This window comes from Mobula birostris, chromosome 22 (genome assembly GCF_030028105.1).
Source record: "Mobula birostris isolate sMobBir1 chromosome 22, sMobBir1.hap1, whole genome shotgun sequence".
NCBI lineage: Eukaryota > Metazoa > Chordata > Chondrichthyes > Myliobatiformes > Myliobatidae > Mobula > Mobula birostris.
The window spans coordinates 7418632-7995347 of NC_092391.1; the positions used below are offsets into that span (position 1 = coordinate 7418632).

The 576716-nt window shown below is 41.4% G+C and overlaps 2 protein-coding genes, 1 long non-coding RNA gene and 1 other non-coding gene across 6 annotated transcripts; 3 read left to right on the forward strand and 1 right to left on the reverse strand.

Annotated features, from left to right (window-relative positions):
- Positions 1-77049: 77049 nt before the first annotated feature.
- On the reverse strand, positions 77050-393197 carry LOC140186079 (nuclear receptor subfamily 6 group A member 1). 2 transcript variants are annotated; one of them, XM_072239944.1, is made up of 11 exons: positions 393017-393197; positions 350351-350395; positions 314462-314518; positions 196012-196242; positions 136842-136897; positions 123046-123206; positions 113008-113232; positions 110806-111060; positions 105655-105776; positions 87385-87537; positions 77050-85108 (listed from the first exon to the last, which is right to left on the reverse strand). In XM_072239944.1, the coding sequence occupies exons 1-11, from the start codon at positions 393081-393083 to the stop codon at positions 85020-85022; spliced, it is 1461 nt and encodes a 486-aa protein (XP_072096045.1). In that variant the 5' UTR covers positions 393084-393197; the 3' UTR covers positions 77050-85019. The 2 variants fall into 2 exon arrangements, with proteins under 2 accessions (XP_072096045.1, XP_072096046.1); XM_072239945.1 differs by lacking the exons at positions 350351-350395; positions 393017-393197 and adding an exon at positions 320709-320775.
- Positions 263152-315116, forward strand: LOC140186080 (uncharacterized). The gene is made up of 4 exons (XR_011882778.1): positions 263152-263408; positions 290933-290993; positions 309015-309064; positions 314952-315116. It is a non-coding gene; the product is annotated as an uncharacterized lncRNA (long non-coding RNA).
- A 25986-nt stretch (positions 393198-419183) lies between the features above and the next one.
- On the forward strand, positions 419184-473436 carry LOC140186070 (olfactomedin-like protein 2A). Of its 2 annotated transcripts, none has more exons than XM_072239922.1 (8): positions 419184-419660; positions 439918-440181; positions 442467-442574; positions 444295-444474; positions 445783-446047; positions 462072-462275; positions 465261-465446; positions 470390-473436. In XM_072239922.1, exons 1-8 carry the CDS (start codon positions 419577-419579, stop codon positions 470989-470991), a joined length of 1893 nt encoding a protein of 630 aa, XP_072096023.1. In that variant the 5' UTR covers positions 419184-419576; the 3' UTR covers positions 470992-473436. The 2 variants fall into 2 exon arrangements, with proteins under 2 accessions (XP_072096023.1, XP_072096024.1); XM_072239923.1 differs by having other exon boundaries at positions 445783-446041.
- Positions 473437-512190: 38754 nt separating this feature from the next.
- Positions 512191-512297, forward strand: LOC140186524 (U6 spliceosomal RNA). The gene has a single exon (XR_011882898.1). It is a non-coding gene; the product is annotated as a U6 spliceosomal RNA (small nuclear RNA).
- The last annotated feature ends 64419 nt before the right edge of the window (positions 512298-576716 follow it).

Consider the following 576716-nt stretch of genomic DNA (forward strand, 5'->3'; position numbering starts at 1 on the left):
CTGTCTGGTATGGATGGGCCACTCTACTGGAACGAAATAAGCTGCAGTAAGTTGTAAACTCAGTCAGATCCATCATGGACACTGGCCTTAACAGCATCCAGGACACCTTCAAGGAGCAGTGTCTCAAAAAGTTGGCATCAATCACTGAGGACCCCACCACCCAGGGCATGCCCTCTTCTCACTGGTATCATCAGGGAGCCTGAAGGCACACACTCAACAATTCAAGAACAGCTTCTTCCTCTCTGCCATCAGATTTCTGAATGGACAATGAATCCATGAACACCACCTCAGTGCTTTATTTCCTCTCGTTGCACTACTTATCTATTGTTAATATACTTACTGCGGTTCATACTTGTTATTTTTATGTATTCCAATGTGCAGCGGCCGCAGAACTACAAATGTCACAACGTACAGCAGTGATACTAAACCTGGTTCTGCTTCTGAATAATTCTTACTTCAGATCCAATGCAGCACAAAAAAAAACCCACAATGAGATAAGAATTTAGAACATAGACCAGTACAACACAGCCCTTTGGCCCACAATGTTGTGCCAAACCAATTAAATTAGTAATCAAATGACTAACTAAACTCTTCAACCTACACAAGTCCACGTCCTTCCAGTTTTCCCGCATTCACAGGCCTATCTACCACCCACCCCCAGGCAACACATTCCAGGCGCCCACCATTTAAAAAAAAACTTGCCCCTCACATCTCCTTTGAACTTACCCTCCCTCACCTCAAATGCATGCCCTGTGGTTTAGACTTTTCACCCCTTGGAGTGGGGTGAAATGTCCAATACCAGACATCTTACCCCATTATTGGAAGATGTGGAGACCTTGGGGAGAGTTGGCAAAGTTACCATGATGCCGCCTGGAATTGAGAGCACGTGCTACAAGGAGAGAGTGTGACAAACTTGGGTTGTTTTCTCTGGAGCGGCAGATGCTGAGGGGAGATCTGATAGGTTTATAAAGTTATGAGAGGCAGAGGTAATTTAGACAGTAGGTATCTTTCTCCCAGGGTCGAAATGTCTAATGCATTAAGGTAAGAGGGGAAAGTTCAGAGGAGATGTGCTGGCAAGTTTTTTTTTAACACGAAGGGTGGTGGGCATTTGGGTCATGTTGCCAGGGGTGGTGGTGGTGGTAGAGGTGGGTGCCATAGATGCATTTGAAAGGCTGTTGGACAGGCACATGAATGTGAGAGAATGGAGGAATATGGGCCATGTGCAGGTATTTAATTGTAACATTTTATGTGTTGTATTATACTGCCACCTCAAAACAACAAATTTCATGACATACCATACATATCAATGACATATCAAATTTCATGACATACCATACATATCAATGATAACAAATCTAATTCTGATTCTGAAGGGTCTCTTTCAAAGCCCTCCAGCTCATTGGATAAACAGGACTTGTCCAGGAGTGAAGAGAGCCCAGTCCAGTATTTCATCAGACATGAGGTGACACGCCGGAGTTCAGGGGTAGAAGCCTGGAGCAGAGGTGAACGAGGGGAAGAGGTGACGCAGTAGCACAGCGGTTAGTGAAACACTTTTATAGCACCCGTAACCAGAGTTCAGATCCGCCGCTGTCTGGAAGGACTTTGTATGTTGTCCCCTTGACCGGTGAGTTTACTTTGGGTGCTTCAGTTTCCTCCCACATTCCAAAGGTATACGGGTTCTGTGAAAAGGTTTTGAAGGATGAAGGTCAAATGGTACTAGTTTAGATGGTCACCTTGGTCAATATGGCCAACATAGACTGGCTGATTGAGTGGTGTCGCAACAACATCAGGAGTAATAGTTGGTCACATGGGTAAGATTGGGCAGCACAGGATTGTTGGGCTGGAAGGGCTGTTACTGCACTGTGCCTCTAAATAAAAAATAAATAAACAAGAGACGCAGGCACGTTCACACGGACCGCTTCCACTGGAAAGCAGCATCCATCATCAAGGACCCCACCATCCAGGCCAGGCTTTCTTCTTGCTACTGCCATTGGGAAGGAGGTACACAAGCCTTAGATCCCACACCATCAGGTTCAGGAACATTTATTACCCTTCAACCATCAGGCTCCTGAACCAGCGTGGATAGCTTCACTCACCTCAACACCGAAATGATTCCATACCAACAGGCTCATTTTTAAGGATTCTACAACTCAAGTTCTTGTAATTATTTTTTAATTTTCACTCGGTTGTTTGTCATTCTTTATTTTTGTATAGCATTTCATGAATTATATTTTATCTCCTTACTTTCCTCTGCATGCCTGCAAGACAGTAAATGGTAGTATATACATACACTGATAATAAACTTACTTTGTCTTTGACAAGTTTCCCAATGTTCAAAGTAAATTTCTTATCAAAGTATTTCTACGTCACCAGGTTCATTCCCCAGAATACAACAGCTGGCAGTGCCCCACTGGTTCCAAGGACTGGTTGGCTGATTCTCTCAAACGTCTAGTTGTTGGCCATAAGTAAGGAGAAACAGTGCTCTGCATTTCTATAACTCTCTTTGAACTGGAAAAATGTCTGAAAACAATCTACAGGAGCATGAGCAATATGGAGACCCAGGGAGAAGGATGATGGGAAGCTTGGGTGAAGGGTCGGCTTGAGAAGGGTCTGAGTGGGGTCGCTGGTGGTGGTTCAGGAAGTGGATGCTGGACGGTGGGACTGTAGTGACCCAGGACATTCTGAGTCAGGCCATTAACCGGGGCCAAGTGCCAGTGAGATCACTGACGGCAAAACCAGGCTGTGTAGGGTGGGTATTCCATCAGGGCACAGACCATGTGGATGGGTTAATTGTTTACTGTTGATGAGATGGACTTTGGAGATGGCGGAGGCATTACCATGGGAGGAACCAGCTGAGCAGTGTTACTCAGAGGGACAGAAGCCCCATCTTGTAACGGAGAGGTTGGAGGCTAGAAATGTTGACTCAACTTTATTTTATTTCGAGTTACAGAGCAGAACAGGCCCTTTGGGCTCACAGAGCCACGCTGCCCAGCAACCCACTGACCTAACCCTAGGCTCATCACGGGACAACTCACAGTGACCAATTAACTTACTAACCGGTTCGTCTTTGGACTGTGGGAGGAAACACAAGTGCACAGAGGAAGGAACGTAAAAAAGTTGCTTACAGAGGTTGCCGGAATTGAACTGCAAACTCCGATGCCCCTGAGCTGTAATAGCGTCACGCTAACCGCTACACTACAGTGGTGCCTGAAAGCTTGTGGCGTATCTTGTTCAGCTCATCCCATGGGGTGCTGGGAAAGAAATTTGATCTGTTTGGTGTTTAACTGAGAGAAATTGTTTCCCACCCAAGAGTGAATGTCACTAATTCCGACAACAAAGAGACGTGCAGGCGCGGTAGCAAGGCGGATAATGCCCGGTTTGCTGCCGCTGCTACTGTGCGATCGAGAATCTCCAGAGGGAAGGCCCCAAAATTCCCGGCTTTGCCTGCTGCTGGCGACCGGGACTGGGGTCGAAGCATTCGGCAGAGATGGTACTCTGTGTCAGAGGGCTGATCGGAGGCTCGAAGTTTTCGGACGACTCAGAGTCGGACTGTGGTCGGGCATGGCAAGGAGAGTTTTCTTCCTTCTCCCGTCTGCGTGAGATGTGGGACTTTCGAGAGACTTTGAATTTTTTTACTGTGCCATGGCCTGTTCTTCATCAAGTTATGGTATTGTTGCACTGTTGTAACTATATGTTATAATTGTGTGGTTTTTGTTAGTTTTTCAGTCTTGGTCTGTCCTGTGTTTCTGTGATATCACACCGGAGGAATATTGTATCATTTCTTAATGCATGCATTACTAAATGACAATAAAAGAGGACTGTGTGTCCTCATAATCTAATCTAATAATGTAATGCCTTACAGCCTCAGCAATTCCTGCTGCTGTCCATGAGGTGTTTTTATGTTCTCCCTGTGAACACATGGATTTTCCCCAGGTTCTCCGGTTCCCTCTCACGTTCCAACGACCAGGGTTAGTGAGTTGAGGGCACGCTAAGTTAGTGACACTGGCAGACTGTGCTTAGCGCTTCCTCGGGCTGCGTTAATCATTGCAAAATGATGCATTTCACTGTTTGGTTTGATGTACTTGTGATAAATAAAGCTAATCTTTATAGGAAAATGAGTCCAATGGCATCAGCTGAATTGCAACTCAGTTAATAAATAAATTAGGGAATATAAAGATGATATCAGTAATGGCGATTGGTGCATGTTGTACTAATGATGGCATTTGGTGCACGAGCTGGCAATATACTGGCCTGGTGAGTGTGATAGTGATCTGAATTGTATGGAAATCACTGAGCCCCTGTGGAAATACTGTATCATCACTTCACCTCCTTCACTTCACCATTTAACCACTTCCTGGAGAGAGAGAAACACCGATCGCACTGCTGATCACCCTCACATTTAAAAGCAATAATTTTAATGAGGGAGATTGGGAGATCACAGAGGCAAAACTAGTCTCCATTAACTGTGGTTTATCTTATCTAAATGATTCGGGTTTAGGGTTAGATTGATTTATTTATTTATTGATACAGTACGGAGCCGGTCTTTGGAGCCACACTGTCCCCATTAACCCAAACCAAGTCACGGGACAGTTGACAATGACCAGTGACCTTCCCTGTCGGTCTCTCGAGTGTGGGAGGAAACCAGAGAACCCGGAGAAAACACGCACAGGCCGCAGAGACGCCCGACTGACTGGCGCCCGACCGTTTATCACATAATTGAAACACACAGTGAGATGCGTCATTCGTGTTACAGCCAACACAACACGCGGATGTGCTGGGGGCAGCCCACCAGTGTGGGCACACGTTCCGATGCCAAGCTCGCATGGTACATAATGTTGGGCAGAACGACACAACAAAGCAAAAAACAAGACGACGGCAGCAAAGCACCACTCTCACTTACCCACACAGACAGACCATCAGCTCCAGGACAGGCTGTCTCTGGGCCTCCATTTCATCGCTTAGTTGTTTCATCAGTTAACTGCAAGAGAGAAAAAACCACAGTGACAAAATGGTAACCTGGAGCAGAAATATTAAACCAAAATTTGGCTTTAAGCATTGCACAAACTTTCCGAAATTCGTCTAACCTGGACAGCTGTCATTGTTGTCTGTTTTGTTGCTGCGAGTGTTGTTGTCTGCCGAGCGGCGTGAGCATGCTGTGTCAGCACAGGAATGTATGGTGACACTTGCAGGCTGCCCCCAGCACATCCCTTCCTTGTGTTGGTTGGTAATGCAAGCGATACATTTCACTGTGTTTTGATGTACATCTGATAAATAAATCTAACTATGAATCTGAATAATTTAGACAAGATAAGCCACAGTTAATGGAGACAAGCTGGCCGTTTTGCCTCTGTGATCTTCCAATCTCCCTTAATAAAATTATTGCTTTTAAATATGAGGGTTATCACTGGTGCAATCGGTGTTTACCATCCACTCATTAGCTGCTGGACAGCTAGAATTATGCTTAGCACAATAAATTAATGGGTAACTTGCCCGGACAAAAGTCTATTCACACACTTTTGGAGAAATTCAGATGACCTGCTGAAATATTCCTGGCATCAGGAATTTTCATGGCCTAGTTGTGTACAATGGCACCTACACACTGCCTTTTAAGCTTTAAAATACAACTGGTGGGCACAGGTCAGGAACCTCTAACCCTGTTAAAACAATGTCCTCACTGAGAGAGAGAAAAAACAGTCATCTCTGTCCAAATCTGAATCGGTGTACATCTTACACCCACTTTACCAAGCTCTGTCTTGGAATAAAAACATCCTGTTGACAGTCTGGGTAAACCAAACTTAGAGACGTTTGGGAAGGATGTGTTATTCTTGTCGATAATATATTTATCTAGCCAGTAAATTTGAGGAAATATGGGTTTTGCCTCCAGGCTTATTTGCCTTAATTCAAGTAACCACACTCATCCAGGCTAAATGACTGAACTGTTTCACTCAGAATAAATAAATCTGTGACTGGGGTTCTTCAGGAACCTTGAGCTTAGGTAGCAAATCGATAACCCTTGTGGCCTTTGATTCGGTGGGAAACATTGTAAAATAGCAATACCTCTACAATGCTGAATAATAAATTTTGACAATCTAAAATCTCGTGTTTAGCCTTTCTTCTTAGGCTTTCTACGTTGCTTGCTTTCCAGGCAGGATTGGACTGCCCTTTGGTCCCTTGTTCATGTGGCCATTGATTGTGTTGTTGGGAGACGACTTGTCTTTGAAGTCCAATGTAGGCAAGTTCAGTCATAATGACCACCGAACTACATGGATAATCATGTGTAAATGCCAACTGCACAGGGGACTAGCATGCAATTTGCTGTCACTCCTGTGCAGGGAACACACTCTCTTCTTGCTGCTGCCATCAGGGAAGAGGTACAGGAGCCTTGGGCCTCACACCAGCAGGTCGAGGAACAGTTATTAACCATCAGGCTCCTGAACCAGCATCAGTGCCTCACTCACCTGAAAACTGAACTGATTCCCCAACCTGTGAACTCACTTTCAAGGACTACAACTCATATTTACAATGTTATTGGAAAAGAGGAAACAGTCGACATTTCGGGCCTTCACCAGGGTCTCAGCCTGAAACGCCAACTGTGCTCTTTTCCATAGATGCTGCCTGGCCTGCTCAGTTCCTCCAGCATTTTGTGTGTGTTGCTCGGATTTCCAGCGTCTGCAGATTCTCTCTCGTTCACAATTACTTGTTATTATTTTTGTATTTCCAATTTGTCTTCTTATGCACTTTGGTTGTTTTGTCAGTCTTGGTTTGTAAATTTTTTTATTGATTCTATTTTATTTATTTGTATCTATTGTGAATGTCAGCAAGAAAGTGAGTCTCAGAGTTGTGTTTGGCAACGTATTCATACTTCGATAATAAATTTGTTTACATGAACTCAATTCCATAAATTTTAGACAGCTGGGGCATTTTAGAATGAATTTCCACCCAGTTTATTCATGTAACTAATACCTAACACAATGGAAATAGAAATACTGTCCAGCTGTTTATGAAAATGATCTGGGCAGTGAAAGAGTTAATGTATGAGGAGCATTTGATAGCTCTGGGCCTGTCCTCCCTCGAGTTCAGAGAATGAGGGGGGATCTCATTGAAACCCATCAAATATTGAAAGGCCTCGATAGAGTGGATTTGAAGCGAATGTTTTCAGTAGTGGGGGAGTCTCAGAGCAGAATAGCCTCAGAATAGGAAAAAACTTCCCTTTAAAAAAAAAGGTGAAGAGGAATTTCTTTAACAAGAGTAAAATTAATCAGTAGCATTCATAACTACAGATGGCTGTGGAGGCTGGGTTATTGGGTATATTTAAAGCGGAGGTTGAGAGGTTTTTGATTAATAAGGGTATCAAAGGTTATTGGGAGAAGGCAGGAGAATGGGGTTAAGACAGAGAATAAATCAGCCATGATGGAATGGCAGGGAAGACTCAATGGGCTTATAAATGTGAGGTGCTACATTTGGGTAGGACTAATCAAAATGACCTTGTTGATCAGTCACCGAAAGTAAGCATGCAGATACAGCAGGCAGTGAAGAAAGCTAATGGTATGCTGGCCTTCATAACAAGGGGAATTGAGTATAGGAGCAAAGAGGTGCTTCTGCAGCTGTACACGGCCCTGGTGAGACCACACCTGGAGTATTGTGTACAGTTTTGGTCTCCAAATTTGAGGAAGGACATTCTAGCTATTGAGGGAGTGCAGCGTAGGTTCCCGAGGTTAACTCCCAGGATGGTGGGACTGTCATATGTTGAAAGATTGGAGCAACTGGAGTTGTATACATTTGAATTTAGAAGGACGAGCGGGGATCTGATTGAAACATATAAGATTATTAAGGGATTAGACACGCTAGAGGCAGGAAACATGTTCCCAATGTTGCGGGAGTCTAGAACCAGAGGCCACAGTTTAAGAATAAGGGGTAGACAATTTAGAATGGAGTTGAGGAAAAGCTTTTTCACACAGAGAGTTGTGGATCTGTGGAATGCTCTGCCTCAGAAGGTAGTGGAGGCCAATTCTCTCGATTCTTTCAAAAAAGAGTTAGATAGAGCTCTTAAAGATAGCGGAGTGAAGGAATATGGGGAGAAGGCAGGAAAAGGGTACTGATTGTGGATGATCAGGCATGATCACAGTGAATGGTAGTGCTGGCTCGAAGGGCTGAATGGCCTACTCCTGCACCTATTGTCTATTGTCTATTAAAATAGGACATACATGGTAAATGGTAGGGCATTGAAGAATGCAGTAGAACAGAGGGATCTAGGAATAATGGTGCATAGTTCCCTGAAGGTGGAATCTCATGTGGATAGGGTGGTGAAAAAAGCTTTTGGTATGCTGGCCTTTATAAATCAGACCATTTATAGGAGTTGGGATGTAATGTTGAAATTGTATAAGGCATTGGTAACGCCAAATTTGGAGGATTGTGTATAGTTCTGGTTACCGAATTATAGGAAAGATGTCAATAAAATTGAGAGAGTACAGAGGAGATTTACTAGAATGTTGCCTGGGTTTCATCTCCTAAGTTACAGAGAAAGGTTGAACAAGTTGGGTCTTTATTCTTTGGAGCGTAGAAGGTTGAGGGAGGACTTGATAGAGGTGTTTAAAATTATGAGGAAGATTGATAGAGTTGGCATGTATAGGCTTTTTCCATTGAGAATGGGGGAGATTCAAACAAGAGGACATGATTTGAGAGTTAAAGGGCAAAAGTTTAGGGGTAACATGAGGGGGATCTTATTTACTCAGAGAGTGGTAGCTGTGTGGAACGAGCTTCCAGCAGAAGTGGTTGAGGCAGGTTCGATGTTGTCATTTAAAGTTAAATTGGATAGATATATGGACAGGAAAGGAATGGCGGGTTATGGGCTGAGTGCAGGTTGGTGGGACTAGGTGAGAGTAAGAGTTCGGCACGGACTAGAAGGGCCGAGATGGCCTGTTTCCGTGCTGGAATTGTTATATAGTTATATGGGCTGAATGGCTAATTCCGCTCCTCTGTCTTCTGCTCTAAAAATGTATTAAAAAGCAATTCTCATTGGCATGCAGATGGTTTAAAAGAAAAAGTAATGCAAAATGTGGATGAAATAAAAACAGAAAGCTTGAGATGCATAGCAGGTCAGGTATCAGCTGTGCAGAGAGCAACAGGGTTCAACATTCATGCTGCCTGGAGGTTGGATAGATCTGGATTCATCTTATTTAGAGATACAGAGAATTCATTTTACTTAGAGATACAGAGAATTCAATTTACTTAGAGATACAGAGAATTCAATTTACTTAGAGATACAGAGAATTCAATTTACTTAGAGATACAGAGAATTCAATTTACTTAGGGATACAGAGAATTCAATTTACTTAGGGTTACAGAGAGGAACAGGCCCTTGCTTCCCAACAAGCGGCACCACCCAGCAACCCCTATTTAACTTTAGCCTAATCCTATCACAGGATTATTTATGATGACCAGTTAACCTACCAAAAATAGGTCTTTGGACTATGGGAAGAAACCAGAGCACCTGGAGGAAACTTGCACATCCACAGAGGGAGTGTACAAACTCCTTACAGATGGTGCCAGAATTGAGCTACAAACTCCAGAACTCCCCAGATAAACTTTCTAAATGATAAATGTACCATAGTCTTTACTTAGAAACATTTTAGAGCTTCAGCATATTTACATTGTCAGTGTTTCAAGTTACAACACTATTTCAAATTGTAACAATAAACACAGAATGGAAGTTGGTAGCTCATTGTTACCACCGCCGGCCCACTGACTGCTGATGCCGTCTAGCCAATATTCATTGTATGTGAGTTACAAAAAAAAACATTTAAAGTGCTGCGCAGTTTTCAGGCCGGGTAAAAAAATTCCCTGCTCAGAGCAATGGTTGGTCCATGCAGCTGTAAAAAAAAATGGATTAGTTTGGTTGGCCATTAGATTACTAATTTAATTGGTTTGGCCCGACATTGAGGGCTGTTGGGCCTGTTCCTGTATTGTATGTTCATGTGAAAGAATCTTCTTTAGTGCTTGAACTGGGAAGATACCAGCAAAAACACTTGGTTTTAGACAGCTGGGTACAAAGTGTTGTCCAGCACTGTATTCGTGCAACCAGACTTCCAAAAAGCATTCCCTGGTAACCAGTTACCAAGGAGCAAAGGGAGACATAATAGTGGTTGAATTGAGAATACTTGAAATTATGGAGGGAGGATGGGTAGGGTGGTGTTGAAAAAACACACTTTAAAATAATTTGCCTTACTGAAGAAAAACAGAATTGCAAACTGTGATTCCTGTGCTGGGAATCATTTTGTCTATGGGTTTATCTCAGAGTAAGAGTTAAGACACAATATTATAAAACAGAAATTGAAAGACTAAGCACATTACTGTAACAACTTTCTGTAAATGAACAGCGATCTTGGGTAACATTCAGGTCCAACGATTGATCAGTTCTGATCGATTTATCTAGCCAATTGCAAGGCTCGGTTCCTGAATTGCAAAGAGTGCTTATCCCACTTAGTAAAGGCTCTGGAGAGGCCAGTTTCCTGAAATCCCGCGCGGATATCAGGAGTACCAGATGTTTAGATTCCCATGCCAAGCTGAAATAAATCTTTGCGGGCTCAAGGCTGCTCCAGCTGTGTGTGAGAGGGTTAAGGTAGTGCCTCATTGTGAATTGTAGTTGCTTTTATAATTGCAGCTTGCTGAACACTGGGTTTGTTGTAGCACCTTTGTCTCTCACAGGCTGCATACCGCTTCAGCAGAAAATATCTCTATAGGAAACAGCTGAGTAGATTTTGTACTGCACTTGGTACCTGTGGCTAAACAGGCAAGAGTATAAAGGCTGGTTTATACTCGTGCATCAAATGTATGCCATAAGTATCGCGTACCCTACGCCGTAGGGTGCCGTGCACCTCCCCAAAAATGTAACTCGCGCGTCGTGGCGATGCAGACCGCAACAACTGTGATTGGTCCGCTTGGTAGCATCGCATCTCCTCCTACGCATTTCCAGTTGCTTTTCTCAGCCATGTCTGTACACTGATGCAAAATAAATGGTTGGAGATGATGAATCAAATCGTCAAATCTACCTGCTGACATCCGAAAATATTTGAAGTCCATTTCCTCGTCCATGTCTCTCACGAAGGAACTCAACACATTGGCATAGAAACCCCACCGCCAACTAGTGTTTTGGCAGTGAATAGCAGAGCGACGCAGACACAACTACTCATGCTCGCTACGGTGTAGGGCTACGCAGAAGTATAAATTAGGCCTAGGGCGTAGCCCATACGCACAAGTATAAATCAGCCTTTACTTGTAACACAAAATACTGGAGGAACTCAGCAGAGTATTACTTACCTACTTAAGCCCGTTACCCCTGCTGGGGCATAGACTGCCAACTGCAGCCTGCTGGAGTCCATTGTCCTGGGCTGGTCCTTCAAATTGTCCCCAGGTGCAGCCCATCTTCCTGGTGTCACAAACACAAAATAATCTGTCCTGATGAAGGGTTCCGGCCAAAAATGTCGACCGATCTTTTCCACGGATGCTGCCCCACCTGCTGAGTTCCTCCAGCGTGTTGTGAGTGTTCCTGGTGTCACCCTCCTCTCACAGGAATGAGGTCTGTGGGGCTGCTGTTGCTATTTCTGTAGCTCGGGACTTTTACGGGATGAGATTGCTAGCCGCATGCCCAACCCTCCTCCTTTTGCAGCTGGGCTTGGAACCGTCCATGGCAGAGTCAGGTAGGAGAACTGGAATTGACATTGTTATTAGAACATAGAACAATACAGCACAGTACAGGCCCTTCAGCCCACAATGTTGTACTGACCCTATGATTCCTACATGTAACTGTGATTTCCTGACGAATATGCTCCTCTAATTTTCCCTGACTATTGGGGTGGTGGTGTCTATAATATAATCCCATCAGAGTGATCACCCCTACTTCAATAGACACTGCATATTCTATCTGGGATATCCTCTGTAAGAAGAACATACAACATAGAGCACTACAGCATGGTGCAGGCCTTTAACCTATTCAAGGATCATCTAACTCTTCCCTCCAACATAACCCTCCATTGTCCTTTCATTCATGCACCTATGTAAGTGTCTCTTAAATGTCCCTGATGAGCTTGCCTTGACAACCAACCCCTGCAGCACGTTACCACAAAACCCACCTCTGACATCCCCCATCACCATAAGATTATGCCCTCTCATATTACACATTTCTGCCCTGGGGGGAAAAGGTCGCTGGCTGTCCACTCAATCTGTGCCTCTTATCATCTTGTACATCTCTATCAAGTCATCTCTCATCCTCCATTCCAGAGAGAAAATCCCCAGCTCACTCTACCTATCGTCATTCGACAGGCTCTCTAATCCAGGCAGCATCCCGATAAATCGCTGCATCCACATCCTTCCTGTAATGTGGCACCAACATAGCATGCCCACAATTTACTATCCATAGCCTGTTTGCTTTTGGACTGTGGGAGGAAACCCATGTGGTCACGGGGAGAACGCACAAACCGCTGACAGACGGAGGTGGGAATTGATCCCCTGATCTTACAGCTGGTGCACTATTGAGCTGAAAACTAGAGAAATGTAAGTTGTACGAGTTGTTTTGGTTGAACTCTGATGCACACTGTAGGTGTTAACTGTGGGATGGAGAGCTGGCAGGTTGGGTTAATGCATTTTAAGACAAAGATTAGCTTTATTTGTTGTGTGTACATTGAACCATACGATGAAATGTGTTGTTTTTGCATCAACAAGTAACACAGTGCAAGGATGTGCTGGGGGCAGTCTGCAAGTGTTACCATGCTTCCAGAGGCAACATAGTCTGCCCTCAATCTACTAACCCTGACCTGTACGTCTTCGGACTGTGGGAGGAAATCGGAGCACCCGGAGGAAACCCACGCAGTCACGGGGAGAACAAACAATCCCCGTACAGAAAGCGAGGGGGATTGAACCCTCATCACTGGTGCATTAAGGTGTTATGCTAGCTGCTATTCTACTGAGCCACTCTCAGGTCTGACAGGCTTGTTCTTATTGTGCTGAAACTCCTGGGAAACAGCTCAGATGCTGTTATTGACAAAGTGAAATGCCAGGCAGCAAAACGAGCGATGATTTCTTTGTGAGTACTGTGAAAGGATCTTTATACTTCTACCATTTCCTTTGCGTAGATCTTCAACTAATGCACTAGTATTGGTTTATTGTTGTGAAAAGCTTGTATGCATACTGTTTATACAGATCACAGTACACTGAGCTCCAATGAAGTAAAAACAATAACAATGCAGAATAAAGTAGAAATGCTATCTAAAAATGTGCAGTACTTGTAAACAGTAAACTACAAGATCATAATGAAGTAGATTGTGAGGCAAAGAGTCCATCTTATTGTGCGAGGGAACTGTTAAATCAGAGGTTCCCAACCTGCAGTCCACGGACCCCGCTCCCTCAGTTAATGGTAGGGATCTATGGCATAAAAGAGGTTGGGAACCCCTGTGTTAAGTAGTCCAATAACAATGTCCCTGACTCTGGTGGTATGCATTTTCAGGCTTTTGTACCTTCAGCCCAGTGGAAGAAGGGAGAATGTCCAAAACATCATCGTCGTAGTTCCGTCTGTCTAAGTAGACAATGGATGCGCCCGGTTCTGGGGCGCAGACCTGGGCGATGAATGTGGAGATCCTGGGCTGCCCAGACATCAAGATCCCCCTCTCGGCCTCACGGATGTGGTCCAAAGGAATGTGAAGCAGTACATTTGGCATCAGCTTGGCTGCAGGAGCTGCCGGGAGGTGACGTGATACGTCATCCAACCACCTTAGGGGCTCCACTCCGGATTTGTGTAGGGTTTACTCCTCCTCCTTCTCTTCTCCCGAAGATACCCACAAGGCAGTGGGATCCGTAACCCTGGATAGGGGCCCATACCGGGTACTGTCGCCCGGAGCCAGCTGAGCCCGGGACTCGTGTAAGGCAGGGTCGTCACGCCCTGTATTAGTGACATATGGAGCCACTACCCACTACCCGTATATAGGTCTTTATCGGTCTTTGATTATGCCAGGGCCTATGGTGAGGAGGCTGGTTCCTGTGATGTGCAGTTTCTTGTGCACGTTGATCATTTCCACCGTCTGGTTTGTTTCAGTGTGGCTCTAGTATTGAATAACTAACTCAGGATGAGAGAGCTGGCTCCCTGATTATACTTCTGTTCACATGGTCAGAGGCGCCAGATTACAGCTGTGCTGATTAATAATACTTAGAAACTGTCAACTGCAAGAAGTTCACCAGCATGTGACTCCGAGGTGAAGTGCCTGGGATTTACTTGCCAACCATTGTGGAAGGAATAAGCTAAAATTCAATTTCCTGTGACCTTGACCCCCGTGTGTGCCCGCTGATCCAGGTCACATGACTTCCCGGTCCTGTCGTGTGCGGTAAGAGGCAGCCGGCAAGAATGTGGTCATGAGGCAAGGAAGCACTCAAGTGATATCGTCTCTTAGGAAAGCAGAGATGTTTTCACAGAAGAGCCTACCTGTTTGCCTTTCACCCGGTGAGCTTCACCTATCTTGGGAATTAGGAGCAGACATAGGCCATTTGGTTCGTCGGCCTACCCTGTAATCTGCCTTGTGATCTGCCCAAGTTGTCACCTCCTCTGTCCCAGTTCTCCATACCCCTAATTCCTTAACCTTACAGAAAAAAAATTACTTCCACTGTAAGTATCTCCAGTGATCCAGCCTCTATAACCCTGGAGTTCCCAGAAATCCTCCGTACTCTGCAATAAGTTAGTACAGAGAAAATGTACAAGGACGTTGCCAAGTTTTGAGGACCTGAGCTCGAGGGAAAGGTTGAATAGGTTAGGATGTTATTCCCTGGAGTGTAGGAGAATGAGGAGAGAATTGTCGAGGATAAGTAAAATTGAGGGGTATAGACAGGGTCTTTTTCCACTGATGTTGGGTGAGACTAAAACGAGGTCATGGGTTAAGGGTGAAAGGTGAAAAGTTTAAGGTGAGAACTTCTTCACTCAGAGGGTGGTGCGAGTGTGGAACGAGCTTAGTGGAGGTGGTGGACGTGAGTTCGATTTCAACGTTTAAAAGAGATTTGGATTAGTCCGTGCATAGGAGTGGTGTGGACAGCCATGGTCCCTGAGCAGGTTGATGGGACTAAACAGATTGAGAGTTTGGCGCAGACTGTTTCTGTACTGTAGTGCTACATGACTCAATCACCTCAGTGATACTCAGTGTTATTCTCACCTCTGCATGCCACTTTGGCTGAATGGAGGAACACTTTTAGTAATAAACTGAAACAACTGTGCTGCTCCAAAGACCACTATTTGAGGTCATTGTTACCCTCAGCCATTAGGCTCCATAATGAATCAACCTATAGGTGGGGAAGTGATGACCCTGATGAGTCCTGACGAAGGGTCTCGGCCCAAAACGTCGACTGTACCTCTTCCTAGAGATGCTGCCTGGCCCACCAGCAACTTTGATGTGTGTTGCATGAAGTGATGACCCCCTCCTGTTAGACTGTTGGTGGTACTGTAACTTATTTTTTTTATTCTTTCTGCTTCTCTTCTAATATTTGTATCTGTGCACTTGTAATGCTACTGTCACACTGTAATTTCCTTTGGGATCAATAAATTATCTATCTTGTCTCTTATCAATCCTGGATTAGCTTCATGAACATCAGAATGTACAGTGAAATGCATCGTTTGCGTTAAAGGCCAACATAGTCTGAGTGTGTGTTGAGAGCAGCCTGCGAGTGTAACCGTGCTTCCAGCACCAACATAGTATGCCCACAACTTACTAGCCTGTACATCTTAGGAATGTGGGAGGAAACCAGAGCACCCAGAGGAAACCCGCATGGTCACAGGGAGAACGTACAAATTCCTTACAGCTAACAATGGGAATTGAACCCTGATCTCTGTCACTGTAAAGTGTTACGTGAACTGCTACATTACTGTGTCTAGAATCTCCCACTAGTGGAGACATTTCAAATCTACCGTGTCACGTCCCCTCAGGATCTTCTGTTTTAGTAAGATTACCCTTCATCTCTCTCAGCTCCAACTAATTTTTTCAGCCATACGTGAGATTAGCCTGGTGAATCTAAGCCTAACCTGATGAATCTAAGCTTAACCTGGTGAGTCTAAGCCTAGCCTAATTTCCACCTTTCCGAGCTGATTATACCCAACAGTCTGTACTCCGGAAGCCAGTCACAGCCCAATAGTAACATCACCCCCTGTTTGTATATTTACCCTGCTGACTGCTCTGAAGCAGATGTGAAAATATTCTGCTGAAGATTGTGGGCCTGCTACGTTGATGCCAGAATATGTGGCAATGCTTGTGGGCTGCCCCCAGCACACCCTCTAGTGTGTTGGTTGTTACTGGAAATGAAGCTTTTCGCTGTATGTTTCTACATACAGTACTGTGCAAAAGTCTTGGGCACACGTGGAAAAATTCTGTAAAGCAAAGGTGCTTTCAAAAATAATGAAATTAAGTTTCTAAATGTTAAAAAAATTGCTATAGAGACAAGTAAATAGTAAAAAATTAAACCAAATTAATACCTGATGTGACATCCTTTGCCTTTAAAACTGCATCAACTCCAATGGGATCCCACCACCAAACACATCTTGCCCCCCCCCCCAACTTTCTGCTTTCCACAGGGATCACTTCTTATGTGGCTCCCTTGTCCATTTGTCCCTCCCCACTGATCTCCCTCCTGGCACTTACCCTTGCAAGCGGAACAAGTGCTACACCTGTGCCTACACCTCCTCCCTCGCTATCCCAAGCAGTCCTTCCATGTGAGGTGACACTTCACCTGTGAGTCTGCTGGGGTCATCGACTGTATCCAGGGCTCCTGTGTGACCTCCAGTATATTGGTGAGACCCGACGTAGATTGGGAGCTACTGCTTCACCGAGCATCTACGCTTCGTCTCCCAGAATAAGCGGCATCTCCTGGTAGCCATACATTTCACTTCCACATCCCATCCTCATTCCGACGTATCAGTCCATGGCCTCCTCTACTGCCGCAATGAAGCCAAACTGAGGTTGGAGGAGGGACACCTTATATTCCGTCTGGGTAGCCTCCAACCTGATGGAATGAACATTGATTTCTTGAACTTCCAGTAATGCCCTCTTCACCATTCCCTATTCCCATTTCCCTCTCTCACCTTCTCTCCTTCCTCGCCCATCACCTCCCTCTGGTGCTCCTCCCCCTTTCCCTTTCTTCCACGGCCTTCTGTCCTCTCCTTTCAGATTCCCCCTTCCCAAGCCCTTTTATCTGTTTCACTAATTGACTTCCCAGCCCTTTACTTCACCTCTTCCCCCCACTCCCGGTTTCACCTATCACCTACTACCTTGTATTTCTTCCTCCCCCTCCTCCCCCTGCATCTTCTCACTTTGACTTCTCATTTATTTTCTCCAGTTCTGATGAAATATCTCTGCCTGAAACGTCGACTGTTTACTCTTTTCCATAGAAGCTGCCTGGCCTGATGAGTTCCTTCAGCACTTTGTGTGTGATGTTTGGATTTCCAGCGTCTGCAGAACCTCTTGCTGACTTGGTGGTTGGTTGTGCAGGAAGCTTGGCTTTTGCTGTGGGACCTGTGATAGTTCTCATTGCTATAGGTGTGTGAATTGGAATCTCGCAGCTCTGCAGTCACAACTCTGCTGCCTCTGTGCCCTTTCTCATCCCTTGAATTGTGGCGTGGATTCAGTGAGTACAGTTTCAGATTGCAAATATTAGCCAGCATTCACTAAAAAAACACCTTTTTCAAATATCCTACAGACACTAATAGTTCACTGAAAGCGGAGTTACAGATAGAGGGGCAATGAAAAAGGCTTTTGGCACACTGGTCTCCGTTCAGGCCAGGAAATGAGTGTAAGTTAGAAGGTTGGTGTAGTTGTACAGGACGAGTGTGATTCTGCAATTTGAGTATTGTGTTTAATTTTGGTCACCTTACGATAGGAAAGATGTCATGAAGGATCCCACCCACCCTGCTCATGGACTGTTTGTCCTCCTCCCATCAAAGAGGAGACTACGTAACATCAACACCAGGACCACCAGATTCAAAGACAGTTACTTTCCCCAAGCGGTGAGGCTGATCGACACCTCCACCCTCCACACCCCCAACCACCACTACTTTATCATTTCCCGTCACCCTGCGTACAGACACTCCTATGCCTAGCGACACTTCATGGACGTACAATCAATCTATGTATATAAGCTATCTCATGTATTTATATTTATTGTGTTTTATTATTGTGTTCTTTATCTTATTGTGTTTTTTTGTGCTGCATCAAATCCAGAGTAACAATTATTTCATTCTCCTTTACACTTGTGTACTGGAAATGACATTAAACAGTCTTGATGAAATGAATCAGATATTATCTAATTTCAAGTCAATGAATATGTCTGAATCACACGAAGCTTTCATCATGTTATATTAACACCCGAAGTTCTGTATCTGCTGTTTCATATGTTGAACTCACTCTAGTTTTGTTACCAAATGAATTAAATTAGGGCTAATAACAGTCAATGGGTGAAAGGCTATTTATCGGTACATGAATTTGCTGAAGAAACCTGCTTGCCTGAATATTGATTTCTCCAACTGGTGAAAGCATTTCCTCCTCCCCCTCCTTTCTTCTTCTGTTCCCCACTCTGGCCTCTTCTAACCTGCCTATCACTCGCCGCAGGTCCTCTCTTCTTTCCCTTTCTCCCATGGTCCACTCTCCTCTCCTATCAGGTTCCTCCTTCCCCAGCCCTTTACCTTTCCCAGCCACCTGGCTTCACCTATCACCTTCTAGCTTGCCCCTCTTCCCTGCCCTCCAGCTTTTACTCTGGCATCTTCTCCTTCCTTTCCAGTCCTGAAGAAAGGTATCGGCTCGAAACATCGACAGTTTATTCATTTCCGTAGTTGCTGCTTGACCTACTGAGTTCCTCCAGCAGTTTGTGTGCGTTGCTTAGGAGCTTGAGGGGCAACCTTTTGCACCTAAGGTGGCTTCTATGTGGGGCGAGCTGCCAGATGAGGCAAGTGCAGTAACAACTTCGAAAAGGCAGTTGGGTCGGTACATGGATTGGAAAGGTTTATGGTTATGGGTCAAAATAGGCAATTGGAATTAGCTTGGATGGGCCTCTTGTTCAGCACAAATTAGTTGGACGGAAGAGTGTATTTCGGTATAATTCTATGACTAAATTAATGCCTCTTATTTTGACAGAAGGAGGCTTTTAACAAAAATTCACAAACTACAGTGCATTTCTTATTAAACAAAAGCAATCTACGGATATACTTAATCTATAAATCTGTTTGACTGTGTCTGCTGAGCCTGAAGACCAACAACTCCACATTTGAGGAGCAGCTTCTTCCCCTCTGTTCTCAGACTTCTGAACGGTCAATGAATCCGTGAACACTACTTCATTATTTTGCTTTCTCTTTGCACTAGTTATTTATTTTTATTTATTACTGTAGCCTACAGTATTGTTTTAATAATGTACAGCTGCTGTAAAACAACAAATTTCATGATGTATGTCAATGATGATAAACCTGATTCTGATTCTAAAGCTGAAAGAGCAGACTGCACTTGGATCCTTAAGTTTGTGTGTTTCCAGAAAACCAAGGCGTTTTCCTACCATGTTGTCTCCATAGCTGCTGTAACTGAGGTGTTTTATAAGACAATAGGTGCAGGAGTGGGCCATTCGGCCCTTTGAGCCAGCACCGCCATTCACTGTGATCATGGCTGATCATCCACAGTCAGTATCCAGTTCCTGCCTTATCCCCATAGCCTTTGATTCCACTATCTTTAAGAGTTCTATCCATCTCTTTTTTGAAAGCTTCCAGAGACTTGGCCTCCACAGCCTTCTGGGGCAGAGCATTCCATATATCCACCACTCTCTGGGTGAAAAAGTTTTTCCTCGGTTATGCCACACTTGGAGTATCGTGAGCCATTTTGGGCCCCTTATCTAAGAGAGGATGTGCTGGCTTTGGAGAGGGTCCAGAAGAGGTTCACAGGAATGAGTCTGGGAATGAAAGGGTTAATGTTTGGGGAGCGTTTGATGGCTCTGGGCCTGTACCCGCTGGAATTAGAAGTAAGAGAGGAATCTCATTGAAAAGCCCAGCTAGAGTGGACATGGGGAGGATGTTTCCTATAGTGGAGGAGTCTAGGACCAGAGGACACAGCTTCGTAATAGGGGACATCACTTTAGAACAGAGATGAGGAGGAATTTCTTTAACCTGAGGGTGAAATCTGTGGAATTCATTATCGTAGATATCCGTGGAGGACAAATTATTGGGTATATTTAAAGTGGAGGTTGATAAGATAAAGTTCTTGATTAGTAGGGGAAAACCAATTTCCCCCGGGATGAATAAAGTATGACTATGACTATGTGCGAAAGGTTACTGAAGGGAGCAGGAAAATGGGGTTCAGCCAAAAAATAAATGAGCCACGATGGAGTGACGGGCAGACCCAGTGGGCCGAATAACCTAATTCTGCTCCTATGTCTTACGATCGTATGCTCTCTAACCACTGTCTCTTACCATTTGAGTATTATTGGTGATCTAATTCAGAAACATAAATCCAATACAGTCGGTCTGTCACATCAGTAAACTGACCACATCTTGAGCTGGGTTCCAACAGCGAGAGCAGCAGTTTACAGTTTCACCTTCCCCTCCATTGCAGAAGAGCAGGAAGGCAGTTGACTAGCTGGGAATATTTTGGCTCCAGGAAGCTTATGCATATTTCAGTGAGTTTTGTTCATTAAATGTTCATGTGTCATCTAGTGGCAGAGAATTGTTACTGCAATTACTTTCAATTTTGTTTTCTATCAGTTCAGTAAGTGCAGAGTGAACCAATGGCCCTCTCCTCTCCACTGTTCTCCACAGCAGGGAGAGACACTCTGCCTCAGCCCCTGGGCTTTCCTCCAGGCCTGGCAACAGCAGAGACTGCAGATGCTGAAAACTGGAGCAACAGATAACTGAGCGGAATGAGCAGCCTCTGCTGGGAGTTTTGACCCAAAACATCAGCATTTTCTTTACTCCCACAAATGCAACTCAGCCTGTTGAGTTCCTCCAGCGGACTGTTTGTTCCACAAAAATCATCAGAGCAGAATTAGGCTGTAGGGCCCATTGAGTCTACTCCACCATTCCAGACATCCCACCACTCCCGGAAGTTCCGGGAGTCTCCCGCTTATTAATATTGGCTCCCTGATGCCCACAAATTATATACAATATCCCAGAAATCAATTTTTTTGAAAGCGAGCGAGAGAGAGAGAGAGCGCTAGAGAGAGTGAGCGAGAGAGCACGCACCATGGGAGAGTGTTCCAAAAAAAGAAAATATAAAACGTACGTCACCCCAGACTACCCTAAAGTGCACCCCTGCCTAATAGGGGTCAAAAATAATGACAGTGTTGCTCGCTGCACTGTTTGCAACAGTGACTTTTCTATTGCCCATGGTGGGTTAAGACTGTAAAAGACATGTTGAGGTGAGTTTAACAGGTGTCATTCATTCATTAGCATAGCTAACGTTATTTAAACTAGCTGGCCAGCTGCTAAGGAGCTGCTCTATTGCGGACATCCCACCTCTCCCGGAAATTGATGGTGCTACCTCCTTAAGATGAGTTTTTGCAGGGTGGCATGTCTGCCATTCCATCATGGCTGATTTATTATGCCTCTCAACCCTATTCTCCTGCCTTCTTCTCGTAACCTTTGACACTTTATTATAATCAACCTCTGCTCTATAATTTGGTTTCCACAGACAATGACCATGAATTCCACAGATTCACGACCCTCTGGCTAAAGAAATTGCTCCTCATCTCTGTTGTAAAGAGGTGTCCATGTCTTATGAGGTTGTACCCTCTGGTACTGGACTTCTCCACTGTTGGAAACATTCTCTCCACATCCACTCTACCAAGGCTGGCTCTGTACTTCATTTTTGTTTTGAAGAGCTCAGCAGTATAGACCCTTCAACCTACAATGTTGTGCAGACCCTTTAACCTACCTCATGATCAATCTAACCCTCGCCTCCTACAGAGCCCATACCCTCCATTTTTCTTTCATCCATGTGCCTAAGAGCCTCTCAAGTGTAGTAAATGCATCAGCCAAATTATTTGAAAGGGGTCACTGGGAAGTGCTTTCTTTATCTTTAACTAAAATTAAAAATAATAATTAAATAATTTAAATTCATTAAAAAATTAATGTATGGATAATATCTTAACATCTGTTTCAACCATGGGGCAGTTAGATATCACCGTGTGAGGCTTGGTCACCACCTGGGGATTGTTCTGCCCTGTGAACTAGCACAGAAGGAAGTCCTCTTGCTTGCTAAAGCCTGTGCGACCACAATCTAGAGCTTGGGGTACGCAGGTATATTCCACGGGGTCTGTGAGTGGAACAGCCATCCATCGCACCTTCCCCTGATTTATCTCATTTGTTTCTTTGCCTGTTGTCTGTGAATAATAATTCATGCCTCCCTCAGTTAGAAATATGATCTGACTGAATGGGGTTTGTAACGTACACACTTAACCAAGGCTGCAGCTTGAGATGCACTGAACCCAATACACACACAGTGGCCACTTTATTAAGGGTCTCCTGATCCTAATAAAGTGGCCACTGAGTGTATGTTCGTGGTCTTCTGCTGCTGTAGCCCATCCACTTCAAGGTTTGGTGTGACACCACTGTTGTGACGCGTGGTCATTTAAGTTAAGTTACTGTTGCCTTTGTGTGTGTGTGTGTGTGTGTGTGTATTGCTCAAGATTTCCAGCACCTGCAGAATCTGGTGTGTTTATAGATGGAACGTAGTGTTTTTGAGGATTCTGATTTCCCATTCAAAATCTCAGATCTTGAAAAAGGTTGGGTCTGCCTAGCAGTTCCCAAGGAGATTTCTGCTCACTTCGTTAAGGACTCCCGTTGCCTAGGATGTGACCTCTTCCTATTGCTACCATCAGAGGGTCCGAAGACACGCAATCAATGTTTTAGGAACAGCTTCTACGCCTCCAGCATCACATTTCTGAACAGGCAATGAGCCATGAACACTACCTCACGATTAGACCAATAACTTAACAAGATATTCTGACCTGTGTGGGCAATTTTCTTTCAATATCTGTGGCATGAGTTAGTGTTGTGAAACTGACAGCAAAGTCTGCATATTATGTTCAGAATCAGATTTAATATCACTGCACTATGTCATGAAATTTGTTTTGTGGCAGCAATACATGATAATAAAAGAAAACTATAAATTACAATAAGAAATATATTTTTAAAAGTAATAAATAATGCAAAAAGAGAGCAAAAATATTGAGGTGGTTTTCATCGGTAAATTGTCTATTCAGAAATCTGATGGTGGAGGGGGGAAAAACAGTTCCTAAAACATTCATTGTGTGTCTTCAGGCTTCTGTACCTCCTGTCTGATGGTAGTAATGAGAAGAGAGAATGTCCTGGATAACAGTGTAAACTATTCCTGATTTTTCCCAAAGTGCTGGTCTTTAGTACTGGAATTAGAGGGATGTTTCAAAGAACTGATTTTTGAAATTCTAGACATTTTAGCAAAGAAGGTATGACAGCAGCACAATTTCATCAGGAGTTTGAAGGGGCTCGGTATGTCACCAATGACACTTGGAAATTTCTGCAGATGTAGTGTGGAGAGCATGCTAACTGGTTACATCACTGTCTGGTATGGAGGGACTACTGCACAGGATTGGAAAAAACTACAGGAAGTTGCGAACTCAGCCAACTCCATCATCAGCATTAGCCTCCTTCAAAAGATGATGCCTCAGAAAGGCGGCACCCATCTTTTAGGATCCCCAGAGCCCAGGCAAGGTCCTCTTCTCATTGCTACCATCAAGGCGGAGGTACAAGGGCCTGAAGGCACACTCATCTTTTTAGGAACAGCTAATGAGAGAGGTCAGTGGAGAATGGCCAGGGTAGTTCAAGCTGACAGTAACCCAAGTAACCATTATACAGTGGTGTGCAGAAGAGCACCTCTGAACGCACACCATGTTGAACCTTGACGGGTTCAGGGTTCAAGGGTTAAGGGTTCTACAGCAGCAAAAGACCACGAACGTACACTCAGTGACCACTTTATTAGGTACAGGAAGTTCCTAATAAAGTAGCCATTGAACCTATGTAAATAGATCATTTTCGGAGCTGCTTTCCATTCTTATTTAGGCTAAGTTGCAGATGGGAGAAGTTGCATTGCAAAGATGAACCGATTGCTGGTTTTATGGAAATCCAGATCCAGGCACAATCCTGATTTCAAAGGAACATATGTTTATGAAGTAGGATGAACCTATCAGAATTTCAGTAGATTAGTTGGGCAAGTTTAGTCTTCATCTTTACCAAGCCAAAGTCGTGAACCTGCACCCAGTAATCAGGTGCTCCAGAATAAGGTAGGACTTTATCTCTTATATTTATACAGCATCAGGGTACAGACGTTTAAATCTATATCTGCAGCCACTTTAAAGTGAATTGTGGCTAGGTTTATTTTTAACTTTGTATTTTATCTTTTTTCGGTGAATTTGTCAAAATATGCTCTCACTGGAGTATCTAGTTTCTGATACTGTTGGGTCACATAAATGGAACACAGATTAAAACTTCCTCTTCACTGTCTCAATGGTATTATTTAAATCCTTATCCCAGAGTGACATTAGGGTCATATTTCTGTTTACCTTGTTTTCATTTCTTCTGACTTCCCTTGATCTCAGACTAGCCATTTAATTCGATTAATTTCAGACCTAACCAGTGTTGTATTTGCCCGTTTACTTGCGGAGATTTCTTGTACATTGGCGCGTCCTGCATTCTGGTTGTTGTTTTACAATGTAGACCAGTACAGCACAGGGACTGGCTCTTCGTCCCACTATGTTGTGCTCAACTAATTAAATTAGTGATCAAATGACCAACTAAACTAACCCCTTCTGCCAACACAATATCCTTATCCTTCCATTTCCCTCATATTCTTGGGCCTATCTGAACATCTCTTAAAAGTCTCTAATGTATCTGTCTCTACCACCACCCCAGGCAGCACATTCCAGGCACTCACCACACGCTGTTTAAAAAAAATACTTTCACCTCACATCTCCTTTGAAATTATCCCCTCACACCCTAAATACACGCTCTCTGGTATTAGACATTTCAACCCTGGGAAGAGGATACCTTTGCCTCTCATAATCTTATAAACCTCTATCAGAAATGCCCTCAGCCTCCACTGCTCCAGAGAAAACACCACGGGTTTGTCCAACCTCTTCTCGTTTTAGTACGCACCCTGTAATCCTGGCAGCACCTCTTCTGCACCCTCTCCAAAGTGTTGATCTCAGCCAGTTTGTGAATGGAAGTAGCCGGAGAAAAATGAAAGTATATCTATGGGGGGTGGGGGTGGAGGAAGGCAGTGACAGTGAAATCTGGGTCTCATATCTAAGGAAGGGTGTTCTGACACTGGAAAGGGTGAAGAGGAAGTTCACGAGAATGATCCCAGGAATGGAAGGGCTTATGTATCAGGAGTGTTTGATGGCTCTGTGTCTGTGCTAAATCTCCTTTGCACCCTTTGTAAAACTTTCACATCCTTTCCGTAATGAGGTGACCAGAACCGAATGCAATATTTAAGATGTGGCCTAACTAGGGTTTTATAGAACTGCAGCATTACCTTGAATCAATCCCCCCAGTAATGAAGGCCAACACACCAAGGTGCCTTCTTAACTACTCTATCAACTTGCATGGCAACTTTGAGGAAATCTATGGACGTAGACCTCAAGTTCTCTTTGGAAGACCTTGGTGAATTCTATTTCCAGCAGTCCACAGGCAGTGAACTCTACATCATAACCACAGAGAGGAGAATACGCATTCACAAGGAATTCTGCAGATGCTGGAAATTCAAGCAACACACATCAAAGTTGCTGGTAAATGCAGCAGGCCAGGCAGCATCTCTAGGAAGACATACAGTCGACGTTTCGGGCCGAGACCCTTCAAGAGGAGAATACGTTTCCTTGAAGCCCTCTTGTTTCTGTCTAACATTTCAAATCAACACTAATCCTTCAACTGTTTGCTAAGTAGAAGATTAGGGGTTGTCAACATGGCTTTGTGTAGGGCAGGTAATGTTTAAACCAATCTTACAGAGTTTTCTGAGGAGGTTACCAGGAAAGTAGGAATGTTTTGATGTTATCTACATGGTCCTTGACAAAGTCCCACATGGGAGACTTGTTCAGAAGGATAAGGTTGGCATTCTGGTTGGAACAGTCAGCTAGATTCAGTCAATAGTCAATTGTCAGAAAGATAGGGCTGAGGGTGGGGCAGTTGGTAGACAACTAGATGCAGTATGCAATGAAAGTGAAAGAAAGGGCGGGCATGATGGGGCAAAATTGCAGTCAGTGGGATGAGTTGCAGTGTAACATGGGGACAAAATCTAAAAGGGTGAGAGGTACAGGACTGATTGTATTATATCTGAATGCACAAAGTATACAGAGTAGGGTAGATGATCTTGTAGTGCAGTCACAGATTAGCAGGTATGATGTGGTGGGCATCACAGAGTTGTGGCTGAAAGGGGAGAAGGCTGGAAACTGAGATTGAGGAGAAGAAAAATACAGGATCAGCCACGATTGAATGGTGGAGCAGACCAAATGGCCAAATGGCCTAATTCTGCTCCTGTGTCTTATGGTCTTATCATAGTTGGGAGATTAACATCCAAGGATACACATTGTATGGAAAGGACAGGCAGGTAGGCAAGGGGGTGGGTGGCTCTGTTGGTAAAAAAAAAATCCTTGGAAAGAGGTGGCATAGGGTCAGAAGATGTAAAATCCTTGTGAGTAAAGATAAGAAACTGCAAGGGTTAAAAGAACCTGGATGGGAGTTATATACAACACTCCAAACGGTAGCCAGGATGTGGGCTACAAATTACACTGGGAGATAGAAAACGCATGTCGAAAGGGCAGTGTTACAATAGTCACAGGATTTCAATGTATAGATAGATTGGGAAGATCAGATTTGTGCTGGATCCAAAGAGAGAAAATTTGTAGAATGCCTGCAGAATGGTTTTTTAGAGCAGCCTGTGGTTGAACCCACTTGGAGATCAGATAATTGGATTGGATGTTGTGTAATGAACCAGATTTGATGAGGGAGCTTAAGCTAAAGGAACCCTTTGGAGGCAGTGATCATAATATGATAGAATTCACTCTGCAGTTTGAGAAGGAGAATGTGTCAGTATTACAGTATTAATCAGTATTATTAGAGTGGAGTAAAGGGAATTACAGAGGCATGAGAGGAGCTGGGTGAAGTTAATTGAAAGGGGACACTAGTAGGGATGACGGCAAAACAATAATGGCTAGAGTGTCTGCGAGCAATTTGGAAGGTGCAGGATAGATTCATCCCAAAGAAGAAATATTCTAAAGGCAAGGTGATGCGACCGTGGCTGACAAAGGAAGTAAAAAAAAAACATAAAAGCAAAATAGAGGAGGCATGTAACACAACAAAACTAGTGGTAAATTAGAGGATTGAGAAGCTTTTAAAAACCAACAGAGGGCAACTGAAAAGCCATAAGGACGGAAAAGATGAAATATGAAGGTAAACTTGCCAATAATATCAGAGGATACTAGAGGTATTTTTTAGATATGTAAAGAGTAAAAGACAGGAGAATGTAGATATCAGACCACAGGAAAATGGTGCTTGAGAGATAGTAATGGGGGGTTGGGGGGGGCAAAGAAATGGCACACAAACTAAGTATTTTGCATCTTTCTTCACTGTGGAAGACACTAGCAGTATGCTGGAAGTTTAAGAGTGTCAGGGGGCAGAAGTGAATGCAATTTCTATTACTATGGAAAAGGAGCTTGGAAAGCTGAAAGGTCTGTTGGTGGATAAATCACCCGGGCCAGATGGACTACACACCAGGTTTCTGAAAGAGGTGACTAAGGAAATTGTGGAGGCATTCATAATGATCTTTCAAGAATCACTAGATTCTGGCATGGTTCTGGAGAACTGAAAAATTGCAAATGATAGAAAATTATAGGCCAGATAGTCAGACCTCAGTGGTTGGGAAGATGTTGGAGTCAATTACTAAGGATAAGGTCTCAAGGTACTTGGAGGCACATGATAAAATATGCCAAAATCAGCATGGTTTTCTTAAGGGAAAACCTTGCCTGACAAATCTATTGGAATTCTTTGCAGAAATGACAAGCAGGGTAGAGAAAGGAGAATCGGTAGATGTTGTGTATTTGGATTTTCAGAAGGCCTTTGACAAGGTGCTGCACATGAGGCTACTTAACAAGGTAAGAGCCTGTGGTATTACAGGATAGATACTAGCATGGATAGAGAATTGGCTGATTGGCAGGAGGTAAAGAGTGAGAATAAAGGGAGCCTTTCCTGGTTGGCTGCCAGTTTCAAGTGGTGTTCCACAAGAGTCTGCATTGGGACCACTTCTTTTTACGTTATATGTCAATGATTTGGATGATGGAATTGATGGCTTTGTGGCCAAGTTTGCAGGTGATATGAGGAGCAGGTAGTGTTGAGGAAGCAGGGAGGCTTGAGAAGGACTTAGACACCAAGATTGGGATGTAATGGACAAAGAGGAAGGCTGTCAAAGTAATCTGGACCAGCTGGAAAAATGGGCTGAAAATAGCAGATAGAATCTAATGCAGACAAATGTGAGATGTTGCACTTTGGGAGGACTAACCAGAGTAGGACTTGCATAGTGAACGTTGGGCAATAATGAATACAGTAGAACTGAGGGATCTGGAAAACAGATCCATAATTCCTTGAAAGTGGTGTCACAGGTAGATAGGGTCATAAAGAAAGCTTTTGGCACATTGGCCTTCATAAATCTGAGTATCAAGTACTGGAGTTGGGATGTTGAAGTTACATAAGACATTGGTGAGGCCTACTTTGGAGTTCTGTGTGCAGTTCTGGTCACTTATCTACAGGAGAGATATTACTAATATTGAAAGAGTGCAGAGAAAAATTGCAAAGATGTTGGCAGGACTGGAGGACCTGAGTTATAGGGAAAGGTTGAATAGGTTAGGACATTATTCCTTACACACGGGAGAATGAGGGAGATGAAATTACAAGGGGCATAGATAAGGTGAATGGATGCAATGCAGGTTTTTTCTCCTCATATAGGGTGAGACCTGAACCAGCGGTCATAGGTTATTGGTGAAAGATGAAATATTTAAGAAGAACCTAAAGGGGGAACTTCAGTTTCAGAGGATGGAGCATATATGGAACCCTGCCAGCAGAAGTGGTAGATGCACGTTTAATTCTAACATTTAAGAAAAGTTTGTAAAGATACGTGGATTGGGAGGGTTTTGAAGGGCTATGGACTGGGTGCTGGTAGGTGGAACTAAGCAGAAGACCAGGCTGGTATCGACTAGATGGGCCAAAAGGCCTGCTTCTGTGCTCTACTGCCCTTTGGACTCTCCTCATGGGATCAGCTGCCCTAAATATCTGTACTTTTTCTAAACCAATTGGGATCTGATACCACAATCAGATTTTTTAATGCATGATTATGATAGATTTGAAAATTCTAGGACTGAAAAGCCAAATTTATTAATATCTATTTCAGTGACCATGATCAAAGCAAGGGGCATATTTAGATGATCGTACATTAATAATGAGACAAATGGATCTTTGCCACAAACGTGAATAGATTTTTTGTAAATACAGTGATAAGTAATTGTAATTCACTTCTGAAAGATATGTTAATCCAGTTAGATTGGGAGAGGCACGGTAGTGCAGCAATTAGTGTAACACCATTACAGCATCGACATTCTGCCGCTCTCTATCAGACACACTGTATCTTCACACCGTGACCATGTGGGTTTCCTCCAGGTGCTCTGGTTTCCTCCCACAGTCCAAAGACATACTGGCTGGTAGGTTAGTTGGTCCCGTGATTAGGGTAGGGTTAAATTGGGGTTGCTGGCAGGCATGGCTGGAAGGGCCGGCAGGGCCTACTCTACATTGTGTCTCAATAACGAAATGAAACTGGATGAAATCCCCAGCTGCTGTCGTCACATTCACACTCGTATTTCCAGATGAGTAATTGCCCCAGACCAGTGCTTCAGTCATGTTTCCGACTACTCCCACTCCTGCTGCTCACCTGTTACCCCATTAGCTGAGAGGCTCGTTGGTAAACCGGTGAATCTCGGAGACCAGGTCCTGATAAACTCACAGTTGACTGGGAGCAAGATCGTTCTTTAACTTCTTCCCTGAAGCAGTCTGTTCCCACCTGGTTGATACTGGAAGAAACGCTGCAGTCTCCAGTCCCTGCCTCCAAATGTTTCACGGTCAATAGTTTAAGGCAGCAATGAAGATCTTCATTTCTGGGGATGTTCGGGACTTCCTTCATCGTGTCAGGAGCTTCCACTCGGTTTTCACTACAGTCTGTCATGCAAGTCCTGGTGGCGACTCAGGAATCCCGTCACAGTCAGGTGTAGAAGGAATCTTTATTGCTGTCTTGTAACAGCTTTGTTTTACATTCAGGGTTATTACCATCTAGGTAGTAAGCAGCACCTCATACACCGTCTAGGAAGTCTCCAGCCCCTTGGTATGAACATAGAATTCTCCAACTTCCGGTAATTCCCTCCCCCTCCCTTCCTCTAACCCTATGTCACTCTGCCCCCTCCCCCAGCTGCCTATCACCTCCCTTATGGTTCCGCCTCCTTCTACTACCCATTGTGTTTTCCCCTATTCCTTCTTCACCTTTCCTGCCTATCACCTCCCTGCTTCCCCTCCCCCACCCCTTTATCTTTCCCCTTACTGGTTTTTCACCTGGCACCTACCAGCCTTCTCCTTCCCACCCTCCCCCCACCTCCTTTATCAGGCCTCTGCCCCTTCCCTCTTCAGTCCTGACGAAGGGTTCCAGCCCGAAACGCTGACTGATCATTTCCACAGATGCTGCCCGACCTGCTGAGTTCCTCCAGCGTGTTGTGAGTGTTGCTTTGACCCCAGCATCTGCAGAGTATTTTGTGTTTACATTCAGGGTTGTTAGCCCTGAAGTGTAGTGGTTAGCGCGATGCTATTACAGCTAGGAGTGTTGGAGTTCCGAGTTCAGTTCCAGTGTTCTCTGTGAGAAGTTTGTCCATCCTTCCTGAAGTAGGTTACTTGGTCATTGTAAATTGGCTTGTGATTAGACTGGGGTTAAATCAGTGGGTTCCTGGCTGGTGCCGATCACTGGGCCAGAAGAGCCTGTTCCGTGCTGTATCTCCTTTACAAACAAGGTAAGATCAAGGAGTTGACAGGGAGCAAAACTGAGATCAAAAACTTGGTATTTTCTCTTATTATTAAGACATCTTGTTTAATTTCATTATTATGCTTTTTCGGCTACTCATTCCAAGCTGGGTTTATTGTCATATACATGGGTACAGTGAGGTACAAGTACAATGAAAAAGGTTTGCAGCAGCATCGCAGGTTTATAGATAATGAGAACACATAGAATGTAAATTACACAGAACACAAATTATGCAAGAGAGTGGAAAAGGAACCTCAAAACAAGACACTCATGCAAATAAAACCACACGGCCATGTTAGTGAAAGGGGTGGCCAGTAAGGGTTTCATTGCTGAGGTTGGGTTAAGGTTGTGCAGGTTTGTTCAAGAACCTGGTGGTAGTTGGAATGTTGTGGTTCCTGAACCTAGAGATGTGCGGGACTCGGTTCCCAAATCTGGTGGTGTGGGACTTCGGTTCCTGAACGTAGGTGGTGTGGGACCTCAGTTCCCGAACCTGAATGCTGTGGAACCTCTGTTCCTGAACCTGCTGGTATGGGACATCTAACTCTGTACTGCCTCCTCTGGCTCCTGCTCCCTGTCAGCCGCTTGCCCTTTCATATGTGTGCCACGCTCTCTCACATTGCATGAAATACATGTCCACATAATAAATGCAATTTAGTATTTTAATTTGAGAAGATGTTAAACCAAGGGAGAAGGCAGATGCTGGGATCTGGGGCTAAGATCAAACTGCTGGAGAAACTCAGAGCACTACGCAGCATCTGTGGAAGCAGTGGATGGTTGATATTTTACTTTGCAAGGAAAATAACAGTGTCCTTCTCATAATCAGACTCACAACACTGTTGAGATATCTCGGACTAAGAACAAATTTCACCACAATTGTTTGTCTCTGTGTCTCCTTCTAATGATTTGTTTCAGGAGAATCAGATGTTAGTTTCAATAAACTGCACATTCAATAAATATTAGCCAATGCCATGTTCAACCAGGATTGCTTAATGTAATTTCCAAAATAGAAGTGTGAAGGAGAACGAAATAATTGTTACTCTGGATCCGATGCAGCACAAATAAACATAATAAGATAAAGAACACAATAATAAAATGCAATAAGTGTAAACACATCAGATAGCTTATATACATAGATTGATTTTATGTACATAAAGTGACGCTAGTTACAGCCGTGTCTGTATGTAAGGTGACTGATAGGAAATGATAAAGTCATAAGGTGGGGTTGGTTAATGCGTAGGGATGTTGATCAGCCTCACTGCTTGGGGAAAGTAACTGTTCTTGAGTCTGTTAATCATTATTTCTAAATGGAAGGGGGATGGTAACCACTGTACTGTCTCAATACTGAACATAGCATGGCCTTAATGATGGTAGATTTCTAAAGACATATATTACTTTTACAAGCCACTTGAAGTTATTCACCAAATTTACAACATTAATAAAGATAAGGGTTGTGAGGCAATGTTTCTTGTCAGAAATGGGCTTTGGCATTGATAACCTACAGAAAAATTGCCTTATCAAATAATTCCATGAATGACTTCAGTCTTATCTAATGTGTTGGTGTCAAAGATTAAATCACTGCTGTTATATAAATATGATAGGCAGTGATGTTTCTTGTAGTTCTCTGTGGGACCTTTACAAATCTTTTGTTATATTCGTGACCTCATAGAAGTCTTCACTCAATCTAAAGTTTACTTGTGTGCAGATATCTTGTGTGTAATATGGTCACAAATCCTCTTGGAAGCTCTTTAACCAAGAGATTTTTTTTAGTGAATGTGAGCAGCAAATAAAACCCAGGATTTATTATTCTTTTGATATATTGTCTCTGTCCTTGCATTAACTTATGCGCCTTATGTTCCTATGGGTGTTTTTATTGGAAACAACCAATGTGGAACTCTTCAATTTTAATATGTCTCTACCCCTTCTCCATTTGGTAAAATATAAAGTTGTCCCAACTAACCACTATCAATCACATCAGTTTACGTTTAGAAAACTAAATGAAAAGCATCCCACAAGCAAGAAGTCCAGGAAGAGAGATTTAAACAAGGTTTTCTATAAACTCCATTGAAGACCATGCTTTCAATATCAGCGGACTGATGCTCTTCTTCCTCAGGAGGCTAAAGAATTCGGCATGTCCCCATTGACCATCGTCATAGGCACTATAGAAACATCCTATCTGTATGCATCACAGCTGGTATGGCAACTGACCTGCCTTAGGACCACAAACAACCACAGAGAATTGTGGGGATTGCTTACATATCATGGATACCAGCCTCCCCTCCATGGACTCCGTCCCTACTTCTCACTACCTCTTAATCAAAGACCCCCCCCCGCCCCATCAGGCAGAAGATACCAGAGCCAGTAAACATGTACCACCAGGCTCACGGACACCTTCCATCCTAAACACAAGAGATTCTGCAGATGCTGGAAATCCAGAGCAACAAACACAAGATGCTGGAAGAACTCAGCAGGTCAGGCAGCATCTATGGAAATGAATAAACAGTTGAAGAAGAAGGAATATGACAGGAGAGGAGAGTGGACCATGGGCAAAAGGGAGGAAGGAGGGGTACCAAAGGGAGGTGATGGGCAGGTGAAGAGAAGAGGAGTTTCAATCCTGCCAGTAAGACTATTGAATGGATCCCTGGCATGATAAGATAGTCTATTGGCCTCACAATCCACCTTACAGATCAAATGGAGTCTACTCAGAGCATTGTCCCAGGAAAGCAACAAAGACCCTCACCACCTAGGCCATGCTCTCTTCTCACTGCTGGCATCAGGAAGAAGGTACGGGAGCATCAGGACCCACACCATCAGGTTCAGGAATAGATATTACCCCTCAAACATCAGTCTCCTGAACCAGAGGACCCCCAGGATCCAGAGTGAAGAGTGACTCCTCACTCACCTCAGCACTGAGCTGTTTGCACAATCTATGGATTCGTTTCATGTTCTGGATATGTATTGCTGATTTTTTTGAGTTTTCTTTTTATATTTCCAGTTTTTTTTGTCTTCTGCACACCAGTTGTTTGTCCGCCTTGTTATGTGCAGTCTTTCACTGATTCTATTGTGTTTCTTTGCATCTACTGTGAATGCCTGCAAGAAAGTTAATCTCCAGGTAATGAGATATGTATATGTACTTTGATGATAAATTTATTTTGAACTTTGAACTTTATACTATAAAGGAACATCATTAGCTATCCTGCACATACACAAATGCAGGAGAAACTCAGCAAGTCAGGCAGCATCTATGGAGGGATTCTGGCTTCTGACCCCTTCCTTCTGCCACTGTTGTTGCTTGTGTTGTTCTGCTGAACATCGTTGGCGTGCTGTGTTGGTGCCGGAATGTGTGGCAACACTTGCGAGCTGCCCCCAGCACATCCTTCGTTTGTGCTGGTTGTTAATGCAAATAGTGCATTTAACTGTGTGTTTCGATGTACTTGTGATAACTAAATATGAATCTGAATCCGGTCTCCATAGTTGTCCATGAAGTTCCCAGCTTGTAGTCGAACCCCATCCAGTTCACTATTGTCCTTTTCAGAAGGAAATTACCCTCACAGCTTGGTGTGCCACCAACCCACACCATTCTGGTCACAGCTACCTCTGAGAAGGAGCAACAATCTCGCCATTCCAGTGCAATGAGAGGCAGGCAGTGAAAACAGAAAACTCAAGGAAAAAATACAATTAACAAAATTCATGAAAAATCTCGCCCTTCACCTCTGCAACCTTAGTTTAGATCCAGGCCAGACATCTGTGATGAAGGACTGTTGCAGATCCGAAGTCAAGTAGGATGGGACAACAGACTGCTCCCTTTCAGCAGTCCAAAAATACCCTCACACTGGGAACAGCTGAGGACATTCAGCATCCTTGTGGACCTGAAGTCCCTCCATACAATGACAACTGCAATTGTAAACACAAAACAATCTGCAGATGCTGTTGTCAAAAGAACACTCACAATGCGCTGGAGGAACTCAGCAGGTCAGTCAGCATCAGTTGAAAAGATTAGGCGACGTTTCGGGCAGAAACCCTTCGTCAGGACTGAAGGAAGGACTTTGGGGAGGGTTTGAAGAACGTTGGTAGTTGAAAAAAACAGTAATTTTTAAGACAAAGTGGTGGGGGAGGGGAAGCAGGGAGATGATTGGCAGGAGAACAATGCGCAGTAGTAGAAGGAGGTGGAACTATGAGGGAGGTGATGCGAAATAGGGATAGAGGAAGGGAAGGGGAGGGAATTACCGGAAGTTGGAGAATTCTATGTTCTTACCAAGGTGCTGGAGACTACCTAGACGGTATATGAGGTGTTGCTCCTCCAACCTGAGTTTAGCCTCATCATGGCAGTAGAGGAGGCCATGTATGGACATATCTGAATGGGAATGGGAAGCAGAGTTGAAGTGGGTGGCTACCGGGAGATCCTGTCTGTTGTGGCAGACAGAGTGAAAGTGCTCGACGAGGCGGTTCCCCAATCTGCGTCGGGTTTCACCGATGTAGAGGAGGCTGCACCGGGAGCACCGGATGCAATAGATAACCCCAACAGATTCGCAAGTGAAGTGTTGCCTCACCTGGAAGGACTGTTTGGGGCCCTGAATGGTGGCAAGAGAGGAGGTGTAGGGACAGGTGTAGCACTTACACTTACAGGGATAAGTGCCGGGTGGGAGATCCGTGGAGATGGACGTGCGGATAAGTGAGTCGCGGAGGGATCAATCTCTGCGGAAAGCGGAGAGGGGTGGGGAGGGAAAGATATGCTTAGTGGTGGGGTCCTGTTGAAGGTGGCGGAAGTTGCAGAGGATAATGTGCTGGATCCGGAGGCTGGTGGGGTGGTAGGTGAGGACAAGGGGAACTCTGTCCCTGTTGTGGTGGCAGGAGGATGGGGTGAGGGCCGAAGTGCGGGAAATGGAGGAGATGCAGGTGAGGGCATCATTGATCACTGAAGAAGGGAAACCACGATCCTTAAAGAAAGAGGACATTTGAGATGTCCTGGAATGGAAAGCCTCATCCTGGGAGTAGTTGCGGCGGAGACGGAGGAACTGGGAATAGGGAATGGCATTTTTGCATGTGGCGGGGTGGGAAGAGGTATAGTTGAGGTAGTTATGAGAGTCAGTGGGCTTGTAGAAGATGTCAGTGGACAGTCTGTCTCCAAGACATGGAGACCGAGACATCGAGAAAGGGAAGAGAAGTGTCAGAGATAGACCAAGTGAATTTGAGGACTGGGTGGAAGTTTGAAGTAAAGTCGATGAAATTGACGAGCTCAGCACGGGTGCAAGAAGCAGCATTCTTCAAACCCTCCCCAAAGTTCTTCCTTCAGTCCTGACAAAGGGTTTCGGCCCGAAACGTTGACTGATCTTTTCAACTGATGCTGACTGACCTGCTGAGTTCCTCCAGCGCATTGTGAGTGACAACTCCAATTGATCTGGTGTTCTTAATATAGCAGAAGTGTCCCTGGCTAATTCACAGGAGTGATATTGAATACAAATTGACAGGGAGACATTAGTAGCTGATGTTTATCTGTTCCATGTCCTTTATTTTTGCAGATTCATGATTGTTTATTGGCATTCTAAAAGTGTAAAAGAGAGTGAAATGGTTGTTACTCCAGATCTGATGCAGCATAAAAACATACAATAAGCATAAAGAATGCAGTAAAAAAACTGATTAAATATAAATACATAAGATAGTTTATATACATAGACTGTTTGTATGTCCATAAAGTGACGCTAGGCACAGGAGTGTCTGTAATTAAGGTGACTGACAGGAAATGATAAAGTAATAGTGTTAGTGGGGGGAGGGGTCTGTTGGGGTGGGTTATTGGGTGGAGGTGTTGATCAGCCTTACTGCTTGGGGAAAGTAACTGTTTTTGAGTCTGGTGGTCCTGGTGTGGATGCTATGTAGCCTACCCCCTGATGGAAGTGGACAAACAGTCCATGAGCAGGGTGGGTGGGATCCTTCATGATGTTATTGGACCTTTTCTGGCACTTTACTGCATGGATGTCCCTGATGGCTGGTAGGCTGATGACAGTGATGTGTTGGGCAGATGAGGAGAGATGGGAAGTTTCATAGAACCATAGAACATTACAGCACAGAAACAGGCCTTTTGACCCTTCTTGGCTGTGCCGAACCATTTTTCTGCCTAGTCCCACTGACCTGCACCTGGACCATATCCTTCCATACACCTCCCATCCATGTACCTGAGCAAGTTTTTCTTATATGTTAAAAGTGAGCCCGCATTTACCACTTTCCTTCCATGGATTCCTTCATAGTTTTTACACAAATCATTTGGAGAATAACCTGTGTAAAAAGAGAATAGAAGATACTGTCAGCGGGTGTTCAGCACATTTGCCATCACTCGTAGGTGCACCAATTTCTGGCAGGGCTTGTAATACTTGACACTTTGAAGGATTTCCTTTTTTTATCACATACGGTGAAATGCGTCACTTGCGTCAAACCTAATCAAAGAGGATGTGATGGGTGCAGTCTGCAAGTGTTGCCATGTTTCTGTTGGCAATATAGTATGTCCGCAACTCACTAACCATAACTGCTGCGTCTTTGAAATGTGGGGGGAAATCAAAGCTCTCAGAGGAAACCCACGCGGTCACGGGGAGAATGTACAAACTCCTCACAATCAGTGACAGGAATTGAACCCTGATCTTACAGCCAGCCCAAGCCAGACTAGTGATGTCACTTGCCAAGCTTATTTTGTGATGATGTTTTGGTATTATAAGTTCCTGAATAGAGTCTGTATACTGTTGGACTGAGCTATCATTGTCAAGAGTTTATTGTTTTGGGTGGTGCAGATGCAGTGCCAAGGATCCGAACAAAGATGGGCTGTGTCCACATCCTGCAGTTTTCCAGTGAAATTTTGTACTGAGAGTTACTGCAATAGAAACCTCTTTCTATAGTGTGCCCTTAGGGAGCCTGTGATCTACAGGAACAAGGCAAAGGACCTTATATCGTCACCTATCAGCTGAATGAATGATGACTGAAAAATTCAGGCTCCGAACCAGAAATTCCCTGTTAGAATTTTTAAGGAAGCGATTACCTTTATTTGTCACATGTACAACCAAGTCCTGATTCTACAACGTACAGACTCACTTTCGAGGACTCTACTATTCATTTTCATCATCTTCACATTCTTCATCATTTTCATCTTGACATTCGTATTCACCACCTTCTTCACTTTCTACAGTTCCTTCATCTTTACTTTCTTCTTCATCTTCACTTTCTTCTTTAACTTCACCTTCATCTTCTTCATCTGCACTGCCTTCATCTTCACTTTCTTCTTCATTTTCATCTGCACCATCTTCTCCTTCATCTTCACCACCTTTTTCATTTTCACCTTCTTCAACTTCACCTTCACTTTCTTCTTCTTCCTCCCCTTCTCCTCCTCCACCACTCCCCCCACCCTTCCAGCACGTGCCCTTTTCTCATTGCTTTCATCAAGGAGTCTGAAAACATGTTCTCAACATTTTAGGACAAGTTTCTTCCCCTCTGCCGTCAGATTTCTGAATGGACCTCAATATTTTTAAAATCTTGTTTTGCTACTTTTTTACATTACTTATTTAATTTAAATTAAAAAAAAATGTTTCTTATAGTTTTATATTTATAGTTCTTTTTATTATCACGCATTGCAAAGTACAGCTGCTGCAAAACTGCAAATAGCACGACGTCTTCATTTGCACATTGGTTGTTTGTCAGCCTTTGTTTAAGTATAATTTTTCATAAATGCAATTGTATTTCTTTATTTTCCTGTAAATGCCTGCTGGAAAATGATTCTCAAGGTTGTATATGGTAACATTCATGTACTTTAATAATAAAAGTACTTGGACTTTACATGGAAATATACAATGAGAAGGGTTGTTTTGCATTAATGACTAACATAAAGGAAATAGTTCCTGACAAATCTGTTGGAATTCTTTGAGGAAATAACAGGCAGGATAGACAAAGGAGAGTCAGTAGATGTTGTTTACTTGGATTTTCAGGTCTTTGACAAGACGCCACACATGAGGCTGCTTAACAAGATAAGAGTCCATGGTATTACAAGCATGGTTAGAAAATTGGCTGATTAGCAGGAGGCAAAGTGTGGGAATAAAGGAAATCTTTTCTGCTTGGCTGCCAGGGACTAGTGGTGTTCTGCAGGGGTTGGTGTTGGGACCGCTTCTTTTCATGTTAAATGTCAATTATTTGGATGACAGAATTGATGGCTTTGTGGACGATACAAACATAGGTGGAGGGGCACTTAGTGTTAAGGAAGCAGGGAATCTGCCGAAGGACTTGGATAGATTGGGAGAATGGGCAAAGAAGTGGCAGACTTAATACAGTGTAGGGAAGTGTACGGTCATACATTTTGGTAGAAAGAATAAAGGCAGAGACTGTTTTCTAAACAGGGAGAAAATTCAAAATCAGGGGTGCAAAGGGACTCAGGAGTCCTTGTGCAGGATTCCTTGGAGGTTAACTTGCAGGTTGAGTTGGTGGTAAGGAAGGCAAATGCAATGTTAGCATTCATTTCGAGAGGACTAGAATATGAAACCAAGGATGTAATGCTGAGGCTTTATGAAGCACTGGTCAGTTGGCACTTGGAGTATTGTGAGCAGTTCTGGGCCTTTAATCTAAGAAAAGATGTGCTGGTATGTAGAGCATCCCGAGGAGGTTCATGAAAATGAGTCTGGGAATGAAAGGGTTAACATACGAGGAGTGTTTGATGGCTTTGGGCTTGTACTTGTTGGAGTTCAGAAGAATGGGGGGTGGGGGGTGGATCTCATTCAAACTTACTGATAAGATAAGTCTGGATAGAGTGGATGTTTCTCATAGTGGGGGAAATCTAGGACCAGAGGACACAGCTCAGAATACAAGGAGATCCCTTTCAAATGGAGAGGAGGAGGAGGAATTTCTTTAGAGGGTGGCGAATCTGTGGAATTTAATGCCGTAGACGGTTACGGAGGCCAAGTCATTGAGTATATTTAAAGAGGAGGTTGACAGATTTTTGATTTGTCAGGGTGTCAAAGGTTATGGGGAGAAGAAAGGAGAATGGGATTGAGACGGATAATAAATCAGACATGATGAAATGGCGGAGCAGACTCAATGGGCCAAATGGCCTAATTCTGTTCCTTTATCTTATGATCTTGTGGACCCTTTCAAGGACCCTTCATCTCATGTTCTAATTTTTTTATTGCTTATTTATTATTATTATTTCTTTCTGTACTTGCGAAGTTTGTTGTATTTTGCACCCAAGTTGATGTGGTCTTTCATTGATTCTGTTATGGTTATTATTCTATAGATTTAATGAGTACACCCGCAAGAAAATGAATCTTGGAGTTGTATATGGTGACACATACAGTATGTACTTTAATAAATTTACTTTGAACTCCATAGTCTGTGGATTATGCTGGGGGCATCCCGTAAGTGTAGTCATGCTTCGAGAACCAACATTACGTGCCCACAGCTCACTAACTCTAACCCTAACCCGTTTGCCTTTCGAATGTGGGAAGAAACCGGAACGCACAGAAGAATTTTAATTCAAAGTCAAATTTTGTTTCAAAAGCGAAATATAGAGAAGGAAAGGAAGTCACCGTTGAGAGGAAGGAGGAATAATTTTTGTTAAAATTTTGAACATCTTTTGAGGGTCGAGGAGTGAAGATGTACGGTTGTAGAGAGGTGACAGTGATGGAGATCCAAAACAACATCAATTTGACACCAGTATGGAGGAGTTCTATCTTTTTCTGTCAATGGTAGCATTGAAACAAGAACTGGACGAGTGTTTTAAAGGAGAGAATTTTCAAGATCATGGGGAAAGGATGGGGAGCAGGTCTATTTGGACGGCTGTTATATAAGGCTAGCAGGGTCTTTGACAGGCTGAGTGGCCTACATCCATTTCTGTGCTTGATGAATTTCTGCTATGGAACAAAAGTAATTCCACACCATGCTCTGCGTTTCAGTTCTGATTCACTAGAAGAACAGCGAGCTCGGGCTTTGTGATCTCCTTGCTTGATGGCACATCTGGCCATTCTGATTTGCCGTGCTCTTTACTCTGTGTCGATGCTGAGTGTGGATGTCCTTGCTGTCAATCTTACTGCAAACTCTTGGCCAATATCACCTTACAGGGTGGTCATTAGTAACATGTTAACAATTCTGCAAAAGCTATCCCAGCCCACTGCGCGTAAGCCAGCTGTTGGCATGAGGGTTAACTTCATTCGTAACTCCAAATCGCAAATGGTCTTGTGTAACCTTGATATTGTGTTTAGCAAGATATCCTTTAGAGTCCTTATCGTTCCCAACTGCGTTTTATCTAATGCTGGCTTGGCTCATTCCTTCTATTTCCTGCATAATTACTGAAGTGTGCTTGCAACAGGTGTGGTCTTCCTACCGTATGTTCGTCCTTTATCTGCTGTTCCACAAAGAGTCCCTGACATCCGAAACCTCTGCTTGCGACTGGCTGTGCTGTAGCCTTGTTTCACTGACACAACACTTGGCAACTCCAACCTTGTGTTTCTCAATCTGCGCTCGTTCGTTTCACTTAGCAGCTCAGTGTTCTGGAATTTGGAGTTCAATTCGCCATTGTCTGTAAGGAGTTTGCATGCTCTAGCCATGAGCTGCATTCTATTCTTCCAGGTACCCTGGTTTCCTGTGGTGGGAATTGAACACTGATTGGTGACTACTGGCGTTGTAAAGCGATTGCACTAACCACTGCACTACTAGCTGTACAACACGGAATGGGGCCCTTCAGCCTATTCATGGCCCTGCTGACCAAGATGCATATTCAGGAATATCCCATTTTCAGCATTCAGCCCATATCGCTCTAAACTTGGGACTTTGCCCCAGAGGAGAAAAGATTTTGTGGCCGATCATTTTACTGCAATGTCCCAGAACATGTAGGTGTAACGGTAGTGAACCTGTCTATTAGACCATAAGACATGGGAGCAGAATTTGGCCCATCGAACCTGCTCCACCATTCCATCATGGCTGATTTATTTTCCTTCTCAACCCCATTCTCCTGCCTTCTCCCCATAACCTTTGCCATCCTTACCAATTAAGAACCTATCAACTTCTGCTTTAAATATATCTAATGACTTGGCCTTCACAGCCGTCTGTTGAAATGAATTCCACAGATTCACCACCCTCTGGCTGAAGAAATTCTTCTTCATCTCTGTTCTAAAGGGACGTCCTTCTATTCTGAGGCTGTGCCCTCTGGTCCTAGACATCCCCCAACATAGGAAACATCCTCTCCATATCCACTCTATCCATGTCTTTCAATATTTGATAGGTTTCAATGAGATTCCCCCCTCATTCATCTAAACTCCAGCGCGTACAGGCCCAGAGCTGTCAAGTGCACCTCACACATTAACTTTTTCATTCCCAGAATCACTCTCGTGAACCTCATCCGGACCTTCTCCAATGCTAGCACATGCTTTCCTAGGTAGGGAGCCCAAAACAGCTCACGACACTCCAAATACAGCCTGACCACTGCCTTATAAACCCTCAGTATAACATCCTTGCTTTTATATTCTAGTCCTCTCGAAGTGAATGCTAACACTGCATTTGCCTTCGACTCAATCTGCCAGTTAACCTTTAGGGAATCATCACTTTCTGTCATGAAATTGCCAGTAACTAACAGAATAGGTTAAATAGAAAGTCCAGACAGTTTGAGAGAGAGTGAACACCCTCTTCTGCAGGGAGAGTATTCATGCCCAACACAGATCGAAATCATAAACATGAGAGAGTCTGCAGATATTGGAAATCCAGAACGATGAACGCAAAATGCTGGCAGAACTCAGCAGGTCAGGCAGCAGAGGGTGACTGCAGAGGATTCCATAATTTCAGTCTGTTCAGGTGAGGAGATGAGAAGGGGCAAGGGGGAGCCAGAATGAGGAATGGAAAAAGGGAGAGTGTAGAAATTGCCGGAAGTTAGAGAAATCAATGTCCATGGCATCGGGTTGGAGGCTACCCAGTCAGGATATGAAGTGTCACCCCTCCTCCTCACTTCATAAGTTCTCCACCCACCCACCTTCCCCCTCACCTGGTTTCACCTTTCACCTGTCAGCTTGTACTCCTTCCCCTCCACTCCCCCACCTTCTTATTCTGGCCTCTTCCCCCTTCTTTTCCAGTCCCGATGAAGGGTCCCGACCGGAAACATCGACTGTTTATTCCCCTCCATAGATGCTGCCTGACTTGGCTGAGTTCCTTCAGCACTTTGAGTAGTTGCTTAACAAAATCGGTGTGTCTCCAAGGCTTTCCATACCAAAGACCAGTGAATGAAGGGATTGACGTAACGGGGATCATTCTGCAAGCAAGTTTCTTTGAAGTCAGCAATGTGTTACAGTCTGTTAAGCTGCTGGCGTTTAGGGCAGCAATGAAGGTCCTCCTTCTCTGGTGGTGTTCAGGGCTTCTTTCATCATGTCAGTAGCTTCCTCTAGGTATTCGCTAGTGTCAGTCATGCGAGTTCCAGGTGGAGACTGAGGAATACCATCACACTCAGACGTAGAAGGATTCTTCATTGCTGTTTCCGTAACAATTTTGTTTTACCAGTCAAGGTTGTTAACCCTGAGTTGAACCCCCAAATCTGGAGGACCGGTGGACCTCTCTTAGACAGGTCTATACCCTTTGACCTGTCTGGCATGAGTGATCTTACCAAGAGCTGAAAACATAAAGCCCTGACTCCAGCCAACATAGCTCTGCGGGTCACTGAGGCACGCAAGCCTCCAAACCACGACAAGCTTGTGGTCCTCCTGGCGGAGTAGGTTAATTGGTCATTGAAAACTACCCTGTGATTAAATCGGTGGGTTGCTGGATGGTTCGGATTGTTGCGCAGGAAAAGCCTGTTCCATGCTGTATCTCTAAATAAATCAATAAAATTAAACCATGGTTATTTACACTAGCCTCAGTGTCGATGAGATAGTTAGAAAATGGAACACTACAGCACAGTACAGGCCCTTTGGTCCAAAATGTTGTGCTGAACTTTTAACCTACTCTATGACCGATCTAACCCTCCCTCTCACTTAGCCCTCCATTTTTCGATCACGATGTGTCTATCTGTCAGTTTCTTGAATGTATCTGCCTTTACCACCACCCCTGCCAGGATGTTCCATGCACTCACTATTCCCTGTGTAAAAAAACTTATCTCTGATATCCCCCTTTGCTTTCCTCCAATCACCTTAAAGTTATGCTCCCTTGTATTTGCCACTTTCACCCTAGGAAAAGGTCACCGGCTATCCATCCCATCTATGCCTCTTATCATCTTGTACGCTGTCACCTCGCATCCTCCTTCTCTCTAAGGTGAAAAACCCTAGCTAGCTCAACCTTTCCTCATAAGACATGCAAGTTTCTTGTGACCACATGTCACAAAATGCTGGAGGAACTCAGCAGGCCAGGCAGGATATCATTTTGGCCCAAAACGTCGACTGTACTTTTTTCCGTAGAGGCTGCCTGGGCTGCTGAGCTCCTCCAGCATTTTGTGTGTGTTACTTGGATTTCCAACATCTGCAGATCTCCTCTTGTTTGTGATGGCATGTATTGTGTTCCTGGGGACTGCGTGGCAGGTCCATAGATTGTGCTGGAAAATGGTAAATATATGATATCCTTGAGTTCAGTGAAGGCTCATTTAAAATGGAACTTTTAAATAATGATAGCAATATTATTTCCTTAATATGTTCCTTATGGACATCTAGTAGTACTCTTACAATGTATTAAAAAAAAACTTTTTTATCTTGTTGCAAAGTAGCAAAATTAGTATGGAGGGGAGGGATTAAACAGCATCTACTGTAAATACAGTGTTGATGAATTTAGGGGTTAGACAAAGATACACAAATAACACTGTCTTGCGCATGTTGCCTGTCGTATCCAGCAGTGACAGGAGACCCATGCAGGAGAGTTTTTGAAGTGGAAAAGCCGCTGCACTGGAGCAGTTCCACTCTCTTGTCATCGCGAGTCCGCGTCCAGTGGTATGCGGAGTCGTCACAAACTGGGGTCTTCGTTTGTTGCTGCAGATGACCAACACCTCTGTGTCTTGTTACGCCCTTTGCTGTCCGCAGAGTGTTGCGGAACCTCCTTCCTGGCCGTTGGATCTCACTGTTGCGGATAGTATATGTTATTTACTGTCAATCTTACTTGGTTGTTTGTAGTTGTGTCTGGACTATGGTTTTGAGACCCACATTAACCTCAGCTGTAAACAATATTTCACTGCTGTCCCAAGGGAGAGCTGCACAGTCAGAGGGATGAGATTCCGGAGAGTTCTTAGATGGCTAGAAAACTTGCTGTGTCAATATTCCACAGGGATTGGGCCCATTCCCAGTGATGATTATGTAATTTTAAAAAAAGCAAGGTATATAATGAAGACATGGGAGACTGCAGATGCTGGAAATCTGGAACAAAACACACAAAATGCTAGAGGAACTTAGAAGGTCAGGCTGTCGAGGGAAATGGACAGTTCCGCTTTAGGCCGAGACCCTTCATCAGGACTGGAAGGAAAGAGGGCAGAAGCCAAAAAAAATGGTAGGAGAGAGAGTGGAGGAGCATGAGCTGACAGGTGATAGATCGTAAGACCACAAGGGACAGGGGCAGAGTTTAGTCCATCTGGCCCATCAAGTCTGCTCTGACATTTCATCAAAGCTGGGACAATATTCCTCTCAGTCCCAGTCTCCTGCCTTCTCCCCATGTTTCCTTTCGTGCCCTGACCAATCAAGAATCTATCAACCTCTGCCTTAAGTAGACATAAAGACTTGGCCTCCACAGCTGCCTGTGGCAAAAATTCCACAGATTTACCACTCTCTGGCTAAAGAAATTCTTCCTCATCTCTATTCTAAAAGGATGCCCCTCTATTCTGGGGCTGCATCCTCTGGTCTTAGACTCTCCCACCATAGGAACCATCCTCTCCACATTGACTCTATCAAGGCCTTTCACCATTTGATAGGTTTCAATGAGGTCACCCCTCATTCTTCTGAATTCCAGTGAATACAGGCCCATCAAATGCACTTCATATGACAAGTCCTAAGATCATTTTTGTGAACCTCCTTTGAACCCTCTCCAGTTTTAGCACATCCTTTCTAAGATAAGGGGCCCAAAACTGCTCACAATACTCCAAGTGAGGCCTCACCAGTGCTTTATAAAGTCTCAGCATTACATCCTTGCTTTTATATTCTAGTCCTCTTGAAAAGAATGCTGGCATTGCATTTGCCTTCCTCACCACAGACCGAACCTGCAAATTAACCTTTAGGGGATCCTTCACAAGGACTCCCAAGTCCCCTTGCACCTCAGTTCTTTTTGTGTTTTCTCTCCATTTAGAAAATAGTCAACACTTTCATTTCTTCTACCAAAGTGAATGATCATACTTATCTCAACACTGTATTCCAACTGCCATTTCTTTGCTCATTCTCCTAATCTGTCAAAGTCCTTCTGTAGCCTCTCTACTTCCTCAAAACTTCCTGCCCCTCCACCTATCTTATTGTCTGCAACAAAGCCATCAATTCCATCATACAGATCACTGCAGCACAGACTCCTGTGGAACACCACCAATCATCGGAAGCCAGCCAGAAAAAGCTCCCTTTATTCCCACTCTTTGCGTCCTGCCAATCAGCCACTGCTTTATCCATGCTAGAATCTTTCCTGTAAAACCATAGGTTCCCAATCATTTTCAATGAACTGTGAATCTGTATTCCCAGATTCCTTCTGTTTTACCGCACTCTTCAGTGCCCTACTGCTCCCTGTGTAAGGGCTGCCTTGGTTGGTCTTCTCAAAGTACACCTTACTCCTGGCTGTGTTAAATTCCATCTTCAATATCTGGATCCAGCTGATCCAGATCCCACTGCAAACTTGGATAGTCTTCCCTGCTGTCCCCTACACCCCCAGTCTTGGTGTCATTCATACGTTTGCTGATCCAGTTAACCACATTATCATCCAGATCACTGATCTAGATGACAAGCAACAATGGACCCAGCACCGAGCCCTGTGGCACATCACTTGTCACAGGCCTCCAGTCAAACATATAGAAACAACCATATAGAATCACTCTAGCTTCCTCCACAAAGGCAGTATCTAATCCAATTTACTACCTTATCTTGAATGCCAAATGACTAAACCTTCTCGATCAGCCTCCCATGTGAAAGGACTTGCTGAAGTCCATGTAGACAATGTCCACTGTCTTGCCTTCATTAACTTTACTAGTACAACATCTTTCTCCACAGCCAGTTAACCATCTATTCTGTGCTCTGGTTCCCATGTCCCTGAACTCTACTTTAAACCCCCTCTTGCAGCACTAGTAAACCTTCCTGCTAGGCTATTAGTCTCCTTCCGGTTCAGGTGCAAACTGCCCTCTCTGAAAGAGAGCCCAATGTGAACCTCTCCCTCTTGCATTAACTCCTCAGCCACGTATTAAACTGTATGAGCTTCCTACTTCTGGCCTCACGAGCAGGTGGCACGGTTATCAATCCTGAGATCACAAGGCTGGAGGTCCTGTTCTTGAACTTGGCATATAACTCCCTGACCTCCCTTCGCAGAGCCTCATCACTCATCCTACCCCATGCCATTGGTACCAATGTGGAGCACCCCTCTAACTGTTTACCTTCCCACTTAAGAATGCTGTGGACTTGATCCGAGATGTCCTGGATCCTGGCACCCGGGAGGCAACATACCATCCGGAAATCTCGTTCTCATCCACAGAATCTTCCTTCTGTTCCCCGACCCAACAAACCCCCCATCACCACAGCTCGCCTCTTCAACCACCCCTTACCCTCAGAGCCACAGAGCTAGACTCAGGGCTCAAGACCTGACTGCTGTGATTTTCCTCTGCTAGCTCATCCCCCAACAGTATCCCAAAGTGGTATGCCTGCTGTTGAGAGGAACGTCCACGGGGTAGTAAGCACCACCCCCTTCCTCCCCCTGACAGTCATCCAGTTACTTGTGTCCAGCACCTGGGGTGAAACTACCTTCCTGTTTGTCTTGTCTGTCAACTCCTCAGACTCCTGAATGTTCTAAAGTTCACCCACTTCCAGCTCCAATTCCTGTAGATGGTCTGGTAGAAGCTGCAGCTGGATGCACTTCTTGCAAGTGTAAGAGCTAGGGACACTGGAGGTCTCCCTGCCTTCCCACACCCCTGCAAGAGGAGCATTTCACTGTCCTGTCTGGCATCCCCTCTGCTCTAAATGTGCAACAAGAAAGAAAGAAAGAAAGAATAAATAAATAACAATATAAAATACCTACAGCATATATCTTGCCTTGCCAAAGCCTCAACTCTTCACTCTAACACTGGCCCACTCACACAATGGCTGCTCCACTTAAAGCATCTTGGACCTTGCTGTGCCTAATTATGTGCAACCCAATGTGTGGTGCACAAAATGTGCTGACTGCCCCCACTCGCTTCTTTTAAACTCTCTCCCCCTCTACGCAATCCAGTGTCAAATATGTGGTGACATACATGTACTTTGATAATAAATATACTTTAAACTTTGAACTGAGGCAGCACCAACAGGCTTCATTAGGTACGAGGTACTTCAGTCTATCCTGGAACATGCGTGAAATGCAGGTGTTTGGGCTCATTAACATTGTATTTTAACTCCGTTTACCGATATTTGATTTGTATTCTTCTCGCCTTTACCTGCTCAGAAGTTATTTTTCCCAGCCTTGAGCATAGACATTCAGTGGCCACTTTATTAGGTACAGCGGTGGAACCTGCTGTAGTAGCCCAGCCACTTCAAGGTTTGACGTGTTGTGCGTTCAGAGATGCTCTTCTGCACACCACTGTTGTAACATGTGGTTATTTGAGTTACTGTCACCTTCCTGTCAGTTTGAACCAGTCTGGCCATTCTCCTCTCCCTTTCTCACTAACAGGGCGTCGGGCTGTATTAAAGGGGGCGATGAATCAGCGCACTGTAGGGAGATAGAAAACTCATCTGACTGAATGTCAATAAGACCAAGGTACTGATGGTAGGCTTCAGGAGATGGAAGCCAGAGGTCCATGAGCCAGTAATCATTGGAGGATCAGAGGTGGAGAGGGTCAATAACTTTAAATTCCTGGGTGTCAGTATCTCAGCGGACCTGTCCTGGACGCATCATATAAATATTATTGCACAAAAGGCACGACAACACCTCTACTCCCTTAGGAGGCTGCAGAGGTTTAGCGTGTCATCGAAAACCTTGCCAAACTTCTGTAGCTGGAAAGTGTGCTGACGGGCTATGTTACAGTCTGGTATGGGAACACCAATGCTTTTGAGTGGAAAATCCTACAGAAGCCAGAGGATTTGGCCCAGTACACCATAAGTAAAACCTTCCCAACCATTGAGCACATCTACATGAAACGTTGCCATAGAAAAGCAGCGTCCATCGTCAAAAATCCTCACCACCCAGGCCATGCTCTCTTCTTGCTGCTGTCATCAGGCAGAAGATACAGGAGCCTCAGGATTCAAACCACCAGGTTCAAGAACAGTTACTACCCCCCAACCATCAGGCTCTTGAACATTCATTTCAGCTGTTACATTGTTATTTCATGCTCATTATTTATTGCTATTTATTTATATCTGCATTTGCATAGTTTCTTTACGGTTCCTGATGTTTACAGTTTATAGTTACCATTCTATAGATTTTCTAAGTATGCCTGCAGAAAAAGAATCCCAGGGTTGTATGTGGTGACATGTATGTACTCTGATAACAAATTTTACTTTGACTTTGACTCGAACAACCCCATCCGGCACAAACAACCATTCCTCGGTCAAAGCCACTTGAACATGTTTCTTCTCCAACTGAACCTCTTGACCATGTCCGCATGCATTGAGTTGCTGGCACATGATTGGCTGATTAGATATTTGCACTAACAAGCAGACGTACAGGTGTGTCAGATATAGTGGCCACCAAGTGTAATCTTGGGAAATCAAACAGTGGTGGGACGTGTATGATAGCAGGGCCGAAGGAATGTTGTTGAACAGAGAGACTTCGGGGTTCAGTTCCCTGGAAATGGCAATGCTGTTCAATAAAATGGCGGAAAGTGCATATGGCACACTTGTCTTTATCTATATTTAGAGATACCTTATGGATCAGGCCCTTCCAGCCCGACAAGTCACACGAACTAGCAACCCACATGTTTAACCCTAGCCTAATCACAGGACAATTTACAATGACCAATTAAACTACTAACCAGTACGTCTTTGGACTATGGGGGAAACCAGAGCACCCTGAGGAAACCCACACGCTTACAGGAAGAATGTACAAACCTCTTACGGACGACATAGGAACTGAACTCTGAATTCCAATGCCCCGAGCTGTAATAACTTCACATTAACTGCTACGGTACTGTGGCATGCAGGAATTTGGTCAGGGCACATAAGAGGGATGTTATAAAATGCTGGTTAGGTTACACTTGGAGCTCCAGCCACACTATTGGATGGATGCTTATGCAGACTGGCAAAGTGCGCAATTCCCCAAGGCTGCTTTTGAAGAGTATAAGTGGGCTATTCAGCCCATCAATTCTGTCTTATAACAAGAGGTATTTGGTACAAAGTGCTTCTGTGTATCGTGGAACTTATGTGAGCGGTTCTCTGGAAATGTAGGTGTTTGGCTCATTAACATTGTATTTTAACTCTGTTTGCCCATGTTTGTTTCATACTCTTTTGCCTTTACCTACTCAAATGTTATTTATCACAACCTTGAAGATATAAATTAAGTCATAATTTATCAGCCTTGTGGAAGAGAGTTCCATCTTTCCCTGGAGTAAAGAATTGCTTCCTGAATTCTTTTGCTTTAATACAGAACATTGGTCCGCACAAACCGAGCACTAACACCTTCTGAAAGCATTCTCCCCACATCTCCTATTCCAAGTGGTAATTCCTCTATTTGTTGCATGTTTACACAGTTAGAACAGCAGGCCCATCTCAGAGCTTCAAAACTGAGGAAAGTTGGAAACCAAAAGGTCACAGACCTGGTTCTTATTTTTCAATTTTCTGTTACATGAAAAATTTATGTCCGAGATGAACTCGATAGCTGTTGTTAAGATTAAGTGGACATCTTGATGACATGAGTTCATTTTCTACATTGCAGGCTCATCATTCATTCAGAGTAAAAAATGATTCTGCTTTTCCTGACTGTAAACAGTTTCAAAACTAGGGACACCCATTTCAGCCTTGAGTTTATTGTGTGAAGGTCAGAAGCTGGTGCTGCAAAAGGACCTGCCAAACACATCCAGCAAGGGCCTTGGGGCTGATAATGTATGTCGTATCTAATGAAGACACTGCTTATCCACCAAAGATCAGGTTAACAACTGTGACGTTACTGCAAATGTTTAAATGTTCTAGTCCAAATCAGAAATGATGGAATTTTAGCCTTCACTGATAAACTCTGACATCCACCATCAAATCACTTGTGCTTCACTGGAAAGTATTGCAACAGAAGAGAAAAATATGGCTTAATTTTGGAAATTATGCCAGGCCAGTCTACATTCAACATTCAAAATTGTTTAACATAACTTTCATACACAAGTGTAAAGGAGAGCTAAATAATTGTTACTCTGGATCTGATGCAGCCCACAAAAAAAACACAATAAGAAAAAGAACACAATAACAAAAAGCACAATAAATATAAATACATAAGATAAGTTATATACATTGATTGATAGTGTCCATAACGTGATGCTGTGTCTGCGGTGGTGTACATACAAGGAATGGTGTTTTTCACAGTTAATGGAGCTGCTGGTTGTTTTCATTCTCAGTGTCAGGTTTAAAGTTGGAACGCAGAATATATGTTCTGTTCGTACACTGTAACACAAACACACCAGACCATGAGACCACAAACGGTTTCCTTATCAATTCTATTCACCAATTACTTCTGTTAGGACCTTGCTGCAGCGAGTTAAGATCATAACACGTAGGAGGAGCATTACGCCATTTGGCCCATCGTGTGCTCTGCCATTCTATCATGAAGGGGGTGACCTCATCGGAACCTATCGAATGTTGTGAAGTCTCGATAGAGTAGATGTGGAGAGGATGTTTTCTATGGTGGGGGGGGGGGGGGGAGTCTAAGACCAGAGGATACAATCTTAGAATAGAGAGGCATGCTTTCAGATTGGAGATGAGGAGGAATTTTTTTTTTAGCCAGACATTGGTAACTGTGTGGACTTTGATGCCACAGCCAACTGTGGAGGCCAAGTCATTGGATAAATTTAAGGCCGAGGTTGATAGATTCCTGATTGTTCAGGGCATGAAGGGATACGGGGAGAAGGCAGGAGATTGGGGCTGAGAGAGAACCATGATGAAATAGCGGAGCAGACTGGATGGGGCAAATAGTCCATATCTTATGGACCTATAGTCTATCATGGCTGATTTAATACTCTTCTCAGCCCCGTTCTCCTGCCTTCTCTCAGTGACCTTCGACACTCTTGGACAAGTGGAAATGAAATCTAACTTCTAAAGGAGCAGCAACACGAGAGACTGCAGATACTGGAACCTGGAGCAACACACAGTCCGTTGGAGAAACTCGCCTGTGGGTGTGGGGGAGAGGAACTGTTGCTGTTTGGAGTTGGTTAGCACTGGCCCAGAATAGTGACAGTTCCTCTCCGCGCACAGACACTGCGTGACCCGTTGAGACTCTCCAGCAGACTGAGTGCTGTTCTGAGTGAATGTGGCAAGAGCAGTTATTGGCTGAGGCACAGAATATGTGAGCATCTGGTGCTGGGCATGGGGTTTTCTGTCAACTGGGCGGGGGAGGAACCCATGGTGGTTGGAGAGGGACGTCTGATGGTCAGGGGGAAGTCCCTACCACTCCTGGATCCCATTTTCACTGCCATAATTGCCTCACTAACTTTGCACTTTGAATATTTTACTCATGAATTGAACATAGAACTTAGGACATAGACCATTACAGCACAGTACAGGCACTTCGGCCCACAATATTGTGCCAACCCTTTAACCTACTCTGAGATCAGTCTAACATTTCCCACCCACACAGCCTTCCATTTTTCTATCCATGTGCCTATCTAAGAGCCTCTTGGTTATCCCTAATGTATCTGCCTCTACCACCGCCCCGACGGGATATCGTGTACCCAGCACTGTGTAAAAAAACTATAATTTCCTCCAGTCGCTTTAAAGTTATGCCCCTTTGTATTAGCTTTTCCCAGGCTGGGAAAACGTCTCTGGTTGTCCACTGTATCTATGCCTCTTATCATCTTATACACCTCTATCATCTCACCTCACCTCTCATCCTCTTTCACTCCAGAGAGCAAAACCCTGGCTCACTCATCCTTTCCTCATAAGCCATGCTCTTTAATCCAGGCAGCATCCTGGTAAATCCCCTCTGCACCCTCTCTATAGATTCCACATCCTTCTTGTAATGAGGCGACCAAAGCTGAACACAACCCTCCAGGTGTGAACGTTGTGCTTACCTGACGTTTGTGTATTTCTCCCAGTGGGGACGTAGGAGCGGGATGTTCACCATCCAAAGCTGGCGGGTCTACACGTTGTGGCCAAACCTGTGTTTTAGATCTCAGGCAGATTACAGCACTGGCAATATGGGGGGGGGGGGTGGTCTGTGATTAATAAACCCTTCCACCCTCAGGCAAAGTTCAAATTAAATTTATTATCAAAGTACATATATGTCACCATATACAACGCTGAGATTCATTTTCTTGTGGGCATTCACAGTAGATGCAAAGAAACAATAGAATCATGAAAACCTGCACACAACAAAGACAGACGAACAGCCAACGTGCTAAAGAAAACAAACTGTGCAAATACCAAATAAATAGATAGATAGATAAATAAGCAAGCAAGGAAGCAACTAATATTGAGAACACAAGTTGTAGAGTCCTTAAAAATGAGACCATAGATTGTGTAATCAGTTCACTGATAGAGTGAGTGACGTTAAAGCCTGATGACTGAAGGGTAATAACTGTTCCTGAACCAGCTGGTGTGGGACTCAAGGCTCCTGTAGCTCCTTCCTGTTGGCAGCAGTGAGAAGAGAGCGTGGATGGGGAGTGGAGAGTGGCAGAGTTTTCATTTTGACTGCCCCCTCTGCCCGAGGAAACGGTGAAGTTGCATGCTTGGCACAGCTGCGGGAGACCATACTGTGGACTCACGCCAAACCCCTCCTGGCTAAGGGATTACTTGCCCTCACTGAAATAGTGACAGAGATGAGAAAAGCAAAGGATTTCCTGGCAATCGTGTTGGAGGCAGCTGCTGTCCTGGGTCAGACTCTATAAAACATCCAAAGTGTCCTCCCTGCTAATTAACCCTCTCATCCCCGGGCTTCTGCTCTTCATCTCTCACGGTACACAAGTTCTGATGTTACAAATCATCATGATTTAATAATGATCTGCATTGCTATCTTGAACTGACAGCTGGTGTTGCATTTCTCCCTCTCTATATATTAAAAATTATTGAATGGAGGCGCAGGTCTGAAGGCACTGTGCCTTCAGATCCACGATTTATTGCTGCATCTTACTCCCAAGACTGGAAAAACAAATAGGTCAGGAAACTAAAGGGAACCTAAAATTAATCCAGATCTCTGCAGGTGTCGGAATGTGGACATTACTGTCCTTCAGTCCTGGTGAAGGGTCTTGGCCCCAAAAGTCAACTGTTTTAAGTCTTATATTCTTATGTTTATTCCCTTCCACAGACCCCGCATGACCTAAACGCAAGAGATTTTGCAGATACTGGAAATCCAGAGCAACACACACAAAACACTAGAGGGACTGAGCAGGTCAGGAAGCATCTATGAAGAGGAATAAAGAGTCGATGATACGGGCCGAAACCCTTCATCATGACTTCAAACAACGTTATTCTTTTTTTCAGTCCTGCTGAAGGGTCACAGCTCGAAACATCAACTGTTTATTCATTTCCACAGATGCTGCCGGACCTGCTGAGTTCCCCTAGCATTTTGTGTGGGTTACTCTGGGTTTTCAGAATCTGCAGAATCTCCTGTGTGCTTGCCATCTATTTAGCAACTTCATTCGGATGCTCCATGGGCAAAGATTTGGCTTGATGTTTCTCTTCATGGGACAGCGTTTGGGTTGGCCGCTCCACTGGGAGGTCTGGGTGCAGTTGTAAGGACGCTGGTAAAGCTGCACATGATGGGGTGTTGATTGTGAGCCCTTTACCTATGAAAGGATGTGCTGGCATTGGAGAGGATCCAGAGGAGGTTCACGAGAAATATCCCAGCGTGAAAGGATTAATGTACGAGGAGTGTTTGATGGCTCTGGGCCTGCACTTACTGGAGCTTAGATGAATGAGGGGGGATCTAATTGAAACCTACTGAATATCGAAAGACCTGGATGCAATGAACATGGAGAAAGGATCTTTCCTGTGGTGGGGTGTGTCGGACCAGAGAGCACCCCCTCGAAATAGAAGGATGTCCCTTTAGAATAGAGATGAGGAAGAATTTCTTCAGCCAGACGGTGGTGAATCTGTGGAATTCATGGCCACAGACAGCTGTGGAAGCCAAGTCATTGGGTATATTTACAGCAGAGATTGATAGGTTCTTGATTCAGCAGGGCAGCAAAGGTTACAGGGAGAATTCAGGACATTGGGGTTGAGAGGATAATAAATCAGCCATGAATGGCAATAACATGAAGGGCCAAGTGGCCTAATTCTGCTCCTGTGGCTGATGGACTGTTGTGTTCAGTTTCGGTTGCCCTTCTCTGGGAATGATGTTATTGTGTTTAGCCCCCTGCTCTACTCACTTTATACTTATGACAGCGAGGTGAAGCAGAGCGCCGATGCCATATTTAAGTTTACTGACGAAGCACTGTCAAAAGCTGAATCAAAGGTGGTGACGAATCAGCATATATGAGAGGGATTGAAAATTTGGCTGAATGGTGCCACAACAACCTCTCACTCGATGTCTACGAGACCAAGATACTGATTATTGACTTCAGGAGGAGGAAACCAAAGGTCCACGAGCCAGTCCTCATTGAGGGATCGGAAATGGAGAGAGTCAGCAACTTTAAATTCCTTGGTGTTACTATTTCAGAGGACCTGTCCTGGGCATGTGAGTCCAATTATGAAAAGAACGCGACTTTGACAATCTTCTTTAAATGTTTGGTGGAGAGTATATTGACTGTTTGCATCATGGTCTGATATGGAAACACCAGTGTCCTTGAACAGAAAATCACACAAAAAGGAATGGATACAGCCATTCTTCACAGGCAAAGCTCTCCCCAACATTGAGCACAACTACATGAAGGGCTGTCGCAGGAAAGTAGCATCCGTCATCAGGGACCCCCACCACCCAGGCCGTGCTTCCTTGCTGCTGCCATCAGGAAGGAAGTACAGGATCCTTAGGACTCACAGCACTAGTTCAGGGACAGTTACGACCCCTCAGTCATCAGGCTCTTGAACTAAAGGGGATAACTTCACTTAACTTCTCTTGTCCCATCACTGAACTGTTCCTACAACCTTTGACTCACTTTCGAGGACTCTTCATCTCATGTTCTTGACAGTTATTGCTTACTTGTTTGTTTTGTTTCTTTTTTCCTTTCTTTCTCTCTTTTCTCTTTCTGTCTTTCCCTCTTTCTTACTCTTTCTTTTTCTGTTTTTCTTTCTTTTTGTATTTGCATAGTTTGTCGTCCACACTGGTTGTTTGTTCTGTTGGGTGCGGTCTTTCATTGAATCTATTATGTTCTTGGGATTTACTGAGTATGCCCACAAGGAAACACTAAAATGAATCTTATGATGACATATATGTACTTTGATTAAACTGGAAAGAGTGCACAAAAGATCTACAAGGATGAAGCCAGGACTCAAGGGACTGAGTTTATAGGGGGTTATAGATTGAACAGGTTGGGAGTTTATTCCTCGGAGCATAGCAGGCTAGGTAGTGATCTCATAGAGGTGTTTGAAATCATGGGGAGATAGATACATGGTCTTTATCCCAGAGGATCAGTAACTGGGGGCATAGGATTAAGATAAGAGGGAAGATAATATTTTATTAATATTTTGGTTTATGTGCTGTGTGTGATATAGAAACATAGAAACATAGAAAATAGGTGCAGGAGTAGGCCATTCGGCCCTTCGAGCCTGCACCGCCATTTATTATGATCATGGCTGATCATCCAACTCAGAACCCCGCCCCAGCCTTCCCTCCATACCCCCTGACCCCCGTAGCCACAAGGGCCATATCTAACTCCCTCGTAAATATAGCCAATGTACTGGCCTCAACTGCTTCCTGTGGCAGAGAATTCCACAGATTCACCACTCTCTGAGTGAAGAAGTTTTTCCTAATCTCGGTCCTAAAAGGCTTCCCCTTTATCCTCAAACTGTGACCCCTTGTTCTGGACTTACCCAACATCGGGAACAATCTTCCTGCATCTAGCCTGTCCAATCCCTTCAGGATTTTATACGTTTCAATCAGATCCCCCCTCAATCTTCTAAATTCCAACGAGTACAAGCCCAGTTCATCCAGTCTTTCTTCATATGAAAGTCCTGCCATCCCAGGAATCAATCTGGTGAACCTTCTTTGTACTACCTCTATGGCAAAGATGTCTTTCCTCAGATTAGGGGACCAAAACTGCACACAATACTCCAGGTGTGATCTCACCAAGGCCTTGTACAACTGCAGTAGTACCTCCCTGCTCCTGTACTCGAATCCTCTCGCTATAAATGCCAGCATACCATTCGCCTTTTTCACCGCCTGCTGTACCTGCATGCCCACTTTCAATGACTGGTGTATAATGACACCCAGGTCTCGTTGCACCTCCCCTTTTCCTAATCGGCCACCATTCAGATAATAATCTGTTTTCCTATTTTTGCTACCAAAGTGGATAACTTCACATTTATCCACATTAAATTGCATCTGCCATGAATTTGCCCACTCACCCAACCTATCCAAGTCACTCTGCATCCTCTTAGCATCCTCCTCACAGCTAACACTGCCACCCAGCTTCGTGTCATCCGCAAACTTGGAGATGCTGCATTTAATTCCCTCATCCAAGTCATTAATATATATTGTAAACAACTGGGGTCCCAGCACTGAGCCTTGCGGTACCCCACTAGTCACCGCCTGCCATTCTGAAAAGGTCCTGTTTATTCCCACTCTTTGCTTCCTGTCTGCCAACCAATTCTCCATCCACATCAATACCTTACCCCCAATACCATATCTCTTGTGTGGGTGCACTGTGGTCCAGAGGAATGCAGTATCATTTAGTTGTATATATGTGCAGTCAGGTGACAATGAACTGATCTTGTGAGATTTAATAGGAGCTTGAGGTGCAATTGTTTTTACACAGAGTGTTGGTGTGTCACGAAAGTTGTTACTTTAGCTGCTAAAGAAAGTGGTTGAAGCAGCTACAATAACAGGTACGTGGATTAGAAAGATTTTGAAGTTAATTGGCTGAATGCTAACGACTGGGACTAGCTTGAATGGAGAATCTTGGTCAGCATGCACCAGTGGGCCAAAGGGCCTCTTACCATAACCAGGCTTGTGTGTAACCAGCGTTCTCCGGGGAAAACTCTCCAATTATCCAGTCCTCACTTGACACAGAAATGTATTCAGAGATACAGCACAGAAAGGGCTTCCGGCCCTTCGTGCCGCACCACCCCGATTTTAACCCTTAATAAGTTACAATGACCAATTATCTACAAACTGGCTTGTGGAAGGAAACCAGGGCACCCAGAGAAACCCCACACATTCACCGGAAGGAAGTTCAGAGGATGCTGGGATTGAACTGCAAACCGCGATGCTCCAATCTATAATAGTATGCACTAACCGCTACGCTACTGTAGCACCCAAGAGGAAGGAAAACTATAGGCCTGCCTGCACGTATAAACTTTTCTTTTCTCAGCCTTCCTATCCATCGTGCTGCATACCTTTCAGCAGAACTCTCAATGGGAAGCTATCTCTTTCATCTGCCTTGCAAGTAGTAATTGAATCATCCAACTCCCTGAATTGGTGTTAAGTCTGTAACACACACCCATCATTTTCTATGCTGCGTTAGACCATAATCGGTAGTTTTTCCTGCTCTCTGTTGCGTAGAGATTCACTCTTGGCTGATCCAGGCAGCTGAAATTTACTATCAAAAGTGAGTTTAGTATCCAGGAGTCCTACATTGTTACATTGCTCCTGAAAGTGGCCAGTGATTTATAGGCTTTAAAGATTTAAAGATTGGCTTTACAAGTACATCGAAACATGCAGTGAAATGTGTAAACAAACGAGATTCTGCAGTGATGCAAGTTCAGAGTAACGCACACAAAATGCTGGAGGAGCTCAGCAGGTCAGGCAGCATCTACGGAAATGAATAAATAGTTGATGTTTCAGGCCAAGACCCTTCAACAGGACTGGAAAGGAAGGGGGATGAAGCTGGAGTAATCAGAATCAGGTTTAATCTCACTAGCATATGTTGTAAAATGTGTTAACTTTGCAGCGGCAATACAATGGAATACATGATAGAGAAGAAAAAACTGTGAACTACAATAAGTACATATACAGTATGTGTGTATATATAGTTAAAGAAGTAGTGCAAAAAATAGAAATAAAGAAGTAGTGAGTTAGAGTATATGGGCTCATTGTCCATTCAGAAATGAGATGGCAGGGGGGAAGAAGCTGTTCTTGAATTGTTGAGAGTGTGTCTTCAAACTTCCGTGCCTCCTCCTTGATGGTAGCATTGAGATGGGGGCATGTCCTGGTCGATGGGGGTCTTTAATGATGGACGCCAGCCTGTTTGAGGCATCGCTCCTTGAAGGTGTCCTGGATGCCATGGAGAAGACTGCCCACGATGGAGCTGACTAAATTTTCAACTCCAAGAAGGTGGGGGAGAAAGTAAGGAATACAAGGCAGAATGTGATAGGCAAGGCCAGTTGGCGGGGGAGGAGGGATGAAATAAGAAACTGGGAGGCTCAAGGTTCATTTTATTGTCAAAGTATGTAGGTACAATAAAACTCTGATATTTGTCTTCTCCAGATAGCCATGAAATACACATGAAAAAGTAAAAGAAACAAATCTCACAGACCCCAGAAAGTAAAGGGCTGGAGATGCTGTATACAAACACAAGTCGTTTTTCCCTAACCTCATTCTCCATAGGTGTGGACAAATGAACTCAGTTCTACTACATAGTGGCAGCTTAAATAGATCATGGACAATGCCTGTGCAGTTTAGATATTCTACTGTTAATAGTTTAATTAATCTGTACATATTTTACATGAGGAAGGAATGCTTTTTGTCCTTCAAGCAAATGGTTCTTGAGTCCATCAAAAGAAACCATTTCCCCCAAATAGACTCCAGAACCATTTCCCAGAAGGACAAAATGGAAATGGTTCTTGAATCCATTTGATTGAACTTGTTTCTATATTTTAAAAAAATGAATATCAGTGATTTTAGTTTCAGCAGTATTGGGTAGGTGACCTTTGAACTTATCTCTACTGCAAGAGACTTGCAGAGGTGAGGCCTAAATACCAGCAATGATTTGGGAATGTAGTGGAAAGGAATTTATAGGACTGTTTTATAAAACTATGTCTATGATGAAGATTGTTTATAAAACTTGCATTAAGTTAGTACTATTTGTGCTTCAGATAGTTCTAACATCATTCCTTTTGAATAGGAAATAAAGAGCATGTGTAAGTGGGTACCAGTTACTTCTGTATGTAACCGCAGCTAGAAATATGTAGTGAATTAAAAGATAATTTATACATTTACTTTTCTGGGCTAGATTTCTATATCTTCTGAGTTGGATTCCAGTGAGTTCCAAGCAGATTTTGGTTCTGATCAGCTCAAACGACTGAAGTACAGATTATTTTTACGTTTTCAGTCAACAGCATCTGTGCACTTCCCTGTTCCCTCAAAAGCCCTAAGTCACAGATCCTAGACCCAGAGCTGACCCTCTCTCTCAAACTTCAAATATAGTGCCAACTTCCCTGCTCATTTTTGCCTTTCCCTCGCAGTGTCAATGACCTCTAAATCCAACAATAAAAACTTCAGCAACACACACAAGTTGCTGGAGGAACTCAGCCAGTCAGGCAGCATCTATGGAGGGGAATAAATAGGTGTTTCAGAGGGAGACTCTCGACTCTGGAAGGTGTAATTAAGCTGGGGAGGGTGCAGAACAAATTCACCAGGATGTTGCTAAGATTAGAGGCTTGAGTTATAAGGAGACCGGATCAGCTGGGACTGTTTTGCCTGGAGATGAGGGGTGAGTTTGTACAGGTTTATAACATTTATGGAGAGGCACACCGGATTTGTTGTAACAGTATTTTTCCCATGACATTGGAGTCTGAAACTGCAGGGCGTGGGTTTGAAGTGAGAGGTGGAAAGATTTACAGGGGAGTGAGGGGCAACATTTTCCACACAGAGGGTGGTGAGCGTATGGAATGAGCTGGCAGAGGATGTGGTAGAGGGAGGTGCATTTACAGTGTTCAAAAGACATCCCTTGGAGAAATGTATGCCTACCCTGAAGAAGTTTAAACCCTCTCTTTGACCAGAGTTCAGAGTGACCCTCTCTCACTGCTCCCCCTCGGTGATCTCTGCTGCCTTCTGACTCTTTGACCATGAACTCAGCCAGTCTGGCTTCACCAATCACCGTCTAGCTTGTATTCCTTCCACGTCTGACTTGCTGAGGTCCTCCAGCACTTTGTGTGTGTGTTGTTTGGAAAGGAAAGTTTTAGAGCGATGAAGGCCAAATACAGGCAAATGACCCTAGCTCAGATAGGATGGTAGTCTGGATGAGATGGGCTGAAGGGTCTGTTTCTATACTTTATAACTCTCTGAAAAATTAACCCTGAAGTTGACTGAATTGTCGTCAGGCTTCAAGAACCACAGGAGAGTAGGTATAAAGAGAAGTGATTTATGATGGAAGGAGGAAGGTCCCTGTGTTTCACAAGGATTAGCACTGCTCTTTAAGGGGGGTGTGGTCGTGTAGTGATTATTGTAACACTTTGCCGCACCAGTGTAAGATCGGGGTTCAATTTCCATCGCTGTCTGCAGGGAGTTTGTACGATCCCCCGTGAATGTGTGGGTTTCCTCCGAGTTTCCAGTTTCCTCCCACATTCCAAAGGCGTACCAGTTAGGGTTAGTGAGTTATGGGCTTGCTAATTTGAGACCAGAAGCATGGCGACACTTGCAGGCTGTCTTCAGCACGATCCTTGCTGATTTGATTTGACATAAACGATGCATTTTGTGAAAATTAGACCTAGTATTTCTTTCTTTTCTCTATGATTTATTGGTATTGGTGTATTATTGTCGCCTGTACATAGATACGGATGAAAAGCTTGTCTTGCACACTGTCCATAAAGATCAGATCATTACACAAGGTATTGAGCCAGAATAAGGTTCAAAGTTCTAGATGAATTTTATTATCAAAGTATATACAGTGTATGGCACCTGAGATTCGTATTCCTGCGGGCATACTCAACAAATCTTTAGAACAGTAACTATAACAGGACCAATGAAAGATGGCATTCAGCCAGCGTGCAGAAGACAACAAACGGTGCAAATGCAGATATAAATAAATAGCAACAGAGACGTTAGATGAAGAATCCTTGAAAGTGAGGCCATTGGTTGTGGGAACATTTCAATGATGAAGCAAGTGAAGTTGAATGAAGTTATTCCCTTTAGTTGAAGAGCCTGATGGTTGAGGGGTAATAACTGTTCTTGAATCTGGTGGTGTGAGTCCTGAGGCTCTTGTACCTTCTTTCTGATGGCAGTAATGAGAAGAGAGCATGACCTGAATGCTGGGATCCCTAATGGTGGATGCTTCTTTCCTACGACAGCATTTCATGCAGATGTGCTCAATGGCTGGGAAGGCTTTATCTGTGATATATTGGGCCAAATCTACTACATTTTGTAGGATTTTCCATTCAAAGTATTAGTGTTTCCAATCCAGGATCCAATTGCACAAGGAAGTATTGAGGCCAAGGTCTTGGAGCTTATTTATTCATTTTGAGGGGATGATGGTATTGAATGCTGAGCTGTAGTCACCAAAGAATATCCTGATGCATGTATCTTTGCTGTCCAGATGTTCCAGGATCGAGTGAAGAGCCAGTGAGATGGCAACTGCTGTGGAACTGTTGCTTTGGAGCAATTGGAGCAGATCCAAGTCAGTTCTCAGGCAGGAGCCGATATATTTCATCATCAACCTCTGAAAACATTTCATCACTGTTGATGTAAGTGCAGTTGGGAGATAATCATTGAGGCAGGTCACCATGCTCTTCTTGGGCACCGTTATAATAGAACATAAACATATTTTAGTACAGCACAGTACAGGTCCTTCGGCCCACATTGTTGTGCCAACCCTCAAACCCTGCCTCCCATATAACCCCCCACCTTAAATTCCTCCATAACCCTGTCTAGTAGTCTCTTAAACTTCACGAGTGTATCTGCCTCCACCACTGACTCAGGCAGTGCATTCCACGCACCAACCACTCTCTGAGTAAAAAACCTTCCTCTAATATCCCCCTTGAACTTCCCACCCCTTACCTTAAAGCCATGTCCTCTTGTATTGAGCAGTGGTGCCCTGGGGAAGAGGCGCTGGCTATCCACTCTATCTATTCCACTTATTATCTTGTACACTTCTATCATGTCTCCTCTCATCCTCCTCCTCTCCAGAGAGTAAAGCCCTAGCTCCCTTAATCTCTGATCATACTGCAGACTCTCTAAACCAGGCAGCATCCTGGTAAATCTCCTCTGTACCCTTTCCAATGCTTCCACATCCTTCCTGTAGTGAGGCAACCAGAACTGGACACAGTACTCCAAGTGTGGCCTAACCAGAGTTTTATAGAGCTGCATCATTACCTCACGACTCTTAAACTCTATCCCTCGACTTATGAAAGCTAACACCCCATAAGCTTTCTTAACTACCCTATCCACCTGTGAGGCAACTGTCAGGGATCTGTGGACATGTACCACCAGATCCCTCTGCTCCTCCACACTACCAAGTATCCTGCCATTTACTTTGTACTCTGCCTTGGAGTTTGTCCTTCCAAAGTGTACCACCTCACACTTCTCCGGGTTGAACTCCCTCTGCCACTTCTCAGCCCACTTCTGCAACCTATCAATGTCTCTCTGCAATCTTTGACAATCTTCTACACTATCTACAACACCACCAACATTTGTGTTGTCTGCAAACTTGCCAACCCACCCTTCTACCCCCACATCCAGGTCGTTAATAAAAATCACGAAAAATAGAGGTCCCAGAACCGATCCTTGCAGGACATCACTGGTCACAACAGTCCAATCCGAATGTACTCCCTCCACAATGACCCTCTGCCTGCTGCAGGCAAGCCAATCCTGAATCCACCTGGCCAGACTTCCCTGGATCCCATGCCTTCTGACTTTCTGAATAAGCCTACTGTGTGGAACCTTGTCAAATGCCTTACTAAAATCCATATAGATCACATCCACTGCACCACCCTCATCTATATGCCTGGTCACCTCAAAGAACTCTATCAGGCTTGTTAGACACGATCTGCCCTTCACAAAGCCATGCGGACTGTCCCTGATCAGACCATGATTCTCTAACTGCCCATAGATCCTATCTCTAAGAATCTTTTCCAACAGCTTTCCCACCACAGACGTAAGGCTCATTGGTCTATAATTACCCGGACTATCCCTACTACCTTTTTTGAACAAGGGGACAACATTCATCTCCCTCCAATCCTCCGGTACCATTTCCATACACAGTGAGGACATAAAGATCCTAGCCTGAGGCTCAGCAATCTATTTCCTTGCCTCGTGGAGCAGCCTGGGGAATATTCCGTCAGGCCCTGGGGACTTATCCATTCTAATGTATTTTAATAACTCCAACACCTCCTCTACCCTTAATATTAACATGCTCCAGAACATCAACCTCACTCATATTGTCCTCACCATCATCAAGTTCCCTCTTATTGGTGAATACCGAAGAGAAGTATTCACTGAGGACCTCGCTCACTTCCACAGCCTCCAGGCACATCTTCCCACTGGTCCTACCTTCACTCCTGTCATCCTTTTGTTCTTCACAGAATTGAAGCCTACTTGAAGCAGGTGGGTATCCCACACTACCGAAGCGAGAGGCTGAAGATCTCAGTGAACACACCAGCCAGTTGATCAGCATAGGTCTTTAGTATGTGGCTCGGTAGCCCGTCTGGTACAGATGCTTTTTGTGGGTTCACCCTCTCGAATGCAGCCTGCATACCTGTTTCAGAGACTAATATCATAGTGGGATGTTGAATGTAATGTTCCTCCTGTTCAGACAGTAAAAGTGAACATTGTGCTCATCAGGAAGCAAAGCCCTGCTCTCTCCCATGTTGCTTAATTTAACTTTATAAAGGGCAATAGCTGTCAAGCATCCCTCTTTAACTCAAGTACGGTCCGTAATTTCTACTTCAGCCGTAAACAAACAACAATGCAAAATAAAGTGTAAAAGCTACCTGAAAAGTGCAGTGCAGTTAAACAATAAAATGCATGATTATAACGAGATAGATTATGAGGCCAAGTGTCCATCTTGTCTTGTTCAATAGTCTTATGACATTGGGACAGAAGTTGTTCTCAAGCCTGGTGATAAGTGCTTTCAGAGTTTTGTATTTTTGCCCGATGGGAGAGGGGAGAAGAGAGATTGTCCAGGATGAGTGGGTCTTTGATTATGCTGGGGTATTGAGAAGTATAGACAAAGTCCAGGGAGGGGAGGCTGGTTTCTGTGATGTGCTGAGCTGCTCCACAACTCTGTGCAGTTTCCTACAGTTGTGTGCAGAGCGTTTGCCATACCAAGGCATTATACATCCAGGAGCCAACAAAAACAGAAATTACTGAAGATGACAGGAATACAGTAACTTAGACTTTTGAATCAGAAACACAAAATTCTCAATTAGCAGATGATGCCACATTGGGGAGTGGTAGTGAAGGTTGATTCTGAGGACCACAACCCATGAAAGTTAATGAACTTGCAAAATGAAACTAATTGGCAACTAAAGTTCAGCACAGGTAAACGTGTAGCGCTGCATCCTAACATGGCAGTCACTGGTTATTTAGCATGTGTGAATCTTGTTGGGGTGGAGGGTCAGGGATCTCTGAATATACATAAAGCAATCAGTAAAAGTTGCGGCATGGTCAGTAAGGCCTTTTGAAATAAATCGAATGAAGCAATCAAATGAACACAAAGGTTGGGGGGGGTGTGGATAGTGTGGAGGGCTGTCAGAGATTACAGCGGGACATTGATAGGATGCAAAACTGGGCTGAGAAGTGGCAGATGGAGTTCAACCCAGGTAAGTGTGAGGTGGTTCATTTTGTTAGGTCAAATATGATGGCAGAATATAGTATTAATGGTAATACTCTTGGCAGCGTGGAGGATCAGAGGGATCTTGGGGTCCAAGTCCATAGGACGCTCAACCAGCTGTGCAGGTTGACTCTGTGGTTAAGAAGGCATACGGTGTATTGGCCTTCATCAATTGTGGAATTGAATTTAGGAGCCGAGAGGTAATGTTGCAGCTATATAGGACCCTGGTCAGACCCCACTTGGAGTACTGTGCTCAGTTCTGGTTGCCTCACTACAGGAAGGATGTGGAAACCATAGGAAGGGTGCAGAGGAGATTTACAAGGATGTTGCCTGGATTGGGGAGGATGCCTTATGAAGATAGGTTGAGTGAACTCGGCCTTTTCTCCTTGGAGTGACGGAGGATGAGAGGTGACCTGTTACAGGTGTATAAGATGTTGAGAGGCATTGATCATGTGGATAGTCAGAGGCTTTTTCCCAGGGCTGAAATGGCTGCCATAAGAGGGCACAGGTTTAAGGTGCTTGGGAGTAGATAAAAAGGAGATGTCGGGGTAAGTTTCTTACGCAGAGAGTGGTGAGTGCGTGGAATGGGCTGCCGGCAACGGTGGTGGAGGTGGATACGATGGGGTCTTTTAAGAGTCTTTTGGACAGGTACATGGAGCTTAGAAAAATAGAGGGCTATGGGTAAGCGTAGTAATTTCTAAGGTAGGGACATGTTTGGCACAACTTTGTGGGCCGAAGGGCCTGTATTGTGCTGTAGGTTTTCAATGTTTCTATGTATTTCAGTTACAGTTCTGTTCACCACATTGTGAAAAGGATATACAGGAAATAGACAATGTTTATATGAGCGATATGCAAAAGACAAGGATATATATATTAGGAAAAGATGAACAGAGTGAGTCACTTTTCCCTGAAGAAACATGAGGGCTCAAAGTTCAAAATCCTAAATAAAAATGTTAGCGAAGTATGTATATGTTACCATATTCTACCCTGAGATTCATTTCCTAGCAGGCATTCACAGGGGAAGAAAAAAATAAATGCAATAGGATTTGCAAAATAAAACTACACATAAACAAAGCCACCAGTGTACAAAAGAAGACAAAATGTGCAAATAAAAAAATAATACCAAGAACATGATTTGTAAAGAGTCCTTTGAAAATGAGCCTGTAGGTCATAGAATCAGTTCAGAATCGTGGTGACTGAAGTTATCCATGCCTGTTCTGGATTATCGTAGGGTAATAACTGTTTCTGAACCTGATAGTGTGGGGCCTAAGTTCTGTATAAGATGGTAGTAGTGAGAAGAGGGCATGGCGTGGATGGTGGTTCTTTGATAGATGCTGCTTTCTTGTGGCAGCGCTCCATGTAAATGTACTGAATAGAGAGGAGGGCTTTGTCTGTGATGAACTGGACTGCATCCACTTCTTTCTGTAGTCTTTACCTTTCCTTGGCATTGATGGTTCCATACCAGGCTGTGATGCACCAGCTAAAATACCCTCCACTGTGCATCTATAGAAGTTTGTCAAAGTTTTTGTTGACATTCCGGATCTATTCAAATTTCTAAATAATTAGAGGCTTTGTCGTGGCTTCTTAGTGATGACACTTGTGTGTTGGTCCAAGGAACGATCCTCTGATATGTTAACACCAAGGATTTTAAAAGCCACTGATCCTCTCCACCTCCATTCCACTGATGAGGACTGGCTCGTGGACTTCGGATTTCCCCTACTATCGTCAATAATCAGCTCTTCGGTTTTGCGGACAGTAGATCAGATGAGGGGAAGGTTTCCACTTATGGGGAAGAGTTGTTGATGTAGGATAGTTAAGAAATCCAATGTATATTCAAGTTTTTCTTGAAATGTGATGCTAACATGATGGAAGTGCCCCATGGAGCCTTTGGATTGCACAACTCAGAATAAAACAGTAGAGTTGGCAGAACTGATGGAATGTAATCACAGAGGAAATAAGTGGTAGGAGGTTTGGGTAAGATCATTGTGCTAGTGTTTAAGCCTCTATGAAGGGAAATGGATATTAGATGAATGATTTTAACCTGAACCATCAACTGCCGTTTCCCTTCATTGATACTGCCTGACAAGCTGAGTTCCTCCAGTTTTTTGTGTTGCTCTGGAATTTAGCCACTGCAGTCCTGTGTCACCAAGTATATAAACTTTTAATGAAGCAACACACATCAAAGTTGCTGGTGAACGGAGCAGGCCAGGCAGCATCTCTAGGAAGAGGTACAGTCGATGTTTCGGGCCGAGACCCTTCGTCAGGACTAATTGAAGGAAGAGCTAGTAAGAGATTTGAAAGTGGGAGGGGGAGGGGGAGATCCAAAATGATAGGAGAAGACAGGAGGGGGAGAGATGGAGCCAAGAGCTGGACAGGTGATTGGCAAAAGGGCTATGAGAGGATCATAGGACAGGTGTTTAAACTTTTAATGAATATGACCCCCAACATGTCTCTGAAATGGATGAAGAGAAGTTAAGATGGTGATGGGAGGAGGAGGAGGAGGACAAGAATGCAGGAATGAATGTGATGAAACTTCCTAGTTCTGTGCAAGAGAAGAAGGCGGCACCAATATCATCTTCGATGTAGCTGTCTACACAGAGATGAGGGGGTGGGACTAGTTTGGACTGAAACAGTTAAAGCTCTACGTATCTCACAATGAAATAGATATACTTGGACCCTCTCTGGTTTCTGCAGCTATGCCTTGTATCTGGAGGAAATGAGTGAAGTTAGAGAAGTTTTTCAGTGTGAGAACAACTTTAGTCCATGAAGGAGAGTAGAGGAGGGTGTCTGCTTGGACTTCTATTCAAGGAAGAAGAAGAGGCCTTCGTATCATCGTAGTGCAGGTTGGAGACATGGGGGAATGTAATGGCTGTAGTGAAAATGGACCAACATAGAACTGGAAACTGTTAAAAAGTCCTGGATGGGCAACAGATGTATCAGAGACACTGTTGGAAGACAATGGCAAAAAGGGGAAAGAGTAATAAGGAGGAATGAGTTCTGTGAGGTAAGTACTTGCTGAAACAAGGGTTTACTGGATCTTAGGGAGGAGACTTAAGCTGTGCATTGGCTAGGTTGATGGATCTTTTTCTCAGTGTTAGGGTTAACAGAGCTCTGTTAGCTTTAACAGCTCCATATCTGAAATCCATATCTCGAGTCACACCCATTGGAATATTGTTTACTACAGTTGACAATGTACTCCAATTGTTTGTCAATCTTTGTGTATGTATAGTTTTTCATATATCGTACTGTATTTCTTTTCCAGTAAATGCCTGCAAGAAAACAGATCTCAAGGTATTAGGTGATACTCACCCCTAACATGAGTTCAAGAGTTTTGTAAGTATTTCAGGGTGTTGTTGCTGAGATGTTGTATGATAAATTTACTTTGAATGAGATCAGGCCTGACTCAGGTTGGAAAACATAAGGAGTTGAGATGAATGTTGAGGAAAGGTGTGTGTTGAAGTCAGTCATGTTAATTTTCTTTGTCATTAAATGTTGAAAAAGAATGAGCTAGAATGGTGACTTGCAGATATATGGTATTTAATGATTGATAGCAAGTATCTAATATGACATATTGGAAGGGAGAGGCCTAGTTCATTGGCTGTTCTCTGTGGATTGGCACAGTGATAGGTAGAGACTGTGCTTTAGCTTTCCATGATACTCAATAAGGACTGAGTTTTTATATCAGTGCTGCTCTGTAAAATTGATCAGAAGTTGCTAAACAGCTTCCAGATATTCAACAAGAACCGTGATCTAAGAAAGGAGCCTTACCTCTTAAGGGCCAACTCCTTACAATTCGATCTCTGGCCTCCAATTTCATCATGTTTTCATTTCAGGAATTTCTTCCAAGATTAACAATCAACAGCTACTGTGGTTGGCATCAATCAGACTGGAAGGCTCCTGGCTTTTCTTGTGGCGACCAAGATAACAATGCTCCTGTTCCATAGTCTAAATTTTAGTCAATATACTAGATGAATGCACACAGTTGTTTCCTAGCCAGGACCAGACTTTTGATCTGGGACAAATATTCTGTTGAATAAAGGGGAAGTGAATGATTGTCAGATCTTCAACAAGCTCATAGCATATAATAACCAAAATGTTTGGCTGTTGCTGATCCTGTCCAAAAATGTAGCTGTGTTTGTTTATAATCAAACCAAGTTTTGGCTGTCATGGGATATCCATCATAAGTCATGATTTAAAGTTAGTTTTTACAACTAATTAGCCTATTTTATAAAATTACACTTGTGAGATTAACTAAATATAGAGCGCGATGTTGGCTGTTTGTGAAAAGGCACTGGGCACTGCTGCAGCAGAACCCATCAAGCCATGTCCTCTGGGAAACTTTTTAAGTATTGCTGTCTGTGTGACTAGTGGGTTATTAAAATTTTTGTCCAATTATGTTGATTGACACCAGATCAGTGCCTTTCCCTCAATGGCAATAAATACTTCAGTGGTGTTACGAACATACCTGGCAAGAAACCGTGTTTTATATATATACTTAGCTATGGTTTTACTGACCATCCGTAAAGCATTAATATACCTTCCAAAGCAGAAGTCAACACAAGCCCATTAGTGCCAGCATCCCTTAGAAAGCACAGTGCCCAAAACTTGTAGGGAAGACTTTCACTGATGGGAATGCCGGGGAATTCCCAGCCTTGCTTCCATAATGGAAGCAAATAATAGGTGAAATTGACCCCAACATCTCTTAACAAAAGCACCCTGAAATAATTATAGCAATTTTTAGCTTATCTGTAAGAGTAACTAATATTTAATTAGAATTTATCATCTAAACATGCAGTATCAGCATAATTTGGTTCCATGTGCAGGAAACAGCATGGAGTGGGAGGAGCAAAGATGACAGAAGATGTTAGCGGAACAGAAAATATTACACTGTTTATTATTGAAATGCTGTGCAAAGAAAGGAAATGCATTGACAAGCTAAAGGATGCAGCTGCTGATTTTACCAAAACACAGTATTTCAATTTGACCTTTGATCTTTTGAAATTAGTTCATATGAGTCCCTATACAACACAGAAGAGTTCTTTAATAATCTATTTCCTTTCTCCCTGTCAACTGGTTAAACTTTCCGAATCAGCAAGAATTTAAAAATAAATATGTTAGTGTTTAAAATGTAACACATTATTGAAACAGGTACAATTTATAGATAATAAAAATGAGAAAGTATTTTGAAGAACAGCATTTTTTGGGTATACTTTTAGAAATGAGTATTAGATTAGTTTGTCTAAGTGAGGCTTTGCTAGTGTTGTCCTGATTTATGGATCAATTTATTTTCTCCCCTCATACTTAGAACAAACTCCTAAGTTTGCTTAGACTAAGAAGGGGACCAAGTAGCTAGATTAGCCCATGCCAGAGGCATTTCTAAACCTGTGCTCACTTGCCCAATGTGGGAAGCTTTGCACCTGAAGTAATTAATCTTAATGTTAGGAAACTGATCCAGGTGGTTCAGATTAAAGTCAGTATTGCTACCCATGTACCCAACATCCTTTGTTAAAATCTGGCACCTAATTTGACCCTAAATCCAGCACAAAATTAGATCAAAATGCATCTGGGTCATTTAACTTGACATGGTTTGTGGTCATCACATTTTAAGGTACTGGATCTGGCTGTCATTAAAGGAAATGGGTGATTGCAGAGTCCATTCTGGCCACTGCTTTTAATACTATCCATTTCAGAAAAGAGTAGTAAATATCATATTTTTAACCCTCACATTAAAAAATCTTGCTAAATGGAAAACTTTGACCAGTTAAAGGAAATGACTGATCTGTGAAATCAGTTTCAAAATTTCACAACACATTCTGGTGATAGTAAAACTGATTCTGATTCAGAAAAATTGCAATTATCAGAAAAGGTGTGAACTTGTAGTGAGTAGGGACTTAAAACAGTATGAATATTCAGGATTTTCTTCTGATTATTAACAATGACAACATTATGCATTAATAATAGGTTTGTTGTGATGGGTGATGATTGTGATCTGGTCCTAGGGTTGAGGTTCTTAACTGGAAGAAGGCCAAATTTGAAGAAGTGAGAAAGGATCTAAAAAGCGTGGATTGGGACTGGTTGTTCTCTGGCATGGATGTGATCGGTAGGTGGGAAGCCTTCAAAGCAGAAATTCTGAGAGTGCAGAATTTGTATGTTCCTGTCAGGATTAAAGGCAAGGTGTATAGGAATAAGGAACCTTGGTTCTCAAGGGATATTGCAACTCAGATAAAGAAGAAGAGGGAGTTGTATGACGTGTATAGGAAGCAGGGAGTAAATAAGGTGCTTGAGGAGTATAAGAAGTGCAAGAAAATACTTAAGAAAGAAATCAGGAGGGCTAAAGGAAGACATGAGGTTGCCTTGGCAGTCAAAGTGAAGGATAATCCAAAGAGCTTTTACAGGTATATTAAGAGCAAAAGAATTGTAAGGGATAAAATTGGTCCTCTTGAAGATCAGAGTGGTCGGCTATGTGTGGAACCAAAGGAAATGGGGGAGATCTTAAATAGGTTTTCTGCGTCTGTGTTTACTAAGTAAACTGGCATGAAGTCTATGGAATTAAGGGAAACAAGTAGTGAGATCATGGAAACTGTACAGATCGAAAAGGAGGAGGTCCTTGCTGTCTTGAGGAAAATTAAAGTGGATAAATCCCTGGGACCTGACAGGGTGTTCCCTCGGACCTTAAAGGAAACTAGTGTTGAAATTGCAGGGTCCCTGGCTGAAATATTTAAAATGTCGCTGTCTACAGGTGAGGTGCCGGAGGATTGGAGAGTGGCTCATGTTGTTCCGTTGTTTAAAAAAGGATCGAAAAGTAATCCGGGAAATTATAGGCCAGTAAGTTTAACGTCGGTAGTAGGTAAGTTATTGGAGGGAGTACTAAGAGACAGAATCTACAAGCATTTGGATAGACTGGGACTTATTAGGGAGAGTCAACATGGCCTTGTGCGTGGTAGGTCATGTTTGACCAATCTATTGGAGTTTTTCGAGGAGGTTACCAGGAAAGTGGATGAAGGGAAGGCAGTGGATATTGTCTACATGGACTTCAGTAAGGCCTTTGACAAGGTCCCGCATGGGAGGTTAGTTAGGAAAATTCAGTCGCTAGGTATACATGGAGAGGTGGTAAATTGGATTGGACATTGGCTCGATGGAAGAAGCCAGAGAGTGGTGGTAGAAAATTGCTTCTCTGAATGGAGGCCTGTGACTAGTGGTGTGCCACAGGGATCAGTGCTGGGTCCATTGTTATTTGTCATCTATATCAATGATCTGGATGATAATGTAAATTGGATCAGCAAGTTTGCTGATGATACAAAGATTGGAGGTGTAGTAGACAGTGAGGAAGGTTTTCAGAGCCTGCAGAGGGACTTGGACCAGCTGGAAAAATGGGCTGAAAAATGGCAGATGGAGTTTAATACTGACAAGTGTGAGGTATTGCACGTTGGAAGGACAAACCAACGTAGAACATACAGGGTTAATGGTAAGGCACTGAGGAGTGCAGTGGAACAGAGGGATCTGGGAATACAGATACAAAATTCCCTAAAAGTGGCGTCACAGGTAGATAGGGTCGTAAAGAGAGCTTTTGGTACATTGGCCTTTATTAATCAAAGTATTGAGTATAAGAGCTGGAATGTTATGATGAGGTTGTATAAGGCATTGGTGAGGCCGAATCTGGAGTATTGTGTTCAGTTTTGGTCACCAAATTACAGGAAGGATATAAGTAAGGTTGAAAGAGTGCAGAGAAGGTTTACAAGGATGTTGCCAGGACTTGAGAAACTCAGTTACAGAGAAAGGTTGAATAGGTTGGGGCTTTATTCCCTGGAGCGTAGAAGAATGAGGGGAGATTTGATAGAGGTATATAAAATTATGATGGGTATAGATAGAGTGAATGCAAGCAGGCTTTTTCCACTGAGGCAAGGGGAGAAAAAAACCAGAGGACATGGGTTAAGGGTGAGGGGGGAAAAGTTTAAAGGGAACATTAAGGGGGGCTTCTTCACACAGAGAGTGGTGGGAGTATGGAATGAGCTGCCAGACGAGGTGGTAAATGTGGGTTCTTTTTTAACATTTAAGAATAAATTGGACAGATACTTGGATGGGAGGTGTATGGAGGGATATGGTCTATGTGCAGGTCAGTGGGACTAGGCAGAAAATGGTTCAGCACAGCCAAGAAGGGCCAAAAGGCCTGTTTCTGTGCTGTGGTTTCTATGGGTGATTTTAACTTTCCTGGAATTGACTGGCATCTCTTTAGAGCAAAGGGTTTTGATGGGGTGAAGTTTGTCAGGTGTGTTCAGGAAGATTTCCTGACGCATTATGGAGAAAAGCCAACGAGAGGAGAGGCTGTACTTGATCTGGTATTGGGAAATGAACTTGGTCAGGTGTCAGGTCTGTCAGTGGGAGAGCATTTTGGAGTTAGTGATCAGAATTCTATCTCCTTTACCATAGTGCTGGAAAGGGATAGGTGCAGACAATTAGGGAAAATATTTAATTGGGGGTAGGGGGAAATATGATGCTATTAGGTGGGAACATAAATTGGGAGCAGATGTTCTCAGGGAAATGTGGCAAATGTTCAGGGAATATTTGCATGGTGTTCTGCATAGTTATGCTCCATTGAGGCAGGGAAATGATGGTAGGATAGAAGAACTATGGTGTAAAAAGGATGTAGAAAATATAGTTAAAAAGAAAAGCTTACAAAAGGTTCAAAAACTAGGTACTGTTAGAGCTTGAGAAGATTACGAGGGTGCCAGGAAAGAGCTCAAGAATGAGATTAGGAAGGCAAGAAGGGGCCTTAGCGAGCAGGATTAAAGAAAACCCCAAGGCATTCTACAAGTATGTGATGAGCAAGAGGGTAAGTCATGTGAGAATAGAACCAATCAGGAAACACCTGCATGGGGTCAGAGGAGGTAGCGGAAGTAGTTGATGAGTACTTTGCTTCAGTATTCACTAGTGAAAAGGACCATGCCAATTGTGAGGATGACTTACAGCGGACTGAAACACTTGAATGTATAGACATTAAGAAAGAGGATGTCCTGGAGCTTTTGAAAGGTATTAAGTTAGATAAGTCACCCGGTCAGGGTGAGATATACCCCAGGCTACTGTGGGAAGTGAGGGAGGAGATTGCTGAGCCTCTGGCAATGATCTTTGCATTATCAATAGGGATGGGAGAAGTACCAGGAGACTAAAAGGTTGCAAATGTTGCCTTGTTCAAGAAAGGAAGTAGATAAAACTCAGCAAATTATTAGACCAGTGAGTCTTACTTCAGTGGTGGGCAAGTTGTTAAAGGTCCTGAGAGGCAGGATTTATGAATATTTGGAAAGACATAATCTGATTAGGGATAGTCAGCATGGCTTTGTCAAGGGCAGGTCGTGCTTGCGAGCCTGATTGAATTCTTTGAGGATGTAGCAAAACACATTGATGAAGGTAGAGCAGTGGATGTATGTGGATTTCAATAAGGCATTTGATAAGGTTCCCCATGCCAGGCTCATTCAGAAAGTAAGGAGGTATGGGATCCAAGGAGACCTTGCTTTATGGATCCAGAATTGGCTGGCCCACAGAAGGTGGTTGTAGATGGTTCATATTCTGCATGGAGGATAGTGACCAGTGGTGTTCCACAGGGATCTGTTCTGGGATTTTTATAAATGACTTGGAAAAGGAAGAAGGATGGGTTAGTAAGTTTGCTGACACAAAATTTGGGGGTGTTGTGGATAGTCTGGAGGGCTGTCAGACATTACAGTGGGACATTGATAGGATGCAGAACTGGGCTGAGAAGTGACAGATAAGAGTTCAACCCAGCTCAGTGTGAAGTGGTTCATTTTGGTAGGTCAAATTTGAAGACAGAATATAATATTAATGGTAAGATTCTTGGCAGTGTGGAGGATCAGTGAGATCTTGCAGTCCGTGCCCATAGGACATTCAAAGCTGCTCTGCAGGTTGACAGTGTTTTAAGAAGGCTTATGGTGTGATGGCCTTTATCAACCGGGTGGGATTGAGTTCAAGAGCCGTGATGTAATGTTAAAGCTATACAAGATCTTAGTTAGACCCCATTTGGAGAACTGTGTTCAGTTCTGGTCACCTCATTACATGAAGGATGGGTGTACTATAGAGAGAGTGCAGAGGAGATTTACAAGCATGTTGCCTGGATTGGAGAGCATGCATTATGAGAATAGGTTGAGTGAACTTGGCTGTTTCTCCTTGGAGAAATGGAACATGAGCAGGTGACCTGATAGAGGTGCATAAGATGGTGAAAGGCATTGATCATGTGGATAGCCAGAGGCTTTTTCCCAGGGCTGAAATAACTAACATGAGGGGGCATAGTTTTAAGCTGCTTGGAAGTAGGTACAAGGGGGATGTCAGAGGCAAGTTCTTTTACACAGAGTGGTGGGTGTGTGGAACCCACTGCCATGACAGTGGTAGAAGTGGATACAATAGAGTCTTTTAAGAGACTCTTAGATAGGTTCATGGAGCTTAGAAAAATAGAGGGCTATGTGGTAGGGAAATTCTAGGCAGTTTCTAGAACAGGTTACATGGTCAGCACAACATTGTGGGCCAAAGGGCCTGCAATGTGCTGTAGATTTCTATGTTATATGTAATATGAAACTTTGGGAAAGTGGTAGAAATCTAGCCATTGTGCTGATTGATGGAGTTGTCAAAGCTAGTTTTCCAGATACCAAATCTGGACCAGCTTTTGGTTGTGTCGTGTTTACAGTGACAGTATTTTGATATGTCAAGGTGGTACACAAATGCCATAGTTCCTGGTAAGATTATGTGACATTGAAATTCTAAATAATAACACAAAATAGATCAAAGACTTTGGTAAATTGATTCACATTTATTTTTCAAATTTCTAACATACTAAACATGCTTTTTAACACTTATTGGTCACATAATTCTCAGAAGGTAGTTAAGTTACAGAGTGGAGCAAACAGAAATCCAGAAAGAAACCTTTATTACATTTTACATTTCTAATACATGAAAAAAAAACATTATGATGCACACTTCATTTTTAACAATATATGGCTCTGAATTTTGATCCCATCGCCCTATGCTATGATGTAAATAATCAGACATCTTTCCACAGTTGAAAGAGACGTAAATATTAATTATCAAATGTTAAGCTGAAGTGACATCATGCTTCCCTGATTTATTCAAGGGATTTTGGGAAAAGCTAAAATTTTTTTGAACTTGCAATCAATGTTGCAATTATTTCAACAGATGTTTTTTGAAGGGCCAATCAGCTTCAGTTTACCCGTAACTATATCTGACAAAGAAATGAAGGCTCATTGGCTGTACTGTTGCAAGTGTAAAGTAGCAGCACTCCTTGAAGTGAACGGTCTCAAAATGATAATCTGAACATATTTTTGTTAAAGCAAGTAATTTGAAAACAGAATCCTCTGCCCAGTGAACTTTGAAATAATAACATTTCTTCCAATATGCAAAGTTATTTTATTTTACCTGCCTTGTGCTTAATTTTTTGATCCAGCCAGTAACAATGCATTTACATTGGTAAACCAGCTGGCATTTCTACTGCATATTCACTAACAGGGCTACATTAACTGGTACAATGAACCAGAAACACTGGTCTACAATAATCACTCAAAGATATTACATGGAAACCAAATCACACCAGATGCAAGTTTCTACTGTAAATTCTGTGGTTTGATGGGTATCATTTGAAACCATATTTTCATTATGCTTATGAAATGCACATGTATTATCTAAATTTAAGACTGATAACTGTGACAGATGTTTAAATATAAAGATGTATTATTACTTTATTACTAGGAATTTAAAAAGGAGCGAAGAACAATATATATCTCAATGTTTTTCACCTTGGCTCCAGAGGAACGCTGTCTCGTTTATCTATGTATGCTTTGAATGATAATTAAACTTGATTTGATATCTGATAATTATCATCTTGTAATTATAAGGCTTGTTTTTTTTAAAAATGAAAGTTCAATAATATACTCAGTTTTACTTGGTGGAAGGTTCAACAGTAATTTTCAGAGAAATAGCTGTGGGTGAAACTATGTAGCAAGGCAAGGAAGTAGACCTGAACTAAATGTCCCCCTTCCGTACTGGAAGATTCTATGAATATTTTTCTGACATGCCCTTCTAGACCCTATCTTTAAATGCACACTATGGAAGATGTAAAATGAGCTATTATCCTGCTCTTGCGCTGTAGCCTTGGCTGTATAATGTGATAATTTTATTATAATGAGGAAGTTGCTTTATTCACATTGTTGGAAAAATGTGAACTTAGAAGATGCTGCAGAACATACACTGTCCAAATATTTTATGATTTACAGTAATTGTGTTTAGTAGTGGAAGTATGTCAATTATAAACAAGCTAATGCACAATTAGCAATTTTACTCCAGGAATAGTTGGTCACCACTGTGCCACTCCCTGAGGCTGATAACAACACAATGGAAGAGAAACATAAATGAAGCATTCTGAACTGCCAGGTCATTGACTTTGATTGTTTCACCCCACAGATGCTGGCTGTTCTGTGTTTCAAGCATTTTGTTTTTGTTTCAGATTCCCAGCATCTGCAGGTATTCTTCTGCTTCGATTATACATGGAGGGGATGGCAGGGTAAGTTATCGAGCAGTGGGTGGTAAGCAGATATCTGTGGTGTGTGTTTGTGGGAGATGAGTCATCTCAGAGCAGAAATGTGGCAGGTGATGTTGGGCCTTTCCTCAACTGAAGTGTGGCAGATTTACAGACAAAATTCTGGAACTATTCCCTTGTTGTTCACAAATTTATGCAATTTCCAAGGAAATTATCAACTGTTCAATAATGTCTATAAATCCAGTTTTAACAAGTTCACATAATCCAATGGGTTTCACTCATTTAGTCCAAAAAATCATTTGGTAAATAATTATTTCTGAATGCATCTCCAAACAAAAGACTACACAAACTGGTTCAATTTCGATTAACTAAAATCTCATGTACTAATTAATCTGTCATTAAAACAGATGGCAAACTACATTTCATTGCAACAAGTGCAAAAAAGATACCCATGCATTGGTTTGGGGAGCAGTACTTAACAAGTAGCATTTTCTCAACAGATCTGAACACTTGGCAGAGGATTGTCTGACAAAGACTTGACTTTCCTGATTTGTGTGTAGAAAGGGTTACAGAATGATTAGTGGCTACTACCATTACATTTTTGCTTTGTTTCTCAGAATTACAAATTACGATCAACCAAATTAAAGATTATATATTCAAAAATGAATTGAGAGCTACTGCTTAGCAATTAATGTCTGTAACTTGCAATGTAAATCATTTCAACTTCTCATTCTGCGCTGTAAGGTGGAGTTTTATTACAGGCTGAGACCATCAGGTATACAGCAGTGAGTGAAGATACATTCAGTATACTTTCACCAATTACAGTCTACACTTGCAGAGTTCATTAACCAAATCTACTTTAGCCAGAGCACAAACAATCTGACTTGGGTTTCACTGTGATTCTGCAGGTTAAAATGTAGCTTAATGGCTGTAAAGAAAATGGTGATGCATTCAAGCACTAGAGTGTTAAAATTTACACCTTCATAGTTATGTAAACAGCAAAAAAATTTAACATTTCACATTATCCCTTTATGACATAAAACAACAGGATGTCACATGAGGTAGTTTTTCCACAGTGTCATTTGTGTAAATTATGCATCAACTATTACAAGACACATTCCACAATTCAAGAAAACACAACTCACAAAAGGCAATATGAAACTGATAATTAGATAATCTGGTTCCTTCTGCCACTGACTGGCGCTTTCTAGAGATACTGCACTTTTCTCATGGACATATTTGGGATATCAAGACATTCTCCATGATAGTGTTCACATTATTTATAAACACTAAAACAGTTCTGTAGCATTCGATCATTTTTTTCCTTCAATTTGTTGCTATATGTTGTGACTTGCTTTAGGTACAAAAAATGTTTTGCTAAATAGTGTAATTATTTTTAATTCTTTTCATGCTAAATTATTTTATAATACTTATTGTGTTCGTTATTTATCAGTTGGCTAATATGAGAAACAATTTTGAAAAAAAGCCTAAATACAATGTGGGCAGATCAATCTTTTAGCATTTAAGAAATTTGAACTGTGTCAAAGAATTGTTTGAACTATAATAATAAACAACCCTTCATTTTTAAATGCTTTGAAAATAAACATTGTTGGTACACACGATATATGGATCAGCAGTGGACAATGTGCAGGAATCCAAGGACAGGGACAGAGCTCCTGCTCTTGAGTAACATACTAGAATATTGTAGGTTCCTCATGAACTAAATGAGATTAACACAACCTAGTTGTTACCATCTTACAGAATACCATAACACTTTACCACATGTTTTTTGAATTATATTTTATTAATAGTATATCTTGGTTTGTGCTGTGTGCGATATATGTTTGTGGGTGCACTGTGGTCCGGAGGAACATTGTATCATTTGGCTGTATATATGTACTGTCTGATGACAATAAACTTGAACTAACCAAATGTGTTTGCTGCCTGGAAAAGATGGAAGAAGCAGATAAAGCAATATCTAACAGACATTTAGACAGACACATGAACAGGTAGATGAGATTAATTAGTTTGTCATCATGACCTGTGCTACACTGTTATAATGTAGCAAAAAAAAAAGATTGCAGCAGATCAAAGTGGTATCTCACCACCACCTTTTCATGGGCATCTGGGAATAGGCAGGTAAACAAAAGGTCTACTTATGGTTCTATAACAATAACTCCTAAAGGAATCCACTTAATTTTTGATAACTGCGTCAAATACAACAGTATTTTTTTCATGAGTGATGCCATTAACTAAGTATACCCAAATATGTAGTAATTATATATTTTAAATACAGTTTTGAAAGCAAACAGAATTTTAAAGTCTTGCCAATGTAAGTTCATATTTTGAACAAAGGACTTTAAAAGCAATGCAAATGGGGTTCAAAGTAAATCTATTATCGAAGTATTTATTAGTCACTTTATACTACCTTGAGGGCAATATCAATTTGTAATGAATAATGATGACAATAATGCAAAGTATTTTTTTATGGAAGGACGAAATAAATGCATGAACCAGAAGAATCATATGCATCCACTATCAGCAGCCAGGGTTGGCTATTTACACAGGAACCACATGAGAACGAAGGAGTAGTAATATTCAATTTACTCACAGTAACTAACTTTGAGTCAAACTATTTTTTAAGCACTTGTATATGACTTGGTACCCCTAAATTTGTCCATGAAAGTAGCTTTCAGCATAAAGTTGTTTTTTCCAGTGGTCATTTATTTAAATATAGATCCCTGAGCTACAAACTGCAATGCGTGCAAGGCAGTGATGACCCTTGGAAAAGCCAGGATTATGCTACTGTATTAATTATTTGTCACTTAGGATTAAACATCTTCTATAAACACTACTTGTTTCTATAGTTTCACTATACACCAACTTACCCTCCCACCCCCCCAACCTCCCCGCTCCTGCTTTTGGCTACACAGCAGGACTGATTGCCGCTTATCATCCTGAGAAAGAGATACATTTTCACAAACATCTAACTTGAAAATTTAACTCAATTAAAAAAGTAAATAATTAATATTTGTGGTTTACTTTCAGCCACATTCACAAAAAAAACTCGTAAAAGGTAATTAAAACAAAAGGTAGAAATAAATTTCAAGTTTAAAGAGGGATTTTGCTTTGAAGGTCTGGAAAATCATGTTTGAAGGAATTGATGAAACTAACTGTGCTGCCTCTATGTTTACATTCTGAAGCATTTTCACAGTGATACAAAATGCTTTTAGTTTCACATACTGGACTTTGGTTTCATTTCAGTTATTTCACACTTACTGGCTGCTTTCAAATGTATGTATTACACATTTACCAAGTAATTCCAATAATGATAAAGTGGCAAACAATGATAAAGTTATTTGATATTAACCAGAAATGGCTATGAGATCAGGTAAATAAATTAAATTTTTGCTTCTGTCAAATTTTTTGTATTTGGGAAAGTATAACACACCAACAAGAGACAGTTACAGTACCATTACAAATTACGTGATTCAGAATTGTAACCAATTATCTCAATTAATGTCTCCCATTTATTATCCCTATCTCCAATTATGGAAGATGTGTAACTTCAAACCATATCAGTATTTTACTAATTATCATTCAAGTACTGTATTTTTTGGTGGGAATTGCAATGCAATAAACAATTCTGAGTCTTTACTTGGCAAATGTTGCACACATTGTTGGGGAACTGCATCAAGATTCAGCTGCATTTGTTTTTGCAAACAGGTCTCATGTCATCCATGCTCACCCATGTATTAAAGCAAGATTTAAACTCTCAATTCCCTGTAAAGTATCCAGCCTTTCAACCATTGCCCTCAATTGCAATTTAAAGGGAAAGATACTTGTGGTTCAAAATTTCTACTTCTAAAACTAGTTCATCTACTTTCATCATAATACCTGAGTAATTTTTGTATGCAACACAACACATTCACTTTACCCTGTTTTAAAACAAGCCATTCAAGACTTGTGGACGAATATGATGAAGACGCCTGCATTGGAGAGTTCAGGTATGTCAATTTTCAAGCATATTAAGCTACAAATATTATAGCTATTCCTGGAGCATTTTGATAGTCATTTCCATGCCAATTCCAAATGGCTTTGACCATTGTTTTTTAAACAGAGTGATTACACAGGTGAGAAGCATTTTGCAAAAAAATCAATAGCTTATGCAATTTTAAATATTTTTCATCAGAAAGGAGTCCATTATTTTGAAAAATGGCATGAATCTCTTGCCTTAAACTGAGCATATCTGGAGTCTGGCTGCAGGAATGATTGAATTTAATGTGATCACAAATTAGGACAGGGAGCTGAAAGAATACCTCGCATAAAAAGGTCTTCTTGGTTAACTAGTGGAGAAAAAAAATGCAAAAAATATTGAGGTAAAACAGGCACCTACAAATCTTCCCTGTGAACATCTGAGGTAAAACATAACATGTAAATCTATTTCACATTAGGAGTGTGTAATAGTGTATGCTTGTACAGTTGGAATAAAACCAGCAGAATCTTGAAGGGAAATTGATTACTTTAAAAAATTAACTGCATTCACGAATAACTGCTAAAATCCCTACTTACTGCAAGTAAATGCATCTCAAAAACACTAAGATTTTTTTTTGTTTTTAAAAAGTTTCTGATGTTCTTGGCAACTTTGAGATCAAAGGAAATAATTATATAAATTGAGAGAATTCTTCAGCCAAACCATGAGTACACTTAGAAGGTGAAATTGCAAAAAGAGGTTCTTTACAGGGCATTGCCGTTGATTTGACTAATATTTGGGCTCTACAAATATGTCAACAGGGTATTTTATTTAAAGGGTAAATGAATGGATTTGGATACAGGGAGACGATGGAGCCATGTTACTAAATGTCAGTGACATATTGAATCTTCAGCATGTACAAATAGTGGTGTATAAAGTATTGCAGATTTTGATTATCTGAAAGAAGATCTGTATAGTTCTGAATTTCATAATTGTGCAAGAATTCTAGGACAACTCTATTCCCTCACCCACAAGTCTAAAAATAGATAACAGGATCACGATAATGTTTTGTAAGTGATAATATGACTTGCCAAACAGCTTTTCCCCAATGACAACTCCAAATGGTGTTGACAGGGAAGATATATAGGTACATGTGCCTTGGGAAGCAATGCTGCCTTGTACTTCAAGTTTACAAAAGTCCAATAAGAATATAACTTTAAAACTCAGATTTTAGCTCCTTCTAATGTTATCCCTAGGCAAGGATTTAAAATAATTTATAACTGCTTGACATTTTAGACATACAATGCATAATAATTTTGAAACGTATTTACCATTTCCTGTTCATGAAATCTTTGGTTTTTACACATACTGACTATTGATCCTTGACCATGGCAACCTGTCTGTTCTGAGAAACCATGTTAATAACATATTATCAGTATTCCTGTATAGCTTAGCAGGGCTTTTTGGTTGACAGTAAATATTTCAAGATGGCACAGTTTCTTACGCATCTGCATCAGTACCAAATGTAATATTGATAAAGTATTAGCTTCATGAGAGAAAAATAATTGCATTTTCCCATTAGATGCCAATTGTAACTGCCTCACTCATCAGTAAAAAACCACTGTAAATAGCCTGGTTACAGCACCTGGATGCACTTTATTGCACCATCCTTCTGTAGGATCCCCACTGAATTTGTGTACAAAAATGATGTCCACACAACAAATATAAACATTTTAAATAACACCTCTTGCAAAGTCTGGAAATAAAGAGTTTGCAATCGATCTGATTGCAGTTAGTACCGATTTGTTGTAACAAGGCAGCAGCTTGCCAGAATGGACCACTTTAGTGACAGCCTTAAGGCATATGAAATGGAGAGAGACACAAATGGTCATCTCATTATTGAGGTAGTCTTAATAAAACAAAACTTTGCTCAGCCCCCTCCCCCAAAAATATAAAAAAATTCAACTAGACCTAAAATGGTAATACTGTAACAATAAGACCCTACATACCGTAAACTGCAAGGAAATGCATTAACTGCATTGTACAGAAGCATGTGCACTGTGTTGAAGATCATACATTCAACTCTGTCGTGAAATAAATAGATAAAGTAAAATTTAGCTGTTTTCAGAGTCACAAGGCTTCACTCTCAATCTGAGGATTTTCCCTGTTCTCCGAACCTTGGTCAACTTTATTCCCCGTCTGTATTCCTTCTTCACCTGAGGCAGTAAGGCATGGAAAATTCGAGGGCCACAGGCTGACGGCTCATTCTTTATTTGTGTTGGTTTTACATGAGTGCAGGACTGCTTTGAAAAGCAGAGGCAGCTGTTCCAAAGGAATATTGACTAGTTTACCTGTAAGACAGAGTTGAACATGGACAAATACTTTGAATCATCACCATAGCTTGGCTCCTTGCTTTAAACTGTTCCATGCCATTTGCCTTGAAGTTCAACATACAAACAATTAAAGAATATGTCTAGGGGTGCATGAACGGTAGCCTCGGGCATGGCATCTATAGGAAACCCACTCACAGAGACTTACACCTCAACGATAACAGTCACCATTAAGCCAGCCAACATAGAGTGGTTGTTTCTACTTTGATTAACCATGAAAAAACTATTTCAGACCCAGAGAGTGTCCATGAGGAAATAAGATGATCACACATGACATTCCTACAGAATGGCCATAAGGTGAAGAAAATCAATAAGGCCCTTAAAAAGGCCAAATGGAAAAACCAGGAAACTTAACAACAAGGAAGAACCCGTTGCTACCACCTGTCTTCCTTATATTTCCACGATTTCTGGAAGGATCACCAGGATCCTGAAGAAATACCAGATTAATACCATCCACGAACCTATAAGGAAACTCAAACTTCAGCTTATGCGGGTCAAAAATGACCCGAGACTCAGGATGGCTGGTGTTTACAGGATTCTCTGTGAATGCGGAGCAGCATACATTGGCTAGATGGGGCACACAGCGGAAACCCGCATCAAGATGCATAGGAGGTGTCCTCCGTCTCCGCCGCATCTGCTCTCAGGATGAGGGAGATGTCCTCCTTTTTTAAAGAAAGGGGCTTCCCTTCCTCCACCATCAACTCTGCTCTCAGACGCATCTCCCCCATTTCACGCACATCTGCTCTCACTCCATCCTCCCACCACCCCACTAGGAATAGGGTTCCCCTGGTCCTCACCTACCACCCCACCAGCCTCCGGGTCCAACATATTATTCTCCGTAACTTCTGCCACCTCCAACAGGATCCCACCACTAAGCACATCTTTCCCTACCCCCCCCCGCTTTCTGCAGGGATCACTCCCTACGTGGCTCCCTTATCCATTCGTCCCCCCGATCCCTCCCTACTGATCTCCCTCCTGGCACTTATCCTTGTAAGCGGAACAAGTGCTACACATGCCCTTACACTTCCTCCCTTACCACCATTCAGGGCCCCAGACAGACCTTCCAGGTGAGGCGACACTTCACCTGTGAGTCGGCTGGGGTGATATACTGCGTCCGGTGTTCCCAATGTGGCCTTCTATATATTGGCGAGACCCGACGCAGACTGGGAGATCATTTTGCTGAACACCTACGCTCTGTCCGCCAGAGAAAGCAGAATCTCCCAGTGGCCACACATTTTAATTCCACATCCCATTCCCATTCTGACATGTCTATCCACGGCCTCCTCTACTGTAAAGATGAAGCCACATTCAGGTTGGAGGAACAACACCTTATATTCCGTCTGGGTAGCCTCCAACCTGATGGTATGAACATCGACTTCTCTAACTTCCGCTAATGCCCCACCTCCCCCTCGTACCCCATCCGTTATTTATTTTTATACACACATTCTTTCTCTCACTCTCCTTTTTCTCCCTCTGTCCCTCTGACTATACCCCTTGCCCATCCTCTGGGTTCCTCCCCCTTGTCTTTCTCCCTGGGCCTCCTGTCCCATGATCCTCTCATATCCCTTTTGCCAATCACCTGTCCAGCTCTTGGCTCCATCCCTCCCTCTCCTGTCTTCTCCTATCATTTTGGATCTCCCCCTCCCCCTCCCCCTCCCACTTTCAAATCTCTTACTAGCTCTTCCTTAGTTAGTCCTGACAAAGGGCCTCAGCCTGAAACGTCGACTGTACCTCTTCCTAGAGATGCTGCCTGGCCTGCTGCGTTCACCAGCAACTTTGATGTGTGTTGCATAGGAGGTGTATCCATTTGGGTTACCCAGAGAAATCGGCAGTAGCAGAACACTGAATTCTCAATGACCATAGGATTAACTTTGATGGTACAAAACTATAGTGCCACTCCAATAGCTTCTGGAACCACCTTGTGGAAGAAGCCATTGAAATAAAACTAGAATCATTGTGAGAAAAGTACCCTGGACAAGTGTACCATTTCCTTTTGAATCTACTGTAATCAATAATTTTTTTTTTATTTTATAAACATAGGCTCTCTTGCCACTCTTTCCTAATAATGACGGTTCAAAGGACAATCAGCATCAACAGAAATTAAATTTTCACTTCATGATATTTTTTGTTGAAGATGCAACAGTCAGAGCTTCACTGCACGATGGGCAAATGTCCTGTGATTGTAATAATAAACTAAATGTAGCTGATTTCTGCTATATTACCACATTTTAATTTACCTGCAATGTAGCGTATTTCTGGCAGGCACATCATGAGTTCAGGAAAGCGATTGGTCTGGTGTGGGTATTTAAACTCAGTGTAATCCTGGCACACATACCAGTAACGCTTGTTCAACTGCTCCAACTGAGATACATTGGTCAGTCCCCCAATATCTGTAAAAGAAGAAGAAGTAAAATGGGACTTTGGTTAATAATGCACTGAATACAATGACTGACTTGTATGTACTGTTAATTTTATTTTCCATGTAGATCTCACGTAGACTTACTGAGGCAAAGTAGTCTGCGGTGCCACATAGCATCAGAGTTGAAAAACTCTTGAGTCAAGATTGCTGCAAGGACCTATAGACACTGGGGCAACTCCAGAGACTTAACCATATAACAATTACAGCATGGAAATGGGCCATCTCGGCCCTTCTAGTCCGTGCTGATCCCCAAGTGGGCTCAACCATGAGCTGCTCTAAAACGCATCTTGTAGGCATTCTAGGGATTCCTCCTCTTGAGAACAACACCATCTTAATTTTCCTAATCACCTGTATGGACTTAACTGAGTTGTTACTCTTAACATTCATGATAGTAATGGTGAACTCGACAGGCTAGTCAACTGGGGAAGTGTCACATTTATGGCTGATTGCATCATTATGAAGTACCTGCACATGCATACTAGCCAGTACCAGTTAATAAGTAGTAATTATCAGGCAAATTGTACTTTTCTCTTTTCTTCATGTGGAGATACTGATAACACTAGCAGCACCTAACACAGCACAGATGAAATATAAATTTAAAAGTTCATAAGAAGCAAATAAAAATACCAAGCATTAATGACCATGGCATCCTTTTTATAAAAATAGATTATTAAAGCCTTTCAGAACATAACTGATGTGAAGTTGAGCATGTATTTTTAATACAGGAGTTAATTTACAAATTATTTACAACTGCCAATTATAAACTTTAAATATGATTAAACAAAATTGTGAAAGTTATTACCCATGAATAGATTAATAATCACCTCTTATCTAACCTTTCAATTTGTCAAACTCTGAATAATTTGCAACAAAATCTGGCTGTAGCAACACTAGACATCAGATTAGGGTCAGTGTGACACTAAACATAAAATAAACAGTACTATCATTGCCAAATAACTTTACTGTATTTCATATTGGAGCCCATAAAAATCATAAATAGCAGTATTAAATTAACTGCTTTTAAAGTTATTAAGGAATTAAAGGTACTGTTCTGCAATTCTATTATTAAGGAATGATTAACTTGTAAGTGAATATCGATTGCTTGAAAGTTTCACAACACTAGAACATTGGGAGAAGAACATTCTGTGATTCACACTTCTATTCACAGAGCAGCACTAGAATCACAAGTATATCATAACATAAACAGAACTAAAACCAACATAGTGCTAGCTGATGTTTTTCAGAACATTGTGCACAATGATAGACCAGATTATAATGGGGGGGGGGTCCACTTTTTATTTCAATCTCTGCCTGGAGAAAACGCTTCCAAGGAATAATGCATTTGTGAGCAGGTCTTGTGAATACTAAAATCACAACTTGCTACAGTAGATGTTAAGCAAGGCAGTATGACTTTCTACACAAGTACTTGAAATTCACTGATGAACAGATTAGTCAGTGTAAAGTAGATAAAACACGAGAATCTGCAGATGCTGGAAATCCATAACAACACACACAAAATGCTGGAGGAACTCAGCAGGTCAGGCAGCATCTATGGAAATGAATAAACAGTTGATGTTTCATCAGGGCTAGAAAGGAAGGGGGAAGATGTCAGAATAAAAAGGTGGGGGTGGGGGAAGGAGTACAAGCTGGTGGGTGGGGGTGATGAGATGAAATAAGAAGCAGGGAGGTGATAGATGGAAAAGCTAAAGGGCTGGAGAGAAAACAATATGATAGGAGAGGAGAGTGGACCATGGGAGAAAAGGCAGGAGGAGTTTGTGTATCTTCACTTTTGACATGAAAATGAGGAATCCACATAATGGCTCAGGTTAAAACATTAGTCCATAAGACATAGGAGCAGAATTAAGCCATTTGGTCCATTGAGTCTGCTCCACCATTCAATCCTGGCTGACTCTTTTTACCCCTCCCTATAATCTTTGATGCCATATCCAATCAAGAACCTATCAATCTCTGTCTTAAATACACACAACAACCTGGTTTCCACAGCTGCCTGTGGTAACAAATTCCACAAATTCTTCACCCTCTGTCTATAGAAATTCCTCCGCATCTCTGTTTTAAATGGACGTCGTTCTATACTGAGGCTGTGTCCTCTTGTCCAAGACTCCTCCATGATGCGAAACATCCTTTTGACATCTACTCTGTCTTGGCCTTTCAAAATTCAAGAAGTTTCAATTAGATCCCCCTCCGCCCCCGCCATCCTTCTAAATTCCAGCAACTACAGACCCAGAGCCATCAAACGTTTCCCGTATGATAACCCTTTCATTCCTGGAATCATCCTTGTGAACCTTCTCTGGACCCTCACCAGTGCCTTAAAGCCTCAGCATCACATCTCTGCTCTTGTATTCAAGACCTCTTGAAATGAATGTTAACATTGCATTTGCCTTCCTCACCACCGACTCAACGTGCAAGTTAACATTTAGGATGTTCTGCACAAGGATTCCCAAGTCCCGTTGCATCTCAGATTTTTGGATTTTCTTCCTGTTTAGAAAATAGTCTGCAGTTATTTCTACAACCAAAGTGTATGACCATGTATTTGCCTACATTGTATTTCATTTCCCACTTTCTTGCCCATTCTCCTAATCTGTCTAAGGACTTCTGTTTCCTCAACACTACCTACCCCACCACCAATCTTCATATCATTTGCAAACTTGGCAACAAAGCCATCTATTCCATCATCTAAACATTGATAAACAACAAAAAAGAGTGGAGTTTCGAAAGATCATTTCTAATGGTGCCACAATCTCTAACGCTACCTCTTTCAGAACCCTAGGGTACAGTTCATCTGGTCTGGGTGACTTATGTACCCCAAGTTCTCCCTTGTAATAGTAACTACACTCACTTCTCTTTCTTCATACACTACAACATCTGGCACACTGCTAGTGTCTTCCACAGTGAAGATTGATGTAAAATACTCATTTAGTTCATCTGCCATCTCCTTGTCCCCTGTTATTATTTCTCCGGCCTCATTTTCCAGCAGTCCTGTATCCACTCTCATCTCTTTTTTTTAAAAACATACTTGAAAAAGCTTTTACTATCCACTTTGATATTATTTGATAGCCTGCTTTCCTATTTCATCATTTCCCTTTAGTGATTCTTTTAGTTGCTATCTGTAAGTTTTCAAAAGCTTTCCAATCCTCTATCATCCGGCTAATTTTTGCTTTGTCGTATGCCCTGTCTTTTGCTTTTACATTAGCTTTGACTTCCTTTGTCAGCCACAGTTACACATTTTACCATTTGAGTATTTCTTCATTTTTGGAATACATCTGTCCTGCACTTTCCTCATTTTCCCAGAAACTCAAGTCATTGTTGCCCTGCTGTCATCCCTGGCAGCAGCTCCTACCAGTTTACTTGGGCCAATTCCTCTCTCATACCACTGTAATTTCCTTTACTCCACTGAAATACTGCTACGTCAGACTTTACTTTCTCCTATCAAATTTCAAGTTGAACTCAATCTTGTGATCACTGGCTCAGGGGTTCTTTAAACTTAAACTCCCTAATCGCCTCTGTTTCATTGCATTACACCCAATCCAGTATAATTGATCCCCTAGTAGGCTCAACAACAAACTGCTCTAAAAAAAATCTTGTAGGCATTCAACAAACTCAATCTCTAGAGATCTATTACCAACCTCCTGATTTTCCCAATCAACCTGCACCTTAAAATCTCCCATGACTATCATAACATTGCCCTTTTGACATGCCTTTTCTATTTCCTGTTGTAATCTGTGGTCCACATCCCAGCTACTATTAGGGGGCCTGTATATAACTGCCACCAGTGTCCTTTTACCCTTGTATCTTCTTAACTCAACCCCCAAGGATTCAATATCTTCTGATCCTATGTCATTTCTTTCCACTGATTTGATGCCATTCTTTACCAGCAGAGCCATGCCACCTTCTCTGCCTACCTTCCTATCCCTCTGATACAACTGCAACCTTGGATATTCAGCATCCAACTACAACCATCCTTACAGCAATGATTCAGTGATTGCCACAACATCATACCTGACAATCTGTAACAGTGCAACAAGATCATCCACCTTACTTGTTATACCCCATGCAGTGATAGAAGACTGAGTGCTGTTTTTGCTACCCTTTTTATTTTGCATCCCTAGTTGTTCACTGCAATTTTCTCCTATCAATGCCTTCCCTTCCTGACAGTCTGAATGCACGCTATATTTGCTTTTTTACCATCTGCCCTATCCTGAGTCCCTTTATTCTGGTTCCCACCCCTGTCAAATTAGTTTAAACCCTCCCCAACAGCTCTAACAAAAACTGCCCGCAAGAATATTAGTTTCCCTCAGGTTCAGGTGCAACCCGTCCTTTTTGTACTTTATGCCTCCCCCTCCCCCAAGAAGAGACACCAATGATCCAAGAACCTGAAGCTCTGCCCCCCCTGCACCAGCTTCTCAGCCACGCCAAAGCAGCCTGTTTCTACCCTCACTAGCACATGGCACAGGTCGCAATCCAGAAATTACTATCCTGGAGGTCCTGCTTCTCAGCTTTCTGCCTGGCTCTCTACATTCTCTCTTCAGCACCTCATTTCTTTTCCTTCCTATGTCATTGGTACCAATATGCACCAAGACATCTGGCTGCTTCCCCCCTCCCCTAAAATGCTGTGGACACAATCCGAGGTGTCCTTACCCTGGCACCTGGGAGGCAACAGACCATCCAGGTGTCCCGTTCATGTTCGCAGAATCTCCTGTCTGTTCCCCTCACTATTGAGTCCCCTATCACTACCGCTCCCTTCTTCTCCCTCTTTACCTTCTGCACCACAGACCCATGCTCAGTGCCAGTAACCTGTCTCCGTGGCATTCCCCTGAGAGGTCATCCCCCACAGAAGTATCCAAAACTGTATACTTATTTTTGAGGGGAATGGTCATGGGGTGCTCTATGCTAACTGTCTATTAACATTTCCATTTCTCCTGAAAGTCACACAGCTACTTGCCTCCTGCAATTTAGGTATGACTACTCCCTGTAACTCTCACTCTCCCATATAAGCCAAAGGCCATCTAACTGCTGCTCCAGATTCCTAACATGGTCTTCATGGAGCTGCAGCTCAATACACTTCATGCATTAAGTAGTTCCCTAGGAGTCTCTAGGTTTTCCAGGACTCCAACATCCAGCATGAAGAACACACAATGGCCATTTACTACATGGAAGAGAAAGACAAAGGGAAGCTTAATTGAAACTTACCCAGAGCCAACGTCTCTTCTAAGCCAAAGCATCTTGAGCCAAAGCCTGACACTTCTACTCTCACCGCTACCCAACTCCCAACAATGGCTGCCCAGTTTGTCTCTTCTGTGTTCGCTTTGCCCTGCTTCTGCTGCTAATTGGGCTTCCGGAATGTCCAAACAGAGTGGGCCTCTGGAATGTCACAATGGATTACTTTTGGGAATAAATTTCTTAAAATGATTTGTAATTTGAGTAATAAAAGCCCTACCGAAAAGACAAAAATGCTACTGATAATACACGTACACTGAAAACTGGCAAAAATTAATGCCTTACTCTAGTGTGGAGCACTCAGGGAATGAAGGTTTGAAGGTGTTCTTCAAAGGAACAAGTACTTGTTCTGAATGAGGATCTCCAACATGCAATGTAAATTGTTTCTCTTTCCACAGCTACTGCCAGACCTGAGTGCTTCCAGCATTCTGGGTTTTTTTTCCAGTTTTTCCAACATCTAAATTTTATTTTTCGGTTTCCATTCTGCAACTAGTTCTTTCCTTGCCCGGAGTACAACAGTAAAACTGTATTTTAGAAGGCAAAATAATGCTCCAGATCATTATAAACTTATTTCAGATCCACTATTTTGCTTCTGGAAGCATCAGAGAATGAGGTAGACAAAGTCAGATAAACAGAATGATGCACATCACAGCATAATGTTGGAGTAGTTTGCAAACAGGAAATGCAGAACTATGGAGGGGCTTGAAAACGTTCATGCAGGGAGAAATTGAGGGAAGAAATGGAAGCTGACACTAATTCAATCCAGCAGGGAATGAAACCATAAACCAGGTACCAAAGAGTAAGGGGTTTGTTAATTGAAAAGAACAATTTTGAAAAGTTGGATGCAATTTACATCAGTAATGAACAGAAAGTGAAATTTCAGATTTACCTCTGGATTAAAAAGGATTTTGGAGCATGAATCAACCTGAACTAATAGAAAGGAAGGTGGAAGCAGTGGGAAGTGAAGTTGCAGATTAGTTTGGGTAGGGGTAAAGGGAGAAAAAGAAAACAATGTTCTTTTTCTCTAAGACTTAACTGCAAGCTCTATTCACTTATCTATTTTATAATATTAGGAAGTATGACAGTTGAAAGCATGACAATTTGGACAAAAGCAGCTCTGGATTTCTTCAGCATATTGACTGTCATGGAGAAGAGGCACTTGGAGGAGTTAGGAAGAGTCAAGAATGGACCTTTGGAAAGATCTAGGGGTGTAAAGAAGGCGTAGCAGAGTGATGATGGCACTAAACAGCGACTCATTTCCTTGCATCTTCCGAAACTGCTCTATTTCCATCTTTAATATCTTTATTTTTCCCTTTCAGGGTTCTTTTGAAGACCACGCCAAGGGCTCAGCCTTGGAAGCCTAAGATCTTGGGGCTCTGGAGACGGCGGATTGAGTCGGTGTCACAACAGGACACCCGTGTGTCATCGAGGGAGTCAGAATATCTGTGGCTGTGTGCCCAGAGACTCGTGATCGTGATCTTTGGGCACAGAGCTTGAAAAAAAAGCGACGTGGCAGACTTTTAATATCGTAAACCAGCGAGTTGTTTGTTATGTCTTCCTGCTTGCTGTGAAAACAAAGACACCTCTTTCTCCCTTATTAGGGAGAGAGAGAACCTGTGGTATGTCGAATGCTGGGTGAACAATGTCGTCTTTGGAGTACTGCGTCTGTGTCTTTATTGTTGCTTTGCTCACGCTTGAGTGCTCGGTGGCGGGTGCCGATGCTTTTTTTTTACCAGTGGGGGGAGGGGGGATTGTTTCTTGCTGCCGTTTACACATGCGAGGGGGGGAGTTGGGGGGAGGGGGATTTTGGGGTTCCAGCATTTGACTGTCGTTCATTCTTTGGGGCACTGTTCTGTTTCCATGGATGGTTGCAAAGAAAAAGCATTTCAGGATGTATACTGCATACATTTCTCTGACATTAAATTGTACCTTTGAACCTTTGAATATCCAAAAATGTAAAACAGAAATCTTTCATTAAGTAGTGTGCTATGGTAGCGCATCAGTTAGCATAATGCTATTACAGCTTGGGGCGTCGGAGTTCAATTCCCATGTCATCTGTAAGAAGTCTGTACATCCTCCCCATGGAATACATGGGTTTTCTCTGAGTGCTCGTTTCCTTCCACAGTCCAAAGATGTGCCAATTAATAGGTTATTTGTCTAGTGATTATGCTAGGGTTAAATCAGGGAGTGCCTGCTCTGTGCTGTACTTCTAAATAAATAATATCACCCTTCATTCTCCTATAGACCCCTCAGCCAAGATGTAAATTGTCCTTGCGTCCACCTTGTCAAATCCTGCAAGAGTTGTTGGATATCAGGCCCACATACCAGCCAGGATGGGGACAGGTGCCCACTAACACCCCCCACCGGGATCAGACTTCTGTGCGGACATGAGGCACAAGGATCAGTGATCCCACCCCCGGATATATGAATTAACTAGATCAGCGTTTGAGTCATCATCCATCAGATATAGGAGCTGAATTAGGCCACTCAGCCCATTGATTCTGTTCTAGTATTCCATCATAGTTGATTTATTATCCATCACAATGCTGCCTGGCCTGCTGCGTTCCACCAGCATTTTGTGTGTGTTGCTTGAATTTCCAGCACCTGCAGATTTTCTCGTGTCAACCCCAGTCTCTTGCGTTCTGCCCATAACCTTAAGCGCCTTGACTAATCTACAATCTATCAACCTCTACTTTAAATATACCCAATGACTCTGTCTCCACAGCCGTCTGTGGCAATGAATTCCTGCCGCTTCCTGCAAGGAGTTTGTACATTCTCCCCATTACCGCGCGAGTTTCCTCTGAGTGTTCCAGTTTTCTCCCACAGTCCAAAGATGTATCGATTGGTGAGGTTAATGGGCACTGTAAATTATCCCATGATTAGGCTCCAATTAAATCAAGGGATTGCTGGACAGCGTGGCGGGGAGGGCCTGTTCCACATTGTATCTCAATAAACAAACAAATATTTCCACAGATTCACCATCTTCTCGCTACAGAAATTCTTCCTCATCTCTGTTCTAAATGGATGTTCATCTATTTTGAAGCTCTGTCCTCTCTCCTACCACTGTAGGAAACATCCTCTGCACACCTACTCCATCTAAGCCTTCTAATATTCAGTAGGATTCAAGCAGATCCTGCATGATTCTTCTAAACTCCAGTGAGTATAGGCCCAGAGCCATCTAACACTAACACTTCTATTCCCAGAATCATTCTTGTGAAACTCCTCTGGACCCTCTCCATGCCAGCAGATCCTTCCTTAGATAAGGTGCCCAAAACTGCTCACAATACTCCAAGTGCAGCCTGACAACTGCCTTATAAAGCCTTAGCATTACATCCTTGATTTTATATTCTAGTCTTCACAAAATGAATGCTAACATTGCATTTGCCTTCCTTGCCACTGACTCAACCTGCAAGTTAACTATCAGGGAATTCTGCAGGGGGACTCCTAAGTCCCTTTGCACCTCTGATTTTCGAATCTTCTCCCCATTTAGAAGGGTCCTCATTTGTTGTCAGCAACTAAACCTAGGTCAATACCGAAGGTCACCTGGAAGTCCAGCTTGAAGCCCGAAGGTCAATTGGAAGTCTGGAAGTCAAGGTTCGATTGGCTGGAGCCCCAAGTCCGGGAATCTGCTGGAGAAGTTGAGGGCCTAATGTCTGCAAATCCACAAAAGCGCTGGAGGCCAAAGACAGCCTATCTTAGGGTAAGAGGACTGTGTATGTGGGCGGAGTACATAGGTCAGTGGGAATATAGAACTGGACTTGTTTTGCTGCTGCTTTGTTACTTGGCACGTTCTATTTTGCTCTGTTCTGCCAGGCATGGTGGGCATGCTACGTTGGTGCCAGAATATGTGGTAACGCTTGCAGACTGCTCCCAACACATCAACAACATTTTACTGTATGTTTCAACATACAGATGATAAATATGAACGTGAATTTGAGACGTCCTTGCTACGCTTTTTAAACAACGGAACATTAGCCATTTTCCAGCCAAGCACTATAAAGCTACAAATACCTTCTCCCTGTTGATATGAACAACTCCAAAACATCTCAATGTGGCTCCCTAATCTCTTAGGCAACCATGATTTTCTCTTCGGTAAACATAGGGAAGTATTTATTAAAAATCCCACCCATCTCCTGCTGCTCAAGACAGTTATTAGGAGAGATTGGCCGGGCTAGGTCTTTATTCCTTGGAACACAGGAGAATGATGGGTGAGCTTATAGAAATGTTTAAAATTATGAGAGGCATAGATAAGGCAGAAAGTAATAATCTTTCCCCCAGGGCAGGCAACCTCAAAACTGGGAGACTTGGGTTTAGGGTGAGAGGGGCAAAGATTTAAAAAGGGACCAGAAGGGGGAGAATATATGGAACAAAGTGATGGAAGAAATGATTGAGGCAGGTACAATGGTATTTAAGAAGCACTTGGTTAGGTACATGAGGGAGTGGGGCTGAAGATTGATGGATATGGGCCAAGGGTTGTCCTGCTTTATGACTATGACTTTTTGCAAAACATGCCATTGAAACAGAGAATAAGATAGAAAGTTGGAAACTGTACACATTATAGCTAATCCTTCTTTTGCTACTGCCATAAGCTGTGTATAAGCCACCTGTTTTGAAGATTATAATGTCTTAGCCATGACCTCTTATTCAGATTATAATGTGTGTGGTCTGAGATTTGGTTTAATTAGTGATTGTTCCAGAAATTTCAGACCAACAAGGGTCATGATCATCACCAGCAATCTAAAAACTTCATTTCTTACTGGCCTACAAACAGAAAGAGCTAATAACGACACCAAATAGTAAACAATCAACATATTAATGTGGACATTAGTGGGGTCAGTGTGGACATGGTGGAGGATTACAAATACCTGGGGATATGAATTGACAATAACCTGGACTGGTCAAAGAACACTGAGGCTGTCTACAAGAGTCAGAGTCATCTCCATCTCCTGAGGAGAGTGAGGTCCTTTAACATCTGCCGGACGATGCTGAGGATGTTCTACGAGTCTGTGGTGGCCAGTGCTATCATGTTTGCTGTTGTGTGCTGGGGCAGCAGGCTGAGGGTAGCAGACACCAACAGAATCAACAAACTCATTCGTAAGGCCAGTGATGTTGTGGGGACGGAACTGGACTCTCTTACGGTGGTGTCTGAAAAGAGGATGCTGTCTAAGTTGCATGCCATCTTGGACAATGTCTCCCATCCACTACATAATGTACTGGGTGGGCACAGGAGTACATTCAGCCAGAGACTCATTCCACCGAGATGCAACACAGAGCGTCATAGGAAGTCATTCCTGCCTGTAGCCATCAAACTTTACAACTCCTCCCTTGGAGGGTCAGACACCCTGAGCCAATAGGCTGGTCCTGGACTTATTTCATAATTTACTGGCATAATTTACATTACTATTTAACCATTTATGGTTTTATTACTATTTATTATTTATGGTGCAACTGTAACGAAACCCAATTTCCCCCGGGATCAATAAAGTATGACTATGACTAATGATTGGACCATGTCCTATTTGTCACCATCAGTTGTTCTATTGTGGAAAATGCATGTTTTTACAAAACAAAGTAAATTTGACAATTTGAGTCAGAAAGCAATTCTCAATTGATAGAAATAGAAGAATATTTTAGTGATTTAAATATCCTAACTTATCAAAATTTGTAATAGCAATATGGAATGAAAGTGTTAAAAATCGTCAGCATCTTAGATCAGTTTTAATGAAAGAGGGAGGAAGATCCCTTTCTGAATCTTGAAAGATCATAATCTTCCCACTGATAAGTTTTATCTTTCCCCCTTCATTCAACTGCAAATGCTATTTCTCTATCCACAGATGTTGTATGACTTGCCAAATATATCCAGTACTTTGTTTTTATATTTAAAAAACATTGGATGAATGCTCACAAAATGCTGGTGGAACGCAGCAGGCCAGGCAGCACCTATAGGAAGTACAGTCAACATTTCTCCCCTTCCCCCTCCCACTTTCAAATCGCTTACTATCTCTTCTTTCAGTTAATCCTGACGAAGGATCTCGGCCCGAAACGTCAACTGTACTTCTTCCTATAGATGCTGCCTGGCCTGCTGTGTTCCACCAGCATTTTGTATGTGTTGCTTGAATTTCCAGCATCTGCAGATTTCCTTGTGTTTGGATAGACTCTATTTCTTTTCAGAGAGTCAACATATTTCTTCATCCTTCAAAGTTTTAATCCTAATGGAGTATTCACATACGAGGGGAAGAACCCTTTCCTAGATACGTGAAGCATTAGGTAGAACTATTTTTATGAACTTTGGTAGGTTTTTCATTACTCAAAAGAATAAAATTATGCACATCTTTAAGGTTATAATGGCTCCAAGTTGATATTATTTAAGCACATACTACTTAAGATAAAAATTATTTTAAATGCCCAGCACCAACTCCAATACAAATATCAAGTGTACAGCTGCAACTGCATCTACATCTCCTTTGTATGAACATTCATCAGGCACAAAGTAATTATGCCTATCATCTCAGAAAGGAGAATTGGATAGATCTGTTAAAAGCTAAGAATAATTTAACAGTTTGGCATATGAAAAAGAGAATTAGAATACAGTAATTATACGAACATCTTCAAAGTGCGAAAACTAAAATCATCAAGCAATATTTGTACAAGTACAATAAGATAACCAAATCAGTATTTTGATGAGCTATAAACTCCAAGATGTTTTAAAATTTTCACATGACATCCTAACATTTGACTAAAGGCTAATAAATCAATAGAACTTTATTTCCTAGAGGATAAGAGAATGAGGGGAGATTTCCAGGGCGCCTAGGCACAACTCGAGTAGCAACAGTACTCCCAATGGATATGATTAAATATTCCTGTTTCAGCCTGTTGCAGCTAAAAAGCACAACTGCTTCCAAGGTCAGTACAGTCAAAGATGTCTTAGTGCGTTTAAATGAACTATCGCTGCTTAAAAACGACGGAAACAACACCGTTTGTGGTTGGAAGTGCCCACGGAGGACACCTCGGAGGAAGCGAGGGCGTAGATGAGGATTACAAATGCTTTTAAGGAGATGGGGTTTTAAACTCGCTATACCGACTATCTTGCTGGTGAACATGCAGTCTCTGGTGAATAAAATTGATGATCTCAGAGCCAGAGTGCTGAATCAGAGGGACATTAGGACCACGTGTGTCCTTCGTTTCACGGAATCCTGGTTAACCCCTTCTGTTGAACGCAGCAGGCCAGGCAGCATCTCTAGGAAGAGGTACAGTCGACGTTTCAGGCCGAGACCCTTCATCAGGACTAACTAAGGAAGAGTTAGTAAGAGATTTGAAAGTGGGAGGGGGAGGGGGAGATCCAAAATGATAGGAGAAGACAGGAGGGGGAGGGATGGAGCCAAGAGCTGGACAGGTGATTGGCAAAGGGGATACGAGAGGATCATGGGACAGGAGGTCCAGAGAAAGACGGGGGGGGGGGAGAACCCAGAGGATGGGCAAGGGGTATAGTCAGAGGAACAGAGGGAGAAAAAGGAGAGTGAGAGAATGTGTGTATAAAAATAAATAACAGATGGGGTAAGAGGGGGAGGTGGGGCATTAGCGGAAGTTAGAGAAGTCAATGTTCATGCCATCAGGTTGGAGGCTACCCAGATGGAATATAAGATGTTGTTCCTCCAACCTGAGTGTGGCTTCATCTTTACAATAGAGGAGGCCGTGGATAGACATGTCAGAATGGGAATGGGATGTGGAATTAAACTGTGTGGCCACTGGGAGATCCTGCTTTCTCTGGCGGACAGAGCGTAGGTGTTCAGCAAAGCGATCTCCCAGTCTGCGTTGGGTCTCGCCAATATATAGAAGGCCACATCGGGAACACCGGACGCAGTATATCACTCCAGCCGACTCACAGGTGAAGTGTCGCCTCACCTGGAAGGACTGTTTGGGGCCCTGAATGGTGGTAAGGGAGGAAGTGTAAGGGCATGTGTAGCACCTGTTCCGCTTACAAGAATAAGTGCCAGGAGGGAGATCAGTGGGGAGGGATGGGGGGGACGAATGGACAAGGGAGTCGCGTAGGGAGCGATCCCTGCGGAAAGCGGGGGGGGGGGAGGGAGGGAAAGATGTGCTTAGTGGTGGGATCCCGTTGGAGGTGGCGGAAGTTACGGAGAATAATATGTTGGACCCGGAGGCTGGTGGGGTGGTAGGTGAGGACCAGGGGAACCCTATTCCTAGTGGGGTGGTGGGAGGATGGAGTGAGAGCAGATGTACATGAAATGGGGGAGATGCGTTTGAGAGCAGAGTTGATAGTGGAGGAAGGGAAGCCCCTTTCTTTAAAAAAGGAGGACATCTCCCTCGTCCTAGAATGAAAAGCCTCATCCTGAGAGCAGATGCGGCGGAGACGGAGGAATTGCGAGAAGGGGATGGCATTTTTGCAAGAGACAGGGTGAGAAGAGGAATAGTCCAGATAGCTGTGAGAGTCAGTAGGCTTATAGTAGACATCAGTGGATAAGCTGTCTCCAGAGACAGAGACAGAAAGATCTAGAAAGGGGAGGGAGGTGTCGGAAATGGACCAGGTAAACTTGAGGGCAGGGTGAAAGTTGAAGGCAACTTTCACCAGCAACTTTGATGTGTGTTGCTTGAATTTCCAGCATCTGCAGAATTCCTGTTGTTTAACTCCTTCTGTACCGGATGCAGTGACTCAAATCGACGGGTTTACTATACACCGTCAGGATAGGTCTATAGAGTCTCTCAAAAGCAGAGGTGGAGGAGTATGCATCATGATCAACTCTACTTGGTGCACAAATATATCAGTGCTGCCCCAATTCTGCTCACCGGACTTGGAATACCTTTTTACCTACCACGTTCAAAATGTTAATGAGAGGAGAGAGATAACGGAAGAGAAACACAATTAAGAGTATTGACAGACCGGTTGCTTTGAACCTGAACTGTCTGAAGTTTGATGGACAGGCCATACCCCAGCAAGGGGATAAAAAGAACAGGTTCGCTAAGGCACGACACACACCACGAGATCACGAGACCCTGAGACCCTGGAAAAGCGGCGTGCTCCCACAAGTTGGTAGGAGTTTGGAGGTCTGGTCGCAGGAACCGACCATAGACGCACAGGGTGAAAAGGTACGATCGGCAGGAACCTGGTGTGTGTGTCCGCCCTTGCCTGGGTGCTGGGTTCATCACGGAAGAACGGTCGTATCCGGAACGGAGGGGTCACAGTCGGTGACCACAGAAGACATAAAAGGGTTCGCCCAAAAGCTAACTGCGAAGAACAAAGGTCTGTGTGAATCAGAATTTGCATTCTCTCTCTAATGGCACAACAGCGATTACTGTGAACTGTACTAAGCTGAACTGAACTCTGCATCACTTGAGACTGATCATTTTACCCCTAGACTGCGATGGAGCTTGTTTGATTCCTATTACCCTAGTTCTGTGTACATGTGTGTTTTATCATTGCTAACCTGTTGCATTTATATCCTTACGATTAGAGTACTGTGTTACTCCTTCCTTTAATAAAACTTTAATAGTTTCTGTTAACCAGACTCCAACTAAGTGGTCCATTTCTGCTGGTTTGGCAACCCAGTTACGGGGTACGTAACAAGACACTACCTCATTTTTTAAAAAAATATACAGTATTTCTGTTTTTGCATGTTTTTTAAAGCTATTCAATATACATAATTGATTTACTTGTTAATTTATCATGTTTTATTTTATTTATTATTTTTTTCTCTCTGCTAGATTAGGTGTTGCATTGAACTGCTGCTGCTAAGTTAACAAATTTCACATCACATGCCGGTGATAACAAACCTGATTCTGATTTGATGGAAGTATACATAATTGAGGGTATAGATAGGGTAAATACAAGCAGGCTTTTTCCACTGAGGTCGAGTAATACTGGAACTAGAGGTCATGAGTTAAGAGCGAAAGGTGAAATGTTTAAGGGGAACATGACAGGGAACTTTTTCACTCAGGGGGCAGTGAGCGTGCAGAACAAGCTACCAGGTGGAAGTGGTGGATGTGGGTTTGATTTCAACATTTAAGAGAAATTTGAATAGGAATATAGATGGGAATGAGTATGGCTATCTTTAGTTCAGGGACAGGTTGGTGGGACTAAGCAGATTAATAGTTTGGTATGGACTAGATGGCCAAAGGGTCGTTTCTGTGCTGTAGTGTTCTATGATTCTGTTACTTCTAGATCAAATTGGATCCATGAAACAATAAAGTGAAGTTCAAAGTAAATTTACTATCAAAGTACGTATATGTCACCATATACTACCCTGAGATTCGTTTTCTTGCTAGCATTCACATTAGGACAAAGAAATTCAATGGTATCAATGAAAAATACACACAATAATAATAAAAGAGGCTCATTATTTGGCACATCAAATAATATGCAGGAGGAACTCTGAAGGTCGAGTAGCATCCATGGAGGGAAGGCAATTGCCAGCATTTTGGGGCTAAACCCTGCACCATATCACCCATGTTCCTTGTGATCTGTCTGACCATTTCTGAAGGAAATACAACTGTTTTGATCAGCTTGAGCACCAAATGCAGGCACTACAGCATAATGGCAAGGCTGAGTGTTACATGGATAGCATATTTTTAACAGGTAGTCAGTCATTCCTAATCTTAAGAAGTGCAAACTATGGTGGATTGAATGACTACCAGTCAGGAGAGGCAGGCGAGTAGTCCAGAACAGTTTCCTTAAGTTCCTCTGTGGAACCCAGGTTTGGAGTGGACAAAACTAGGGTGGGAAATCAGGCTGACGTATACAAAAGTGAAGGAGTACATTTTTTACAATTGTTGGAAACTCTCCCCCCTAGCAGGAGTCTAAAACAAAAAGCATAAGTTTAAGGGGCAAAAGATTTACAACGTATTTAGGGAAGATTGCAGGCTCCACAAGAGATTTCAGATGCTAGAATCTAGATCAAAAACAGTTGTTGGAGGAACTGCCAAGCAGCATCTGTGGAAGCAAAGGATAGCAAGGACAAGTTCTCCTCACTTACGTCAATCAGTTACTTGCTGGTGCCTGCCTTTTCTATCCTCTTTACACTGGTTATCTCCCTCTTACACTCTGAGCCCTGAAATGTTGATTATCTGTTTGCCTCCACAAATGCTGACTAACTGATTTCCTCCAGCAACTTGTTTTTTGAAATTGAATGCTTACTTGCTAAAGGAATAGCACAGGCAGGTACTCTCACAACATTTACAATGGATTTAGGTGAGTACTTGAAATACCAAGGCACTGAAAGCTATGAGCATGTACTGGGATATAGGACTGGGGTAGGGAGGTACCTCATGGCTGACGTGGACGCAGTGGGGCAATGAGTTTGTTTAGCTATGTTCACTCTGATTCAGATATTTTTCTCCTACTCTAGATCATGTCCACTTCAATAGTCAAAGCAGTAAAATCTTCAGGTAACAGCAAAAGAGATGGAACTAGACTTCTTATTTTCCCTTTAATGCATCTTACTGGCACATCTATAAAAATCTAGAGATTTGTAGCCATATGGACTTTACACAAAGGAAAGCACATGAGAGCGTTAAACCTTTCTGAAGTTATCGCTACTGGCTAAGAAAATGCAGACTCAATGTCAGTCACCACCACACCTGATCTGACTTTTATTTCCACTTCAGTGAGGTAGAAGTGGTTAAAACAGAATCTGAATCAGGTTTACTATCACTGGCATGTGTCATGAAATTTGTTAATTTAGCAGCAGTTTAATGCAACAATATAGAAGAAAAAATAAAAATAAGCAAATCAATTACAGTATATGTATATTGAATAGATTTAAAATTGTGCAAAAACTGAAATATATAAAAAAGTGAGGTAGTGTTCATGGGTTCAATGTCCATTTAGAAATCGGATGGCAGAGGGGAAGAAGCTGTTCCTGAATTACTGAGTGTGTGCTTTCAGCCTTCTGAACCTCCTACCTGATGGTAACAATGAGATAACAGCATGCCCTGGGTGCTGGGGGTCCTTAATAATGCACCCTGCCTTTCTGAGACACTGCTCCTTGAAGATGTCCTGGGTACTTTGTAAGCTAGTACCCAAGATGGAGCCAACTAAATTTACAATCCTCTGCAGCTTCTTTCAGTCTGTGCAGTAGTCTGCCCCCCCATAGCAGACAGTGATGCAGCCTGACAAAATGCTCTCCACGGTACATCTATAGAACTTTGAGTGTTTTTGTTGACATACTAAACCTCTTCAAACTCCTAATGAAGTATAGTTGCTGTCTTGCCTTCTTTATAGATGCATCAATATGTTGGGACCAGGTTAGGTCCTCAGAGATCTTAACACCCAGGAACTTGAAACTGCTCACTACTCCACTTTAATTTCTCTATAAGGATTGGTATGTGTTCCTTCTTCTTACCTTCCTGAAGTCCACAATCAGCTCTTTCGTCTTACTGATGTTGAGTGCCAGGTTGTTGCTGCAACACCACTCCACCAGTTGGTATCCCCTGTACGCTTTCTCATTTCCATCTGAGATTCTACCAACAATGGTCGTATCAACAGCAAATTTATAGATGGTATTTGAGCTATGCCTAGCCACACAGTCATGGGTATAGCGAGAGTAGAGCAGTGGGCTAAGCACACACCCCTGAGGTGCACCAGTGTTGATCGTCAGCGAGGAGGAGATACTGTCACCAATCAGCACAGATTGTGGTCTTCTGGTTAGAACCCAATTGCAGAGGGAGGTACAGAGGCCCAGGTTCTGCAACTTATCAATCAGGATTGTGGGAATGATGGTGTTAAAAGCTGAGCTATAGTCAATGAACAGCATCCTGACATAGGTATTTCCAGCTTAAGGAAGACCAAATACAAAAGGAATTTTGTCAAAAACATTAGAAGTACCACGTTATTCCTTACCTTGATTAAGAAAGTTGATGGCTTTCATGCACACATACTCCTCATTGCTAACCTTCAGCTGTTGAAATTTTCTAAAGAGGTAGATTAGTCGTTCCATAACTTCCATTCCCTCTTCACTGAATCTAATGGAAAAACAAATGCCTTATAAGACATTATGTAGCTTTTACAACAAGCTGCACACTTTAGATAGAAATAGCTAAGCGCATGCTAGTGATCAGTTTTTTTTTAAATGAACATTTTACTTATCATTTCTAACATTATAGTGCTGGCAAATATCAGGCATACTTCACAAATCCAGTTCTTCTTCAGCCACAATATCTTTAATTATCAGGAAACTCAAACACTTAGAGAACAATTTTGTAAAATGTATTTTGACATTTTTCCATGCATTAAACATTTCTTGGTTATTATTCTTTCAAGTGCAATTATTTACAACCATATTTGAAAAGAAACAGCATTTAGGACTGGCTTGTGGAGCAGACACTGCATTAATATGCATCTTATCATTGTAAAATGGTAATGGGTCTCTACACAGTGCATTGGATGGGTTTGTGAATGTTATTTTAAAACTCCAGTTCACAAATTTACATGCCTTCTGCTATAGTCATGGAGCTCTTCAGCATGGTAACATCCTTCAGCTTAACATGTTCATGCCGACCAATGAGCCTTCTGCCCTACATTCAGTTCATATCCCTCTAAATCTTTCTATCCAAGATCCTGTCTAAATGCCTTTAAAAGCTGTTAATTGGCTGTTTAGAACTAGATGTGTACTGTCTGACTTTGCAAATAATTATAGAAGCGATAAAAATTTTAGTCAAACAATAAAATCTATCAGTCAATATAACTTTTTAGCTATTTCCATACCAAAGAGACTACAGGTACACATCTGCACATAACAGATTTCATGACTGAACTGGAAATCCTCCAATGTGAAAAAATGAAATTGGAACATTTGTTAGATTTCAGTGAACACTTGTCAATTTCATAAATTCCTCAGGCTGAGAATCACCCTATCTTTAGCATTATTACTGCATTGCTTTCTACCAATTTTCCTCCCTTATATGGCACAAAGCATCCATCACTAGCTAAAGGCAAAGTTGTCACTGAAGAGCAAACTCCTCCACAGCTCCTGACTTTCCCTCTTTCAAACAATTCAGAATTTACGACAATATGTCATTAACATAATATATTGAAACACTTAAGCCAGGTTTTCTGAAAAAGGACTTTTGTATTTTATTTCAAAGCTAACATTATAATGACATCATTCTATCTTGACTTAAGAAAAGTGGATTCGCAAAGACAACCAACCAGATATAAATCATTCAGAAAACCAAGCCTACCTGCAATAAATAACTGTGCTTCAATGTAGGAGGAAAATTGGGTAGAAATGAAGACACATTAAAGATGCCATGCAGTTGTTCATGTATAAAATTACTTGCTATAAAAACTCATTAGTGCCAAGCTTGAGATTGTCACTGGATGGTGCAACTGATCCACTCCTGCACGAATTCACATTCTGTGTATCAGAATAATGTGGCTAATCTCAAGTCAAATGACAAAACTGATTAAGAGGATGGCTAAGAAAACATATGCCATAAATCTGGCTCAAATTGGTGATGGAAGACAGAATTTAAAATGGCAGAATTTACCAATGAATAGATGAAAGTTTGAATAAGACTAAGATAAATCATGCCGCTTAATAAAAATCCTCAAGGAATTTTGACAGAACAAAATGAATTTTTAAAAAGCCATGCTTGTGAGACAAACAGTAAGATTTGGTTTCCTTTATTATCTTGAACTTGACAGCTCAGAATAAATAGATTCCTCCGCCCCACCACCAAAAAAAGACTATATCCTTTTGAAAGCCTTCAGAGTTTGAACTCTCCCAGTTTTCAAATTTATCCTCATTTTGCTTTGCCTCATTAACCGGGGTCTTCCTAAATTCAGGCTGGCAGTCATTAACATCCTGGTGTTACAAAAAAAGTATTCATCAGGATATCAATAACGCTAAAGCAGCTCTTTCAAAATCTTACAACCTACAAATTTCATTTAAGGTAAACAAAAAGACAAACGTAAATGATACATCTTGTCAACTGAGAGCTACACTGTTAGAACAGAGCATCACTTTGGCCCTAGAAATGCTGTTTGAACACACCAGTACTTTCTCAGTTAGCTGATTTTTTTCAACAGTACGTTTCTCTCAATCACAATTCATTAACAATAACATAAACACAAGAGATTTTGCAGATGCTGGAAATCCAGAGTAACACACACAAAATACTGAAGAAATTCAGAAGATCAGGCAGCATCTATGGAAAGGAATAAACAGTCAATATTTTGGGCCAAGACCCTTCATTCAGACTTTCCATAGCTGCTGCCTGAGCTACTGAGTTCCACCAGCATTTTGTGTATGTTACTTCTTTAACAGTAACAACTTCTAAAGGATGGTTGAGAAGGTTCATGGATTGGAAAGGTTTAAGGGCCAAATTGCTGGCAAATGGGACTAGCTTGGATGTGCATCTTGGTCTGCATGGACCAGTTGAACAGTAAGGCATTGTTACCATGCTGCAAAACTCAATGAACTCTAAACTGTAACAATGAGCACAACATGGAACTCAAAGTAATGATGTCAAAATTAAGAATTTTCAATAACAATGTAAAACACCAACAATATCTGACATTTCCCGGATCTTCACTTTAACACCCTAAAATAATTGCCTTATTGAATAAGGTGTTAATTTGTGTATTAAGTATAACTGTTAATAAATCTCTTTGGTACTGACTTAGTTTCAGAAGTATGGAGTTTCACATCCTCAGATTAATAAATAATTTGAAAAAAGTTCTTTGCTGAAGGCAAAATATATATTTTAAAATAAGCCTCTTTTACTTCATGATTTGCTGTGTATGGATTCTTCAAACTGATTATGTTTTCATCCTGCTTGATGCCTTCCATGATGCCAAATATCTTCTATAAATAACCCTGAATGTACTGGGAGTCTGCAGAACCCCTTTTTAAACTTAGACTTTAAATCTAGCATGATAAAAAGAGAAAGCACTCAGGATATCTAGCAATTCAGGCAACTATTTGGGAGAGAAACAGGATTAACCTTTCAGTTCCATGAGCCTTCATCCAAACTGCAAGAGTTAATGTTTCCACAAATGGTATTTAAAACTTTTCAAATTTAAAGGCTTCAAATTTAATGCTTTGAAATATTTTCAAATGATTTTGAAAGATTCAAAAACCTTCAAGTTTGGGAAAATTTTTAACAACTAGCTACCCCAGGGAACGTGATGTAGCTAGCTGCCAGGGTTCGCTTTGTGCACTACCCACAAAATAATGAGTTTATACGGCCACACAGGCGATATCTCTGATCAACACTTTACGGTAAATTTTCAACATTGAACTGTAGTGCTGCTTTTGTTTGGCTGCCAATGATCAGACATTCTACAATTATGAGATAAAATAAGTAGAAAATCGTCAATAGGTGAGAGCTGTTGCTTGTGTTTACAGGTTTACAATAGCAACAGGTATTTATACATTGCCAAGTTCAATAAAATGTTTTGTGTTTTTGAGACTTTGTGAAATGACTGCGCATAAGCAAATATTGGTTACAAATAATGTAAGACAGTTATATCTGAGCTGAGACAATAGCATTAGTGTTTCTAAACTACTACTGGAACAATTAAAGATGTACTGCTGTAAATCAGCATAAGACCACAAGACATTGGAGCAGAAGCAGGGGACTAGAACTAGGGGACATAGCCTCAAGTTTCAGGGGAGTAGATTTAGGATGGAGATGAGGAGGAACTGCTTTTCCCAGAGAGTGGTGAATCTGTGGAATTCTCTGCCCAATGAAGCAGTGGAGGCTACCTCAGTAAAATATATTTAAGACAAGGTTGGATAGATTTTTGCATAGTAGGGGAATTAAGGATTTATGGGGAAAAGGTAGGTAAGTGGAGATGAGTCCATGGCCAGATCAGCTATTATCTTATTGAATAGTGGTGCAGGCTCGACAGGCTAGATGGCCTACTCCTGCTCCTATTTCTTATGTAGAATTAGGCCATTTGGCCCATCATGTCTGTCCTGCCATTACACCATGGCTGATTTATTATCCCCCTCAATCCCATTAGAGTCATAGAAGGTTCAGTAGAGTCATAAAAAAGTACAGCACTGAAACAGGCCCTTCGGCCCATCTAGTCCATGTCGAACCATTTGCCTGCCTTTCCCCCATAACCTTTGATGCTGTTACTAATCAATAACCTATCAACATCCAGTGTAAGTATACCCAATGACAAGGTGGCCTCCATAGCCATTTGCGACAATGAATTCTACAGATTCACCACCCTCTAGCTAAAGTAGTTCTTCCTCGTCTCTGTTCTAAATGGATGACCCTCTACTCTGAGGCTGTGCCCTCTAATCTAGACTCCCCCACTACAGGAAACATCCTCTCCACATTCACTCTATCTAGGTCTTTTAACAGCTAATAGGTTTCAATGCCATCCTCCCTCATTCTAAACTACAGTGAATACAGTCCCAGAGACATCAAATGCTTTTCATTTATCACATTCTCATTCCCAAGATCATTCTCATGAACCTCCTCTGGACCTTCTCCAATGCCTGCAAACCTTTTCTTGGATAAGGGGCCTAAAACTGCTTACAATACTCCAAGCCTCAGCATTACATCCTTGCTTTGTATAATGACAGAGAGCTCATTTTCAGAATATTATTGGAATGATCAGGCAGGTGTTCTGCTTTCACTCTAGCCCAGGACACAGACATCCTATTGGAATGTCCTTCTTCATGGTTCGCTGTTGTGGGTTCTTTGATCATTGACAATTTGGACATGCAAATGTTCTGAAGGCATAAGTTGACAGATACTTGATAAGCAAGGGAGTGGAAGGTTACTGTGGCTAGACGGAAATGGAGAGTTCAGGTTACAATCAGAATCAGCTATGAACTAATTGAATGGTCGAACAGGTTTAGGAAGTAAGCACCATATATAACTTCACACCATAAGAAAGCATGCTAAAGCCATTGATTACCAGGATGATATCTAGCTATTTTGCATCGGTATATGAGAATTTTTCATAACTGCGCCCTACAATGTTATCAAATGCTGCTGCACAAACATTCCTTGTCATCCGTCTCACCTTTGAAGTTCATCATCAGATGGTGCATACTTTGAAGTGACATCAGCAAGATCTCCAAAAATTTGTCGGTCATAGACAGTAAGGGAAGAGAGGAGGATGAGCTCCTGCCAGGTGGAACTTAGCAGGCAGGTGTAATCTTTGATTGATAATTCACAGAAAAATGGCAATTTCTTGATCCAGCCAATTTGCCTGAAAAGCAACTCATCAGCTAAGCGGCAAAGTAGAGCAAACAGCTCTGCCTGAGTTACCTTATACCTGTTAAAAATACAAAGACAATTAGACCCCAAGTTACAAAAAGCAATTTTAGAAAACCACCAGACTTCTAAGCATTTTGATAAATATTTCTTGCAAACCTCTAATGAAAATTATTTTCATTATAAATAACAACATGAAATAAGGAAAAAGAACACTGCAAATCAACTTCACACCTTTTTAACGGACTATTATAATTAGCGTCATTATGGTTTCTAATTCAAATTTCTAAGATAGGCAAATAATCAAAGTTTCTCATAAAAAGATTTAAAATGCATTATTTAACCAATTAAAATATGACATTTATGAATAATTCAGCGGTGATGCTCAACGTCAGCCCCAAAGATTACACTTTCCTAACAGAGCCTCAAAATGAAGTTATTACGAAAGTCTCAACATGGCCAAAGAGGAGCTTGTAACATATGTACTTGAGCTATCTGCCCAGAATTCAGTGACCTCACATCCAACCAGAATCACCACCCATGGTCTGTGCATGACTGTATTCTAGATATTTCAAAATCAGTTAGTGATACTCCATTAATATTCCCCCCCACCAAGAAAAAAAATCTTAATATTTTTAAAATCCTTCAAAACTTCCATGGCTTTGTCCTCTGCATCATTCCATTCACCTTTCCTACTTTATTTAAACACTTACATATCTCTCTACTGTTATAGCAAGATACCATTTTCTTTCTCTGTCCTCCAGGCACCATAATTGGGCACTCATTTAGTCATTCTGCATTCAATTTTTTAATCTCAACTTGTACTATGTCACCTTTCACATTAAGCCACAAAATGCCTCCAACTTTGTTCAGGCCTTTTGCCCCTGTTTAGCCTTTTCCCTGACTCTATCTTCTGGAGTTCCATTAATCAGCACAGCAAATGAGAAGCTTCTCTGTGCAAAATAAATACTAAAGAAATGCCAGTACTTGCCAACTGAGCTTTTAATCTCTTCTGAATTACTTAGCTGCTGGAAATGCTATTGCTACTCAGCTGATCCAATTGGAACGCCAGGTATCAATAGTCACAGCTGAACCAGGTGGATACAATCATTGACTTGCGAAGCAGATGCAGAGGTCAAGTTACAGAACCATAGTAGTTTCATAGTTTTCATAGTCATACTTTATTGATCCTGGGGGAAATTGGTTTTCGTTACAGTTGCACCATAAATAGTAATAGAACCATAAATAGTTAAGTAGTAGTATGTAAATTATGCCAGTAAATTATGAAATAAATCCAGGACCAGCCTATCGGCTCAGGGTGTCTGACCCTCCAAGGGAGGAGTTGTAAAGAACTGCAGCAATTGAAGTATTTACACAGCATTCCGCCCTGACCAATGTACTTTGATCACATATTTTGTTACTTGGTAGTTTCTCTTTACATTGAAATGATTAATCTGATTCAGACATTTGTTACTTAACAAGGAGTACAAAGCAAGAGCAATTGTCCCCCCCAAAAAAAAGCATGTAATTATTCAGCTGCAAAATAAGCAAACATTTTACCAAAGAATGAATTAATAAGTTTTCCAATCACAAATTAGAGAAAATCTGCAGATGCTGGAAATCCAAGCAACACACACAAAATGCTGGAGGAACTCAGCAGGCCAGACAGTATCTATGGAAGAGGGTAAAGAGTCCTGATGAGGAGCCTCAGCCCGAAACATTGACTGTTTACTCTTTTCCATAGATGCTGCCTGGCCTGCTGAGTTCCTCCAGCATTTTGTGAGTGTAACTTCTAAGCTGTGACTAATTAAGAATTCAGACTATGGAGTTTGATTTAAGTTACAGAATATGATGGAATTGATCTATTGTTAGCATTTTATTAGAAGTTAATGTTAACAATAGAATCACTATTACAGCCCCAGATGCAACAATAGTTTTACTCTCTCAATAATTTTATTCGGGATAAATAAAGTTTTATCTTCTCAACACTACATTAAACTGTACTCACCCATCTTCAATCAGCATTGGTGTTCCAAGAGGTTCGAGGTCTTCTGCTCCAACCAACTGGCTAACCAAAGTATGTGACTGGGGATCTAAGCTGCGGGGTTGAGCTGGCAACAGACCTGAATGAGCAGCATAGCTAAAAAGGTGCGGCAGGTACTGATAGTGCGTGGAGACTGGTGTCCCTATGAATTGATCCCTGAGTGCAGTGTACCCATTCAGTTCCAGTGATCTGCAAGAAGGGCACAAAGACTCTTTTAATATTTTACATAATGCCCAGCATTTAGTTCCATCACCCCAATACCCTGACGAAGATATTAGGAAGCTGTTGCCTTAACCACTACAGTACTTTGGAAGGTACTCCCACAATGCTGTTGACAAGGGAGTTCCAAGTTATTATGGTGCATGACCTGAAGAAGGACCTGTCAGTTTTGTTGCTGTGCACCTGAAGACCTTGTCCCTCTTGTTGGTAGAGGTTGAGAGCTTGGGAGTCATAGTTATAGTAGGCTAGGCGAATAAGTACATGGTACACACAGCAGCCACACTGTACAAATAGTGAAGGACAGAAATGTTCAGAGTGATAGATTTTATTTTATTTAGAGATACAGCGCAGAACAGGTCCTTCTAGCCCTTTCAGCTGATCACCCAGCAACCCATTTATTAAACCCTAGCCTAACAGAGGACAATTTACAATGATCAATTAACCTATTAACCAGTATACCTTTGGACTGTGGAAGGAAACCAGAATACCCAAAGGAAATCTACACACTCACAGGAAGGATCTATGAACTTCTTACAGACAGCATCGGAATAGATAGACTATTTGTCAAGCACAATACATCATCCAGCTCTCAAAGCTGAGAGGTCTAGGACCTAGAACAACCAGACAATGGCAGAGTATTCCATCACATACTCGCTTTGTGCCTTGCACATGTACCATTGAAACTGAGGTAGCCCAAGTAATACTCTGTACTTCTCACAAAAAGGCAGGCAGAGATTGAACTCAAGTCACTTCCATAACTGTACCTTTGATTTGGAGTAAGTGAATGAAATTAAAAGTGTGAGAATAAATTCAGTCAGACAAAGGGTAGATTGAGATGGTGAAAGTGACAGCACTGAACCGCTTTGACAACCTATGGACTCACTTTCAAGGTCTCTATAACTCAATATACCCAATATCCTGAGATAGCAACTTAATACATAAAATCATGCAGACGTGGTCAAGAGGTTCACTTGATGTTCAGACCAAACATCATAATGGGGAAGAAATGTGATCTAAGTGACTAAGTGGAATAATTGTAGGTGCCAGACGGGGTGGTTTGAGTATCTGAGAAACTGCTGATCTCCTGGAATTTTCATGCACAACAGCATAGAGTTTACAGAGAATGGTGCAAATAAAAAAAAACATCCAGTAAGCAGCAGTTCTGTGCAAGCAAACTAGATTAATTTCATGTGTAATGAGAGAAGTCAGAGGAGAATGGACAGATTGTTTCAAGCTGACAGGAAGGCGATTGTAACTCAAATAACTGTTACAACAGTGGTGTGCAGAAGAGCATTTCTGAACACATAACAGTTCAAACCTTGAAGTGGATGGGTTGCTACAGCAGCAAAAGAACATGAAAATGCACTCAGTGGCCTACTTTATTAGGTACAGGTGGTATCTAATAAAGTTGCCACTCAGTGTAGTCAAAATGGACATGGTGCGCTGAAAGTTGTAGGAGTACAACTCTGTTTCCTGTGAACAACTTGTGGAATCTGAGTGTCATTCTCTCCAGTGTAACATTCAGAGGTCCTAGCTAGACTGACAGGAGTCCAGCAGTGAAGTGACAGATTTGACTCACGGTGGGTTCCAGATTCTTACCTTTTCCCCCAGTGGATGTTGTTCACTTAGATTTTCAAAAGGCCTTTTACAAGGTGCCACACGTGAGGCTGCTTTACATGAAAAGAGCCCATGGTATTAAAGATAATGGCTGACTGGCCAAGATTAAACCAGATTTGCAGGGGGGTGGGAACCAGAGTGCCAGAGCTGACAGTGTGGCTGGGGTGAAAATAAATGATGTTGAAAGTTTAAGCAAATCCACTGATAGAAAGGTTGTGAGTGGTGGTAAAAATCTTCTGAGGTGTATATATTTCAATGCTAGGAGTATTGCGGGGAAGGCGGATGAGTTGAGGGCGTGGATTGACACGTGGAATGACACGTGGAATTATGATGTTGTAGCAATTAGTGAAACTTGGCTACAGGAGGGGCAGGACTGGCAGCTTAATATTCCAGGGTTCCGATGTTTCAGATGTGATCAAGGCAGAGGAATGAAAGGTGGGGGAGTAGCATTGCTTGTTAGGGAAAATATTACAGCAGTGCTCAGGCAGGACAGATTAGAGGGCTTGTCTACTGAGTCCTTATGGGTGGAGCTGAGAAACAGGAAAGGTATGGCCACATTAGTGGGATGGTATTACAGACCACCCAATAGTCAACGAGACTTGGAAGAGCAAATCTGCACAGAGATAGCAGGCAACTGCAGGAAACATAAAGTTGTGGTGGTAGGGGATTTTAATTTTCCATACATTGATTGGGACTCCCATACTGTTAGGGGTCTAGATGGTTTAGAGTTTGTAAAATGTGTTCAGGAAAGTTTTCTAAATCAATATATAGAGGGACCAACTAGAGGGGATGCAATATTGGATCTCCTGTTAGGTAACGAATTAGGGCAAGTGACAGAAGTCTGTGTAGGGGAGCACTTTGGTTCCAGTGATCATAACACCATTAGTTTCAATTTGATCATGGACAAGGATAGATCTGGTCCTAGGGTTGAGGTTCTGAACTGGAAGGCGGCCAAATTTGAAGAAATGAGAAAAGATTTAAAAAGCGTGGATTGGGACAGGGTGTTCTCTGGCAAAGATGTGTTTGGTAGGTGGGAAGCCTTCAAAGGGGAAATTATGAGAGTGCAGAGTTTGTATGTTCCTGTCAGGATTAAAGACAAATTGGATAGGAATAAGGAACCTTGGTTCTCAAGGGATATTGCAACTCTGATAAAGAAGAAGAGGGAGTTGTATGAAATGTATAGGAAACGGGGTAAATCAGGTGCTTGAGGAGTATAAGAAGTGCAAGAAAATACTTAAGAAAGAAATCAGGAGGGCTAAAAGAAGACATGAGGTTGCCTTGGCAGTCAAAGTGAAGGATAATCCAAAGAGCTTTTACAAGTATATTAAGAGCAAAAGGATTGTAAGGGATAAAATTGGTCCTCTTGAAGATCAGAGTGGTTGGCTTTGTGCGGAACCAAAGGAAATGGGGGAGATCTTAAGTAGGTTTTTTGCGTCTGTATTTACTAAGGAAGCTGGCATGAAATCTATGGAATTGAGGGAATCAAGTAGTGAGACCATGGCAACTGTACAGATTGAAAAGGAGGAGGTCCATGCTGTCTTGAGGAAAATTAAAGTGGATAAATCCCCGGGACCTGACAGGGTGTTCCCTCGGACCTTGAAGGAGACTAGTGTTGAAATTGCGGGGGCCCTGGCAGAAATATTTAAAATGTCGCTGTCGGAAGTGAATGTGTGAAGTGCCGGAAGATTGGAGAAATGTCGCTGTGTGAAGTGCCGGAAGATTGGAGAGTGGCTCATGTTGTTCCGTTGTTTAAAAAAGGATCGAAAAGTAATCCGGGAAATTATAGGCCGGTGAGTTTAACGTCAGTAGTAGGTAAGTTATTGGAGGGAGTACTAAGAGACAGAATCTACAAGCATTTGGATAGACAGAGGCTTATTAGGGAGAGTCAACATGGCTTTGTGCGTGGTAGGTCATGTTTGACCAATCTGTTGGAGTTTTTCAAGGAGGTTACCAGGAAAGTGGATGAAGGGAAGGCAGTGGATATTGTCTACATGGACTTCAGTAAGGCCTTTGACAAGGTCCCGCATGGGAGGTTAGTTAGGAAAATTCAGTCGCTAGGTATACATGGAGAGGTGGTAAATTGGATTGGACATTGGCTCGATGGAAGAAGCCAGAGAGTGGTGGTAGAAAATTGCTTCTCTGAGTGGAGACCGGTGACTAGTGGTGTGCCACAGGGATCAGTGCTGGGTCCATTGTTATTTGTCATCTATATCAATGATCTGGATGATAATGTGGTAAATTGGATCAGCAAGTTTGCTGATGATACAAAGATTGGAGATGTAGTAGACAGTGAGGAAGGTTTTCAGAGCCTGCAGAGGGACTTGGACCAGCTGGAAAAATGGGCTGAAAAATGGCAGATGGAGTTTAATACTGACAAGTGTGAGGTATTGCACGTTGGAAGGACAAACCAATGTAGAACATACGGGGTTAATGGTAAGGCACTGAGGAGTGCAGTGGAACAGAGGGATCTGGGAAAACAGATACAAAATTCCCTAAAAGTGGCGTCACAGGTAGATAGGGTCATAAAGAGAGCTTTTAGTACATTGGCCTTTATTAATCGAAGTATTGAGTATGAGAGCTGGAATGTTATGATGAGGTTGTATAAGGCATTGGTGAGGCCGAATCTGGAGTATTGTGTTCAGTTTTGGTCAATGAAGGATATAAATAAGGTTGAAAGAGTGCAGAGAAGGTTTACAAGGATGTTGCTGGGACTTGAGAAACTTAGTTACAGAGAAAGGTTGGATAGGTTAGGACTTTATTCCCTGGAGCGTAGAAGAATGAGGGGAGATTTGATAGAGGTATATAGAGGTATATAAAATTATGATGGGTATAGATAGAGTGAATGCAAACAGGCTTTTTCCACTGAGGCAAGGGGAGAAAAAAACCAGAGGACATGGGTTAAGGAGAGGGGGAAAAAGTTTAAAGGGAACATTAGTGGGGGCTTCTTCACACAGAGAGTGGTGGGAGTATGGAATGAGCTGCCAGACGAGGTGGTAAATGTGGGTTCTTTTTTAACATTTAAGAATAAATTGGACAGATACATGGATGGGAGGTGTATGGAGGGATATGGTCCGTGTGCAGGTCAGTGGGACTAGGCAGAAAATGGTTCGGCACAGCCAAGAAGGGCCAAAGGGCCTGTTTCTGTACTGTAGTTTCTATGGTTCTATTAGCAACGAGTGGGAATAAAGGGAGGCTTTTCTGATTGGCTACCGGTAACCAGTGGTGTTCTATGGGGCAGTATTGAAACTGCTTCTTTTCACATTATATATCAATGATTTAGACAATAGAATTGATGGCTTTGCGGCCAAATTTACAAACAGTACAAAGATAGGTGGAGGAGCAGGTAGTGTTGAGGGAGCAGGAGACTGCAGAAGGATTTAGACAGATTGGGAGAATGGACAAAAGTGGCAGATGGAATATAGTATATGATCATGTACTTTGGTAGAAGGAATAAAGGTGCAGAATACTATTTTCTGAACAGGGAGGAAATTCGAAACTATGAGGTACAAAGGGACTTGGGAACCCTTGTGCTGGATTCCCTAAAGGCTAACCTGCAGGTTGAATTGGTGGTAAAGAAGGCAATGCATTATTAGCAATCATTTCAGGAGGACTAGAATATAAGAGCAAATATGTAACACTGAAGCCTTATAAGGCATTTTTCAAACTACATGGAGTACTGCAAGCAATTCTGGGCCCCTTATCGAAGAAAAAATGTGCTAGCATAGGAAAGGATCAAGAGTAGGTTCACAGGAATTCTTCCAGGAATGAAAGGGTTAATGTATGAGGCGCATTTGATGGCTCTGGGTCTGTACTCGCTGGAGTTTAGAAGAATGAGGGGGGGAATATCATAATGGTCTTATTTATTGTTATTTTATTATATTTTGTTTTTTTTGTAATTGCATAATTTGCTTTTTGCACATTGATTGTCTTTGTTGTCTGCAGTTACTCAATTGATTCTGTTTAGTTCCCTTGTATTTACTGTGAATTCCCACAAGAAAATGAATCTCGATAATATATGGTGACATATATGTACTTTGATAATAAATTTACTTTGAAGTTTGCACTTTGGTCAATCCTCCATAAAGAAAGAAACTGTTCTGAGATGGATGGATATGTAGAGAAAGTGGACATTCTTGGTTAAAGAACAAAGTCAGAAAACTCCCTATATATAGCCCAATTCTCTATCCATGCCAATATATTCCTACAACATCATTACTTTGTGAATTAGTTTTTTTTGTGTCAACTTATCAGATGCTTTCTTGAAGCTCAAATGAAACTCAAACTGTTTTTCATCTTAAATATATTTCTGGAACTGCTAGAGCCTGAGATTTATAGGCTGGAGATCAACTGAGTGATCTAGCGCTTCATTGTCTCCGAGTAAGTTCTAGAAAGGGAGTGTGTACTCGGAAGGCATTGATGCTAGAAACTTAGAGATGATGTCCATTTCAAATCAAATCGTTTAAGTATCGTTCAACCATAGCTGAATGAGACAGCGTTCCTCTGAGACCAAGGTGTAAAACATTCAAAATAGCAAGCAAAGAAGCATATTCACTCAATAAAGAAAACATATACAGTCCAAGACCCTGAGTGACAATGTCTGGCAATCGGTGATGGTCTGTCTCCATGCAGTGTGCAGACACACACAATCCAGCCTGTTATTCCACCACTCAAACACAGGAGGGCAGCACCTACGGGACAAGCCAGACCCCAGCTGTGCGTAGATGTCATGCTGTAATGCTTCCTTGCCCTCTCACTTGGTCTGCAGCAGTAGGCAAGCCCAAGGCTTGAGGTCTAGCCCTTAGTACAACTGCAGCTACACAGCTCCCATGTTGTTAGTTCACCACACGAAGGTAACAGGCCTGTGGCAACTTACATTATTCACTGTCTAACAGAGTCTTGCAATCGCAAGTGAAATGTCCAAGATAATCTCCCGGTGATATACTGCACCAACTCCAATGCTCCCAAGTAGTGGACAGCAGCACGGTCTGCAGCCAGCTCAGCTCTTCCATACCCAAACCGATATCCCAACCGGCTCCTTCTTCAACATCCCGTCTGGCTTCTCTGGCTCTGCCTCCGACATCAGTCCAGCTACTCCGATCAACGAGCAGCTCACTGATGGAGTAGCCCTACAGTACCCAAAGTTCTTCGAGTAGAACTTCTGATTAAAGCACCCGTTAATCACCATTTAAAGCACTGAGGAAGATTGAGGCATCAAGGTAAATGTGGAAGACAGGCAAGAATTCAGCGCCAACTGCCTTCCATTTGATCACTGCCAGAGAAAGTCTGTGAACAGCCTATCACTGTGTAGCTCGCTTTGGCAGCCAGGTAGGTGTGGTGTCCCTCTCTTTCAATGTTGAAGGAGTATGCTTCCATGGTTTTGCATTATGGATTAGACTATTACATTTCTGGACAGTGGACTTTTTCAGACTTATGGTTGTTAAATTGTGTTTTTCACCTGTTCCTTTCCATTTTGTTGTGCGAGGGAAGGGGTTTGGGGATTAATGTTCTTGTTGCATTCTGTTAGTTTTTTCTGTGGGAGTAAGGGGTTGAGGGTCATTGTTCTTGTTGAGTTTTGTGTGGGGGAGGAGGGTTTGGGGTCATGGGGTGCTGTTCTCTTTTGTGTGGGAGAGTGGGTTTTATATTTCTCTCTGAAATATATGTTCTTTCTTTGTTCTGTGGTTATCTGGAAAAGACGAATCTCAGAGTTGCATATGGATACATACTTTGATAATAACTGAATCTTTGAACTTTGAAATGCATCCACTCTGGTTCAGCTTTCCTCAAAAATTTTAATAAATGAGTCAGACAAAATAACCCCCTTGACGCTGATTTGCTATGCTCGATCAGAATCTGATTTTCCAAATATGCTAATATGACTTCCTTAGTAATTGCTTCGAATATTTTTTCTAACAATGGACTTCAGGCTGATCTGCTTTATGTTTCCCTCTCATTTTGAATAGGAAGGTCACTGTTTCATTTATTTATACCTTTCTGGAACACTAAGATATATTTCTACATAATAGATGCAAAAACAAATTATTGTTCGAATTTCATGTTACTATTACGAGGGGTGATTGATAAGTTCATGGCCTAGGGTAGAAAGAGTCAATTTTAGAAAACCTAGCACATTTATTTTTCCTACATTTACACACTTAATCCAGCGGTCATGGAGCATATGGATCCCTTCTTTGTAGAAGTCGGCGTCTTGGACCTCCAGAAGTGGTCCACAGCAGGGGCAATTGATAAGTTTGTGGCGTATGGTGGAAGGAGGTGAGCTATTAACTTCAAACTTTCTGCATTTTCACTCAAAGAGTTGAACTACGTGCATGTAACGAGAGCTGTATAACTCATCTCCTTCTACCTTAGGCCGCGAATTTATCAATCACCCCTGCTATGAATCACTCCTACAAAGAAGGGATCCGTATGCTCCACGACCACTGGCCATGTATTTGTGATTTTGTTTGAAGAATTGAACAGTATACTGCATTAATCATATATACTTTTTGAAATCATATAGTTTTTATAAACCCTTGCAAAGTCAAAACATACAGAAAAACTGATTGGTTATTTAATACTTTATATTTAGATCAAAGATCTGGAAGTTTTGTTAGCTTGAGGTGAGCATCTCACATCTTTTATAAAACTCCCATATCTTTTCAGTAAGTCTTTTAAGGAGTAGCATACATCCCCACAAATCATGACATACAGATTGCAACTAAGCTGCCAACAATTTGCATTCCTATACCCACATTCACCTGCAGCACCTTCTGAACGGGCAAATTTCCAGCATTACTGGTGTTAGTTGGCAGTCAGCTAACTGAAGGACAAAATAATGCAAACACAGCAGCCAGATGCATGATTAGGACTGGATCAACAAGGTCTTTTGGAAAGTTGACAGCCAGTTAATCCACACCACCAGGCAGAACCAGCTGCCAGAAAGAACTTTTGGAATGATTGTTATATTGCTGACATTCACAAATAGTCAAACATAACATTTTGAATTTAAAAATAAAAGTCAAATTAAAGCAGATGTCAATTAAATACAAATGTATTTAATTCATTTGTTAATTCTATGAATTCAAAATATGATTTGAGAATTCTTGGGTCCCAATAGAAATGAATGGACCCAAGAATTCTCAAATCATATTTTGAATTCATAGAATTAACAAATGTATTTAAAATTGTGCAATTGGACTACATGAGGAATCTAACATCAGAGCTCAATTGGAGTGTTAAAGGCCAGGGCCTCTCATCAAGTTTGAGACTTCTGTGTTCACTAGTGAACTTTTAGGTATTTCTGACCTTCCTTGCAGCAACACTTTATAGCAATAGCTGCATGGCTTGTTAATGTGTACAACCCTGCTTATATACATTTGATTATTCTGACTTCTCTTGCATTGTCAAAGAAATTACTTCAAGTTAAATCATTAAAATACCTTTCAATACCTTCGTTCACAAATAGCTGCATGAAAATTGTGAACGTATGTTTTTATTTCTTCTATCTTTTTGCTAGTTACACCTAATCCAAAAATAATAAACCTACAAATCAGCTTGAGCTCGTTTATTGCCATAAACTGGACCAATAAAAAGGGTAGCCCCAATGCACATGGATGTTATGCTTTTGTAAATGACCTGAAGGAGATCAATAAGTCACTGAGACACAATGAGAAGGGTAGGCAATTCATTGGTCAACATGGATTGGATTTCAGCCACATCATCAGCAGAACTCAGTATGAAGTGAAGCCAGTAAAGACCTTTGCTTGTAAGTGGAGCTCTGCTTGGGATAGGGGCGGAGGATCTATCCCCCACTTTAAAAATAAGTATCTCCTGATCATTAGGGTCAGTGCTAAATTTTTACTAGACTGTGGTGCTCAATGTCATTTTGATTCAGCATTTATTTCTTAACACGTTGTTTCACATCAGAAGCGGGCGTAGACTGAGATCTAAGTGGCAAGATGCACTAACAAATGTTTATTTTCAAAAGCAATACTGAAACATGTGAACGAGTAATGCTAACCTGTTCACTACATTTAAAATTTTTCCGCTTTGCAACCATCACAATAGTGAATTAAATAAATATAAATGAATTGCTGTAAATATGGAATAAAATATACTTAAACATTTGTCTCATGTTCCTATTTAGATGTTTATCTCAAATGTTCCCACCTTGAGGAAGGATTAGAAACAGGTGATGGTTGGTTCCCTTCGGAGATACCATGTATACCAGGAGAGCTATGATCACTGTCTCCATTGTTGCTCCATGAAATGTTGGCCTCCTCCTGAAATTCTTGCCCAGACATAATTCTTTCAATCTCTTCTTCAGATATCTGAAATACATAAAAAATGTATTTCTTGATTATCAGTAAATATTGGCAGTAAATACTTTTGTGAATGTTGCTCAACAGTAAAAGAAAATGAAACTTGTTTCTCTTAATATAACGTTGATAAGATGGAGAAGAAAGTGATCTGAAGATGAGTAGGAGTGAGGAGGAGGTCAGTAGTGACTATTACATTTCCTGCAACTATTCCCAAGCATTCCAGAGTTAATTGTGTTCATATGGAAACAAGAACATGTAAAAGAGAACAGTTATATCACATCATTTGTGGAAGTATGGCTCAAGATCCATTTCCTGCCAATTCCTAAAAGTAGTCAAATTTTATTACAACTGTACATTAAGATGACAGAGCCTGGTATATTAGTGATACAGCTATTTTAATAAATGAATAATAGTTAAATATTAAACTATATAGATAGGATTCCACCATTCTAACAGCTTTCTACGGGATTACCATTGAGAGCGTCCTGTCTGGGTGCATCATTGTGTCGTACGAAAGCTACAAGACCCTACAGAGGGTAGTAAAAACCACTGAGAAAATCACTGGGGTCTCCCTTCCCCCCGATTTATGACATTTACTGGGAGCACTACAGACGAAGGGCCTGAAGCATTGAGGATCTCTATCACCCATCCCAAAATCTCTTTGATCCATTATCTCAGGAAGGTAGGACTGCCAGATTGGGTAACAGGTTCTTCACACAGGTTGTGAGACTAATAAATACCCTGCCACTGCCAAGGTCTTGTCACTAGGACTGCAAGCTGCTAACTATTCACTGGTGCTGCACATTATATGCATTTTGAATTATACTGACTTATTTATGGTAATATTTTGGTTTATGTGCTGTGTTTTGTGGGTGCACTGTGATCCAAAAGAACAGTGTTTCATTTGGTTATATATGTACAGTCAGATGGCAATAAACTTAAACTTGTTCGAGTGATATCATAAACCTGTCAAAAGCTTTTACTCTGCATTTGCAGAAGCTGGAATTTTGATTAAAATTGGCTTAGTAAAGACAGGAGAGTTTGCTTTGCTTTTGTCCCTTTATCACACATTTTCCTAAATAACCCTCTTCCTCCTTGTCATAAATAGGCATTACAATGAAGTTTTTTTTGTCAGTGGCTGTTTATTCAACATTACGCCTATTTAACATATAAAACCTTTAACACTCTGAATTTCCAGTTTTAGTTTAGTAGGCATAAGCTCCACATATGACTTGCATAAACAGGGAGCTCACCTGTTTAAAATAATTAAGAAAGGACATTTATGGTAGGCAAAATAGCTGAGGAGGTAGGGAAGCCTTGATATGGAAGGTGGGGGGGGGGGGGGGGGGAGAGAAAGGATCTTAATGCAGAAAATTAAATGGTCCAGTTAAGGATGAGAACTAATTAACAAGGAGCTGAAAATATTGCTCTGAATTGCATTCAACTTCCCAAATGGTAATGCCAAGAAATTAAAGGTGTATGTAACAATGGTAATCAAGAAAGACTTTAATCTACATGTTGGCTGGGTAAACCAAATAGTAACAGTTTGGAGGATGAATGGGCAGAGTGTAAAACAGATTGATTTTTAGATCATTACATTGAGGAACCAGTAAGGGGAAATGCTACCGTAATGTGTAATGAAATAGGTTTAGATGATCTGACATTTAAGGACTCCTTTGGGATCAGGGATCCATATGCTAGAGATTTTTATTTAAGAAACAAAGTGATTTAGTTTAATATGAATAAAACCATTTGGGAAAGCTCATGAAAGAGAAATCATGTTTGACAAAACGAGTCAGAGTTTTGGATATTGTAATCAGCAGAAAGGATGAGGCCAAACTGGCTGATATGGTGTATTTAGACTTAAAGGCTTTACATAGAATGCCTCCCAAGTGATTATTAAACAGAATAAGAATGTACACTGACATTGTTTTAGGATTGATTAATGGACAGAAGGAAGAAAATAGGAATAAATGTGTCAGGTTTAATCGAATGGCAGAACAGACACATGGGATTGAATGAAGATGATAGAAGCTGGAGCAACAATCTGCTGGAGGAACTCAGCAGGTTGAGCAGCATCTATGGGAGGTAAGGAATCCCTTCCTCCATTGGGTTGTTGTTGCACAAGGTGCTGACTGGCCGTTGCATCTCTCAAGAACACTCAAATTGCTGCACTACTGGGTTTGCCTCTCAGTCCTTCAACAGTTTGTTATCACAGAGAGAGACTGTGATGCTGTCATTAAATCTGTTGTTGTCCAGCTCAGTAAGTATATTTAGTGAACATTCACTGTTCTGATACCAAGGTACGGGTGAGATTTCCATAAATGATGTTGCTGTTGTGTAGGACGACAATATGCACCTCTGTTATTATGCACTCAGTAATTCCATAGTAACCTACAACATTCCACTGCCTGCTATTGCTCAAGAATGTGGAAAGTACAGATGTCTTGCAGTGATTTAAGGTGTGCAGTTTCAATTTGGAATTTGTGCCCTCTGCTCATAAAGTCGTTAGATACACTGGGGCAGATATTCATGAATTGCAAGGATTAAATATAATTTAGAATGTGATAGAAATAGTTTGCTTGACTATTATAAATAAAATAGCTTTTAATAGCATTCATTGCCAATAAATAGAAATGTTCCTGAACACTACAACAATTATAAAACTCCTTATGTTTTGTAAGAATGTCACAGAAACAGAGGTTCTATTATATTGCTATAAAAGGTAATGGCTGATCTGCCATCTCAGCACCATTTTCTTGCATAATTGACTTTGATTCCTTAATATTCAGAAATCTATCAATCTTTGTTTTCAGTGACTTAGCTCCACAGCCCTCTGGGGTACAGCATTCCTCTCTACATCTCTGTATAAAGAGACATCTCCTCAGAGTCTACCTACTCATAACACTAATACGCTAGTTATATCAGATCTACATGAAATTGTAAAATTTATCTCAAAGTCTAAATATTTCAACAGGAACTAGTAAAAGAAATAAATAAATATTTTTAACAGGCACATTAAAGTAACTTAAAATTTCTTTTTTTAGATTATCTCTTTCTTTCATCTATTTATACATCATAGCATTTACTGCAAAGAAATGCTTTGGAATTCAACATGTGCTCCCGAACCAGTGGGTTTGGAACTGAAATTCCAGAAACCTTGATTTCATCAAGTTAACTTGGGCTATGTTAGAAAATTTACTATTTCTGTATAATTAAAGCATGAAATTCTTCTAGGCTACTCAGGATTACAACACACATATTCATGTGAGTATAGTAAAATTTATAGAGGTAGAAACCAAATCAACAAGTGCAATCTCCCCCCCCCACACAATAAAAAACACGAATAGGATAAACATCAAAAATGAAACATTATAAGAATCTAAATAAGCTGCGAGAATCTCAGTTTTACAATAAATTCATAAGTATCAAGGAATATCATAACCTGGGCCTGGGTTATAAAATATGTATCAATGTTTTGTTAACACAAATACAAACTACTTGGCATAGTTCCAAGCTTTCTTTATAAAACACTTATAATTGCTTTCCATGGAAAGGCATCCAGAATTTTTACTGCTTTACTGAACTAGACCTTGAATAAAAATTCTGCTTACTTTCTATGCTTAATGCATTCTGTCATCATTTATTACCTTTCTCTGTCGACAAACTCACTTAAACTTTCAATTAGAACTGACCTCAGGAATTTGGAGGTGTTCCCTTTTCACCCTCATCACAGTAATATTGAAATTGTTCAGTTGCTGAAAAGAATAGTTACACTCTGACTAATAAATATAATTATAGAAACTATTTTCCGAGTGTCACTGGCACTAGCAGTCAAAGAGAAACAGTGTGGCGCAAAGCAATCAGCTCGAGTTTAAGTTACACCAAACCTAAATGTGAATAACCTGCTAAGCCCAATGAAGACAATTAGTAAGCTACTCTAATGTGGAGTGTGGGAGTGATGACAAAAAAACAGAATTTAATGTCACGTCCAAGGAGTGTGGCTTCCAAATACAAATAAATATGAACAACTCATCCTCTCCTGGTTTCACCTATCACCTGCCACCTTGTATTTTTTCCACCCACCCATCTTCTTACTCTGACTTCACCCCTTCCTTTCCAGTCCTGAAGAAGGGTCTCAGCTTGAAATGTCGACTGATACTCTTTTCCATAGATGCAGCCTGGCCTACTGAGTTCCTCTGGCATTTTGTGCGTGTTGCTTTGGATTTCCAGCATCAGGTTTTCTTGTGTTCGTGAATATAATCAGTGCTACCTCAATACTCCCCGATTCCTTGGCTTTCTACAACTCTAGTATCATATTCTATTCTCTACTTTCCCGATTCTCAAACTCCAGATCTCCATGATCTTGATTTGCAGATTTCCACCCTCTTGCTTTCCAATTAATAACCTAAGCCACTTACCCAAAGGCTACCATGACCCCAGCAATGTCACAATGTTCCACTATCTGGTTTTGAAGTTGCGTAAGTTTTATTTCAATCAGGCCCAATTGGAAAAGCCTTGGACCTCATTGTTCAGGTGTTTCTGTGGAATAAAACTCTTATTTTATCATTTGACCAATGCACTAATTGGGTGGAATTCAGTAAAAGGTATATTTTTGAAAGGACAAGTAGACAGGAATAATAACAGAAAAATGAATATCATACAAGGAAATAAACACAAATGGAAACAAAGAAAAACTGATTAATAAATTCAAAATGTGGTCAAGCAATGAATTAAAAGCAGACAAAAACTTCCTACATATTTTGTTGGGTATTTTTAATCGGAAGAGCAAGAATACATTGAACACATTTACTGAACACAAAAAACATCAGAGATAAATGAAATACTAATAAAAACATGTGAGGGTATTTAAAATGAAGAGATGTAGGCTGTGAACAGGTAAGAACTGATTAACTTCAGACCAGTAGTACCTGCATGGAGAGAAAGCAAAATTTTAAGATTGGAGCTGTAGCAGCTGCTATTCTGAAAAGGGTTGTTTTGAAGTGGAAGTACTGTGCATGGTCTAACTCCAGCAGCGTTGATGAATGAGACTTAACAAGGAGGCTGAGCAGAGACAAGGTGTGATATTCAAGATCAAGGTCTTTCCCATTCTTTCTTTTAGGCCAGTACTAACTTAAGGGGTAGACCTGATGGTCAATTAATTGGTATGGTCCTCCAGTAAAATGTGGGAAATAGGGAAGTGTCTCTGGCACCTGCGTCTGCAAGAAGATCCTCCAGCTGTGTGGTTCCTCTCAGACAACATGGATCAGTTGAAGCATCAGTTGGATTCAATGAGGAGCACACAGAAAGTAGAGAGTATCATGGGTAAGAGATTCAGGGAGGTGTCTACACCATGGGTACAGCCAGGAGGGGCAGGCAGGTCGTGCAGGAATCTCCTGTGGCTACTCCCTGCTCTATCGTGTATACTTTTGGATACTGATGGGATGGATGGATCTCTTCTGGGGATAAGCAACAGCAGGAGCCAAATCAGAGGTACCACAACGGACTTTAAGGAACAGCAGGGGAAAATCAAACTCAGGCAAGCAGTAGGAGAGGCTGTATTCAGGAGCACAGCCACAGTAATGACTGAAAGCAAGCAAAAGTCTGCAAACAAGATTTCAGGATATTGTGGTGCCTTTCTGGTGCCAAGTGAAGCAAGAACCTTGAGCGAGTTTAGGACATTATGAAAGGGGAGGATGAGCAGCCAGGGGTCATGGTCCATATCGCTCCTAATGACATAGGCAGGAAGAGAGATGAAGTCCTGCATAGAGAATTTAGAGAGTTTGACAGAAAGTTAAAAAGCAGGATCTTTAGGGCTACAATCTCAAAACTACTCCCTAAACCACATGCAGGTGAAGCCAGAAATACTAAAGCACGGATAAATGCATGGCTAATAAGCTAGTGTAGGAAGGAAGGCTTCAGATACCTGCATTAGGGTCCCTTCCAGCTCAGATAGACCTGGAACAAGAATTATACTTAAACTAGAGAGATACCAGTATCACTGTTGGGAGGGTTGTTAGCACTACTTAGGAGGATTTAAATTAATCTGTAATTGGGTCAGAGGGCAGTAAAACCCAGAGCAATAGGTCAGGAGCTGAAGAGACCGAGAAGGTACAGAAGGAATGGTTCTGGCAGCTCAAGGTTCCTGTGTATAGATATTTCAGACACAGCAGAGAGGGATGCAAGTATTATGAGGGAGCTACTTTACTGATTAAGAAGAATGTCATGGTTGCACCAAGAAAGGATATCTTGGAGGACTCATTCTAAAAAGCAGTATGGATAGAACTCAAGTAAGAAATGTGCAATCACTATGATGGAGTTATATTGTAGGTACCCCAATAGCCAGTGGGAGCTATCTGAACCAATATGAGAAAACGTAAAAATAGCAGGGCTATTTAGTGAGTGACTTTAACTTCCCCATTATCGACAGGGATTCCTTTAGTGCCAGGGTGGGGCAGAATTTATTAGGTGCATACAGCAGGGTTTCTTGAAACAATATATTGATCATTCAGGTCAGGCAGCGTCTACAGACAGGAATAAACAGTTGATGCTTCAGGCCACGGTCCTTCATCATGACTGATGAAGAGTCTCCAGCTGAAATGTCAACTGCTTATTAGGCTGCCTGACCTGAGCTCCTCCAGCATTTTGTATGCGTTGCTCTGGACTGCCATCATCTGCAGAATCTCGTGTTTATGTAGATCATCCAACTAGGGATGGGGTCATACTTGCATTATAAAGGGAGGTTAATTACAGCAGTATTAAACAGGAACTGAAGAAGGCACCCAGGATATCATCAGTGACTTAACTAAGATCAGATGCTGATATACAAAAAGGTCAAAAAACTGAGCTGAGGCATTCAGAGTTCTGGAAACAACTCTACCACCATTCCTGACTTCCACTGGTTAGTATTTTTTTGTCTAGCTGTTTCCATAAATAGTTCTCCTCTCTCTCATGTGCTGACCCCTCATCCTCAAACCTGCTCTCATCAACTCACCAATAAAAACAATCATATTTAGCAGACAACAGCATGTTCAAGGACTTAAAAGGAAAGGGAAGCTGGAGATGTTGAAGGACTTAAGAGGAAAGGGAAGCTCAGTAGTGAAGAACGCGAATGCAATGTTGGCATTCATCTCTAGAGGAATTGAGTATAGGAGTAGGGATGTGATGTTGAGGCTCTATAAGGCGCTGGTGAGACCTCACTTGGAGTACTGTGGGCAGTTTTGGTCTCCTTATTTAAGAAAGGATGTGCTGACGTTGGAGAGGGTACAGAGAAGATTCACTAGAATGATTCCGGGAATGAGAGGGTTAACATATGAGGAACGTTTGTCCGCTCTTGGACTGTATTCCTTGGAGTTTAGAAGAATGAGGGAAGACCTCATGGAAACATTTCGAATGTTAAAAGGCATGGACAGAGTGGACGTGGCAAAGTTGTTTCCCATGATGGGGGAGTCTAGTACGAGAGGGCATGACTTAAGGATTGAAGGGCGCCCATTCAGAACAGAAATGCGAAGAAATTTTTTTAGTCAGAGGGTGGTGAATCTATGGAATTTGTTGCCACGGGCAGCAGTGGAGGCCAAGTCATTGGGTGTATTTAAGGCAGAGATTGATAGGTATCTGAGTAGCCAGGGCATCAAAGGTTATGGTGAGAAGGCAGGGGAGTGGGACTAAATAGGAGAAAATGGATCAGCTCATGATAAAATGGCGGAGCAGACTCGATGGGCCGAATGGCCTACTTCTGCTCCTTTGTCTTATGGTCTTATGTTCAAAGAGAGCTAAAGGTTTTTTTTTATACAGGTGTAATAATGACACATTGAAAGAACAAGGGACAATGTCCCAAGTGAAAGAACAACTAAAAGAACAAAATACAAGGCCAGGCGCAGAGCTAGGCAGCCAACAGTGCAAGAGAGAAGAGGGAGTAGTCATGGAAAAAGTGTGTACAGGTTTCCCCCACTATCCGAAGGTAGAGCGTTCCTGTGAAATGGTTCGTAAGCCGGAATGTCGTAAAGTGAATAAGCAATTATCATTTATTAATATGGGAAAAATTTTTGAGTGTTCCCAGACCCAAAAAATAACCTACAAACTCATGCCAAATAACACATAAAACCTACAATAACAGTAACATATAATAAAAGCAGGAATTAAATGATAAATACACAGCCTATATAAAGTAGAAATACTTTTCTGCAGCACTGTCTAGGGCAGCGAAAATCTCGTGTCAAAATGCTCTCGGCAGAAACATGGCCGGCGCAAGCACTCTCGGCGGAAACACTCTCTCCAGTAACCTTGAAGCTCTGTCCGCCAGAGAAAGCAGGATCTCCCAGTGGCCACACATTTTAATTCCACATCCCATTCCCATTGACATGTCTATCCACGGCCTCCTCCACTGTAAAGATGAAGCCACACTCAGGTTGGAGGAACACCACCTTATATTCCGTCTGGGTAGCCTCCAATCTGATGGTATGAACATCGACTTCTCTAATTTCCGCTAATGCCCCACCTCCCCCTCGTACCCCATCCATTATTTATTTTTATACACACATTCTTTCTCTCACTCTCCTTTTTCTCCCTCTGTCCCTCTGACTATACCCCTTGCCCATCCTCTGGGTTCCCCCCTCCCTTGTCTTTCTCCCCAGACCTCCTGTCCCATGATCCTCTCATATCCCCTTTGCCGATCACCTGTCCAGCTCTTGCCTCCATCCCTCCCCCTCCTGTCTTCTATCATTTTGGATCTCCCCCTCCCCCTCTCAAATCTCTTACTAGCTCTTCTTTCAGTTAGTCCTGATGAAGGATCTCGGCCTGAAACGTCGACTGTACCTCTTCCTAGAGATGCTGCCTGGCTTGCTGCGTTCACCAGCAACTTTGATGTGTGTTGCTTGAATTTCCAGCATCTGCAGAATTCCTGTTGTTTACATTTTATAATGTATGTACAGTGTAGTTTCACTTGCCAGAATCTCCAATAAATTGCAGTTTCGTCACAGTTAAACACTTGCTTATACGAATAACCACCTGACGCAATCGGCAATCGCCTCTGATCTGGGCCGACGTTTACGTGCCAGGCAGCACCTAATTAATTAGCTTGTTTATTTCGGCTTTTTTCTTAAAGATGTGCTGGGTGCCACTGCTTAAACTATGAAGCTGCCCTCGCCTCAAACTGATCAAGCCACCCATGACTACCTATAAATTCTACTTTTGCAACACTTTCATCACCATCGTCCAGTGCCTTCTGTTTCAGCTTATTAAAAAGACTGACTGATTTCTCCTTAGGTATTAAAAAAAACTTAAAGGAACACCACACTTTGTACACCCATCAATCCACTCAAGCAACAGACTTTCCATTTTATCCATTATTGGATGCCGACTAAGAGAGACCACTTTGCTACGAGCAGAACCAACAGTAACATTGGCAGCTTTCAAAATTCTTTCTCTCTGCGTTTAAATAGTGCGAATGGTGGACGCAGGCAAGTTCAACACGCGGACAATGTCCTTACTTCGTTCACCACGATCAAAATGCTTAATTATGTCTAGTTTTATGCTAAGTCTAACACCCTTATGAGCTCTTTTAGGCTTTTATGATAACTTAGAACTCATCTTGCTAACGGATGCACAAAATAAATCAGAGATAAAGCACGTGTGTAAGCAACGTCAGCTAGAATGCAGTTCCGGGGGAGGAGCTTGGCTGTTTGGGCACGCACTGCCTTTTTTCATAACAGCGGAAACACCTTCTGTTAGCGAAAACAGATAACTAATGTAGGTCTTTTGTAACAGCCAGGTGTCATAAAGTGAACGTGCGGAAAACGGGGGCCACCTGTATAAGGCAAATGGGAAGGAACTGGAGAAAAATTAGAGTACTATGCCAGGATAGAGAGGAATTTTCCAAAATGAATTGATAGATGCAGTTGATTAATTGTGTAAATGTTACTGACAAAGAGGTCCTTGAGAATTGATGGGGAAGGTGGAGGTAAAAGGGAGAGGTTCGACTATCTGTAGTTGAAGCCCAGAGTTGCCTTTTGATTCCAAGGTGATCCTGGAACTGTCAGCCTAAAAGATAAATCTAATGAAATACGACATACTATTCAGAGAGTTATTTATTTATAGTAGTAAAGTGGAGTGCTGGTAATCTTTCAGTGATGCAAACCTCATTGTTCTGCAGCTCCAAACAAACACATTTGAAATGTGTTACTCTCTGCTCAGGACCTGGTATTATCCTTCCTTTTATAAGACACCTCCAATGTCATCCTATTAATCATTCTGACATTTATGAGCTGTTCACTTACAGAAAAGGTTTAAAGGCTTGATCTTTTTATTGACCAGGCCAAATTTATGTGAAACTCAGCAGTTTGAAAATTGCAGGTAGCTTTCGACCTCTAAAGGATGATGAACTTTAATTTCTACCAAATAAAGTAGTAGGACAAATTAAACTGTCTCTGCTTGTTTAAGTGTATTATCTATTACATTCCACCACTTGCCCCTCCATGTTCCCACTGGAAATTCTTCTATAGGCAAATACAACATAACCTAGCTGAATCATTGAGATTAGAAATGCTTCTAGCTCATTTGACAATGAATTATCTCAGAATCACCAGTGACCTCTCATTAGCTGTTTGCAACAGCACTGCCCCTAGTACTCTGCGAACCCTATCCTTTTAGATACATATCCAACTTTCCAACACAATGAAATATGCTACCTCTATTACACTGGATCTAACAACATTTTTATGCAAAAACAATCTTTCCCCATATCACTTTTGACTCCTTTGGCAATCATCTTCAATTTTTTTTCTCTATTTCCTGCTCCTCCACCAATAGGAAGTGTTTCTATCCAAATCTACACTTTAAGATCTCCTCACAACCATTTCTGTTTTAATGAAAAAATTCTTAGCTTCTCCAGTCTATCCATGTAACAAAAATCCCTCTTCCTTGCTATTCTTTGATAATCCCTTCTGTACTCTCTTCGAAGCCTTCATATCTTTTACGGAAACTCAATTTCAACACTTATAGCTGAACCAATAATTTCCTCAGTCCTATACAGGTTGCCCCCACCATCCGAAGGTAGAGCGTTCCTATGAAACGGTTCGTAAGCCGGAATGTCGTAAAGTGAAGAAGCAATTACCATTTATTTATATGGGAAAAATTTGCGAGCGTTCGCAGACCCAAAAAATAACCTACCAAATCATGCCAAATAACACTTAAACCCTAAAATAACAGTAACATATAGTAAAAGCAGAAATGATATGATATATACACAGCCTATATAAAGTAGAAATACTTCTCTACAATCATTGCCGCAATGTTCTCCGTAGCGGAAATCTCACGCAAGCACTCTCGGCAGAAACACAGCACAAGTGCTCTCGGCAAAAACACTCTCTCCAGTAACCTTTAAGCTATGAAGCTGCCAAATCATACCAAATAACACATAAAAATACACAGCCTATATAAAATAGAAATAATGTACGTAGTGTATTATCACTTACTGGAATTGGGAAGACAATGCCGAGCACACTGATGATGGTGTGTTAGGCTCAGTTGTCGGAGGTTGGGGTGATGCAGTGGTCCCCAACTTCCGGGCAATCGCCTCTGATCTGGGTCGACACTTACGTGCCGGGCGGCACCTAATTAGTTAGCTTGTTTATTTCGGCTTTTTCCTTAAAGATGTGCTGGGTGTGTCCCGGCTACCTTTGCATTCTCCGCGGCAATGTATTGGTCCGCGGCCCAGGGTTGGGGTGGTGGGAAACTGGGGTGTCATCTCATTGTCCTCTGTTTCCATCAGGGCAGGCAGGTCATCTTCTTCTATCTCTGCCTGCCTCAATGTCAAAGGTCGAGGTTTGTTGTCTGCTGTGGCTGATGTGAAAGGCTTGAAAAATGACAGTATGCTTGACTGCTAGCATCGCGCATTTTTCGATCATACAGTTCTTTGTAAGCACTCAAACCATCTTGCAAGTATGCCCTAAACCTACATACCCTTTCAAAATTAAAGTTGTACTTCCCTGCAACCATTGCAGCCAAAATCTCACACAGTTGCTTCACGTTCAGTTCCTGGACAATTTCACTTTCTGTTCACTACTGCATTCGGTTTCGACTGTTATCCTTCCCTCTTCCAATTGCATCAGTTCATCTATCAGTTCTTGACCATGGGATGCCAAAACCTTTTCAACATCATCTTCATCAACTTCCACAAGCCAAATTCGCTTTGTCCTTACTTCATTCACCATGATCGAAATGCTTAATTATGCCTAGTTTTACAATAAGTGTAACACCCTTACGTGCTCTTTTAGGCTTTTCCGATACCTTAGAACTCATCTTGCTAACGGCCGCTCACAGGGATGTGCTAAAGCAATGCCGGCTAGAATGCAGTTCCGGGGGAGGAGCTTGGCTGTTCGGGACACGCACTGCCTTTTTTCGTAACAGTGAAAACACCTTCTGTTAGTGAAAACAGGTAACTAACGTAGGTCTTTCGTAACAGCGAGGTTTCGAAAAGCGAACATTCGAAAAGCAGGGGACACCCGTACTCCCTGAATTTACTTAAAGCATCCAAGACCTACACTTTTTAAAAAAAAACATTTTCTCACTGTGCCTTGCCACTTAACTAGTTGCAAAGTGCACTGAAATGAATGTATCCCTTGTGGAAAGCACAACTGTTTGTTCTTCATGCAAGTGGAGGCCAGGTTCCATGACATTGCCTTGGATCAACGAAGTGGCAACATTCTCTACTTAGTCACGCACACGTAGTTAGCTGAACACGGACACAAGTTGTCCACCATCACTTGAATAAGGAATGATATATACTCATTTGGAAAAGGGAGATTCTCCTTATTGTGCCAATTTTAGAAAGGACAATTTAGTGTAAATTTCACAAAAATTATCAAAAAAATTTTAAGCACAATTTGTGTTTGACTCAAAATTTCCCATCAATTTTTAAAAGCACTGTATTTGAATCAGGCTTTGCCACAAAACAGAGCATGTTTCCAGAGCGAGCCATTCATTATGAGGAATACCCACAACTGCATTCACTTAAAGGTCTTTGAGAAGAAACTATTTTGAGTGTAAGAATAATCAAACGTATATTTTTAAATTTTCTACAATCCAACAAACATGAGCGAATACAACTAGAAGTGAAAACGTGCTGAAGTAAATTTCAGTAATAGTTGGGAAATTCAGCTATCGTAAGCAAACCAAATCACAAAGGAAACATTTTACAAAATAAAGGAAGCTTTATACTGCTCATAGCTTGAATTATGTATTCATCAAAATTCAATCTTGACATTGAAAAGCTATGAAATTCTCCCTCAATTTGATCAATGCAGTCTTTATCACAAGATACTTCATTATCTAAAGAGAGAAAGCAGAGCAGGTGGGGTTGATAACGAAGTGACTAGGTAGAACAAGCTTGATATTTATTTGGTTCCTGACTTTTATCCTTGAAAGTAACAAGAACTCATCAGAATATTTCTTCCACCAAAAATGAAAAACTGCATACATTTTTCCAAAAATAACTTATCTAATCCTTTATAAATTTGTTTTATTACATTTAAATTAAATAGGAAAAAATATACATAACATACTGAGCCAAGTCTCCTGAACTGTGGAGCATGTAAATAAAACACAGTTCTTTCATTATTATTCTGAATAGGATATAAAATCACTTACCTGAATAGGACCGATACTTTTGTTTCTACCTCCTGGCATTCCATCCTCCCTGATTGCTGAAAAAAAACCGAAGTGATTTTTATAGCCATTATAAAATCATTAGCATATTTCTTAAAACTGACTTTGATTTGAATTTACCCTATAAGTTTGTGAGTGCAGTAAAATTCTCAGATTTGTCAATGTTATTGTGAAGTAATCATTAATAAGTGAATAGGCTTCTTCAAATCTTGCAGGAAAGTACAGGCAGTCCCCGGGTTACATAACAGATCTATTTCTAAAACCTGTCTGTAAACCAATATTTCCTGTAGTCAGAAATGAACAATTTCCTTTAAAAACAAGATAAAACCTATGCCCAAAATTGTTGAGTCTCCCCCTTCTGAAGGTGCTACTTGGTTCTCTCACAGTACTGCACCATCCTGCCTTCCATTTTCTATTGATACACATATTGTATCACCCTGCATACATTTCCTATAATTCCTTAAGGGAAATGTTTCACAAAGTTGGATTTCCGTAAATCAAGTCTTCTGTAACTAAAGAACCCCCCTGTAATTTACATTTAGCCTTTTTTAAAAAATAATGAAGCTATGTATTCCACCACTTAATGTGTCACAGTCTCAAAGCAATTATTTTTAAATATAAGACATTTAAAATTTCAAAAACATTCACTAAAATATTTCCCTGCAATTAAATTATTGGAACTAAACATTTTTAAGGACGTTAGGACTCCTTCTTTCATTTAATAATTCATGTATTTCCACACAAAAAATACTATAAGACCATGAAATATAGGAGCTTAATTTGGACATTTGGCCCATTAAGTCTGCTCCACCATCACTCATGGCTATTCCTTGATTACCCTCCTCAACCCCATTCCCCAGCCTTCTCCCTGCAACCTTTGATGCCGTGTCCAATCAAGAACCTATCTATCTCTGCCTTAAATACACCCAACAACCTGGCTCCACACCTGCCTGTAGTAACAAATTCCACAAATTCTCCAACCACTGGTAAAGAAATTTTTCCACATCTCTGTTTTGAATAGATGCCCCTCTATCCTGAGGCTGTGCCTTCTTGTCTTAGACTCCCCCCACCATGGGAAACAATGAGATTCCCCACCTCCCATCCTTCTAAACTCCAGTGAGTACAGACCCAGAGCCAAACATTCCTCATATAATAACCCTTTCATTCTCGGAATCTTTCTTGTGAACCTTCTCTAGACCCTCTCCAATGCTAGCACATCTTTTCTTAGATAAGGAGCCTAAAACTGTTCACAATACTCAGTGTGTGGCCTACCAGTGCCTTTTAAAGCCTCAGCATCACATCTCAGCTCTTGTATTCTAGACCTCTTAAAATGAATGTCAACATTGCATTTACCTTCCTCACCACCTTCTCAACCTGCAAGTTAACCTTTAGGGTGATCTGCACAAGGACTCCCAAGTTTCTTTGCATCTCATTTTTTTTGTATTTTCTTCTTGTTTAGAAAATAATCTGCACATTTATTCCTACTACCAAAGTGCATGACCATGCATTTGCCAACATTGTATTTCATTTCCCACTTTCTTGCCCATTTTCCTAATCTGTCCAAGTGCTTCTGCAGCCTGCTTGTTCCCTCAATACCTGCCCCTACACCAATCTTCGCATCATCCGCAAACTTGGCAACAAATCCATCTATTCCATCATCTGAATCATTGATATACTGTCTAAAAAGTGGTCCCAACACCGACCCTTGCAGAGTACCACTAGTCACTGGCAGCCAACCAGACAAGGATCCTTTTATTCCTACTCACTGCCTCCTACCAATCAGCCAATGCTCTAACCACATTAGTAACTTTCCTGTAATACCATGGGCTCTTAACTTGGTAAGCAGACTCATGTGTGGCAACATGTCAAAAGCCTTCTGAAAATCCAAACATACAACATCTACTGCATCCCCTTTGTCTATTCTATTTGTAATCGCCTCACAGAATTCAAACAAGTTCATCAGGCAAGATTTTCCCTTAAGGAAACCATGCCGACTTTGTCCTACCTTGACTTGTGTCACCAAGTACTCCATAACCTCATCCTTAACAATCGACTCTAACATCTTCCCAACCCCACAGAGGTCTATAGTTTCCTTTCTGCTATCTTCTTCCTTTCTTAAAGAGTGGAGCGACATTTGCAATTTTCCAGTCCTCTGGCATCATGCCAGAGTTCAATGATTTTTGGAAGATCATTATTAATGCCTCCCCAGTTTCTACTGCTACCTCTTTCAGAACCCTAGGGTGCAGTTCATCTGGTCCAGGTGACTTAGGTACCTTTAGGTATTTCAGCTTTTTCCAGTAACTGTGCTCACTTCTCTTCCTTTACAAGCTACAACACCTGGCACTGCTAGTGTCTTCCACAGTGAAGACTGATGCAAAATACCCATTTAGTTCATTTGTCATCTCCTTGTCCCCATTATTATTTCTCCAGCCTCATTTCTTAGCAGCCCTATATCCACTCTCATCTCTCTTACTTTTTTTTTTAAATACTTGAAAAAGCTTTTACTATCCATGTTGATATTGTTTGCTAGCTTGCTTTCCTATTTCATCTTTTCCCTTCTAATGATTCTTTTAGTTGCTCTCTGTAGGGTTTTAAAAGCTTCCCAATTCTCTATCTTCCCGCTAATTTTTGCTTTGTTGTATGCCCTCTCTTTTGCTTTAACATTAGGTTTGACTTCCTTTGTCAGCAACAGTTGTACTATTGCGCCATTTGAGTATTTCTTCATTTTTGGAATACATCTATCCTGTACCTCCCTCATTTTTCCCAGAAACTCACACCATTGCTGCCCTGCTGTCATCCCTGCCAGCAGCTCCTTCCAATTTATTTTGGCCAACTCCTCTCTCATATCACTGTAATTTCCCATACTCCACTGAAATACTGCTACATCAGACTTTACTTTCTCCCTTTCAAATTTCAAGTTGAACTCAATCATATGTGATCACTGGTTCCTAAAGGTTCTTTAACCTTAAGCTCCTGAATCACCTCTGGTTCATTACATAACACCCAACCCGGTTTAGCTGATCCCCTAGTAGGCTCAACAGCAAACTGCTCCAAAAAGCCATCTTGTAGGCATTCATCAAACTCAGTCTCTTGAGATCTGTTACCAACCTGATTTTCCCAATCAACCTGCATGTTAAAATCTCCCTTAACTATCATAACATTGCCCTTTTGACACACCTTCTCTATTTCCTGTTGTAATCTGTAGTCCACATCCCAGCTGCTGTCGGTAGGCCTGTATATGACAGTCATCAGGGTCCTATTACTCTTGCAGTTTCTTAACTCAACCCACAAGAATTCAACATCTTCCGATTCTATGTCACATTTTTCCACTGATTTGATGCCATTCTTTACCAGCAGAGCCATGCCACCCCTCTGCCTACCTTCCTATCCCTCCAATACAACCTGTAACCTTGGATATTCAGCTTCCAACTACAACCATCCTTCGGCCATGATTCAGTGATGGCCACAACATCATACCCGACAATCTGTAATAGTGCAACAAGATCATCCACCTTATTTCTAGTACTCCATGCAGTGAGATGTAACACTGAGTGCTGTATTTGCTACCCTTTTTGATTTCCATCGCTAATGGACTGATACTCACCCTGCTGGCTGAAATTTTGTCCTATCATCTGCCTGCCCTTCCTGATAGTCTGACTGCACGCTACCTTTGCTTTTTTACCATCTATCCTACCCTAAGTCCCTCCATTCCATTTCCCACCCCCCTCATTAAATTAGTTTAAACCCTCCCCAACAGCTCTAACAAACCTGCCTGAGAGAATATTGGTCCTCCTTGGTTTCAAGAGCAACCTGTCCCTTTTGTACAGGTCATACCTCCCAATGATCCAAGAACCTGAAGCCCTGCCCCCTGCACCAGCTTCTCAGCCACGCATTTATCTGCCAAATTATCCTGTTTCTACCCTCACTAGCATGTGGCACAGGTAGCAATCCAGAAATGACTATCCTAGAGGTCCTACTTCTCAACTTTCTGCCTAGCTCTTTAAATTATGTCTTCAGGACCTCATTTCCTTTCCTTCCTCTGTCATTGGTACTAATATGTACCAGGACATCTGGCTGCCCCCCTTCCCTCTCTAAAATGCTCTGGGATGTGAATACAGATCATAATTGGGTGCACTTAATAAAATTATTATTTTTCCCCAATATCTTAAAACATATGAATATTCCCTCTCATAGAAAATACAGATCATGTGATAATATAGCAAACAAGTTGAGCATCTACTTCATGCTGCATTCTCAAAAATGTAAATTCGACTTAAGTAAAGATCTTGTATTTTATGACATCAATCTGGAGTTCAGTGTTTCAATCCTGGCAGTTCTCGTCATGTTCCAAAAACAAACTTTCCAAGTCAAAAAGTGAAAAGTTCAGGAACCAGAAGTAAGAAAAATGTTGCCCAAAAGAACTAGCTAAAGCTAGACCATCATTATTTTCTTTGAAAAATCTTTTCTAAATTATTGAGCCAAATCCTGCAAATGTTTAACAAGCTAGGCAGCATCCATGGGAAAAAAAAGACTATGACCTCATAGTACATTTTTGACCTGGGATTCTGATTCTGGTTCACTTGAACATAGAACAGTACAGCACAGCACAGTACAAGCCCTTTGACCCACAATGTTATGCCAATCTTTTAGCCTATGCCAAGATTAATCTACTCTTTCTCTATCACATCGTCCGTCATTTTTCTTTCACCCATGTACCTACTGAATCTAAAAGTCTCTTAAGTATCCTTAATGTACCTGCCTCTACCACCACCCCTGGCAGTGCATTCCACATACCTACCACTCTGCATTTTTAAAAAAAAAAAATTGCTGACAACCCCTCCTATACTTTCTCCAATCACCTTACATTAGCCATTTCCAACTTGTGAAAAAGTTGTTGGCTGTCCCTTCTACCAATAGTCATCATCTTTTACATCTCTATCAAGACACCTCTCATCCTCCTCCTCTCCAAAGAGAAACCCCCTAGCTCGCTCGACCTTTCCTTATAAGACATGCTCTCTAATCCAGGAAGCATCTTGGTAAATCTTGTCTACACCCTCTCTAAAGATTCACGTCCTTCTTATAATGAGGTGACTAGTACTAAACACAATACTCTTAAGTGTGGTCTAACCAGTTTTATAGAGCTGCAACATTATCTCACAGCTCTTGAACTCAATTCCCTGAATAATGGTCAACACACCTTCTGAAGCACCCCATCTTTCTTTGAATGTTATAGGGCACCCTGAGTATTTCCAGCATCTTCTGTTTTTATTTTTAATGAGCCAAGTTTTGTTGGCTATATAACTGGATCAAAAAGCATTCTAAGGAAGAAATTCCCAGACCTCCCATATTCTGTGTGTCCTGGACCTAATGAGTGAAGGTGCTGCCAAACATGTCTGTGTGTTCTACCACTGGGCCACATGGAGTCCAGTCCTGTACAGGTTTTCCAGTATCACCCTGGACAATAACCTCATTGATTTATGCTGGGTTCAGAGATACCGTTCATCTGAATAATCCCCTCAGCCTGTGGAAGAGGAACAACTAGTTACTACTTTAACTATTTAACTTAATTGTTTTTAAAAAGAGTCATAGAGTTACAGAAACAGGCCCACAGCCCAATTCATCTCCATCAACCAAGGTGCCCACCTAAGTTAGTCCCATTCCCCTCTAAACCAGGGGTTCCCAACCTTATTTTTATGCCATGGACCAATACCATTAAGCATTGGGTCTGTGGATTCCAGGTTGGGAACCACTGCTCTAGACCTTTCCTATCCATATCCAAATGTCTTTTAACTGTTATTATTGCATCTTCTGCAACTATTTACTCTGGCAGGTGGTTCCACATACTCACCACTTTCTGCATGAAGTTGCCCCCCAGATCCCTTTTAATTTCTTTACGTCTCACCTTAAATCTATGCCCTGTAGCTTTGGATTTCTTGGGGGGGAAAAAGACTGTGCCTTCATCCTAGTCATCTGCATCATGATTTTATACATCTCTATACTACACTGCTCAGTTTCCTACATTCCAAGGAACAAGGGCTAGTCTGTCCAACCTTCCCCCAGAACTCATCCCCAGCCCAACCCAGAGTCCTGGCAACATTCTCATAAATCTTTTATGCACTCTTTCCCAATAATTAATAAAGGCATCCGTTAGTCTTACGAGACCATGGATCTGCGCCTGGAAAGTCTTCACTCTCCAGGGCGCAGGTCTAGGCAAGATTGTATGGAAGATCAGCAGTTGCCCATGCTGCAAATCTCCCCTCTCCACGACACCGCTGTTGTCCAAGGGAAGGGCATTAGGACCCATACAGCTTGGCACCAGTGTCGTCACAGAGCAATGTGTGATTAAGTGCCTTGCTCAAGGACACAACACGTTCCCTCAGCTGGGGTTCGAACTCACCTTCAGGTCACTAGTCCAATGCCTTAACCACTTGGCCACGTGCCCAATAATTAAGATGTCACTTAATGACATCTTGCCAACAACAGTGATCAGAACTGTACACAGTACTCCAAATACAGCCTCAACAAGATGATGTACACAACTGCAACATAATGTCCCAACTCTTATATGGTGTATAGCTGTTTTCATTTGATTTAAATGTTTTTTTTTTGTTTCTTGAGAAGGACACCAGATTAAAGCAAAATTCCAAAACTCTATAGTGCTCAGTGATGAAGAGAAAGTTCACAGATTTTATTAATTTTAATTATTTTTAAAATTATTAAACTGGGACAAGGAATCCTGGGATTTTACCTCAATGCAAGATTTTGTCACTTCCTAGGGCAAGCGTTCTAATATGAGACTAGAACCAAAGCCTAATTGACATCTCATTAGATAACTATTGATGTTATCTAAATGCTTAATGAACACAAGGGAAAAGTTGAATTCCATCGGACCACCAATTCAGGCACGGGGAGGAGAAAGGGTTTCTGTGGGAGTCATACCAAGGCTCCCATATAAGAAACTGATTGGTCCGATTTCATTTTCACAAACAAATACATTCACTGATACTTCTGGGTCTTTTTTGTAAATGCCAAGTCTATGAACAAAACTCTTAATTCAAAAGACTAGCACAGCTAGTAGAACTGCTGCCTCACAGTTCCAGCAAAATGACCTCAGACACTCAAGAGACACCAACGCATTAATGCTTAATGATATACACAGTTAACACTTAAGATTTCCCACTATTGGTAATGACTGCATTCTATTATCTGTGACTGAAAAAATGATCCAATATTATATGTATTTGCTGGAAAAAGTATGTGAACCTCTGGGGTAATGCCTTCTACGAAAGCTATTTGGAGTCAGATGTTCCAATCAATGAGATGAGAAAGTGTGGGTTGTAGAGGTGCCTTTACATAAAAAAGACACAAAGGCAAGCTACTGACAGAGATTGCTCTTTTCAAGAAAGATCTGTTTATGTACACTATGCCTCAATCTAAACAACTTTCAGAGGACCTTAGAAAAATTATAGAGATGTATGAAGCTGGTAAAGGTTACAAAAGCATTTCTAAAAGACCTGAATGTTTATCAGTCCACAGTAAGAGAAATTGCCTACCAATGCAGGAAACTCAGCACTGTTGTTACTCTCCCTAGGAGTGGGCATCCAGCAAAGAACACACCAAGAGCAGAACATGCAATGCTGAAGGTGGTGAAAAAGAACCCAAGGGTAACAGTAAAAGACTTGCAGAATCTCTAGAACTTGCTAAAATCTCTGTTCATGTGTTCACTACAATAAAACCACTGAACAAGAATGGTGTTCATGGAAGGACACCACTGAGCAAACCACTGCTCTCCAAAATAACAAAAAACAAACACGTTGCTGCACGTCTCAAGTTTGCAGAAGACCACGTGAATGTTCTACAATGCTTCTGGGACAATGTTTCTGTGGACAGATGAGACAAAAATTGAACTTTTTGAATGAAATGCACATTGCTATGTTTAGAGGAAAAAGGGCACTGCACACCAACACCAAATTCTCATCCCAACTGTGAAGTATGGTGGAAGGAACATTTTGGTTTTAGGGTTGTTTTGCTGCCTCAGGCCTGGACAGCTGGCAATCATGGAGGAAACAATGAATTCAAAATTGTTTCAAGACATTTTATAGGAGAATGTCAGGGTAGCAGTCGGTCACCTGAAGCTTAATAAAAGTTGGATAATGCTACAAGACAATGATTCAAAAGGCTAGAGTAAATCTATAACAGAATGGTTTAAAAAGAAAATTCATGTTTTGGAATGGCTGAGTCAAAGTCCTAACAATCCTATAGAAAGTTATGGAAAGACCCGAAGCAAGCAGTTCAGGCAAAGGAACCCAACCAACATCCCAGAGATGAATTAAGGAGGAATGGCCTAAAATTCCTCCAAGCCAATAGTCACCGGAAATGCTTGGTTCAAGTTATTGCTGTATAAAGGGGTAACACCAGTTACTCAAAGCAAAGGTTCGCATACTTTTTCCAACAAATGTAATATTGGATCATTTTTCTCAATAAATAAATGAACAAGTATAATGTTTTGTGTTATTTATTTAATTGGATTCTCCTTATTTAGTTTTAGGACTTGCGTGAAGACCTGATCATATTTTAGGTCATAGTTATGCAGAAACAGAAAATTCTACAGGGTTCATGAATTTTCTCGCACCACTGTTTATAGCTAGTGTACCTAAAACTTCTGCATAGTACTGTAGTAATTGCACTGTACTGCTGTCACAAAAAAAAACTAATTTCATGACATACAGTGGCAGACAAAAGTTTGGACACCCCTGGTTAAAATTTCTGTTACTATGAATAGCTAAGCCAGTAAAAGATTAACTTATTTCCAAAAGGCATGAAGTTAAAGATGACACATTTCTTTAATATTTTAAGAAAACTTCTATTTCCATCTTTTACAGTTTCAAAATAACAAAAAAGGAAAAGGGCCCGAAGCAAAAGTTTGAGCACCCTGCATGGCAGTACTTAGTAACACCCCCTTTGGCAAGTATCACAGCTTGTAAATGCTTTTTGTAGCCAGCTAAGAGTCTTTCAATTCTTGTTTGGGGGATTTTTACCCACTCTTCCTTGCAAAAGGCTTCTAGTTCTGTGAGATTCTTGAGCCCTCTTGCATCCACTGCTCTTTTTAGGTCTATCCACAGATTTTCGATGATGTTTAGGTCAGGGAACTGTGAGGGCCATGGCAAAACCTTCAGTTTGCACCTCTTGAGGTAGTCCATTGTGGATTTTGAGGTGTGTTTAGGTTCATTATCCTGTTGTAGAAGCCATCTTCTTTTCATCTTCGGCTTTTTTTTTTAATATACAGACAGTGTGATGTTTGCTTCCAGAATTTGCTGGTATTTAATTGAATTCATTCTTCCCTCTACCAGTAAATGTTCCCTGTGCCACTGGCTGCAACACGAGCCCAAAGCATGATCAATCTACCCCCATGCTTAACAGTTGGAGAGGAGTTCTTTTCCTGAAATTCTGCACCTTTTTTTCTTCAAACATACCTTTGCTCATTGCGGCCAAAAAGTTCTATTCAAAAGGTTCAAAGGAACATCTAAACAAGCCTGTTGCATTTTGGAAACAAGTCCTGTGGACTGAAGAAGTTAAAATAGAACTTAAAATCATGGAGTTACAAGCTTCAGTAGCTGAGATGGGAGAGTGCTTATGGGTGCTTCTCCAGCCACAGCTTTATAGGACAGTGGCAAAGAAAAAGCGACTTATGGAAAAAAAAAACACTTGCATGAAATCTTGGGTAGAGTTTGTCAGAAGGCATGTGGGAGACTCTGAAGTCAGCTGGAAGGAGGTTCTGTGGTCTGATGAAACCAAAATTGAGCTTTTTGGCCATCATTTTAAATGCTATATTTGGCATAACCGCACGTCATCAAGAAAACACCATCCCTACTGAGAAGCTTAGTGGTGGCCGCATCATGCTCTGGGGATGTTTCACTGCAACAGGCCCCAGAAGGCTTGTGAAGGTAGAGGGTAAAATAAATACAGGGAAATCCTGGAGGAAAACCTGATGTAGCAGGTGACTTGGGAGATTTGTTTCCTGCAAGACAATGACCCCAAGCATAAAGCCAAAGCTACACAAGAATGGTTTTAAAACAACAAGGTTAATGTCCTGGAGTGGTCAAGTCAGAGTCCAGACCTCATCCCAATTGAGAATTTGTGACTGAACTTCAAAAGGGCTGTTTATTCACGATCCCCATTCAATCTGACAGAGCTTGAGCAGTTTTGTAAAGAAGAATGGGGAAAAATTGCAGTGTCCAGATGTGCAAATCTGATAAAGACCTATCTACACAGTCTTGGGCTGTAATTACTGATTACTGCCAAAGGTGCATCTACGAAATACTGACTTCAAGAGGAGTGAATACTTATGCATTCAATTATTTTGTGTTTTATATTTGTAATTAATTGAGATTGCTTTGTAGCCATATGTTTTCACTTTGACACGAAACTGTCTTTTGTTGTTGAGCAGTGTAAAAAAAAGCCAAATTAAATCCACTGTGATTCAATGCTGTAAAACAATAAAATATGAAAACCTCCAAGGACGAGTAAATACTTTTTATAGGCACTGTATCTATGCCCAAGACTTTTGCACAGTACTGTATGTCAAATCTCCCAGCCTATTATTCAACCTGGCTGGCTGACCTTTTCTCAACCCGTGGAATTCATTCGTTCCTTAAAAGAAAGCAATAGAACTCCATCTTTTTTCCACTGTTTTTAACAAATAATAAATAAAGAGTCCTTGGCTGCCATGCCATACACAGCACTAACAGAATATCAATCTACTTCACTGCTCTAGGTCAGGCTGCAATTATATATATATATATATATACACACACACACACACACACACACACACACTAATTTTATTTAATGTGCAGTACCATAACTTGATAACACTTCATTTCCACTGCCCAGACTGACTTTGGCACACGCAAATACAGAAACAGATGGCTGGTTTGTCTTTCTGCACTGTTTTGATAAATGTCAGCCATGTAAAAGAGTAACAGCACAATGAAAAACATGCACCCCTTCAAAACAAGTGTTGCTAAACCCAGCTACACTAGCAAGGATAGTGTGGCTGGCATTATTCTCACCTTCCAAATAGTGCTTTCCCAGGCTGGCATTAATATGGCACAGAAAATGTCAAAGACCCATAGCAGCTGAAATTTTTTGGTAAAACTATGGACATTCTTAAGAGAATTACCAAATAGCTGTAGCAACAGCAACAATCTCTATTTATAAATTGCAAGTTCACTTTTCCACCAACCAACCCAGCTGAGGCTATTGCTAGACATGTCAGGTCAGCCAAAGGATTAGACAAAGGAACACTGCATGTAAATCACTAGATTCCATTTCAATGTTAATCAATGGAGTAATAAAGCAGAAAACCACATGTGAACATAACATTAATGCAGTGCAACAACAACAAATGATTACCACCCATTCATTGCCCTTTTACTATTTGGTTACTACTAGTCTCTATTTGAACCGGGCTTAGAAACATAGAAAAACTACAGCACAATACAGGCCCTTCAGCCCAAAATGCTGTGCAGAACATGTACTTACTTTAGAAATTACCTAGGGTTACCTATAGCCCTCTATTTTTCTAAGCTCCATGTACCTATTCAGGAGTCTCTTAAAAGGCCCTATCGTATCTGCCTCCACCACCGTCACTGGCAGCCCAATCCACTCACCACTCTCTACGTAAAAAAAAAAACTTACCCCCTGACATATTCTCTGTACCTACTTCCAAGCACCTTAAAACTGTGCCCTCTCGTGTTAGCCATTTCAGCTCTGGGAAAAAGCCTCTGACTATCCACACGATCAATGCCCCTCATTATCTTATACACCTCCATCAGGTCACCTCTCATCCTCCATTGCTCCAAGGAGATAAAGCTAAATTCACTCAACCTATTCCCGTATGGCATGCTCCCCAATCCAGGAAACATCCTTGTAAATCTCCTCTGCAGCCTTTCGGAAGTTTCCACATCCCTCCTGTAGTGAGGTGTCCAGAACTGAGCACAGTACTCCAAGTGAGGTATGACCAGGGTCCTATATACCTGTAACATTACCTCTCAGCTCTTAAACTCAGTCCCACGGTTGATGAAGGTCAATGCACTGTATGTCTTCTGAACTACAGAGTCAACCTGCGCAGCAGCTTTGAGTGTCCTATGGACCTGGACCCCAAGACCTCTCTGATCCTCCACACTGCCAAGAGTTTTAAACCACTAATATTATATTCTGCCATCATATTTGACCTACTCAAATGAACCACCACACACTTATCTGGGTTGAATTCCATCTGCCACTTCTCAGCTCAGTTTTGTATCCTATCAATGTCCCACTGTAATCTCTGACAGCCCTCCACACTATCCACATCCCCCCCCCCAAACTTTGTGTCATCAGCAAATTTACTAATCCATCCCTCCACTTCTTCATCCAGGTCATTTATAAAAAATCACGAAGAGAAGAGGTCCCAGAACGTATCCCTGAGGCACACTGCTGGTCATCGACCTTCATGCAAAATATGACCCGTCTGTAATCACTCTTTGCCTTCTGTGGGCAAGCCAATGCTGGATCCACAAAGCAAGGTCTCCTTGGATCCCATGCCTTCTTACTTTCTCAATAATCCTTGCATTGGATACCTTATCAAGTGCCTTGCTGATATCCAAATACACTACATATACTGTTCTACCTTCATCAACATGTTTAGTCACATCCTCAGAAAATTCAATCAGGCTCATAAGGCATTACCTGCCTTTGACAAAGCCATGCCAACTATTCCTAACCATATTATGCCTCTCCAGATGTTCATAAATCCTGCCTCTCAGGATCTTTTCCATCAACTTACCAACCACTGAAGTAAAACTCACTGGTCTATAATTTCCTGGCTATCTCTACTCCTTTTCTTGAATAATGGAACAACACCTGCAACCCTCCAATCTTTTGGAACCTCTCCTGTCCCCATTGATGATACAAAGATCATTGCCAGAGGCTCAGCAATCTCCTCCCTCGCCGCCCACAGTAGCCCGGGGTACATCTCGTCCAGTCCCGGAGACTTATCCAACTTGATGCTTTCTAAAAGCTCCGGCATATCCTCTTTCTAAAAGTCTATATGCTCAAGCTTTTCAATCTACTGTAAGTCATCCCTACAATCGCCAAGATCCTTTTCCATGGTGAATACTGAAGCAAACTATTCATTAAGTACCTCCTCTATCTCCTCTGGTTCCATACACACGTTTCCACTGTCACACCTGATTGGTCCTATTCTCTCACGTCTTATCCTCTTGGTCTTCACATACTTGTAGAATGCCTTGGGGCTTTCTTTAATCCTGCTCGCCAAGGCCTTCTCATGGCCCCTTCTGGCTCTCCTAATTTCATTCTTAAGCTCCTTCCTGCTAGCCTTATAATCTTCTAGATCTCCATCACTACCTATTTTTTGAACCTTTCATACACTTTTTTCTTCTTGACCAGATTTTCAACAGCCTTTGTACTTCCTGTACCCTACCATCCTTTCCATCTCATTGAACATACCTATGCAGGATGGCATGCAAATATCCCCTGAACATTTTCTACATTTCTGCCGTACATTTCCTTGAGATCATCTGTTCCCAATTTATGCTTCCAAGTTCCTGCCTGATAGCTTCATATTTCCCCTTACTCCAGTTAAATGCTTTCCTAACTTGTCTGTTCCTATCCCTCTCCAATGCTATGGTAAAGGAGATAGAATTGTGATCACTATCTCCAAAATGCTCTCCCACTGAGAGACCTGACACCTTATTTCCCAATACCAGATTAAGTACAGCCTCTCCTCTTGTAGGCTTATCTACATATTGTGTCAGGAAACCTTCACACACCTAACAAACTCCACCCCATCTAAACCCCTTGCTCTAGGGAGATGCCATTCAATATTTGGGAGATTAAAAATATCCCTGTTTTAACAACCCTGTTATTATTACACCTTTCCAGAATCTGTCTCCCACATTATAGAGCGACATCATTTTGCACCACCCTTTGTTAAAAAGAGCATTAACCCCATTATCCGATCCCATATACAAAATCACTGTGATGCAAATACATGAATTCTAACATCTATTAATGTATTAACTCGAATTTATGTAGTTTCTTAACTATTACATGAAATACATGGAAGAAATCAACAGAGATTAAAGGACTGACAAACAGATACCTTCTCTATTTTTATAGAATGGGCCCTGCAAAATACGAGAAGGTGGCTTTGAAGAAGCCTGAGACAAAGGGACAGAGTTCAGAAAAAAATCTCATAGTCCTGAATCATGCATGCATTACCAACATAAACATTATACTAGTACTGCTGACTAACACTAGATGACATTATGTTGTATGACTTAGGAGTGTGTAACAATAATTTCCCAAGTAGAAGAATCAGAAGGTCTTGGAATCAAATCAAAGTTCAAAGGAAATTTATTATCAAAGAACATATGTCACCATATACAACACTGCGATTCATTTTCTTGAAGGCATACTCAATAAATCCAATAACCATAATAGATCAATGAACTGTGCAAATACAAAGAGACAACAGAAATAATAATAATAAATAAGTTTTAAAAAATTGAGAACATGAGATGAAGAGGCCTTAACGGCGAGTCCTCAGGTTGTGGGAACATTTTAGTGATAGGGCGAGTGAAGTTATCTCTCTAGATCAGGTGCCTGATGGCTGAGGGGTAATAACTGTCCCTGAACCTGCAGGTGTGAATCTTAAGGCTACAAGCCTTCTTCTTGATGGGAGCATCAAGAGGAGAGCAAGACCTGGGTGGTGGGGGCCCCTGATAATACACCACTCTGCGAACCTTCTCACTCAATCCAACTCGGATAAACTGTAATGTATTATTCAGCCCAAGAACTTTAAAAAGATAATTTTGAGAGTTTGGAATGAGTGATAGAGCACATCACTATAAAGGACACAGACTACACGGGCCATGCTTCAGATGCTGCCAAGGAATCAGCTACCTCACAGATTATTGAACAGAGTAACTTAGCCCTGTCAGAGGAACCTACATGACCTTGCCTTTTGTCCTCATTATTGTGTATTTAATGCTTCAGTAATATTTGAGTAATCTTGTAAATATATTGTTTGATTAAATGTTCTTTGTTGTTTACAGAATGTATTGCAGGTTATATGTAAAAGTACGTAAATGGCATACGTCATCATGCCACCATGTGATACATGCGTGCCTTTCTTAAAGTAAAAATGAAGTTAAATTCTGCTTTTGGACTCCTTGTTTTTTTGTCCTATTAGTTTTTTCTTATGTTTTGGAGTTACAAAGCACAATACTCCTAATAACAAAACTAAATGATTATACCTAAACCATCTATTCACCTCACAAGTGCCAGACAGCAGACAAGGCCAAGCTGTACCTACAGAAAAAACATTGGGGGGGGAGGTGAATATAGGCATAATGAAGTCATATATGTGCCATTCTTAATGCTTGGCCACTTTAATTCTCTAGCCCCCCCCCCACACTTAAAATCCAAAAACAAAACAAATATAGCAAAAAAAAGGGGAGCCAGTATTACAGATCTTGTATTTCTTTTCTTTTGTCCACTAAAGACACAAAGCAATAATCTACACCACTATTGGGAGTCAGTTCTCCACAATTATTAGATACAACATAACCACATCCTCACTTCACTCTCCAGAACTCACTTATGGTGTTATCTTCTACAAATAAAAATAGAACCAACTTCTCAAAACAGCAGGTGTCAATATTTATGTCCAATTGGTCACATTTCATGAGCGAGGTGATTGCCAGTAAGCAGAATATACAGGTTAAATGGAAGTATACTTATGAATTAATTTTCAAACATCACCTTTCTCCTGCCAATGCTTATCCTGTAAATTAAGAATTTTAAAAGTTAGAAGTCACAGTATTTGGGGTGGCACGGTGGCATAGCAGTTAGCATAATAATCCTATTACAGTGCCAGTGATTTGGGTTCAATTCTACTGCTCTCCCTTTGACCAAGTGTGTTTCTTCCAAGTGCTCCGGTCTCCTCCCACATTCCAGAATCAGAATCAGGTTTATTATCACCGGCATGTGACGTAAAATTTGTTAACTTAGCAGCAGCACTTCAATGCAATACATAATCTAGCAGAGAAAAAATAATAATAATCAATAAAACAAAACAAGTAAATCAATTACGTGTATTGAATAGATTTTAAAAAACGTGCAAAAACAGAAATATTGTATATTAAAAAAAGTGAGGTAGTGTCCAAAGATTCAATGTCCATTTAGGAATCAGATGGCAGAGGGGAAGAAGCTGTTCCTGAATCGCTGAATGTGTGCCTTCAGGCTTCTGCATCTCCTACCTGATTGTAACAGTGAGAAAAGGGCATGCCCTGGGTGCTGGAGGTCCTTAATAATGGACGCTGCCTTTCTGAGACACCGCTCTTTGAAGATGTCCTGGGTACTTTGTAGGCTAGTGCCCAAGATGGAGCTGACTAGATTTACAACCTTCTGCAGCTTCTTTCAGTCCTGTGCAGTAGCCCCTCCATACCAGACAGTGATGCAACCTGTCAGAATGCTCTCCATGGTACAACTATATAGAAGTCTTTGAGTGTATTTGTTGACATACCAAATCTCTTCAAACTCCTAATGAAGTATAACCGCTGTCTTGCTTTCTTTATAACTACATCAATATGTTGGAACCAGACTAGATCAGAGATGCTGACACCCAGGAACTTGAAGCTGTTCACTCTCTCCACTTCTGATCCCTCTATGAGAATTGGTGTGTGTTCCTTCGTCTTACCCTTCATGAAGTCCACAATCAGCTCTTTCATTTTACTGATGTTGAATGCCAAGTTGTTGCTGTGGCACCACTCCACGAGTTGGCATATCTCAACTCCTGTACACCTTCTCATCACCACCTGAGATTCTACAAACAATGGTTGTATCGTCAGCAAATAGATTTCAGCTATGCCGAGCCACACAGTAATGTGTATAGGTCAATTGGTTATATGGGTGTAATTAGGCTGTCTGGGCTCATTGGGCAGCAAGGGTCTGTTACCAAGCTGCATCTCTAAAATACAGCACAGAAGGTGGTCCTGCAATCTACTGAGTTCATACCATCAACTACTGATTTATATTAATCCTATGTTATTCCCTTTATTTTCCCTCTCCACTTTCCCCAACAGCTCTTCCCAGATTTTACCACTAACATTCAAACACTATAGTTGCAATTCACAGTGACCAAATAATCTCTTGGAAATGTGAGAGAAAACTAGAACACTCAGAAGAATCTCATTTGGTCACAGGGAGAATGTGAAAATCCATACAGATAGCACCTGAGTCTCTAGTACCGTGAGGAAGCAGCTCTATTTGCAATGCTACTGTGCCGCCCATCTGATGATTACTTGGTGCTCCACAAATGTAGGCGCACTCCTGGTGTGTCACAGATTTTAGCTGGGCATGCCATAGTAAAATAAGAATGAGATAATCTTGCATCACAGCAAAGCATTAACCCCATGCTATACCCGTTCTCAGTGCCAAAAAGAACTGATCTCTGTCTTTGTGTTCAGATGCATTTTGACTCATTATGTATTTCAAGATAGGTATGAGTGGACCACACAAGTATTGCCAAATAGCTGATCAGAGATGGGTCTAACTGCAAGATTGCCTCAGGCATCAGGTGTTGATAATACAACTCTGAGGGGGAAAGACTTCACAACAGCTGCTGTTAGTTCTTTTTAGAGTATGCCATTCTGGTAATTTGAAAACATTTTCTCTATTTGCTAATCAATTTTGTATGCACCCATTAAAAATAGATAAATCGTATCATAAAATTGTCGTCCATGCAACATGAATTGAAGTGTTATGATCACAATGCTATGTGTTTTAATTTACTTCTGAGACAGACCTTAGTTATCTGCTTCAATACAAGCTTCTTAAATGTACAGTTATGCAATGAAGAATACCAAGCAAAAATAGTAAACTTTATGCAATGTGACTAAAATGCTCACTTATCACACACAGAATTTGGACAGAGCCAGTATTTATTTGCAGTCACTAAGTGCCCCTTGAATGGCTTGCAAAGCCAAATCAGAAGGCAGTTGAAACTATCTATACTTATAAAGAAGATGATTAGCTTTATTTGTCACATGTACATCAGAACATACAGTGAAATGCATTATTTTGCGACAACAACCAATGTAGTCCAAGGATTGTGCTGGAGCAGCCCAGAAGTGTCACCATACTTCTAGCACCATCATAGCACATAATTCAATGGGTTTGATCTAGCAAGCATGGTAGATTTTCTTTCTCAAAACAACTGAAACAGATCGCTTTTTATGCCAATCCGTTAGATGTTTCAGTATTAGTATCACTGAAACCAACATTTTATTCCAGTTCTATTGAACTACTTCTATTTAAATGCCCTAGCTGTTGAGGTAAGATTTAAATTACTGCCTCTGCAGAGACAGTTTAGTTTAATGGTACTAGTCCAGGAACTCAACCATCCACAGAAAATTGTGTGTTTAGAGGTAGAACAATTATCCTTCAACTATCAGGCTCCTGGACCAGTACAGATAACCTCATTCACCTCAACACTGTACTGACTCCACAAATTAAGGACACATTTTCCAAGATTCTACAATTCATGTTGTCAGTATTATTTATTCACTATTTATTATTATTTGTTTTTTTGTATTTGCACATTGTCTTCTTTTGCACATCGGTTTATGTGTAGTTTTTCATTGATTCTATTATATTTCTTTGTTCTACTCTGTATGCCCACAAGAAAATGAATCGCAGAATAGTATATGGTGACATATACATACTTCGATAATTACTTTGAACTTCAGAAAGTTTGGAATACTAGAACCTAAGCAGTTGCCAAGACTGTGTGGCTAGGCACAGCTCAAATCCCATCTATATATTTGCTGACTATACAGCTATTGTTGGCAGAATTTCAGATGGTGATGAGAGAACATACAGGAGCAAAACATATCAGCTGGTTGAGTGGTGTTGCACAACAACCTTGCACTCAATATCAGTAAAGACCAAAGAACTGATTGTGGACTTCCAAAAGCGCAAGACAAGGGAACACACACCAGTCCTCAGAGGGATCATAAGTGGAAAGAGCGAGCAATTTCAAGTTCCTAGGTGACAATATCTCTGACGATCTACCGTCTGGTGTGGGGGGGGGGGGCTATTGTATAGGATCAAAATAAGTTGTAGGGAGTTGTCAACTCCATCATAGGCACTAGCCTCCATAGTATCCAGGATAACTTTCAAGGAGCAATGCCTCAAAAAGATGACATCCATCATTAAGGACACCCATCACCCAGAACATGCCCTCTTCTCATTGCTACCATCAGGGAGAGGTAGAGGAGTCTGAAGGCACACACACACACACACACACACACACACACAGAATGCAGAAACTGCTTCTTGCCCACTGCCATCCAATTTCTATTATTATGCATTGCAGTGAACCGGGGCCACAAAGGCAACAAATTTCACGACATACGCCAGTAATATTAAACCATATTCTGATGATGAGGTAAAGGAAAGGATACAGAAGAGTAGAAAATTAGGAATTATTTTACTTCGCTATATATTATGGGCCAGGCCCACAATGATCATTTGCTTTTGACAGAAAATCTGAACAATCACATTTTTCATGATTCCTTTTTTTTTTTTTTCGGTATTTGTTTTCATCAGAATCAGATTTATTATCACCGGCATGTGACGTGAAATTTGTTAACTTAGTAGCAGCAGTTCAATGCAATTCATAATACTTTATACTTTATTGTCACCAAACAATTGGTACTAGAACGTACAATCATCACAGCGATATTTGATTCTGCGCTTCCCACTCCTTGGATTACAAATAGTAAAAATTAGTAAATATTAAAAATTTAAATTATAAATCATAAATAGAAAAAAGAAAAAATGGAAAGTAAGGTAGTGCAAAAAAGCCGAGAGGCAGGTCCGGATATTTGGAGGGTACGGCCGAGATCCGGGTCAGGATCCGTTCAGCAGTCTTATCATAGTTCGAAAGAAGCTGTTCCCAAATCTGGCCATATGAGTCTTCAAGCTCCTGAGTCTTCTCCCGGAGGGAAGAGGGACGAAAAGTGTGTTGGCTGGGTGGGTCGTGTCCTTGATTATCCTGGCAGCACTGCTCCAACAGCGTGCGGTGTAAAGTGAGTCCACAGACGGAAGATTGGTTTGTGTGATATGCTGTGCTGTGTTCACGATCTTCTACAGCTTCTTTCGGTCTTGGACAGGACAACTTCCATAACAGGTTGTGATGCACCCGAGAAGAATGCTTCCTATGGTGCATCTATAAAAATTAGTGAGAGTTTCAGGGGACAGGCCAAATTTCTTTAGTTTTCTTTAGTAAAGGGGCTGGTGGGCCTTCTTGGCAGTGAACTCTGCTTGGTTGGACCAAGTCAGGTCATTTGTGACATTGACCCTGAGGAACTTAAAGCTTTTGACCTGTTCCACTTGTGCACCACCGATGTAAGTTGGGTCGTGTGGTCCGCTACTCCTTCTGAAGTCAACAACCAATTCCTTCATCTTGCTGACGTTGAGGGATAGGTTATTGTCTTCGCACCATGCCACCAGGTTCTTAATTTCCTCTCTGTACTCAAACTCATCATTACTCGAGATACGGCCTACAATTGTTGGGTCATCGGCAAACATATATTGAGTTCGATGGGAACTTGGCTACACAATCATGGGGGTACAGTGAGTACAGCAGGGGGCTGAGTACACAGCCTTGTGGGGCACCGGTGCTCAGAGTGATTGTAGAGGAGAGCTTGTCCCCTATTTTTACAGCCTGGGTCCTGTCTGTGAGGAAGTTGAAGATCCAGCTGCAGATCTGAGTGCTCAGGCCCAGGTTCTGGAGCTTAGGAATCAGTTTATTTGGAATGATGGTATTAAAGGCAGAGCTGTAGTCAATGAAAAGGAGCCTTACGTATGCGTCTTTATTCTCCAGGTGTTCCAAGGAGGAATGTAGGGCCAGAGAGATGGCATCTGCCGTTGACCTGTTGCTCCGGTAGGTGAACTGCAAAGCGTCAAGGTTGACCGGTAGGCTGTGGTTGATGTGTGCCATAACCAATTGCTCGAAGCACTTCATAGCAATTGATGTCAGAGCCACAGGTCGATAGTATTCAGGCATGCCACCTTGCTCTTCTTCGGCACTGGGATTATCGTTGCCTTCTTAAGACACGAGGGGATCTTAGATTGAAGCAAGGAGCAGCTGAAGATGTCAGCAAACACTCCAGCTAGCTTGTTTGCACAGGCCCGGAGAACCCGTCCTGGGACGCTATCTGGGCCCGTCGCCTTCCTTGGATTTATCTTCACGAAGGCCCTTATAACGTCCTCCTTGGTGACGATGAATCTCAATGCCACCAGGTCCAGTTCATCCGGAGGGAGCGGGACGCTCCTCTTCTGTTCAAATCTTGCGTAGAATACGTTAAGTTCGTCAGGAATAGAAGCGCCACAGTTATTGATATTCCCAGCCTTTTCTTTGCGCCCAGTGATCTCATTTAGACCCTGACATAGTCTACTGACATGTCTTTGGTTAGCCTGGGCTTCCAACTTGGCTCAATATTGCCTCTTGGCACCCTTAATGGCTTTCCAGAGTTCACGCCTGGATTCCGTGTAGCGACTGGTATTCCCAGACCTAAAAGCCGCAGCTCTAGCCTTTAAAAGGGACTTGACCTCATAATTCGTTCCAAGGTTTCCAGTTAGGGAATACCCGGATCGTCTTGTGAGACACACAGTCCTCTGTGCATTTCCAAATAAAGTCCGTGACAGCTGAAGCATACTCATCGAGGTTAGCTGCCCAGTCCTTAAATACTAACCAGTCCACCGATTCAAAGCAATCATGGAGGACCTCATCCGTTTCCTCCGTCCAACGCGACACTACTTTTGACGCCGTGACCTCCCGCTTCAGTTTCTGCTTGTAAGCTGGGAGGAGCAGTACGGCCTGATGGTCCGATTTTCCAAAGGGAGGTCATGGGATGGAACAGTAGGCATCCTTGACTGCTGTGTAGCAGTAGTCAAGTATATTCAGGCCTCTAGTGGGGCAGGAGACATGTTGGTATAACTTTGGCAGCGCCTTTCTGAGGTTGGCCTGGTTAAAGTTCCCTGCTGTAATGAGCAAAGCCTCCAGATACCCGGTCTCAAGTTCACTGATGTTGGCATACAGTATGTTCAGAGCAGACTCCACGTCCGCCTGGGGGGGAATGTAGACCGCTGTCAGTATGACCGAGGTGAATTCCCGTAGCAGATAGTAGGGACGACACTTCACCGACAGGTGTTCCAGGTCCGGGCTGCAGGAGCTTGTCAGTGCCACCGTGTCTGAGCACCACGCAGTGTTGATCAGTAGGCAGACACTACCTCCCCTCGTCTTGCCCAAAGACGCCGTGCAGTCCATCTGATGGATCGAAAATCCCTCCGGTCAGATGGCACAGTTGGGGGTGTGAGGGGAGAGCCAGGTATCGGTGAAACAGAATACACAGCAGGTCTGCATCTCCCTGCAGTAGGTGAGTCTCCCTTTAAGATCATCCACCTTGTTCTCTATGGCTTGCACATTAGCTAGTAGGATGGTGGGCACAGGGACCTTGAAGCCCCTCAGCTTCAAACTGACCAGCAGCCCAGCTCTTTTCCCAGGCTTCCTCGGTAAGTAGTGCATCCTTCCAGGTTTCCATGGATGCAGTGTGCTGTTGTCAGCTCTTTGAGGTAGGTGGACGCGTCCCGCGGGAATCGATCGGTGGGTCGCGTCATCATGCACTCCAGGTCGAGCCAAGTAACGGGGGAGGCTCCGCTGCCACTTCCAGCTGCCGGGGGCCCGGGCTGCGCGATGGGGTCGGGCCCCAAAGTCGACACTTAATCGCGGATGGCCGGGCTCCATGCTGAAACAAGTCCTTTAGCTGAGTCATGGTTGCAGAGGCCTCCGCTTCAGCCGAGCCTCGGGCTCAATTTCCGAGGTCAGCAGCGGAGGCCACACTTCCAGCAGTTGCGGATGGCCACCAATGGGGCTTTACGGTGGTGGCTCTGGGGAAGTGTCTAGGGCACCTTGAGGTCTCCGCCGTCACTTCTGTGTGGTTGTCTGCTCCAGAGAGGCGCTGGTCAGAATGGGCCGTGTCTCCAAGCGCTCCGGTAGGGTAGCAGACCGTGGGTCTCTGGGAACGTGGTGGGCCTCGTTGGTCGGGTCCAGGTGCGGTCCAGAGTTTAAGAAGCAGTTCTGGCGTGGCGGTCTCCAGCTGGGTCAGTAGCTTCGCCAGAGTGTTGTTGATCTTGATCTTGCTAAATTGGAGGTTTAGAAGGGTTTCTCGGGTATAGGATAGTGGAGAGGGCAGTTTGCTCGGGAGAGCACACGCAAAGTCGCCAGTTACCGGCGCCATCTTTAACGGATTTTTTAACAGCCCATTGTATTACATTGTATTAATCTAGCAGAGAGAGAGAAAAATATAATAATAAATAAAATAAAACATAAATAATGTAAATCAATTACATATATTGAATAGACTATTCAAAAATGTGTAAAAACAAATACTGTATATTTAAAAAAAAGTGAGGTAGTGTCCAAAGCTTCAAAGTTCATTTAGGAATCAGATGGCAGAGGGGGTGAAGCTGTTCCTGAATCGCTGAGTGTGTGCCTTCAGGTTTCTGTATCTCCGACCTGATGGTAACAGTGAGAAAAGGGCATTCTCTGGGTGCGGGAAGTCCTTACTAATAGACGCTGCCTTTCTGAGATACTCTTTGAAGATGTCCTGGGTACTTTGTAGGCTAGTGCCCAAGATGGAGCTGACCAGATTTACTACCTTCTGCAGCTTCTTTCGGTCCTATACAGTAGCCCCTCCGTTCCAGACAGTGATGCAGCCTGTCAGAATGCTCTCCACGATACAACTACAGAAGTTTTTGAGTGTATTTTTTGACATGCCAAATCTCTTCACACTCCTAATAAAGTACAGCCGCTGTCTTGCCTTCTTTATGACTACATCAGTATGTTGGCACCAGGTTAGATCCTCAGAGATCTTGACACCCAGGAACTTGAAGCTGTTCACTCTCTCCACTTCTGATCCCTCTATGAGGATTGATATGTGTTTCTTCGTCTTACCCTTCCTTAAGTCCACAATCAGCTCTTTCGTCTTACTGACGTTGAGTGCCAGGTTGTTGCTGAGGCATCACTCCACTAGTTGGCATATCTCACTCCTGTACACCCTCTCATCACCACCTGAGATTCTACCAACAATGGTTGTATCGTCAGCAAATTTGTAGATGGTATTTGACTTATGCCTAACCACACAGTCATGTGTATACAGAGAGTAGAGCAGTGGGCTAAGCACACACTCGAGGCGTGCCAGTGTTGATCATCAGCGAAGAGGATATGTTATCTCCAATCCACACAGACTGTGGTCTTCCGGTTAGGAAGTCGAGGATCCAATTAACCATATAACAATTACAACACGGAAACAGGCCATCTCGGCCCTTCTAGTCAGTGCCGAACTCTTACTCTCTCCTAGTCCCACCAACCTGCAATCAGCCCACAAACCTCCATTCCTTTCCTGTCCATATCTCTATCCAATTTAACTTTAAACAACATCAAACCTGCCTCAACCACTTCTGCTGGAAGCTCGTTCCACACAGCTACCACTCTCTGAGTAAAGAAGTTCCCCCTCATGTTACCCCTAAACTTTTGTCCTTTAACTCTCAACTCATGTCCTCTTGCTTGAATCTTCCCCACTCTCAATGGAAAAAGCCTATCCACGTCAACTCTATCAATTCCCCTCATAATTTTATCTCTATCAAGTCCCCCCTCAACCTTCAGAATAATGAAGACCTAACTTGTTCAACTTTTCTCGGTAACTTAGGAGATGAAACCCAGGCAACATTTTAGTAAACTTCCTCTGTACTCTCTCAATTTTATTGACATCTTTCCTATAATTCAGTGACCAGAACTGTACACAATTACATTTCCTTTGTCTTCAGAATCCAATTTTTAAAGATGCAACAAATTAAATTACAATTTCTAACTATTATTTTTCAATTCTCTCAATGGTTCCAAGGTTATTCTGGTCTGTAATCATGCGTACTTCCCCATTTTAAGTTAGTTACTTGCAGCTGTGGAAATCCATCGGTAAATGTCTATCTATTGTGTTTACATTAATGGTGCCATAAAATGCAGGTTTTTAATCAATGATCAGTCAAAAAAGATTTAAAAACAATTAGGAAATGAAATTTACAATCTTGCTTACTTTAGGGCAGTGGTCCCCAACCACCAGGCCGCAGACCAGTACCAGGCCTCAAAGCATGTGCTACCAGGCCACGAGGAAACGATATGATTTGGCGATATGAAACAATACGAGTCAGCTGCACCTTTCCTCATTCCCTGTTACGCCCACTGTTGAACTTGAACACACGCGAGGTCATCAGTCGGTCATTAACCTGCAACTACTCGATGAGCAAAAAAACCTCACTTGAGAGTTTCTTTGGAAGAGATGGTAGAGGAGATAAAAGGCCTAACCATGATGATAACGCAGAGACAGCTGAGGCCAAGAATGCAATAAAAAAAGCTTCCTTCGACAGAAAATACGAGTCGTACATAAAATATGGCTTTATTGCGACCAGTGACTCGCACACTCCAAGCCCCCTGTGTGTGATATGTGGAGACCAGCTGTCTAATGAGGCAATGAAGCCCTCAAAACTGTTTTGGAACCTTGAGTCCAGCACCCTGCACTTAAAGACAAACTTGTTGAGTTTTTTTGAGCGGAAAAAACGTGAGCAAGCAGAACAGAAGCAAAGGCTGAAAGCCACCACCTCCATAAATGCTGCTGCTCTGAGAGCGTCGTACTTAGTGGCTAGCCGTATTGCTAAGGTTAAGGAGCCTTTCACTGTTGGTGAAGAATTGATTCTGCTTGCCACCAAGGACATGTGCCGTGAACTGTTGGGAGAAGCTGCAGCTAACAAGATGGCACAGCTTTCTCTTTCAGCTACCACAGTTTCAAGGAGAATCGATGACGTAGCGGAGGACATCGAAGCACAGCTGTTGGAACGGCTTAACGAGTCTGGTTTCACTATCCAAGTCAAAGAGGTTGCTCCTGAATGTCAGTCTACACACGGTGTCATACACAGGGAAATGCTGGCTAGCCGAAAAATGTCACCTGATCTTAACAGCGTATTGAGTGATGTTGTTGAAGTTATCAATCACATCATGAACTCATGTCTGTTTGAGCAGCTTTGCGAGGAAATGGATGCAGAGCACAAACGCCTTCTCTTACACACTGAAGTCAGGTGGCTATCAAGGGGGAGAGCCCTGGCTAGGGTTTTTGAGATAAGAGAGCAGCTACAGAGATTTCTTTCAAGAAAAAAGTCACTACTAGCATCACACTTCAGTGACGAGGAGTGGATAGCAAAACTCGCTTATCTGTGTGACATCTTCAACCTGCTCAATGAACTCAATTTGTCACTTCAGGGGAGAATGACAACTGTCTTCAAGTTGGCAAATAAAGTGTCTGCTTTCACAGCCAAACTGGAACTGTGGGGACCGCGAGTGGACAGGGGCATATTTGACATGTTCCCAACGTTAGCTGGTACTTTGGGAGAGACTGAGGCTGCACTGTCCTTCTCACAGCTGGTGAGTGATCACCTATCTTCGCTGTCAACAGAATTCGAGCATTACTTCCCAACCGCAAATGACCCAAGATGTGCAAAGGAATGGGTCCGTGACCCATTTGTGAATATCCCCGGTGAAACATCCATGTCAGCGCGAGAAGACGACCAACTCCTTCGAGCTTGCAAATGACGGTGGGCTGAAAAGTATGTTTGACATAACATCTCTGCCGGCATTCTGGATCAAAGTCAAGGCTGAATATCCTGAGGTAGCCACGAAAGCACTGAAAACATTGCTTCCATTTCCAACATCATATCTCTGTGAAGCGGAGTTTTCTGCAATGAATGCGATGAAAACTAAATTGTGGAATAGACTGGACATAAGGAACCCCACTTATCACTATATTCATGCGAGGAAAATATGCGCTGTGTGTTTAATATTAACTGCGTTAGATAAACCCTTTTAGAAACGAAATTAAGTGTATTAGCCACTGATGAGTGACTTATAGTTGACTTATCATCTATATTCCGGTCGTGATTAACACCCCACCTCCCATGTCGGCCGGTCCGCAAGAATATTGTCAATATTAAACTGGTCTGCGGTGCAAAAAAAGTTGGGGACCCCTGCTTTAGGGAGTAGAATGTAGAGGTCAAGATAATTAAACAATGAAAGGAGGAAAATATTTCACTTGTGATTATGTGCAAAAATTGCAAAGATGATTTTCAAAATATTTAGATGCCATGTATTTTGTCAGCTTACTTCCATCTAGTGTTTAAAAGTAGCATCAGTACTTTTCTCCAACATTTTGTGGGATTTCTCAATAAGTAGTCTTGCTGATCTGAATTCCAATTACATTACAATTACAAATGCAATACTAGTTATCAGTGGTTTAACACTAGAATGTACAGCATTGTGATATTGCACTCATTAACCGAGACGTAACTTCCTCAGTCATTCAGAAAGCAGCCTCACTTTATCAGATAGTTCAAGTTGGAAAACTCTTGAACAAAGTTGTTAAATTGCCTGTATATTATCAACTTAATTATCTGCAATTTGAACAAGTTCTCTGGATACACAAGATTACTGACTGCAGGATTAAACAGCTGTTTCACCTTCCTGATTTTCTCATTCTCCCAAAAATAGGCTACAATTGTTTAAGCCAAGTATTATTCATCTCACTGCATTCACATTTGTCTTGACAATACAACACTTCTATTTTAAAACTAAACCAAACTATGCCAAGACAAATTTCTGAATCAGGCCATCATAACTCTAAAGACCTCAAAAGTTATATTCCCAGAGTCATTTATCAGCTGCGTTTCTCATACACCACAGCTTGGCACATTCATAACATCCCAAAGCACTTTACAACCAAATGTAGTACTTATGTGCAGCCATTATTGCAACATAAGAAGTACAATGGCCAACATGCACAATAGCAAACTCCCATATATAGCAATGTGATAATAATCAACTAAGCTGCTTATAGAAATCTGAATATACAGTATTACGATATCTAAATTGTTGTTCATTTCGTGTCTCAAAATTGTGAGCTGGCTGCTAAATACGAAAAAAAGCCCCAAATTTTCAATGCTTTTACAAAAAAAGTCCCACGATCAAAATAATGATTATATTTTAAATATCAAGTAGATCATCACAAAAACTGTAAAAAAAAAAAAAAAATCTGCTACCTAAATGGAATCTAGAAAGAGACAGAAACTTATTAGCTGGCAAAGAGGCACAATAGTGCTACTTGTGCATTTCTGTACAGTAGACATCTCCGTTTTCAAGCAACTCTGGTTCATTCCTTTGAGAATAAAGGAAGGTTTAAGGGTCGATGATTATTTCCAGAGAAACCTGAAGGTCTTGTTTATCCAGCTCCCAGGTGTCTATTCTCAAAGTAAATGACAATTGTCATCTAGTTTCCTCTATCTCTTTTCCTTTTAAAGTTAACTCTGACCTACAAATGATAACTAACCACAGCAGTGCAACCAGGTAGTGAAATTTCACATGAACTGTACTGCCATGAACTAAGATAATTTGACTTACTTATTGCTTTTCATCCACAATATTCTAATAAGCTGGAATAGGAACATTATAGACTTAGTCTCTTCACCCTATGAATGCCCATGTAAATGGGCATATTAGCCCAACTTGTCCATTCCAAGCAAGATGCCTATCTGCACTAATCCTATGTCTATAGTCTAAAAGTTTCCTATCTATGTACTGATCCAAACATTTTTCAAATGTATCTGTAACCAACAACTTATACAACTGCAACATGGTGTCACAACTTCAAAACTGAAATGCCTTCACTGATGAAGACAAGCATACCGTATTTCTTCTTCAGCACTGTCTTACTTGAATTACTTTCAGGGAACTATATACACATCCCAAGATCTCGCTGATCAGAATCAGAATTAAGTTTATTATCACTGGCATGTGCTGTGAAATTTGTTAATTTAGCAGCAACAGTTCAATGCAATACATAATATAAAAAAATACATCGATTACAGTATAGGTATATGTAGTTATATGTAAAGTTAGGTAGTGTTCACGAGTTCAATGCCCATTTAGGAACCTGATGGTAGAGGGGAAAAAACTGTTCCTGAATTGCTGAGTGTGTGCCTTCAGACTTCTGTATCTCCTGATGCTAACAATGAGGGAACGGCATGCCCTGGGTGCTGGAGGTCCTTAATAATGGCCCTGACTTTCTGAGACACCACTCCTTGAAGATGTCCTGGGTACTTTGTAGGCTGGTAAATTTATGACTCTCTGCAACTTCTTTTAGTCCTGTGCAGTAATCCACCCTTCCAAATCAGACAGTGATGCAGCCTGTCAGAATGCTCTCCACAGTACATCTATAGAAGTTTTTGAGTGTTCCTGTTGACCTACCAAATCTCTTCAAACTCCTAATGAAGTGTAGTCACTGTCTTGCCTTCTGTATAACTGCATCAATATGTTGGGACCAGGTTAGGTTCTCAGAGATCTTGACACCCAGGAACTTGGAACTGCTCACTCTCTTCACTTCTGATCCCTCTATGAGGATGGTATGTGTTCTTTCATCTTACCCTTCCTGAAATCCACAATCAGCTCTTTCATCTTACTGACGTTGAGTGCAAGGTTGTTGCTGTGACACCACTCCACTAGTTGGTATATTTTGCTCCTGTACACACTCTCGTTTCCATCTGAGATTCTACCAACAATGGTTGTATCATCAGCAAATTTATAGTATTTGAGCTATCTCTAGCCACGCAGTCATGGGTATGGAGAGAGTAGAGCAGTAGGCTAAGCACACACTTCTGAGGCGCACCAGTGTTGATTGTCAACAAAGAAGAGATATTATCACCAACCCACACAGATTGTGTCTTTCGATTAGGAAGTCAAGGATCCAGTTGCAGAGAGTGGGACAGAGGCCCAGGTTCTATAACTTATCAATCAGAATTGTAAGAATGATGGTATTAAATGATGAGCAGCATCCTGACATAGGCATTTGTATTGTCCAGGTGGTCTAAGGCCTTGTGAAGAGCCATTGAGATTGCGTCTGCTGGTGACCTCCTGTAGCAATAGGCAAACTGCAATAGGTCCAGGTCCTTGCTGAGGCAGGAGCTCAGTCTAGTCATGACTAACCTCTCAAAGCATTTCATCACTGTAGATGTGAGTACTTGGCATTAAGGCACCTGACATTATTCTTAGGCACTGGTATAATTGTTGCCTTCTTGAAGCAAGTGGGAACTTCCATCCGTAGCAGTCAGAGGTTGAAAATGTCCTTGAATACTCCTGCCAGCTGGTTGGCACAAGTTTTCAGAGCCTTACCAGGTACTCCATCGGGACCTTACGCCTTGCAAGGGTTCACCCTCTTTAAAGACAGCCTAACATCGGCATCCAAGACAGAAATCACAGGGTCACCGGGTGCAGCAGGGATCTTCCCAGCTGCAGCTATATTCTCCCTTTCAAAGCAGGTATAGAAGGCTTTGAGTTCATCTGGTGGTGAAGCATTGCTGCCATTCATGCTACTGGGTTTACTTTGTAAGAAGTAATATCTTGCAAACCCTGCCAGAATTGTCATACATCAGTGTTGCCTCCAACCTTGTTCAAAATTTCTCTTCACCCTTGAAATAGCCCTCTGCAAGTCATACAGGTTTTTCCTGGTACAGATCTGGGTCACCAGACTTGAATGCCACAGATGTAGCCTCCAACAAACAAAGTATCTCCTGATTCATCCACGACTTTTGGTTTGGGAATGTACAGCAAGTCTTTGGAAACACACACTCATCCACACAGGTTTTAATGAAGTTGGTAACAGCATACTCATCCAGATTCGAAGACGAATCCCTGAATATGGTCCAGACCTCTAAGCACTCCTGTGCTTCCCTTGTCCATACCCTTTGGTCCTCACTACTGGTGCTGCAGTCTTCAACCTCTGCCTATACTCAGGGAGTAGAAGTACAGCCAGGTGATCAGACTTCCCAAAGTGAGGGTGTGGAACAGCATGGTAGGCATTCTTGAAGGTGGTGTAACAATGACCGGTGTGTTGTTTCCTCTGGTATTGCAAGTGATCTGTTGATGGTAATTGTCTAGTGATTTTTTCAGACTGGCCTGGTTAAAATCCCCCTGAACAATGGTGAAGGTGTTTAGGGTGCGCTGTTTTATGCATGTTGATCCATTGTTCAGATCATCTAAAGCCTGATTGCCATTGGCCTGAGGTGGAATGTACACTGTTACCAAAATGATCACGGAAATCTCCTGTGGTAGATAAAAAGGACAGCACTTAGCTGTGAGATATTCCAGGTCTGGTGAACAGAGTTGGGACAGCACTGATATATTTGTGCACCAAGAGAATTTGATCATGAGGCATAATCTTCCGCCTCTGCTTTTGAGAGACGCTCAACGATACTACATAAAAAAAACACTTCTCAGAGTGATTTTCTGATATAGTATTATAGTACAGTATTTACTTTCCATCTTTAGAGTAGAGTCAGAGTATTAAAGCACAGAAACAGGCCCTTCAGCCCATTTAGTCAATGCCAAATTGTTATTGAGCCTAGTCCCATCAACTCACACCTGGACTATAGCCCTCCATACCCTTCCCATCCAAAAGAAGAATTATTTCCTTTAAACTTCACAATAATACTGCCATTATTTAAGATTAAATACAATATTAAGCGTTGTTTTATTTCCAGTGGAACTGATGATACAACTGATGAAACAGTAGATTCACATTTAGTTATCACCAAAGACTTCCATTAATAGATTGAACTTCAGATGTTTCTTGATTTAAGTAGGATTTTGTGTTGTTCAACTATAGAATGAAGGAACTGTGTTCATTAACAAAAAGTAATGCTTTGTGATTGGAAGTGATAGTTTTTGATGACCAGCATAATAAGCTAGGATCGAGTAACAGAAAATAAGCTAGACTTTAATAAACATGAGGAGTTCCAAGCAGTCACTCTAATGTTAAGAAAACATCTGTGATTTAACATTCATTTTTATGTCATACAACTTCACTACAATTTTTTTTAAAAGGTGGTTGCTAAGAAATTTACAGGCTTCTGTGCCACCTAGTGGCAAGGAAGGTCATAACCTTTCCAATCATTGAAAAAAATACCCAGTCTGACAGCTACTTTGAACACAATACAGTTTTACAATAAAAATGTAAAATTAGTTTTAAAACTGACTTTCATTTTGAAATACCACTGCATTTGTACAAAGGTAGTGCATTATAAAAATCTGCTGCTGAAGTAAATGAATCTTGATAATCTGTCCAGGTAGATGGCAAAGCACATGGGTATATGTTGTTTTAGTATATGTACACTCTTTTAGAACTACTCTTATTAAATAACTGTCAAATTCAACTTATCTTTTAATTTAAAATTATGGAAAGAAATCTTCCAGTGTATTCTTTTTTAAAATGTCAGATCTCAAATTACAGGACAATATAAAGTTTGAGCAAACAAAAACATGTTGGGCTTCCTTCTTGATAGGTTGATATATATTCTTGGGAGTGGGGAGGGGTTGTATAGCAGAAAATGGAGACGTCTGATTTTCCAACTCTGACAGAAGTAGTCTGGATTATTTAAATAAGCTTTGTTCAGCAAATTTAATTTATCTGAAACCCTGAATACTTTTGATCTTAATTTGCCTAAAATAAAAACAGGAGCATCCATAAACAATTTAAGAAAAAATAATTTAATTACATTGCATATATGTACAAAGTAGTCCAAATTCATTTACAACACACTAGAAGGGTTTCTTTAACAATATTCAAGATTAAAGATTCATTTATTATCATGTATAAATTATACAGCCTTGAGATTTGCATACTCACAGGTAGCCACAAAGCAAGAAACCCAAAAGAACCCAATTAAAGCAAAAAAATTAAAATTAAAAGACCAACATTCGTTGCTCAACAGAAAGAAAAAAAACAAAAATCACACAAGTGACTGAAGCAAAAGACAACATTCCAAACCAAAACTGAGTCCTCAGATCTGAACCCTGGAAGAGCTCGGAGTAGGCCTGAAGCCTTGCTTATCAGTTTATTATATTAGCGGGCATGAAGCACAGCAGCATGGGCAGTCTTCATAGCCTCAGTACCATGTAGAGAGGAGTGAGCATCATGGAGACCAAGTGAAATCGGCTCTTCTCCCAATTGACACCCTGTCTTTTTAGTCTATCTGGGCTGGTGTTTGAATTGACCCAATGACGAAACAGCAAAAGGCTCCAGAGTCCTTTAGAGAGGAGAGAAGATCACAGAAAGCAAGCAATCTTCCTCCGATCTGGGCTGACATTTAAACTGTCTAAACAGCCAATCAAACATTCCACTAGGAAGGCTGCAGCGAAACACTCCTGGCACAGATTTCGCCACAGTGCACCCAGATTCCATCGCCCAGCCTGAAGCTGCTCTCAAGCTCTTCAGATCAGCTCGGCACCTACAGCAATCCAACCTCATATCCAGGCCAGTTAAACAAGTATCAGAACTTCTTTGCCTAGGTCCCAACTTCCTTTGGCACCCAGAGTGATCCTATCCTTGCACCTGGCCCATCTGCACAGGCACCAGAAAAAAAAGGAAAGGAAATTGCCTTTTAAACTCACGAGAGAGCGTAGTCCATCAACTTTTCGCTGTTGATGTTTCTGTAGCAGGCAATTTCTTTTTTACGAGGTCAAGTTTACAACAGTGAGGGCCAACAGAGAGGCAAAGTGTGCACACGCCCAGCGAACCCACAGCCATTTCCAAGACAGTGGCGACACACGGCGCATGTGGAAGGGCATTCAGAACATCACCAACTACAGGCCAACATCACCTGCCTGTGCTGGTGATGCTTCCCTCCCAGATGTGCTGAACAACTTCTACGTTCGTTTTGAGGTGGAAAATGATGTGGCGGCGAGGAAGACCACCCTTCCTCCCAATGACCAGGTGCTGTGTCTTACCATGGCCGAGGTGAGGAAAACTCTCTGCAACCCACGGAAGGCTGCTGGACCAGACAATATTCCTGGCAGAGTGCTCAGAGGATGTGCAGTCCAGCTGGCAGATGTTCTCACTGACATCTTCAACATCTCTCTGAGCAGTGCTGTCGTTCCAATGTGCTGCAAGGCCACCACCATCGTCCCCATGCCAAAGTAGTCTTCGGTGTCCTGCCTCAACGACTACCATCCCGTTGCTCTCACATCCATCATCATGAAATGTTTCCAGAGGCTTGTCATAAGGCACATCAAGACCCTGCTGCCTCCCTCATTGGACCTCCTGCAGTTCGCATACCGTCCCAACCGCTCAACAGACAACGCCATCGCCACCATCCTCCACCTGGCCGTCACCCACTTGGACAAAAAAGACACGTACGTTCGAATGCTGTTCATAGATTTCAGTTCAGCATTCAACACAGTCATTCCTCAGCACCTGACTGGAAAGCTAAGCCTGCTGGGCCCGAACACCTCCCTCTGCAACTGGATTCTAGACTTCCTGACTGGGAGACCTCAGTCAGTCCAGATCGGGAGCAGCATCTCTAACACCACCACACTGAGCACGGGGGCCCCCCAGGGCTGTGTGCTCAGTCCACTGCTGTTCACTCTGCTGACTCATGACTGTGCAGCAATACACAGCTCGAATTACACCAAGTTCACCGATGACACGGCCGTGGTGGGTCTCATCTGCAAGAACGACGAGTCAACATATAGAGAAGAGGTGCAGTGGCCAACGGACTGCTGCAGAGCCAACAACCTGTATCTGAATGTGAACAAAAGAGATGGCTGTTGACTTCAGGAGAGCACAAAGCAACCACTCTCTGCTGCATATCGACAGCTCCTCTGTAGAGATCGTTAAGAGCACCAAATTTCTTGGTGTTGTGACGAAAAACCAAGTTATCAGAAGATTGATGCTGATGAGAGATAAGAGAGGCAAATGGAGAAACTTTCAAAATGTTAATGAGAGAGGAGAGAGATAACGAAAAGAGACACAGTTCCGAGTATTGACAGACCGGTTGCTTTGAACCTGAACTGTTTGAAGTTTGATGGACAGGCGATACCCCAGCAGGGGGATAAAAGGAACAGGTTCGCTAAGGCATGACACACACCACAAGATCACAAGATAACAAGACCCTGGAAAAGTGGTGTGCCCCCACAAGTTGGTGGGAATTTGGAGGTCTGGTTGCGGAAACCGACCATAGACGCACAGGGTGAAAAGGTATGATCGGCAGGAACCTGGTGTGTGTGTCCGCCCTTGCCTGGATGCTGGGTTCACCACGGAAGAACAGTTGTATCCGGAATGGAGGGGTCACAGTCGGTGACCACAGAATACATAAAAGGGTTCGCCTGAAAGCTAACTGCGAAGAACAAAGGTCTGTTTGAATCAGAATTTGCATATCATCCTCTCTCTCCAACGGCACAACAGTGATTACTGTGAACTGTACTAAGCTGAACTGAACTCTGTGTCACTTAAGACAGATCATTTTACCCCTAGACTGCAATAGAGCTCGTTTGATTCCTATTACCCTAGTTCTGTGTGCATGTGTGTTTTATCATTGCTAACCTGTTGCATTTATATCCTTATGATTAGAGTACTGTGTTACTTATTTCTTTAATAAAATTTTCTTAGTTCCAGTAATCCAGACTCCAACTAAGTGGTCCACTTCTGCTGGTTTGGCAACCCAGTTACGGGGTTCACCTGGTGGAGAATCTCACCTGGTCCCTCAACACCAGCTCCATAGCCAAGAAAGCCCAGCAGCGTTTCTACTTTCTGCGAAGGCTGAGAAAAGTCCATCTCCCACCCCCCCATCCTCACCACATTCTACAGAGGATGTATCGAGAGTATTCTGAGCAGCTGCATTACTGCCTGGTTCGGAAATTACACCATCTCGGATTGCAAGACCCTGCAGCGGATAGTGAGGTTAGCTGAAGAGATCATAGGGGTCTCTCTTCCCACCATTACAGACATTTACACCACACGCTACATCTGCAAAGCTAACAGCATAGTGAAGGACCCGACGCACCCCTCATACAAACGCTTCTCCCTCCTGCCATCTGGCAAAAGGTACCGAAGCATTCGGGCTCTCACAACCAGACTATGTAACAACACTCACAACACGCTGGAGGAACTCAGTAGGTAGCAGGTCGGGCAGCATCTGTGGAAAAGATCGGTCGACGTTTTGGGCCAGAACCCTTGGTCAGGACTGTAGAAGGAAGGGGCCTGACCTCAGCATCTGCAGATTATTTTGTGTTTACAGACTACGTAACAGTTTCTTCCCCCAAGCCATTAGACTCAATTCCCAGAGTCTGGTCTGACACCAACCTACACACACACTCTCAATTGAACACCACTCCACTCCCTTTGCAATTTTTGCTCATTTCTTTCTCAATTCCTGCTAAAACATTGTTTCATTTACACCATTATATTGTAATTTGTCCTTTACTGTACCTATTGTCTTGTATATTAATTATTGTACTGTCTTGCACTATTTCGTGCACTTTATGTAGTCCCATGTAGGTCTGAAGTCTAATGTAGTTTTGTGTTGTTTCATGTAGTCTAGTGTAGTTTTATGTTGTTTCATGTAGCACCGTGGTCCTGGAGGAACATTGTTTCATTTTTACTGTGTACTGTACCAGCAGTTATGGTTGAAATGACAATAAAAGCAACTTGACTTGACAGCTCAACACTCAATCTAGCACAGATGGAAAGCATGCCTGGGGAGCCTGCTAGGCTTGAACTCGGGAGCCTTCGCTCCGAAGTTCGGCGCTGATGCTACCACACCACCAGCCAGCCACAGGCACCAGAACTCCATCTGCAATTATTCTGCAACACCCCACGAAATCAGCTCATCCAACAAACTCATCTCACAATCGCTTGCCCCTTCACTATTTTCAGCAATAATTTAACACAATTTACCACAGGAAAGGTATCTTTAGTGATGTTTTTAGTCTGATTTCATTTTTTTTTGTGTCTGTGTGCTATAGCCTGAAAATACAAGATAGTTATAGATCCAAGTGTGTGTAGAACCCAAGGGTGAATTGTAATATTTCTTGATCAGGCCACCAGATGGCAAACTTCGCTAGGGAATACATGCACCAATTTGAGTATGGATTTGATTGCCTGTTAATCATTCACATCGTATGCATTCCACTTTGTTGTTGCCTATTTTTTTCTCTGTATACCTACCCTTCTCAAAGACATGCAGAAAGGCAATGTAATACCGTACCAGGGCAACATTCCACAGCCTTTCTGTCCGCATAATTTTATGAATAATGCAGTCGACTATTCCAGCAATAACAGGGAATTCTATCCGACCTCTGTTGAAATAGTAAAATAGAATTACTTCAACCTGCCTACTGCCCTTTAAAATGTCTTTTCACTATAGTACGCTCATTCTTCATAAGTAAAGCAAAAGACTATTGGCCTGAAACATGAATTCTTTCCCTTTCCACATATGCTGTTTGACCTGCTAAGCAGTATTAACATTTTCTGTTATATGATGCTATTAAAACACACTCATTTCTACCCACTCAATAAACGGACACTCCAGGACTGCTTTGGTGCACCATATACTGGACGGAGGTCCATAATAAAAATAATAGCAGCATTCTGAGACTGCTTGCAGTTTTTTTTTTGCCAAGTTTGTCAAGATGTGTTTAAATGCCACAGTATTTTGCTGTATCCAAAACATCAAAGCTGTAATTCTCCCATGAGATTACCCTTTTGTGTATTTTTCTCCCTCCGCCCCCCAATGAAATACCATTCAGATCAGTGACAATCCGGACCTTTCCATTCACATCTGAAGGCAAAGTCATCTCCATCTGGCAACAGAGAGGCAAAACAGGCTACATAGAAGTCAGGTCAACAGTCAACCAGATGCAAAGCTGTGCCATATGCTGCTGAGAAACCAACAGTTCACAGCAAAAAGATGGAGAATGAGAATTTGCCACCAACAGTTAACATTTAGCCGAGAACTTCAGGACTAACTTTCTGCCTCTTTCAAGACAGCAACGAAATATTGACCTGAGTTGATGCTCTAGAGTGGCAATCACCCCAAGCTGAAAGTCAGTCAAAAAAAGGGCTAGGGCATTGTACTTCTCTACTATTATTTAGTAATGTCTCTACTCTTATTAAGCCTGCTACCATCTGATACCCAAGCGATCTTCGTAACAGCTGAACAAGATTAAAATATTAGCAGATTTTGTAACAAGAATAGCATTTTTATTAAGTGTGGAAGCACATTTCAGGTAACATGTTCTTCCAAATTTCCCAATTTAAGAAATGATTAACCAAACCCCAAAAGGACTATTCTGAAAGTTCTCCTAGTATTAAGTCGCAAATGAACTATGGGCCTACTGCTGTCACAGAGTGATGCATACAAAGCTAGGCACGGAGTTAAATGCCTTCTCAAAAAAAAATCATCTGAGCCAGCAGTTCTCTTCATGGTTTTTAATGAGAAAACAATGAAAAGATATTGCCGTTTCAAGAGCAAATAAAGAATGGATAAAAATGGATGTCTTTCTACTGTGTGTGCTTCAAGTCGAAATCCAAATTAACCCAGCAGGAAATGATGTTTTTTTAAAAAAGCTTATGAACAGGAAGTGATATCTGTACAAAATGAACTGTGCCTCTAGAGGCAGAGCTGCCTGACCATATTTTGTAAATAGGGAGAAGGTGCTCAAAAACCTAAAAGACCTAAAGGTACATAAGTCACTCAGACCAGGGTTCTGAAAGAAGTAGCGTAAGAGATTATGGTGGCATTAGAAATCATCTTTCAAAAAAATCATATCTCTTATGGTCAACTCCTGCTAAGCTAGTGTTGAATCTAATTAACTATTTCATCCTGAATGCCAAGCAACTGAATCTTCTGGACAAGCTGCCCATGCAGGACTTTATTAAAGGCCTTGCAAAAGTCCATATAGTCCACCACTGTTAAGAACAGCTGTTTGTGATTTAACATCAACAATTTCGAAATAAACCCCCTTCATTGTTTTGGGGTAAGCACAGCCTTTTATGCAGTCAGTTTGATCTTAAAAAAAAAAAATGTGCATAGCTCCTGTTCCAAATGACCAAATATTATCTTTAGAGGTTCTTGCAGTAGACACCAAGCATTCATAGTACAGACTATATCTGGCTTATGACCAAGTTCCATTTTTATAGCTGTTCATATGATTTTGTCCGCAAATTTAAAAAGACACAAAATTACTCTATAGTAAAAATACTTCTACAGCATTGTGAAGAACGGCACCAAAAATACACAAGACTGATAAGAACAAACAATTGGAGAAAATGGAGAGAAAGAGGGAGAGGAAACTATTTTGTTGTTCATAGAACCAAAGTATACTTGTATGTCAGACTTCAAACTTCTATTATGAGAGCTAGTTTCACTCTCCGCTGAACATCAACGACTCCTCTGCAGAGATCATTAGGAGCACCAAATTTCTTGGTGTTCACCTGGCGGAGAATCTCACCTGGTCCCTCAACACCAGCTCCATAACCAAGAAAGCCCAACAGTGTCTCTACTTTCTGCCAAGGCTGAGAAAGGTCCATCTCCCACCCCCATCCTCATCACGTTCTACAGAGGTTGTATTGAGAGCATCCTGAGCAGCTGCATGCATCACTGCCTGGTTTGGAAATTGCACCATCTCGGATCGCAAGACCCTGCAGCGGATAGTGAGGTCAACTGAGAAGATCATCGGGGTCTCTCTTCCCGCCATTACAGACCACACGCTGCATCCGCAAAGCAAACAGCATTATGAAGGACCCCACGCACCCCTCATACAAACTCTTCTCCCTCCTGCCATCTGGCAAAAGGCACCAAATCATTCAGGCTCTCACCACCAGACTATGTAACAGTTCCTTCCCCCAAGCTATCAGACTCCTCAATACCCAGAGCCCGGACTGACACCAACCTACTGGCCTCTACTGTGCCTATTGTCTTGTTTGTTATTTATGGTAATGCCTGCACTGTTTTGTGCACCTTATGCAGTCCTGGATAGGTCTGTAGTCTAGTGTAGTTTTTGTGTTGTTTTACATAGTTCAGTGTAGTTTTTGTATTGTCTCATGTAGCACCATGGTCCTGAAAAACGTCATCTCGTTTTTACTATGTACTGTACCAGCAGTTATGGTTGAAATGACAATAAAAAGTGACTTGACCTGACTTGTTTGTAAGGAAGGATGTCCATATGTCAGGTATTAATGACCTGGGAAGCCTGTACTGCTTGCGATGCTAGGTTTGAAACTCCTTGCCAGCAGGTGTAAACTTGTTTGTGGTGCTTTGTGGTCAACCCTAAGTTTGATTTCCTGTGACCTTTTGAAGATTATCTGAGGCCGTTGTTATGCTAGCACTATAAGAGCTTTCCCCTGTTCCTCCAGTATTTCTGTCCTTTGAACTGTCAATCTTAGGTTACAGTTTACATTCAATTTTACTTTCGATTTGTAATCCAGGGAGCGCAAAGCGCAGAATCAAATATCGCTGTGACGATTGTACACTCTAGTATCAATTTTTTGGCAACAATAAAGTACATTCTATAAAATGGCCAATATTTGAGTGATTAGGCCCCAATTTCTCAAATAATGAGATTGCCATGAAACAAAGTTGAAAAATTTTTGTAGAATTTTGTTTATACAGGGGCACAATTGAGAGCATCCTGACTGGCTGTATCACTGCCTCGTATGGGAACTATACCTCCCTTAATCGCAGGATTCTGCAGGGAGCGGTGCAGACAGCCCAGTGCATATGTAGTCGTGAACTTCCCATGATTCAGGACATTTACAAGGACAGGTGTGTAAAAAGAGCCGTAGGATCATTGGGGACCCAAGTTGCCCCAATGACAATCTATTCCAGCTGCTACCATCTGGGAGGCAGTATCGCAGCATAAAAGCCAGGACGAACAGGCTCCTGGACAGCTTCTTCCACCAGGCCATCAGACTGATGAACTCACGCTGATTTGAGTGTACTCTATATCAGCAGTCCCCAACCACCGGGCCGCAAAGCATGTGCTACCGGGCCACAAGGAAACAATATGATTTGGCGATATGAGTCAGCTGCACCTTTCCTCATTCCTTGTCACGCCCACTGTTGAGCGTGAACGCATGCGTCATCCATGGCAGCGTGGGAAGGAGATCAACTCCTCGAGCTTGCAAATGTCGGCGGCCTGAAAAGTATGTTTGATATAACATCTCTGCCGGCATTCTGGATCAAAGTCCTGACATAGCCACGAAAGCACTGAAAACATTGCTTCCATTTCCAACATTTTTCTGCAAAGCGGAGTTTTCTGCAATGAATGCAACGAAAACTAAATTGCGGAATAGACTGGACATAAGGAACCCCCTTTGAGTATCGCTGTCTCCCATCAGCCCTCGATAGGACCGTCTTTTTGCAGGGAAATAAGCCCAGGGCTCCCACTGATTCAGCGATATTGGTGTGTTGCAATGATTTTATATGTTCATACGGGGAAAATATGTGCTATGTATTTAATATCCAAATGTTACTTAAAATCTTATGATGCTATTGACTTATAAGTGACTTATATAACCATATAACAATTACAGCACAGAAACAGGCCTTCTCTGCCCTTCTAGACCATGCCGAACACTACTCTCACCTAGTCCCACCGACCTGCACTCGTCCATAACCCTCCATTCCTTTCCTGTCCATATACCTATCCAATTTTCCTTAAATGATAATATCGAACCTGCTTCTGCCACTTCTACTGGAAGTTCGTTCAACACTTACTTCCAGCTCCCCTGTCCTCCCCTGATAATTGACTTATCACTATATTCATGCGAGGAAAATATGCGCGGTGTGTTTAACATTAAATTCATTAGATAAACCCTTTTAGAAATGAAATTGAGTGTATTAACCACTTATCACAGATATTCCAGTCGTGAGTAACACCCCTCCACCCCGAACAGAATTGCCAAAAATGATTTGTAGAAAAAAAATCGGCAGGTTGCATGCGCACTGGTGCCCGCGCCAGGCTTCATGGTCATTGTAGTCTTTCTCGGGGTTAACACAACATATTTGACTGCTACTCTTGTCCGTTGGCAACCCTACCACCCCCACCCCCCCACCCCAGGTTGGCCGGTCCGCAAGAATATTGTCAATATTAAACCAGTCCGCAGTGCAAAAAAGGTTGGGGACCCCTGCTCTATATTACACTGACTGTTCTATTTATTACAAATTGTTATAAATTACTATGATTGCACATTTAGATGGAGATGTAATGTAAAGCTTTTTACTCCTCATGTATGTGAAGGATGTAAGAAATAAAGTCAATTCAATATATAGTAAATGAGTAATTACTGAAGGGCTGTAAGAAAAAGGATAATGGTTTAAAATATTGCAGCTGTGGCATAGATAACTGGACTGTTAACAGAGAGACTTGGGTGGATTCACTGAATCAATAAAGTGCTCATTGGATCCCAGCAGAGAAATCCATTCAGTCCTGTTCCCCACTTCAATTCCCACACCCTGAAGATTGTCCTTTCCCTAAATTCCAATTCTTTTCCCTTTTTAAAAATCTTGGATGACTGTTTCAACACCCTAGATATCCTGAGTTCCAGATCACTGTGACTCTCTAAGTACAAGCCCTAAACTTCAAATACTACTTTTAATTCAGCATGATCCTGCACTTTCCCTAAAGCTCTGAAAGTCCCCAATCACAGCCTCATCACCGGTTGCAGTTTAGAGTCACACCCAGGACATGATCCTAGGAAAGCTAGTATCTAGCAACAGTAGTTTGCTATTGTCTTCTGTTGGGCAAACTGAAGAAATCGCCATTTCTCTTCCCAAATGTTTATTAGTCATTCATTGCTCCCAGGGTCGCTCTGACCCAGAACGGTAGCACCTGCAAGGGTTCCTGCTCAGGATACGAGCAAAGGCCAATGGCAGATCTGGCAGGTTCAGTAACTGAACTTATGACGGAGAAGGCGGATGAGCTACGACCTCAAATGTCAACTGCTATAGTGCAGGTGGATGAATATTTGGGAAGAGAAATGGCAATTTCTTTAATTTGCCCAACGGTAGGCAATAGCAAACCACCATTGCTAGATACAAGGTTTCGTAGAATCTATTTGCTAAGAAAACCATGGTCAAACTCACAAAATGTATCACACAACAACAGCATCAAGAGGATCTTCAAGACAATTCTGAAGCTGCTTCTCTCGGTAGGGTTGATTCTGGGCAGCAGGGGATCCCCGACCGTCATCAAGCTACTGCTCATAAAATTTAAGTAACACAAAAGAAAATTATTACCACTTGGAATGTAAGAACCCTGTATTAAGCAGGAAGATTGGACAATGTGATAAATGAAATGGAAAGACTAAAAATTAACATCATGGGAATTAGCAAAGTTCGTTGGACAGGTGCTGGAATATGTCAGAATATAAATAAAACACTAATTTATTCTCCTGGAACATCCCACACTAATGCAGTAGGAATTCTTATGGATGAAAACATGGCAAAAGGTGTTTTAGGACATTGGACAATATCAGAAAGAGTGCTCCTTGTTAGATTCAGAGAACAACCATTTGAATTAGCAATTATACAGGTATATGCACCAACAACAGATGGAACAAATGTGGATATAGATAAATTCTATGAAGAGCTTGAACAAAGAATGGATGCAAATCTCAAGATATTGTTATTGTCATGAGAGATCTAAATGCTTAAGTAAGACAAAGTGCTGATGGAAATACCACAGGAAAATTTGCACTGGGGAAAGAAATGAAAGAGGTGAGAAATGGGTAGAATGGTGCAAGATGAATAATCTGGTCATTATGAACACCTACTTTAAAAACCATCCAAGACGCTTGTGGACCTGGAAAAGTCCAGGTGATAACACTAGAAATCAAATTGGCTATTACTATAAACCAAAGATTTAGAAACTCAGTGACTCAATGCAAAACATATCCAGGTGCAGACTGTAATAGTGACCATAACCCAGTAGTATGTCACCTAAAAGTAAAACTTAAAAGACTAAAGAAGCAAAAACCCGAACAATCCCTTGACTACTCTCAATTAAAGAAAACTTAAGACAAAAATTTACAATTGAAGGAATAGATTTCAAAGTCTAGAAATAGAATCCGTTGAAGATGATAGCGATCATGTAGAAATGAAGTTTAACTCTCTAAAAGATGCCTTAGTAGAATCAGCAAAGTCCGTGATTCCTAAAAAAGAAAAAAGCAAAGAATAAATGGATGACAGAAGAAATCAAAAATCTAATAGAAGAAAGGAGACTGAAGAAAGCAAATCCTATGGAATAAAGGTTCTTGGATAAAAAAGTTAAAAGCTCATGTCAAAAAGCCAAAGAAAAATGGTTAAACCAGGAATGTGAACAACTAGAAAGAATCCCTATTACTGATCCAAAAAGGGTACATCAGCAAATCAAGAATATCACTGGTAAAAAAAAACCCTCTGTTCTTCAGGTGGATGTTTGAAAACAAAGGACGGTACCGTTATCATGGAAAAAGATGAGAGTATGAACAGATGGACTGAGTATATTCGGAATTGCTTGAAGACGATCGAGGCAAAAAACCAGAAATTAAGAACATTGGAGGCCCAAGTATTTTAAAATCTGAAGTTCATAATGCAATAAATATGAAGTAAGGAAAGGCAGCAGGTCCTGATGAATTAGTAATAGAACAAATCATCACCCCTGAAGATCATGGAATTGAAAAACTTATTGATTTAATCAATGACATTTATGAGACTGGAATAATACAAGAGATGAAAAAAATCAGTATTTATGACTCTTCCTAAGAAACCTAGAGCAACAGAATGTGAATTACATAGGACCATAAGTTTAATGAGTCATATCACCAAGATACTTCTAAGAATTTTGATGACAAGAGCTAAAAGTAAGATACAAGCTGAAATAGGTAAAGAACAATGTGGTTTTGTGAAAGACAAAGGTACAAGAAACGCAATATTGATGTTAAGGATACTATCAGAACAAACTATTCAAGTGCAAAAAGATTTGTTTGTTTGTCTTATCAACTACACAAAAGCATTTGAGAAAGTGAAGCACAATAAGTTATTTGAAATATTACAGGAGACTCTAGATCTAGATTCGAAAGATCCCCGCCTAATCAGAAATCTGTACAGGGAACAAACTGCTGCTGTAAGAATAGATGGAGAAGTGAGTCAGTTTACGAAAATCAAGAGAGGCGTTAGACAAGGGTGCTTTTTCTCCCTTAATTTGCTTAATGTGTACAGTGAAACAATATTACAAAAAATAAGAGACATCTTAGGAATCAAAGTTGGCGGTGAAAACATCAATAATTTCAGATATGCAGATGACACTGTTAATTGTAAATATGGAGAAAGAACTACAAAACTTAATTGATATAGTTGTTGAAGAAAGTGCAAAAATGGGTCTATCTATCAACTGCAAAAGGACAGAATGTATGGTGATATCCAAAAAGGAGGAGAATCCTATCTGCAGGCTGAAAATAAACAGGGAAGACATAAAACAAGTACAGAACTTTTGCTACTTAGGAAGCTGGGTGACATCAGATGGCAGGTGCGACTTGGACATCAAAAGAAGAATAGGGATGGCAAAAGACACCTTTATGAGAATGAAGAGTATACTGACCAACACTAAACTAGGCACGGCAACCCACCTCAGAGTACTGAAATGTTATGTTTATCCAGTTATGTTATATGGATCAGAACGCTGGACAATATCTAGTAACATGAGGAAACGAATTGAAGCAGCAGATATGTGGTTTTTGAGGATGCAAAGAATATCATGGACAAAACGAATATCTAAGGAGGATGTCATGACCAGAGCAAGCACAAAGAGAAATAATGTATGAGATCATGAATAGGCATCGTAACTTCATTGGACATGTGATTAGGAAAGAGGAGTTAGAATGCACAGTAATTATGGGAAAGATTGAAGGGACAAAAGCAAAAGGAAGGCAAAGACAAATGATGATGGAGACAGCAGCCAGAGAACTGGAAATGAATACCAATGAATTGATCCACTTGACCCTAAACAGGAGTGTGTGGGCCATGGCAGTCAAAGCTCAAACTGGGCATGGCACCTGATGTGATGATCCCGCACATATGAAACAAATCTCCCCTTAAACTTCATTGCAAGTAACACAGCCCCAGTCTCCGGTTTAAACCTTTGGCCAACATCCTCATCACTGGAGCAGTCATACTGAATCTCTTCTGCATTCTCTCTGGGATGTTCACATGCTTCTTAAAAGTAAAATGAGCTCAACTGTATGCAACACTCCAATTGTGATCCAACTAGAATTTATCTATACAGGTGTCCCCCGCTTTTCGAACGTTCGCTTTACGAAACCTCACTGTTACGAAAGACCTACATTAGTTACCTGCTTTCGCTAACAGGTGTCTTCACCATTACGTAAAAAGGCAGCGCGCACCCCGAGCAGCCAAGCTCCTCCCCTGGAACTGCATTCTAGCCAGCATTGCTTAAACACGTGCCTATGAGCATCTGTGCTTTATGTCGATTTATTTTGAACAGCCGTTAGCAAGATGAGTTCCAAGGTATCCGAAAAGCCTAAAAGAGCTCTTAAGGGTGTTACACTTAGCATAAAACTAGACATAATTAAGCATTTCGATCGTGAACAAAGTAAGGACAAAGTGAGTTTGGCTTGTGGAAGTTGACAAAGATGATGTTGAAGAGGTTTTGGCATCCCATGACCAAGAACTGATAGATGAAGAGCTGATGCAATTGGAAGAGGAAAGGATAACAATCGAAACCGAATGCAGTAGCAAACGGACCAAAAGTGAAGTCGTCCAGGAACTGAATGTGAAGCAACTGCATGAGATTTTCGCTTCAATGATAAAGTATGACTTTAATTTTGAAAGGGTACATCAATTTAGGGCATATTTGCAGGATGGTTTGAGTGCTTACAAAGAACTGTATGATAGAAAAATGCGCAAGGCTAAGCAGTCAAGCAAGCCTTCCAATCAGCCACAGCAGACGACGAACCTCGACATCGAGGCAGGCAGACAGAGAAGAAGATGACCTGCCTGCACTGATCGATAATGAGATGACACCCCAGTGTCCCACCACCCTAACCCACGGGCCGCGGACCGATATATTGCCGCGGAGAATGCAGCGGTAGCCGGGACGCACTCAGCACATCTTTAAGAAAAAAAAGCCGAAATAAACAAGCTAATTAATGAGGTGCCACCCAGCACGTAAATGTCAGCCCAGATCAGAGGCAATTGGTAATTGCTTCTTCACTTTACGACATTCCAGCTTATGAACCGTTTCATAGGAACGCTCTACCTTCAGATGGCGGGGGAAACCTGTATTCACTTTAATCCTAGCCTGAAATAACCTAGACACAACATTATGCAGATGCTGGAGATCCAGAGTAACTCACACAAAATGCTGGAGGAACTCAGCAGGTAAGGTAGCATCTAAGAAAGGGAATAAAGAGTTGATGTTTAGGCCAAGACCCATCATCAGAACCTGATGAGACCTGATGAAAGGTCTCAGCCCAAAATGTTGACTCTTTATTCTTTTCTGTAGATGCTAAATAACCTGGTATCAGAAATGATGGTCACGCAACTGCGAGTTGATTGTAAAAGCCCATCTGGTTCACCAATGCTTCTCAGGGAAGAAAATCTGCTGACCAACCCCATTAATAAGATTTTTCACTATTGTCTAAAATGGCACAGGGATAAACAGTTAACGGTAGTTTTGCCCCCAATGTCTACATCCTGTGACCAAACTGAAAGAAGGGAACTAAGTTTAAGATGTATTTATAAATAAAATTCTGAGATAGAACAGTTTGAGTAGAACTGAACTGGCATCCATTTGACCATTATGAACAGCTGTCATTTGATTTTGCATGACTACTTCATAAGACCATAAAACACAGGAGCAGAATTAGGCCATCTGGCCCATCAAGTCTGCTCCACCATTCAATCATGGCTGCTCCTTTTTTTCTCTCCTTCTCAACCCCAGTTCCCAGCCTTCTCCATGTAACCTTTGATGCCATGTCCAATCAAGAACCTATCAATCTCTGCCTTAAATACGCCCAATGACCTTGCCTCCACAGCTGCACGTGGCAACAAATTTCTCAAATTCACCACCCTTTGGCTAAAGAAATTTCTCTGCATCTGTTTTGAAAGGGTGCCCCTCTATCCTGACGCTGTGCCCTCTTGTCCTAGATTCTCCCAGTATGGGAAACACCTTTTCCACATCTATTCTGTCTAGACCTTTTAACATTTGAAAGATTAATGAGATTCCCCCCCATCCTTCTAAATTCTAGCGAATACAGACCCAGAACTACCAAGCGTTCCTTGTATGATAACTCTTTTATTCCAGGAATCATCCTTGTGAACCTCCTCTGGACTCTCTCCAATGCCAGCACACCTTTTCTAAGATGACGGGCCCAAAACTGTTCACAATACTCAAGGTGAGGCCTCACCAGTGCCTTATAAAGCCTCAGCATCACATCCTTACTCATGTATTCTAGACCTCTTGAAATGAATGCCAACGTGGCATTTGCCTTCCTCACCACTGACTCGACCTGCAAGTTAACCTTCAGGGTGTTCTGCACAAGGACTCCCAAGTCCCTCTGCATCTCAAATTGTTGGATTTTCTCCCCATTTAGAAAACAGCCCAGATATTTATTTCTATTATATTTCACTTGCCACTTTCTTGCCCATTCTCCTACTCTGTCTGTCCTCCTGCATCCTACCTGCTTCCTCAACACTACCTGTCCCTCCACCAATCTTCAGATCATCTGCAAACTTGGCAACAAAGCCATCTATTCCATCATCTAAATCATTTAAATACAGCATAAAAAGAAGTGGTCCCAACAATGACCCTTGTGGAACACCACTGGCAGCCAACCAGAAATGGATCCTTTTATTCCCACTCACTGCCTCCTACCAATCCGCAAATACTGTAACCATGTTAGTAACTTTCCTGTAATACCATGGGCTCTTAACTTGGTAAGCAGCCTCATGTGTGGCACCTTGTTAAAGACCTTCTGAAAGTCTTAAGTCTACAACATCCACTGCATCCCCGTTATCTATCCTACTTGTAATCTCTTCAAAGAATTCCAACAGGTTCATCAGGCAGGACTTTCTGTGAAGGAAACCATGCTGACTTTGTACTACCTTGTCTTGTGTCAACCAAGTACACCATCACCTCATCCTTTAACAATTGACTCCAACATCTTCCCAACCAGTGAGGTCAAGCTAACTGGTCTATAATTTCCTTTCTGCTGCCTTCCTCCTTTCTTAACGAGTGGAGTAATGTTTGCAGTTTTCCAGTCCTCTAGCACCATGCCCGAGTCCAATGATTTCTGGAAGATAATTTCTAATGCCACCACAATCTCTAACGCTACCTCTTTCAGAACCCTAGAATGTAGTTCATCTGGTCCGGGTGACTTATGCACCTTTAGGTCTTTCAGCTTTTTGAGCATCTTCTCTCTTGTAAGAGTAACAGAATCAGAATCAAGTTTATTATCACCAGCATGTGTCGTGAAATTTGCTAACTTAGCAGCAGCAGTTCAATGCAATACATAATATAGAAGGAAAAAAAATTTTAAAAACATAATAAATCAATTACAGTATACATATAGAAAAGATGAAAAATCATGCAAAAAAAACATATATTTAAAAAGTGAGGTACTGTCCAAAGGTTCAATGCCCAATGTCAATGTCCATTTAAGAATCGGATGACAAAGGGGAAGAAGCTGTTCCTGAGTAACTGTGTGTGTTTCTTCAGGCTTCTATACCTCCTACCTGACTGTAACATTGAGAAAAGGGCATGCCCTTAATAATGGACACTGCCTTTCTGAGACTCCACTCCTTGAAGATGCCCTGGGTAATTCATAGGCCAGTACCCAAGATAGAGCTGACTAAATCTACAACCCTCTGCAGCTTCTTTTGGTCCTGTGCAGTAGCCCTTCCATACCAGATAGTGATGCAGCCTGTCAGAATGCTCTCCACGGTACAACTATAGAAGTTTTTGAGTGTATTTGTTGACATACCAAATCCCTTCAAACTCCTAATGAAGTATAGCCGCTGTCTTGCCTTCTTTATAACTACAACGATATGTTGGGACCAGGTTAGATTCCCAGAGATCTTGACACCCAGGAACTTGGAACTGCTCACTCTCTCCACTTCTGATCCCTCTTTGAGGATTGGTATGTGCTCTTTCGTCTTACCCTTCCTGAAGTCCACAATCAGCACTTTTGTCTGACTAATATTGGGTGCCAGGTTGTTGCTGCACTGTTACTCCACTAGTTGGCATATCTCACTCATCATGCCTTCTCGTCACCATCTGAGATTCTACCAACAATGGTTGTATCATCAGCAAATTTATCAATGGTATTTGAGCTATGCCTAGCCACACAGTCATGGGTATATAGGGACTAGAGCAGTGGGATTAGCACACACCCGAGGTGGACCAGTGTTGATCGTCAGCGAGGAAGAGATGTTATCACCAATCCACACAGATTGTGGTCTTCTGATTAGGAAGTCGAGGATCCAATTGAAGAGGGAGGTAGGGTGGCCCAGGTTCTGCAACTTCTCAATCAGGATTCTGGGAATAATGGTATTAAATGCTTTGCTGTAGTCGATGAACAGCATCCTGACATAGGTGTTCATGTTGTCCAGTTGGTCTAAAGCCGTGTGAAGAGCCATTGAGATTACATTTGCTGTTGACCTCTTGTGGTGATAGGCAAATTGCAATGGGTCCAGGTCCTTGCTGAGGCAGGAGTTCAGTCTAGATATAACCAACTTCTCAAAGCATTTCATCACGGTTGATGTGAGTGCTACCGAGCGATAGTCATTAAGGCAGCTCATATTATTCTTAAGCACTAGTGTAAATGTTGCCTTTTTGAAGCAAGTGGGAACTTCTGCCCATAGGAGCGAGAGGTTGAAAATGTCCTTAAATACTCCCGCCAATTGATTGGCACAGGTTTTCTGAACCTTACCAGATACTCCATCGGGATCTTCCGCCTTGCAAGGGTTCACTCTCTTTAAAGACAGCCTAACATCAGCCTCTGAGACAGAGATCACAGGATCATCAGGTGCAGCAGGGATCTTCACAGCTGTAGTAATATCCTCCCTTTCAAAACAGCATAGATGGCGTTGAGTCCACCTGGTAGTGAAGCATCGCTGCTATTCATGCTATTGGGTTTCGCCTTGTGGGAAGTAATGTCTTGCAAACCCTGCCAGAGTTGTCATACATCCAATGTTGCCTCCAACTTCATTCGAAATTGTCTCTTCGTCATTGAAATAGCCCTCCGCAAATCATACCTGGTTTTCTGGTACAGGCCTGAGTCGCCACACTTGAATGCCACAGATCTCGCCTTCAGCAGATGACATACCTCCTGGTTCATCCACGGCTTTTGGTTTGGGAATGTATAGTAAGCCTTTGTAGGCACACACTCATCCATACACGTTTTAAATAAAGTCGTTAACAACTGCAGTATACCATTAAGGTTCAAAGATAATTCCCTTAATACAGTCCAATCCACTGATTCAAAGCAATCCTGTAGGTGCTCCTGTGCTTCCCTTGTCCATACCTTCTTGGTTCTCACTACTGGTGCTACAGTCTTCCGACTCTGCCTATACTCAGGGAGTAGAGTTAGGTGATCAGACTTCCCGAAGTGAGGACGTGGAATAGCACAGTAGGCATTCATGATGATGGTGTAACAATGGCCCAGTGTATTGTTTCCTCTAGTATTGCAAGTGATCTGTTGATGGTAACTGCACCCACTCCTCCTCCTTTCACACACTACAACATCAGGCATATTGCTAGTGTGCTCCACAGTGAAGATTGATGCAAAATACTCATTCAATTCATCAGCCATCTCCTTGTTCCCTATTATTATTTCTCCTGCCTCATTTTCTAGCAGTCCTATATTCACTCTCCTTCTTTCTTTATTAATCTTCTTATTGATTTAGAGAAAACATATATACAGACAAGGGGAGAATTGTCTCAAATATATATCCAGAACAACATAAACAAAAGATAAAATAGATATTGTCATAATCATACATAGCAATAAGCAAATATGCAATATATAATAAAAAGGACAGCTAATTCTCCTCTTATCAATTCATAAAGAGAGGGAAAAACTTTAAATTTAAAGAAAATAAAACCCCACTACACTAAAAAAGGGGATTGGGCAGTCCATTCGGAGGATACAACCAAGAAAAAGGGAAAGACTTTCTGATCAAATCTAAAACTTCAAAAAAATGAAATAATTGGAAGAATAATAAATCAAATCAAATGAAAATATAAACTAAAATGTCGCCATATTCGTTCAAATTTAAAGGATGTATCAAATGTCCGACTTCTTATTTTCACTAAACTTAAACAGGACGTAATGGAGGAAAGCCAAAAAAAGACAGAAGGTGGATTAGAATCCTTCCACTTCAATAAAATGACTCTCCTAGCCAATAAAGTCAAAAAGGCTATCATACTTTGAGTGGAAACAGGAATATTTCCTGCTTCCGATGGGATAATCCCAAAAATTGCCCTTAGTAAATTAGGTTGTCAATCCAGATCCAAGACTTTTGATAGCATTTTAAAAACACCTCTCCAAAAGTTATCTAGCTTTATACAAGACCAAAACATATGAGTTAAAGTGGCCACCTCAATATAACATGTCACAAATAGGATTAATATTGGAAAAAATACGCGCTAGTTTATCCTTTGACATATGGGCCCGATGCACTACCTTGAACTGTATCAAGGAATGACAGGCACAAATAGATAGAACGTAGAACAGTACAGCACATGAACAGGCCCTTTGGCCCACAATGCTGTGCCGAACCAATTAAATTAGTAATCAACTGTCCAACTAAACTAACTATTTCTGCCTGCACATTGTCCACAATCCTTCCGTTTATTAACCAAATGAAAAATTTTACTCCATTGATCATCTGAAAAAGACTCTTGAAATTCCAATTCCCAAGCACGTTTAGTTTTATCATTAGATATTATTCCTGAATTCAATAACCATTTATAGATTATAGCTATCAACCCTTTTTGAAATGGTTTAAGCTGAAAGAGAGCATGTGTCATATTAGGTGGATAAACAGAAGGGTAATTTGACAATAAACCATGTAAAAAAATCCCTAATTTGTAAATATCTAAAAAAGTATACATTAGATAAATCATATATATCCACTAACTGAGAAAAAGACATTAAACAATCCCCTAAAAACAAATCTGAAAAAGTTATTATTCCCTTGGTTTTCCAAATTAAAAAGGTCTTATCCAAAATTGATGGTTTAAAAAAATAATTGAGATGGATATTACCAGAAAGAATAAAATTATTTAACTCAAAAAATCTACGAAACTGAAACTAAATTCTTAATGTATGTTTAATAATGGGACTAAAATCTTGTCTACTGATCTTAGAAAGCAAAAAGGGAAGGGGAGCTCCCAGTAAAGAGGCCAAAGAGAACCCCTTCACCGAGTTTTCCTCTAAATCCATCCATGAAGGACATTCATGTATATCTGAATAGTGAATCCAAAAAGTAATATATCGAATCTTAATTGCCCAGTAATACATTCTAAAATTTGGCAAAGCCATACCACCATCTTTTTTTAAATTTCTGCAATAAGGGTTTACTCAATCTAGGATTTTTATTGTTCCAAATATAAATTAAGATTATAGAATCTATTCCATCAAAGAACGTTTTAGGAACAAAGGAAGGAACTGCCTGAAATATATAAAAGAATTTTGGTAAAACTATCATCTTAATAGCATTAATTTGACCTATTAATGTTAATGTCATAGGTGACCATTTAGAAAGCTTTTGTTTGGTGTATTCAATTAATGGAAAAAAATTATAGAGGTCCTAAAAATTTTTAGTAATTTTAATACCAAGATAGGTAAAGTAATTTTTAGCAATACTAAAAGGTGCTTGATAACTTTGATCCGAGTAATTATTAATAGGAAATAACTCACTTTTGTGTAAATGTAATTTATACCCAGAAAAACTGAATTCAGAAAAAATAGATAACATAGAAGGAATATATTTCCTAGGATTTGAAATAAACATTAACAGGTCATCTGCATATAACGAAACCTTGTGTATTTTGTCACCTCTCTTAATACCCTGAACAGTATTAGAGTCTCTAAGAGTGATATCAAGGGATTCTAAAGCCAAGTTAAATAATAAAGGGCTGAGAGGACATACCCACTCTCATTTCTCTTTTATTTTTGACATACTTGAAAAAAATTTTCTATCCACTTTGATATTATTTGCTAGCTTGCTTATATATTTTCTCTTCTCCCTTCTAATGATTTTCTTAGTTGCTCTCTGTAGGTTTTTAAAAACTTCCAAATCCTCTATCTTCCCACTAATTTTTGCTTTGTTGTATGCCCTTACCTTTGCTTTTACAAGGGCTTTGACTTTCCTTGTCAGCCATGGTTGTACTATTTTACCATTTGAGTATTTATTCATTTTTGGAATACACGTCTTGCATGTTCCTCATTTTTCCCAGAAACGTACGCCATTGCTGCTCTGCTGACATCCCCGCCAGCAGCTTTTTCCAATTTGCTTTGGCCAGCTCCTCTCTCATACCACTGTAATTTTTCTTACTCCACTGAAATACTGCTGCATCAGACTTTACTTTCTCCCCATCAAATTTCAAGTTGAACTCAATCATATTGCGACCATCGACTCCTAAGGGTTCTTTTACCTTAAACTTCCTAATCGCCTCCAGTTCATTACATAATACCCAATCCAGTATAGCTGATCCCCTAGCAGGCTCAACAGCAAATTGCTCCAAAAAGCTATCTCGTGGTCATTCAACAAACTCACTCTCTTGAGATTCATTACCAATCTAATTTTCCCAATCGATCTGCATGTTGAACTCTCCCATGACTACCATAACATAACCCTTTTGACTCGTCTTTTCTATTTCCTGTTGTAACCTATGGTCCACCTCCAAGCCAATGTTGGGAGGCCTGTATATAACTCCCAACATGTTCTTTTACCCTTGCAGTTTCTTAACTCAACCCACAAAGAAAAGCCACGGAGTTGTAGTAAATGGATGTCTCTCTGACAGCAACTGTGCTTAGTACCATGTGTAAGGGTCGGTGCTTGTTCCCTTGTTGTTTATCATCTACATTGATGATTTATGGATAACTTATGGTAATATGGTAAATTAAATCAGCAAATTTGCGAATGCCACCAAGATTGAGGGTATAGGAATGTTATCAAAACTTACAGCAGGATCTGGACCAGCTGGGAAAATGGGCTGAGAAATGGTAGATGGAACTTAATGCAGCCAAGTGTGAAGTGTTGCACATTGGGAGGACAAACCAGAGTAGGTCTTGCACAATGATTGGTAGGGCACTGAGGTGTGCAGTAGAACAAAGGGACCAGGAATACAGATATTTAATTGCTTGAAAGTGGCATCACAGGTAGGTAGTGTTATAAAGAGTTTTTGGCACATTGGCTTTCATAAAGTAGAAGAGTTGGAATGTTATGAAGTCGTACAAGACATTGGTGAGGAGAATTTGGAGTACTGTGCAGTGCTGGTTGCCTGCTTTCTGGAAAAATATCAATAAGCTTGAAAGAGTGCAGAGAAAATTTACAAAGATGTTGCTGAGACATGAGAATCAGAGTGATATGGAAAGGCTGAATAGGTTAGGGCTTTATTCCCTGGAGCATAGAAGAACGAGGTGAGCTCTTATAGAGGTTTATAAAATTGAGGGGTATAGATAAGGTGATTGCAGACTTTACCCCAGGTTCAGTGAAGGAGGTTATAGGCTTAGAGTGAAAGGTGAAATATGGAAGGGGAATCTCAGGGGGTACTTCTTCACTCAGACCATGGTGCAAGTGCAAAACATGCTGCCAGCAGAAATGGTAGATGCTTTTTCAATTGTAACATTTAAGAGAAGTTTGGAAATGTACATGGATAAGAGCCATCTGGGTAGAGGTAAATGGGACTAGGCAGAATAAGTCAGTACAGACTAGACAGGCTGAAAGGGCTGTTGCTGTGTTGTAAAGAACTGTCCCAAATTATGCTCTCAACTTGTTTTCTCATTACAAGGAAACATTAACTTTAGATGAAATAATCCTTCCAAAAACAAGCCAAACGGTAGATTTTTTAAAAGAAATACAAGCAGATGATCCCAACAAATTGCAAAATTTCTTTAGTGTGTCACAAATAAAATCTGTGAATGCGCTTGACTCCTTGCTGTGCCATTCCCCAATGGTATTATACATTAATTTCAAAGCATTATTAAATATCTTGATTCCACCTTGCTCTGAAAAACCTGCATTCAGACTAAGAAACTGAAAATTATTTGGTACGTAAACTTGTTACACTCTCTTACACAAAAGAACGAGTACCTGAAGACCATCAAGGTTAACCAGTTTTGAACAACTGCCATGCTTCTGAGAAACTTTGTTTTGACAGAAAAGAACATTTGCTAAAGAAATAATAGATAATAATCTTGCTTCACAAAATCACCTGGGGCAGAAACACTGGTGATGGCCCCTTGCAAAATACAATGCCTCTTGTCTCATGACAGAAAGCTGCTAAGAAAATTACTTTGCCTATAGATCCCAGCGCAAGCATTGATATCCAAGTAACCATTTCTGTCTAAAATATTACAATTAATGGAGCTGAATTTTAAAGCAGCCAAAAACAGATGCAGGATCTGTGCCCATTAACTTCACTTCAGGAAACTACCAACTTTTGCCAGCAACTTGTCATGACTGCAAAATCTAGACAAAGCTTATTGATTTGTTCTTGCTTGATGCATCTACATGAAGACCAACATATGGGTGGGTAGTTCCTGTTAAAGCTGCAGTAAATCTTAACAGATCTTGCAATATGATGGGAACACAACTTATTAGACTTTTCTGAACTGGAACATAATGAAAGGTACCAGAAAGGAGAGGATCAGCATCAGGGCTTTTGTTCACTTCACTGGAAGCTTGGTTAAAGGATATACAGTTATTACAGAAAACTATAAGGTTAATCAGATATTAGTTCAAAAGGCAATGAGTGCAGTCATATATGGCGCTCCACACTATAAGATAAAGTAACATGGATCTAGATACCATGCTGCAAGATTAATGAGTTCGTAGGAGTGAATGCATCCTGAATGCTACCCTCATACTGTTCAACACACCACCCCTGTGCCATTCACCTGACCAAAATAAACCATCAGGATTTATCCCCACTATTGAAGGAGGACAGCTGAAGTTGTGATTCATATACGTGCTAATGTCATCAGTACAAGGAAGCGCAAAGTCCTGTGGACAGAGCTTACCAAGCTAGGAAAGGATGGTAAAATCAGAAACTCACAAATATTAATCTCTGGATCATTACCAGTGTCTTATGACAGTGAGTGCAGAAAAAGATTAAACAGGTGAATGCATAACCAAAGAAATGGTGTATATAAGAGTGGGCTGATGATTTGGTGCTGTTTTGGGGTGGGTGAAGGACCTCTGTAAGCCAGAATTGTTAGTGATGTTTGAGAGAATTTAACTAGTTTGGGTGGGGATGTGGGAACTAAAGAGTAGAAACAAAAAGAAAATCTAAGATGGAAAAGAAAATAGGTATGAGGGTGCATTGCAGAAGGCAAAGGGAAAGGCAGTGCAACGACAGAGGTAATGCTAAACAAAGTGTCTTGAGAAAAGGAAATGTGTACAAGTTGAGTGCACCAGCAAGATAAAGAAAAACAAAAGCTGTTCCAGACAAGAGTTGAGTTGTAACTATCAGTGAGAACCAGATTGATTACATGATCAACAGGTTAATAAAAATTAAAAGGACAGTAGCAAAGAGAACTATAAAGAAAGACTAACTCCACCTTTAAAGTGGATAATGGAAAGCTGCTCTTTTTCTGGTGAGCCATGGTCTAGATGTCACACACACAAAATAAAAGTTTTACAGTGACATGAAGAAATTTCCATTTAAAAACAGCATGTGATTCTAAAATGCACTCCCTACAGATGCTGTGGAGGCAGGTGCTATTGTGACTTTCATAGTATATTGAGTTAGAAATAGTGAAGAAAAATTTTGAAGGCTACAGTAAAAGGGCCAGTCGGTCAAATAGTTCTGGAAGAAAGTCATCATATCACCATGAGCCAAAAGGCTTCCTTATCTAATGTAACAAATCACTTCACTCAGTAAATTCTGAAATTATCTCACAACATAAAATTACCTTAGTAACAATTTTCGCTACTTATTAAAGTTCCTCAAGGCCAACTTTTGTACACCAAGCCTCATGTATTATACAATGAAAACCTATCAGTGGATGTCCAACATATTTTACAAATAAATGCACAAACTTTAAACACACAAGATTCTGCAAATGTTGGAAATCCAGACACACATAAAATGCTGGAGGAACTCAGCAGATCAGGCATCATCTATGGAAAGGAATAAAGCATGGATGCCTTGGGCCAAGACCCTCCCCATTACAAATCATGCTAGGTGCACCATCAGTTGTCATGCAAACTATTTTTGAAAGGTTGAATTATCAAGGCGACAAGTTTTTTACTACTGTCTCACATATTTCAATCCCTGTAGTGTGTTCAGGTAACACCTCCAAGTTCACCAGTTCTTCAAATACTTCATCACCCTCTACAAAATTGAACAATATCAGTTAGCCTAGTGGTGATGTAACATCAAGAAAAATGAAAAGAAATTTACATGAACTATGATCTTTAGTTAGCTGTTCTGCTACATTTGTTCCCATCATTAATTTTCTAACTTTTATCATGTTTCTTCTCACTGGTAAATCCCTAATAACACTGATTTCTATTTCTTTTTCTAGAAAACCATCAAAAAGGAAAGGAGCATATACTAGCCATGATTCTTTAACGTATTCCCATCAGTGAGTGGTTTTCCCTGTTGAGCAATAATATTTGAAACTTCACAACTAGCAGCAACTAAACTGGAACTAACAAATGTCATTATTTTCTTTTGCTGATTTCTCAAGAAATGTGTTCCTTCTGTACTTGCTCGCTTTATCTGCTGGGAGTCAGCCTTACAATTCAACTCCAGCCAAGTTCTGATCAGTTTTATGAAATTAAGTCAATTTAAGGCATACTTTTTGATTGATACTTAATCAACATTATTTGTGTTCAAAACCTTCGAAAATACCTTTTCGGTTCATGCCCATTTGCAGACATTTAAGCAGCCGACAGTACTGACATCTGTTTCGTTGTTTGCGTGACATGACACAATTCTTGTCTCGGCTGCATCTGTAAACCCGCTTGTTGCAAATACTACGCTTGAAAAAGCCTTTGCATCCCTCACATGAAATGATACCATAGTGCAGGCCCGTAGCTCTGTCTCCACAAATAAGGCAGGTTCGCAGATCAGTGCGATCATCTGAAAGGAAAGATAAAGGTCAAATTAATTCAAACCCCATAGAGAAGTTGTGTAAGACTTTATAAATTATCTAGTTCTACATAAATATTTTTTCATATGCTTTAAATAAACTCAGGGTTGATGACTATATCATATAATAAAAGTGAGACTAAAATACAGCAAGTAAAATTGGGTTGTGATACAACAAATGACGCCAGTATCACAATGAAATATTTAAAGAAATTTGATTTTACTCTCAACTAAAAAAATACTTTAGATGCTCACATAAAGATCTAAACTTGCTTAACTTTACACAAAATGTAGATTACTAATTTGGTGTAAAGTAATATGTAAATTCTGAATTCACAATACAAGCATAATTCTCAAAGTCAAAGTAAATTTATTATCAAAGTACATGTGTGTCACCATATACAACCCTGAGATTAGTTTTCCTTCAGGCATACTCAGTAAATCCAAGAACCATAATAGAATCAATTAAAGAATGCACCCAACAGGGTGGTCAAACAACAATGTGCAAAAGACAAACTGTGCAAATATAAATGAAAAAATATTGAAGTTAGTAATCAAAATAGAAAGAGCAATTAAATTGTTTCTAAGTATTTGCTGTCCTCACTACAACCTTGTAATATTCCTGTGGTATAATATGTATGTCAAAATCTATAAATAGATGCAATGTGCATTTCAGGTGCACAGTAAATGGCAGAGGGGAACTTCTATGCAAAGCTGTCAACGGAGGTAAGTAGACAGAAGGCTAGGTAACTTAGTGTCCATACTATAACTGTACTGCGGCATTAAATAACCATGAATGCTTTGACTTCTCCAAGGAGGCAGTGCATTTGATTTAAACAAAATTAAGGCAAGAACTTGAAACATTCATTAAATGTTTCTGCACAGTCTATATAAAATATTTTATGAATTGTTGAGAAGATGGTGACAAGACCCTACAAAATACGTCACTGGTTTGCACACAGAATAGCCTTATTTATACTGAAGAGAAAAAGGTTACTAGTAAAATAAAATTGTACCACCCTTCTGCACATGCTAGAGTAATTGAAGGAATGAAAGATGAAATGGGTGAATAGACTCCAATTACCCTTCAGGTTTGGGTTTTGTAGAAGGAAGAATAGCAATAATTGAGGAGGATATCTGGGACAAGAAAGTTGTCCTCAGGATGGCAATCAAAATGGCAGTTTCAAATAGCACAGGCAGTTCTTGAGTAAAGCAAACCATTAACAATATTGGCTAGTATGGACTTTCCAGCAAAAGTAAGTGGAGAGAACAGAGAGAATAGATCATTATTTTAATTTAATCATTATTATACAAAAGGCATAGTTAACTTACACAAAACATTTCAGGATTGTTAACCAAAAAAAATGTTTGCAGAAAATTGTCCAAAATATTAGAACTCTTCACTCACCCACTCTGCATCTTTGTATTATTAATGTTCTCTCAACCAGGCAGAACCCTTTAATGGCCCAGATTTTTCACACATTGTACCTAAATATGTTTCCAGTTTAACTGTCAGATTACAGGAGTCCTGAATAATGCTGAAGTTTAATTGTTACAATTAGACCTCCTGTTTCAATTTCTGATCCATGTCAATTGTGGCTAGGCAATTCCACAGTATACATGAATCCTTCTTTGAAGAGGCATTATATTCGATTTCAAGTAGATTATGAAGGCAAAATTTCAAATAAATCACGGTTAGGTAATCTCCAAAGACCACAACCGCCTTGTCCTAAATGTTTTAAAGTTTCCAGTGCCACCTATTTCCTGCTCCACCCAAAACAGGAAATGCAGTTAATATCATGGTTAAGACTTCAAGTTCATCACTCCTGTGCAGCCACTTGGGCACCAAACTCCTGTTTAGCGCTCAAATGGCTGGAAAAAATCTACAGTGACCAATCCCTCTCAGATATGCAAACTAAACTATTGATTGCAAAAACATAGCTCAAATAAGACAAAAACATCCATCCCTTGGAACTTTTATTGGTACATTTGGTGGACAATTTCTGTGTTCTTGAACAGGAAGTAATTAGCTGTAAGTACATCAGTTATTAAATTTTAGGCAAGTCCAATAATGCCTTGCAAAGAAATTTCCATATTAAGTCTTGTGCTGAAGGTTCTGCACTGAGTATGTAAAGACTAGAAACCAACTTTCAGCTGAATCTTTGCTCTATCGAAATCTTTCAGAACTTGATAACATAAGTTTTCTTAGTGCAATCCTTTTTCTGGTAGTGCAATCCTTTTTCTGGGTTGTACAAACACAAACGAGCAACGCAGGCCACTATGGAAGTTCACAGTGCGGCTATTTCATCCATCACACGCTTAGAAGCTGTAATTTGAAACAAATCTTATTGCCCTATTTCTCCACTGCAAATATTTATACATTTTTCCTTTAAAAGGTGCAATAATCTCTGCCTAACCACTCCAAAGTGGCAACGCATTGCAAGTATCAATAACCCACAGCATAGATACATTTTATGTATTTTGTTCACATACTGACAACTTTGAATAGGTGACCAGGTTGCAATAATCTCAACCAAGTTTCTCCCCACTATTAATTTTTTTAAAATCCTGTCAGATCCTGTTAAATTTGTGGGGACACCAGGAAGGGAAGCTGAGCGATGATTATTAATCAGTCTGAACATGGTTATGGGAGTTGAAAGTTAAGTTTATGGAATACAAAAGTGGCTATTAATAGAGAACTTAAAGCTTTGGATACAAATCTCAGGAAAGTAATGTAAAGGAGGAAGCAGCAGAGGCAAATAAATTTTTAGACATCTTTAATTAGGCCCATGAGCACCCCAAGGCTGTTAATAAAGGAGTAAATGGAGAAAGAAAGAAAAAAAAAGGAGACAATACTATCCAAATTCAGGTATATTGGTATCATAAAATTTTGCTCTACTCAGGAAACCAGAATTATACAGGAAACACAGAAGTATAGATCAGAGTTCCTCCAGATCCAAGATTTGAAAATGTCTCTGGAACTTTTCATAACTATCGCTGAGGAGGCATTTGCTTAATTGCAAAACTCTTCAAATTTTAAAGTAAATTTATTATCAAAGTACATCTATGCCACCATATATACCCGAGATTTTTTTTTGCAGGCATACTCAGTAAATCCAAGAAACATAACAGAATCAATGAGACCACACCTAACAGAACAGACAACCGATGTACAAAAGACAACAAACTGTGCAAATATAAAAGAAAGAAAAAAAGCAATAAATATTGAGAACATGAGATGAACAGTCCTTGAAAGTGAGTCCATAGGTTGTGGGAACAGTTCAGTGATGGGGCGAGTGAAGTCATCCCATCTGGTTCAAGAGCTTGATGGTTGAGGGGTAATAACTGTTCCTAAACATGGCGATGTGGATCCTGAGGCTCCAATACCTTCTTCCTGATGACAGCAGTGAGAAGGGAGCATGGATTGGGTGGTGAGGGTCCTTAATAATGTATGCTGCTTTCCTGTGACAGCTCCCTGTATAGATATACTCAATGGTGGAAAGGGCTTTACACGTGATGAACTGGGCTGTATCCACTACTTTTTGTAGGATTTTTCATTCATGGGCATTGGTGTTTTCATACCATTCTGTGATGCAACCAGTGAATATACTCTTCACCACACATCTAAAGTTTGTCAAAGTTTTAGATGTCATGCTGCATCTTCACAAACTTCTAAGGAAGCAGAAGCGTGCTATACTTTTGTTGTAATTGCACTTACATAATGGGCCCAGGACAAATCCTCTGAAATGATAACACTGAAGAATTTAAAGTTGCTGACCCTCCCCATCTCTGATCCCTCGATGAGAACTGGCTCACAGACCTCCAGTTTCCTCCTCCTGAAGTTAATAATCAGCTCCTTGGTCTCACTGACATTCAGTGAGAGGTTGTTGTTGTGTCACCACTCAGCCAGATTGTTAATAGAACATAGAAATCTACAGCACATTACAGGCTCTTTGGCCCACAATGTTGTGCCGACCATATAATCTACTCTAGAAACTGCCTAGAATTATCCAACCACATAGCCCTCTATTTTTCTATGTACCCATCCAGGAGTCTCTTAAAAAACCCTATTGTATCTGCCTCCACCACCATCACTGGCAGCCCATCCCATGCACTCAGACATATCCCTCTGTACCTACTTCCAAGCACCTTAAAACTGTGCCCTCTCATGTCAGCCGTTTCAGCCCTGGGAAAACACCTCTGCCTATCTACACAATCAATGCCCCTCATCATCTTATACATCTCTATCATCTCACCTCTCAATCTTCATCGCTCCAAGGAGAAAAGGCCAGTTTCACTCAACCTATTCTCATAAGGCATGCTCCCCAATCCAGACAACATCCTTGTAAATTGCCTTTGCACCCTTTCTAGTTTCCACATCCTTCCTGTAGCGAGGTGACCAGAACTGACCACAGTACGAGGGGTGATTGATAAGTTTGTGGCCTAAGGTAGAAGGAATCAATTTTAGAAAACCTAGCACATTTATTTTTCAAAATAGTCCCCTCCTATATTTACACACTTAGTCCGGCGGTCATGGAGCATACGGATCCCTTCTTTGTAGAAGTTGGTGTCTTGGACCTCCAGAAAGTGGTCCACAGCAGAGAGTGATTGGTAAGTTAATGGCCTACGGTAGAAGGAGATGAGTTATTAACTTCAAACTTTCTACATAATCACTCAGAGAGTTGAACTGCATGTGCATGTAACGAGAGCTGTATAACTCATCTCCTTCGACCTTAGGCCACATACTTATCAATCAACCCTGCTGTGGGCCACTTTCTGGAGGTCCAAGACACTGAGTTCTGCAAAGAAGGGATCTGTATGCTCCACAACCGCGGGGCTAAGTGTGTAAATGTAGAAAGGGACTATGTTGAAAAATAAATGTGCTAGGTTTTCTAAAATTGACTCCTTCTATCTTAGGCCACGAACTTATCAATCACCCCTTGTATTCTAAGTGGGGTCTGACCAGGGTCCTACACAGCTGTAACATTACCTTTTGGTTCTTGAACTCAATCCCACGGTTGATGAAGGCTAATGTACCGCATGCCATCTAAACCACACAATCTGTGCAGCAGCTTTGAGTGTCCTATGGACTCAGTCCTCAAGACCCCTCTGATCCTCCACACTGCCAAGAGTCTTACCATCATTATATTCTGCCTTCAAATTTGACCTACCAAAATGAACCACTTCACACTTATCTGAACTCCATCTGCCACTTCTCAGCCCAGTTCTGTATCCTACTGATGCCCCGCTATAACCTCTGACAACTCTTCACACTATCCACAACATCTCCAACATTTGTGTCATCAGCACTTATTAACCCACCCTTCTACTTCTTCATCCAGGTCATTTATAAAAATCACAAAGAGGAGGGGTCCCAGAACAGATCCTGTGGAACACCACAGGTCACTGATCTCCCTCCTATGTGCTGATTTGATTTGGCCAATGACAGTGGTGTCATAAGCAAACTTAAATATAGCATTGGAACTGTGGTTAGGCTCACAGTCATAAGAATAAACTGAATAGAGCAGGGAGCTAAGCTCACAGCCTCGTGGTACATAATGCTGATGGAGATTGTGGTGGCGATGTTATTGCCAATCTGAACTGACTGAGGTCTGCAAGTGAAGAAATCGGAGATCCAATTGCACAAGGAAGTATTGAGGCCAAGATCTTGAAGCTTATTGATAAATTTTGATAGGAATTTGTCATTTACAATTTGTATGTTCAATGAATGGAAGTATTTTCTGTTCAGCTAATGCATTTCTAATTGTTCCTTAATAGAAGCAAAGAATTAATTCTACAGCCTTAACAATAAAATGTAATCAATTACCCGATGATTTCTCATAGTGTATCCAGTCTCGTATCCCTAAAAATTACCCCACTGTTTCTGAAATATATTTAAGCCCTGGAAATGTTAACAGGAATAGAAAATTTCTATGTGGGATGCTTCAAGTTAAGAAAATCAGTAAAGCCATAGCAACTGAGTTCAATATGAGAAAGGAGACATCCAAATTAGACCCAAGAAAAAGACAGGTGAGAATATTTTCTAAATGTTAAGCATTTAAAAACTGCAGAGAAGTAGTGAATTCTGTATTTGCTTCAATAAATCTCTAAATTCATGTGAGCAGCTACAAAAATGAGGAAGGCTAATAGAATGACAGGCTTTATCTGTGGTCAGTAATTCAAAGGGTTTAAGTTATGTGACAACTATACAGAGTTCTAATTAGTCCCTTTTTGGACTAATGCATTCAATCTGAGTTCAGGAAAGATATATTGGCCTTGATGTTGCCTGACCTGCTGAATTCCTCTAGCATTTTGTGTGTGTGTTAGCCTTGCATCATGTTGATTTACCACAATGGCAGAGAGCTAAAAGAGTTAAATTGGAGCAATAGGTTAAGCATATAATTTCTGGAATAGAAGAAAATGAAAAAAATGTATGTGATGTGTTTGAAAGATAGAAAGATGTTCCCTGGTAGGAATGCCTGGGTTAAGGCAGCAGTCAGATAAAATGGAGTTATGTCAGAAACCAGCACACCACAAGGAATATAAAATCAAGAGCCTTTACCCCAAAACAGCTTTGGTAGAAAATTTGAAATGTTTAAACCCAAGATTGGTACGTAAGGGTTCAAAGGTTTAGGAAACAAAATCAGGTAGATGGAGTTAAGAGGCAGCTGAATGGATTAAGCGAATTTTAGTGATGAAACAAGCTCGGGCGAACAAGCAAACAATACCATTCTTTTGTTACCCAAGTTTATCCACCATTCGATAATCCATTAAAATATAATACCCATTGTCAAATATAGTGGGACAAGTTATAGGATGCAGTATGATTAACCAAACTTGATAAAGATGGAGAAAATAGAAGTGCAAATTAGCAAAATAACTTAAAAATTACAAGAGATTCTACAGTCATATAATATAGTAGCAAAAATAAACACGGGCAATAGAGGCAGCTTAATTTGTTATGGAGAATAAAGAAAATGCTGAAGCATCAACTATTTTGCAGGATGCATAATAAATGTATCAGAAACAGAGCCAAAACAAATGGTGTAATACATTGATTGACTGAAGGCAATTAATATTAGTGAAAAGTGCTGGAGAAACAAACATCAATGAATACCCTGACAACCTGCGTCCTAGTATTCTAAAAGAGTGTCTCTTAAGATAGTTGGTGCATCAGCAATGAATCTAGAAACATCCGACAGGAGGAAGTCAGGAGGAAGTATTCTAGTACTGTATTGCTACTTATGGTAGGTGAGGAAACAAAAGAGAAACTGGAGGCCACTTTACAGTTGATTAAAGTACACTGAAAATCCAATATTAAGGCAATGGCAATAAAGCATTTGGTAAAGCATGATTAAGCCGAAAGAACATTGCTATGTTTTATTGAAGAGAAAATCTAAGGATGTAAACAGCAGGACAAATGAAGAGCACAAAAGTAAATGTGAGTATCTGACTTTCCCAAAACGCAAGATACCACATAAAAAAATTGTTAGATGAAATAAGGGCCAACAAAATCGAGAGTAACATATTAGCCAGGATAGAGGATTTGTTAAAGAACAGAAGGTAGTAATTACCAGTCTTTTTCAGGCTGGCAAACTTGTACCAATCAATAAGAAAAATACATGCATTCTAATCAATGCTGTGTAAACTTACGACCGTAAGATATAGGAGCAGAATTAGGCAATCTGGCCCAACAAATCTGCTCTGCCATTTCAATATTTTATTTTCAGTCCTGATGAAGGACCTAGCCCAAAATGTCAACATTCTTCCTTTCTTCTGAGTTCCTCCAGTGTTTTGTGTGTCACTATTTCATTACCAGAGGGGTTACATTGATTTTATTCGATACAGTGTGGAACAGGTCCTTCTGGCCCTTTGAGTTGCACCGTCCACCAACCCACCAATTTAACCCCAGTCAAATCACTGGACAATTTACAATGACCAATTAACCCACTAACCAGTACATCTTTGGAGTGTAGAAGGAAACTGGAGCACCTGGAAAAAAATCCATGTGCATACGAGAAGGAACGTACAAGCATGCTTACAGAGGATGCTGGAAATGAACTCTGAACTCCAGCACCATGAACTGTAATAGAGTCCAGAAAACATAGGCAATTTGGCCCATCGAGACTGCTCTGCTGTTTCATCATGGATAATCCAATTTTCCTTTCAGCCCCAATCTCCTGCTTTCTCCCCGCATCCCTTCATGCCCTGACCAATCAAGAATCTATCAGCCTCTACCTGAAAAAGACATAAAGACTTGGCCTCCACAGCTGCCTGTGGCAACAAATTCCACAGATTCCCCAATCACTGGCTAAATAAATTCCTCATCTTCATCCCAAAAGGACGCCCCTCTATTCTGAGGCTGTGTCCTCTGGTCCTAGACTCACCCACCACAAGAAACATCCTGTCTGCATCCGCTCTATCAAAGCCTTTCATCTTTCAATAGGTTTCAATGAGCTCTCCCCTCATTCTTCTGAATTCTAGTGAATACAGACCCCGAGCAATCAAATGTTCTTCATATGACAAGTCATTCAATCCTGGAATAATTTTCGAGAACCTCCTTTGAACTCTCTCCAGTTTTAACACATCCTTTCTTAGATAAGGGGCCTAAAACTGCTCACAATACTCCAAGTGAGGCCTTATCAGTGTTTTATAAAGTCTCAGCATTACATCTTTGCGCTTATATTCTAGTTTTCCTGAAATGAGTGCTAACACCGCATTTTCCATCCTCACCACAGACTCAACCTGCAAATTAACCTTTAGGGAATCCTGCACAGGACTCCCAAGTCCCTTTGCACCTCAGTTTTTTGTATTTCCTCTCCATTTAGGAAATAGTCAGCCAATTTCATTTCTCCTACCAAAGTGCATGACCATACTTTTCTCAACACTATTTCATCTGCCATTTCTTTGCCCATTCTCCTAAGTTGTCCAAGTCCTTCTGTAGCCTCTCTACTTCTTCAAAACTACCTGCCCCTCCACCTACCTTCATATCATCTGCAAACTCTGCAACAAAGCCATTAATTCCATTATCCAAATCACTGACAGACCCATAAAAAGAATTGGTCCCAACACAGACACCTGTGGAACACCGCTAGTCACCAGCAGCCAACCAGAAAAGGCTCTCTTTATTCCCATCTTTGTCTGCTGCCAAACAGTCACGACTTTATCCATGCTAGGATGTTTCCTGTAATACCATGGGCTGGCTCGAAGCTTGTTAAGCAGACTCATGTGTGGCACCTAGTCAAAGGCCTTCTGAAAATCCAAGTACACAACATCAACTGATTCTCCTTTGTCTACTTTACTCGTTCTTTCTTCAAAGAACTCCAACAGATTTGTCAGGCAAGATTTTCCCTTGACGAAACCATGCAGACAAGGGCCTATTTTATCATTTGTCTCCAAGTACCCCGAAAATTCATCCTTAATAATTGACTCCAACATCTTCCCAACCACTGAAGTCAGACTAATTGACCCATAGTTTCCTTTCTTCTGTCTCTTAAGATACAAGACCACTGTGACTTTCCTCAGATAGGTTAAACCACCACCCCCCCCCCCAACAGTACCCAAAGTGATATACCTTCTGTTGAGGGGGATGACCACAGGGGTACTCTGCACAGGCTCCTTAACCCCTTTCCCCTTCCTGTCAAACAGTTTCCTGCGTCCTGCAGCTTTATATGTCTTACCTGTTACCCTTTCAGCCTCCTGAATGATCTGGAGTTCATCCAATTCAAGCTCCAACTCCTTAATGCAGGTTTTTAGAAGCTGCAACAGGATGTACTTCTTGCAGTTGTAATCATCAGGGATACTGGAGGTCTCCCTGCCTTCCCACATCCTGCAAGAGGAGCTTTCAACTATCCTGCCTGACATCTCTATTGTCCTAGCTGAGCAGATGTAAAGAATAGAAGGATAAAAATAACCTTGAGATTTTCTTTGCTTTCTTTGACTGGTGCCTCAGAACTAGAGCCTCAAGATCACCACTATGACTATGTCCACTCAGACAATGGCTACTGTGATGATGGAAATTTACAGGATTAATCCATGGAATTATCTAATAAACTCAAAAAATACTTTGAAAAAATTGGGAAAATATTTTTGAAATATATTGCATGAAAATAAAATCACAAAAGCAAACATGTTTTCATTTTAGTTTCCAATTGAAGGAATTCTATCTTGATTCGTAAAGGTGACTGTAAAACTATCTTTTTTTAAAAAAGTAATTTACAAACTTGATTAGTATCATTGTTATCTTTAATTTTATCAGATTAACAGCAACATTGGCATTTAGCTAGTTTATCCTTCTCTCTTTCTCCTCCCAGTGATACACAGTTCAACCTCAGCCATGCCCCATGCCCTTATCCCTGTAAATCTCTAAACAGATGGAAGAATACCATGGTTACTGTGAATAACAGAGTTCTGCAGGAGCTCTGTTCTAATTGTCCCCACAAAGAAAGAATACTGCTCATGAGAGATACCAACAGGCATGCAGAGGCCATCGTCAAGGGCCCATAAAACACTCAGGGGAAGCAATCTTCGGGCCGTTACACATGGTTTGAATGATATCAGCCCACAGTTACACACAGTTGTAGATGTGTGAGAAATCGGCCAGAGTGCCACATGATGCAGCTATTTCACAGGCACAATAAGAAATCAGCTGCTCACCGAGGACGTAAGAATGCATTCTTAAGGCCAGTAATTGATTGCAAACTGCCTAATTCTGACTAAAATAACCACATAACCTGAAGAATTTCTCAAAAAGGTTACGCTTTTAAAAACCTCAGAAATGTCCATGAACAATCACAATGGCTTCAGTTTATGGACTCTTGACCCTTGGTATTTGAAATTGTCACCCCTAATTAATGCAAGCCTCTTGTATAGGAATGTCAGCATCGAGATGGACTTCAGCTACAGATGTCCCATGGTTTTTGCTTCACTCAAAAAAAGTATTCATTGTGGATTGACATCATCTGCCTCTTGACCTTGGGCTTTGAATTTTCAGTGACTTTCCAGCTACAGATGGCAAATTTTTAAGATATTGTTTCAAATTTAGCAGTATCAGTGTTAAGAAGGTATTGGTTTCACAATTCACTGTTGGAAAAAGCAATTAAAAACCTGAAAGCATGAACAGTTTCCATCTTTTTCACCTCCCCTCCCCCAGTGTAATATGATGCTCTCTGCGGCTGTTGTCTGCACCATGTTTATATTTTGTGTGAACTTTGTGTCAAGTTGCAGATCAAAATCTAGTTGTGGTGAGGTTATTCATAACAAGGTGATCATCAGCAATGACCTAGGAAAATAAGAAGCAACTGCTTTAACTTATAGGTCAGGGCTGAAAAAAATCCTTAAAATACCCTCTCCCTTTTTGTTGTCACTTTTCCCAAAAGCATGATCTTGAATCAAGCCTCGGCAGCAGAGGAAGGGAAATGCAGCACAAGTTATCAGAGAGGTTTCTAAAAAGTAATCATGAAATATGTTTTAAAATCACAGCTTACCACCAACCTGATGCCTCTCCCTACCTATACCTCACAAGTTCAGCCAGTTTAGAGTTGAGGTGTCAGTCAGTCTCTGTCTGATGCAGGATTAAAGTTTTTGTTAGAGAAGGGGTGCAGTTAATTCAGTTGAAACCAACAAATTTGTATTACGTAAAAATGTAGGTCATTGCTTGGGAAAGTTTGACAAAATTGACTGCAGTGACTGGAGCGAGCCGTGCCATATTTCTCATTCCTATTCATATCATAAAAATTTCATCCTACAGCTTTCCTGTATTTGGAGAACATCACTCTCCACCCTATCACTAACTGTTGTCCAAAATGTCCTTTGCTCTTGTGCATTACCACTGCAAACTGGTCTTATTCAGCCCATGACAGTGTCCCTCCCAATGTTTACATGTATGATCCATTTTCACTCTACAGCTAATGCCATCATGAGGGAACTGAACTTATTTTCAGGATATATTATTCCTCAAGATGCTAAAACCAATTTCCCAATTTAAACTACTGATACAAGATTATTACAACTTCTAACCTGCTAACCCTCAACCAAGATAAGACCAATACATTTCCTAATACTTCCTTCAACATGTTCTGGTTGTGAAAATGTTGATTTACAGTTTAATGAAAGATATACATATCATCAGAATTACCAAATAGAAAATAAGTCAAAAGAATACCAATAATTCAGTTGCAAGTGCTAAGTCAACAATTAACAAACACCCAATTTCGAATACACAGCTGTGGAAAGATGCAGAATTCTTGTAAGAGAGTTAAGACAGACAAGTTCCTGGAAATATTCTTACATAGAATTTTGAAGATTATTCAAAATAATTGCATGTAATTTTCAAATTTTTGCAGTCTATTTCACTTCTATAGGAACTGGAATCAGAATTAGTCATTTAATATTAAAAGATTTAGCTTTGAAATAGCTAATTTATAGTTCATTTGTTCAAGTTATCAGCTATTTTGACTAGGAGATAACAGCTATAGCTTTAAAAGATTATCCAATATCAAGTGTTGACTAATACATAACTGCATTAATGGTTTGACATTTTTTCTAAATTAATACAAGAATGTGGGTATTGCTTGCAAGGCTAATGTTTATTACCCATTACAAATTGCCTTTAAGGTACAGTATGCTATTGTCTTGAACTTTTGCATTGTGTTGTGCAGTGCAGGAACTCCTGCAATGCTAAACATTTATATGTAATAGTGAACTCCAAGATTCTGAACTAACAAAGAAGGATTAGCGATACATTTCTAAGGCACGAATGTAATTGTAATTGAAGCGAAGATGAATTTTCCCCAAATAGCTCCATCCCTTCTCCTATCATATGGTACAGACCATCGGGCTGTGCCTCAACTAGTTCCTGTAATGCATTTTGTGTTCTGCAAAATGGCACACCATTGTGGAGGGAATGTATGTTTCAGCTAGGGAATAAGGCAGCTGGTGTCAAACCATTTAATGCAGTTACATATTAATCAGCTTTTGTTATTGGATAACTTTTTTAAAAGCTGTAACTGCTATTGCCTTGTCAAAACCAGCTGATAACTTAACAGATTAACTATAAATGACCAACTTCAAAGATAAGTCTTCTAATGTCAATTTACTGATGGTGGTTCCAGTTATCATGGAGGTGAAATAAGACTAAAGTGTTGAGCACAGTATTGTGCACCTTGAATACTGTTGGAATCCTCTCATCCAGGCAAGTGGAAAGTATTTTGACACACCCCATGTTATGCCATTCCCACATTTACAACTTAAATGAAAGTTATGTCATGGGGGGCTGAGGATGGTAGAGAAAGAGCAGACAAATATGTGAGACTTACCTAATATCAGACATTTTCAAGCCAGTCACTCAATTGGGACATCATACACACTAAAATGATAATGACAGTGCAGTAATTTTACCATACTCCACATAGCATGATGAGCTCATTCTAGGCCAGTAGCTCAGTAGCTTCCAATAACAATTCCCTATCCCACCATCCACGCCACCTGCTCTTATTCCCGACTCCTCCCCCAGCAAAGTGAGGGACCTGCATAGAAGTACATCCCAGAGATAAAGTGTTTAGATTTAAAAGAAAAAAGATTATGGAAGTTCACCCACACATCCAATCAGCGACAAGATTTCCTCCACACATCACAACTGAGATTCCAAAATACATCCAATCAGTTGGTTGAAAAGTATATAAAGGCCCTGCACTTGGAGGACATAATCAACAGTGTACTGACAATGTCTCCATGCTTGACAACAAACATCTGAGAGGATTGGAGAACAACTCAACCCAACCATGAGAAAGGATAGTCATCAAGAACACAAAAAGAGACAGCAAGAAGACAAGTGGGAAAAAGAGAATGATTGCAAAGAGAACAGCTTTAAACAATTTAAAAAGTTATGAAAAATTAGTACTTAATGGAATAAAGGAATACAAATAAGCCTGTTAACCACTCAAGCATGTCTACCTTTCAATACACTGCAATGTGACTTAACGCCATATGATTGCCTTTAGATAAATCCAGAATACCTGTACTTGTTTGTATCAGATTTTAAATTAATTGACTTAGCAGCAATTACAGTTTATGCAAGTGAGCTCCAAATGCCTACCTGTCTGCATACAAAAATTTCCTAACTTCATACCCAAACAACTGGTTCCAAGTTTTACACAATCCCCCTGTAGAACGAGACTAGCAAACCAAAAGTTGTTTCTCCATTTACTCAACTAATTAATATTGTGAAATAAAAGCACAAATGGAAAATAATACCAACAGATGCAGTCTTTTCTTGTAGCCTTGGGAGGTCAGTTATTAATCTGATAAATCTACACTGAACTCAGTCCAAAACTAATATACAGTTGCAAGAAAAAATGTGAACCTGGTTTCCTGCATTAATTACTCATAAAATGCAGTCTGATCTTCATCTAAGTCATATTAATAGACAAACACAATCTGCATAAACTAATAACACACAAACAATTGTACTACTTTGCGTTAATACTGAGTACATCATTTAAACAATCAGTCCAGGTTCAAAAAAGTATGTGAACCTCCGGGGTAATGCCCTTAGCAAAAGCTATTTGAAGTCAGGTGTCCCAATCAATGAGACAAGATTGGAGGTGTGGGGTGTAGAGGGGCTCTGCCCTATATAAAAAAAAAGACACACAAAGTCAGGTTACTGACAGAGCCTGCTCTTCTCAAGAAAGATCTGTTTATGTGCACCATGCCTCGATCAAAACAACTTTCAGAGGACCTTAGAAGAATTGTAGAGATGCATGAAGCTGGAAAAGGCTACAAAAGCATTTCTAAAGACCTGAGTGTTCATCAGTCCACAGTAAGAGAAACCGTCTACAAATGGAAGAAATTCAGTACTGTTGCTACTCTCCACAGGAGTGGGTGTCCTGTAAAGATCACACCAAAAGCACAACATACAATGCTGAAGGAGGTGAAAAAGAACCCAAGGGTAACAGAAAAAGGCCTGCAAAAATCTCTAGAATGTGCTAAAGCCTCTGTTCATGTGTCCACTCTAAGAAAAATGCTTAACAAGAATGGTGTTGATAGAAGGTCACCACAGAGAAAACCACTGCTCCCAAAAAAATATTGCTACATGTCTCTCAAGTTTGCAAAAGACCACTTGGATGTTCCACAAAGCTTCTGGGACACTGTTCTGTGGACAGATGAGACAGAAGTTGAACTTTTTGGCAGAAATACATGCCACTATGTTTGGAAGGAAAAGGGCACTGAGCACAGCACATCCAAAACCAAAACCTCAATCCAACTGTGACGCATGGTGAAAAGAGCATCAACGGTTTGTGGCTGCTTTGCTGCCTCAGGGCTTGGACAGCTTGCAATCATTAAGGGAACAATTAATTCAAAATTGTATCAAGACATTTTTACAAGAGTGTATCAGGGAAGCACTCTGTCACCTGAAGCTTAATAGAAGTTAGATGATGCAACAAGTACAAAGAACCAAAACCCAAGAGTATATCATCAACAGAAAGTTTAAAAAGAAAACTTTGTTTTGGAATGACCAAATCTTAACCCAATTGAGATGCTGTGGCACGGCCTGGAGGGGGCAGCTATGGAAGGTATTCCAGAAATATTGATGAACTGATAGCTTTGTATGGAGGAATGGTCTAAAATTCCTCCTCACCATTGTGCAAGTCTGATCAAAAAGCTCAAAGTAAGATTTATTATCAGAGTACATACATGTCAGCACATTCAATCCTGAGATTTTTTTCTGCGGGCATACTGAGATCTATCGAACAGTAATTCTAAACTGTAAACATCAGGAACTATTATTTTTCAATGTTACAAACTAATTGACTTGTACGAATATAGGGTAGGAGACTTTATATGCGATTTAGCTTAATGTATTGACATATTTTTTCCTGTACTCTGTATTCTCATATATAATTAATAAAAATATTGAAAGGAAAGTACAATTGTGTGTTATTAGTTTAAAACGATTGTGTTTGTCTATTATTGTGACTTAAATGAAGATCAGACCACATTTTATGAGCAGTTAATGCAGAAAACCAGGTAATTGCAAAGGACTCACAAACTTTTTCTTGCCACTGTATATTTAACAAGATTTCCACAACTGCTCTCATTACACCAAGGTCTAGTCTACACAGGGTTTATACTGCTGTAGCATCCTCTTGTATTCTACTCTTCTAGATACAAAGCCAGCATTTTAGGAGCCTTTAAGATTATTTTATGCATCTCTCCATGATAAATATTCAAATGCAAGTGCATGAGCTTTTAGAATCTAACAAAAATAGAACAGAGCACTTTCTAAATGGTAAAATGATAGATATAGTGGCAGATCACATTTACCTGCATTGAAATCCATTGACCAGAGGCTTGCCCATTTGCTTATGCTTTAACATTTCCCTTTGTATTTCTGCTTTCGTGTTTCTAAAAGTACTGTTTACAATGTCTTTGTGGAACAATCTATGTTCCGTGCCTATTCTGGTATCTGTCCCCCACTTTTCCTTCACTACATCAACGACTGCATTGGCGCTGCTTCCTGCACGCATGCTGAGCTCGTTGACTTTATTAACTTTGCCTCCAACTTTCACCCTGCCCTCAAGTTTACCTGGTCCATTTCCGACACCTCCCTCCCCTTTCTAGATCTTTCTGTCTCTGTCTCTGGAGACAGCTTATCCACTGATGTCTACTATAAGCCTACTGTCTCTCACAGCTATCTGGACTATTCCTCCTCTCACCCTGTCTCTTGCAAAAATGCCATCCCCTTCTCGCAATTCCTCCGTCTTCACCGCATCTGCTCTCAGGATGAGGCATTTCATTCCAGGACGAGGGAGATGTTTTCCTTTTTTAAAGAAAGGGGCTTCCCTTCCTCCACCATCAACTCTGCTCTCAAACGCTTCTCCCCCATTTCACGCACATCTGCTCTCACTCCATCCTCCCGCTACCCCACTAGGAATAGAGTTCCCCTGGTCCTCACCCACCACCCCACCAGCCTCCGGGTCCAACATATTATTCTCCGTAACTTCCGCCACCTCCAACAGGATCCCACCACTAAGCACATCTTTCCCTCCCCTCCCCGCTTTCCACAGGGATCGCTCCCTACGCGACTCCCTTGTCCATTCGTCCCCCCCATCCCTCCCCACTGATCTCCCTCCTGGCACTTATCCTTGTAAGCGGAACAAGTGCTACACATGCCCTTACACTTCCTCCCTTACCACCATTCAGGGCCCCAGACAGTCCTTCCAGGTGAGGCGACACTTCACCTGTGAGTCGGCTAGGGTGATATTCTGTGTCCGGTGCTCCCAATGTGGACTTCTATATATTGGCGACACCCGACGCAGACTGGGAGACCGCTTTGCTGAACACCTACGCTCTGTCCGCCAGAGAAAGCAGGATCTCCCAGTGGCCACACATTTTAATTCCACATCCCATTCCCATTCTGACATGTCTGTCCACGGCCTCTTCTACTGTAAAGATGAAGCCACACTCAGGTTGGAGGAACAACATCTTATATTCTATCTGGGTAGCCTCCAACCTGATGGCATGAACATTGACTTCTCTAACTTCCGCTAATGCCCCACCTCCCCCTCGTACTCCATCCGTTATTTATGTATATACACACATTCTTTCTCTCTCTCTCCTTTTTCTCCCTCTGTCCCTCTGACTATACCCCTTGCCCATCCTCTGGGTCCCCCCCCCCTTTGTCTTTCTCCCCAGACCTCCTGTCCCATGATCCTCTCATATCCCCTTTGCCAATCACCTGTCCAGCTCTTGGCTCCATCCCTCCCCCTCCTGTCTTCTGCTATCATTTTGGATCTCCCCCTCCCACTTTCAAATCTCTTACTAGCTCTTCCTTCAGTTAGTCCTGACGAAGGGTCTCTGCCTGAAACGTCGACTGTACCTCTTCCTAGAGATGCTGCCTGGCCTGCTGCATTCACCAGTAACTTTGATGTGTGTTGCTTGAATTTCCAGCATCTGCAGAATTCCTGTTGTTTGTGTTTACAATGTCACTTCTCTTTGTGTCATTAGCCAAGAAAGATATGCTACTTACTTTATATCCAATTATTGTACACTATTATCACAATGGCTCGCAATTGCAATCCTGAAAATCCTTGCAGGACAACAGTTATATTCTGGTCAAACGCTTAACTGGATGAACAAGCACCCTCTCATTCCAAGAATTACAACTTTTTAACAATGCTATCAAATGTATTCTGGAAGGCCAAATAAATGTCTGTACACTTTCCTGTCTACTATTTCAACCATATCTCCAAAACTCAGGTTAGACACGACCTGCAAGTCAGATATCCAAGCCAACTTTTTTCCATAGGAAATTTAAGTTCCCCTGTTACCCCAACTTTAATTATAGCATTAATGCTGGCTTAAAGATCTGCTGCAAGAACGTTTCAAGACTTATTTATTTCAGCTTTCTTAACAAAAATTCTGTATATCATTACAATCTAAAAGAATAGTCCCCAAATAAGACACTGCTAGAAGATTACAGAAAGCACAACTTTTTAAAAATTGTTTATAGAGGTCACTTGCAATGAATGAATGAATTAATGAAGGAATTGACTTCTTAATTGATTGATACAGCGCAGAAAAGGTCCTTCGAACCACTCCGCCCCAGGAAACACCGACAAACCCAATTAACCCTAACCTAATCATGGGACAATTTACAGTGACCAATTAATCTACCTGGTATATCTTTGGACTGTGTGAGGAAACCAATGCATTCCACAGGGAGGATGTACAGAGACTCCTTACAGAACAGCACTGGAATTGAACTCTGACCTCCAAACACCCCAAGCTTTAATAGTGTCACACTAACCTCTACACTATCATGGCACCCAACGCTTTAATGCCATTACTTTCTTTGCTAATGTTATTTTTTCTTTTAAGACTGGCGAGTTAAATCAACAGCACTTTCCATGTAATGTTTCATATTTACTGTAAATACTAAAAAATGATTTAATGTCTGCCATTTCCTTACAATACACCTGTGAATGTGTACCTGTACAATGTACCTGTGAATGTTCAGAATGAAAGTTCAAGAATGCAATAATAGATTAGCACTTTGCAGCGTAGTGATAGGCAGGATACCAGTGTAGGGTCACATGTGTAAAATCAAAAAAAGTACTGCTCACATATTCATCCAAATGGATATTAACAGAATCATGTGATCAGCTTTTACTTTTTAACTGGTTTGGAAAATTAAATGAAGCTTAATTTCGAGAATATTTCAACAAACTAAGGATCAGAAATTTCTTCTCTCAGACTGACAACTGGATTAAAACTTTGACCAACTTGGATTTTCATTTTCCGTCCCCATCAGGATAGACAAATTATATTTTGTACAAAGCGATGCTGCTCCGATGGCTAAGAAGTAACCTGTGATTCTTTTTTTTTTAAAAAAACACACTCTGGGTATCTTTAATGAAACTCAAATGTTCTCCCTTTCAATATCTATAAACCAATATCAATATCTTTTAACATTTAAACACCTTTTCAACTTGTTCTACCTTGGCGATTTCCTTTGTCATCTATGTACGAAAGTAAAAGACCTACATGTGTGCCTTATTTAAACAACATCTGATGGAGCACTGGGGGAGATCACTATTTTGCATCAGTAGGAGCCCAGGAAAGTAGGTGGTCATCAACAGGAATACCGAATTTCAAATAGACAGTCAAGTTTACTATTATCCCTCATTACTGACTGGCTGCAACTTCTTGGTACAAGCCATTACAAAAGGAGGCTTCATTACACTGGTTAATTTTTTAAAAGATCTTGATCTAACCCTAATGTTAAAACAGTTTTTCAATAAATTATTTAGAAAATTTATGAGTGAAAACAGTCGTCAAACTATTATTTCAGAATATTTTGTTTGCCAGCTATCACAGCTCGTGTGAAAATTTGATGTTTTATAAGAAAGATCTTATGTCTTCAAATTAACTGAATTTGGAAGTTTTGCTTACGTGAAATGCTCAAATATTATTAAATATATTGACAGCTTAATTATGAAAATATAAATTATAGTTTAGCCCCAGACTAGCTGAAAATGCAAAGTAAAACTAAGGCTCCTGTAGCCTGGACTTTGACTGCCTCTAAAACATGCTTAAGGTGCATACTGAACTGAAACAACAACTTTTCAAAGGATGAATTGTATGCCAAAGTAAAAATGGCAACTTTTTTTAAAAAGTAAACAATGGTGAGAATAGAACTACTTTTGGAGGAGGCAATTTCCCCTCGCCTTGACTTGTCCCGGAAACAAAACCGAGTCTAAAAGGTAGCTATGAGAGTCAGAACTACAGGGGAAAATGCTTTAAACCCTCCCCCACTACCATAATCACAGACCATATGGACTCATGGAATAGAGATATAGCTTTATTAAATGCTACAGCTTCATCAACCCAATCAAATCTTTTTCCTGCTGATTTACAGAATTCTGATTATGTTCTGCATAAGTATCAAGATTCCTTTGGAAGCAAGAGTATTGCAACTGAAATGTTTCTCAAGTATGAAAAGCTCAATGCTGTCAGGAATTTTTGGAATGTGATCCATGAATTCCTGCTCTTAGAGCTGCCTTAAGTTCTTCTGCTAATGCCATGAAAGCACACAGCTGATTGCTATTGAAATGATTTGTAAATAGTTTATTCATTATTTTTAAGCACATAATTATTTTGTCTAAAAGCTTAACTGGAAAATGGAAGCAATTTGTCTGTAGCTTACACATAGGACAAAAACAGTGAGAATGGGGGATGGGATTTGCAAACACTCTTGTTCAATGAAGATTTGTGAGGTATATATCCTTAAATCTTTTAATGTTTATCCATGTTCACAAATTAAATTAAGGTCAATTTTTCACCATGACAAAAGTCAGATAAGTAGTTTGTCTGCTCCTGGCTTTGTTTCCATTTAACTCAAGATTAAAATCAAAAGCTGGTTTAATTCCAGGGAGATACCAGCAGAGATGTTGGTGTTTTTGTTCAGTGGTCTACATCAGAAATCCAGTAGATTTTAACCATCACACCTCATGAATACCATCAAATAGTTTTGAGCAGAAGATGCAGTTATTTGGTAACACATGCCACCAGATTGTGCTTGGAAGGCAAATCAGGAACGTAGGGTCACTCACTAATCTGAGGTTTACAATGTCACTGGGTATACTATTTATTGTTTACCTTGAGTAGCATCTGTAAAAGTCTCCAACTAGGTCTGGAAGACATATGCATCATGCACAACTGAAATCAGTGTTTAATAATAGGTGTGTGTCCTAGTTCAAAATGAAGAATGGATATTGGGTACTGTTAAAAGCATCAACAGCATATGGTTGTGTCATTTATGGTTGCTTTTTAATAAAACCAGCATTCATGCCTCAGACTCTGAATGTTGTGGATTCAGATCTCACTTTAGATACTTGACATAAAATTCTATTGCTGTTCGGCAGAAGTGCTGCAAAGTTTGTGGTGCCTGTGTGTAGAAGACATGACGCTGAGACCTCGCCTATTCTCAGATTAATGAGGAAGATCGCATGGCACTACATCAAACAGCAGGGGTGTAATCCCTATCATCCTGGCCAGTGTTTAACTCTCTTTAAATATTACTAAAATGTAATTTAGTCATGACATTGCTACTTGTGAGAACTTGTTGCGATCACATTTCCAAACCAAAGTATTTCATTGGTTGTAAATAAAGACCAGAGGTCCTTTTAAGGGACAGGAAAAGAGATTCAGCAAGTTTAAACTGGAATTTTGTTTAAACAAAGGGCCAGGGAAATAAAACATTTCTCAGGGCGAGTAAAACGGAGTAATCTAATTAAGCAAAAATATTTTAGTATCTTCTATCAGTTGAGTTAGGCCTATAATGAAATGGAGGGAAGGTATATCATCTCAGGTGCATGGAATGTACATTGAGTGCAGGTCATCCTCCAGTTAACAGATGATTTAAGGATAACCCTACATATGAACTCCCATAATATTAAATTCAAAAATTCAATGTATATATACTGTTTGTTCCTACGAATGGCAGAACTGGATTCCTCATTCTCCTCACTTTGAATAATTGTTCTTTGTTAGCAGTCTTGGGTGCTTTTGATGCCATTTATTACAATAATAATAATAATAATAATAATAATAAGCATCTGTTACTCTCGTGAGACCATGGATTTGCGCCTTTGGAAGGTTTCCAGGGCACAGGCCTGGGCAAAGTTGTACGGAAGACCGGCAGTTGCCCATGCTGCAAGTCTCCCCTCTCCACCGATGTTGTCCAAGGGAAGGGCACTAGGGCCGATATAGCTTGGCACCAGTGTCGTCGCAGAGCAACGTGTGGTTAAGTGCTTTGCTGAAAGGACACAACACACTGCCTCAGCTGAGGCTCGAACTAGTGACCTTCAGATCACTAGGCCGACGCTTTAACCACTTGGCCATGCACCAACACATTTATTACACTGGTGTGTTGGTATTGTTTACCATAAAGTAATTTTTGTGCATTTTACCACTTGTGGACAAAATTACCTTTTTACTGCTCCTTGGTCCATGTGACAATAACAAACCAATTGACATCTGTAAAAATAGAACCCATTTGTTACTCAGGGATGGTTTATGTGAAAAATCAGGATGCTTCCTGTATCTTGCACAATAGCTGTAAGAATAGCTATCAACTAGAGGAATTCAGAGGTCAGCTTTTAGAGTTTGATTAACCGCTGATGGATCTAGACTCCATCCTTGAGGCTGAAAAATGGTCACTTTACAGTTATATAGAGGGGAAATGGGTGACAGCCAAACAGATTTTAAAAAAAGCTGGCAAGTAGATTAGGTGCAACTCACAAAAAGTGTGGAGCAAGTCCAGCAGCATCTATGGAGGGGATGCTGAAAAATGTTAAGAGTGTATTTTGGTAGAAAGATTTATAAAAGGAAATATAAATTAGAGGATGCAATGCTATAAGGGTCAATAACAGAGATTTAGGGCTACACGTGCATTTTTGAAAGTCATAGGACAGGTTGAAAATCATTATAAAGACATATGGGATTTATAAATATGCATACAAGTACATGAACGTCATGATGAAAGTTTATAAATTGTTAGCTGGGTAATATTGGAATGATGTCAGCAGCTCTGGGTGCAATGCTCTAGGAAAGATTTGGAGAAATTTGACAAAATGATTCTAATGATGAGGATAGAGAGGAGAGGTTGAGGTTATTCTCCATGGATAACAAGCTTGAGAAAATCTGACAACGGTATTTAAAGTCATGAAGGATGTAGACTAAGTAATGAAAAACTGTAGGACCCAGTGACAAAAGAGTCAGGAAGAACAGGACAGAGACTGAAAGGCATGAGTAAAAGAACTAAAAATGAGAGGAGGATATTTTGTTTTACTTGGAAGTCTGAAATGCACCACTGGGTTATTAATGGAGACAGATTCATGTAGCACTTAAAAGGGGGTTGGTTTTGAGGGACTGGGATTAGTTGGATTCCTCTTGTGTACAACCCATATGGACTTGACTTGCAGATTGCCTTCTTCTCAGTTGTAACTATTCTATGATTCTGTAAAACATTGATTTAGGATATTCTAAAGGAATTGTAAGATATGTGCAACTCTTTAACAAATAAAAAAAATTGCACTGCAACACAGCAGGTAACAGGATGAGAACATTCAGCTTACTACGAAGGAACAAGTATATATTTTCATGTCAGGGCACAGCATGATCTGGAAGGAAACATGGCAATAATAATGCTTCCATATACCTGCTATCCTTATCCTTCCAGGTGATAAAGATTTGATTGGCAGTCAAAATCAGGACAAATTGCTGCATGCATCTTGCACGTGGTACACACAGCTTGGAGATACAGAAAGGTCCTAGAAGTTTTGGAGAAACTCTTTGGAGGAAAGCATGGCCCAGGAAGTTTGGGTGGAACAGGGGAGGGAATGTTCTGAGGAGCTTAAAAATAGCACAAGACAGACAGGCCCAGGGACTTTAAAACAAACATGGTAATGAACACCCAGATTGGAGTCATTGTCTCTACTGGATGAAAATGATATGAGGTACTCATAAACCTGCAGAATCCACAATAATCTGCTGAGAAATCCCATGCTGAGACCCAGCAGGAGACAACAGTCTGCCTACAACGGGCATCATCAGGATAACAATTGAAAATTCGGAGATGTTCTGGAAAAGGATTGGGGGTTCCGGCCTAAGCTATTGGCTTTATGTAGTATCATTGCTGCAACTGCACACAGATAATAGGAGTGCATTTGGCAAGTGAAGAGTAACCCCTAAAGAGGACAGCTTACCTTGAGAGCAACCAAAGATTAGAGGAGCAAGGGTGGAGTGGTTGGGGTGGATGAGATCAGACTGGTGGATGCAGGGTGAAGCATTGGAGCTGAGAAAAGGAGTGCATGAAAGATTTTAGAACACAGAACAGAACAGCACAGTATAGAACCTAAGGCCCACAATGTTCTGCCAACCTTATTAACCTACTCCAAGATTAATGTAACCCTTCCCCCCCCCCCCACAGCCCTCCACTTTTCTTTCATCCATGTGCCTGTCTATTAAATGTCCCTAATATATCGGCCTCTACCACCACCCCAGCAATGCATTCCATGTACCTACCACTCTCTATGTAAAATACAAAATCTACTTCTGACATCCCGCTTATACTTTCCTCCAACCAACTTAAAAATTTGCTCCCTCATAGCAGCCATTTCCACTCTGGGAAAAAGCCTCAGGCTGTCCATTTATCTATGCCTCTTATCATCTTGTACACTTCTATCAAGTCACCTCTCATCCTCTGTCACTTCAAAGGCAATAGCAGTAGCTCACTCAACCTATCCTCATAAGACATGCAGTCTAATCCAGGCAGCATTTTGGCAAATCTCCTCTGCCTGTGTGGTCACAGTAAGTGGGTGGTCAAGGTAACTTATGATTACTTGGAGCCTTTATGTATGCTAGGTCTCTGTAGCAAAGCTTGATCTCCTTATCACTGGACCTCCTTCAAATTGGCCAAGAGCTTACAATGTCAACACCATGAGGTAGCTTAGTGTGCAAAAACCATCCCACATTATAAGAAATAATACGTGGGCATCTTTCACTTCTCAACAGAAACAAGTCATCTTCAGTCACCTGGGGCTGCGTAAGAAGACACACTGAAGCCGCAGTACACCATTGTTGAATGTACTGAATGCCAAGAATGGTGAAGAGATCCTAATTAAGCAAGCTGTTTTGTGCTGCATGGTGCTCTGCATTTGCTGGACCTAATAATCATTTATCAATATCTTTGTACTAAAGTAATGAATTTATAACAGTACTGTTATCGAAATAGGAAAAAGGAGAGATGAAAAGGCCAAAATATGAAGAATCTATAAAAGCCAGTGGGAAAAGTATAGAATTCTTCTACTGGTCACAAGTGTTGCATGGAGGGGAAATTTTTATGATCCCTGCCACAATATGCTCAGTAGTATCTCTTAATAGGCATATATGTAACTCTGGGGGGGGGGGGGGCAGGGGGGAATCATGAATTTTAATCTCTCTAGTTTTGGTACTGTTATTTGAAACAAAAATGAAGAATTGCAAGTTAAACATAACACAGTAATAAAAATAATAATGCTTCTGTTATGTTCACTTTCACAAAATTCTGAATATTGACGCAGAGATTCACTGCATTTGTTAAAACATTGCATTTGAAATTTATAAAACTTTTTTGTATCTTTTATCTGGAAATTACATGAAGCATGGAGGCCATCATTAAGAAAACTAAATGAAAATCTGTAATGTTGCTCACATTTCCATCCAATTTGTACAGCAAAGGAATTTTCCAAGTTAAACAATTTTCAAATTATATACTAAACATACAAAAACACAAAAGATACACAGCTGGTCTTGCTGTGTTTGAAAATGAAATGCAAGAACCTCAATTAAAATTTGGAGAGAATGTTTAGGCCAATTATCAACAGACCCACACCCTTCTGCTGTTCTAACTTGGGTGATCAAGAGACTTTATGATAACTTACAGGCACCTTTTGCCAATTACCTGAGGTACATGGAATTTGCTATATTTGTAATTTTGAAGGAAGAAAATTTCAGTTAACTGAATCCACTTTGTTCTGTTACAAGAAGAGTTCATGTATATGTTCCAAATCTCCAGGGCAGCCATGGCAGTTAGAATGGCAAAATGTAATCAATGTTTTATGTAAGAACTAAAATACTCCAACCACGTTGACCATCATAGAGCACTAAAAAATGACAACAAGCAAAATTGTAAATCACTTTAAAAATGTTCAATATCTCAGTTCAAGATCTTGTGGATATTTTCAAATCATTAAAGTTCTACTTTCCTATGGTACTTACATTACTTAACTAAATACGTCTTTATATCTCGCTCCCTCCACTTTCCATGGGGATCGTCTCTCCATGATTCCCTTGCCCATTTGTCCTTCCCCACTAATCTCCCTCCTGGTACTTACCCCTACAAGCAGCCGAAGTGTTGCACCTGCCCAATCACCTCATCCTTCACTTCCATTCAGGGCCCCAAACAGTCCGTCCAGGTGAGGCATCACTTCACTTGCAAATCTACTGGGGTCATCTACTGTGTTCTCAACACAGCCTCCTCTACATTTGTGAGGACTCATAAATTGGGGGACAGCTTCATTGAGCATCTCTGCTCCACCCACCAAAAGCAGAACTTCCTGGTGGCCAAACATTTTAATTCCTATATCCATTCCGACATGTCAGTCCACGGTTTCCTTTTGAGCTAAGATGAGGCCACCCTCAGGATGGAAGAGCAACACCTTATATTTCATCTGGGTAGCCTCCAGTCTGATGGCATGCATATCAATTTCTCCTCCTACAAAAACAAAATGTTTTTCCTCCCCCTCCCCCCCCCTTCTATCCCTGACTCTGGCCTCTTATCTCTTCTCACTGCCCATCAGCTCCCCTGGGTCCCTTCTTCCTTCCTCTTCTCCTATTGTCCACTCTCCTCTCGTATCAGATTCCCTCCTCTCCAGCCTTTTCCTACCCACCTGACTTCACCTATCGCCTTCTAGTTATCCTCCTTCCCCTCCCCCACCTTTTTATTCTAGTATATTCCCCCTACCTTTTCATTCCCGAAAAAGGGTCTCAACCCAAAACATTAACTGTTTATTCATTTCCATACATGCTACCTGAACTGCTGAGTTCCTCCAGCATTTTGTGTTTGTTGCTTTGGATTTCCAGCATCCACAAACTTTCTTGTGTCTATTATGAATTTGTGGTGAACCTGTGGAATTATTTGCCACAGGCAGCTGAGGAAGCCGAGTCTTTATGTAGATATAAGTCAGAGGTTGATAGATTCTTGATTGGTCAGGGGACGAAGGGATACAGAGTGCAGGCAGGAGAATGGGGCCAAGAAGAAATTTGGATAAGTCATGATGAAATGTGGAGCAGACTCAATGGGCCAAATGGCCTAATTCTACTCCTATATCATATGGTCTTATGACTTAACTAAAATCAGAATGCAAGAATCGGAACGAATAAGCTGTACTTCACTATATTCTGCAACTCTTCATCCATAATTGACAAAATTAACAAGCAGCACTGTTCAGAGAGAGGTGGGACTGAAAAGTAGTATCAAATAGTAAGTTCCCTTAAAAATAAGGGAGGAGGAGAAGATGGCGGCGCGACACAGCGCATGCGGCTGTTCCGAATGATATCATATGTGTTAACTAGGGGGCTGTGCACAATCCTGATTTGATGGAGACAGTCATGAGAAGGACGGAGGAACACCTGGAGAAATTTCTGAAATGCCTGCTTCGCTGCCGTTGCTACTATGCAATCAAGAATCTCCGGAGGGGAAGGCCCCAAATCCTCGGCTTTGACTACTGCCTGTTGCCGGGGCCGGGGTTGAAACACTCGGCAGAGATGGTGCTCGGTGCTTGGTGTCGGAGAGTTGCTCGGAGACTCGGAGTTTTCAGACGGACTCAGAGTCGGACTGTGGTCGGATGCTTCCAGGATGCTGCATCGGCAAGTTTGTGGCACTGGAGGTTCACCGTCTGAGTGAGATGATGGGACTTTCGAGAGACTTAGACTTGTGCCCATGGTCTGTTCTTTTATCAAATTACGGTATTGCTTTGCACTGTTGTAACTATATGTTATAATTATGTGGTTTTTGTCAGTTTTTCAGTCGGTTTGTCATGTGTTTCTGTGATATCATTCTGGAGAAACATTGTATCATTTCTTAATGCATGCATCATTAAATGACAATAAAAGAGGACTGTGTGTCCTCATAATCTAATCTAATCCTTTCTATTATAGTTTTTGGTAAGGAACAGTGGTAAAACAATTACTTTATTATTTACTTCAAAATGTGCAAAAACACACAATATCCAACATATTGGGAAATGTTCATGTGTACATGGACCAGTACAAAATTAAATTCTAAATTTAATACATAATTATTTGTACAAAAATAACTGTGGTTGAAGTTAATACAGCAATAGTAAAGAGGTGAACATTATGTTTATGTTAAGCCATAGTAAATGTTAAGTAAATGATCTATTTCACAATTTTCATGCATGCACAATATGAGCACTATTGTACTATCTGAATATGTTCTTGTAACTTAACTAAAGGTTTCCACTCTTAATTCCAGTTGCATTTAAAGTTAAGTTCTCAAAACACAACTCGAAAGAATAGCAAATGCTTTACTAGTTCCTAAATTTCACAATTATACAGTATATAAAATTGTATGTGCACTTCCTACAAAAATCACAACCCATTCATGTTGAAACATACCAAACACATGATTTTAAAGGATCTTTAAACTTCAACTATCCAGTTCTTTTATCAACTGCTGTTGAAAGAATATACACTTAAGGTATTAAAATCCTTATTTGCATCACCGTAGGCCAGTCACAATTGGGGTATGTTCTACATCGGACCAATACAATTTACTTTTGGTACAGTAATCACTAAAGCTTTTAATCCCCTCCCCCACCCTTCCTCCAATCACAGCCCCCAAACATCAATCTTCTACTCTGTTCTGTCCTCCTCCACCATCCTCCCACGCGCGTACACACTCTCTCTCTCTCTCTCACACACACACACACACACACTCCCAGCAAATCTAGGAGCTAAGCAAAATAAATAAGACTTCCTGTTTGGCAAATTACACATTGAAAGTCCAGGTCTTGCCACTCTGATCTAATCCTGAGATCTCACCAATAGTGAAAAGCTCAGTATATTAACCCATTCTATTCCAGATGGAGTGCCGAGCTTAAATGATGGAGATTAAGTAACTTCGCCTCAACGATATAAAGTAGCAGTTTCATATGATGCAGTGACAACAGCAAAAACATCTCCAAATACTTTGTAGCAGAGAAATCATGAAACATTCATTATGTTATACACAAAATCATCAGATTTATGTTTCAGAGCATGCTAGTTTTTCCATTTAAGATCACTTTACAATATATAATTACCCATTCCTAAAGCTTACAATATTCAAGCCATTTTTTAAATAGAAAAACAATGGTTATCTAGAAATACCAGAATTCTTGTATAATTTATGCAATAAGTTCAGATTTTCTAGAAGCATGTTTCACTTACAAAATTTTCATTAAAAACACTGTACAGATTTGACATTGTGACATTTAAATTACTTTTAACAACACAAATTCAGTTTTCCAAACTGTAGTACATCTTACAAACTATAATTCAGTATCTTTTTGCTCCAAAATAATACTTTTCTAGGTAAAGAAAATGTGTATTGCTACCATCAACAGAACATCATTTTACCCTAATTAAAAGGTATTCTATTAAGTTATACATCCCAATACCTCAAGCTATTCTCAACAGAACTAAATTCCAACACTAAAATACCGCAAGATTAGATGCAAAGTTAAAACAGCAATAAAAAACTTCACTTCTTGTTACTAGATATAATTTGGTACACAAACGATACAACAGAAAATGTATTTCCAGTATACCTCTGTACTAATAAATGTATTGTAATGTTTTGGGTGCAAACAAATTTGACAATGCTCAGGCCTTTTAAAAGCTGCACTTCCTAACTTTCCCAAAAATTGTTATTTTTGTGCACAATTTAACACAAAAATGTGTGCAAAACATACCAGTTGTAGATTTGTGAAACTGACTCTCATGTTTATTTTTAAGTTAATTATGATTAAAGAGTATTTATCCTATAGTTTACTTACTCTCACAATTTTCAAAAGATTGCCTGGAATTTAATTAAATTTTAAGCAGTCAACATAGCAACACCATCAAAATTATTGGCAATTCTGAATTCAATGTGTAAATTGATGATTCACAACTTAGTAATAGTCAGTAACAAATCATTTCCCCCAAAATAATAGCTTTAGCATCTTCAATTTATTTAAAGATTCATATTTTACAGAAGAGAAATACTAAACTTTAACTGATAGTGAATACTATTTATATGAAACTACTAATTGTTTTATCCTCATACTCAGCTGTTACCCATAGATTTAGTGGACACACTACACTACCACCTCCTGTTCCAGCTGATCGTTCCTATCAAGTAGATGTTGGAAGTGAATACACATACACACGACAGCACAAATCAACTACTCAAAAAGTATAGCTTTGATGTAAACCAAATCAATTGATTTTGCACAAAAATTCAATCCACTATGGAATATCCATTTTATTTTGAGTTACTCTAACCATGATTTTGCACTATTTTGAAAACAGCAGCAGTTAATTACAGACAGCAAGAATGAGAGTTTCACTGGGCCTGTGGGATGTCAGCCACAAGCTGTGGCCTACAGAGGATTTAATGGCCATCAGATGGCCCCAAGTTCTCTAGCTGCACACATTCAAACAATGAAAGCCTGGAGATAGGCAAGGCTATTCTCCAAATTAATAAAAGGCTTAGTAAACAATTTTTTTAAGAGACAACACTTTTTTTTGTTTCTCACTGCATTCCATTCTCTAAACATAGATTATCCACCTTAAATAATTTGTGAGTCAATATCAGCCCCAGGAAAATTGGTGGGGAGGGGGTTGGTAGGTTGCACATCAGAAGCAATTGTCAAATCAGCCTGACTTCATCAAAAATTAACTGGCAGAAGGTAAAACATTTCAGAGTTTAAAGAAGAGCTTTTTGAAAAACTTTGTTGTACAAAATACAAAATTCCTTTTAAAACTGAATAAAATACAGAAAGCAGACCACAGATGAATGGTCAGCTAATCAAAACCAGAATGTGTGGGTTGCTACTTGATCAGCAATGTGGAAAGATAAAGAGACTTTTCTGTTCTCCTTCCTGGAACATATAGTCTTAACAGCAAAAAAAATGTCACTTTGATCATTTAAAAAATTAAGACAGTTGCTGAGTCCCCTCCCCCTAAGGCCAGTGTTTGTTTGCTGGTAATCTTTTACAAAACTCTGCTGCAGTTCATAGCAAAGTTAAATAAATTATTTAAGGCATATACTACCTTCCCATGTATCCATTTCATTCTTCTCCCAGTTTGCCAGTAACTTGCATAGCAGCCATCCATGCAAAAATTTGCTACAAATCTCCAGCAGTTAGAAAGCACCTCATGTTTCCCCCTGCCAGTTTCTGTGAAGCTTAGATGCAACAGTCAACCCCACAGGTCAGTTTACAAGCTGGTCATGTGACAGTAAAGTTCAAGCCCTAAGGTCACAACTTTGCTTCGAGTCCTCTGATGACCAAAGGTTATCTGAATGGAACTGATAGCCCTATTTTTCTGTTAACGTTGTAACCTCAAAGATTAACCCTTAAACACAGAACAGTAGCATTTAATTTAAAATAAGGATGTTAAGTGACAACCATCGGCAATAACAAATAGTGAATTGTTAATCACAAATTTAGGACAAAATTGCTTTAATTTCAATCTCTGTCATTCACACTGTAGCTAGGCAACACTACTACAATTATAAAATACATTAATTAATTCACACACAGATGTAAGTAACTTTTTTAAAGATTTGTGCCTTAATAATTAGAATTTAAACAGTCCACAGAATAATATTTCTGACAAAGAGATTAAACTGCAGATTTAGACGCATATATTGTCAATGGCAAAACAAGTCCGTCCATTACAAGCCAGAATCCTCCCTCTACAGATCCATCAATGCCAAGATATAACCATGCTTAAAATGAACAAAATCCAAGGAATAAGTCCAAATGCTCATTGCAACACATTTAATTTGAAATGGTATTTCCACAACAAACTTAAAAATCTACAGAGTATTACCTTCCATAAAGTTTGATTCTTGCTTCATTCCAAGTAAGACAGAAGCTTTTAAAAAGACATGATTAGTCCCCCTTCCTGATCAGTGAGCCATGTCCTCCTGGAAGCACATCTCTCTGCCATTATGTTGATGAAAGCCAGCAGAATCGGATCTTTATGTTAATGAGGTGTGATGTCACCAATAAGGAGCTTTTCAAATTCAAATTGAGGAATTTAAATTAATGTGTTTTAAAACCAGAAACAGTATCTGATGATTTGCAATTGGACCAAATGCCAAAATTAACTTTCACTGTTTTAAATTAAAGCTTCAGATTTGCAAATTTTCTCTTGTCCTGAAAAATTGTGCTCATAAATACATTAAATGTTACACCTCATTGCCAGCAAGGTCCTCATTAAAATAGAAGAGGGGGCTGCTTGACCAGGCTAGAGCCTGGTAATTGGAAAATTGATATTTGACAGGATTATAGCTGACAACCAATAACAGCAAACAAATTCACCCATCAGGAAATGCATGTGCGCCTTTTTGATCTGTACAGCTGAGCAGATGAATTAACTCGTGTATGATCAATTCAGAATAATGCAAATAAAAGCAATCCAAAATTATCACAATCAATGCCAAATAGTTAAAAAAGACACAATGTAATTATTTCAGAAAAAAACACAATAAATAAATTTGCAGACTATTGAACACTTCATGATAATACATAATTGTGTTTCCTTTTTTCTTAACATTTTGCAGAAAGAATTGAGAGCAGCAATGGACAGTTTTGTGTACTTATGTTGCTGACCTCTGCCCTTAGATCCTGGTTACTAACAATCACGAAGCCAAAAGACAGCCACCTAAAGTGAAGGTCAACTCTGTAAGTACACAAGAGTGAGAAGCACCACCAGACACAAAAATCTGAAGCAAAATTATATATTTTCAACTGAAAAGTTTCTTAAATAGTTTTAGAAACACAAATTTCATTTTCCAGTTATCTCTCAATGTTTGTATTCTACAGTTAAAACTTATCCACAGTACTAAGTTAAAATTTCTTTTTATTACAGAATCAAGCACAACTGTAGTACAGAATGAAGCCATTCAGCCCATTGAGTCTGCTTTAAGTCTACATAAAAAGCAATCCAGTAGGTCCCAATCCCCCACCTTCCTCATGACCAAAGGGCCTGTTCCAGTGGTGTCCCATTACAGAACCCTGAAAATTCATTCCCTACAGATGCTTACTCACTTCTCTTTTGAAGGTAACAATTGAATCTGCCACCACTCCTACCACAGGCAGTGCATTCCAGAACTAACCATTTACTGTGTAAAAACATTTTTTTTGCTAATTATCTTCCCTTAGCTCTTGACCTTTCTGGCAAAGTACAGTTTCTTTAAATTAACTTTGTCTATACCCTCTAAGATTTTAAATACCTCTAAGCATTCCCTCTTGAAACCTCCAATGCTGCAAAAATAACAACCTGTCTTTCTCACCTATCCACATAGATAAACTGCTTCATCCCCAGAATCATTCTAGTTAAGACAATCCATTTAAGCACCTCGCTCTCAATAAAGCTGTTATTTTCTTCTTAAAGGATGTTGCCCAAAACTGCACACAAACTCCAATTATAATTGATCCCTTGTTTTATAAAGATTGTCCACATTTTCCTTCTCTATTTATAAGATGGAAGACTACATGTGCTTTTTAATCATTTTAACTACCACAATCAACAAAAACAAACATTATATACTTACATACAGCCAGCATAATCGTATGTCAGTTAGACATGAGCAAAGCTCTTTCATGATGTATTAAATGTAGGAATAAAACAGATCAAGCTGGATATTTTATTCGAAACAAAACTACACATCCTCCGTGAATCTCAGAAAAATTCAGAACATTTATTATATGGATTTCCTTAATTAAAAATATTTGGATGAATCTTTTTAGACCTATAAGGGTGCTTTTTTTTTTAACCATTCATCTCAGCATAAACCAGCTGGGAGGCAGTTAAATGACCCTGGATTTATATACCATATTGTTGTCAAAGAAGGAGACAAAAGCATCCTTTCCTTAAATACTCTAATTAAGATACGACAGTGTCAATCAGACCCCAAAAGGCACTTTAACCTGGGGTCAAGGGAGCAAATGAGAACTCAGGGAAAATCTGAGGAATGGAAAGAAACTAAGTTTTCAAATCCAGGGGATATTGAGGTTGGGGTGAATTTTGGCTGAGTGGGAAAAGGGAAAAGTAGGGCAGTCTCTCTAAAACATATGCTTTCTTTGTAGGAAAAGTGTGTGAGGTATTTAAACATAATGGATTCCAGTTAATTGGGACACATCAGGATCAATACATCTTGGCCAATTAAGCAGATGGCCCATTAAACCAAAGTTTCATGGAAATAGTTAAAAAGGTATAAAAAAGACCAACTATCATTTAACTCAGTAACAAATTATGTAGTTACATGAAATGCACAACAAATTAGAACACTGCCATTGCTGCTGGTAGTGGCCCATCATGTCTGATGATGACAGGAAACCTGTGTAGGAGAATTTTCAAAGTGGAAAAGCCATTGACTGGGGCAGTTCCATTTTCTCGAGCTTGGAGGTCTGGATCCAATAGGATGAGTAGATGTCACAACTGAGGTCTTCCCTGGTTGCAGTAGATGACCATGACTACTTCTCTGCCTCGTTATGCCCTTCTGTTTCCGAGAAGCATTGCAGAACCACATTCCTGGCCATTGGATCTCACTTTGCATGCAAGGACAGGCATATCCCTATCTCATCAGGGTATGATATCCACTGGCTACCTTCAACTGGTTTATCCCGCCTGAAGCAGCAGTATACTGGGGTGTGGCCGCTGTTACATGCAAACAACTACTTAAAGAGTCACAGGTGAGAGCTGAGTGTCCGGTGGGGACCAAAGGTAACATTCAAGATGACCTTCAAATTCTTCACAGTTCTTAACTTGTTGAAGTAGTGAAATCACAGGCATTTCCATAGTGAGCAAAACAGTCTTGAATTGTCTTGCTGCTTATTTTTCACCAGCTATCGGTGACAAAATTCACTGCTTTTTAAATACAATTGATGCTATTTTAAAATTGTTTGCTCTAAGCACAGTGTAGTGATCAACAGCCACACAAGCGCATGCGAATGACTAGTTGGAAACTGTTCGGCAACAGACTCCCGTCCCAAGTAAGCAGCATCGTGTCCCAAATAAACAAAGGAGTCCTGGTTATTTCCTCAATTAGCTTTTGTTCTTTAAGAGTTATCCCAAATAAGCAGCTGACCTGATTAACTGATGGCCCAGTTAACCAGAATCCACTTACCTGATAATACACTGGGGAATGAGATTGAGGAAAGTGTAGGAGCAAAGAACAGAGTGCTGTTACCCTTGCTATTGGGGATATTCCTCACTGTAGACAATTATGGCATAGCACTATTTCCAACTTAATGCAATCTGAGCAATTCTGACTGTGGCTGACCAAGAGTTTGAGCATAAAATTTGGAAAATGAAAACTTGAAACATCAAAGAGATAATGGCAAGAAAGATACAGTGATGTATTGTTCCAACTAGTAAATCAACTTCATGGCAGAGTATTTCATCAGAATAACATCAATGGAAGTTAAGGTCATAAGAGAAGAAACAATGAGAGTCTGGTCAACTCATCAATCAATCATCTGCTCTGTACTTTAAGTTCACTGCCCTTAATGCTCTTGCCTTACAAACAAAAGTATCTGTTAGAATGCTCCAGTTGTGCAAAATGTTCAGTCTTTTTGGGGACAGTTTCTTTGTTGAAATGGGATACTTCAACTGCATTATCAGCTATAGCTATTAAGACAATATTAGGGCATATAGCTAGTAAGGCTAAATATCAAAAAGTATCACGTGCATTGTTCTTACTATATTTAACATTTTTTCAGGATCAGAGATTCTGGCTCCTTAACCTTTTCACTGCTACACATACAAAATGCTGGAGGAACTTGGCAAGTCAGGCAGCATCTGTGGAAATGAATAAACAGTCAACGTCCTGGACACTCTCCTCCTCAGGACTCACTGCTGCTGTTTCATTAGAGAAAAAATAAAGCTACTTGGGACAGTGGTAGGCCTAAAATGTTTAGGTTCTAAAAAATTAAATGATTTATGCTAAATAACTCTACAGAAATTATTTCCAGGCAAAAAAATCATTAAAATTATAATTTATTTCAACAAATAATTTGTTAAGAAAAAAATATTTATATATACACTATTGACAGTGCTCAACAGTGAATTACAAACTACACTGCATAAGTGGAGCAGTATTTAGTATCATCACAACTCCTTAGGGGACATGGCTTTGTATAAACAAAAAAACAAAAAATCCTTCTCAACTTTTCTCATGTTAATTTAACTAATCTTGTTTTTGCATCACAATGATAATTCCTACCTTGTGTACTAACGCATTTGATTGCAATAACAGGACTAAAACCAGCAAATGCAGCAATGCATCATTAATAATCCTTTGCTAATTAACTAGCAACGGGATCAGGCTGATTCACACAAGAAGCCTCTGACTGTGGCAGCAATCCCTTTGTTCAATGAATAGAATCAGCTGCTTTGATTTCAACGCTTAGTCTATTAACATCTTAAAAGACAAATTTAAATTTAAAGTAGCAGCCTAACTTTTAGTTTACATTTCTGATAAAGGGGTGTATATTGCATCCTTCTCACATAAATTCATGGTTGACTTTTTTTGTATAAAGTAACCATTTTGAAATGCATTTGATTAAAATGCTACCTGAGCAAAAACCTGAGTACAAGCTTCTAAGTATTGCTGCTCAACACTACATTTTCCATGGAAGAGAACAATGCCTCAGTAAAAAAAAATGAGTGTCATACACAGCATGGAAAAAGGCCCTTTGGTCTAATCCACCAATGCTCAGTATACTACTTCAATCTGCCCGTGTTTTTGGCCTGCATCCCTCTATCTTCCCTATACATGCAATTGTCCAAATATCTTTTTAAACGTTATTGCACCTGCCTCAACTACTTTCTCTGGCAGTTTATTCCATATACTATACATGCCATCCTCAATGTAAAGCTTTTGCTCCTCAGGTCCCTTTTAAATCTCCCACTTCTCACCCTAATGCTGTGCCTTCTGATTTTAGTACCCCTGCCCTGGGAAAGAGACAATGTGTTCACCCGATTTATATCCCTCTTGATTTTATACACCTCTATAAAGTCATCACTCAACTGCATGTTTTTTTAATTTCAAAATATACTTTATTCAAAAATAAAATTATATACAATAAACCATTCAATGACTCTCAATCCTTCACAGATGTTTCCATTACGGGCTTTACATTTCCACATTTTTAGCCACCCACGTGGCACTCTGTTGTTTCATCTTTCCACACTATTGTTGAGGGGTATACTCCCTGCCACCCAACCCCTCCCACTCCCACGAGAGAAGAACCCTAAACCATGGTCCTTCCCCACTGGGCCTTGCGGTGGCTGCACCGAGTTTCAGTGCGTCCCTCAGCACATAGTCCTGCCGCCGAGAACATGCCAGTCGGCAGCATTCTCCCACGGACATCTCCATGTGCTGGTAGATCATCAAGTTTCGGGCCGACCAAAGAACGTCTTTCACCGAGTTGATGATCTGAGTGAGTGACTGATCACGCAATTGCATGTGTTCCAAAGAAATAAAGCCCTAACCTGGCAAACCTCTCCTTATGACTCAGGTCCTGGCAGTGTCATTCTCTGCACTCCTCAGTTTAATAATGTTTTTTCTCTGTAGCAGGGCAGCCAAAACTGAGCACATTCTTCCAGGTGTGGGCTTACCAACATCTAGTATAAGTGCAACATTAAGTCCTAACTCCCAAAATGCGATGCCCAATGACTGATAAGTTGTATACATGGAGACTTCTACCTAATCATGCCAGACCATGACCACCTATAACAAGAAGGAATCTAACCATCTGCTCCTGACATTCAAGGAGGCGTAACCAAGTGCCTTGCATTAACTAGAAACTCAAATGGGTCAGCTACATTTGGTTAAAGGTGGGCTTATATTTCAAAAAATGTACAAATAAATTTAAACAAATTTGACCTTCAGTCATCTGCATCCTGGTTACCAAAAATCTTTCCACCCCTGTGCTGTATTTTTTATTTATGAAGGTTTTCTATAACACATGTTATTAGTATTTAAATCAGCATTCTAAATGCAACTTGCGGCAACACTTACAGGCTACCACACACGAGCTTCACTGATTTGATTTCATGCAATGTATACCTGACAAAGATAACCATTATCTTGTTTGAAATAGCATGGATTAGAAGAATATGGGCTAAAATTGAAAAATGGTAACAATACAAATAGGTAACATGTATAAGGTGGATTGAAGGATTCAACTCCATGCTTCATGTTCTCTCTATTACTACTAAAAAAGGCCAACCATTTCTACTGCTAAAATGATGTGTTCAATCCAGACATAGAGCATTATTAAAACTGCAAATTATGTTAAAGATTTGGATATGAACAAAGGAAGAATTTCAAGGTTTGCAGATCATACAAACCTCGGACCTATGGTAAACTATGAGACAAATAGGAACAGATTAAAGGAAAGCAGAGGAACATCATTTTTTATGCAGAAAAGTATGAAGTAATGCATGTTAAAGGGAAAACTGTGGACCCAATTGGCTTCTCCCAGCACATCCTTAGACTGCATTGGTTATTGACGCAAATAACGTATTTCACTGCGTGTTTTAAAGTTCAAAGTATATTTATTGTCAAAATATGTATACTTTATACAACCTTGAGATTCCTCTCCTTACAAGCAGCCAATAGAACCAACTAAAAACACTGTCAAACACTCAATATGCAGATATAAAAAAAACATTGTGCAAACAATAAAAGCAAATAGCATTCTGAACTGAAATTAACAAAAGTGAGTCCACAGACACAAAGCAATTCAGAAGCCCATTAGTTGCAAGCCACAGCCTCAGTTCAGTGCAAAGCCAAGTAAACCTTGCACAGCAGTGAGCTCTACTGGGCTGTCCTTCGCCACTGGCCCCAACACCCTGATCTTTTCAATCCAGCCCGACGCTTAAATCATCCAAACCCCAAGTCGATCCTTGCTCTCGGACCTGGGCCCTGCTGCTTTGATACATTCTCGGGCCTAGCCCTGCTGCCTCAATTTGGCCTGTATCTGACCTTTCCAATTTGGCCCGATGCTTAAATTGACCAAACCTCGCATTTTTCCCTTGCTTTCTGGCCTGGGCTCTGTCTCAACTCTGCCTTGCTTCAGTTCTGCCAAATCGAATTACCTCCAAGTCAGCTCCAGCAATGCCCAAACATTGGCTCATTCCCCACTCTCAGGTTTGGATCCTGCCATCTTGATTCAGCCCAACAACGGCACAATGCAACTATCCTGCGCTTTCAGTTCACACCGCAAAAATGCCAGGTCATACAGGTGGTTCAAAAGCTCAACTCTGAAAGGGAAGGTACTGACTATTGTTTGCAGTGACCATTTACCAGAAAGTGTGTTAATGAAGTAGTTAGTTGTTTTCTTTGCCACCGGCAAGAAGTCACTGAGCTTCACCAGTGCCATCTTAAATGTGACGTGACATGTGACAATGTACATGTAACAAATGTACAAATAATGTACATGCAAGTGTACACCAACAAATAAAGCTAATCTAATCTTTGAATTTTGAGACTGTGACTCTGGTTCTAGACTCCTATGCCACGGGAAGCATCCTTCCTGCATCCAGCCTGTTGAGTTCTGTAAGAAACCGTTTCATAAGATCACTACCCTCCTTCTAACTCAAATGAATATTCTATCTTTCCTTAGGCAGTGACACTCCCTCCTCCTCACTTTTCAGGAACAAATTCAGTGAATCTGCATTTCATTCCCTCTACAAAACAACCAACATTTCACACAATATTCCAGGCACCATCTCAGCAAGGTTCTATCATAATTGTAGTAAAACATCCTTACCCCTGTACTCAAATCTTATTGCAATAAGGTCCAAATACCATTTCCTTCTTAATTGCCTGTTGTACTGCTTTTAGCTTTCAATCATCTGTGTATAAGACACCAGGTCCCATCTAAAATCTCCATTACCAAACTACCATTTACAAATACCTATTCTTCCCCAAGTGAATGATCTCACATCTTTCCATTTCCCATGCTTTCAACCACTCAACTTGTCAACATTCCCTTGAAACCTCCTAACATCCTCCTCACTATTCAAAATCCCTTCAGCAATCTTCGAAATACAGCATTTCGAAAGGCAAGATATATGAAATGGTACAATTTTAATGGATGAGCGCAAACCAAGTTGAACTACAAAGCTCTGAAATTACTGAGGCTGTTGAAAACAAATATCTAAGTGGATTTTATTCATGGGGTCCCCAAAAACCCACCAGGCTAGGTGTTCAGAAAGTCCAGAAATATGGGTTTTCCTTAAAACTATGGAGCTTCAGCCTAGGATATCTTTCAACTGATTACCATAGGTTTTCTACATATCTGGTGCCGTGATTGATAAGTTGGAAATCTGCCAAGTAGGCAATCACTCAACAACTAAAGACAAATTAAAGTAGAGCTAAACTGTTTGGTGGAAGTTACAGAAAGTCGTTGGAAAGAGAAGGTTGAGCAGCAAGATCATTGAGGCAGGTAGCACTAGAGAGCTTGTGGATGTTTGAAAGGAGTATGACTGGAGTTAGGGGTGAGTGAGGGCAATTTGAATGCCAGACTGATGAGGTCAGATCAACCTGGTCTTCTAGCCCACAATTTGACTTGTGAAGTTATAGATTCATGAAGTCATTGAGAAATACAAGATGGATACAGGCAGTTCAGCCCGAGTCCATACTAACAACGGTGCTCACACAGCTACTCCAAATTTCGAGCATTCAAGCCCATATCCTTCTAAGCCCTGCCCCTCCATGTACCTATCCAAGTGCTTCTTAAATGAAACTATTGTACCTACCTCAACCATTTCTTATAGCAGTTTGTTCATATACTCACCATACCAAGTAAAAAAAGTTGCCCTTCAGGTCCCTTTTAAATCTTTCCCCCTCATCTTAAATCTATGGCCCCTATTTTTGGACTCCCTTATTTTGGGGAAAAGACTGTTACCACATGCCTTATAACTTTAAACATTACTATAAAGTCAGCTCTCCTTCTCCTACATGCCAAGTTATTCACCTGACAAATTCCTCCATTCACATATTTTAAAGGATGGCTTTAATGATCCTTCAAAAAATGTCAGGGAGGAGCTACAAGAGCCTGAAGACCACACTCGGTGATTTTGAAAAAGCTTCTTCACCTCCATCAACAGATTTTTGAATGATCAATAAACCCATAAACACTACCTCTTGTTCTTATTCTGCTGCTACAAAACAAATTTCACATCATAAAAGAGTGACAATAAACCTGATTCTCAATGGGTTTTTAAAAAATGACATTAAAACAATAGATCTACCCCATATCACACCATTAAACCTCGGTGAAGGGTTTTCCCGTCAAGAAAACTCTATGTACATTTGGAGTGTAAAACACAAACTTTGAAGAAGCTCAATGAGTCAGACAAGATCTGTGGAAGCAAAGGGATGGTTCATGTTTTGCGGCAGGGTCTCAAACTGAATCAATTAACCCTTTGCCTCCACAGGTCTGGCCTAACTGTTAAGTTCCTGATATATTTTTTGTTTGTTCTAGATTAGAACATCAGGAGTCTTCTGTCTACATGTTAAGCGTACCTTCTACCATCCTCTTCAATAAGAGGACAAAAAGCAAAAAAGGAGTGAGTCATGTCTTGAAAAATTAGAAGTACTCCCAATATGAACCATCAAAAACAAATAAGATATCCACTTGGAAAGGAAAGATAAATGCAGGTCTAAGTGATAATTGGGATAAATAGAAAGACCTATCCATGCATGGGTACAGACAAAATGTACCATTTGATCTCCCTCATGGGGTACATTTTGCCAAGGTAATGTTGTGGCTAAACATTTTCCTGGGGAAATCCATTAAACTTGGGTTTAAAAGAACCTCTACATTACAGACAAATCATCTTGCCTGGGCATAATAAATAGACTATTAACTCATTTTGCAGTTGCATGTCCATAACAGGCTTTAAAATTAAGACAGACTTCATTGCATACCTTCGATAATTACTATATAGCAGTCACCAAGCTGACAAGATGGCTTTTTGAATGAGTTGTAGCCAAAAGTCAACTCCCCCTTCCCCCTCACAGTACAAAATTCCATCCCCAAATGATGTAGAATATACTTTTCATAGTTCAGGCAAATACTCTTGAATTGGCCAGATTTAGATTAGATTTAGATTTAGAGTATGAAGACACTCAGTCCTCATTTATTGCCATTTAGAAATGCATACATTAAGAAATGATACAACGTTCCTTCAGAATGATATCACAAGAAAACACAGGACAAACCAAAACTAAAACTGACAAAACCACATAACTATAACATATAGTTACAATAGTGTAAAGCAATACCATAATTTGATAAAGAGCAGACCACGGGCACGGTAAAAAAGAGCCTCAAAGTCCCGATAGACTCATCATCTCACGCAGGCGGCAGAGGGGAGGAACTCTCCCTGCCATGAACCTCCAAGCGCCGCCAACTTGCCGATGCACCACCACCGGAAGCACCTGACCGCAGCGGACTCTGAGTCCGTCCGAAAACTTCGAGCTTCCGACCAGCCCCTCTCTGAGCACCATCCTCTACCAAGCACTTTGACCCCGTCCTGGCTGCCAAGCAACAAGCAAAGCCGAGTACTTGGGGCCTTCTCCTTTGGAGACTCTGGACCACACAGTAGCAGCAGCAGTGAAGCAGGCATTTCAGAAGTTTCACCAGATGTTCCTCCGTACTCTCACGTCCATCTCCATCAAATCAGGATTGTGCACGGCACCCTACTTGACAAATAACAGACATCACCACCGGAGTGGCCGCTGCGAGCTGCATCGCGCCATCTTCTCCTAACAAGGATTTTCAATGTGGTCACTTAAAATAACTCTCTTTGATATCAATTTGCATTACTCAGGACCAAATTTTGTTTGATAATGCTTCTATGAAATGCCTTCAGATATTTACAATACTAAAGGTGCTACATAAAAGCTAGATGTTCTTGATTCAGTTAGTGAAACTTTAAGCATCTGATGAATACGTTACTGAAAAATGCGTGGCAAAGATTCTTTTAAGTGCTAGTCTCAGTAGGCTTCTTACCAGTAAATTGTTAGTTGAACAAGGTTGGCAATGGCATATAGGTCAAACACCAACTCTAATAATCAAATGGGCTTTTCTCCAGTTGGCATTTAAGGTTTACTGCAAAGATAAAACGGCTTCACACTCTACATCTACATATGGGTATTCAGAAATAAGTTACCATAAAGGGTGGAAAGTAGGTCAAAAGGAAAACATTTACAGAGAGACTGCTTATTGTTAATTGGCAGCAATAGACTAGGACCAGCTACAAGAAAGGTTATTTAAACCAACAGCAAGAGGACAACCTGCACCTGCAGGTTGCAGGGGGCATCATTTGATTATGTCCAATAATAATAAATCTGCAAATATCACATACATAGATTACCAGAATGTGCAATGCTTTAGCTTCAATTTCAATACCAGGCATTCCTTTTTTAAATTGTAGCGACCAAAAAGTAGTAGTTGAACACATGCAAAACACAGATATAACATTCTGATGAAAGCTTGTCAACTTGAAACAAACTATTTCTGCAGACACTCTGGCACCTCTCAGTGATGGTAGGCATCAATGATAAAAATTGACCATCAGCTTCAGAGTGACGACAGAGTATTTAGCCAGCTGCGAAGAACTTTTGCAGATCAATGTCTGGATAAAGTTCATGGTGTACCAGGCAGCAGTGATTGCCATCCTTCTGTACAGCCCAGGCATGGATTACCTGCATGTTGCAACATACAAATTCCACCACAATCTACATCTGTCCTATAGATGGAGCAGTAGACTAACAAGGTGACTTAAACTCTAGGAATTTACTTTCATAATATTCTAGTGTACAATTGTTGACTTGATAGCTTCATTACTTGGATTTATAGATGCAAGATTTAAGTTTTATACTTGAAACTTTCAACTACGGCTTCAGAAAAATCACATTAACTAAATATATTAGGGAACAAAGTAGAGCAAAGCTAAAAAGCCAATTGAGTAAAATGCAAGACCTACACCTCTCCAGCTATTAGCAAAACTACAAAACAAGATTGCTTCTGGGGTATGAATTTAGATGCAGCATTTCCTTGCAACTATGTCATACTAATAGCCTCACCAAAAATGACTGAAACTTTTAACTTACCTTAAACAAGTACCATACCACTGAAACTTCAGTACCAAATTTGAGGAAATTATTATACTAGGATAGTAATCAAAAATTCCAAAACTCAAATCCCAAAACAATGTGTAAAATTAAATTTGTATGATTAGCGTGAATTATCCGGAAAGTAAGCAAGCCATTCTTATCCCAAGATATTCAAATTAAATTCATTATATCATTCATAAATGGGTTACTTTATATCTGATCTGTTTGCCAAAGATACAGATTAAATCAAGGTGGTAAAGGAATTAGATTTTAGAAATTCAGTCTACAAGTATGACCACAACAATTAAGAAAATTTGTGGGAAATATGGTTATTGAAAAGTACAAGTATTGAGTAAATATCTGATACAGCTTAAAAATACAAGCAATTTAGCATACTAACTTGATTCCTTCTAAGGCATCCCCCTTTTTAAGGCGTCCTCAATGGCAGGGAGGCTAGCGCCCATGATGGATTTGGCTAAATCTACAACCCTCTGCAGCTTTGATCGATCCTGTGCATTGGTGCCTCCATACCAAGCAGTGAGGCAACCTATCCAAATGTTCTCCACCTAAATCTGTAGAAATTCGCTAGGATCTTTAGTGACAGACCAAATCTCCTTAAACTCCTAATGAAGTAGAGCTGCTGGCATGCCTTCTTCAAAGATTCAAAGTATATTTATCAAAGTATGTTTACGGAATGCAACTCTGAGACTCATCCTCCCGCAGGCAGCCACAAAACAAAGAAACACAATGGAACCCATTCAAAGAAAATATCAAACGCCCAACACGCAATAAAAGAACAAATTGCGCAAAAACTGAGCAAACACATAGATTATCAAACATCAAACCAGAAGTACTCAGTTTAGCTCAGTTCAGTGCTGCTAGCCAACTGCAGGCTACAGAACCAGTCTCTGACTCGGAGCCCCAGTCCACACATTGCCCTGGTCAAACCGCTTGAAAACAATTAAAAAAAGACTAATTAGAATCCAGAAAGCATCAAAGTCCCCAAAAATGAGTCCAAAGCCACAAGTATCGCCAATCAATCCTTGCAAGATGGACTAATAGACAATAGGTGCAGGAGTAGGCCATTCGGCCCTTCGAACCAGCACCGCCACTCACTGTGATCATGGCTGATCATCCACAATCAGTACCCCGCTCCTGCCTTCTCCCCGTATCCCTTGACTCCGCTATCTTTAAGAGCTCTATCTAACTCTTTCTTGAAAGAATCCAGAGAATTGGCCTCCACTGCCTTCTGAGGCAGAGCATTCCACAGATCCACAACCCACTGTGTGAAAAAGTTTTTCCTCAACTCCATTCTAAATGGCCTACCCCTTATTCTTAAACTGTGGCCTCTGGTTCTGGACTCCCCCAACATCGGGAACATGTTTCCTGCCTCTAGCGTGTCCAATCCCTTAATAATCTTGTGTTTCAATCAGATCCCCTCTCATCCTTCTAAATTCCAGTGTATAGAAGCCCAGTTGCTCCAATCTTTCAACATATGACATTCCTGCCATCCCTGGAATTAACCCAGTGAACCTACACTGCACTCCCTCCTTCCTCAAATCTGGAGACCAAAACTGCACACAATACTCCAGGTGGGGTCTCACCAGGGCCTTGTACAGCTGCAGAAGCATCTCTTTGCTTCTATACTCAACTCCCCTTGTTATGAAGGCCAACATGCCATTAGCTTTCTTCACTGCCTGTTGTACCTGTATGCTTACTTTCAGTGACTGATGAACAAGGACACCCAGATTTCATTGTATTTCCCCTTTTCCTAACTTGACACCATTCAGATAGTCACAACACGTTGGAGGAACTCAGCAGGTCGGGCAGCATCCGTGGAAAAGGTCGGCCAACATTTTGGGCTGAAACCCTTCGTCAGGACTGTAGAGGGAAGGGGCAGAGGCCCTATAAAGAAGGTGGGGGGGAGGGTGGGAAGGAGAAGGCTGGTAGGTTCCAGGTGAAAAACCAGTAAGGGGAAAGATAAAAGGGTGGGGGGAAGGGAGGCAGGGAGGTGATAGGCAGGAAAGGTGAAGAAAGAATAGGGGAAAACACACCCTCCCCCCCCCACCTTCTTTATAGGGCCTTTGCCCCTTCCCTCTACAGTCCTGATGAAGGGTTCTGGCCCAAAACATCGACCAATCTTTTCCACGGATGCTGCCCGACCTGCTGAGTTCCTCCAGCGTGTTGTGAGTGTTGCTTTGACCCCAGCATCTGCAGATTATTTTGTGTTTACCATTCAGATAGTAATCTGCCTTCCTGTTCTTGCCACCAAAGTGGATAACCTCACATTTATCCACATTAAACCGCATCTGCCCACTCACCCAACTTGTCCAAGTCACACACATCAAAGTTGCTGGTGAACGCAGCAGGCCAGGCAGCATCCCTAGGAAGAGGTACAGTCAACGTTTCAGGCCGAGACCCTTCGTCAGGACTAACTGAAGAAAGAGCTAGTAAGAGATTTAAAAGTGGGAGGGGGAGGGGAGATCCAAAATGATAGGAGAAGACAGGATGGGGAGGGATGGAGCCAAGAGCTGGACAGGTGATTGGCAAAAGGGGTATGAGAGGATCATGGGACAGGACTGTCTTCTCCTATCATTTTGGATCTCCCCCTCCCCCTCCCACTTTTAAATCTCTTACTAGCTCTTTCTTCAGTTAGTCCTGACAAAGGGTCTCGGCCCGAAACGTCGACTGTACCTCTTCCTAGAGATGCTGCCTGGCCTGCTGTGTTCACCAGCAACTTTGATGTGTATTGCTTGAATTTCCAGCATCTGCAGAATTCCTCCTGTTTCCTGTCCAAGTCACCCTGCATTCTCATAACATCCTCCTCACCTTTCACACTGTCACCCAGCTTTGTGTCATCTGCAAACTTGCTACTGTTACTTTTAATCCCTTCATCTAAATCATTAATGTATATTGTAAATACCTGCGGTCCCAACACCAAGCCTTGCGGTACCCCACTAGTCATTGCCTGCCATTCTGAACCCAAGACTCCTGTACTTTTCTCAAACAGTAGTTAGAGGGAGAGGAAGACTAATCAGACGCAGGCAAATGGAGCCTAATATCCACCCACAATCAGTTTTGTCTTCATTGATTTCAACCTTGTTCGATGCCTCAATCAGAGAGAAACAATGGAGTTGCTCATGAGCTCGCACCCACTTCCAGGCTGCACACTCCACTCTCAACCTCACTAAACTTCTTTGGAAACAGTTCATTGCATCAGGGAGACAACTCCCTTGCATCAGTTCACCCAATTGGCTCAAAAACACACCATCAAAATGTAAATCATAGATTCCAATTGCACACAGCTTAGTAGCAGAATCTTGGTAAAAGTAGTTGTTTTATAAACTGTCTCCAGGATGACACTGTTGGTTCTTCTTGATCGCTGGCACCATATTGATCAGTTCTTTATGATGCATCAATATGCTGGGCCCAGGATAGATCCTCTGAGATGTTGCCACCCAAGAACTTGAAGATGTTCACACTCACTATGATGAGAACAGTGTGTGTTCTCCCGACTTTCCTTCTTTGAAGTCCACCATTTATTTCTTCGTCTTACTAACGTTGTGTACAAGATTGTTGTTGCAATACCACTCAACCAGCCAATCTATCTCACTATTTTGTCACTATCTGAGAACCTAACAGTTGTATCATTGGCAAACTTATACGAGTATATCCCCCGCTTTTCGAATGTTCGCTTTACGAAACCTCACTGTTACGAAAGACCTACATTAGTTACCTGTTTTTGCTAACAGAAGGTGTTTTCACTGTTACGAAAAAAAGCAGCGCGCAAATAAAAGGTAGCGCACGCCCCCGAGCAGCCGCTCTCCCCCGGATTCAGAACGGCATTCTCGCCGGCATTGCTTAAACACTTGCCTGTGAGCAGCCGTTAGCAAGATGAGTTCTAAGGTATCCAAAGAGCCTGAAAGAACTCGTAAGGGTGTTACACTTAGCATAAAACTAGACATGATTAAGCGTTTCGATCGTGGTGAACCAAGGAAGGACAAAGTGAGTTTGGCTTGTGGAAGTTGACGAAGATGATGTTGAAGAGGTTTGGCATCCCATGACCAAGAACTGATAGATGAAGAGCTGATGCAATTGCAAAAGGAAAAGATAACAATCAAAACCGAATGCAGTAGCAAACGGACCGAAAGTGAAGTCGTCCAGGAACTGAACATGAGGCAACTACATGAGATTTTTGCTGCAGTGATAAAGTAGGACTTTAATTTTGAAAGTGTACGTAGGTTTAGGGCATATTTGCAGGATGGTTTGAGTCCTTACAAAGAACTGTATGATCTAAAAATGCACGAGGCTAAGCAGTCAAGCAAGCCTTCCACATCAGCCACAGCAGACAAAGAATCTCGACCTTCGACATCGAGGCAGGCAGACATAGAAGAAGATGACCTGCCTACCTGATGGAAACAGATGACGAGATGACACCCCAGTGTCCCACCACCCCAACCCCGGGGCCGCGGACAGATACCGATCCGCGGAGAATGCAGCGGTAGCCGGGAGGCACCCAGCACATCTTTAAGATTTACATGCATTTACGTGCCGGGCGGCACCTAATTAATTAGCTTGTTTACTTCTGCTTTTTTCTTAAAGATGTGCTGGGTGCGTTCTGGCTACCGCTGGACGGCTGCATGCTTCGCAGATCGGTATCGGGTTGCTGCCCGGAGGGTAGGGGCCACTGCACCACCCCGACCTCCGACGACTCAGCCTAACACACCATCATCAGTGTGCTCTGCGCTGTCTTCCTAACTCTGGTAAGTGATACTACACTGTACATACATTATTTCTACTTTATATCGGCTGTGTATTTTTACGTGTTATTTGGTATGATTTGGCAGCTTCATAGCTTAAAGGTTACTGGAGAGCGCTTGTGCCGTGTTTTTGCCAAGAGCGCTTACGTAAGATTTTCGCTACGGAGAACAGTGCAGGCAATTATTGTGAAAAAGTATTTCTACTTTATATAGGCTGTGTATTCATCATACCATTCCTGCTTTTACTATATGTTACTGTTATTTTAGGTTTTATGTGTTATTTGGCATGATTTGGCAGGTTATTTTTGGGTCTGAGAACGCTCACAAATTTTTCCCATATAAATAAATGGTAATTGCTTCTTCACTTTACGACATTCCAGCTTACGAACCGTTTCATAGGAACACTCTACCTTCAGATGGCAGGGGAAATCTGTAGGTGGTGTTTGAGCTGTGCCTAGCCACATAGTCATGATTGCAGAGAAAGAGGTATACCTGTTTTGTTTGTCAATGTTGGTTATTGTAGAAGGTGGTAAACAGAAAAGTAATATGAGTGTTTTCACCTCTTAGTCCCCATAGAAAATTCTAGGAAACAAACAGGGCCTCCTAGGTTACTGAGCAGTTAGCATAACAGGTGCAGCTGGTTAAAAATCACAAGGTGTTTCAGCTAATAGGATTGGATCTGTTTTAGAACTGCTTATTAATGATTTTCTGCTGTTAAACATTAATTCCTACTTTAAGTGTTTTTACTATGCCTTATAATATTAATCAGTTACTCCATGTGACTGATTTTACCTCTCAATGTAGTGTTTTTATTTTGTTTTATCTCATCTATGAGAAGTAATTTTGTATGAAACTACTTTAGAGCATTGCACTTTAACAACAAGCAATTGCATATACACACATACACAGCATGTAACTATCTCAAACTAACATATTTGCCAAAACAATTTTAGAGCTGCCTGTACAAATATGAAAAAGGGTATGCACCACTGCAGAACAATAAATTGCCTGCTTAAAATAAAAGAAATTCACAGAAATCAACATAAGACCGTAAGACAAAGGAGCAGAAGTCAGCCATTCCGCCCATCGAGTCCGCTCCATCATTCCATCATAAGCTGATCCATTCTCCCATTCAGTCCCACTCCTCCGCCCTCTCACCATAACCCTTGATGCCCTGGCTACTCAGATACCTATCAATCTCTGCCTTAAATACACCCAATGACCTGGCCTCCACTGCTGACTGTGGCAACAAATTCCATAGATTCACCACCCTCTGGCTAAAAAAATTTCATCGCATCTCTGTCCTGAATGGGCGCCCTTCAATTCTTAAGTCATGCCTTCTCATACTAGACTCCCCCACCATAGGGGAAGCCAGACCTTTTCGGTGTAAGTAGCCAAAATTAAATTTAAATCCCAAAGAATAATGTTGCAAAGATGTTAAAGACAACTAAGTATCTGCTGTCAATTTAAATATATTCTTCATATTAACCATCAAAATCATGCCAAATGTAGTTATATTTTTGCTTAGGAATCCAAATCACAATTACACATAATGTTTTTTAAGGAAGCTAAGATCTTAATTAACCACATACAAAAATATATGGAGAAGACAAGAGAATGGGGTTGAGAGGGATAATAAATCAGCCATGATGAATGGCAGAGCAGACTCGATAGGCTGAATGGTCTAATTCTATTGCTCTGTCTTATGGTCTAAAAGCATTGCTAGACGGAATTTGTTTTGGAATTAATAAGACTGCAAACAACCTTTTACAGCAGACACAATGTGCCAGAACCAGAAAAGTACAACTAAACTTCAGAAAGGGTGTGAAATACAAGCATGTAAGTTATAGACCAATTAGTATGGTAGCCATAGCACAGAAGACGCTTGATGTCAAACAAAATGCTAACAGTATGGGGCCAAACAGGGATGGGTAATCTGTAGGAATTTAGAAGTAAAAGATCACACTATCAAACTGCTAAAATTCACAAATCTGTGTAAAGTCGGCAGGACAGGACCAATGGAATAGCTCCCTTGTCAGTCTGTGATAACATCACAGTTACCTTAATGAATGAGGGCACTGGATTTTAACAAGAATCAATAAAATATTTAGTTTTGAAAGACAGGAAAGTTGAAATGTAGTTTACAGCAAATCAGTTATCTGATATAAAAAATCTGAACTAAAACATGATTTTCATACTAGAATCCCTTCCTCCTTCTATGGTTCATTATAGATTTAGTGCTGGTTCCTGTGAACATGCAGGCATGCAACATTAAATCTTATACCTTGCTTTCACACAACGGTTTTCCGTTAGAAAATAATGCCAAGTCTATTTTCCTCATGAAGGGTCAGCCCAAAACATCATCTGTTTATTCCCCTCCACAGATGCTGCCTGACTTGCTGAGCTCCTTCAGCATTTTGTGTGTTGCTCTGGATTTAGTGAGTCTATTTTCCATATTTTTCAAGGCTATTTTACATGTCTTACAAGATTCGTATTTCCTTGAACAAATGCAAATTTACAGTTCTTTTAGCCTCCCATTTACACTAAGAAATCTCCACTGATTTACTTTACAACTGTCATTCTTATTACATCCTCAATCTGAGTTGTCTCTGTTCCTACCCTTTTCAGATTTGTTAGCCATAAAATGCAGCAACACAGCATGTAGGCTGTTACAGAACCACAATGGTACATTAACAAGCACCATTTTACCTGTGGCATTAAACGTAGTGTCTTGACTTTGGGATCCAAAACTCACATTATCTTGCAGGTTTTCCCATATATATTTCCTCAGATTCAGTATCACCAGTTACTCAAAAAGCAAACACCCTTTTCCTTGTCATGAGAACACTATCTTTACTACCTCTTTTTTAGCTAACTATAATGTGACCCAAAGGCTATAATCATAAAAACCTGTTGTTGTTTGTATAGTACCTACAACCTCTTCTGAATAAATTTATTTATCCCCTTTACATGATCATAAAACTTTTAAAAAGTGTAGTTTTCATTTTGGTTTATAATGAGCTACTAGTAATGTACATATTTTAAACAAAATCTTTAACTCTTCCCTGTTACTACAGAACTCTTTAAAAGGTTTTTTTTTGTTCCACAGCCAACCAACATGATTCTAGCCCATACACAGGAAATTATCTAGAGCCCTAGTCTTTGCTGCTGGCAAAACAAAATCAAGTGAAGTTTCAACAATGCTAACTGTTCTAAATTCTTAACAGAGATTAACTTCTCAAGTGAGCTGGCAAATCAAAAATTTGCTACTGGCCCTTAGTTCAATGTACCATTGAGAACCAATTCACTAAAATGCCACTTAATTTCATCACTTTACCTTGATACAAGATCAATGGTAATATTAACTGCTCTTTCAAGAAAGGTGTCAATGGTTTGGGAATGCTTTCAATGACACATCGTCTACTACTGATAATGTATGCAAGTACACACATATTTGAAAGAGGATTCATCTGGTACCCTAACTAATCTGTTACAAATAACAGATTACCCTCCCCCAATCACAGACACCTCGAGGCCCATTCCATGCCTTTCTCTGATACACACTTTCCTAGTTAACCCTTTGCAAACTGAAATTAAAATATTAAAATCATATCGTAATACAACTTAAACCACAAAATCCCTTTCATTCCAAACACATAAAAATAGCAAAAAATTTCACAGAAAGAAACAGCCCTCTCTCATTTCTACCACTGTATATACAGGAATCAAGTAGAAGCACTCTAGAAAATCAGTGCATTATCACAATTAGCATATGAATCCTAATTCTCTCAGCCAATCTTTTCCAGACACATCACTTATTGAATTCAGAGCATTACTAGCTTCAATATTCTGGTTCAACTGCAGATGAAGGAGCAGAATGGATCACTGTGCAAAGATTCCATATTCATTCTGAATTTTGTTCCCAATTTTAACACAACAGAATTTCTGATTCTCAACTCCACTGATCAATTAAAGTTATTTGTAAAACTGTAGCATTCCACCTACATGCTTATTTTTGATGGAAGCATCATATTCTCTCTAACATTCAGTTTTGTAAAAATATTGCTCTAGAACGGGGTTCCCAACCTTTTTTATGCCATGGACCCCTACCGTTAACAGAGGGGTCCATGGATCCCAGGTTGGGAACTCTTGCTCCAAAAACACTGAAAGCTGACTCAGAAGAGTTAGTCTGTTGATGGTGTGCTTTAGCACAAGAGCTACTGAGTGGTAACCCTTCTCATTAGCTTGGCTACAGGGCGACATGACCTGGCTAAATCTTTAGATACAAAATCAAAGTAAAATTTATTATCACAAGTACATATATGTCACCACATACAACCCTGAGATCTTTTTTCTTGCAGGCATACTCAGCAAATCTATAGAACTGTAACTGTAAACTGGATCAAAGAGTGAAAGCATAGAAGGCAACAAACTGTCGAAATGCAAATATAAATAAATCTAATCTAATCTAAATAGAAATAAATAATGAAATAACAAATAGCATGAAATAACAAGATAATGAATCCTTAAAGTCAGATCATTGGTTGCGGGAACGTCTCAATAGATGAGTGTAGTTATCATATTTTGTTCAAGAGCCTGATCGTTAAGGAGTAGTACATGTTCTTGAACCTGGTGGTGTGCGTCCTGAGGTACACATACCTTCTACCTGATGGCAGCAGTGAGAAAAGAGTATGGCCTGGAATATGAGGATCTTTGCAAGATGGCACCCACATACAATGCTCCCTTGGTCAACATCTTCCTGATAGTTCACAAAAATGTCATTTTTTCTTTTACATCTGTTTTTTCATATGCTTCTGGGACTGTTAGAACCTGCGATTTACAGCTTGGAGATCTTTGGAGTGATCCGGTGCTTTGCTGTCTCCAAGATTCCAGAAAGCAAATGCGTACTTGAATGGCTTCAACGTGAAGGAATTTCAAGATGGGGTGTGAGCCAATGTTCAACTCTATTTCAGTCTTTAAAGTGTCAAGGAAGATTGTGGCAAATGCGGAAGGCAAGAGTTTCAGTGACGACTGCTTGTCTTTTGATCACTGCCAGAGATGGAGTCTGTGAGTGGCCCATCACTGTGTGGCTCGCTGTAACAGGTGAATAGGCCTCTCTACCTCATGTGGTATCCCTGTCTTTCAATGAATGTCTGTGATACCAGAGGATGGTATCATGGTTTTTTGCTTATGGATTGAACTATTGTGTTTATGGACTGTGGACTTTTCAGACTTATGGTTTTTATATTGTGCTTTTTTTTAAAAATCACCCCTTGCTTTTCTGTTTTGTTGTGCAAGGGGAGGGTGCTTGGGGGCTGATGCTCACTTATGCTAAGTTAGATTTTTACATGGGTAGGGGTTATTTTTTGGGTGTCTATGTTCTTGTTCCATTTTGTGGGAGGGGTGGTTGGGAGGGGTTGATGATCAGGAGGCTGTTCTTTTTTGTATGTGCGGTGGGGGGAGAGATGGCAGGTTTGTTGTTTCTGAATGACTTTCATGTTCTTTCTTCCTTTTGCGGCTATCTGGAGAAAACAAATTTCAAAGTTGTATATGGATACATGCATTGATAATAAATGAACCTTTGTTGGATGTTGCTTTTCTATGACATTGTGTCATGTAAATATGCTCAGTAATTGGGAGGGTTTTACCTATGATGTACTGGGCCAAATCCACTATCTTTGGTAAGATTTTCCACTCAAAGGCATTGGTGTTCCCATACCAGGCTGTAACGCAGCCAATCAATACACTTTCCACTACACATCTATAGAAGCTTGTCAAGGTTTTTGATGACATGCTGAATCTCTGCAGACTCCCAAGGAAATAGAGGCAATGACATGGTTTCTTTGCAATTACATTTATATGATGGGTCCAGGACAGGTCCTCTGAGATAGCAAGATATTTGGTAGTGTGGAGGAGCATAGGGATCTGGGGGTACATGTCCACAGATCCCTGAAAGTTGCCTCACTGGTAGATAGGGTAGTTAAGAAAGCTTATGGGGTGTTAGCTTTCATAAGTCGAGGGATAGAGTTTAAGAGTCGCAATGTAATGATGCAGCTCTATAAAACTCTGGTTAGGCCACACTTGGAGTACTGTGTCCAGTTCTGGTCACCTCACTATAGGAAGGATGTGGAAGCATTGGAAAGGGTACAGAGGAGATTTACCAGGATGCTGCCTGGTTTAGAGAGTATGCATTATGACCAGAGATTAAGGGAGCTAGGGCTTTACTCTTTGGAGAAAAGGAGGATGAGAGGAGACATGATAGAGGTGTACAAGATAATAAGAAGAATAGATAGAGTGGATAGCCAGCACCTCTTCCCCAGGGCACCACTGCTCAATACAAGGGGACATGGCTTTAAGGTATGGAAGTTCAAGGGGGATATTAGAGGAAGGTTTTTTTTACTCAGAGAGTAGTTGGTGCATGGAGTGCACTGCCTGAGTCAGTGGTGGAAGCAGATACACTAGTGAAGTTTAAGAGACTACTAGACAGGAATATGGAGGAACTTAAGGTGGGGGGATATATGGGAGGCAGGGTTTGAGGGTCGGCACAACAATGTGGGCCAAAGGGCCTGTAATATGCTGTACTATTCTGTGTTCTATAGTGACACCTAGGAATTTAAAATTACTGACCCTCTCCACCTCTGATCCTCCAATGAGTACTGACTCAAGGACCCCTGGTTTCCCTCTCCTGAAGTCTACAATCTGTTCCTTGGTCTTGTTGACATTGGGTGAGAGGTTGTTGTTATGACACCACTGAGCTAAATTTTCAACCTCCCTCCAAATGCTGATTCATCAGCAGCTTTGATACGGCCAGATAAGCTCAGGCTTCAGTGGGTATGCTGAATTCTTAGATAATTACTTGATTTTGCTTCAGTGGTGGAATTTTGGACCTTCCAATGCCTTATTGCTAGTTGTGCATTACTTACAAAATGGCTTTCAGAATCTTCGGGTACATGCGCCACATTTCCCAGTTCTCAATGACTGAAAGTGCCTAACAGTCTACAAGCAGTACGGTTGCAATGGGCTGAATGGCCTAATTATGCTCCATATGTCATTTCTTAGAAACAAATTAGCTTATTCCCTCAAATATCTAGGTATATTTGGGAGTGTGTGGCATTGACAATTGTACTGCTGAACTTGGTATGAGCATCAGACAGCTTCTTCATTATGAGTTAAAATGAAATGTGGCACCATATACAAATAGTGAGCTGGAAAAGGTGCTATTACAGCAATGAAATTAGGGAATATCAGAATACTACGTATTAAGTTGGCAGTAAGGGAACAGAGTGGGAGTGAATGGGAATGTGGGTAGAATATGATGGGGTAGGGTAGGATTGGTGTAAATGCAGCATTCAACATTCAGATACGCTGACTCATCAATAGTGTAGGGATAGAAAAAGCAGACAGATAATGTCCAGGTGATAAATGTTTTTGCTTATGAGAGAGTGAAATGATTTCTCATTAATCATAGTTGATTAGTCACATAGGCTACATTGCACCTGGCCAGACAAGAGTCAAATGCTCCACAAAGTTCAAAAGGTAAGAATTGGAGTGATATGGAAAAATCAAGTGACACGTGAGGGCAAGCAATGCAGACTGAACCGAGGTGTTCTGTTACTCAATCCACATTCCTCCAATGTGGAAGATCCCATATGATAAACACAGAATACAATGCACAAAAACAGAAGTGCAAATGAGTTACAGAGATATTATTCACAGAAATAGGCCCATCAACCCAGAGTCCACACAAACCATCAAACCATTTTGTTCAATACCAGATTCCCATTAACTACCACCCAGATTCTGCATTTCATCTATACACAGCTGCACCACTGTGCAACCCCAATTATTGCTTCACCTGGAGGGGCTGTTTGGGTTCATGAATTGTGGGAAGGATAAATAGAGAGACAGGTTGCATCTCCTGCAGATGTGTGGAAAAGCAAGAAGTGATTGAAGATAGAAGAGAATATCTGGAGGAAACGCCTCTTTAAAATGGCTGATACAAAGGGGCATAATTTTAAGGTGACTGGAGGAAAGTATGCAGGGATGTTAGAAGCAGTAGTTTTTATTACAGAGTGCTGGCCCAGAGGGGCTGGTAGAGGCAGATACATTATAGTAGGTTAAAAGGTTGACACAAGGCTGAAGGTCTGATGTTCATAATGTTCAATGTTCTAAAATGCTTATTGAGGGAAACGGAAGGTGCATTTGGTGATGGAATCTAATTGAAGATGAAAATTACAAAGGATGATTTATTGTAAATGGAGGCTACTGGGCCAGAAGGCAAGGATAAGGGAAACCTTTTGTGTGGTAGCTGAAAAGATTATGAGCAAAGGTGTGGAAATACAAGCCAAGAGACTTGTTATCCATTATAGAGGTTAAACCATGGTTAAAGAAAGGCATCTCAAATACTGGTGTGGAAAGTCTCATTATTGCCATTAGAACACATTCTATGGAGATGAAACTGGAGAGGAGAATAGAGAAAGAAACAGAGAAGGGAACAGTTCCTACAGGAAACAGAGTCTAAGGAGGAGACCTAGTCAAGCTAGCTGTCAACTTGTCATAGATACTGGTCACAAATCTACCCCCTAAGATATAGATGGCTTCACAAAAGGAAAAGGAAGAAACGAATCAGATGGATCCCATGAAAGTGACAGCAGGGTTGGAATTCGCAGCAAAAGTAATAATATTGCAATTTGCACCTGAACTTCATTTAATACCTTGTCCACAATTTGAACAAATTAACTACAAATGCATCATCAGTTTTTGAATAATCATCAGATTATTAGCACAGCATCACTGCAGCAATTCACAGAAGGAACCTTCTCTTAATAGACAGCATGGCACACACTCCTGTCAATATTGATATCTGAAATAGTAAATGGGTGTCACATATGTTTCCTCCCTTGCTGGTTTGCTTACCACTTGCTATAGACCAAGTCTAGCATCTACATCCTTCAGGACTTGGGCAGCTTAATTATTAGTGCTATTAAGCATTCTTTGACCATAAACACTAAAGTTGGAGCACATTATTTGCTTATTACACTCAGTTCTTCTTACAATTGTTGTTTAAGGTGTACCAATTTGTCAGAGGAGAGGTGGGCGGGGGGGGGAGACAAATGCACAGCAACCAGGATATGGTTTCCTTGCCAGCATCCAAGAGAATGTCGTAAGATTTAATACGGTCAAAGAACACAACACCCAATTCCTCCCAATGGTCTATCACCATACTATCAAGCACTTGTGTGTGTGTCCTAGTCAGGAGAAAGAATATAGAGTTATGTGAGGTATTAGCTGAAAGGTATAATTCTGTGAAAATAAATATTTCAGGCTTTTGGTCGATTAATCTGTAAGATGGTTCTCCCAAATAGTCAACAGCTTCAAGATGTTAGTGGGAAGGGTTCTGTTAAGGTCAATTAGTGCAACATGCCATGCTTGAATCTAGACTAGTTGATACTAAGTGGTCTGAACTGCTTTATTATTGTTCTTTTTAATGTAGTGACTTTGGAACAACTGAATGGTCCATTTCAGAGAGCATTGGGGTAAACTGTACTGTTCTTAGTCAAAATAGCATTGCATGATCTATGATATCCACCTGAGGGATCAGTTTAACCTCTCATTCAAAAAAAATTGTAACCAGAAACTTCAGCTTTAGCTTGTTGAGCAGACAGCAGTGAGAAAACCTGAGAAGTAACAGATAGAGGTTTTAGTGGGTCAGAAAATAATGGGGGATGTTTAGAGTGGGGGGGGTGAACGGGGAAAGAAGGCATTGAGGAGGTACAAAAGCAGCTATTGATAGAGGAAGTAAGCAAGAGATCAGACAAGGTGTAAAGAAGATAGTCTGTTATAGGAGGGATTGAGTAAGACATTGCTTTACAATGGGAGAGGAGCATGGAACCAAATTGCAGAATGGAGAGATGAAGGAGAATTAGCGGTTGAGGGGAAGGATAGAAATTGCAATTTTACAATGGGAAGATGAAAGTTTCTTCAAGAGGCTGGGTTAGCATATCCATTCCTCAGGTTCAACAAATGGTATTATAAAATGAAGCTTGGCTTCCCAGCCACGAGGAAATCTGCAGATGCTGAAAATTCAAGCAACACACACAAAAAATGCTGGTGAATGCAGTAGGCCAGGTAGCAGCTATAGGAAGAGGTACAGTCAACGTTTCAGGCTGAGACCTTTCATCAGGACTAACTGAAAGAAGAGATAGTAAGAGATTTGGAAGTGGGGGGAGGAGGAGGGGGGAAATCCAAAATGATAGAAGATAGGAGGGGGAGGGATGGCGCTAAGAGCGGGAAAGTTGATTGGCAAAAGGGATACGAGGCTGGAAAAGGGAGAGGATCATGGGACGGGAGGCCTAGGGAGAAAGAAAGGGGGAGGTGGGGAGGGAAGCCCAGAGGATGGGCAAGGAGTTATAGTGAGAGGGACTGAGGGAGAAAAAAAGAGAGAAAAAAGGGAAAAGAAAAAATAATAATAACTAAATAAGGGATGGGGTATGAAGGGGAGGTGGGGCATTAACAGAAGTTAGAGAAGTTAATGTTCATGCCATCAGGTTGGAGGCTACACTTAGGTTGGAGGAACAACACCTTATATTCCGTCTGGGTAGCCTTCAACCTGATGGCATGAACATTGACTTCTCAAACTTCCGTTAATGCCCCATCTCCCCTTCGTACCCCATCCCTTATTTATTTATCCCCCCCTTTTTTTCCTCTCTTTTTTCTGCCTCTGTCACTCTCACTATAGCTCTTTGTCCATCCTCTGGGCCTCTCCCCTCCCCCTTTCTTTCTCCCTAAGCCTCCCGTCCCATGATCCTCTCCCTTCTCCAGCCTCATATCCCTTTCGCCAATCAACTTTCCAGCTCTTAGCTCCATCCCTCCCCCTCCTGTCTTCTCCTATCATTTCGGATCTCCCCCTCCCCCTTACAAATCTCTTACTATCTCTTCTTTCAGTTAGTCCTGACAAAGGGTCTCAGCCTGAAACGTCGACTATACCTCTTCCTATAGATGCTGCCTGGCCTACTGCGTTCACCAGCACTTTTTTGTGTGCGTTGCTTGGCTTCCCAGCTCTTTTATTCTGAGTTTTATCAGTCCTGGTAAACATATGAAATAATTGTGACCATTAAATCACACTCTAAGTTACAGCAAGAAATGTGCTTTTAAATATTTCACTGAGGTAACATCTTTCAAGATGCCAATCTAAAGACAATGGTGCATAAATAAGTTGGGGTCATTCACCATCTTTACAAGTTTATACCCACAAGACCCTTTCTTGACTAATATTACTTCATGCACCAAGTCATGTTTCGAAACACAGGGAGTAGAACTATTTGGTTTAGCAGCATCATTCTTGTGTTAAATTTTGACAGCTCAAATTCTAATTGTTTTATTTTTGAAACTGAACTCTCAGCTAAAGGATGTCCTTGAATAGCGTATCTTAACAAATGAGCATACAAAGCTTTGTTATTCCATTCAGTAACCATATACTGGCTGAATTAATCTAATGCCAACTCACATGGCATCATGAAAGAACTGTGGAGCTCGAGGAACAAGGGTATATTTCATAATCCATTGTTTTGCTATGTTTGGCTTTCTTGAACACCTTTAGTAGTAATACTTAATGAATGACAGTACAGTATTGCAGCAGTGTTGTTGAATGATCCTGAGATTATTTAGCAGGCAGGACTGAAAATCAGAATGGGATTGAAGATATTGTATTTAAAGGACTAGCCCAATTCTTTAAAGAGAACAATACATGATGTAGAATTGTTAAGTGCTGTGTAATTCCTGTAAAATACATTAAGCTGATAAAAGGATACAAGTGGAAATAGAATACTTATTACTTTAGACTAATTCTTTCACACTAATCTGACATGTGGAGATTATTAAAAGACCAACTGCACAGAGCACAGGATTGGCATGTTCCAATCAAGAAGGACGGACAAGAAAAGGGAACCTCGGATGACAAAGGAGGTTGTGAAACAGTCACAAGAAAACTAAAGGATATGTAAGGATTAGGAAACTAAATTGAACAGGGTTCTTGAGGAATAAAGAAACTAGAATAGAACTCGAAGAGGATAAGCCAGGAGGACCCATGAAAATTCCTTGGCAAGTAGGATTAAAGAGAATCCCAAGACAATCTATATATACATCAGTAGCAACAGGATAACCAGGGAGATGGTTGGACCACTTATGAAAGAGGGACTATGTGCTTGGAGGTGGACTATGTGGACATGGTCCTAAATGAATACTTTGCACCGGAATTTACCAAGGAAAAGGAATTGGAGAATAGTGAGATCAGTGCAGAACATGCTAATATGTCAGGGAATTGTGTGATAAAGGAAGAGGTGGTGCAAGATCTCTTGAAGAGAGTCTTTAGATAGATCTCTTCAGGTCATGTTGAGTTATTGAGAGGTAAGAGATAAGATCTTGGTCAAGCCCCCAGCAATTTATGTGTCCTCTAACCACAGACAAAATCCTGGAGAACTAGCAAGTAGCTAACATTGTTCCTTTGTTCCAGGGAAATAGGGGTAATCCTGGAAATTAGAATGGTAAATTTCATGTTAGTGGTAGTGAAGTGACAGAGGGTTCTTAAAGTTAAAATTTATGAGCATTTAGAAAAGCATGGCCAAATTACAGACAGTTAGCATGGTTTTGTGTGCAGCAAGACATAACTCAGTAACTTGATCGAGAATTTTGAGGAAATGATGAAGGTTATCAATGAAGGTAATGCAAGGGATAAATGGATTTTAGTGAGGCACTCAACAAGGTCCCTTATGGTAGGCTCACCCAGAAGATTAAAATGCATGGCATCCTTTCAGATTCAGAACTGGCTTGTAAAATAAAGATAAAGGGTAGTAGTCAATGGGCCTTATTTTGGCTGGAGTTCTGTATCTAGTGCCGCTCTGCAGGAATCCATACAAGTACTCTACTGTTTGTGATGTATATAAGTGACTTGTATGAAATGTGGATGGGTGCATAGTAAGTTTGTAGAAGATGTAAAGACTGGTGGTGTGGATTGTGTAGATGGCCAAAGTTAAGGTGGAATGTTGATCAGTTGCAAATATAGGTGGAGAAATAGCAGATGCTGTTTAATCCAGACAGGTGATGCATGTGAAGAGATTAACTGTAAAGAGAAAGTACACAGTTAATAGCAAGACTCTTAAGAGCACTGATGTACAGTCAGATCATGTGCTTCAAGTCATTGAAAGTGGCTGCACAAGTTGATAGGGTGGTAAGTTGCCTTTATTAGTCAAGGCAATGAGTTCAAGAGTCGGGTTAGGGCACATCTAGAGTTTTTGCAGAGGGCGCAAAAGTAGTTTACCAGGATACTGCCTAGATTAGAGAGCAGGTACTACAAGGAGAGCTGGACAAAGTTGGACCTGCAGAGGCTGAGGGGAGATCTGATAGAAGTTCGTAAGATTATGAGAGGCAGGGATAGAGTAGAAAACCAACATCTCTTCTCACAACCCCCCACCCCCAAGGTTGAAATGACTAATACACGAAGGCATGTATATAAGGTGAGGGGGAAATTCAAAGGAGATGTGCAGGCATTATTCATTTTTTTTTATAAAAAAAGATTGATGCATGCCTGGAATGTGCTGCCAGGATACTAGTGGAGGCACATACCATAGGTGCGTTTAAAAGTCATATGAATATGCAGAGAATGGAGGGAAAAATAAATGTGTTCAAGCAAAAATGATTAGTTTAATTAGGTGTCATTAGTTCGCCACAATATCTTGGGCTGAAGTGTCCGTTCCTGTGCTGTACTGTTTTATGTTCCAAGTTAAATCTCTAGAATATTAATAAGAGCGCTAAATGAACTGGAAATTCAATGACTTAGATAGAAGCCCCATCTTAAGTAGAAGTACTGAAAATTGCAGTTTTCAGAAGGGATATAGTTACAAACTAAGGCTATTCAGCCTATCTTGCCATTCCTACTCCTTAGTATAAATAGACCATTAGTCCCTCTCCCTTCCATGTTTTTAATCCGATTCTCTTTTGAATCTACGTTCACTCTTTCAGGCACTGCATTCCAATACAGAACTTGCTGCCTCTTGGTCTTTAGACAATTTTAATCCTGCCCTCTCTGGTTGGCAACAATTGTGCCATTGGATCAATAGACCTTTGTATTCCTACTCCAAATCATTCATGACTTTCAATAGCTCCATTTTCTTTTTTTAAAAATTATCTCCACATTATAACACCAGTTTCTCTAACCCAGTTACGCAACATGCAACTAAAGTAACTTTTCTCCGGGGCGGGGGGGTAGCATTCTAGCAACTCATCTTTTTATCCATAATCTGTCAAACTTCCTAGGGTATGTGTTCAAGATTTAACAGAATCTACCAGCCAATGTTTAACTAAGATTTAGTAAAGGTCTGGTAGAGCTCTGGCATTTGCACTTTTTGTCAATTAATAAAGCCAAGGAAGCACACCGCAATTTCAAAAGGACCTACAACCTACAAGGATACATCAACAGTTAATGTAGATTAAAAGTAGAGGAGTGAAGAATGAGTGGGATCTGGCATAAGTTTGGGTAAGGGGCACTAAAAAGTCCTGGACAAGTTCCAGTTTACACAAAATGAAAGTGAGGGCTTGAGAACACTGGAATTATGTTTATATGACTACATGAAGAACTTAGCAGCAGATGAGAGGAGGCTGTGATGAACATGAGTGGCTTCGACACAGTGGAAGTGGCCAGTTCATTGGTGGAAAGGAAATACAGTCCAATGCAGATGTGGGTCAAATAGGAAATCATGCTTTCTAACAATCCATTCAACCTTGGACAATAACAAAATGGGACTGTGTCCATGAGTAAAAAGTAGAGCTTGCAACTGAAACCAGAGGCAATGATTTAAACCTTCCTATTTAAAAATTCCATTCTCATCAAAATTGAATCAGGCAACTCAAAGTTAGTGAAGAGACTGACAAAGGAGATTTGAGGCAGAGCTGGACGTCATCAGCCCACAAACAGAACTCACATTCTGATTCCAGATATCATTGATGTAGATTAGAAATAGGAGGGCATCAACGACAAATATTAGAATCAGGAGGATTGAACATCAATGATACCTGAAACCAGAATGAGTGTTCTGATTGTGGGAGCAGGAAAGAGAACCCACTGTACATAACACAATTAATTCAACAATTGATGCTAACAAATTTCTGCAATGCAGTACGTCAAGGAATGACATCAAACTAAAAACAGTAGAAGAAAATCACTATACATTTTAAAACATAATAAGCACAATATATTGAAAATATGAAATGTGATTTAAAAAGGTCAATCTAACATATTTTGCTTGACTTCCAATAAAATAGATTAATTTATTTGGCCTTTGTCACTGCAATAAACCTTTGTTTAAAATATTTAATTCCATGTTAGAATAAGTTAAAATAACTATATGTGGATTGTGGTTTTGTATTTAATGAGACAAATTCACAATCAAAATAACTAAATATGGCATGGTTCTTTGCTCATTTAAATTGAAATGAAATCAGTCATGTGTTCCAAAGAGTATATATAACCATATTAGTAAAGTTGAATATTTTGACTGTAAATGCAAATTCCATTACTGCTAGAGATCTGTGATCCATTTTCCCAATGTCCTAAAAACACCAGAACCAAATTCCTAAGTCCAATATTTCTGGCAAGCTAATAGAAGCCATGCTCAACTGTCTAGTATGATTGAATGCTATGTCACTACACTTTGGAGGTTAAGATTATGAAGTCACTATATTGGTAGTTACATGCTAATTATGACATAAAATGAATATTTCAATCAAGAGACTGAAAAAAAGTTTTATTAAAAGTTCAACCAGCATACCCAAGGTTTTGTGTATAATGCATGACTATTGCACATTTCTAGTATCAAATATTTCAAATAGGATGAAATTAACCACCCATGACGTAGTTACACATTCAAAGTTAAAATTAAATCTGTTTCATTCTTTAGTAAGAAACACAAGGATTACATGGAAATAACACTTTTCATTATGAATATCTAGCTGTCTTTGAAGAACGGCTCTTCTGAATGCTTTTTGCAAGTTAACAATATTTAAAACAACCCACATAAGCTTATTTATCACCCCAAACACTACCAAGTATGTTTCAAAAAATGTAATTTAGACAAAACTATCCTCAGCACTAATTCAAATATTTATACTTTATACTTTACTTTATTGTCGCCAAACAATTAGTACTATAACGTACAATCATCACAGCGATATTTGAATCTGCGCTTCACACTCCCTGGATTACAAATATTAAATATTAAAAATAGTTAAAATTAGTAAATATTAAAAATTTAAATTATAAATCATAAATAGAAAATAGAAAATAGAAAAATGGGAAGTAAGGTAGTGCAAAAAAACCGAGAGGCAGGTCCGGATATTTGGAGGGTACAGCCCAGATCTGGGTCAGGAACCGTTCAGCAGTCTTATCACAGTTGGAAAGAAGCTGTTCCCAAGTTTGGCCGTACAAGTCTTCAAGCTCCTGAACCTTCTCCCGGAGGGAAGAGGGACAAAAAGTCTGTTAGCTGGGTGGGTCATGTCCTTAATTATACTAGCAGCACTTCTCCGACAGCGCGCAGTGTAAAGTGAGTCTACGGACGGAAGATTGGTTTCTGTGATGTGCTTAAGTTAGATTTTCAAAGTTTTTCTTTTAAAGTTCCTGGAAAATATTAATTTACCTTTGCAAAATAAAGGAAAGTATATTCTTCATCTTTCTGTGAAGTTTTTAAATCTGGGTTTTAAAGATTTTAAAAATATATTTTGCAGAAATTGTTCAATAGTGTTAGCTGAATAACTGGAAACATGAAAAACAATTTGAGAAAGGTATGTTTAATTTAAATTTGTTTCGTAAGGGAATAAAACTTTCATCCAAATGGATCAGTTAACATTGTAATTCTACTGAATTTTTAATTTGAAATTGGACAGCTTCACCCAGCAAAACTGAACTGATGAAACATCGCTTATGAATACCAATGTGCTTATCAGAAAAACGTGCCTGTAGTTTTTAGAAAACCCAATTGTGAAAGTTGTATTTGAAATCCAGAAAAGCATGGTTTTTGACTCTAGAAACAAAGCAATTTTCTCTTTTGAAGTCAACTTGCACAATTTCACAAGATCTTATTAAACAAAAGCTATTCATTTAAAACAATTTCACAAACGGAATCCAGCTACTAACTTTAAAACAAACTTTATATTCAAAAGACAGTGTTACTTCTAAAATGTAAAAGATAATTCATCTTTTTTCCTCCTCTAAAAATGTACCTTATTATATCCATACAGCATTCGTCTAAAGGAATGACAGCAAAGCCAAGTTTCTCCTTACTCATGCAGTACATTCCAGCAAGGGAGAAAATAATTACTTAAGAGCTTTCTATGACAATTGCTGGCAGCCAGACACCCAAACAGCCATCCCTATATAACAGTGTTTGAATGGTAAGGACTTCACGTCTCAATGATCATGGTCTGGCCCAATCAGGAGCCAGCCTCCAAACTGCCAGAGCTCAGCGAATGGTCTGTGTCCCAGCACCGCACATGACTAAATTTGCTCCTGTCCATCATTTGGGTCATATATAGTTCAATTCAGTGAAGCAGACAGGGGCTGTAAGGAAATCTGGAGCTGATCAATGCCTTGTCTGGGAGGCTCACAAGCTGCTGATATATGCTAGCAAAATTCATGCCTTAACTCTACCTCGGGCCACAGCACAAGCCAGCTGACAACAATAATTCCATTTTTTTAAAAAAAACTTAGTTTCAATTGTGGGGAAGTCGTCTTCCTTCCTACAGTAATTGCAACAATTTTGACAAAGATCCAACATTCTGCCTGACGTAATGCAAGTCGCTCCGAGAGTGGTCTCCCTCTCTGTTGGGTAAGATTTTTATTTGTTGTTACTAACCAGAAAAAAAAAGGATGCAAAAGGTTATGCTGAGGAAGTGGGTTTTAAAATTATTTTGGTGGAATACTGTTGCTGTATCTGAAGTCCTGTTTCAGCACGTGCTCTTTTGTTCTGAGCTAAAGGACTCTTCGTACCACTTTTGGAAAAAATATGCACATGGAATGGATTAAGAATCATGATTTATTACTATGAAAATCGTTAAAGTTTTCTGCTTTCAAATTATAACTTTTAAAGAGTTTGCTACAGATACTTAAATTTATCGCATAAACCTAGTGCTGTTTCTAACTCTTTATCTTCAAGTAACTAAACACTATTACTGCCTAAGGGTCTAGTGAAACAAATATAGACAGAGAGGAACTCAGCCAGACATGGACAAAGGCATAAGCCAAAACCAGACAGTCCAGGTCGCTCAATAGGCCATCAGTGGACGAGACAGGTCAGCCAGCTGCTGTGCAGAAAAAAATGGATGTGTGAGGTGCTCATGCATGAGCTTGACTTGCCTTGGAAAAAAGATTACTAGTTTCATTTACTTGTACTTTAAGAAATATGTATTTATAGTTTAAAAAGATATTTAAACTCAGAATGTAGTTAATACAGGAACACTGAAAATAGTGATAGTTTTTTTTTCCGCGGGGAGTGAAAAGGAATGTGTTGAGTGACAGGAAATACTCCATGCTTTTTTTTTCTAAGTCGCGCCTGCTTTTGTCTAAAAGCTTTTAATCCGCACACTGCTACTCACAAAAGCTGTCTGAGTTTGAGACAAAAAAGGGAACATAAAAGATATGTCAAGCTTCTGCTGAGATATACATCGTAAAGCATAAAGAAAATTATACCAAAGTTCTTTTTTTAAACATTGCTATAGTGCCAGTTTTTCTATAATTATTCTAGGTGTACAAAATATTCGTACACACGTTAAGTAGTAAACATAAATTACAAAAAATTGGACGCGGATTATCTTATAATTTAAAAGTAAAGATTCTCAGAAGTGAATTAAATAATAACATGAGTCCAGAGAAGCAAACATTTTCTTCTTCCAAGTCAATATTGCATAGAAAAAAAAGCTGGATGTTTGGGATACAGGACATTATTTTGGAACGACTCCGAGCACACATTAACGCTAGCCTATATTTGAAACAGTAAAGTCATTCAAGCATGCATTATTATTTTATAGCCTATCAGTAATTGCTTTGAAGTAATGGTGAATATGAAACTAAATTTTACATCAAGCCAAAGGGTTATTCAATATTTTGTTCTATGACTGAAATATGAAGAATATTATTTTACAGTTTTTAAAGAAACACAAATTAAAACAACTTCAACTGAGAATTGGGAAATAGTAAAAGCACTATCTATAAACGTACTACGTAACATTTTATAACAGAAATGGGAACAGTTTTAAAATATTAGAACTGTCCATCAATAGAAATTTATCATCCCGTTACTGTTTGATCAAAATGACAACATAATTCTTAAATTTTACTACAGTTGCTTAAAGGGCGAAATTATTTATAGACAAATTACTTTAGGTATTGAGTCAGTTTCCTACTATTTTTAGCATCTGTTTTAGCTGTCCTCAAAAATTTGCTGAATTGTTATCAGATCAATAATAAAATTCTTAATAGGCTTTGGAAATAGAGTTGGAATGATCATTTTTCACAAACCCTGGTGGAAGCAAATCTTAATTTGTTAAGAAGTTTTAAAATTGCTTAGAATTTTAATCTGTAATCTATGCTGCCAAACACAGCACATAGTGATTCTTTCTCCATCTTTCTCTACATCTTGTACATCTGAAAACTGTTAATCACATCTTTTGTTTTGTGTGTGTAAAACCTAGATGTACTTTGAGTATCCAAATGCTTACACACAATACTAATGAAGTTTTAGATTGAGCAGTCCTAAACAGTTAAATAAGGAATTCTATCAAGGTGCCATAAATTGACCAGATTTATTTGCTGAACTGCCCCAGACCCTTCCACGACTCTGACTCCTTACCTGGATTTGAATACAAACCAGACAGCAATTCGCCAGATCCAGCCACCATTTGATTTGGTGGACAAAGGCGATTTGTTAGCACACAATTACAAGCACAGGAACACAAAAGTTGAAACAGGTTACCAAGCACATGCAGAGGGGTCTGCAACGAACAGGAAATGATCGTCTTTGATACATTAGTGTCAGCTCTAGAGTCACTAAAAACTATAACTATGTTATATTTGTTTCATGAGACAAGATTTTTTTCCATTTATAAAAATTATTATGGACGTAAAATTATGGAGTCCAAAGGAAAACTTAACATATTTAAGGAAGAGTGATTGAAAATAAAAGAACACCACTACACCAACTTCCAGTTTGGCTGGTGGTTTTTAAACTCCAAAGTTAGAAAACTTTTCAATCCCTCCTGCTACAATTTTCTTTCCAACCTCGTGCTACAGTAAAGTTCTACCAGTGGCAGCAGCTCTCTGGCACCAAACTTGTCATCCTACACGAGTTGCAACTGATATTCTACAATAGGGTCATCAGAGTTAAGCCTATTGATATTCTCATCCAACATCTAGATTAGTTTACTAAAGGATGGGGTACATGCAGATTCAAGAGGGATTGTTATTTTAATAGCAAACAAGGTTAAGGAGTGTTAAAAATTATATGAGGTTTTGATTGGGTAAATAGAGAAAAATATTGCAATTAGCAGGTATGATAAGCAGTTGTTTAAGATATTTGCAAAGCCTAGTGAAATGAAGAACATTTCTTTCCATAACAAATTGATCTGCTCAGTAATCCTCTGTCCAAACAATTGGTAGAATCAAATGCGAAAGCAACCACGGAGATACAAAAACACAAAAATTGCAGGGAAAGAGCCAGGATGTGAAGCTGATTGGATAGCTCAAAGAGCTAGCATAATGGACAGCATGGCTTCCTCCTAAGATGATTTTACACTACCTACAGAAATTATTAGATAACATGACATCACTACAACCTTGCTCATAACTCAATACAAACTACAGATCAAATCATGAAATTTCTTTCAATTACACAAGGCAGCACAAAGAGGTGGTCCTGGAATTTTAAAAAAATCAACATATCAATATTTCAGTTAATTAAAAAGCACAACCTCCATAATGGACTTTAAATAATGCCTTGATTTTAAGGGAAATCTTGCTATTACTACCATAATCAGAATTCAGTTATCGAGTAAATGGATCAACAAATTCTGCACCTTCAAATACATAGTTAAATGTGAAATTCAGCTGACGTCCGAATTGTCCTGCTTCTTCAGAAGCTTCACTTTTAAAGCAACTTCCTCAGTAACCAAATATTTAGATACAGAGGAGACAAAGCAGCACAATTTATCCATTACACCCATTTAACATCTATTAGACAGACAAATTAAGGATGAGGTATACTTTATCAGATTAATTTTTGCTAAAGTCTCTGACACTTAAGATAGACTTGTATGTTATTCCTTCATATTATAATTGTTGGACACTTAAAAAGAAAAATAGTTTTTATAACTATATTTTCACATCTCAATCTCTTCTTTCGCTCTTTATTTTGTTACCAGCACGACTGTGCATTGAATTCAGTATTTTAACTTGCACTTCCTGAATTAGATTACATAAGTGCCTATCTTTACAAAGACTCCTGTACCTTATAAAGTGGCCACTGAGTGTATGTTCATGCTCTTATGCTGCTGTAGCCCAGCACTTCAAGGTTCAACTTGTGTCTTCAGATGCTCTTCTGCGCACCACTGTTGTAACACATGGTTATCTGAGTTACTGTCGCCTTTGTTTCAGCTTGAACCAGTCTGGCCATTCTCCTCTGACCTTCTTCATTAACAAGGTGTTTTCACCCACAAAACTGCAGCTCACTGGATTTTTTTTTGGTTTTTTGCACTATTCCCAATAAGTCTAGAGACTGTTGTGCATGAAAATGCAAGGAGATCAGCAGTTTCTGAGATATTCAAACAACCCTGTATGGCACCAGCAATCATTCATTGTTCAAAGTCACTCAGATCACACTTGTTCCCCATTCTGATATTTGGTCTGAACAACAACTGAACCTCAACTACGTCCGCATGTTTTTATGAAATGAGTTGCTGCCACGATTGGTTGATTAGATTTTGCATTAACAAGCAGGTGTACCTAATAAACTAGCTTATTTCTGTAATTATAAAAGCCAATGATTAGCAAACTTAGTTCAGTAGTAGTGTTCCGACCTCTGTCAAATATAAAAACCTCCACTCTCAATATCTGGATTAATCAGTTAGTAGTCTAATACATTAATATTACTGTCAAAAGTGTCTTATTTTGCATGTTAAACAAAAGACTCAAACTTTCCTGTGTTAATCACATTAAAATAGTTAGTCATCTCATTGATCTTTTTGGACTTTGCTGTGGACACATTGACTGCTATATTTCTGCACATTACAACATGATCTTAAAAACTTTCTAAGAATATAATAGGAACAGAGTTCAATTCACAGTAACATGAGCAGCATACTTAGACTTACAAGTGGTGCAAACCTGAACAGAGAACAAGAAATACAGCCAATTAAGTACTTTTAAAGCTTAATCATTATTATAATATGTAGAAATGTCTACACAGGAATATCCTCATGAATAGTAAGATAATAAGCAGTTATCAGTTATTACTGTGACAGGCTTTTCTTTTTAGAAGTTTAGCAAACTAGATTATGCCTGTACACTCATTTTCTAAATCACATCTGCTGATCCAGCAGTGATTCTGTTGCAACACCGAGCTAAGTTTATTGGAATCTTCTGCTCCTTCATTGCCTGATAGCCCTGCTAATGGTATCCTGCCAGAACCAACCTGGATACATGCACTCAATGTGTGGGGCTGGGCAGATGCACATCTATGCGTCACAAAATTCCTAAGTATTGCAATCTTATATATTCACCATACACTACATTTCATTCCTAATTCTAGTATAACACCTTATTTGATATTACACTCCTCCAGTTTATACAGGGTATAACTTGAAAGTTTTAAAAGCAGCAATGAACCCAGTCTTGTCAATAACCCGAAGTGGAGGTCAGGTTACAAATGCACCACATTTGTATTGACAGATTTGAACGTGATAACAATACCAGACTCAAAGTGGGAGTCAAAGACCAACACTAAAGCCAGACACTCTAAATTGCCAGCAAAAAGACAAACTGCTAGAGAAACTCAGTAGGTCAGGCAGCGACTGTAGGCTATACATTTCCCTCCATAGGTACAATTCTGACCAACTGAGTTCTTCCAGTAGCCTGCTTCTTGCTCCAGATACAAGCATTTAGTCACTTGTGTCTCCTTTTAAAATAGTCTAACCAAATCCTGAAGCATTGAAAGTGAGAAAGAAGTGAAGCTACAAAATAACATTATCATTTCTCGGTGTTACTTTATCACTGGTTGTCTTCACATCTCTTCTACATTTTAGTTTTTACAGGTGTACTTCTAAGAGGTGTGTAAAGATAATAGATGGATTTATTTCACCCTTAGCCAAAGCATAAAACACTCATTTGTTCTTTGCCACAGCTCACCTCAAGGACTTGCTCTCATTGAAATCTTCCAAATACACAAAACTCTATTTACTCCCGTATTGCACATTTCACCCACAAAACTCTTAAATCACAATTCATAATGTTAAAGTCTAAGTATTAATTTCAAACCAAAAACCTCATTGATAGCCCACAAATTTTATAGCCCACTTACTTCTGCAAGTTGTGTACATAACCACAAGACTCCACAAAGGTAATTTTTAATGATGAATGTTATATTTTCAAAGCTAGTTTGAAAGCTTACAATCATTTGCTGCATATTTTTTCCTTAATATAGCAGATTATTGCATATTCTGATATGGGCCAAATTCTCCCACTCCTCCCCATGGCATACTTAGTTTCCACCATCACTCCCAATATTCAAAACTCTGTCCATTTAAATAAGTGAAATCCTGGAGGAGACTACCACTTGCATCTGAAAACTTGCACTGCATTGTACAGCGCCTCTCCCATTTACTGACAGCCAGACTCCCTTCAAAAGAAGGGACCCAGATACAATGGAGGAAATCTCATGTTCTAAAGAACAGCCCTAATGCCCAAGAAAGCTGATTTACTTACTGATGTTACCCAAGAGAAAAAAATATTATACATTGCATAAGCCTGTTATCTCTTCACACAGTTTCACAAGATCTTATGATGCTGCAAGGTCTATTTAAGGTTCTGAGAAAAATAGAAATGGTTCTAGCCTTGTTCCCTTATCATTGCTTTCAGTGGCTTAAGTATTTTGTTTTTTTTTTCAGGGCATAAGTTCAACAATAACTAAAATAGATAGTCATTAGGATATTTGTCACCATTCATGTCACTTCCAGAATATTCCAAAGTGCAAGTTTCTACAATCAGGAATGAGAGGAACTCTTAGTTTTTTTTAACGAAAGGGATGAGCAGTGAGGAGGACACTATAAGAGCACCCCTATGGAAATAGTTTAAAAGTAATTCACATATCACATTAAAACTTGCTTTACAAATCTTGGCTTGCAGTACATCTCACAAATGGTAAAACATGCATTAGAGGTGAAGAGTTCAGAAGCTCTTCAGGAAAGCTCAGAAAATTCCATCACACTATTACCATGTCATGTAGATGATGGAAAGACTCAAGTCAGAAGACATCATAGGACCGGCATCAAATTCTCTGTATGTGCCCACATACTTGGCGATAATAAACGATTCTGATTCTGATTATTCACTGCAGGAAACCCAGTTTCTGCTCTGTTCTTGCGATATGTGGGTGTGTTCTTAATATATTTCTTTTAAAACAAAGGTACTTTCAAAATAGAATCCACCAAGATGTTGTGATGTGTAACTAGTAGAGTTCAATTGTGACTTCAGGAGTTGTGTGAAATTTTCACGTACACCCTGCAACTGTGAGAGTTTTCTCTCATTTTCTCCTACATTCCAAAGACATACAGGCTATTAGATTAATTGACACTGTAAATTGCTCCTACTGTTTAAGTGGCAGAACTTGGGATATCGATGAGAAAGTGGGAGAATATTGTGTATAGTTTTGGTCCGCCTGTTAAAGGAGAGGGTGCAGAAGAGACTTATGAGGATGCTTCCTGGTCCAGAGGGGAAGTTAAAGGAACAAGTTGGCCACAGTGAATTGTTATTGTTTGGAGCATATAAGAATGAGAGGCGACCACATAGAAGTTTATAAAATCATGAGGGGTATGAATAACGTGGACAGTAGTCTTTTCCCCTGTGTTGGAAAGTCCAAAACTAGAAGGCACAGATACAAGATAAGAAGGGGGAGATTTAAAGGAGACCCAAGAGGTAAATTCTATGCAGAGAGGCTACTGGGTGCTATGAGTTGGTAGAGGAAGTGGTCAATGCAGGTACAATTGAAACATTTAAGAGGCATTTGGTTAAGCTCGTGAAGGAGAGGGGCTTGGAGGGCAACTGGGACTAACAGGCAAGATACTGTGGTCGGCATGAACCAGTTGGGTCAAAGGGTCTATTTCCATGCTGTGTTACTTTATGACTGGGATTAATAAAGGATTAGTGTAAAATGGACAGTTGGCATAGACTCAGTAGATCAAAAGGCCTGTTAGTCTCCATGACTGAATAAGTTTATTTGTCCTCCCAATAATACAGTATCATAATAAGCAATTTATTTGAAACATCTGCATTGCTTTTTAAAATGGAAACATCAAATTCAATTAAAAGCTACTTCAAAATGTGAAATCAAATCACAAACAAGAGAAAATCTGCACATGCTGGAAATCCAAGCAACACACACAAAATGCTGGAGGAACTCAGCAGGCCAGGTAGCATCTATAGAAAAAAAGGTACAGTCAACATTTTGGGCCAAGACACTTCAGCAGGACTGGAAAAAAAAGACGAGGAGTAGATTTTAAATGTGGGGGAGGGGGAGAGAGAAACACAAAGTGTTAGGTGAAACCTGGAGGGGGAGGAATGAAGTGAAGAACTAAGAAGTTGATTGGTGAAAGAAATACAGACTGGAGAAGGGGAAGTCCGATAGGACAGAACAGGAGGCCATGGAAGAAAGAAAAGGGGGGAGGAGCACCGAGGAGGGAGGGGGGAAGCGACAAAGTTGGGGGGGGGGAAGGAGCGACAAAGTTGCGGGGGGTGGGTGCATTACTGGAAGTTTGATAAATCAATGTCCATGCCATCAGGTTGGAGGGTACCCAGATGACATAATGGAATGGGAAGTGGAATTAAAATGGGTGGCCACTGGGAGATCATACGCACCTACGCTCCGACCACCAGAAGTGGGATCTTCCCATTCCACTATGTCAATCCATGGCCTCCTCTACTGTTGCAATGAGGCCACACTCATGTTGGAGGAACACCCCCTTATATTCCGTCTGAGTAGCCTCCAATCTGATGGCATGAACATCGATTTCTCAAACTTCCAGTAATGCCTCCCCCTTCACCATTCCCTTTTTCCCCTCTTACCTCATCTCCCTGCTTGCCCATCGCCTCCCTCTGGTGCTCCTCTCCCTTTTTTTTTTCTTCCATGGCCTTCTGTTCTGTCCTATCAGACTCCCCCTTCTCCAGCCTGTATTTCTTTCACCAATCAACTTCTTAGTTCTTCACTTCATCCACCCCCTCCACCCCCCCAGTTTCACCTATCGCCTTGTTTCTCTCTCCCCACCCCCACCTTTTAAATCTACTCATCTTTTTTTCTCTCCAGTCCTACTGAAGGATCTTGACCCGAAATGTCAGTTGTACAGTCAGCCCTCCGTATCCGTGGATTCAACCAACTGAGGATTGAAAATATTTGAAAAAAATTTCAGAAAGTTCCAAAACGCAAAACTTGAATTTGCTGCGTGCCGAGCACTACGCTGAATCCACACGAATGAAGCGACGTGTAGGCATATCCTGCTGTAGCCTCCCGCCATTTCACAGATCCTCAGTCTCTCTCCAGCACTCATTGTTTGAGCATTGTTCACCTCCCGTCTCGTTCGTTCGCTACTTTGTGTTGTGAGCGAGAGGAAGGAGTTTAAGGCTAGTAAGGGATGGCTGGCTAGCTACGTAAAGCGCTACAGCCTCAAGAACTTAAAGATCACGGGAGAATCGGCATCAGCCGATGCCGAGGCAGCATCAGCGTTCCCAGAAGAGCTACGATGGTTACGTCTGTACTGAACACGTACAGACTTTTTTTCTTGTCATTATTCCCTGAACAATACAGTATAACAACTACTTACCTAGCATTTACATTGTATTAGGTATTATAAGTAATCTAGAGATGATTTAAAGTATACAGGAGAATGTGCGTAGGTTATATGCAAATACTATGCCATTTTATATACGGGACTTGGCATCCGCGGAATTTGGTATCCGCGGGGGGTCCCGGAACCAATCCCCCGCAGATACCGAGGGACGACTGTACTTCTTTTTTCCATAGATGTTGCCTGGCCTGCTGAGTTCCTCCAGCATTTTGTGTGTGTTGCTTCAAAATGTGAAAGTTAGCTTCTATCATTGTAATCTCCATTAGTTTTAAAATAGGGTAAAATAAGTGTGTTACTTGCACATTATATTTACAGTAATTTTATATACACCAGGAAAGTCATTATGCGATTTAAATAATATTGGTATAAAGACATCTGCTGTACACATTAATGCCTGGTGTTATAAATTACATAGCTTTAACCAGTTTAGCAAATTATAAGTATCAAACATTGCCATTTTAGTACGCAAGTTGCAGTGTTCTTTGTGACTGAATGTAATGGCTATATTCAAGTTGCATTGTAATGTACCATGCAAATCACTAATAGCATTGGTGACTTAATGACTGTAATTACACAGCAATATTAAGTAAACAAAAATATACTTTTTTCATACTTTAATACTTGAAAGTATAGATGGGCTCATGTAGTTTTCTAATTCAGCCTTCTCCCCTTATTTGCCCCAATAAGTTTTTTTGCTTTGCCACAGCAAAATGTAATCCAAATAAGTTAGCACCAGTAGTAATATATTGCCGTGTATTTAGTGCACTTAATGTCAGAAATTGCAGACTGAGAGCAGCAAATATCCAAATGTGCTCATGACAAATTAATAATATTAAAAATATTATTTTTAAATAACAAAATTAAAACTAAATTACATGAATGCATTTTAAGACAAATTAGTTAAATGTTTTTATTTTCTAAAGAGCTGCTACTGGCCCAATGACTGACAGCCTGACATAATGCAAAATGTTATGATCATTGCTCAAGAGGCATACTTGTAATATTGTTAATTTTTCTGATTCAATTAATTTTAACCTGTAAATGCAAATGGACTGGTTTCTAATAGTAGCTCCCCAGTAGGGAAATCCATGGCGTTACTCTTTCAATGGTTCAGGTTTCAAGTTAAATGGTTATTCAACCACCAATTTACAAAAAAGTGACATAATTTAGAGAAGCTGTGTGCTGTCCAGATGCGACACAGATGTAACTACAAAATACAGAGTACATACTGTATCAGAACAACAAAATTCCTTCAGGATTCAAAAGTAGCTTTTTTATTTGAATCCTTATGACAAGAAATATTGTTTAAAATGCACAATTATTCATAAAACATTATTCAGACCACACTATGGCCTCTTCTTTTAATCGCAAATCTTTATATTCACTGTAGTTCGCCACATTTAAAAGTTTGGTGATACAATTCAATGTTGCTGCAGGCTGCAACAAGATATAATTAAAGTAGAATTAAGCAGGTTCAGTAGGATGGGAGGTGGGTATGTGAGAACTTTCATTCCCAGTTGAAGCAAAAGAAATGCTGTTGAGATGAGGAGGGTGCTCAGAAATATTTTAGCAAGGAATGCTGGAGGGCACCCAGGAGAATGAGCAAGTGTTAATGGAAGGAAATGGCAGAGCAGTCAGTGGAAATTCATCTGCCCTATATGTCACTAGTCAGTATGGAAAAGCAATGTCAGGATGTTTTCCTGTCAAGCAAGGTCATAGGTTACCTTCCAGGAATGTGTAGCACCTCTGTACCTTACAGTGACCTTCCTTTGACTATTAAAAGTCAATGCTTACATTAACACTTGGGTGTTACTTAATAAAAAATGACAGAAGAACATTTACATGCCTCCAATCCCCATACCCACCTCACTCCCCCACAACACAGAAAGGAGAGAAAAATCAAATTCCTCCCATGTGCAAGAGCATACATGCAACTGCAAAAAGCAAGATGTCAGCCAAGCTTCCAGTGTAATAATTAATCACTTAATACTGATTATTAACTGAACAAATGTTAAAAAACTCATTATTGCATCCTGGATCCTATTTCTTACTACAGCTTCTACTTTACTTTATTGTCCCCAAACAATTGATACTAGAGCATACAATCATCACAGCAATATTTGATTCTGTGCTTCGCGCTCCCTGGAGTACAAATCGATAGTAAATATTAAAAATTTAAATTATAAATCATAAATAGAAAATAGAAAAGGGAAAGTAACGTAGTGCAAAAAAAAAACTGAGAGGCAGGTCCGGATATTTGGAGGGTACGGACCAGATCTATCGAGTTTTTTAAATTCTTTCCAAAGACATATTTAGGTAGCTGGCACAAGAATTGACATAACAATTTGAACATTCAGTAATCATGCCCAAACTTATTTACCCTTCTTGCATTTCTGTTGCGAAACAGACCTATTCCACTTAATAGCAGTCTATCTACCATGTACATTATGCCATAAGGGGAGCAACTTCTGGGGTACTGTATGAAAAACAATTAGTAGACCAGCACAGTGAAGCATTACCATGACAACTGTAATACCGGAACTGTTGCCATGCTGCCCAAACATTAACCTCACTCAGTTCAAATTTTGATTTGATGATGCTAGATTACTAATTTGTCATCAACTACCAGTACACCTAAATTGCATTTTAGATAGTAATGATCAATATTTTAATTCTAAGAAAGTTGAGGATGAGACATCATTTCAAACCAGAACTAATGAGAATTATTGCTGAATTAGCATTTGTAATCTAAATCATAATTTTAAAAGATTTTTCAATTTTAATTCTATTCAGGGAGAAGGGAGGAAAGAGATCAAACACAGGAGATTTTGCAGATAGTGGAAATCCAGGGCAATCCACACAAAATTTCTGGAGGTACTCATCAGGGCAGACAGTATATATGGAAACGAATAAACAGTAAACATTTTGGGATTAGAAAGGGACCAAAATAGTATTTTCATGTCTGTGACATTCACAACTTCGTGGAAAATTATGCTTCAAATCCAAGGCTGTTATAACGTGGAGTTTCTTGGCATATGTCCTCGGAGAATCTCCTGTTTGTCCAAATTTATGACTAATTGGCATGAATATTTTTGGAGATTTAAAGCATAGTAAATGTGAAGTAGCCTAAATAATTAAATTAGGACCTTCAACAATATCACACCGATCAGAATGCACTAACTACTGGTGTTCAATTATCTAAAATTGACTCTGGCAGTTAGCAAAGTCAAATGGTAGATAGAAGATTCAGTGTCTTGGGCTTCCACAAAACAGTCAGGTCTTCTGTTTTCACAATATTAAGTGATTTAAACTTAAATGAAGAGATGATTGGAAAATTTGCAAACAAAACAAAAAACGTCTGCAGCCTGCAAGATAGGTGGATATTAAAACAGCAGGTAGAATTTAGTTTGGTAAGTTCGGGGAAGGATGAGAAGGCCAATCAATGGGTGAAAAACACAATAAGTTGAACAAGTGTAAAAAAAACAGAAGGAATATTGTATATGTCCACAGAATGTAGGCAGGTAGTTAACTCAATTTTATTCACTGGATAAGGCAAAAAAACAAAGGCAACACAGAGTGATGGAGGAACTCAGCAAGACAGGCAGCATCTATGAACAGAAATAAATAGTCGATGTCTCAGCCACAAAACTTAAGACTCTTTATTCCTTTCCATAGTTGCTGCCTTATTTGAGTTCCTCCAACACTTTGTGCTGCTCCAGAATTCTAGCATCTGCAGAATCTCTGGTGCTTAAAACAAGGGCAAGGAGTTCTTGCAAAAAGATTTTTTTAAAATTAGCTAAGCCACAGCTGGCATACAGCATATAATTATGCTCACTCAATTACTGGAAGTACGGTAGCAGTAAACACAATTAGGGGATATTTACAAGGATGTCATCAGGGACAGACTGTTGTCTTTACAAAAGAGAAGGCAGAGCAGAGAATCAACTTGGGCTTATAAAATTATGAGGTGAAGAGAGAAATTTTTATTTCTCTTAGTGGAGACGTTAATATTAGGTAACAGATAAATGGATTAAAACACTTTTTGTAAAACTATTTTCTCCTTAAAGTTTATTACAGGTCAGATACTCATAACCTGGATAGTGTGGTTGAGACAAGCTGTGATCACATTTCGCGCTTCTAATCAGAATTTAAAGCAAATTTCTCTATATTACAGAATTCTCAGTGTGGAAAGTATGTGCAATTCAGTCATTCCACTGTTCATAAACTGAATGTTTATCTCATACCCATTAGCAACAACAAAACAAAACATTGCTCGAGTTATCCTTGGATCTTCATTGCACTGATTCATTGGCAGTTTTGGGCAGTCCCTAGTGCTTCAGCTGAGCATGATTCAGAAATTTCTTCACCCCTCTCACAGAATGCTCAAATTCAATGTGTAGCATTCTATCAAAATACACTCCTAAAGCTGAAAAAGCAAACAGAACAATTTGAAAGTGTCACTTTTGCCTGTGAGGAGTAAGAAATTCTGTCTTCATACTTGCCTCAGTTCAACAGATTTTTAAATTCCTTCAGAGAACTAATTACTGTAAAATAAAGTTTATAAAAGGGGAAAAGCACATTTGTCTATTTGTCATAGACTCATACAGCAAGAAAACAGGGCATTTGGCTCATGATATCCAAAATGACAATTGAGAATCTATCCATTGTAAGCCCATCTTTCAGCATCATAGCTTTCTATGACAGGAGATTTAACTGTTTCTCCAGACATTGTTTAAATGCCATCAGGGACTCTGCTTTCACCTCTCTCCCCAGAAGTGCATTCACCACTCTCTGGGAGAAGGCGGTCACCTTCAAACCCCCTCCAAATCTCTTTCCTATTCCTCTAAGTCAATATTTTCTACTTTAATTAACTTATAATAGGTGGAAAAAGTTTTCATAAGACCATAAAACATAAGAGCAGAATTAGGCTATCTGGCCCATCGAGTCTGCTTTGCCATTCAATCACGGCCGATCTTTTTTTTTTAAAATCTCCTCCTCAACCCCAGTTCCCAGCCTTCTTCCTATAACCTTTGATGGTATGTCCAATCAAGAACCTATCAACCTCTGCCTTAAATGCTCCCAACGACCTGGCATCCACATGTGCAAGTGGCAACAAATTTCACAAATTCACCACCCTTTGGTTAAAGAAATTTCTCCACATCCATGTTGAAAGGGCGCCCCTCCATCCTGAGGCTGTGCCCTCTTGTCCTAGACTCTCCCACCATGGGGAACATCCTTTCCACATCTACTCTGTCTATGCCTTTCAACATCCGAAAGGCTTCAACGAGATGCCCTTTTATCCTTCTGAATTCCAGCGAGTGCAGGCCCAAAGCAATCAAACATTACTCATATGATAACCCTTTCATTCTTAGAATCATCCTTGTGAGCTTCTTCTGGACCCTGTCCAATGCCAGCACATCTCTTCTAAGATGAGGGGCCCAAAACCGTTCACAATACTCAAGGTGAGGCCTCACTAGTGCCTTACAAAGTCTTAGCATTATATCCTTGCTCTAGTATTCTAGACCTCTTGAAATGAATGCTAACACAGCATTTGCCTTCCTCACCACCGACTCAACCTGCAAGTTAACCTTTAGGGTGTTCTGCACAAGGACTCCCAAGTCCCTTTGTGTCCTTGATTTTTGGATTTTCTCCCCGTTTAGAAAAAGTCCACACATTTATTTCTACTACCAAAGTGCATGACCATGCATTTTCCAACATTGTATTTCATTTGCCACTTTCTTGTCCATTCTCCTAATCTGTCTGTCCTCCTGCATCCTACCTGTTTCCTCAACACTACCTGTCCCTCCACCAATCTTCATATCATCTGCAAACTTGGCAACAAAGCCATCTATTCCATCATCTAAATCATTTACATACAGCATAAAAAGAAGTGGTCCCAACAACGACCCTTGCGGAACACCACTAGTCACTGGCAGCCAACCAGAAATGGATCCTTTTATTCCCACTCACTGCCTCCTACCAATCTGCCAATGCTCTAACCATGTTAGTAACTTTCCTGTAATACCACGGGCTCTTAACTTGGTAAGCAGCCTCATGTGTGGCACCTTCTGAAAGTCCAAATCTACAATAACCACTGCATCCCCTTTATCTATCCTATTTGTAATCTCTTCAAAGAACTCCAACAGGTTCATCAGGCAGGATTTTCCCTGAAGGAAACCACTCTGACTTTGTACTATCTTGTCCTGTGTCACCAAGTACTCCATTACCTCATCCTTAACAATTGACTCCAACATCTTCCCAACCACTGAGGTCAGGCTAACTGGTCTATGACTTCCTTTCTCAGAGTGGAGTAACGTTTGCACTTTTCCACTCCTCTAACACCATGCCAGAGTTCAATGATATCTAAAAGATCATTTCTAATGCCACCACAATCTCTAACGCTACCTCTTTCAGAACCCTAGGGTGCAGTTCATCTGGTCAGGTGACTTATGTACCTTTAGGTCTTTCAGCTTTTTTAGCACCTTCTCTCTTCTAATAGTAAATGCACCCACTTCTCTTCCTTCATATACTACAACATCAGGCATACTGCTCCTGTGTTCCACAGTGAAGGCTGATGCAAAATACTAATTTAGTTCATCAGCCATCTCCTTGTCACCCATTATCATTTCTCCTGCCTCATTTTCTAGTATTCCTATGTCTACTCTCATTTCTCTTTTATTTTTAAACATACTTGAAAATTTTTTCTATCCACTTTGATATTATTTGCTAGCTTGCTTTCATATTTCATCTTTTCCCTACTAATGATCTTTTTTTAAGTTGCTCTCTGTAGGTTTTTAAAAGCTTCCCAATCCTCTATCTTCCCACTAATTTTTGCTTCATTGTATGCCCTTTCTTTAGCTTTTACAATAGCTTTGACTTCCCTTGTCAGCCATGGTTGTACTATTTGAGTATTTCTTCATTTTTGGAATATGCATGTCCTGCACCTCCCTCATTTTTCCCAGAAACATACATGCCATTACTGCTCTGCTGACATCCCTGCCAGCAGCTGAATTTTCTTTGGAAAGTGTAATTTCCCGCAGCCTACTGTATCTATAAACACAAGAGATCCTACCGATGCTGGAAATCCAGAATAACGCATACAAAATGCTGGAGGAACTCAGTTATGGAAAGAAACAGAGTCAGCATTTGGGTTGAGACTCTTTATCATGACTGGACCTGAAGAAGAGTCTTGATGAAGGGTCTTAGTCTAAAATTCCGACTGTTTATTCATTTCCATAAATGTTGCTTGATCCTCATTTTGTATGTCCTATTGTAACTATATTCCTCCTAATTTTATATTCCTCATCTATGTACCCTCTTAACTTTCTCTCTATGGAGAAAAAAAACTAGCCTCTCTAGTCGCATAACTGAAATGCTTCATCCTGGTGACTCTCATCTGGGTCCACTGCAGCATTATAGTATAGTATGTGCTGACCACAACTTCATGTAGATTTTCAGTTGAGGTCTCACTAGTAGCTCATAACTCATTAAAATTGCATCACACAAATCTGGTTAAATTTTCACTTGACCCAGTTTAGAATGAAAAATGAAGAGAAAATTCAGAGTAAATAAGACATGTTTTTAAAAATTGAGTGATTAAGAGAAATTAAATAGCAAGCTTGGGTTCATAGCAGACAGATAAACATTTTTTTCCATTAAAATGATTGTTCATGTTTGTGTTATTTTTGCACTGCCAATTGGTCACAGCATTTCAACAACACATGCATTGAGCTTCCCAGTATTAACATTTGCAAAGTTAAGCTAGTGTAAGTGGAATCCATTTGCTTCAAACACATTCTACCTCTATTAACAGATCAGCTCCAATAAAATACAGGGAAGAATTTATAGCTCTAATAGACTGCATATTAAGTTTAAGCCTTTCCTTAACAGGAGGTAATTATTTTTTCTTCTGCTCATTGAATACCAGGGTCAAAGATTTAAGAATCTGCATTAAAATGCCAGGACTCTAGCAAAGGTCAGCTGTTGCTCTACCCTAGATTTATAATAGACAATAGGTGCAGGAGTAGGCCATTCAGCCCTTCAAGCCAGCACCGCCATTCACTGTGATCATGGCTGATCATCCACAATCAGTACCCCGCTCCTGCCTTCTCCCCATATCCTTTGACTCCACTATCTTTAAAGCTCTATCTAACTATTTCTCGAAAGAATCCAGAGAATTGGCCTCCACTGCCTTCTGAGACAGAGCATTCCATATCCACAACTCTCTGGGTGAAAAAATTTTTCCTCAACTCCATTCTAAATGGCCTACCCCTTATTCTTAAACTGTGGCCTCTGGTTCTGGACTCCCCCCAACATCGGGAACATGTTTCCTGCCTCTTGCGTGTCCAATCCCTTAATAATCTTTTGTTTCAATCAGATCCCCTCTCATCCTTCTAAATTCCAGTGTATACCAGCCCAGTCACTCCAATCTTTCAACATATGACAGTCTCGCCATCCTGGGAATCAACCTCGTGAACCTACGCTGCACTCCCTCAATAGCTAGAATGTCCTTCCTCAAATTTGGAGACCAAAACTGTACACAATACTCCAGGTGGGGTCTCACCAGGGCCCTGTACAACTGCAGAAGCATCTCTTTGCTCCTATACTCAACTCTCCTTGTTATGAAGGCCAACATGCCATTAGCTTTCTTCACTGCCTGCTGTACCTGCATGCTTACTTTCAGTGACTGATGAACAAGGACACCTAGATCTCGTTGTACTTCCCCTTTTCCTAACTTGACACCATTCATTTCTAGGTTTTTATTCTCTTTTGTGTGCAAAGTGCTAAAATAATCACACTGCTACATTTTCTTATAATAATAAACAGAAGCTTAACTTACAAAGTATTTCATATACAGGTTTCCTCTGCTATCCAAAGGTAGAGCATTCCTATGAAACAGCTCGTAAGCCGGAATGTCATAAAGTAAATAAGCAATTACCATTTATTAATATGGGAAAAATTTTAGAGCGTTCCCAGACCCAAAAAATAACCTACAAAATCATGCCAAATAACACATAAAACCTACAACATATAGTAAAAGCAGGAATGATATGATAAATACACAGCCTATATAAAGTAGAAATACTTTCCTGCAGCACTGTCTAGCGCAGCGAAAATCTCGCGAAAGCGCTCTCGGCAGAAACACTCTCTCCAGTAACCTTTAAGCTATGAAGCTGCCAAATCATACCAAATAACACATAAAAATACACAAACTATATAAAATAGAAATAATGTATGTACAGTGTAGTTTCACTTACCAGAATCGGGAAGACTCCAATAAATTGCAGTTTCGTCACAGTTAAACACTTGCTTATACAAATAACCACCTGACGCAATCAGCTATTACCTCTGATCTGGGCCAACATTTACGTGCCGGGCGGCACCTAATTAATTAGCTTGTTTATTTCGGCTTCTTTCTTAAAGATGTGCTGGGTGTGTCCCGATTATCACTGCACCACTGTATTTTTGCGGGCAATGTATCGGTCCGCAGCCCGGAGGTTGGGGACCACTGCTTAAACTATAACGCTGCCCTCGCCTCCCAAACCGATCAAACCACCCATGACCACCTTTAAATTCCACTTTCGCAACACTTTCATCACCATCGTCCAGTACTTTCTGTTTCAGCTTATTAAAAAGACTGACTGATTTCTCCTTAAGTATAAGAAAACTTAACGGAACACAGACAATAGACTTTCTATTATTGGATGCCGACTAAGAGAGACCACTTTGCTACGAGCAGAACCAACAGTAACATCGGCGGCTTTCAAAATTCTTTCTCCCTGCGTTTAAATAGTGCAAATGGTGGACGCAGGCAAGTTCAATGCACAGAGAATGTGCTTACTTCGTTCACCACGATCGAAACGCTTAATCACGTCTAGTTTTACGCCGTGCCCTTACGAGCTCTTTTAGGCTTTTCGATACCTTAGCACTAATCTTGCTAACGGATGCACAAAATAAGTCAAGATAAAGCACGTGTTTAAGCAATGCTGGCTAGAATGCAGTTTCGTGGGAGGAGCTTGGCTGTTCAGGTATGTGCTGCCTTTTTTCGTAACAGTGAAAACACCTTCTGTTAGCAAAAACAGGTAACTAACGTAGGTCTTTCGTAACAGCGAGGTGTCGTAAAGCGAACGTTCGGAAAACAGGGGATTGTAAAGTAATTCATCTAAATATAACAGTAGATGTACTTGTTTAACAATAAGACCTCAAAGCATTATTGAACAAATATATGCATTCTTCTGGAAGGAAAGTTAAAAATCTAAATCAAATGCAAAAGCAATCAATCTAAATTAAGATATAATACTTAGCCTTCTGAAATGTTTACCTCCTCATGCTATAATCACAGGCTTCTCTAAATTCACTTTGTCCTTTCTAAACTTCTTCTATTAGCATTTTATATAAATTCAGTGACAGCTGCTTTACCATGGTACCCTTCATTGCCTCAGCCATAGATAAGGCTAATAGCTTGTATTCTTCTATGAACATATTTCTCTACTCACTTCCAATTCAAGTTGTTTGCACAAAGCTGGATATGTGTTACTAAGTCACTTGCAACTCCACTTTCAAAGCCCTAATCATCTATCATGTGGCACATGGAAATAATATTTGATATGCAGGCAGTGAAGAAAGCTAATGGCATGTTGGCCTTCATAACAAGGGGAGTTGAGTATAGGAGCAAAGAGGTGCTTCTGCAGTTGTACAGGGCCCTGGTGAGACCCCACCTGGAGTATTGTGTGCAGTTTTGGTTTCCAAATTTGAGGAAGAACATTCTTGCTATTGAGGGAGTGCAGCGCAGGGTCACGAGGTTAATTCCCAGGATGGTGGGACTGTCATATGTTGAAAGATTGGAGCGACTGGGCTCGTTTACACTGGAATTTAGAAGGATGAGAGGGGATCTGATTGAAACATATAAGATTATTAAGCGATTGGACACACTAGAGGCAGGAAACATGTTCCCCATGTTGGGGGGAGTCCAGAACCAGAGGCCACAGTTTAAGAATAAAGGGTAGGCCATTTAGAATGGAGTTAAGGAAAAATTTTTTCACACAGAGTTGTGGATCTGTGGAATGCTCTGCCTCAGAAGGCAGTGGAGGCCAATTCTCTGGATTCTTTCAAGGAAGAGTTAGATAGAGCTTTAAAGATAGTGGAGTCAAGGGATATGGGGAGAAGGCAGGAGCGGGGTACTGATTGTGGATGATCAGCCATGATCACAGCGAAGGGCGGTGCTGGCTCGAAGGGCTGAATGGCCTACTCCTGCACCTATTGTCTATTATAAATCTATTATATGTGCACCCTTCATCTCTATGTTTTTATCCTGATCAAAACCTATCTCACATCCCAATCTTGTACCTAGTAAAGCTTAACCTACATTTTCTCAAATCTAATGAATGCTACCTTCATGCATCACATCTGTCACTACCACATCAGGCTTCCTATATCAAACTATTCACTTTTTCAAAAGCACCCTGGAGAGGAAAAAACCCTTAGTTTCTGTTATCCATTATGAAGTAATTTTCATGTATTTGAGTCAATTATAAAAGCTGAAATTACAACACATCTGGATAGCAGTAACAGGATCGGTCCGAGTCAGCATGGATTTACGAAGGGGAAATCGTGCTTGACTAATCTTCTGGAATTTTAGGATGTAACTATGAAAATGGACAAGGGAGAGCCAGTGGATGTAGTGTACCTGGACTTTCAGAAAGCCTTTGAGAAAGTCCCACATAGGAGATTAGTGGGCAAAATTACGGCACATGGTATTGGAGATTGGATTGAAAATTGGCTGGCTGACAGAAAACAAAGTAGCGATTAATGGGTCCCTTTCGGAATGGCAGGCGGTGACCAGTGGGGTACCGCAGGGTTCAGTGCTGGGACTGCAGCTGTTTACAATATATATTAATGATTTAGATGAGGGAATTAAAAATAACATTAGCAAATTTGCCGATGACACAAAGCTGGGTGGCAGTGTGAAATGTGAGGATGATGTTATGAGAATGCAGGGTGACTTGGACAGGCTGGGTGAGTGGGCAGATGCAGTTTAATGTGGATAAATGTGAGGTTATCCACTTTGGTGGTAAGAACAGGAAGGCAGATTATTATCTAAATGGAGTCAAGTTAGGAAAAGGGGAGGTACAACGAGATCTAGGTGTTCTTGTACATCAGTCACTGAAAGCAAACATGCAAGTACAGCAGGCAATAAAGAAAGCTAATGGCATGCTGGCCTTCATAACAACGGGAACTGAGTATAAGAGCAAAGAGGTCCTTCTGCAGCTGTACAGGGCCCTGGTGAGACCACACCTGGAGTCCTGTGTGCAGTTTTGGTCTCCAAATTTGAGGAAGGACATTCTTGCTATTGAGGGAGTGCAGCATAGGTTCACAAAGTTAATTCTCGGGATGGCGGGACTGTCATATGTCGAAAGATTGGAGCGACTGGGCTTGTATACTCTGGAATTTAGAAGGCTGAGAGGGGACCTTATTGAAACATATAAGATTATTAAGGGATTGGACACGCTGGAGGCAGGAAGCATGTTCCTGCTGATGGTTGAGTCCAGAACCAGAGGCCACAGTTTAAGAATAAAAGGTAGGCCATTTAGAATGGAGTTGAGGAAAAACTTTTTCACCCAGAGAGTGGTTGCTATATGGAATGCTCTGCCCCAGATGGCTGTGGAGGCCAAGTCTCTGGATGCTTTCAAGAAAGAAATGGATAGAGCTCTTAAAGGTAGCGGAATCAAACGTTATGGGGATAAGGCAGGAACTGGATACTGATTGTGGATGATCAGCCATGATCACAGTGAATGGCGGTGCTGGCTCGAAGGGCCGAATGGCCTACTCCTGCACCTATTGTCTATTGTCTATAAATCCACAATGTTCAAAGCTGTCATGACAAGAGAAGAAAATTAACCATTCAGCTGCCTCAAGTCAATATTTCTCAGCTGTCTCTGTATTTCAGAGCCCTTAAATAAATTGTTATAATTTCTTCTGGAGACTTCATAAATCTCATTCTCATGAAACTACTCAAATACTGGCAATTACAGTCACTGGTTAATGATATAGTTCTCTCCTCAGTAAGTTAGCTGAGGTTAAAGTTCACAGAACTAGAGGCAAATAGTTCACTTGATTAGGAAGCTGACTCAGTGGCAGGTAACAGCATGTGAGAATAATAAGTATTCAAATTCCATGGATATAACTAAAAGTGCTCTGCATATATTAATACTGGGCCACATCTATTAACAGTATTTAAAGCAACTAATGGTTTTATGGACAGAATGCCACAGGTTAATTTTGCCTTGACACAATCACAGGCCGCATTTCAAATGCATAGATGGAATCAAAAAAACTTAAAGAAGTGGCAGAGTAATTAAATAGCTGTTTTCACTAATGGAGGCACAAATAACTTCCTAGAAATGTTAGGGAAACAGAGACTAATGAAAGAGAAAAACTGAAGGAAATCAGTATTAGTAAAGTAAAAGTGCTGGACAAATAATTAGGATTGAATCCCCAAGGTAGTGATGATCTGCATCCTGGGCTACTAAAAAGTAGTGTGGTGGTCCTGGCATGGATGCTACATAACCTGATGGGAGTGGGACAAACAGTCCACGAGCAGGGTGGGTGGGATCCTTCATGATGTTGCTGACTTCTTTTCAGCACCTTTCTGTATATAATGTTCTTGATAGCGGGTAAGCTGGTGGTGATGATGGGTTGGGTAGTTTTCACTACCCATTGTAGAGCCCTCATGTCCGTCACATTGCAGCATCTGTACCATGCAGTGATACAGCACGTTAGGATGCTTTCTATCATGCATCTGCAGAAGGACATGAGTATTGATGTGCATACACCAACTTCCTTCAATATACTCAGAAAGTAGAGGCATTGGTGACTTTTCTTGATTATGCAGGATGTTTTCTGGGACCATGAGAGGTTGCGCAAGATGTGCACTCCCAGGAGTTTGAAACTGCTCTCTGTTTCCATCACTGTGTGCCAATATAAAGAGGGTTGTGAGTCGTGCAAGTTCTCCCAAAGTTGATAACCATCTCCTTTGCTGTGTTGACACTAAGGAAGAGGTTATTTGCCTGGCACCAGGCCTTGAACACCTTCACTTCCTGTCTGTAGGCCATCGCATCATTGTTGGTGATAAGCTCCACTACTGTTGTGTCATTAGCACAATTGACAATGAGATTACTTGGGTGTTGGGCTGTGCAGTCATGCAGGAACTCAGCACATACCCCTAGGGTGCACCTGTGTTGAGGATGATGGGGAGAGAGCAACAGTTGTGCATCCTGACCATCTGAGGTCTGTTGGTTAGAAAGTCCAACACCCAGTTGCACTGTGGTGTATTTAGACCGAGGAGATGAATGCCACACTGAAATCCAGAAACACCATGGTGGATCAGAATTTATTGAAGAGGATGGAAAGAACTTTCAAGATGATTTAAATGAGGCAGCAAATGCATGCCAGATTGAGCAGGTAGAGAAAGCAATTGAAGTTAATAGAATGCTGGCTAAGAATAAGGAGTAAAAATTAGTCATAAAAAGCTCAGCCTATATCTTTATCTGCCATTCACAATGGAAATGCAAATTGATCTGGTACAAAGATACTTTAACATCAAGAATTAATGATTCTTAATTCTTGAGAATTAAGTAGGAGGGTCTACAAAAACTCTATTTATCCCATCAATGTCCATTTGTACCTTCCTTATAACCCCTTCAGAGCTTGTATTCTGATCCATCTATCAACAAATTCAGCAACTACACCTTTAGCACTTGTTCTGCAAAAGTTGAAGCCCCAACACCAGTGAGTGTAACACACTCATTATATCTTGCCAGAAAATACACATTTATGCCTATTCTCCATTTACATTAGCTAATCAACCTTCTACCTGCACCAATACGTAATGCCCTAAACCAAAACTTTATTTTTCTATAATAACCTTTGTCTTCTGGAAAATCAGTAACTTCCTTCGAATTTGAGTGTTTTGCAATTATTCATAATCAACTTTAATTTCCACTAATTGCAACTGTAAAGTTCTTTTAGTAAGATCTTGAATACTCCTGTAGATTTTTTGCTTCTTGGTTTGATTAACAAGATTAACTGTTTTGCATTAATTTAATTCAGCAGCAACATAACAGGTTGAAGAATTAAGTTACATGTCACCTTTTCTTTGACTACACTCTCTTAATGGATCTCGTGCTGTATTTCTAATTTAAATGCACTATATAAATGTGAGAACGCATTTATCTCGTGCATTTAAATTAGAAATTAAGTTTTACTTAAGCTGCCCTATATACTTTCCTGTAATTTACAGACTACAAAACTCTTCACTGGAAGTTTACAAAATACAATCATTGCTCAAAACGTACTATAGCTACAACAACTTGCATGTTTATAGTACCATTAGCACATCAACAAAATGAATATAAAATCCACAGTTACCCTTATTGTCAAAAAGAATGTATACATTAATCCCACTTAATTAAATTCAGGTTTATTCCTAAACTAATACAGTGGATTCCAGTTAATTGGGTCACATTGGGACCTGTATATTTTGTCCCAATTAAGAGGTTGTCTTAATTAGCCGAAGATAAATAGAAGTAGTTAAAAAGTATAAAAAGACCAACTACCATTTAACTGAGTAATAAATTATGTATTTAAATGAAATACAGAACACTACTAAAACTACTACAGTACTAAAAAACTAAGTTACTAATAATTAGAGGAATTAATGCAGTGTACACTGCCATGTTCTTTTGATTGACTATAAATGAAGAAAATCAGCATAAACAACTAGTGCAGATAATGGAAACACGAGGAAATTGCAGATGCTAGAAATTCAAGCAACACACAAAAAATGCTGGTGAACGCAGCAGGCCAGGCAGCATCTATAGAAAGAGGTACAGTCGACGTTTCGGGCTGAGACCCTTTGTCAGGAGTAATTGAAAGAAGAGATAGTAAGAGATTTGAGAGGGGGAGGGGGAGATCCGAAATGATAGGAGAAGACAGGAGGGGAAGGGATGGAGCTAAGAGCTGGGAAGTTGATTGGCAAAAGGGATACGAGGCTAGAGAAGGGAGAAGATCATGGGACAGGAGGCCTAGGGAGAAAGAAAGTGGGAGGGGAGCCCAGAGGATGGGCAAGAAGTTATAGTGAGAGGGTCAGAGGGAGAAAGAGAGAAAAAAATGATAATAAATAAGGCATGGAGTACAAAGGGGAGGTGGGGCATTACCAGAAGTTAGAGAAGACAAAGTTCATGCCATCAGGTTGGAGGCTGCCCAGACGGAATACGAGGTGCTGTTCCTCTAACTTGAGTGTGTGGCTTCATCTTGACAGTAGAGGAGGCTGTGGATAGACTTATCAGAATGGGACACCCATCCCTTATTTATTTATTTATTTTTCCTCTCTCTTTTTTTCTCCCTCTGTCCCTCTCACTATAACTCCTTGCCCATCCTCTGGGCTTCCCTCCCACTTTCTTTCTCCCTAGGCCTCCTGTCCCATGATCTTCTCCCTTCTCCAGCCTCGTATCCCTTTTGCCAATCAACTTTCCAGCTCTTAGCTCCATCCCTCCCCCTCCTGTCTTCTCCTATCATTTCGGATCTCCCCCTCCCCCTCTCAAATCTCTTACTATCTCTTCTTTCAATTACTCCTGACAAAGGGTCTCAGCCCGAAACGTCGACTGTACCTCTTTCTATAGATGCAGCCTAGCCTGCTGCATTCACCAGCATTTTTTGTGAGTACAGATAATGGACTGCCTTCAAACAATGCTTTCAAAGAATGTATCCTCCAAACTTTCATTTTCATTGTAACATCCAAGATGATTGTCAATACATTCCAATTCTTTGCAGTTCCTAACTAGTTGAAGTACTGAAATTGTTTCATTTACACCTCAGGCTGCTTCTGACATCTCCAAGCCTGAATGCTTGAAGCCGCAATGAGTAAAACATTTTAAGTTGATTTACAGTGTATTACTCAATAACCAGTGACAAAAATTGCTATCTTTTGAACACAAAGACACACAACTGATGCTATTTAAAAACTGTTTGCTCAGTGTAGTGTCTAACAGCCATGCAATGTGCATGCGACTGGTTAGAAACTGTTCAGCAACAGCCTCCTGTCCCAATTAAGTGGCACAGTGTCTCAAATAAACAAAGGGAATCCCAGCTATTTTCTCAATTTGTTTTTGTTCTTTAAAAATTGTCCCAAATAAGCCGCTGCCCCTATTAATCAACGGCACAGTTAGCCAAAATCCACCAAATTGACCTTCTACAACCATATTCTAAAATATAAATGCTAAGTACAATAACAAGATAAACTAAACAAGCAGTTGAAAACTTATTCGTTGTTCCATATGGTATTACAAAATGATGGTACATTTTTAACCAGTTATTCTAGCTGTAACATTTTCAAGAACTGGCCAATATCATTCTCCAACTAGAACAGCACTGGCAAAAATCCAAGACAATATCAGCAAATCCACTATTTAAGTGAAACATTTTAAATGATAGAACATGGAAATTTCCCTGAAGCAAAGGAGGCTGACAGGTTACACAATAGTACTACGTAAGATTATGAGAGGCATAGATAGGGTAGACAAGCCAATGTCTGTTTTCCATGGTGGGGGTGTCAAAACTGGAAGACATGAATTTAAGGCAAAAGGGAAGGTGCTTAAGGAGATCTGAGGGACAAAATTTTCACACAAAGGGCAGTTGGTATCAGGAAAGAGCTGCCAAAGATGCTAAAATAATAATGAAATTTAGAAGCTATCTGGACAGTCACTTGAATCAGTAGGGCAAATGGAAATTGTATGGACAGGGTATGATGGTCAGTATGACACTGAGCCAAATAACCTGTTTTAATGCTGTAGAAATCTAATTGTAAATAAAGGTAGCATATTAAATGCTCTAAGATGAATAATTAGAACCATCTTGAGATTTTAATAGATTTAAGAGTGACAGATAAAATTGTCCATAAAAGTAAAATTATCCATTTAAAATAAGTAAATCACCAGAGTTGAAATTAACTTGAAACAAGGTAACTAGGTGGAGATCATACATTCTGCAGCTGATGTCTCACAAATCCAAAGTTACACCATCACAGACCACTATGCTATGTGACGCCCATTGGCAAAAAAAAAGTTAAAGCTTTGTCCTTTTCTCAAAATTAAAAGTATTTGTCATGAGTATATACAACAACAAATTCAAACTTCTAATGGTTGTCAAAATTCCTAATTTTAATCTGTGCTTATTTTCTATATTCATTTTTCAGGATTTGGACATCACTGGCAGAGTTGGCATTTATTTGCCCCTTCCTAGTCAATCTAGAGAAGGTGAGATTTCTTGATCTACTTTTGTTCTTCTGGTGAAAATGTTCCTGTAGTGATATTCCTATTGCTGGATGCCAGAGAACTTCTGGGATTTTAGGCACTTTGATGCACTGATGAAGGCAATTATCAGTGAGCATTTAAAGGACTGGAGCCAAGTAGTGTTGGTAGAATCAAGGATGGTAGATACCCTCCCTTTAAGACAAGTGAAAAATTTTTATGACAATCATATAAGATTGCAGTCTTATATAAAAGTTATTTTTATATTCTGAATGAATTTAAATTTCACAGGGGTCATGATGGGATAGGAACTCAAATCTCTGAATTGTCAGTTACGCTCTCTACAACTGTAATTTATATGAAAATATGATAATACAAATGTTTTATGAAATCAAAGCTATTGTACAGAGGCAACACATATGGCAGCTACTCCAACTCCAGATCAGTCATATTGCTATAATATTAACTCCTGAATTAAATTGAGTACCTAGCTCACAATTTGAGTTTTAAATAAGTAATGATATTTCTCAACTTTGTCTCATGAGCCACCTCTTTTTATATCAGTTCCAGTTTTAGTTCAGAGCTCTTGTAACAATTTGTATTCTTGAATCTATAATAAACCTTAACAGAGGTAACCTTTAATTTCAACTAAACTTATTAGATCACAGATTTTTTATTTTGAAATAGATACAAGCACTAAATGTGAAATAATACTGCAAGTGTCATCCCTTCGTTTTGATACTATTGATTTTTAGGATAAAATGTATACCTGGAGCTGAAACCTACACAAATATTTTTGTAAAATCAGGTTTCTGAGGTCAAAAAGGAGATAAAAATATTTCTTGAGTTCTTAGAATTAAAAATTCACTTTCACCAAGTCTCAACAAGGAACTAGAATGGGTTTACTTTTGCTTTTTAAGACAGTGACTTTGAAAGGAGTCAAAAACAATGAAACATGTATTGAGTTATTCACTACATTTTTTGAGATAGAATATCAAAAGTATTTTATTACTCTGCAGATCCTATTCAACCTAGAAGTGATTGACACAGAAAAATAATTATATTTTTAATTATTAAAAAGCAAATCCAATCAATAAATTTCAGTAAATATATTTTAGTAATACTAAACCTTCACATTTATTCTACTCCACAAAGCAATGGTATTTTGCTTGCCGCTGACTTTACAGAGACCATCAATAAAGATCTAACAATTTCTGTAGCATAGATTCCCATTTTCTTAAGTTGGTTCTTTTTTGGGTGTCAGTTGTAGAGATTGCCTGGCATCCAGCAACTGACGTGTCATTAAGCATGCTATTTAGGCAGTCTCATTAATAATTTCTATACAGCAAACCAGGAACAAAAATTGACAGTGTGAGAAAAAAAAATACAAAAGTTAATGCAGAAGACAAAATATCAGAAAATTATTTGAAAACAGTTCTGAAATAATAACTGAAGGAATAGCAATCTACACACATTGTCGGTCTAGATAGATGAATGAACAAATTATAGCTAAGCACGCAATTAAAGATTCATTCCTATTTCTGCATTATTTTTAAGTTTTTTAAAAAAGAAAACTTAAGTTTACAAATACTTGCGATTATCATAATTTCGATTGTAAATACTATACGGTAAAAGGTACAATTTCTAATTTCTGCATCAGACTAATCATGTGTATATTTCAAAAAGTGTTTTGCAGCCTAACAACAAATTCTGTCTGTCATCATTCCAGTAGCAAAATCTAACTCATACAGTTCAGAATATCAAAGTGTTACAATGAAGTGCCGTTTTCCTCTGTCTTGTGCAATAGAATAGTTTTTAACATCACTATCTGCATACTAACACACTAAGAAATATACATCAAACTTTCTGACATCAGTTCATTCAAAAATTTAAATTAATCTGCTTAAACAGCTACTTTTCCAACAATGTGCATGAAGCTAATAGGTTTGAGATATGCTTCCAAAGACATCTCAGCAGACTGTTTCAGCTGATCCTATGGCCTATACACAAAGAAAAGAATATCCAAGTTTCTGGATTGGGCACTGACTAAACCAGCAGATTTCAAAGTAGAAGTTGCTCCCAAGAATTGGTTCTTGTAATATCTGACACCTTATAGCAGAGGTTCCCAATTTTTTTTATGCCATGGACCAATACAATTGAGGGGTCTGTGGTCTCAGGTTGGGAATCCCTGCCTTATAGTAAGGAAGCTTGGGAATCACTGATGGAGGATGTAGGTTACTGTAACTTGGTGGTGGTAAAGGAAGAGCCATCAGGTTTTCGCAGTGAATAATGTCTAGTATTTGACATAGTTTTCCAGGGGCTACAGCTTATTAAGTGAGGTGCTACAATTGCATGTTATTCGAGATTTCATCTATCTCAATTCTCACCAAAGCATGATGCCAACCATCAGAGAACAACTGCATAGGCCCATCAAAAGATGGTGACTATTAGCAAAGCAACTACTGAATACTTGAGAAAAAAATCTTGAAATCACTATGTATCATTGCTCACATTATTCAAGCTATGTTATGAACAATTTGGAAAGACCTGCATTCAGAACTTTTAGACTGTAAGATATACAAGTGTTATACAAACAGTTATACAAAATACTTCTGAAGCATTATCATTGTTTGTAATACATGACCTGCATTTTTTAAAATCTGTATTTATATCTTCAAAACAGTTTTTATATCATACTAACTATCCTCATGATACCATAATAGTGTTACAATATTTAAGTATTCTGTAAGGTTATGACCTTCAGCAGTTCTACTGACAGATTAATGTATCCTAAACATCTGAATCAAGAGAAGAAAATTTGTTTTTTCCATGAAGTACCTTTTCTCTTTTGATGGCTTCAATGAACATTCAACGCTGTCGGTGAGTTTTAACTTTTCAAATTAAACCATCGACCGTTGGCTGTACCTTGAGATCCCTCACTGACATAGGTACTAATCACATTCCATCCAAGCAAAAGCCCAAGGTTTGTATTGAAGTTCTTGATCAATGATATTTACTTAGTTTAGGTCGCTTGTGAGGAAGATGAGAACAATTTATCCAAACTAGACCAAATAAAAGTCACAATATTTTCACATTTTAGAGGAATACAGGAATGCAAGTTTATACAATCCAATTAGTAAATTCCACTATTCAATTAGATCGTTGCTGATCTATAGCTGCATTCAAATTAACAATATTAAATTAGATTAACTTAGCAAAATTCACAACTGCCGACTATGGCACAAGATATTACAGTCAGGCAACGTTCAATCCATTATCTTTGCTTGAGCACTCAATAGTATATCATACTCTTCCTTTACATTGAAATTAATTTCATTTTCTTTTAAGTTGCAATTTTCTCTGCCTTAATGATATATTCCACATAAATATCCTCTGCACAGTATTTTCCTTCAACTATCTACTCACTATAATGGCCACTAATACACCACAATTTTTCCCAATTCACTACCAGCAATTTTATAATTTTAATTAAATTTCTTATTTTGTTTTTGTCTCAAACTAAAATTACTCTTCACGAAATTGATATAATACTACTGCACAATATGTTTGCTACAACCTTCATACTCTAATTCTTTTGTATTAAAATATTTTTGTACTCTAAGTACTTTCCCTCTTAATAGCAATGACCAGTGTTATACATTATTAAATAAAATCAGTGCATTTAGAATTAAGGATAACATTATCTAATATGGTCTGTTTATCTGTTAGAAAAGAGGAATAAATGGTTCAAGTTGGAATACTCTAGCTGATGAGGGTGATGCAGAGAAATTCTACATTAATGAATGCCAAGACTACTAATATTAATAAAGGGTATTGGGGTTGAGAGGAGGCTGCAAAGAGGCTTCAGGAAACATACAGACACAATATAGAAAAATGCATCACTTCAGTAGAAAAAAAAAATCAAGTATCAAATGGTAAGTGATGTGTTCAGAGACCTGGCTTGACCTTGTATACAAGTCACTGAATGTTAACACAGAGCTACAGCAAGGAATTAAGGTGAAAAATGACAGACTAATATTTTTCCCCAAGAAGATTTAAGTGTGAGAGTGAAATGCAATGCTACAATTACACAGAGCTCCTGTGAGGCTGCACCAGGAATTTTGCATGTAGGTCCTCTATCCGTACCCAAGAAAAGATGGACTTACAATTGAGTAAGTGCAAGGAAAATTCACCAGCTTGATTGCTGGGACTGAGGGATCTTCATATGAGGAGATGGCGTAGACAGGGCACATAATCTCTTGGAAGATGATCTTATTGAAACATATTGAAATTTGAAAGTCACACATGCAGATGCTCTCCATTTCTGAGATGCCTAAAACTAGGGGTCACAGACTCAAAGGAGTGAGCCATTCAGAAATATCCTCATCCTGAAGGCAGTTAATCTTTGCAGTTCTCCACACAAGACAGCAATGGAGGCTCATCTCGGAGGGACAAGACTGACTGTTAGACATTTGAATATTAATAGAGTCAAGAGTAATGTGGTGAGTGGCACAGAGGTACAAGATCAGCAATAATCTTATTGCATGGCAGAACAGATACAAGGAACCAAATGGTTGAATCCTGCTTTTATTTCTTATATCCTGCTCAAATCCTTAATAGATTGCATGATCCAAAATACATTTCTTCATTTACAGAACACAGCTATTACTGATAAACCTAACATTTGTAATTAAAGTGATGGTGATAGTGGCGTCAGAGCACTGTCTTAATGGTTTGGTACTAGACGAGCTTACTAGACAAGAGTCAAGCACACTGCTGTAAGTCCAGCTCAATATGCAGATTTCCTTCCATAAAGAGCATCCATACTTCAGATACATGTTTTACTGCAATCCATTACTAACTTTATTTAAAAGTAAAATAAATTCAAAGTATTCAGTTACCATGGTGATGAAATGTTTTGAATGGCTTGTCAAGCCTCCTATCACAGCCAGCCTCCCCTCATCACTGGATCCACTACAGTTTGCTTAACGTCCAAATCGCTCTACGGAGGACGCAATATCCACCACACTGCACACAGTTCTCTCTCACTTGGACAACAAAGACACATGCCAGAATCCTGTACATTGCCTTCAGTTCAGCATTCAATACCATCATCCCACAGAGACTAGTGGAGAAACTGTCGCTGCTTAGCCTTAGCACTGCCATGTGTCGCTGGATTCTGGATTTCTTGACAAAGAGACCACAGTCAGTCCGTGTTGGCAGGAACATATCTGACTCTATCACTTTAAGCACTGGATCCCCACAAGGCTGTGTGCTTAGCCCACTGCTGTTTACACTGCTAACACATGACTGTGCAGCCAGATTCAAGGAGAACCTGATCATTAAATTTGCAGGTGATACCACAGTGGTGGGGCTCATCAGCAAAAATGATGAAACTATGTACAGGGAGGAGGTCAAACACCTAGAGAGCTGGTGCAGGGATAACAACTTGATGCTTAATGTCACCAAAACCAAGGAGATGATCGTCGATTTCAGATGGTCTCAGCCTGAGCACACACCCCTCAGCATCAGCGGCTCCACAGTGGACAGAGTGGAAAACATCGTTCCTTGGGGTGCAGATCTCGGACAATCTCACCTGGTCCAGGAACACCACTGGGATTGTGAAACGGGCCCAGCAAAGATTGCACTTTCTGAGGAAGCTTAAACAAGCATCACTCCCCACTAACATCTTAACTACGTTCTACAGAGGCGTGGTTGAGAGTGTGCTGACCTTTTGCATCACAACCTGGTACTCCAGCTGCAGTCCTGTCAACAAAAAAGCCTTGCAGAGGGTGGTTAGGGGAGCAGAGAAGGTTACTGGGGTCTCCCTACCTTCTTGTCCAAGACCTCTTTCAGAGTCGATACCTCCAGAAGACACGGTACATCATTAAAGACCCCTCACACCCTCTCCATGAACTGTTTGTTCTTCTGCTATTAGGCAAACGTTACAGGAGCATCAAAACTAAAACCATAAGGCTACTAAACAGCTTCCTCCCACAGGCAGTCAGACTGCTAAATAGCTGCTCCACCTGACTCTGCTTTGGACACTTAACTTGCACTGGACACTTATAACCGATTTTAACTGACATGTGGCTGTTGTGTTTTACTATTTATTGTTATGTTTATTATTTAGTGTTGCATTTGTTGTTATGATTGCACTGCCCCTGAGAAACGCTGTCTCATTCTGCCCTGCAGAGCTGATGTATGGTTAGAATGACAATAAAGTTTTTTGAATCTTTAAATCTTGAATCTTATTCAGTAATTTAATCACTAATCACAGTTTTACTGTAAAAGCTAATGAGACTACATTCTCACTGATTCCAGGGATATACACCCTAGTTTATTCAGTTCAAGTAATACCTGCAAGTCTGAAATTGTTGCCCATCACTGCCTGCTAACTATACTGTGTACCTACACATTTGCACCAACCTTCAGAAAAACAGCACTGAATTTACTTTTACCTATAAAGCCTTTCTTTTAAAACAAAGAAAGATAGAGTTCATCTTTAGCAAAGCCCCATTTTATGGCCCTGAATATTCCAAATATCTCCAAATGTTCAAAATTGCCATCATGAATAATAGATTATGATATCAGTTTCACCACTAACATTAATTTATTTTTTGACCATTAGGGATTATGGGGAATGAGTACAAGACTGGAAATAAAGTCAAGAGTTATAGGGTGGCATGGTATTGCAGTGGCTAGTGTATTGCTTTACAGCACTGGTGATTAGGGTTCAACTCCCACTGCTGTAAGGAATTTGTATGTTCTCCCTGTGACCAAATTCAAGTTTAATTGTCAATCAACCATACATGAATACAGTCAAACAAACAGCATTACTCAGAGGACAAGGTGCATAAATACCAACAGTCACACACAGCACAAGAACTGCAGCACATATAAGACAGCAAGCACATATCAGTAAAATACAGTCACACAAAAAAAGTCCATGAATGTTGCAGCAGTCTGCAGTCAAACACAATACAGCTTCCCCTCTGCCAAGTGAAAACTGGGGCAGCACCAACTCCAGCCTGGAACCCGTGCCACACAGCCTCCGGTGGAACACGTAGAGTTGCTCCTACATTTCAAGGAGGTATGGGTTAATAAGGTTAGTAACTTGTGGGCATGCTAAGTTGGCACTGGAAGCATGGTGACACTTGCCAGCTGCCCCCAGCATATCTTTGGACTCCATTGGTCATTAACACAATGTCCTTTACTGTATGTTTTGATGTACACATGACAAATAAAGCCAATCTAATGGACTAAATATGCCATGATCCTATTGAGTGACTGGACAAGCTCAAAGGTCATATAGCCAACTGCTGCTTCTATTTCTTATATTCTTGCATCTCCACTTGCTCTGCAGTTTACTCTCTATTGCCCCTTGGGCAAGCTCATCTCCAGCCCTCTGTTTGCAAGTTATATGAGGTGTGATTGATAAGTTCATGGCCTAAGACAGAAAGAGTCAATTTTAGAAAACCTAGCACAGTTATTTTTCCTACATTTACACACTTAATCCAGCGTTTGTGGAGCATATGGATCCCTTCTTTGTAGAAGTCGGCGTCTTGGACCTCCAGAAGTGGTCCACAGCAGGGGATGAAGAAGGAGATGAGGAGAAACTTCAAACTTTCTGCATAACCACGCAAAGAGTTGAACTGCACGTGCATGTAATGAGAGCTGTTTAGCTCATCTCCTTCTACCTTAGGCCATGAACTTATCAATCACCTCTGCTGTGGACCACTTCTACAAAGAAGGGATCCGTACGCTCCACGACTGCTGGACTAACCATGTAGGAGGGGACTATACTGAAAAATAAATGTGCTAGGTTTTCTAAAATTGACTCCTTCTACCTTAGGCCACGAACTTATCAATCACCCCTCGTATTTCTGAGGACAATAGAACTGCTTGATTTTTATTCCCTCACTTCTTCAATAAACTATATTAATTGTCATTGGAATACACTGATTTATTCTCTTTGTGTTCTACTACTTCTTTCTAAAAAAAGGTCTGATTGATTTAAAACAGTTCCACATCTAGTTTCAAAAGTTTCATTTACCACTTCATGGTAATGAAGGGTCTCAGTCTGACAGACTATTTATGCCCCTCCATAGACACTGCCTGGCTTGCTAAGTTCCTCATGAATTATCTGGTGCTCAGTATTTCCAGCATCTGCAGAATCTCATGTTTAATAATTTCTCAAGTATTTTAGCAGATCTAACCCTTTTGCCTTATGTTTTCTAAATTACCAATATTTTTAACTTTTAGCCATAAGCATTCATTATGCTTCTTAAACAATTATACGTTTTACTTCTTTTTCTCCAAATGAACAATATAACATTTCACTTTAAGACTTTCTCACATTTTTTTGAATCCAGCACCATGTTACTCTTTCACCTCCATTTTCCTCTCCTCCTCAGATTAGTTTACTAAACCACACTTCTTTTAATAATGCATCAATTATTCAAATGCAGATATTGAAGTCAATTGTACAGTACAAAACAAATGAGAATTGTTTTTCTCAAATTGAAAGTAAATTTATTAGCAAACTACAAATACGTCACCATATACACCCATGAAATTCCTTTTCTTGTGGTTATACACATCAAATCCAAGAAACACAAGAGAGTCAATGAAAGAATGCACCTAGCAGGACCAAACAACCAATTTACAAAAGACAACAAACTGCGCAAATACAAAAAGAGAAAAAATAATAAATAAGCAATAATTAGGGAACGTGAGATGAATAGTCTTTGAAAATGAGCCCAGAGGTTGAGGGAACAGCTCAGTGATAAAGTGAGTGAGGTTATCCCCTCTGATTTAAGAGCCTGATGGTTGAAGGGCAATAACTGCTCCTGAACCTGGTGGCGTATGTCCTGAAGCTCCCGTATATTCTTCCTGATGACAGCAGTGAGAAGTGAGCATGGCCTGGAAAAGTGGGGGTCCATGATGATGATGAATGCTGCTTTTCTGTGACAGTGCTGTGTGTAGATGTGCTCAATATTGGGGAGAGGTTTACAACCTCAGGCACCTCAGAATGCTTTACAGCTAATGATGTACTCTTCTTTGAACTATATTCTCTATTGTAACGGAAGAACAGTGATGAAACTTCAAAGTCTTACTGAAGGAGTATCATGTTCCCTTCCCTGAAGGATACCTCAGATACATATGGGCTTTTATGAAAATCCAGCAACTTTCCAAAACACACTTCAAACATTATATTCATTGTTGTTAATTTGCACAATTTGCTAAAGTGGGTTTGGAACTATAACTTATATCAACTAGTCAAACTGTATTCATATAATACAAAAGGTTGGGCATTGCATGCAGAAGCACAAGTATTAATCACACCCTCCACTCACTACAGGAAATTTCTCCAATCTCTTTCAAGTTTTTAATGAGGAATTTTATTTTGCAACAAATACTGAGCTCACTAAGGACATTGCTCCCAAACTAAAACTGCACTAGAAAACCTTACATGCTGTTTAGCTGAATTTTCCCATCTAGTATGTTTGATGATGGCCTTTCAAGCCTTTAGGTTAACAATTCTCTACATGCTTTATTCTCACATGTATGGGTCTGATTTGAAAGTCAAAGAATGACTTGCTTATAGGTCATCTGTAGTAGTCTATCTACAATGAAAGGAAAAATGTTATCTCATCACTAAACTTTCAGGCAGAAATCTCTGCTGCATGATCACAGCAGAGCCAAAACATGAGAAATTTTCCAACAGCTTTGCCTCAACTTAAAGGGTGTGAAATTGTATCCCTCTGTGAGATCAAAAGGTTAACATAAGCTTTATGTCTATTCTGAGCCCAAATTGACAGAGACTGAGGACTTTGGCTAATTAAAAACTTCAAGTTAGCACTCATTTCTTCTTGAAAAGGATTTTCTCATTTTAACTCATCCAAAGTAGGAAACATTAAAAGCTTATTTTAGGAAAATCCAATAAATGATCATCCTCTTGAAATCTGCTACTGTACAAAGGTCTTTCAAAAGTAGAAGGAATGGTTTGTCAACAAGATAGCACAGACTGATGCCTATTGATGGTAGAAACTTCGGAGTTAATTTGACAAGTGAATATTTGAAACAGTATTTATAGATACTTGTTAGAAAGGTCTGGTCTATTAAAAAAAAATCAGTAGGGAATTCAGAACATAGAACACTACAGCACAGAACATGCTCTTTGACCCACGATGGTGTGCTGACCTTTTAACCTACTACAAAATCAATCTATCCCCTCCCACCTAGGTTCATGGATGAAAGAAAAATGGAGGGCTATCCAAGAGTCTCTATCACCTCTATCACAATTCTTGACAGTGCATTCCATACATGTAGTGCTTTTTCCATTAAAAAAAATCTCTAACATCCCCATACTTTCTTCAATCACCTTAAAATGATATCTTATCATGTTAGCCACTACTGCCCTTTGAAAAAGGCATTGGCTGTCGACACTCTATGCCTCTAAAACACTTCTATCAAGTTAACTCTCATCCTCATTCACTCCAAAGGAAAACCCCCAAACATGCTCAACCTTTCCTCAATGGCATGTTCTCTAATCTTCTCTGCACCTCCTCCCCCACTTTAACTTCTTATTTTTTTATGATATTCTTATATTTATACTCTATGGTCTATAATGATGCAACCAGAACTGAATATGATACTGTAAGTGTGTTCTAGCTAGAAGAACCTTCTTTATGAAAGGGTGATAAAATGTGGAACTTTCTACCATGAGAAAAGGTTGAAAGAGATAGTACAGATACATTTAAAAGGTCAAAAAACATGAACAAAGGAATAAATTGATGGATTTTAATATATGAAAAGCTGAGTAGGGATTCAAGTGCAGGAAAAAGGTTAGCATGAAGGAATAAACTCTTCCTGGGCTTCCAGCCGGGTACAGATATTGATTATAACCAACGTTTTGACGGCAAACTCCACCACCTTCATGTTGAAGGTGCTGGAGTTTCTCATTGAAACGTCGGTTATTACCAATACCCTTACCGGCTGGAAGCCTGAGAAGAGTTTATTCACCATAAACACCAGGAAAGCACTAGATGCTTTTTCATTTAGCATGAATGGATTGGCCCATTTGGATACTTTGCATCTTACATAAATATGATTCAAATTCTAGTAAATACATGATCCTCAACTACCCAACCAACAGCACAAGGTGCGCACAAGATTACAATGTCAGACCATTGTGGCACAACAGGTAGAACTGCTCCAGATACCAGGTTCAACTCTGATTGTGAAATCTGGACATTATCTGTTTGACCATGTGGGTTTCCCACTGACAGTAAATGGAACAGTATAGGCCCTTCACCCACAGTAGGCAGCTGTTGATCCCAGAAGATCATGAGTTCGTGCCTCTGATGGACTATGTCCTCCCAGGGCACAATCCTGGGCAGGAAAATTTGAAGAACTGGATGTTGACCATGCAGCGGGATCCCCCGTCCATATCACTGATGTAGTCCGAGGGAAGGGTAAGCACCAATACAGCTTGGCACCAGTGTCATCGCAGAGGTTGCCAGAGTGAAGGTGTAAACAATATTAAACTGCATTAGGGACCCCGGCTCCAGATTTCTTCCTCGGGGTTTACTCACGAAGCCTTTCCCATGGGTAGGAATGGCCACAAGGCAGCAGAGGTTTAAAATCAGTTTTCCTTCTCCTAGACAGGCTGCCATCCAAGGCTGATGAGCCCCACCCACCCATGATGATGTGCTAACGTTTTAACCTACTCTAAGAACATTCTACCCCTTCCCTCCTACATAGCCCTCTATTTTTCTATCACCCATGTACCTATCAAAAAGTCTCTTAAATATTCCCAATGTATCTGCCTCTATCTACCCTGGTGGGGCGTTCCAAACACCCACCTCTCAAAAAAAACTTACTTCTGACATACCCTTCCAAGTTTTTCTCCTATCACCTTAAAATTATTTTCCTCATATTAGCCATTTCTGCCCTGGAAAGTCTCTGGCTCTTGACTCAATCTATGCCTCTTATCATCAGTACACCTCTATCAACCTCCTTCATTCTATACTCGTTTCCTCTAACATCCCATAGTCCTGATGGTTGATAGGTTAACCCCGAATCCTGACCATGTAAGTGGACGGCAAGAGAGTCAGGGTGGAGTTGAAAGAAATGAAACAGAATACGTTACACAGGAAAGGGCGAGGGAATGGGATAGATGAGGGAGCTCAGACGAATTTAATGGTTCCCTTCTCATTTGTAAGAAAATATAAAAAATAGCAGAAAATTGAAAATACAATGAAATCTTACGCAGCTAAGTTATCCAAGCAAGATTTATTCAGCATAAACCAACATTTATTGGCTTCAGATTCTATAGTGGAGAAAATAATGCAAGTCAATTGGGTCAATCTTGCTCAGATCCAAACATTAACAAGAGAAAATGTGCTGGAAATCCAAGCAACACACATAAAATGCTAGAGCAACTCAGCAGGCCAGGCAGCATCTATGGAAAAAAGTACAGTCAACATCACAGGCCAAAACCCTTCAGCAAGATCAGAGGAAAAAAAAAAGATGAGTAGATTTTAAAGGTTGGGGAGGGGAGAGAGAAACACAGGGTGATAGGTGAAACTGGAGGGGAAAGGAATTAAGTGAAGAGCTGGGGATATGATTGGTGAAAGAGATACAGGCTGGAGAACGGGGGAGTCCAAGAGGACAGAAAAGAAGGTCATGGAAGAAAGAAGAGGGGAGGAGCACCAGAGGGAAGTGATGGGCAGACATGGAGATAAAGTGAAGGAGGAAAGGGGATGGGGAATGGTGAGGGGGGGGTGGTATATTACTGAAGGTCTGAGAAATCGATGCTTATGTCATCACGTTGGAGGCTACTCAGACAGAAAGTTCTGCCGAAGGGTTTTGGCCTGAAACGTCAACTGTACTTTTTTTTCCATAGATGCTGCCTGGCCTGCTGAGTCCCTCCAGCATTTTGTGTGTGTTGTTCAGATCTGAACATTCTCATCAGCAGCAGCTGAGGTTTCAATTTGGTCAGATGTCAATTTGGTCAAGCATGCAAGGAAACATTAATTAAGGATTATTATGGCTCCAAAAAAGTCTGTTTCTCAAATTATACACAATCGCTTTGCCGGTTTTTGGTGAAATTAAAGGTTATATAAATTCAGCCAGAAGGGGAAAAATAGAGAAAACTTTGGAGTCATACAGCATCAAAGTCAGCAATTCAGCTCAATGTCCACCCAGAGGGTGGTAAGAATCTAGAGGATGATTTCCAGCACTCAGACCATAGCTTTCCATACTGTACCATTTTAGGTATTCATCCAAATATTGTATAACTGTTGTGAGAGTCCCTTTCTCTATTACCCTTTCAAGCTGAGCACCCCAGATTTCAAACGTTCTATACCAGGCAACTTTCAAGTGATTCTCCTCTACCTTCTCACAGGTGCAATCAGATCCTGCCTATAGTGTGGTGAGCAAAACACTACTCAGAACTTCATTTTATATAGTTGAACATTAACATCCCTGCTTTTGCATTCTTTTTAAGACCCATATACCCATATCTAACAACATTCTTCAGATTCTAATTTCAGTTTTACAGAGGATACAGCTGCAAAAATGGTTAAAGTTAGACCAAATGATCTATACCCATCTTAATGATCTACTTGAAACTTACCTTTTCTCATTTAAATTCATTGGCAGAGCCCTCTATTTCCTTCTCCCCCATCAGTCCAGCCTCCCTGCTAGTGATAATAAACCTGATTCTGATAGCAAGCTCCACATTCTCCCCCTTTTATTTTATAGAGTAACTCATTTTGAATTTCCATGTGGACTTACTGTTTAGTAGCTCCTAAAATAACACTATTTCATTTAAAAGTGCCAAGTTATTGTTTCTGCATTTCTATTTTTCTCACCATCCTGCATGGCTGAGAAATTCACTACATAATGCATAAATAGTCTGTTCCAAGTCAAACTGAATTGATATAGTGCATAACCCCAAACAGTGGAAATTCAGAAAGCCTAATGGGACAGTAGAAATCTCTTTTATTGTGCCATCTTCCATCCAACATTGCTATCTTCAGGCAGCCAAAGTCAGATGTCTAAAAGTTCCACAGGATCCACTGAGCCCAGACTATGGGTCAGCCTATATGAGTGAATATTTCTCAGTCTGGAAATCAAGAGAGAGTACATACAGAGTGCGGCACATCCCAGAGAGGGAAGAATGCATTAAACCCCAGGGCTTTGGTGCTCGTGTACATATTTTGCAGTCAATTGTACGCATGGCATGATTGCATACTAGAGAGCATTACCAAATGCTTATGCACACACTAGTGACGTGTTAGATTGTATGAACCCAAATGGACACAGGGTCAAGCTTCCTTGCACATACCCCACTTTGGGAATAATGTACATGCAATAGACCTTCTTTCAGTTATCTTAGACTAGTTTGAGACCTGGCTTTTTTAAGTCTATATAGTAGCTGGTGTGCAATGCTCCGGCCTATGGTCAGGCTACGCTTAGATGCCCTCCAGTTCGCCTACCAGCCCCGACTAGGAGCTGAGGATGCCATCGTCTACTTGCTGAACCGTATCTACGCCCACCTGGACAAGCCAGCGAGCACCATGAGGGTCATGTTTTTTGACTTCTCCAGTGCGTTCAACACCATCTGCCCTGCTCTGCTGGGGGAGAAGCTGACAGCGATGCAGGTGGATGCTTTCCTGGTGTCATGGATTCTTGATTACCTGACTGGCAGACCACAGTACGTGTGCTTGCAACAGTGTGTGTCCGACAGAGTGATCAGCAGCACTGGGGCTCCACAGGGGACTGTCTTGTCTCCCTCTCTTCACCATTTACACCTCGGACTTCAACTACTGCACAGAGTCTTGTCATCTTCAGAAGTTTTCTGATGACTCTGCCATAGTTGGATGCATCAGCAAGGGAGATGAGGCTGAGTACAGGGCTACGGTAGGAAACTTTGTCACATGGTGTGAGCAGAATTATCTGCAGCTTATTGTGAAAAAGACTAAGGAGCTGGTGGTAGACCTGAAGAGAGCTAAGGTACCGGCGACCCCTGTTTCCATCCAGGGGGTCAGTGTGGACATGGTGGAGGATTACAAATACCTGGGGATACAAATTGACAATAAACTGGACTGGTCAAAGAACACTGAGGCTGTCTACAAGAAGGATCAGAACCGTTTCTATTTCCTGAAGAGACTGAGGTCCTTTAACATCTGCCAGATGATGCTGAGGATGTTCTACGAGTCTATGGTGGCCAGTGCTATCATGTTTGCTGTTGTGTGCTGGGGCAGCAGGCTGAGGGTAGCAGACACCAACAGAATCAACAAACTCATTCGTAAGGCCAGTGATGTTGTGGAGATGGAACTGGACTCTCTCACGGTGGTGTCTGAAAAGAGGACGCTGTCCAAGTTGCATGCCATCTTGGACAATGTCTCCCATCCACTACATAATGTACTGGTTGGGCACAGGAGTACATTCAGCCAGAGACTCAATCCACCGAGATGCAACATAGAGCGTTATAGGAGATCATTCCTGCCTGTGGCCATCAAACTTTACAACTCCTCCCTTGGAGGGTCAGACACGCTGAGCCAATAGGCTGGTCCTGGACTTACTTCCTGGCATAATTTACATATTAGCATTTAACTATTTATGGTTTTATTACCATTTAATTATTTATGGTGCAACTGTAACGAAAACCAATTTCCCCTGGGATCAATAAAGTACGACTATGACTATGACTAATGGCTTTTCCCCTGTTAAAAAGAAATCAGCTACAAGCAACTTCTATTTAATTCAAAGTTTGGGATTTGGAACTTCAGAACCTTCACAATATTGAAATATCATTGTCACATGTATCGACACAATGAAAAGCTAGTCTTGCATACTGTTCATACAGATCAGATCATAGTGCATTGAGGTAATGATAATAGAAATAATGAGTGGACCTGCAGGGAGCAGCTTGCAAAGAGTAGTCACACTCTAGCATCCTCAAAGAGCAAATCTGAATTCCAACACACTTTCATAGTAAAGGAACTCAGATGATCTGACACTAATAGCACTGCCCGTGTGATACGTGATGTGGGATGACTCAACTTCAAAGTTCAAAGTACATTTTATTAACCAAGGTACGTCTCCTAACAACGAAATTTAAAAAAACCCAAAAACAAACCCCGTATATGAAAAAAGACTAACACCCAACATGCAAAGAACTTAAACAACACATCATCTCCATAAGAAAATAAAAGAATAAAATCAATGTTAAAATCAGTCATCGACGTTTGTGGATGTACACAATGTAAAAAGGCCACTCATGGTAACAGTAAATCTAGAATACTTAAGTTGTAAGCACACTAAAATAAATGTAAATGGCAGAAGTAACTACAGAACTACGCACGTAATTACTCAAATGTGCCCTATCCAGCCCACCATGGCAGTGTCTGAATGTCCCCACATTAACCATGCTGGCTTTCTCAGAATGCAGAAAATTAAGATTGCAAGTCATCCATAGCCTCTGAAGCAGTGCCAAAGACAACATTGCTACCTTCATACCAACATTTCAAATAAGTCTTCCTTTCTTCTCAATCAGAGATGCTTGCCACCATGGACAACAGGGTACCCAACCATTTTTCTTTCCATGTCCCACATTTCTGGTTGTAGTGCTTCCTCTCCCTCCCAGAAACAACTGGATTCCCTCTCTTCACTTCCACCCCATTAGCATTATACATATATCACTTACTGCCATATCTGCCACCTCCAGAATTTCATCATCTCTCAGCCTCTCCTCCCTTCAGCAATCATAAGGGAACATTCTATACCACCTTGGCAATTTTCATGTACTATTTTCAATTCACAATTCAATCTTCTGTGTTAGAGAGGGAAATTACAATTCAATCTTCTGTGTTAGAGAGGGAAATTACAATTCAGTTGACCATCTGGCAGAGACTTCTACTTCACCACAAGTATGGTCTCTGCCACTGGAACCCATTACTTCAAATTCCCAGCCCATTCCCTCTAAGACAGTTCCAATGAAATTCTGTTGACAAGTGAGCTGTGCCTCATCTTTAACTGACTTTTGCCAATAAAACCTATACTTTGTTAGTAAAACAAAAGTTTCTCATTGAAATGTATTCTAAATGGCTTTGACAACACAGATATTGAGATGATATTTCCCCTTGGTCTCAGCTGATGGTTCTCATGTTTTATTTTTAAAAAAGATCTTTCTGATGTTTGCAATCAGTCCCAAGTTTACACTGACTGCTACTGCTCATGAATATTACACTGTTTAGAGACACCAATTATAACTGTACCGAAAGTTTAATTTCTCTTGCATAGTACCAATTCTCATGAGTGATCAGAAACCAGGTGTGAAAACAGAAAAATTGTGTGATGGATGTATTCGCTGAGGACAAAAGAAATTAATTTTTAAATGTATTTAATGAAAAAAATTCCACAATTTTACCCCACATAGCTCCATAGATGCAAGGAATAATAGAGGAATTACGCAGAATAAATCATTTTAAAATATGGAATACACAAGGATTGCATTGTGCCTGAAACAACTTACAAGCACAAAATTCACAATGCATTAAAATCTAAATTTCACTGACTTTGCTGTTTAAAGAATCCTAATTGTTATCTCATTTACCCATAAGCATCAGTTAAAGAATATGTCAATGCATTATTTCAAAGCAACTAAAAAAATTGTTGGTATACTCTGGTTTCTGTTTCAGACCCTCCTTCTTAAATATCAAACAATGGACAAACAATAAAAGTGAAGAGTACCAGAAATGGAATATGCTTGACCAAAGGTTGCAATAAACATTCATTGCTGTCGGTGGGTTTTAGTATTGAACAACTCACTGATCAGTGAATGCAAACTGCAGCCCAAATATCTTTATTCAGCAAAAATTGTTGAATCTGCAATCAAGTCGATTTGCTTCAGAAACTCAAGTTAGCTGAAATAATGTAAATACTGTACTATATTCATTTAGATTCATTTAATAAATCTATTGGCATAACAATTCTTTCTGACAATTTCAGCTTATACACTTCTTCCAACTGAAGCCTTCATTTGAATTCTCACAATAAAGGTTAGTACTATGGAAGGATCAGAGTTGGTATTCTGTAAGTATTGAAAAGAAATACCTACCCCACTTAAAAGCAGTGTCTGATTTTTTTTTAAGTAACATCTTACTTTAAGAAACATACTTTGATTCCTGAAAATCAATCGCTATCGTAAAGTTATTTGCATCTCATCACAACTATAACTCACAGGAAATCAAAAATGACCTTCTGCAAGATTAACAAATTAAATGTTCATGTCCACAATTTAGAGAATGCACAATGAAAAAAAGTGGCAGTAAGACTGTTTTAGTATTTTAAAAACTTGGGAGAAAGCTGAGCAAACAATGTGCAAGGATGCAAAAAGGAGGCAACAAAGGGTGAAAGGTGGAATATTTAAGGAGAACCTGAAAGAAAACTTCACTCAGAGGGCAGTGAGAATGTGGAACGATCTGCCAGCGGAACTGTGTATGCAGATTCAACTGCAACATTTAAGAGAATTTTGGTTAAGTATATAGTGGGAAGAGTATGGAGGGCTATGGCCCAAATGTGGGTCAATGAGACTAGGCAGAATAAAAGGTTGGCACAGACTAGATGACCAAGGGCCAGTTTCTGTGCTGTAATGCTCTAGACTCAAAATAACAATGACAATGAAATCATTGAAATGATGAAAAAGGAAAAATTTATACCGCCAGATCTAGTGACATTAAAAAATATCAGGAGCAAGCTCTTCTCCACCATTCAGTACAAGCATGGCAGATAGCTCACTTCAGTACCCTGTTCCCACTTTCTCCATTCATCCCTTCCTCCCTTTGGAAAAAAACACAACTACCTTCTTTATGGATACACTTAATAATATTCACTCCATTCTGCAGTACTCATCACCTTTGGATGAAGAAATTTCTTCTGTTCTTAGTTCTAATTGGTACACCCCATATCTTGAGGATGTGATCCCTGGTTCAGGACTCCCGAGCTAATGGTAACACCCTCCATTCATCTGATCAGACCTGCTATGATTTTATAGATCTTAATGCAATCCAATCACTTTCTTTTAAACTATAGTGAATACAGGCCTAATCAACCCAACATTGTCCCATACACTGCCTTGCTATTCCAAGAATTTACCTAGTCTTTGCTGTACTCCCTCCATGCTAAGAACATGATTCCTCGGAAAAGGCCAAAGCTGCACAAAAGCTGCAGGTGAGGCCTCAAGTCCAATACAGTGCCAAGAGGTCAACCTTATTCCTGAACTCAGTTCCTCTTGCAATAAAGGCAAGCAAACATTTTCCTACAACCTTGCTCACGGAGAGCCTGATAATATCTTGCAAGGTTGCCAAAAGACACTACACTGAATTCTACCAGTCTCTTCAACACCCATATTAGTTAGTCAATGCATGTAACTAATACAAGAACATGGGAAATAACAGTATGATTGGGTCATGAAGCCCTATACACTTGTATATGCCATTCAATACTATTGCCAAGCTTTTATGACATTTCGAGATATTACACAGAATAGGCCCTTCAAGTGCACTGTCCAGCAACCCACTGGTTTAACCCTAGCCTAGACAGGACAATTTGCAATGACCAATTAACCTACTAACCAATACAGTATGTCTTTGGACTGTGGAAGGAAACCAGAGTACCCAGAGGAAACCCACTTGCACATGGAAAGGAATGTACAATTTCCCTCGGGATCAATAAAGTATATGTATCTAACCTTACTTACAGAGGATGCCAGAACTGAACTCCAGCATCCCTAGCTGTAACAGTGTCACGCTAATTGCTAAGCTACAGTTTCATCAATTAATTTTATAGTCTTTGATTCCACTTACAAATAAATTGTCAAATATACTTCAAAGCTAATTCCTCACAACACCCCTGGGGAAAGAATTTCAAGTTTCACTACCTTCTGGGTGATTTATTTTGATTTGGTTTGGATGTCCACCACTACCTTGAGATTGTGACTCACAGTTCTGCACATTCCAGCCAGGGGAATACATCAACTACACTTCTATTCTGTCAAACCATGCTACACAGGAGATTTTAATCCCTGCCTGCTTAATCTGTCACAGTACAAGCACCTCAAGGCCAGGAATCAATTAGGTGAACATTTTTCGCTCTGGCCCCAGCTATTCACAATCTACATCAATGATTTGAATAAGGAAATCAAGTAAATATTTGTTTACCAATTGAATCAATGTGGGGAATAGTGTCTTGAGTATGTGCAAGGAGTTAAAATAATTTTAGGCTGATTACAGTAATGGTGCTCAGTGGAACCTAGGTCTCCTTGTATTTGAATCAGTGACAGCTAATGCAAGCAATTGGGAAGCCAAGCTTTTGTTGACCATAAATACAAGAGTGTTTGAACAAAAATGTCTAAATAGAATTATATTAAGAGAAGCCTTGCAATAGCATATCCAGGTCTGGTCTCCCCACTCAAGGATGAATATACAGAGGCTCCTAGGTACCGAATAACCTGACTTGTAGAAGTCCAACTTTACACAAATTTTCCCATACATTTTTAAGACAGTTCTGAAGTTAGCAATAAGTGTTTCATAGTATTCATTAATAAGATACATGTTCAAATAGTTTAATCATTGGCAGTGTTAGTGATTATTTAATAAAAGCATGCAGAACTACAATATGGGTAGCTATAGAAAATGGACATATCTGACTTGGGGTGAAATTAGCTTACAGATAGTTCTCAGAAATCAAACCCTTACATAATCTAGAGACTGCCCGTACTTTGTGTTATAATTGTGTATAATATTCTTCGTGACTTCTTATGACACAAAGGTTGGGGCTGTTGTGGATAGTCTGGAGGGGTGTCAGAAGTTACAGCAAGACATTGATAGGATGCAGAACTGGGCTGAGAAGTGGTAGATTTTCAACCCAGGTAAGTGTGAAGTGGCTCATTTAGGTAGGTCAAGTTTGAAGAAGGCAGAACATAATATTAATTGTTAGACTCTTGACAGTGTGGAGGATCAGAGAGATCTTGAGGTCCATGTCATATGACACTCAAAGCTGCTGCGTAGGTTGACGGTATCGTTAAGACGTATGGTGTGTTGGCATTCATCAACTGCAGGATTGAGTTCAAGAGCCCTGAGGTAATGTTAGAGTTATATAAGACCTTGGTCAGACCCCACTTGGAGTACTGTGCTCAGTTCTGGTCACCTCACCACAGAAAGGATATGGATTCTATAGACAGAGTGCAGAGGAGACTTATAAGGATTTTGCCTGGATTGGAGAGCGTGATTTATGAAAACAGGTTGAGTGAACTCGGCCTTTTCTCCTTGGAGCGACAGAGGATGAAAGGTAACCTGATAGAGGTGTACAACATGATGACAGGCATTGATCATGTGGATTGCCAGAGGCTTTTTCCCAGGGTGGAAATGGTGAACAGGAGCGGGGCATAGTTTTAAGGTGCTTGGAAGTGGGTAGAGTGGGGATGTCAGGGGTAAGTTTTCCCCCTTAGAGAGTGGTGGGTGCATGGAATGCACTGCCATTGACGGTGGTGAAAGTGGATACAATAGGGTCTTTTAATAGACTCTTAGATAGGTACATGGAGTTTAGAAAAATGGAGGGCTATGTAGTATGGAAATTCTAGGCAATCTAGAATATGTTATGTGGTTGGCATAACATTGTGGGATAAAAGGCCTGTAATGTGATGTAGATGTCTATGTACTATGTTTATCAAAGACCCTCTAATTATCAAATGTGCTGTATACTCTGGTTTCCCCCTTAACTATTGTTAATTGTAACTGCAAAAGAGTCTTTTATCAGATCTGTCAAATGTTACTTCTGTTTCGTAAATCCTTGTTGACACTACACAATCCAATTATTACTATAGGTTCCTGTTACTTGTTTCTTGAGTATAGATTCTATCACAACTCCTTCCAATAAACCCAGTATGGCCTTTTTGGAGTAAAAACAGATGCTATAAAACTAAAGAAAATAGGCTGAATTTTCACCATCACCGAATTCAAGGATCAACTTTGAATTCAACAAATTTCAAATCCAGCCATAAGAATTACCACTGATCTCTCCACTTCAATTTATGCCTCCTCTAATCCTATTTTTTTTCACCTGTCCTATTATCCTCTCCCTACTGCCTTACACTATTACTCCTCATCATTTTCTCTTCTGCATTCCACACAAAAGCTTGAGCTTTTCCCCTGCCCAAACTATCATCGGCCTTCACTACTGCATCCACCTTTCCTAACATCCCTTCACCACCCTGTACTTGTTTGAGGCCTATAACATCCAACACATTACAGTTTCAATGAAAAAAATTGACTTGAAATGCAAACATTTTCTCTCCCCACAGAAACTGACTGGTCTACAGTTTCAACATTTGCTGTTATTTAGAATCTTGCAGGTGCTCTGTATTAAAATGACAACCAATTGTAAGTTTGCACCATTTTCAGTAACTGACATAAACTAAAATAGTTATTACATTTGTGTGCATATTATCCTTACAAAAAGGATCACTGCTGCTATCTGATGAATACATTCCTGCAACATAGCAAAATAATTAGCAATTTCAGTGTATGTTTACAAATTTATCAACTCAAAATACAAAAGGAATGAGTGCAAGAATCTAGGCAAACAACCTTAAAATTATGAAGGTACAGAGACAAGTTAAAGAATGGAACAATAAGTAAATGAAGAGATTAAGTCCCTTAGTGAAAGGTGTAGAGAGATTGAGATATAATTTCAAAGTACGGGGCGGCATAAGACACTGTTACATCTGTCAGTGGTTGAACAATGGATGGAAAGCAGTCACACAAGAGGACAGAATGAGCCGAGCTCAAGATTTCTGGAAGGATTAGTGAAGAAATGGAGATGGTCAAGCCCAAAAAGGAATTAAGCAAAAGGATAGGAACTTCAAATCAGTGATAATGGAGCAACAAACAACATATATAAGTTAGTGAGGTCCTGATCTGAAAAGTTGGAGGATGATTTCAACATAGGACCAGAAGTAAATGTAGAAGCAATACAGATAAAAAGGACAATGAGGTAATAAGGATGGAGAGAGTCAAGGGTATAATGGAACTGAAACAAAGGGAAGGGAATTTAATTTTTGAAGTGACTCATCATGTAATGCTATCTACCTAGGTAGTTAACTTGCATTAGTTTTAAGAGGCAAGGATAGAAGATGTGAGGTGGGGTTGAAGGAGGAAAAAGAATATTCCGAGCGTCCAGGTTTTGGGGTTATACCATTAACTGACAAAAACAAAACAGGAGACATTTTAAAGTACAATGCTCCTTACATGGCACTTCACAATCCATGAAATTTAGCATAGCATTTTACAAGATTTATGCAAATAACTTGACTCTGAGTAGAGAGAACAAAAATACATATGGACAAAATATTTAAGAGTAAAACTTCAACTTCAATATTTTGCTGGACCATTACTCACTGTTTAGTGAGTTCATCTGAAGCACTGAGGAGGATTCCAAATGCTGTACATCTGTACCTGTAAAAATATCAGGATAAAAGTCAAATATATTGAAGTGAAGCATCACTAACAGGGGAAACAACATAGCATATTATACCATAGAATCCATTAGCCCACCACCAAATCAGACCTGGTTTGTTCTTAGCAATAAGAGATAAGGAACAAGCAGCCACTTAAATATTCTCTTGTATATAATCCCATCATCATAAGCTACAAGATCATAGCAGCCTTTATGTTAGTGTATTTATAGATAACAGAGTTATTTCAGGATGGTCTCTATGACAACAGGGATAACTCCAGAGTAGTCCCCAAGGTTGTCACCATGGTAACCAAGCCTTAACTAAAATAAGAAAGTATTAGGCATGACACCACCAGCCATCAACTAAACCTGAAGGTCTACTAGGCTTATGAATTATGCAGGAAACATGATGACTGTACATTTTCATCCTAGATTGCTCTAGAACAGATAAGTTGAATGCCTGTACATCAATTAAAATACAGTGCCTCATCCATGTATAACGATGCAGACTTTGTAAATTTAAGAAGAATGTCTGCACCGCAGCCTCAAGATGAACAGGTCTCTATCATCGCTGCAAGAACAACTTTAGCGCTACATTAATAGTGGAATGTGCCAAAAGAGGTAATGTATGTATGAGATTACAACAAGATAAATGTCTTTAGCTTGCAACTTGTCACAGGTGGAACTGAATTTCCCAAAACTTTATGTGTCTAGATTTAATCATGACTAATACAATTTAACTGGCTAATGCAACTGTCTTGCTTCCCTTTCAGTCATAGAATGTATTTGGAATCGTCAGTTAACCTGAATGATAATTATCCATTTTGTTGCAACTGGAATCAGAGGTTGGGCAAGGCAGCCTACATAACCATTGTTTTAATCTTTCATGTAATCCCATACTAACCAAATTCAATTTCACAACATGTATGATAGAAATTGAATTCATCATTTCTAGCATTTCCAGTGCAATACCATATCTAGTATGCTACTTCACCAGTATAGTCTTTAACTGTTAATAAGAAAGTAATCAAATCATCTCAATCTACAGTGAACTCCATCATCATGGTGACAAGTTTTGTTTCTGTGTTAATATACAGGTGGCCCCCGTTTTCCGAACGGCACCTTGCTGTTATGAAAAAAGGCAGCGTGCGCCTGAACAGCCAAGCTCCTCCCCTGGAACTGCCTTCTAGCTGCCACTGCTTAAACACGTGCTTTATCTCGATTTATTTTGTGCATCCGTTAGCAAGATGAATTCTAAGTTATCGTAAAAGCCTAAAAGAGCTCATAAGGGTGTTACACTCAGCGTAAAACTAGACATAATTAAGCGTTTCAATCGTGGTGAACGAAGTAAGGACATTGTCCGTGCTTTGAACTTGCCTGCATCCACCATTTGCACTATTTAAACGCAGGGAGAAAGAATTTTGAAAGCTGCCATTGTTACTGTTGGTTCTGCTCATAGCAAAGTGAGCTCTCTTAGTCGGCATCCAAATAATGGATAAAATGGAAAGTCTATTGCTTGAGTGGATTGATGGGTGCACAAAGTGTGGTGTTCTGTTAAGTTTTCTTATACTTAAGGAGAAATCAGTCAGTCTTTTTAATAAGCTGAAACAGAAAGCACTGGACAATGGTGATGAAAGCGTTGCGAAAGTGGAAATATAAAGGTAGTCATGGGTGGTTTGATCGGTTTCTGAGGAGAGGGCAGCTCCATAGTTTAACGTTTACCGGAGAGAGTGCTTCAGCTGATACCGAAACTGCCAAAAAGTGGTTATTCGTATAAGCAAGTGTTTAACTGTGACGAAACTGCAATTTATTGGAGTCTTCCCAATTCCGGTAAGTGAAACTACACTGTACATATATTATTTCTACTTTATATAGGCTGTGTATTTTTATGTGTTATTTGGTATGATTTGGCAGCTTCATAGCTTAAAGGTTACTGGAGAGAGTGTTTCTGCCGAGAGCGCTTGCGCCGTGCTTCTGCCGAGAGTGCTGCCGTGAGATTTTCGCTGCGCTAGAAAGTGCTGCAGAAAAGTATTTCTAGTTTATACAGGCTGTGTATTTATCATATCATTCCTGCTTTTACTATATGTTACTGTTATTGTAGGTTTTATATTAATAAATGGTAATTGCTTATTCACTTTACGTAATTCCGGCTTACAAACCGTTTCATAGGAACACTCTACCTTCGGATAGTGGGGGAAACCTGTATATTTGGTGAATGGAACTGCAAGGGGGAGTTTCAAAAGAGGAAGAGGCAAATTAGGTGAGAGAGAATGGCAGGGGGAAAAGGGGGATCTTAGGCCATGTGGTATAGGTGAAACTGATACAAACGGGAAACCAGTGAGACAATATGTAAAACAATAGGAAGTGTTAGGATGCAAGATTGTTTAATGTCATTTCCAGTGTACAAGTGCAAAGGGGAACAAAATAATTGTTACTCCAGTTCCAATGCAGCACAAAAAACATAGAACATAATAACATAAAAATACATAGGATAGCACAGTGTGCTGGAAAGTCTGTGAAACCTGTAGAATTTTCTCTATTACTGCACATGACCTAAAATGTGATCAGATCTTCACACAAGTCCTAAAACTAGATAAAGAGAACTCAATTAAATAACACAAAACATAGAAACATAGAAATTAGGTGCAAGAGTAGGCCATTCAGCCCTTCGAGCCTGCACCGCCATTCAGTATGATCATGGTTGATCATCAAACTCAGAATCCTGCAGCTGCCTTCCCTCCATACAGCCAATCCTTTTAGCCACAAGGGCCATATCTAACTCCCTGTTATATATAGCCAATGAACTGGCCTCAACTGTTTCATGTGGCAGAGAATTCCACAGATTCACCACTCTCTGTGTGAAGAAGTTTTTCCTAATCTCGGTCCTAAAAGGCTTCCCCTTTATCCTCAAACTGTGACCCCTCGTTCTGGACTTCCTCAACATCGGGAACAATCTTCCTGCATCTAGCCTGTCCAATCTCTTTAGGATTTTATACGTTTCAATAAGAACCCCCCTCAATCTTCTAAATTCCAACGAGTCTAAGCCTAGTTGATCCAGTCTTTCATCATATGAAAGTCCTGCCATCCCAGGAATCAATCTGGTGAATCTTCTTTGTACTCCCTCTATGGCAAGGATGTCTTTCCTCAGAGTAGGGGACCTAAACTGCACACAATACTCCAGGTGTGGTCTCACCAAGGACTTCTACAACTGCAGTAGTATGCCCTGCTCCTGTACTCGAATTCTCTTGCTATGAATACCAGCATAGCATTCGCCTTTTTCACCGCCTGCTGTACCTGCATGCCCACTTTCAATGACTGGTGTATAATGACACCCAGGTCTCGTTGCACCTCCCCTTTTCCTAATCGGCCACCATTCAGATAATAATCTGTTTTCCTGTTTTTGCCACCAAAGTGGATAACCTCACATTTATCCACATTAAATTGCATCTGCCATGAATTTGCCCACTCACCTAACCTATCCAAGTTACCCTGCATCCTCTTAGCATCCTCCTCACAGCTAACACTTCCACCCAGCTTCATGTCATCCGCAAACTTGGAGATGCTGCATTTAATTCCCTCGTCTAAGTCATTAATATATATTGTAAACAACTGGGGTCCCAGCACTGAGCCTTGCGGTACCCCACTAGTCACTGCCTGCCATTCTGAAAAGGTCCCGTTTATTCCCACTCTTTGCTTCCTGTCTGCCAACCAATTCTCTATCCACATCAATACCTTACCCCCAATACCGTGTGCTTTAAGTTTGCACACTAATCTCCTGTGTGGAACCTTGTCAAAAGCCTTTTGAAAATCCAAATATACCACATCCACTGGTTCTCCCCTATCCACTCTACTAGCTACATCCTCAAAAAATTCTATGAGATTCGTCAGACGTGATTTTCCTTTCACAAACCCATGCTGACTTTGTCCGATGATTTCACCACTTTCCAAATGTGTTGTTATCACATCTTTGATAACCGACTCTAGCATTTTCCTCACCACCGATGTTAGGCTAACCGGTCTATAATTCCCCGGTTTCTCTCTCCCTCCTTTCTTAAAAAGTGGGGTTACATTAGCCACCCTCCAATCCTCAGGAACTAGTCCAGAATCAAAAGAGTTTTGAAAAATTATCACTAATGCATCCACTATTTCTTGGGCTACTTCCTTATGCACTCTGGGATGCAGACCATCTGGCCCTGGGGATTTATCCGCCTTTAATCCCTTCAATTTACCTAACACCACTTCCCTACTAACATGCATTTCGCTCAGTTCCTCCATCTCACTGGACCCTCTGTCCGCTACTATTTCCGGAAGATTATTTATGTCCTCCTTAGTGAAGACAGAACCAAAGTAGTTATTCAATTGGTCTGCCATGTCCTTGCTCCCCATAATCAATTCACCTGTTTCTGTCTGTAGGGAACCCACATTTGTCTTAACCAATCTTTTTCTTTTCACATATCTATAAAAGCTTTTACAGTCAGTTTTTATGTTCCCTGCCAGTTTTCTCTCATAATCTTTTTTTCCCCTTCCTAATTAAGCCCTTTGTCCTCCTCTGCTGGACTCTGAATTTCTCCCAGTCCTCAGGTGAGCCACTTTTTCTGGCTAATTTGTATGCTTCTTCTTTGGAATTGATACTATCCCTAATTTCCCTTGTCAGCTACGGGGGCACTACCTTCCTTGATTTATTCTTTTGCCAAACTGGGATGAACAATTGTTGTAGATCATCCATGCAACCTTTAAATGCTTGCTATTGCATATCCACTGTCAACCCTTTAAGTGTCATTTGCCAGTCTATCTTAGCTAATTCACGTCTCATACCTTCAAAGTTACCCTTCTTTAAGTTCAGAATCTTTGTTTCTGAATTAACTATGTCACTCTCCATCTTAATGAAGAATTCCACCACATTATGGTCACTCTTACCCAAGGGGCCTCTCACGACAAGATTGCTAATTAACCCTTCCTCATTGCTCAATACCCAGTCTAGAATAGCCTGCTCTCTAGTTGGTTCCTCGACATGTTGGTTCAAAAAACCATCCCGCATACATTCCAAGAAATCCTCTTCCTCAGCACCCTTACCAATTTGGTTCACCCAATCTATATGTAGATTGAAGTCACCCATTATAACAGCTGTTCCTTTATTGCACACATTTCTAATTTCCTGTTTAATACCATCCCTGACCTCACTACTACTGTTAGGTGGCCTGTACACAACTCCCACCAGCGTTTTCTGCCCCTTGGTGTTATGCAGCTCTACCCATATCAATTCCACATCCTCCCAGCTAATGTCCTTCCTTTCTATTGTGTTAATCTCCTCCCTAACCAGCAATGCTACCCCACCTCCTTTTCTTTCATGTCTATCCCTCCTGAATATTGAATATCCCTGAATGTTGAGCTCCCATCCTTGGTCATCCTGGAGCCATGTCTCTGTGATCCCAACCATATCATACTCATTAATAACAATCTGCACTTTTAATTCATCCATCTTGTTACCAAAGCTCCTTGCATTGACACACAAAGCCTTCAGGCTCGCTTTGACAACACCCTTAGCCCTTATACAATTATGTTGAAAAGTGTCCCTTTTTGATTTTTGCCCTGGATTTGCCGGCCTGCCACTTTTACATTTCACCTTACTACTCTTTGCTGCCACCCTCATCTTACACCCCTCTGTCTCTCTGCACTGGTTCCCACCCCCCTGTTGTGAACTAACCTCCTCTCTCCTAGTCTCTTCAATTTGATTCCCACCCCCCCAACCATTCTAGTTTAAAGTCACCTCAGTAGCCCTCACAAATCTCCCTGACAGGATATTGGTCCCCCTAGGATTCCAGTGTAACCCGTCCTTTTTGTGCAGGTCACACCTGCGCCAAAAGAGGTCGCAATGATCCAAAAACTTGAATCCCTGCCCCCTGCTCCAATCCCTCAGCCACGCATTTATCCACCACCTCACTGAATTCCTACTCTCAGTCGCGTGCCACAGGCAGTAATCCCGAGATTACTACCTTTGCGGTCCTTTTTCTCAACTCCCTTCCTAACTCCCTATATTCTCCTTTCAGGACCTCTTCCTTTTTCCTACCTGTGTCATTGGTACCTATATGTACCACGACCTCTGGCTCCTCACCCTCCCACTTCAGGATATCTTGGACGCGATCATTATACTTGTTCATTTATATATTGAGAAAAATGATCCAATATTACATGTATTTGTTGGTAGAAGGATGGACCTCTGGGGTAATGTCTTCTACAAAAGCTATTTGGAATCAGGTGTTCCAATCAACGAGATGAGATTGGAGGTGTGCAGTGCAGAGGTACCCTGCCCTATATAAAGAAAAGACACATGAAGTTACTGACAGAGCCTGTTGTTAACCATATAACCATATAACAATTACAGCACGGAAACAGGTCATCTTGGCCCTTCTAGTCCGTGCCGAACTCTTACTCTCAGCTAGTCCCACCGACCTGCACTCAGTCCATAACCCTCCATTCCTTTCCTGTCCATATAGCTATCCAATTTAACTTTAAATGACAACATCGAACCTGCCTCAACCACTTCTGCTGGAAGCTCGTTCCACACAGCTACCACTCATGTTACCCCTAAACTTTTGCCCTTCAACTCTCAACTCATGTCCTCTTGTTCAAATCTCGTCCACTCTCAATAGAAAAAGCCTATCCACGTCAACTCCATCTATCCCCCTCATAATGTTAAATACCTATATTAAGTCCCCCCTCAACCTTCTACGGTCCAAAGAATAAAGACCCAACTTGTTCAACCTTTCTCTGTAACTTAGGAGATGAAACCCAGGTGACATTCTAGTAAATCTTCTCTGTACTCTCTCAATTTTGTAGACATCTTTCCCATAATTCGGTGACCAAAACTGTACACAATACTCCAAATTTGGCCTTACCAATGCCTTGCACAATTTCAGCTTTACATCCCAACTCCTATACTCAATGCTGTTTCATAAAGGCCAGCATACCAAAAGCTTTCTTCACCACTCTATCCACATGAGATTCCACCTTCAGGGAACTATGCACTATTATTCCTAGATCCCTCCGTTCTACTGCATTCTTCAATGCCCTACCATTTACCATATATGTCCTATTTTGATTAGTCCTACCAAAATGTAGCACCTCGCATTTATTAGCATTAAACTCCATCTGCCTTCTTTCAGCCCACTCTTCTAACTGGCCTAAATCTCTCTGCAAGCTTTGAAAACCTACTTCATTATCCACAATTCCACCCATCTTAGTATTATCTGCATACTTACTCATCCAATTTACCACCCCATCATCCAGATCATTAATAGATATCATAAACAACATTGGACCCAGTACAGATCCCTGAGGCACACCACTAGTCACCGGCCTCCAATCTGACAAACAGTTATCCACCACTACTCTCTGGCCTCTCCCATCCAGCCACTGCTGAATCCATTTTACCACTTCAATATTAATACCTAACGATTGAACCTTCCTAATTAGCCTTCCATGTGGAACTTTGTCAAAGGCCTTACTGAAGTCCACATAGACAACATCCACCGCTTTACCCTCGTCAACTTTCCTAGCAACCTCTGCAAAAAATTCAATAAGGTTTGTCAAACATGACTTTCCACGCACAAATCCATGTTGACTGTTCCTAATCAGACCCTGTCTATCCAGATAATTACATATACCATTTCTAAGAATACTTTCCATCAATTTACCCACCACTGACGTCAAACTCACAGGCCGATAATTGCTAGATTTACTCTTAGAACCCTTTTTAAGCAATGGAATACCATGAACAATACACCAATCCTCTGGCACCATCCCCGTTTCTAACGACATTTGAAATACTTCTGTCAGAGCCCCTGCTATTTCCACACTAACTTCCCTCAAGGTCCTAGGGAATATCCTGTCAGGACCCGGAGACTTATCCAGTTTTACATTCCTTAAAAGCACCAGTACTTCCCCTTCTTTAATCATCATAGTTTCCATAACTAACCTTCTTGTTTCCCTTACCTTACACAATTCAATATTCTTCTCCTTAGTAAATACTGAAGAAAAGAAATTGTTCAAAATCTCCCCCATCTCTTTTGGCTCCGCACATGGCCGTCCACTCTGATTCTCTAAGGGACGAATTTTATCCCTCACTATCCTTTTGCTATTAATATAACTGTAGAAACCCTTTGGATTTATTTTCACCTTACTTGCCAAAGCAACCTCATATCTTTTAGCTTTTCTAATTTCTTTCTTAAGATTCTTTTTACATTCTTTATATTCCTTGAGCACCTCATTTACTCCAAGTTGCCTATATTTATTGTAGATCTCTCTCTTTTTCCAAACCAAGTTTCCAATATCCCTTGAAAACCAGGGCTCTCTAAAACTTTTGACCTTTCCTTTCAACCTAACAGGAACATAAAGATTCTGTACCCTCAAAATTTCACCTTTAAATGACCTCCATTTTTCTATTACATCCTTCCCATAAAACAAATTGTCCTAATCCACTCCTTCTAAATCCTTTCGCATCTCCTCAAAGTTAGCCTTTTTCCAATCAAAAATCTCAACCCTGGGTCCAGTCCTATCCTTCTCCATAATTAAATTGAAACCAATGGCATTGTGAGCACTGGACCCGAAGTGCTCCCAACACATACCTCTGTCACCTGACCTATCTCATTCCCTAACAGGAGATCTAACACTGCCACTTCTCTAGTTGGTACCTCTATGTATTGCTGCAAAAAACTATCTTGCACACATTTTACAAACTCCAAACTGTCCAGCCCTTTTACAGAAAGGGGTTCCCAGTCTATGTGTGGAAAATTAAAATCTCTCACAGTAACAACCTTGTGCTTACTACAAATATCTGCTATCTCCTTAAAAATTTGCTCCTCTAATTCTCGCTCCCCATTAGGTGGTATATAATACACCCCTATAAGCTTTACTACACCTTTCCCATTGCTCAATTCCACCCAAACAGCCTCCTTAGACAAGTCCTCTAATCTATCCTGCCAAAGCACTGCTGTAATATTTTCTCTGACAAGCAATGCAACACCTCCCCCTCTTGCCCCTCCGATTCTATCACACCTGAAGCAATGAAATCCAGGAATATTTAGTTGTCAATCACACCCCTCCTGCAACCATGTTTCACTAAAAGCTACATCATCATATTTCCAGGTATCAATCCATGCTCTGAGTTCATCCACCTTTCTTACAATGCTCCTAGCATTAAAATAGATGCATTTAAGAAACTCTCCACCTCTTACTCTGTTTATCCCTAATAGTGCCAACAACTTCATCTTTTTCTTCCTTCTCCCCTATATCTTCAGTCTGAGCGCTCCCATTCTGTCCCCTGCCTATCCTCCCTCACACGCTGTCTACTAGCTTTCTCTATTTGTGAACTAACCTCCTCTCTCCTAGTCTCTTCAATTTGATTCCCACCCCCCAACCATTCTAGTTTAAAGTCTCCCCAGTAGCCTTCGCAAATCTCCCCACCAGGATATTGGTCCCCCTAAGATTCAAGTGCAACCCGTCCTTTTTGTACAGGTCACACCTGTGCCAAAAGAGGTCCCAATGATCCAGAAACTTGAATCCCTGCCCCCTGCTCCAATCCCTCAGCCACGCATTTATCCTCCACCTCACTGCATTCCTACTCTCACTGTTGCATGGCACAGGCAATAATCCCGAGATTACTACCTTTGCGGTCCTTCTTCTCAGCTCCCTTCCTAACTCCCTATATTCTCCTTTCAGGACCTCTTCCCTTTTCCTACCCATGTCATTGATACCTACATGTACCATGACCTCTGGCTCCTCACCCTCCCACTTCAGGATATCTTGGATGCGATCAGGAACATCCCGGACCCTGGCAGCAGGTAGGCAAACAACCATTCGGGTCTCCTGACTGCGTCCACAGAATCGCCTATCTGACCCCCTAACTATCGAGTCCCCTATTACTACTGCTCTCCTCTTCCTTTCCCCACCCTTCTGAGCTACAGGGCCAGACTCTGTGCCAGAGGCACGGTCACTGCTGCTTCCCCCAGATAAGCTGTCCCCCGCCCCCCAACAGTACTCAAACAGGAGTACTTATTGTCAAGGGGCACAGCCACTGGGGTACTCTCTAATACCTGACACTTCCCCTTCCCCCTCCTAACCGTGACCCACTTGTCTGCCTCCCATGGCTCCGGTGTGACCACTTGCCTGTAACTCCTCTGTATCAACTCCTCACTCTTCCTGACCAGACAAAGGTCATCGAGCTGCAGCTCCAGTTCCCTAACACGGTCCCTTAGGAGCTGCAGCTCGGCGCACCTGGCACAGATGTGGACATCCAGGAGGCTGGGAGACTCCAGGACCTCCCACATCCGACACAGAGAACAACAAGCTGCCCTCACACTCGTACTTCCCCCTTTCCTCAAATAACAGGAAAAATTGATAACCAAACCTACTTTGCCTCGCCCGTTTCCGCCTAAACCCTTTAAGCCTTCACTTTGCTCCCGGCTCACTCTGCCGCCTGCAAAACGACGCTGCCCGCTGTATAAGGCTGTGTTCCTTTTAAATCTTCCGCGCTTCACTGCCCGATGTCACACGCCTTTCTTGTTCTCAAGAAAGATCTGTTTATTGCACCATGCTTCAATCAAAACAACTTTCAGAGGACCTTAGAAGAATTGCAGCGATGCATGAAGAGGAAAAGGCTACAAAAGCATTTCTAAAAGACCCGGGTTGTTTATCACACCACAGTAAGAGAAATTGTCTACAAAAATAGAGGAAACTCTTCCCTAGGAGTGGACATCCTGCAAAGATCATACCAAGAGACAACGTGCAATCCTGGAGGGCAACAGCAAAAGACCTGCAGAAATCTCTAGAATTCGCTAAAGTCTCTGTTCATGTGTCCACTACAAGAAAAGCACTTCACAAGAATGGTGTTCATGGAAGGACACCACAAAGGAAACCACAGCTCTCCAAAACAAAAAACATTTCTGCACGTCTCAAGTTTGCAAAAGATCAGCTGGATGTTCTGCAACAGTATTGATAAACAGTAAAGATAAACTTTTCGGCAGAAATGCTCATTGCTATGTTTGGAGGAAAAAAGTCACTGCACACTAGCACCAAAATCTCATCCCAACTGAGAAGCATGGTGGAAGGAGCATCATGGTTTGGGGTTGCTTAGCTACCTCAGGATCTGGATAGCTTGCAATCATTGAGGGAACAATGAATTCAAAATTGTATCAATACATTTTACAGCAGAATATCAGGGTAGCAAGTCCATCACCTGACGCTTAATAGAAGTTGTATAATGCAACAAGACAATGATCCAAAAGACAAGAGTAAATCAGCAACAAAATGGTTTTAAAAGAAGAAAATTTGTGTTTTGTAATGGCCGAGTCAAAGTCCTGGCAATCCTATAGAAATGTTGTGGAAGGACCTGAAGCAAGTAGTTCATGCAAAGAAGCCCACCAACATTCCAGAGATGAAGTAGTTTTGTAAGGAGGAATAGCCTAAAATTCCTGTAAGCCGATGTGCAGGACTGATCAACAGTTACCAGAAACATTTGGTTGAAATTATTGCTGTACAAGGGGGTCACACCAGTTACTGAAAGCAAAGGTTCACATACTTTTTCCAACAAATATATGTAATAGTGGGCAATTTTTTGCAATAAATAAATGAACAAGTATAATGTTTTTGAGTTATTTATTTAATTGGGTTCTCTTTATCTCGTTTTAGGACATGTGAAGATCTGATCACTTTTTAGGTCATATTTATGCAGAAACTGAAAATTCTACAGGGTTCACAAATTTTCCAGCACCACTGTAGATTGCCTCTATGCAGAGGAATGTCTTTACATAAGGCGACTGACAGGAAATGGTAAAAGTAGTTGTTGTGGGATCAGTTAGTGGGTGAAGGTGTTGATCCACCTTACTTCTTGAGGAAAATAAGTGTTTGCGTCTGGTGTCCTATGTAACCTTCTCCATGATGGGAGTGAGCCAAACAGTCCATGAGCAGAATGGGTGGGATCCTTCATGATATTGCTGTCCTTTTTCCAGCACCTTTCTGCATACTTAAGTCCAAAGTAAATTCATTATCAAAGTACGTACATGTCATCATATACAACCCTGAGATTTGGTTTCTTGTGGGTATACTCAATAAATCCAAGAAACAAATAATTGTAAGACCGCACCCAACAGGACTGACAAAGTGCAAAAGAGAAAGGTGCAAATACAAAAAAAAATAAAATAATAAATATTGAGAACATGAGATGAAGAGTCCTTATAAATGGAAGATTTATAAGTCCTTATTTTGGGGAAGGTATGACTTATACAAAAAAGATGGATTACACCTGAACTCAAAAGGTACTAATATCTTGATATCGGGACTGTTTAATATAGCTGTTAGGGAGGGTTTAAACTAAGTTGGCAAGGGGAAGGAAACCAAGGTGTTAGGGTGTTAGGGTCGAGGAAGAGGAAAATAGAAATAAGTCAAAAATACTGTGCAGCAAAGATGGCAAGAAGGACAGGCCGGTGAATATATAGGATGATTTGCTGCAAAATAGAAATATAGCAAAATCGGCAACAGATACAGATCTAAATGTACTGTACTTAAATGCACGCAGCATTAGAAATAAAGTGGATGACCTTGCTGCACAGCTGCAGGTTAAAAGATATGACATTGTGGCCATCACCGAGTCATGGCTAAATGATGGATGTGACTGGGAGTTGAATATCCAAGGATACACAGTGTATAGGAAAGATAGGAAGGTAGGTAAAGGGGGTGGCGTGGCCCTGATGTTAAGTAACGATATCAAATCAACAGAAAGAAGGGACATAGGATCAGAAGAGGTAGAATCCTTATGGGTAGAATTAAGAAATGGCAAGGGTAAAAAGACACTAATAGCAGTTATATACAGGCCTCCAAACAGCAGCCGGGATGTGGACTACAAGTTGCAGCTGGAAATAGAAAAAGGAAAATGTCAAGATAATTATGGGGGATTTTAATATGAAAGTGGATTAGGAAAGTCAGGAAGGTAATGGATCTCAGGAGAGGGAGTTTGTAGAATGCCTACAGGATGGCTTTTGGAGTAGCTTGTCCAGAAGCCCACCAGGGGACCGGCTGTTTTGGATTGGGTGCTGTGTAATGAACCTGAGGCGATTAGGGAGCTGGAGGTAAAGGAACCCCTTGGAAGTAGTGATCATAGTATGATTGAGTTCAGTTTCAAATTTGAAAAGGAGAAGCTGGTATCAGGTGTATCGATATTTCAGTGGAACAAGGGAAATTACAGTGGTATGAGAGAGGAGCTGGCCCAAGTCGATTGGAAAAGTAAGCTGAATGGAGGGACGGCAGAGCAGAATTGGATGAAATTCCTACAAGAAATAAGGAAAATAAAGGAAAAATATATTCCAAGAAAAAAGAAAATCATGAATGGAAAAATGGCACAAATGTGGCTAACGAGAGAGGTTAAGGCAAAAATAAAAGCAAAAGAAACGGCGTACAAGGAAGCAAAAATTAGTGGGGAAAATGAGGACTGGAAGACTTTTAAAAACTTACAGAAGGAAACTAAGAAAGCCATTAGGAAAGAAAAGATGAATTATGAAAGGAAGTTGGCGATTAACATAAAAAAGGATACTAAGAGTTTTCTTAAATATATGAAGAGTAAAAGAGTGACAAGGGTAGATACGGGACCCATTGAAAATGATGCTGGAGAAATTATAATGGATAACAAAGAGATGGCGGAGGAACTGATTGAGTATTTTGCATCAGTCTTCACAGTGGAAGACATCAGCAATATACCTGATAGCCAGAGGTATCAGGGAGTAGAATTAGGTACAGTCAAGATTACTAGAGAGAAAGTACTTGGGAAGCTAAGTGGACTAAGAACAGATAAGTCTCCAGGTCCAGATGAGGTGCACCCAAGGGTTCTGAAGGAGGTGGCTTTGGAGATTGTGGAAGCATTGGAAATGATCTTCCAGGAATCAATAGACTCTGGCATGGTTCCAGAGGACTGGAAGGTCGCAAATGTGGATCCGCTATTTAGGAAAGGAAGGAGGCAGCAAAAAGAAAATTACAGACCTATTAGTCTGACATCGGTAGTTGGAAAGATATTGGAGTCAATCCTCAAGGACGAGGTTATGAAATACCTCGAGGTGCATGACAAGATAGGCCGAAGCCAGCATGGTTTCATGAAGGGAAGATCCTGCCTCACCAACTTATTGGAATTTTTTGAGGTAATCTCGAATAAGATTGACAAGGGAGAGGCTGTGGAAGTTGTGTATTTGGATTTTCAAAAGGCCTTCGATAAGGTGCCGCATATCAGGCTGCTTCATAAGATGAGAGCCCATGGAATTATAGGAAAGATATTGAAATGGGTGGAGCATTGGCTGATAGGCAGAAAGCAAAGGGTGGGAATAAAGGGATCCTATTCTGATTGGTTGCCGGTTACTAGTGGTGTTCCACAGGGGTCGGTGTTGGGGCCGCTTCTTTTTACGATGTGTATCGATGATTTGGACTATGGATTAAATGGTTTTGTGGCTAAGTTTGCGGATGACACCAAGAAAGGTGGAGGAGCAGGAAATGTTGAAGAAACAGAAAGGTTGCAGAGAGACTTAGTCAGTTTAGGAGAGTGGGCAAAGAAATGGCAGATGAGATACAACATTGACAAATGTACGGTTGTACATTTTGGAAGAAGAAATAATTGGGCAGATTATTATTTAGATGGGGAGAAAATTCAAAAATCAGAAGTGCAAAGGGACTTGGGGGTCCTCGTGCAGGATACCCTAAAGGTCAACCACCAAGTTGGATCAGCGGTAAGGAAAGCGAATGCTATGTTGGCATTCATTTCAAGAGGAATAGTGTATAAGAGTAAGGAGGTGTTGATGAGGCTCTATAGGGCATTAGTGAGAACTCATTTGGAATACTGTGTGCAGTTTTGGGCCCCCTATCTTAGAAAGGATGTACTGATGTTGGAGAGAGTCCAGAGAAGATTTACGAGGATAATTCCTAGAATGCAGGGGCTAACGTATAAGGAGCGTTTGTCGGCTCTTGGACTGTATTTATTAGAATATAGAAGAATGAGAGGGGATCTCATAGAAACATTTCGAATGTTGAAAGGGTTGGACAGAGTAGATGTGGAAAGGTTGTATCCCTTGGTGGGTGAGTCCAGGACAAGAGGCCATAGTCTTAGAATTAGAGGGTACCCAGTTAAAACAGAGATGAGGAGAATTTTTTTTAGCCAGAGGGTCGTGGATTTGTGGAATTTGTTGCCACATACAGCTGTGGAGGCCCGATCATTGAAGGTGTTTAAGGAGGAGATTGACAGGTATCTAATTAGTCAGGGTATCAACAGATATGGGGAAAAAGTCGGAAATTGGAACTAGATGGGTGAATAGTTTAGCTCATGGGGGAGCTGTGGAGCAGACTCGATGGGATGAATGGCCTACTTCTGCTCCTTTGTCTTGTGATCTTGTGAAGTAAGTCCACAGGTTGTGGGAACAGTAATGGGACACATGAAGTTGACTGAAGTTGTCCCACTGGTTAAAGAGCCTGATGGTTGACGCGCAATAACTGTTCCTCAGCCTGGTGGTGGGGATCTTTTATGATGGATGCTGCTTTCCTGCAACAGCACTGTGTAGATGTGCTCAGTGGTGGGGAGGACTTTACCCGTGATGGACTGGGTGGTATCTTTTTCTTTTTGCTGGATTTTCTGTTCAGGACATTGGTGTTTCCGTACCAGGCTGAGATAAACTCTCCGCTGAAATTTGCTTTAGATGTTATGCCGAATCTTCACAAACTCCTAAAGTAGAGGAGCTGCCATGCTTTCTTTGTAATTGCACTTACATACCAGGACCAGGAAAGGTCCTCTGAAATAAGAGAACTGAGGAATTTAAGGTTGCTGATCCTCTCCACCTCTGATCCACCCATGGACCTCGTCTCCTCCTCCTGAAGTCAGTCAGCTCCTTGGTCTTGCTGACATTCAATGAGAGACTGTTGTTGTGGCACCAGTTAGCCAGATCTTCAACTTCTTTCCTATGTTAATCTGGTGTCATCAGCAAACTTAACTGGAGTTGGAGCTATGCTTACCCTCACAATCATAAGTACAAAGCGAGTAGAGCAAGGGGCTAAGCACACAGCCTTGTGGTATGCCTGTACTGATATAAATTGTGGAGGATATGTTGCTGCTAATGCAAAATGACTGGTCTGCAAGTGAGGAAACTGTGAATCCAGTTGCACAAGGAGGTATTGAGGCCAAGGTCTTGAAGCCTGTTGATTAGTTTTGCGGAGGGGGGGGGAGATGATCGTATGGAATACCAAGCTGTAGTCAATAAAGAACATCCTAATGTATGCATCCGTGCTGTCCAGACATACCAGGGTTGAGTTAAGAGCCAATGAAATGGCATCTACTGTTGTGCCAGTAGGCTAATTTGAACAGATCCAAGTCGTTTCTCAGGCAGGTGTTGATACATTTCATCACCAACCTCTCAAAACACTTCATCACTGTGGATGTAAGTGCTACTGGAGGCAGATTACCAAATTCTTCTTAGGACCACTATAAGTGAATTGACTTTATTTCTTACATCCTTCATATACATGAGTGAAAATCTTTGTTATGTCTCTGTCTGAATGTGCAATGTGCAATTTTAGTAATTTGTAATAAATAGTATGTATAGAAGATACACAACCAAATAGTCAATATAGCTCCAGTATGAATTAATCAGTCTGATGACCTGATGGAAGAAGTTGTTCTGGAGCCTGTAGGTCCGGGCTTTAATGCTGCGGTACTGTTTCTCAGATGGTAGCAGCTGGAACAGTTTGTGGTTGGGGTGACTCAGGTCCCCAATGATCCTTCAGGCCCTTTTTACACACCTGTTGTTGTAAATGTCCTGAATAGTGGGAAGTTCACATCCACAGATGCGCTGAGCTGTCTGCACCACTCTCTGCAGAGCCCTGCGATTGAGGGAAGTACAGTTCCCATACCAGGCAGGGATACAGTCAGGATGCTCTCAATTATACCCCTGTAGAACGTCCTCAGGATTTGGGGATTCATGCCAAAATTCTTCAACCGTCTGAGGTGAAAGAGGCACTGTTGTAGTGTTTTCACCATACAACCGGTATGTACAAACCAAGTGAGGTCCTCAGTAATATGTATGCCAAGAAACTTAAAGCTGTTTACCCTCTCAACCCCAGATCCATTGATGTCAATATAGGGGTGAGCCTGTCTCCATTCCTCGTGTAGTCCACAACCAGCTCCTTTGCTTTTGTGACATTGAGGGAGAGGTTGTCTCTTGACACCACTGCGTCAGGGCGATGACATCTTCTCTGTAGTCTGCCTCGTTATTATTTGGGATAAGGTCAATCAATGTAGAATCATTGGAATACTGTGTTCAGTTCTGGTCACCTCAGGAAGGATGTGGATCCTATAGAGAAAGTGCAGAGGAGATTTACAAGGATGTTGCCTGGATTGGAAGGTGTACCTTATGAGAATAGGTTGAGTGTACTTGGCCTTTTCTCCTTAGAACGACAGATGATGAGAGGCGACCTGATAGACGTGTATAAGTTGATGAGGGGCATTGATCGTTTGCATAGCCAAAGGCTTTTTCCCCAGAGGTGAAATGGCTAACACGAGGGGGCATAGTTTTAGTGCTTGGAAATAGGTACTGAGGGGATGTCAGGGGTAAGTTTTTCCACACAGAGTGGTGGGTGCGTGGAATGCACTGCTGGTTGCAGCAGTGGAAGCAGATACAATAGGGTCTTTTAAGAGCCTCTTAGATAGGTACATGGAGCTCAGAAAAATAGAGAGCTATGTGCTAGGGAAATTTTAGGCAGTCTCTAGAGTAGGTTATATGCTATAAATTTCTATGTTCTATCATTTTACAAATTTAATTAGCAGATTGGAGCTGTGGATAGTGACACAATCATGGGTATACACAGAATAAATGAGGGGGCTTAGGTCACAGCCCTGGGGGGATTCCTGTGTTGAGGGTCAGAGGGGCTGAGGTGAGGGAAGTCCTAACTAACAGGAAGTCGAGGATCCAGCAACAGAAGGCAGGGTGAAGGCCGAGTCCTCTGAGCTTCATGTCAAGCCTGGAGGGAATTATGGTGTTGAATGCCGAACTGTAGTCCAAGAACAGCATTCTCACATAAGCATCCCTCCTCTCCAGGTGTGTAAGGACGGTGTGTAGAGCTGCGCTTATTGCATCATCTGTCGATTGGTTGTGTCAGTAGGCGAACTGTAAGGGTCCAGTGTGGGTGGTAGCATGCTGCAGATGTAGTCCTTGACCAGCCTCTCAAACATTTGCTCATAATTGAGGTGAGTGCGACAGGACACCAGTCATTCAGACATGTTACCTTGGTCTTTTAAGTACAGGGACAATGGTGGATGTTTTGAAGCAGGAGCACACTCTACACTGGGAGAGGGAGAGATTAAATGTCTGCAAACACAGTCTTGCACATTCTGAGTACCCACCCTGGGATGCCACCTGATCCTGCATCCTTGTGGCTGTCTACTCATTGGAAAAACCTGCATACCTCAGGCTCAAAAGGCATTGAGCTCATCTGGAAGTGAAGTTCTGCTGTCGCTTATGTCACTTGATTTCACTTTGTAACAAATAATAACATTCAAGCCCTGCCACAGCTGTCAAACATTCTTCAATGATTCAAGTTTGGTCCGAAAATGCCACTTCGCCTGTGAGATGGCTTTACAGAGATCGTAGTTGGACCTCTTGTAACTTACTTGGTCGCCAGATCTGAATGCCACTGATTGCCCATGTCATGGTTCATCCAAGAATTCTGATTGGGGAAGACACAATGATTTCGTGGGGACACACTCGTCTATGACTATTTTTTATAAGGTCCATGACAACTATGGTGCATCCATTCAGATCCCCTTCTGAATCCTTGAACACGGGCCAGTCTAGACTGGAAGTAATCCCAAAGCCACTCCTCTACCTGCCATGACCACCTCTTTGCTGTCCTTTTCTCCAGAGCCTTGCTCCTTGGCCTCAGCTATCCTTCTCCTACCTGCATACAAGCTAAGTGATCAGGTTTCAAGAAATGTGGTCAGGGCGTGGAACTGCAGACATTCCTTATAATAGAAACATAAAAAACCTACAGCACAATACAGGCCCTTCAGCCCACAAAGTTGTGCCAAACATGTCCCTACCTTAGAAATTACTAGGGTTCCACAAAGCCCTCTATTTTTCTATCCAAAAGTCTCTTAAAAGACCCTATCGTATCTGTCTCCACCACCATTGCCGGCAGCCTATTCCATGTACTCACCACTCTCTGCATAAAAAAAACTTACCCCGACATCTCCTCTGTACTTACTCCCAAGCACCTTAAACCTGTGCCCTCTTCTGGCAGCCATTTCAGCCCTGGGAAAAAGCCTCTGACTATCCACATGATCAATGTCTCTCATCATCTTATATACCTCAGTCAGGTCACCTCTCATCCTCCTTCGCTCCAAGGAGAAAGTAGTACAGCTGTGGTCCAGTACGTTGGGACCCTGGGGCTTCAGGTTATATGCTGATGGTAATTGGCATAAATTTCTTCAAACAAGACTGATTGAAGTCCCAGACTATGATTTGAAAGGCATTGCAGTGACAGCTTTCAAAACCTCAAGTTCCAGGTTATCAACTTTTGGTGGTACGTAAACTGCAATCAGGATCACAGAAAACTCCTGGTAAGTAAAATGTTCAATACTTAATTGTCAGATGTTCAAGGGTGGGGAAAGAAAGAGTACAACAAAACCTCAACAAAGCACCAGAGAGTTTATCATGAAACACGCCACCCCACAACCTGAATCAGCAGTTTGCTCCATCTTGTGTATTGAGAAGCCTATGCTATACACATCCTTGATGGCTTAAAAACCCCTACTGAAAATTCTGGCCATGCTCACAACAAAAAAAAGCTATGTAAAAGACCCAATAACAAGTTTACTGATTCACTTATAAGTTTATAAATACATATAATCCAAGTCAACAATGTGGAAATAGGTCCTTTGCTGACCAAGGATCCTACCTGATCTAGTCCAATTTATCTGTATTTAGACCGTAAGACCTTAAGACATAACAGCAGAATTAGACCATCTGGCCTATTGAGTCTGCCCCGCCATTCAATCATGGCTGATCCTTTTTTTTTTAAATCGCCTCCTCAACCCCAGTTCACGGTCTTCTCCTCATAACATTTGATGCCATATCGTATCAAGAACCTATCAATCTCTGCCTTAAATACACCCAAATACCTGGCCTCCACAGCGGCACGTGGCAACAAACTCCACAAACTCACCACCTAAAGAAATTTCTCCGCATCTCTGTTTTGAAAGCGCGCTCCTCTATCCTGAGGCTGTGCCTTCTTGTCCTAGACTCTCCCACCATGGGAAACATCCTTTCCACATCTACTCTGTCTAGGCCTTTCAACACCCAAAAGGTTTCAATGAGATCCCCCCTATCCTTCTGCATTCCAGCAAGTACAGACCCATCAAACGTTCCTCGTATGATAACCCTTTCATTCCTGGAATCATCCTTGTGAATCTCCTTTGGACCCTCTCCAATGCCAGAACATCTTTTCTGAGGGGCCCAAACCTGTTCACAATACTCAAGGTGAGGCCTCACCAGTGCCTTATAAAGCCTCAGCATCACATCCTTGCCCTTGTATTCTAGACCTCATGAAATAAATGCTAACATGGCATTTGCCTTCCTCACCACCAACTCAACCTACAAGTTAACCTTCAGGGTGTTCTGCGCAAGGACTCCCAAGTCCCTCTGCATCTCCGATTCCTGGATTTTCTCCCCATTTAGAAAATAGTCTGCACAGTTATTTCTACTACCAAAGTGCATAACCATGCATTTTCCAACATTGTATTTCATTTGCCACTTTCTTGCCCATTCTCCTAATCTAAGGACTTCTGCATCCTACTTATTTCCTCAACACTACCTGCCCCTCCGCCAATCTTCGTATCATCTGCAGACTTGGCAACAAAGCCATCTATTCCATCATCTAACAACACACATAAAAATTGCTGGTGAACACAGCAGGTCAGGCAGCATCTATAGGAATAGGTACAGTCGACGTTTCAGATTGAAACCCTTCGTCAGGACTAAGTGAAAGAAGAGATAGTAAGAGATTTGAAAGTGGGAGGGGGAGGGGGAGATCCAAAATGATAGAAGACAGGAGAGGGAAGGGATGGAGCTAAGAGCTGGAAAGTTGATTGGCAAAAGGAATATGACAGGATCATGGGACAGACTCGAGGCCTAGGGAGAAAGAAAGGGGGGGGAGCCCAGAGGATGGGCAAGGAGTATAGTGAGAGGGACAGAGGGAGAAAAAGGAGAGAGAGAAAAATATATATAATAATAAAAGATAAATAAATAATGGATGGGGTACAAAGGGGAGGTGGGGCATTAACGAAAGTTAGAGAAGTCAATGTTCATGCCATCAAGTTGGAGGCTACCCAGACGGGATATAAGGTGTTGTTCTGCCAAGCTGAATGTGGCTTCATCTTGACAGTAGAGGAGGCCGTGGATAGACATATCAGAATGGGAATGGGATGTGGAATTAAAATGTGTGGCCACTGGGAGATCCTACTTTCTCTGGTGGACAGAGCGTAGGTATTCAGCAAAACCGTCTCCCAGCCTGCGTCAGGTCTCACCAATAATATAGAAGGCCGTATCGGGAGCACTGGACGCAGTATATCACCCCAGCTGACTCACAGGTGAAGTGTCGCCTCACCTGGAAGGACTGTCTGGGGCCCTGAATGGTGGTGAGGGAGGAAGTGTAAGGGCATGTGTAGCACTTGTTCCACTTACAAGGATAAGTGCCAGGAGGGAGATCGGTGGGAAGGGATGGGGGGGAAACGAATGGACAAGGGAGTCGCGTAGGGAGCAATCCCTGCGGAAAGCGGTGGGGGGGGGGGAGGAGGGAAAGATTTGCTTAGTGGTGGGATCCCATTGGAGGTGGCAGAAGTTACGGAGAATATGTTGGACCCAGAGGCTAGTGGGATGGTAAGTGAGGACAAGGGGAACCCTATTCCTAGAGGGGCGGCAGGAGGATGGGGTGAGAGCAGATGCATGAAATGGGAGAGACGCGTTTGAGAGCAGAGTTGATGATGGAGGAAGGGAAGCCCCTTTCTTTGAAAAAGGAGGACATCGCCTTCATCCTGGAATGAAAAGCCTCATCCTGAGAGCAGGTGTGGCAGAGACAGAGGAATTGCAAGAAGGGGATGGCATTTTTGCAAGAGACAGGGTGAGAAGAGGAATAGTCCAGGAAGCTGTGAGAGTCCCTAGGCTTATAGTAGACATCAGTAGATAAGCTGTCTCCAGAGATAGAGACAGAAAGATCAAGGAAGGGGAGGGAAATGGACCAGGTAAACTTGAGGGCAGGGTGAAAGTTGGAGGCAAACTTAATGAAGTCAACGAGTTCAGCATGAGCGCAGGAAGCAGCGCCAATACAGTCGTCGAAGTAGCAAAGGAAAAGTGGGGGACAGATACCAGTATAGGCTTGGAACATGGACTGTTCCACAAAGCTAACAAAAAGGCTGGCATAGCTGGGACCCATATGGGTGCCCATGGCTACACCTACCTCATATTCTCTCATATCCCTTTTGTCAATCAACTTTCCAGCACTTAGCTCCATCCCTTCCCCCTCCTATCTTCTCCTATCATTTCGGATCTCCCCCTCCCCCTCTCAAATCTCTTACTATCTCTTCTTTCAGTTAGTCCTGATGAAGGGTCTCAGCCTAAAACGTCGACTGTACCTCTTCCTATAGATGCTGCCTGGCCTGCTGCGTTTACCAGCAATTTTTATGTGTGTTGCTTGAAATTCCAGCATCTACCAATTTCCTCGTGTTTGCGTTTTTATTCCATCATCTAAATCATTTATATACAGGCCCATATCCCTCTAAATATTTGGACAGGTATCTATGTATCTAACTAGATGTCTTTTAAACATTGTAATTATACCCATCCCAATCACTTTTTTTGGCAGATCACTCCACATATCCGCCACCATCCTCTGTAGAAAATCTGTCCCTCAGGTCCTCTATAAATTTTTCTCCTCTAAGCTTAAATCTATGCCCCTGATTTTAGACTCCCCTATGCTAGGAAAATGCCTAACCAATCCACCTTGCCTATGCCACTCATGACTTCTAAACCTCAGAAAGGTTAATGCTTGCCTCCTCCTTTCTGAGGAAGACAGTCTCAGCTTATCTATTCTCTCCTTGCAACTCATTCCTGAAGTCCCAGCAAGCTTTTCTTCATACTATAGCTTAATCATATCCTTCCTACAGTATGGCAACCAGAACTGCACACAATATTCCAGGTGCAGTCTCACCAATATCTTATAAAGCTGCTTTACAATGTCTCAACATTTTACTCAATGCCCCACCTGATGAAGGCAAGTACTCTCCACCTCCATCGCCACTTTCAGTGCATTTGTCATTCACAAACTTATTAACAATTTTCACAACATATACCAGTGATATTAAACTTGATTCTGAATCATGCCACTTACACTTTCATCCAAACTGTTCATATAACAAGCAACATTAGACACAGCACCAATCCCCATAGCACAATGCTTGTCACAGGCCTCCAAAATGAAAAACTTTCCAATACCACCTTTTGTCTCCTTGCACAAGGATGATTTTGTACCCAATAGCACAAATGGCAATTCCAGCATCGTCCAGTTTCTTGCTTCTCCTCCACTATCCAACTGGCTAGCCTAGATCCCATGTGATAGAACCTTCTGGATCAGTCTATCACGCAGGGCTTTGTCAAAAGCCTTGCTAAAGTCCATGTAGACAAGGTCTACTACTCTGCCCTTGTCAATCCTCTGTTAGCTCTTCAAAAAAAAATCAACTTCATGAAAGTTTCCCAAGCAAATCTGTAAGCTATTTGAAGGTAATTTGTGCTGAAATATCACAAGACGTTTCAGAATCATTGTATACTGTATAGTTATAGAAACAGAATTCTGAATGGCTTTCTTATAGAAGTAAATTAATATTTTCAGGTTATGATCAATTTGGCCTATTGGTAACAATGCTTTAAGGTAGTGCCCTTGTATTCTGAATCAGGTGATTGTATTTTCAATTGTCCATACTAGATTGTACATGACGTGATCCAGGGCAGTCTGCTGAAAGAAAGCAATAGTACAAGTGTTAGGTTGCTAAACTGAGACTCCTTTGGCTTTGCAGATGGATGCAAAATGTCCAATGGGCACAATTCTAAGAAATGTGTGGAATTTGCTTTCTGTTCTTAGCACTACATCCTTATGCAACACCATCTAGTTATTCAATTCACTTGTTGTTTGTAGTAGCTTGTTTTTGCCAAATTGGCTGCTGCATTTGCCATGTAACAATTGAAGAGTGCACTTCAAAAGCATTTCCCTAGTCGTTAAGTACTATGGGCCATTTGGAGCATATAATCGGGCATTCTGCAAGATGATTTTATAGACCAATAGGGAAGTCATTTATTTCCTATTGCTCTAAAGTTATTTTGCTAAATCACTAAATGAATAAATTGAATTAAATTAAATTAATTGAATTAAAGGCAGCTTTAGTGCAATTATTGTAATTATTGCCAGCAGGCTGCAAGTGAATGTTTCTATGTTTAAATGAACCAAAACGGTGGATGAAATACAACATCTTTATATCATTTACAGAATTTAATTAGGCAATCATGGTTTTAATTACTCTTTCAACTTCTAACATCAAGTTTTTTTTGCATAGCAATTTGCAGTAAGTAACCCATTGATTTAGCTCAAATCATATATGGCTTCATTGTCCCTTTGTTAGTAGGGAAACCATACTCATCCGTACATTCCAGCTTTAATCTCACCGCAATAATATTGAAAAATATTATGGAAAGTTATTATTAAAAGTGAAAATCTGATATCTTTTAAATCTCAATCTAACCAATATTTCAAGACTCTAAAGAAGTTTCTATTCTATTGAAAAACTTATTTCACCTCATGATCTGAGTCCACTTCCTAGCCTGAATGGGGTACTAAATACATTAGCAGATGGTCACTCACACAATACTTGCTGCTATATGCTGAGCAGCTGTCCGGTGAAAGAGCAGATGGCTATAGACAGGCCAAAGTTGATACTGGTCAACATAATTAAAGCTAGTCACCTCAAGGACCTAAATGCATCAAGCAAAAGACTTAACATTTGAAATAGCTTATGAAATACTTCAAGCAACACACATCAAAGTTGCTGGTGAATGCAGCAGGCCAGGCAGCAGCTCTAGGAAGAGGTACAGTCGACGTTTCAGGCCGAGACCCTTCGTCAGGACTAACTGAAGGAAGGTTTGCGTTTTTATGAAATACATCAACAGATTTTAATGCAGCTTTTTACAAATGGGAAGACTGTAGCGATGTGCTACCCACAGAGCTAGAAATAATGACACGCAGTCTGTAAGTTGCACTCGAGACTAGTTTATTCAAACTTCGTGGCACTGGCTTTTACAGAGTTCCGTTCCCGCCCTCTCCGGGCGGAAATGACATCAGAGGTGCATTACAAAAGTCTCTTCCCACGCGTGGGCTTTTTCCCCTTGCTGGTGAAGAAGGTGGCCCAGCGCCACCTCGGGGCTGGCCTCTCTGCCGACGCGTACCGCCATTTTGTGAGCCGGTTCACCTGCGTAGAAAGTGGGTCACCACATAACCCCCCCCCCACCCCCACCCCCGCAGAACCGGCAATACACCCCCCAATGTCCACAGTCCAGATCAGTCTCTGTTTGGGCAGTCTGCCTCTGCGCCACAGTGCCTGAACCTCGACTGACTGCACCAAGTCCACATGGGCCGGTTTGAGTCGGTCCACCGTGAAAACCTCCTCTTCCCCCCCAATGTCCAGAACGTACGTGGACCCATTGTTCCTGATCACCTTGAACGGACCCTCATCCGGCTGCTGTAGCGGTGCCCGGTGTGCGACCCTTCATACAAATACAAACTTAGTTCTGCAGGTCTTTGGGTACGCAGGTCGGGATCTATCCATGCTGTGAAGTCGGTACGGGGTCCAGGTTGCCGAGCCTTTCACGTAGTAGGTCAAGGACTGCTGTGGGTTCTTCCTCTTGCCCCCTTGGGGCTGGTATGAACTCTCCTGGGATGACCAGGGGTGCGCCGTACACCAGCTCGGCCGACGAGGTGTGCAGATCCTCTTTGGGCGCTGTGCAGATTCCAAGCAGGACCCAGGGAAGCTCATCACAGGCCAGGAGAGCCGACTTCAAGTGACGGTGGAAGCATTCCGCTAGTCTGTTCGACTGTGGGTGGTAGGCAGTTGTGTGGTGTAGCTGGGTTCCCAACAGGCTAGGCACAGCCGACCACAGGCTGGAGGTGAACCGGGCGCCTCTGTGGGAGGTAATGTGGGCTGGTATCCCGAAGCGTGCCACCCAGGTTGCAATTAGCGCTCGGGCGCAGGAATCGGCGGTGTCAGTGAGTGGGACCGCCTCTGGCCACCTCGTGAACCGGTCTACCATAGGAGGTACCATGCTCCTCGCGACACTGGCAGGGGCCCCACAATATCCACATGAATGTGGTCGAACTTCCAGCGGGTGGGTTCGAACTGCTGCAGCGGGGCTTTGGTGTGCCACTGCACCTTGGCTGTTTGGCACTGCGTGCGCGTTTTGGCCCATTCACTGACCTGTTTGCGAAGTCTGTGCCACACGAACTTGCTGGAGACCATCCGGACGGTAGTCCTGATAGATGGGTGCACCAAGCCATGTATGGAGTCAAAAACTCGCCACCGCCAGGCTGCTGGGACGATGGGGCAAGGTTGGCTGGTAGCCACGTCACACAGGAGGGTCCTCTCACCTGGGCCTACGAGGAAGTCTTGCAGCTGCAAACCTAAGACTGCGGTCCTGTAGCTGGGCATCTCATCTTCTGCCTGCTGCGCCTCTGCCAGTGCTGCATGGTCCACCCCCCTGGGACAGGACCTGCATAGCTGGTCTGGAGAGTGCGTCCGCCACGACGTTGTCCTTTCCCGAGACGTGCTGGATGTCCATCATGTACTCGGAGATGTAGGACAGATGTCGCTGCTGGCGGGCCGACCAGAGATCAGACACCTTTGTTTGTGGTCTGTGAACACGGTGAATGGCCTGCCTTCTAAGTAGCACCTGAAGTGCCAGATTGCCAGATATAGTGCCAACAGCTCCCAGTCAAAGGCACTGTACTCGAGTTCAGGCAGCCGTAGGTGCCCGCTGAAGAACGCCAGGGGTTGTCAGTGCCCCTCAATGAGTTGCTCCAGCACCCCACCGACTGCTGTGTTGGATGCATCCACTGAGGGTGGTTGGAACGTCCATTCTGGGGTGCACCAGCATCACGGCGTCTGCCAAGGCTTCCTTGGCTTTAATGACAGTGGCCGCGGCCTCTTCGTCCCAGGTAATGTCCTTGCCTTTACCCAACATCAGGGTGAACAAAGGGCGCATGATACGGGCTGCTGAGGGGAGGAAGCGGTGGTAGAAGTTCACCATACCAACGAACTCCTGCAGGCCTTTGACTGTGTTGGGCCCAGCGAAGTGGTGGATTGCGTCTACCTTGGCGGGCAGAGGTGTTGCCCTGTCTTTGGTAATCCTGTGGCCCAGGAAGTCGATGGTGTCGAGTGCGAATTGGCATTTGGCCGGGTTGATCGTGAAGCTGAAATCACTCAGGCGAGAGTAGAGCTGGAGGAGGTGGGACAGATGCTCCTGATGACTACTGCTGGCTATGAGGATGTCCTCCAAATAGATGAACGCAAAGTCCAGGTCGTGTCCCACCGCATCCATTAGCCGCTGGAATGTCTGTGCGGAATTCTTCAGGCCGAACGGGGTGATGAGTGCTGTTTTGGGGATGTCTTCAGGGTGTACCAGGATTTGCTGGTATCCCCGGACGAGGTCTACTTTGGAAAAGATGCTTGCCCCATGCAGGTTTGCTGCAAAGACCTGTATGTGCAGCACGGGGTAGCGGTCTGGAGTTGTAGCCTTGTTCAGTGTGCGATAGTCACCGCATGATCTCCACCCCCGGCTGCTTCGGGCACCATGTGCAAGAGGGAGGCCCATGGGCTGTCGGACCACCGTACGATCCCCAATTCCTCCATCCTCTTGAACTCCTCATTCGCCAGGCAGAGCTTGTCCGGGGGGAGCCTTTGTGCGCGGGCGTGGAGGGGTGGTCCCTGGGTCAGAATGTGGTGCTGTACTCCGTGTCTGGGCATGGCTGCCGTGAACTGCGGAACCAGAACCGATGGAAAGTCCGCCAGGATTTTGGTGAATTCGTTGTCGGACAGCGTGATGAAGTCCAGGTATGGGGCCGGCAACTTGGCTTCACCCAGGGAGAACGTCTAGAAAGTCTTGGTATGGACCAGTCTTTTCCCTTACAAGTCGACCAGCAGGCTGTGAGCTCGCAAGAAGTCCACCCCCAGGAGTGGTTGGGCCACAGCGGCCAGTGTGAAGTCCCACGTGAACCAGCTGGCGTCGAACTGCAGCTGCACTGTGTGGGTGCTGTAGGTCCGTATCGTGCTGCTGTTTGCGGCCCTCAGGGTGGGTCCCAGCTCCCTGTTGCAGGTGTCATACTCCGTTGGGGGTAAGACGCTGATTTCCGCTCCGGTGTCGACCAAGAAGCGGCGTCCCGACTGTGTGCCCCAGACGTACAAGAGGCTGTCCTGGCGGCCAGCCGCCATAGCCATTAGCAGCGGCTGGCCCTGGCGTTTTTCCGGGAACTTGCTGGGCCGGCCACAACGGCAGGCTTCTGTGCCCCACCGCTGGTGGTAGAAACACTACTGTTCATTGGCCTCCTCCGGCCTCTGGGTTGTGCACGCTCCGTTGCCGGGCATGGTCTGTCCTGCTGTTGGGCGCGTGGCCTGGTAATCTGTCCGACGGACGCCCCGCTCTCCCTCTTGGCTTTCCACAGCACTTCTGCCCGGACCACCACCTTCTGGGGGTCACTGAAATCTGCATCGGCCAGCAGCAGATGTATATCCTCAGGCAGTTGCTCTACATGAAGCAGGGCTTGTGTCCTTCAGCCAGGGCCAGCATCTCGTTCATTAATGCTGATGGCGGCCTGTCTCCCAAACCGCCCAGGTGCAGCAAGTGGGCACCTCACTCACACTGCGAGAGGCCAAAGGTCCCTATGAGCAGCGCTTTGAATGTTGCATATTTGCCTTCTTCCGGGGGTGATGAAATCCTCAACCTGGGCGGCTGTCTCCTGGTCAAGGAAGCTCACCAAATAATAGTAACGTGTGGAATCAGAAGATACCTGCTGAATCTGGAACTGGGCTTCTGCTTGGTCAAACCACACGCATGGTCACAGCATCCAGAAAGTTGGCAGTTTTAGCGAAACTGCGTGAACAGATGAAGAGTCGATCATCTTTGGTCCAAATCCCGTTTGGACCGTCAGGGTCACCAGTGTAGCGATGTGCTACCCACAGAGCTAGAAATAATGACATGCAGTCTGTAAGTTGCACTCGAGACTTGTTTATTCAACCGTCGCAGCACTGGCTTTTACGCAGTTCCATTCCCGCCCTCCCCGGGAGGAAATGACATCAGAGGTGCATTACAAAAGTCTCTTCCTGCGCGCAGGCTTTCTTCCCTTGCTGGTGAAGAAGGTGGCCCAGCACCATTTTGGGGCTGGCCTCTCTGCCGACGTGCGCACCATTTTGTGAGCCGGTTTGCTTGCCTAGAAAGTGAGTTGCCACAAGACTATAATATTTCCAAATATAGTCAAAGTCATAATTTAAAAGATGCTCTAATTATACACAATATATAACATTCTCTTTGCCAGAAATTTGGATGACGAATTGTCTCTACTCAAGTTGTTTAACCTGTCCTTTGCCTGATTTGTTATTGTATACATTATTTGACATTTGCATTTTTATTCAAGCCTATATTATGTATAAATGAACTGAGTTTGCTATCCAAACTATGGATTTTCAAAATTCTGAACCTTTTATATTAATCGCAGCCATTATAAATTACTTTATACAAAATACTCCTTTGAGTTTTCAGTTAAGGTGAAGGGATGATCACGCAATCAGTATAAGAGGAGAAATCGTAGGCTGGCAATCCGTGATTATATATATGAATTTCCATATAACTATGGTCTCCATTTTTGTAATGCAGAATCACCAGTTTTTTCTTTACACAAACATTACTGGGCAAAGAATGAAAGGCATGAAAGGACAAAATATGGGAGCAGCAATAAGCCATGTGACCCTATCAGCCTTCCATGGCATTCAGAGAGATCATAAATATCTGATTTTAGCTTCAGCTCTACTTTCTTGCCCATTCTCCACAACCCGCAATCTCACCATATTCCAAATAATAACTCCCCAAATTTGAATATTTAACACCCAAGAGCAGAAACGATGAATCTTTCATGTTTAGAGAGCGTATGCAACAAGGTTACAAAAATTCTCAGCATTAAGATTGTTAGCAAGATGAAAAACTGCCACCAATTCATTCCCCAACAAGGAAGATTTGTACCCTACAACAAACAGCTTTTTAAATTACTTCTATTACTCCTTTAATATGCTGCTCAGAGAAACAGGTATCGAAACAGGTTGCCTATCTCTATAGGGACCACATGCTTGTGCAGTCACACAACTAATAACAGCATTTCCAATCCTACACCTAATGCTTACATCGAATTCTCAAAAGCGGCTCAGCCTCAAGGGTGAGTTGCGCAATCACACTTCAAGGCAGCAGATTCACACATTTCTCCTCTCACAGAATTTTCCACTCATAAGAAATAATTTGCAAACGACTCCATAATGAGAACATAAACGAGCAGTGAAATATACAGTGTTTCACTCTGCAGGCTGCGTTAATGCTGCATTCACCAAACACCTCAGTCAGCATTACAAAACACTTCACTTCATTTTATATATTTTAAGTATATCCTGCACTTATCTAGATTTTGATTTTTGAACTTTTCCTGAGTAAGTTTTAATTGAAATTAACTTATCAAATACCATTGCATACAGTAATTTTGTGTGTTAAATAAAAAATACCTTTTAATACACTGCCTGAAACCTGAGGGGGGAGAAGATGGTACCCACTGCCTGAGGGGGGAGAAGATGGCAGTGCAACAGCAGCGCATGCGGCCACTTCAGTGATGATATCTGTTATCTGTCAAGTAGGGAACCGTGCACAATTCTGATTTGATGGAGACAGACGTGAGAGCACAGAGGAACATCTGGAAAACTTCTGAAATGCCCGCTTCGCTACCGCTGCTACTGTGTGGTAACTGGACTCACCGGAGCTGAAGGCCCCGAAATCCTCGGCTTTGCGTGTTTCAGCGGCCGGGGAGAGGTCGAAGGCGCTCGGCAGAGGATGGCGCTCGGGAGGCTGTATCGGAGAGGCTGCTCGGAAGCGCGAAGTTTTCGGACAGATGGACTCAGTGTCGGCTGTGGTCGGCTGCTTCCAAGGTATCGGCAAGTTGACGGTGCCTGGAGGTTTATGGAAGGGAGTTTCTCCCTTTTGCCGCCTGCTATCGGGGACTTGGGATCGACTCCGGACTTTGAGACTTTTTTTTTTACCGTGCCCATGGTCTGTTCTTCATCAAATTATGGTATTGCTTTGCACTGCTGTAACCATATGTTATAATTATGCGGCTCTGTCAGTGTTAGTCTTTGGTCTGTCCTGTTTTCTGTGATATCACTCCGGAGGAACATTGTATCATTTCTTAATGCATGTATGCATTTCTAAATGACAATAAAAGAGGACTGAGTGTTCTCATAATCTAAAAAAAACACAAGACTCAGGTTCCATCCTATACCTTGGTGACTGTGGAAGGTGCTCCAGTTCCTTCCAACATCCCAAAATTTGCAGGTTGGTAGGTTAAATTGACCACTGCAAATTGCTTCCAGGTAATTGAATAAAGAAATTTTTAAAAATGGAATTAATGTAGAATTGATGTGAACAAGTAATTAGTTGTAAGGGGCTGAAGAGCCTGATTCCATTTTGGATCTATAGTATGTGAAACCAGTTTATCAGATATCTATACGATGTGCTTCAAAATAGAATATTTTAATAGAACATTATGGACTTAATTAACAACTGTGGTATTGGACTAGCTACCTGAAGGTCGTGAGTTCAAGCCCCAGCCAAGGCAACATGTTGTGTCCTTGAGCAAGGCACTTAATCACACATTGCTCTGCGACGACACTGGTGTCAAGCTGTATGGGTCCTAATGCCCTTCCCTTGGACAACATTGGTGTCGTGGAGAGGGGAGACTTGCAGCATGGGCAACTGCTGGTCTTCCATACAACCTTGATCAGGCCTGTGCCCTGGAGAGTGAAGACTTTCCAGGCACAGATCCATGGTCTCGCAAGACTAACAGATGCCTTTACTTTCATTTGTGTGATCCATGTAGATGATATTAAGGTGAACTGCATCTTGAACATTTTCCACATTGCAACTTCACACAATATTAAGTGGTGATAATTAAAGATGTGCTCTGCCTTAACACACAGGACTGCTTAACAAGATAAAATCCTATGGCCTTAAAGGAAAGGCAGATATGGATAGAGAAATGGCTGACAGGAAGTGAGTGGGAATGAAGGGGGCCTTTTCTGGTTGGCTGCCAATGACTAGTGGTGTTCCTCAGGTGTCAGTATTGGGACAGCTACTTTTCACATAGTTTGTCCATGATTTGGATAATGGAATTGATGGCTTTGTGGCAAATTTTGCAGATGATACAAAGATAGGTGGAGGGGTAGGTAATGGTGAGGAATCAATGCAATTGCAACAGGACTTAAGACAATTTGGAAGCATGGGCAAAAAAGCAGCAGATGGAATACTGTGTTGGGAAATATATGATAATGCATTTTGGTAAAAGGAATAATAGTGCGGACTACTATCTAAATGGGAAGAAGGTTCAAACATCAGAGGTGCAGAGGGACTTCGCAGCCCTCGTGCAAGTTGGTTAATCTACAGGTTGAGTCTGTGGTTAAAAAAAAAGGCCAATGCAATTTTGGCATTTATTTCAAGGGGAATAGAATATAAAAGCAAGGAGATAACACCGAGTCTTTATATGACGCTAGTCAGGCCACACTTGAAGTATTGTCAACAGTTTTGGGCCCCATATCTCAGAAAGGAAGCGTTGTCATTGGAGAGAGCTCAGAGGAGGTTCACAAGGATGATTCCAGGAATGAAGGGGTTAACGTATGAGCAGCATTTGCTGGCTTTGGGCCTGTATTCGCTGGAATTTAGAAGAATAAGTCGAGATCTCATTGAAACCTACTGAATGTTGAAAGGGTGGATGTGGAGAGGATGATTCCCATAGTGGAGGTGTCTTGAAGTACAGCCTCAAAATTGACAGGCAACCTTCTAGAACAGAGTTAAGGAGGAACTTTCTTTAGCCAGAGGGTAGTGAATCTGTAGAATGCTCTGTCACAGACTGCAGTGGAGGCCAAGTTCATGGGTATATTTAAGGTGGAAGTTGATCATTTCCCGATCGGTCAGTGTGTCAAAGGATATAGCGAGAAGACAGGTGTACGGGGTTAAGTAGGATTTGGGATCAGCCATGATGGAATGGCAGAACAGACTTGATGGGCTGAACAGCCCAATTCTGCTCCTATGGCTTATGGTCTATAGTCTTAAAACTATCCATTAGTATAAAGTTAAAGCAGGGCTTCGCTTCCAGCTGGGCTCAATGCCTTCTATGCTCCCTTTGACCGTTAAAATGTGGAAGAACCATCACAAACTCATACAGCCCCCAATGATCCTGAGATTTCAGTCTCTGAGGCTGATGTGCAAGCAGCCCTCAGAAGTGTGACCCACAAAAGCACCCAGCCCAGATGGGGTACCTGGCCAAGCACTAAAGTCCAATGCCGATCAACAAGCTGGAATGTTCACTGAGGTCCTTAACCTCTTGCTTCAGTAGTCCGAGGTACCTACCTGCTTCAAACGATTCAATTATACCGGTGCCTAAGAAGAATGTGGTAACCTGCCTCAATGACCATCATCCAGTAGCACTCACATCCACAGTAATGATGAAACATATCAACTCCAGCCTGAAAAGCAACTTGAATCTGTTCCAATTTGCCTACCTGAATAACAGGTCCACAGCAGACGCCATCTCAGTCGCTCTTCACTCTACCCTGGGACATCTGGACAGCAAAGATGCATGCAACAGGATGCTCTTTATCGACTATATCATCCATCATCCCCTCAAAAATAATCAATAAGCTCCAAGACCTTGGCCTAAATACCTCCTTGAACAATAGAATCCTCAATTTCCTCACTTGCAGACCCCAATCTCCATCAACACAGGTGCACCACAAGTCTGTGTGCTTAGCCTCCTGTTCTACTCGCCTTACACTTATGACCGTGTGGCTAGGCACAGTTCCGATGCCATATTCAATTTTGTTGACACCACCACTATCGTAGCCCGAATCAAAGGTGGTCATGAATCAGCATGTAGGAGAAAGACTGAAAATTTGGCTGAGTACCATAACAACATCCTCTTACTCAATGTCAGCAAGACCATAGTACTGATTATTGACTTTAGGAAAAGGAAACCAGAGGTCTATGAGCCAGTCCTCAGAGGTGGAGAGGGTCAGCAACTTTAAATTCCTTGACATTATTGTTTTGGAGGAGCTGCCTTGGGCCTAGCATGTAAGAAGGCATAGTAGCTCTTCTACCTCCTTAGGAGTTTACGAAGATTTAACATAAAATCTAAAACTGACAAACTTCTATAGAAGTGTAGTGGAGAGTATACTGACTAGCTGTATCACAGCCTGGTATGGAAACATCAATGCCCTTGAATGGAAAATCCTACAAAAAGCAGTGGATACAACCCCATCCATCATGGGTAAAGCCCCCCCGCCACTATTAAGCACATCTACAGAAAATGATGCCACAGGAAAGCAGCATCCATCATCAGTGACCCCCACCATCCAGGATGTGCTCTCTTCTTGCTGCTGCCATCAGGTAGGTAGTACAGAAGCCTCAGGACTCACACCACCAGATTCAGGAACAGTTACTGCGAAAGGGGACAACTTCCTTCAATCAACTTCACTTGCCTCATCATTAAAATACTCCCACGTCATATGGGCCTATTTTCAAGGACTTTTCATCTCATGTCCCAGATATTTACTGCTTATTTATTATTTCTTTCTATTTTGTATTTACCCAGTTAGCTGTCTTTTACACACTGACTGAACACAAGTTGGTGCAGTCTTTCATCGATTTTGTTATTGTTATTATTCACTGAATTCATTGAGTATGCCCGCAAGATAATGAATCTCAAAAGTTGCATATAGTGACGTACATCTACTTTGACAATAAATCTACTTTGAACTTTGGAAATGATTCACTTCCTGTTTAAAAAAAAAACATGGAAAGTAATTTTATGTAAGCCACCAGGTCTTAGTTTAAAAATTATGACATTAGGCTGAAATATGGATTTCCAGTTAGGCACTGGAATGGTTTCAAGCTAATTAAATTCCAAAAAAAAATCATTCTACTGACAGGAGAAGAGGAAAGGCAGATTACTGGTGCCTTAAAACCAGTTGCTCCAGGCAGACGGGACTCATCAGCTCATCTCAGAGAAGGAAAACTCACATCTCAACCTTTGCTACCTTACAACTATATCTATTCATAGAGAAGGCTTGAGGAGTAAACCCCAAGGAAAAATCCGGAGCTGGAATCTCCAAGGCAAAACCACTGAGTTCAATGCTGACTGGCAATTCCGGAGATGCCACTGATTCCGTCAGTCTGGATCAGTCTCTGCCGTTCCTTTGGATTCATCAGATGCATGGAGAGGGAGAGCCTACTGCATGGGCAACAGCTTGCTCTCCATATTGTACTGACCTGGTATACGTATGACAGCTAGGACACAACATCCTGACCTCCCTCTATACTAAAATGCAAACATCATTTTCTGCATATTTCCATATTATGCAAGAAAGAACTTACTGGTATTAGACTGGTCATTTTCCAGTGGGTGGTCTTCATAAAAACCTGCAAGAAAAATATACAAGTTACAATTTCTGCCCACAATTCATTTCTGTCATTAATTAATGCTTAAAATTTGTCTTTGTTGCTTTAATCTTAACATTCCTTTTTACTGTTTAAAATTGCCTTTGTTTTAATTGCTCAATTCCAAACAGAAATATAAGCCTCAAAAGTAGCAAAATATAATACATAATAAGAAAATCCGTTAAGAATAAGAAAAATCCTTTAATAATAAGAAAGTCCCAACATACCAATGCAGTTATAAAGAAGGCAAGACAGCAGCTATTATTTCATTAGGAGTTTGAAGAGATTTGGTATGTCAACAAATGCACTCAAAAACTTCTACAGATGTACCGTGGAGAGCATTCTGACAAGCTGCATCACTGTCTGGTATGGGGGGAGGCTACTGAACAGGAGCGCAAGCAGCTGTAGAGGGTTGTAAATTTAGGTTACGTCCACACTAGACGGGATAAATCTGTAACAGAAGCTTTTTCTCTTTGTTTTGACCCACCGTCCACACTGAAATGGCGCTTTCCTCCCCCGAAAAAGGAGATTTTCTAAAACACTCTCCAGAGTGTTTAAATCTGAAAACGCCGGTTGGCCATTGTAGTGTGTACGGGGTAACCAGCTAATTTTAAAACTGCTGTCATGACGTGCCGGAACAAATGGTGGCGGCAGCGCGGCATTTCATTGTTTTCTTGAATGCAACCTCCAACACCACAACAATATCTGACAATAGATGTATAACATCCTAGTGTAACATTGTATGGAAATACAAGATATCACTGATGCAGACATGTTTTATACATTTAACAAGGTGCTGTATTAATGTATTGCTTATGCAAACATTCAATAGATGCAATTGTCACTTTTGCCCAGTAACTCGTTTTACTGCACGTTAAATACAGCAAAATAATACACAAAGACATGGCAAAAGTAAAGGCAAACAAATGAGGTCACAGCAAATTTCACTTTTGTCCAGTAACAAGCCTCATTGCATTTAGTTGTAGCTGTCGTCCCTTTCATCGGTGAAGAGACTATGGCTGTAGGAAATGTTTCTGGACAAACACACACCAAGTTTTTTGTTTGGCAATTTCCTTTTAAGTTTTTCTAGTCTGTAACTGGACAAACGCGCACCAAGTATACCGTTTTCTCTTCGCTTGTTTTCAGTGTGTCCTGCACATGCCCAGTAGGAGGAGATTTGCCCAAGTATCCGTTCTAATGTGAACGAAAGTATTTTCAAAAACGCCTGGTGTGGACGCTTATCATTTTTACGTGAAACCGACGTTTCCAAAATTATCCGGTCTAGTGTGTGGAAGTCGAATCCAGATAAAGTCACTCAGAGACTGTATAAGTATAAACCTTTTATTCAAAGCCTCCGGGGCACTTCAGCTAGTCGCTCAAACAGGAACAGTCTGTGACTGTTCCTACTCAGTCCACCAACTGACTGGCAGGTCCTCTTACAGAATAGACATAGTTGTTCAGATACCCCCACACAAGACAGGCTGGAGCCAGACTTATCTATGTGCATGGCAATACCGAGAGACAAATTACAGAATAGGTATAATGGCTCACATACACAGAACAGGTTGCAGCGGTCTTATCTATGTGTATGACTGCACATGGAGACAAGGACCTTGAAACACTGTCTAACTCCAAGAAGAAATATGGTTCAGCATGGTTTAGCACATCTGTTGATCATCAGCAGCTTCTTACAGAAAAACAGGCTGCTATTGTTTATCTGACCATGTTAACCCTCTACATACTTTATCACTAGCCTACAAAGTACCTAGGACATCTTCAAGGAGCGGCGTCTCAGAAAGGCAGCATCCATTATAAAGGACCTCCACACACAGGGCATGCCCTTTTCTCACTGTTACTATCAGGTAGGAGGTACAGAAGCCTGAAGGCACACACTCGGCAATTCAGGAACAGCTTCTTCCCCTCTGCCATCCGATTCCTAAACGGACATTGAACCCTTGGACATAGTATTTCTGGTTTTCGCACAATATTTTATACAATATACATATACTGTAATTTAGTTATTTATTTTTCTTCTATATTATGTACTGCATTGAACTGTTGCTGCTAAGTTAACAAATTTCACATCACATACCAGTGATAATAAACCTGATTCTGTTTCAGATGTTGCCCTTCCTCATTATTTCAAGGTGCTAATAGGTATTCACATCCAAACATTACTTCAGATGTTGCCTGAATTTTATCTTTGGAACAAACATTTATTCGTTTTCCAGGATAACTTTATATTTCATTTCCAAACAGAAACCGAACATATTAACATGTACACCTTTAATACAGAAAATATCTCAAGGCACTTTGAGGAAGGGTTTTTTTTTAAAAGTGATGCTAAACCAAAAGAACAAAGATTAGAAGAGATATTAAAACAAACTAAATTGACTTGTGCTAAAGGAGGAAATGTAACTGGGAAGGAAAATACCAAACACCAGAGCCTGCTGCCCAGAACCCAAAATACATTACTATCAATGGTGGAATAATGAGAATGGAATCAAAAGGAAACAGCATTGGAGGAATTGTCTGAGGTAGGAATAAGATGAGTGTTGGATGGTTGGGTGGGTTTTTACGTAAGCCGGGAAGGGTCAGGAAAGGATCAAAATTTCAAACAAGAGACTGGGGATGCCGGAATCTGAAACAACTTGCTGCATGAATTCACTGGATTAAATAGCACCTGTGGGAGGAAAAGAACTCTCAAAATTTCAGGACGAAACACTGCATCAAAATGTTAAAACTATACAGAATATTGCATGAATATTTTTGACAATTATAAGCTTAAAGTCTTCTTTTATGTCTAGCTAAAGAAAACTATCTCACTGAAGACTGAATATTGACCAAACAGAAATTGCAACAAAAAGCTTGACACATACATTAAGGTGCTGGTTGGTCACAAGATGGCAGATAATATTGAGAATAAAGCACATGAATGACAAAGGGGAATTGGAAACAAGTATTTGGGAGACTTTGGAAATGGGGGACTTGGAATTCAAATAACAATCAAGCCTACAGCTAAATGACGTCTCAAATGAACTGGCCAATGGAACATTAAACGATAATTTGGCTGAACACAAAGGCTACAGGGAAATTAAAGGCATTGAGAAAAGATAATCAGAAAATGGTGGTAAAGACTGCAGTAATGTGGAAATATGGTTGGAAGGATAGTGAGTCCCAAGAGGATGAGCATGGAATTTGGGAGCTAACAAGAGATTCAAAGATTTTTTGGGGGGAGGGGTTTAAAGTCCAAAGAAAGAAGATTCTAAAGGGAAGGATTATTTGAAGGGGATCTAGAAAGGAAATCAGTCAATAATTACGTCTCCAAAAATGACACTGATCTCATGGTCAAACCAAACTCAAAATTTCATAGTTGTAATAAAGAATTTCCAGTGGTGGTTTGCTTAATAAAAAAAGGACCAAAATAAAGCCATTTGGGTCACTAAAATGAAAATACATCAGAAATACAGTCAAGGCATGAAGACAAGAGGCAACAAACAAAACACAAGCTTGGGTCATAGTCTGCTTACTGCAAAATTTATCTCTAAGTGCAACAAAATATTTTGTACAATAATATTGTTGTAAGATAATTATGAAGTGAAATAGTTGAACATACACTCAGAGGCCACTTTATTAGGTACACCTGAACACACGTTCCTTAATGTAAATATCTAATTAGCCAATCACATTGTAGCAACTCAATGCATAAAAAACATGCAGACATAATCAAGAGGTTCAGATGTTGTTCAGACCAAACATCAGAATGGGAAAGAAATGTGATCTAGGTGACTTTGACTGTGGAATGATTGTTGGTGCCAGATGGGGTGGTTTGAGTATCTCAGAAGCTGCTGATCTCCTGGGATTTTCATGTACAACAGTCTCTAGAGTTTACAGAGAATGGTGTGAAAAACAAAAAAAGGTGAGCAGCACTTACGGGGAAAAAACACCTTGTTAATGAGAGAGATCAGAAGAGAATGGCCAGACTGGCTCAAGCTTACAGGAAGGTGACAGTAACTCAAATAATCATACATTACAACAGTGATGTGGAAAAGAGCATCTCTGTCGAACCTTGAAGTGAATGGGCTACAGCAGCAGACAACCAAACATACACAGTGGCCAATTTACTGGAGGTTCCTTCACTTAACTCAAATTCAGTCTAATGCAGTTGAATATTTTCATCTCAGATACACAAAACAAAATCCAATTCCTAGTTGATCATTCCTCATAAGAACATCTCAGGTAAGCAAAAATGTATGTAAAATAAAACTGTATACTTTGACTAATATGTGTATTTTCTTTGAAAGAAATTTTCTGCAAATTTGTTTTGAAATTCCTTAGTTATTTATGTGACGGACATGTACTAAAAATGACTGTATCAAAGCAGTAAAATAAAGTTGCATGATGACTTAGAAAATATTCAACATCTTTTCAAACAAACTTCCTATGAAAATTCTGCACACATGCAAACACACTACTTTTTATTTTCTGTAATACATGCACACCTCTTGACTCTACAAAATTCACTTCAACTTTCTAGCAATTCATGGTGACGTTGATAATCTATAGAGTTGAGCTGAAATGAATGTCAGAGTTTCTGTTAGTCTGGCAAGGACCAGATTTTCCATTCAAATTATCAATTGCCTGGTATAATTTAGCTTTAAATAATGTTAGTTTCCAATTTGGCCTATTTCTTACCTACAAAAGGTTAAATGTTCACAGTGTCAAAATTAACCTTTGCACTAATATTATGGAGGTCAAAGTCTTTTTTAAAAATGATTATTGCAGACTATAATAAAACATTATAAAAGTGCAACAAAAGGAATGAATTTCTAGAGTACTGAGTTCAAAATTTTCTTGAGTAACACATGAACCAAAGAGCAACATTTTTCAGGTTATTTTACCATAACATTGGAGACTTTTCTTGATGCATTAACTATTTGGCTAGAGTATGAACAATAAAAGCAACTTTACAACAGGAACAGGTTTCCCCCGCCACTCGAAGGTAGAGCGTTCCTATGAAACGGTTCGTAAGCCGAAATATCGTAAAGCGAAGAGGCAGTTACCATTTATTTACATGGGAAAATTTTGTGAACGTTTGCAGACCCAAAAATAACCTACCAAATCATGACAAATAACACATAAAACCTAAAGTAACTGTAACATATAGTAAAAGCAGGAATGATATGATAAACACACAGCCTATATAAAGTAGAAATACTTCTCTACAACGATTGCCTGCACAGATCTCCATAGCGAAAATCTCACGCAAGCGCTCTCGGCATAAACGCACCTCCAGTAACCTTTAAGCTATGAGGCTGTCAAATCTACCAAATAACACGTAAAAATACACAGCCTATATAAAGTAGAAATAATGTATGTATAGTGTAGTATCACTTACCGGAATCGGGAAGACAGCTTGCCGAGCAAATTGATGATGGTGTGTTAGGCTGAGTCGTCGCAGGTTGGGTAGTGCAGTGGCCCCCACCCTCCGGGCCGCCGACCCGAGACATTACCGCGAAGAACACAGCAGTAGCCGGGAGGCACACAGCACATCTTTAAGAAAAGAGCCGAAATAAATATGCTAATTAATTAGGTGCTGCCGACACGTAATTGTCGGCGCAGATCAGAGGCGATGCAATTGGAAATCGGCACTGATCTGGGCCAACAATTACGTGTCGGCGGCACCTAATTAATTAGCTTGTTTATTTTGGCTTTTTTCTTAAAGATGTGCTGTGTGCCTCCCGGCTACTGCTGCATTCTCCGCGAATCGGTACAGTATCTGTCCGGGGCACAGGCGTTAGGGTGGTGGGACACGGGGGTGTCATCTCATCAGTATCTGTCCGGGGCACAGGCGTTAGGGTGGTGGGACACGGGGGTGTCATCTCATCAGTATCTATCCGGGGCACAGGCGTTAGGGTGGTGGGACACGGGGGTGTCATCTCATCGTCGATCAAGGCAAGCAGCTCATCTTTTCCTATGACTGCCCGCCTCGATGTCGAAGATCGAGGTTGGTCATCTGCTGTGGTTGATGTGGAAGGCTTACTTGACTGCTGAGCCTCATGCATTTTTCTATCATACAGTTGTTTGTAAAGACTCAAACCATCCTGAAAATATCCCCTAAACCTACGTACTCTTTCAAAATTAAAGTCGTACTTCATCATTGCAGCAAAAATCTCACGCAGTTGCTTCACGTTCAGTTCGCGACTGAATTCGGTTTCGATTGTTATCCTTTCCTCTTCCAATTGCATCAGCTCTTCATCTATCAGTTCTTGGTCATGGGATGCCAAAACCTCTTCAACATCGTCTTCGTCAGCTTCCACAAGCCAAACTCACTTTGTCCTTGCTTCGTTCACCACGGTCGAAACGCTTAATTATGTCTAGTTTTACGCTAAGTGTAACACCCTTACGAGCTCTTTTAGGCTTTTTCCAATACCTCAGAACTCGCCTTGCTAACGGCTGCTCACAGGCACGTGTTTAAGCAATGCCGTTCCAAATCCAGGGGAGAGCGGCTGCTCGGGACGCGCGTTGCCTTTTATCGCGCACTGATTTTTTCGTAACAGTGAAAACACCTTCTGAAAGCGAAAACAGGGTACCAATGTAGGTCTTTCGTAACAGTGAGGTTTCGTAAAGTGAACATTCAAAAAGCAGGGGACACCTGTACATAGACAGGAAAGTTATTAGGGAGATAAACAATCAGTGGCAGAAGCAGTGCACAGCAAGGTGGTTACTTGCAGATTGGCAGCACTTATTTAAAAGGAGAACTTTGGGGGCATTCAGTAGCCCAATCAGCGATGAGAACAGTACAGAAAGGAGTAAATAAAAGTAGTGAAGGGACAAATGTAGCGGATGGCCAGGGTAGCAATGTTTGGGATTGCCACCTGCGCCACACATTACTGAGGGTAGAAACAGGAGAATTTGACAGATAAATGCATGGCTGAGGAACGGGTTCAGGGGTCAGGGTTTCAGGTTCTGGGATCATTGGGTTCTCTTCTGGGGAAGGGATGACCTCTACAAAAGGGACAGATTGCACCTGAACCAAAGGGGAATCAACATTCTTGCAAGCAGGTTTATTAGAGCTGTTGGGGAGGGTTTAAACTAATTTGGCAGGGGATGAGAACTGGAGTGAAGGGACTCAGGATAGGACAGATGGTTTAAAAAAAAACAACACAAAGATAGCATCTAGTAAGACTGTTAGGAAGGGCAGACAGATGATAGGACAAAATTGCAGCTAGCATGGTCAGTATCAATGCATTAGGGATGAAGAATCGAAAAGGGTAGTAAATACAGTACTCAATGTGTTATATCTTAATGCATGGAGTACAAGCAGCAAGGTGGATGATCCTGTTGCATTTTCAGAGATGGTCAAGTATGATATTGTGGCCATTACTGAATCAGGGCTGAAGGATGATTGGGAGCTGAATGTCCAAGGTAATGCTATATTGGAGGGATAGGAAGGAAGGCAGAGGAGATGGTATGGTTCTGCTGGTAAAGAATGGCATCAAATCATTAGAAAGATCTGATATAGGATTGGAAGATGTTGAATCTTTGTGGATAGAGTTAAGAAACTGCAAGGGTAAAAGGACCCTGATAGCAGTTATATACAGGCCGCCAAATGGTAGCTGGGATGTGGACTACAGAGTACAACAGGAAATAGAAAAGGCATGACAAAAGGGCAATGTTAATATGGTCATGGGAGATTTTAACCTGCAGGTTGATAATAGATCTCAAGACAGTGAATTTGTTGAATGCCTTTTAAAAGCAGTTTGTCTTTGAGCCTACTAGGGGATTAGCTATACCGGTTTGGGTGTTATGTAATGAACCAGAGGCAATTAGAAAGCTTAAGGTAAGGGAACTCTTAGAAGGCAGTGATCACAATATGATTGAGTTCAACTTGAAATTTGATAGGGAGTAAGAAAAGTCTGAATCAGAATCAGGTTTATTATCACCTGCGTGACGTGAAATTTGTTAACTTAGCAGCAGCAGTTCAATGCAATACATAATCTAGCAGAGAAAATAATAATAAAATAAAATATAATAATAAACAAGTAAATCAATGTGTATTGAATAGATTTTTTAAAAACGTGCAAAGAAATACTATATATTAAAAATAAAAGTGAACTAGTGTCCAAAGCTTCGATGTCCATTTAGGAAAAGCTGTTCCTGAATCACTGAGTATGTGCCTTCAGGCTTCTGTACCTCCTACCTGATGGTAGAAGTGAGAAAACGGCATGCCCTGGGTGCTAGAGGTCCTTATTAATGGATGCTGCTTTTCTGAGACACCACTCCCTAAAGATGTCCTGGGTACTTTGTAGGCTAGTGCCCAAGATGGAACTGACTAGATTTACAACCTTATGCAGCTTCTTTCGGTCCTGTGCAGTAGTCTCTCCACACCAGACAGTGATGCAGCCTATCAGAATACTCTCCACAGTATAACTGTAAGAGCTTTAGAGTGTGTTTGTTGACATGCCAAATCTCTTCAAATTCCTAATAAAGTATAGCCGCTGTCTTGCCTTCTTTCTAACTACATCTGTATGTTGGGACAAGGTTAGATCCTCAGAGATTTTGACAACCAGGAACTTGAAGCAGCTCACTCTCTCCGCTTCTGATCCCTCTATGAGGATTGGTATGTGTTCCTTCGTCTTACCCTTCCTGAAGTCCACAATCAGCTCTTTCGTCTTACTGACGTTGAGTGCCAGGTTGTTGCTACGGCACCACTCCACAAGTCGGCATATCTTGCTCCTGTACGCCCTCTCACCACCTGAGGTTCTACTAACAATGGTTGCATCATCAGCAAATTTACAGATAGTATTTGAGCTACACCTAGCCACACAGTCATGTGTATATAAAGAGTAGAGCAGTGCACTAAGCACACACCCTTGAGGTGCGCCAGTGTTGATCGTCAGCAAGGAGGATATGTTATCACCAATCCACACAGACTGTGGTCTTCCAGTTAGGAAGTCGAGAATCCAATTGCAGAGGGAGGTACAGAGGCCCAGGTTCTGCAACTTCTCAATCAGAATTGTGGGAACGATGGCATTAAATGCTGAGCTATAGTCGATGAACAGCATCCTGACATAGGTGTTTGTGATGTCTAGGTGGTCTAAAGCTGTGTGGAGAGCCACTGAGATTGCGTCTGCCGTTGACCTACTGTGGCAATAGGCAAATTGCTATGGGTCCAGGCCCTTGCTGAGGCAGGAGTTCAGTCTAGTCATAACCAACCTCTCAAAGCACTTCATCACTGTCAATGTGAGTGCAACCGGGCAATAGTTATTAACGCGGCCCACATTATTCTCAGGCACTGGTATAATTGTTGCCTTTTTGAAGTGGGAACTTCAGCCCGTAAGAGTAAGAGGTTGAAAACATCCTTGAATACTCCCGCTAGTTGGTTGGCACAGGTTTTCAGAGCCTTACCAGATACTCCATTGGGACCTTCTGCCTTGCAAAGGTCACCCTCTTTAAAGACAGTCTAACATTGGCCTCTGAAACAGAGATCACAGGGTTATCAGGTGCAGCAGGGATCTTCACAGCTGCAGTTGTCTTCTCCCTTTCAAAGTGTGCATAGAAGGCGTTGAGTTCATCTGGTCATGAAGCATCACTGCCATTCATACTATTGGGTTTCGCTTTGTAGGAAGTAGTGTCTTGCAGACCCTACCAGAGTTGCTGTGCATCTGATATTGCCTCCAACCTCATTCGAAATTGTCTCTTCACCCTTGAAATAGCCCTCTGCAAATCATACTTGGTTTTCTGGTACAGGCCTAAGTTGCCAGACTTGAATGCTACAGATCTAGCCTTCAGTAGACGACGTACCTCCTGGCTCATCCGCGGCTTTTGGTTTCGGAATGTACAATAAGTCTTTGTAGGCACACACTCATCCACACAGGTTTTAATGAAGTTAGTAACAACTGCAGCATACCCATCCAGGTTCAAAGATGAATCTCTGAATACAATCTAGTCCACGAATTCAAAGCAATCCTGTAGGCACTCCTGTGCTTCCCTTGTCCAAACCTTCTTGGTCCTCACTGCTGGTGCTGCAGTCTTCAGTCTCTGCCTATACTCAGGGAGTAAAGGGACAGTTAGGTGATCAGACTTCCCGAAGTGGTTTGAGAGTAAAGAATGGCATCAAATCAGTAGAAAGGTGTGACATAGGAATGGAAAATGTTGAATCCTTGTGGATTGAGTTCAGAAACTGCAAGGGTATAAGGACCCTGATGGCCTCCCAACAGTAGCTGGGAAGTGGACCACAGGTTTGAATGGGAAATAGAAAAGGTGTGTCAAAAGGGCAACGTTACGATAGTCATGGAAGATTTCAACATGCAGGTCGATTGAGAAAATAGGGTTGGTTATGGATCTCAACACAGTGAGATAGTTGAACGCCTACAAGATGGTTTTTAGAGCAGTTTGTTGAGTGTACTAGGGGACCGGCTATATGTAATGAACCACAGGCGATTAGGGAGCTTAAGGTAAAGGAACCCTAGGAGCTGTTGATCCCAATATGATTGAGTTCAACTTGAAATTTGATAAAGAGAAAGTAAAGTCTGACATAGCAGCAGAATTTCAGTTGAGTAAAGCAAATTACAGTGGTATAAGAGAGGAGTTGGACAAAGTAAATTGGTAAAAGGTGCTGGCAGGGATGTCAGCAGAGCAGCAATGGCTGCTGGGAAAAATTAGGAAGGAGCAAGATAGATGTATTCCAAAAATAAAGAAATACTCAAATGGTAAAATAGTATAACCACGGCTGACAAGGGATGTCAGAGCTAACGTAAAAGCAAAAGAAAGGACATACAAAGCACAAATTAGCAGGAAGATAGAGGATTGGGAAGCTTTTAAAAACCTACAGAAAGCAACTAAAATAAATATTAGAAGGGAAAGATGAAGTACAAAAGCAAGCTAGGAAAAATCAAGGTGGATAGAAAAAGCTTTTTCAAGTATATAAAAAAGAAAAGAAATGGATATAGGGCCGCTAGAAAATGAGAAATAATAATGGGGGTCAAGGAGATGACAGATGAACTAAATGAGTATTTTGCATCAGCCTTCACTGTGGAAAACACCAGCAGTGTGCCAAATGTTGTAGTGTCTGGAGGAAGAAAAGTGCAGTTACAAGGGAGAAGCAGAAAGACCGAAGGGTACATAAGTCACCCAGATCAGATGAACTGCACCCTAGGGTTCTGAAAGAGGTAGTGGTAGAGATTGCAATGGCATTAGTAATGATCTTTCAGAAATCATTGGACTCTGGCATGGTTCCGGAGGACCAGAAAATTGCAACTGTCAATCCACTCTTTAAAAAAAGAGGGCAGCAGAAAGGAATTATGGACCAATTAGCCTGACCTCAGTGGTTGGGAAGGTGCTGGAGTCAATTATTAAGGATGAGGTTATGCAGACACAGGTCAAAATAAGACAAAGTCTGCATGATTTCCTTAAGGGAAAATCTTGCCTGAAGAACCTGTTGGAATTCTTTGAGATTATGTGTAGGATAGATAAAGGAGATGCAGTGGATGTCGTATATATGGATTTGCAGAACTCCTTTGACAAAGTGCCACACCTGGCTACTTACCAAGTTAGAACACATGGTATTACAGGAAAGTTACTGACATGGTTAGAGCATTGGCTGATTGGTAGGAGGCAGAGACTGGGAATAAAAGTATCATTTTCTAGTTGGTTGTCAGTGACTAGTAGTGTTCCGCAGGGGTCAGTGTTGGGACCACTTCTTTTTATGCTGTACATCAATGATTTAGATGATAGAATAGATGGATTTGCTGCCAAATTTGCAGATGATACGAAGATTGATGGAGGAGCAGCTAATGCTGAGGAAACAGGAAGGATGCAGAGGGACTTAGATTAGGAGAATGGGCAAGAGATTGGCAAATAAAACACAACGTTGGAAAATGTATGGTCATGTACTTCGATAGAAGAAATAAATGTGCAGACTATTTTCTAAACAGGCACAAAATCCAAAAATATGAGATGCAAGGGTACTTAGGAGTCCTTGTGCAGAACACCCCGAAGGTTAACTTGCAGGTTGAGTTGGTAGTAAGGAAGGCAAATGCAATGTTGTATTTATTTCAAGAGGTCTAGAATAGCAAGGATGTGATCCTAAGGCTTTACAAGACGCTGGTGAGGCCTCACCTTGAGTATTGTGAACAGTTTAGGGCTTCTTATCTACAGAAAGATGTGCTGGCATTGGAGAAGGTTCAGAAGAGGTTCACAAGAATGATTCCAGGAATGAAAGGGTTATCATACGAGGAACGTTTGATGGCTCTAGACCTGCACTTGCTGGAATTCAGAAGGATGAGAGGGGGATCTCATTGAAACCTTACAAATGTTGAAAGGCCTAGCCAGAGTAGATGTGGAAAGGACGTTTCCCATGGTGGGGGAATCTAGGACAAGAGAGCACAGCCTCAGGATAGAGAGGGATCCATTTAGAACAGAAATGCGAAGAAATTTCTTTAGCCAGAGGGTGGCAAATTTGTGGAATTTGTTACAATAGACAGGCGTGGAGGCTAAGTCGTTGGGTGTATTTAAGGCAGACATTGATAGGTTCTTGACTGACCACAGCATCAAAGGTTACAGGAAGGCAGCAGGGGAATGGGGCGGGGGGGGGGGGAGATAAGGATCAGCTATCAATGAATGGCAGAGCAGATTCATTGGGCCAAACATCCTAATTCTGCTCCTATGTCTTTTGGTCCAAATTCACTCATGAATGAAATGCAATGGATTATTATTACAACTTTCAATTTCAAAAACACGTTTTGAGGGCTCATAAACCAAGTTAAAATAATAAAGGTATTCACAAAATCATTGTAATATCCTACAGTTTACACTCAGTGGCCACTTCTTAGGCAGACCTGCTTGTTAATGCAAATATCAAATCAGCCAACCACGTGACAGCAACTCAATGCAAACATGGTCAAAAGGTTCAGCTGTTGTTCAGACCAAACATCTGACTGGGGAAGAAATATGATCTAACTGAATTTGACTGTGGACTGCTTATTGGTGCCATACAGAGATGTTTGAGTATTTTAGAAGCTATTTATCTCCTGGGATTTTCATGCACAACAGTCTCTGAAGGCGCAAAAAAACACCCAAAAATCCTACGAGTGGTAGCTCTGTGGGCGAAAGTGTTGTGTTAATGAGAGGTTGAAGAAGAATAAGCTGACTGGTTCAAGCTGTCAGGAAGATGACAGTAGCTTAATTAACCATGTTTTATAACAGTGGTGTGCAGAAGAGCATTTCTGAAAACGCAACATGTTGAAACTTGAAGTGGCTGGGCTACAACAGCAGAAGACCACCCCATGTTCCACTGCTCCTAACAAAGTAGCCACTGAGTGCATCTGCCATGTCAAAACATAACTGCATATTAAAGCACAGATGAAAGTCATGTGCCAATATTTGTTCTCTAAATGAAACAGATGCCAATCTATGTAGTAAAATTATCCAGCATCATAGTGTTATACAGCACAGAAACAGGTCCTTCAACCCAATTTGTCCTTTTTGAAATTCTTCATTTTTAATATTTTCCCATTTTACTTTTTTAAATTCTGTAGATCCTACCTGAATGCAGTGCTTTTGCTTTACAGCATTGCTCCAGAAAGTGCTAATGGATATTCTGAACTGAATAAAAATAAATTCAATCTTTTTCATATTAAATGTAATGTACATAAATTCTTTAATGTACACGAAAAATAAAAATCTAGCACAGACATGACTTGAAATACTTAAATTTCTACACCTTTCTCCTTGCACTGTTTGCCGGTGCTATCTTACCAGACAAACAGGTACTACTACTTTAACTCTATATATAGGCTTTCACTTTACTACAAATACTTTTAAAAGATGCATGATATATTCACTTTCAGAAAAGATGTAATTTAGCTGATTAGCCAAATTTTGTTCATTATTCTTAATCAATCATGGGAAACTAAAAACTTCTATCAATTCCAAACCTTCATTAAATTATCAACATTTAACTTCCCTTTCTTCTGATGATATTCTCTTCAACTATCTCTGGGCTCAAAAATACCACGTTTTACACTAATTGTTATCTCATACTCAAATTTTACATTTAAGATCAGATCTTATTAGAATAAAATTTAAATCTCTATGGTGACCCACGCCAACATCACTTCCCAATACGAATTAATTATCTGTTGCCAGGCTAATTAATCAAGCTACAGGCTATGTAAATGAGCAACAAGCACCTTCAAACAGTTCTGATCATTTTGTCATAGGTTGGTGGCCAAGTAGAACAATCTGATGCAAGGATGCATCAGCAAGGGAGATGAGGCTGAGTACAGGGCTATGGTAGGAAACTTTGTCACATGGTGTGAGCAGAATTATCTGCAGCTTAATGTGAAAAAGACTAAGGAGCTGGTGGTAGACCTGAGGAGAGCTAAGGTACCGGTGACCCCTGTTTCCATCCAGGGAGGTCAGTGTGGACATGGTGGAGGATTACAAATACGTGGGGATACAAATTGACAATAACCTGGACTGGTCAAAGAACACGGAGACTGTCTACAAGAAGGGTCAGAGTCGTCTCCATCTCCTGAGGAGAGTGAGGTCCCTTAACATCTGCTGGACGATGCTGAGGATGTTCTACAAGTCTGTGGTGGCCAGTGCTATCATGTTTGCTGTTGTGTGCTGGGGCAGCAGGCTGAGGGTAGCAGACACCAACAGAATCAACAAACTCATTCGTAAGGCCAGTGATGTTGTGGGGATGGAACTGGGCTCTCTGACGGTGGTGTCTGAAAAGAGGATGCTGTCCAAGTTGCATGCCATCTTGAACAATGTCTCCCATCCACTACATAATGTACTGGGTGGGCACAGGAGTACATTCAGCCAGAGACTTATTCCACCCAGATGCAAATCAGAGTGTCATAGGAAGTCATTCCTGCCTGTGGCCATCAAACTTTATAACTCCTCCCTTGGAGGGTCAGACACCCTGAGCCAATAGGCTGGTCCTGGACTTATTTCCTGGCATAATTTACATATTACTATTTAACTATTTATGGTTTTATTACTATTTAATTATTTATGGTGCAACCGTAACGAAAACCAATTTCCCCCAGGATCAATAAAGTATGACTATGACTAGAACAATCACATGACAAATATTCAACATCTGAACATTGACTTAATTTCTTAGCAAAGGTTCTCCCACATATTGGCCACAAATGCAGCTAGATATTTTATACCAAAAGTTATTTTATACCAAAAATGTAAGAAGAAATTAAAATGTGAAAACAATTATCATCAGCTACCCCATGACAGGAGTGGTGGAAAGTTTTTCTCCATTATCATGGAACTATTTCCTCCAAAATGTTTAGTCAGCACCCGGGTAGTTAATAAACTTCAGCAAAAATTAAATGATATCTGAAGGACAGTTTTTCCTGTAGTCAAGTATACTTGAAGCCATTTTCCTAGTGGTATGATTATAAAGTTCATGTTCAGTGAGGCAGCTAATAGAGTCACTATCTCACAACAACAGACCCAGGTTCAATTCTGGCCCCAGGTGCTGCCTGTATAGAGTTTGTATGTTCTGCCTATGACTGCATGGGTTTCTACTGGGTATTCCTTCCTCCACGATCCCATGGCTTGCTACATTGGAACAAATATACATGCAGTCTTATCACATTTTACAGCAATACTTAATCTCCGCTCCACAATGTTTAGAAGGAGATGTAACACAAAGATTTTTACTCCTCATGTATATGAAGTAAATAATAAAGTCAATTCAATCTTGGTGACAAAACCTTGAATCACAACCAGCATGGGCTCTGCCTATACCATATGGAAATCCAAATTGCTTGAAAATTCATCTACGACTCTTTCAATAATTCAGCCTGAAGATGGTTTCCAGCGAACAAATGATTACTCAAGCACTAGCCAAGTGTAATATCTACCACTTAGCACAAGTTCTAAGAGACAACAGTAGAAAAACTTACATGTGATTAAACTGGTGAGTGAAGCAGAGTGAATAGTAATCTATCTATGCCATCTGCTTTGTCACATAACTGAATATCATAGCTCAACAACAGCAAGCTTGCTAAGGTTCCCTTTTGTAAGCACCCCCATTTCCATCTGGAGGTAAATGTTCAAACTTGACCTTACCTAAAGCACATATATAATGTCACTACTAGTTTCTTCAAATAATGCATATTATTTTCAAATAAAATTATTCAAAAGCAAGTGATATTTGAACCACAGTGGAGCCAAGAGCTCAGGAAATGACATTATAATCATAAGGTATTGGGGGCAGAGTACTGACATGAATTGAAAATTGGCTGGCTGACAGAAAACAAAGAGTAGCGATTAACGGGTCCCTTTCGGAATGGCAGGTGGTGACCAGTCGGGTACCGCAGGGTTCAGTGCTGGGACCGCAGCTGTTTACAATATATATTAATGATTTAGATGAGGGAATTAAAAGTAACATTAGCAAATTTGCCGATGACACAAAGCTGGGTGGCAGTGTGAAATGCAAGGATGTTATGAGAATGCAGGGTGATTTGGACAGGCTGGGTGAGTGGGCAGATGCATGGCAGATGCAGTTTAATGTGGATAAACATGAGGTTATCCACTTTGGTAGTAAGAACAGGAAGGCAGATTATCTAAATGGAGTCAAGTTAGGAAAAGGGGAAGTACAACGAGATCTAGGAGTTCTTGTACATCAGTCACTGAAAGCAAGCATGCAAGTACAGCAGGCAGTGAAGAAAGCTAATGGCATGCTGGCCTTCATAACAAGGGGAATTGAGTATAAGAGCAAAGAGGTCCTTTTGCAGCTGTACAGGGCCTTGGTGAGACCACACCTAGAGTACCAGAACCAGAGGCCACAGTTTAAGAATAAGGGGTAGGCCATTTAGAACGGAGTTGAGGAAAAACTTTTCCACCCAGAGAGTGGTGGATATATAGAATGCTCTGCCCCAGAAGGCTGTGGAGGCCAAGTCTCTGGATGCTTTCAAGAAAGAGATGGATAAAGATAGCGGAATCAAAGGCTATGGGGATAAGGCAGGAACTGGATACTGATTGTGGATGATTAGCCATGATCACAGTGAATGGCAGTGCTGGATTGAAGGGCCGAATAGCCTACTCCTGCACCCATCGCCTATTGTCTATTTTCATAATGTGCATATTATACATGCATACATGAGATAAGACGGTTTATGTTTTGCATGTTAACAATGGTACTTGTGGAAAGTAATTAATAACTTGGTAAACTAGTCTTCAATTCCACACAAATTTTAAGTTACAATACCAAAGGCTCTTTTAATAAGTTGACAAAAGCATGAAATCAAAAGTGCCAATTAAGTATGAGCCAAATGTCAAATACAAGAATAATTTGATTTCAATTTCAAATTATTGCATTTAACAAACAAATCAATATTTGTTCCAAGCAGGATTATTCTCAACAGTGTAGTCTAGAAATTCAATTGCCAATAATCCACAAATACCAATGCAATCAAATCATTTTCATGGATTTCAAGTCTGTTCTGATCTACAGAACATTAATCCAACAACACATGTATCTGGCTGCAAATGCTGAGGTACTGGAATTTAAAACACAAGTCTCTCCAGAGCCTGAAGGTCTGGTTAGCATGCCTTCATTCTAACAGCAGGACTGAACCTAGTTCACAATGTAAAGATTGCACAAAAAATTAGTCTAGGCAAATTCAGCTTATTTTCTGCGACTACAAAGTCAGAACACAGCAAAACAAAATTCATCTACAATCTCACTCAGGATTACAAGCTTGTTGGAACCAAAAATGTCACACTATTGTGGAAAAATACCCTTGCCATTAAATTACCTTTCTGGGACTATTGGGTTTTGCTACCCTGGAACTTCCTGATGCTGTTAAAAAATTTTACTTCTCAGCAATGACAGAAAGCCCACAATTGATTAAATTAAGCCTAAAGGAAAAGATCTGGCTGGCACTTAGTTATTTAAACATTTTAATATACAGCCATCACAAATACATAAATATAAAACTAAAAAAAAATCAATGTGAATTTTAAAACTGCTCATGCTGGAAATCTGAAATAAAAACAGAAACTACTGGGCATTCTCAACATGTTGGACAACAACTGTGAAAACAGAAATGTATCAGGTGAAGACATTTCATTAAAATTATAGCAACACACATAAAAGTTGCTGGTGTACGCAGCAGGCCAAGCAGCATCTCTAGGAAGAGGCGCAGTCGACGTTTCAGGCCGAGACCCTTCGTCAGGACTAACTGAAGGAAGAGTGAGTAAAGGAAACATTGACTGCACCTCTTCCTAGAGATGCTGCCTGGCCTGCTGCGTTCACCAGCAACTTTTATGTGTGTTGCTTGAATTTCCAGCATCTGCAGAATTCCTGTTGTTTGCGTCATTAATATTATATCCATTTGGTATATATTATGGTTTCAATCATTTAGGTACTTCTGAAATCAATATTGTGAAGTTGTTCCAGGTGTTTATACATCTTTAAAAGAGAAAAATAACCTTAACATCAAATCACCAGTGGATCCAAATATAAATATTTAAAAGACTTTACTAGGACACCTTCAGTTCTCTCTCCTTAACCATGCGAAGCACACCCTACAAAGAATACATTACAATTCTCCATGGTCACATGCTGTATGATTGCCAAGGACACCCTATCCATCCTCAAAAATATAACTGCATTATATATTTGGGTCTCCACCATCCAAGGCCATGCTCTCTTCTTGCTACTGCCACCAGGAAGGTGGTACAGGAGCCTCAAATCCCACACCACCAGGTTCCAGAACAGTTACTGCCTCTCAACCGTTAGGGTCTTGAACCTGAGGATATTAAATACACTTACGCCAATACTGAATGATTCCACAATCTATGGACAACCTATGGATTCATTTTCAACACTCTACAGCTCATGTTTTTGACATTTATTATGTCAATATTTATTATTACATTTTTTCTGATTTTTGTTTGTTGTCCTTTGCACTTTAATTGATTCTATTGTGTTTCTTTGTACTTATTGTGAATGTCCACAAAGAAAGTGAATCACGGGGTTGTATATGGTGATATATGTACTTAATCACCAATATTTACCAGCAAAATATTAATTTTTTAAAAATCCTCAAATACACCAATTTCCAAACATACATTTAGAAAACCTAAAAATAAAATTCCACAAAATAAAAATCTACATTTACAAATTTAATCAAACTCCTTTCATTGGTCTCCTACTATGACAGCATCTTTATCTTTTCAGTAGTCAAAGATTATGCTCATCAGGTTTTCAAAATATACTGATATCTCAACCTAGGGTAACTTTATTATTAGAAAAGAAACAGTAAACCAGAGACTATTCATGAAATATTTAAGTATTACAACAGTGCTGAAATAGTAGAAATTTTCCAAACATTGCAATCTATTGACAATATTAAATAATGTATTAACAAAAGATTGAGCTACAGGTATATCCATAAATTATTACTGAAATATTGAGGAAATGATAAACAAATATTTTAATTTTGCACTTGTTCAATGTCACATGATTAACCACAATTTTATTTGTTATTCTGCAGCCTATCTTTAAACTGTAATACTTCGCAGTGTTGCAATGTTGATAATGTGTAAAAAGTGCATTTTTACACATTTATACCGATAACTAAATTACACCAAAAGTAAAATAACAATTGTAACTAATCACTGAAACTTATACAATTCTACAAATTTCATTTACTCTCCTTTTTTTAAAAAAAAAAATCCAATGTCTTTGGCCTCCAAAATAGTAACATTCTAAATTGTCTTACAGCTACAGCAAATTCAAAGTACTGATTTTACATAAATTAGCTGCACAGAATCCTTTCCTTAAAAAGAATATGTCTATCGCCTGCCTTTTAACATGAAAGAGATAAATTGAGTAATAGACAGCTGCAAGATCCAGAGGGGGTTTTTCCAACATTTGATTGATAATGCTTTGTACAAAATGGCTGCCACAGAAATGATTGATGGTGGTTTCCAAATGATGCTGCGGTCCTCCTGCTGGGAGGCCTTTACATGGCAGTCACATTCATTAACGCAAGGTAGAATTGTCTCTCATTTGCTCCATTTCACTTCCATGCAAATAGAAGCTGTTCTTTTTCTTTCCCAATTTACATGGCACCACTCAGAAACAATTATTTTGAGGCCTTTTGCCCAGCACCCCAAAAATAATCACAAACCAAAATTTACCATCTAATCTGTCACCAATTCCAATATATTCATGTAAGCGTGTGACTCAGAATCTTATGACATGAACAGGAAACCAATATATTCTTTGCTAATATAAACAGAATTAGTACCCAACAATCCTTGGTGACTAATGTCAAAATTAAGAATTAAGATCATTATCTACAAACCATATCAATGCTTTTGCTGTCTGTCTTCATTGGTATGGAATCGCATGATTAAGACAATCATATAGATCATGGTGCCCATGTTGTCTTTTTAGGAAGACTTACCAAATAGTTATACTTGGTAATAGTCAATCACAGACAATACATTTTAGAATATAACACAATCTTTTCAAATCGTGTTTCTCTGTTATCGATCATCTTAACTGTACATCAAAAACCCTCAAGTTTGAACATTTTTATTAAACTTCCTCAACTTTTGCTGCTCCAAGAGGAACAATCTGAGTCTCTGTAAATAATTGTGATTGCTCATCCTTGAAAAATCTCCTCTGCAATATTTTAAGGTGCAACTGACGACTTAAAAGTTTTCAACAATTAGCTTAATTTTAAATGTCCTTGTAATTACATAAGGATTTCATGTATTTTTAAACAAGTTTAGGCAATGTTAACAGGCATACTATCAGAAAATTCATGTCAAAACTTTTTCTTTCAGAGGGAGAGAAAATGCTGTGGAAGCATAAAATTCTTGATGCCTTAGTGAGCAGATCAGTTAGCATGGAGTTACAGCAGATGCTAATAAAGCTCCATGAGAAACTGCTCACAGACAAACCTATTCTATGCAGGGGTTTATGAACCTAAAATCAATAACCCTGACATCACAGAAGAATATAGGATAAGGACATGAAGTATATAATGTGAAGTCATCTTTAAAAGAACCTGCTGCACTTAATACCAGTTGAATACCAGCACATTTTAATGGGCTACAGTAAACTTGAGCAGTTATAAATTGATAAAAGAAAAACATGAATCTTTCAAAAGTGTCAATGTGAATTAAAACAAAAACTACAAGAGCTGGTGACAGAGGATACTGTTAGCTGCTCTGCCGTGGATGACAATGGCCAGAATTACACTCATGCTAGAATCATTACAACTCCATTATGTTGTGGAAACTGTTGGGAAGGGACACCAACAACAGGATGCATCAATTAGCCTCAGTTTGCAGCTATCCTCTAAGAAAGACACCCTAATCCTATGCAGCAGGCTCTAGACCTTTTCTCTGACAAACTCCCAATTCTGTCAGAATCACCCAACATCTCATTCTCTCCACTTCCCTCCTTGTCAGAGAATAAATTGATGTATTGAAACTAGTGGAAAGGGTACTTGTTGAAAATATGCTCCTACACTGAAAACCAACATAATGAGAGAAAGGGAAACTAACTATAGAAATAACCGTTAAGCATGCAGGGTCTCACACAGTCTAATCCATAACAATAAACAATATTGGTGAACAAGCAGGACATTATTCTTGTCTTATGTGAGCAACAATGTCTTGTCAAGAGATTTCTGGTTCCTTCCTCCAGAAGATCAGCAATGATACCTCTATCCTGGATGTAAAAATGATTGGTGTATAAAGCAAATTTATTTTATATTTAAGTTGAAGGCTGTGAGAATAAAGATGCCAAAACTAACCTGTTCTTCATGAGTTTATTTGCTTAAAGGGTTACAATAACCAATTGTGCCTACTGAAACTGACTCCAATTCAAGTACTACACCAGTGCAAATGACAATCTCCAACATCCAGCATCTGAAATTCTAATTTATTTAATAAAATCGTCAATTCATCCTGTAGTAAACACATCCCAAAACTTCCGCAGCCACAGAAAATTTACTGTACTCAGCGTGCAGTGAGGCACTAGGGGGATAAAGGCCAACTAATTTAAACAGTATGATAGATTAGTGACAAAATCTGATACAAATTAAAATTTAAAACTCAACCTTGAATATATTTACTAAATTAAATGCAACAGGAGAAATGGGTTGGAAGGCGAGCAAAAGGAGAAGTACTGATCAGCAATAATCTAATTACATGGCAGAACATGCTGATCGGGTTTAATGGCCTACTACTATTCCTCAACAGCAAAACTAGCAGGTTATAAATAAAGTTAAATAGCTCAATAGATCAGATCAAAGCTGTGTGATAGGCAACTGGCCAACTAATAAGAAGGTTGTTCATCAAGATGCCACATCCTCACCATGGTGAAACCCAGCATGAAAGCAAGAGACAAGATAGAAGCATTTGAATAAACCCTCAAAAGTATTCATCCTCCTCCATAGTGTCCATCATGAATTGGGTTATTTCCCAATGTAAAAAAGCAATCACTTAACACTTGCTACAGCTTGTTATATGGCCCTACAGAACAGGAACCTAAGAAATAGGCTTAGGCCATTTGTCCCGAGTTTACTTCACTATTCAAAATGTGATTGGCTGATCTGATGTTGGCCTCAACTTCACTTTCTTGGCAGGTTCTCTATAATCCCCAATTTCCCAGCTGCAAGTCAGCCACTTGAAACTAAGCTCAGCCTCAGCAAAAAATGCTGTAGCAGTTTTTTTTAAAATTAGTATACAAACAGTTGCTCAAAGACAAAAGAAACAGACACAGAATATGTCCAAAAAGATGCCCTGTATCCCAAAACTAAGTCAGATGCAAGACATTATAAAATATAATAATCACCAGAATTCAGTTTTATCACATACCAAGTTGTGTAATTTAAACTATGAGCTATGTACAAGTAGAAATGTTTACAAAGATCATATCTATAATGCAATGGTAACAAAAGATTTGGGAATATACAAGGTAGCAATACAGTTATGAAGAACAAGTACACAGATCATTAAGGATAGCTGGATAGGCTGATAATGTCGACTGTGATGGCAATCCAAATAAATCCCATCTGTCTATACATAGCCATTATTCCTCTATTCCCAGCCTGCTCATGTACCTGTCTAAATGCCTCCTAAATGTTGATATTGAATCGGCTTCTTTCACCTCCCTCAATATCAAGGCACCTACCACTCTTAAGTAAAAAAATTCTGCCCCACAAATTTCCTTTAAACTTAGTCCCTCTCACCTTAAACCCATGGTGAAATTTAGTATTTGACATGTCCACCCCAGGAAAAATAATCCATAATTTTATATAATTTTATCAGGTTGCCCTCATCTGCAATACTCTGGATAAAGCAATCCAAGTTTTCTTAATCTCTCCTTATAACTGATACATTGTAAATCAGGCATGATCCTGACAAAACTCTCCTGCACCCTCTTCAAAGCCTCCACATCCTTTAGTGTGGTGACCAGAACTGCAAAAAAACCTCCAAATATGGCCTAACCAAAGCTTTACACAGCTTCAACTTTTATACTTTTAAACTCAATACCCAACCAATTAAGGCAAATATTCCTTGCCACCCTATCAAGTTATATTGCCATTTTCAGAGATCCCAAGATCTATCCATATAGCAATCATCCCAAGCATCCTGCAATCTATTATATACCTTGTTTGTATAACTTGTATTTATATTTCCAAATACATTTGAAAATATGCCATATAAACTAGTGCATAAATTAAGAGCCCAAGGTATTGGAGGAACTATGTTAGCATTGATGATAGCTGTTTGTTACACAGAAAACAAAATTGGACTATACAAGTTCTTTTTAGAATAAAGGGGTGCAACTAATAGAGCACCCTATGGTCAAATTTTTGGCCTTCAATTATTTATTAGTTGCATTAATGAACTGGAGGACAGAACAAAATATAACCAAATAGGTGGAAGGGCATTTTGTGATGACAACAAATTAATTATGCAATGGCACATACACAGATTGAGCCAGTGAGCAAAAACCTTGCAAATAGACTTTAATATGGGTAAGTATGAAGTCATGCACTTCGGTAAGAATCAAAATGCAAATTATAGAAATTGAAGGACACCACAAATAAATTAACTTCAGAAGGATCTATCTCTTCTAATATATGAAATCACAAAAACATAGATCAAAGTAGTTAAAGCAGCAAATTACATATTGGTTTTTACCTCGTAGGGTTTGACATTTTAGAATCCATAAAGTATTATTAATTGTACAGAACTGCTGAGGCCATATCTGGAATACACTGCAGTTTTGGTGCCCTATGAGGAAAGATCTAGTATTGAAATGTGGGTTTAGACAAGCTAGTTCTTCTACTACCAGGTCCAAATGAACTCGGCTACAAGCTGGTGCAATCACGAAATGAAGCACATTTGTGAAGTTGATTTTACATCAAGTGCTGGATACATTAATCATATTCTGTTAAGTATTTATTGGGATTGTAACTTGTCAATTAAAGCACTTTTATAAAAAGGGAACAGAAATTCTTTAAAAAAAAAGGGGCTTAAAACTAATAACCCCAAAATGGGGGAAAGAGCCCAGTGAGTATTAATGTGGTACTGTCTATGAGTACAATATCCAGAGTTTACTAACATTTCGTCTTGGCTGGATGCTTCAGCAAGTGATCAACATCCAAGTTTCCAATACATTCACCTTTTAAAAGGAGGTAAAACTGTGACTGAACCAGGCTGGTTTTCACAAGCAATGCTAGAAAAGCTCAAGAACTGCATATCAAAAAAGAACTGAAGTTTTTGGGTCCAATTAAAAACAAGATGTCCTGTATTAATTGGGTGTCCAGTGACCCTCCAGAGATGGAATTAGAAGGCAGAATACACCACCTCTGCACTGTTGGCTTCGGGGGCTATTCAATCATAGCCCCATTCAATTACACCAAACAATCAGGACTCATACATATCGTTCATACATTCCATTCTGTCCTAGTATATTGCTGGAAGCAGACCCATACAACACACACTGAAGACTACCAACTATACAATACCAGCATCGCTCAGATTGCAGTTATACATATCCCCTTTCATTTGCAAAATATTCTATATAATTGGATGCAGCAACAATTAAGAGGACTAAGCATGAATGCAAGAGATTCTCCAGATGCTGGAAATCCACAACACAAAATGCTGCAGGAACTCAGCAGGTCAGGCAGCATCTATGGAAATGAATAGATAGTAAAGCAGAGACTCATCATCAGGCAGGAATACATCACTTCTCTTGCAAAGGAAATGCCATGGCCATCGTGGGAACACCATGCACCAACTTGCCATGGAGACAGCAGTCCTGTAATGTGCCCAAGATTAATGGATTAATGAAGTACTACCCAAAAAGACAGCAGTAGCTTTATGAAGCACAAGTCTACTGTTCTCTCAGAAAAGCAGTATTCATCCTTCTCCAGTATGGCACTGTCAGTACCTTACTAGAAGCAAATTTATTCCTAGTTATGCTTGGTAGGTGCAGTTCGTTAGGCTTCTATACTCAGAAGTGCTCGATACCATGCTCCAAGGCCAGCTCACTGACATTGAGGGAAAAGAATCTCTTTTGATGTTTGCTTAGTGGACGCACACAGGAATATGCCTGCAAACAATGCCATCCTGCTGCATGGAGAAGTCTACAACTATGGAAAGTTGTGTGTGTATTTTTCCTCTAGAGCAGAATGAAGAATCTTCTGAATTAAGTGTCAGTGACTTCCCTTAAACAGGAATATATATAAACATTGTCAGCTCTCATTTTGAAAAAAGCCAGAGCAATACAAATTCAACAGCATGGCCACCTTAACATCCAATGGCAATGAAGTTCTTTTGCTGCTGAGGATGGCATTTAACAAATTTCAATGAGTATGCTTATGAAACTGTGAACATTTCATGTACTATTCCTTGTCGACATCCAGGTAGATTTCCAAATAACACACTTGGCGCACAAACAACAGAACTGAATTTTGCATTATAAAACCTCAATTATGAAGTGCTTAATTTTAACTACACCAAATTTGATTCTTCAGAAATAAACTGCACATTTCATAATTCTTATATATTTTGTTATGGTATAGATGTAAAAATATTAATTAGAATAATGAAATGCATTAATAGTTTAAAAATATGGTAGAGTAACACACAATCTACAATTATACACAACAAATAAAACCTCAACTATTGGAATTCAGCAAAATTTAAATTATGTTTACCTGTAATGTGGCCAGAACTGGGATCACTGAACTCTGAAATCAAGTCCTTCCATTAAAAAGCTTTGAGTGGAAAATGTTGAAACACAAATCTGCTAACTATTGAGTCAATAGCTAAAGGACTATTGCTTTGAAAAGGGAGTTGACTGCCACCCCTCCTGTTTGTAAGCAAAAGGTGGCTTGCCATTGTACCAATCACTTGCTTTACAGGCAGATTTCACAACACCTTTCATGTGTATCAGTCAATACATCTTTTTATTCTATCCTTTAAGAAATTGCAGAGGATGACTTTTTGGGAATCAGTCCACTCTGGAAAGGTTGGCACTATGAATACAAAGAGCAATGCACATTTGGTAGCTGTGGAATTGGTGCAGGGTTTCAGATTTTTGAAATAAAATGAAAATCTGGAAACGCTTCCCTGTAACTAATGCCTGGCCATTAGATCACTGGGCTCAAACAATGTTTCTTGTTTCTTGTACCTGGATGGATCTGAGAAGATAGCTATAGAATGTCCACATGTGCAGTTTGATGTAGGTAGGTAGGTAGATTATATAGGAGGACAGCATTTAAAGAACACAGAGCAATTGTCTCTATCTGACAAAGATAAATTAGGTTGTGGTGAAGTATAAACAGAAAGGTTAGCATAATGTCTTGTAGGCAGATAAACCAGGTATCAGTTGACAGAACACTCTCCAGGTGACTTTCTCATTCCACTCCCTGAAGCATTGAAACTTCTGTGCAACCAGTACTTAAATTTTGAATTTTTAGAAAATTCAAAACCTTCCATCTAGCCATGAAGGATACACTGACAAAGTTGTCATAAAAACACTCCATAACAGAATACCTTGCTTCAACTTGAATGTAATTATGAAATTTTCATTTTCCCAACAGTAGCGCGTATAGATCTGTTAGTCACCAACTCTAATCTCCCATTAAGAACATATAACGGCGGGAGGAGAAGATAGCAGCGCGCCGCGCGTACGCAGCCCTCTGGTGAAAAATGATATCGTATCCGTTAAATAGAAGCCGTGGACAATTCCGATTTGATGGAGACGGACGTGGAAGCACAGAGGAACATCTGGAAAAATTTCTGAAACGCTCGTTCGCTGCTGTCCTTACTGCGCGGCTGGGAATCTTTTGGAGGGAAGGCCTCAAAATCCCTGGCTTTGCCTGCTGTTGGCGACTGAGATGGAGGTCGAATCGTTCAGATAGAGATGGCGCTCAGTACTCGGTGTCGGAGAGCTGATCAGAGCTCGAAGTTTTTGGATGACTCAGAGTCGGACCGTGGTCAGGTATGGCAGGGGGAGTTTTTCTTCCTTCTCCCGTCTGCGTGAGATGTGGGACATTTGAGAGACTTTGAACTTTTACTGTGCTCATGGACTTCTTCATCAAGTTATGGTATTGGTGCACTGTTGTAACTATATGTTATAATTATGTGGTTTTGTTAGTTTTTTTTCAGTCTTGGTCTGTCCTGTGTTTCGTGATATCACACCGGAGGAAATATTGTATCATTTCTTAATGCATGCATTACTAAAATGACAATAAAAAGGGCTGCGTGTCTTCATAATCTAACTCAAACCCAATTCAGGGTCCCCACAAGCCTCTACAATTGCACAACCAGCTCTACAAGTCAGCCAGGCAGGAAAAGCAATGGAGAGCTCAGATTGATGGAATCATCCTCCCCAAACCCAAATCTACTTCTGGTTAAATTCCTTTCAAACACTAACAGAAGAGCAATTAATTTGTTAATCGTTTCTTGGATGTTAATGACAAATTCTGCAGCTGCATTGGTCTAGTCAGTTGATCTGATTGTTAACTGAATATCCCCACAATCCAAATTTCAACATACCATCAGTCCTTACACCCAACACTGTCTTCAGTTTTGAAGCCTTGAGTACATCATAGTAGAAGTCTGCCCAAACCTGACTCAACTATGGCCAATCTGAATCCAATCTGGTTGATTCTTTATTATTTATCCCCGCCCTCCCCATTTACAACCATTCAAAAAGCGTTTACATAATGTAATGCTTAGACACTGGTACCAACTCAGGTATCATCTGCAACCACTACAGATGACCACTGCATTAGGACCATTTGGGTTACAGAAATATGTACTCAAGGAATTCAGTAATCATTGCCCAAGAATCCAAGATTCAGAATAAAATTTGCTCTTTTGGATTGAGTGCCTGTGTGTGTGCGCTTCTGTGTAAATAAACAGAACACGCAAAAGCAACAAAAATTATGTTTAGTCACTCAATACTGCAGGGCAATAAAATTTGGTTTGACATCACCGTGTTGATTGGGTGGGGAGTCACAACGAAACCCCTTTTTTGCTACAACCTTGCCAGTGGAAGGTCATGTGAAAAGGTGAAAAGATACGCAGCTCTGCCAGACTCTTCATATGCAAGGCATTTTCTCAGAAGTGCTGCACTGCAAGGAGACACAGTGGCCATGGCCAGCGCCTTAGAGTAATCTCTCAGCCTGTTCACCATCACCACAAATTAACCCACTATCTCACTGAACTTGTCCTAGTTTTCTCCAATGAATCACGATCCTCAAGTCCCACTCTTTCCATGATATCTCTACTTCTGTATGGGGTGTCAGGGAGGGGTAGCACCTCTGGTGGGGGAACATGCCGCGTCCTTTTAAGGGCGGTTAGTCCACCTTTGGTCCCCACCTGGCACTCAGCTCTCACCTGTGGCTCCCCGTAGCTGTTTGCATGTGACAGCGGCCACACCCCGGGCAACAGCTTTGACAAGCCAGCTAAACCAGGTGAGGGTAGCCAACGGGTCTCAAACTCTCGGTGAGATAGGGAGTTGTCTATCCCAGCATGTGAAGGCAGACTCCGGCGGATTGAGCGGACGAGACCTAAGGAAGGTCCAACGGTCAAGAAGGCAGTCTCTGCAAGCGTCGTGGAACGTGTAGAGCAGGACAAGACACAGAAGATGTCCCGGTCATCCACTGCGCCTAGTCCCATCTCCAGCCGTCTTGACTCTGTCTTGCCACTGGATCCAGATGGGAATTGGGAAGAGAGTGAGGCTGACGCTCCGCAACTCTCCCTCACTTAAAAACAAATCACGCGCTAGTCTTGACACCATCATAATGGTGTCGAGGTCCTCATCGACGTCAACGATGGACGAACAACAACACTTCTGAAATCCATTCCTAATCCACAAGTCTTGAGCATGAGAGAAAATGCCTTGCAGACAAAGAGAACAAAGCTGCACTCAGACATCTGTTTATATGTCCTCGGACTGGGAAGGAGATGGCAAAGGATGGACTCAACCATGACTGTCGATCCATTGACAAAACGGCTTAATACAAGAGAAAAACATTCTGCAGGAGCACATCTCTACTTATAACATGGGATTCAATAGGGGTACATGTGTTTATATAAATGCAAACTACAAGACTGGACCTACCTACATTACCTTGAATATTACATTCTATCACCAGTTCCTAGTCAAACTAACAATGCTTGGGGAAAAAAACACTCCAAAACTAAAAGCAAAATATTCCACTAGTCTGAAATGAGAACAGAAATTCTCAACACCTTTGGCTTATTCCAAGTTATGGTAAAATCCCTTGTCAATTCCCAATGAGCTAGAATTATTGCCTGGCTATGACACAGTGGAAGATTTGAAATCAATGCTTACAAAACATGCCACAACGTCCTGCCACTGACAAGACGACCAATTTGAAACAGATGCCTTAAAATGAGCTTCCCGAGTCAAGCAACGATGCCTCTCCAGTCTCTTGCCAAATAATGCATCCTGTCACTGAGAGCCAAACTTGAAATCAACACCTAAAAAATCATGCTCCTTGGCCCATTCACTCTCTGGCCAAATGTTCGTCTGTCACTTACTGACACTAAGTAAATTTGTCCTGTATAAAGTACTGGCTGACCGATGCACCATAGTTTCAGCAGAATATGCCCGCAACCCCAACACACGTAGTTGGATTCTTTTGAGTTTGGCCTCAGCACATGCTAATGTTAATTCCCTTGCAACACTTAAGTAATACCACTTAACCGATTAGTTTCTTTATAATCTCCTTCCTACAATGTGCTCTATACTTATTGCATATTTACTGTGAAACAGTTCCATGCACATGATATCATTAGGAAAGCTGCAAAAATGCACCACTTAAAACTGGTGCAAAAATGCTTGTCTTTGTAAGGGAAGCTCTTTGCTTCATCTGCTTACATACTAATTAAGGCTGCCAACCAATATATCTGAACCATTAGCCATACCGAAGCAGTTGATGAAACTGCCTCCATTTTTCTATGTGCAAATCTGCTTTGGGCAGGAAATTCCATCAAACCTAGCAAAGATAGATGTGGTGCAGTAGCACAAGCTATACCTCAAAACTTAAGCACTGGATTAAGATATTACATTCATCTGTGCTCAGCATAAGTCAGCATAACCTTGTCGCTTGTTTAGATTTACAAATAATAATCAATTACAAAATTAACTGTCAGTTTCTTTCTATCAACTACTGTTAAAATAAATGCCAGGAGTGTGGTACATATCTCAAATTGTTCAAGTCACAGGTCTGAAGGGGAATAAATAAGAACCAGCTCAAAGGATAGAAGTGGTTAAGAATCTAAGTGCATTTTATCATTATATGGGTAAAATGGGCAAAGAGGATAGGGTGGGGTATGGAGATAGTATTTTTAAAGCGGATTTGTTAAGGTGCAGGAAGAGTATCTTATTTCCACGTTAGTATATCTATGCTGTACTGACTGACCTGTTGTACATACTATTTATTACAAATTACTATAAATTGCACATTTAGATGGAAATGTAATGTAAAGATTTTTACTCATGTATGTGATGGATGTAAGTAATAAAGTCAATTCAATTCGATAAAAGGTACAAGTACCAATGAGCAAAGGTTCAATAACTGAAGCAGCAACTTCCGCATAGCACTGACAGGGAAGTGAAGACTATAATCCATACTCAGAAGAGCAGGACTAGCTAGAAACGATTCTCAAATGAAGGGGCAAAACTTGCATATCTAAAAACGAAGATCTTGAAGTGACTGCAATTAGGGATAGAACAGATCTTAGATTGGAAAATCAGGTAATGTCGTTCTCGATTAAAACAAATATTAAAGAAAATAACAACAGGAGAATTGATCATTCAAAATTCACAACTCAATTCTAAATGCCTATTTGTTGGGAGTAACAACTACATGCATGGTGGCTGAAAAGATAGAGACAACCTACATTTAAAAACTATGGTTATCTACACAGTTTAAATATAAAAACTCTAATCAATAATATTATTGCATACAAGGAAAGTGACTCCACTATTACAGACATCTCAATTTCAGTTGCAAAAATACCAAAAGACCTGCATTAACAGCCCTCAATACATGACAACAAACCATTAACCTTGCAACCATACAAGGACAAATTAAAATACATGGCTTCTGCTTTGCTAGGCTTGCTCAAAGAAAATGCTGGTAGAACTTAGCATTTAGATACCATCTGATGTGCGAAATTGTACTGCATAGTTAAGTATTAGCAACTATAAATATATTTAGAAAGTGTAAACATTCCTAATATATTCCATGACAGGCAAACTGCAGGTTAAAGAAAAGGTAAATTCTTCAACATATTTGGCAAAGTTTATTACTACTTCAATGAATATTTGAGATAATATAAAAAGTGACCTGGAGGTCTGAAGGATCAAAGCAATACCACAGAGCCTGAGATGAGCAGAATTCCCTAAACAGTGGCTAGCGCCAGCTGAAACAGATTCTGACCCTGCTCTTATGTAAATTACTGTGAATTAGACTAGATTTCGCAAGCAAAATCTTTCTCATCTGAACAAAGCTGTTTATCAACAGGATAAACATTTAAACTTTCATTCAAAGAAGTGTACATGAGATGAGTTTCCATTTTGTTACTGAAATAACTAAAGTCAAAAAAATCAAATTATCAAAGAAACTCAAGTAACCCTTACAAGTAATATTTTACAGTGCATTACTTAACTGACATAATCAAATAATGCAAATTATTTGTTAAGAGTATGATTGCAATCTGGATAGTGTAGAACACCTTAGAGAGTAAGTTGAATTATGAAAACCATGAATACTTTTTTTTTAAAAAGAAAGAAATTAATAGGGTATTTAAACTTGATTGTACCAATACACTCCCTGTAAATTACAAATTTTCATGGTGATGTTGTAGGATTTGAAAATTTCAGATATGAGTAATTGTGATTGTTTCCTTTGGTTCTAGGAAGCACTGGGACAGATTGAAATGGACTTACATAAAACTCTGAAGCATCAAAATATAAAGTAGGAAGGATCAATTTCCATCAGTTTAAGGGTCAAAAGACCAGAAGGCAGACTTAGTGTACAAGAAATGAAAATACTGGAAATACTCAGGTCAGGCCGCACCTGTGAGAAAAACAGTCAACATTTCAGGTAGGCTATCCTTTATAGCAGTGATATGACCAGACCTACTAAATATTTACAGAACCTTCTGCTTTTGCTTTAGATGTCTGGCATCTGCATTTTTTATTTTCTCATAGATTTCTAAGAACTGGTAGAAGAATTGGATGTATGGTAGCAAGCAGGATGAGGACATTAAAGATTTCTTTCCCAGCAAGCTACACAGAGGTCCAACAGCAATACTGGTAATAATAAAATAGCCTGTGTAATGAAAAGCATATTTGTGATCTATGTCTTAATTTAAAAGTGAACTAGTGCACATTTCAATCACAGAATAATATTCCAAATTGTATATTTCATTTGTCAAATCATTTATATTGAACATACCAAATTATTTTGCTACTGCAAATAGATAAACTCAAGTGTAAGAATGAAGATCATGAGAAAGCAAGTGAATGAATAAATTAGCATAATTCTGGAAAAATAAAATCTGCCGCTAGTCAGATTTCTGGCATTCATAGCAAGAGGATTCGAGTACAGGAGCAGGGAGGTACTACTGCAGTTGTACAAGGCCTTGGTGAGACCACACCTGGAGTATTGTGTGCAGTTTTGGTCCCCTAATCTGAGGAAAGACATCCTTGCCATAGAGGGAGTACAAAGAAGGTTCACCAGATTGATTCCTGGGATGGCAGGACTTTCATATGATGAAAGACTGGATCGACTAGGCTTATACTCATTGGAATTTAGATGATTGAGGGGGGATCTTATTGAAACGTATAAAATCCTAAAGGGATTGGACAGGCTAGATGCAGGAAGATTGTTCCCGATGTTGGGGAAGTCCAGAACGAGGGGTCACAGTTTGAGGATAAAGGGGAAGCCTTTTAGGACCGAGATTAGGAAAAACTTCTTCACACAGAGAGTGGTGAATCTGTGGAATTCTCTGCCACAGGAAGCAGTTGAGGCCAGTTCATTGGCTATATTTAAGAGGGAGTTAGATATGGCCCTTGTGGCTAAAGGGATCAGGGGGTATGGGGGGGGGGGGGGAGGCTGGCACAGGGTTCTGAGTTGGATGATCAGCCATGATCGTACTGAATGGCGCTGCAGGCTCGAAGGGCCAAATGGCCTACTCCTGCACCTATTTTCTATGTTAGTAAAAGGATCAACTTGCCCAGTATTAACAGCATTATTAATATCCTCTTCCTCCCATCATTGCCTATTTTGTCACAGCTCCGTTAGGAACACTGACAACATGCTCAGGGAAAAGGCTGCAGTTACATAATGCCAGTGAACATCCTAGCAAACAGAAGCTACTCACCAGTAACTTTGTTTTGCTCACCCCATACAGATTAGAGGCAAAAGGGCTATCTATACATTAAGAAAAACAGGCTGTCATTTTCGATAGTCACATTACGTGAAATCTCACTCACTAATTGTCAGCTTCCTCATTTGCTAAGGATTGATAACCTTTTCCTATTTGGCCAGCACAACCTCAAAATATTTCTGTAAGAATACTGGGCAACTAAATTATGTTGCTTGGCAGCCTTAAACTATAACTCAAGCACCTGGTGAATCACAGTGCAAACTGGGTCTTACCTCAGACTAATTTCAGGTGATTTTTACACCCAAATAGCTTGCTGAGTGCATACTGATTCACAGTACAAAGAAGAAATGAAAAATATGCATACAAGTACCTTAAGCATAGACTTCAATAATATTCACAATTTATACGTATAACCATTAAGTTTACACAATTAACTTAATCTAAATCACCAGAGCTAGCCCCCATTAATCTCAGCAATCTCTACTATTGCTACATCCAAAGTCAGAAATGTAAACAAGATTTTTAATTCATTCACAGGGTGCACATGATCACAATGATCAAAGTTATCAATATCGTAGTTATCATATAGCTGCAAGTACACTTTTTCTGCTTTGACATCAGGCATACCATTATTTACAAAGTAATAAAGATCCTACTAACCTAACTTTGGAACTTTATCATTACTACCATCTTCAGTCATCAGAGGGAAACTTGGCTTACCACCAACTTACAAAACTACTCAAATCAAAACAACATCTCATTTGTTTACGTAGTCTCCAACCTGATGGCATGAACATTGATTTCTCCTTCCGATAATTTTTTTTATCCCTTACTTTCCCTCTTCTATTGCCCGTCTGGCCTCTCACCTCTTCTCATCTTCATCCTTTATCTCCAGCCACAAGACCATAAAACACAGCAACAGAATTAGGCCATTCAGCCCATCGAGTCTGCTCTGCCATTCCATCATAGCTGATCCCAGATCCCACTCAACCCCATACACCTGCCTCCTTGCCATATCCTTTGATGCCCAGACCAATCAGGAAATGATCAACTTCTGTCTTAAAACTTGGCCTCCACTGCAGTCTATGGCAGAGCACTCCATAGATTTAGGATTTACTGGTTTAAAAAAAAAATTCTCCCAGTGAGAGCCTGTGCCCTTCATCTCTGGATACCCCCATCATAGGAAACATCCTCTCCACATCCACCCGATCTAATCCTTTCAAAATTGCGTAGGTTTCAATGAGATCCCCCCCCCCTACATTAGTCTAAATTCCAGTGTACAAGCCCAAAGCTGCCAAATACTCATGTGTTAACCACTTCATACGTGGAATCATTCTCATGAACTTCCTTTGGACTCTCTCCAATGACAACATATCCATTCTGGGATATGGGGCCCAAAACTGTTGACAATACTACAAATGTGGCCTGACTAGTGTCTTATAAAGGCTCAGCATTATTTCCTTGTTTTTATATTCAATTACCCTTGAAATAAATACTAACATTCATTTGCCTTCTTTACCACAGACTCAAACTGTAAATTAACCTCCTTGCACGAGGGCTCCTAAGTCCCTCTGCACCTCTGATGTTTGAACATTTTCCCCAATTAGAAAATAGTCTGCACTATTGTTCCCTTTACCAAAATGCATTATCATACATTTCCCAGTATTCCATCTGCCACTTTTTAGCCCATTCTTTCAATTTGTCCATGTTCTACTGCAATCGCATTGCTTCCTCTGCACCACCTACCCCTCCACCTATCTTTGTGTCATCCACAAACTTTGCCACAAAGCCATCAATTCCATTATCCAAATCATTGACAAACTATGTGAAAAGCAGTGGTCCCAATACTGACCTGAGGAACACCACTAGATGACAACCAGAAAAGGCCCCTTTTATTCCCACTCACTGCTTCCTGCCCATCAGCCATTCCGCTATCCATGCCAGCATCTTTCCTGTAACACCATAGGATTTCATCTTGTTAAGCAGCCTCATGTGTGGCACCTATCAAACGCCTTCTGAAAATCCCAGTAAATGACATCCATGGCCTCTCCTTTGTCCACCCTACTTGTTACTTCCTCTAACAGATTTGTCAGACAAAATTTCCCTTTACAGAAACCATACTAGATTTGACTTATTTTATTATTAGTCTCCAAGTACCTCGAAACCTCATCCTTAATAATAGATCCCAACACTTTCTCAACCACTGAGGTTAGGCTAACCGGCCTATAATTTCCTTTCTTTTCCCTACCTCCCTTCTTAAAGAGTGGAGTGACATTTGCAATTTTCCAGTCCTCCAGGACCGTGCCAGAATCAAGTGATTCTTGAAGGATCATGACCAATATATCTTATGTCTTCAGCAACCTCCCTCAGGATTCTGAGATGCAGTCCATCTGGTCCATACGAGTTATCCACCTTAGGACCTTTGAGCCTGCCAGCACTTTTCCCCTTTGTAATAACAATGGCACTCCCTCCTGCTCCCTGACACTCACGGACCTCTGGCACACAGCTATTGTCTTCCACAGTGAAGACATGCAAAGTACCCATTAAGTTCATCTACCATTTCTTTGTCGCCCAGTGCTAACTCACCAGCAACATTTTCCAGTTGGCCAATATCAACTCTCACCTCCTTTTTAATCTTTATATAACTGCAAAAAAATTTGGTATCCTGCTTTATATTATTGGCTAGTCTGCCCTTGTAATTCAACTTTATCCTTCTTACAGCCTTTTTAGTTGCCTTTTGTTGGGACTTTAAAAGCTTCCCAATCATCCAACTTCCCACTCACTTTTGTGCCCTTCCCACTTCCCTTATGTGCCCTTTCCTTGGCTTTTATGCAGCCTTTAACTTCCCTTGTCAGCCACGGTTGCCTACCCCTGCCATTTGAGAATTTCTTCTTCTGTGGGACATATCTATCCTGCACCTTCTGAACTATTTCCAGAAACTTCAGCCAACTCTGCTCCACTGTCATCCCCACCAGTATCCTCCTCCAATCCACCTGGTCAAGCTCCTCCCTCATGCCTCTGTAATTTCCTTTATTCCATTGCGGTACTGATACACATGAGTTATGCTTTGCCCTCTCAAACTGCAGTATGAATTCAATCATATTATGATCACTGCCTCCTAATGGTTCCTTTACATTAAGCTTCCTAACAAGATCTGGGTTATTACACCATACCCAATCGAAGATAACCTTTCCCCAAGTAAGCTCAAGCACAAGCTGCTCTAAAAAGCCATTTCATAGGCATTCAACAAATTCCATATCTGACACCAACCTGATTTTCCTAATACCCTTGCATATTGAAGTCCCCTATTACAATTTTTGTCATTACCCTTATTACATGCCTTTTCCAGCTCCCTTTGCAATCTTAACCCCAAATCTTAGCTACTATTTGAAGGCCTATATATGAATTCCATAACGTTTTTATTACCCTTGAAACTTCTCAACTCCACCCACAAAGATTCAACATCCCCTGACCCTATGTCACCTTTTTCTAAAGATGTAATTCCATCCCTTACCAACAGAGCCACACCACTGCCTATGCCTTCCTGCCTGTCCTTTTGATACAAAGTATATCCTTTGATGTTAAGCTCCCAACTATGGCTCAGTGATGCCCATAATGTCATACTGACCAACCTCTAATTGTGCCTTATTCTGAATCCACCTTATTCCGAATGCTACGCACATTTAAATACAGCACCTTCAGTCCTGCATTCTTTGCCCTTTTGAATTTTCCCTGTGGTACAATTTAGTTCTTTGCTCTGTCTGCATTTGTACCCAATAATTGGCTTGTCCTTCCTTGCTTTCACGTTACACCCATCATCTACTTGTAAACCTGCTGGCTCATCCTCAGCTCTATCATACTGGTTCCCATCTCCCTGCCATATTAGTTTAAACCAGTCACCTACAACCTCATTCTATCCCTATCCTCACTGTCGCATGGCACAGGCAGCAATCCCGACACTACTAACCTTGTCATCCTGCTTCTCAACTTCTTTCCTAACTCCCTATATTCTTTTTTCAGGACCTCCTCTCTTTATCTTCCTATGTTGTTGGTACCAATATGTACCAACACTTCAAGCTGCTCACCCTCCCTTTTCAGGATATTATGGATGCATCCAAAAACATCTTCGACCCTGGCACCTGGGAAGCAAACTACCATCCGTGTTTCCTTTTTGCGTCCACAGAACCACCTCTCTGTCCCCCGAACTATAGAGTCTCCTATTACTGCTGCCATCCTCTACAATTCCCTACCCTTCTGAGCCACAGAGACAGACTCAGTGCCAAAGGCACAGCTGCCGTTGCTTACCCCCGGTATGTCGTCTCTCCAAACCGTACTCAAAATGGAGTATTTATTGTTGCGGGGGATAGCCACAGGAGTGCTCTCCACTATCTGACATTCTCCCTTCCCTCTCCTGACTGTCACTCATTTATCTGTCTACTGTAGCCTTTATCACTTACCAAAGCCCTTTACCTTTCCCATCCACCTGCCCTCACCTATCACCTTCTAGCTAGTCCTCCTTCCCTTCCCCCACCTTTTTATTCTGGCATCCTCCCTCTTCCTTTCCGGTTCTGAAGAAGAGACTTGGCCTGAAACATTGTCTGTTCATTCATTTTCATATTTGTTGCCTGATCTACTTCCAACATTGTGTGTTCAAACCAAAAGATTTCAGTGGAAACACTAGACAAAAATTACTAACATGTACAGAATAAGACAAATATTCTGAAAACAAACTAAATGCATTACTTTTAATATGCAGAAAATATTTAAAAGCTAAACCAAACTTGAATTTAAGAGAAGTTTGGATAGGTACCTAGATGAGAGGTGTAGAAGGCTATGGTCCAGGTGCAGGTAGATGGGACAAGACAGAAGGCCAGCACAGACCATAGGAAGGAAGGCCTATTCCTGTGCTGTAGTGCTCCTAGACTGAACAATGTCTCAAATCAAATTCCAATGAAAGACTGATGGAAAAAAAATATACATGATGCTGCTTTCCAATTATCACGTACCTGGATGTTTTGATTTTTAGCAAAATATGGGAATTCACACACAATTCCCAGACAACTCAACCTATACATGGCTCTTGCCTTTTGGCTTTAAATAAGGCTGAAATTGGGAGTTATTTCGTTAACCAACAAATGTGATAGTTTACCCCAAGCATCTTTTTGGAAATATAAAATCAATTTTGATCCACTGGTGGTTATCATTTAACTTGTAAAAAGGTATTTATTAAACAAAACAATTAACAAATACAGCTAGGTTAATCTAAATGGTTTGATTGCAATGTGAGCAAATAAATCTTATTTCACAAAATAAATCACAATGTTTAGACAAACAAGCAGGAGCTAATAAAGCCATGGGGGGGGGGTGATGTTTTTAAACGTAGTAATGATAAAAGATTCAAGGGAATTTTTGGTTTAGTACCCTAAAACAAAAGGAGAAGGAGCAAACATACTTCTAGGCATCACAAAAAGAAAAACTGAACACTACTGATTCCAGTGAAAGTTAAGAATACATTGTTGCGAAGTACTAATGGACAGTTTTTAAATTTCATTATCACAACCACATTATGAAGTAAGACAACTTATGTTGACCCTCATTCTGGCAAGAACATTTTGTAAAAATTAGTTTTGCAGTAGTTAACTGTTACTTTGAAGCAAACAATTCTAGAAGCAAAGGAAGACTCACAAGAATGTCTTCCAGTACAATAAAAATCACATTGTAGCTTGTACTGATTACTATACACAAGGTACACTCTCATTATGTCTTATATGGTACACAATTAAAAATACTTCTCAAAAACTGTCATTGTCCTATCAGCAACTATAAAACCACTGGTCTGCAATGCAATAATAAAACTTTGTTCTAATTCTTTCATTTGGAATACAATCACATTTCTCTGTTTTAAACTTTCAGTCTTCCACATGGAATCAAGAATATTATGCTAATCAACCACTTACTGATCCACATGTAATTCAATCACAAATAACAAGCTAAAACAGACTGCCCCCATGCAGGGGTGAAAAGAATCCACTCATCACATCACCTCATTTCCATCTATTTAGTTCTGCAAACATATTTTTTGGTGTGTGGATAGCAACATTCCAACAGGCCAAAGCACCTTCTAAAATATCACACTCCAAACTGAAAGCACACGCCTCAACCCAGAATGTTAGGCATTTCACCATGTACTGAAAGTTATACTGCTCACTACTGTATGTACTATTTGATCTAATATATTAGATCAAATTTGATCTGATATATTTGATCTAATCACAACTTTATTTTCTAAATATTATGCAAAAGATTGCACAAAGTAATCAAGTCATAAAGCTACTGGGGCAATGAATCACAACATATCCCACCACCTCAATCTAAAAGACAGGCAATGAAAAAAATAACATCTTGCTATCGAGATCCAATAGATAGTATTTATATGTAATGACTTATTAAATAAATCTTCCAAGATCAAATGAATTTCATGATCAAATTTAACTCTCAAGATTACTTCAGAACATTGGGGAAAAAAAATTGATTCAAAACTTATCTCCCATCTTCATATTCTTCCTGGCAGGTTTTACAAGCAAACAAGACAGTTGTTTTAAGATGCAGGTACTATACCATTAATCATGCAATTATATTATTCTATAATACAATCTTAAGCCAATGTTGAATTATTCAAAGCAAGCAGACAGAGCATCATTTACACCATATATACATCCCCTTCCCAACCAGAGCACCATGACATTAAAAACCTCCATCCACGAATATTTAAAACCATTGAAAAGCCAGTCATTCAAACATTTGGGATTTAGTGAAGTAACCTCAAATTCAGAACACGTTAACTTTCAAAGCCTGTGTACCCGTAAACAGCTGATGGCCTGACAACAGACATTGCCATGATTATGTCACAATGCTTACAAACGTGTTTGAAAATTTCTATAATAAGATTTTCTACAGAATTTCCATATTTTCTCAATTAGGGTCTTAGCCATGCTCTGGCCTTCTACTGCACCAGAGCTCAGATCGCTGAATACACTAATAGTCTGGCTTCATGTTGGGCATTATAGTGTTTGATGAACTTCAATTGTTACATAACTACTACTTAAATCACCTACTTTAAGTACAGTAAGACAAAACCCTTTTTCACTGCAATACAAAAATAACAAAACTGCTCAAATGCTTATTTTAGCATATTATTCTTTGAACATTGAAAGCTACCTGATCTACAAAAACTGTGTGCAAGACAAAAATTTGCAACCAAACTAGCTCATAAGCAACACTAAACACGTTAAGATTCCCATAAGATACACAGTTAAGGATGCATATATATCAGTTAAAATATTACTTTCAGTAAAAATCAGAAATCTTATCACAAACATATCACATTATGTGCACCACAAAATGAAAAATGTTTCTGTTACAGGGAAAATAAATACTTCCAAGTCCAAATGCATGTTTAACATGTCAAACAGTGTAATATGAAGTGAAGTGTGCAGATATTATAAAACATCTACTTGCAAATTTGAGAAATTAATTTGCAATGCTTCAACAAATGTAAATGTTATTCCAATTTCTGTACACCAGTGCAAAGGCTGGCATTTAAAAAAAACTTTATAAATTACAAAATGTATAATACTAAATACAAGTGCATGCAAACAGATTGTTAATGTAGAATATCTAGCTGCAAATCAAAACTAAAGGCAACTGAAGGAAATGGGAACACTGCAAAAAGGCAACTCATTTAAATTTGATAGCTGGCATGTACAGCAACAAAATGCGTTATATGCCCTACTTTGCTATTTATATGATCATGGCTTACAGTGTAAACTTAGCTCATTCTGTTTGATACTCAATGTCAACTTCAACAAAGGAAATAATTGCTCCATCCTTTAAGTAAGATGCGACTGAAATTTAAACGTACAAGTTACGCAATGTAGGACTTCTCTAACATTTTACTCTTTAAAAGTCTCTTTTTCACACAACCCACCAGCACCAAATCACCCCACAGAGAAGGGAGAGAGGGGAAAAAGTACTTAATACATTAAATGCGGTATTTGAATAAATGCAAAACAAATATTATATTAATCCCACTTTGGTTCTGAGGCTAATTTTAACCAAGAATCCGCCTAAAAGCATTGTATTTGCAAACCACTACTCCGGTAAGCAGAATGCAACGTTTTATGATGTGATGCTATTTTGATTGATGGTGTTTTCTATTCTTTTTATACATCCTTTGTAATTCGGCGGTGTCCTTATTATGCCTTCTCCTAATTGCTCCAGGGCGCTCTCAAGTTCAAAAGTTCACGTTTTACGACCTTACAAAGACTCATCACCACAGAGAAACACATTGCAAATAAATGTCCCACAGCTGCAGTTTGTCACCAAAATAAGCTGAAAATGGGCTTTATTCGCCCACCCCCGCCCTCGCCTTAAATTCTCTCACTTCCAAATGCCCATTTTTCAAGAAACTGAGGAAGGCAGCACAATAAACCCGGTGTATTCCGGGCCCGCAGCCCCGATGACTTGTGGAAACCTGAGGTAAACAGTAAATAAAATATAAATCTGAGGGGAAAGAGCGCCTGCCGCTGACCCCACCACCCGTTCCAGTTCAGAATAAAAACCACCGCGTTGACTTACTGCTGAGGGGCTTTAGACCGCTTTTCTCTTCATATTCGTAGCCATTGGTTCTTTTCTCGATCTCCATCTTCTGGGTGTCGTGCCCTGGCCGGGAGCTCAGCGCCCGCCGCCCATCGCCGTTACCTGTCAGCTCACACGGCGCCCGTTCGCGCACCGCGATCACGCCCGGCCGGGCTGCAACCACTCGGCGCACCCCACCCCCCCAGCGCCTCTCCAAGCGAGCATGCGCGCAGCCGAGCCCTCGCCCGCCCCCAATCCCACGCTGCTGCGCATGTACCCTGCGAAAGGAGCCGGCGCCGGAGCCGGACCCGTCTAGTGCGCCTGCGTGCTCTTTAAAAAAAAATCATGGCACCTACTGTGACACCGTATTTCTAAATCAGATACAATTCAAGATAATTCCAACTTTAATATCGCAGTTCTTTTTTTATTAAAGTATTTCTGGAAGCAACATAATTCCAACTTCAGCAACTCAAACTTCTTTTCTTGACAGTTCTCAAAAGTCTTGACAGGCTTTGAGGTAGAAAATGAGAGAAGAGGCCAAGAGGTGTAATAGGCTATAGAGTCCAAGCAGAGTTTGTAGAAGGAATATCAGAGCAACAAAGTGTTCTGAACAAGATTTACTGACATAGAGGAGGGAGATAGGTTAATGAAAACACAAAGAGATGATGGGGATCGTTAAATTTAAGTCCTTGGTAACTGCTAACCACATAGCTCACCCAATACAAGGACAGGGCACCAACAGAACAGGATATATTCTAGAGCAGGCAAGACCAACATTAACGTTGAAAAAATTGATGCTTTAGACCATAGGAGCAGAATTAGGCCATTTGACCTATCGAGTCTGCTCCACCATTTCATCATGGCCAATGCAATTCCCTCTCAGCCTCATTCTCCTGCCTTCTCCCCATGTCCTTTCACACCCTGACTAATCAAGAACCTATCAACCTCTGCCATAAATGCACCCAGTGAACTGGTCTCCACATTTGCTGTGGCAAGAAGTTCTACAGATTTTTACAAAAGATCAGAAGTCAAGGCCCAACGGCTGGAGCCCTGGGCCTACAAATCTCTACAAGTCCACTGGTGAAATCGAAGGCCCAATGTCTGCAAGTCTGAGTCCTGAGTCCACTGGAGGTTGAAGTCGGCCTGTGCTGGGGGGTGGGGGTGTGTGTGTGTGCGAGTGATAGGTTGATGAGAGGAAGGAATAGGGTTTGGTTTGTTCTTGCTGTTACTTGTGTTGTTCTGTGAACAAAGTGGGCATGCTATATTGGTGCCAGGATGTGTGGCAACACTTGCTGCTCCCAGCACATCACTAGGTTGTGTTGATTGTTAACGCAAATGATGCATTTCACTGAATGTTGCGGTAAATAAATGCACTTGAATCTGAAAAGGCCAGAGCTGGCTATGGACAAGCCGCAGAATCTGATTCCGAATTTATGATGGAATAAGAGGTCACTGCTTGAAGCAATCTGGATCCATTTAAACACAGTTTCCAAAATCCAAGAACTTTTGCAATTAAACTCCCAACTTTAAATTCTAAATTGAAATGTCCAGAGAAACCTATGAAGGATGTTTCAGGAAAGGAATTTAAGAGGATTGTGGAAGTGGAAGGTAAAGAGATAAATATTTCCAAACAGGTCCATTGGCTTAAGGTAGGAGAAGGAAAATATGAGTGTCAAATCAATAGCTACACTAGAAATGATCTCAATGTATAGATGTGAGAAGAAAAGTATTTTCTAACCTCACCAAATTTCAAAATGCCATAAGGAACTTAAGAAGCAAAGCTGGAGGATGGTAACAATATCCTGCTTCAGTACAGTTCATAGTCAAGAATGCTAAAAAAACTCTCAAATGCAATATCTGCTTCAATATGGTTCAGTCCATAATCACAAGAGATTCTGCAGGTTCTGGAAATCCAGAGTGACATGAATAAGATGGCTTAAGGAACGCAGCAGGCCAGGCAGCATCTGTGGAAACCAATAAACAGTTGACATTTTGGGCCAAGTCCATTGTCAAGATACCGCAGATCTTTGTGGGAAATTTGTGTGCAGTTTTGGCCTCCTCTTGTGCCAAGATGAGAGGGTGGAGCAACATCTTATATTCCATCTGGGTACCCTCCAAATTGATGGCATGAATATGGATTTCTCTTTCTGGTGAACAAAAGTCCACTCCCCCCCAACTCTATTCCCCACTCTGACCTTGAACTTCCTCTCACCTGCCTATTACTTCTCCTCCTCCTTACCTTTCTCCTACTGTCCACTCTCCTCTCCTATCAGATTCTTTCTCCTCCACCCACTGGGCTTTATCTATCACCTTACAGCTAGCCTCTTTCCCCTTCCCTTCCCTTTTAATTCAGGCATCTCGGCCCTTCCCTCTCAGTCCTGATGAAGGGTCTTGGCCAGAAACATCGACTGTTTACTCTTTTCCATAGATGGTGCCTGACCTGCTGAGCTCCTCCAGCATTTTGTGTGTGTTGTTGTAGGTTTTCATTGTTGCTATTATATTACTCTGTTCTACTGTGAATGCCTGCAAGAAAATGAATCTCAAGGTAGTATATGGTGACATAGACGTACTTCGATAATAAATTTATTTTGAACTTTGAACTCTCAAATACATTTTAGCAGCTGTACTAAAGATCCATGGCACTTGTAAAGAGACCACCATTCTCGCCTTTTCTACGAAAGAATAATGTTTATGGAAAATAAAGCATCTTCAGCATGGAAGAAACTAAAATTAGACACCTCTTGGCATTATAATTTGCCCTTACACTATTATTCTGAAAGTCAAAGGAAAGTAGCCAAAGTCCTGCTGATTGAATTCAGTGGAGATAGGATGACATCAGCAGTTTGCTAAAGCACATTCCTGGTTACAAAATTCATTACCTGCACAATCAGAAAAGGCCTTATCCATGACTTCCAAATAATGGTTAAACCCCACTTCATTCAAGAGGGTGGAGGAGGGTAGTTAAATAAATATATGAGACACAGTGAATGCCATTGTAATCCCAGCTAAAACAATCATCATCTCACACTTTAGTTAATGAATTGCAAAATTTTATGGCAATGATAGGCCCAAGGTTTAAATATATTGCAGAGCTTATTGATGTTTTTATAACGAACCCTATCTCTTAGAATAAATCTCCTGTGAAGGTTACTGGGTATGTTTGTGCAACCTACATCAGCTTTTCCTACAGAGTTCAAATGTATCATGGAGTCACAACTTGTAGCTCAAGAGAATGGGTAATTAAAAGTCAGCAACTGACCAGGAGTCTCAGAATCTGGCCATCAGCAAAACACTCAAGGTTTAAGTGTTGTGCTGAATCAGAAAGGCCGGGTCCAGGCCAAATTGAGGTGCTGGGGTCCAGGCTGAATTGAAGTGTTGGGGCACAGGCCGAATTGAGGTGCTGGGGAACAGGCCTAACTGAGGTGCCGGGGAACAGGCCTAACTGAGGTGCCGGGGAACAGGCCTAACTCAGACATCCCACCCTGCAAAAACTCATTTCAGGGAGGTAGCACCACCAATTTGCAGAAGACTTCCGGGAGAGGTGGGATGTCCGCAATAGAGTAGCTCCTTAGCAGCTGGTCAGCTAGTTTAAATAACGTTAGCTATGCTAATGAACGAATGACACCTGTTAAACTCACCTCAACATGTCTTTTACAGCCTTAACCCACCACGGGCAATAGAAAAGTCATTGTTGCAAACAGTGTAGCGAGCAACACTGTCATTATTTTGACCCCTATTAGGCAGGGGTAACTTTAGTGTAGTCTAGGGTGACGTACGTTTTATATTTTTTTTGTAACACTCTGCCATGGCGCGCTCTCTCTCTCTCTCTCGTGGTCACTCGCGCGCTCTCTCTTGCTTTTCTCTTGCTCGCTCTCAAAAAAATTGATTTCCGTGATATTGTATATAATTTGCAGGCCTCAGGGAGCCACTATTAATATGCGGGAGACTCCTGGAAGTTCCGGGAGAGGTGGGATCTCTGCTAACTGAGGTGCTGGGGAACAGGTCGAACTGAGGTGCTGGGATCCAGGCCGAATTGACATGCTGGGGTCCAGGCCCCAGAGCACGTTAAGGCAATTGAATCCGATGTTTAGGTATCAAATTAGGCACCAGGCCAGACTGAAAACGTATGAGTGTTGGAGCCTTAGGCGAGGGACGGGCTGGATCATCTTCCTGCTCCACGATGTTTACTCGGCTCTGCACTGAACTACGGGTCTCGGACTCTTTGTGGATTGGATTTCAGAACACTGTTTGCTTGCAGTTATTGTTTGCATGATTGATTTTTTTTATTCTCTCTGCATATTAGGTACTTTTTATATGGGTTCTTTTGGGTTTCTTTGTTTCGTGGCTGTCTGTTGGGAGGTGATTCTCAAGGTTGTATAAAGTATAAATATTTTAATAATAAATATACTTTGAACTTTGAAGCACAATTCTAATTGATGGATAGTTCAATGCAATAAGCCAAAGGGATGAAACACAATAAAATACTCATTTCAGAATCAGAATCGGGTTTAATATCACTGGCATATGTCGTGAAATTTGTTCTCTGTGTGGCAGCAGTACAATGCAAGACATAATGATAGAGAAAAGAAATGTGAATTACAGTAAGTATATATAAAATAGTTAATTTAAATAAGTAGTGAGGTAGTGTTCACAGGTTCAATGTCCATTCGGAAATCTGATGGCAGAGGAGAAGAAGCTAGTCCTGAATCATGAGTGTGTGCCTTCAGACTTCTGTAATCCTTCCTGATGGTAGCAATGAGAACAAGGCATGACCTGGATGATGGGATCCTTAATAATGGATGCCGGCTTTTTGAGGCCACATGCAAGATTCTGCCCTCATCAATTATTTGTATTTATTTATTTATTTGGAGATACATCACGGAACAGGTCCCTCTGGCTCTTTGAGTCGCGTTGCCTAGCAACCCACCGATTTAACCTTAGCCTAATCACAGAACAATTTACAATGACCAATTAACCTACTAACCAGCGGACTGCAGAAGCAAAGAACATTCAAACTTGTTGAAAGAGGGCACCAGAATTAACCTCCGACCTCCAACGCCCTGAGCTGTAAAAGTAATGCGTTATCTGCATTGCAACTATGGTGCCCAAGTTCTATGGTCTTCTCCATTAAGGGAATCCACCCTAATATGTGGATCATGGATTGGCCTCTACAGCCACCTGAGAATCCAGCAATAGACAACCCCTTAAGAGAAGACCATACTCAACCACTACTACAAGTGTGAAGTTCCTCATGGAATTCTACCTCCTTATTAATTCACTTTGGAGGATAATTGGAATTAGCGGTGTTGGAAAGCCCAGCAGTAGTCTCCAATGTTCTTATTGTCCAGTGAAAGCAAGGACTCCCATCTTCACACCCACCCAGGTTTTAGAGCCAGGTTATGGACGTGTAAACCATAACCACATTTATAAAACCAGACACGTGCCTGTCATGAGCCCAGCCGACCTTGCACCTGTATTTCTTAATTTTCGTCTTAACTAGAGTCATTAAGGGCTTATTCTTTCTGTTTAATCTTATTAAGTTAATTGTGACTGCCACAGTTTTTCTGTATTCTGTGATTACTTGAAATAGATTCCCAATTAGTGCTTATTGGGGGTCCTTGTGTGTGCTTCAAGAATGGTTTAGCTCATGGTGTTGCTTGGTCAAGCCACCAAAGTTCAGCTGGAGTTCCGATGAATAAGCCCTTGTTTCTGTCTCAATGTCAGAGTTTGTTGTTACTCTGTGCCTGAGTTCAGTCATATGTCAGTTTACACTGTGACAGAAGGACCCTGTGCCATTAATGGACCCAGTGGAGTTTCAACAGTGGCTTGGACATTGGTCAGATGGAGGTGGAAATGCCTTTTATTTTCGTTGCTTTTCATGAGGCTACGTTCTGGACTTCTCTAGTCTACGTTCAAGGTTGTCAGCATTTCCTGAGTCTCTCATTGTCCTCCTGGCTTCAAGAACTATTCCACATTTCTGATTTCAATGCAATGTTTCCAAGTTTCCAAGCTATATGCAATGTCCCCGAGTTTTCTAGCCCTGTCTCAAAAGCATCAGGTCTATCTCAAATTTACCAACCTTGCTTTGAGAGCATCAAGTCTGACTCAGTTTTACCATCCCTGTCTCAAAAACATCAGGTCTGTTTTGACTTTACCAGCCCTGTCTTGAGTTCCCTAGGACTCCCTGGGCCGTCAGGTGCTGGCTCTAGACAGGGAGGTACTGACATGAGCCCTGCCAGCCTTGCACCAGTATTTGATCATTGCTGTCTTATCTAGAGTTGTTAAGCCCTTGTGCTTTCTGTTTAATCTTGTCAAGTTAATTGTGACTAGCATGGGTTTTCTGCACTCTGTGATTACTTAAAGTACACTGCCGATTAGCACTGATTGCGGGGGTTCTTGTGTGGTGTTTGGAGAATAACTTGCCTCACAGTGTCGCTTAGTCAAGCCATATTGATCTCAACATAGGGACTCCAGCTCCAAATTTTTCCTTACAAGACCTCCCCTGTGAGTGGGTATGGCCACAAGGCAGTGATGGTTTGAGATCAGAGTTTTCCTTCTCTTGGATGAGCTGCCAACCACGGCTGACTTGCCCTGTCTGCCTGAAGCGACTAGTTTTAAGGCGCCAGTAACCCGTCAGTGGAAATGGTTCAGCAGGGCTTAGTAACAAAACCACTAGTGAAAGCCAGGAAGATTTAATACAGGTTAAGATGGCGCTGATGACACCAGCGTACTACTTACTGGTGGCAAAATACAAAGAAGGAAACTGCTAACAATGGAGAGGCGTGCAGAAACAAGGCTAGGTGAACACCGCGGGAAGAGGAGGAGGCAGAGGTATGGCGGGGTCAAGCAGAGGCAGGAGTGAGGAAAACCCCGATGTCTGATCGATTTAAGCCCCAGGTGGAGTTGAAAAGGTCAGCTAGAGGCCAAATCGTGGCGGCAAGGTCCAGGCCCCAGTGCTGTCCGACAGTGAGGAATGACCCAATATTTGGATGATTTAAGCACTGGGTCAGATTGAAAAGGTCAGGGTGTCAGGGCCGGAGACAATGCAGGGGCCAGTTCCGCCTGGTTCTGTGACGTTTACTCGGCTCTGTGTTGAACTGGGGCTGTGGTCTGGTCTGGCTGCAGTGATGCCCGGCTTCATGCCTTTCATCAAACTTCAGTTCTGAATGCTGTTTGCTTTTATTATTTGCATGTAAACGTATTTGAACTTTAATGGGTAGTATGATCAATTAATGGCCCACCATCACCCCCGGCTATGACAACCTTAAGGAATCATTTACAGTAATCCATCGATACTCTCCCCACATTCCCACCAACTCTCCTCCCCATTCATTGAACATAGAGCGTAGAACATTACAGCACAGTACGGGCCCTCTGGCTGATGATGAGCTGACATTTTAAGGTCAACATAACCCTTTGGTCCTATGTAGCCCTTCATTTTTCTCTCACCCTTGTGTCTATTGAAGAGTTTCTTCACTCTTGTAGTAATTTGCAGTGGCCAATTAAACTAGCAAGGTGTGTGTCTTTGAAAAGTGGGAGGAAACTGGTGCACACGGGGAAAGCCCACGCACTCTCAGGAAGAACGTACAAACTCCACGCAGACAGCAATAGAGGACGGGGTCAAACTGGGTCACTAGGGAGGTGAGGCAGTGACTGTAATGGCTGAACCACTGTGACAACCTGTCTTAAAAATAGATGTTAATGATTATAGTAACACATTATATTAACATTTTTAAACTAAGAAAATCAACCATGTTTCTTAAAGTCCATTTTCAAAATATAACTAGAATATGCTCACTTCTAATTTCTAATCCCCACTCTGACAATGCATTACATTGCACTTATGTTAAGAGTTATTGGAAAAATTCCAAGGGACGGGATTAATTTATAATTGGACGAGTGGATTAAAGATTAGCTTTATTTGTCACATATATGTATACCAGTGTCGAAATATTGAAAAATACAGTGAACTACAATGACATACACAGTGGAGCAGATTCAATGGGTCAAATGGTTCAAGATTCAAGATCATTTAATGTAATTTCCAGTACTCAAATGTAAAGGGGAATGAAATAGTTACTCCAGTTTCACTGCAGCACAAAAACACAGAAAGATAAAGAACACAATGGTAATAAAAATACAATAATACAGTACAGGAGTGTCTGTACATAAGGTGACTCTGATAGGAAATGATAACGTAGTGGTGATTGGAGGCATTGGTGGGTTGGATTAATAGGGGGAAGTGTTTATCAGCCTTGGGGAACGTAACTGTTTTTGAGTCTGGTGGTCTTGGCCTGGATGCTATGAAGCCTCCTCCCTGATGAGCAGGGTGGGTGGAATCCTTCATAATATTATTACATTGTACATAAATCATATTATATCATAATATTGTTGGCCTTTTTCCAGCACCTTTCTGTATATATGCCCTTGACGGTGGGTAGGCATGTGCCATCGATGCGTCGGGTAGTTCTCCAATTCTGCTCCTATGTCTCATGGTCCTCTGGAAATATGTCAAATCAAATCACCAAGGATTGTGCTGAGCAGACAGCAAATGTCACAACTATGTCCAGTGACAATATAGCATGCCAGCAATTCACGAAATCTAACCTTTGGAATGTGTGAGAAAACTGGAGCAGCTGGGAGAAACCCACGTGGTCACGGGGAGAACGTACAAACTCTTCACTGACAGCAGTGGGAATCGAACCCTGATCACAGCCAATGCTCTAGAACTCTTCACAGACAGCAATGGGAATCGAACCCTGATCACAGCCGATGCTGTAAAACTCTTCACAGACAGCAGTGGGAATCGAACCCTGATCACAGTCGATGTTGTAAAACTCTTCACAGACAGCAGTGGGAATCGAACCCTGATCACAGCCGATGCTGTAAAACTCTTCACAGACAGCAGTGGGAATCAAACCCTGGGAGAAAGCCACGTGGTCATGGAGAGAACATACAAACTCTTCACACACAGCAGTGGGAATCGAACCCTGATCGCAGCCGATGCTGTAAAATGTTGTGGTATCAAACTACTCTACTGAGAGTTAAAGATGGTAGGGAAGTCCTGTTTGATCATTTTGATAGATTTTTTTAAGATATAACAAAATGTATTGATGACGGTAGGGCTGGATTTGCTTTCCTTGGAGTAGAGGAGGCTGAGGAGGACCTCATGGTGGTAACAATATAATAAGGGACAGAGATAAAATGGATATTAGACAAATCTTCTGCCAAGCAGAGGCTTCTAAAGCATAGATAGCATATATTTATGGTAAAGAATCAAGAGATTTAGAGAGAGTGTCGATGAAGGGTCATGGCCAGAAATGTCAACTCTTCATTCTTTTCCATAGATGCTGCCTGACCTGCAAAGTTCCTCCAGCATTTTGTATATGTTACTCAAGATTTAGAGGGAATCTGAGAAAGAACACTGTCACCGACGGGGATGTTGGAGTCTACAAAGCACTGTCCGAATGGATAGTGGAGGCAGATAATCCTTCCTTCTTCTTCTTGTGCCATTGGGACATAGACCATCAACAGCAGCTCGCCAGAGTCCTCTGTCCTGGGTTAACTGGAGGCTGATTGGCCCCGTGGCTTCTGCTTTCACCACAGGACTTCATGTGTCTTCCAGGCGAAGATCCTTCCTTTCCTAGGGATGAGGTTTTGGGACATGTGTTGGTGTTGCTGTAGCTCTGGATGGGGCTCTTAGCCACATGTCCAACCATCCTCCTCTTGCAGCAGGGCTTGGGGCCATACGTGGCAGAGTTGGAGGCAGACATTCCCACAACACTTAATAAATATCCAGAATGAGCACTTAACTTGCCAAGGTATTGAAGGCTGGAGAATAAAAGCTCGTAAATAGTATGAATATAGATAGGTATTTGATGGGTAGCACAGACATGTTGTGCCGAATGGCCTGTTTCTGTACAGCATGTCTCTACAATTCTATGAATCTATGCACATTACAAACCTGAGAGATAACATGCAGAGAGGGTGAAGAACATATGTGAAGAAATTTCTTAATGTGAATTAAGTTTAATATTTTAAAATGTTCATCCAAATTACTGATATTGTACGCTGGTACTACAGTCTCGGGCTATACATTTTACAAGCAAAAGAGGCTTTCTACCCTTCCCTAGTTTAGCTGAAAGGAAATATCATTGAGCATGAGACAATTATTTGCAGTAAGCTGTGATGCAGAACTCTGGGCTGATCGTCAGGCTCAGAGATAGAGATTATGGGGCTCAGAAACAGACCTGACTGTGGGACTTAGAGTCAGAATTGTGAGGTTCAGAGACAGAGACGAACAACAGAAGTACTGGCTAAAGTTGAGTTTATTGTCACATGCACAAGTACATGTATGAACAGGGGAATTGCAAACTTACTTTAGCAGCTTCACAGGCACAGGGCATCATACACACAGCATTCCCAAGAAAAACATAAATTAAACATAAATCGCACAAGAAAGAACACAATTAGAACAAAAAAAACCCGTTGCAGTACAAAGTGATCACTTTGCACAACCCTGATCACTGGGGGAGTGATTACAGTTGTGCAAGTTGGTTCAAGAACCAAATGGTCAAAGGAAGGTAGTTGTTCTTGAACTTGGTGATGGTAGCCGTCAGTAGTTGGCATGACTCAGATGTTGGAGATGCTTGGTGATGGCAGTGCCTCGTGGGTACTACGAATGGCTGGGGAGGAATGTGCCTGTGATGTATTGAACTGAGTCAACTACTCCGCAACTTCTTACATTCCTGCATATTTCAATTGCTGTAGCAGACCACGATGCAACCAGCCGGCCATGTTAAAGGTATATCACTACAGCAAGGCCTAGGGAAGTATGGATTTGAAATAATGAAAGCAAAACACTTTGGAGCAAGAATAAGGATGATATAGAGACTGATGATGCTGGGATCTAGAGCCAAAATAAAACACTGGAGGACCTCAGCAGGTCAGGCAGCATCTGTGGATGCAAAGGGACGGTTGACATTTTAGATAAAGACCCTGTATCAGAACTGAATGTGGGGTAACTCTGGGAAAGAGGATTCCTAGATTGAAATCCCAGGAGATCAAGTCATAGAAGGAACTCAAAGTTCTAAGTGAAGTTATTATCAAAGTATCTATAGCAAATACAACCTTGAGATTCATCTTCTTGCAGGAAGCATAAAGAAATACAATAGAATTGACAAAAAACACACATAATAAACACCAACAAACATCCTCGTACAGCAAGGGTTCTCAACTTTTTTATACTATGGACCCCTACCATTAACCAAGGGGTTCATGGACCCCAGGTTGGGAACCCCAGTCTTACAGGAAAAGTTAGAAGAAAAAGAAGACATTGGATTGGTTACGAGAAGAAAACTCAGAGGAAGGACTACAAATCAGAAGAAAACTAAAAAGGGAGGAAGCAGAAAAACAGTAAATATGGGGGAAAAATTTTAAGTGATAAAAGGAGTGTCTCGCTCGCTCGCTCTCTCTCTCACACACACTTACACTCACACTTACACTCTCTCACTCACACTCTCTTTCTCAAACACACTCTCTCTTACACACTCTCAGTCACTCACACTCTCACACTCACACACACTCTGTCACTCACACTCTCACTCACTCACACTCTCTATCACTCACACTCACTCTCTCTCACTCGCACACACTCACTTGCTCACTCACTCTCACACTCTCACTGTCTCACACTCACTTGCTCACTCACTCTCACACTCTCACTGTCTCACACTCACATTCTCTCACTCTCTGTCTCTGTCTCTCATTCTCACTCTCGCACACACTGTAAGTTACAGTGGAATGATAAGCCGAGCTTGAGCGAGACTGTGGGGTACTCTTCTCCGAGCCATTTAGCCTTGGAAATTTGTCTCTGCTTACACGAGGGCATGTAAGTCATGGATTTCACCAAGACATCCTCAACAAACCCCATCTCAGTACAGACTAGCAACAATAAACACAAGAGGTTCTGCAAAAAATCCAGAGCAACACACACAAAATGCTGGAGAAACTCAGCAAGTCAGGCAGCTTCTATTGAGAGGATAAACAGTGGATGTTTTGGACTGAGACCCTTCATCAGGCTGCTGAAGGGTGTCAGCCCAAAATGTCAACTGTTTGTTCCCCTCCATAGATGCTGCCTGACGTGCAAACCAGCATCTAGCTGGGTCTCATCATTGCCCCAATACCTATTCAATCGTTGTGCCAATGTGCTGCTGTGCAAGTTCCACCTACGTTCAGCACAACATTGTGGGCAGAATGGCCTGTTCTTGTGCTGTACTGCTCTCTGTTCCATGCTCTCATAGGAGAGGAGCTAACATGCAGGACAAATAGGAAACTGTCCAACATCGCGGCCAATCTAGAACAAGGCATTACGATGTAGTGTCCTAAAGCACAACGACAAGATGTTATTGGCTTGTTCAGCATGGTAGAGTAGTGATTAGTGGAACACTATTACAGCACCAGTGACCCAAAATCATTTCCCACCGCTGTCCCTTGGAGTTTGTGTGTTCTCCCTGTGACCGAGCCGGTTTTGTCTCACATTCCAAAGACGTACGGGGTCGAAGGTTAATTGGTCACATGGGTGTATCTGGGCAGCGTGAGCCCACTGGGCTGGAAGGGCCTGTTCTTGTACAGTGTCTCCAAGTTAATATGTAGTGAACGTGCCTGTGAAGCTGCTGCAGTTGGGTTCTTCACTGCACCTGTGCACACATAGACTTGTGTATCTAACATTAATCTCAATTTGGACTTTCTCCTACCTCCTTTGAACAGGTTCTTCCGTTTCAAAGCCTGGCAGGGTAGTAGGTTGTGGTCACATGGGTGGCACAGGCATGTTGATCTGGACAGGCCTTATCTCTAAATCGAAAAGTGAGCCTGATACCTAATGACCATAAAGCAAAGCTCCCCTACCGACCTGCCCCAGTGAGTAGAGCCAAAGCTCCATAACAAATCCCTGGAAAACAATAACTCTTCCCATGTCTTAGGTGTCAGCTCTCAGTGAAGGCAGATGTCAACGATAAAATACCTGGAGTGTGCTACCATAGCTGTTAGATAAAGGAGGGAGAGAGCTGTGAAGATCGGGCATGCTGCTCATGGTCTACCAGACTGCAGTGATCCTGTTACTTCACCCCTACTGGGCTGTGGGCCACTGACAGTAGCTTGCCTGAGTCCTCTGCCCTGGGCAAGTCCTTCATGTGGCTCATCCTCTTGGTGAATCCCTCCTCTCCCGGGGATGAGGTCTCTGGAGCCTCTGTTGGCGTTCCTGCAGCTCTGGGTTTTTATGGGATAGCGTGGCTAGCCCCACGCACACCCACCTCCTTTCATGGCCGGGCTTGGGGCAGTCCGTGGCGGAGTTGAGCTCAAGTTCATTTTATTGTCATTCAGCCAATGACTGGCTCTGTGACTTCATACATCTTCTAGGGACAAGGTGTCTGGAGCCTCTGGTGTTTCTGTAGCACTGGGTTTGTACAGGATGGGGTTGCTGGCCTCATACTCAACCCTTCTCCTTTCGCAGCTGGGCTAGGGGCCATCCATTGTGGAGCTGTAGTGATCCTATTCTCCTTTACGTTTCTCAGAAGTGGACTTCCCAGAGCAAGCATCTCAGAACACTGTGAAAGTAAAATCAACAGCGTATTTGCAAAATCCTCTAATTCCTCTGGCAGGAGAAGCACACCAATGTCCTCTCTGAGCTTTGAGACTGCTATTATGTTCAGGTGTCTCAGATGGGCTGAGCACAATGATAGGCAAAAACTAGACACCTGACACAGGCACTCCCTCAGGGTAAGAGGTTACTTGCTTAACAAAATAAATGGCTTAACAACGTTCTCAAAACCTTTTGAAAGTTTTGACATGCCCAGCAAAATCCTGGCCCATTATTAACCAAAATGGAAAAGGTGTATTTGAGATCACACTGCACACAGAAGCCAAGTATAATTGGCTGAGTTAAGTGCTTCTCAGCATGGAATGGGCCCTTCTGGCCCAAGAAGCTAAGCTGCCCAACAACCTACCGATTTAACCCCAGCCTAATCACAGGACAATTTACGATGACGAATTAACCTACTAACCGGTACGTCTTTGGACTGTGGGAGGAAATCAGAGCACCCAGAGGAAACCCCTGCACACATGGGATGGAACATACAAACTCCGAACTCCGATTTTCTGAGCTGTAATAGCGTTGCACTAACCTCTACGTTACCGTGGCGCCCCTGCTTTCTGTTTAGAGCAAAGGAAGATGAAAAGTGATTTGAAAGAGGGTCCGAGAGCAACGAGCGACCCAAGGTTTGGGCAATTTCTACGCTGGGCCAGATTGAAAAGATTAGGGCGTCAGGGACAGAGGCAAGGGACAGGCCAGTTCAGCTCACTGCTCCGCGAGGTTTACTCTTCTCTGCACTGAACTGAGGCCGTGACCTGCAACTAATCAGCGATCACTTTTGTGAACTTCGGTTCTGAACACTATTTGCTTACTTTTATTGTTTGCACGATTTGCTTTTTTTCCCCTCTTTCCACATCGGGTGTTCAACAGTCTTCTTTTGTTGTAATAGGGCTCTACTGGGTTTCTTTGTTCTGTGTCTGTCTGTAAAGAAACTAATCTCAAGGTTGTATAAAGTATACATACTTTGATAATAAATGTACTTTGAACTTTGAGATGATAAGTGGCATAGATAGAGTGGCCAGGCAGAGAGTCTTTCTTCCCCAGGACAGAAATGGCTAATACGAGGAGACATAACTTTTAGGTGATTGGAGGAAATTATAGGGGTGATGTCAGAGGTGAGTTTCTTTACACCTATTGTGGCACCTCACTTTCTGCCCATGTGTGCAGGAGGCTGCTGTGAACACATTCGCTTTGTAAGTTATTTCATAATCCATAGAATCAGACCCAGAGTTCCCAGAGGATGATGATGACCCAGAGGCCACAGCAGGTCTTAACGTAGGAGTGAAAGGCAAAGATGTCCGACGGAGGAGGTGATATTTCATTAAAAGTTAAGTTTTCCAGTTTCAAACCAATACTCCATTCCAGGAAGACCACTGTTATCTTAGCCATCCTAAGTGATATCTTATTCACATTCCTTCCCTCTCAGGGTCAGGACTGGCACACCAGAGGGCCGGCATGGCAGCATAGCAGTTAGTGTAGCACCTCACAGTGCCAGTGATCCAGAGCATCGGGGGTAACACCTCACGGTGCCAGTGATCCGGAGCATCGGGGGTAACACCTCACGGTGCCAGTGATCCGGAGCATCGGGGGTAACACCACACAGTGCCAGTGATCCGGAGCATCGGGGGTAACACCACACGGTGCCAGTGATCCGGAGCATCGGGGGTAACACCACACGGTGCCAGTGATCCGGAGCATCGGGGGTAACACCTCACGGTGCCAGTGATCCGGAGCATCGGGGGTAACACCACATGGTGCCAGTGATCCGGAGCATCGGGGGTAACACCACACGGTGCCAGTGATCCGGAGCATCGGGCGTCAATTCCCGTTGCTGTCTGTGAGGGGTTTGTGCCGTCTCCCCGTGACTGCAGAGAGATCCTCTGGGTGCCCTGGTTCCCTCCCACGTTTCAGTATGGGTGAGGGTGAGTACGCTGTGCTGGCGCCGGAAGTGCGGTGACACTTGGACAATCCTCCGACCGTGTTGGTCAGTGACACAAGTGACTCATCTCATGTATGTTTTGATGCTCCAAAGAACCATCAGGGCTGCGGAAAGGATTATTGGTGTGAAGCTGCCCTCGATCCAGGACTTATATGCATCTAGAGTCAGGAAGCGAGCAAGCAGCATCATTGTTGACCCATCACACCCTGGACATCACCTGTTCCAACTCCTTCCTTCTGGTAGGCGTTTTAGATCACTGTATGCCAGGACAAATAGGTACAAGAACAGTTTCTTTCCGTATGCCATCAGTCTTATGAACACTTGAATTTTAGTCTATTATAAACCAAGTCCACCTGTACATACACAGGTATACCTTATTGTAAATAGTTCATGATTATTTGCACTATTGTTTTGTTTGCTTTTTGATTCTGTACAGCGAGAGCTCAGGGAAACCAGCATCAAATCCCCTGTATGTGTCCACATATTTGGCGATCATAAAGGATTCTGATGCTCAATGGTTCCATTTAATATCAGAGAATGTATACAGTATATAACCTGAAATTCCTACTCTTCGCTGACATCCACAAAACAGAAGAAAAGCCCAAAGAATGAATGACAGAAAGACGTTATAACCCCAAAGCCCCCCAGACCCTCCCATGCACAAAGCATCACCCCTCTCCCCACTTGTTCTAGCATGAAGCATCAGCACCCATCACCCGCCAAGCAAACAACAGCAAAACCCCCAGAGAGCCCATGATCTGTAGTCCAACAAAAACTAGTCTATAACCCAACACTTTGACATGCCACAAATAAAACTTATGAACAATCTAAGGTTCAAGTTTATTGTCATCTGACTGTACATACAAAACAACCGAACAAAAAAAAGTCCTTCTGGACCACGGTGCACCCACAAAACATACATCACACACAGCATAAAATATTACCATAAATAAACCACTAAAATATAATCCAAAATGCATGTCATGTGCACCACAGGTAAACGGTAAACATACAGTATACAGTAAACAGCTTGCTGTCCTGGTGACGAGGCCTCGGTGGTGACAGGGTATTCATTAGTCACACAGCCTGAGGGAAGAAGCTGTTACCCAGTCTGGCAGACCTAGTCCTGATGCTCCTGAACCTCCTTCCTGACAGTAGTGGGTCAGAGAGATTGTAGGATGGGTGGTAGGGATCCTCAACAATGCTTCAGGCCCTTCGTATACAACACTCCCGATTCATCACCAAATACTGAAGCAACTTCTGCCTGTTCACATTTGGAATGACTTCCAAACTTAGAATTCAGTGACAGTGGCATTTTCACCAAGGAGTGGTAAAGCCATTTCCCACCAGATAAGGCACCCATGATTGCCCTGTGGTGCCTTATAGCCCACGATGTGCCTGTGGGTCACGAGCATCACAGAAATGAACCTGAACACTGCTGCTGATGCTCTGTGCTCATGGCACTGCTGCCGGTAATTTTTTCATTGCACCTGTGCATACATGTACTTGTGTCCGTGACAATAAACTCAACTTTCAGATTCAGATATAGACTCATTTATTCATCACACATACATCAAAACATACAGTGACTCTGGCCCCTCTCTTATCTCCTCTCCTCTCCCGTCTATCTGCCTGGGTCCTCTCCTCCTTCCCTTACACCCATGGTCCACTCTTCTCTCCTATCAGATTCTTTCTTCAGCCTTTTGCCTTCTCTGCCTATCATGACCCTCTGAGTTAAGAGGTTTCCCCTCATGTTCCCCTTAAACTTTTCACCTTTCACCCTTAACCCATGACTTCTAATTGTAGTTCCACCCAACAGTGGAAAAAGCCTGCTTGCAGTCCTGGTATACCCCTCATAATTTTATGTACCACTATCAAATCTCTCAAACTTCTACATTCCAAGGAATAAAATCCTAACCTATTCAATATTTCTTTAACTCAGGTCCTCCAGTCCCGGCAACATCTTTGTAAATTTTCCCTGTACTCTTACAACCTTGTTTACATTTTTCCTGTTGATGAGTGACCAAAACTGCACATAATACTCTAAATTAGGGCTCACCAACGTCTTATACAACTTCAACATAACATGTCATCTCAACCTACTCAGTATACTGACCTATAAAGGCCAACGTGCCAATAGCTTTCTTTATGACCACTTCCACCACTTTCTGGGAATTATGTACTTGTATTCCCAGATCCCTTTGTTCTACAGTTCTCCTCAGTGTCCTACCATTCGCTGTTTAAGACCTACCATGGTTGGTCCTACTGAAGTGCACCTCCTTGCACTTGTCTGCATTAAATTCCATCTACTTTTCAGCCCACTGATAACTCTGAGAGTCTTCCTCGCTGTCCACTACACCCCCAGTCTTGGTGTCATCCACAAATTTGCTGATCCAGTTAACTGCATTATCATCCAGATCATTGATATAGATGACAAACAACAATGAACCCAGCACTGATCCCTGTAGTATTCTCACAGGCCTCCAGTCAGAGAGGCAATCATCTACTACCACTCTCTGGCTTCTCCCACAAAGCCAATGTCTAATCCAATTTACTACCTCATCTTAGCAACACACACAAAATGCTGGAGGAACTCAGGAGGCCAGGCAGCACATATGGAAGAAAGTACAGTCGACAACTGAACCTTCTTGACCAAACTCCGATGCAGGTCCTTGTCAAATTCTTGACCAAACTCCAACGCAGGCCCTTGTCAAATGCCTTGCTAAAATCCATGTAGACAACATCCACCGCCTTGCCTTCATCATCTTTCCTGCTAACTTCCTCGAGAAACTCCTTAGGATTGGTTAGACACGACCTACCATGCAGGAAGCCATACTGACTATCCCCAATCAGTCCATGTCTCAAAATTTCCAAACCAGATTATCCATTCGTTAGCACATTATAACTTGTGGAATTTTGTTTTGCAGACAAGATGTTGCATTACAAAATAAATACTGAAATCTGACAAAGCTTTCTTTTGTAGTAATTTCTTTCGAAATCATAAACAGATTTTGATTTTAGTTGATGGCCCCCGTTAGTCGGGTTGACCATGGATATTGTGTTCTAGCAAACGAAGTCAATACACAAGTCAGTACGCAAGCCTGGGCAGTACGATATGGAGAGCAAGCAAACTGTTGCCCACGCATCAGGCTCCCCTCTCCACACAACTGATGAATCCAAAGGAACGGCAGAGACCGATGCAGTTTAGTACCAAACAACGATGTCGCGGGAGTTGCCAGTCAGTGTTGAACTCAACGTTGGACAGCCTTAGGAACTCCAGCTCCGGATTTTTCCCTCAGGATTTACTCCCAAAGCCTTCCCCATGAGCAGGTATAGCTGCAAGGCATCGGAGGTTTGAGATCAGAGTTTTCCTTCTCCTAGGTGAGCTGCCAACCACGGCCTTTGCCCCTTCTCCTGTCAGTAGAAATGGTTCTGCCAGGCTCAGTAGCTCTGCCACATGTGCAGGCCAGGAGCTACATTTGGTTGTCAGTCTATTTGAGATACACACCATTGGGAGCATTAAAGAGGTTGTGGGAGCTTATCCCCACTACCACACCCCTCCCCACCCCGGCTATGACAACTTTAAGGATTTCAGTATGACAAGTATTATAAAACATTTAACATTGTAGCACAGTACAGGCCCTTTGGCCCACAATGTTGTGCTGACCTTTGTACTCAAGATCAATCTAACACTTCCCTCATACATAGCTCTCCATTTTTCTTTCATCCATGTGCCTAACTAAAGTTTCATAAATGTTCCAAACGTGTCTGCCTCTACCACCATCCTTAACAGAGTGTTCCATGCATACTCCACTCTCTGTGTAAAAATATCTTTCTCAGACATCTCCCTGTACTTCCTGCGGTCACCTTAAAATCACACTCTCTAGTATTAGCCATTTCTGCTCTGGAAAAATATCTTTGGGTGTTGACTCAGTCTATGCCTCTTAACATCTTATAAACTTATTATAATTCAAAGTGGAAAACAGCTACTGTTTATACAAAGCCCTCACTTACTAAATGTTCATAAAGCATTAATATAGAACAAGGTATTTTGATTATATTTACAATAAAATGAACATGAAATATACAGTATGAAATTCCAAGAGTTGTTTTTCACATATAATAAACCTTTAAAATAGTTTAGGTGAGTGATCAGGGAAAAAAATATGTAATGCATGTTAAAGTTTATTTTGTTAATCTTCACACGTGTTTTGTCAAATCAAACATTGGTTCCAAGGATAAGGATCAAACTTTACTTCATCTGGTCACCAGGTCCAGGTGGAAGTACACTGTGATGATCTTTAAATGGATTTCCAATCCTTTCCCAGAACCAGCGTTGTTCTCTGCTCTGCAACGTCCCCTGCTGACAGGCTCAGGAATCAATTCCGTCTCTGTTCCAATTCTGATGAAGACAGTCAATTTCCTTTTACATAAAGCAGTTATAAGCTGTTCTCCAGTCGGTAGCATTCAGTCACAGATAAAATAAAATTGCTTGTGCATGGATGCAAATACATTTTGTACACCTATTGCTAAATATTGGACCAAAATAATTTATCAAAAAATTGCATGTTGAATACAGTACAGGCACAATCCTTTCAATTGTCTTCTGGGAATTTCCACTTGACTCTGCTGCTTAATTACTTTGTCAAGGTAGCTGACAGAACTAATTAAGCATTTCAGATATAAAATTAAATACCTCACTTGGAAGCTAAAATAACAATAGTGTAATTATGTCTTAACAGGTTTGAAAGCTCAAATCTTTTATTATTATTTCATTTCAATATCATACATCAGCAACTAAGACCTTTCAACCACTTACCTTATTGTGATAACAATTAATCAAAATTATGCTATGCAAATAGCTTGTTCAATTTACTTAATTAAAATGATTATTCCAATAATTACAACTGTCTTTAAGGTAATATAGAATTTATGTAGAAGGAATGTATAGTTTATTTCAAGTGTAATTGAGGTGTCACGATAGGTGACTAAAATGTCAAAGCTGGGTTATGAAGGTCTTTAAAAACGCAAACACGAGGAAATCTGTAAATGCTGGAAATTCAAGCAACACACATCAAAGTTGCTGGTGAACGCAGCAGGCCAGGCAGCATCTCTAGGAAGAGGTGCAGTTGACGTTTCGGGCCAAGACCCTTCGTCAGGACTAACTGAAAGAAGAGCTAGTAAGAGATTTGAAAGTGGGAGGGGGAGAGGGAGATCCAAAATGATAGGAGAAGACAGGAGGGGGAGGGATGGAGCCAAGAGCTGGACAGGTGATTGGCAAAAGGGGATATGAGAGGATCATGGGACAGGAGGCCCAGGGAGAAGGAAAAGGAGGAGGGGGGGAAAAACCCAGAGGATGGGCAAACTTTCGCTAATGCCCCACCTCCCCCTCGTACCCCATCCATTATTTATTTATATACACACATTCTTTTCCTCTCTCTCCTTTTTCTCCCTCTGTCCCTCTCACTATACCCCTTGCCCATCCTCTGGGTTTTCCCCCCTCCCCCTTTTCTTTCTCCCTAGGCCTCCTGTCCCATGATCCTCTCATATCCCTTTTGCCAATCACCTGTCCAGCTCTTGGCTCCATCCCTCCCCCTCCTGTCTTCTCCTATCATTTTGGATCTCCCCCTCCCCCTCCAACTTTCAAATCTCTTACTAACTCTTCCTTCAGTGAGTCCTGACGAAGGGTCTCGGCCCGAAACGTCGACTGTACCTCATCCTAGAGATGCTGCCTGGCCTGCTGCGTTCACCAGCAACTTTGATGTGTGTTGTTATGAAGGTCTTACTTATTAGCAAAATATTTTAATTAATGTTAATTTTATTTCTTTTATTCAAAAGTTCAAAGTAAAAATTATTATCAGAGTGCACACATGTAACTACATTCAACCCTGACTTTCTTTTTCTATGGGCATATTTAGCAAATCTATACAACAGTAACTGTAAACTGTAAACTCAGGAACTGTCATCTGTAAACAAATGGTGCAAATGCAGATATAAATGAATAGCAATAAATTATAAGCATTAAATAACAAGACAAAGAGTACTTAAATGAGTGTAGTTATCCCCTTTTGTTCTTGAACCTGCTGGTGTGGGTCCTGATGCCCCTGTATGGCAGCAGTGAGAAAAGAGCATGTCCTGGGTCTTTGACGATGGATGCTGCTTTTCTACAGCAACATTTCATGTAGATGTGCTCAATGGTTGGGAGGGTTTTGCCCGTGATGTACTGGGCCGAATCTACTACCTTTTGTATGACTTTCCACTCAAGGGCATTGGTGTTTACATACCAGGTTGTAATGCAGCCAGTCAGCACACATCTACAGAAGCTTGCCGAGGTTTTTGCTGACGTGCCAACTCTCTGCAGACCCCTGAGGATGTAGCTGGCCGTTGTGCTTTCTTTGCAATTATGTTTATATGAAGGAGGAGAAGATGGCGGCGCTACGGCAGCGCGCGCGGCCTCTCCGGTGAATGATATCTGTAATCTGTCAAGTAGGGTACCATGCACAATTCTGCTTTGATGGAGATGGACGTGAGAGTACAGAGGAACACCTGGAGAAACTTCTGAAATGCGCGCTTCGCTGCCGCTGCTACTGTGTGGTCCGGAATCTCCAGAGCAGAAGGCCCCGAATCCTTGACTTTGCTTGTTTCAGCAGCCGGGGCATGGACGAAGACGCTTGGCAGAGGATGGCGCTCGGGAGGCTGTATCGGAGGGGCTGGTCGGAGGCTCGAAGTCTGGACGGACTCAGTGTCGGCTGTGGTCGGCTGCTTCCAAGGCATTGGCAAGTTGACGGTGCCTGGAGGTTTATGGGAGGGAGTTTCTCCCTTTTGCCGCCTGTTATCGGGGACTTGGGAGTCGGTCAACTCAGGGGCTTTGAGACTTTTTTTACCGTGCCCATGGTTTGTTCTTCATCAAATTATGGTATTGTTTTGCACTATATGTTCTAATTATGTGGTTCTGTCAGAGTTGGTCTTTGGTTTGTCCTGTTTTTCTGTGATATCACTCAGGAGAAACATTGTATCATTTCTTAATGCATGTATGCATTTCTAAACGACAATAAAAGAGGACTGAGTGTTCTCATAATCTATATGGTGGGACCAGGACAGGTCCTGAGATAGTGACACCCAGGAATTTAAAGTTACTGACCACTTTATGTCATCAGTAAATACTAAACTCATTAATCCTGGGGAACTGGCGGTGGAACTCTTTCTACGACATTACTGCATGTTAATAGCTGCTTAATAGTGTAAGTATCATCATCATTACCTGCTGTGTTGTATCATGTGGGTAATCATAGTCTCACGACTGTGATTGTTCTTGGCAAATTTTTCAACAGAAGAGGTTTGCCATTGCCGCTTTCTGGGCAGTGTCTTTACAAGACAGGTGATCCCAGCCATTATCAATACTCTTCAGAGATTGTCTGCCTGGCATCAATGGTCACATAACCAGGACTTGTGATATGCACCAGCTGCTCACACGACCATCCACCACCTGCTCCCATGGCTTCCCGTGACCCTGATCTCGGGGGGCTAAGCAGGTGCTACACCTTGCCCAAGGGTGACCTGCAGGCTAGCAGTGGGAAGGTGCACCTTATACCTCCTTTGGTAGAGATGTATCTCCACCCCACCACCCACATTTAATAGTGTCAGCATATTTAAATCTATATTGGACAAAGGTTTCAGACTTGTTCACTTTCCCACAGAGGCTGCCTGGCTGGCTAGGTGTTTTGGCATTTCCTGTTTTTATTTCAAATGTCCAGCTTCTGAAGTATTTTTGCGATTTTAGTCTATTTCTCATAAGACATAGGAGGATAATTAGGTTATTCGACCCATCGAGTCTGCTCCACCATTCCATCATGCTGATTTATTATACCTCTCAACCCCATTCTCCTGTCCCCCCATGCCCTGACTAACCAAAGTTCAAGGTAAATTTTATTATCAAAATACAACCCAGAGATTCATGTTCTTGTGGGCATACTCAGGAAATCTATAGAATAGTAACTATAACAGGATAAATGAAAGATCAACCAAAGTGCAGAAGACAATGAACTGTGCAAATGCAAATATAAATAAATAGCAATAAATAACGAGAGCATGAAATAATGAGATGAAGTGTCCTTAAAGTGAGATCATTGGTTGTGGGAATATCTCACAGAATGGGCAAGTGACTATAGTTATCCCCTTTTGTTCAAGAGCCTGTCGGTTGAGGGGTAGTAACTGTTCTTGAATCTGGTGGTGGGAGCCCTGAGGCTCTTGTACCTTCTACCTGATGGCAGCAGTTTGAAGAGACAACAACCTGGGTGGTGGAGATCTCTGAAGATGGATGCTGCTTTCCTATGGCACGTGGCCAAGTGGTTAAGGCATTCGCCTAGTAATCTGAAGGTCGTTAGTTCGAGCCTCAGCTGTGGCAGCGTGTTTGTGTCCTTGAGCAAGGCACTTAACCACACATTGCTCTAGTGTCTGTGCGAGGAGTGGCGCCCCACACAGACTTCCAATCTGCGCCTTGTAAGGCATGGTCTGAGTCAATGTTCCCTCCATCCCCCTTCCTATGGCAAAGTTTCATGTAGATGTGTTCAACGGTTGGGAGGACCCATCATCTCCATTTTAAATATACCTAATGATTTGGCCTCCGCAGCCAATTATGGCATATTACTGTCTCCCTGCGCTGCACTTTCTCTGTAGCTATAACACTTTATTCTGCTACCATTTTGGATCTCCCCTCCCCCTCCCACTTTCAAATCTCTTTCTATCTCTTCTTTCAGTTAGTCCTGACGAAGGGTCTCGGCCCGAAATGTCGACGGTACCTCTTCCTATAGATGCTGCCAGCCTGCTGCATTCACAAGCATTTTTAATGTGCATTCTTGAATTTCCAACATCTGCAGATTTCCTCATGTTCGCGTTATTCTGCATTGATATTGTTTTGCCTTGTTCTACCTCAATGCACTGTGTAATGAATTGACCTGCATGACAAGCGGTTCGCTGCATCTCGGAACTTTTGATAATACATCAATTCCAATTTCCAGTCTAATGCAGCAGGGAGAAGGTGCAGGAGTTTGGGCCCGGAAAGCTAGACTCAAGAACAACGCCTTCCCACTGCTATTAGACTCCTCAACCAATCACCTGTTTCACATCCCCTTCCCGGTGATGCTGCTCCTTTCCGATATCACATGGTGCACCATGTCACATGGTGTGGGCAGAATTACCTGCAGCTTAATGTGAAAAAGACTAAGGAGCTGGTGGTAGATCTGAGGAGAGCTAAGGTACCGGTGACCCCTGTTTCCATCCAGGGGGTCAGTGTGGACATGGTGGAGGATTACAAATACCCGGGGATTCGAATTGACAATAAACTGGACTGGTCAAAGAACACTGAGGCTGTCTACAAGAAGGGTCAGAGCCGTCTCTATTTCCTGAGAAGACTGAGGTCCTTTAACATCTGCCGGACGATGCTGAGGATGTTCTACGAGTCTGTGGTGGCCAGTGCTATCATGTTTGCTGTTGTGTGCTGGGGCAGCAGGCTGAGGGTGGCAGACACCAACAGAATCAACAAACTCATTCGTAAGGCCAGTGATGTTGTGGGGATGTAACTGGACTCTTTCACGGTGGTGTCTGAAAAGAGGATGTTGTCTAAGTTGCATGCCATCTTGGTCAATGCCTCCCATCCACTACATAATGTACTGGGTGGGCACAGGAGTACATTCAGCCAAAGACTCATTCCATCGAGATGCAGCACAGGGTGCCATAGGAAGTCATTTCTGCCTGTGGCCATCAAACTTCACAACTCCTCCCTTGGAGGGTCAGACACCCTGAGCCAATAGGCTGGTCCTGGACTTATTTCATAATTTACTGGCATAATTTACATATTACTATTTAACTATTTATGGTTCTATTACTATTTATTATTTATGGTGCAACTGTAACGAAAACCAATTTCCCCCGGGATCAATAAAGTATGACTATGACTATGACTATATTCTTAATTCTATTTCATCTTTTACAGTCACTTTGCACTACCACAGAATGCAGTCATTGTGTTTGTTTTTATTATTACCAAGTTGGAATTTCATTGCACCCTGATGTGTATGACAGCCACTCCACTTCGTTAGAAGTATGAGATCCAGAAACTTACCAAAAACTCTTGCAAATATCAACAGTTGTAGAGTGGAGACATTCTGACTGGATGCATCACGGCCTCCAATGCAGAGGCTGAGGGTTGTAGACACAGCCAGCTTCATTACGGCCAGAACCCTCCCCACCACTGAGGACTGTCTGGGATATCACAAGGCGCCCGAAAACCCACACTCGACGATTCGGGAGCAGCTTCCTCAGATTTCTGAACGGCCCATGAGCACCAACTACCTCCTTATTTTTTTCTTTTGCATTATTTATTTTGAAATTTATGGTAGCACGTGGTGCTGCCGCAAAACGACAAATTTCAGGTCTGTGATCGTAGCGGATCGGCAGCCGCCAGATGGCGGAGCCGCACCACGGGAGGAAGGCCAGGCGGCGCGGGGAAGCTGTTGGCTGAAGAACTGGGCAACACGTGCTGTTTCACGGTATTAAACACCACCTCTCTACCAGCCCATGTAGCAACGTGAGTCCTGTAAAGCCGAAGGGATACACCAATACCACCCGTCATTATCCCATCCGAATGAGATCATTTTAATTTTACAGACAGGGGCCTTCAGTAAACTACCCCATGCAGCGGCTGCACAGGGGGTTGGTGCTTTACTGGTAATCATTAATGCCCCTCCCTCGCATTCAATGCACAGTGGGGATTAAAAATAGCCTCTGCTGGGAAAACGGAATGTGCAGCGCACAGTCGCAGTTGCCATAGGTTTAAAGGAGGAGCTGGATGCAAGCCTTCGGCTTTCTTGCCTGTGTCTGCTTAAAGCATCGGCGCGCTGGCTTGATTCGTGTAGTCACCGAAATATCGCCTCACGCTGCAACCTCTTTGATTTCTTCAATACCGAGAATATAAAATGCATTCACTAATAACGCGGATACCTCTAAAAACGGTTCTTTATCTTCTCATCTTATCGCAAGCAGTAATTGCGACCAGTAAGGTGAGTCTTTAAGTCATCTTTTCAAAGTGTTAAATAATTTAACTATTTTATAGTAAATCCAGTGATCACTCAGATTTAAAAAATTTATGAAGAACCTGTTACCGTTAAGTATTTCGTTGTGTCGAATACAGAGGAGCTGATAGGTTTACATCGCGGGCTTTGTACGGGTCGATCAGTCACAGAAGTCAACCTCGTGTTGTTATAAACAAGTTTTGAGAGTTCTCCTGATCATCTGGATTAGATTCAACCCGGCAAAGACACAGTAGGTGGGTCGTTATAACTGCACCAGGCTGATTTCTGCGCACATGGTTTGTGCAGGCTGTCTGCTGGTAGCTAACAAATCACCCCCAGTTTAAAATGTATTTCAGTAATCAAAGTGACTGCATTTTAGCCACGAATTGAGCAGGCAGAGGATGCCGTTTCCTGCCAAAGTTCGCTGTTGTGAAAATAGAGTTTCTGTGTCGAACATGTGATACTATTTTGAATGTGAATTTTTCATTTATAAGTAGTTTATGCGATGATTATAGAACTCACTTTTTAACTACTGGAACGAAACATGCAAATTGATTGTTGTGATATTTTAATTTGCAATTATGAAGGACTCCCTCTGATTCTATGATTTCATTAAAGTGTAAGTGGTGATCCCACAACTTCGGAGTGTTTTGTCACGCCAAGTCTATAGTTTGATCTGGACTTTGTTACATTGTAGCTTTTAAAAAAAGCCGCTTTTGATCCCAGTTCCAAAACCTACAATAATGTAAACCTGACAGCCGCCACAGTTTTACGTTAATTATCAGCCACTTACAATCCAGAATTTCAAATGTTAAAACCAAACACTTTTTTTGCTTTCTTGTCACGTTAGTTGCCACAATTCTTTTAAGTTAATTTTACACATCAACCTGAAACAAGGCAAGCGATGTTCCTGGTGAAAACAAACCGAGATGAACTTTCCTGTTGCAGCGGGAAATTATTCAGCTTCGCGTTATTGTTTGCACCAAAACAATCGAATGAGCATTTTGTAGTAAGCGGATCAGGTCTGGGTGGATTTGAACGAAATAGACTCGAAGTGCTGGAATAATTGAGGTGTTTATAGTGACTTGGAGATTCGGTGAGGTAGGGGGAGAGAGTATATCCTGTGGAGCCCTGGGGTTGGATGTAGGTAGGACCGGGTCCCTTCACATTATATAGAGGTAGAATGTAGAGTATTGATGTAATTTTTCTCCGCTGGAAATACTGAAACTGAAATTTGCCAAAGATTTGTGAGAAATGTGGGACAAAGGACCGTAGATAGTTAAGGCGCTGGTCAGTAATGATCTAACTGAATGCCCAGCGACTGAATTGTGTCATCCAATACTGTCAAAGAGCAAACTTAGTTAGCAAGGCGAATGGAAAGGGATCACAGGTCTCCTGCCTGTGATCCCTTAGCTGCTCTCCGAAGGAGGAGACGGGGAAGTAGAGGCGGACACTGACCACGTGGGGGTGGCTGTATTGGACGCATCCGCGGCCACTTTCCAATGTGAATTACCCGCCCATTCGCACGAACACCTTCATAAAAGGACACTGATGGACAGACTGAGACGAGACGTACTTTAATTCTTCCCTTGTCAACAATGTGTGAAGATGAATACTGAGCAAAGAGATAGGTACTTATTGATTACGATACAGCGTGGAATAGGCCGTTTAAAACCGTGCCACCTGCAATCCCCCGATTTAATCCGAAATTAACCATGGGACAATTTACAATGACCAATTAATCTGCCGACCGGTAGGCATTTGGACTGTGGGAGGAAACCGGAGCATCGGGAGGAAATGCACGCGAGCACAGGGAGAACGTACAAACTCCTTATAGGCAGTGGCGGGCCCGGGTCGCATGCACTGTGCTGACCACTACACGTTAATTATTGTTATTATAGGAGCGTTGTTTAAAGAATTCAGGGATTAGATTTAAATGCTGAACTAAAATTCGTATCTTTTTATAAGTTATCTGATGTAAAACTAATTTAATTTTTGAATATTTGCAGTATTGCACTACCTTGGATCTTGGGCAGTGTGGCGTGCATACGTAACTGAAAAGGTTAAAAAAGGCATTCAGACTGTTCCAATGGAAGGAAATGTTGGAGGAACTCAGTGGGTCAGCTAGCATCTGTGCAGGGAAATGAACAGTCAATGCTTTGGGTCCAGATCTTTCATCTGGACTAGACCAGATCAGTCCAGGTGAAGGGTCTCAACTGCCCATTCTCCTCTGTAGATAACAGGAATTCTGCAGATGCTGGAAATTCAAGCAACACACATCAAAGTTGCACAGCAGGCCAGGCAGCATCTGTAGGAAGAGGTGCAGTCGACGTTTCAGACCGAGACCCTTCGTCAGGACTAACTGAAAGAAGAGTGAGTAAGGGATTTGAAAGTTGGAGGGGGAGGGGGAGATCCAAAATGATAGGAGAAGACAGGAGGGGGAGGCCTGAAACATCGACTGCACCTCTTCCTACAGATGCTGCTGGCCTGCTGCGTTCACCAGCAACTTTGATGTGTGTTGCTCCTCTGGAGATGCTGCCTCTCTTGCTGAGTTCCTCAAGCATTTATTTGTGTGTTCTGCATTCTAGCATCTGCAGATCCTGGTGTGTCTCCCTTCAGACTTGGAGTCTCCTTGGATGTGGCACCCTTGCCTGGAGCTTTTAATTTACTGTAGATTATTAGCATCTGGTATTTAAACAAATACATCCTACAGATTGGGAGGTCTACATACACAGAACCAAATGACTGCAGTTCACAAATACAGGAAGATTTTATTTAGTAAGGTGACAGGGCTGCTGTTCAGTGCTTGGTGTTTTTATGAGATTTCTTTGGCTTTTTATTACTTAGAGATACAACAGGGTAACAGGCCCTTCTGGCCCACAAGTCCACACTGCCAGATTACACCCATGTGACCAATTAACCCACTAATCCGTACGCCTTTCGAATGCGGAAGCAAACCGGAGCACCTGCAGGAAACCACGCGTTCACAGGGAGAATCTACAAACTCCTTACGGATAGTGCAGGGAGTTGTACCTGTATCAGCATTCCACTACTGTGCCACCTCCACAGTTTCCAGTTTACTCACACAAGCTCAGAAACATGCTTAATACCATGAACTGGATATTAATATTGGCTGAATAATAATATTGACTGGAGAGTGAAGACAGCCAGTCCTGGTGTTAAGAGGCCTGTGTATGCGCATTGATGGGTGAGTGGGAGGGAAGAGTGAGACTTGTTTTGCTATTGTCTTGTTGCTTTCTGTGTTCTGCCAGACATATTGGGCATGGTATGTCGGCGCCAGAATGTGTGACAACACTTGTGGGCTGCACCAGCACATCGTTGGGTGTTAATGCAAGCAACACATTTCACTGTAATTTCGATGTACATGTGATAAATAAATCTGAATCTGAATAAATGCTGGGAATCTCAGTACAAAAATGCCAGAAAAATGCAGCAGGAGATTAAATGTACTGGGGAGGGTTTTGTAGTTCAAATATTTATCAACTTACATGATTGCATCATGGATTCCAATGGTGGGGGGTCTAGAGTGGAGAAGGTGGGGTTATCCTTGGAGCACAGCGAACTAGGAAAAGTTGGGCAGGATAATGGGTTTAGCTGGAGTAAGTTCAGATGTATCGTTTTTTCATAATGGATGGTTCGAAGACCCAGGGACACTGGTTCAAAATGATGGACAGAGGGTGTAGGAAGGGTGGGAGGAAAATATAGAGAATGCTTTGGGAGTAAGACAAAAAGGTTTTCTCCAGAGAGCAGGTATAGACTTGATGGGCCAAATAGTCTCTAGCCCTGTACTGATTACGTGCTCCTTGTTGTTCCTTTCCGCACCGTGTGGCGCATCGGGCTACAACCTTGCCATTTCTTTAGTTCAGCGCTCAACCCAGCACGGATGGAAAGCGTGCAAGGACCCAGCCAGATTCGAACCCTGGACCACTCACCTCGAAGTCCGGTGCTGATGCCACTACGCCACCAGCTGGCTAGTTATGTGCTCCTATGAGTGTGAAACTTCCCAGGTACTTTCTCTGCAGGAAAGGGCTTCCATGCAGTTGGTGAAGTTCAAGGGCATTGTGCATGAATCCATCCATCAGTTTAAATGGACAATTGGTATATTTAAAGCAGAGATTGATAGGCTCTCGAATGGGGAGAAGGCAAAAATTGAGAGGGATAATAAATCAGCCATGATGGAATTGTGAAGCAGCTTAGTTGGGCAGAATGGGCCCATTTCTGCTCCTATATTTTAAGGTCTTATGTTAGATTGTTCACCCATCAGTTCCTGGAACCCACCTACTATCTACAAGGTCCAACTGGTGCCGTAGAGTCTAGGAAAATGTCCATGAAACCATAAGACATAGGGGCAGAATTAGACCATTTGGCCCGTCGACCCTGCTCCACCATTCTGTCATGACTGATCTATTATCCCTCTTAGCCCCATTCTCCCCTCTTCTCCCTGTAACCTTTGACACCCTTACTAATCAAGAACCTATCAACTTCCGCTTTAAAATATACTCAATGACCTGGCCTATGCAGCTGTCTGTGGCAATGAGTTCCAAAGATTCATCACCTTCTTGCTAAAGAAGTTCATTCTCATCCTGTTCTAAAGGAATGTCCTTGTATTCTGAGGCGGTGCTCTCTGGTCCTAGACTCCTCCACAATAGGAAACATGTTCTCTACGTTGATATTGTGTAGGCCTTTCAATATTTGATAGGATTCAATAAGATTCCACCCCCCCACCCCCAATTTGTTTAGACTTGAGGGAGTACAGACCCAGAGCTATCAAACACTCCTCAGATATTAACCCTTTAATTCTTGGGATTATTCTTGTGAACCCCTCTCTAATGCCAGCACATCCTTTTATAGATAAGGGGCCCAAAGCTGCTCTCAATCCTTCAAGTGCAGTCTGACCAATGCCTTATAAGGCATAATCTTATCATTGTCACTCAGGAAATAAAGACCAAGCCTTGACAGTGGGATGATTGGGTTGTCACTGTGCCACAGAGGAAGCAGGAATATGAACAAAGAATTTTGTTTTTCTTATTATTCCAAAAACAATTTGCAGGCCAGGACAAATACCACAGGCGTCCTTGACCCCTTCCAGCACGGTCAGAGCATTGTCAGTTCTCTTCAGTCAAAATTGCTTAAGATTTTAGAAGGGTCACTGTATCCCTCCTCCCACAGAGTAAAAACATCCCAGTATCCCTGTAAGTGGAACTCCCCTGAACTCTTGGTCAGTATTCAGCAAGCAGCCCACACCACTAACATAATTAATTTGACTCTCGGATCTTGCTGTACACAAAACTGCTGCCATGAATCCCTACATTATGGCCATGACAAGATTTCAGAAAAGTACATAGGATGCCAGGACATCTAGCGTACCCCTATTTCTGTCCTCTAGCCAATTTAGAGTAGCAAACAAAAAGACGGATAATTAAAAGAAAGATCCAGAAATGAACTTTGCTTCATTTATGAACTTCATTCAGACTGCAGCATTTCTGGCCGTGATGGAGTTTGGAGATTGAATTTCAAGAGAAGACATCATTACTTTCCCCTGCTCTGACACTGACACCAGAAGGCTCCTGTCATTTATTTGGCTAACTTGTCCGTTACACCATATCCATTACACCGGTAACTCACAAACCTTTCTCAATGAAAGCCCATTTGTTCACACTTAGTTACAGTAAGTACATGCCCCACCCCCAACGATCCCCTGATTATGGCAGGCCACTCTTTTTAAGGACGTGAGGCTCTTCAGAGAATGACTAAGAGACACACAGCTGAGGTAACCATGTGCCAAGTGTTTTCAAAATCTATTTTTACTATTAATGTGAACTTTATGACAAGTATCATTGAAGCCACACAGACCCTGTGTAATATACCCACAACTCCACAGTGACCCACTGTATTGCTGTGTGGAAGTCCCATAGCTGGTGGAGTAGTTGTGAACAAAGTTGGACCAAATTAGGTTCATGTTCTCTTCAATTCCAATCTGAATCTGATATCTGTGTTTGGTCAGCTGTTGGAGGGCTATTGCCGGACTCCTGCTGTGTTTCAGGACTACAGATTGACAAAGGTCTGGGGGGCCATTTCATGAACATCTTTGCTCAGTCTGCCACAAAAGGCAGGTTTTTCCAGTGGCTGCCCATTTTAATTTCTACTTCCAACATCTTGCTCCATGGCCTCCTCTACTGCACTGAGGCCACACTCAGGTTGGAGGAAAAACACCTCATATTCCATCTGGGGTAACCTCCAACCTGACATTGAACTAACTTATGGTAATTTTTCCTCCTGTTCTCTTTTTACATTCCCCTTTCTGGCTCCCTTATCACCCCTTCTGCTCACTTGCCCTTCACTTTCTTCTGGTGCCCCTCTTCCTTCCCCTTCTCCCATGGTCTACTCTCTTCTCCTATTGGATTTCTCCTTCTTCAGCCCTTTATCTTTTCCACCTAGCCTCTCCCAACTTCTTACTTCATCCCACCTACCCCTCACCTGATTTCATCTACCAGCCTGTACTCTTTCAACCCCCTCCCACACCTTCGTATTCTGGCTTCTGCCCCCAACCTTTCCAGCCCTAATGAAGGGTCTCGGCCTGAAATGTTGACAGTTTATTCCACTCCAAAGACACTGCCTGACCTGCTGAGTTCCTCCAGCATTTTGTGCGTGTTGCTCTGGATTTCCAGCATCTGCAGCATCTGTCGTGTTATAAACTCACAAGGTTTGCCTGCCTCTGAGGCACGGATTGAAATGACAATTACTACTGAAATGATCTCCGGGAATTCACAACTAGTTAGAGAAAGAATTAGAGTATTATTTAGGGGAGTATTATTTAGGGAATGTGTAGCAATTTTACCGTATGCCTTAGGTAATTATTAACAGTTAGATTAACTTGAAAGGCGACGAATGAACAATAAAGATGTCATGTGTAGGATGAAATATCATCATTATGTGCTGTGTCGTATGACGTGATCGATCATAGTCTTCAATCTGTCTTTACTCTGATCTTATTCTTTCTACCAATGACTGTGATTGTTAATGAAATATTTATTAAGGTTAAATTTAACAAGGTGAAAGTTGAATGGCTTAATCCAAAGTAGGGGAACAGTGCCAGCTGGGTAGATGTGTGTTGGTGTTAGTTACTGGGGTTGATCTGTAATATAGAGCATCTCAAAGGCCTTGAAGTTGAGATACGAGGAAAAATAGTGACAGATATTAAAATGTCTGCTTTTTAGAAAGTGAATTTAAGTGAAAAGCAAAAGTTGCCAATGCTGGAAATCTGAAATTAAAAAATGGGTGTGTTTGAAAACTCAGCACGTCAGGCAGCAATTTGAGAGAAGGTTACTGTTTTAAAGTCAATGAGCTCTTATCAGAATTCATCATAAAGGTAAACAACTTCAAAGTAAATTTCTTATCAAAGCACATATATAACCATATACAACCCTGAGATTTATTTTCTTGTAGGCATCCTCAATAATTCCATAATAGAATAATAGCCACAACAGAATCAATGAAAGACTACATCAACTTGGATATTGAACCAGTTAGCAAAAAACAACAAATACAAAAAGAAAGTAATAATAAATAAATAAGCAATTAATATTGATAAAGAGTCCTTGAAAGTGAGTCCATAAGTTGTGGTAATGTTTCAATGATGGGGCAATTGAGGGTGAGGGAAGTTATCCCCTTTGGTTCAGGAACCTGATGGTTGAGGACTAACAACTGTTCCTGAACCTGGTGGTGCAGGTCCTGAGGCTCCTGCACTTCCTTCCTGATGGCAGCAGTGAGAAGAGAGCATGGCTGGGTGGTGGGGGTCCCTGATGGCGGATGCTGCTCTCCTGCAGACAATGCTTCATGTAGATGTGCTCAATGGTGGGGATAGACTGGGCTGTATCCACTACTTTTTGTAGGAGCTTCCATTCAAGGGCATTGATGTTTCCATACCAGGCTGTGATACAGCCAGTCAATATACTCTCCACTACACATCTGTAGAGCTTTGTCAGTGAAATATTAACTCCATTTTTATCTTCACAGATGCTGCCTGGCTTGATGAGTGTTTTTCAACCTTTACTTCTTATTTCATATTCCTTCATGTCATAGGAGATCATTCTGCCCATCGACTTGTATTATAGATAGATAGGGTAGATGCAAGCAGGCTTTTTCCATTGAGATTGGGTGAGACTGGAACTCAAGGTCATGGGTTAAGGGTGAAAAGTGAAATGTTTATGGGGGAACATGAGGGGGAACTTCTTCACTCAAGCTGGTGTAAGTATGGAGCGTGCTGCCAGTGGAAGTGGTGGATGTACATTCAATTTCAACGTTTAAGAGAAATTTAGATAAGCAGACAGATATGAGGGGTATGGAGAGCTATGGTCCAGGTGCAGATTGATGGAAAAGGCAGATTAATAGTTCAGCATGGATTAGATGGGTTGAATGGCCTCATTATGTGCTGTGGTGTTCCAAGATTCTGTTTTCTCATACGTGTCCCCCACCTTCCTGAACTTCCTGCCACACAGCAGATGAGGTTGGAACTTGGAACACCTGGGGAAACTAAAGCTGTCTCGGGGAGACCTTGCATACTCCACAGAGACAGCAGCAGAGATCAGCATGGAATCCAGGTCACTGGAACTGCGATGCATCTGCAAAATCAGCAGCACCCATTTCTGTTGTGTGTCTACTTGGAACTGAGGTTTAGAATTCCAATTTTCCTCCCTTTTCATTGCCCTGACCAGCATACTGGCTGCAGTGGTGTACCATCTACAAAGCAAGTCTATGTCTATACTACTCCGTCAGCATCTCTCCAGTCACCAAGAAAGGTGAGGGTACCAGGTGCCAGGGAACATCACCAGGTTCCCAGTCCAGTCACGTGCCATTCTATCAAGCTCCTTACTTTTGCTGCCTTCATATCCTGGACTCCCTTTCCCACAGCAGAGATGGACTGCAGCAGCTGAAAGACTGGCTATTGATTTGGGTTGCCACTAGTGTGTAGGTGAGTGTCAGAGTCTGTGGGCATTTGATGGGGACATTGGAGAAGTAGGTACAGGTAAAATGGAGAATGTGATTGTTCTGTGAGCTGGGATAAACTTGATCGGCCAAAAGGCTTTTCCCTATGTCATAATGAATGACATAATGAGGCCTCCGTCAGTCAGGGTCGACGATGGATGTTGTGTCCTAGTTGTCTAGATATGCAAGCCAGGGCAGTACAATATGGAGAGCAAGCTGTTGCCCATGTAGCAACCTCCCCCCTTTCCATGCATCTGATGAACCCAAAGGAATGGCAGAGACCGATGCAGTTTAGTACCAGCAGCGCCGTCGGAGTTGCAAGTTTGTATTGAGCCTGACGTAGGACTGCCTTAGGGACTCCAGCTCCGGATTTTTCCCTCTGGGTTTACTTCTGAAGCCTTCCCCATGTATGGGTATAGCCACAAGGCAGTGGAGATTTGAGATCAGAGTTTTCCTTCTCCTACATGAGCTGCCAATTACAGCCTACCAGCCATATCTGCCCATGGCGACTGGTTTTAACGTGCCAGTAGCCCACTCTTGCCCCTTTCCCTGTTAGTAGAAACGGTTCTGCCAGACTTAGCAGCTAAGCCACAAGTCAGGAGCTAGACTTAGTTGTCAGAGTGTGTGCTATTTGAGTTGTATGCCATTGGTAGCTTTTAATGGGTAGTGGGATCTTGTCACCACCACCACTCTTGGCTTTAACAACCTTAAGGAACCAATGCCCTATAACTTAGGTGAGTTTGGAAATGAGGGTTACCACTACCTTTCCTAGGGGTATCAAGGGATGGGCAGTCGATGATCCGTTGAGTGAGCTAGGGCTTTTCCTTCTGGAGAGAAGGAGGATAGAAGTGACTTGATAGAGATGTACAAGATGGCAAGAGGGATAGATCGAGTCAATAGCCAGAGACTTTTTCCCAAGTTGGAAGTAGGTAATATGTAGCAGAGAAGGGTTAGATTGATCTTAGAGGAAGTTAAAAGGTTGGCATTACATCATGAGCTGAAGGGCCTGTACTGTGCTGTAATGTTCTATGACCGGATTCCAAAAAGTTAATAACATTTAAAAAGTTAAAAATGTTTTGATGGTTGGTTCTGGTTGGATGTAGAGATGCAAGAGTTCAGGAATTTCATAAGTGTTTTGCACAAAACCTAAGGTGGGCAATGCCCATGCTGTCTGGGAGAGATATTCATACCCGTTCTGCTGCCGTTATTATTTGGAGGACTGGTGAATGGTCTCTGCCACCATGATACACTTTGCTTATTAACAAAGCCGGGGACATATAGAATGTATACAAATCCTGTTTAATAGTTTAAAGAAGATTCCCTTTAGGAATCCCTTTAGTCCCTTTAGGCACTGATTTCTGGAAACCACCACCCTCAGGCTGGGAAATTATAACCCATCTTAAAATAATAGAGGTTTTCCATTTGCAGTCTCCAGCCCCCTCATAGTTTTATACATCATAATTAAATCACCTTCATCCTCTCTTGTTCTAAAGCAAAAGAATCTCTAGCTTTATCTGGTGCTTAGTCATGGTTTTAATTTTCCATTTCCCCAGTGCAGTCATGTCTTTCCCATAATGCACTGACGAGAAGACCACCCAGTACCCAGGCTGTGTATTAACTGGTCTCGTTCGCAATTGCAGTGTAATTTCCTTGTCTTGCATTCAATGGTCTCTGGTAATAACAGAAAGCTGCCTGTGCCTTTTAAAGTTAATAGATGTCCTGTTCTCAGGTAAACGCCACTTTTAAAATACAATTCACACCCACACTTCCTTGTTATATTACGTACATAGTTTGTTTTTGTGGGTGGTACCAGCAAGAACTGTGGGCAATCAATGAAACCGGTTCACTATTAAAGAACTTGTAATTGTTTGTGTTGGTCAAATACTGAGTCTTAAGTAGGGTTTCTCATCAGATATGTGACAGAATTCATGTGTAGTTGTGATTTAGAACCATTTGCCCCATTTTGGAGATAGAGCCATAGAATAATACAGCATGAAACAAGCCCTTTGGCACAACCCATCCATACTGACCAAGATGTCTATCGAAACTAGTTCCATTTGCCTGCCTTTGGCCCACATCTCTCTAAACCTTTTCTATTCATATACTTATCAAAATGTCTTTTAAACAATGTAATTGTACCCACCTCTAACATTTCTTCTGGCAACTCATTCCATATACCTGTCACCACCCTCCATGTCAGCAGTTCTCAGCTTTTTTCAATGCCATGGACCAAAACCATTAAGCAAGCGGTCTGTGGATCCCAGGTTGGGAACCCCTGCTCTATTTGACAAAAGTTTCCTTCTTTTCCCTTTCAAATCTTTCCCTTCTCACTTCCAACCTATACCCTATAGTTATAGATTCCCCTACTTGGGAAAGGACATAATCATCCACCTTTTCCGTGTCCCTCATGGTTTTAGATATCAATATGAAGTGTCCTCAGAGCCTCTTTCACTCTGGAGGGGGAGGGGGGAAAAGGCCCATATAACCACTGTTCCATTCATGGTAGCACACATGAAAGTTGCTGCTGCGTTCACCAGCAACTTTTATGTGTGTTGCTTGAAATTCCAGCATCTGCAGATTTTCTCGTGTTTGTGTTCCATTCATGGTGATATTTTAAAGTTCAAAGTGAAATTGACTATCAGAGTACATTCATGTCACCACATACAACCCTGAGATTCTAATACTGCCAGCATACTTTATCTTAATTTACAATTTCAAATCAAAATCTGCACTTTACACAATCTATTTCAAATCTTTTGACTTCATTGTAAAATTCAAATTCTTACGTAAGTGAATTAATTCGTCTCATTTTTCATATGAATTTGCAAAAGGGGATCATTATTCTAAAGGACTGTAGGTAACCAACTTTAAATATTATTGAAGTGTCACCCAACTTGGATTTATGGGTTTTCTTTGGGACGTCACTGGAGTTTCCTCAGTGACAATAAACTGAATATTATTTTCAATCCAAAATAAAGTACTGAAGATGTAGGAAATCTGAAGTAAAATGCCAGGCACTCCATCAGACAACACACACAAAATGCTGGTGGAATGCAGCAGGCCAGGCAGCATCCGTAGGAAGAAGCACAGTCAACGTTTCAGGTCTCGGCCTGAAACATCGACTGTGCTTCTTCCTACGGATGCTGCCTGGCCTGCTGCGTTCCACCAGCATTTTGTGTGTGTTGCTTGAATTTCCAGCATCTGCAGAATTCCTCGTGTTTGCAAGGCACTCCATCGGGTTTTCTCTGCTTGAGGTGCCTGTGGAGAGGCTTGTTTATAACATGATTGATGGTTTACGATGTTAAAAGTCCGTTGCGTCGCTTTTTTTCGAGCTCTGTGCCTGAAGATCGCCAAGATCCGGGGTCTCCAGGCACATAGCAGATATTCCGACTCCCCCGACAAGACACGGATCTCCTGTCGTGACACCGATCCTCAATCCGTCCATCTCCAGAGCCCCGAGATCCTGGCTTCTGAATTTGAGCTGTTCTCTTAGGCTGAGCCTTTGGCATGCCAAACAACGGCCAGTTATGGAACCCCGAGAACGGGTCCCATTCCCGCAAAGAACCATAGTCAGCATGTAACTCCTGGTCAGGGTCTTCAAAAGAACCCTGAAAGGGAAAAATGGAGATATTGAAGATGGAAATGGAGCTGTTTCCGAAGATCCAAGCAAAGGAGTCGCTGTTAGGCACCACTAACTCTCCTAAGCTCCGCCTCAGTTGTCCTAGACTCTCCCACCATGGGACACATCCTTTCCACATCTACTGTATCTAGGCCTTTCAGCGTTCAGAAGGTTTCAATGAGATCTCCTCTCATCCTTCTAAATTCCAGCAAGAACAGACCCAGAGCCATCAGACGTTCCTCATATGATAACCTTTTCATCCCCAGAATCATCCTGTGAACCTCCTCTGAACCCTCTCCAATGCCAGCACATATTTCAGATAGGAGCCCAAAACTGTTCACGATACTCAAGGTGAGGCTTCACCAGTGCCTTATAAAGCCTCAGCATCACATACCTGCTCTTGTATTCTAGACCTTTCGAAATTAATGCTAACATTACATTTGTCTTCCTACCTCTGACTCGACCTGCAAGTTAAACTCTAGGGTGTTCTGCACAAGTCCCTTTTCATCTCAGATTTTTGAATTTTCTCCCCTTTTAGAAAATAGTCTGCAGATTTATTTCTTCTACCAAAGTGCATGACCATACATTCTCCAACATTGTATTTCATTGCAACACACTCAAAGTGCTGGAGGAACTCAGCAGGACAAGCAGCTTCTATGGAAAGGAGTACAGACAATGTTTTGGGCCAAGACCCTTCATCAGCACTGGAGAGAAAAAAGTTGAAGAGCCAGATGAAGAAGGTAGAGGGAGGAGAGAAAGAAACACAGGGCGATAGGTGAAACCGGGAAGGGGGAGGGATGAAGTAAAGAGCTGGGAAGTTGCTTGGTGAAAGAGATACAGGGTTGGCGAAGGGGGAATCTGATAGGAGAGGGCAGAAGGCCATGGAAGAAAGAAAAGGGGGAGGAGCTGCCTGGTTTAGAGAGTATGCATTATGATCAGAGATTAAGGGAGCTAGGGCTTTACTCTTTGGAGAGAAGGAGGATGAGAGGAGACATGATAGGGGTGTACAAGATAATAAGAGGAATAGATAGAGTGGATAGCCAGCGCCTCTTCCCCAGGGCACCACTGCTCAATACAATAGGACATGGCTTTAAGGTAAGGGGTGGGAAGTTCAAGGGGGATATTAGAGGAAGGTTTTTTACTCCGAGAGTGGTTGGTGCGTGGAATGCACTGCCTGAGTCAGTGGTGGAGGCAGATACACTAGTGAAGTTTAAGAGACTACTAGACAGGTATATGGAGGAATTTAAGGTGGGGGCTTATATGGGAGGCAGGGTTTAAGGGTCGGCACAACATTGTGGGCCGAAGGGCCTGTACTGTGCTGTACTATTCTATGTTCTATGTTCTATGAGCACCAGAACATAGGTGTTGATCCTCCAACCTGAGTGTGGCCTCATCACGACAGTAGAACAGGCCATGGACTGACATATCGGAATGGGTAGTAGAATAAAAATGGGTTGCCACTGGGAGATCTCACATTTTCTGGCGGACGGTGCGTAGGTGCTCAGTGTGAAGCGGTCTCCCAGTCCATGTTGGATCTCACTGATATACAGGCGGCTACACCAGGAGTACCAGTTACAGTAACAACCCCAAAGACTCAAAGGTGAAATATCACTTAACCTGGAAGGACTGTTTGGGGCCCTGAATGGCAGTGAGGGAGGAGGTATAGGGGTAGGTGTAGCTAGGGTTGCCAACTGTCCCGTATTAGCCAGGACATCCCGCATATAGGGCTAAATTGGTTTGTCCCATATGGGACCGCCCTTGTCCCGTATTTCCCCCGCGAAGGAAGAGCGTTCCTATGAAACCGTTCGTAAGCCAAAATGGCGTAAAGTGCAGAAGCAATTACCATTAATTTATAATGGGAAAAATTTTTGAGCGTTCCCCGACCCAAAAAAAACCTACCAAATCATCCGATAACACATAAAAACCTAAAATAACACTAACATATAGTAAAAGCAGGAGTGATATGATAAATACACAAGCCTATATAAAGTAGAAATAATGTATGTACAGTGTATCAGAATTGGGAAGATTAAGCCAAAACCGATTTGTAGAAAAAAATCGGCACATACACGCATGGACACGTCACGCATGTGCACACAGGTGCCCGCGCAAGGCTTCATGGTCATGGTAGTCTTTCTCGGGGTAAACACAAGTGTCCCATATTTGACTGCTACTTTTGTCCCTTATTTGGGAGTAGGAAAGTTGGCAACCCCAGGTGTAGCACATGTTCTGCTTGCAAGGGTAAGTGCCAGGAGGGATATCAGTGGGAGAGACAAATGGACAGGGAGTTGTGTAGGGAGTGATTCTTGCGGAAAGAAGAAAGTGGGGCGGAGGGGAAGATATGCTTGGTGATGGGATCGTGTTGGAGATGGCGAGAATATTGGTTCCCCCTCAGGTTCAGGTGAAGCCCGTCCCTTTAGCACAGTTCATACCCCCCCCCCCGAAGAGTTCCCAATGATCCAAGAACCTAAAGCCCCATTCCCTGCCCAGCTTCTCAGCCATATACTTATCTGCCAAATCATCCTGTTTCTACCCTCACTGGGGCGGGGCACAGGTAGATTTCCAGAAATTACTATCCTGGAGGCCCTGCTTCTCAGCTTTCTGCCTGGCTCTCTACATTCTCTCTTCAGGACCTCTTTGCTTTTCCTTCCTACGACATTGGTACCAATATATGTACCAAGACATTGGCTGCTCTCCCTCCCTCTACAAAATTCTGTGGACGCGATCAGAGACAACCCTGACCCTGGCACCTGGGTGGCAACATACCAGCTGGGTATCCTGTTCATGTCCACAGAATCTCCTATCTGTTCCTCTGGTTGTTGAGTCCCCTCTCACTACCGTTCCCCTCTTCTCCCTCTTTCCCTTCTGCCAATAACCTTGTCTTCATGGCATTTCCCTCAACAGTATCCTAAACTCATTATTGAGGGGAATGACCACAGGGTTGCTGTATGCTAACTGCCTATTCACCTTCCCACTTCTTCGTTTGACAGTCACCCTGCTACCCGCCTCCTGCAACCTTGGAGTGACCACTTCCCTATTACTTCGATCGATGATCTCCTCACTCTCCCGTACAAGCCGGAGGTCATCCAGCTGCTGCTCCAGATCCCTAACACGGTCTACAAGGAACTGCAGCTGGATGCACTTCACGCAGATGTAGTTCCCTGGGAGACTCTGGATCTGCCAGGACTCCAACATCTGGCATGAAGAACACACAACAGCCATTTAAATTAGACTAAGTACCCCGACACAATAAGAAAAAAGGGAAACTTAACAGAAATCTTTCAATGTGTAGCAGACACTGTTTGTGATTCAACAAAGGTATGAGGTACAAGATGGTGAAAGACCTGAGACCCAAAGAGATGGCAGACGCTAGAATCCGGAGCAACAAACAATCTTCTAGGGGAACTCAGTGGGTTGAGCAACATCTGTTGGAGGAAAGGAGTTGTCAATGTTTTGGGTTAAAACTCTGCATCAGGACTTGTGTCATGATTTTATATACCTCAATAAACAAAAAATGCTGGAGGACCTCAGCAGGTCAGGCAGCATCAATGGAGAGGAATAAACAGTAGACATTTCAGGCCTCGGCCTGAAACGTTGACTGTTTATTCCTCTCCATTGACACTGCCTGACCTGCTGTGTTCCTCCAGCATTTTGTGTTTGTCGCTTAAGATCTACAGCATCTACAAAATCAAGTCAAGTCAAGTCGCTATTTATTGTCATTTCAACCATAAGCTGCTGGTACATTACACAGTAAAAACGAAACAACTTTCCTCCAGGACCATGGTGCTACATGAAACAACACAAAACTACAGTAGACTATGTGAGATAGCACAAAGCTACCCTAGACTATGTAAGACAACACAAAAACTACACTAGACTACAGACCTACACAGGACTACATAAAGTGCACAAAACAGTGCAGGGCAGTACAATAAATAATAAACAAGACAATAGGCACAGTAGAGGAGAAATTACAATATAATAATAAATGATGTAGATGTCAGTCTAGTATTAAGGAGTCTGATGGCTTAGGGGAAGAAACTGTTGCACAGTCTGGTCATGAAAGCCCGAATGCTTTTGCCAGATGGCAGGAAGGAGAAGAGTTTGTATGAAGGGTGCGTGGGGTCCTTCACAATGCTGTTGGCTTTACGGATGCAGCGTGTGGTGTAAATGTCTGTAATGGCGGGAAGAGAGACCCCGATGATCTTCTCAGCTGACCTCACTATCTGCTGCAGGGTTTTGCGATCCGAGATGGTGCAATTTCCAAACCAGGCAGTGATGCAGCTGCTCAGGATGCTTGTGTTTATACTTCTATAAGATCACCAGTCAGCTTTCTTCTCTCCAGGGTAACAACTCCCAAGTATAGTTGTTCCAACTATATTGATATTTTCGCTTATCAGTTTATAGGATGCGTGACTCCTGTTGCAGGATTTCAACCCAAAATCTTGATGATTCCTTTTGTTTCTCCAACAGGATGATTGTGCTGTTAAAGACCTGATATGGGCCATTGTTGCAAGACAAAGGTCTGAGAGTGCAAACTCCATTAACTGGAGCTTCCAGCTGGGCTCTCCTTTACACTCTGTTTCCAAAGCAACATAATTACTGCTAATTTGATGTTAAAACTCTCGGAATAGTGACATAATTAAAAAACCTCCGGCCTTCTTTTGTGTGGAGATTTGATCTGATAGTGTAGCCCAAACAAACGTTTTAAGAAGTTAATGGAAACCTTGAGGTATTACGTTTTCACAGAAACCTTGTTTACCTCAGTAATAAAGACTTGATTCAGATTTTTGCAAATGGCAGGCGTTTCAGTGATTCCGTGGCCCACATTGTAGCCACATGCTTTCCCGGATTTGCTGATGTTTACCTAACAAATTTACTGCAAAATAAACAGGCTCATTCCTGCTACCATTAATCCTTCAGTACCTGAGGGTGCAGGGTAACTGAATTTGAGTGGAGGCCAACTTCTGTAATTTCTTAACAGTATAAATCACAAATGAAATTGACAGGGGAGTTATGAATCGTCATAAAACAAAAGAGCAGAATTAGGCTATTCAGCCCATTGAGTCTGCTCCACTATTCCATCATGGCTGATTTATTATCCCTCTCAACCCTATTCTCCTGCCTTCCTCCATAACCTTTGACACCCTTGCTAGTCAAGAACCTATCAACCTCCACTTTAAGTATACCCAGTGACTTGGCCTTCACTGCTGTCTGTAGCGATGAATTCCTCAGTCTTACCACTCTCTGGTAAAGAAACTCCTCCTCTTCTCTGTCCTAAAGGGCCATCCTTGTATTCCGAGTCTGTGCCCTCTGGTCCTAGACTCCCTTCTATAGGAAACGTCTTCTCAACATCCACACTATCTAGGATTTTTAATATTCAATAGGTGTTAGTGAGTTTCTCCCTTCATTTTCTAAACTCTAGCAGGTACAAGTGCAGAGTCATCAAATGTGCCTGGTGTGTTAACCCTTTCATTCCCAGGATCATTCTTGTAGATTTCTCCTAGACCTTCTCTAATGCCAATACATGCTTTCTTAGATTTAAAAAGCCCAAAACTGCACACAATAATTCGAATACGGTCTGACCAATGCCTTGTAGAGCTTCAGGTGATCTATAAGGAACAGAACATTGAACAGTACAGCTTAGGAACAGGACTTCAGCCCACAGTGTTGTGTCAAGCCAATTAAATTAGTGATCAAATGACCAACTAAACCAATCTCTTCTGCTTACACAATATCCATATCCTTCCATTTCCCTCACATTCGTGTGACCATCTAAACATCTGCTTAAAAGTTCCTAATGTATCTGTCTCTACCACCACCCCAGGCAGGGCATTCTGTGTATCCATCACTCTTTTTTTTAAAAAAAGTCCCTCGTTTCCCCTTTGAAATTAGCCCCTCTTGCCCTAAATGCGTGCCCTTTGGTATTAGACATTTCAACCCTGGGAAAAAGATACTGTCTATCTATTCTATCTATGCCTCTCGCAACATCCTGGGTACTCTCGCAAAGTAGGGAGCGGTGTCTCAGAAAGGCAGCGTCCATTATTAAGGACCTCCAGCACCCAGGGCATGCCCTTTTCTCACTGTTACCATCAGGTAGGAGGTACAGAAGCCTGAAGGCACACACTCAGCGATTCAGGAACAGCTTCTTCCCCTTTGCCATCCGATTCCTAAATGGACATTGAACCCATGAACACTACCTCACTTTTTTTAATATACAGTATTTCTGTTTTTGCACATTTTTAAAATCTATTCAATATACGTAATTGATTTACTTGTTTATTATTACATTTTATTTTATTTTTTCCTCTCTGCTAGATTATGTATTGCATTGAACTGCTGCTGCTAAGTTACAAATTTCACGTCACGTGCCGTTGATAATAAACCTGATTCTGATTCTGATTCTAATCCTAAAAACTTCTATGAGATCTCCTCTTGGCTTCCAGCACTCCAGAGAAAACACCCCAAGTCTGTCCATCCTGTTCTAGCACATGCCCTCTAATCGGGGCAGCATCCCAATAAACCTCCCCAAAGACCTGACATCCTTCTGATGACCAGAACTGTAGACAGTACTCCAAACTAGAGTCTTATAAACACGAGACAGTCTGCAGATGCTGGAATCCAAAGCAACACCACAAAATTGCTGGAGGAACTCAGCAGGTCAGGCAGCATCTATGGAAATGAATAAGCAATTGATGCTTCAAGCCGAGACTCTTCTTCAGGACTGCAAAGGAAGGGGGAAGACGCCACAATAAAAAGGTGAGGGGGGAGAAGAGGAAGAGTGGACCATAGGAGAAAGGGAAGGAGAAGGGGCACCTGGAGGAAGTAAGAAGAGGTAAGATGCCAGGTTGGGAAACAGAAGAAGGGAGAGGAAGGGAATTTTCTTACCAGAAGGAGAAATCGATATTATTCATGCCATTAGGTTGGAGGTTACCCGGATGAAATACAAGGTGTTGCTCCTCCACCCTGAGGGTGACCTTGTGTTAAAACTACAGATTTATCTGATCTGACCTAAATGTGACTCCAGACCCACAACAATAGCATCTACACTTAAGTACAAAGAAACAGCTGGTGGAGTTCATTAGGTCAGGCAGCATCTGTGGAGGTAGAGAGATGGTCTAATGTTTCAGGCCAGTTTGATCTAGGGTCAACAATCCTTCTGTCTGACAGGCTGAGTTCCTCCAACAGTTTGTTTGTTGCTCTGGATTCCAGAGTCTGCAGCCTCTTGTGTCTCCACTGGCCGCTGAGATGGCCTCCAACAGCACTGGAATGCCTTTGGATATGTCAAGGATGTGAGAGGTGCTATGTAAATGCATCAGCCTGCAGTCAACAAACAACAGCGCTAAATTCAACGGAAGTGAACTAAACTGAGCATCCATAGACTGTTTCAATGTCTCTATAGTTTGATATTTTATATCCTGCTCATTTTTTTGCCATTTGCACAATTTACTTCATGACCCTCTTTGAGAAGACGAATCTCAGAGTATGTACTGCGTACGTACTTTGATAATAAATGTACTTTGAATCTTTGAAACATTGCCATGTCGATGTAACCCTGCTATAGTAAACACTGAAGTCCACTGATATTTACCTGCACATCAATTATTTTCACTTCATCAGTTGTTTGGGGACACCAATCAAGTCCAAATGATATCCGAGGGCTCTGACTGTCGCTGTAAATGTATCATGAGGCCACTGACAAAGGATGCCTGCAGTCGCATACGGAGTGGGAGCCTGCGCTTCGAGGACTTCTACACAGTCGAAACCGTCAGCTCCGGGACGGACTGCAAGTGTTCCTGTGTGGCTCCTCCATCGTCCCTCAACCCCTGCGAGAACGAGTGGAGGATGGAAAAGCTCAAGAAACAGGCTCCGGAATTTTTTAAGGTACTGCAGTAATGTTGGGGTGAACAGCCATGAATCATGAGAACCGAACACGGGTCTGTGCTGGTGGATATATTACGATTAAATTCTTTTGCCCCGTTAATGAATCAGTAATTATTCTGATGGTATGACTGACGGGTCTGATGGCATTGTGGCCATGAGGGACTTGTTCTAATCCTGGAAACATGAGTTCAAACACCATCCCAAAATGGAGGGGCTTAACCATTCATTTAAAAGGTGGGTGTTGGTATCCATAAGCAAAATTAGACCCGTCGAGTTTGCTCCACCAGTTGATCATGGCTGATTTACTATTCCTCTCAATCCCATTCTCCTGTCTTCTCACCGTAATCTTTGATACCCTTACTAATCAAGAACCTATCAACCTCCACTTTATAAATACACCCAATAACTTGGCTTGCATAGCGGTCTGTGGCAATGAACTTCACAGGTTCACCAGCCTTTGGATAAAGAAATTCCTGCTCCTGCTAGGTAGACAGACAGGTCGGTGGCTCTGCCCTTTGGATGTGTTCCCAGAGGGGGTAGTATACCGGTGGAATTGGCATTAGATGTGTTATTATGACACTGAATGTAGAGCTGTCTTATGGACAGTGTTGTGCTGGGAACCTGGCGCGGATCCTCGCCCTGCCGGATGCCGCGTGGACTCTTACCCAGGAACGCAGATGACAGGAACTGGGCACAAGTCCCTGCTGGCCCTCGCTTGTGTTCCACCGGCAATGAGCTCAATGCCATTCTTATTGAACTGGGTCCCCACCCAAACATCAGCCTCATTAACAGGCCTGGCTTCCAGTCAGCCCGGGCACACTGGACAAAAGGCATGGAGCCAGTATTCTGGGAACAGCAAGAGCCTGATCTCAATAGATTAGAAGACAAACCTCGGCCTGGGGAGTTTGGAGGGGCGGTGTGGTGCAGGTGATTGGCGCACAGTCTGCAGTCCCAGACTGGGAGGGGAAGTGGGGTGGGGAATAGTGGTCTCATCCAAGGGAAGTGAGTGAACTGAGACAATGCTCTGCACCTCCACACAGTCAGGGCTCTGGAGGAACTTTTCTCCAAAGCTGTAACTGAATTCCTTGAACTTCCAGCTCCCAGGATCAGACTATAGAGGTGATTAATCATATTTGTATCATATTTTATATTTCATAACAGCGTAGAAGAGGCCCATTTGGCCTATCAAATCTATGACTTCTCTCAGGGCACTCCCATCAGCCCATCCCTCTGCAACCCATTCTCTCTCGTATAGCCATTAACTTTCCCCCCATCCCCACCATCTTACACCAGGGGAGCTTCGTACTACCCAATTAATCTGCTGACCTCACTTGCAGGAGGTATCCAGAGCAACCTCTGTGACACCTATAGCCCCAAATTTTTTGTCTTAATATTTAAATATGCACATCTATCACCCAGGAGTAGATTAGCTACCTGCCCAAGTCTGGTCTCCTTTAAACCCAGGGTGAATTGGAGGCAGGGTTGAAAGATTTACTTATTTTCACTTCTTGCCATTTTCAACCCTACAATTTTAGGGGTTAAAGTTATCTTGAAGTTATGTTCATGTTGGAATAACACAATTCATGTTCAAAGTAAATTTGTTATCAAAGTATGCTGATGTCACCTACACTGAGGTTAATTTTTTGCAGGTATTCATAGTAAAACAAAGAAAAGCTATAAAATCAATAAAAAAAATCTCCATGCATTTGGCACTGAAGGCCTGGAGAGTTGTTCTTCAGTTGAGGAGGGCGTAAGTTTTGTTCACAGAGTATGTCTGGAAGATTAGTCTCATATTGGTCCCCATTTTGTTTGCATGTTACAGCATTTTCTTTTCAAAGTCACTCTCTGGCTGTGAGACATCGTGCGGGACAACAGTTTGCTGACGCCCACAAAATGCTGGAGGAATTCAGCAGGCCAGGCAGTATCTATGGAAAAAAGTACAGTTGATGTTTCTGGCCAAAACGTCGACTGTTTACTCTTTTCCATTGACGCTGCCTGGCTTGCTGAGTTCCTCCAGCATTTTGTGTGTGTTGCTCTGGATTTCCAGCAGCTGCAGATTTTCTCTCATTTGAGATTGCTGATGCCACTGTCCATTGTGCCCTCAACTAAAGAGTTAATTTTGGGTGGGGAGGGAGAGGCAAAGTGAGGGAATATTGGTATAGAAATCAAATTATAGACCTTAATTCATCTGAGTTAAAGTGACTACAAGAGAAACCTTAAAATGGTAATGCTTCACCTGACAAAATGGTTGGCGTGTTTAATTCAACTCTATGCTCTCACTCTAGTTGCAGTCACTCGTTGACCTGCTGGAAGGCACCCTGTACAGCATCGATATGATGAAAGTGCACTCGTACATACGGAAAGTGACAACACAGATGAACGACCTTGAAGAGGTGTGGTAGACAAAGTTCACTGTTAGTCGTTTGGGAGTCCCGGTAGCACAGAGAGCAATGTAACAGAAGGAGGAATAGAAATGAGGGAATTCTCTCTCATTCAGTATCATGTTTCCTAGCATCCACCACCACTAATTGTCTCAGCCTCTCTCTAACAGGGGATCCCAACCCTTTGTTATGCCCTGGACTCCTACCATTAACCGAGGGGTCTGTAGACCCCAGGTTGGGAACCCCTGCTCGAACAGAAAAGATTGCAGATATAATTTGAGAGGGTTCCCCGATAACTGAAGGGCATGACCTATCTTTTCCTCTTCCCAGGACTACAGTTGAGGTTTGTTCAGGTACACAGCATAGTGGTTAGCGCCACGCTATTGCAGCTTGGGGTGTTGGAGTTTGGAGTTCAATCCCGATGTACTCTGTAAGTCCTCGCTGTGGAATGTGTGCGTTTTGGCTGGGCGCTCCAGTTCCTCCCACACTCCAAAGGCTTACTGGATAAGTTAATTGGTCATTGTAAATTGTCCCGTGATTAGTCAGGGTTAAAGCAGGGTTTTTGGGGAGTACTGGGTGGTGCAGCTGGGAAGGCTGGAAGGGCCTGTTCCGTGCTATATCACCAAATAAATGAAGTAGAATAAGTAAATTAAATTAAACGTGACCTCTCCACAGCCAGTCCAAGCCTAAGGACTGATCAGCTGTTGTGTAGCTGACCCAGTCCAAAGTGGAAACAGTATTTAATCTCCTACATGCTCTTTCTGGGCAGAAGATGGTACAGCCGAGCGTATCAGTATGTACCGGGTAAAATCCTGAGCAAAGCCGGTGCAGGGCAACCCAACTCCATGTACTGTAGTAGACTGGTGACTAGATTCATCCCTAATGCTTTAGCAGAACATACACAAACATCACACACAAAATACTGGAGGAATTCAGCAGGTCAGGAGTATCTATGGTGGGGAATAAACAGTTGAACTGATGCAACCTGATAAAGGGTGTCAGCCTGAACTGTTTATTCCCCTTCACAGATGCTGCCTGACCTGCTGAGTTCCTCCAGCATTTTGTGTGTGTTGCTCAAGATTTCCAGCATCTGCAGCATCTCTTGTGTTTATCAAGCTTGTGTCGGGTAGGTGGCCTTTATTCTGAAATATAATGATAAGCATGTCCATTCCCACTGGCTAGGAAGTTCTGAATCATTCATCAGTCAATTCTCCAGTCTCCAGTCAACAATGCCTTGAATCTGTCCTTTGCTGCATAGTTGCTTCATCTCCTGACATGTGCCTATCCAAGAGTTCCTTAAATGTCCACATGCATTCCTCTATTCTCTGTGTACATAAATAAAAACCTCCCTCTGATGTTCCTCCCCCATACTGTACTTCCCTCCAATCACCATAAAATTATCCCCCCTTGTATTAGCCATTTGAGCCCTGGGGAAAAATAAATCTCTGGCTGTCCACTCTATCCATGTTTCTTACCACTTTGCTGCAGCGTCCTTCATTCTGATTGTATGTGTTTGCAAACTCAATTAGAAATAAAATATTTCCAAAGTAATTCATCCCTGAAACATGTTACTGGGAAACCATATTGATGAAATTCAGTTTAATGTGTAATATTCTACATTGACTTGGGCTAGCAATGAAATCTCTTCTCGGACATGTACTGATGGAATTGTAACCCTGAAGCTGGTACAATACATTATGTGATGGATGGAATAAATTCTACTGTGTTTCAGACCATCAAATCAAACCTGAGCAGGGAGAATGACTTCATGAAAGAGAGCGTGAAAAACCTTTCCGATCAGATGAGACGCTACGAAAACTACTCTGAGATTATGCTCAGTGTAAAGAAGGAAATTTCGAAGCTAGGTCTCCAGCTACTGCAGAAGGATGCAGGTGTGGAAGATAAGCAACAGGTAAAAAGATTTAAAGATTAATTGTCACATTGAAATGTATTGGTTGGCTCCTGGTGGATGCCCATGCGGTCACAGGGAGAACATACAAACTCCTTACAAACAATGGTGGAAATGAATCTGGGTCACTCGCTCTGGAATAGCGTTACACTAACCGCTAGGCTACCTATTACTCTATGACTCAATTCTGGGCTAGTTTATAAAAGGTTAGCAGTGACAAGAAGTGCAAGAGGAATGGTGGTTGTCTATTGTGTCCAACGATGACAGGAAGCCTGTGGGGAGAGCTTTAAAGTGGAACACCCATTATACAGGCAATTCCACTTTCTTGACCTCAGAAGTCTGTGTCTAATGGTACAAACAAGCACCTCAAACTGGGGTATTCCTTAGCTGCAGTACATGACCACCATGTCTTCTATGCCTTGACATGTCCTTCGCTCTCCACGGAGCGTTGCAGAATCTCCTTCCTAGCCGTTGGACCTCACTGTAAATCTCATCCACATAGTCAGCTGCAGCAGACTTCACATGAAAGGACAGGAATGTCCCTATCTCACCAGGGTGTGATGCGCACCAGCTACTCTCACCTGGCTTAGCTTGCCTGTCGAAGCGGAGTACCGTGGTGTGGCTGCTGTCACATACAAACAGCTACTTGGATCCACTGATGCGAGCAATGGGAATAAGAGGAGCTTAATGGCATAGGGAGATTCACTAAGTGAGTGCGGCAGAGGGAGAACCATGGTGTGTCGGAGAGACCCAGGGGAAGACAAGAAGCAGGTCAGGAATGTGGAGAAGACTACAAATGCTGGAAGGAGGACAAGAACCACTCAAACGCTGGTGAATGTCGGCAACACCGGCCACACAAATGGGCTATGGGCTCACAGAAGGACAGCAATGAGAAAGAAAGAAAAGGGGGTGGCAAGGTAGCATGGTAGTTAGTGTAATGTATTACAGCACCAGCGAGCTGAGTTCAATTCCCACCTCTGTAAGGAGTTGGTAAAAGAAGCCTTAAAATAGGTGCTCCTAAATTGGATGCTTCGGTTTCCTCCCACATTCCAAAGAGATACGGCTTAGTAAATTGGTAGGTTAATGATAGAATGGTGGAGCAGATTCGATGGGCCAAATGGCCTAATTACGCTCCAGTGCCTTATGGTCACGGGTGTAATTGGGCAGCCTAGGCTCATTGTAGTGAGAGGGCCTGTTACTGTGCTGCATCTCTAAATAAAATTGAAAACGAAAAGAAGAAACTCATTTGAAACACTCAGAGTACTGGGGCATCCTCAGATTATTACTGAATCTACAACTTTTTTTTTTCAGGACACAACTGGGCCAAAGGGCGTGAAGTATTCAAATAAAGTAGAGAACAAGAAAAAGCCGCCAGCCCGAAAACCTCTTCCCAAGGTACCAAAAGACAAAGTGATTAAACCAAAGAAGGCAGCTGCAAAAACCAATCCAGCTGCCTTACCCAAAATACCACAGCCCACCACCAAGGCCAAGCCTGGCGTCCAGCAGCCAGGTATCGTAAAAAGTGTTACCTACTACATAGCCGGAAGGCGCGAAGACACAGGAAATGACGGTAAGAGTAAGTACAAAGAAAGCAAAATCCCGGCGTTTTCACACAGTCTGTCGGATATTATTGCCAATTATGATCACAATATACTTTTAATTCATTGCTTTTTTTAGATGGTTCAGGGTGGTATAATAAATTTTCCAACAAACCTGATTAAAGGGAGTTTAAAGGGAGGCAGGTCTCTGTGCTTACCAGATGTGAAAACCTGCTGTGGAATATCCATTACTGAGTCTTTGCTTACCATTTTCAAAAATGTCTGATGATCCTTTGAGTCATTTTTACCTTATGAGGGATCATCCCCTTCCATTTTTTAACAAATTATATTTAAAGATTAGTAAGAGGCTGTGTTGCACATAATGTGATTTAATGTGAAGCTTCCACCCCTGCCCAAGTAAAGAAGGTTATGTGTTGCATGTCTCTATAACTCGTAGCAAGTAGAAGTATTAAAACTTTAAGAAGAGAATCACTTTAGGTAAAATGACAACAGAACATAGATAATACATTCCATTACTTTACTTTACTTTATACCTTATTGTTGCCAAACAACTGATACTAGAACGTACAATCATCACAGCGATATTTGATTCTGCGCTTCCCGCTCCCTGAATTACAAATATTAAATATTAAAAATAGTAAAAATTAGTAAATATTAAAAATTTAAATTATAAATCATAAATAGAAAATGGAAAAATAGAAAGTAAGGTAGTGCAAAAAAACCGACAGGCGGGTCCGGATAGTTGGAGGGTACGGCCCAGATCCGGGTCAGGATCCGTTCAGCAGTCTTATCACAGTTGGAAAGAAGCTGTTCCCAAATCTGGCCGTACGAGTCTTCAAGCTCCTGAACCTTCTCCCGGAGGGAAGAGGGATGAAAAGTGTGTCGGCTGGGTGGCTCGTGTCCTTGATTATCCTGGCAGCACTGCTCCGACAGCGTGCGGTGTAAAGTGAGTCCACGGACGGAAGACTGGTTTGTGTGATGTGCTTCGCCGTGTTCACGATCTTCTGTGTTAACTTTTTGAAGCAGAAAATTCTTAAGCTGTGCTTGGTTTCTCCAGAGGAAACCCACGTCCTCAGGGGGAGAATATACAAACTCCTTACAGGCAGTGGCAGGAATTGAACCCCGATCGTATTTGTAAACCGTACTACCATGCACACTGGGCTCCGGAGGACTCTGTTAGTCAGGCAGCATCTACGGAGAGGAAGGAATTGTGACTTGACCCAAAACATTGTCAGTTCCTTTCCCCTCAGAGATGCTGCTCCTCCAGCAATTAGTTTTTTGTACATACATTATCTGCTTGTTGGTTTCTGAACAGATAGATGGCCTGATCATCTCGTTTGAGAGATGTTCACTTTGCCAATACATCATTTACTCAGCCATAAAAATCGAGTAGCAAAAATGCTTGTCTCTCATCTTTTGATCATTTTCTTCAGCATCAAATTCAAATTAATTTATTTATCACATGTGCATTGAAACATACAGTGAAATGGGTTTGTGTTAACAACCAGCACAACCTAATGATGTGTTGGAGGCAGCCCACATGTGTTGCCACACATGCTGGTGCCAACATCACTACGTACTGTGTCGTATGACATGGGCAATCATGACCATGATTGTTCTTGGCAAACTTTTCCACAGCAGTGGTTTGCCATTGCCTTTTCCTGGGCAGTGTCTTTACAAGACGGGTGACCCCAGCCATTATTAATACACTTCAGAGGTTGTCTGCCTGGTGTCAGTTGTCACATAACCAGGACTTGTGATCTGCACCAGCTGCTCGTACGACCATCCACCAGCTGCTCCCATGGCTTCACGAGACCCTGGTCAGGGGTGGGGGGGGGGGGGGGGTTGCTAAGCAGGTGCTACACCTTGCCCACAGGTGACCTGCAAGCTAGTGGAGGGAAGAAGCAGTTTACACGTCCTTTGGTAAAGACGTATCTCCACCCTGATACCCAACATTTTGCCTCTTTTAGACTGCAGTTCTGGTCAAGAGTAAGGAACTAGTCTTTTATCTCTGGAGGGACAATGCAAGAACTTGTTGGCTGGTTCTGCAAATGTAAGAAACCCTCCAAGGACTGAGTTTGGAAACAATGGTCATTCATTACTTCTCTGTTTGAACATTCCCATCACTTTTGTTTACATCACAAAAATCGCAGCATTTTTCTGGTCAGAGTTTCATTCCTCTAGTCATGGTCAGTATTTCCTTGTGGTCCAATGTGATTTGTATAGTTACAGGGTGGTCTTGCTCTTGATTCCAGGTGGTCCTATGTGGGGTGTACATCTGTTTTTCTCTACTATCGTGTTAAGAGGGTGTGTCCATATTCCCACATGACCAAGGATAGTGTTCCTATTGGCAGAAGAGCACTATGGTTTCTATTTTTGAAAGAGCCTAAATTGGTCTCCAATGTCAACATGATATCCTTTATCTTGCAGACAAGGGAATTGGCTTGATAGTGTTTTATTCTCCAGTATTAAATAACATAATCCTTGATGCAATTTTAGGTACAATATATACTTCAGTTTCAAGAATTAGTTCATGGTCACTAAACTTTGGAACAAATTGCAGTTCATATTATTGTGATGACCATATTTTGTCAATAATAAAACCAAAGGCAGGGAGCTTGGGAGAAAACTGATTGGCACAATGTCAGTGGTCTGAATGCATCATCAATGATCTTCCCATTGTGTAGTGGTTAGTGTGGCGCTATTACAACTTGGGGCGTTCCGGAGTTTGGAGTTCATTTCCGATGCCGTCTGTAAAGAGCTTGTACGTTCTCTTTGTGAATGTTTGGGTTTCCTCCCAGAGCCCAAAGATGTACCAGTTAGTAGGTTAATTAGTCATTGTAAATTGTCCTGTGATTAGGCACGGGTTAAATTGGTGGGTAGCTGGGCCGCTCGGCTCGTTGGGCCAGAAGGGCCTGTTCCATCCTGTATCTCTAAATAAAATAAAATAAATTAAATTAAATAAGCCAAGCAGGAAACTACTAAAAATAGTTCACTTACTACCCCTGGGGACCTCCATCACCTGCTCTAATAGCAAGCTGAGACAAATCTTCCTTCTCCATCTGCACAGTCTATAAAGTATTTGAAATACTCAATTAATGTTCAATAACTTGACACAGTGAAAGTACTGAAAGTGAATTTCTTCTCTGGAATCACTAAAAAGTGTCTCTCATCTACATCATGGTACATAATGGTTAGCACAGTCACTTTCCAGTTCCAACTATAGGATTGGGGTTGACTCCCACTAGTGCCTGTAAGGACTTTGTACTTCTTCCCCATGACCGCCTGAGTTTTCTCCAGTGTTCCATCTGCCCATCATCCCCTCCACATCTCGTTCCAGCTCCCACCTCCCAGCCTCTATCTCACACCATACGAACTGCTACATACTAGCATTCCTCCCTCTCAGTCCTAATGCAAGGTCTCGACCCGAATGTTGACTTACAACTTTTGCCTCCACAGATCCTACTTGACCCACTGAGTTTTTGACCCAGCGCGTTCTGCCTTTTGTTCTTGATATCAATATCTGCAATCTCTTGTCTTCAATGGGAGTAATGAACAATAAACACTCTGCTGGAGGAACTCTGGGTCGAGCAGTATCTGTGGTGGGAAAGGAGCCCAGGGTGGGTTCTAATGCTCCATCCCCACAGGTGCTGCTCGACCCACTCAGTTCCTCCAGCAGATAATTTGTTGCTCTGCAGTCTAGCATCTGCCGTCTCCTGTGTCTGTGCTTCTGATGATAACTGGTTAATCTCTAAATTTGGAAAACCTGCTCTCTCGGTTGAATGGCTCCCTAAGGCTACGGCAAATTGTGTGGAGAACAATACAAACCAAACAGGGAGGGGTAGGTGCAATTAAGTGAAATGGCTCGAACCAATTCACTCCGAGGAGAATATTGTGGTGTGCATCCTGTTCCAACACATTGCATTGAGCAGTGTTGTCATTTCCTGGTCAGACTGTTCCTGTTGCCAACAGGTTTTCCTGTAGCTTTGTTGGTTCCCAATTGCTTTTCCTGAAACTTTGTTCCTCGGGAGGGATAATTCCATTAAAATGTTCTCAGAATGCCCACTCATGCTGTGAAAGGAGAGTTGCGGGGTCCCTAGGTGGCCCCCACAACTCGCTGTGCGTGTGTGAAGAAGATGATAGGTTTGTGGGGGTGATGAGCATGTGCATGTGTGTTTTGTACGTATGTTTTGTGCGTGTACATGTGGGGTGTATCTGTGGAGGAAGTAATGGGTTTGTGGGGGTGATGAGCATGTGGGCTGTGTGTGGAGGAAGTGCTGAGTGTGTGTGTGCAGGCAGGGTGCAGGGAGGCCAAGTCATTGGATATATTTAAGACAAAGGTTTATAGATTCTTGATTAGTCAGGCCATGAAGGGATACGGAGAGAAGACAGGAGATTGGAGCTGAAAGGGAAAAGGATCAGCCATGATGAAATGGCAGAGCAGACTCTAGGGGCCAAATGGCCTAATTCTGCTCCTATACCTTATGTGGAGGGTCTGTGTGTGTGTGTGTGTGTGTGAGTGGAAAGTTTCGGAGTTCTGGGGGGGTTATTTCTCTGTATTGTGTGAAAAGAGGCAGCATACATTCAGGCTGGGTGTGTTTGAGAGGTGTGTGTGTCTATGGTGTGTACATGAGGGGGTAACTTGTCTGTAAAAGAATCATATGTGTGAGGGGTGGATGTGAGGTTTATTGTATGTGATCCCTCAGCAAGGTGAGTTACAGGACACACTGACTCCCCTCTCCCGTGTATTCTGTAGTCACTGAAATGCATACTCATACTTCACTTTAACCAGTGGCTGGGAATTCGAGTTGTCCTGCTATTGGGCTCTCTTTATTGTCACACATGAGATACAACTGAGGTGCTCACAACTGTACACAATGTTCTTAATATTACAGCATGAAAGATCTGAATCTACCGATAACATAACCACACTAAACCTAAACAACAGGAATTCTGCAGTTGCTGGAAATTCAAGCAACACACATCAAAGTTGCTGGTGAACGCAGCAGGCCAGGCAGCATCTGTAGGAAGAGGTACAGTCGACGTTTCAGGCCGAGACCCTTCGTCAGGACCCTGAGGGTGGCCTCATCTTGGCACAAGAGAAGGGTCACGGCCTGAAATGTCGACTGTACCTCTTCCTAGAGATGCTGTCTGGCCTGCTGCGTTCACCAGCAACTTTGATGTGTGTTGCCACACTAAACCTATCCTGATCTGTCGCTGGGGGTCAGTACGTTGTGTGTGTGGCTCTGCTGAGTAAGCTGCCGGTATTCGGCAGCCACCACTTCAGAGCAGAGTAAGCCCTGTAGAGATAGCTACCGAAGGAGAGTCTTCATCAACCAAAAGACCCAACCATTAACCACAGCCACCACTTGCTCTTGCCCACACTGCACCAGGGTATGTGCATCCACAACCACCTGAGGACTCACCAATAGACAACCCATGGTAGCAGACTGGTTAGTGCAACGCTGTTATAGCACGGACCGTTCCAGAGTTTAAAGTTCAATTCCAGCTACATCTGTGAGGAGTTTGTACGTTCCCCCCCGTGAACTTTGTGGGTTTCCTCCATGTGCTCCAGTTTCCTCCCACAGTCCAAAGATGTACCGGTTAGTAGGTTATTTGACATTATAAATTGTCCTGTGATTAGGTGAGGGTTAAATTGGTGGGTTGTAAACACAAAACACTCTGCAGATGCTGGGGTCAAAGCACCACTCTGTTCAATTGGTGGGTTGCTGGGTGGTGTGGCTCAAAGGGCCGGAAGTGTTTGTTTTGTGCTGTATACCTACATCATAGCCCATTGAGAACATCATACTTGACTCTAGTGATCGCATGACTACTAGTTGCTGTATCATAATTCAGGGCAAAAAATATTCAGCAAAGTAACTAATCGGCCATTTATTGTCCCAGTCAGCTCTTGTCCCCTTCTGGTCATCTGCATGTGATGGAATGAAGCTGAAGTACAATCAGTAGTGACTTTTTTGTGTTAAATCAGAATTAAGCTGCAGGCTGCATCAAATGCAAGGGTTGATCTTCTGGAGAGTTATGCACAGCTGCCCTTGACAATGAGAGTAAAAACTCTGTATCTGACTACCACTGACCCCATCAGTTTTCAGATGTCCCACACACTGTACCATCAGTGAGGAACTTATTCTAAGTACTTATAGGTCACTATAAATAACCCTGAGATTTATTTTCTTGTGGGCATTCACAGTAAATACAAAATAAACTAAACTAAACAAACAAATAAATAAATAGCAACACACATCAAAGTTGCTGGTGAACGCAGCAGGCCAGGCAGCATCTGTAGGAAGAGGTGCAGTCGACGTTTCAGGCCGAGACCCTTCGTCAGGACTCCGGCACCTCTTCCTACAGATGCTGCCTGGCCTGCTGCGTTCACCAGCAACTTTGATGTGTGTTGCTTGAATTTCCAGCATCTGCAGAATTCCTGTTGTTTGCGTTAAAATAAATAAATAAGCAACAAATAGCAACTTGCATACCCAAGTTTCCATCGAACTCAATATATAAGTTTGCTGATGACACAACAATTATAGGCTGTATCTCGGGTAATGATGAGTTTGAGTACAGAAAGGAAATTAAGAACTTGGTGGCATGGTGTGGAGACAATAACCTATCCCTCAATGTCTGCAAAACGAAGGAATTGGTTGTTGACTTCAGGAGTAGTGGACCACACGGCCCCATCTACATCAGTGGTGCGCAGGTGGAACAGGTCAGAAGCTTTAAGTTCCTCGGGGTCAGTATCACAAATGACCTGACTTGGTCCAACCAAGCAGAGTTCACTGCCAAGAAGGCCCACCAGCGCCTTTACTTCCTGAGAAAGCTAAACAAATTTGGTCTGTCCCCTAAAACCCTCATTAATTTTTATAGATGCACCGTAGAAAGCATTCTTCTGGGGTGTATCACAACCTGGTATGGAAGTTGTCCTGTCCAAGACCGAAAGAAGCTGCAGAAGATCATGAACACGGTGCAGCACATCACACAAACCAATCTTCCGTCCTTGGACTCAGTTTACACAGCACACTGTCAGAGCAGTGCTGCCAGGATAATCAAGGATACGACCACCCAGCTAACACACTTTTCATCCCTCTTCCCTCCGGGAGAAGGCTCAGGAGCTTGAAGACTCGTACGGCCAGCTTTGAAAACAGCTTCTTTCCAACTTTGATAAGACTGTTGGACAGATCCTGATCCGGATCTGCGCCGTACCCTCCAAATATCCGGACCTGCCTCTCAGTTTTTTTGCACTACCTTACTTTCCCTTTTCTATTTTCTATTTATGATTTATAATTTAAATTTTTATTATATTTACTATCGATTGTACTCCAGGGAGCACAAAGCGCAGAATCAAATATCGCTGTGATGATTGTACGCTTTAGTATCAATTGTTTGGCGACAATAAAGTAAAGTAAATAAAGTAATATCAACAACATGAGACAAAGAGTCCATAGGTTGTGGGAACAGTTCATTGTTGGAGTGAGTGAAGTTATCCCCTCTGGTTCAAGAGCCTGATGGTTGAGGGGTAATAACTGTTCCTGAACCTGGTGGTGTGAATCCTGAGGCTCTTGTACCTCGTTCCTGATGAGAACAAAAAGGAGAGAGCATGGCCTGGATGGTAGAGGTCCTTGATGATCATAGTCATAGTCATACTTTATTGATCCCGGGGGAAATTGGTTTTCGTTACAGTTGCACCATAAATAATAATAAATAGTAATAGAACCATAAATAGTTAAATAGTAATATGTAAGTTATGCCAGTAAGTTATGAAATAAGTCCAGGACCAGCCTATTGGCTCAGGGTGTCTGACTCTCCAAGGGAGGAGTTGTAAAGTTTGATGGCCACAGGCAGGAATGACCTCCTATGACGCTCTGTGTTGCATCCCAGTGGAATGAGTCTCTGGCTGAATGTACTCCTGTGCCCAACCAGTACATTATGTAGTGGATGGGAGACATTGTCCAAGATGGCATGCAACTTAGACAGCATCCTCTTTTCAGACACCACCGTCAGAGAGTCCAGTTCCATCCCTACAACATCACTGGCCTTACGAATGAGTTTGTTGATTCTGTTGGTGTCCGCTACCCTCAGCCTGCTGCCCCAGCACACAACAGCAGACATGATTCAAAGTTCTGAGATACAACAGGACTTCGGAGTCCTCGTACAGGATACCCTTAAAGTTAACCTCCAGGTTGAGTCAGTAGTGAAGAAGGCGAATGCAATGTTGGCATTCATTTCTAGAGGAATAGAGTATAGGAGCAGGGATGTGATGTTGAGGCTCTATAAGGCGCTGGTGAGACCTCACTTGGAGTACTGTGGGCAGTTTTGGTCTCCTTATTTAAGAAAGGATGTGCTGACGTTGGAGAGGGTACAGAGAAGATTCACTAGAATGATTCCGGGAATGAGAGGGTTAACATATGAGGAACATTTGTCCGCTCTTGGACTGTATTCCTTGGAGTTTAGAAGAATGAGGGGAGACCTCATAGAAACATTTCGAATGTTAAAAGGCATGGACAGAGTGGATGTGGCAAAGTTGTTTCCCATGATGGGGGAGTCTAGTACGAGAGGGCATGACTTAAGGATTGAAGGGCACCCTTTCAGAACAGAAATGCGAAGAAATTGTTTTAGTCAGAGGGTGGTGAATCTATGGAATTTGTTGCCACGGGCAGCAGTGGAGGCCAAGTCATTGGGTGTATTTAAGGCAGAGATTGATAGGTATCTGAGTAGCCAGGGCATCAAAGGTTACGGTGAGAAGGTGGGGCAGTGGGACTAAATAGGAGAAAATGGATCAGCTCATGATAAAATGGCGGAGCAGACTCGATGGGCCGAATGGCCTGCTTCTGCTCCTTTGTCTTATGGTCTTATGATCTCACTGGCCACCACAGACCCGTAGAACGTCCTCAGCATCGTCTGGCAGGTGTTAAGGGACTTCAGTCTCCTCAGGAAATGATGGATGCTGCTTTGCTGTGACAGCGCTCCATGCCATGTAGATGACATTCTGAATCTTCCCAAACTTCTAAGAAAGCAAGAGTCGCTGCCACGCTTTCTTTGTAATGGCGATAATGTGCAGGACCCAGGACGGATCCTCTGAAATGATAACACCGAGGACTTTAAGGTTGCTGACCCTCTCCATCTCTGCTTTCCCCCGATGAGGACTCTGGTTTCCTCCTCCTGTAGTCAGTAATTGGCTCCGTGGTCTTCCTTTTACAAACTGCACTCAATGCTATAGAAAAAGCAGCAACCAGCTTGCTTTGAACAAGCTTCCATAAACTGTCAAGGCTGTATAATGTTGGTTGAGGGAGCAAATCCTGAACTAAAGACCACACCCAACCCTCCAACATGCTTTTCACAATGGAACTACAAAACAATTGAGCTCCACCAGAGAGAACAGATGGTTTAATGACTGACCTTAAAGCCCAGGCCAGCTGCAGTGTGAAATTGAAAATTGACTGACTGACAGGAAACAAAGAGTAGCGATTAACGGGTCCCTTTCGGAATGGCAGGCGGTGACCAGTGGGGTACCACAGGGTTCAGTGCTGGGACTGCAGCTATTTAAAAAATACATAAATAATTTAGATGAAGGGATTAAAAGTAACATTAGCAAATTTGCAGATGACACAAAGCTGGGTGGCAGTGTGAAATGTGAGGAGGATGTTATGAGAATGCAGGGTGACTTGGACAGGTGGGTGAGTGGGTGGATGCATGGCAGATGCAGTTTAATGTGGATAAATGTGAGGTTTTGGTGGTAAGAACAGGAAGGCAGATTATTATCTAAATGGAGTCAAGTTAGGAAAGGGGGAAGTACAACGAGATCTAGGTCTTCTTGTACATCAGTCACTGAAAGCAAGCCTGCAGGTACAGCAAGCAGTGAAGAAAGCTAATGGCATGCTGGCCTTCATAACAAGGGGAATTGAGTATAAGAGAAAAGAAGTCCTTCTGCAGCTGTACAGGGCCCTGGTGAGACCACACCTAGAGTATTGTGTGCGGTTTTGGTCTCGAAATTTGAGGAAGGACATTCTTGCTATTGAGGGAGTGCAGCGTAGGTTCACAAGGTTAATTCCCGAGATGGTGGGACTGTCATATGTTGAACGATTGGAGCGACTGGGCTTGTATACACTGGAATTTAGAAGGATGAGAGGGAATCTGATTGAAACATATAAGATTATTAAGGGATTGGACACGCTGGAGGCAGGAAGCATGTTCCCGCTGATGGGTGAGTCCAGAACCAGAGGCCACAGTTTAAGAATAAGGAGTACGCCATTTAGAATGGAGTTGAGGAAAAACTTTTTCACCCAGAGAGTGGTGGATATGTGAAATGCTCTGCCCCAGAAGGCTGTGGAGGCCAATTCTCTGGATGCTTTCAAGAAAGAGATGGATAGAGCTCTTAAAGAAAGCGGAATCAAAGGTTATGGGGATAAGGCAGGAACTGGATACTGATTGTGGATGATCAGCCATGATCACAGTGAATGGCGGTGCTGGCTCGAAGGGCCGAATGGCCTTCTCCTGCACCTATTGTCTATTGTCTATTTGGGATCCTGCACTGCTGTCGCTGCAGTAGGTTCAAACCCACTGAGAGATGAAAGAATGCTGCTGACAGCATCCATTGTCACTGTCAGTTCCGAGGAACAGGCAGAGAGCTCACCAGTGGGATGACTAAGAAAGTTCTCCAAAAGCTGGATTTATGGTTGCAGGGAGTCAGATATAATGGCAGGATTTCTCTGTGAGAGTACTGATGCATTAATAATCTTCCCTCCGGCAAGAAGCCAGGACAGGTCACTTCTTTGTCCATCCTCAACTACAACCGCCAAGGCAGCACAGCGGTTAGCGAGGAAGAATTTCTTTAGTCAGAGAAGTGAGTCTGTGGAATTCATTGCCACAGGCAGCTATGGAGGCCAAGTCTTTGTCTGTTCAAGGTAGAGGCTGATAGATTCTTGATTGGTCAGGAGATTGGGGCTGAGAGGAAAATTGGATTATCCATGATGAAACAGCAGAGCAGTCTCGATGGGTAAATTGCCTTTGTCTTCTGGACTCTATTACAGTTCGTGGTGCTGGAGTTCAGAGTTCATTTCCAGCATCCTCTGTAAGCATGCTTGTACGTTCCTTCTCGTATGCACATGGATTTTTTTCCGGGTACTCCAGTTTCCTTCTACACTCCAAAGATGTACTGGTTAGTGGGTTAATTGGTCATTGTAAATTGTCCGGTGATTTGACTAGGGTTAAATTGGTGGGTTGGTGGACGGTGCAACTCAAAGGGCCAGAAGGACCTGTCCCACACTGTATCTCTAAATAAAATCAATGTAACCCCTCTGGTAATGAAATAGTGACACACAAAACACTGGAGGAACTCAGCAGGAAAGGAAGAATGTTGACATTTTGGGCTGAGGCCCTTCATCAGGACTAAAAATAAAATAGTCCAAGCTTGCCCTACCAGCTGATGGCACTCCTCTCCGTTGATACACATTTACAAAGACAATATAAATTTATTATCAAAGTACGTATATGTTAGCATACGCTACCTTGAGATTCGTCTCCTGACAGGCAGCCACAAAACAAAGAACCCAGTAGAATCCATTTAAAATAAAAGACCCAACGTGCAGAGAGAAAAAAAACAAATCGTACAAACAATGTAAGTAAGCAACCAACATTCCGAACTGAAGTTCACGAAAGTGAGACCACAGTCACAAAGTCAGCCCATTAGTTGCAGGCCACAGACTCACTTCAGCTCAGAGGCGACTACACCTCGTGGAGCAGTGAACTTTACTAGCCCATCCCGTGCCTCCAGAAACCAATGTGCAAAAAAGTACTGAGAACATCAGATGTGCAAGATCCTTGAAAGTGAGTCTGTAGATTGAGTTGTGATGAGTGGAGTTATCCAGGCTAGTTAGGTGGACTGTCCATGCTCCACCGAGCTTCCACCTGCGTTACCACTGGTATCCATCTCAATTCTCACTGTAAGGAACTGGCAACTATCAAAGTAGTGAGAAATGAGGAAGTAGTTACTGTACAAATACTATCCCTAATCATTTTTATTTCATGTATGGATGTGATTGAAGCTGTCAAAGTCACAATTATTCCCATTCCTAACTTTTTCAAGGATGAGTGCATCGGAGAGGGATGGGAAGGAGCCAATTTGCCTTGAAGGAACAAGGTGTAAATGAGATGGGAAAGTGCAAAGAAACAATTGAACTAGATTTCTACTTACCAATGTTCAACGGCAAACCAAACAGTTTATTTCCATTTTAACGATTTAGTTATGCTTATAATTCGAGATTTTAAAGTGTCAGATGTTCCTCTGTCATTCAGAAGCTCAAGTACAAGTTCAAGTTTATTATCATTCAACTGTCCACATGTATACCGCCAAATGAAGCAATGTTCCTCGGGGTCAAGGTGCACAACACAGTACATATACCTCATCCACGACACAAAGTAATATTCCCACTAATAAATTAGCAAATAATAAGATGCATTTACAACAAGTTAAAAAAAAACAGTATAACACTACTGGTGCTTCATAGGTGATGAGACCTGAGTGGTGGCAGGGAGTTCAGTCGTGTCTCGGTCTGGGGGGAGAAAGCTGTTTCCCATCCTAACAGTCCCTGCCCAAATGCTATGGTAGCTCCTCCTGATGGTGGGGTCAAAGAGATTGTTGGATGGATGTGAGGGATTGTTGACAATGCCTGTATAAGCAGAACTCCTGATAAATATCTCTGATGGGGCCCAATGATCCTATTTGGGTGCTTTAATGTTTTGTAAAATTATTTATTGTACAGTACTGTATAATTATTTATTGTACAGTACTGTGCAAAAGTCTTAGGCACATGTTAAAATGCTGTAAAGCAAAGATGCCTTAAATTAATGAAATTATAAGTTTCTAAATGTCAAAAAATTACTATAAAGAGCAGTAAACAGTAAAAAACAAAATTAAATCAATATTTGTTGTGACCACCATATGCCTTTAAAACTGCATCAGTTCTCAAAGGTACACTGTTGTGCAGTTTTCTAAGAAAATTGCTTGGTAGGTTGTTCCAAGCATCTTGGAGAACTTGCCACAGTTCTTTGGCTGTCTTGCTTGCTTGTGTCTCTCCAGGTAATCCCAGACAGCCTCGGAGATGTTGAGATCAGGGCTCTGTGGAGGCCTTACTACTGAAACCATATTAAAAGAATCTAGGGCGCCTAAGACTATTGCACAGTACTGTAGACAGTGGTTGTCGAACAGTAAAAGAGTAAAATCTAGTAATTCAGTACCATGTGCTACAAGTATCTAAAGATGCAGTGACCAAAATCAACAGAATATTGTCTGTTGCTTCAGATAATAGTAGTTCCACCATTTAATCAGCTAATATATATATATATATATATATATATTTATTTAGAGATACCGTGTGGAACAGGCCTTCCGGCCCAATGAGCCAACAACCCACTGATTTAACCCTTGCCTAATGACAGGACAATTTGCTATGACCAGTTAACCTACTAACGGTATATCTTTAGACTGTGGGAGGAAACTGAAGCTCCTGGAGAAAACCCACTTATTCACAGGGGGGAACGTACAAACTCCTTACAGATGATGTTGGAATGGCTCTGATGCCCCGAGCTGTAGTAACCTCGTGCTAACCGCTACGCCCACATTAAAAGTATCTTCTTAACAAGCTTGTACTTGTAGGGGTTTTTTTTTCCAAAAATTTTGCTTGATTCAAGTTTCTGTGTTCATAATAATATCCTCAAATTTAATGTGTTTAAGCTTTAATTTGTCCAGCTATTTAGGCATTCACCTAAAGCTTTTTGAGATAATTACTCATTGTGACAGAAATAGAGCCCTGTGATTGATTAGTTTGTGTGTTACGATAACATTGCTGTTGGACTGTAGGGAAACTTGAGAAAAAGCAGAAATACTGTGAGCCCTCTGTAAAATAAATAAATAAAAATTACTGGCTGTGTGGAGAGTCAACAGAGAGTTTGTACAAGGTTCAGGCATCTAGTGCGGCAAAATTGACCTTGTGCTTCTTCAAGCCTTGAAACTGACATTGCATACCTCCATGTCCCACATCCTCAAGATGTTCTGCGCACCTCTAAAATTACCTAAGGAATTAGCAAATCAAATATCTCGGTAGTTTTTAACCCTTGGTGGACTTTCAGCAGGAGGGTGTGATGGCCTGTTAATTCCCTCCTTGCCCAATGATGGGAAATTTATTCATCAACACCACTGATGAGGAACCATTTCTCATCTGTGTGTCGATGGATGAAGGGAAAATTCTTTTTCTCTTTCTTTTTAAATCTTTTTATTGAATAAGTATACAAAAGGGTAAGCCATAAAGGCACTAATACACTGTTAGAATATAATAAAATTACAGGAGATATTAATACAAAAAAAATGATACAAACAATGTAATTTAAACATAACATACTAAGGTAACATAATAGTATACTAATTTTTATATATATATACCAATAGAGAAAAGGAAAAAAAAAAACCCAAAAAAACCACCGTGCAACTAACTAAAAGCAAAGCAAAGCAATGGGCTAACTTGGAACCAAGCAGAGTTAAAAAACTTAAAATCATGTCCTCAATCCAGACCTCCATTAAAAACAGTAAAAAAAACAAGAAGGGTATATAAATATGGAGCAAAAAAAGAGGAGAAAAAAAATTACATTAAATGAAAATATTGAATAAAAGATCTCCAGGTCTGTTCAAATTTAAGTGAGGAATCATAAAGATTGCTTCTAATTCTTAGTGGAGGTTGCCCAGGGTAGAGAGGCCTCAGTTTTCCTTGTGCTTTTCCAGATCATGTACCTGTGCTTCTTGGCATTGGAGAGAAAATGACCTGAAACATGTTTCCAGTGATTTCCACACTTTGATCCCACTTAGCACTGAGGTTGGAATGGATTTAATCTGCAGGTTTTGGATGGATGTCTTTGTGACTGGGAGAGGCTTGAACTGTAACACTCAATGCTCAATTTATCTGATGTGCAGTACATGAGATACCTTTCCTGCCTTCAGCCTGGGATTACAGCAATGGGAAAATCAAAGGACAAAGAATTTTCAGGAAATTTACAGGAAACTCTTAGGGAAATATGTTAAGTATAAATATGGTGAAGGGACATTTTTATTTGTTAAAGTCTGGAGCTCACCAGTGATATCTCCATTTATCAAATACTGACCACCCAAGTTATGTTGCATTTAGAAAATTTCTTGATTACTTACAGCTTTCCAAACTTGTTAACTTTATTTTCAGACAAACCATGCTAACTCCCATGTTTCTATGACAGAAAACAAAAATGCCATAAGTGGTCGGTAGATCAGTCAGCAACTCAAAGAGGGTCAGTAACCTCTTTTCATAATCAGAAAAGCTGAGGATAAATAAACTTTGGAAACATGGTTGGGAGGAGGAGATAATAAGGTCTGTAGCAGTGTGGGAAGCAGGAAGGATTAAATGGTAACACGAGAGACAAAAACAACAGCTGGTTCTAGAGGGGATGTTAGAGGAAGATGTAGAATTGTTATTAGAAATTGTGAAATTTAGATTAACACAGACCTTCCCTTCTGTTTTCATCCTCATGTCCCACAAATGGACGGTACAGTTCCCGGCATATCAGCCTGTAGTTCTACTGATTGAACAGTGGAGGTAGCATCGATGGGGGAGGCCAGCCCCCAACCACGCACAGACGCCACGCTACACCACCTCCAGCGTCTAATCACCTGAACTGCAGCAGCAGGCAAGCCCCCGGCTTGAGACACAGACCTTGCTACAGCCAAAGCTATGCAGTTCCTCTGCCACCTCCCCCCACCCCCACCAAACAAGGGAAAGAGGCCTGTAGCAACTTACATTATCAATGTCCAACAGGGTCTTGTGATCGCAAGAGAAGCTTCCAAGACAATCACCCATGGTTACACTGCATGCTGCCTTTGTGCACCAATGGACACTTAATTTCTCTACCAATTAGGGAAATAACTTACATTATTCAATTGGTGATACTTCGTGCTTGTAACATTTGAAATGGTCCCACAATGATTAATTTTATTTGAAATATCACTTTCAGATAGTTCATCTAAAGGGACATCTCGTTCCAAGGATCAGGAGTTACGAGCGGGAGAGAAATCTCAGGGTTCTCGCGAATCTGAGGGAGTTGCCAAGCATGCGGAGAGTTCAACTACAGCTCCTTCCCCCGTCACCAGCCCAACCACCACAGCTGGGCTTGGCACAAATGCCACAGAGACCCCTCACACAACCAGGCCAAACAAAGGTACATCCACACTGTCTTAAATGGTTACAGATCTGAATAGAGTAAGCATGGGTTCTGTTGTGACATATTTTTGCATGATTTCATTTATTTATCTGTCCAGTCTTTTTCCTGGTGTCATTGTCTATCCTGCTTTCCCCTTCAATTGAAAAACATGCCAGGGAATTTTAGAGGGTGCTTAACGTTCAACCATATGGGTAGGTCTGCAATATCGGGAACATCATTGGCATGCTGTGTTGGCACTGGAGAGTGTGACACTTGAGGGCGGCCCCCAGTACAACCTAGTTCATTATTAACTCAAATAACACATTTCACTGTATGCTTTGATCCAGTAATCCAGACAATAATCCAGGTGTAGTACCTGCCCCCCAGAACGAGCTTGCATTTCGCTGACCTGTTCTAGTTCACAGATAAGCAACTCAACACCATCCAGGATGAAGCAGGCAGCTTGACTGGCACCTCAACACTGATTCCCTGTGCTGTCAGTGCAGAGCCGTGGTAATACTATTGACAGCATGCATTGCCGTCACCCACGTCGACTCAGACCATGAGAGGCCTGCATCGGGCACTTTCATGCCTTACAAGGCGCAGATTGGAAGTCTGTGTGGGGAGCCACTCCTCGCACAGACACTAGAGTAATGTGTGATTGAGTGCCTTGCTCAAGGACACAAACACGCTGCCACAGCTGAGGCTCGAACTAGCGACCTTCAGATCACTAGACGCACGCCTTAACCACTTGGCCACGTACCCACCCTGAGTACTTCCAATCCCACAGTAGTTGCAGTATCACTGTCTCCAACATGTACTCCCACCCCACAACTCTTAAGCAAGGGGACACCACTACCACTGGTACCTTTCCAAATCGCACCCCGTTCTGATTCGGAAATATGTTGATGATCCTTCTCCGTCACTGGGGTAAATCCTACAATCAGGTTTAATATCACTGGTATATGACATGAAATTTGTTGTTGAGTGGCAGCAGTTTATTGCAATATATAATAATAAAAACTGTGAATTATCATAAGAAGTATGTATGTATTCAGAAGGTTCAATTTAAAAAAAGTTAAGCAAGTAGTACAAAAAGAGGAATTATAGTAGTGAGGAAGTGTTCATAGGGTTGTTGTCCTTTCAGAAATCTGATGACAGGGGAAGAAGGGTCTTGGCCCGAAACGTCGACTGTACCTCTTCCTATAGATGCTGCCTGGCCTGCTGCGTTCACCAGCATTTTTTGTGTGTGTTGCTGTTCCTGAAACATTGTGTTTGTCCTCAGGCTCCCGTACCTCCTCCCTGATGGTAGCAATGAGAGGAGACATGTCCTGGGTTTTGGGGGTCCTTAATAATGGATGCCAGCTTTTTGAGGCATCACTCCTTGAAGATTTTGTGGATGCTGGGGAGGCTACTGTCCATGATGGAGCTGACTGAGTTTACAACTTTCTGCAGCTTATTTTGATCTTGTGCAGTGCCTCTTCTCTTCTCTTCTCCCCCCCCCCCCCCATTCTAGAAGGTGATACAAGTGAGGCTGCTTAACAAGATAAGAGCCCATGGTATTACAGGGTAGATACTAGCATAGAAAGAAGATTGGCTGATTGGCAGGAAGGAAACAGTGGGAATAAAGGGAGCCTTTTCTGGTTGGCTGCCAGTGCAAATGGACTTGCTCACGTAGGATTCACTAAAGATTAATTTGTAGGTTGAGTTGGTGGTGAGGAAGACAAGTGCATTGTTAGCATTCATTATGAGAGGACTAGAATATAAAAGCAAGGATGTAGTACTGAGGCTTTATAAGGCATTGGTGATCCCTCACTTGGAGTATTGTGAACAGTTTTGGGCCTTTTATATAAGGAAGGATGTGCTGACATTGGAGAGAGATCAGAGGAGGTTCACGAGACTGATTCTGGGAATGAAATGGTTATCGTATGATAAGTGTTTGATGGCTCTGGGCCTGGACTCACTGGAATTTAGAAGAATGACGGGTATCACATTAAAACCTATTGAATATTGAAAGGCGCAGATAGAGTGTCTGTGGAGAGGATGTTTCCTATAGTGGGGGAGTCTAGGACCAGCAGACGAAGCCTCAGATTAGAAGGACATCCATTTAGAACGGAGATGAGGAGGAATTGCTTTAGGCAGAGGATGGTGAATATGTGGAATTCATTGTCACAGGTGGCTGAGGAGGCCAGATCGTCGGGTGCATTTATGGTGGAGCTTGATTGATTCTTGATTAGTCCAGACATAAAAGGTAATGGGGAGAAAACAGGAGAATGGAGTTGAGAGGGAAAATGGATCGGCCATGATGAAATGATTGAGCAGACATGATGGGCCAAATGGCCTGATTCTACTCCTATCACTTATATTATCAATAAATATAATGCTGCTTCTCCTCATTACTTGCTGTAGTTATATACACACCTTTTGGTAATTGTACTTCAGGATATGCAGATCGGTCTGCATCTGAGAGCTTCGCAACTTCTCACAACGTAGATGACATGTGATGCATAAATTTCCTGTTAACCTATCTGTTGAGAGATGATGTAATTAGTGTAAATGAATAGAGATATGTCTTTCTCAATGAAACAATATATGTGCATTTTCAATAGACCCAATTTTCTGAAGCACGATTCAATTAGTACTTTGCTCAATAAGCAGACAAAGTAACCCTGCCCCGATTTCAGACACTCCCCATTCAGTATCACTATAAACTTTGTTCAGTTTAGTACTTTATCATTTCCTGTCCAAGCATATCGACAGTCTGTAGATCAGACACTGCTCTGTCCTGCACAGTGTCATACTTCTGTTGTACTTCTCAGTGTCTGAGACTTGTGTAATTATCCTGATGAACGGTCTGGGCCTGAAACGTTGGCTCTTTATTTCACTCTATAAGTACTGCCTGACCTGTTGAGTTTTTCCAGGATTTTGTCTTAATTACTCTGGATTTTCAGCATCTGCAGAATCTCTTGTGCTTATACAATTATTCCTTTTTTTTATCTCAAGTCAGCGAAGGTGAATGTTATGGGACATTGTCAATGATCGAACCTCCTATCAAACAGCAAAGCTATGGCCGTAATGAGGGTGCCTGGATGAAAGATCCTTTGGCAAAAGACAACCGAATCTACGTGACCAACTATTACTATGGAAACAATCTGGTAGAATTTAGAAACCTTGCAAACTTTAAACAAGGTGAGCTGTGACACTTTAAACTCACTGGAGATGTAATAGACACACTTCAGTTACTAATGATTATCTGTTTTGTGTTCCTAAGACATAGGAGCCAAATTAGGCCATTTTGCCCTTCAAGTCTGCTCAGCCATTCCATCAAGGCTGATTTATTATCCCTCTCAACCCCATTCTCCTGCATTTTTCCCCGTAACCTTTGACGCCCTGACTAATCAAGAACCTATCAACCTCCACCTTAATTGCACCCAATGACCTGGCCTGCACAGCTGTCCGTAGCAACAAATTCCACAGATTGACCATCCCCTGGCTAAAGAAATTCCTCCTCATCTCCATTCTAAATGGATGTACCTTTATTCTGAGGCTGTGTCCAGAATCATTCCCGTGAACCTCCTCCCCTCTTCAATTTCAGCACACCTTTTCTTAGATAAGAGGACCAAAACTGCTTTTAATACTCCAAGTGAGGTCTGACCAATGCCTTATGAAGTTTCAGCATCACGTCCTTATTTTTATACTCTAGTCCTCTTGAGATGAATGCTAACATCGCATTCGTCTTCCTTATCACGGGCTCAACCTGAAAGTTAACCTTTAGGTAATCATGTACAAGGGCTCCCAAGTCCCTTTACACCTCAGATCTTTTATTTTTCTCCCCTTTTTGAAAACAGTCAACACCTTTTTTCCTTCTACCGAAGTGCATGACCATACAATTCCCTGCACTATATTCAATCTGCCTTTCTTTGCCCATTCTCCCAATCTGTCCAAGTCCTTCTGCAGACTTCCTCTCCCTCAGCACCACTTGCCCCTCCATCTATCTTTGTATCATCTGCAAACTTGTCCGCAAAGCTATTAATACCACCATGGAAAATCATTGACATATAACGTGAAAAAAAGCGGTCCCAGTACCGACCCTCTGCAGGACAACACTTGTCACCGGCAGCCAACCACAACAGGTCTCCTTTGTTCCGACCCTTTGCCTCCTGCCAATCAGCTAAACTTCTATCCACACTAGTATCCTTCCTATAAAGCCATGAGCTCTTTCCTTGTTAAGCAGTCTCACGTACTGCACCTTATCAAAGGCCTTCGGAAAATCCAAGTAAACAACATCCAATGACTTACCTTTGTCTACCCTGCTTGTATTCCCTCAAAGAATTCCAAGGTTTGTTAGGCAAGATTTCCTCTTAAGGAAACCATGTTGGCGTTGGTCTACTTCATAATGACCTTCCAAGTGCTCCGAAACCTTATCCTTAATAATTGACTCCAACATCTTCCCAACCACCGACGTCAGGCTAACTAGCCTATAATTTCCTTTCTTTTGCCTCCCTCCCTTCTGAAAGAGTGGAGTGACACTTACAATTTTCCAGTCCTCTGTGACCATTCAAAAATTGAGTGATTCTTAAAAGATCATTACCAATGCTGCCACAATTTCTTCAGCTACATTGTTCAGAACCATGGAGTATAGTCCATCTGGTCCAGGTGTCTTATCTACCTCCAGACCTTTCGGCTTCTCAAGCACCTTCTCCTTAGTAAAAGCAATTACACTCACTTCTACTTCCTGGCACTTTTCAATATCTGGTATACTGCTAGTGTCTTCCACAGTGAAGACCGATGCAAAATACTTACTTTCATCCACAATTTCTTTGTCTTCCATTATTACCTCTCCAGCGTCATTTTCCAACAGTCCAATACACATTCTCACCTCTCTTTTACTCTTTATATATCTGAATTAAGCTTTTGGTATCCTCTTTAATATTATTGGCTTGCTAACTTTCCTATTCCATCTTTCCTTTCCTTATGGTTTTTAATTCCCTTCTGTTGGCTTTTTAAAGCTTCCTAATCCTTTAACTTCCTACTAGTTTTTGCTATATTACATGCCCTCTACTTTGCTTTTATGTTGTCTTTGATTTCCTTTGTCAACTACAGTTGCCTCATCCTCCCTTCAGAATACTTCATCTTCGGGAAGTATCTATCCTGCACCTTCCAAATTGCCCCCAGAAACTGCAGCCATTGCTGGTCTGCTATCATCTCTGCTACCGTCCCTTCCAATCAACTTTGGCCAGCTCCTCTCTCATGCCCCTAATTCCCTTTACCCCACTGTGATACTGATATATCTGACTTTAACTTCTCCCTCTGAAAATGCAGGGTGTGTTCTATCATATTATGATCACTGCCTCCAAAGGGTTCATTTATCTTAAACTCCCTAATCAAATCTGGTTCTTTACAGAACACCCAATTACGAATTGCCTTTCCCTTAGTAAGCTCAACCACAAGCTGCTTTAAAATGCCATCTTGTAGGCATTCTACAAATTCCCTTTCTTGGGATCCAGCTCCAACCTGATTTTCCCATTCTATCTGCATATTGAAATCCCCCATGACTATCATGACATTGCCCTTATTACACCTCTTTTCTATTTCCTGTTGAAATTTATATCCCATATCCAGGCTACTGTTCGGGGGCCTGTATATAACTCCCATCAGGGTCTTTTTACCCTTGCAATTTCCTAATTCTACACACAATGATCCTACATCTTCTGATCCTCTTTCGAAGGATTTAATTTCACTTTTTTTACTAACAGAATCACCCCACCCCCTCTGCCTACCTTCCTGTCCTCCCAGTACATTTATCATTGGATGTTAAGCTCCCAACTATGATCTTCTTTCAGCCATGACTCAGTGATACCTGCCAATTTTTAACTGCACTACAAGAGCATCGACCTTACTCTGTGCATTTAAATATAACACCTTCAGTCCTGTATCCATTGCCCTCTTCGATTTTGCCCCCATGTTACACTTCACCTCGTCCCACTGGCTGCAATTCTCTTTAAATTTAGCTTGTTTATGTTACGATCCAGACCTTTGATTCCCTGCTTTCCCGTGTCCCTCGACTTTGGTGATTAGAGGCAATTAACACTCGGCTGAACCGGTAGTTTATAGTCTCCGGCTTTCAGCCGTTCAGTGCGGGAGTGTCTGCAAAGTCACCAAGGTACAGTGTGCCAATGTCATCTGGCCGGAGCAGGCCTAGTCTCCGCCCGAAGCGAGTGCCGGTAATTCGCCTTTCCTCACCGGAGCAACCCTGTCCAGTTACCTCACCAAAGCGAGCCTGCAAAGTTTCCTCACCGAGGTGGGTCTGTCAGTTAACCCACCGGAGGGAATCAGGAACCGCTGCCTACTGTTCCTGGGCCGAGTCGAGAGCTCGCCACTACCTGGAGGCACCAAGTCAAGTCCTGGCTCCGGGGGCATTCAAGTACCATGTCAAGTCCTTTCCCTGGCGGCATTCAAGTACCATGTCAAGTCCTGGCCCTGGCGGCCTTCAAGTACCATGTCAAGTCCTGGCCCTGGTGGCATTCAAGTACCATGTCAAGTCCTCGCCCTGGCGGCATTCAAGTACCATGTCAAGTCCTGTCCCTGGCGGCGTTCAAGTACCATGTCAAGTCCTGGCCCTGGCGGTCTGTGATTCCTGTCCTGCCCTCTTGTCTGAATCCCTTCTCTGCCCCTCTCGCCTTTAACCCTCGTCTGCAGCCCCCGCCTGCACTTCGGTCTAGTTCCATCGCCGGAGCTAGATAGGTACTGTCTGGTGTGCTTTCGAGTTGGTCTTGTCCTGTCCTTGCCTCCGTGGGGCAAGTCAGGCCGTATTGCCGTTGCCCCACGGGGAGTCATGTCTTGTCCTGTCCTCGCCTCCGTGGGGTAAGTCAGGCCGTCTTGACATTGCCCTGCGGGGGGGGGTCATGTTCTGTCTTGTCTTGTCCTCGCCTCCGTGGGGTAAGTCAGGCCGTCTTGCCATTGCCCCGCGGAGGGTCATGAGTCCCGGCCCTATGTCCTGTACCCAAGGAAGGGTCCCGGCTCTCTGTTCTGTGTGCGAGTCCCAGCCCTATGTCCTGTACCCAAGGAGGGGTCCCGACTCTCTGTTCTGTGTGTGAGTCCCGGCCCTATGTCCTGTACCCAAGGAGGGGTCCTGACTCTGTGTTCTGTGTATGTGTCCATGGTTCCATGTACCTGCTTCCTGAGACCAAGGCTCTGTGTTCCCATGTTCCTCCTCTCCCTAGCCCGTGTCATGTCCTTGCTTGGTTCTGGGGTCCGAGCCCGAGGCAAGACCCAGGTACTGGGACCTTGCCCAGTCTCTGGCTCGGAGTCCATACCCTAGCCTCTTCATGTCTCCTCTAGTTCTGGGAGCCGATTCTGAGTCCAAGCCCAGACCCTTGGTCCCAGCCTAGTCGTAGTCCTGAGTCCTTGTCCACTTCGCTATTTCCTGCTCCTGCCTTGCTCTCCTGGTATCAAACAATAAACTAAATCTAAGTAACCTCACAAGATGTGTCTTGCATTTGGGTCCACCCTTGCTCCCAATGCCCCGCCATTGTGACAGCCTGCCCATCCTCACAGTTTCACCTACCACACACTGCATCGACTTGTATATCAACTGTCCCACCCTCAACCCTATCACTCCCGTTCCCATCCTGCCACCAGCTATCAGCTGTCATTTTGATATAGAACTTCTGAATTGATTGCATTTGCTTGTTAATTGATTGCATTAGCTTGTTAACCAGAATTGGTGGAGGTAGGTTCAAATTCAACACTCAAGGGAAATTTGGATAAGCATGGAGGGCTATGGTCCTGGTGCAGGTTGCTGGGACTACGCAGATTAATAGTTTGGCACTGACTAGATGGGTTGAATGGCCTGTTTCTGTGCTCTAGTCCTCTTTGATTCTGTGACTCCAATTGCTTTGTTATAAATCTAAGGTGACACCACCCACCTAATCTTTTCTTCATATATATTACATATGTGCCAGAATTCATAAATTTAAATTATTTAGCTGGCATCATTCCCACATACTCATTACCAGTGTTCTCCCACTGACTGTCTACATCTCACAGATTATTGCATGAATCTGCTTTTTAAGTAGCTTTGAGTGAATTGTTTTGTTTTAACTTCCTTTTAACATCACCTTTTCTCATAGGACGATGGAGCAACCTGTACAAGCTTCCTTATAATTGGATTGGAACAGGTCACGTTGTCTACAATGGGTCATTCTATTATAACCGGGCTTTTACCCGAAATATAATCAAGTATAATATTAGGCAGCGTTACGTGGCAGCCTGGACTCTTCTTCATGACGTGGTTTACGAAGACTCTACACCGTGGAAGTGGCGAGGACATTCAGACATTGATTTTGCTGTTGATGAGGGTGGCCTCTGGGTCATTTACCCTGCTTCATATTATGAGTTCTCCCAGCAAGAAATCATAGTCATCAGCAAACTAGATCCGATTGACCTCTCAATGAAGAAAGAGACAACTTGGAAAACAGGCCTCAAACGTAATTCCTATGGCAACTGCTTCATCATCTGTGGTGTTCTGTATGCAGTTGATACCTACAATGAAAAAGAAGGGCAAGTATCTTACGCATACGATACTCACACAGACACTGAAATAAGTCCGAAGTTACCCTTCATCAATGAATACACTTATACCACCCAGATTGACTACAATCCCAAAGAGAAGGTTCTGTACGCATGGGATAATGGTCATCAGGTGATCTACAATATCATTTTTGCATTCTGACTTTATACAGAAACATGGCCCATCACACAGCACTTTTAATTTGTCTTGTTTGAATCATTTATAAAGAATGAGAATTTGCACTTGGGCTGGTAGAGAGGATTAAATGGAAGGCAACCCTTGTATTAAATGATCTTGAGTAAACATTAAGTTTATAAATATGATGATTTACGACTGATTGTTCTACATGAGTACAATGTACGACACTTAAATATTACCATTTACTTCAGAACAGCGCCATCCAATATTTAGAACCAAATGGCAGATTTACAAAGCTCCTCCCTTGTTGCAGGATGTAGAAACATAGAAAACCTACAGCACAATACAGGACCTTCAGCCCACAAATCTGTGCCGAACATGTCCTTAGAAATTACCTAGGGTTACCCATAGCCCTCTATTTTTCTAAGCTCCATCTACTATCCAAGAGTCTCTTAAAAGACCCTATCGTATCCGCCTCCACCACTGTTGCCGGCAGCCCATTCCACGCACTCACCACTCTCTGCGTAAAAAAAAAAACAACTTAACCCTGACATCTCCTCTGTACCTACTTCCAAGCACCTTAAAACTGTGCATTCTCGTGCTAGCCATTCCAGCCCTAGGAAAAAGCCTCTGACTATCCACATGATCTATGCCTCTCATCATTTTATACACCTCTATCAGGTCACCTCTCATCCTCCGTCGCTCTAAGGTGAAAAGGCCGAGTTCACTCAACTTATTCTCATAAGGCATGCTCCCCAATCCAGGCAACATCCTTGTAAATCTTCTGTGCACCCTTTCTATGGTTTCCACATCCTTCCTGTAGTGAGGCGACCAGAATTGAGCACAGTACTCCAAGTGGGGTCTGACCAGGGTCCTATATAGCTGCAACATTACCTCTCGGCTCCTAAACTCAGTCCCACGATTGATGAAGGCCAATGGACCGTAGGCCTTCTCAACCACAGAGTCAACCTGCGCAGCAGCTTTGAGTGTCCTTCATCAGTAAAAGAAGTCATCATGATCAGCTTAGTGCAGCAGACTAATGCCACCTCCTCAGATACGTCAAACTGGAAGTCTGCGTCTTTGAAACACCACCAACAAAGTATGTTCCAAAATTGCCTCAATAAAATCCACTGAAAAGATCAACCATTTTAATTATATCTGTAGTGAGTCGAGTCAAGGCATTTTTGATTGATCGCACAATAACACACACAAAATGTTGGAAGAGCTCAGCAGGTCAAGCAGCATCTACGTAGAGGAATATACAGTCAGCGTTTTGGGCTTGATCAGGAGAGTCTTGGCCCAAAACAGGTTATGTTCTGAAGCATAAGCTCTTTATTCTTCTCCGTAGATGCTGCCTGACTTGCTGAGTTCTTCCAGCATTTTGTGTGTGTTACTCTCAAGTATCTGTAGAATCTCTTGCATTCTTGTTAATCACATTTCTTTAATGGTTAGAAGGCCCCTTTGCAAATTTTAGTTGCTTCAGTGGCAGAACGGAATTGGCAGTGAAACAGGTTAGCCATGAATTGCATGTTGAACAAGATTCTACTTTGCCTGATGGACTGTATAGTGAATAGCTAATCTGCTATTGCCTATACTGCTCACAGCTGAAATTAAAACATTCTCGCATGAGTCTCTGTTAGTATTATTGTGTCCAAACTTGCACTGCATGTTAAACATATTTTGTAATTTGCTGGATAGTGTGAAACTAGGGCTATTCCTAAATGCTTCAAGCACTGAACTCTGTTGCCTCTTGATTGGAAAATGCACACATTGTAGATCTTTGAAAACAACCTGTGTAATTTATGCAAATAGACTTTGATATAAGGATTTGCACAGGACACAAAGCTGTTTCTGTACAAAGAACAGATTTTAAGTAATACAAGAAATACAAAAATGTATCTATTATTATAGTTATTTCAGAATAATTTTAACATTTTTAGAATTCTGTCTGGCCTGTGTTGCAGTTGGAAGGCTGGAAAGGAATAAGCACAAGCAAGACATTTTGCAGGTCAAATTTATATTGCGCAGACTAAGATATCAGGTGATGGTATAGATTTGAATGACTTAAGCTGTGGCACTTTGCCTTCGCTATTGCTCAAGCCATTATACTCACACTCCTATACATTATACCAGCTTATTTTAATTCAGATTTGCAAAAGAAAGCTTGATGTTTTAGTTATTGTCTTAAAGAAATATTGTACACCAATGCCGTGTAATGCCTATATATATATATACTCCTCACATCATCTCTGTGTAATGTTTTTGCGATGTGTGGAGACACTATCACACTTGGTATCTCTGATAAACAGTGTTTTGCTAATTGTGTAATCAGAACAAGAACTCAGCCTGCATACTTTCCTCATTTACAAATGCTTGAAATGGAACGCAACCATATGTTGTTGAGTGTTATCTCATTAGAACCGAGAATATGGTTATGAAGGTACTTTGATAAAAAATGATTCAAAAATCTTTCATTTTTACTTGGCTTGGAATTATTTCTAATAATAATACATAAAAAGAAGTGATTTTTTTCCTTGTAGATTAAAGCAGATTTGGTTCCTGTAAACTTTTAGTAACCTGAAATGTGGGAAACTGATCTCCCAGGTGGTAGAAGCAACACACACAAAATGCTGGAGGAACTCAGCAGACAAGGCAGCATCTGTGGAAAGGTCAACGTTTTGGCCGAAACCCTTCATCAAGATTGGAAAGGAAGGGATGAAGTCAGAGTGAAGAAGTGGTGGTGGGGGGAGAAGTACAAGGTGGCAGGTGATAGGTGAAACCATGAGAGGAGGAGGGGCTGAAGTAAACAGATGGGAGGTTGATTGGTGAAAGAGATAAAGGGCTGGAGAAGGGGGAATCTGACAGGAGAGGACAGAAGACTGGAAGAAAGGGAAGGAAGAGAAGCAGAGAGGGAGGTGATGGGCAGGTAAGGAGATACGGTGAGAGGGGAACGGGAATGGTGAAGGAGAGGAGAAGAGAGGAGGGGGTTTATGTGTGTTGTTTTGGATTTCCAGCATGCGCAGATTTTTTCATGTTTGCATCCAAGGTGTTATAAGATGCCTGCAGCTCCACAGTAACCAGCAGATCTCTGCCACCAGTCTCTCAAACGCTTGGTCGTATGTACAGCCCGTACATACTGTAAGTCAACTTCCAAGGCTGGTATCCTACTGGGAAAAAGTTCAACTTACTCACAATTTATACATGTTATTTCACAGCTATCTTATGTGCATTGTTTGTAATTTCCAAACACAACTTCAAATTAATCCAAACAATGAATCATCAAATTGTTTTTAATATTTAGGATTGTCTGATCTTTAGGGTTCATCCAGGGTCAGAAATGGCAAGCGGTCTTAATTCCAAGATTTCAGTTTATACAAACAAATATACAAGTACTAAGCAAAAGTACTAAATAAAGGGCTGAGAAACAATGCTAAGAGGTATATTGACAAAAGAATAAAGATGGCACGTCTGAAAAATCTTATCACTTTTATAGATAAAATAAAGAAAATCCCTTAGACAGTGATAAATTAATTCATAGACCACATAATTAAAACAATCGCATCATGTGAGTAATATGCTATTGCTTAGCCAATGAAAAATGAGAAAAGTGATAGTTAGTTTAGCTGATATACTGCTTTCTGCCAGTGAGTGTGAGAAGTACATGAGTTTGTTAAAAAAAAGTACAGATCTTATAAAAAGCATTATAAAGAAAAACTGGTTTCCAATAGATTTCACAAGGATATGGGATGGAGAGTGCAGAGCCATATAACACAGAAGCAGTGCCATTGGCTAACTTGTCCATATAATCTATGGTGTCTTTCTAAGCTGGTCCCATTTGCCACTAAACCTTTTCTATCCATGTACCTGTCTAAATGCCTTTCAAACACTGTAATCGTACCCACTTCTGCCACTTCCTCTTACAGCTCATTTCAAATACTCACCACCCTTTATGTGAAAAATTTGCCCCTCAGATCCTTTCCCCTCTCACCTTTGGGTCTTTTGGTTTTAGACTTCATTACTGATGATCCACCTTATCTACGCGCCTCACCACTCGGATTCCTGCGTTCTAAGGGAAAACGCCCCAGTCCGACATTATTGATTTTGGTGGTCTTAGTGCATAAGACATAGGAGCAGAATTAGGCTATTCAACCAATCAAGTCTGTTGCATCATTTGATCATGGCTCATTTATTATCCCTCTCAATCCCATTCTCCTGCCTTCTCCCAGTAATCTTTGCCCTGACTGATAACACCATAAGACATAGGAGCAGAATCTTCAGTTGAAAGGTCTGAAGCTTTCAACGATAATCAAGCATGCACTTAAAAAGTCCTTGAAATAACATGGTATTTCATATGTATTGTTGGAATCTTCAAAATTTATTTACTATCAGTGGATGTTTACTAAAGATTCATTTTTCAGATCTTTGTCTGAAAGAAAGGGTAGACTTGGTGTCTGCCAAATTCCTTTTCAAGTTGAACTATAGGATACATAAATAATGCAGTTTGACTTGGTTCCTGGTTTTCGCTCCCTTCCATTGGCAACTAACCCATTTCAGCTTGATGGTGCTAACGAGGGACATTTGAAGCTTACAGACTTTAACCGGAGGCCAGAGCAGTGCAGTGTGTCCCTAGCTAGCTGGCTGTGTTTCTGTTGACCTTGGACATACACTGCTGTCACTCTTGGTGGTGTCACTTGATGAATTACGCTGCTGGATTCGGTGTATGTCTAGAATCAACGGAAACAAAGCCAGCTAGGTGGGAGTATGCTGCAGCGTTTTGGCCTCCAGTTAAAGTCTGCAAGTTCCAAATGTCATTTGTTAGCATCATAAAGTGGAAAGCCAACATTTATCTGTACATGCATTCTACATTTCTTTCTACTTGCATCTTGTGTGTGTGTGTTTTTTAATTTCAAAATATACTTCATTCAAAAATAAAATTATATACAATAAACCATACGTTTCCCTTATGGTCTCTACATATCCATATTTTTGGCCACCCACATGGCAATCCGTTGGTTCACCATTGTTGGGGGGTATACTCCCCACCACCTGACCCCTCCCACTCCCACGGGAGAAGAACCCTAAACTGTGGTCCTTCCCCACCGGGCCCTTGCGGTGGCTGCACCGAGTTTCAGTGCGTCCTTCAGCACATACTCCTGCAGCCGAGAATGTGCCGGTCGGCAGCATTCTCCCACGGACATCTCCATGTGCTGGTAGATCATCAAGTTTCGGGCTGACCAAAGAGCATCTTTCACCAAGTTGATGATCTGCCAGCAGCACTGGATGTTGGTCTCCGTGTGCGTCCCCGGGAACAGTCTGTAGATCAGCAAGTCCTCTGTTACGCAGCTGCTGGGGATGAAACGTGACACTAGCCCGTCCATCCTCCTCCACACCCTCTCTACGAACTGACAGTGTGCAAAGAGGTGGGTCACAGACTCCTCCTCACTGCAGTCCTCCCGTGGACAGCGGGGTGTGGAGACAACGTTCCAGGCGTACAGGAGGGATCTGACTGGAAGGGCCCCTCTCACCGCCAGCCAGGCGAGGTCTTGGTGCCTGTTGGTGAGATCTGGCAATGAGGCAATTTGCCAGATGAACTGGACGGTCTGCTCAGGGAACCACCCCACTGTGTCCATCACGTCCTTCTCCTGCAGTGCCTTCAGGACATTACGTGCTGACCACTGCCTGATGGCCCTGTGGTCAAAGGCGTTCTCCTGGAAGAACTTTTCTATGAAGGACAGGTATGGTGGCGACGACCAGCTGACTAGGGCGTTGCGCGGGAGTGGGGCCAGACCCATCCTTCGTAGCCAGGGCGACAGGTAGAACCTGGGCACATAGTGGTACTTGGTGCCCACATACCTGGGTTCTACACACAACCTGATGCAGCCACATACGAAGCTGGCCATCAGGGTGAGGGCAACATTGGGGACGTTTTTGCCCCCATTGTCCAGGGACTTGTGCATGACGGTCCGTCTGACCCGCTCCATCTTGGATCTCCAGACGAATCTGAAGACAGCTTGGGTGATTTCCAAGCTGTAGGAGCGGGCGACAGGCCACACCTGCACCAAGTACAGCAGCCCTGAGAGCACCTCACACCTGATGACCAGGTTTTTGCCTGTTATCAATGGGGAGTGCCCTCCCTACAGTCCCAGTTTCTTTTTCACCTTGGCAGTCCGCTCCTCCCAGTTCTTGAAGCACGCCTCTGCCCCTCCAAAGCAAATCCCCAACACCTTCATGTGATCAGACCTGATGGTGAAGGGGACACTGGATCGGTTGGGCCAGTTGCCGAAGAGCATGGCTTCGCTCTTCGTGCAGTTGACCCTGGCCCCTGATGCTAGCTTAAACTGTTCGCAGATGCTGATCAGCCTACGAACTGACCTCGGATCAGAGCGGAAGATGGTGACATCATCCATGTACAGGGAGGTTTTCACTTGGGTCCCTCCACTGCCTGGCAGCGTCACCCCTCTTATGCCCTCATCCCTCCTGATGGCTTCGGCAAAGGGTTCAATGCAGCACACAAACAAGACAGGGGAGAGGGGACAGCCCTGCCTGCCTCCAGACCTGATGGGGAAGCTGTCTTTTTCCCACCTGTTGACCTGGACTGCACTACGGATGTCTGTGTAGAGCAGTCTAATCCAATTCTAGATTCCCTCCCCAAATCCCATTTTGGAGAGCACATCCACCATGTACGTGTGTGATATCCTGTTGAAGGCTTTCTCCTGGTCCAAGCTGACCAGGCAGGCGTCCACCCCCCTGTCCTGCACGTAGGCGATGCGATGGTGTCCCTCAGCAGCGCGAGGCTGTCTGAGATCTTCCTGCCCAGTACAGCACAGGTTTGGTCCGGGTGGATCACCTGTCCCAGAGCAGACTTGACCCTGTTGGCGATAGCCTTGGACAAGATCTTGTAATCATTTTGTGTATTGCTCTGGATTTCCAACATCTGCAGAATCTCATGTCTACATTCATGTAGAGTGGCATGGTAGCGTAGTGGTTAGCACAACACTTTACAGTAGATGTAATCTGGGTTCAGTTCCTGCCACTGTCTGCAAGGAGTTTGTACGTTCTCCCTGTGTCCACATGGGTTTCCTCCCGGTGCTCCAGTTTCCTCCCACAGCCCAAATACCTACCGGTTGGTAGGTTAATTGAGCATTGTAAATTGTCCCATGATTAGTCTAGGATTCAATTAGGGGATTGGTGGGCAGTGCGGCCAGAGACAAAAAGGCTTATTCTGCACCGCATGTTAAATAAATAAAATTAAATATATTTTATTTTTGAAAAAGAGAAAACCACTGACAAGGCCAGTATTTATGTTCCATCCCAATTACTCCTGAGAAGAGGGTGGTGAGCAGCCTTCTTGAACTATTGTATTTTGTCTGGTGACAAATTCTACAGATGCTAGAAATCTTGAGCATCACACACAAAGTGTTGGAGGAACTCAGCAAGTAAGGGAGCATCTGTGTAAGGGGATATTCAAACTGAGATTTCCTCCAGCATTTTGCGTGTTTTGCTCCCTACAAATCTGTTGTGGAGTGCATGGAATTTACTTCCAAGCAATGATGAAGATCAGGAGGATATTTCCAAATCAGGCTAGGAGAGAGGCCTGTAGATGGAGAATTTTTGCAGTATTTGCAAACCCTCCATGGGATAGAGCAGAGTAGTAGTGTAGTGGTTAGCACAATTACTTTACAGCAGCCAACGGTAAGAGCAGGATACAATTCCCACTGCTGTCTGTAAGGAGTTTGTACATTCTTCCCGTGACCGGGTTTTCTCTGCATAGTCCGGTTTTCTCCCATGCTCTAAAGGCATATGGTTAGGGTTAGTGAGTTGTGAGCATGGTGTGTTGGTACCAGAAGTGTGGCGAAATTTACAGATTGCTCAGCACAATCCTCACGGATTTGATTTGACATAAACAATGCATTTTATTGCATGTTTCAATGCACACATGATAAATAAAGCTAATCAATATAAACAGTCTTTAAAAGAGGTAAAAAGAAGTGACTGACATCCGCTGCAAAACCACACCACAGCTAAAAGCTTGAAGTCTCCTGGGAACTTTCCCACGATAACTGGGTCACCGAGCACCACACAACTGAGGACCAATGGCAGGTCTGAGTTACATCGTAAGATGTAGGATCAGAATTAGGCATTTGGCCCATTAAGTCTGTTCTGCCATTTCATCATGACTGATCCATTTTCCCTCTCGGCTCTAACCTCCTGCTTTCTCTCCGTATCCCTTCGACACCTTGTCATGAGAGTAAGCGACAATACGGACTTTTCACATCGTGAACCAGTGGGTTGTTGTTATGTCTCCCACTTGCTGTGAAAATGGGGGACACCTCCCTCTCCCTTGCCAGGGAGAGAGAGGACCTGTGGGTTGTCGAATTTCTGATGAAATGTGAAGTCTTTGGGGTAACTTTGGTCTGTGTCTTTGCTATTGCTTAGCACGCGCTCGGGGTCGGTGATGGTACCGATGCGCGTTTTTTCTTGCTGGTGGGGGGAGGGGGGAATTGTTGCTCGCTGCCGCTTACACGCGGGAAGGGGGAGCTGGGGGGGACTTTAGAGTTCACGTTTAACTGTCATTCATTCTTTGGGGCACTTCTCTGTTTTCGTGGATGTTTGTGAAGAAAAAGCATTTCAGGGTGTATATTGTATACATTTCTCTGACATTAAATTTGACCGTTGAACATTTGAACATGGGTATCAGGGCATCTGAGCCACACCCTGCAAGACCATGGGGAAGGACCTGAATGGCTGCACCCTAGTCAGAAGGAGAATCTGAAGTCTAAGCATAAACCAGAGGCTCAGGGGGACCCTGAAGGCATTGTGACATTTAATCATCAGTTTAGGTTTATAATCACTGACATACAGTACTTTGTAAAAGTCTTGGGCATGCATATATATAGAGCTAGGATGCCTACGACTTTTGCATAGTACTGAAGTAATTCTATGTATTGCACTCTATAGCATAATTTCAAAATTATATTAACATTACATTAAAAGAGTTCCAGCTGCGAGGCAATAATGGCTATGTGTGTGGGAGCATTTCAGTTACTGCGCGGCCACGTACTCGTGCAGCTTAGAGGGAACAGTGTTTAGGTGTCAGTGAATCTGACCTCCCACCCACTGCTGGACAGCACTGGGCTGAAGAGTCAGATGCACTTCACAACTGGCCTCACGACTTAATGCCAGCCTATTCAATTAAATGGGGTCATGGGCCTTCAATAAAAAAAAAGTAAGCCCAAGCAAACATTTTATTTATTTCCTCATTGAGGGGTCAATGGTGGATGAGGAGGTGTACAGGAGCAAGATAAATCAGCTGGTTGAGTGGTGTTGCAACAACATCCTTGTGCTCAATGTCTGTAAGACTAAGGAATTGATTATGGACTTCAAGAAGGTGAAGTTGAGGGAACACACTCCAGTCCTCATCGAGGGATCAGCAGTGGAAAGGGTGAGCAGTTTCAAATTCCTGGGTGTCAACATCTCTGAAGATCTATCCAGGTCCCATTGTTAATGCAATAACAATGAAGATATGCCAGCAGCTATACTGTATGTCATTAGGAGTCTGAGGAGGCTGGTATGTTGCCAAGCACTCTAGTAAATTTCTACATAACATTCTAATTACTTACCATCTGGTATGCAGGCACCAGTGCACAGGATCAGGGGAGGCTTCAGAGGGCTGTAGACTCAGTCAGCTCCATCAGGGCCACAAGCCTCCAGAAGGTGGCATCCATCATTTAGGATCCTCACCATCTAGGACATGGCCTCTTCTCATTACAAAAAGATTAAAGAGGTTAGCTTTACCTGTCACATGTACATCAAAACATAGAGTGAAATGCATCATTTGCATTAAATCAATTCAGTAAGGATGGTGCTGGGGCAGCCCACAATTGTTGTTACGTTTCCGGCACCAACAATGCACAGCATTGCAACCCTAACCTTAACCCGTACTTCTTTGGAAGGTGGGAGGAAACTGGAGCACCTGGAGGAAAACCATGTGGTCCTGGGGAGAACTTACTAACAGTGGGGGGAATCGAATCCCAATCAGTGATCACTGGTGCTGTAAAGCCACGACGTGAAGCTTTATGCTACCGAAGCCTGAGGATGCACACTCCACATTTTAGGAACAGCTTCTTCCCCACCGACATCAGAGTTCTGAACGGTCCATGAACCCAAGAGCACAACGCCACTATTTTGCTCACTTTTTGCACTTTTTTTTTATTATTACGTCTTGTTGCAACTTATAGTAACGATTTTATGAATTGCACTGTACTATTGCCACAAAATAACGTATTTCACAACATACAGTACTGTGCAAAAGACGGGCACATACAGTGTATATGGACAATAGACAATAGATTAGATTAGATTATGAGGACACGCAGTCCTCTTTTATTGTCATTTAGTAATGCATGCATTAAGAAATGATACAATCTTCCTCCGGTGTGATATCACAGAAACACAGGACAGACCAAGACTGAAAAACTAACAAAAACCACGTAATTATAACATATAGTTACAACAGTGCAACAATACCATAACTTGATGAAGAACAGGCCATGGCACAGTAAAAAAGTTCAAAGTCTCTTGAAAGTCCCACACCTCATGCAGACGGGAGAAGGAAGAAAACTTTCCCTGCCATGCCTGACCACAGTCCAACTCTGAGTCGTCCGAAAACCTCGAGCTCCGATCAGCCCTCCAACACCGAGTACCGAGCACCATCTCTGCCGAACGCTTCGACCTCAGCCTCAGTCGCCAGCAGCAGGCAAATCCGGGTATTTTGGGGCCTTCCCTCCGGAAATTCTCGATCACACAGTAGCAGCGGCAGCGAACCGGGCATTTCAGAAATTCCTCCAGATGTTCCTCTGTGCCTTCTCATGTCAGTTTCCATCAAATCGGAATTGTGAACGACATCCTACTTACAAATACGATATCATTTCACCGGAGAGCTGCGCGCTCTGCGTCACGTCGCCATCTTCTCCTCCCGCCTCCAGGTGCAGGAGTAGGCCATTCAGCCCTCCGAGCCAGCACCGCCATTCACTGTGATCATGGCTGATCATCCACAATCAGTATCCAGTTCCTGCCTTCTCCCCATATACCTTGACTGCACTATCTTTAAGAGCTCTATCTCTTTCTTGAAAGCATCCAGAGAATTGGCCTCCACTGCCTTCTGAGGCAGAGCATTCCACAGAACCACAAGCCTCTGTGTGAAAAAGTTTTTCCTCAACTCCGTTCTAAACTGTCTACCTCTTATTCTTAAACTGTGGTCTCTGGTTCTGGACTCCCCCAACATCGGGAACATGTTTCCTGCCTCTAGCCTGTCCAATCCCTTAATAATCTTATATGTTTCAATCAGATCCCCTCTCATCCTTCTAAATTCCAGTGTATATAACCCCAGTCGCTCCAATCTTTCAACATATGACAGTCCCGCCATCCCGGGAATTAACCTCATGAACCTACGCTGCTCTCCCTCAATAGCTAGAATGTCCTTCCTCAAATTTGGAGACCAAAACTGTACACAATACTCCAGGTGGGGTCTCACCAGGGCCCTGTACAACTGCAGAAGGACCTCTTTGCTCCTATACTCAACTCCCCTTGTTATGAAGGCCAACATGCCATTAGCTTTCTTCACTGCCTGCTGTACCTGCATGCTTACTTTCAGTGACTGATCAACAAGGACACCTAGATCTCGTTGTACTTCCCCTTTTCCTAACTTGACACCATTCAGATAGTAATCTGCCTTCCTGTTCTTGCCACCAAAGTGGATAACCTCACATTTATCCACATTAGACTGCACCTGCCATGCATCTACCCACTCACCCAACCTGTCCAAGTCACCCTGCATTCTCATAACATCCTCCTCACATTTCACACTGCCACCCAGCTTTGTGCCATCTGCAAATTTGCTAATGTTACTTTTAATCCCTTCATCTAAATCATTAATGTATATTGTAAATAGCTGCGGTCCCAGCACCGAGCCTTGTGGTACCCCACTAGTCACTGCCTGCCGTTCTGAAAAGGACCCATTGAGCCCTACTCTTTGTTTCCTGTCTGCCAACCAATTTTCTATCCATGTCAGTACCCTACCCCCAATACCATTTGCTCTAATTTTGCCCACTAATCTCCCATGTGGGACCTTATCAAAGACCTTACCAATGCGTCCACGATTTCTAGAGCCACCTCCTTAAGTACGCTGCGATGCAGACCATCGGGACCTGGAGATTTATCAGCCTTCAGTCCCATCAGTTTACCCAACACCATTTTCTGCCTAATGTGAATTTCCTTCAATTCCTCTGTTACCTTAGGTCCTCTGGCCACTATTACATCTGGGAGATTGTTTGTGTCTTCCCTAGTGAAGACAGATCCAAAGTACCTGTTCAGTTTGCCTGTCATTTCCTTGTTCCCCATAATAATTTCACCTATTTCTATCTTCAAGGGCCCAACTTTGGTTTTAACTAATTTTTTCCTCTTCACATACCTAAAGAAGCTTTCACTATCCTCCTTTATATTCTTGGCTAGCTTACCTTTGTACCTCATCTTTTCCCCCCGTATTGCCTTTTTAGTTATCTTCTGTTGCTCCCTAAAAGTCTCCCAATCCCAATCCTCTGGCTTCCCGCTCATCCTTGCTATGTTATACTTCCTCTCTTTTATTTTTATACTGTCCTTGACTTCCCTTGTCATCCACGGTCGCTCCTTACTCCCCTTAGAATCTTTCTTCCTCTTTGGAATGAACTGATCCTGCACCTTCTGTATTATTCCCAGAAATACCTGCCATTGCTGTTCCACTGTCATCCCTGCTAGGGTATCTTTCCAGTCAACTTTGGCCAGCTCCTCCCTCATGTGTCCATAGTCCCCTTTGTTCAACTGTAATACTGACACTTCCGATCTTCCCTTCTCCCTCTCAGTTCGTAGATTAAAACATCATATTATGGTCACTACCTCCTAGTGGCTCCTTTACCTCGAGTTCCCTTGTCAAATCTGGCTCATTACACAACACTAAATCCAGAATTGCCTTCTCCCTGGTAGGCTCCAGTACAAGCTGCTCTAAGAATCCATCTCTGAGGCATTCCACAAGCTCCCTTTCTTGGGGTCCAGTACCAAACTGATTTTCTCATTCTACCTGCATGCTGAAATCCCCCATAACAACCGTAGAATTACCTTTGCAATATGCCAATTTTAACTCTTGATTTAACTTGCACTCTATATCCAGGCTACTGTTTGGGAGCCTGTAGATAACTCCCATTAGGGTCTTTTTGCCCTTACAGTTTCTCAGTTCTATCCATACTGACTCTACATCTTCTGATTCTATGTCACCCCTCGCAAGTGACTGAGTTTCATTCCTCACCAACAGAGCCACCCCACCCCCTCTGCCAACCTGCCTGTCCTTTCGATAGGATGTATACTCTTGAATATTCATTTCCCAGCCCTGGTCCTCTTACAGCCATGTCTCTGTTATTCCCACAACATCATACTTGCCAATTTCCAACTGAGCCTCTAGCTCATCCACTTTATTTCGTATACTCCGTGCATTCATATATAATACTTTTAATCCTTTTAAAGTAATACTTTTACTCCCCTCACTTTTCACATCGATTCCTATTGCACTTGGCCATACTCTCCGATCCCTTCCTGAGCTTTCTGCCCTGTTAATTCTGTTGTCTTTCTTAACTTTTCTTATTCTCTCTTTCCTTTTAACTCCATCCTTATATTTCCAGTTCATCCCCTCCCCCCCCCCCACCACTACTTAGTTTAAACACACCCGTGCAGCAGTGGCAAACCTGCCTGCCAGAACGCTGGTCCCCCGTCTGTTAAGGTGCAACCCGGCCCTTCTGTACAATTCATCCCTACCCCAAAACAGATCCCAGTGGTCCAAGAATATAAATCTCTGCTTTCTGCACCAGCTCCTCAGCCACACATCCAGATCCCCCTGTTTCCCTGTTCCTGCCCTCACCAGCACAAGGAACTGGAAGCAAACCAGAGAAAACCACCGGTTATATAGCTAGAGTGTATATAGCTAGAGTGCCTAAAACTTTTATACAGTACTGCATTTGTCAACGTGGAGCAGAGAGCGTGTTTGTAAATCTGGCGGGAGCAAAGGATGTTGGGAATGGTGAAGGTGGAGCACCGCGGGAGGGGTATGGGACAGGTGGCAGAGAAGGAGTGCCAGGGGCTGATGGTGGTGTGGTTGCAGGTACTTCCAGCCCCAGAGAACACCAGCAGGGTCATTTGATTTCAAACAATTGGTTTATTGATCATTACAAAATGTCTCTCTGGTACTTCCCACTCCCTCCACTCTCCCTTCCCCTTTTCCCAAACATCATTCCCCTCTCCCTGCTTCCTTCCCACTCTCAGTCCACAACAGAGACCCATATCAGAATCAGGTTTATCATCACTCACATATGTCATGAAATTTGATTTTTTGTGTGTGACAGCAGTACAGTGTAATACATAAAATTACTACAGTACTGTGCAAATGTCTTAGGCACCCTAGCTATATATATGTGCCTAAGACCTTTGCACAGTAGCGTATGCTGATTGCACGCTTAACTAAATCAACACAATATTTATCTGTTTTGACAAAGGTCACATGCAGCAGGTAGACTGAATTTACCCATGAGAAACTTGTTTCACAGAGCCACCTTCTGCTCATACCCAGCAGCTACACATTGATGTTCAGAATCGCCAGCTGAATAGATGTTGACCCAGCACTTTACAATGGGTAAATACTGACACAGAATCATAATGAAAATTGTGACAACCAGAAACAACGTATTTTTAAAATCTTTTTGTAGAAGCATGGGAAGGGATTATTTGAAACCTACAGATTTCTGACACGGCTAAACAGAATTAATGCAAGGAGGATGTTTTGCTTGGCTGGAGTTCTTGAAACTGAAATCACAGTCTCAAAATAAGGGGTAAGTCATTTAGGATGAAGATGCAGAGAAATGTCTTAATGCAGTGGGAAGATGTAAACTTGCGGAGTTCTCTACTACAAAAGTCTGTGGAGTCCAAATTGTGAAATCTACACCCAGTGGCCATTTTATTCAGGACACCTGTACATCTGCTCTTTAAAACAAATATTTAATCAGCCAATCATGTGGCAGCAGCTCAATGCATAAAAGCATGCAGACTTTGTCGAGAGGTTCATTTGTTGTTCAGACCAAACATCAGAAAGTGGAAGAAGTGTGATCCAAGTGACTTTGACCAGGGGATGATTGTTGGTGCCAGATAGGGTGGTTTGAGTATTTCAGAAACCACTATTCTCCAGGGATCTTCACACACAATAGTCTTGATAGTTTATAGAGAATGGTGCAAAAAACAAAAAAAAACATCCAGTGAGCAGCAGTTCTGTGGACAAAAATGCTTCGTTAATGAGAGATGTGAAAGTAAAATGGCCAAACTGGTTCAAGCTGACAAGAGACATCAGTAACTCAAGTAACCATATTACAACAGTGGCGTACAGAAGAGCACCTCAGAATGCACAACATGTCAAACCTTGAATTGATTAGATTAGATTAGGTTCAACTTTATTGTCATTGTGCCGAGTACAGATACAAAGCCAATGAAATGCATTTAGCATCTGACCAGAAATGCAAAGAATTACAAAATAACTGTGAATAAAAAGTGTTACAGCACACAAATATAAAAGTACTGAGACTTTTATATTTGAGTGGACTAGAGCAGCAGAAGACCACACTGGGTCAGCTCCTGTGCCCAATAAAGTGGCCACAGTGTATTTAAGAAGAAAATAGATTTTTTGACACTAAGTATTGAATATTGTGGGAATGCAGGTACTTGGTACTGAGATGGAGGATAATGCATGACTGTATTGAATGGCTGAAGGTCCTATTTTTCCTGTTTCTAAGTTTACCTCAAGTTCCCTTCATTATCTGACCTGGAAGTCTGTCTATGAGTTCATTTGTATAAAGATTTTTTTAAAAAATCCTTATTTCAGACCAGATTTGGTTTTTATTATGGCCAGCTTTGGGAACAGCTTCTTTCCAACTGTGATAAGACTGCTGAACGGATCCTGACCCGGATTGGGGCTGTACCCTCCAAATATCCGGACCTGCCCCTCGTTTTTTTTTGCACTACCTTACTTCCCTTTTCTCTATTTTCTATTTATGATTTATAATTTAAATTTTTAATATTTACTAATTTTAACTATTTTTAATATCTTTAATATTTAATATTTGTAATCCAGGGAGTGTGAAGCCCAGAATCAAATATCGCTGTGATGATTGTACATTCTAGTACCAATTGTTTAGCGACAATAAAGTATAAAGTATCTTTGCATTATGTTACAGCTGCAGCAAGTGGAACTTGTGGGTCTCTCTTTCCTAAATTTGTTATTTAAAATATTTTCTATGAGATCTTCTGTTAGTCAATTCCTTGTGTTCCACTGGGCCAGAATTCATACAATCATGTTTTCCTACAATCAGTATCCCTATAATTATCCCTCATGCGAGGATCAACCTTCCCAGCCTAAACATCACCTTTGTGTCGGGCTGACCAGAGCTGTATACAATACTGTATTCAAAAGAAAAGAATTTGATTCAATTCTCAATCCTGGTTCAGAAATTCCTCCAGTATATTACTGCAGGAAATTACTCTTAAAGGGATGTTAAAAGTGTAACAGAAATCTGCTCAAGAAATCCAGTTGTCCTCTAATTGATGACAATTTCCCAAGAAAAACTGATTGAAACTATCAAAAGAACACACACAAAAGCTCTTTCATTGAACCACCCTGGTTTGCTGGTGCCTGTGTTTCTCTTTTTTCTCAATTGGCCTTTCTAAATGAATTGTTTCCAATAGGTTGTCACTGTATTGTTATTTGCATAAGAAAGATCACTTTCAAAGGGTCATCCCCAGAAAGATAAATTACCCTTTTACAATTCTCTAGGTTGGAACAAGACTGCCACAAGGATTCACTCCAAAAATCAAAGCTGCTTAATGTCCAACTGCAGAAACATCACTTACCTTTTTCAAAACAGTTGAATTTATCCTCATTTACAATGAGAAATGAGACAAAATTCAATTAAGTATGGTTTTAAAAAAAATATTTCTCAACATTCCTGTGTCAGTGAGGACAAGGAACATTTGTTAAGTTAAGGTTCTGCGACATGGCTGGTCAAGATTTGACACTTGCCAATAGAGATCAAGAACCACAAACCAAAAATTTGACTGGTAAATTGTTTCAAACAATACCGCCTTAAATTAACATTTTATATTTGACTATGCTTGTTGGGATTTTAAGAAAATAAATTAAGCCAAAAATAGATATAAGGACTTTGAAAAGAATCACTGGAAAATGAGAAGCATATGAATTGGGTGTGATGACCGCTGTGCAACTCTGAATTGCACTCCTGATCCTCACCCACCATCACCACTACCCCCACCTCCCATGTCGCCCAGCTGTGCACTTTTCACCTAAATTGGCTTTATAAACCTTTTCTAACACTGGGGAATGTCCACAAGCAACACTCTGTAAGCCTGACTCAGCCAATATTGAAGGGGCTAAACACTATATCTGGATGTATTCAAAATGTAAATGGACGAGCTTCCGAAACACTAGAGGTGAGCTTCATCAGGCTCAACACAACAAGGTATCAGTTTTACCCAAAATACACCAGAACTTTAACTCTATTTAGGACTATTAACATGGACAACAAATTAATTAATTGTAAACTGTTATTTAGAGATACAGCACGGCAACAGCCCTTTTGGTCATTTGAGCCAGGCTTTCCAATTATACCCATGTGACCAATTAACCTACTAACCCGTACGCTTTTAGAATGTGGGGGGAAACTGGAGCATCCAGAGGAAACCCAAGTGGTCACAGGGAGAACGTACAGACTCCTTACAAACAGCAGTGGAAGGAACCCGGGTCGCTGGCGCTGTAATAGCATTATGCAAACCACTATGCTATCGTGCTATCCTTTGTATGATCCTTTTCCTATCTAGTGCATCCTCCTGAGATCTTGCAAATGGAAATCTAGCACTAAATTCTCAGAGCAATTCGTAACTCTAACAGGAGGCAGTACTTTATCAAATGTTAAGCAGTTTTAATTAGAAATGCATCACTATTCATTGACACCTCAATAAATCAATACCAGGTGGAAGACAACACCGTTGATGTGTACAGGTTAAGGTTAGTAAGTGGTTGGCATGTAATGTTGGTGCTGGAAGCGTGCCGACACTTGCTGGTTGTCCCGAGCACGTCTGCAGACTGTGTTGGTTGTTGAAGCAAATGACACTTTTCACTGTATGTTTTGATGTTTGATGTACGTGTGACAAATAAAGCTAACCTTTGAATATATGTCTCTTTGTGAAAACATTTTTGACCAAAACTGACCTTTAATATTGTGAAGAAAGATGTTGAGAATCTCTCTTCCTTTGCAGTTTGAAGAACCCGTGGCAAAAAAAGTGCAGGAAAAGATCATTGTATTTTGCACTATTTCTCAATGTAGATGTGGATAAATTCACTTTGTTGGAAATGAATTGAATTGACTTTATTATTTACATCCTTCATATACATGAGGAGTAAAAATCTTTATGTTACATCTCCATCTAAATGTGCAATGTGCAATTTATAGTAATTTATAAAGAAAAAGTACATACAACAGGATAGTCAATATAATATAGAAATACAGTTGTGTCAGCATGAATTAATCAATCTGATGGCCTGGGGAAGAAGCTGTCCCGGAGCCTGTTGGTCTTGGCTTTTATGCTACGGTACCGGTTCCCGGATGGTAGCAGCTGGAACAGTTTGTGGTTGGGATGACTCGAGCCCCCAGTGATCCTTCAGCCCTTTTTACACACCTGTCTTTGTAAATGTCCAGAATAGTGAGAAGTTCACATCTACAGATGTGCTGGGCTGTCTGCACCACTCTCTGCAGAGTCCTGCGACTGAGGGAAGTACAGTTCCCACACCAGGCAGTGATGCAGCCAGCCAGGATGCTCTCAATTGTGCCCCTATAGAAAGTTCTTAGGATTTGGGGGCTCACACCAAACTTCTTCAACCATCTGAGGTGAAAGAGGAGCTGTTGTGCCTTTTTCACCACACAGCCATTATGTACAGACCACATGAGATCCTCAGTGATGTTTATGCGGAGGAATTTAAAGCTGCTCACTCTCTCAACCCCAGATCCATTGATGTCAATATGGGCTAGCTTGTCTCCATTCCTCCTGTAGTTCACAACCAGCTCCTTTGTTTTTGCGATATTGAGGGAGAGGTTGTTTTCTTGACACCACTGTGTCAGGGTGATGACTTCTCTGTAGGCTGCCTCATTATTATTTGAGATTAGGCCAATTAGTGTAGTGTCGTCAGCAAATTTAATTAAGTCAAGTCAAGTCAAGTCACTTTTTATTGTCATTTCGACCATAACTGCTGGTACAGTACACAGTAAAAACGGGACCATGGTGCTATATGAAACAATACAAAAACTACATTGAGCTACGTAAAAACAACACAAAAACTACACTAGACTACAGACCTACCCAGGACTGCATAAAGTGCACAAAACAGTGCAGGTATTACAATAAATAATAAACAAGACAATATACACAGTAGAGGGCAGTAGGTTGGTGTCAGTCCAGGCTCTGGATATTGAGGAGTCTGATGGCTTGGGGGAAGAAACTGTTACATAGTCTGGTCATGACAGCCCGAATGCTTCGGTGCCTTTTGCCAGATGGCAGGAGGGGCAAGAGTTTGTATGAGAGGTGCGTGGGGTCCTTCATAATGCTGTTTGCTTTATGGATGCAGCGTGTGGTGTAAATGTCTGTGATGGCGGGAAGAGAGACCCCAATGATCTTCTCAGCTGACCTCACTATCCGCTGCAGGGTCTTGTGATCCGAGATGGTGCAATTTCCGAACCAGGCAGTGATGCAGCTGCTCAGGATACTCTCAATACAACCTCTGTGGAATGTGGTGAGGATGGGGGGTGGGAGATGGACTTTTCTCAGCCTGCGCAGAAAGTAGAGACGCTGCTGGGCTTTCTTTGCTATGGAGCTGGTGTTGAGGGACCAGGTGAGATTCTCCGCCAGGTGAACACCAAGAAACTTGGTGCTCTTAACGATCTCTATGGAGGAGTAGCCGATGTTTATCGGAGAGTGGTCGCTCCATGTCCTCCTGAAGTCAACAACCATCTCTTTTGTTTTGTTCACATTCAGAGACAGGTTGTTGGTTCTGCACCAGTCCGTTAGCCACTCCACCTCCTCTCTGTATGCTGACTCATCGTTCTTGCTGATGAGACCCACCACGGTCGTGTCATTGGCGAACTTGATGATGTGGTTCGAGCTGTGTGTTGCAGCACAGTCGTGGGTCAGCAGAGTGAACAGCAGTGGACTGAGCACACAGCCCTGGGGGCCCCCCGGGGTGTGATGGCATTGGAGATGCTGTTTCCAATCCGGACTGACTGAGGTCTCCCAGTCAGGAAGTCTTGGATCCAGTTGCAGAGGGAAGTGTTCAGGCCCAGTAGGCTCAGCTTTCCAATCAATTTTTGAGGAATGATTGCATTGAATGCTGAACTGAATTCTCTGAACAGCATTCGAATGTCCATGTCTTTTTTGTCCAGGTTAGGGCCAGGTGGATGGTGATGGAAATGGCGTCGTCTGTTGAGCAGTTGGGACGATACGCGAACTGCAGGGGGTCCGGTAAGGGGGGCAGCAGGGTCTTGATGTGCCTCATGACGAGCCTCTCGAAACACTTCATGATGATGGATGCAAACACGAGGAAATCTGCAGATGCTGGAATTTCAAGCAACACACATAAAAGTTGCTGGCGAACGCAGCAGGCCAGGCAGCATCTATAGGAAGAGATACAGTCAACATTTTGGGCCGAGACCCTTCGTCAGGACTAACTGAAAGAAGAGATAGTAAGAGATTTGAAAGTGGAAGGGGGAGGGGGAGATCGAAAATGATAGGAGAAGACAGGAGGGGGAGGGATGGAGCCAAGAGCTGGAAAGATGATGGGCAAAAGGGATATGAGAGGATCATGGAATGGGAGGACTAGGGAGAAAGAAGGGGGGAGGGGGGAATCCCAGAGGATGGGCAAGGAGTATAGTGAGAGGGACAGAGGGAGAAAAAGAGATATAATAATAATAAATAAATAACGGATGGGGTATGAAGGGGAGGTGGTGCATTAACGGAAGTTAGAGAAGTCAATGTTCATGCCATCAGGTTGGAGGCTACCCAGACGGAATATAAGTCCCATGATCCTCTCATGGGAGGTTGAAGGGAAATTCAACTGAAGAGCATCAAATTGTCATCAACCAGGCAGGTTGTATTGGAAGGCTGTAACAATGTTAAGACATAGGAGCAGAATTAGGCTATTTGGCCAATTAAGTCTGGTTCACCATTCCATCATGACTGATTTGCTATCCCTCTCAACCCCATTCTCCTGCTTCTCCTCATAACCTTTGACACCATGACTGATCAAGACCCTATTGATCTTCACTTTAAATATACCTGATGACTTGGTCTCCACAGCTGCCTGTGGCAATCAATTCCACAGATCCACCACTCTCTGGCTAAATGGCTCAGATTTAAGGTATTGGATGAAAGGACTAGAATTCAAGATGTTTTAACTGAAGGAGCACTGTGTGCCTACAATTAACTCTTTAAAAGGATCAGGGAGGCAGCATCCTCACTACATTTAAAAAAAAGTATCTGGATGACTTAATTTTGAGTGACCTCAATGGCTACTAAACAAGATACAGAAAATAGGATTCACTTTTGCCAGCATAGACTCCAAGGGGTAACCAGACAGCTTCTGTGCTGTAAATGTCTATGATAATGTCCCTAATTCCATTACACTGTCGCACAACTTCCCAGGGCTGATGAATTCCTTTAGAGATTGGCCAGCCTTTCCAAAGCATTAAATACATGCAGATCAGTCTCAGTCAAAATAATACTTCGAGACCTTAAGAGATAGGAGCAGAATTGGGCCATTCAGCTCATCAAGTCTGCTCCACCATTCCATCATGGCTGATTTATTACCCTTCTCAGCCTTATTCTCCTGCCTTCTCCCCGTAACCTTTGATGTCCTTACTAATCGAGAACATATCATCCTCCAATTTAAATATACCCTTTGACTTGGTCTCACAGACATGGGGGCGGCGTGGGGGGAAGCATTGAATTCCACAGATTCATCACCCACTGGCTAAAGAAATTTCTCCTCATCTCTGTTCTAAGGCTATTCTAATGCTGTGTCCTCTGGTCCCAGACTCCCACTCTTTAAGAAACATCCTCTCCACATCCTTGAGTTGACTCTTAAGTTCCGGTAACTCAAAATTGGTTCTTGACATTGTCATAAGCTAATCTTTGACATAACAATCTGAGACAGCAGACTGACACAGTGAGTATGCAAATACAGTGTAAAGAAAGATGTCTGCAAAACATAAACAGTTCAGTTTTGTCTGTGAAAGCTTTTATGTTGCAGGAAGGCAAATTTTGGATTTAATTAATTATAATAAATCCTATGACTGGATGCTAATGTGCATGGGGATTAGAGGTTCGAAGTGTTGTAAAAAATCAGTCCATTTGCAAGCTCTAAATGATTGGCTGATCACTGCTTGCTATGAGAACTTTACTTCCCGCAATGCAGGACTCTGCAGAGAGTGGTGTGGACAGCCCAATGCATCTGTGGATGTGAACTTCCCACTATTCAGGACATTTACAGTGACCAGTGCAAAAAAAGGGCCCAAAGGATCACAGGGGACCTGAATCACCCCAGCCACAAACTGTTAACAGCTGTTACCATCTGGGAAATAAAAGTATAAAAGCCAGGACCAAAAGGCTCTGGGACAGCTTCTTCCACCAGGCCATCAGACTGATTAATTCACGCTGACACAATTGTATTTCTAAGCTATATTGACTGTTCTGTTGCATATCTTACTGTACATACTATTTATTACAAATAACTATAATCTGTACATTGTACATTTAGATGGAAAGGTAACATAAGGATTTTTACTCATGTATGTGTAGCATGTAAGAAATAAAGTCAATTAAATTCAATTCAATTCAATTGTATTTTGTTAAGTCCCAAGACTCTAAGGCAAGGCGTAAATTGTTCTGTGCAGACTTGGAATGAATTATATTGCATTGTTCACTTTATTTTTCCTATCAACATCTGAACACAGTTTCCTGTGTTTTTAGGGCTTGTGGTGTGAAATTAAGGCAAGTACATGACCTCAAGATGTTATAGAAAATTGGGTACGAGTGAATTACACCCTCTTCAATATTTTGTTAATCAGCTTTCAACCCCTCTATCAACTATATCACAACTCATTCTGTAGCTTGTTACAAGACCACAAGACCATAAGATATAGGAGCAGAAGTAGGCCATTTGGCCCATCGAGTCTGCTCCGCCATTCAATCATGGGCTGATCCAATTCTTCCAGTCATCCCCACTCCCCTGCCTTCACCCCATACCCTTTGATGCCCTGGCTAATCAAGAACCTATCTATCTGTGCCTTAAATACATCCAGTGACTTGACTTCCACAGCCACTCGCAACAACAAATTCCACAGATTTACCACCCTCTGACTAAAGTAATTTTTCTGCATCTCAGTTCTAAATGGACATCCTTCAATCCTGAAGCCACGCCCTCTTGTCCTAGAATCCCCTACCATGGGAAATAACTTTGCCATATCTAATCTGTTCAGGCCTTTTAACATTCAGAATGTTTCTATGAGATCCCCCCTCATTCTCCTGAACTCCAGGGAATACAGCCTAAGAGCTGCCAGACGTTCCTCATATGGTAACCCTTTCATTCCTGGAATCATTCTTGTGGATCTTCTCTGAACCCTCTCCAATGTCAGTATATCCTTTCTAAAATGAGCCCAAAACTGCACACAATACTACAAGTGTGGTCTCACAAGGCTTTGGACCACAGCCTCCAGTTTAAGGTTGAAGAGCCTTACTTAAAGTCAGGTTTGAAATTAAGCCCAGAATTCAAGATGCAGCAATAAATAAAACTATTTGTTCTGGCATTTCACGTAACTTTTTGAGGATTAAAAAAAATCTTCACTTCACCTTCACCATATTTTCTGGTTCATTCAATTAATTTTTATCCCATCAATTAAAGTCAGATTGTAAAGCCTCTGTAATTGCTTGTCCTTGAACTAAATGGAGTTTGTTTCAATAATATTCATACAGAAATGGATGAAGCAGTTCAAAAGATCACAGAAGTTTAAATACTAGTTACATTGTCTTCCATGACCTTTTACATTAGTTCATTTTTGCCTCACCTGATTCAGCCTGGTCCCAAATGAAAATTTGATGACTAGCATTAATTTAAGACCTCGCCCATTTCCTGTAGATACCACATAGATTTAGGGTGCCGAAATACTATAGGGGTTAGCCCAATGCTATTACAGCTCAGGGCGTTCCAGATTTTGGAGTTCAATTCCGGCACTATCCGTAAGGAGTTTGTACATTTTCCCCATGAACCACATGGGTTTCCTCCAGGTGTGCTGGTTTCCTCCCACAGCCCAAAGACATACCGGTTAGTAGGTTAACTGGTTATTGTAAATTGTCCTGTGATTAAGATAGTGTTAAATAGGTGGGTTACTGGACAGTGTAGCTTGTTAGGTCAGAAGGACCTGTTCTGCACTTTATCTTTAAATTAAAAAAAAATTATTACTAAGAGGAAAACAGCAGGAATTCTGCAGATGCTGGAAATTCAAGCAACACACATCAAAGTTGCTGGTGAACGCAGCAGGCCAGGCAGCATCTGTAGGAAGAGGTACAGTCGACGTTTCAGGCCGAGACCCTTCGTCAGGACTAACTGAAGGAAGAGTGAGTAAGGGATTTGAAAGTGGGAGGGGGAGGGGGAGATCCAAAATGATAGGAGAAGACAGGAGGGGGAGGGATGGAGCCAAGAGCTGGAAAGATGATTGGCAAAAGGGATACGAGAGGATCATGGGACAGGAGGTCCAGGAAGAAAGACGGGGGGGGGGGGGGGAACCCAGTGGATGGGCAAGGGTTACATTCAGAGGGACAGAGGGAGAAAAAGGAGAGTGAGAGAAAGAATGTGTATAAAAATAAATAACAGATGGGCTACGAGGGGGAGGTGGGGCATTAGCGGAAGTTAGAGAAGTCGATGTTCATGCCATCAGGTTGGAGGCTACCCAGACGGAATATAAGGTGTTGTTCCTCCAACCTGAGTGTGGCTTCATCTTTACAGTAGAGGAGGCTGTGGATAGACATGTCAGAATGGGAATGGGATAACACATTTTAATTCGATAGCAGGATCTCCCAGTGGCCACACATTTTAATTCGACATCCCATTCCCATTCTGACCAGGAAAAAAAAGCCTCCACAAACCAGTCTATACGGCCCAGTCCATCACAGGAAAACCTTTCCCCACTATTGAACAGATCTACAAGGAACACTGGCTCAAGAGAGCAGCATCCATCATCACGGACTCCCACCATCTAGGCTATGCTCCCTTCTTGCCACTACCGTCTGATAGAAGGTACAGGAGCCTCAGGATCCACATCACCAGCTTATTACCATACAATCATCAGGCTCCTAAACCAGCATGGATAGCTTCACTCACCACAACTCAGAACTGATTCAACAATGTATGGACACACTTTCAAGGACTTTACAACTCATGTTCTCAGCATTACTTATTTAGTTATTTAGTACTTGCATAGTTTGTCTTCATTTGCACATTGATTGTTTGTTAGTCTTCGTGGTTTTTCAACAAATCTATTGTGTTTCTGTGATCTACAGTGAATGTCCACAAGAAAATGAATCTCAGGGTAGTACATGGTGACACACACGCACTTAGTTAATAAGTTTACTTTGAATTTTGTTCTTGTGACAAACAAATCTCCATAATGGCCGCAATGTCATACTGACCCATGCTTCAAGTTCATCCTGTTTCTGATACGGCTTGCATTAAAATGAACACATTTCAGCTCATTTCAATGTCTGCAGTCTTGCTCCATCCATTGCCTATGCTTCCTCACAGTCTCTCTACACACTGCATCCACATGTATACCAATTACCTCATTCTCTGCGCTATCACTCTGGTTCCCATCCTCCTGCTAAAATAGTTTAAACCCTCCCCAACAGCTCCAGCAAACCTACCCACAAGGATATTGGCCCCCCTCAAATTCAGGTGCAACCTTTTCTTTTTGTACAACCTACCTTCTCTAGAAAAGATTCCAATGACCCACATTCTGAAACCCTGCCCCCTGCTCCAACTCTTCAGTCACACGTTCATCGATTAATTCATCCTCTTCTTACTCTTACTGGCACATTGCTCAGGCAGCAATCCAGAGATTACTACCCTCGAGCCAATGCTTCCTACCAGCTGCCTATGTTCTTTCTTCAGGACCTCATCTCTTTTCCTACCACAGACACGGTGTATAAAAAAGACAAAGACTTTTGCACAGGATTGTACTTGTCAATGTGGAGCGGAGAGCGAGTTTGTAAACCTGGCGGGAGCAAGGGATATTGGGAATGGGGAAGGTGGAGAGGTGCAGGAGGGGTATGGGACAGGTGGCAGAGGAGGAGTGCCAGGGACGGGGTTTGGCACGGGTGCAGACACACCCAGCCCTGAGACACCAGACAAGGTCACTTGATTCCAAACAATTGGTTTATTGATCATTACAGAATGCCTCTCTGGTGCTTCCTGCTCCCTTCCCTCTCCCTTCCCCTTTTCCTAATCGTGATTCATCTCTCCCTGTCCCCTTCCCACTCTCAGTCCACAATAGAGACCCATATCAGAATCAGGTTTATCATCACTCTCATATGTCATGGTTTTTTTTGTGGCAGCAATACAGTGTAATACATAAAATTACTACAGTACTCTGCAAAAGTCTTATGCAACCTAGCTATATACATGACCTAAGACATTTGGACAGTACTGTATGTCTTTGGTACCAATATATACCATGACATCTGGTTGATATTACTAAGGTTACCTCAGGTGTTCTCTTTTTATCTCATTTGCTCATCATCCCCCAGTAACACCATTATAAAATTCTCCCCCACCTACCACACCAATATCGGGTTTTTCAATTCACAGGAAACCAATGTATTTTTAGATGCTCAGACTTTGACACAGATATGGATACTGTTTCTCTTGGTTTTTGCCTTTTGCTTTGGCATGTCTGTAACTACTAGCCCCAATGGAAAAGACAAGAGAAGAGGCAAAGGTAAGTTACTGCGCCTTAAAACCAATCGCTTTGGGCACATGGGATACATCAGCCATAGTTGGCAGCTCATCTAGGAGAAGGAAATATCTGATCTCAAACCTCCGCTGCCTTGTAGCTATACCCTGTCATGGGGAAGCCTTTGGGAGTAAACCCTGAGGGAAAAATCCGGAGCTGGAGTCCCTAGGATGGTCCCATGATGCGCTCATTGCTGACTAGCAACTCCTGTCATGGTGCTGGTGCCAAACAGTATTGGTCTCTACCGTCCCTTTGGATTTATCAGCTATGTGGAGAGACAGCGTGTTGCATGGGCAAGAGCCTACTCTACATATCGTACTGTCCTGGCTTGCTTATTACATACAACACACACAAAATGCTGCTGAATGCAGCAGGCCAGGCAGCATCTATAGGAAGAGGTACAGTCGACCTTTCGGCCCAAGACCCTTCGTCCGGACTAACTGAAAGAAGAGATAGTAAGAAATCTCGGCCCAAAACGTCGACTGTACCTCTTCCTATAGATGCTGCCCGGCCTGCTGCGTACCACCAGCATTTTGTGTGTGTTGCTTGAACTTCCAGCATCTGCAGATTTCGTCATGTTTGCTTATTACATAGACAGCTGGGCCACAACATCCATGGTCAGCCTTGACCAAAGGACGGCCTCAAATCTCTTTTACTATAGACATGCACTTTACAGTACAAGCTTATAATGAGTGAAGAACTCTACTTCAGTTAACTTACTCCTATATTTACATAGGTTTGCTTATGGCATAATTCTGACTCAGTTCCAACTCTCTGTCAAGGCTAGTTTCAGATTTCCTGTTAGAATTGCAGTGGAAAAAAATAAGAGATTTTACTGGAAGTACTCAGCCGACTGGACCACATCTCTGAGAACCATTCAGGTTGAAGACCCTTTCTCAGCCTTTTTTTATTTTTCTAGGTTTGATACATAAATCCTGAAGACAGCTGAAAGACCGGACTCAGTCTTCTAAATGATGCCTGAACTGCTGACACCCTCTAGCATTTTGTGTCTGCTCTCCTTCACCTTCTTATTCTGGCTTCTTCCCCTTTCCTATCCAGTCCTGATGAAGGGTCTTGGCCTGAATCGCCAACTATCTATTCATTTCCATAGATGCTGTCCTGCTGAGTTCCTCCTGCATTTTGTGTGTGTTGCTTTGGATTTCAGGCATCTGCAGACTCCCTTGTGTTTGTGCCTATTGCTGTGATGTGTAGTTCTTGGACACCCACTCCTGTCATCTCTGATAGACATAATTGCACAACTTTTTATCTTCACTTTAACTTTTGAAAGCCAGTGTGTTCATCGGCAGGGGATTATTCTTCTCTACAGCCAGGAATCTTGAAATTTCAAACTATGGGGATTACAAAGGAAATACACCTTACAAGTAGTTATAATTAACTGCAGTTGAAGTTACTACAAAAGTCAACAGTGGATGACAACATGACAAGGGACAGAAACTGCCATTAAAAGCTGCGCATCTGTTCTTGTCCTTGAACTTGAAATCATCTGTCTTTGTCTGTTGGACCAAATCATAGCCGCTAAATTGCTGCTTTTTATGATGTGTCAGTATGTATTTTGCAGTAGGACTTGAGACCATAAAAATAATCACAGTCTTATGAACCCGGGAAACTCTAACAAGCTACCTTCACTGCAGGACTAGTTTAATTCAATCACTCAAGACTAATTCCTGTGGGTAAGGCAATTTAGAATAGTCAATATGAATGTTACCTGAAACCTCCAATGTAGTTCTACTAGAATTTAGTGTAGGCACTGACATTGGCTTTTGACAGTTTTAGACTTATATCAACATAAATTAATTGAAACACGAGGAAATCTGCAGATGCTGGAAATTCAAGCAACATTATTAATTCAAGCTGTCAAAACACATTGATTGGGCAAATGACCTGGAAGGCAAAGGGGTATCAATGTCACCCCCAATCATCATCCCAATTAGTGGCTTCGCTTCCAGTACCATTTTGATTCTGCAGCTACAATTGTTACTGAGACCGGTTCATTAGTCTCAAAATTAATAGCCCTATTATTTTCATTCCTCATTATAGACAGGCTTTGAGTTTATAGGACTGTTTTATTTTCATCATGCTGTTTGAGAGTCAGATGATCTAAGAGCTCACATCACTTTGTAATTTCTGGTATATACACATGCACATAATATCTACAAAAACATGTAGCACTTACTCATTTTTCTATTCCTTTAGCAACATTTTTGATTCCAAAATGTAATTTTCCCCACCTAAATATTGACAGCTGTCTGTAATTTACCATCCAGAAATCCATCCTGGAAACATCCGTGCATTTCTCTCCTTGAAAGTCACTGCCTTGACCAATCCTAATGTCAACGCTTCCAGTATTTCTTTGTGGTTCAACTCTCATTTTTTAACTTTATCCTCAATGACGCACTTCAGGGCATTTTTTTTGTATTGTAGATGTTAGACTGATGTTGATTCACTGCTCTGTAGTTCGATGAATACAGTACTTTTTTGGAGCATGCTTTTTTGTGTCTATGAACATCCACAACTATACCTGGTATTCTCTGGAAAATACTGTATAACAAAAATTTTACTCAGCATGTATCCACTATCTTTTACAGAAATCTAAAGCACCCACACAAAGGCTAGTTTTATTTGGATAGGAATTTGTAATGACTTCCATTTGGCAAGAACGTGTGAGACAATAAATTGCTCCTAAGGGTAAAAGGTCATGGGGGTCAAAGTTGTCAGACAATGGGATACAGTTGTTTATTGCTATTTTACATGAAAAGAGTTTCTGAGCCAAAAAAGAAAGACATCGCCCATATCGGCAAAGGGTGAATAAACTGCCAGGGAATGGAGTGCTTGAAGGAGGAGAAAGGGAGCGTGTGAACAAAAGAGTTTTTGAGTCAATCTACCTGGAATTTAAATGTGCGGGAAGGTTTTCCTGTCCAAATGAGTTGCTAGAGTAATCTGCCTTAACAACCTCAAAAAAAGTCCTTTTTTTCATTTTCTCCTCAATAACATCATAAAAAGTGCCCAAAGCCCCTTCAGAAAATTGTTAATAAACAAAAACAAAAGAATCAGAATTAGAATCAGGTTTATTATCAGAGAAATACGTCGTGAAATTTGTTGTTTTGTGTCAACAGTATTGTGTTTGTCAACATGGAACAGAGAGTGAGTTTGAAAACCTTGGAGGGAAAAAGGATGTTGGGAATGGTGATGGTGGAACAGCGCGGGATGCAGGCACATCCATCCCTGAGACAACAACCAAGGTAATTTTGTTCCAAATAATTAGTTAATTGATCAATGCAGAATGCTCCTCACTTCCTTCCCTCTGCCACTCTCAGTCTACAATAGAGGCTCATGTCAGAATCAGGTTTATAATCACTCACATAATGTCATGAAATTTGTTTTTTGTGTGGCAGCAGTACAATACAATATATAAAATTACTACAGTATTGTGCAAAAGTCTTAGGCACCCTAGTTATATATACAGTGGTATGCAAAAGTTTGGACACCCCTGGTCAAAATTGCTGTTACTGTGAACAGTTAAGTGAGTAGAAGATGAACTGATCTCCAAAAGTCATAAAGTTAAAGATGAAACATTCTTTTCAACATTTTAAGCAAGATTAGTGTATTATTTTTGTTTTGTACAATTTTAGAGTGAAAAAAAGGAAAAGAGAACTATGCAAAAGTTTGGGCACCCCAAGAGATTTGAGCTCTCAGATAACTTTTACCAAGGTCTCAGACCTTAATTAGCTTGTTAGGGCTATAGCTTGTTCACAATCATCATTAGGAAAGGCCAGGTTATAGAAATTTCAAAGCTTTATAAATACCCCGACTCCTCAAACCTTGTCCCAACAATCAGCAGCCATGGGCTCCTCTAAGCAGCTGCCTAGCACTCTGAAAATTAAAATAAATGATGCCCACAAAGCAGGAGAAGGCTGTAAGAAGATAGCAAAGCATTTTCAGGTAGCTGTTTCCTCAGTTCGTAATATAGTTAAGAAATGGCAGTTAACAGGAATGGTGGAGGTCAAGTTGAGGTTTGGAAGACCAAAAAAACTTTCTGAGAGAACTGCTCGTAGGATTGCTAGAAAGGAAAATCAAAACCCCCGTTTGACTGCAAAAGACCTTCAGGAAGGTTTAGCAGACTCTGGAGTGGTGGTGTACTGTTCTATTGTGCAGCGATACCTGCACAAATATGACCTTCATGGAAGAGTCATCAGAAGAAAACCTTTCCTGCATCCTCACCACAAAATTCAGCATCAGAAGTTTGCAAAGGAACATCTAAACAAGCCTGATGCATTTTGGAAACAAGTCCTGTGGACTGATGAAGTTAAAATAGAACTTTTTTGGCCGCAATGAGCAAAAGTATGTTTGGAGAAAAAAGGGTGCAGAATTTCATGAAAAGAACACCTCTCCAACTGTTAAGCACGGGGGTGGATCGATCATGCTTTGGGCTTGTGTTGCAACCAGTGGCACGGGGAACATTTCACTGGTAGAGGGAAGAATGAATTCAATTAAATACCAGCAAATTCTGGAAGCAAACATCACACCATCTGTAAAAAAGCTGAAGATGAAAAGAGGATGGATTCTACAACAGGATAATGATCATAAACACACCTCAAAATCCACAATAGACTACCTCAAGAGGCGCAAGCTGAAGGTTTTGCCTTGTCCCTTACAGTCCCCTGACCTGAACATCATCGAAAATCTGTGGATAGACCTCAAAACAGCAGTGCATGTAAGACAGCTGAAGAATCTCACAGAACTAGAAGCCTTTTGCAAGCAAGAATGGGCGAAAATCCCCCAAACAAGAACTGAAAGATTCTTAGCTGGCTACAAAAAGTGTTTACAATCTGTGATACTTGCCAAAGGGGGTGCTACTAAGTAGGGTGCCCAAACTTTTGCTTCGGGCCCTTTTCCTTTTTTGTTATTTGAAACTGTAAAAGATGGAAATAAAAAAGTAATCTTGCTTAAAATATTAAAGAAATGTGTCATCTATGACTTCATGCCTTTTGGAAATCAGGTCATCTTTTACTCACTTAGCTATTCACAGTAACAGAAATTTTGACCGGGGTGCCCAAACTTTTGCATGCCACTGTATATGCCTAATACTGTACATAAAAAATTACCATAGGCTACTATTACTATAAGAGGCTGAAGAGCAGAACCTCAAGAGCAGCAATCTCTGGATTCCTCCCAGTAGCATGTGCTAGTCAGGGCAGGAATTGAATGAGTGGCTGAGAAAGTGGTGCAGGGGGCAGGGTTTCAGATTTCTGGATTACTGGGATCTCGTCTGGGGAAGATATGACCTGTACGAAAAGAAATGAGTTACACCCGAACCCCAGGGGGACCAATATTCTGTGCTGGATCTAATTCCCCTCAGGGCTACATCCATTATAGTGGGCAGGTTTGCTAGAGCTGTTGGGGAGGGTTTAAACTAAGTTGGCAAAGGGATTCGAACTGGAGAGATAGGGCTGAGGATGGTGCAGCTGGCAGACAAATTGATGCAGTGTGTAGTGAGACTGTGAGGAAGGACAGACAGATGATAGGGCAAAATTTCAGACAGTGGGATGAGGTGAAGTGTAACATGGGGGAAAAATTGAAAATGATAATGAATACAGGACTGAAGGTGTTATATTTGAATACACGCAGTATACAAAATAAGGAAGATGATCTTGTAGCACAGTTAGAGATTGGCAGGTGTGACATTATGTCATCATTGAGACGTGGCTGAAAGAAGATCATAGTTGGGAGCTTAACATCCAAGGACACACCCTGTACTGGAAGAACAGGTAGGTTGGCTCTGTTGGTTAAAAAAAATGAAATCAAATCCTTAGAAAGAAGTGACATAGGATCAGAAGATATAGAATCCTGTGGATAGAGTTAAGAAACTGCAAGGGTAAAAATACCCTGATGTGAGTTATATACTGGCTCCAAACAGTGGTCAGGACGTGGAATATAAATTTCAATGGGAAATAGTAAAGGCATGTAAAAAGGACAATGTAATGATAGTCATGGGCGATTTCAATATGCAGGTAGAATGGGAAAATCCGGTTGGAGCTGGGTCACAAGAAAGGGAACTTGTGGAATACTTAGGAGATGGCATTTTGGGGAAGCTTTTGCTTGAGCCCAGGGTACTTGGAGGTGCGTGATAAAGTTGGTTAAAGTCAGCATAGTTTCCTTAATGGGAAATCTTTCCTAACAAATCTGTTGGAATTCTTTGAGAAAATAATAGGCAGGATAGTAAAGGAGAGTCAGTGGATGTTATTCACTTGGATTCTGAAGAAGGTGGCACCAGTGAACAACGTGACCAAAGGCGAGGTCCTTCAGATAGTTCACAAAATTGCTTCTTTTACTTTTTCTTCTTTCAAATATGATTTTGTATTAAGCTTGGAACCTATGGTTTACATTTTGATGGTCTGTTTTTGAACCGATTGAGAGATCTGGCAATTCTTGTCTCTGAGGGAGTTTGATGAGGTTTTGAGCGAGTGTGAAGCCTGGAGGCCAAGAAGCCTGGTGATTGGGTGCAAACACATGATCATTTCTCACTGCTCTCACCGATTAGAGCACTGAGCAAGATTGAAATCAATGAGGATGAGAGTGGAAGGGGAGCAGGTGTTCAGCGCCATCTGCCTGCGCTTGACCGGTCTCTCTCTGCCTCTCACTCACTGCTGCCGCAGGAAGGTGCCTGGGGATGACCAGTCTCTCCTTCTTGTTCGCTACTGCCGAAGGATGATGCTGGAGTCTTGGGTTTTGGGCAAGGTTTAATTGATGTGGTTTGTGGCTGGACTCTCCATTTCATGTAATATGTGTTTGTAGTTTCTGGTTACTCCTTATTTTGTTGCTATTTTGTGAGATTTTGATCGGGGCAGACTGGCTCTGTGGTCTGCAGTCAACGAATGACACAACACTAAATTCAACTGAACATTCCCAGACTGTTTCAATGACTTTGTGTTTTCATGTTTTATATTCTGTGCTTTTTACTCGTTTTTTGCCATTTCTGTGACTTGTTCTTTTTTTGCACGTTATATATTTGATGTTTTCTTTGAATGGGTTCCATGGTGTTTCTTTGTTTTGTGGCTGTCTGTGGGAAGATTAATCTCAGGGTTGTATACTGCACACATATTTTGATAAAATGTACTTTGAATAAAAGGAGCCTTTTCCAGTTGGCTGCTGGGGACAAATGGTTTGGTATTGGGAACGATTCTTTTCATGCTATAGGCAAATGATTTGGATGGCAGAATTGGTGGCTTTGTCACCAAGTTTGCAGACAACACAAGGACAGGTGGAGGGGCAGGTAGAGTTGAGGAAGAAGGGAATCTGCAGAAAGACTTTGACAGATTGGAAGAATGGGCAAAAAAGCAGCAGATGGAATACAGTGCAGGAAATGTCCAGTCATGCACTTTGGTAGAAGGAAGAAAGGCATAGACTATTTTCTAAACAGGGAGTTTTAAGGAGCCTCTTCAAGGAGGATTGAGAGGTTTAGAGTGAGAATTCTTGATCTCAGGATCTTGGACTCTTCATCTCATGTTCTCAATATTTGTTCCTTATTTATTTATTACTATTTTTTTCACTTTTTGAACTTGCACAGTTCTGTCTTTTGCACATTGGTCACTCATCTATCCTGTGTGCTTTTCATTGATTCTATTGTGTTACTTGTATTTACTGTAACTGCCTGTAAAAAAATAAATCTCAGGGTTCTATATAGTGACATTAATGTACCATGATAATAAACGTTCTTTGAACTTTGGCTGCTGAAAGTAGAGCTGCCAATGGTGTTGTAATTAAAAATGGTGATTCTCAGAAAGTCAGAACTGGAGGAGCTCAGAGATCTGGGACTGGACGAGGTTAATGAGATTACCATGGAGTGATTTGAAAGCAACCTGCTAAGAGACAGGGAGGTGTGTCTGGAGAAAAATAGGATTAGAATTAAATTTGGGAATTAAATAGAAGACCAAGGTGGCAAGCAATCAGATTCAGCAAATATGTAAGCAGCCAAAGCTACTCTACCTGTAACAGATTTCCACTCATACCCTTGTAAACAAACACAAGAGCAAAGTAAACTATTGTCCATGGTTCAAAGTTCAAAGTAAAATTATTAAAATAGTAAACTTATTATCAGGGGGCATTCAAAGAAACATAATGGAATCAATGAAAGACCACACCCAAAAGGACAGACAACAACCAATGTACAACAGACAACAAACTGTGCAAATATAAAAAAAAGAAAGAAATAATATGTAACTAACTAATGAAATAAATAAGCAAAAAATATCAAGAACATGAGATGAAGAGTCCTCGTCAGTAATTCCATAGGTTGTGGGAGCAGTTCAGTGATGGGGCAAGTGAAGTCGAGTAATCTTCACAAACTTCTAAGGAAGTAGAGGTACTGCCGTACTTTCTTCATAATCGCACTTACATATTGGGTCCATGACAGATTCTCTCAAATGATTAACACCAAGGAATCTAAAGTTGCTCACCCTCTCCACCTCTAACCTATGATGAGGGCTACCTCTTTCTTAAGTCAATAATCAGCTCCTTGGTCTTGCTGACAATGAGTTATAGGTTGTTGTTGTGGCACTACTCTGCCAGATTTTCAATCTCCTTCCTATATGCTGATTCATCACCACTTTTGATTCGGCCAATGACAGTGATGTCATCGGCAAACTAAAATATGGCATTGGAGCTGTGCTTAACCTCACTGTCATAAATATAAAGTGAGGAGGCTCAGCTCACAGCCTTGTGGTGTGCCTGTACTGATGGGGGTTGTGCCTCCCACGACCATCTCTTTGTTGTCCTTATATTTGGTGCTTTGCTCTTTGGCCTCTGCCTGTATGCAGCTAATTGATCAGATTTCCTGAAATATAGTCTAGGTATGGGACAGTCAGCATTCTTCCAAGGCAGAGGTTGACAGATTCTTGATTGGCATGAAGGGATACAGGTGAAGGCAGGAGAGTGGGGCTGTGAGGAAAAATAGATCACCCATGATGAAATGGCGGAGCAGACTCGATGGGCCAAATGGCCTAATTCTGCTTCCTTATCTTATTGTTTTATCCTAGTATAGCAATGATCGAGTACGTTGGGACCCATGCTGCTGCTTGACAAGGTTGACAAGTAAGAGTGTGTTCAAGTTGAATGGCAGACTGCTGCATTGTTGAAGCTTGCCAAAGTTTCTGTGAAAGGAGATTAAAAAGTTGCTTTCATATTGAAATAAAACAGAGTGGGAAGCGATCTAAATAAAGAATAGCACTTAAAGGCAGTCACAGTTAATCTGAGTTAAAACTGTTCGATGGTGAATAGATACAACACAACACTTCAGCAAACAATCAAAAAAGACATTTTAAACACACATCTGGAGCACCACAGTAGCATAATGGTTAAGCAGGTTGGAGCGCTGGAGTTCAGAGTTCAATTCTAGAGTCCTCTGTAAGAAAGTCTCTATGTTCTTCCCGTGTGCATGTGGGTTTCCTCTGAGTGCTTCAATTCCCTCTCACAGTATAAAGGCACACCAGTTAGTAGGTTAATTAGTCATTGTAAATTGTCCTGTGATTAGGCTCGGGTTAAATACGTGGGTTGCGAGGGTGATGCAGTTTGTTGGGTCGGAAAAGCATGTTCTGCGCTGTATCTGTAAGTAAAATGTTTAAACCAACAAAAAGCTCTTCGGGAATATTTTCTTTTGCCAGAGTCATATGTTTGATGAATTTTTTCAGCGGTAAAGTACAATTTATTTTGTAAATCCTTTCCTAATTAAAATAAATGCTTATTGTTAATAATAAACAGAAAAGCATTAAATGACTGCAAGCTGTGTCCTCTGCATGTCACCACAAGTACAGGCTGGTGGGAAGGCACAATTGCTACACAATCACTGTATGTGCTTTAGTTTTGCTCACCAAGTCCCATTTTCCTGTGAGTATTTGTGAAGGGGCCAAGCCTCTGGGTACTTAACATAAAAAAAATTTGAACAGCCAGCTGTATTTTTGTTTTTATAAAAAAATTGTCCCTCACAAATTATGCTCCAAAATTATTCTCATTTGTTGTTTTGCAGTTCTCCTTAACAATTCTGAGCATCCGGCATGACATGAAAAAACATTCAACTGTGTTAGCTGTATCAATATTGACATCTGTTCAGTTAACAAGATCATTTTTGGTGATAGTCACTTCACATAAATTATCACACAGTTTATGTCAGATTAAATCAATAATCAGACTCCGTATGTGACTGAAATAAAGCAACCTACACCTTTCTGCATCAGCTGTTCAAAGTTCAAAGTAAATTTAATATCAAAGTACATATAGGGCACCATATACAGCCCTGCGACTCATTTTCTTGTGGGCATACCCAATAAATCCAATAACCATAATAGAATCATTGGAGGACCGCACCAACAGTTGCAAAAGACAACATGCTGAGAAAATACAAAAAGAAAGAAAAAGGAGAAATAATAATAAGCCAGAGATATCAAGAACATGAGATGAATAATCCTTGAAAGTGAGTCCATAGGTTGTGGGGCAGTTCAGTGATGGGGTGAGTAAAGTTGAGTGAAGTTAGCCCTCTAGTTGAAGAACTTGATGGTTGAGGGGTAATAACTGTTCTTGAACCTGGTGGTGCTAGTCCCGATGACAGCAGTGAGAAGAGAGCAAGAACTGGGTGGTGGGGGTGATGGTGGATGCTGCTTTCTTCCAACAACTCTCCATGTAGATGAGCTCAATGGTGGGGACAGCTTCACCCATGATGGACTGGGCCGTATCCACTACTTTTTGTAAATTTTCCATTCAAGGGAGTTGGTGTTTCCTTAGTGTTGCAGACAGACAATATAGTTTGCACCTCACATCTATAAAAGTTTGTTAAAGTTTTACATGTCATGCTTAATCTTCTCAAACTTCTAAGAAAGTAGAGGGGCTTTCTTCATAATTCCACTTATGTCCTGGGCTTAGGATAGGTCTTCTGAAAAGATAACACAGAAGAATTTAAAATTGGTGATCCTCTCGGCCTCTGATCCCTGATGAGGACTGCCTCATGGACCTCCTGTATCCTCCTCCTGAAGTTAATAATCAGATCCTTGGTCTTGCTGACAATGAGTAAGAGTTTGTTGCTATAGCACCACTCAGCCAGGTTTTCAATCTCCCTCCTTATGCTGATTCGCCCACAATAGTGATGTCATCAGCAAACTTAAATATGGCATTGGAGCTGTGCCTAGCCACACAGTCATAAGTATATAGTGAGTAGAGTAGGGACTAAGCACACAGCATTGTGGTGCATTTGTGCTGATGGAGATTGTGGAGGACATGTTGTCAATCCGAACTGATTGAGGTTTGTAAGTGAGGAAATCGAGGATTCAATTGCACAAGGAGCTACTGAGACCAAGGTCTTGTAGCTTATTGATTAGTTTTGAGGGAATGATAGTATTGATTGCTGAGCTGTAGTCGATAAAGGGAATCCTGATGTTTGCATCTTTGCTGTCCAGATGTTCCAGATTGAGTGAAGAGCCAGTGATCTGCTGGAGACCTAGTGTGCCAGTAGGCAAACTGGAACAGATCCAAGTCACTTCTCAGGTAGGAGTTGATATTTTTCGTCACCAACCTCACAAAGCACTTCATCACTGTGGATGTAAGTGCCACTGGACGATAGTGATTGAGGCAGGTTACCATGCTCTTCTTAGGCACCGATGTAATTGAAGTCTGCTTGAAGCAGGTGGGTACCTCAGACTGCCGAAATGAGAAGTTAAAGATCTCAGTGAACGCTCCAACCAGTTGATCTGCACAGGTCTTTAGTACTCAGCCAGGTAGCCCATCTGGGCTGGATGCTTTCTATGGGTTCACTCTGCAGAAGGTTGTTTTCACATCGGCCTCAGAGACGGAAATCACAGGATAATCAGGGGTTGTGGGACTTCATGATGCTTCCTCCACATTTTGATGATCAAAGTGAGCATAGAAGGCACTGAGCTCATCTGGAAGTGAAGCCTTGTCACCTATTTTGCTTGATTTCACTTTGTAGAAGGTGATAGCATTCAAGCCCTGCCACAGCTTGAAACCTTCATTGATTCAAGTTTGGTCTGGAATTCTCATAGCCACTTTGCCTCTGAGAAGTAACATCTGTATTGTTGTTAAGTCAAAGTGAGGAAGTTTTTAACAATTTGCATTTAATTTTTTTAGCATTATTGATAAATAGCACTAAAGATTGACGAGTAGAATCTTCACCCTTCTAATTAATTCTGTTCAACAGCATAAATACAAGTAGATGTAGAGAATCTGGAAGAGGTAGGATTATCCATTTAGACTGGCCTTTGCACTAATGTGCCAAGGGGTGTCTCAGAAGAGATTTAATTACTGTTATGTGTTGTCCGTCAAGATTAGATTCCTGCTCTCTCAGCAGCTACACTGAATGGATTTGTCAAAGGTTAAAATTACTAAAATAAATTGAAAACTGAGAACAGGAAGTACCAGAAATCAGAATCTTGTCAATCTACAGGTGCAGTGTAGAGTGGAGCTTGAGGAAAGGATCTTCCCACCCAATGGGACTGTGGCGGCAACATTCTCCAGAAGGAGACTGCTCACCCCACCTTCTCAGGAGCAGTTATGGATGGGTAATAAATGCAGGCCTGGCTCATGACCCCAGATCTAAAAAAAATAGACAATATATGTCCTCATTCCAACTTATTTATTTATTTAAAGATACAACATGGTTACAGGTCCTTCCAGCCCAAAGAACCCACTCCACCCAATATCACCCATGTGACTAATTAACCTACTAACCCACAGGTCTTTGGAGTGTGGAAGAGCTACAGTACCCAGAGGAAACCCGCCTGGAATTTATGAACACCTTACAGACAATGGTAGAATTGAACATGGGTCGCTGGAACTGAAATGGCATTACACTAACCAGTACAGTACTGTGCCACCATTTATGTCCACATTTATTATGGCAACTGTGCATGTAAAATCTATTACAAGGTAATTATTCTTCCTCTTGTGATTGAAGTGCTACATAGAGTACATAATGTAATTTTACTTAGACTATTTCCTTTATAAATGGAACATTGGGAAAAGTACATGTGGATATATCACTTCTGACATATTCTACAAATTTTATTTGATGGTAACACAAACAGTGGTGAATGTTCTTTAAAGTCCAAAGTAAATTTATTATCAGAGTACATACATGTCACCATATACAACCCTGCAATTCATTTTCTTGTACTCCGTAAATCCAAGAACCATAATAGAATCGATGAAAGGCTGCGCCCAACGGGACAGACAAAAAGCAAAAGATAAAGCGAAAGCACTTTTTTTTTACTTATATGAGAGGCTTCCAGCTGGGAAGAGGCCACTTTGTACAACATCCCAACACCCCACTTCTGTATGTTATCACTTTACCTCTCTCCACAGTTTGGTTCAAAGGCCTCCCCTGGAAATCTTTTGTTATCATTGTTTGTATGAAATAATTCTGCCAAACTCACCATTTATTTGCCTTTCCTCATTTTAAAATTACACCTCCTACTTTAACCCTTCAATTCTATCAAGTAACAGAGAGCGTTGATGAGAGTTGATTTATGCTGCATTTGCAAACTTACAAACAACCCAGAGAAGATGGAAAGAAGTGAGGGAAGGTGTGTGTGAGGAACTGGAATTGGTGTTGGCCATCCCCACCCACCTACTTTCCCCCTCACCTGGCTTCATCTTCTAGCTTGCACCCCTTCCCCTCTCTTCACCTTATTGTTCTGGCTTCTACCCCCTTCCATTCCATTTCTGATGAAGAGTCTTGGCCTGAAACACCATCTGTTTATTCCTCTCTATAGATGTCACTTGACCCATTGAGTTCATCCAGAATTTTGTATGTTTCCAGCATCTGCAGAATCTCTTGTGCTTACAAAAGAAGAGGTTCAGTACTCTGGGACTTTATTTCCTGGAGGTCAGGGGATTGAGAGGTGACCTGACAAAGGTATATAGATCATGAGGGGGATAGGCAGGGTAAAAGTATGTTTTTTTTTACCTCTGAGGGAGGGAGTGCTAAAAACAAGAAGGCATAGGCTTAAGATCAGGAACTTGTTTCAGCAGCACATACTGTCTACAGACATTGGAATGATACAGAGAAGATTAGCATGCCCCCTGCACAAGGATGACATGAAAGTTCGTGAAGCGTCCAATACTTTTCAGCTCTGTGCTATTGTCATGAATCAACAAATTTCACATTCTATAAGACAGTGATTATAAATCTGATTCTGATTTAAGTGGGACATCAGGGCAGCTTCTGCATGCCAAAGGTTGTTGGTATTTGTAATTAGCTGCCAGAAATAACAGCTGAGGTAGGCACATTAGCAACATTTAGAAACCATCTGGATAAGCACATGGATATGAGAGGTTGAGAGGACTTGGCGCCTAACGTGGGCAGATGGGACTAATTTTCTGGGCAATACAGTCTTCGTGGACAAGTTTGACTAAAGAGCCTGCTTCCATTCTGTAAGACGTTCAGACTCTAATATAGGTACTGATAATTCCTTATTTTGAAGTCATTTTTGACAGACTCATTGTTAGTTAGAGTGCCTTGTGTCTTGTCATGTTATAATATGAGTTCAAAGTTCAAAATAAAATTTATTATCAGAGTACATACATGTCATCACTTACAGCCCTGAGATTCTTATTCTGCGGGGTTATATGTGGTGACATGTATGTACTCTGATTAGAAATTTTACTTTGAACTTAGGCCATAAGACCATAAGAAATTGGAGCAAAATTAGGCCATTCAGCCCATTGAATCTGCTCCGCCATTCCATCATGGCTGATCCCAGACCCCACTCAACCTCATACACCTGCCTTCTCGCCATATCCTTTGATACCCTGACTGATCAGGAAATGATCAACTTCTGCCTTAAGTATACCCACGGACTTGGCCTCCACCGTAGTCTGTGGTAGAGCATTCCACAGATTCGCTACTCCCTGGCTAAGATAAATTCCTCCTTAACTCTGTTCTAAAAGGTTCCCCCTCAATTTTGAAGCTGTGCCATCTAGTTCTGGATACCCCACCATAGGAAATATCCTCTTCACGTCCGCCCTATCTAGTCCTTTCAACATTCAGTAGGTTTCAATGAGATCCCTACGCATTCTTCTAAATTCCAGTGAGTACAGGCCCAAAGCTGCCAAATGCTCCTCATATCTTAACCCCTGCATTCCCAGAGCCTCCTCGTGAACCTCCTCTGAACTCTCTCCAATGACAACACATCCTTTCTGAGATATGGCACCCAAAACTGTTGACAATACTCCAACTGTGGCTTGATTAGTGTCTTATAAAAGCTCAGCATTATGTCCTTGTTTTATATTCTATTCCCCTTGAAATAAATGTCAACATTGCATTTGCCTTCGTTACCACAGACTCAACCTGTAAATGAACCTTGTGGGAGTTTCGCACGAGGGGTGCTAAGTCCCTCTGCACCTCTGATGTTTGAACCTTCTCCCCATTTAGATAATAGTCCACAATATTGTTCCTTTTACCAAAATGCATTATCATACATTTCCTAACACCGTATTCCATCTGCCACTTTTTTGCCCATTCTTCCAATTTGTCTAAGTCCTGCTGCAATCACATTACCTATCCCTCCACATATCTTCGTATTATCTGCAAATTTTGCCACAAGGCCATCAATTCAATTATCTAAATCATTGACAATCAATGTGAAAAGTAGCTGTCCCAATACTGACCTCTGAGGAACACCACTAGTCATTGGCAGCCAACCAGAAAAGGCCTCCTTTATTTCCACTCACTGTCTCTGTCTGCCAGACATTACTCTATCCATGCCAATATCTTTCCTGCAACACCATATGATACCTTATCAAATGCCTTCAGAAAATCCAAATAAATGACATCTACTCCCTCTCCTTTGTCCACCCTGCTTGTTACTTCTTCAAAGAACTTTAACAGATTTGTCAGGCTATGTTTCCCTTGACAAAAACCATGCTGACTTTGATTTATTTTGTCATTAGTCTCCAGTACTCCGAAACCTCATCCTTAATAATAGACTCCAACACTTTCCCAACCACTGAGGTTAGGCTAACTGGCCTATAATTTTATTTTCTTTTGCCTCCCTCCCTTCTTAAAGAGTAGAGTGACATTTCAATCTTCCAGTCCTCCCAAGTGATTCTTGAAAGATCATGACCAATGCCCCATTATCTCTTCAGCAACCTCTCTCAGGACTCTGGGATGTTGACCATCTGGTCCAGGTGACTTATACACCTTAAGACATTTGAGTTTGCCTAGTGCTTTTTCCTTTATAATAGCAAGCTTGATTTTGTTTTATTGAGGAACGGTACAGAAACCTTCCGTATGCTCTGCAGTTACAAGCATTTCCAAATATGGCTAGCAAGTGTTTGCATAAAAATTTGAGTTAGAGGATGTTCAGTGCATCAGTGTGGAAGAAAAAAAGGTCAAAGAATAAGAAATAGGAGAATAAAAGATGCAATAATGTTTAAAAATACAGTCTAAAGACAGATGAGTTCAGGCATTAGTTGTGCTTGTGAGAACATAGAACAGTACCGTAACAACCCCTTCAGCCCACAATGTTGTGCTGAGCTAATGAACAAATTTAATATACTATTAAAATATTTTATAGAAATAATAACAATTAAACTACTCTTTTCTGCCTACATAATGTTGATATTTCTCCACTCTCTGCACAATTATAACACCACAAGACCATAAGATATAGGATCAGAATTAGGCCATTTGGCCCATCAAGTTTGCTCTGCCATTTTATCATGACTCATCCATTTTTCCTCTCAGCCCCAATCTCCTGCCTTCCCCCCATATCCCTTCATGCTCTGACCAATCAAGAATCTATCAACTTCTGCCTTCAATAGACATAAAGACTTGGCCTCCACAGCTGCCTATGGCAACGGATTCCACGGATTCATCACTTTCTGTCTAAATAAATTCCTCATCTCCTTTCAAAAAGGACACCCATCTATTCTGAGGCTGTGTCTCCTGGTCTTAGACTCTCCCACAATAAGAAATATCCTCTCCACATCCACTCTATCAAGACCTTTCACCATGCGAAAGATTTCAATTAGGTCACTCCTCATTCTTCTAAATTCCAGTGAACACAAGCCCAGAGCCATCAAGCATTCTTCATATGACAAGCCATTTAAATCCAGAGTCATTTTTGTGAACCTCCTTTGAACCCTCTCCAGCTTCAGCACATCCTTTCTAAGATAAGGGGCCCAAAACTGCTCACAATACTCCAAGTGAGGCCTCACCAGTGCTTTATAAAGTCTCAGCATTACATCCTTGCTTTTATATTCTAGTCCTCTTGAAATGAATGCTAACGTGGTATTTGCCTTTCTCACCACAGACTCAATCTTCAAATTAACCTTTGAGAATCCTGCACAAGGACTCCTTAACCCCTTTTGGCTTCAGGTTTTTGTATTTTCTCTCCATTTAGGAAATAGTCAACCCTTACTTTTCTTCTGCCAATGCGCATGACAATACACTGCCTAAAACTGTATTCAATTTACCACTTCTTAGCCCATATATGTTACTTCAGCACCAAGTCTGGATAGCTTTTAAACAAGTGGCTACAATAATCCTGATGAGGGTCTCAGCCCAAAACATAGACAATTTATTGCTCTTCATTGGTGCTGCCTGACCTGCTGAGTTCCTCTCGGACTTTGTGTGTCTTACTCTGGATATCCAGCGTCTGCAGGATTATTTGTGTTTCCAGTAGTTCACCTTCCTTGGTTTTTACTTTGATATTAAAAGCTTTGCAACAGGATCATTTGTTGATCAGCTGGAGATATCGGCTCCAGTGAGCAGTTTGACATAACACTCAGGGATTTGGGCTATATTATTTGTGTGACTGTATGTTTATTGCTGTCTTATATGTGCTATACATGCCTTGTGTTGTGTATGACTGTTGGTATTGTGTTTTGCACCTTGGCCCCAGAGGAATGTTGTTTAGTCTGGTTGTATTCATTGGTATTTACGTACAGTTGAATAGCAATTAAACTTGAACTTGAACTTGACATATAGAAATGCAAAATCAGATTTGCTCCAAGTTGCACCTCTGACCTGTTGACAGAGATCTATCTGAGCATAAGTAGTTAACATAAGTGAATAAGAGCCCTTTCTATCAAACAGCATAATTGAAATGCTTTGATAGGTCAGCATTATCAGTGGCAATGTCAAAGTATGAATGTGCCTCACTTTATAAAGAATCCAGCAAGTTTAGCTAACACATTGAGCACTTTTAAGAACAGGCTGGAGATGGCCCCATACTTACACTCCATGAAATATAAAGCCCAGCAAATTAAAGCCACCTCTCTGAGAAACTTTCTGACTAACAGACCCCAATCAGTTAAGTTAGACAGCCTCTCACCCTGAACACTGGCGTGCCTCAGGGCTGTGTGCTGAGCCCTCTTCTGTACTCCCTTTTCACCCATGACTGTGTTCCTGTGCATGGTTCTAACTCCATAATTAAGTCGCAGACGACACCACGGTGGTTGGTCTGATCAGAGGGGATGACGAGACGGCCTGCAGGGACGAGGTCCAGCACCTGGCCGCATGGTGTGCCGACAACAACCTGGCCCTTAACACCCAGAGGACCAAGGAGATCATTGTGAACTTCAGGCATGCCAGGAGTCACACTCACGTCCCCATCTACATCAACGGAGCTGTAGTGGAGCATGTATCAAGCTTCAAGTTCTTTGATGTCCACATTCCCGAGGATCTCACCTTGTCCCTGAATTCCTCCATCCTGATCAAATAGGCGCAACAGCAATTGTCCTGTTTTGGACCGCAAAGCACTCCAGCGTGTGGTGAAAACTGCCCAGTGGATTATCAGCACCCAATTGCCCACCATTGAGAACATCTACCATAAACGCTGCCTGGGCAGGGCGAAAAGCATTATCAAGCATGCATCTCACCCTAAACATGGACTTTTTACTCTCCTCCCATCCGGTAGGCGCTACAGGAGCCTCCACTCCCACACTAGCAGGCGCAGGAAGAGCTTCTTCCCTGAGGCTGTGACCCTGCTGAACCTCACATCACAGCGCTAAGCAGTATTGTACCCATATTGTACTGTCTCAGTACTGTTATATGTGTGTGCTGTAGCACTTACTTTTTATTCACAGTTATTTTGTAAATAACACTATTCTTTGCATTTCTGGTCAGATGCTAACTGCATTTCATTAGCTTTGAATCTGTACTCAGCACAATGACAATAAAATTGAATCTAATCTAATCTAATCTAAATTCAAGGCCCTGCTGTGGAGTCAGACTGGGGACAATTTTAACAAAAAATAATCCATATGTTATAAAGCTGGCAAATAAGCTATAATTGTTTACTTTCAGCAGCATTGCTGAGAACTTCATGTTCTCAATATGAGGTGTGATTGTGCAATGTAAAGAGCTGCCTCAGTCCCTCTGCAAACAAAAACAAACAATCACTGTGGGATGTTATAGAGATACAGCACCCACTCACAATGGTGAAAGCTGAAAAGTTTCAACACATCAAAATTGGGCATCTATCTTTACAGAGAAACATTTAGGGAGAAAATGAGCCAGAGGGATTAAATGAATTCTCACTTATGCAAGTATAAAAATAATATAACAGTTAAGGGACCAAAGCAATAATGTCATCATCATTATTCTCTCCATATCAACAGGATACATAGTACAGTTCAGCACAGGAACTGGCCCTTCGGCCCACAATGTTGTGCCAACTAATTAAATTAGTTAACAAATAGCTGACTAAACTAATCCTTTTTTCCTACACAATGTCCATATCCTTCCATTTTCCTAACATTCATGTAACTATCTAAACTTCTCTTAAAAATCCCTAACATTTCTGCCTCTACCACCATTCCAGGGACCCACCACATTCTGTGTAAAAAACTTGTCCTTCACATCTCCTTTGAAATAATCCTCTCTCACCTTAAGTATCCCCTCGCCCTCCGGTATTAGACATTTCAACCCTGGGAGAAAGATTCTGTCTGTCTATGCCTCCCATAATCTTATAAGCATCTATCAGGTCTCCCCCTCTGTCTCCACTCCAGAGAAAACAATCCGAGGTTGTCCAACATCTGGTTGGACATATGAGTAACATATCCTCCAAGCAAACTACTTCATATGTTATCAGCATTGCAAATAATTCTGATTTATCCAAAGGTGACTAACAAATAAATGCAGGTTCCAGTTGAGCACTCTACGAAAAGGATGGACAATTACAAACCTCTATTAATCACCTCTTGTGATCAGAAAATAAATCTTTTTTTCCTGTCAATCTCCCTATTGAGTAACTAATTGACTTCAACAATGGGAAAAGGATTCCTCAATAGACATTGTAGTCCTGCAATCTAAGCCACAGAGAAGAGCATTACTTAGTGGTTTCATTGAGGATATATTATGCACAAAGATGTAAATATGGTTTAAAACTCTATGTAGGTAGAGCACCTGTAATTTGCTGATCTATATTAAATATCAAAAGTATAATCACCTTCCTAATTACAAAATGCTCTTTATGGATCAAGGGTGTTGTAAAACATTTTCTAACATCTTAAATAACTAGTTTCATGCCAAATCAGACAGGTAATCCATGCCAGATCTGCACATGCAGGCACCTCCCAGTCTCCACCCAGCTGCAGTACTGTGAAAAAGTCTTAGGTACATATGTATAGCTAGGGCACCTAAGACTTTTGCACAGTACTCTGGTAATTCCATGTATTGTACCCTGCTGCTGCCAAAAAACATGTTATATGTGAGTGATGATAAACCTGATTCTGATATGGGTCTTTATTATGGACTGAGAGAGGGAAGGGGGCAGTGAGAGGGGAAACTTGGTTGGGAAAAGAGAAAGGGAGGGGGAAGGAGCATGAAGCATATGAGAGGCATTCTGTAATGATCAATAAACCAATCATTTGGAATCAATGACCTTACCTGGTGCACTTGTGCCACCTCCCTGCCTGGGCACTCCTTCTCTGCCACCTGTCCACACCCCTCCAGTGATGTTCCATCCTTGCCATTCTCAACACCCTTTGCTTCAGCCAGATTTACAGCCTCACTTCACCTTGACGAATACAGTACTGTGCAAATATCTTAGGCTTAACCTGCCTAACACTTTTGCACAGTACTGTAACAGGAGTCACCTGCCACTTGTTTTCAACTCATCACCTGCAGCCTATTTAAACCCAGCTCCCATTCACAGTTGATTATTCACAATCAAACCAGCCAGCCTCAACCAGTTACCCCTGGCCTTCATTTATCTTGTTTCCTTGTGGTGTTAAATATCTGTTCACTCTTATTCTGTGGCCCCTTGTGGCTTGTTACTTTGCAGTTTACTGCTAAATCATCTGCTTTTGGGTCAACCTTCCTCTATATTTCCTGACAGAATGGATGAACCAATGATTGTCCCAGCCGAGTATGCTCGCCTATAGGAAGTTGTCCATCGACAGGAGCACACCAATCTCAACCAACTTTTCTGCTGCATGAAAGCTTTGATGGATCCCCAACCCAATGCCACTATTTTCTGTCCCAGTACATTTTCTGTTTAGAGCTCCAGCCATCTCTCTATTCTACACACCAAGCCAACGTTGCCATCATCTCTCTCCTGACGATGTGAGCCCTGACCTGGCCACTACTACCTGTTACAGTAAAACTGCCATTTGCAATAATCACGAAGAATTGACTGCTGAGATGCCCTAGGGTTTTGACCATCTGGGAAGTGGAAGGGGGGCACAGATCGGATACTTCACCTGTGTCAAGGCTCATGCTCATTGCTAGATTACGTGGAATTCAGGACCCTTGCAGCATAGTGCAGCTGGAATGTGGAAATGCTGCTGTCCCATTACCATCACATCTTCTCAGAGCACTTGAAAGACAATCTGTCTGCCTGGGAGATGCCCTCTGACCTCAAAGGCCTCATTCACCCTGGCCCTCTGAATAGACAAGCTTCGCATGGAATAATTCTACAATTCATCACCCAGAACCCCAGCTCCATTCCCAGAATCATTTCAGGCAGCAGGACCCTCTTCATCACAGCTTCCAGAGCCCATGCAGCTAGGAAGAGCTCCTTTAAGCCCCTAAGAGTATGCGCATCGGTGGAGAAACAACTGTGCTTTTACTGCAGAGCTGCTGATCACCCACGCATCAAATGCCCACTGCATCCGGGAAATGACACAACCACTTACCGATGAAGGGCTGAAGGCCCTTCTATCTGGTAAGCTCTCCCTGTCCTCTTATTTCAGCACCATAGCCCAAATCACTCTCTCTGTTCACCCCGACGGTTCTGCGCTCAAAGGAGGCTCTGGTGGATTCCGGCGTGGCAGGCAACTTTCTGGGCTGGACCCCCTACCAAGCCTATCTCTCACCCCTTCTGCATGCTGGTCAATAATGGATGTCCCTTGGGCTCTGGGATGGTCACGAGCATCGGAGAGCACCACGAGTCCATCCAATTCCTCCTTTTCGACTCATCCAACACACCATTCATCTTGGGTTACCCCAACTCTACATTCATGACCCTCAATATGCCTGGTGTCCGGCTCACTGCTGACCACTACCAGACCATCAGCCTGCAACCTCAGCTGACTTTACTTCGTAAATCTGTGGAGAAGGAGGAACTTTCAATGTCACCAAACTTCCAAAGCAACACCATTGCCTGGAGTAAATGGGAGGGCAGCTCCCTGCCACCTCACAGTCCACACGACTGCATGATCAAACTCCTTTTGGCACCACCCCTCCCTGAGGTCATCTGTTCTCCCTCTCCCATCCTGATCCAAGTTATGAATGACTACATTGCCAAAGCACTACATCACAGCTTCATTCAACTATCCCAGTCCCCAATGGATGCAGGATTCTTCTTTGTCAAAAAGAAAGATGGGAGTCTTCGTCCCTGTATCAACTACCGAGAACTCAACAAAATCATCATTAAGAACAGCTACCCTCTCCCCTTGATGGATAGTGCATTCAAAACATCCCACAGGACCCAGATCTTCACCAAAGTGGATCTACAGAGTGTGTACAGCCTGGTCCACATCAGCCAGGGAGAAGAGTGGAAGACGCCATTTGTAAAAACCCACTGGCCACTATGAATTACTTGGTAATGTCATTTTCCAAGCCTTCAACAACGAGATCCTCTGAGACATGCTACACAAGTATGTGTTCATCTACCTTGACAACATCCTCATCTTCTCCAAGGACTCACAAGACCACACTTGTCATGTCCATTCAGTTCTTCAGCATCTCCTCGAAAACCAAATGTACTGCAAGTGACAGTTCCATTCCCTAATCATTTCTTTCATGCATTACATGTTTTCACTCTAGGGCATAACCATGGACCAGAGAAAATATGTGCCATCGTTGAACGGCCCCGACCGTACTCCCTGAAAAATCTACAGCACTTCTTGGTCTTCTCCACCTTATACTGCCATATCTTCAGGAACTTCAGCCAAATCAACCCCTCCTCTCATCTCCCTCATCCAATCACCTTCCTTATCCTTGGTTTGCCACTGTGGACCACACTTTCAAGGAGCTCAAGAGACTCTTCACCACCACTCCCATTCTCCATCATCTGAACCCCTCTGGACCTTTTGCGGTTGAAGTGGATGCATCTAACATGTGTACTGGGGCCATGCTCTCCCCAGTGAGGACTGATGGGAAAACACACCCTTGTGCCTTTTCACACAAGTTCAACTCTATGCAGTGCCTTTATGGAGTAGGAGACAGGAAACTACTCACCATCATATGGGCCTTGGGGGAATGAAGATATTGACTGATGGGAAACACCGAGCCCCTCCTGATCTGGACTGACATCCAGAATCTCATATCCATTCAACTGACTCACCAACTCAACCCACATCAGGTTCGCTGGGCCCTCTTCTTTCAGCAATTCATCTTCACCATTACCTACTGACCCAGCTCCAAGAACACTAAGGCAGATGCCCTGTCGTGACATGATCTGCCAGCCAAAATGGAACCTCAGCCTATCATTCCATCCTCACAGATCGTCTAACTGCTTGATAACCAGATCCACCAGGCCCTACAGCTCGAGCTTGCTCCTGCTGAAGCACCTGACAACCACATGTATGTGCAGGTGACCACCCGCTCTGAGGAACTCCAGTGGGCCCCTTCCACACCCCTCTCTGGCCATCCAGGCATATGACGGGCTCTGGATTTTCTGCGACACTGATTCTGGTCACCCACCACGATCACAGAGCTACATCATGTCCAGAAAGACTTCAGTGCATTAACTTTTTTTTTAAAGTACAACTGCCTCCAACTGGCCACATTTGTAGAAATGTCTTTAAGTAAAAGGAGCATAAATACAAGTTTCACTAAGAAAAAGTTCCTAACACATTGCTGCATTGTGTGGAAGACTTGTACCTTCAAAAGAATAAATGAACAATTCTTGCATCAGTTGTAAAAGTCAGAATACATGATCTTCTCTCCAATCCCAGCTCTTAAGAAGGGAAGTATCAAATGGATATAAAAGATGAAAGAGAAATACAGTATCACTCAACACAATGCAGCATCTGACTACACATTTAGATCAGCAGGGCAGAACATAGGCTATACTGTCATCTCTACAGGGTCATGACCCTTGAAGGAAATTAGTTAGTCAATCATTCCAGAGACTAATTACAGGAAAAATCAAATGGAAATCCATAACCTACAGTTGAGTCAGGTCAGAAAGATCCATATTCAGGGAACGTGGCATGTCAAACATTCCTTTGTTGGTGAAGTCAGGAAGTAGCCACTTGTACAAGGCTTTTGTCATTCTCTTTTGCACACATCTCTCTTCTTTGCTCTCATAAGATCTATTTCTCAGCTACTTAGTTAAAGAAGCAGCCAAATGTTAGATGATGCATATTTGTATTTCCAGCATCTGCAGAATTTCTTGTATTTATGAAGCACATTTATCTTTTTATGAGTACAGTTCTAAATTTGTCCTGATGAGGGGTCTTAGCACCAAAACTTCGACTTTTTATTCCCATCCATGGATGTTGTCTGACCTGCTGAGCTCCTCCAGCACATTGTGTTTATTGCTCTAGATTTCCATCATCTGCAGTACCTCTTGTGTCTTTTAATTTCTATAAGTGTCTTTATGAACTCTGCAGCACTTATTTAGCATGAGCAGCAAACTGTAAATAGGAAGTGCGACATGATTAGCTTTGCCAGGAGGACCAGACCTTTGCAATGTTTTATTTATTTACCAAGATACAGCATGGAATAGACCCTTCCGACCCTTCCAGCCACGCTGCCCAGCAATCCCCCGACTTAACCTGAGCCTAATTACGGGACAAGTAACCTCCCAACCGGAACATCTTTGGACTGTGAGAGGAAACACACACGGTCACAGGGGGAACGTACAAACTCCATGGCATGGAACGTACAAAATCAAAGGCATGAGCGTCGATCTTTCAAACTTCTGGTAATTGCCCCCCCTTCACTATTTCCCATTCCCATTTCCCTTTCGCACCTTATCCACCTTATCTTCTTAACTGTCCATTACTTCCCTCTGGTTCTCCTCCCCACTTCTCTTTCTCCCAGGGCCTTCTACCCTCTCCTACCAGATTCCCCCTTCTCCAGCCCTTTATCTCTTTCACCAATCGACTTCCCAGCTCTTTACTTCAACCCCCCCCTCCCAGTTTCAACTATCACCTACTACCTTGAACCTCCTCCTCTCCTCCCCCCACCTTCTTACTCTGACTTCAATTCTCTTTTTACCGGTCCTGATGAAGGGTCTCAGCCCAAAAAGTCGACTGTTCACTCTTTTCCATAGATGCTGCCTTTGTCTGCTGAGTTCCTCCACCATGTTGTGTGCAATACAACTCCTTACAGGCAGCGGCGGGAATTGAACCTGGGTCACCTGTACTGTACCATTACGTTACAGTGCCATTCCAACCATTAGGTTCTGACTGACTGGCAACATTCCAGATCCAACAGATCTACATGATTTATATTATGCTTGCAAACAATAAAAATGTCTGCTGGATTTAATATGATTAAGTGTACTTTTATGAAATCACATTTTAAGCAAAAGGAATGTGTCTTCTCCCTCTTGGGCCCTTAGCTCCCAGTGGAGCATAGTCATTGATGATCTCCTGTCTCTTTCGTCCAAAGTCAATAGTATGGTGAGAGTTCACCAATGTTTCTGTAGTCCATTGTATCCACTGCACACCAGATTAGCCTATACGCTTCACCAGAGCCATAAGACACAAGACCATAAAACATGGGAGCAGAATTAGGCCATTTGGCCCATCAAATCTGCTCTGCCATTTCATCATGGCTGATGCATTTTGCCTCTCAGCCCCAAGCTCCTGCCTTCTCCCCGTATCCCTTCATGCCCTGGCCAATCAAGAAACTATCAACTTTTGCCTTAAATATACATACAGACTTGGCCTCCACAGTTGCCTGTGGCAACGAATTCCACAGATTCACCACTCTTTGGCTAAATAAATTCCTCTTCATCTCTGTTCTAAAAGGACGCCTTTCTATTCTGAGGCTTGTATCCTCTGGTCATAGACTTTCCCACCATAGGAAATATCCTCTGCACGTCTACTCTATCAAGGCCTCTCACCATTCCATAGGGTTCAATGAGGTCACTCCTCATTCTTCTGAATTCCAGTGAATTGAGGCCCAGAGTCATCAAACACTCTTCATTTTTGTGAACCTCCTTTGAACCCTCTCCAGTTTCAAGACATCCTTTCAAAGATAAGGAGCCCAAAACTGCTCAGAATACTCTGAGTGAGGCCTCAACAGCGTTTTATAAAGTCTTAACATTACATCTATATTCTAGTCTTCTTGAAATGAATACTAACATTGCATTTGCTTTCCTCACCACAGACTCAATCTGCAAATTAACCTTTAGGGGAGCCTGCACAAGGACTCCCAAGTCCCTTTGCACTTCAGTTTGTTGTATTTTCTCTCCATTTAGAAATAGTCAACCCTTTCATTACTTTTACCAAGATGCATGACTAAACATTTCCCGGCACTGTTCCATCTGCCATTTCTTTGCCCATTTTCCTAATCTGTCTAAGTCCCCTGTAGTCTCTCTATTTCCTCAAAACTGCCCCCCCACCCATCAATTCCATCATCCAAATCATTAACATATAATGTAAAAAGAATCAGTCCAACTCAGGTCCCTGTGGAACACCACTAGTCACCAGCAGCCCTTTATTCCCACTCTTTGTGTCCTGCCAGTCAGCCCTGTTGGCTGGCCTTACCCATTTCCAGCTGTAACCAACAGTGACATAGGGTTGGACTTTGGGAGGTGAAAGGACTGCAAATTAACACTGCCAATTTTTTTAATTCGTAGAAAGTGACAGCGATGATCCACAATCATTTTATATTACCTCTTTTTATTTAAGTGTAGGCTGAATACGTTGTTTGAATTATGTTGTCCCATATTAGTACTGTACTCTGTTACGTATTCTACCCAATGTAAAGGAATAATGACCTAGAATTATCAATCAGTGACAAGGTCCCTGATTGTGAACAAACATCAAACAATTTGTGACAGGAATTTTGTTCTTTTTTAGCATCTGACATATGTTCATGTCCACCATCAGTTCTTCAAAAGAATTCCTGATACCCAGCTGCTATGATGTTATCAAGCTGGCTGAGCAGCCAGCTGCATGAAGTAATTCTCACTGAATAGAAGTCAAGGAAGTACTTTTTAGTTAGGTTTCTGAAACATCTTGCAGAGAAATAAATAAAGATAGTAAATGTGAAAGGTCAGCAGATCACGCAGCATCTGTGGAAAGAAATACAATTAAGATATCTGGTCCAAAACCCTTCATCAGAACTAAACGGAAAGGGAAATCAGTGAGGGGAACAGGTAGAAATCCCATCAAGGAGAAGGTGGGAAGTTTAAAGCTCAAATTTCAAAGTAAATTTATTATTAAAGTACATGTATGTTACCATATACAACCCTGAGAAAAATTTTCTTGTGGGCATACTCAATAAATCCATAATAGAATAATAACCATAATAGAATCAATGAAAGATTGCGCCAACTTGAAATTCGATGAGTATGCAAAAAACAACAAACTGTGCGAATACAAAAAGAAGTAAACAATAATAATAATAAATAAGCACTAAATATCGAGAATGTGAGATGAAAAGTCTTTAAAAGTGAGTTCATAGGTTGTCAGAGATTCTTTCAGGTTGGTATTTCTGGAAAATAAGTGGCAGTGAACGAAAATGGGTATATTTAAAGTGGAGGTTGATAGGTTCTTGATTAGTAAAGGCGTTAAGGGTTACGGGGAGAAGGCAGCAGAATGGGATTGAGAGGGAAAATAAATCAACCATCATTGAATGGTGGATCAGACTCGATGGGCTGAATGGCCTAATTCCATTCCTATGTCTTATGGTCTAAAATAAAAACAATACTCCAGTTCTGGCGGAGAATCTTTCACTACAAATGTTAACTGTTTTGCTTTCGACAGATGCTGTCTGACCTGCTTGAGTTTTTCCGGCATTTTTGTTTCTATTTCAGATTTCCAACATCTGCTGCTATTGAGCTATCCTTTTCAAAATAAAGATTGGATCATGTGCAGCTGTGATAGAAAATAAAATATCATAAATAAATTTAAAGATTTGAAGTCATCATATTTTGAAATATGCATGTGAGGGAAATAGGCATGCATAAAATTAGTCTTGGACCAGTGTCACAGTAGCTTTGTCTTAGTGCACTTAAGATCCTTGTTACAAAGTTCTAGACATTTCAGAGTCTTTCAAGAAAAGCTGGTTTGTGAACAGATTTAAGTTCACATCAATTTTTATGATTTACCTCAATTCTGTTAGCAAAGTGTGCAAAGTTCAAAGTAAATGTATTATCAAAGTACATATATAATATGTTACCATCTTCTACCTTGAGATACATTTTCTTGCAGGTATTTACAGGAAAATAAAGGAATACAATAGAATTTATGAAAAACTATGAATAAACAAAGACTGACAAACAACCAATGAGCAAAAGAAAATAAACAGTGCAAATAACACACATCAAAGTTACTGGTGAACGCAGCAGGCCAGGCAGCATCTGTAGGAAGAGGTACAGTCGACGTTTCAGGCTGAGACCCTTCGTCTCGGCCTGAAACGTCGACTGCACCTCTTCCTACAGATGCTGCCTGGCCTGCTGCGTTCACCAGCAACTTTGATGTGTGTTGCTTGAATTTCCAGCATCTGCAGAATTCCTGTTGTTTGCGTTTAAAAACAGTGCAAATAAATGATTCTGAGAACATGAGTTGTAAAGAGTCCTTGAAAGTGAGACTATAGGCTTTGGAATCAGTTCGGAGTGGTGAGTGAAGCTATCCATGTTGGTTCAGGAGCCCGATGGTTGTTTGATTATACGGCCGTTGCTGCAAAGGAGGGCTGAATCATTAAGAGCAGCTTCTGGGTTTCCATGTTACATGATGTATGGGTGAAATCTTGAAGCCGCTCTCAGTTTCAGGAAGGAACAATGGTGAACCCAGGCAGTATTTTCATTGTTGGAAATGTCCAGTGTTATGAAAACTTCTTCCTACACAGAGTACACACACAAAAAGCTGGAGGAGCTCAGAAGGTCAGGCAGCATTTACGTAGAGGAAAAACAGTTGGCGTTTCAGGCTGAGACTCTTTTTTTCCCTTTTATCAATTTAAGAATACAATGAGATTTACTTTCTTTTAAATATATCTGCTGGTACAGTTGGGAGATACATTGAAGTATTGCCTCATTACAGAGTGAAAATTAAATTCTTTACAACAGACTTTTGCAGAACATTAGCTCACATTGAGCTTTAAATGAAACAACCATTCCCATCCAAAGAGAAAAAAAATCATAATTTAATTACTGTGGAATGTGACAAACAACTTAGAGCTGTGATCCAGATACTTATAACTAGAAAAACAAAAAGAGGGACTCAGGTCCTTCATGATGTACAATATATAAAGTGTTTTACTTCTTCTTCCCTGTATTTACTCTTTAATCCTCTCCATAGATTCTACCTGACCTGCTGGGTTTCTCCAGCACTTTGTGTGTTTTATTCTGGATTCCAGCATCTGCAGAATTTCATGTGTTCCTATACAGCAATCCATTTCTGTTTAAGAAAATATCTATCCAAAATTCTCTAACAAATTTGTCTTTCACCATGCACACAGCAGTGGTATTCAAAATATTGTTTCAAACAGAAACAAACATGCTTAAACATTAAGTAATAAACCACGAAGAATAAAGAATACAGCTACCATTAAGAATGTAACAAGGAAAACTATTTGGAATGATTTTCACGATCGTCATTGTCTGAGTGAGTCAAATAAATGAATACCTATGCTTTCCTTTATTTGATAGTTAGAATCTCATGAATTGGCAGTGAATGTTATCGGCATGGAATGTGGGATCAGAATAGGAGATAACCATTTAATTTTAGTTAAGAGGTAATTTCAACAATATTCATAATAAACTTGTTTGACAGCAGAATTTAAAGTTGGTTGTAGGAAGAGGTGATCTGATCATCCAAACTGTTCCTCTTTGCATGTGATGAGATCATCATGAAGCCGTAAAATCCGTGGCAAGTGCTTCCTATCAGTCAAGACCTCTGGCTGTGAGTAGATCTTTCAACATTTACATTGGCAATCTTCAATAGAAGAATAAGGTCAACAAAGATTAACTCTATTCCTCATGTTGACTATACCCAGTGAGGAGTCTGCATCAGTAAGGAGAATAAATTCATAATATATTAATCTACAACTAGCTATTGTTAAACAAATAGTCTCAGAGTGCTTTGTTAAACAATTTATGCTAGAAATTTGTGTGCTTTCTCAAACTTACATGAATGCTCTGAAACAGTGCAGCCCCAAAAAAGGTGAAAATGAGTCAGTATTAAGTACCAATATATGGGAAGAAAGCATTACCAAGATTTCATCAATTGTGAGAAGATGTTTTCTACATTTTTCCTCAGCCGTTCCTTTAATGGAAATGGAAAAGCATGTAGAAATTTTCTTCCAATAAAAATAGTTGCAATTCTTCCTTGAATCAACTGAAAGACCCTTTGGTATTCATCATCATTATGTACCATGTCATATGACATGGACAATCGTGGTCTTTGACCATGATTGTTCTTGGCAAATTGGTTTGCCATTGCCTTCTGCTGAGCAGTGTCTTTAATGACCCCAGTCATTATCAATACTATTCAAAGGTTTCAAAGGTACATTTAATGTCAGAGAAATGTATACAATATACATCCTGAAATGCTTTTTCTTTGCAACCATCCACGTAAACAGAGGAGTGCTGCAAAGAATGGACGACAGCTAAATGTAAGAACTCCAAATTCCCCACCAACTCCCTCCCTCCTGCATGTAAGTGGCAGCAAGCAACAGTCCTCCCTCCCCCCCAGCAAAAAAAGCATCAGACGTTGTCTGCCTGGAGTCAGTGGTCACATAACCAGGACTTGTGATCTGCACCAGTTGCTCATACAACCATCCACCACCTGCTTCCATGGGGGAGGGGGAGTGGTGGGCTAAGCAGGTGCCACACCTTGCTCAAGGGTGACCTGCAGACTAGCAGAGGGAAGGAATGCCTTACGCCTCCTTTGCTCGAGACATGTCTCCAACCTGCCACTCTCCTTTGGTATTAACTCAATCCATTTTGTATAACCCGCATCAGTATTCACAACTGACAACTGAAAACTATCAGCTTCACATTTAGCCTTCATGAAGAATGCTTGATCAAAGAATAATTATAAAGGTTTTAAATGTAAACTAGTTTTTGGTGTGAGTCATCTAACAAGGCCCCAACAATGATTCCAGTTTTGTTTTTATATATGAACAGAGAAAATCTAATAATCAAAAAGCAAATGCTGGAAATCCGAATAAAATAACAGAAAGTGCTCAGAAGGTCAGTCAGTGGCTGTGGAGAGTGAAACAGAGTTGATGACTCTTCATCAATACTGGACAAGCAGGAAACAAGCATGGTTTAAGTTATAGAGGTGGGTGGGGGTGAATTGGCAGAGAGAGGGAATGAATAATTTTTTGTTTTTTGGTGGCATCTGACAGAGGAAGATGAATCCTTGTTATCATACTGTACACTCTGCTCACACACGACTGCACGGCCAAATGCCCAAGTAATCTCATTGTCAAATTTGCCGATGTCACGACAGTGGTGGAGCTCCTCACCAACAACGATGTGATAGCTGTCAAAGAGGAGGTGGAGAGCTCAAGGCCTGGTGTCAGGAAAACAACCTGTTCCTAGAAGTCAACAAGACAAAGGAGATGGTTACCAACTCACCACACCATCAATTGCACCACTCACACCTCTTTTTACATCGGCAGCACAGTAGTGAAAGCTGTGAGTAGCTTCAGACTGCTGAGAGTGCACATCTTGCACAACCTCTCATGGTTCCAGAACATATTCTACGCAATCAGGAAAGCTCACCAACGCCTCTACTTTCTGAAGAGGCTGGCTATCACGTCCATCCCTGGACTAATAATAGGCATCCGTTAGTCTCATGAGACCATGGATTTGCGTCTTTGAAGGTTTCCAGGGTGCAGGCCTGGGCGAAGTTGTATGGAAGACCGGCAGTTGCCCATGCTGCAAGTCTCCCATCTCCACGCCACTGATGTTGTCCAAGGGAAGGGCACTAGGGCCGATACAGCTTGGCAGCGGTGTCGTCACAGAGCAATGTGTGGTTAAGTGCCTTGCTCAAGGACACAACACGCTGCCTCAGCTGAGGCTCGAACTAGCGACCTTCAGATCACTAGACTGATGCCTTAACCACTTGGCCACGTGCCAACAAGTTCTGGACTAAGCATGGCCATACTCATGTCATTCTACAGATGCGCAGTAAAGAGCACCTTAAGAAGCTGCATCACTGCTTGGTACGGAAACTGCACTGCAGTGGACAGGAAGGCTCTGCAATGGGTGGTCAAAACTGCCCAGTTCAGCACCAGCACCAGCCTACCCACCATCAAGGACATATATATAGAAAGGTGCCAGACAAAGGCCAGTAACATCATGAAGGATCCCACCCACCCTGCTCATGGACTGTTTGTCCCATTCCCATCAGGGAGGAGGCTATGTAGCATCCACGCCAGGACCCTCAAAAACAGTTATTTTCCCCAAGCAGTAAGGCTGATCAACACCTCCACCCAATAACCCACCCGTCCGCACCTCAACCACCACTACTTTATTATTTCCTGTCGTCTATTATTATGTTCTTTACCTTATTGTGTTTTTTTGTGCTGCATCGGAGCTAGAGTAACAATTATTTTGTTCTCCTTTATACTAGTGTACTGGACATGACATCAAAAATTAAACCATCTTGAATCTTAAAGGTTGAGCTACTATTTCTACCTGGCAGAAGAGATTACATGTATGTCAAAACACATTGATTCTTGTGAGAAGATTGATTTTGGACTGTGGGAGAAAACTGGAGAACCCAGAGGAAACCCACTCGGTTCACAGGTGGAATGCACAAATTCCATGCAGATGGTGCTGGAACTAAACTCTGTACTCTTGAATGCACCAGCTACAATAGCATCACACTAAGCACTATGTTACAGTGGACTAATGAGGTTTGGACATATGCCATGAGTGGTAAAGTCTTTGTGATTATTATGGAGCTGAGAAACTGTGGGACATAAGGACAGGTAGATAACCCTTGTTAAGAAAGCATATTGAATGGTGTACTTCATTAGCCAAAGCATTGGATGCAAGAGGAGAGAAATTATGTTTCTATTTTATAAAACATTGTTCATACCTTGAGTACCTGCATGCAGTTCTAATCACCACACATCAGAAAGGATGTGATAGCAGTCCAGATGGGACAGAGGAAATTCATCAAGATATTCCCTGAACTAACGCATTTTTGTTCTCTGCAACAGTAGTCTTTTTGCCTGGAGCAGAGGAGGTTAAGAGAGTACATGATTGAGGTGTATAAAATTACGAGGGATATTGATATGTTAGACTGCAGGAATATTTTCCTTTTCAAAGGTGAATACGCTAGAGTGAAGCATCTGTTAGTCTTGTGAGACCATGGATCTGCGCCTGGAAAGTCTTCACTCTCCAGGGCGCAGGCCTGGGCAAGGTTGTATGGAAGACCAGCAGTTGCCCATGCTGCAAGTCTTCCCTCTCCACAACACCAATGTTGTCCAAGGGAAGGGCATTAGGACCCATACAGCTTGGCACCAGTGTCGTCACAGAGCAATGTGTGATTAAGTGCCTTGCTCAAGAACACAACATGTTGCCTCGGCTGGGGCTTGAACTCATGACCTTCAGGTCGCTAGTCCAATGCCTTAACCACTTGGCCACGTGCTCACACTAAAGTACATAGATTTAATGTAAGGTGTAAGGGATTTAGAGGGAATCTGATAGAGACTTTACCTTGAGAGTGGTGAGTACCTGGAATGCACTGCCAGAGAGTGTGATGAAAGCAGGATCACTGACAACATTTAAGGAGTGTGCAGAAAATGTTCAAAATTTCAAAGTAAATCTATTATATAGGTGCATGTGTGTCACCATATACAAGCCTGAGATTCATTTTCTTGCGGGCATTCACTGTAAATACAAAGAAACACAATAGAATCAATGAAAGATCACACCTGACAGGATGGATGAATGACTAATGTACAGAAGATAAAACTGTGCAAATACAAATTTAAAAAAAACAAATAAGAAATAAATATCATGAATATGAGATGAGGAGTCCCTGAAAGTGAGACAATAAGTTGTGGGAACAGTTCAGTGATGGGGCGAGTGAGGTTGAGTGAAGTTATACCCTCTAGTTTAAGAGCCTAATGCTTGAGGGGTAATAACTGTTCCTGAACCTGGTTCCTGTACCTTCTGCCCGATTGCAACACTGAGAAAAGGGTGTGGCCTGGATGGTGACGTCAAACACTTGAATCACCGTAGGCTTTGACATTACAGGCCAACTGCCTGAAGATGGGATTATTCGCGCTAGGTAAGCACTAGTCAATGTGGACATAAAGGGACAAATAGCCTGTTTCCATACTGTATGACTCTATGATTTAAACTTCATTAGCTGTAAGTTACTTTGGTCATGAACAACACAAAAATAAATTGCTAATTCCTGCCTTGGTAATTGCAAATGAGGTTCCAATTGCTTGGATACATAGAATGAATGCAAACTTTAAGATGCATATCTTTAGTCTGAATAAATAAGCCTTTTTCTTATGACTTTTCTTCTTGCTGACTTAGATTTCTTTTATACTACTTAATCGTGCATCAAATGAAGGCAAATACAAGGCAAAGTTACAAAGGGCCACAGAAAGATCTTCTCCTAGCTTGAAAAATCCGCAAGAGGAAAAATACGTTGGCAATTTTAACAATAAAATTAACATTTAAAAAATGAGAAAAGGGAAACATGATATGCTTTGTGAATAAAACATTTTTGGAAAAATATAGTGTGTTCTTTGCTTGTCAGGCATTGGCTTTGTACAATGGGTCTGTTGTCTATATCCTGAGTACTGGGCATTAGCCAAGTTTCTTCCTTGTCACTGGTTCACCCCTGTAATTATTGGCTTTTCACTGGGATAACTAGAATTTTTCAGGGCAGAAATGGCTAATATAAGGGGGCATAAGTACACGGGGAATGTCAGAGATAGGTTTTTACAGAGTGATGGGTGTGTGGAACGTGCTGTCAGGGGTGGTGGTAGTGACAGCTATATTAGAGACATTTAGGAGATTCTTGGACACACAGATGACGGGAAAATGGATGGCTATGGGGGATGGAAGAGTTAGATTGATCTTCGAGTATGTTGAAAGGTTGGTTCCACACTGAGGGCCAAAGGGCCTGTGCTGTGCTGTACTGCTTCACAGTATGTTCTATGAATACAACAAACACAACATAGAAAATACTCACCTCCACCCCCCCACCTTCAATTTCAATTGTTTCCCTCAATAACTTACCATTATTTATCTTTTAAGTTGCCCCAGTTAGCAGCTGTTTATAATATCGTTCCTTCACTTAGATGATATTGTTAACTGTCAAAGCAACAAAACAGAATGACAAGACTGTATTGCTGTGAAAGGGGTCAAAGAAAATGAGAGTTTTAAGTAGACACATAAGCAAAATGAAGGTGTTCAACGACACGTCACTTCGCAATGTCTGAAATTTTCATTTGGAACAAGAATATACCATGTATATAGATGCTGGAAGTCAGTAACATTACACAAAAGATGCTCCATGGTATTCACAGGAACAATGAAGGAGAAGGTGAGAGTGAAAGATCTTTGGAATATGGAAGGCAACTTGAGTACATGAAGGTCATTTGGTTCCTTGAGCTTTTTCTGCCTTTTAATAAGATCATGCCTTGGTAACATAGCACAAAGGACTGGAAGAACTTAGCGCATCAGGCAGCATCTGTGGAGGGAAATGGACGGTCGATGTTTCAGGCTGAGATTCTTTATCTGGAGACAAAGTGAATAGTCTCAAACTCAGATGTCAGCTGTCCATTTCCCTCCATAGATTCTGCCTGACCTGCTGAGGTCCTCCAGTGGTTTGTGTGTAGCTTCAGGTTCCAGCATCTTAAAAGGGCCAACAGAAAAACTAGGAAACTTAACAATGAGGAGGAACCCGTCGTTACCGCCTGTCTTCCATATATTTCCACAGTTTCTGGAAGGATCAGCAGGATTCTGAAGAAATACCAGATAAATACCATTCAAAAACCTGTAAGGAAGCTCATATCCCAGCTTATGCCAATCAAAGATGACCTGGGACTCAGGATTGCCTGTGAATGTGGAGCAGCGTATATTGGCCAGATCAACCCACATCAAGGAGCACTGGAGGTGCATCCATTTGGGTTAACTGGAGAAATCAGCAGTAGCAGAACATTGCATACACAATAACACAGGGTTGACTTTGATGGCACAGAACTATTGTGCTGCGCCAATGGCTTTTGGGACTGCCTGGTGAAGGAAGCCATGGAAACATGACTAGAGAATAAGAATTTCAACAAAGATGAAGGTCTCGCACTAAGTAAAAACTGGAATGTGATTTTAAACAAAGTGGGACACCTGATTGGTTGAGGATTAACCAATCAGGAGGGATGGGCGATGTGAGTTGCGTATATATACCACCTGACTAGACGTGCGTAGGCATCACCTTTGATGAAGATGGCAGAGTTTGTCATCAAAACATCAGTTAAAATCAACATCTGGATCCAGCTGAAAGCCTGAGAAGAGTTTATGCATTTTTTTTTATTTTAGAGACACAGCATGGAACAGGCCCTTCCGGCCCAATGAGCCACACCACCCAGCACCCCACCTATTTAAGCCTGGCCTAATCACAGCACTATTTAGAATAACCAATGATCCCACTAACAGGACAGCCATAGGAAACCAGAGCATCCAGAGGAAGCCCAGTGTTCATGGGCAGGACGTGCAAACTCTGGGATTGAACTCCGAAGTCTGATGCCATAAACTGTAATAGTGTCGCACTAGCCGCTGCACAATGTGGCACCCTAAGGAGGAGATAAAGAATGAATGAAAAATGGTGGCATAAAGAGAGAAACAGATTCCAGTGGCAGAAGGCTTGGCAACCAGGGAACACAAATTTACACTGAGCCAATGAAGAATCAAAGGCAAGGTAACAATTCATTTCATGTATTTGGGGTTATTGTGATCGGGAATGCACTACCTTAGAGGAAATGAGAATGGATTCAATAGTAAATTCTAAAAATGAGTGAAGTAAATACTTGAAGAGAAAAAGGTGCTGGAATAATGCAAACAAAGAAGAGAGTTGGATCAAATACACTTCACCTCCAACAAGACGATACAGGCATATTGGTTTGAGAGCCTACAAATCATTGGTATCGTTCTATGCTACTCATAACTGTAAGCCTTTGCAGCTTTCATACTAATGACATGGTGTTCCTTTAAATGTGGATGTTTGACCCACTGTTCCCCTGATTATTGACATGGTTAGATGAGTGGTGGTGAGTACCAGAGAAGATATTTTTCATGAAATAAAGATAAAGCCAAGCAAGAGAAAGCTACCTTCTTAGTGGTCAGTTCAGGAGGCTGACACTTGTTACATTGAGCTGCAGCACCAAGGGTCATAGGTCACAGGTCAATGACAAGGAGTGGCACTGCAACGTAGTAGTTAGTGCAACGCTTTGCAGCACAGGTGACCCAGATTCAATTCCTGCCACTGCCCGTACGTTCTCCTCGTGGCAGCCTGGGTTTCCTTTGGGTGCTCTGGTTTCCTCTGACAGCCCAAAGACGTACCAGTTGGTAGGTTAATTAGTTATTGTAAATTGTCCCGTGATTAGGCTGGGGGTTAAATTGGAGGATGCTGGGTGGTGCAGCTCGAAGGGATGGAAGGGCCTGTTCTGGCCTGTATCTCAATAAATATATAAATAAATAGAATGAACGGCAGAGGATAATTGTACATTACATAACCAGACATGGATGAAACTGTCCCAACATCCAAAGAATACTTTGTATTTTAGTAGACAACTTTATCAGCCCTTCAGATAAATAAAAGAAACTATGGCACTACAGGTCTGATATTACGGGCCAAACCTGTACTGCCATAATCCTGCACTCCTCCTGTTAGAATAAACAAGACTGCACATATTCAATAAAAGTTGGATTTTGCTATAAAAACAGTTTGCTGTCATCACATATGGTGTTCATTGATCTGTGTTAAAATATATAAACTTAATTTCAAATAGTTTATGTTGCTGGTGAGGACTATTGGTGGGATGCTGCATATCTCGAAGGTTTAGCATTTTCTTAAATGCCTCCCCATTTTTTATGAGTTGGCACTTCCCATCAGTAGATTTCAAATGAGGGACCCCCCACCCCCATTGGTCAGGGTCAACCAAGGATATTGTGTCCTAGCTATCTAGTAATATGTAAGTCAGGACAGTACAATATGGAGAGCAAGCCTATGCAGCAGACTCCCCCTCTCCATGCAGCTGATGAATCCAAAAGAACGACAGAGACCAATACAGTTTGGCACCAGTGGTATCGCAGGAGTTGCCAGACAGCACTGAACTCAATGTAAGACTGCCTTAGGGACTCCACTCTGGAATATTCCTCAGGGTTTACTCCCAAAGCCTTGTCCATGAGGGGATATAGCCGCAAGGCAACGGAGGTTTGAGATCAGAGTTTTCCTTCTCCTAGATAAGCTGCTAACCACAGCTGACAAACCCCATCTGCCCAAAGCAACTGGTTTTCAGAGACCAGAAACCCACTTTTGCCCCTTCTCCTGTAGTAGAAACTGTTCTGTTGAGCTTAGTAGCTAAGTCACACATGAAGGCCAGGGGCTGTACTTGGCTACCAGGGGCTATCTGAGCTCTGGCATACCACTGGGAGCATTTAATAGGCAGCAAGAGCTTATTCCCACTACCATCACTGGCTATGACAACCAAGGATATCAAATGCAACAACACTATACCTATTATTATGAGCACTAAAAGAGATTATTTGTCACAAGGGTCAGTTCCTGTCTTCTCCAACTGAACACTAGTTTCAAGAGCACAAAATTCAATGTGATTCATTTATAGTTTCGGTCACCAGAGTTCTTATTTCACAGCTTCAAGGCTGAGCATGAGATTTTGCTATGAATCACATCCTGTGGTTTGTAAGATAATGGCTTTGGGCAGATCCCAGGGACAAGGGTGAAACAATTAGAACTAAGATCTGTTCTCCCAACAATAAGAAGAATAGGGAGTCTTGAGCAATATTCTTAAGGAAATTCACTAGAAGTTACAATTTGGGCAGAGGTTTCCCATTGACGTCGGTGGAAAAGAATTTCAGAGGCAGAATTCGATGTGTTTCTTCATTTCTCACAAAACAAAGGATGAATCTCCTTAGAATATCTTATTCAGTTGCTATTTGTATGAGCTAGCCTTTTGCAAGTTATTTGCTCCTAAAAGTGTGGGCACATGGCCAAGTGGTTAAGGCACTGGACTAGCGACCTGAAGGTCATGAGTTCAGGCCCCAGCCAAGGGAACGTGTTGTGTCCTTGAGCAAGGCACTTAATCATACATTGCTCTGCGACGACACTGGTGCCAAGCTGTATGGGTCCTAATGCCCTTCTCTTGGCCAACATTGGTGTCATGGAGAGGGGAGACTTGTAGCATGGGCAACTGCTGGTCTTCCATACAACCTTGCCCAGACCTGCGCCCTGGAGAGTGAAGACTTTCCAGGCACAGATCCATGGTCTCGCAAGACTTATTTGTTCCTAAAAGCCAATAGTAATGGCACTTCAGAAATAGTTTGCTGATATAATAGACTTTGGTAGACACTTATCAGTTTGCCTCAGCAACTCATTCATTATAAGTGCTGGGTCTAACTCCACAAGGATGTCTGGACTAGGTGTTCCATTCAGCTGTACTATTAATAGCTTGGTGGGGTGGAGATATGTTTCTACCAAAGGAGGTGTAAGGCTCTCCTTCCCTCCACTAGCCTTCAGGTCACCCTTGGATAAGGTCTCTCCCCCCCCCCCCCACCACCCCCACACCCAGCCAGGGTAATGTGGAGCCATGGGAGTAGAATGGTTGTATGGGCAGCTTGTGCATGTCACAGGTCATGGTTATGTGACCACTGATGCCAGGCAGAGAATCTCTGAAGAGTATTGATAATGGCTGGGGTCACCCGTCTTGTAAAGACACTGCCCAGAAGAAGGCTGCAAAGTATGGATCTATTTCTTTTAAGAGCAATGGCTCCCCTTAGCACTACATATGGGCTATTATCTATGCATGCGTATAGAACTGTTGTCTACACTTTATTGATCTGCTGTCTATGCATGTGCATTGGTCTCACTCTCCCTCTCTCTTGCTGCACCAGTTAAAGCCATTTCCTGTGTGCATGTTTTTATTTAATTGATATGTAATTGCACAGACACAATAAATTGGTGATGAATACGAACTTGAATGTCAGAGAACATCACCAACTGCACCAACAGTTACAGGATGATTATGGGACGAGACTGCGAGAGGAAAGAGTTAAACAGTACAGAGAAGGCTGTCACAGAAGGTAACAAAGGGATGCATGAGTCACTGGATATTACACAGTGAAAGATGCAACCAGCAAAATTAAAATGAAAATAATGTGGCAATGGCTTCAGTCAAGAAAGTTGATGAATTCGATAGTGCCAATGAGGACTGGGAATCGTATATCGAGAGGGTTGAACTGTATTGTAAAGCAAACAACACGGATGAGGAATAGGAAGCCCCAATGGTTCTTAGTTTAATGGGGTGCTAGAATGTACAGTTTCTTACACAACCTAGCAGCTCCTGAAAAGCATTTGACGAAATTGTTACAATCTTACAAAATCACTTGAGTGCTAAACCACTGGTAATAGCTGGCGATTTAGATTTTACAAAGGGAACCAGTCAAAGGATGAAAGCATTTCTGAATACATTGCAGAACTGCACAAACTTTCCCAGTACTGTGTCTTCAGAGATGGACTTTCTGATGAATTAAGGAACAGGCTTGAATATGGCGCGCATAGTCAAAGCATTCAGAAGAGGCTTCTGTCATAAAGAGACCTAACCTTAGAATGAGCATTGACAATTGCAATATTGCGAGAGAAGGTGAAGAGCTACAAAGAAAGGGCCTAGAATGTGAAATCCACAAAATGTCCGTGAATGGTGCAAAAAGCCAAAAATGTTATCAATGTGGCAAATCCTCCCATGATGCAAATGATTGTTAGTTCAAAAAAAGTTTGCTGAAAGTCACAGACAAAGTTACATAGAGGGAATGTGCTTCAGAGAAAAAGCACAACCTAAGAGAAAAATCACACAGTGAGAAGTTTCACACACAAAATTAAGCAAATGTATAAGTGAGCGAATGTGAAACTGACAACACAGAGTTTGACAAAGATAAGCTGTTATGCCTAGAACTGCATAGTATAACTGAAGCAGATCACAAAATCATATGGATCACAATAGACGTGTCTGGTGTAAAACTGAAAATGGAGCTGGATACAGGGTCAGCTTTGTCTGTAATTTCCAAGGCTGACTACAACAGACTGTTTTCTAAGCTACCATTAGAAAAGACCTCAGTGATGCTACACAGGAGAAAAAGTATCTCCCAAAGGCAAATTGAAAGTAAATATGACATATGGAGGCAAAGCACAGCAGTTAGAAATTTATGTGTTGAAAAATAGAGGGTCAGCACTTTTTGGATGTGAGTGGTTGAGACAATCCAACCGCTTACAATGTGTCATCAACAGGCAACTGAAACCCAAACAGTAGCATTAATCAGAGACTGCCACAGCTGCTTAATGCTAATCAGAAGGTGTTTGAGAAGGGTATTGATAAACTCAAAGGCACGAAGGCCAGAATTGAACTGGATGAAGCGGCAACACCAAGATTCCATAAAGTGCGTCCAGTGCTTTACGCACCACATCCTAAAGTGGATGCTGAAAACTGTAGAGCTTGGAGGCATCTGGGATTCTCTCCAAGGTTGATTGGAGGGATTCGGCCACATCCATTGTCCCAGTGATAAAGAAAGGGAAGTCTGGAGCTGTTCACATGTGTGGGGATTTCAAAGTGAGCATTAACCTGCTGGTGCATACTCTGCTGTATCCCCTGCCATGAATAGAAGACATTTTTGCATCTTTGGCAGGCAGGGAGAGGTTTTCAAAGATTGACTTGTCACAAGCATATCTGCAAATGGAGATTGATGAGTCAAGCAAGAAGTCCCTTGCAATCAAGTCACAAGCGACTGTTCTAGTATAATTGTCTCATCTTTGGTGTCGCAGCAGCTCCAGCAATTTGGCAAACAGCAATGGACTAAGTGCTCCAAGATATCCCAGGAACACAATGTTACCTTGTAATTGGCGTGAATGATGAAGAGCGCCTCCAGAACCTGACTAAAATGCGTACCAGGCTGAGTCAGTATGGTATGTGTGCAAAGAGAGAAATATGAGTTTTCAGAATGAAATCTCATATTGTGGACATGTCATTGATAACCATGGCTTACATAAGTCACAAGAGAAGATTGAAGCAGTGCTACAGGCACCCAAACTAGAAAATATATCACAACTCATATTGGGTCTTGTAAACTACCACCACTGGTTTCTCCCAAACATTGCCACGGTGCTGCACCCTTTCAATGCACTGTTGCAAACAGGGACAATGTTGGAATGGTCAGAAAGATGTGAAAGAGCATTCAAGGAAACAAAGAGACCAATAACAGCAAATGAAATGCTCACCAATTATGACCCATCCCTGCCCATCAGACTAGGGTGCGATGCAGTCCTTTATGGCATTGTGGCTATTTTGTCACACACTGTGGAAGATGGATCTGAATGTCCAATTGCATTTGCCTCAAGATCACTGATGAGTGCAGAACGCAACCACACACAGATCGACTGAGAGGTCCTTTGTATGTGGAATAGAGAAGTTCCACCACTACATCCATGGACAAACTTCTACACTGGTGACAGATCACTAACCCCTTGTGTCCTTGTTCAGTCCCACTAATGTCTGTTACCTAGTTACAACATTGGGTACTATTCCTATCAGCCCACTCTTATGACATAAGAGAATCGAGGGTACCAAACAACACAGCAATGCTGATGGCTTGTCACATCTTCCACTGTTGGCAACTGAAGAAGAAACGGCTTCAGACTGAGACCCAGCAGAAGTGTTCTACACTGCATTAGCGGACCAGTTGTCAGTAACAAATTCCGAAATGCAATGGAAGCAAGGATTGACGTGACATTGTCAAATGTCTATGACATCACCATACAAGGATGGCCAGCTCATGGTAGCCCTATGTTTCTAGAATTCTCAGCAAGATGAGAACACTGTCGGTGTGTCAAAGAACACTGATGTGTGGATCTTGTGTTGTGGTTCCCCCTAATCTGCATACCAGAGTGTTAGAGAATCTGCATAAAGGACACCTGGGTACAGTCAAGATGAAGAGTGTCGCTCAGAGCTAGGTGTGGTGGCCGGGAATAGATAAACAGATAGAAGTCTTGGCTAAGACCTGTTTGGGATGCTAAAAAATTCAAAATGCACCCCCACAGGCAAGGTTACACCCATGGGAGTGCCCACCATCACCATGGCAAATAGTACATATTGACTTTTCTGTTTCTGCTCTGAGAACAACCTTTGCCAGAAATGGCTTACCTGAACAAATAGTGACAACAGACCACAATACATGTCAGAAGAGTTCAGAATATTCATGAAGAAAAATGGCAGCAAACATTTCAAGTCAGCTCCTCACCACCCGGCAACAAATGGGTGAAAGGTTTATCCAAATATTCAAGAAGTTCATTGAAGCTATGGAGAAGGAGGATATTTCTTTACAGCACAAGGTGAACAACTTCCTTTTTGTGTTTTGGAACTCTGTTCATGTGATGACAAATCAACACCTGCAATGCTGTTCTTGAGCAGGAATCTGAGATTTTACATAGACCTCATAAAACCGAGGGAAGTAAAGAATAAACAGTTCAGCAAGTTGCCAAGTGAATCAGCAAGGAGCTTTGAGGTTTGACAGCAAGTCGTAGCACATGAATACCAAGAAGACAAGTGGACTCCCAGACTCCCGAAGAGATAGCTACAAGAACTGGACCCTTGATGTACACAGCAGATGTTGGAGATCAGACACGGAGACCTTGTGGACCGGATACTGAATGCTCAACTGAAGAACATACCTGAGTCGATTGCATCCAAAAATACGGACACATTACAGTCACCGGACTTATATCTCAGTGATGATGTCACTGACAGTAATGCGCACAGGCAACTGAGAATGTTTTCTTTGACAAGACACCTGGCAAACCTGATGCCACTCCACAGGTCCAGAGGAGAGATGAGAACGTTGTTTTTGATAAGACACTTGCCAAACCTGATGTCTCTCCGCTGGTCCAGAGGAGAGATGAGAACGTTGTTTTTGATAAGACACTTGCCAAACCTGATGTCTCTCCGCTGGTCCAGAGGCGCTATCCTGAAAGAAACAGAGCGCCACCCAAAAGACTGAATCTTTAGTATAGTGAAGTTAGTTATGGACTGTTATTGTGAAATTATGTTTATCTGAATATGGTTTATGAAGGGAAATTGTGAAGGGAAACACATACAGTTTTATGTTACATTAATCTAAAGGGGAAGGAAGTATAATGTATGGATTTATTTCTTTTAGAGCAATGACTTCCCTTAGCACTACGTATGCACTGTTGTCTACACGTGTATTAATCTGTTGTCTACGCTAATACATTGTTCTCGCTCTCTCTCTACAACATGAATACACCAGTTAAAGCCACATCCTGCATACATGCTTTTATTTAATTGATATGTAGTTGCACAGACACAAGAAAGGCAATGGCAAACCACTTCTGTAGAAAAATTTGCTAAAAACAATAATGATGATGAGACCATAATCGCCCATGTCATGAGACACAGCACATGATGATGATGATGATTATGATTGATATTAATGCAATGAAAGGATTCCAACAGGAAAGCTAGAGCAAACCATCTAGATTATCCAGATATCTAAATTCAATGCAACAGATTAGTTTTATTAATCAGGTCCTTAATCCATGTTCTTCTTCTTGTGTCTCAAGTATATATCTGCTGTCTTCTGCAATGGAATAATCCCTATTCTTGCTTCATCCACTTAGGTTCATCACCTCCTCACCTTTGAAATTTAGGGCACATAGTCTTCAGTCAGGTCTATTTTAAATGGTATTGGAATTGGTTTATTATTATCACACATACCGAGATAGTGAAGTTTGTCTTGCACACTGTTCATACAGACCTGATTACACAGTGCATTGAGGTAGAACAAGGTAAAACAATAACAATGCAGAATAAAGTGTAAAAGCTACAGAGAAAGTGTATTCCAGGTACACAATAAGATGCAAGATCATCACGAGGTACTGTAGATTGTGAGGTCAAGAGTCCATCTTATTGTACTAGGGAACCATTTAATTGTTTTATTACAACAGGGTAGAAGCAGCCCTTGAGCCTGGTATTGCATGCTTTTAGGCTGTTGTGCCTTCTGCCCATTAGGAGAGGGAGAGGAGAGCATGTTTGGAAATGAGGATTTCTCCATCCACCGTCACAAGTTTCAGATGGGACGCAACAAGACAGACTCCATGCTGTTTTCTAAATGTCTTAGCTTTCTCTTCCATGTCAAATATCAAAAGTGATCTCTTCAAAATGTATTCAAGACTAGCTTATTCCTATACTTCCATCAGTGGATTTAATTGGATATCTAATACTTGGGAATATACAGAGATCATACAAGTGAATCTACTCTTTAAAATGATGAGTCCTGATATCATTTCAATCCAGGATATTGGTGTCATTTTAGAGATACTTTCAATATACTTTTTACTTAAAGAGTACAGCACATTACCAAGAGTTGCAGTAAAATAAAAAATAATTTAAGTTTAATAGATAAATGTTTCTGATTTTGTATTTCTAACATGCATAGATTGCAGCATTCTTTCATATACTTGCATCATAAATTCTATGGACTACTCTGGATGTCTAAGTGAACTCAACATTCTAAGTTCAAAGTAAATCTATTATCAAAGTGCATGCATGTCACCATATATGACCCTGAGATTCAATTTCCTGTGGGCATGCTCTATAAATCCATCAAATAATAACCACAACAGAATCACTGAAAGACTGCCCAACTAGGCTGTTCAACTAGAGTGCAGTAGACAACAAACTGTGCAAATAGAAAAAGAAGAAATAATAATAATAAATAAATAAACAATAAATATCAAGAATATTAAATGAAGAGTCCTTAAAAATGAGTCCATTGGTAGTGGGAAAATTTCAATAATGGGCAAGTGATGGGCAATGATGAGCCTGATAGTCGAGGGGTATTAACTGTTCCTCAACCTGGTGGCGTGATTCCTGAGGCTCCTGTACCTTCTTCCTGATGGCAGCAGTGAGAAGAGAGCATGATTTGGTTGGTGCGGGTTCTTGAGGATGGATGCTGCTTTCCAGCAACAGTGTTTCATGTAGATGTGCTCAATGTTTGGGAGGGTTTTACCTGTGATGTACTGTGCCGTATCCACTACATTTTATAGGATTTTCCATTCAAGGGTATTGGTGTTTCCAACCAGGCTGTGATGCAGGTAGTCAATATACTGTCCAATACACATCTATAGAAGTTTGTCAAAGTTTTAGATGTCATACTGAATCTCCACAAACTCTACAGACTCAAAAAGGTCTGTAAAGAAAACAAATACATTTTGATGTCAGATTTGAAAGATCATTTGGCTTTGATTTAATATCTCCATCAAGCACATTAGTCAGTATTTTTATGTGTGAAAACAGGAGATGATTCCCATTAGGATCCATCACAAGATAATGTTGAAAGAATGGCTATACAATCAACAAACTGGAAAACAAAAACTGCATAGAAGGTGGCCTCAGGATTTCTAATTGATATTAGTAATGAATAGTGGAAGTCAAAATCAGGTTTAGAATCATATGTCGTAAAATTAGTTGTTTGGCAGCAGCAGTACAATAAATTACAATAATACATATTAATATTAAATAAAGTAAGTAATGCAAAAAGAGAAAAACTAGTGAGGTAGTGTTCATGGGTTAATTGTTCATTCAGAAATCTGATGGTGGAGGGGAAGAAGCTGTTACTGAAACATTAAATGTGTGTCTTCATGTTGTGGTACCTCCTCTTTGATGGTAGCAATGAGAAGAGGACTTGTCCTGGGTGATGGGGTTTGTAATTGCATGGATAGAACTTCACAGATGTTGACACCTCACAGATCCCTTTCTTTGTGGAGTTATTTCAGATCAAAGTCATTTATTTTCATCAATTCCTTTTCCAAACTACATCTAGAACAGAAAGATGAAATCATGTTTGTCCAAGTCACTGCTGGAAATCAAATGCAAATTAGACAGTTAGATGGGCTTCCACCCATATCTTGTCATGTGCCTATTTTCATCTCTCAACAAATCCAGTCAGGAATTAGCCAAGATTTACAAGCCTGAGTTTCCTTCTCAAGGAGATGAGTATCAAGTTTGAGATTGTTACACTCAAGGTAATGTTTGGGTTGGGGGAAACAAATGGTCTGAAGGATGATATTGATCACCATAACTCTGCACTAACTGTCACTCTACATCATATGTCAGAGTAGACGTCTTCTTGGGTATGAAGTTGAAACCTGACTCAAATCTGACCCAGCTGCAGCCAATATGAGCCAGATGACTGCAGGAAATTCCAATCCCTTCCAGCTATGACCAATCCAATCCCACTTGACCACATCCCTTTCAATCTCAAACCAACCTGAACTCAACCCAAGCCTTATACTTATGGATGTTTTTAGTACTTGACCCTTTCTCCTCAGCCCAAACATTACCTTAAGTATAAAAATCTCAAACTTGTCACTAATCTACATGATAAGGAATCACTTAAGCGTTAATCAAGAATAATGGACTCATGCTAATCATTTTGACCTGTGTAAGGTACGGAGACTGGCTGGCACACAGTGACTTGGCATAGCATAGATTAACAGAACCTGACCTGAACCTACCCATATATAATCCGGTCAGATTCATAGACAGCTGATTCCGCAGATACAACACTATCAAATAAGCTACACACACAAAAAATGCTGGTGAACGCAGCAGGCCAGGCAGCATCTATAGGAAGAGGTACAGTCGACGTTTTGGGCCGAGACCTGTCGTCAGGACTAACTGAAAGAAGAGATAGTAAGAGATTTGAAAGTGGGAGGGGGAAGGGAAGATCCGAAATGATAGGAGAAGACAGGAGGGGACGGGATGGAGCTAAGAGCTGGAAAGTTGATTGGCAAAAGGGATATGAGGCTGGAGAAGGGAGAGGATCATGGGACGGGAGGCCTAGGGAGAAAGAAAGGGAGAGGGGGAAGCTCAGAGGATGGGCAAGGGGTATAGCGAGAGGGACAGAGGGAGAAAAAGGAGCGAGATTAAAAAAAATTAATAATAAACAAATAAATAAATAAACAACGGATAGGGTACGAAGGGGAGGTGGGGCATTAGCGGAAGTTTGAGAAGTCAATATTCATGCCATCAGGTTGGAGGCTACCCAGACGGAATATAAGGTGTTTCTTCCTCCATCCAGAGTGTGGCTTCATCTTGACAGTAGAGGAGGCCATGGATAGACATATCAGAATGGGAATGGGACGTGGAATTAAAATGTGTGGTCACTGGGAGATCCTGCTTTCTCTGGCGGACAGAGCGTAGGTGTTTAGCGAAACCATCTCCCAGCATGCGTCAATATATAGAAGGCCTCATCGGGAGCACCGGACGCAGTATATCACCCAAGCCGACTCACAGGTGAAGTGCCGCCTCAGCTGGAAGGACTGTCTGGGGCCCTGAATGCTGTTAAGGGAGGAAGTGTAAGGGCATGTGTAGCACTTGTTCCGCTTACAAGGATAAGTGGCAGGAGGGAGATCAGTGGGGAGGGATGGGGGGGACGAATGGACAAGGGAGTCGTGTAGGGAGCGATCCCTGCGGAAAACAGAGAGGGGGGAGGGAAAGATGTGCTTAGTGGTGGGATCCCGTTGGAGGTGGCGGAAGTTATGGAGAATTATATGTTGGACCCGGAGGCTGGTGGGGTGGTAGGTGAGGACAAGGGGTACCCTATTCCTAGTGTGGTGGTGGGAGGATGGGGTGAGAGCAGATGTGTGTGAAATGGGAGAGATGCGTTTGAGAGCAGAGTTGATGGTGGAGGAAGGGATCCCCTTTCTTTAAAAAAGGAGGACATCTCCAAATAAGCTTACACTTTAGCTATCACGTGCAGGGCTGCCCCTTGGGAATTAAATAAGATTTTTAAGCATATAGAATGGTGAATTGGGGCTTTCTTTGGAATATTATGTTGAGATTGGCTACAGTATATTTTAAAATGACTGATGTAATTGAGATAACGTACAGCAAATTGACGAGGAGAGTCACAAAGAACAGTCTTTTAAAATGAAGAGGGAAGTGAATTGGTTTTATTAGAGGAAAGAAAAAACAGAATTTTTGAGGATAATGGATACTTTAAGGAAGTTATTTAATGCAGCAATAACAGAATATAAAATACTTACACTAGAACTAAGTTTCATTGCAAATTACTAACATGGTCTAAGTAATTCCCATTTTGCTCATCTGATGTGCTTTGCATGGTAATAATCCCAGTATATTGATATTATTCTATATTTGCAGTTTAGGATTTTATGTTTATAAATTAGATTCTTAATTATTCTCCAATCATGATACAAATTTTGTGAACTTCCTGGCTTGCCATTCTAGGGCAGAATATATCTTACTTGGCTCAAAGCCCACATTTGATATAAAGACAAATCTTTTAATTGTTTACTGAGAAATTTGATTCATTTTTCCAACACAAAGATTTCCTAACAGCAGATGATCATGTGTTTGGTAATATTTTCTGTCTTTCCACCAACACACACACACGGAATTGCCAAATGTATCCCCTTTCTCAGAAACTAAAGACAATTTATCAAATGTTCAGCTTAGGATGAGGAAATTTAATGCCATTACTTTAGATTCAAAATGAGTGTAGAGTCATTTTCAGTACCTTATTCTGTTGCAAACCACTAATCATCATTGTTATTTTCTTATACACATTAAAATAGTGCATTTTGCTTCCAAATACTGTAGTGCTTCCAAGCAAAACGCATACAGACGTGCTTTCAAAAATTGATTAATTTTTCCTATATGAGTTTTATTAATGTTCTTTGAGAATACTTGTTCAGATATTTGGTAATGAAAGCAGGTACCAGAAGTATTTACTAATTTTCTTTCTCCTTATTAATCAACAGCCTCTTGGTGCTATTTTTCTTATCTTGGAAAGACCATTCACACATATATTTTAATAGGACAAAGTAAAAGAATAATGTGTAGTCGGGGGTGTCCAGGGAGGGGCAGCACCTCTGGAGAAGGGGTTTATCCTGTCCAATCTGGGGCAGCTCACTTACTTATTGTCCCCACCAGACACACAGCTCTCATCGGTGGCTCCAAGTAGCTGTTTGAAGGCCATACCTGGGTACACAGCTTTGACAGGTGGGCTAAACCAGGTGAGGGTAGCAGGCAGGTCTCGTAACCCAGTGAAATAGGGATATGCCTGTCCTAACATGTGAAGTCAGCTTTAGTGGACTAGACGAATGAGATCCAATGGCCAGGAAGACGTTCCTGCAATGGTCTGTGAAGACCGAAGGGCATGATGGGGAACAGAAGAAGTCATAGTCATCCACTCCAACCAAGAGAGACTCCAGCTGTGATGACTACTTGTTCTACTGGATCCGGTCTTCTGAGGTTGAGAGAGTGGAACTGCCGCAGTATAACAGCTTTTTTTTTGTGTGCCACACTCTGCAAGAGCCTCGGCGACCACTTTTCAAGTGTTTGTCTTGGAGGAAAGATTCTGTGAGTGGTCCTCCACGTCCTTCCCACAGCGCGGTTTTTTTATTTACGAGGCTGAGTTGCGAGCTCGACACTCAACCTGGCACGGATGGAAAGCGTGCCCAGGAGCGGCCCAACTGGGTTCGAACTCGGGAACCTCCGGCGCTGATGTCACTGCGCCACCAGCCAGCTATAACAGCTTTACAATTTTCAAGTTTCTCCCACACAGGTTTCCTGTTATTGCTGGATATGGTGGACAATCACCACCAAAAGAACTAAGGTATGTCTATCTTATTTATGTTGTAGTCTTATTTAAATCATAAATTTACTTGCAGCCTTAATATTATTACAACATAATATCACAACTGACTTCATCCACAGTTCTACGTCTTTCTAAAATGTTTAGAATTGGCATATCTCAGTCAAGTCACAAATTTTACATAATTCGTTAAAACAGATCTAGATGCAGGTGGCCTAAGGGAGATCAGAATTGATAGCAAAGAAGCAGTTAATGTAAATTTAATTTAAAGAATTGGCAGAATAAAATGGAAGTATTACATCTGGGTAAAGTTACTGCCAAGGATGAAAATTGCTGGCAGGGAATAAAGCCAGTAATGGACACCTGAGATAGAGGGACAGAAAATCTTAAGTGCAAGAAGAGAGAAAGAAACAAAAAGCAGCCCTCAAATAGAATAGAAAACTTAGGTACAGATTTCACTAGCACTTTAAATTTAAATCTAGATGTTCATCAAAGAAGTTCTACACCTCATTTTTAAATGTCATTGAAACAACCAACAATTTTGGTTACAAATATCCAAACCCCATGCCTGGACCTGCTAACCTGTCAGCAAACTTGAACGGATATTTATGGATTTAATGTGGTAGTGTTCTATACCCTGTCTGAACCTACTTTTGGGATACAATCAAAACAACTGTGGAAACAATGATTTTTTGGTCACACTGCCCATAATCGGTTTTTTATAAGCTTTTATTTTCATGTCTAAAACAGGCAAGAGCTGTGAGAATTCACTTTTTTCTAACAGATATCCTATACCAGGGTTTCCCAACCTGGGGTTCACAGACTCCTCAGCTAATGGTAGGGGTCCATGGCAAAAAAAGGTTGGGAACCCCTGCCCTATACAGTAATTCTAATTTGTCCAGTCTAAACACAGAGCTCAGATATTGGAAAGTATGAGAGGTTAGACCCAAATCTTCCACTTAAATACTTCCAATTGGGCCAGCAAGAGGCAAATAATGGACTGGATTCCTGTTCAATGGTGAAAGTGTGAGGGCATAAATAGAAAGTAGCTTTAATTAGCAGACAGTCATTATGAAGAAAATTGAAGAACTTATAAGTAAATCATGATTGTACTCAAGACTAAAGACTATTTGTTCATAAGATCTTACCTAAATGGCGATACTGTGGAAATTGTGACCTCTGCGATATTAGCACTCTACTGTGGGCTCAACCATTGCAATTCCAATGTCTCTGGCCTTTATTTCAGACATTCCTAATATCTGTGGCTGTATCTCAGCCATTCCCAGGACTCTGGCCCCTTTCGAAGCTACTTTTGGGGCTTGTCATGTGTCCACCTTACCCCAGAACTGACTCTTTCTCCTACAGACACCTGAAACCAAGCACTGAACTGCACTACTCCAAGGAACATGTATTTTAAAATGCTGTAGTTACTAAAGTAAAATGCACCACAGAAATGCTTTAATGGTATGATATAAATATTCAAGGGAAAATTTTTTTAACACAAGAGACTCTGCAAATGCCGGAAATCCAGAGTAACACACAAAGTGCTGGAGGAAACCAGTAGGTTAGGCAGGAATCAACGGTGATGAATAAACAGTTGATGTTTTGGGTTGAGACCCTCCAGTATTTTGTGTGTGTCACTCTCAATAGAAACATAGAAAATAGGTGCAGGAGTAGGCCATTCGGCCCTTCGAGCCTGCACCACCATTCAGTATGATCATGGCTGATCATCCAACTCAGAACCCTGTACCAGCCTTCCCTCCACACCCCCTGATCCCTTTAGCCACAAGGGCCATATCTAACTCCCTCTTAAATATAGCCAATGAACTGGCCTCAACTGTTTCCTGTGGCAGAGAATTCCACAGATTCACCACTCTCTGTGTGAAGAAGTTTTTCCTAATCTCGGTCCTAAAAGGCTTCCCCTTTATCCTCAAACTGTGACCCCTCGTTCTGGACTTCCCCAACATCGGGAACAATAAAATGTATTTGTAGTTTAATCTAACTTCTTTCAAAAACTAATATATATATATATATATTTTTTTTTTTTTTTTTTTTGCAAATGCCTATACCTAATTATATTAAATACTGAACTACTTTTCCCTAATTCTGAGTGACTTCCCAGCACCTTGGCCCTTATGCTTTTAATTTCATCCTACAGTTTAAATAGGCTTGTCTGCAGAAATTTTGTTAAATATCAAATGGTGTGGCAGGTGTCTGGTTATTGTTCAGAAACGGAGCATGAATCTACAGTGACCTATTTTTATCTCATGAATAGTGCACTGTGCTAAGAAGGTTAAAAGCAGCTGCTATTTTGGTATCTATGGTAATTCATATATGACACCAAATGTTTCTGCAGTTGGGATAAACCTATAAATATAAACTCATTCTTGGGATTCAAAACGTGAAGTGCTGGTGACTAAACTGACAATAATTTACAGCTAATATGATTCCTCAATGCATGCATTGTTCTGAAAGAATATTTGTAACTATTACTTATTGCAAAACGTGCATGAGTTAACTTCAGTAATTTTACTTTTGATTTGGGGATGATAGCTTGTATGGAAAAATGCCAACCTTTTTAAGAATTTCTGTATAAAATCACCTGAACAAATTGATACATGGTTTAAATATTGATAAATATTTTTACTTACTGAGTAGTTTTGCATCCTTTGACTGGATCTGTAAACCACAGCTCCATTTGTCAGATTGAGTGGTTGGATTGAAAAAAAAATCCATGATATATCCCAAACATTTTCCTTAATCAATCTTAATTGCCTGTCATCTTCATGTTGTTCTGGAAACTTCCTGTGTAAAACACTTTGTCTTCCTTTGCACATTGGTTGTTTGTCAGACTTGATATATAGTTTTTGTAAACCCTAATGTTTCTCTTTACTTTCCTATAAATAGTGTAAGGAAATGAACCTCAAGTTAGAAAAACTACAGCACAATACAGGCCATTTGGCCCACAATGCTGTGCTGAACATGTACTTACTTTAGAAATTACTAGGCTTACCCATAGCCCTCTATTTTTCTAAGCTCCATGTATCCATCCAGGAGCCTTCTAAAAGGCCCTATCGTATCCGCCTCCACCACCACCGCCGGCAGCCCATTCCATGCACTCACCACACTTTGCATAAAAAATGTACCTCTGTACCTTAAAACTGTTCCCTCTCGTGTTAGCCATTTCAGCCCTGGGAAAAAGCCTCTGACTATCTACACAATCAATGCCTCTCATCATCTTATACACCTCTGTCGGGTCACCTCTCATCCTCTGTCACTCCAAGGAGAAAAAGGCCAAGTTCACTCAACCTATCTCATAAGACATGCTCCCCAATCCTTGTAAATCTCCTCTGCACCCTTTCTATGGTTTCCACATCCTTCCTGTAGTGAGGTGACCAGAACTGAGCACAGTACTCCAAATGGGGTCTGACCAGGGTCCTATATAGCTGTAACATTACCTCTTGGCTCTTAAACTCAATCCCATGGTTGATTAAGGCCAATGCACTGTATGCCTTCTTAACCACAGAGTCAACCTGCGCAGCAGCTTTGAGTGTCCTATGGACTCAGACTCCAAGATCCCTCTGATCCTCTACACTGCCAAGAGGCTTACCATTAATACTATATTCTGCCATCAATACTATATTCTGCCATCATATTTGACCTATCAAAATGAACCTCCTCACACTTATCTGGGTTGAACTCCATCTGCCACTTCTCAGCCCAGTTTTGCATCCTATCGATGTCCCGCTGAAACCTCTGGCAGCCCTCCACACTGTCCACAACACCCCCAACCTTTGTGTCAACAGTATATTTACTAACCCATCCCTCCACTTCCTCATCCAGGTCATTTATAAAAATCACGAAGAGAAGGGGTCCCAGGACAGTTCCCTGAGGCGCACCACTGGTCACCGACCCCCATGCAGAATATGACCCGTCTACAACCACTCTTTGCCTTCTGTGGGCAAGCCAATTCTGGATTCACAAAGCAATGTCCCCCTTGGATCCCATGCCTCCTTACTTTCTCAATAAGCCTTGCATGGGGGTACCTTATCAAATGCCTTGCTGAAATCCCTATACACTACATCTACTATTCTACCTTCATCAATGTATTTAGTCACATCCTCAAAAAATTCAATCTGGCTCGTAAGACACGACCTGCCTTTGACAAAGCCATGCTTACTATTCCTAATCATATTATGCCTCTCCAAATGTTCAAAAATCCTGCCTCTCAGGATCTTCTCCATCAACTTACCAACCACTGAAGTAAGACTCACTGGTTTATAATTTCCTGGGTTATCTTTACTCCCTTTCTTGAATAAGGGAACAACATCTGCAACCCTCCAATCCTTCAGGACCTTCCCCTTCCCCATCGATGATGCAAAGATCATTGCCAGAGGCTCAGCAATCTCTTCCCTCACCTCCCACATTAGACTGGTGTACATCTCGTCCAGTCCCAGAGACTTATCCAACTTGATGCTTTCCAAAAGCTCCAGCACATCTTCTTTCTTAATGTCTATATGCTCAAGCTTTTCAATCCACTGTAAGTCATAAATGGTAACATTAATATATATATATATATATATATATATATATATATATAGTATTGATAACTTTCACAGTAAATACAGAAAACACAATAGAATCAGTGAAAGACCACACCCAACAGGATGAACAAAAATCCATGGTAACTTATACTACTTGCAATATTGAACATTGTTCTGAAAGTCACTTCCACCATGCTAGTTAATGATGGGCACACTCAAAGTTTGTAGCCACTTCTCCACTGGATAGCTCCCGAGCACTGTGGCAATGGTTTGTGGTCCCAGGTGATGTGCTGCGATACCTGCAACTGGTTTCTGGTCTTCAGGTGTATAAAGGTGAATGCACATGCATGCTCTTTCTGCCTCTTGACCCCTAGCCACTCCAGGCCGTGAGCCGCAGGCAGCACTGGAGAAACTATTTGGAAGGGGTCCTACAGTTATCAGGGGGAGGGGCTCATGTTTCAGGTGCACCCCTAGTTAAGTAGTTGTTTATTGCTTGTTTAGTCTTGTTGTGTAACTTGGACAGATTTAACAGGTGCCTCGAATGCTTAGTGTTATAGTTTCTATAGTTTGGGTGACTTGGATGAGGACTTGTTTGAATTACATGTGAGTAAAGTGTTTTGTTGCTTGCTTGTGTAGCAACTAAACATTTGCTATGCATACCCTCAATCAGCGTCTGCTGTTTCACTTTCCAAGTCCACGAATCTGTTTCCGGACAATGGTACTTTAGCAAGAAATTGGTTTGAACTTTGAAAACATAGACACCCAGTGTTCCTAACCAAAAAATCTATGTTTCAAAAATAATTCACTGGATTTGAACCGCTTTGCGACGTCCTGATGGAGGCCATCACAAGTGCTTCAGAAACAGTGGATTATTTCTTACCTTAATTCGAGACAATACAGTTGAAGGCCATATCACTGGTAAACTTCCTGCACCTGGAGCCACTCATTTACACATAGTTTTACAGGGTGCTCTGGAGCCAGGAGAGAAGAATCCTGTTTCGTAGTAACAGATGGACCCTTACAAATTCCATTAGTGAGTCAAGTTAGCTGACCAGCTATCAATTGAATCAAAGGTCTCTTGATAATTCAAAGAACAATTCTCTTTTGGGAGTACAAGAAGTCACAGATCAAAGAAATTGGTTCAGATTGTGTTGCAGATTTGACAGCTGAGCGTGAGATGGTTGTGAAGGAGAAACTATGGATTGGCTCCAGTCTCCACTGATGGGTGGTTTAGTGGCATGGAGTCACCACATAGTTTAGATTTCACGCATACACCATGGAAGCGTCTCACAGGTTTTACGTGCACATGCTAAGTGTATGTTCTACAGCTGCTACATAGGCACTTAGATTAAGTGTTGGAGGCAGCTAGCATTAAAGAAGAAATAAACTTACAAAGGGTACACTGTTTACAAGGTAAGAAGCAGGTTTTTATTTCAAAATTATTTTAGCCTGCTGTGGTATTTTGGGGGCTGAAGATTATGTTGGCCTTGAATCTGCAGTTCATACATTTACCACCGACCTTACAGATCTCTATGCCATGGATTTTGCCCTTGTATCAGTGTTGTTGAGCAATCTCACATACAGCAAACCAAAAGCTAAAAATAAGATATTTATGCATCTCAGAGAATATGAAATAAACATTGCAATATAAATTCAAAATATTCTTATGAAATATAGTAAGTTCAAAAATATATTTTAACCTGTATTTTCAGCAACAATACAGTTTAGGCAAAGTCTTATAAGTGAACCATTAGCTTTGCCTAGATGAGAAACTACCTCTGTAGCAGTCTGATTTTTACCATGTCATAGTCTTATGGTTTCCTGAGCAAGAAACACTAGCATTTAGCTAAAAACAATTTACACATGCATCATTAGTTAATCACAAACACAAGAAAGTCTGCAGAAGCTGGAAATCCAAAGCAACACACAAAAAGCGCAGAAGGAACAGTTTCTTTTAGTCAGCGAGGTAAATATGGCTTAGTGCACATTTAAATGTTTCCAAGGTGCAATATTTTCATGCTTTCAAATGGCAACAATAGTTTGTAAATTCCCATTAGTTCAACAATTTCTGCAGATTATGTTGGGCTTCCATTTCAGGAGCAAAGATCCAACGAATGTCCAAGTTTAACGGTACATGCTTATAATCTGGTAGATGCTATTAAAGATTTCCTTTATTATAATAGCTTTATTCTTATCTCAAGTTTTGGTCTAATTCCCCTGTATTTTTTATATCCAAACCCATTTAAAGAATATAAACTTTGTGAAAAGGAAGTTTTATAGCCAGGAAGAAAAGGAGGTTTCAATAGGTACATTTATTGTCAGAGAAATGTATACAATATACACCCTGAAATTCTTTTCAAATTTCATAAGGAAAGGAATCATTCCTCATTTACAGCTTTGTTGTAATTCCAATACCCTTGACAAAATGTCTACTGAAATAAGTTTAAACATGAATAACCATTAGATGACACCAGCTTTTACAAAACCTTATCCAATAAAAATTAATTTTCATGTTAAATATTGTCAATAAAATTCAACACTCCTAAAATATGAGTTGTTTGCAAAGGCAAAATATTACAGTCTCTACTTTAAAGTACAAAGTTTATTCAAAAATAAGCACTTGGTTATTTTTAGTTGTGCTGAACAATGATTTATGTAATTGCACGGTCCTGAACACTACATGCACTTTGAATTATATTTTATTAACTTACCTGTGGTAATATTTTGCTTGATGTGCTGCGTGTGATATGTGCTTTGTAGGTGCACTGAGGTCCAGAGGAACATTGTTTTGTTTGGGTTTATATGTATACAGTATACACAGTCAGATGACAATAAACCTGAACTTGAACTAGAACTTGTCCCTTAATAATGGAATATATATACCTCAACAGCCAACCCAATGTGGTATATGTACAAATGAACAGGCAACTGCTCCCAGACCTGAAGTCAAATCTAACCAAGAGTGTTGCTCTCTTGGTGAACTTTATAGGCCACAAGTAAAATCCATCTCCACAGCTTTACTCCAGTCCTCAGTTAAATGTGTGTCCATGACACTAAACTGCCTATAAACTTCCATCATTTTTAGCTAGGTGCCCATTTCTTGAGCATAAGATGATGACATAGTAAAATATAGACTGCTAAAGAGATAGTTCCTCATCTAGGCAGACCTGATGGTTATCTGATGTCCTTGAATAGAAAATCCATCAAAAAGTAGTGGATATGGTCCAGTTCATCATGCGTAAAGCAATTCCCACCATTGAGCACATCTACATGAAGCACTGCCGCAGGAAAGCACTGTCCATTATCATGCTCTTTTCTCACTGCTGCCATCAGGAAGAAGGTACAGGAGCCTCTGGACTTACACCACCAGTTTCGGGAATAGTTATTACCCCTCAACCATCAGGCTCCAGAACCAAAGGGGATAACTTCAATCAACTTTGCTTGTCCCATCATTGAAATGTACCCAAACAAATGGACTCACTTTCAAGGACTCTTCATCTCATGTTCTCAACATTTATTGCTTACTTATTTATTATTACTATTTCTTTCTTTTTGTATTTGTAGTTTTTTAATCTTTTGCACACTGGTTGAATGACCAAGTTGGGCAGTCTTTCATTGATTCTGCTATGGTTATTATCCTATAGATTTATTGAGTATTTGCACGAGAAAATAAATTTCAGGTTCGTACATAGAGTCATAGGGAAATACAGCACAGAAACAGGCCTTTCAGCCTATCTAGTTCATGCCAAAACCACCTAATCTGCCTATTCCCATCAACCCAGGATAACAGCCCTCCAAATCCCTACCATCCATGTACCTATCCAAGCCTCTCTTCAACATTTGAAATTGAGCTTGCATGCACCACTTGTTCTATCAGCTCATCTCACATTCCCATGACCCTTTGAGTGAAGAAGTTTCCACTCATGTTCCCTTTACACTTCTCACCTTTCACCCTTAACCCATGACTTCAGGTTATAGTCCCATCCAACCTCAGTGGAAAAAGCCTGCTTGCATTTACCCAATCTATACCCCTATAATTTTGTATTTCTCTATCAATTCTCCTTTCAGTCTTCTATGTTCTAAGGAGTACAGTCCTAACCTATTCAATCCTTCCTTATAACTCAGGTCCTCCAGATCCAGTAACATTCCTGTAAATTTTCTCTGTACTCTTTCAACCTTGTTTACATCTTTCTTGTAGGTAGCTGATCAAAACTGTGCACAATGCTCCAAACAACAGGAATTCTGCAGATTCTGGAAATTCAAGCAACACACATCAAAGTTGCTGGTGAACGCAGCAGGCCAGGCAGCATCTCTAGGAAGAGGTACAGTCGACGTTTCAGGCCGAGACGAAGGGTCTCAGCCTGAAACGTCAACTGTACCTCTTCCTAGAAACAATGCTCCAAATTTAGGCCTCACAAACATCTTATGCAATAACATCCCACTTCAAAATAACATTGCATCTCCTGTACTCGATACATTGATTTATGAAGGTCAATATGCCAAAAGCTTTCTTTCTTATCTTATCTGTTACATCACTTTCAACGAATTATGGACCTATATTCCCAGATCCCTTTGTTCTACCACACTACTCAGTGCCCTAGCATTCACTGTGTAAGACCTACCCTGGTTGGTCCTACCAAAGTGCAGAACCCTGCACTTGTCTGCATTAAATTCCATCTGTGATTTTTCAACCCTTTTTTCCAGCTGACGCAGATCCCTCTATAAGCCATGATAGCTTTCGTCGCTTGTCCCCTACACCCCAAATCTTGGTGTCATCCACAAATTTGCTGATCCAGTTGGAAACATTATCATCCAGACCATTGATATAGATGACAAACAAAGGACCCAGCACCTGGTGACATATATGTACTTTGATAATAAACTTACTTTTAACTTTGAACTTCATGAGATTCTGCTGAGACTGTGAGATTGCTGAAAATGCAGATTCCATAGAACCAGACCTCATCCAACCTATTTGCACTTGTTAGGTCATTACAACCCCCGCTCCCCCCCTCACCCACTTCCAGCATCTGCCCATCCAGTCCAAGGCTTCCACGACGAATTCTGCAGATGCTGGAAATTCAAGCAACACACGTCAGAGTTGCTGGTGAATGCAGCAGGCCAGGCAGCATCTCTAGGAAGAGGTACAGTCGATGTTTTGGGCCGAGACCCTTCGTCAGGACTAACTGAAGGAAGAGCTAGGAAGAGATTTGAAAGTGGGAGGGGAGAGGGAGATCCAAAATGATAGGAGAAGACAGGAGGGGGAGGGATGGAGCCAAGAGCTGGACAGTTGATTAGCAAAAGGGATATAAGAGGACCATGGGACAAGAGGACTAGGGAGAAAGAAAAGGGGGAGGGGGGAAATACCCAGAGGATGTTCTCCCATTCCCATTCTGATATGTCTATCCATGGCCTCCTCTACTGTAAAGATGAAGCCACACTCAGGTTGGAGGAACAATACCTTATATTCCGTCTGGGTAGCCTCCAACCTGATGGCATGAACATTGACTTCTCAAATTTCCGCTAATGCCCACCTCCCCCTCGTATTCCATCCGTTATTTATTTATATACACACATTCTTTTTCTCTCTCTCCTTTTTCTCCCTCTGTCCCTCTCACTATACCCCTTGCCCATCCTCCGGAATGGAAATCGTTGCAGCATATCAAGAACATGTATTGAAAACAATGATAAAATACTCCATGAACATGTTTTAGTAGAAAGATTTCAAGTATTTATTTGTCTTCAGCTATTTTCCCCCTGAACTATTTTGCAAATTTTCACAATAAATGGAAGCACCACTATTCTTCGGCTTCTGTCAGCCTTATCTCCTGCTCAACTACAATTCCGAAGGTTGTTCCTTAATGTAGTTATGGTTTTATTCATTTGACTGGTGCTTTTTCGCAGTCCTTTCTAACATGGGGTTGGGGGGAGCTGAGTAGGAGGGTGCTAAAAATATTAAATTCTTATTAAAAACAAATTGTCACCACAAAATAACAAGAAAAAGGCAGAAGAAAATCAAAATTACATTGAAAAAGAATTTCAAAGGTTGGTCTCTGAGTATGAGCAAAATTTAAATCGGAAAATTAAAGTCAATCACTGAAACGTTACACTGCAGGAAAAATAAAGCAGCAACTCATGGTGTAAACTTTGAGCTTGCTCCTGGTTCACCAAATATATTGTTAAGGAATTTGCTGTAGAAATAAATAAATAAAGGCAGAATAATAAACACAGGAAATTCTGCAGATGCTGGAAATCCAGAGTAACACACAACATTCTGCAGGAACTCAACAGGTCAGGCAGCATCTGTGGAAGGGAATAAACAGCCAAGACCCTTCATCAGGACTGGAAAGGTAGGGGGCGGAAGCCAAAATGTTGGGGGAGGAGAAGGGATACAAGCTGGCAAGTGCTAGGTGAGACCAGGTGATGGGAAAGGTGGGTGGGTGGAGGAGTGAGGATGACATAAGAAGCTGGGAGATGATAGGTTGAAGAGTTAAAGGGCTGAGGAAGAAGAAATCTAAAAGTAGAGGACAGTGGAACACAGAAGAAAGGGACAGGGGAGGAGAACTAGAGGGAGGTGATGTGCACGTGAGGAGAAGAGAAGGGGTGAGAGGGTAACTAGAATCGGGAATGGAAAAAGAGAGGAGTGGAGGGGGGGTGGGGAAGAAATTACCAGAATGTGGAGATGTCAACATCCATGTCAACGGTTTGGAGGCTGCCCAGACTGGTTATGAGTATGGCCTCATCATAGAGGAGGTCACGGATAGATATGTCAGAATGGGATTGAGAAGTCAAATCGAAATGAGTAGCTACTGACAGATCCTGCATTTTGCGACAGACAGAGAGAAGGTGCTCAACAATGCGGTCCTCCAGTCTGCATCGGGTCTCATTAATGTAGAGGAGTGCCGCACCAGCAACACCATACAATAAATGACCCCAACAGACTCACAGGCGAAGTGTTGCCTCACCTGGAAGGAGTGTTTGGGGCCCTAAATAATGGTGAGAAAGAAGATATAGAAACAGATGTCACACTTCTCCCATTTGCAGGGATAAGTGCCAGGAGGGAGTTCAGTGGGGAGTGACGAGAGAACGAGGGAGTCATATAGAGAGTAATCCCTATATCATGTAGAGAGTAGAATTATAGTTATGCAGGAGTTTTACAAAATAGGTCTGGTTTTGTGCATCTTGACTAATCATGGGAAACAAAACAGTTACTTAAGAACAAGAGCAGTACATTTATACAGAGGCAGTCTTCTTCTTCTTAAGCCCATCACCCCTTTACTGGGGCATAGACTGCTGACAGCAGCTTGCCAGAGTCCTCTGTCCTGGCCGAAGGTTGATTGGCTCTGTGGCTTCCACTTTTGCCACATGATTTTATACATTTTTTAGGTGAAGTTCATTCCTCACCCAGGGACAAGTTCTTTGAACTTTCTGCTGGCATTTCTGTAGCTCTGGGTTTTTACGGGATAGGGTTGCTAGCAAATGCCCAACCCTCCTCCATTCGCCGACGGACTCGGGATAATCCGTGGAGGAATTCTAGAGGCATTGTGTGACCTCAAATGCAACTGGTCTGACTGGCAATCAAACTCACCTTTGGACAGTCTCCTGTTGGTTTACTCAGTGGGTCATTCTACAACTGAGTGATCCTTCAGAGAGTTGGAAAAAAATCTTTTCCCCAGGCTGTAAGAACTATATTCAAATTATGCTCCACTTTGGAGCAAGTATTTTGCAAAATCAATCTTTCTACTAGAGTAGAAGGACACTGGAGCAGAGCTGGATATTTATGAAGTACGTGCTGATGGAGAAGAAAGGCTTCTCAACTGTCCTTATATCCATTATGGGTACTCCTGAGAGTGCACATCTCGCACAACCTCTCATGGTCCCAGAATACATTCTACTCAATCAGGAAAGCTCACTAGCACCTCTAATTTTTGAGGAGGCTGAAGAGAGCTGGACTATGCACATCAATACTTATGTCATTCTACAGAAGCAGCCTAACATGCTGTGCTACTGCATGATATGGAAACTGCATTGCGTTGGACAAAAGGGTAGTCAAAACTGCCCAACACATCACCAGCACCAACCTACCCGCCATTATTGGCAAACTGTATATAGGGAAAGGTACCAGAAAAGGGCTAGTAACATTGTGAAGGATCCCACCCAGTCTGTTCAGGACTGTTTGTCCCACTCCCATCAGGCAGGAGGCTACATAGCATGCATGCTAGGGCCATCAGACTCAAAAACAGTTACTTTCCCCAAGCAGTAAGGCTGATCAACACCTCCATCCACTAACCCATCCCACCACACTCCCAACCACCAGTGCATTAACATTTCCTGTCAGAGTCACCTTATGTACAAACACTCCAGTGCCTAACATCATTTTGCGGACATACAAACAATGTATATAAGCTATCTTATGTCTTTATATTTATTGTTTTTTTGGTATTATTGTGTTCTTTGTCTTATTGTAGCTTTATTTTGTGGGACATTGGATCCAGAGTACTTTGTTCTCATTTACACTTGTGTACTGGAAATAGCTTTAAACAATCTTGAATCTTATGTGCAATAGGTTTGTTCTTGGTATGGATGAAAATTGCTGTCCATCTTAGATTGGCCCAGGAGGTCAGATGGGTTTTTTTTTGCTCCACAAGATAATTAGTCTGTAGAGGTTGCAATTTTGGGAGATATTGAACATTGGATCCTTGTATGAATGAGGCCAAAACTCCTTGGTCCACATTTTCTTCTGCTCAAGTTTATTCTTTACTGATGGGTTAGAGTCAGTGGTTTAAATCCCTATGGTCTCAAGAGAGCTTTAAAACTTTCAAACAGTAGACACAAAAATTCCTTTTGTTGTGCTCTGATGTGATCCTGTTACTTTAACTTGCTTGACTATGTTAAAGTTTAATTGCAACAGTGCACATTGACAAGCTGAAAAAACTGAGATCCAATGTTGTCTTAAATTTGTGCTTCAGGATCCTGACAGTGAGGTGCCCTGAGACACACTTCCCCCTTTACAATTAGACCCCAACTCCACATGTTATTTACAATCCAAAGCACATGCAAATGATCAGCTGCTAGACATCTGCTGGATTCCCTCTGAAATCAGGCCCCAGGCAGTACACCCAAAAATAAATTCTCCTTCCTGGCATTTCTGCTCCTTGTAGAAAACCTTTGATTGTTTTCACTGGAATCTGAAACTTTCCTGATGGGAATGACAGAACCAAATGCATTTCTTAATATGTACCAGTCTACCGCAGGTTTCAGCTGTGCCACAAGAAGGTGGCATCTCTCACTAAGTACCCTCACCAACCAGGACATGTCCTCTTCTTGTTACTGCCATCAGGGAGAAGGTACAGGAGCCTGAAGACACAAACTCAACATTTTGAACACCACCTCACTATTTTGCTCTTTTTTTGCACTTTATTGTTCATATATTTCTTATTGTAACTTATAGTATTTTTCATGTACTGTGCTGAACTGCTGCACAAAACAACGGATTTTATTACATACATCAGTGAAGATGAACCTAAGTCTGATTCACATGCATTTTATAATTCATTCATCTATAATTCAGCACACAAGTATATTTCAATCAGAATACAAAATCTGACATCAAATTGAGATTACTAGCCCCAGTTTCTGGGTGTTACAAGTGTCTCTGGTGATCCACACTTAGTGTATGATTATGCTTGATTGGATCCAACTGACATTGGGTATCAAAAAAATTATTAGACCCGAGGTTCGGGTGGGGTTCAGATTGGATTATAGCTTTATAACTAAACAGACTTGTATTCCGAGGTTTAGATAATTTTCAATTTACTGTGCATATAGTGGATATGTAACGGAAGTTTGCAGGGCAGGCGGATCATGCACAATGTTTTGATGCTAGCTGTGCCAATTTAAAGCTCTATTATCCAGCAAATGCTGTCTCTCATGGGTAAACATGGAATCCTTCCCACTATTTTATTTAGAGATAATGATAACGATTAGCTTTTTTGTCACAAATTTTGTAGCCTGGGAAAAATACACACTCAGGACAAAAGATACTTTTTTGGGTCTTTAGTTCCTTTATCTGTTTTAGATGTTTTAATGCAGAAAGGTGGTATCAAAATAAAGACAACTAAATGATGTTTTAAAAAAAATCACAGTTCCTGCTGTTACAATCTCAGCTTAATTTCTGTCCACACACTTGTATATCATCATCACACAGATGCAGTATGAACATAAATAAAATAGACAAAACCAATATAGCAGTGGCAATTCTAAAAAATACAATACAAACAACGCTAGAATCCCAGTAAACCTGTATCTTACACACAACATCAAAAATGTGAATAAATACATCTCATCGTAACTAGGCACACGCATGCTTAACTTCCAAACATGTATAGGCTAGACCCTGAAACAAATTCTCCTTGTTCACACTATGTGAACAGAGATTAACACATTCATATTCGGCCATGAAACAATAAAGTAAGACAAAAATAAACTTTTACAAAGCTTTTTCAATATATTGCCTTGTAGTTAAATTACTAGAAAGACTAACCTACTAGGCTGAAAAGGAAATTCGCACAACCACGCTATCCAGCGCCGATACCTTACTTGTGGAAATCTAAAGCATCCACATGTAAAACATATAAATTACGGATATTCTAGATTTACAAACAAGTATAAATGAGTTTACATGGATATTATCAAATATTATTCACCTTTCCTCACCATATCTAGGAAAAGTAGCTCCCAGCACGCGACGTTCATTCTAGAACATTGTAACTCTTCTTTCTACTCCACACGTGCATAATGACACACTGTTTTCTTTTAAAGGAACAGGCAGCTATTTTAGCATTACCAGGGTTAATACATAAGTGCACTTTAACAATAAAAAATAATATTCAACGGCCACCTGGTTACAGGTACATCGAAACATACAGTGAACGCTCTATTTGCATGAAATCATTGGACAAAGTCAGCATGGATTTGTGAAAGGAAAATCATGTCTGACGAATCTCATAGAATTTTTTGAGGATGTAACTGGTAGAGTGGATAGGGGAGAAGCAGACAGGAAGCAAAGAGTGGGAATAAACGGGACCTTTTCAGAATGGCAGGTGGTGACCAGTGGGGTACCGCAAGGCTCAGTGCTGGGACCCCAGTTGTTTACAATATATATTAATGACTTGGATGAGGGAATTAAATGCAGCATCTCCAAGCTTGCGGATGACACGAAGCTGGGTGGCAGTGTTAGCTGTGAGGAGGATGCTAAGAGGATGCAGAGTGACTTGGATAGGTTGGGTGAGTTGTTAAATTCATGGCAGGTGCAATTTAATGTGGATAAATGTGAAGTTATCCACTTTGGTGGCAAAAATAGAAAAACAGATTATTATCTGAGTGGTGGCCGATTAGGAAAAGGGGAGGTGCAACGAGACCTGGGTGTCATTATACACCAGTCATTGAAAGTGGGCATGCAGGTACAGCAGGCGGTGAAAAAGGCGAATGGTATGCTGGCATTTATAGCGAGAGGATTCGAGTACAGGAGCAGGGAGGTACTACTGCAGTTGTACAAGGCCTTGGTGAGACCACACCTGGAGTATTGTGTGCAGTTTTGGTCCTCTAATCTGAGGAAAGACATCCTTGCCATAGAGGGAGTACAAAGAAGGTTCACCAGATTGATTCCTGGGATGGCAGGACTTTCATATGAAGAAAGACTGGATGAACTGGGCTTGTACTCGTTGGAACTTAGAAGATTGAGGGGGGATCTGATTGAAATGTATAAAATCCTAAAGGGATTGGACAGGCTAGATGCAGAAAGATTGTTCCCGATGTTGGGGAAGTCCAGAACAAGGGGTCACAGTTTGAGGATAAAGGGGAAGCCTTTTAGGACCGAGATTAGGAAAAACTTCTTCACACAGAGAGTGGTGAATCTGTGGAATTCTCTGCCACAGGAAACAGTTGAGGCCAGTTCATTGGCTATACTTAAGAGGGAGTTAGATATGGCCCTTGTGGCTACGGGGATCACGGGGTATGGAGGGAAGGCTGGGGCGGGGTTCTGAGTTGGATGATCAGCCATGATCATAATAAATGGCGGTGCAGGCTCGAAGGGCCGAATAGCCTACTCCTGCACCTATTTTCTATGTTTCTATGCTTCTAAATCAAATCAGCAAGGATTGTGCTGGGCAGCCCGCGAGTGTCAGCATCAACATAGCTTGCCCGCTACTAACTAACTCCAACCCGTATGTCTTTGGAATGTGGAAGGAAACCCATGAGGTGATGGGGAGAAGTTTCAAACTCCTTCCAGGCAGTGTTGGGAATTGAACCCTTTCTTACAGCCAATGTTCCCTAGAATTTTTTTTACAGCTGCGCAGACCAACCATTGCTCAGAGCAAGAAATTCTTACACAGCATGAAAACTACGTGGCACTTTAATAAAAAACATTATATAAAAGAAAATTCCAGCTGCATGGCAACGAAGGCTATGTGCATGGAAGCATTTCAGTTTCTGCGCAGCTGTGTAACTGCACAGCTTAGAGGGAACAGTGCTTACAGCTGGCATTGTGACAATATTAAGCTAACTGTTATGCTACTGTACTGCCCACCATCAACCAGTTACAGATAAGTTTCTGATTAAATTCTTCTGGCTATGAATTTTTCTACGCTTGCAAGATATTCCTAAGGCAGAATATTTTTGTATGAACTTTGTTTTGCAGGTGCCACACATCAACCCAGTAAGGCACTGGAGCTGGATGAGGTTCTGCTCTCTGAGCATCCAGTTGTTATGTGACCGCAGTCAGTGAATACTTCATGCAGTTTAAAGACAAAAAATTCAGACAGTGATTTTTCTTTACAGTTCTATATTCAGAGGGTAGTAGAAATTAACATAAGACAGAAAGAGAACACATAAGGAAAGGTCAATTGCCAACATAAATGGGAATTCAAAAGTTCATAGGTAGATAGAGTTGTAAAGAGAGACTATGTCACATTGGCCTTCATAAATCAAAATATTGAGTACAGGAGTTGGGATGTTATGTTGGAGTTGTATAAGACATTGGTGAAGCCTAATAAGGAGTACTGTGAGCAGTGTTGGTTACCTACCTACAGAAAAGATGAAAACAAGGTTGAAAGAGTGCAGAGGAAAATTTACAAGGATGTTGCCATGTCTGGAGAACCAGGGTTATAAGGAAAGATTGAATAGGTTAGGGCTGTATTCTTTAGAACATAAAAGACTGAGGGGAGATTTGACAGAGGTATACAAAATTATGAGGGGTATAGGTAGGGTGAAGGCAAGCAGGCTTTTTCCACTGACGCTGAGAGAAACTAGAACTAGAGTTCATGGGTTAAGGGTGGAAGGTGAAATATTTAAGGGGAAGATGAGGGGGAATTTTTTCACTCAGAGAGTGTGGAACGAGCTGCCAGCAGAAATGGTGGATGTGATTTCGATTGCAACACTTAAGAGAAGTTATAGTAAGACAATGGATAGATTCTGCACTGTATCACTAAATAAAATAAATAGATAAAAATAAATAAGGTATAATAATGTACCAGCATTATAACACCAATAGTTCCCAGTGATGGCACAATTTTCATCTATCAAACTGACAACTCATCCCAAAACAAAGAATAAGGCTAAAAGAAAGTTGATGTTTTCAAAGTTCCAAACTCCTACAATGGACGAGACTTTTAATTTCAAATGAAAGAATTGATTTTAAAGTATTTCCTTTACCACAGCAGCTGGGTTTGTATTGCAAAACAAAATTAGGAACATGTTTTGAAATCTAAACCAATTTTTTGGATGCTTTTCTTTCAATAAACGACAAAGTGAAGTGATTCTACCAGATTGCCTGTGTGAAACTGATGCTTGGGTGGGGGAGTAGATCACATCATTGACTTATTTAAAAATTAACATATTCTCCTCTTGATTAAACAATGATTTTCCTTATTATTACCAGCTGAATCAAATTCATGATTAACTAAGGAACTTGCAGGCAATCCAAAGTGATTTATCCTACCTAATTAAACATAACCAAAGAAATAAACCTTGAGTGAGTCTAGCTACACAGAAAATAAGTATGAAGTTAAGGCTTTGCATCTTATTGACTACCTGCACTGCACTTTCTCTGTTATGTAACACTTCATTCTGCATTCTGTTATTGTTTTCCATTGTAGTCACTCAATGCACTGATGTAATGAAATTATCTTTATCAACGGCATGCAAAACAAAGTTTTCACACTGTATCTCGGTATGTGTGACAATAGTAAACACTTTTTTCAAATGTAAAATGATTGGTTGTATTCCAGTTATCCTCTGCTTCATTACAATGTCCTGACTTTCATTACAAAGTCCATTAACACTGCCAACCCTGATTCTTTATCTGCTTAAATTTTTTGATCATTTCTATTTACAAAGATTTAATTCTTCTAAAGTACCCAATTAGTTCTAACCAAACAGGCACATGGAGATACTGGGAAGAACTCTTTAAAATTTGTAATTGCTCTACAAGTTTTCTTCCAGTTTCCAGCCTTTTCCCTCTGAACCAGCTCTTGTTGCAGTCCAGCTCCGCGAGTACTGTGATACTCCTCCATTACCTCAGCATCTTTGTGGAACGAAGCATTGGCACTCTGTTTGTCAGAGATCACTCTGTCCTTTCCTGATCATGAGTAGGACACTGGGGTCATGAGGCACACTGTATGTCCCACTTAGCATAGATTTAAAACCAGCTGTCACATGCAATACAAAGAGTTAGAATAAATGGATCCTTTTCAGGTGAGAGGCATGTAAGAGACACTGCGTTATCTTAGCACACTCAAAAGAACATAAAGAAAATGGAGCAAGAGCAGGCCATCAGACTACTGAAGCCTGCACTCCATTCAATACGATCATGACTGATCTATGCTGGCTTCAACTCCTCTTCTGTTCCAGTTCCTTATAATCCTCGGTTTCTCAGTCTTTCAAATATTTATCTGTCACTACCTAAATCTAGATATAGCCTTCACCACTCTTAAAGATCACCACTGTTCTACTCTCTCTATACCCATGACTTTGTGATTAGGCACAGCACAAATGCCATCTATAAATTTGCTGACAACACAACTATTGTTGGCAGAATTTCAGATGGTGATGAGAAGGCTTACAGGAGCGAAATAAATCAGCTGGTTGAGTGGTGTCACAGCACCAGCCTTGCATTCAACGTCAGTAAGACCAAAGAATTGATTGTGGAGTTCAGAAAGGGTAAGACAAAGGAACACACACCAGTCCTCATCGAGGGATCAGAAGTGGAAAGAGTGAGCAACTCCAAGTTCCTGGGCATCAGCATCTCTGAGGATCTATCCTGGGCCCAACTTACCAATGCATTTACGAAGAAGGTATGACAGCAGCTATATTTCATTAGGAGTTTGAGGAAATTTGGTATGTCACCAAAGACTCGTAAATTTCTACAGATGTGCCGTGGAGAGCATTCTAACTGGTTGCAACACTGTCTGGTCTGGGGTGCCACTGCACAGGATCAAAATAAGCTGCAGAAAGTTGTAAACTCAGTCAATTCTATCATGGGCACCAATCTCCCAAGCACACAGGACATCTTCCTGGAGCAATGCCTCAAAAAGGCCATATCCATTATTAAGGACCCTTACCTGGACCCTGTACAACTGTAAGAAAATCATCTTTTTCTTAAACTCCAAACCACTTGTCATTTGCCTTTGTAATTACATGTTGGATCTGCTTGCTAATGTTTTTCTGATTCATGTACTTGAATCCTAGATTCACCTAAAGTTCACTCATTCGCTGTCTTTCTCTATTTAGATGAGCATTCATCTTTTGATTCCTCTACCAAGATGCATGATCTCACCTCCCCAAATTCAACTCCATATTCCAGGTTTTCACCCAGTCACTCAATCGATTACAGCCTACTGCAGAATATCAACATCCTCATCACAACATCCCTTTCTGCCTACTTCTATGTCATTGGCCAAACTTAAAAACATTACATTTGATTTCCTCCTCCAGGTCATTAATGTCAATATCAAGCAACTAGGGTCAAAAAACAATCCCTAGGGTACTAGAATAGTTAAATGCCTCTTGCCTGAAAATGACCCATTTACTCTAACTCTTTGTATTGTATGCCACAGCTGGTTTTCAGACTATACTGACATATTTCCTCCAATACATTTAGGCTTTTAAATTTGGTCACTGGTTTATTGTTGTCACATATACCAAGGTGCAGTGTCTTGCATACTATACATACAGGCCAATTCATTGAGGTAATACAAGGTTAAAACAATAACCAATGCAGGAAAAAGTATAACAGCTACAGTGAATGTGCAGTGCAGAAAATTATTCCATAGTTGAGGGACTTAAATTATGTGGTTAGACTGAAGAAGGTGGGGTTGTTCTTGAGGACTGAGAGCAGATCTGACAATATATGAACATAAGAAATAGAAGCAGGAGCAACCCAGTTATCTATGGTGGAGGAGCCTACCACCAGAGGGCACAGCCTCAGAATAGAATGTCCGTTTAGAACAGAGGTGAGGAGGAATTTCTTTAGCCAGAGGGTGGTGAATCTGTGGAATTCATTGCCACTGACATCTGTGGAGGTCAAATCATTGAGTATATTTAAAGTGGAGGTGGGTAGGTTCTTATCGAATATTGAAAGGCCTAGATAGGGTGGACGTGGAGAGGATGTTACTAATGTTGGGAGAGTTTAGGACCATGGGGCACAGCCACAGAATACCAGAACGTCCTTTTAGAACAGAAATGAGGAGGAATTTCTTTATGCAGGGGTTGGTGAATCAGTGGAACTCATTGCCCTACAAGGCTGTGCAGGCCAAGTCTTTGAGTATATTTCAAGTGGAGGTTGATAGGTTCTTAATTACTAAGGGCATCAGAGTTTAAGGGGAGAAGACAGGAGATTTGGGTTGAGAGGGAAAATGAATTTATAATGTTTGAATGGCAGAGCAGACTTGACAGGTTGAATGGCTCAATTCTGCTCCTATGTTTTATGGTCAAATTTGCAGAACTTTGAGAAGAGGGGTATAGTACAAGATAAATCATTCCTAAATTGAGCAAGTATAGACTCAACAAACAAATTATCTTGTATATTTAACATTCCAGTAATATTTGAGTAAATTGTAAATATATTGTTTGATTAAGCATTCTTATTCACTTAAATAATTCATTATGGGTTATATGTAAAAGTACGTGAATGGCATATGTTATCACGCCACCATGTCATACGCGAGTGCCTCGCTTAAAGTAAAAACCAATTTAAACACTTTATTCCATGCTCCGTGTTTTTGTTAAACAGGACAATGGTGATGAGGAAGTTTTAAATGACCCCGAGACAATTACCTACCTAATGAAGCTAGTGGATGTTTGAGAAAGCAGTGCAGCTTGTGTCTCTTTGGAAGGAAGATACATAAGACAGTTGAATTTTTAAAAAGGCAGAAAACAGACAAATTCATCAGTTCATAAACAGTGAGTATTGGGTGATAATAGCCATAAATATAAAATAAAGCAGAAATAGCTGGCTACATCAGAAAGATGGACGTGTTCAATTGCACAGAAGATAACTGGAAAATGTATACTGTGCGAATAGAGCCATATTTTGAAGCAAATGAAATAGTCAATGAGAAGAGAGTGCCAGTTTTGCCCAGTGCAATGGGTTTAAAGATATACAGTTTGCTTAGAAGATTGACTGCTCCAACCAAATCAACTGAAATGAGCTTTGTGATATCGTGAAGGTAATACAGGAACAATTAGAACCAAAACTATTGTTGATCGCAGAATGCTTTAGGTTTCAAAAGTGGAATCAAAAGGAAGAGAAATCCATTTCAGTATACGTGGCAGAGTTGGATAAATTGTCCAAGCATTGTGAATTCAGTGATGGACTTAATGATGCACTGAAAGATTGTTTAGTTTGTGGAATCTTACAAGAAAGCATTCAAAAATTATTCCTAACTAAAGCACAACTTACATTTAAAGGAGCAGTTGAAATCACTGTTTCAATAGATTCAATGCAATTGAGTTGCAGCCAGGAAAGAAAGTGAGCGTGAACAAGATTGCAACATTCACTCAGAAATCATCCAGGCTAAACAAATTCAGTTATTGTTGTGGGGGGGGGGGGGGCTCATATACACCAGACCAATGCAGATTTAAAGGTGAACCTTACAGAAAATGCAACAAAGTAGGACACATACAAAGAGCATGTCAGACTGACAAAAATAAATGGACTGCACAGGGAATATATAAAGGTAGAAAGTCAAGTTGCAGTTTCAAAAAGAGCACTAATCAGCGTGCTGTTGATGAAAAATCTGATAATGATGAGAGTAATACAAGACTACAAGACTGAGTAGCCCTAAGATTTACAATGTGAAAACTAACAAAGACAAGCAATATGGCTTACACCAGAAGTGAACTGAAAATTAGTTACAATGGAAGCAGACAGTAGCTCAGCTATTTCAGTCATCCTACAAAATGAGAATGAAAGGCATTTCAAAGAAAGTGAACTGAAGTCTGCAGATATTCAACTAAGAACTTATACTGGAGAAAAGATAACTCTGTATGAACGATATTTGTAACAGTGAAATACAACAACCAACAAGCCACATTGGGCCTGTAGGTGGTAACATCAGGAGGGCCAGCATTGTGGAGCTGTGAAAGCTGTGATTGGCTGAGACAACTATGACTTTGTTGGAGATTCATCCACCATTTGCATGCCAAATCCACTGCAATAAAGACAACCGAAAGTGAATTAAGAAAGGTACTGCATGTTGCCACAGCAGTATTCAAGGGTGACATTGGAAAACTCAAACATATCAAAGGTAAAATAATGTTATATGAAAATGCCACACCCAAGTTTTGCAAAGTCCTTCCAATTCCTTATACCATCCGTGATAAAGTAGCCAGTGAGCTAGATCACGTGGAGGCTGAGAGGAGCCCATGGACAACACCAATGTTCCCAGTAGCCAAGAAGAATGTGCCTAATGGGATCTCTGGTGATTTTAAAGCCACCATTAGCTCAGTACTGAAAGGAGATCAATACCCACTGCCCAGTATAGAAGATATCTTTGCAAACCTTTCTGGAGAGACACACTTCAGCAAATTGGACTTAGCTGAGGGCTACCTACAGACGGAGATGGAAGAAGAGTCTACAGTGTTTCTCATCATAAATACTCATAAAGGGCTTTATCACTATAATAGGCTTATTTTCGGAGTAACATCCGCACCTGCACTCTGGCAAGAAGCTATGGATCAGGTGCTGCAAGGCTGCCCAGGCACTCAGTGTTACCTGGATGACATTATTGCTACTGGTAAGGATGACAAAGATCTTCAAAATCTTAAGATAGTGTTAAAAAGACTGGAAGATTATGATGCAACACGTGTGAATTCTTTAAACAAAGCATTACCTAGTGTGGTCACACCATTGATGCACAATAATTACACAAGTGTGCTGAAAAAATTCAAGCAGTGATGGATGCCCCAAGGTCAAAAGGTGTGTCACAGTTGTGGATCTTTTTAGGATTTGTCAGTTACTATAACAGGTTTCTGCCAAAGCTGGCTACTGTGCTCCACCCCTTGAACTCATTTCTACAGATTGGGAAGAAATTGTAATGGACAAAGCAGTGTGAGTTGGCTTTCCAAAAGGTAAAGGAAATGGTGATGTCAGACACTATACTCAAATATTATGATCCACATCTTCCAGTGAAGCTTGTTATGTAATGGATGCCAACGCGTCCAGAAGAAACGTGTGCACAGTTGTCAGCAGTGAGTGATATATATACACATACGGTATATATGTGTGTGTGTATATATGTATGTATGTATTTATATATTTGTTTATGCACTGTAAGTGAGTTGAGATGCAGTCAATATTGAGTTGGAGTTTATAGCTAAGCAGGGAGAAATGTGTATTTAATATTTTGGTAATATTGTAAATGTATTGTTTGATTAAGCATTCTTTTTCATTTAAATAATTTATTATGGGTCATATCTAAAAGTCCATGAATGGCAGACATCATCACACCATCACGTCATACGTACACACCTCACTTAAAGTAAAAACCAAGTTAGACTTGGCTTCTGGACTCCCTTGTTTATCTTCTAATTAGCTTTGTGTTTTGGAGTTACAAAACATAACAGATCTCAAGTGTTGTTAGCATTCTATGATTTTATGGTGTATGTGGAAGTTCATAAAAACCCAGCAAATTAACAAGTAACTTTTATATGATGCCCCGTTTCAAGATTCAAAGATTCAAAATACATTTATTATCAAAGTATGTATGCAGTATACAACCCTGAAACCCACACACAGTCACAAAACAAAGAAACATGGATCCAACCCGTTCAAAGAAAAACATCAAACATCAAACGCTCTCCCCCGCACAAAAAATTGTGCAAACAGCAACAAAACAAAATCAAGTGAAAACACGGAAAATAAAACAAACTCAAAAGGGATATTTCAGTTTAGTTCAGTTCAGTGTTCATTATCAGCAGACTGCCCCAATTCAAAAATAATAACAAAAAATTGCAGCCAGAGTTAGAACTAGAAACTAGAACATATCATAAACATGTTTATGTGTAAAAGTATGTGATCTGGAATTGGTGGCCAGATGAAGCTAACATGGTTTAGCTCTAACATGTTAATCTACATTTGTAATAATATTAACATGACTTTTTAAAATTTTAACTGTGGGTCTAAGGGGCTTCCCAGACTTGCAGAAACTCGGCAGAGAGAGCCAAGCTATAACCCTAAAGCAAAGGTAGGTGATGAATACAGGACGAGAACATCTGTCAATCAGTACTGATAATTAGCAGCTGCTTTCTCTTCCCTTTCTGTGAAACTTAAATTCAGGTGAGCTACAGTATGTTGAAAGGTTATCCCAGCAACTTTGGTGCAACTGATGTGGGTTTGGAACTCTGATCAGTAACTTCTCATTTGGTTAAAGTACAACTGCCAAGCATTCTACAAGTAGTAGCCGTCCTGCAGTTAATTGTCCTTTCTAAAAATCTCTTTGTACTTCAAAGTAAGCTTGACAATTGATTACCAGAACAAGAATAAAATTATGAATGATGACACCCCTGCAGAACACAATCAATGAGGTACTGGAGTTTATGCTGGGTGTGCATATACTTTTAAGAATTATATGCACTATGTACTAGATAGAAAGCTTTTGGTTTGCTGGCCTTTATAAATCAGAGCATTGAGTGTAGGAGTTGGGATGTAATGTTAAAATTGTACAAGGCATTAGTAAGGCCAAATTTGGAGTATTGTGTACAGTTCTGGTCACCGAATTATAGGAAAGATGTCAACAAAATAGGGAGAGTACAGAGAAGATTTACTAGAATGTTACCTGGATTTCAGCACCTAAGTTACAGAGAAAGGTTGAACAAGTTGGGTCTTTATTCTTTGGAGCGTAGAAGGCTGAGGGGGGACTTAATAGAGGTATTTAAAATTATGAGGGGATAGATAGAGTAGATGTGGATAGGCTTTTTCCATTGAGAGTGGGGGAGATTCAAACAAGAGGACATGAGTTGAGAGTTAAAGGGCAAAAGTTTAGGGATAACATGAGGGGGAACTTCTTTACTCAGGGAGTGGTAGCTGTGTGGAATGAGCTTCCAGTAGAAGTGGTTGAGGCAGGTTTGATGCTGTCATTTAAAGTAAAATTGGATAGCTATATGGACAGGAAAGGAATGGAGGGTTATGGGCTGAGTGCAGGTCAGTGGGACTAGGTGAGAGTAAGAGTTCAGCACGGACTAGAAAGGCCGAGATGCTGCCTGATCTGCTGAGTTCCTCCAGCATTTTGTGCGTGTTGTGCTGGATTTCCAGCATCGGCAGAATTAAACCATCCCCCCCAAAACTAATCTCTCTTCCCTACACAATGTCCATATCCCTCCATCTTCCTCACATTCATCAAAACATCTCTTAAAAACCTCTAATGTATTTGCCTCTACCACTGTACCAGGCAGCGCATTCCAGGCATCCACCACTCTCTGACAAGGAAATATGGAAGTTCTTTTTTTCTAATCATTCAGTTGTTGTATGCTGTCAGGATCTCTGTGTATTTAAAAAGCTATGACAAGACTACCACACAACAGGCCATTAAGTAAGCCAAGGGTTCATGAACGTGTGGCTATATATTAACACAGATTAGAGGGCTAGTTGATGTGAAAAAAATACAGATCAGAGGAAGTAGCTCATTTTTAGCTTAGCAGGTTGATTCTAATAGAACTCTGTTCAATTCAGTTAAGTACAATTTATATTAATGTCTTAGATTAACAGACAGAATGTAATGTTTAAAGGTGTAATTTTCACTGGTAGCATAGTGGTTAGCATGATGCTAATACTGCTCGGGGCATCCAGGTTTAGAATTCAATTCCAATGTTTTCTGTAAGGAGTCTATATGTCCTCCCCGTTGAATGTTTGGATTTCCTCTGGGTGCTCTGGCTTCCTCCCACGGTCCAAAGATGTATCAGTT

Excerpts from the sequence above, each read along its gene's own strand:
- LOC140186079 (XM_072239944.1), bottom strand. The coding sequence starts at position 393,083 with ATGGAGATCGAGAAAAGAACCAATGGCTACGAATATGAAGAGAAAAGC. Across the intron at positions 350,396-393,016 it reads CGGTCTAAAGCCCCTCAGCA|GTTTTTATGAAGACCACCCA; the intron begins GTAAGTCAACGC and ends TTTTTCTTGCAG. Across the intron at positions 123,207-136,841 it reads AAAGTATCGGTCCTATTCAG|ATATCTGAAGAAGAGATTGA; the intron begins GTAAGTGATTTT and ends TATGTATTTCAG.
- LOC140186070 (XM_072239922.1), top strand. The coding sequence starts at position 419,577 with ATGCATTCACTAATAACGCGGATACCTCTAAAAACGGTTCTTTATCTT. Across the intron at positions 444,475-445,782 it reads GTGTGGAAGATAAGCAACAG|GACACAACTGGGCCAAAGGG; the intron begins GTAAAAAGATTT and ends TTTTTTTTTCAG. Across the intron at positions 446,048-462,071 it reads CACAGGAAATGACGGTAAGA|ATAGTTCATCTAAAGGGACA; the intron begins GTAAGTACAAAG and ends TATCACTTTCAG.